The 555,555-nt window shown below is 42.7% G+C and overlaps 17 protein-coding genes across 30 annotated transcripts; 13 read left to right on the forward strand and 4 right to left on the reverse strand.

The window, feature by feature from the left end:
* The first annotated feature begins 8,090 nt into the window (after window positions 1-8,090).
* On the forward strand, window positions 8,091-11,935 carry LOC311496971 (uncharacterized protein). 3 transcript variants are annotated; one of them, XM_084557038.1, is made up of 5 exons: window positions 8,100-8,405; window positions 8,493-8,575; window positions 8,899-9,213; window positions 9,560-9,985; window positions 10,080-11,935. In XM_084557038.1, the coding sequence occupies exons 3-5, from the start codon at window positions 8,958-8,960 to the stop codon at window positions 10,922-10,924; spliced, it is 1,527 nt and encodes a 508-aa protein (XP_084413164.1). In that variant the 5' UTR covers window positions 8,100-8,405; window positions 8,493-8,575; window positions 8,899-8,957; the 3' UTR covers window positions 10,925-11,935. The 3 variants fall into 3 exon arrangements, with proteins under 3 accessions (XP_084413163.1, XP_084413164.1, XP_084413162.1); XM_084557037.1 differs by having other exon boundaries at window positions 8,091-8,193; window positions 8,493-9,213; XM_084557036.1 differs by having other exon boundaries at window positions 8,493-9,213.
* Window positions 11,936-12,164: 229 nt separating this feature from the next.
* On the forward strand, window positions 12,165-17,631 carry LOC311496368 (uncharacterized protein). 2 transcript variants are annotated; one of them, XM_084556206.1, is made up of 3 exons: window positions 12,165-12,562; window positions 12,818-15,987; window positions 16,150-17,631. In XM_084556206.1, the coding sequence occupies exons 1-3, from the start codon at window positions 12,172-12,174 to the stop codon at window positions 16,348-16,350; spliced, it is 3,762 nt and encodes a 1,253-aa protein (XP_084412332.1). In that variant the 5' UTR covers window positions 12,165-12,171; the 3' UTR covers window positions 16,351-17,631. The 2 variants fall into 2 exon arrangements, with proteins under 2 accessions (XP_084412332.1, XP_084412331.1); XM_084556205.1 differs by having other exon boundaries at window positions 12,818-17,631.
* A 1,557-nt stretch (window positions 17,632-19,188) lies between these two features.
* LOC311496937 (uncharacterized protein) lies at window positions 19,189-29,533 on the forward strand. 2 transcript variants are annotated; one of them, XM_084556988.1, is made up of 3 exons: window positions 19,189-19,565; window positions 21,971-23,542; window positions 28,068-29,533. In XM_084556988.1, the coding sequence occupies exons 1-3, from the start codon at window positions 19,448-19,450 to the stop codon at window positions 29,357-29,359; spliced, it is 2,982 nt and encodes a 993-aa protein (XP_084413114.1). In that variant the 5' UTR covers window positions 19,189-19,447; the 3' UTR covers window positions 29,360-29,533. The 2 variants fall into 2 exon arrangements, with proteins under 2 accessions (XP_084413114.1, XP_084413113.1); XM_084556987.1 differs by lacking the exon at window positions 28,068-29,533 and having other exon boundaries at window positions 21,971-28,012.
* A 2,801-nt stretch (window positions 29,534-32,334) lies between these two features.
* On the forward strand, window positions 32,335-43,150 carry znf576.1 (zinc finger protein 576, tandem duplicate 1). Of its 2 annotated transcripts, XM_084556258.1 has the most exons (10): window positions 32,335-32,373; window positions 32,861-33,357; window positions 34,530-35,042; window positions 35,944-39,443; window positions 39,526-39,790; window positions 40,177-40,371; window positions 40,459-40,545; window positions 40,639-40,807; window positions 41,024-41,231; window positions 41,333-43,150. In XM_084556258.1, exons 2-10 carry the CDS (start codon window positions 32,904-32,906, stop codon window positions 42,587-42,589), a joined length of 6,648 nt encoding a protein of 2,215 aa, XP_084412384.1. In that variant the 5' UTR covers window positions 32,335-32,373; window positions 32,861-32,903; the 3' UTR covers window positions 42,590-43,150. The 2 variants fall into 2 exon arrangements, with proteins under 2 accessions (XP_084412384.1, XP_084412385.1); XM_084556259.1 differs by having other exon boundaries at window positions 32,349-33,357; window positions 40,255-40,371.
* Window positions 43,151-43,240: 90 nt separating this feature from the next.
* znf576.2 (zinc finger protein 576, tandem duplicate 2) lies at window positions 43,241-47,954 on the forward strand. 2 transcript variants are annotated; one of them, XM_084556261.1, is made up of 5 exons: window positions 43,241-43,289; window positions 44,419-44,610; window positions 44,688-44,803; window positions 45,869-46,012; window positions 46,146-47,954. In XM_084556261.1, exons 2-5 carry the CDS (start codon window positions 44,466-44,468, stop codon window positions 46,992-46,994), a joined length of 1,254 nt encoding a protein of 417 aa, XP_084412387.1. In that variant the 5' UTR covers window positions 43,241-43,289; window positions 44,419-44,465; the 3' UTR covers window positions 46,995-47,954. The 2 variants fall into 2 exon arrangements, with proteins under 2 accessions (XP_084412387.1, XP_084412386.1); XM_084556260.1 differs by lacking the exon at window positions 43,241-43,289 and adding an exon at window positions 43,322-43,696.
* Window positions 47,955-50,555: 2,601 nt separating this feature from the next.
* On the forward strand, window positions 50,556-55,634 carry LOC311496482 (uncharacterized protein). The gene is made up of 4 exons (XM_084556358.1): window positions 50,556-51,051; window positions 51,164-51,623; window positions 52,342-53,309; window positions 54,107-55,634. Exons 2-4 carry the CDS (start codon window positions 51,176-51,178, stop codon window positions 54,632-54,634), a joined length of 1,944 nt encoding a protein of 647 aa, XP_084412484.1. The 5' UTR covers window positions 50,556-51,051; window positions 51,164-51,175; the 3' UTR covers window positions 54,635-55,634.
* A 356-nt stretch (window positions 55,635-55,990) lies between these two features.
* On the forward strand, window positions 55,991-58,218 carry LOC311496525 (uncharacterized protein; the record flags this gene model as incomplete). The annotated part of the gene is made up of 2 exons (XM_084556412.1): window positions 55,991-56,167; window positions 56,344-58,218. The coding sequence occupies exons 1-2, from the start codon at window positions 56,141-56,143 to the stop codon at window positions 58,216-58,218; spliced, it is 1,902 nt and encodes a 633-aa protein (XP_084412538.1). The 5' UTR covers window positions 55,991-56,140.
* LOC311497005 (discoidin, CUB and LCCL domain-containing protein 1) lies at window positions 58,197-69,097 on the reverse strand. Its single transcript, XM_084557087.1, has 15 exons — window positions 68,944-69,097; window positions 66,173-66,394; window positions 65,542-65,679; window positions 64,509-64,560; window positions 64,354-64,426; window positions 64,135-64,268; window positions 63,955-63,992; window positions 63,679-63,831; window positions 63,418-63,530; window positions 63,139-63,313; window positions 62,950-63,036; window positions 62,685-62,778; window positions 62,453-62,490; window positions 62,251-62,358; window positions 58,197-60,148 (listed from the first exon to the last, which is right to left on the reverse strand). Exons 1-15 carry the CDS (start codon window positions 69,044-69,046, stop codon window positions 59,706-59,708), a joined length of 1,971 nt encoding a protein of 656 aa, XP_084413213.1. The 5' UTR covers window positions 69,047-69,097; the 3' UTR covers window positions 58,197-59,705.
* Window positions 69,098-69,757: 660 nt separating this feature from the next.
* Window positions 69,758-78,170, forward strand: LOC311496595 (glucocorticoid modulatory element-binding protein 1-like). 2 transcript variants are annotated; one of them, XM_084556483.1, is made up of 10 exons: window positions 69,758-69,958; window positions 71,152-71,282; window positions 71,538-71,596; window positions 71,741-71,862; window positions 72,328-72,431; window positions 72,938-73,122; window positions 73,390-73,530; window positions 74,873-75,010; window positions 75,242-75,358; window positions 75,447-78,170. In XM_084556483.1, the coding sequence occupies exons 2-10, from the start codon at window positions 71,170-71,172 to the stop codon at window positions 75,977-75,979; spliced, it is 1,512 nt and encodes a 503-aa protein (XP_084412609.1). In that variant the 5' UTR covers window positions 69,758-69,958; window positions 71,152-71,169; the 3' UTR covers window positions 75,980-78,170. The 2 variants fall into 2 exon arrangements, with proteins under 2 accessions (XP_084412609.1, XP_084412610.1); XM_084556484.1 differs by having other exon boundaries at window positions 73,393-73,530.
* Window positions 78,171-79,857: 1,687 nt separating this feature from the next.
* Window positions 79,858-255,581, forward strand: ptprub (protein tyrosine phosphatase receptor type Ub). Of its 4 annotated transcripts, none has more exons than XM_084557541.1 (30): window positions 79,858-80,029; window positions 136,958-137,089; window positions 178,929-179,200; window positions 188,905-188,986; window positions 191,154-191,269; window positions 195,631-195,805; window positions 199,176-199,469; window positions 205,347-205,664; window positions 208,015-208,124; window positions 211,516-211,717; window positions 213,199-213,301; window positions 213,390-213,663; window positions 218,396-218,432; window positions 221,560-221,698; window positions 222,661-222,684; window positions 222,932-223,086; window positions 223,724-223,926; window positions 229,922-229,994; window positions 230,106-230,182; window positions 234,777-234,813; window positions 235,695-235,792; window positions 238,696-238,812; window positions 240,637-240,791; window positions 241,158-241,293; window positions 243,241-243,390; window positions 244,466-244,780; window positions 247,528-247,653; window positions 249,408-249,565; window positions 252,586-252,721; window positions 252,832-255,581. In XM_084557541.1, exons 1-30 carry the CDS (start codon window positions 79,960-79,962, stop codon window positions 252,892-252,894), a joined length of 4,347 nt encoding a protein of 1,448 aa, XP_084413667.1. In that variant the 5' UTR covers window positions 79,858-79,959; the 3' UTR covers window positions 252,895-255,581. The 4 variants fall into 4 exon arrangements, with proteins under 4 accessions (XP_084413667.1, XP_084413668.1, XP_084413669.1 ...); XM_084557542.1 differs by having other exon boundaries at window positions 223,739-223,926; XM_084557543.1 differs by lacking the exon at window positions 222,661-222,684.
* Window positions 255,582-411,464: 155,883 nt separating this feature from the next.
* Window positions 411,465-417,509, reverse strand: paqr7b (progestin and adipoQ receptor family member VII, b). Its single transcript, XM_084556989.1, has 2 exons — window positions 417,397-417,509; window positions 411,465-415,129 (listed from the first exon to the last, which is right to left on the reverse strand). Exon 2 carries the CDS (start codon window positions 415,114-415,116, stop codon window positions 414,058-414,060), a length of 1,059 nt encoding a protein of 352 aa, XP_084413115.1. The 5' UTR covers window positions 415,117-415,129; window positions 417,397-417,509; the 3' UTR covers window positions 411,465-414,057.
* A 2,913-nt stretch (window positions 417,510-420,422) lies between these two features.
* On the reverse strand, window positions 420,423-423,471 carry stmn1b (stathmin 1b). The gene is made up of 5 exons (XM_084556519.1): window positions 423,042-423,471; window positions 422,127-422,169; window positions 421,221-421,393; window positions 420,915-421,106; window positions 420,423-420,826 (listed from the first exon to the last, which is right to left on the reverse strand). The coding sequence occupies exons 2-5, from the start codon at window positions 422,140-422,142 to the stop codon at window positions 420,767-420,769; spliced, it is 441 nt and encodes a 146-aa protein (XP_084412645.1). The 5' UTR covers window positions 422,143-422,169; window positions 423,042-423,471; the 3' UTR covers window positions 420,423-420,766.
* A 3,766-nt stretch (window positions 423,472-427,237) lies between these two features.
* serinc2l (serine incorporator 2, like) lies at window positions 427,238-434,757 on the forward strand. Its single transcript, XM_084557965.1, has 10 exons — window positions 427,238-427,618; window positions 428,399-428,560; window positions 429,099-429,286; window positions 429,388-429,467; window positions 429,625-429,762; window positions 430,458-430,627; window positions 430,809-430,899; window positions 431,984-432,134; window positions 432,227-432,436; window positions 432,954-434,757. The coding sequence occupies exons 1-10, from the start codon at window positions 427,580-427,582 to the stop codon at window positions 433,090-433,092; spliced, it is 1,368 nt and encodes a 455-aa protein (XP_084414091.1). The 5' UTR covers window positions 427,238-427,579; the 3' UTR covers window positions 433,093-434,757.
* A 3,558-nt stretch (window positions 434,758-438,315) lies between these two features.
* hivep3b (HIVEP zinc finger 3b) lies at window positions 438,316-475,750 on the forward strand. 3 transcript variants are annotated; one of them, XM_084556990.1, is made up of 10 exons: window positions 438,316-438,551; window positions 458,289-458,436; window positions 463,908-466,236; window positions 466,535-466,818; window positions 466,974-469,025; window positions 469,175-469,323; window positions 472,181-472,356; window positions 472,454-472,555; window positions 473,291-473,955; window positions 474,148-475,750. In XM_084556990.1, exons 3-10 carry the CDS (start codon window positions 464,259-464,261, stop codon window positions 474,808-474,810), a joined length of 6,069 nt encoding a protein of 2,022 aa, XP_084413116.1. In that variant the 5' UTR covers window positions 438,316-438,551; window positions 458,289-458,436; window positions 463,908-464,258; the 3' UTR covers window positions 474,811-475,750. The 3 variants fall into 3 exon arrangements, with proteins under 3 accessions (XP_084413116.1, XP_084413118.1, XP_084413117.1); XM_084556992.1 differs by having other exon boundaries at window positions 458,391-458,436; XM_084556991.1 differs by lacking the exon at window positions 458,289-458,436.
* Window positions 475,751-497,822: 22,072 nt separating this feature from the next.
* On the forward strand, window positions 497,823-515,936 carry phactr4b (phosphatase and actin regulator 4b). 2 transcript variants are annotated; one of them, XM_084557546.1, is made up of 15 exons: window positions 497,823-498,430; window positions 499,292-499,336; window positions 505,462-505,632; window positions 505,859-505,939; window positions 506,583-507,107; window positions 508,396-508,734; window positions 509,826-509,957; window positions 511,000-511,528; window positions 511,862-512,148; window positions 512,269-512,461; window positions 512,634-512,689; window positions 513,068-513,129; window positions 513,232-513,369; window positions 513,590-513,666; window positions 514,315-515,936. In XM_084557546.1, exons 2-15 carry the CDS (start codon window positions 499,324-499,326, stop codon window positions 514,328-514,330), a joined length of 2,619 nt encoding a protein of 872 aa, XP_084413672.1. In that variant the 5' UTR covers window positions 497,823-498,430; window positions 499,292-499,323; the 3' UTR covers window positions 514,331-515,936. The 2 variants fall into 2 exon arrangements, with proteins under 2 accessions (XP_084413672.1, XP_084413671.1); XM_084557545.1 differs by lacking the exons at window positions 497,823-498,430; window positions 499,292-499,336 and adding an exon at window positions 502,162-502,358.
* A 1,500-nt stretch (window positions 515,937-517,436) lies between these two features.
* Window positions 517,437-522,638, forward strand: rcc1 (regulator of chromosome condensation 1). Its single transcript, XM_084556207.1, has 10 exons — window positions 517,437-517,539; window positions 518,614-518,710; window positions 519,090-519,277; window positions 519,388-519,567; window positions 519,783-519,879; window positions 519,980-520,102; window positions 520,184-520,324; window positions 520,475-520,594; window positions 520,680-520,832; window positions 521,484-522,638. The coding sequence occupies exons 2-10, from the start codon at window positions 518,632-518,634 to the stop codon at window positions 521,657-521,659; spliced, it is 1,257 nt and encodes a 418-aa protein (XP_084412333.1). The 5' UTR covers window positions 517,437-517,539; window positions 518,614-518,631; the 3' UTR covers window positions 521,660-522,638.
* A 9,411-nt stretch (window positions 522,639-532,049) lies between these two features.
* Window positions 532,050-534,750, reverse strand: oprd1b (opioid receptor, delta 1b; the record flags this gene model as incomplete). The annotated part of the gene is made up of 3 exons (XM_084557785.1): window positions 532,050-532,681; window positions 532,869-533,224; window positions 534,509-534,750. 3 exons carry the CDS (start codon window positions 534,748-534,750, stop codon window positions 532,152-532,154), a joined length of 1,128 nt encoding a protein of 375 aa, XP_084413911.1. The 3' UTR covers window positions 532,050-532,151.
* Window positions 534,751-555,555: the final 20,805 nt, after the last annotated feature.

Genomic DNA, 555,555 nt, shown 5'->3' on the forward strand with positions numbered 1-555,555 from the left:
TGATCACGATTACAGAAATAACAGCTGTGTCTCCTGTGGTATAGATCTGCCTGAGAACTACAGGCATATTTAAAATATTATTTGAATCATTTAATTTAATTCTGCAACTATTCAAGGCTCTAAATGAATAAATGTTTGTATTGCTAGGTTTTATTTCAGACAGTGCTTCAATAATTGTCAGTGTCTCTCTGTATTTGTCCTTTTTAAATAAATAAATAAAAAATAAATGTCATCTGATGTTAATGTCACATATACCGAGCTGTGATTTCAACTGACTGAACAATTAATTAAAAACAAACTCAGTGTGAGACACAAATAATCTGGATTCAAAGCAATAGGACAAAAAAAGTCAAATGATTTTGGTGCATTTGTAAAAATTAATTTGGAATCAGTTTACAAATATGAGCCAACCTGACCTTGAATCACTCATTACTTGAAGGTGGTATGGATAGGCTTTGATTTGATTATTACAGAGGCTGATTCAGATTTATTTCTCAGTGCCCAGTAGATTTAGTGTGGACAGAAATTAGATTTATAAAGAGAGACGAGAGAAGAGAGAGTTTGGAAACAACGGTTTACCTCCATCTAGTGGACAGTTTGTGTAACAAGCAGCTCTAACACTCAGCAGCAGACTGCAACTTCCAAACAAATGTAACTAAAACTTAGAACTTAGACCAGTGTTTCCACTCTGCAATAGGTCCTGGTTGTAAAGGGGAAAGCAGCACAGAAAACTTCTTAGATAATTCAACTGGAAAGCCATCAGGGCCTGGACACTTGTTGGACTCCATAGAGGAGATAGCTGCGGTTATTTCAGCCTGTGATACAGGTTCTTCTAGTCTCTCCCTAAGGCCTGAGGAAAGTGTTGGGACGTCAAGGCCGTAAAGAAAATCAAGAATTGCCTTATTCTTGACAATTAATCTGAAGTTCTGAGGTATAGAAATCCCTGAATGCTCCATTCATTTCCAACCCATCTGTAGTTGTGCGGCCATTTGGCAGTCGAATCTTAGAAATGTTTTGTTTTGCTTTAGAGCTTTTAAGTTGGTTAGCTAGTAACTTGCCAGATTTGTCTCCATGTATATAAAATTTTGTTTTATTTTTTAATAGCAACTGTTTGACCGAGTGGGGCGGCACAGTGGCGTGGTGGTTAGCGCTGATGCCTCACAGCAAGAAGGTCACTGGTTCGAATCCATGGGCCAGCTGGCCTTTCTGTGTGGAGTTTGCATGTTCTCCCTGTATCTGCGTGGGTTCTCTCCGGGTACTCCGGCTTCCTCCCACCATCCAAAGACATGCTCATTAGGTTAATTGGTGATTCTAAATTGGCCGTAGGTGTGAGTGTGAGTGTGAATGGTTGTCTGTCTCTGTGTGGCCCTGCGATGGACTGGCGACCTGTCCAGGGTGTACCCCTGCCTCTCACCCGATGACAGCTGGGATAGGTTCCAGCAGACCCCCGTGACCCTTAACAGGACTAAACGGGTATCGAAGATGAATGAATGAATGAATGTTTGACCAAGTGAGTGGTGAGTAAGTTTAGTTTAGTTTAGTTTAGTTTAGTTTAAAGTTCTAGTCCTTTGTTGTAGAGGTCTGGACATTTAGTTTGGGTGTATTGTCTATCTAATTCTCTGATTTGGTGAACAAGGTTGTCACAACGCTTATAAGATTCTAGTTTCATTTGAGCAGTGTTGGCTATGATCTGCCCCTGAAGGTAAGCCTTAAGAGCATCCCATACTGTTAATTAGACATATCTGGAGATATATTGGTGTTCAGAAAGAAAGTTATTTCTGATTCCATATATTTGATAAAGTTATCATCTGACAGTAAGGTTGAGTTAAATCTCCAGTAGTCCTCTGAGGAAGGGACATAGACAAAGTCACGGGCCGAATAAAGCAGGCTGACCTATTTGCCACACCAGGATTAGTGGAGGATTGATCAAAGACTGGATTTAACCAGCAGTTAAAGTCACCCCCAAGTACAAGAGAATAAGTGTTAAGATTTTGTAATAATGTCAACAGCGTTTTAAAGAAACCCACATCGTCTGTATTTGGGGCATATACATTGACAAGGACAACTAGTAAATTATATAGCTTACCAGTGACACGTATCACATGTCGGCCAAATTAGTCAGAAATTACATTGTGTGTTTCAAAGGCAATGACCTGATTGATTAGAATTGAAATCCTCCATGATTTTGTTTGGAAAGAGGAATAGAAGACCTGTTCTGCCCATTGTGATAGCAAGCGACTATTGTCTAAACTGTGGATGTGGGTTCCTTGAAGGAAAACTTTGTTCAAGGTGGTTTTGAATGTGCCATCAGTCTGATCACTGGTAGTAGGATGCTGGTTGGGATGTTGAGACTCAGAGTTGGGGTATTAGTGGGACATGCACTGTTACAGACTGTCCAACCTTCATGACTCCATAGATCTGAATATCTGAGGGAAGCCCTGGAGCAGATGAAAATACATCCTGAAAGAGGACCATAGGAGAAATTATATGATAAATCACACTGGTACTTTTTAACATTCAATTTTAAAATTACATTGCTAATGGAAACGAGGCTAGACAGACATCACATGGAAAAAATATGACCCAGTGATGAAATAGGTAACCATGACTAACTCCAGATACAAGTCAATTTTGTCACATAACCTTCTGGCGTCTCCTTTAACAAAAAAAGTTTAATGTTTTGGAAGGAACTCAAGAGTTGAAAAATCTGTGGGTGGACCTGAATGGGGCTGTGCAAAGTCCAAAATAGGAGAAATGAAAAGAGAACTATTAAGAATAAACTAGAAGTAAGATCCATTGAAAGATAGAAAAAGAAAAAAACAAACTCAACCAGACATGAAACAGGAAAACACTCAAAACAACAAAAAAAAACAAATGCACTGACAGCTCACAGAGGGAAGACTTGGATGAGACACAGTTGAAACATGTCCACCTGTATCCACTGGGTGTCAGTAATCAACAGATCATCCAGATGTTCAAAATGGATCTGACAAATCAGACACAAAAACAAAAGCCTAAAGTTGATGAGCTCGTGATCAAATTTCAGAAAAGCACATGTTGTAAAACAGCTGAAACAACTCTTCAAATATAGCCTGCATCCACCTAATTTTCAAAATAAAGTTTCACCCTTTCAAAAAAGAAATTGACTTCTTGCACTTTTAAAATGGGCGGCAAGAAGGTCCTGGGTTAGAATCCATGGGCCGACTGGGCCTTTCTGTGTGGAGTTTGCATGTTCTCCCTGTGTCTGCCTGGGTTCTCTCCGGGTACTCCAGCTTCCTCCCACCGTCCAAAGAAGACATGTTCATTAGGTTAAATGGTGATTCTAAATTGGCCGTAGGTGTGCATGTGAGTGTGAATGGTTGTCTGTCTCTCTATGTTAGCCCTGCGATAGACTGGAGATCTGTCCAGGGTGTACCCCGCCTCTCGCCCGATGACAGCTGGGATAGGCTCCAGCAGATCTCACAACCCTTCACAGGAACAAGCGCTTACAGAAGATGAATGAATGAATGAATGAATGAATTAACTTTTAAAATTAGATTTCAAGTTTTCAAAACACTTATATTTTTATTTTAATGAATGTGTTTATTTAGTTTTTTTTGTACGATCTTGTTCCCAAAAGCAGCAGAGGGCAGTACTTCCTGTTCTGGGTGTTTCTACCTCTATGCATGCATTTTATATGTTAGATATCCTATTTTATGTTGACATATATTCATATACAGTATATTAAATGTGAAATTATTTTATTAATCTCAAAAGTCAGCAGTTTAGTCAATGAACTGACTCCATGTACCTTGGTCCCTAACTGATTAACCTCAGTAAGGAGAGTTTCACCACCTTTAACACAAATACACGTCCTTTTCAGAAATATTCTACTGAAATGTGGGTGGAGGGTATGATTTGCAATCCACAAGGAAGGCTTTCACTAATTACTATAATTTTCCTTTGGTATTTACTGCTGCATCTTGTGCATAGATCATTCAGCCTTTTTATTTTTTAATTTGCATCTAGTCAGAAATATAACACACCTTTTAAACATTGCTCATATTTTTGATTATATTTACATTTCAGAGTTAATGTGTTAAAACAGGTCTGTTCATGCTTTGAAGACAAGAGCAGCAAATTTAACTTCTTTATGCCACTATGTTTTGTTTCATCAGCCAGTACCCTGAACTGTTATGAGTGTATACCAGAGGGGTATTGCACAAAACTAGAATAAAGAAATCCAGGATAATTGAGCAAGCGCGGCTTGACTTAGCCTGCTCGGCGCATCCTGGCGTAATTGGTTGCACGTTTGCCGAGCCAGGATTAAAAGGCGCGGCTATGTTAAACCAGATGAAGATAGCTGGGATAAATGCGCATTCACGGGATACTTAAACAGACCTCGCGATCGCTCACAGAATCACTGATGAGAACATAGATAAAAGTCGCGCGTCATATTTCACAGCCGCGGAACAACAGCTCCTGATGCAGTTTTACGAAGAGGTGAAAGATTCAATATGAAAAAAGGCAATACTATTGCCATAATTAAACAACGCGAGAAAGCCTGGCAGACAATAGCGGACCGGCTTAATGCGTAAGTAGTCCAAAACTGTACAATTAATAAACAGTGCTCCATTGGAACCGTCATAATTAGGCTACAATTAAAAAGGACTAAAGGAGTTACTTTTCAAGTTCCTCAGGAAATGTAGAGTATGATTAAGTGCAAACAAGTATCCACAATGTGTGTGTTTAATCTATTTTTCTCATGTTACGTTTTTATCTATTTTATCTTTCTACCTTTAATAAAGAACAAACTTGTCTGGCCATAAAAGGACCTGGCAGCAAGTTAAAATTAAATATAAGAACATTTTGCAGGCTGGTAAGTGACTTTAAATAAAGGGAGGCCAGTGATGGAGGGGATCTGGGAGGGACAGTAACCGAGCACCATTTTCCCAGTCAACATCAACAGCCACTCGGGGGGCCTGCAATGTTATGCAGTACCACACATGCAGCCATAACGTCACAGGCCGTGTCCGGGGAAACCCTCAGGTAGTGCAGGCACTGAAACCGAGATTTCAGAAGGCCGAATGTCATCTCGATTCGAGCCCTTGTTTTATTGTGTGCATGGTTGTAGGCCTACTGTGGTGGGGTTTGGGGGTCTGCAGGGGAGTCAAGAGGAATGACTCGCAGGCGTATCCTTAGTCTCCCAGCAGCACACCAGACAATTCGCCAGACAATACAAGATATCATTTAGAAAACACAGCAGAGTTACACACACAATGTCCAAGGTGCTTACAGTACAAATAAAAAAAAAATGTGTGGCTTACCTTGTGAAAGCAACTCGTAAATTGGACTAGCCCGAAAAAAAAATGTTAAGTTGTAACGTATTAAGGTCATTAAATGCACAGAATTAATTTCTGTAGGCCATAACCACAAATCACTCTTACCTGAACATTGATGCTGTGGAAGGATTTCCTGTTAATGTAATCCTTACATGTGTGCAATCCACTGCATCAATGACGTTAGGGAAAGCTGTAACAAAGAATAGTGAGTATCCAACTGTGACTGATCAAATTAGAAACTAATGGTTGCACATTGAAATTGAGGTTACCTGCAGTCTTGTAAAACTCCTCCTTGATGTAGAGGGGTCTTCTGTGGCCAGGGAAGGTGATGAATATGTTGCTAAATGATTTCAGCACCAGACAAACACGTCTTATTGTGCGGCAAATGGTTCCTTAATTGAGGTTCTTCTGCATCCCCAACAGAATAAAGGAAGCTCCCACTTGCAAACCATCTCAATGTAACACAGACCATCTGTACAGTGAGAGCATGGCTTCACGCAGTCTGGTGCTGTATTTTTGGACCCAGCAGCCTACATAAATATCTTAGTCCATCACCTGAGATCAATTACTGCAATAAAACACATATTTATGAAACCTCTGACAGCAATTTGACAAGCAGTCTTCATTCATATACACAGCAAAGGTTACACTGAGCAATGAAATTTTTACTTTGAATGTTACCTTCACACAACTAAAATAAACAACTAAACTAAACTAAAATGAAGGAAATACACTCACTCTAAGCATAGAAAAGCAAATCTCACACACATTATGACACATTGTTTTTTTTTACATGAAATTATACTACTTTCTCTACTTTTGTTAACATGTGTCAGTTTAACAGTTGTTGCCAAAAGTGTCTATTGCATGGAATAAACATTTATATTCCAATGTGTCAGGCTTATTTTTAAAGTTAAATGTAATTTCTATGCTGGAGATCAGGGAGCCTCCACAGAAGTGGTAGCCAGCGTTCAGAGAGACCTGGTAGGGCACAGAGTGCTTCGTGCACTCGTAGGGTGCAATGGCCTCGTAATCCCTAGTGGGAGCAGCATCTGTAACACAAACAGCGAAATAAAGAGTTCAAACGCCCTCTAAAATCAAGCAAAGACGAGGATGAAGAAATGCAGTTTAAAAAGCTCACATGCTGCAGCCACCAAGGCGAAGAGAATGAAGTACTTCATGGCTGTGCTCTGGAGCTTCTGAGAGCTACACACTGCAGCAACACATGTACACATGTATACAGGTACACATAAACAGCTCTTTATCAGAACCTCCCTCTTGTGGATTTTTCCGCTTCCTGGATTAAATATTATCCCACCTGAGAAACAGCAGCATGGTTAAACACAAAATCACATGTACTTCCATGAATAACCTATTTTCCAGTACAGCCCCAAATAATGTGCTTTTAAAATGACTGCCTATGTAAAAGCATGAGTCTGAGTCTGTAATTATAAGATTGGAATTAATATTTTATCATGGCTTTATTGTACTAAATTACAGCAGTTATAGCCAAAATGCTTAGCTACATATACAGTAAATGTCCCCACTGTGGCATAAATTAAAGGATTATCTTGTCTTGTCTTATTACATTTCAGATGTCAATATTATAAAATATTACTGTAATCTTCTATCTTATAATTTGCTTAATGATATCCAGTAGACGTTTCCAAATATTATGGATGTAAAAATCATTATGGTTAATTAGTTGCTTTTATTAATTTGGTATATAGTTGATTAGAAGAAAAATGTTTAATATTTACAGCAAGTTTATAATTTATAGGACTGCGCTCTTCTGGACTGAGGCTTCTGATGTTGTTCCTGGGATCTGTTGGAGCCACTCCCCCAGTTTGGGGGTCACTGCCCCGAGTGCTCCTACTACCACAGGGACCACGCTCGCCTTGACCTTCCACATCTGCTCCAGCTGTTCTTTCAACCCTTGGTACTTTTCAACTTTTCCGTGTTTCTTCTTTCTGATGTTGGCATCTGGTGGTATCGCCACATCTATCACCACCACCTTCTTCTGCTCTTTGTCTACCACCACTATGTCCGGTTGGTTGGCCACGACCTGTTTGTCAGTCTAGGAGCTGAAGTCCCACAGCACCTTGGCCCTCTTGTTCTCAGCCACCTTCTGTGGTGCGGCCCATTGGGATTTGGACTTCTGTGGTGCGGAATACATATACAATTAAGTGGTTACGTTTTTATATACAGATGAGATATCAGATATATAATGAAATGACCTATTCAAGATTTAAGATTCAAGAACGTTTAAGAAGTTTATTGTCATATACACAGCAAAGGTTACACTGAGCAATGAAAATCTGACTTTGAATGTTCCCTTTACACAACTAAAATAAACAACTAAACTAAAATTAGGGAAATACATTTAGTCTAAACATAGAACACTAAATGAAAACTGTATAATATTGTATAAAGTTCTATACTGTACATATGTAATAATATATGTGTGTGTACGCTTTTCTAGAGTAGATTTTAAGAGAGCTTATAACATGTTTAGGGACATTTGAACGTTTGAAATTACATCCATCCACAACTGTGTCTCTTCCACAACAACAGTTAACATCAGCAACAGAAACACAAACATAGGGTTGTGTGTTTAGATATATTTATATTATGTATTTATCTTGGACTTGTATAGGTCATAACCGGAGACTCACAAAATGACCCCAGCCACCGCTATCAACAAACAAACCAGAGACACATTGACAGCTCTTGAAGCTGATTGGTCCCTCAACGTGCATTCAGTGACGTCAACACTAAGCGACCGTCTCCGGTTGTGTTTCGGCTGATGAGCTAACAGCTGCACCGATTGTGTTTTGGTTTGGTTTTGCCTCCCATGTGCCATTATCATGAGGTAAGAAACACAACAGCGTCCGTTTTTCGATGGTGTCTGCCCGTTTTTGTCGCTGGCTGTTCGGGTGAGGCTGCCGCTTTGCCTGAAGCTGTGGTAGCCTGTTAGCTAACAGCTAGCTCCATTACAAGATCAGCACCTAATGTATGCGGAATGCGCAACCATTGCGGATGTGGTGCAGAAAAAAATGCGCATCGATGCGACATAACACAGAAGTGAGCAGCACTGGGGGAAAACACTGACATGGCTGTTTTGTTGTTGTACATAGTTGTAAGCAGTGTTTTGTTTTGTTGTATTTTCAGCTCTGGGGGCGATTCTCTGCCTGGATGATGCATCTCAGAGAGAAACAAATGGACATTTAGATGTAGCACTCAGCCTGATCCAGGTGTTTTACACAGTGTTAACATGTTTTCATAAAACAGCTACATAACTAAACATGAAAGGAACTGATTTTAGTGTCTTAAACTAGCCATTAAACTCTCTGACATTCTTCAAAACAGATCATTGTTTTTGCTCTCTCTAAGTTTTTAGGTTTTAAGGATAGTATATAAAACTGTATTTAAGTATATTGTATCTTATATATTTTTTATAGAAATCACTCCAAAGTGTGTGTGGCAGCTGTGCCCTGAGCAGTTTTCATGATTATGTGAGTTGTAATGTCTTTCGCTGTGACTTCAGTCATACTTTGAACTTGTATTAATGGGGCAGGAGCTGTCCGTATCAGAATTGGCCCGCCAGTCAGTTCTGCTGTAAATCAGGTCTGATCCATGACTGAGTACTACGAGGAGGGGGGGCTGCTGTACGAGCAATCACCTCCCATGCACATCAAAGTGGAGTCTCCGGAGGGACCCTTTGGAGGGGGAGCCTCAGAGAATGGCTTCCCCAGGGAGGATGACGACTCGGAGGGCAGCTGTGACCAGACCACTGGATTACCTGGGGGGCTCCCTTTCAACGTGGTAGTGGTGCATCCGAACATCATGGCACCCGGCATGTCCTCAGATGACCTCTTGTCTATTGAACAAAGTAAGCCTAAATTGGATTAGGACATTATAGAAAACAGTTTTGTGCATTACTTTGCTTATATGTAAACTCTTTTAGAGGACATAGGACCTGTAGAATACATGTGCACTTAAAGAATTATTTCTTGAAAGGATTTTCTCAGTCAAATTATCAACAGCTACAACATTTTGTTTTCATATGAGAACATATAGCTACTATACATTCACTAACGACATATAAACACACAAAAAGTTTATTATCATGTGCCATGGTTTGCCAAAATTAGTTGTAGTTGAATAAGCTTTGGCTTCGCATAGTTGACATTTCTCTTACACAATGTATTTAGCAACTGTTGATGTCCTTTCCGCAGACAGAGCTATGTCCGCTGCACTGGCTGCCGGTGGTGCAGGAAAAAGAAAGAGTCGTTTCAGTGGAGCGGAGCTTGAAGTGTTGGTGTCAGAAGTCACTCGGTGTGAAGGAGAACTCTTTGGTCCTGCAGGGAGGCTCCGACGGAGGGAGAGAGAACGCATCTGGGCGGGAATCCTGGAGAGAGTCAATGCCGTGTCCAGAGTCCCGCGTACCCTCCGAGAGGTGAAGAAGCGCTGGGACGACTTAAAGAGGCGCAACGGGGGCAGGCTGGCGGACGCCCGCCACCGCACCTGCTACCTGCCATCCAGCAGAGGGGCCTCAATGCTCGGACGTCCTTCTCAGCCGAGTCCCAGACTTCAGCACGCGAGGCAGAAGCAAAGCACCAGACCAAAGCCCAGTTTCCCATGCTTCCCTGACGCTGATACAGGTAAAAATAAGATGCGTAAGAACTCTGCTGCTTTTCTTTGTTGCATTTGTGGATATAACTAAAATCTGCAGGGGCTGTGTTCACTTTTGTGCAGGTTTAGGAGTTGAAGGATCAGAGAGAGATGGTTTGGAAAAAGATGAGGACAATCCTGAGCGTGAGAGAGACATGGGAGAACCGGAGTGTGAAGCAGTAGAGAACAGCATGGAGGACAAACTGGGATTAGGACTGGGTCTGGGAATAGGACCACCACCTCCTTCAGAACGATGGCTGCCTCCTTCCCCACTCTACAGTGCTCCTTTTCTTAACGGCAGCCCTCAGCCCAGCAGCCCTCAGCCATCGCTCGGCGCACAGCAGGGGCCTCTTGAAGCCCCTCCTCGCAGCTCCTGGCTTGAAGATGAGCTACGTGGATTAGGGGAAGCAGCGATTCAGCTGGGAAATCGGGTCGAAAAGAGCCTCCGGGAGTTTGGTGAAGGTTTCAGACAGGACATGAGAACACTTGTCGCTTCACAAGAGGCATTAGCCGTCAGTCTACAACAAAACAATGTCCTCTTGAAAAGATTACTGGGAGTTCTTGAAGCCCAGCAACAGCCGCAGCCACAGCAACATCGTGTACAACAACCGCACCAATCACAAGCATCTCAACAGCACTTACAGCCAATTCAGCAGTCGCTACAGCACATAGAACCACAACAGCAGCGGATTGAAACACCACAGCAGTCCCATGCTGTGCAGCAACAACAGCACCAAACTCAAATACAGCAGCAACCGCAGGTCACCCAGCGTTCGAATAATCAGCCAGCGGTAGCGCCGGTGCCTGCACCATCATCCCCAGACATACATGGCACTTTTCCCTCCGATCCACCCACAGAAACCAATGGAAGTGTGCAGAGGCCACGCCGAGGAAGAGCTGTTGACCACAGGCGCAGAAGGCGGCGCTGAGGAGATGTATTTAAAAACTGCACATGCATATTTGTCGTTTCAAAATGTGAAATCATCCTCTTTTTCTACTGACAGTATTTCTGTAAAAATAAATAATTATTTGGAGTTTTATGTCTCACTCCAAATTAGTAATCCATCTAGCACTTATCCAGAAAGGACTGAAGGGGATAAGAAAATTCGACATACGAGATTGTAGGGTGGCCTTAATATCAGTTTGGTTTTTCAGCGTACATACTACTGTGGTAAAAGACTCTTAAAACAGTTGTTCTGTGGAGTGATAACTTCACCTAATAAGACTTTCTATACCTAGATAAGTGACTGTAGGTGCTGACGTTTAATATGCATGTCTCTGTACATGATTTGCAGCAGAGCTGCAAAGTTCAATAATGCTCTTACTCGTTCAGTACTGACTGAATGCTGAATATTTCAGTTCTCCTGATACACTAACTACACTGTCATAAAGTACTTGTAATCTGCAGTTGTTACCATATATTGTATTTCAATAGCTATTGTAATTACCTGCTAAAATATGCTTGTGCTTTTATAACAGTTTCATGGTACGCGCTTTTCCAACTTTTGCTTGGAAATAAAGTTAGACTATATTCTGTTCAGAGCGTCTCGAGGCGAAGATGTTATATTTTGAAGAATTGAGAGTTTTTTTGAAGCAAAGAAATACAAAAGACTCTCCAGACATACACATCACGGTGTGCTCCAGGCATTAAAACGTGTATTTATGGTGGAATTTAAAAACATACATAAGTATGTAGGGGCTATTTATGATAATCTTGCATGCAGTATCAAGGATGTGTTTGTACATAGTTGCAAAGAAACAGCATATGGCCATCATCTGTGTAGTTTTGCACAAGCTATATTTTGTAGATAGCTACTGTTCTGATGAGATGTAACTAAACTTAATAAAAGACAGACGTGGACTGCAAACGAAACCTTTCCGATCACTTGTGGATTTGTCACCGCATGTAAAAGAGTTAATCTAACATCAGTGGTTGTGCTGAAAAGTTTATTTTTAATTAATGAAGTTGTGAAGAGAGTGTTTGGTTGCGTGGGGCTAAACAAACTCGCAGTTGCACCAAAAGGGGGAAACGCTTCAAAATATATTCGCTGAAGTTGATGAACTGCACCTGGCGGTCCGTGGCAATCGTTTTATTTTGAAAATTTTGACCGGAAATTTTAATTCCTGGCTAGCATGATCCTTGTGTGCTCTGGACAAGGGGGTGCATGGGTGAAACATGGCCGCCGTAGACCCGTCGAAGTCTCCCAAACGGCAGAAAACCCCCGCGGAGGAGGTGGAAACATCTGGGGAGACGACGGAGGCGGTGGGGTCGGCGTGCATTTCAGACCAGAAAGATGAAACGGCGTGTGATAAAACGTCGGGTAGCCCCGACGGCGAGCAGAGACCCACTGCTGGCAGAGACGGCGGCTGTGTTGCCAGCCATTCTGAGGTTAGTGTCGAGTCCGGTGCTGGAGCAGACGAAACGACATGTACTTCACCGGAGGACCTAACGTCGCCGGAAAAAATGGCCGAGGCTCCAGGCGGCGAGCAGCGAGCTTACGACTGGTCAGAAACTGAAGACGACGATGGAGAGGCGAAAACACGCGCGGAGGAAAACGACAAGCATGGTATGCTAACGTTGTTGATGTATTTTTCACTGTTAGCTTTAGCCTCCGGGCTAACCCGAGCTGTAGCTCTCACTACCGGTTCTGTGCACACTGTCGGTTCTGTTCAACTACCATAACAAAGTCAAAATAGCATCCTGCACTGTAGGTTATCATCTGCTTTTAGCACTGATAGCTCTGTTAGCTGCATGCAACTTGCCAGGGTGAGACTGTTTACAGTTTGCTAAGTTATTACTGCTATGTGCATTTCTCTTCCAGACCTCGCTGATGTTGCTGAGGGCGCAGGAGAGGCGCAGCAGGATGTGCATGTCGAGGGTGACATGACGGCTGACGCGCAAGAGGAGCCCCACGAGGAGGAGGAGGACAACTCGCACGCTGATGAGAGGAGCGCAGAGAAGTCGCAGCCTGAGGAGCCGGTGGGCGAAGCCGACAGCGCGGAGGACTTCCGCGAGGGTGACGATGAAGAAGAAGAAGAAGAAGAAGAAGAGGCAGGGCGAGGCGAGGGCGCAGGTTCACCAGCGAAACATAAAAAGTTCTGCCTGGTGTGCAAGGAGTGCGGGAAGAGGTTCGACCGGCGCGAGACGTTCAACCTCCACCGGCACTTCCACGCGCACGAGGATGAGCTCACGCCCCTCACCTGCAAAGAGTGCGGCCTTACCTTTCAGCACCGCAGCAGCCTCATTAAACACAGGAATGAACATAAGGAGAAGGAGGAGCGGCTCGTGACCCCGAAGAAGGAGGTGCAGACAGAGGAGGAGGGTAGTTTCGAGTGTGCAGAATGTAAGCGTGTCTTCGCCACGGTCCATAAACTGAGGGAGCACAACTGCAGCAATACAGAAGAAAAGCCTTATCACTGCCCCTTGTGCCGCCAGGAGTTCCAGTTTAAGGTGTCTATCACCAAGCACATGATGGCTCATTCCCAGGAGAGCACCTTAACATGCCAAGAGTGCAGTCAGACTTTCCCCAACAGCATGGCCCTGCGCTTCCACCAGAGATGCCACACGGGACTCAAACCGTACGAATGCCCGGAGTGCGGCATGGTCTTCAAACACTACTCCGTCATGGAAGACCACCGGCGCAAGCACACGGACGGCAGCCGCTCTCACCTGTGCAACATCTGCGGTAAGACTTTCAAGTACAGCAGCCTCCTCCATCAGCACCAGTACTTGCACACGGGCCAGAAGCCCTTCCGCTGCCCCGAATGCGGCAAAAAATTCGCTTTCGCCCAGAACATGAAGGCCCACTGCCGCCAGCACAGACTGCGCGAAGCCGACTCGTTAGGCGAGCAGCACAGCAAAGCGGCCGCCGCGTCTGCTCAGGAGGCCGGCAGAGGGCCGGGGAAAGAGAACTCGCACCTGAGCGAGGAACCAAAACGCACTTTCGGCTGCCCCCTTTGTCCTCAGACTTACACCTTTCCCGCGAATCTGAGAGCCCACATGCTCGTTCACGAGGCCGAGTACGAGACGCAGGACAGGACCCCCCGACCCCCAAAGGAGAATGACAAGAACTGGGATAAAGGACACACCTGCCCACACTGTCCGTCTGTCTATCGTGATGAATCCAGTTTAAATGTACATATGTTAAGTGTCCACAAGTCTGTTACACAGTATTTAGAAAAACTGACAACAAACACTAGGCAACAGTTCGCTTCGTATGGCAATGATAATGCACAGGGGAAATGGAAAAGTGAGGGCGTTAAGTCGTACAAGTGTTCTGAGTGTGCAAAAACCTTCCGCCATCGCTCCGTGTTAGAGTTGCATATGCGCATACATTCCAAGGACAAGCCTTACCAGTGCAAAGTGTGCGGCAAGGGCTTTAGATTTGGTAGCTACTTACAGCAACATCTCATCATTCATACGGGCAAAAAGCCATATAAATGTCCAGACTGTGGGAAGGACTTTGCCTTCCTGCAGAACATGAGAACTCATCAAAAGCTGCACCAGGAGAAACCATTCCGGTGCAACAGCTGCCGCAAAGGCTACAGCGATGAAACCCAGCTGCAGCACCACATGCTATCGCATAATGGTGACAAACCTCACAAGTGCGACCTGTGTGACAAGAGCTTTGGTTTAGCGTATCTGCTCCGTGATCACATGAACACGCACACAGGGGAGAGGCCTCATCGCTGCGACGAGTGCCACAAAACCTTTTCCTGGTTCAGCAGCCTGCTGGTACACCAGAAAATCCACGCTCGCAAGCGGCAGGGCTTCAGCCAGTACAGTTCTTTACCGGTCAGCGCGAGGATCAGGGGCAGGGGGAGCAGGGGGAGAAGAGGAGGAAGGCTCTTGTGGGGCTGGTCTAGACCTTTAGGGGGCTCGGGGATGGTCACGCCTCAGACGGCTTCTTATCCAGTCCCTGCACTGAGAGATGCCGAGTTGCACAGAAGGAGAGCGCAGCCACCGTCTTCCATGCTCTCGTCTGGCATGGATTTACAGAGCCGGCAGCAGAAGGAGCCATGGCTGCCTGAACTACACCCTCAGCCGGTGCAGTGGAAAGTGGACGGCGGGGAGGTGATGCCTGTCCCGTCGTCGCAGCAGCAGCAGACGCAGTTTGAGGGCTCGGCACAGCCAGGGCTACAACAGCACCATCAGAGAGGTTCAAGCTGGATAGATATCCCTTTGACGTCTCAGTCAGACTCGGCATCTGTGCCAAAAAAGTCCAGCCCGTCGTCAGTTAGCGATTTGGTGCAGCTCAGGCAGCACAAGCCTGTTACTTGGAGTAGCGCGTCCACTTCCACAGTGATAGCTTCCACAAGCTCTGTGCAACATGATTTTTCCGTCCCCACCTCTTACATCGACGGGGCCGCTCTGTGGAGCGTCAGGCCTGCTCTGATAGCAACTTCGCAGAACTCGGCGAATAAACCTGGCCAGGAGCTTCAGCTGCCGAGGTGGGCGGTCGCCCCGGTGTCATCGCAGAAGGAATCGTCCACGCCTCCTAAGAAAGAGGACAGAGCGTGGGACATGAGCAAACCTCAAGTAATACCGTCGACTGTTAGCCAGCCGGAGAAGCCGTGGAATGGCTGTGAGCCGCAAAAAACGTGGGCTTCGGGCTTGGCAGGTGCGCCCGCCTCAGCTCAAATAGACCAAAGCAGCGCAATGCCGGTGTCAACCGCTGTCTCTCATGGGGTCGGCAGCACCTTGTGGGACATAAAAACGGCGCCAGGAATTCCAAAGACTGTAAATTCCACAGAGAAACTGGTGAATAGTCAAGATTTTCAGCTGCAACAGAAGCAGGTTTCAGCTGCCTGGGCCAACTTGCAGACGTCAACACAGAAGATTCCCATCTCCATTCAGTACGAGCCACACCGTTTTGCCCAGGGGATCGGGACTTCACTATGGGGCTTCCAAAACAATCCCGTCGGCCCTCAGACGCTGCTTGCTGGACAACTCAAACCAGGCAACGGACAGGAGCTGCAGCAACAACCAATGGTAACAGGCACTCAAATCATCATAAATCCGTCTTCTCCTTTTTTCTCCTCTCCGCTTGCTCCGCTCCCTCCTCTTGCTTTGCCTGGCCCTCATCCTCTTCACTCTGTTGCAGTTGGTGCACTTCAAAGGCCTCCACACCCAAATATCTTTTTCACACCACAGGCACTCATGAGCGAGAGGCCGCACCTGACACAGACCCTGCCCCTACCTCAACTTGCTCCGCGGACAGAACCTAACAAACTCGGATCCCGTTTGCCTTTTGCCCCTGAACGGCTTCTCCAGTGCATGATATGTGGGTGCTCTCTTCCTCGGGAGCTGGATCTACAGATGCATTACTTGCAACATGCACAGGGAGAGATCTGACATTTCTATACTAGTAACAACACTTAGTTATGTTTTTATAATTTTCATTCTGGGGCTCCTCATTTATTTGAAACCCAGTTGTGCAGTTCGACGGTGTAAGAGGATGGGCATTAGATACAGAGAGATAAACTGACTTGATTTAGTTTGCACACTTGATGCACATTTAAGCTCCAAACTGGACTGAACAGAGTGTGTTTACATGTGCCGTTAAACTGGTTTCACCCTCGTTTTATCTTCTAGGGTCGCAGATAAATGAGTTTCCCCAGTCTACATTTCATTTATATCTAAATACATTTAGATTTAGATAATATTAGTACTTTTATAGTTCTGTTCATATGTCCTGAACCATTTGTACTGTGTTTCTTCATGTACAGTTTACTGTGTGCCTTTTTTCAGTACAGTCTGCATGTCTGCTGTCTTGGTATTCTAGGCCTAGTTTGTGCTTAAGGTTGACTCTCAACAGTGTGACCTCACTCCCAAAATGCAGAGCAACTCTTTCAGGCGTTTGCTTTTGGAGTGGAGAGGAGTTGGGGGGTGTTATACTCACAGATTACATTAATGTCATATAAGGAAAAGCTGTACAAACACAGTATGATCCTGCTAGGAAGCACTAGTAACCACGGGTCCAGTTGTCATAATGGTAACTGGGTCAAATCAGAAGTATCTCTAGACAAAGTCTGACAGTAACATGTAATTCTGTAAAATTATCTGATTTCTGGGAACATGAAGATTTGACATCATTACGCAAGTAATGAGAACGCTGTTGTCAAATAGTGAATTTTGTAATAAACCTGGATTCATGTGATGTTTTTTCATTATTATATTTCTTTTTATTTTATTTATTTATTTTTTTTTTTTTTACAATGGTAAGACAAACATTAAAAACTGACAATATAAAATGAATTCTTCGTTCCAACTTCAGTCAAATTCAGCAAATCCTTGCCTGCACACTTGATAATTAGATTTTAAAACACTTCTGGTTTGCAGTATTTAACACCTGCTGTGAACATGAGTGCAAAAATGTATTTTTGTGAATAATTAATAATTTGGTTCTGTGACTGTAGAGTTAGCCGAGTGCAGAATCTCATTTCCTCTGTTTTGATTAGCTTTGATCAGGCCATTAAGTAACAGAGGATCTTTGTTACTACTGTAAGATAGACACTCATTTGTAAAAAAAAATAAATAAATAGCTCTTTCCTGTGCATTTTAACATTCACCGATTCAACAATGTGCCCTTCTACCTCTATCCACAGTTTTAGCATGGAAGTTTTTTTCCCATGATGTCTACGTATTGGATTAAATAAAAAGCTGCCTTTGATTATAAGAATGTGTTGCGCAGTAATTCACAGGTGACCCAACAACAATACATCAGCATTATCTGGAAGTAATTGCTGCAAATTAAGTTTAACATCTATTATGAAACACATTTTGATAGTTCTGAATTTCTAATATTAACAAAGTAATAGTCCACAATAATTATTGCTGATTTATTAATATGCATCAAGTTACTGTTAGTCACTGGAGATATCTATTTTGACTGAGTAAAATCTTCTCAGTGCATCATTTGATAACCTTGCCTTATATCAAATATGTAGAACTATGGCTGTCGAATATGTTGGTGGAAAAGTATTCATGTGGTAGAGGCACAAAACATGATCTGATAACAATTAGTAATGACCCTGTTTCCAAGAGAGATGATATTTAATTGAAAATAGTATCAAGACAACATATTAGAGATCCTTTCTTTTATATATTCTCATTTTGACTTGCCAGCAACTTCTTTCAAAAATAAGGAAAGTTTGCACTGGGTCATGTTTTAACAATCAGCAAGACTCAACAGATCGGGGCCTCCTTCGTTGTACTTTTGTTTTCATTGCTTCAAACGCTTTCAGTGTGTGACAGGTCTGGACTGCAGGCAGACTAGTTTGACATTGTTTTGCTGAAATAAGCAAGGCCTTCCCTGGAAAAGACGCTGCCTGCATGGGAACATGTTCTTTGTTGCTCCAAAAATCTACTGTTCAGCATTAACGGTGCCTTCACAGATGTTCTAGTTCTAGCCATGTCGCGTGAACTTATTATTAACGCCCACACACCATCACGGATGCTGACTTCTAAAGTGTATGCTCATAACAAGCAGGACGGCCCCATTTTAGCCTGGAGCACACAGCATCGGCGATTTGTAAAACTGAATTATTTTTGATTCAGCAGACCACAGGATAAGTTTACACTTAGCATCAGTTCACCTTAAATACTTTCAGGCCTTATCTGGCTCTTAAGATATATTTTTCTTCACAAAACTTGCATTTGTATGTGCAGATGATGAACTCAGCCTAGTCCCTTGTGAATACAGATTTCTCTGGATTCCCTGAATCTCTTAATAGTATAACAGATGAGGAAATCCACCAAATTCCTTGTAAGCATTATTCTTAGGTTCACAGAGTGGTCAAACTCTCCCTGTCTTTACTTCTGAAAGACTCTGGCTCTTGAGAAAAACGTTTTTTCATCACATATTTGTTGCTAGTTGACTTAATTATTTTTGCCAGGGGATAATCACTTTTGAAAATAACAGCTTTCACTTGTGTTAAGAAAACAAAACAGAAGAAGAACAGGACTGTGCTGTGTGGAAGAAACAAAACAGAGGGCGAAGAAGACAGCACAGGGTTACATCATAATTTATTTAAAAGAATCATATTTAGATAAAGGGATTTTTGTTTGTTTTTGTTTTGTTTTGTTTTGAGGTTCCGCTTAATGTCACGCAGACTGCAGTCCAGCAGGTGGCGGTAGTGTACGGCGGTAGCGAAGAAGAAGCAACCACTTCCGCCGAGGGAGGAACGGACAGAAACAAGACACACTGCGCAGGTGTGAGAGAGACGGTTAGCCTGTTCTCTGTTTACCATTATTAGTGTACGTAGATCAGAAAACACAGCAGTAGACGCTGCACTAGTATGTGGTGACTGAGAAGGTTGTCATATACATGCATTGCTACTCGGTCTGAGCAGACTGAGTGGTCATATGAAAGACGTATTTTAAATCAACGGTGGCGCCGTTAAGCTAACGAGCACTAGCTAGGCTAAGCTAGCCGAGCAGCCACGCCAAGATGGACGGATCTGCTGCCGCGGCGGTCCCGGAGGACGGAGGTGAAAGCAGTACCCGCGATGGCGAGGGGGCATCTGAAAACGACGTGGGTCCATCGATCGAAGACGACACCGTTGACAGTAAGTATCCAGGCTTTAGCCGCGACTTTAACATGAACCACAGAAATGCTACCAATGCCCCACTGGTATGTTAAACGACCATAAAACGTATGAATCTACTGAGATATGATGGCTTTAGAATAATAAATTATGTTTACAGCAAATGCATAACACCAACGATCAGTATAAAGTTGTTAATTTGGGCTTAAGGCTGTTAAGGCTTTTAACCTCATTGAAGCTATTGAGCATTGGACAAAAACAGCGCCAGTGCTGGACAAACGTGATGCTCGACCGCATGGATAGTACATTATTGCACTGTAGTCTTAATGCATTTAACCTTAAATGCAATAAAGCAGACAATATATTAATTTAGCAAAACTCCCATCACTGCAGTCCCAATGAGCAGCATTTGTCGTGTGGCCTGTGCTAACTGAGAAACCAGAGATGAAAAGTTAACCTGCAAATGGCCAGAGTAGGGCTGTTACATTAGTCAGCATTAGTTTTCACTAGTGTACTTTACGCTTTGTCAAGTGAGTGTATATGTTATCCTTGTGAATGGCGTACACAAACAGCCACACTTGTTTTCCTCGATGTGACAAAGCAAAAAACAGAGAAGCAGTTTAGAGAACAACAAGCCATTTTGTGAGGTCTAAAACAACGTTGTCACTGCTTTTGCTGAGTCAAGAGCATGACTGTCAATTGCCACTTTAAGGTTTTTTTCATGCTGTTGCCCCCCTCTTATACTTTCTGGTGTGAAACCGGACCTGACAGCCTCAGTCTTTCTAGATGTGCAGGTCATTTTTCTGTTCAGAAAAGCCCTAACCAGGATTTAGCACCTTGGAAATAATTTACTCTTCCATGTGCAATAAATGTGCATTTAATAGTTGGTATCAGTGGATCACTTAAAGGGGAAAAACTACTGTTTTTTTTTTACAACCTGGACCTTATTTCTGGCATAAAATACGACCATATACTCACCCATATAACTTTTGTGTAATTTGTAGTCGTTTGGGAGATATTTAGATCTGCGTATATCCATATAGTGGGAGTGACTGGAGTGACGTGCAACCGCGACGGTCGGCTTGTTCTCCTGTAATTTGCAACTGCTGTTTTTTTTACAACATGGCTGAATATTTTTCCGATTCTGAGGTTGTGGACGAACCATAGCAGTAGCAAATTACAGGTAAACAAGCCGACCGACGTGGGTGCGCGCGGCGCTCAGAGATGACATCATCCTGGGTCTATAGGTCAATCTACAGACCCCGGATGATGATAACAGGTAACTCCAGACTCAACGGGGAATAGCACTAGCGTATGATAACAAAATATTGGTGAAATGAACGAGTTTCGCGGCAGATAAAGCGTTATTTAGAGGCTGCGTTTCGGTGCCCCATTCACTGCCACTATATCAGAATCAGAATCAGCTTTAATGGCCAAGTATGAACACATACAAGGAATTTGACTCTGGCAACTTTTCTCTCTAGTACAGAAGCATCTTAAATAAGTAAAATAAAATAAAATAAATCTCAATCTGTACACATAAAATATAGGATAATATATCCACCAAACCAGGGTTATTGTACAGTGAGTATATACAACAGTGCAGAGTTATTGATTATTGTTCATGCGGATGGTCTCACACTCTGTGACTGCTCAGAGTTCAACAGAGCGACAGCCCGGGGGAAGAAACTGTCCTTGTGACGGGTGGTTTTGGCGTACAGTGCTCTGTAACGCCGGCCTGAGGGGAGGAGTCTAAACAGGTTATGACCAGGGTGTGTGGGGATATATGGATATATATGGATCCATATATGGATATATATATATCCATATATCTTTCATATATGGATATATATATGTCCATATATGGATATGTCCATATATCTTTCATATATGGATATATATATGTCCATATATGGATATGTCCATATATCTTTCATATATGGATATATATATGTCCATATATGGATATATATATGTCCATATATCCCCACACAGATATATGGATATATATGGATATACACAGATGTAAATATCTCCCGAAGGACTACAAATTACACAAACGTTGTGAGTGAGTAAACGATCGTATTTATGCCAGAAATAAGGTCCAGGTTGTAAAAAGCAGTAGTTCCCCTTTTACTCTGTGTAGACTAAACATTTCAGAAGTTTTGCTACACAGTCTTAAGTGTATTTTGTCTCTTTGGTAGGACACACAAAGCTAGTTCAGCTTCAGCGTTGTCTTTCTCTTTTCTTTTTTTTTAAGTTCTTTAAAAAAAAAAAAAAATACTGTGATTGATTACATTGTATACTCTAAAATAAAGATATGGTTTGGACCTGTGTTTTTGTGATTTTTTTTTTTTTTCTCCTTTCTTTCCTTTTCTGGAAACAGGAGTGGCTTTGACCTCCTATTTTCCCCTTTCTATTTCTAGGGGTTGGGGTTTTCTGCTGTCAGGATTGTGGAGAAGCCTTCAGAGAGGAGGCAGCCTACTTGGAGCATCGCCAGCAGCACCCACATGGAAACATGTGTTTAGAAGACCATGTGGACGCATTACATGATACACACAAGGACAATGAAAGACCTTATTACTGTTCGTTATGTTCAGTGTCATTTGTTGAACTGAGTGAATTTGAAACGCACATGAAGACGAACCATGAGGAGATCTCCCAGAAGGAGTCTGGTATTCAGAAAAATGCAGGGATGACAAAACAGCAAACCTATGAATGTCCAGACTGTGGGAAGTCTTACTGTGTGATCGGACATTTTCTCAACCATCTGCGCTCACACAGACAAGCTGCGAAATCGGTCTTTAACGACCTCGAGCATTTGAAAAAGAAGTCGTTCCAGTGCGAGTTCTGTGGGCGGAATTATTCTCGTGCTTCGGCTCTCGATGCCCATCGCCGCTGTCACGAGGAAAAATTGGTAAAGTCAAAAAACAAGAGTCCGGGAGACGCGGTTCAAACCGGAGAACCCGTAGCTGAAAACAAGCCCAGCGAAAATCAGACGGAACGTAACCCTGAAAAACTGTTTAAGTGTTCATGTGGTAAAGCCTTTTCTGCCCTGATGCGCCTGAAAACACATCAGCGATTTAGCCGCAACAGCCAGTGCTCTGGAGAAGAGGTGAAACAAAAACCGAAGAAGAGCAGCAGTTGCAGCGAGTTTTACTGTAGTGAGTGCAAAAAGAATTTCAGTGGCCATATAGCCCTCTTCAACCATCAGCGGTGGCATGCTAATCACTCGGGTGATTCGGCTAATAGGTTTCCATGTGAGGAGTGTGGAAAAGTATTCATGACTCTAACGTTCTACTACAGGCACCAGCGCACAGCACACAGCGATGAGACCCCAGCAAAGTCTTTTCTTCACCAGGTGTGTCAGCTACAGAAGAAGGCGTTCGAATGTAATCATTGTGGGCTGAAGTTTTCTAGGGCTTCAGCCCTCCATTCCCATCAGCTTCACCACACAGAGGTGTTCAAAGAAAACGAGAAGGAGGCCCAGATGCACGCCTCTCTGCAGCCTCAAGAAAAAGCACCGGAAACTTTAGTGAAAGAAATTGAGTACTTGGAGGCTTCTTCGGAGGGACAAGAGGAGTCGGAGAGTTTTCCTCCTGTAAATATGGCTGAAGAACCGCCTGTCGACGACAACGATGAAGACATGGAGAGTTATGAACCCGGGGACTTTAATGTTCAGGTGATCAGCGCAAGTGAATCCGAGGACGAGCCAGTCCAGGACCTGAATCCCGACCTCGAGCTTCTGTGCGAATCGGACCAGGAAGCAAAAGATGACGGCGACGCTGAAGTCTCAAAGTCGGAGATGGACTTGAAAATTGTACAGATTGACTTTGAGCAAGCCGACGAGCAGTGTGCGCTCATTGCAAGGGAGGCCGAGAATAACGCAGCCGAGGAAAGATATGATTGTCCAGAGTGTTACCGTTGGTTTTCTAATCCTTCATCGCTGCGCGTTCACAGAATGTGGCATGGCGTTCATAAGAGGAGACAACAGACAGGTCAGTCAGTGGCAGTATACACATGTGACACGTGCGGCCATGAAGCCGGTAACTATGCAGCACACTGCAATCACATACAAACCCACAATGATCAAAACACGAGCGACAATGTATTATATGAGACAGAGGGATCAGAGAGGAAAAACTTGACGTGCAATGAGTGTGGTAAATGTTTCTCCCGTATGTCTGCTTTAGTCTCTCATCAAATGCATCATCCCAAAAGAAAACAGTTCCAGTGCCCAGATTGCATGATGTCTTACTTGCATGCGGCTAGCCTGTTTAACCACATGAAAACTTGCTCAGCTCAAAAGAAGGAAAACATTTTAATCACTAAGAGAGAATACAATCCAAAGAAAACCCTACTAGGCCCAAAGCTCTATTATTGCGAACAGTGCGGCAAGGGTTTTTGGTCTTTAGGGGCTTACTCCCACCACAAGCAAGGTCAAACGCAATGCGCAGATTTAAGGCTTCGAAAGGGTGCTGCGGGATCTCTGCATTCTGTTAACGGACATCCACGCTCCTCCAGCGTTAAGGTTGCGTGTCCGGTGTGCGGCAGAAAGTTCCGCCACAAGGGCACTATGGCGTTGCACATGCGCAAACACGAAAACGGAAATCACACGTGTGAGCTCTGCAGCAGGTCGTTCCGCCTTTTTTCCAGCCTCCTCAGACACCAGGTCGTGCACAGTGACCAGCTGCTCCCGCCGCCCGTTAAGTCCTTTCAGCATCAGGTCGAGCAGTTGAAAAAGAACACGTACAGCTGCCCCGACTGTGGGAAGCTGTTTTCACGGGCCAAAGCGCTGCAGTTCCACATGAAAAGCCACGGTTATGAGACGGGGCACGCTCCGTCATCACCTAGATCCACAGCCACGCTGGAGGACCTGCAGTGTGCTACGTGCCTTGCACATTTCAACAACAAGTCCTCTTTAAGAGCTCATCAAAAACTTTGTGTAAAAAGAGACAGTCAAGCGAATAAGGAGCCAGAACGCTCTGATAATGATATGATATTGAACAGCGGTAGCGTGGATGCGAGCACACAGAGAATATCTGAACCGTTAAAGGCACCTATTGGGGTAAAGAATGAAATAGACAAGTTGGAGAATCACACAGAGCAATGCAGCATAAAAACCCCAGCTACAGACAGTTCAAAATACAAGTGCAACAAGTGCGAGCGGAGCTTTTCAGTGATTGGAGCTTTAAATCTCCATAAAAGAGTTCATATTGACAGCTACAAATCTGTGCCAAAAACAAAGTTATCATTTTCTGTAGTGTTAAAGAAACCTAAACAAGAGGAGCCAGGCAAAGGGCTGTTCCACTGTTCAGAATGCGGGAGGCGGTTCATGTCCAACTCGGCTCTCGGCTCCCACAAGCGATGGCACAAAGTAGAGAAGTGTTCACACTCCGCGCTAAAAGACGACGACTTCCAATCTGTCAGCCACAAGACAGAGGACGGGCGTTTTCAGTGCAAGAAATGTGGCAAACAGTTCTTTAACCACCGCGTTCTCCAGCGCCACCTCATGTTTAACCCTCAGTGTCAAACTAAAACTAAACCGGAGGTGAATTCGGATGAAAGCGGCGAGATTGACGGCGTGTCGGAGCGCTTTTCATGTCCGGAGTGTAGCCAGGCATTTGTGGACAGCTCGCTTCTGGTCGCCCATTATGAAAATGAGCACTGTGAAAGTTTGGGGGCTGCAGACCGTCAGGGAGATAACGCATTAGACCCCGTCCCAGAACAGACTGATGTAAACCGCAGTGGGAGTGAGTCCATGTCTTTAACGGTGAAGCCAAAAACTCACCAGTGTCCCCTCTGCTCTATGACCTTTGCTAAAGCAAGAGGTTTGCGTGCCCATAAATGGCAGGCACACTCAAAGAGCGCTAAAGGCAAAAATAAGATTCCTTTGAGTACAATAGTTGAGCCCACTGCATCGAGCAGTGAAGTCAGCAAGACACTAGATTCATCAGATGTAGAAGACACTACAGCGGCAATGAAAGATGGTACTGTTGGCAGAGGAAGGAAGAAAATCAATCCAGACCTGTCTCCGGTGAAATTTGTCTCGTGCCTGGACTGTGGCAAGCAGTGCATTTCTGCAGGTGCCCTACTTGACCACAAGAAAGTGTGCAGAGAAGTAAAGCAAGAGCCTAAACTGGAGCTCCAAACCCGTGAAGCCACAGCTGAGATCCCCCCACCACTCAGCCGTCTGTTGGAGCACGCGGTCAAATGCCTCTTCAAGTGTGGAAAGTGCGGGAAAGCTTTCCAAACGGAGGAACAACTGGACACCCACAAGACCAAGGCAAAGAGCCGCCCTTACTCGTGCGCCCTGTGCTGCCACGGCTTTTGGACCGAGAATCAGCTGCAGCAGCACCTCGCCTGGCACGACGAAGTCCGCTGCCGCCTCCCGAATGAAGTCCGCTACAGGCTCAGCGCTGCTCTCACCTCAAAGTCTCAAAAACAAAACTTCCCCGCGTCTGACAACGCCGGGAAGTCTTTTCCGTCTTCTGCGTTCGGCCGACCTTCACAGAGTAGCCATAAGTGCCAACACTGCGGTAAAACCTTCCTTTCACCAACTGCATTACAGAAGCACAAAACGGGGCAGTGCAGCAGCAATGACTCGTACCACTGCTCCGTTTGTCCCAGGACCTTCAGTGAAATACAAGACCTCATTGATCATCACCAGGAATGTATCAGTGATTACAGAAGCGACGCCCCTGCTGCGGTCTCATCAGGAGACACCCACGGCCTTACTTGTCTTGAATGTGGAGCTACCTTTTGTCAAGAAACTGATTTACACCAGCACTACACAGAGCATGCTCACGGAGTGTAAACCGAACAGTACGGAAACATTGACACTGTAGATTGTTAGGTATTGTTTCTTCTAGAGACGACCAAATGTATTAAGCTAGAAAGTTCTGTGTTTGATCCTCTAATTTGTCAGAGTTGTAGCATACTTTCCTTATTTGTTTGATATTATTTGAAATTCTTAATATTTTTGTTAGATTATGTTTAGTTTTTTTCCCTTTTCTCAGGCTTTTCCTTGACACTGGACTAGTACGTGTATTAATGCGAAACCGCTTTTATACGATTATGTCGTAAATGTAGCGTTTAGAGCCGTTTCAGTTTTCTTTATTTTGAGTAGACCTGTTATGAATGTCTGTTGAGCCTCAATAATCCCTTTGGGGATCACTGTTAATATTTTAATATAGCTAAAAAAAAAAAAAAAAGGAAAAAAGTTTACGCATGTCTGTCTTCATGCATTTAAAAGTCCCAGAAAAATGAAAAGAGCCGTTGACCGCCAACCGTTACTAATTAAGCTCCTGTTATTTGTTAATGCCTGGAGTTTTGATGAATGAAGTACTATTTGCATATTTCACAGAAAGAAAACGATATCTGAAATTCAACAATGTGCACTGTTGAATGTTCCAGTCCTTTACTTTATAAAACTAGTTTTACAGTCTAGCACTTGCATTTTATGTACAATAGGTTGTTTTCTAAGCGCCACCTTCTCTTTTCTTCTCAGTGTTAGAGTTCTATGTTGTGGAATTCCTTAATTAATCTAAAAATAGTGCTTATGTTCATGTGGGATAGTCCCGTCTGTAGGAGAAATGTTATTTTGCTATTAATTTGATGATTTTTGTTTGTCCCTAGATGAAAAACATGGTACTTATTTAACTTGCTGTTTCAAAAACAAAGATAAAAGTTAAAAATAAAATGGTTCATTTTGAATGAAGAATTGAGTCATGTGGTTAATTCAGTCTCCAGTCAATCATTCTGCATTTAGGTTTAATCATCGCTCGGTTTCATGGATGGTTTCCTCTACTTAGGTGTCTGTTAAATACCCATACAGCAGCGTGCTCCACGTGAAAACACAGACCATCACCATATTTATAATGAATTCATAAAATGTCCAGTAATAAACGTCAAAGTAAGAGTTTTGTAAATTTGGGCTTGCAAAATTAACTTTGAAATCACTTCTGTGTTGTCATACTTCCTCTTACAACAGCAACTACAACTGAATCGGTCACTTTTTGAGAACAACACGACCCTATACCGTCTTCTATATTTGTTAGATTAAATATTTTAAGTATCTTTGGGTTTTAGAGTGAACTTTGGATCAAAATAAGACACTTCAAGATCTCTTGGTCTTCACTTATCTCCTACTCTTCTATTATCTACACTATTGAGATAGTATTGACTTTATTTTAAGGATGCATATGCCGTGTGCAGTTGAAGCACAACGGGTTTTTAAAGTGCATTGCTCTGAGGACATATTGGACAGACACCGCTCAGATAGTTTCTCCTGGTCTATTTAATGTTCCACAACTTGGTGTAAACTGGTTCCACCCACTAATTAAACATCATCTGACAGGCAACAGTGAGCAGGCTGTGCCTTCATAGAATCACTATATGTCCCAACTGGCCAAAAAAAATAGAAAATGTGTTATTTGACATACTTGTTAGTTTGTTAATTGGCTGGATTTCCTGTAAAATGTTTTAAAAGAAAATGTGTTGTTTTTTTTTCTTCTTTTGTAGTCCAAGGAAACAGGATTACGTGTAAGGACTGTGGACTGAAGTTTAAACACTGGGACGTCTACAAGACTCACCTGCACCAGCATGCCCTGGAAGAGGAGGAGGCTCAGATGGAATACAGCGGTTTGCCTGCCGCAGCACGAGTCTCTGGAAGAGAAGGAGGAGATGAAGACACGAGTGATGATGAAGATGGGTCCGCCTCGCCACAAGATCAACCCTCAGAATTAATGCAAGGCGCTGAAGTTTTCACAGCCTCGATGCAGAATACCTTTCGTAAGGTTTATACTTGCATGGTCTGTGGGAAGATATACATGTACCTCCTCCCTTTCCAAAAACACCAGCGGCTGCATACGGATGTGCCGCCCGCTGTGAAGTGTGAACCGGCTTTGCGTAATTACGAGTGTCCAGATTGTGGGATGTCGTTCATTAGGCGATCGCGGCTCATTGGCCACCTGAGAGTCCACAGGAAATTAAAAAAGAAGTCCCACAGATGTGATCAGTGTAGCAAGGCCTTCACTTCTCTAGAGTCGTGGATCGCTCACGTTAACCAACATAAGCGAAAACCGTTTTGGTGCTTGAGTTGTGCCAAAGGCTTCAGAGATGAGGCGTCTCTCGATGATCACCTGCAAACTCACAATCAGGGGCAGTGCAACCGCAACATTTTCCACAAGAGTTTTGACGCGTCGACACAGATCACGAGTATCATCAGCGCCAGCATTGGGCCAAAGCCTTACCTGTGCACATTTTGTGGAATGAGCTTTAGCTATTATGCAAGATTCCTGTCACACCAAGAAAAGCATCTTAAAGTTTATGCTAAGTCTGGTAGAGTGTCTCGGAGGAGATCTGGCTTTATAGAAAACCAGGGAGTGGTTAAACAGGAGACAATTCTCACTAGTGTTGAAGAAACCGAAATGATTAGAAATGTGGGAAAGCTGCAGGGAGAGGTAAAAAATGAACCTGAAAGCTCATCGGAGGAGCCCATTTGCGGGGATACTGACGACTCTGAGGATTCGGACTGTGGAGAGCCTGTGCATCACTCCAACCTCTCTCAGCTGTCAGGCTCACCTGGATCTGATCCACCCGGCAAGTCAGATTTAGAAACTGAACAAGCAAGACCGGAGCTGCTGGATGAGATGGAGTCACAAGAAACAAGCGTGCACGGAGAGCATAAGTATTGGGAATGGGAGTGCATTGTATGTGACATGGGCTTCGATGAAGTGGCGAAGCTCCATCTGCATTATGTGAAACATGCAACTGGAGAGCTGCCTATACCACAGGATGACACTGAGGGGTGACCCCCCACCCCTCCCCCGGGAGCTTTTATTTTCTCATGCCGTGCCTGTGTTCACCTCCATATGGAGTTCATGCAAACTACGGTAACTTTTTGTAGAATTAGTCTAAGAAAATGTAAATTGAACTAAAGCTACCTCACTGTACTTCTAAATGTTAATAAAGTCCTTGGAAACTGATTTCATTGTTTGTTTTTCTTCCTTTGTAAATGTGCAGTGGACTGAAGACTCAAAAGCTCTTACTGTGCTCCGATTCAGTGCCGCTTAAAAGTAACTTCTCCAAATGTTCTACATTTCTGCATAAAGATGACGCAAAACTTTAGCTGACTTTCACACAAGTCATGGCAGTAGATAAAGATAACCCAATCAAACAAATTAAACTGAAATATTATGTTTCAGCATTTGTTTCTTCAGGAAAACGAGACAATAGTGCGCCATTTAGTTTTAGTTTGTCACACTATTATTTTTAATGTATGGTTTATTGACTGTAATAATGTGATGTGTGCGTCCTTGTGAACTAAGTCCTACATTTCATGAGGTAATAGCTCCATTAACTTGGCAGGTTCATGGGTGTTCATTAAATCAATCGATGAGACTTTCACTGCTATTAGCCACTTGATTGTGTTGCATTTGCAGTGATACGGCCTTCCTCTGCTTCTCCACTCATAACTGTGTTTTGACTTTTCTTGACGATGCTTGAACGTCACTGTACAGAATTTGTTCGGATTTGTAACACTAAAAGGATCCTTTCAGATTTGTCTTTTAAAGTTTCTTCAAGCTCATGTTAATAAAGAGACATGGTAAGACTTTAATTTAGTAACAGCAGCAGGGCAAGAGAGTGCAAAAATACTAGATAGATCAAAAATAGAATAAAGGAAGGAGAAAAACTATTGGAGTAAATATAGGGTAAAAAAAATACAGACTACATCAAACTTAAGTAACTCACTAACTTAGTTTGGTCAGAAACCATATAAACCACATAACATTGACATTCATGAATAATGACAAACTACAGTAGGAGTGTTGACCTTTATCCCAGGAAACAAATATTAAAATTACATGAGTATGAAAAGCATTTGACAAATGACCGAAATTACGCAGAGATAAATAATGAGTTTGTTTCCTGGGATAAAGACAGATGTATTGTCCAGAGGATATCCGTGTCTATTTGTTGTGGAGGAAATCTAGTGACTGAAGCTGAAGAGTCTGACTACAGAAGGGACAATAGACCTCCAGGAGTGCTCTTCTTTCACTGGGGCTGCAGCAGTCTCTGGCTAGAGGAGCTACCAGGTCCCAACAGTCTCGTACAGAGGATGAAAGGAGTTGCTCTTGATGTTTGACAGTTTGGCCAACATCCTTCTCTTACCCACCTGCTCCACTGAGTCCAGAAGACAACCATGGCTGGGGTTTGTCCAGTCTTTCCCTGTCGCTCTCTGTGATCCCACCACATCAGAAGACCACAGCATAAAGGGTTTTAGATGCAACCACAGTGTCCTTAACGCCCCAAAGTTTTGTCCGACCAGTCCAGTTTATTGTTATAGTGAACGACCAGGTACTTGCATCCGTCCACTATCTCGATACTCAACTCCTGGACCCTCCAGCCCACTGATGCTGTCTGTGAGGCCTTCCTGCTGAAGTTCACCACCATCTTCTTTGGGATGCAAACTGCAGGGGATTCACTAGATACTAGGGGTCAGGTGGTTCAGTATCAGCCTCTCTTTTATCAGGTGAGAAGTTAAAGGTCTGAAGTGGTTGAGCTCCCTGGGGTGTGCTATCTTTGGTGCTGGACTACACAGGACATTTTCAACAGAACATGAACTTTTTCCAGACTGAGGCTCGGGGGGTCCAGAAGATGTGTGGGTGCTGTTGGGGAGGAGGGAGTTGGCAGCCAGACAGGACATGGCTGGGATGGAGGCTGATAGACACAGTTTTGGTGGGTGATGGATGAGTCAACAGATTACTTTGCCTTCCAGTCTTTTATGAAGAATTCATCAGACATAGCAGAGAGTGTATTTTTTGATAAATACGATGAAACACATATTTAAAATGACTTACATTACACCACTATAGAACACTTGGTGGGTAAGAATAAAGAGTGTTGTGTGATTAATATATTGTTTTTAGCTATAGTAATAAATATGACATTGTATAGTTTGGACTTGTAGAGTTTCTTGAAGATCTTTTCCCACTCATCTGTGTATCTGCTTCAGTCCTAAAGGACTAGTGAGGAAGGGTTTAATCTGTGGGCTCCCATGAGAAACTCGTTTGACTAGTCTCTGTACGACCAGATACTTACCTGTCGTTGGGGGAGGTGGTTTGTCCCCTGTCCTCTTTCTCCAGTGAATGGTGGTCTAACAACCCATTATCAGTTAGAGGCTCCAGTCTCATGATGGTATGAGTGTATTGTAAATTGATTCAGGTTCAGAAAGTGCAACACGGGGGAATTTTAAAGAACAAGAAAAATAGGACAGTGCGCTAGCCTATACGTACAAAAAAACGTTTGAAACTTTCCAAACCATCAGCAGAGGACGTAAACATGGCTGTATGAATAAAGTGGATGAAGTGGAGACAGGGTAAGTGTAAACAGGAGCCACAGGGATTGTATATAACGTGTGCTACAGAGGTAATATGGATAATAAATAACAACAACAACAAAAAAATAACTGATGACATTATATCTCAGTCCACCTCCACTGTTCAGATGATTTTCAAGATTGACATCCTTCACTTAAAGTGTATTACGTTTAACTGCTGCTTTAAATTTGGTTAACACGAGTCAAGGATGCTAACGGGCTCGTCAGAGTGGATTGGGAAACAAAAAACACATTTCCCAGGATCCCTCGGCGCTTCATGTCCGAGCTGACGTCACGGCGTCTGCGTCCATGTCTGCGTCCCCCTCCTCCTCCCCTCCTCCTCCTCCTCCTCTTCACAGACTGTATGGTCCTCCTCCTCCTCCTCCTCCTCTGTGTTTGCTTTGTGAGAACCGACGCGGGGATGTTTGGGCGGACGAGCCGGACTAGGTAACCTAAATGTACATCCTACTGCTTTAACACGGATATTGTGGCGTCTCTGTGAATCGGTGCGGGCGCAGCGTGTGCGTGGATATTTAGCATCTTTTGCGCATCCGCAGAACGGAAATGCTGGTTTTTGCAACCCGATTTTTCCGCAAATGAGTGGTTTAGGCTAAACACGCCACCACTATCTGTTGTTATTACTGGGGAGGATTGCGTAAGGTAGCGAGCAAGCATGCTGAAAACGTGTGAGTGCAGGATATTCAGACATGTTGCAGACATGAAAATGGTCTCTAGTGCAGCCTCCAGCTGCTCTCTGCGCCCATTTGGCCTTTCTTTTGTCATTCAAATGTTTTAAGCCACGTAATTCTCACTGAACCGCCGGCTGCCACAACAAAGATGCTGCTCGTGGCTCTAATACAGATATCCGTTTCCCGTTAATACGCGTGTAATAATAACAGTCGAGCTTGTTCCTGTTTGATACCTGGCTTCACAGGCTGAGCTGAGCTGAGCTGGTGCATTTTGAGAAACAGGAAGCCATGCAGAGTCCGACCCAGGCACACAGCGGGTCAGACGCGGAGCTACCCCCGCGCACCGAGCAGGCTCGGCCAGCTCAGGGTGACCCGGATGCGGGAAGAGAGAAGAGCAAATCAGCTGCTACTTCTGCTGCTGCTACAGTAGTCACACAAGGGGGAAGAGAGAGCAGCGTGCTAACAGCAGAAGCACCTTCAAGCGTGGCAGTCGTATCACCAGTGGAGAATAAGACTGCTTCTGCTTCTGAGCCCCCCACCGGCTCCTCGGACAGCACTAAAAAGATGGTGGCGGGCATGGCTGCAAAAACAAGCGCAGGTGCAAATAAGAAGTCTGAGAGTGATGGGCTGCAGGCAAATAAGCAGGATAAAGTTGTAACGGATGGCAGGAAATATGTTCCCTCCAAGAAGGCTATGGTTGATCCTCTGAAGATTGATTTTTCCTACCCGCTGAACATGCCATGTGAGTATTTGACTTTGTATTATGCATCTTTCCATGTTATATCTTGATGTGTCAGGCTAGCGCTGAGAGGACAGCTTGGTGTCACACATTCACTGCTATGACTTAAACTGCCCTTTAAATCACATTCCCACATGTGAAGTGAATTACAAAGTGAAATACACAATACTGTACAAATATTTCCAGTAATGAACCATGCACGGACATTTTTAGTTTAAACTTTAGTTTAATCACAATGTGTCACAGCGAAGTTTGGTTAAATCAGTATATATATATTAGGTTATATCATGTATATAGTGCTTATTGCAGATATGTAGTTATGTGTTGATTGTGTACATTCATGTGAATGTTCGCCAGAGAACACTGAGAATTACACGTTGTAGTCTCTATTAGTCTACAGTCTATATTAAATATACAACAAATTTAATCCAGTGCTCCAGGGTCTGTAATAACACACTACTGTGTGTGGCAGTAAATAAATGCTGAATAACGTTGCTACTGAGAAGAAGAGAGACTGTAGAAGAGATGCAGCAGGTGTAAAAAGTGTGAATAACCCGGTTAAATCTGCAGGTTTTTGTGATGTTGACACTGAAAAAAAAAAATTCAGAGAAAGAAAGGGAGACAACTGTATCACACGAAGTGCATCTTGCTGTGACACAAAAGCCACGAGAGAATGTGTTATAGTCTGATAAGACCAAGACTGAACTTAAAAGGCATGTTTGGTGCGAAAATAACCGCACATCAGAAAAGAACACCGTGTCTAGAGTGAAGGGTGGTGGTCACAGCATCCCTTTGTGAAGCTGCTTTTCTTCACCTGGAACTGCGGCTTTCGCTGGAAGTGCCATGGCACCTTCTGGTGTCTGCTGTAAAACTTGCTGAAATTTGTCACATTGGTTTTCAGTATCATGGTGTAGGTAATAATTTTTAAAATAAAAGTACAAAAGTGTTGATAAAACTTGCAGATATTTAAGGCGTTTACACTTTTTTATACACATTTTAGGGTCTGTTTTGGTCAGTCACAACTCATGTTTCAGTTTCTTAATCCATCTTTAAACATCAGTATATTTTCCCAGAGTGTTATTTATCTTTTTATGAACCTTTATACTTGTCGGTCTAAGGATATTGACGTATGGTGCATTTAAACTTTCTCCCCGTCCTGCTCTGTTTCCCTCTAGCATCTCAGCTCTCCCTGCAGTGCACCGAGTGCCATATCATCTTCAGAGATGACAAGAGCAAAGAACGTCATCTGAAGCTGAACCACCCTGCAGAATATGAACAGTGCATACTGAGGAACTCGCTTTTTGCCTGCTATGTTTGTGACCGCCATTTTACAAACTCCACAGAGCTATTGGTCCACCAGAAAGGCCACCCGGAAAAGAAACCATTTAAATGTCCGTTATGTGACCAGGCCTTCAGAAAGTCATCAGAGCTCACTGGGCATAAAAAAGTTCACTTTGGCCAGGGCGGTTATGCCTGCACTGAATGTGGCAAACCCTGCAAATCGCTGACATTGCTGAGGTATCACCAGCGCACACACACTGGAGAGAGGCCGTTCGTTTGCAAGGAGTGTGGAAAGAGGTTCACCATGTCCAAAGCTCTGCAGAAGCACGTAATCTCGCACTCGACAGAAGGAGCTAAGGGAGATGGAGGAGGCACCCCAGCTAAAACCCCCCGGAGGAAAAACGATAGTAAGACTTTGTTATAAATGTTATTTCACGCATCCAAAGTTTAACCTACTTCTCCAACTTCTTCCCATTGTTTTGATGGGAAATGGGTCTTGACAGCTATTGAATGCATTGGATATGGAATATGTTACAGGCATTTGTGCCCCCCTCAGGGTGAAATGTAATCACATTGTTGATCCCATGGCATTATTATCTGGTCAAAAGTATGTCCAGTACTGTAATTTATGACTACAGTTTGCTACAGTCACATTCAGCCTCAGTTGGACTTTTGTGTTTATATCTTATTAACAAATGTGGCCACGCGAGTATGCTAAACTATGATGGGAAGCAAAGATACCTGTTGACTATCGCATTTAACTCAAAGCAGCACATACAGCCTCACACAACTTTGTAGACCAGGGGTGTCAAACTCATTTTAGTTCATGGGCCACATACAGCCCATTTTGATCTCAAGTGGGCCAGACCAGTAACATAATAGCATAATAACCTATAACAATAGCTCTAGATTCTTCCCTTTGTTATAGTGCTAAACAGTGCAAGCACATTATGAAAAATGTTTACATTTAATGAACTACCCTTTTACGAAACATTTTATGAAATTTCTTGAGAGAAATAAGTGCAACATCGGCGCATCGCTCAGTGATGTGTTATGTATGCAACTTTTACTAAAACAAGGCAACCCCTAGTGGAAAAATTGGGATTAGATGCCAATTTTATTGAAATTTTCACACTTTGCAATTTCATCCCATATACCAGATTGAACCCTCTGGTATGTTTGTCGCCCCTACTGTCGACACTCAGTCTTCGTCACATTTTCTTATCCAGTTACAAACTTTTGTATTTGTCTTCTTACAGGAAATAGTTTCCCCTGTATATCACAGCTTTCTTTCTTTATTATCCTTAGGTGCTTCGACAATAAAGTATCCTTGTTCTGAATGCAAGAACACTTTCAAGAGTATCAAGAACCGGACAAACCACTTGAAAATTAAGCACAATATATTGCTTGCTCCACCCAGTTATACCCATGAAGACAAGCAGCAAGCGGACCACAGGACGCCGATTATAACCCCTATATCCATTTGTCAATCAGCACTACTGCAGGTGGAGCCAAATGGACCTCTGCAAAAAGTTGATGCCAATATTGACACGGAGCAGATTCGGAGACTTATTGAATCTATGGGAAATGTGCAGAAAGTGAACCAAGTTGTTATTTTGGGGCAGGTGCCACCTGATGCCCTGCCACTGGAAGTGCAGCAGGTATCACAACTGGCTGAGCCTGCAAGTTCAGATTTTCAGAAACAGACAGACTCTAAGACAGTTGAACTGGCTTCAAACAACCACTGCAATTCAATGGAGCACACTATTATATTGGAACCTATTACTCCTGATGGACAGCTAGAAAACCCTTCTTTCTCAGAGCTAGGTTCCCATATAGCTGCAGGTGAACATATAGAGCTTACACTCCAGAGTGAACACACAGAGAGACCCGACGGAGAGTTAAGACATCAGGCACTTCAACAGTCCAGTATTAGTGTAATACACTCTGATCCTATGGATCGAATGGTTTGTCCAAGTGAGGTAGATCAGCTCAAACAAAACCTTGAGCAAACAGTCATATTAGAACTTACTCCTGCTTTGATACCAACTATGGAGCTGGAACAATCCCAGACTGTGCCACAAAATGAAATCCCTTCCTCTTCTGTGCTAAACAATGAAGTGGAGACTCCTAATCAGACTCTAATAGATGAGCAACAGACCACCACCCTGTCAGTCCCACCACTTATGCCTACAGTTGAATTAGAGTTGACATCTTTACAGCCAGAACAACAACACCTTTCCTCTTGCGCTTTTGTTCCACCAAACACATTTACACAAACTCCCTGTGAACCTGAATGTAATTCAAAAGAAGAGGTTGGTTCCCAGGTTCGAACTGTAGGCCTGGATCAGGTCCACACTGTGATGGATGGGGATGCGCTACAAGAGACACAGGAAAAGACAGAACAAGAGCCGGCTAAGAAATTGCTGGTAGGAAGTAAACATAACTTGTCTGAAGTAGAGGCTCTGTCATCTACAGAAGAGGCTCCATCACAATTACAGGCCGAACCGGGGACACAGATCTCAGAGTTACCTGTAAATTTAATGTCCGCTCAAGAGCTGGTGAAGGTGCGCAAAAGAAAGCCTGCCAGGACGTTTATCTTTGAAGAATATATGCAAGACCTGATTGGATCCACATACAAGGATGACTTGAAAATTGATGCTAAACCTGCGAAACGCCAAAGGACAAAAAAGTCTCGCCTTGTTGTTAAATTTGGTCCACAAGTCAACGAGAAGATAAACAAGAAACAGAAGAAGCCTTCGCAACAGCCTCCGCCAGTAGAGGAAGACCCAAAAACAGGTGAAACGCCAACAACAGATCCATCAGAAAAAAAGAGGCCCTCTCATAAGAAGGGAAGGCATGGAAAAAAGGACAAGACAGTGGGAAATTTGTTATGTACACCTGAAATGAAATCAACTCGGAGCCCACAACAAATCAAAGAGGATAAAAGAAAAAATACAATGAAAAAACAAAAGGATGTGGCCAAGGAAAGTGTAACCCATATAAGTGAGCACAACACTGTAGCCGCACCTATATTTAAAAAGAAAAAACAAGCAAAAATAATGCGAAAAGGTCAGCCAAAGAATGGAAAGACAAAGAAAAATGTGGCACAACAAGAACATGTCAAGAAGGCGGATGTACCTGGCCCATGCATAACGCAAGACTCACTACTTCTACTGAAAGGTCATAAACAGCCCCAGCTGAAAGTTTACAAGTTAGACCCGACCAAAGCATCGGGCCAAGCACTGGAGACCTCACCTCAGAGCAGTGAAAGCAAGTTCAAACATTTAGCAAGTGAGTCCACAGATAATCTCACGGCAAAAGGTAAGAAAAAAGCAGGACGACCCAAGAACCAAAAGGCTCTCTCACTGTTATCCTCTATACAGGTGTCTCATCAACCACCTGAGAATCAGCCCCTCCAGCCAAAGACCACAAGGAAACGCAAAGCCTCCTCAAAAGTGGAGACTGAAGGAGTGATAACCTCTTCTCATTCCAAGCGTGCCTTAGAGTGTAAGGACTGCGGGGAGAGATTTAATGAAGTCTCATCCCTTCAGAAGCACAAGACAACAGTACATATTGTAGAGAGTCCTTGTCTCACGTATACCAATGGTAACATCTTTGAAGGTGTCTCCAGAATGGATCTTTACCATCTTCCAAAAGGCTGTGACAAGGTTGTTGGGGTGATGGCAGCTGCTACAGACTGGGATAATGAGCCTGAATTAGTTGAAATGGCATTAGAAGACAGGGAGCGAAGTGTCTCATTTCCGGCTTTGATTCCATCACCATCGCTACCAGTTTCTCCTCTAGGTGTCGATGTAAATGCCTATGAAGTTAAGGGTGCAAGTAAAACAGCAGCAGATAATCAGTCTCGAACATCCTCAGAAGTTCAGCCATCATCTAATAAAAGGAAAAGCGACGAGACTCCAAGTTTTGCATCTGAATCCACTTTAGGTGCCTCTACTCAGACAAAGAGGCCTGAGACAGGAGAACCTTTGTCATCAGATGAGGACAAGCAAGAAGAAATTCCCCTAAAGAACCCTGACTCTGAAGTTAAGGGTGATGAGGACATTAAGGAGGATTTACTTCTCGAGGTAGATTTAGTCACGGTCGGGGAGCAGAATGAGGGTGATGGTCCACCTTCTCATGAAGACACAGTTGCCCAAAATAAATCAAATGAAGGTGCCGACGAACAAGTTAGTAACGAGCCTTCTGAAAAACATCCAACATCGCAAACTGTGTCTTGTTCTACTCAACAAGTGGATATCAAAGAAGAGGATGAAGAAATATTGCTCCAAAAGAAAAAAGAAGGAGGGAAGGGAACTGTTACGAGGAACGCTACAAGGGGTAGGAGGAAAGGAATGGGACGTCTAAAAAGATATGCAACATCGAAGAGAGCTGTGGATATTGTCAAAGAAACAGAATCAGAGAAAGAAGGGGTTGAATGTCAGGTAGTTTACGAAAAAGGTCCTGTCACCTCAGATTCGGAAATGATTGACGATGAGCTTAGTACAAAGACGCCAGAGACCTGTCTGAAATTTGAAGCAAACAAATCCACTGCACCTGTTGCCGCTTTGCCTTCCATTCCCTCTGCATTAGAAGAATCTCCTGAAGAGCAAGTTGTTTTGGAGAAGGAATCAGTTACCAGTAGTCCTAACAAAGCAATGAGTGAAAGAGGGCTACTGGGAGGAGTGGAGCAAGACAGGGAGACTGACCAGTCTCCAACCATCATATTGGAGAAGACCTCTAGACAGATAGCAGCCGGTGACAAGGAGCCGTTCCTGGTGACAGCGAGGAACAATCTAAGACAGGTAGGTGCTAATAAAGGAATAAATACCATGCACTAACAGTGAATTCAACTTTGTAGCATTACAACATTTGTTTTCATTCCAGGGTTTGGACAACGTTCTTGAGAATGAAGTTCTTGGGAGCCAGGAGATCAAGGTTGAGGAGAGTAGCTTAGATCAACCACTGGCTTCAGCCTCCTGTCAAAACAGACAGAATTCAGGTGTGCAGCCACAGCATCATCGGGACATAAGGACTGTTTTGGTGAAAGAGGAAACCAGCCTCGTGCTGAGTGATGCTCTGGCAACACAGGGCAGCAAACACATCCGATGGAGCGTGGAGCCAGTTGGCCTTGAAGACACAGCCAACCCATGTAAGTATTAAGGAAAACTTTGGGTACATGTTGAAGTAGGAGTTCACAAGTTTGGAAAATAGACGACTTGCTCTCAATATCGCTTTCAGGCGATGAGTCTAGCGTTCGCATTTTCAAGATTTAACACATTTCACACCATATAATGGACTGACAATGAATGGGCCTACAATAGAGAGGCAAAAATAGGAAGAACAAATCGAGACTAAAGAGACAGTGACACTTGGCAATCAGCTCTTGACACTAGCTCTACATTTCACACACGGACTACTATCAGTTTAAAACTCTCCCCCACCCAAAATGTATATACAATCAATGGAATTATGTTATTTTAGTCTGCATGTATATGGTATAAATAATTAAGTCCATGTAATCACATGTGTTTTCAGTAATGGAGAGTGAGGAGGCAACAAGAGAGTGTCGCCTTTCCCCTGAGTTCAACACCAACCAGTGCATCTTTTACCCAGTGAAGGAGGAGGAGAGGGAGGTCCTACTGGGAGCTGCTCAGAACAGACAAAGTTTAACCCCAGAGGGGTGTGGTGCTGCAGAGCAGACCGAACATCAAACTCCAGATGTTGACATACGTGAGTAATAGTCCCTTCATCTTCACCTCTTTCCAAAGGTTATTGAAGACCTTGGTTTTAACGCTGACTCTGTTAAAACAAATGTAGGTCGCCACTCTACTCCGAACTACCAGGAACCAAGAGTCAGAAGTCTCATGTCAGACCCAGGAGTTAGTGACTTTGGAGATGGACAAGGTTTGTTGTTTTCTGTTTTACATCGCTCGCACCTACTTCGGTATTATTCTTGAACTCATCTTCATGTAATAATTGATCTTTCGGTTGTGTCAGACTTTGAGCACCGGCAGCCAGCAGACTTGCGGGACTTTCTGCTCCAGAGTTCTGACGAAGAAGACAATGGTGGTGATGAGCCGTCTGATCCGCAGCTTGACTCAGAAGCAGAAGTCATGGCCTATTTCTACAAGAACAGCACACAGCAGCCAGATCAAACATCACAAAAGTACAGGAAAACTTTCATTTTCTAAGTCTAAATAAATGTTTCTCGAATTACATATTTTATTAACATTTAAACCCAATGACATTGTGCAGATATTGTTTTACTAAATGGGAGAATTAAGGATGAATCAAGGATTTGTTAGATTAATATGTTATGGAAACTCATTGCAAACATTGTTTTGTATGTGGTGTCACACATTTGCTTTTTTTTCTCCCTTAGTTCATCAGCTTCAACGAGCCACCTCCAAGCACCAGGAGATGAAAACAGGACCAGAGAGCCCATTGATTACTTCACCAAATATTTTGGTTGGGATACCTGGGTAGAAATTGCCAGTTACTCAAATAAAGTGTCCAACAAGCCTAATCCTGTCACATCCAAAGAGGTTGCATGCTTTGTTGGGATCCACATTGCCATGGGAACTTTGAGGGTTTGTATTCCTGTTTGATTGTTAAATGATTATTTGATTATTTCAGTTCAACGCAAGACCACTAAAAGTTGTGATTGATTTTGTTTATTGTAACTTTATAGTTTCCCTGTCCGAAACTCTACTGGGAGGACCTGACAAAGGTGCCCTTGATTGCCGAAGCCATGCCACAGTCCCGTTTCCTTGAGCTGTCTCGCATGTTGAAGCTAACCTCTCAGTCAAAGGATCCAGCCAGCAGTAACGTCCAGGAGGGAATATGTGATAGCCCAAGCAGGCAAAGTGTAATTTCCCAGCATAGTGACGGGCAGTACCAAGGTGACAAGACAGATGACTCAAACTGTTCACAAACACAAACTGATCCCCTGTGGAAGGTTCAGCCGTTGTTGTGCCGCTTCAGAGCCGGGTGTCAGTCACTGAAACAGGACGGTGATTATGCAGTTGACCAGTACCCTCTTCCTCTGACTGGGAAGATGCACAGGAGCAAGCAGTCTCTCTATTGTACTACGTTAATTGGATTTGGTGGTTCAGTCTTACATGTGGATCTTAAACTGGATCTCTCAGACAAAGAAGATGCTGTAGAAAAAATGGTCCCCAAAGGTAGTATGGTGTTTCTCTGCAAACAGGAACTCTCCACACCCGCAATGCTGGAGCGCCTGTTAGTTGCTGGGGTCCATGGGGCAGGCAGGGTGGTAGGAGCACGAGGGCAGATTGGGGATGAGTTTGTGAGCTCAGACGGGAAGTTGATGTTACGCAGATCCCAGTGCGGCTTTATACTCTCTACAGCTGGACACGGCCACGGGAACATGGCCTCTCTCATTGACAACTTTGAGAAGGCTCAGATGTCGGCTCGCCTCAACAGAGATCTGCAAAATCTTTATTCGATTCCCCTCACTGCCTCTGCACCAACCTGCTGGCCCCAGGCGGTGCTCTGGTACCTGACAGATCTGGCTTTGGTGAACTGCTGGCTCCAGTACCGGCAGGATCACAGAGGATCGTCTGCACCCTTGACTCTCATGGCCTTCAGACTGGAGGTGTCCAAGGCTTTGATTCTCTCCAGCAGCTCCGATACCCAGGACTCAGTTCCACCTCACCCCCCTGCTGAAAATCCTCGTGCAACTAATGAAACTAGCAATCCCGTCCTGGTGGAGGAAAGTCCTCTGCCGGATGCAGCGGTACGATACGATGGTTCGGGCCACTGGCCAGAGCAACTTGAAGAGGGAGAAGGGGGAAGGTGTCGCTTTGGGGACTGTCAGAGAACATCACGAGTGCTCTGCCTTAAGTGTTGTGTCTTTCTCTGCATCTCACGCAACCACAACTGCTTTTTGAATTTTCATAATCAAAGACATTTGGAGGAAGAGTAGTTTACATTGAGTTTTTTTTTTAAAACATGTCGCTTTCTGATATAGAATGTAACAGTGTTTTTGGTGTAAGTGAACCCAGCTCCTCTAACCATACAACTTTCATTGGCAGTGTCGTTCTTTTGAGCAAAACATTTGTTCTGTCATTTAACATTTACATGGATATGATTAAGTTCACCTCTAATGATCCACCTCGAGGAGAATTAAAAAAATAACACAGGGTTGTGACCACAATCCTATAAATAAAAAATAACACAAAACAGGAGCAGCAGAAAAGAAACGGCACTGCTAGGAAGAAACTTTTCATACATACAGCCTGTTACTGAAATACCAACGATTTTATTGTTAATTATTTACACCTTTACTTGTCTCCCATAAAAGACTGAATGTGGATTAATGCAGATGTATTATATTGTCTTGAAAAGGTGAAATTTAAATAATATGTTAAAACCGAAACCCGTAACTTAAAGATACCTAGAGGTTGGTCCCGTCATTTGGATACATGCTGACCAATACTACTGATTTATTTTCACATTGTGCAAATAAAAGAAGTGAAAAAGTGAATCATTGCAGCGAATGAGTACTTTTTTAAACCAATGAGTTGTTGCGGGTCACGTGACAGAGATCAGCCATAGAATCAGACGAACTAGAGAAGGAGATCGCAAGTTCAAATCCATGTCCATGAGGGTGTCGCTGTCCGTTTGTGTGTAAATTATTTTTATTGTTCAGCACAGCGTGTAAGCAGGTTACAAACAACAACAGATGACATTCAGGAAGAAAAAACAAAATAAAAATATTGTTATGCTATCGCAGAACCGTTAAAGTCGGGAAATTCGTTGTGAAATGTTTGCGTTTGTTCCTATATGCGGTGCAGTGTGATGCTCTATAATCGGTGATACAGTCAATGCTAAAAAACCTGCTTCATAAATATGTGATATTTGATTGCTTTGTCTGAACATTGATCAGTAAGAGCGCAGAAAACTCCCCGGCAGCCATCTTAGTTGTCCCAACGGCTATCACAACAAGCCCGCACCAGGAAGTGTCCGATCTATCGGTTGTACTTCTAGGGTCAACTCTTTCAGTCAAACTACCTTCAAAGAGCGGTTAGAGGTAACGTACGCGTCTTCTCAATTTTATATTTGTATTTAAATAGTTCGCTTTAGGTATATTTACTGACACGGGTCGTGTTGGTTAACTGCAGACGTGTGTAAGCGTCAACTTAAAACTTGCGCCTATGCGAAAAAGCTCGGAAAGTCTGCGTTCCTCTTTGAATGGCAGACCAGTGTTGTTAGCGCTAACTGGCAAACCAGTGGCAAGCTAGCTAGCGTTAGCCTGCTCAAGACGCTTGGTAGTTTGTTATTATTGTTCAGCTGTGTGCGTAGACTTTAAGTTAACGATGCTAAATATTATACGCACGGTTCCGGCCCACACGCTAAAGCAGATGTGGCATTTTAATCGGGTGATCGGATGCTTGTGGGCTTGAATGGCGCTAGTTAGCTTAGCTAGCGGCCTTAGCGTTAGCCAGTGTGAGCTAAAACTTCAGTGATTCCCGTAAAGTAATAGTTTTCCAACCTTTGTGTTATAGTCAAAGTGGCTTCTAAAAATAATTTTTAGAGATACGTATATTAGTCTACTTGTTAGGTTGGTTATTTTGGGGGGTATGTGGTCATCTGTTGAACGTGTCTGACTCTTCACGTAGCTTGTGATCGTTTAATTTCAGGGATTATAGTTGTGTTATCTCCCGCTGCTAATCAAACTAGCATTAGTTCCACGTGATATATCATCTTCCCCTTCATTCATTGCTTCTGGTTTGCTTCATAAATTTAATCCAGGAACGTCAGTGCAAGGAGTGCCTGCTAAGACCACCCAGTACACCAAGATGGACTCGGATATTTTGAACATTGAGGACATAGTGATGGGAAGGGGCTTGCCAGATCCCCCTCCAGAAGTTCCGCCCGAAAAGCCAGCGGAGCCGTACAAACCCAAAACTCTGAATGGACCCCCAGTACCACCTGTTCAGTCCTGTAAGTGGATCACACCAGTGTGACAAAATGTTAAGCTTGTCTCCTGTGGTCTTTCTGAGCGTCTCCTGTCCTTTCAGACCAGCATGAAAACCTGCAGTGTTTCCAGTGCTTCATCACGTTCTGCAGTGCCAAAGCCAAGGAAAGGCACATGAAAAAGAGCCACCGGGAAGAGTATAAGCAACAGCTTCAGCAGGTATGGTTTGTGCATATCTGGCATTTTTAGCTAGAAATTATGATCAGATTTTTTTTTAAATCCTTGTCTGTCTGACGTGTTTTCATGAGCACGGTCTGTCATTATCCGTTATAAACATCAGAGTCATTGTATGAAAATGTGTAATGCTGATCAAGCAGGTTCCTGTATTTTTGGCACAGTTTTTCTCCATTAATTTGCACAAAGTAGGTCTAAATACACAAAATTTAATAGAATCAGATCTTTTATTGTTTATATTAGTGTTTGGTACGAACTTCATCGACCCCAATAAAGTTCCACATTATCTCTCCAAACAGCGGCATGCATGAACACCTGTTGCCGTATTCTCAACCCAGCAGAAAGGAACACGTCCCCAAGCCTAAAGATTACCGTTGCTATATAAATACTGGAATAGCAGCTTGACTATTAAAATACAGCAGCCAGAATGACAGTCAGAAACTAGGAAGCAAGCACGGCCTTATAAACTCACATCATTCCTGACACTGACTCAGCCAGCGGTGACGCAGATGAGGCAACCTCCGAACAAATGTTTCTTAGAGTGACTCCAAACATATCCACAGATATTATCCTGAATAATTATTCTGTTATTGTCCTCAGAGTCTTTTTCCTTCTTTCCTTTTGCCACGTGTACAGGTGTTATTACAGACGCACTTTTGTTCCCGCAACATATGGTTTTGAAACCATAGCCAGATTTATAACGGGCTTGACAGGCTTTTCAATTTCATCTTCGTCAATTTCCAACGGCCCTGTATTTAAAGTGGTTCAAAGACACTGAACCGTTTGACACCATCTTCAGTAGCTAAAAGATAAACCCTGTGATGTAGTCAATGCAAATGGAGACTCGCTAGTTAGCAACCTAGGTTGATATTACTAAAAATAAACATCTTAAATTTTTGACTTTAGGTTGATTTTGATTTTAATATCTGATTTAAGCAAACATGGTTTCTCTAATATAGTTCGCAGTACCAGGTACAAACTATGCACATTTCATTTCTCCTTTAACTGCTCTAACTTTAGCTTCTTTTTTTCTTTCTTATCTCTTTGCAGGGAAACACATTGTTTACATGCTACGTTTGCGACCGCACATTTCTGTCATCTGAGGAACTGACGCAGCACCAGCCAACACACAGCAAGGATGACAAGCCCTTCAAATGTGTTCATTGCAAGGAGAGCTTTAAAACGTTCTCTGAAGTGAGTGGAATTGCTGGAAGTAATGTAGTAGAGTATTAAAACAACACAGTAAATCTCGCCTGTAGAAACGTGGCCAATGTTAAATGGCGTTTCTAACGTTTTTTGTTTAACTTTTCACCTTTCGCATTTGTAGCTCACATCCCATAGAAGACAAGTGTGTCCAGAAAAACAGATGGTTTGCAAAGATTGCAATGAAACCTTCCGCAGTGCTGGGCTGCTGCGTGCTCATCGCCTCAGCCAGCATCCACGTCCAGATGTAGAGGTTGGAGAACAGCTGGAGGACACCACAAAAACCCATCGCTGCAAGAAGTGCGGTCAGGGATTTGAAGCGGAATCAGACCTGGTGGCGCACCAGGAGAAGTACCCTGAAGGTCAGCAGTGCAATGGCAGCACTTCGTCCGTCAAGAAACGCGGGCGGCCTTCCAAAGCTGAAGAAGCAGCAGCGGTCGCTGAGAAAAAGGGAAAGCGGAAAAAGAAGGACGAGCCAGAGGTGTCTGAGGAGGAGGCGGCAAAGGCCGGCGGTGCATCAGAGTCGGCGGCAGTCCCCGCGGAAGAAAAGGGAAAAGCGGCTGTAGCAAAGCGCGGGCGTCCCGCTAAAGTGGCACCAAAATCGGAAACGGAAGATAAAAAAATTCCAGAGGATGACAGTCAAGCTCCGGCAAAAGAGAAGAAACCCAAAGTGGATCCTGCTCCAGCCCGTCAGCACCCCTGTCCAGAATGTGACCTCGCATTCTCCAACTTGATTCAGCTCCGCGCCCACAAGAAGGAGAAACACGCTCCGCGGAAAGCCCATCCCTGTGAAGAATGTGAAGAGAGCTTTGCCCGTCCTGAGCAGCTGGACGCCCACATGTCGCGGGCTCACGCCGTCGGCCGCTTCGCCTGCCCCACCTGCGGGAAGAGCTTCGGCCGCGAGCGCACCTTGAATGCTCACCAGAAAAGCCACGCGGAGGAGAAGCCTGAAAACCCAAGTGCGAAGAGATAATTGAGACATAGGGAAGTTTTTGAAGATTTTAGTAATGAATTGTCCTTTTTTTAACTTTGGAAATGTCGTACTCCAAAATGAATTTGGTATGATTTTTGAGGAAGACGTTTTAGCAAGTTTTGGATTTAAAGTTGAGTTTGATCATGAGCTGTTGAAATTTGGACAAGCAGACGCATCTCCTAAATTAACTAACCAAATGTTAAATCCATCTATTACACTATTTGTCACAGTATATAGTTTATTTGTAAAAACAGATACCGTTTTGATTAACTTTTTAATGATTTCCTTTTTTTTTTTTTAGCGTGAAATGCGTGTGAATTTATTACTTGGTGTCTTGAGGTGTTCAACTCATTTTGTGGTTTAAAAGTTGGTTTTTTTTAATGTTTTTATTTTCCCCCTCTCTTGTTTTTCCAATACTGATTGGGTAAGTACATACTTTGAAGTAAATTAGATACCTAGTAGAAATACTTTGTTGGAATGTGTAGACAGTCTGTCAAAAGAAATGTGTTCTGTACAGCTTCTGGTTCATATTGTGCATTTTTACACTGAATATGTTGATTGTTACTTTCTAAATTAAATCTCGTTGCAGATGAATTTTAAAATAACTTCTTTATGTTCTGCTAAAGATTTATTTTGGCTAAGTGCTCCTCATTCAATGCGGAGTGGTCGGCATGTGGGCGGAAAAGATCCACTATAATCATGATTTGTCTTATGCTAAAATGTACTCCTTTATTTTTTCACTCATTAAAACAGTATGTCATGTCTTAGACATTTCTTAAACGGGACTCGTGGCTCTTTAATGTCTTGGAGTCCCTTAAGGAATCGTGTATATCGTGTTAGTCTCTCTGATTGGATTGTTTTCTTTACCCGCTGCAGCGTGTCTGGACACTTCAAAAAATGTAATAAATCATGCTATCCCAAGGGAGGCTGCTGAAGAAACAATCTGACTTTTGGTCTTTGTTCTCACTAATAATTCAACAACCTGAATAGGACACACAGGATATCATACGGTGATGGTACTGATCAAGTGTCATGAGAGGCCATAAATGTTTCTTACATCACTATTCCAATAACTTGAATATTGCGCATTTTCTAAGATCTCCATATCCTGTGTTATAGACATTATTTTTGTTAAATTATATTATTTTGATAAATTATATATGAAATCTTACATATGCTGCTTATTTCAATTAAATGTTTCATGTTACTATTAGTACTAAGTGCTATTTAACCCACAGCCTATATGATTGGTTTAGAAAATATGTGGCACCTGTACATATACAACGTAGTTACAGCTGACAGTACATTACCACCACAATAATAACAACGAAATTAATATACTTTGTTGAAAATTAGAGCACAGAAGTCCAAAAATGATTACATTCATAGGCTAAAAGCATAAAAATTGCACTATTTGAAGCTGAAACACTATTATTTTATCAGTTTTATTCATGCACTTACAAGACAGGTCATTAGGTACACCAGTGAAAACGAATCCTTTTTTTTTTTACTTTTTATTTTGCCACTTTCAAGTAACAGTTACAAACAACAACACAAAATTAAAAACAGTAACATACTGGGGGAGGTGTTCCACGTTCTTGTTCTTTTTTTAAGTCCGTTGTGGCCGGGATTTGATCTAGTTCTGCCATTTTTGTTCAAAATCCCCTTCTCTAACTATCAAGCGAGAAGTCAAATTTTCCATGGTAGATACACCGCCTGGCCAAAAAAAAAAAAAAAAAGTCACCACCTGGATTTAACTAAGCAAATAGGCAGGAGCCTCCTATTGGATAATTACTGCATGGGTGATTATCTTTCAGCTGGAAACATTTTCTAAGATCTCCATATCCTGTATTATAGACATTATTTTTGTTAAATTATATTATTTTGATAAATTATATATGAAATCTTACATATGCTGCTTATTTCAATTAAATGTTTCATGTTACTATTAGTACTAAGTGCTATTTAACCCACAGCCTATACGATTGGTTTAGAAAATATGTGGCACCTGCAATATGCAACGCTGACAGTACATAACCACCACAATAATAACAACGAAATGAATATACTTTGTTGAAAATTAGAGCACAGAAGCCCAAAAATGATTACATTCATAGGCTAAAAGCATAAAAATTGCACTATTTGAAGCTGAAACACTATTATTTTATCAGTTTTATTCATGCACTTTCAAGACAGGTCATTAGGTACACCAGTGAAAACAAATCCTTTTTTTTTTTACTTTTTATTTTGCCACTTTCAAGTAACAGTTACAAACAACAACACAAAATTAAAAACAGTAACATACTGGGGGAGGTGTTCCACGTTCTTGTTCTTTTTTTAAGTCTGTTGTGGCCGGGATTTGATCTAGTTCTGCCATTTTTGTTCAAAATCCCCTTCTCTAACTATCAAGCGAGAAGTCAATTTCTCCATGGTAGATACACCGCCTGGCCAAAAAAAAAAAAAAAAAGTCACCACCTGGATTTAACTAAGCAAATAGGCAGGAGCCTCCTATTGGATAATTACTGCATGGGTGATTATCTTTCAGCTGGAAACAAGTTATTTAATCCCAACTGATGCAATGAGTAGCTTCTCATTTCTTAACCGACCATGTTGAAAGACACATCCTGTGGTTGTGGAAAAGATGTTAGTCTGTTTGAGAAGGGTCAAATCATTGGCATGCATCAAGCAGAGAAAACATCTAAGGAGATTGAAGAAACTACTAAAACTGGGTTAAGAACTGACCACCACAGAGTCCAGACCTTAACCCCACTGAGAATCTTTGGGATGAGCTGGAGAAGGCTTCACACAGTGGTCAGACTCTCCCATCATCAACACAAGATTCTGGTGAAGCTGCAGAAGCTTATCGAAACAGCGAACATGTGCTGTAATCAAAGCTAAAGGCGAAATACCAGGGTGCGACCATTTTGTTTTGGTGGCGACTTTTTTTTTTTTTGGCCAGGCAGTGTATTTCCTCATCAATGTCCAACCATTGTCTTGGCCTTGGAGGGGGTTTGCTTTTCAGCCAGTTCCTTGTTAAGGCCTTTTTGGTAGCAATTGTCAATATTTTACAGAGTTAAGTGACTTTCTTTTCATTTACTTCACCAGGTATAAGTCCCAGATATACAGCCTGCGGATCACTGGGTGCTTTTAGGTTTAAAATTTCCTCCATTATTTGGATGACATTGTTCCAAAATGACTGTATTCTTACGCATGACCAAAAGATATGGGAGTGATTGAGGTCTACGCGTCCACACCCTCTCCTACATGTCTGTTGTGAAAACAAATCCATTTTAATACGACAGCCTTGAGCTAAACCCTCCTTCACGACTGATATAATGTTCAGTTGATGTTGGAACAGCATAAGACAGGTGGTAATTCATGATCATTTTGGAGGATGTAGTTTGTTTAACTCAACTGAATTAAGCACGTAAGCGTTTCTGTTATTTAGCCCAGACCACAGACTAAAGTGGGGTTTTCAAAATAATGCCGTTCAATTCAGTAACACTACAGAGCGTACAAAATGTAAACACTGTTGTACCAACAGCTTTCTCGGCTGTTTTAAACAAAGCCAAGTGAGGGCATGTTATTACATTATTCTTATAACGTGTCATCCACATGTTAACATGCGCTGCTGGTTATGAAGTGTAGTACCACTCCAGGACACTGGGTGTGCCAGAGCAACCATGTGGATCCCCCCTCCTCCACCTGGTGCTTCGTTTGTTTTCCTTTTTTTTTGTCCTTTATACATCGACGATTGTCATCGGGTGAGGTATGTTTATAGCTCTCTAACTTATAGTTGTGTCTTTATTTGTGCTGCGTGTGTTTGGTTTTGGCATGTAAACTGCGGGTCTAATTCATTCTGTGAAATATATACAAAAAAAAGAAAGGCTAGCATCGAAGGTAAAGCGTGAGAAGCCGAGCTGTGCTCTTATCAGTTCCTCCGGCCAGGTGTGCACTACAATACAAGGTGTGTCATGAAGGAATCTCCATGAAGATTACAAGGAAGAATTAAAGGAATAACCAGGTGAACTGTTAGATAGATGCACTCGCTCGACAGGTAAGGTGTAATAGATGTATTTATTAATAAGCAAACTTTTTAAATGATAACTCCTTTAACTCCTGAACATCTGCTCCTCTCTTTGTTTTTCTGACCACCCTTGACTCGTCAGGCAGCAGCAGCCATGTCCATTGAATACACCATTGACATCCAGCTAACAGAGCTGGGGTTTCCGGACATCCTGCAGTCGCAGCAGACTCAGATCAGAGATGGAAAAGAAGCAGCAAAGCAGAGCGCTGAGGTTTCAGTGGGATCCACTCTGCCCGACAAAGCACCGTGTAAACCGCTAAATCCTGCACGAGATGAACAGGCTGTGGACAGGGATGCTCCCGCGGCGCTCTCAGAAGCCACACTAAACCGTCCCGCTCCTGGACCTGAAACCACAGGCGTCCCTCAGCTGACTGCTGAGCAGGGGGAAGGTGGGCCGGGAGCCGGGGGAGGTGTTGTGCAAGAGGAGTCAGCAGAGACGCTGCAGGACGAGGAGGACGACTCGGATGACAGTGAAGTTTCAGGGGTGTATGAGGAAGAGGAGGTTGACGATGAAGACGAAGAAGATGAAGGGCCAAGCGATGGTATGAGTGGAAAAACAAGTTCATGTCTTTATTGAAGCCATTATACATTCACGTAGGTTTGTCGGTATAGTAACACGTGGGAGGTGAAAGTCATTCAGACTTTGTAGTGGAGAGGAAATTATTACTCATTTCCTCTCGGGATATTAATACAAAACAACCAGGGCTAATATAAGTGGTAAAGTGAAAGGCGTGACGTGATATTCAAGACTTTCCTTATCAAATCTGATGCAAAGATCAAAACCTACAGTGGTTTATATTATTGTTTGGCTCAATTTTGTAAGAGAACCACTATAAACACGATAAGGAAACATGCTAAATATATCTTTAGCTGCACTTCTGCGTAGTGAAAGTTGTGAGATGGATAATGCATCTGTGATTTTTTTAAAAATTCAATTCAGATTTATTTATATAGCGTCAATAACAATACAAATTGTCTTATGACGCTTTACAACATCCGGTCTGAAACCCGGCCTGAAAGCCCCAGAGCAAGCCCGAAGGCGACGGTGGCAGGGGAGAACTCCCTTTTAACAGGAAGAAACGTTGAGCAGAACCCAGCTCATATGGAGGGACCCATCTGCCTAAGGCCAGCCGGGTACAGACAGAAAAGAGAGAACAGAGAACAGCAGTCACAGATAGCTCATAGATACATACATCTGACTAAAGCGTATGCCATACATGCCTTTTCAATCCTCATCTATTCCCTCTCTTTTCCCCGCAGGTCCCGGTCTTTCAGGTGACTACCGCTGCAGTGTCTGTGATCTCCATCTGCCCTCCAAATTCAAGCTCCAGGACCACATGAACCTGCACACAGGAGCGCGCCCCTACTGCTGCGCCGAATGTGGCAAGCGCTTCTGCCAGATCTACAGCTACCGCATCCACCTGCGCACGCACGCCCAGACCAAAGTGGACCCTTTCAAGTGTCGCGTCTGTCTGTGGGGCTTTACGTCACAGGAGGAGCTGAAGGACCACCTGTCAAAAATGCACCTGGAGGATGAATTTTACGAGTGTGACCTGTGCAAACGCGTGTTCACGTGCCTGAAGAAATGTCAAACCCATGTGCAGTTACACAAATACATGAACACTTTAGTGTGCAACGTATGTAGCCGCAGTTTCTCCTCTCAGAAATCCCTCGCGCGCCACAGCAAGAAGGCGTGTCATCACACTTTTAAATGCACGGACTGCGCGAGGGTCTTCACCAAGAAGAATGCTCTCCTAAAACACAGCTTCTCCCATCTCGGGTTGCTGCCTTACACCTGCGTACGATGCCGCTGCCACTTCCGTCTGGCCAGGCTTTATCGCCAGCACAAGTGTGTGCCCGAGCGCATTCACTGTGTGGCGTGCCTGAGGGAATTTCTCAGCCAGGAGGAGTTCCAGCAGCACAAAAAGGACACGGGCTGCTGGGGCAATCAGGAGCGTAGCGACGCAACAGACGAGATCAGGTGCTTGGAGTGCGGGGAGAGGTTTTACACTACCGACGAGCTGAAGAAACACGCCGGGGCTCACCAGAGGGTGCTGAAATGTGCCGAGTGCGGAAAGGGCTTCCGGTCGGCCCTGCTGCTAATGTCCCACATGGGCGGTCATGCCGGCCAGTCGCCCTGCCTTTGTCAGAGCTGTGGACTTGGCTTTCCCCATCAGCAGAACTACGACAGTCACCTCAAGACCTGCGGACAAACGCCTCAGCCTGCGGTGAGTGTGGGACATCATGGTGCCTTTTTTAGTTTTGAAGCAGGAAATCCTTTTCTGCTGCCGCATTTACATTCTTCTAAAACATACCGTGCAGGTTTCCTAACTTCCAGGAAGATGCTGAATCCCCTTGGTTTGAAAATCATGACGTTTTGAAAATTAGTCGAGCTAGGTTACTAGCTGCCATATATCAGAGTCACTCGTCCTGGTGATCATTTTAAATGCATTAGGATACCCTAAGAGTTTCTAGAGATTTTTTTTTTAATAAAGAAAGGCACAAAATTCATGTTCACAAGTAAATTACTATGAAATATACACAGAACACTGTTCACATGTATCCCTGCATGCATGATCATAGCAGTGTCAAGGTTTCTGTTTAGGTGTCTTCACATCTCAGCCGCTCATTTCTGTGCCAAATAATATCAATAATAAATCATCTAAAACCCCGATCAGGTTAAAAGTGCATTAGTTTTGGGTTTAATGGGAGTTCTGGTGGTTTGTGATCTGTATGTAGATTGTGTTTACATCCTGTCTTGCAGGCTATCAGATCCAGATCCAGGTTAGGGTCTTATCCGGGTGTTTGGTACTGGGATACAGTGTTCACATTATCAGTAGCCACAATCCTCGTGCACATGTGAATGCATTCAGTATCCTAGTTTCTATTAGAGGACTCATACTTACCGTACAAACATAACATTGGCATCAATTTTCTCATGTAACTGTAAATATTTCATGCCACATTTTTTCTTTGTATAGCCAGATAAATGACCGTGATGTTTTCCTTGTGTTTCTCCTTTTAGAGTGCAGCCAAGAAACGGACGACCTTGACGAGCCCTCCGCCCGAGACAAAAAGGCTCAAAGCCAAACCGAACCCACCAAATGTAGGGAAAGCAAGCACACTCCGCATTCCTGCTGCTGTAAACAAAGCTGCTGCACCAGTGAAGGACTCGGTGACAAAGGCTGTACCCTTTGGCTCTGGTCAGTCAGACGGTTTATGGAAGCTCACCCTCAACAAACAGCCTCCTCCTGGTGTTAAACTTGTCGTGTTTGTTCCTGTCTGCCAAACTCAGCAGACTGGGCTTACACTCCCCTCTGCAGTCCCACAGACGGTGCCCCTTCCAAATATGCAAGCACCGTCTGTTTCAGGTAACCGACAGCTCGGTGTGAATGGTGTTTTTGGAGTGCCGCTGGATTCGTTAACTGGGATTCACCAGGATCCAGAAGCACCTCTGGATTTGTCTAAGAAATCCAACCCGTCTGAATCTGCAATAACCAACATTCCTAGTCTTCCTATTAAAAGTGAACCAGAAGAACTTGAAATCTCATGACAGGCTAAGGGTACTTTAAGAAAAGAATAAAAAAAAAAAATTAAAATACTAAAAACTAGGAAATAAAGCAGTCTGAAATGAACCTCACGGTTCTCTTCTCTCTTAATGAATGTGACGAAAGACGATGAAAGACGGAGCTTCAGACGGAGCTTCAGACACCTGGTCATGTTTTTGATTTGCAGTGATCAAGGCGACTGACAGACAGAAGAAACAAAAATAAATTTGGATGGAAGTTGACATTTCAACCCCTGACTCCTTTGATATGGAGAGTAAAGTAAAAGTAGGGCACAAAATGAGAAAATGAACCTCGGTCTGAGATCACATTCCCTACTCTGCCAAGCAACACATTGTATTTTGCTGTACCTGTAGCCAAAAATGTAGGAGATATAATACAGACACAATGACTATATAGACTAATGAATACTGCAAACATTTCCATCTAATTCATGCACTGGCCATCATAGAGATTAATGACGAGGCACGATTTCTCTTTAACTATCACTTCTTTTTTTCCACTATTATGAATAAACTGTTTAAGTGTCTGCTGTTATTTGTGTTTTATTTACACAAACCATTCCAACGTTCTTGTTTACTAAGGTTTTTATTTGTTTTTCAGTCTTTGTGGGGTTTGTTGGTTGGAGCTGCCGGAGCAATATGAGCGGTAATGAAGCCTATGCAACGTTGTGCGGGATTGTATTATGTTAAACGAAAAAAAAAAAAAAAAAAAAAAGTTATTTGGGATGATTTACATTTGCTGAAACCATACAGTATCCAGGTTTTCTTTGGTGTTTTTGTAAAGGAGAATAAAGATTTGGCTTCAGTATTTTGTCGTTTGTCGTATTATATTGCTTTGTCTATGTAGTTTTCAGTTCAGGACTGTTTGTTTTCACTAGTGTACCCAATGAACTGGCTTAACTTTTAATACAGACTCTAGCTCTTATGGCGCAGGGAATTTGTTTCTAATATTAACATACTTCTTGATTGTTTTTATCAAAGAAATTATAATTTAATGGATGAGGATGAACATTTTTTTTTTCAGCTGAAAATAGTTGGTGTGATTTCTCTCTGTTTCCATAACAACCACAAATTTAGAGTCAAATATATACAGAACAGCTAAATGTAATAGTTTAGCAAATATCATATTCTTACATGAAAATTAGATTCATCTCAATTTTTCTAAAAATCCTAAGTTTACACTATTTCATAAAAAATACAAAAAAGCTTTGTAAAAAAAAAAGGAAAATGGGATCGAGACGAAAAGGACTACAATTCCGGTCACGTGATTCACAAACCCGGAAATACAACGTCTGGTGACGGGATGTTTTAAGTGGGCTACATGGAGGGGCGACAGTCGCTATGTGATGGTATTGCAGACGTGTTAGTTTTCTTAGTTTTATTTTACTAGTTGCCCTCGTTGCTCTGAGCTGACCTGTCCGACTTTACTGAAACCGTTTCCGTGAAGCCGAGTCGTCGAGTTGCCGCCGGCGGCTCCGTTTGTTTGAATTCATGGACAAAGACAAGTGTGGCGACATTGTAAGTTAGCGACCCTGTTATTTGATTTAACCAAAACGTTGCATTGTTGTGTTTTGGGAGTTTTTTTTTTTTTTTTTTTTTTTAATTTTTCTCCAGCTTGAACTAATTTCCAGTAAACTGTAACCTGAACAGTTTTCGTAGAGCTTCTCCATTTACGCTTCATGTACTTCTCGCAGCCTGGTCAGTGCTCCTGGATGGAGATGCATCAGTTCATCGGTGATCTCATTTCATCTGGAAACGCCTCCAAAAGCCAGCAAGATGTGGTGAAGTCAGCGTGGGGCGTGGCTGCTGCTGCTGCTGGTGGAGGTGGTGGTGGTGGTGGTGGTGTTGCAGCCTCTCTGGGGTTCAAGTCTGCCACACTGGAAGCCCTTCAGGTACCCCGACCTGCCCAGGACAAGGCAGGGGCAGACCCAGGCAGGCATGTCCAGTCTGGGGCGTCGCAGAGGAAGGCGGGAGACCGAGACAGAAGAGAGGGCGGGAGCTCAGACGTGCACCATGCCTGCACCTGCCCTGGCTGCCCTTACTCCAGCACCTTCGAGACTTTGACCCCCAGACAGTCTGCATCCTCGCAGCCGCACTCGGACGCAGCGTGCCACCCCAAAGATCTCAGCAGCACCGGTCTAGCGAGCCTCAGCATGTGCTTGCCGGACACCACCGTACCAAGCAGCACCACCACGTCGGAGCTGGAGACCGGCCGACAGCAGGGCGAAAGCGCGGACAGAGGAACTCGGGCACAAGGGCAAAACTCCGACGCTCCTCCCTCCAAAGCGTCCTCTGGGTCTTTTTCTCACCTCCCCGTGTTTCCCTGCCTGTGTGTCCACCGCGGCCTGCAAACCTGCACCCAGCTGCTGAGCCAGCAGGAGGGCACCGACTCCCCGCTTTCTCACACCCACGCCCATCATCACTTTCACCACCACCACTGCCCGTTGACGTCCTGTTTGTCCTGCCGCCAGCTCGCCCACTCGCACTCGCCGCAGCTCTCCGGTCCCTTTCCCTGCTTGTCCTGCTCCTTGCCCGCCTGTGCTCAGGTGTGCCACCAACAGCACAGGCAAACGCAGCAGCAGCAGCAGCAGGAGGAGAGGGGCAGGACGTCCGCGACGCTGCTCTCGCTGCACCCCTGCATGCACTGCTCTGCTTCTTTCACCCGGCCGTCCCAGTTGCTGCAGCACCAGCGCTCCGAGCACGCCCACAAGCAGTCCGGCTTCTTGTGCACGGAGTGCGGTAGGGCCTTCAACTCGCACAGCAACCTCCGCATACACCTTAACGTCCACACTGGTGCCCGGCCCTACACCTGCTCAGACTGCGGGAAGAGCTTTAGTCAGTCGGGAGCTCTGAAGATCCACAGGCGGATCCACACTGGCGAGAGGCCGTATTCCTGCGGCTTCTGCGGCAGGGGGTTCCCCCACCTAGCGGGCGTCCGCGCCCACCAGAGGACCCACACAGGAGAAAAACCCTACCGCTGCAGCCAGTGTGGGAAGTGTTTCACCCAGTCGGGAGCTCTGAAGATCCACACGCGCATCCACACGGGAGAGAGGCCCTTCATGTGCAGCCTGTGCGGGAAAGCCTTCTCCAACCGCTCTGGGATCCGCTTCCACTACCGCACGGTCCACGGGCTGGGTCCCGAACACACCGGGGAGGCAGGAGCCGGGGGCGTGTATCGAGGGCCCGCAGGTCGTGGCTGTCCGCCTGGTCGTCCCAGGACTTCACCTTCGACCAGCGCTGGGCTGAACATGCCGAACAACCCAGATGACAACTCGCACGCGGCCTCGAATTCCCGAGATTCGTCAGAGTTGAGTGCCGCTCACCCCGGCTCCACGGTCCTCGGTGGGAACGAGCACAAATCTCAGTCAGAAGGGGCAAACCCAGGCAGCCACAGAGAGGGACTTCTGTACGCGTGTGAAGACTGCGGCCTGCGTTTTAAAGATGCCCCGTCCAGGAACAGACACCAGACTCTGGTGCATTACTCACATGAGGGGAGAGAGGAGGAGGAGGAGGAGGAGGAGGAGGAGGTGGAGGGGCAGAGCACAAATGAGAGGGGCCAAGATAAATAATTGTCGGTAAAGATCAACAGGCTGACTATCCAGGCTGTAGAGAGTAAATGACATCTTACGCGCTGAAACTGTTTGTGTAGAATATAGTTTTTAGTCAAACATTACTCTTGTTAAATCAGAAAGTCTTTGATATCGCACTTCTTCTTTTTGAGCAACTGTAATAACTCCTTTCCTTTGTGCAGATGTGTCCCTTTCTACATGTCGTGTCGTACATGTAAGTCCGACTTAGCATAACTCAAAGCACTTGCACCAACACACACAAAGTCAGCTGGTATTTTTGTTAATAGAACTGATTTATTGTGCCTTATTCAGCGGTGGAAGAGGTAGTTCCCCTTGTTGTATCGAGCTCATTGATGCCTTCCCACAACTTTTAATTTGAGGGAATTAAGAACTGCCACCTGAGCTTTGTAATAGAGAAAAAAAAAAACTTAAAATTTCAAATCTGTTCTGTATTTCAGTGTGAACAGAAATGTTGTACAAGTTTTAATTATTTAGTAATTTAATCCGTTTAAAATCTGTATTTCCTATACAGAACTCACAGAGAATCCAATGCATTTTGCATAGTATAGAATTATAAGTTTAAAAAAAATAAATAAATAAAAAGGTTTGACGGCCACAATACTGGAAAGGTTCCACGATTTAAACTTCTAAAAAGGAAAAGTCGTCGTCCTCTGGTGCTCAGTTGAGTACAGGACGTCTCTTGCGCAACGACACTGGAGTTAGTTTAATCTCTCGTCCACGTGAAGGATAGTTCATCCTTACCTAACACCACCCTGCCAGCTGTGCCTCCCTGTTGTAGTTCAATCCAATATTTTATTGTTAGCACATGTTGAACTGAAAAACTGATCAGATAATTGTCTGAAGAACCAGCAGATACTTACAACCCCCATCAGTGTTCGTCTGAAGCTCACCAGAGCCACCTAGTGGTTATAAGTAGTCATAACAACACTCTTTGATACTGTGTACCATTTATAGTGCTTCTTAAATGTTTTCTTCTTGTTACAAAAAGTGTTGAAATTATACACGAATACAATATTGTGTGAGGACAAGTAACATATACAGTTTTGTTTTTTTTTATGCATCAACCTGTTAAATACATTTATCAAGCATACATTTCTGTATGTTTTCAGAAAGTGCATTTTGTGATTAAACATCAATAAACAGTATCTCTGAGTTGTATTTACTTTGTGCATCACATGTATAAAAAAAACAAACAAACAAAAATAACGGTACTACTACATACTTCCTGGAAGGAAATATTTGTGTCTGTATGGCTCTCGGATCATTGTGCGCTCTGAGTAGTGTACCCTCATCCTCATCTTTCCACAGTGGTCTGATGACTCCTGAACTTTGAGTCCACCGCTCACTGGAAAGTCAGCATTGGTGCACTCTGGACAGCACTGTCCACTTGAGATCAGTCCTACTGCTCCTCTTATCCCAACACACGTTTTAGAGCCCATATTCCTACATGTCTGTGCTTGTTGCGTTCACAAAGGCTCCTCATATGTGTGCTTCCGTAGTAAAGAGTCACATGACTTGGGCTCCGCGTAGACCACACTGACTGGTCGCGGGCCATTGGTATGTAGAGCAGGAGTGCAGTAGCCATTGAATAGCATCCTGTGTGAAGGGCAGTCATACGGACTGTGGCCGGATGTTGTCCTGGCACCAGAGGACGGCGCTGGAAAACGAGGTCCGTGTGTGTTACTGTGAGCGATCCCTGTCAGAGTTGGTAGGATGGACTCAGGAGGCGGGTCGCTGAACGGGGTGGCATACTCTGGCTCTGGAGGAAGTGGCTCAGCGTACTCTGGTAGATTGCCAGGAGTGTCGTAATGGCTGCAGGTGAAAGGGGTGGTGTATCCCTCATCTGAAGAAGGTCTAAATGTTGACCCAACCTTCTGTCCGACAGCTGTAACAGCAGGCTCAGCATAGTCTGGAAAAATAAAAAAAGAAGCAAAATCACTTTCTATTAATCTGAGATGCACACTGGGACACCACAGGCGTCAGCTAAAATCTTCATCAAATTAATACGACACCTGTACAGTTTAATACAAATCAATGCAAAAGACTATAAATAATACTACAAAGTATATGTCCAGTTGATAGTGATTCTTTTGGACATTAATAACTAATTACACATTAAAAACATTTCAATAGGAGAAAGTCCAGTAAAAAAATAAATAAATCACTAACTATTTGAGTTAACGAATTAACGCATTAATAGCATCTTAAAAATACCTTTAAACACCGTACATTTTTTTAATGAGAGACAAACATTCTGTAATCGTGACCCCGGTCTGGCTGTAGTTTGGGAAATCAGGAAGTGATCAAAGCAATAGTAAGGCTGTGGAAAGCCATAGACATATATACATAGACGCCTCATTGAGCGCTGGACCGTACGTCAACGCCGCCATATTGGAGGAGGCAGCTCTGTCCCGCGAACCAGTACGAGTCAATGGAATGAACTTTATTAAGCGTCTTCTACAAAGTACTATAAGCATTTACACATTCACACACGAACGTATATATTCAGGAAACCGATAGGAACCAAAAATGTCTGATTACATTCTGAGTAGTCAATGTTACAGACGTTGTTTTTGGTTCCTATCAGTCCCCTGAATATATACGTTCGTGTGTGAATATGTAAATGAGAGGCATTAACTTACAGCACTTTGTAGAAGACGCTTAATAAAGTTCACTCCATTGACTCGTATTGGTTTCCGGGACAGAGCTGCCTCCACCAACATGGCGGCAACATTGACGTATCGCAACAACGGGCCAACCCGCTCAATGAGGCGTCTATGTATATATGTCTATGGTGGAAAGCAAGCAGAATGTGAAGTGTGGTTGTAGTAAATAATTTTACCCTACAGAGGGCAGTAATGTGCCCTGTAGCGTCAAAACTGCAAAAAAAAAACTCAAAAGAAGCAGAAACATAAATAAAACTGGTCTTTTGAACAGCAGGTTCCCCTCAAACACCAGATGGTTCCCTTGACAAAAACAAACTTATCTGCAATAATAAAAACAGCATATTTGTACACTCCCATGTTGACATAAGCGTAATAAAAACAAGAAAAATATCCATTCAAAATTAGATTAAATTGTATTCAATCTTAATGTAAGTTGATTAGATGAGTAAGTTATGTAGTTATTAATGTAGAAATTAGCTTTAGAGGCCACAATTGTTTTTTTTTTTTTGTATCAGGCCGTAAACATTACCATTAACAGAATATCGTAGGGGCTCATCAGTATGTTTTAATGAAACAAAAACTAAATTAGTAAAAAAAAAAAACACAACTTGTACAAAAAGGCAGCAGCATTCTTTACAGTGATTGGAAAACTCTTAGCTGCTTGTTTGCGTCTTACGCAGCAGTTTCTGGGAAATGCTGCTGCAGAGCTGTCTGGTCTCCAGCAGTATCTCCTCTATTCACACGGAGGCTGAAGATGTAGCACGAACCAACCAGACTGTACACTTCATCCACGCAGAAGAGGCCGTGGGGTGGGAGGCCTCGAACTTACTCGAGAGCCTACAGGGGGCCTCAGAGGCAGAGCTATTTTAATTAGACGGGCTTTAGAGAGGGCTTTGATTGTCTTAGCATTGGCCCTCTGTCCTGGACTTCTCAGTGAAGGGCCCCCCCCCCCTCGCCTGCCCGGGGGAGGGGATGGGGGAGGCAGAGATGGGACTGGTGGGGGGAGCAGGCTGAGCCGCCTTTATCGAGCTCCAATTAAAGGGTCTCTTTCAGAGAGGCTCCGAGGACCAAAGAAAGGAATGTTTATACTGCGGCTGGGTGATGGGCCGAGCCAGGGGAAAGAATGGACAGCCCGCGGAGAGAGCTGTTTGCCTGTCAGGCCTGGCAGAGGCTGCTCAGGCTGACCACGGAGACCAGAGACTGTTAGAGCGGGAAACGACGGAGGAGGGAAACACATGAGATAACCAGTAAACCCAGAATGGGTAGTGGGGGGAGAAGCAGCAGCTGATAGAATAACAGAGATAAAAAAAAAAAAAAAAAAAAAAGAAAAACCCTGAATTCTCACCGTTGAGAGGGGGGCTAGGTAGAGCGTCATGGACATTTCGCTCCAGTGGGTAGGAGATAAGCTCTGATTGTGAGCAAGGGAGACTCTTTGCCTGGAAACTCTGGCAACCTATTTGAGAAAAAAAAAGAAGCTCACATTCATAGGTGGTCTCTTTAACAGAGAGTTTAAAAAGTATTGGAAATTTTGAGGGCATTTAACTTACTTATGGGTAAGGAGTACTTCATTTGTGAATCTTTTTTCCTGTACCGACAAGAAGATAAACCAGAGTTTCAACATAAGTTTTTTTCATCAGCAAAACAAACATTAAAATGCAGCCTCGCATTACAAGCCATACTATTCTACTGTTAAAATAATATGCTGTCAGTATATTACAATATTTACATTGTCTTTCTGTCAGAGCATGTGCACAGTGTACTAGTACTAGCGTACCGTACCTTCGCTTCCACCACACTCCAGCCAACAAACACGTTCCACACATTATCAGTCCCAAGACCACTCCCACCGCCACGATTACTGGCTGACCGGAGCCTGCAAGAGTGCATGTGTCTGAGTAACTAAACAGTTGAGGAGGTCTGAGGAAGGAATGCAGTTCATTGTAACGTAAATGATGCAGAATGTGAAAATAAAATACACCGTTTTCACTGAAGCATCCCTTCCCAAATACACATAGGCAAATTAGACGGTTATAGAAGTACGTACTTAGTGTCGTTTCCACCACCACTGGGCTGTCTGTAGGGGTGGGAGAAGGGCTTGGCCGCGGTGTCCCCACTTTGACAGGCGGACCTTCTGTCGGCAACAGAGAAGGGAGAAAACTTAACGTCAGAGACGCTCAATGACTCAGGTGACGTTTACTGACGATAAACAGGAGGTCTAGCAGCCAACGCCTACCTCCGGGTGAGCGCGACCTCGGTGAGACCTTAGCAACGGGACAGCCCAGCACCTGGACCTGAGCTGAGGCTGTCCCATGCCAGCTCAGCGGCTGCAGTCGAACAAATCGAGCCACGACAGGAGGAAACATGCTGTTGAGCACCCTGAGGTGTCCATCAGTGTACGAGTGAAACACCTAGGAGACCAAAAACGACCTTGTTAACTTACTCACTAACAACCTAATAAAATCACATCTACAGCGCTACGTGAGCCAACTTCCACGTGAGCTCGGGCACCTGCCTTTCTTTCTTTGCTCAGAGCACCTTTGTACGGCTTCCAGTTCTTTCTGTCCTTGCTGAATAGAAGAATGTAGGATTCTATGTAGTACTCAGCTGATCCCATTGTTATTATTCCTGAGAAAAAAAAGACAAATTTAGGGAATACAGCAAATCATTAAAAACTAAATGATACAGGTTGTATGTTTTTGGTAAAAGAAAATCCCTATAGATTAGATTAGACTACATTTTACACGCAGATGTTAATGCTGACTTTACTTCCTACCTGTGATAGTTCTTCTATCACTGAGCTCCAGCTCCACCCAGGGGCTCGGATCGTTGCTGTCTGCCGTCCACCAGAGCATGCTGTGCTCTTGACCATTTTTATTCATTAAAGATGAGGCGTTTAAACCAGAAACAGCCAGGATGTTGTTGCATTCTGTTCAGAAACCAGAGGAAAAGACTCACGATCAACCCTTTTTTAAAAATTTATTTAAAACACCACAGCATGTCTGTGTGCCTTGTTCAGCGTGTCGTTGCGAATGTCGTGTCTGGGTCCTACCATGGCTGAAAAGCAGCTTCTTTTCTGATAGCGATCCCCTGTTGAAAGAGGACCAATGAAAGGTCAGTGAGTGAAAACAGTCAAATCAAATCAGTTTCACTAAATCAATTTGTATCAGGCTGGCAGAGCTCTGCTTTTTTTTAAAAGTTAAAAGACAAGATGCAATAACAACAAACCCACATTTTAGAAAGGATTCCATTGGCAAAGGTGGATTCATAAAGTGTAAGACTTCTCCCACGATTCACAGTGACGCGACCTCCCAGACTATCAGATATCGATCCAGCGTGGACTGCAGACTTGCACAGAACTGAGGTCTGCGGCGGAGAGGAAACAGTCCACACTCTCAGACATGAGTTTAATCAAAATACAGCTTGGCCGAATGAAATGTGGTGTCCTTACATCTCTGTAGCCCTGGTCAGAGTTCCCCCAAACGTCCCCTGTGACGTTCTTACATCCGGCGGGGCAGTACACGCTGAGGAGAGGCAGAGGAACATTTGAAGTGCAGCTCTGCTAAATCAGACTGCATGGTGGGACATGCAGAAGTCGGTGCTTACCTCAGGTGCTGCGAGCTAAAATGAGATCCTCGCTGTAAACAAGAAATGAGATCTGAAAAAAAAACAACAACATAAAGATTCATTATCTCCACCTTCTTAAAAAAATTACATAGGTGGACTACAACACTATGATCTGGGACTTTTGTCTCTGGCTTACATAACCAACCAGCCATTCACTCAACCACACAACCACAGGTTCTGTCTGAGACAGTCTAGCATGCTCCAAGTGCGCTATATTAGGGGATGAGCGGTCATCGCTGTAGATGTGACTAAGCCCTTTGTTACTGTGACTTTGTCGCAGCACACGGGTACAGTGAATGGTCTCCGTGTGATCTCAGCTAACAGACAGTGGTCTGTGTGTCTGAACACGGGCTCCAGACACTGCTGGATTTCATAAACAACTCAGCAGAAAACAGGAAACTGCGATACATACTGTACAACACCGATTACGTCATGCAGAGAGAAGAAGACAATCTCCAAGTGCAGACTTCACAGGAACACAGGAAGAACCTTAAACTATCAGGAATACAGGATATTGAGACTCCAGTCCATGAATAATTTGGTGTATAATTTGCTTAAGCATAAGAAGAGAAAATTAAAATATGTTGACTGAATAGCACCTCACAGAAGGATGCCATATGGCGACAGAAATGAGCTGGTAGAGAGCTTGAAGTAGTTAACAGAATGATAGAAGTGGGGGTTTGAGGTTTCCAAGTCACTTCAAGTGAGCCTGAGGCCTCACTCCATTCAGCCCGAGAGAAGGAGTCTCCCTCCTGTTTTCCCAGCAAACATGCCAGAGCAAGGACGGCGATGGAGGGTGAATGCTAATAAGCGGCGAGTCATACACTCACATGCTCAGTGATAAATGCTAGAACTACACTAGTGTAAACTTGTACATGGATGAACAGATAGACAGTGATGGACGCAATTCATCTACGTTACTCATTAAAGCTTCACAAGGACTGACGGATGGTAATAAACCAAGACAGAAACCAGCAGGACTTAAATCGGAGCAGATGAATTACCCTCATACCTGGATGCTGGTCTGATGCATAGGAAAGTAGAAACCCTCGGCCAGAACGGTGCGGGCCCGACTTGAATGTTATGGTCACTTCACTGCTTTGAAGCGTAACGTTCTTCTGTGAAGCATCAAGCTTCCCGCACACCGGACCTGTGAGGCACAAAAACACACCTCTGTTGGCAAACCACTTTAGTCATTTAAGAGTACATATATTATTTCCAGTCCTTAGAGGATCTAAGTCAGTCTCCTTCCACTTATGCTCTGCTGTATCATAACCGCCACACGGAAAACCTACATGTAAGGACAGCTACACTGGAGAGCAGAGAAACACAATAAAAGTCATGAGCCAGGCTCTGTGGAATCTGCACAACAGGCAGCCGGGCAGAATTATTTCTATCTCCTGAATCTCTCACCCCTCATTTTGGTGTGTTGTCAAACTCATAGCATGCCCTCAAGACGCGACTTGATACAGCTGGTTGCAAAACGTACACGTGTCAGTTGCGAAATTGCGTTTGCTGTCGGTATGTCAAGGGAATGGCATGAGAGCGGCGGTAATCACACACAGCAGGTATTTCGCTAAAGACGGATGCAGACGCAGGTGAGGCATCATCAGACGCCAACAACCCGCCGGGGGTAAACTCACCCAGACTGGTTGCTCCGTTCTTGTCCGTGATGACTACAGAGCCATTGCCGCAGCCCGGGCTGCTCTCAACGTCGAAATCTCCAAAGAGCAGCCGCAGCGTCCGTCCCTCTGGCACGCGAAGCCTCCACTTACACCAGGTGTTGCTGGGGTAGGTGCCTGGATAGTTCGGAGAGGCTAAGGTGCCGGACTCTGTTCCCAGCAGCGTGTGTCCACAGCCATTACCTGACAACAATACAAGTTTCATAATCTTTATAATCTGTCATTTAACATCAACGTCTCTTCAGATAAACAAAAGGCTGCAACAAATACTTTCATTAGGGATTCATCTTGCAGATCCTTTTTTTTTTCAATCAATTATTTACTCACTTCCATTTGGCATGCTCCTATAGCTGCTTTATGTGGCCATCAATTCATAATGCAAAGTAATCTTACAGCAGACTCAAAAAAAAAACATCTGACAAGCTGGAACATGTGCATTATTGGGATGATCTAATTTCCTTTTTTTAAATGTTTGTCTGTTCATTCAATAATTCACCCATCGGCTGATTGATAGTTTCAGCAGTGCCACGTACTGCAGAGCAAGACATATTTATTTCCAACCCAGCCGGTAGACATCCAAGTACATTATAACTAATGTGACTAACGTTTCAGTTCTAAACAGATGTGAAGTGCGCAGTTTAACCGAAGCCAAGATTACATAACCGCAGGCAGTTTTACCATCAACCGATCTTTTATTATACAGCGAACATATTTTAGGATTTATCGACGCACTATTTCAGGACAGATGAGTAATGCGTCCAATCCGAACATGTTCGGCAGACAACGGCATGTTTATAATCCTCTGGTCATAACTAGGAGATGACACAACCGCCAGAGAGTGTGATGCTCATCTAAGATACTCCCCTAAGATTAAACTGATTCTTATAGCAGTAAAAGCATTTTTGTTTTTTTTAATTTAAACTGTTAATTCATTTATTTTTTTTTTTGACTGTTGATCCATTACATCCTGTGACCTGCGTCTGCGGTGACTAACACTTGAACTAAAACACAAATATTTAGACTGTCCAACATGCCTGTTGCTCACACGATCTAAATGACTCAGTTCCCATCGGTTCCCATCACGGTCATGTCGGAGATGTGTGGGCAGCGCGCTCAGAATTTATCCCCAACATGTCAAGCGGTGACGTGTTCCAAGAATGGTCAAAACTTGAAGAAGGCCCCGGGGGGTCAGTCTAAAGCCTAAACATCATCCCTGTCCTTGTCTTCCATATAAGGCTCCTGGACATTGAAGGAGAAACCACAGGATAACCTTCTGCTCGGTCTGTGTCACACATCCTGCATCACACCGGCCGCTTCCCCACTTCTCCACTTCCCGACAGCTCTTCAGCCTCTAATACCATAAACCCTTGAATGTTGTTGCCCCCCCCCCCTCCCAAGCCCCCAAAGGATTCTCTGGAAATGCCACAGCAACATGCTGTAGCCGTGGGCAACAGAGCGTGGATCTGTCACCTTCCGGTGGGAGGCCACAGAGGCAGCAGCGCCGGGGAAGTTCTGGGTGGCCGGTAATTGTCCCCCTGCCCACTAAACTCTGTCACCTACAGTCTGTATCCTGGCCAGTCTGTTTTAATACTGGAAAAGGTATGTGTTCGGCCTGTTCTGACCAGTTTAGGAACTCAAGAAGTTAAATTAGAAAAACCTGGATCCTGACTGGGTGGCAGGAAAGAAGACAGTCAATCAGACACACCAGCAACATTGTTTTCCACTCGAGGTTTTGCTGGCACGTTCTTACAGGTCCACACTAGCAGACAGGATGTTCACCCTTCCTACCTGTCACTACATTGCCTTATCCCGACGTGTGTTTCAATCACACCATCGCAGCACAGAGATAAACCCCCCCCACACACACTCAAAAAGAAAAACCCTGGCCCCAACAAAGCTTTGGTGTGGTATATTAGCCAAGGGAAAAGTGATTCAGGATAAATAATTGTCCCTCCTGGACTTAATCAACTTCTGATGTGAGCAAACCAAAGGCCCAGACGCTGACAAAAAAAAAAAAAAAAAAAAAGCAGAGATCTGTGGCGTGGCTGGCTGTTGGAGTCATAGTCTGTGGGCCAGGAACTTGTTTTTCTGTTTGCCTCTGTGTTTATATGGTCACCGTGATTCATAATGGGCTTGACTGCTGTGTTGAATAGAAGCCGTGGGAAAGGTGAGCTGATAGTTGGGCTCAGCAGGTAAACACGGACAGAGGACAAGAGTATGTAAAGAATGCTGCCATGATCTCAAAGGCTCGACCTTTGCACCTAGTATGAAATACAGCCTCCCCCCCCGCAGAGCACTAAACACACAGATAGACTAACATATAGGTTTATTGTGGCTCTTATTAAAAATGTAGGACAGACAGCAAAACATGTCAAAGCTGCCTGGACTTACTCGAAGCAGAATACTTGACTGACTTATGGAGACATACAGGTTAATTAGTGATGTGACATCTTAAAACAAACTAAACAGTAAGAGTTAGCACGTTTTATGATAATAACCACCTTAAACATGAGGTATAAATGTGTTTTAAAGCTACTTGGCCATTGTCGTAGTCATGCCAGCACATTTAAAGCGCGTACTTAATAACAAAACTATTTCTTAAGAGTTAAAAAACAACCAGCAATCCATCTGTTTTAGCTGCCTGCCAGCAGCGAGCTAGCAAGATGTCCCAAATCAAGTCTCGCGTCACAACCCTTATCTTATCAATAACAAAATAGGCGTTTTTTTCTTACCCTCCTGGCCGTGAACACCTACGGAACAGACGCTAACAGTGATCCAGAAACCGGCAACGAGAGACTTCACCGCATCTCGGATGTTTTCACACTTTGCAAGCATGATTCCCGGCGCTCAGCGCGAAAAAACTGTAAGGTGCATGCCTCGGTGGCTCTCGAGGTCCTGGGCTGAAATAAAAAGTTAGGGCATAAAGTACAGGATGTTTACTATTGGCCACGAGTCTCAAACTCGACTTCCTATTGGCTCTCCAGGGGTGTCAATCAAAGAATCACAAGCATTCCATTCCCAAATAGGGGAGGGGCTGATCCGTAGGTGTGTGTGCCGATCTGAGATCAGCCGGTGGCACTACTACTGACAATAATAATAATAATAAAAATAATAGTTTACACTCGTCTGAGAAGATGTCAACACTGAACCTGCGTCTAAGATGGCTATATGCGTCTGTACGGCCTATTTAAGAAGTTGGTAATGGTGCGTTCAATGGCCAATATTAAAAAGCAGCACTGTGAAACGTAACGTCCGTGTTGCCCTAGCGACACACCTTACCTCGAAGTGACTGCGAACTCTGCCACCTTCTGGTGAAATACAGGCAACAACAAAAACACAACACGCAACTGTTTCCTGCAGCGTTTCACTGCACGACAAACTAAAATAGTAAAGCCACGTAAATAACAACTTAAAAAAAAATAAAAAATAAACAGCGCACGAGTTTAAAAGCTACACCCCTGAGGGAAACTTTCATTCAATTTATTTTTAATGGTTCTGGTGAGTAAATTATGTTGTGGAGAGACGTTCAGACTGCGCACTACTGTTGGGAGCGCTCAAACCGAGCCACATAAGAGCAGTCTGACCGATTTACACATCGCGTGCGAACTAACCGCTTCTCGTGACAGCGGGACAGATGCTTCTCAGGCAAATGCTGCCTTCACTGCAGGAAGTGTAACGAAGCAGCACGGCGCATGCTCTTTTACCCCTCTGACAAACGGAGGATGAATTATCTCCTGCTGTAAAACGGTGAGTAAAAATACAACTCTACTGTCTTACATGGGTCGGTGGGGTTGTTTTTGTTTTTTTCTTTTAGAGTTTTAGCTTTTTGAGCACCGTTTCTGGAACAGGAGCGCGCGCCGTTTTGTTGTCGGCCGGGGTGTGCGTGCTGCCGCACCAACAGACGTCAGCTCGAGTGGGTGAAGGAGGGTGAGGAAGACACGCAACTATCCGTGCAGGAGTTGTCGGTGATCCAGCAAAGGGCTTCTTAATACAGTGTGGAATATGTACTCTGCTGTTTTGTTTCTGTACAGTCGGATAATCCTACAGGAGTAAATTAACTTCTTCTTTATTGCTTCCTGTTTTATTTGTGTTGTTGTATCCGGCTTCATCTGCTGCTTCTGCAGATCTAAAAGATTATTATGGACAGAACCACTCCACTATAATGTTTTATCATTCTGTTTTTGGTTAATCTGGGAGGATTTTATTCCATTTTTTTTTACCTTGTTGCTATAGATAACAGTCCAGTGGATAGTTTATTCACTTTTTATCCACCTAAATGTGCTGTATATATCTGCCAACAATAACATTTTTCTCTATACATCATAATGTAGCTGTGACCCTTTCATGAATTGTAACACACACTTTATTTATAGTCTACATGACAGCAGACACAAGAGTTAGCATTCCTCTAAGACTGATATCATCTGCAGTGTGCTTAATATGAATTTGGTGACAATACTAAAATTTGCATTTAGTCAAGAGGTTTTTTTTTTTTTATTGGTGTCATGTTTGTGGCAAAAGCAGTGCCATAGATGGATGAGTTTTGCATTTCTGTTATGACTTGATTTGAGAATATCCCTTTAAGTGAGTAAAACGGGATCTTCTGTACCGGTTATATTGCTTTATCTTTACAATTCTAGCCTCTCAGCCCAGGTTTTATTTGAAATTGTAAGTGTGTTTCCCCGTCATCCAGGATACTCATGCACTTCATGTATATAATAGTTAAGGAGTTAGGACATGTCACAGGAGTTAAAGCTCGCCTATATGAGGATTATATCATTTTAAGCCCAGTGTGGTTTATTTCTATGATATTTGCATGCCAGGAAAGACAGTTGGGGGGGGGGGGCTTTTACCGACTTGTGTGTGCATTAAATTGCATGATTGCATGCTTGTGTGCGATTTGAATGTCAGCGTGCGTGCTCTACCCTCTGTGTGCACAGCTCGGTGGGGAGGGGGTGATGGCAGGGGCTGAGGTCACCGTGTCTCCGGGGGAACTAACGCCGGTGAAAGAAGAGGAGGACGCCAACCATAAGGACCAAGTCATCCTGCACCTGCAGCCCATCCTGCATGGGTAACACGGCCTATATCATTACAGCTGCTTTGTCTGTTTGTTGTATGATTGAGTAAGTAGGCAAATATTAGTGTAATCAGATTTGCATATAGACAATTTTTCTGTGCAATAATAAAAATTTTCCCAATGCTTCATGCTTATATTTGGAAAATTATAATACAATTCTCAGATTTCACTGTTGAATTTTAGAACAATTTAACTCTTGAGTCGCTTAAATTATTATATTTATCTGTGTGAATCTGTCGCCCTCTGCAGGGTAAATGGTGACACTGCAGACACTGGTACTACAGTCTTGGCCATTGAGACGCATCCTGGTAAGTGACACAGACATTTACTCCTCACAGCTGAATTTAACTAGAGCAAAACAAAATCGACAACTTGCCTCTACAGTAGCTGTAATATGTTCTGTAATTAATCATTGACAGTGTACTTCAATATATTCAATGTTCAATATTTAGATGAAAGTAAAGCCGAAGGAGAGGAAATTGAATACGGCTACCCCATCACCTGTGGAGACAGCAGGGCGGTGCTGCTGTTTAAGAAGTTTGTTTGCCCAGGAATCAACGTCAGATGTGTCAAAGTAAGCTGATTTTTTATTAATTTTTTTTGTGAGCCGCTGTTTCAGAAGTGTTAATTCATTAGTGCTGGGAAAAACGACTTTGTCTGACACGTCTGTGCAGATTCACAGTCATCTGGGTCACGTTACATCTAAAACAAAGGAAACTGGAGATTTCCCACTCATCCAAGAAGTTTGTTCTGTCCTAATTCAAAAATGAGAAAAGAGGTGGAGCCGTGGCAGGCAGGTGGCAGCTAGCATGGGACGGCACCCACCTGGCTCTCAAAGCACAAGCAGAAGAAGTGAACTGAATTGGATGAGTGATGAAACAACTCAAACAAGTCTAGCTGCCTTTGTTTCTAGCTTCGTTTTACACTGTTAAACATCTCTTAGTAATGCCTGTCTTCTCATTTTGTCAGTTATCTTTGTTTTATTACCATGTCTTTGTATTTATAAGAGTTTTCATTAATATAAATTGTGTCTTTACAGTTCAATGACCAGCTCATCAGTCCTAAGCAGTTCGTACACATGGCAGGAAAAGCCACTCTGAAGGACTGGAAGAGGGCCATCAGACTGGGAGGTGTTATGCTCAGGTAGACTTATATAAAAAATATAAACAAATATATTCTTGTCCTCTTTTTCATCTTATAACAGTTGTATGCTAAATGTAAATCTGAGTTTCCTTTGAGGTCACTTTATTCTGTTACACTGATTTTAAAGTCTCAGACATTAAAACACCCCAGTGAACAATAAATCTCACCCTCATATAATTTATGTGTCTGTGTTTGCCAGTACATTCCAGAGGTAAACTGTAAGCAGCATCATTATGATAACAGGATCAAAAAGCACACACACAAGCTGCCAAGTGATCCTTCTCACCTCTTTATCAAGTTTGCACTTGTTGTGGGTGTTACGGTGAGGCAATGTACAAAACCTAATAGGCAGCATCTGATCTGTTCCTCTTCCTTCCCCCTGAGGCCGGATCAATGTGTCAAACAAAACCACAGGGATGCTATCGGGATTCAGTCCTAATATACCTCAGCAGCTGCGTGGCACAAATATTTTCTTGTGTTGTTTTAACCTGCTTCTCCCCGTGCAGGAAAATGATGGACTCAGGCCAGATAGACTTCTACCAGCACGACACTGTATGCAGCAACACCTGCCGCAGCACTAAATTTGATGTGCTGATCAACAGCGCGCGGCTTCCTTCAGGGACCTCTGTGCAGCCGAGCCTGTCGAGCCTGGCTATTGACCCTGTTGGAGGACAGGTGCCTCCCTTGGCAGGTAGATTTCAGCTGGCATTTACAGTTTGTTGTTCCCCCCCCCCCCCCCCCCCGCCACATATGCTTGAGCTGCTGTTGTGTCACTGAGCTGACACCGACTAAAAATTTTTGAAGCGTCTTGGATATAACTCATTTGCAACGTCAAAACCAATGATTTATTTCCTTGGACTTTATTTTGGTAATATTCCCACTGCTTACTCACCTTCGGTTCGATATGGCGTCATTTTGCTCTGTGTTTACCGACAGGCCTGTTTTGTTCCCATTTCAGCAGATGTGCATAATACAGAAGAGGTGGAGGGGCCTTTGGAGGATAATTTTGGTGCAGAGTGGAGCACTGATCCCCCTCGGCTGGCAATCCCCACAACAGCCAATGGACATTCTGCCAAGAGAAAGAGGGCTGACGCACCTGGTAATTATAAGAATGCATGTTTGGGTGCTTGTGAATGGCTTGAAAAGGATGAAGATGACTGGGTGTGGAACAACAGACTCACGAATGGCTTTGATGAAAAGATGTAGGGACTTTTGAGGCTAAATCATCTTGAGTCGTGTGTCTTAGCATTCATTTGATTCATCACCGTATGTGTGTTATGGAAGGATCCACTGACCCTCCGTCCTCAAGAGGCCGTACATTTGTAAGCCATTTACTTTAATGGATTTACACGGGTCATCCATCAGTCTCTTGTGTCACCCCTCTTGCAGCCATAGCTGTTTGACCCCTCCGAGCCGGTGAACCTCTGAATCTGCAGTTGTGGGATGTTCTCCCGTTCCTGCAGACTGTCCTTAAAAAGTTGCTGACCACAGGCAGGCAGGGAGTCATGTCCCTTTATATTACCCTCACAGGCATCTGACATTTTCTGAGATTGCGGGGACCTAAGCTTTGATTTAAGGGCTTTTAAAGGTGACCTGATTAGGCATTGTTCCAGACGGACCACAGTAGGTAAAATAGCCCGGGGTGACGCATGGCAAATTGCAATGCGTCACTGCACATGCAGTACTGCTTGTCATAGGACTTAAAACAAATTACAATTCTCGGTGTGCATGCTCAGCTCATAGCTCTAACCCTCCATCTACACCAATGTGTCGCACAGTCCTGACACGGACGAATAAATTAATTTATAGCTGTAAACAGGATTTGGACTATTTTCACTTGGTGTATTGCGTTTATCTCGACAGACGTTTAAGCAAACCTGAAAGTGCACGTATCTCTCCACGAGATGAGTTGTCAATCACATCCGACATTTTATCACTCTAACACACTCAGCTTGCGTTTCCCCCAGTTTTCTAGAGACCCCAAGTACTTTTTTATTCCGCCATGAATCTGCCCTGCTTTCTCTCTTCTTGGAGTGCCTCGTCTCTAACCTATTTTCCAGCTCTTCCCTGACTGCCTCTATCACCCATTTAACATCCCCTCTTCAAGTGCTCCACCTCTCCCATTCCCTTTATCTCCTTATATCTTTTTTTCATTGCCACTGCAACCTTGACATCACCTATGTTATCCTCTTCACTTTATTACTCCCTCCGTGCTTCACCTCTCTTCGAATTCCGTGTCTTATTTATTTAACTTTCCATTGTGTTTGACCTTCTTCCCGGTCTCTTCCTCAGCACACATCAGATTGCATACGTTCACACACAATACCTCACCGATGGTGCCTACACGTCCCTCCCTCAGCTTTCTGTGGCTCTTAAAATGAAAAGAGAAACTCATACTGCAGTGAGTAATAACAATAATGTTGCCTAATGCCCTTCTTTAGATGGAGTGTTGAGGCTATGGAGGGGTGTGGCAGACTCTGGGCTGATGGGGGAGGTCTTGTCCACTCTCCACACGGAACTGATAACCACTTTTAAGGGGGTGGAGCTTCGCAGCGAGAAGGCCAACCTGCAGGAGACGGGTAAGCTCCAGCAGTGGGACCTGTCTAACTTCTGGACTGGTAAAATGCCAGCCAAAAAAAATAACAAAAACAGAAAAAAACCCAACTAAATTTGCTTTTAGAAGAAAATGCATGCACATTGATTCTTTTTTTAAAGTAATTTCTTAATCAGCAGAATTAACTTTGAACAAACAGATACAATCTAACTCATCTGAGCCTTGTAGCTGAATTTTGATTACTCTGTTTTGTCAGATGCCATCATACTGAATTCCTTGTGTGACATGTTTGGACTTTTGGACTCGGTGAAGCAAGCACTGGACCTGAGGCGCAGCCAGAACGAAGAGAACAAAGTCCACAACAGCGTTTATGGTGAGACAGCTGCCAAATCCAACATACGCCGCACACAGACAGTCTGATCCCAGAGGATCGTAATAACTTATATCTTGTTTCTGTGCAGTGTTGGATGAGATCGTGGGCCACCAGAAGAAGCAGAGTTGTAATAAAAGCGCGTCTCACAAAAACTCATCCTCAAAACACCTCCGACCTCAAAGCCAGTCAAACAGCCACAACTTGCTGCCCTCCGTCAAAACAAGCTCAGTGATCCAGCCGCTATCTGCCACCGGCTTATCGGCCGCATCGTACGCTCAGCTCACAATAAACCCTCGTCTCTTCACCCATTTCTCTAACATCGTCGGCCAGCGTCTCCGCGCCAGAGCCGACAGGAAAGACAGAGATTGCCACAGCGCCGCGCTGGAGAGGGAGCAGGAAATCAATGAGCCGGGGAACCAGGACGAGGCCTGCCGGATGGGACAGGGGCGCGGCGAAAAAGAGGACACCTCAGGGATCCACAAGGAGCCCGGGCAGAGGACTGGAGAGTTTCAGGATGATTCCCCTATCAGAAGTGAGGAGGTAGAGGAGACAGAAAGACTGCATGACATTGAACAAATGATTATAGTGAAAAAGGCATCAAAGAAACATAAAAGTAAGTGAGCCAGTGGGATTCTGCGGGACGAATCGCGCCACTGTGCCCGAGAGTAAAAAAAGGCACGCAATTAAAAAGCTGTATTACTTTGTCAAACTTTCTCTTGTACGTTCAAATATATACAGGAGGTAGTTTTGCTGCGGCCCCTGCAGTGGTGTTACAAGCACAGGATCGTACACGGCCAGGTTAAAGTAAAGATGCGAAGACACCTAAGACACATTAAGGGACGTATTAAGGGACGCATTGGTGAATAGATTGCTCAGACTGCATTTTAAGGGGACGCTTATGACCAGATTCTTTAGTTGTGTGAGCACACAATGTGTCCCAGACATGTTGATGGACCATCTCCTCAACTGACGTCCTCCCCTTAAACAGAGTTTTGCCTCATTCATACAAAGAATTCATAAAATACACAGTATATTGCAGTATGGTGGTGTTATTTTGGGACTCAGGGCAATTCCAAAGGGGCGTTTTTAAAAACAATTTGTTGAGATTTTATTGAGCAAAAACAGTCCATTGAGAAAATAATCCGTAGTTCAGTTGAAAACCATCAGAGTTATCTCTTGTTTGTTTGGATATAGCATTACTAGATAGCAGGTAAATGTGAAATAATGCTAAATGTTTCTAAATTATACTCTAAAGACTCCATTCAAAAGTCTGTAAATATAATATCCCTCGCCAAAAAGGTAGCTGGTAACTTTTTCTGGAATTAAACATTTTTTTCTTAATATTTGTTATTGAATATACTTGTCTTGTGAGCTAAACGTGTGTTTTGAATTTTACACAATCTAGATTTTTGTAAAATATACCTCACTCAGGCTCGTGTCTAGCACCTTAGGGTCTAATGACGCCCAAGGCCAGCCGGAGATCTATGCACCAGACTCACAGCCTGAAGAAGACATTATTCTTCAGTTCTGACCATGAAAACTCAATTTAAAGTCATTAATAAGCACAGTTGCATTTTAAAGACCACAGTCCTCTTTTATGTGCTGCAAATACAGAATCTATTCATTTTCTTACCCTCTCTTTGCTATAGAAAAACTACAGGAGAAAGTGAGATTAATAAGAGGCACTAAAGGTCCATGATGTCCTTGTAAGATAATGAATACATTTAAAATAAATAAAACTTTCTGTTTAACATTTGAACTGAATTCACTGGAAAACTCAAACGCTGTGTCTGGCTTCCTCTCACAGCCATGCTGGACTCCCAGACAATTTTCCGTTTGACTGATCGCCGACGTCGAACAAACATTTCGTATTTGTCACCTAATGGAAATTGTCCTTTTTTCCATTTCACAATGCTTCAAAGTTCCACCTGGCAGATAAAAGTGTAGTAGCAGTTTTCTTCTCTGCGTGAATCACAGTTTGTGGACCTGTTGAGCACCGTTCTGCATGCCAAGGCCGCGTGATAGACAGTGATGGTTTGCCTTTGACAGCTTCTCTCAGAACTGTGATGATATGTTATTATCAATTCATGCGCAACACAGCTTGTGCAGATGCAGTTGCCTGTGAGGCGTTATGAGTGTCAGCTGATAAAATGACTTTCATCGCCGCACAGCTCTCAGCATCTCTGCTAACACCTGTCCTGTGGCTGGATTTGAACGGTGCGGCATCCCATTAGGTTTACTGCGAATTAAACAATCATGCAGTTGAGCAGATTCTGGCCAAAATACTCCCTTGGTTTTAAATAAATTGCTACTCTGTGCTGAATACCATGGCACAAAATGTCCACCATGCCTCAAGTAGGTGTAATTACAGGTGTTAGCTTGACATACATTGCCCTACTTTGGTTTAATTAAGTAATTTGCTGAGCAATGCATCGCTCATTTGTCATTCGAGCTAACAACATTAGAGCAACGTGCTCTCCCGTTGGAAACCTTAGATGCTTGTGTTTGGCCGCTTTTAATTTAATGTTCACTTGCCAACAAAATGAATGATGAAGAGCCTGCCTAATGGCATCTTGATCCGGTTTGGAGTTCAGGAGCTACGGATGAACGTGTCAGCTAGATTATATTTTTAACATGGAGAGGAGGTGCAGTGACGTCAGCCCTCTGCAAGGTGTTTAATCTTAAAGGTGAATCTCAAAACCCAAATAAAGATACAATCAAATACATTGCATCTGTGCAATAATTCACAGTCATATGCACACCTCTAATGTTTTTACACATGTTATACAAGACGGTGACATGGCAACCTTGCATGTGCTGTATGTGTCAAAGTGACTTTACAAGTCTTTTTATGTAGCTATCTATAGATATATGTTTGCATTTCAATTTGCACATGTCATAAAATCAAAGAGAGGTTTCTGCTAGCCTGTATGTCGAAAATCCTCCCAACAGATATGAGGAGGTGCGAGTAGAGAGGGGAGGGAAAAAATGTAACATCAAACGCAAATTCAATGCAAACGATGTGACAGACTATCTAATGCATGGAGAAATATGCTTCGCACTTGACAGGGGTGGGCGTGAAGACGCGCATAAGTGTCTGTCCTGAGTGAATATGTGACTAACCCGAAGTTGTAAAACAGCCGCTAGCATGAGAATAAAATAAATCTTCTTTCAGAATTCATTATGTACCCTATGCACCGATCAGCCACAACATTATGACCTAATATTGTGTAGGTGCCTCTAAAACAGTTGTGACTCATCGGAGATTGGACATGGGCCTTCTGAGGGTGTCCTGTGGTGTCTGGCAACAGAATGTTGTTGGTGGGGGCCTTTGGGTCCTATGGGTTGAGGGGAGGGGCCTCTGTGGATCATCCTACAGATACTTGGGATCTAGTGAATTTGGAGGCCAGGTCAACACCTTGTGCTGTTTTTCATGTTGTTTGAGTTTTTCCCTAAACTGTTTTTGTGTGTGTGTCTGTGTCAGGCTGCATCCTGCTGGGGATGGCTGCTACCATCAAGGAGTGTCATTGCTATGGGGGTGGGGGTGCCTGGTCTAGTCTAGGTGGGTGGTACATGTCTAAGTAACATCCACATGAATGCCAGGTCCAAACATTTCCCAGCAGAACATTGTATTGCCACAAGATGGCCAATGTTATTTACTTCTCGTGTCAGTGTTTTTAATGTTGTGGCTGATCAGTGTATCTGTTTTCATTAGACTTTGGACAATTTCAAAAGGTGAATATCTGAATGGTTAGATCTGATTAGAATTCAAAGGATGAAAGTTTTCTGACTATCTGAACATTGCCCATCCATTTTTTAATGATCGCCCACCCTGTAGAGGGTTGCGGGGGCTATGGAGCCTATCCCAGCTGGCATCCAGGGGAAGGTACACTGCGGACAGGGCCCCAGTCCATCACGGAGAGACATGCACATCTATGGCCAATTCAGAATCACCAACATAAGCAGTCTTTGGTCTGTGGGAACCCACGGAGCGCCTGCAGGCACAGGAACGCCATGGACGGAGAAAGGCCCCGGCCCGCCCGCAGATTGACCTCAAACATCAGCCTGTAATGTGCATTTAATTGTCATTTTCACATTAAAAATCAGTTTTGCGCTTTTACAGTTCGAATATTAAAGAAGTGAGCCAAACCATACTTAAGAGAGAGCTAGAGAGAGAAGTCCTCTTGGTTCCCATGAACACACAAGCCTTGGAGCACACACACACACACACACACACAGTCTGGGGTTTTGCTTGGCCGAGGTTTGAATACCACAGTGTCGTTACCGCGCTTGGCCGCTTGGAGGCGCCCGGCTCATACTCGCTGCACTCGTCTGCGGGGAAGTGGAGGCTGGGAAGGAAAGTGGGCTTGAGAAAGAAATCTCTCCCCTGAACTGTTTACCCTGACGTCAGTTTGCAGAACTAGCTCTGCCCTGTCTCCCTCAGCGTCTCCGAAACTCCACTCCAGTCAGATTTTTTTTTTTTTGGAGGGGGAGAGAGAAATAGATGGGCTCTGCTGTTCCGCCACTCGCTCGCCCGGATCCCACGGAGTGAATGAAATGTTTTCTCCCGCACATTTAAAGTGGACTAAAACATCTACACGATGAACACCTGCGCTTTTCTGTTGATTTTGACTGTTCAGATCTACGCCGATGGCATCGAGGGGCCAACAGGTAAGACGCGCATTCTTCCTCGATCTCCTGAACGCAGTTGGGAAGTTTTTAAATGCGGATGAAACTCCGTTAAAAGCAAAAGAGGGGCTAGTCTGGCGGAGATGCCAACTTTGTGAGGCTGTTCCATAAACACGTTTCTGCGTTTATCTGCGGCGTCCTGCCGTATCCCGTGACTTATTAATGGGGCAATATAAATCCTCCCCGCAGAGAAAACGAAACACTATTTTATAACTTTGTAAACAGAAGCGTTAAGTTTTATTAGTAAAGAAAATAAAATGTTGCTTATGTGGTTGGACTGCGTATTGGCGCTCCGAGGGGAAGGATCCCATTTCCCCAAACAACAGCCCTCTCTGCGCTGCTTCAGCTTTCTGTTATCGCTTTTGAAAGGCGCCAGGTAGCCTCAAGGTGTTTGACGTTGGAGTCCAAAGTTACAAACCAGTGAAAGCATTTTCCCTAGAACTGATTTTTTTTTTTTGCCTATTATATCAATATTTGCGAGAGGGAGTCTCTCATATCCTCACAGCTTGAACCAATCTGTGATGACATCCAGAGGCTGGAGCTCCTGCATATGCTGGCGTCAAGTTGCAGAGCTGAGTCTTGACTCAGTGGCTGCTTAAAAGTTTACATTTTTAAGGAGGTTTGCGAGGCTGCAGACCATATTCCTGCAGCCTGGAGGAGGTGGATGCATTGCTCTGCTGGATTCCTCTGATGAGTGATGATGATTTTTTTTTTTTTTTTTTTTTTTGGTTGTCTGGCTGCAGGATGCTCATAAACCAGCTCCAAATCTTCCAGAATTAGATTACAAATCTAATTGTAATCATCAAAGCCTCACTTTTTCTGTTTCGTGAGCAAACCGGCAGTCTGGATTGTGTTTCCTTTTCAGTCAAAGTGTCCAAATTGTTAAAAATTTTGACTTTCCCCTTCCATTTCAGTTTGCAGCATATGTACATCTTTCCAAAATAAAAATCTGGCACATCAGAAAGGTGGAACAAGCATGCCATCCAAAAACATGAGACAGACCATTTCACATTCAGCCAAATTCCTGTTTCCAAAATCAGCTTTTATTCGTTTAGTTCAAGCAACGCAGCAGCAGCAGAGCTGTGTTTTGAACATTTTTGTTTGTCTAAAGGCTGAGATGCCTGCTTGAATTTCTGTCGTAGCCTACATATGCAAAACGGGGCCCCTGTGGAGCGTAAAAAACCAGGGTAATAAGGCAGTAATATTGATAACATTTACACTGCAACCCCGTGGAAAAATGCGACATAGTCATATTTTTAATTGAAATGCAGCCAATATTTGTGTTTCTCCCCGGCTCTGCTGCTGTTTCGTGAGAGACGCGAATGCTCAGTGCAACACTTGTATGGATAACACAACAACAGCAACGACAACAACAACAAAGGAGAAAAAAAAATAAAGAACAAACCCATGCACGCAAGCAGAATGTGTATTGTCGAGGGCTGAATGGAGCACATCATTAAGAGGAATGGGCCGAGACATATGAAGGATTAAATCACACGCAGGTAATTAAAAGAGCTGAATGGAACAGCAACGCTTCAGCACGCAAACGCTGTGTGAGGGTGTCAACAAAAATTGACACCATGTTGGTTTTTTAGTTTGGGAACTGGAGTGTTGCGAGCTTCACCATCTGCGCTTTTACATTCCCATTAGTCGCTAATGCTGCATGATTTTTGTGGCTTCACTTCCCTATACGTGACTGATCCCCTCTTGGCCCGGCGCCTTTCGTGCCTCTCCACCTGCCCACATCCTGTAGGAGGAGGAATTATGGATGCAGCCCCAAATCTTCTTTTGATTAACGCAGCCTTTAGCTCTGTGATTGCGTGTAGACCACACCTTAACCTTGACTGCTTAATAACAATTAGGAGTCAGCTCTCCTTGGGGATTTCTTGCCCTTTTCACCCCATCTCATCCATACTTCCCATAATTCTTTCTTGCTTATTATTACTGCCATCAGTCCATGCTGTCAGTTCACGGGAAGTGAAATTATTGCATGCTATGAGATATGGCAACTCTCTGCTGCACTGGTCTTGACTGCAAAGGGGGGAAAAAACAATCCATTTTGCATATTTGCTCAGGCACAAAGAGGTTATGAACGTGAAAGAGAAGCTTCCGGTTGTATCCTTATGTGTGTGTTGTTGTATATATTTCCTTGTGTAAAGCCCAATCTGACACTTTCACTCCACTGTCGTCTCTTCTGGGAATAGGGTGGATGTTCATTTACCATCTGTTTCCTCTATTAGTCGCGAATGTTGTCAACTGAGCGGTGTAATTATCCCGCGTCTCATGACTCATTTCCCAGTTTGATCTAAAAGTTAAGGCAGAATATCCTTCTTTTTTTTTTTTGCTTATTTCAGTGAATACGATAACACTTGGATCGAGATGAAAAGGAGTGCGGAGCCCAGACTGTCTAGTTTTGCGCGTGGCGTGGAATGTATAATATTTTAGGGCTTGGGGTTTACAGAAACATCATCGTGATGTAGAACCACTAGCTCAAAAAAGAGGCAAGGAGGGAATGGAGCTGTGATCATCAAATGATCTTTGGCCAGTTTGTCCAACATTTGTGGTTATTCCTTCTTCAACGTTGGGATGTAGTGTTTTTCCTTAAGTGTGGGCTGTCAGTTAAGGGAAATAACCAGCAGATTAATTAATGACAAGTGTCATTGTTGACGATGACACCAGATATGCTTTTTTTTTATTACTCGTATTCTTCACATCATTCTGATTAGAGACTCCAAACAAGCTGTTTGCGTGACACTAAATAAAGTGATCAATAAGATATATGGGCTCGCCTGCCCCCCAAAAATAAATCATATTATACCCTTTTTGACATGTGCAAAGTGGTTCTAGTCGCTGTGGAGCTTTGAATCTGCTGGAAATGTAACCATAGAAGAAGAAGTTTGCCCTCAGCTTTATTGATAGGACTGAATTCATGCAATAGAAGAAGAAGAAGAAGAACAGGATGGACCCATGCTGAGTCCAGACTGGTTCCTGTCCCGTCTCAAACGCTTTTAAAGCACATTAACAGGCAATTGACATCACAGAAGAAAACAAAAACTCATCTTGGGATTGGGTCTCAACTGTCACACAGAGATAGCACTGTATAAAAGGTAGAGCACATATGCACTTATCTAGTTCTATAAACTTTGAGGTATAAGAGTCTTAAGCAAGATAGTCAATAATTCAGGTCCATCTTCTCATGAAGATAGGCACTTTTAGCTGTAACTGGGCAGTCGTATATTCCATCATGTAGACATGCTTTACTTTCTGTAACCATTGAGAGATCATGGGAGGTTCAGGCTTCATCCAATTAATAGTAATCATTTGTCTTGAGATCATCAACAAAACATGTGATATATAACATTGGTCTGTGCTAAACAGATGGTCAAGAATAACATCTAATATAAATAACAGAGTGTCCATGGGGAGGTCTATTGCCAAAACTGTTTCCAGATCTTCTTTGACATTTTTCCAAACTATTTGTATTTTCGGACAGTCCCAAAATATATGAGTATGGTCGCCGACCATACCACAGTTCCTCCAGCATTTGTTGCTGGAATTGTTTTTGGAGACAAAAGTTGTTGACGGTGTCCTGAAGAACCTGATTTGGCTTCCAACCCCCTTGTGACATCTGGAGCATATGTTTTCCCAAGAAGAGTCATCTCAAACGCTTTTTTGAACAACTATGTAACTGCCATGTTTCTACCCTTCCTGGAAACTTCATCAGAAGGTTTACACCACCTTTGTCAATCCAGTCAGGTTGGATCGGGCCCTTCTGGTCCAATTGAGGTGGTAATATGAGGCATTTGTATTCATTTGTATGTTGCAGAAGAGATTAAAGCAGGACTTTGCGATTGTTCTACCCAAAAGAGGACAAATCAAATGATTGCGTGGATAAAAAATAGTTTATATGAAGTAGTTTTCATTTTCAGTTCAATAGAAATGTCCTCATGCTGTTTAAATATGTTTGCTGCTCCACCAATTTCAATGTTCTTATCGATAAAAAAGGGTTATTCTTACATTATTCATGTCACTGCTCCTATTCGCAGCCGGTACATATTGGTTCTTGAGAGTCCATTAGATGTGCTCACTGTAATAGGCATCTAACTGAATGGAAAAAAGAGTGAGCTTGCGATGCATTTGTGAAATACTGGTGGTGGTGGAGGGGGGAAAAAAAAAAAAAAAAAAAAAAAATGAAACCATCATGTTAGAAATGTTGCCACAGACTCTCAGCAAATCGACCATGTGGAAGAGTTCCCCCGCAGGAACCGGGCCACCGTCTGCGGATGGAGTGTGAGGGGCAGTAGGGATTGGTTCCTAAATCAGACTCCTGAAAAGACTGGTTGATTTTCATCCTGGTTGATTTCCATCTTTGTGATGTAATTCAGAGAGCAGATGGAAAACTTTGCGGCTAGCGGAGAGGAGGGGGGTTGTGGGGGGTGGAAGGAGGATAAGATTGGGAGAGAATGACAGAGAGAGGAGAGGAGAATGACAGAGGGATTCGTTCGGATACAGTATATCATCAGGATGTTTTGTTTTCAGCTGAGGCCACAGCAGGACTTGTGTGCACCGGGCTCTGAGCGCTCATGTGTGTGTGATTAAACGCCCCGCTTATGAGAGAGGTCCTCTGCTCTGTCTCTTCTTGCGCTGATCTATTGTAATGTGGGGCTGTGTGGAGTAGAGCCAGACGCAGGCCGGCTTACTCATCTCACAGCGCTGGAAGATGAAACATATCCATCTACTGTATGTGCTCAAGGAACACTGCTTCATGCCAAGTGCCACGACTGGCTCTCCTCTTCGGTGGAACTGCGCGTCCAATCAGGGGCCTCCTCCGTCTCGAGCCGGTCTCATTTCTCATCTCCTCGTGATGTTTGTGCCGTGCTGAGTGTGCAGAGACTTCTATATGCAAGGCTGCAGCTCGCGCACACGTCTTGTGGTTGTTGTGCTTAATTAATCCCGCTAAGCATTTTGCTGTTCTCTTTCTAATTATCGCATGTTACCGTTCTGTTTCTAAATCAGTCCCATCTATTTTTTTTTTTTTTTTTTACCTACTGTGTGTTGCGGCCTACTCAGGCAGAGGATTGTTTGCTCTTTTCAGAAAGGTCAAGCACTGGTTGGGAGTCATGTTTCTGAGGCAGAGAAAGAGCAGGTCGCTGTCTTTGAGGACAGGGTGAAGCCCAAAAAACACAACACTGTTTCTCCTCTGCCGTTTAGCCCGGCCTCCCTCTCTGTGTGCTTCCCTCAGATCAACTCTCGTCAGCCAACAAAGCTCTGAAAGGAAGCACTCGAAGTGAAACCTGGCAAATTAGAGATAATTATACATGACACTCATTATCCCGCGGAGGTCTCTTATTGTAAGTGTATTGTTAAGGGGTCAGGAATGAGGACACGTCCACAGAAACAACAAGTGAGAAATCATAAAATGAATTTCCACCTTTAGAAAAGAGTTAAAGGGGAATTACTGTTTTTTTTACAACCTTTTCCATTTCTGGCATAAAATACTATTGTTTACTCACCCATATCACTTTGTCATTTGGAGTCATTCGGACGATATTTAGATCTACGTACAGTATATCCATATAGTGGGAGTGACTGAGGCACCGAAACGCAGCCTCTAAATAACGCATTATCTGCCGCGAAACTCGTTCACTTCACCAATATTTTGTTATGATACGCTAGTGCTATTCCCTGTTAAGTACGTAGTTACCTGTTGTCATCATCCGGGGTCTGTAGATGGACCTACTAACCTCTGACCCGGATGATGTCATCTCTGAGCGCCACGCTTTACCTGTAATTTACTACTGCTAGTTTTTTTGCAACATGGCTGAATATTTTTCCGATTCTGAGGCTGTGGACGACGACTTTGTTTATGATGGACGACCTTACTATTTTGAGCCAGAGTATACGGATGAGGAGCTTGTTGAAAGGAGGATGAGGAGGCAGAGAGAGGAACAGCTGGCCAAAGAACAACAAACCGCTGCACATCCGCGAATAGATAACAGGTACTCCGGGCTCAGCGGGAAATAGCACTAGCGTATCATAACAAAATATTGATGAAATGAACGAGTTTCGCGGCAGATAATGCGTTATTTAGAGGCTGCGTTGCGGTGCCCCAGTCACTCACACTATATGGATATACGCGGATCTAAATATCTGACGAACGACTCCAAATGACACCAAAGTTATATGGATGAATAAACAATCGTATTTTATGCCAGAAATAAGGTCCAGGTTGTAAAAAACAGTAGTTCCCCTTTAATGCCTGATCGGTGTAGTACTGTGAACAAGTTATAGGATATTTTTCGGTGCCCCATTCACTCCCACTATATGGATAACGACTTCAAATGACACCAAAGGATGGAGTTTATATAGGTGAGTAAACGATCGTATTTTGTGCCAGAAATAAGGTCCAGGTTGTAAAAAACGGTAATTCCCCTTTAAAAGACCATGAAACCTAAAACAGTGAGACACTGGTGACTGACCAGGCCTGATTCTCTAAAGAAAACTGAAAACCACTCAAGTTAAATGAATCACATATGTATTCAAGCACTTTTGTTCTCATTATTATTATGCTGTATGTTTCCTTGAACATTTTAGCCAAGAATCTTCAATTTTCCCTCGCACACTTATCCAGGCACTTCAAATTCCATTTAACCATATTCTAAGCAATGCACAGACCACTCATTCACTATTTTAATTTGAAAGTTGTACCCTGTGACATATGCTATGAATGTTTTAGCATATTGATGAGTAAATAAGTGCATGTGTTTGCCGGCACCGCGTTAGCCTGTAGGTGCAGGAAACCACACGCTGAAGTCCCAGGAAGCAGGAAGGTCTCACGGTGCTCAGTGACTCAGCCGCCCCTGACGCTAGCAGAGGGCTTGAGCTGCCGCCTCTGTGAGCTCCTCGGGGGTTACTGTGACACCTTCCAGCACCCTGGATGAGATGCCAAGCTCTTGAGAGATTTACAGTCACCGGCCTGCCTTGGTCTGTCTCTTCCTTTCCTCTCGGCAGCCAAAGTGCAGTTTTCTCAGCTCCATCCGTCAGGTGTTATAAATGTGGTATTGATTTTTCAAACCCTTGGAAGTCCATTTTACTTGAATTTGATCAAAGTGGCATCCCGCCTGTGGCCTGCAAGCTCGGTGCAGGAGCGGGAATTAGCCAGGTGGCCGGCCAGGGCTTGCATGACGTAATCGCATACAAGGAGCTTGGTTTGCTGCAGAGAAATGTCAGTAGTGTCGTGTAGAGCACAAGTAAAAAAGTAGAAGTCTCTTCACTCTTCTCTCACACATGAAAGAGTGAGTCTTATTTCCATAAGAAGGCTGCCTACTCTATATTAAAAATAAGCTACAAAATATCTGGTTGATGTACTGCTAGGAAATGAAAGAGCTATTATTCCCATTATCATAAAAGCATATGTTTTACTTGAATAATAGACACAGAAGTTTATCATCGAGCACAGACGCTCTTGTGTTTGTTGCCCGATATGAAAGAGTGAGACTGCATAGCTCCAGCATACACACAGATGTGTAATTATCCAACAAAGAAAAGAGCAGGGCTCTGAGCCGCAGCCGTTTCAGTCCTCGTGTTTGCATCCCCAAAGGTAGCGAGTTCCAGACTGCAGAAAGTGGGTCTGCAAGACTGATGCTGCGAGTGCTGTTCCTTATCCCCTGCCCAGAGGAAAGAAAGCCTCCTGAGCAGTTTATATTTAGCCCGCTGGCCGTGTTCCCGCTCTTTACCTTTCTCTGTGTCAACAACTTTACAACTAGATTCTTCAGGCTCTCTGTTCCGGTGTATTTGGTGCGCGAGGAATGCTCAGGTTGCCGGAGTCAAAGTTCAGGATCGGGCCAGGGTGTCGAGACCTGACCTGTTGTTCAGCTGCCGGTATAGTCCTCTGCATGTGAAATCCGACGCCCTGACACTCCTCTGAACGTCACTTTCATTTTTCTCCCTTCCGATGTAATGCATGCGGGATTTAGCTAGTCTTTGTCTGTGATATGATGCTTTTCTCTCCATCGGGAAGCGGCTCTTCTGGTTGGACCAGTTCGTTGGTGTTTGGCTGAAAAACGATTCTAAAGACCCAAGCACTTTTCACTCGGAGGCATCTCATACATTAGACCGGCAGTCTTTCACATAAACTTTATTAGGACAGGGGAAATTGAAGAGCAATAAAGTGTAACAGAGGATGGATAATGTCCACTGTGCTCGTTAAAACAAAAACACAGTACGTGATGCTTGTCCAGCATAAACACTAAAGCTAACACCATTTAAAAATAAACACGTATCCGCTCAGTTGTATAGCTTTCATTACGTGTTTGCTGTTGAATTGAAGGTATTTCCTCTGTCTGTCCCTCGTGGCACAGTGGTGGCAGTCGGCTGTGACAGCTCCTTGTGCTGGTGGGTTATGGGCGGGTCGTGGCAGCTGCGGTAGCACAGGTGGTAAATCAGTCAACAGATTGATTTCAAACCTGTTGAGAAATGTACAACATGTATGAAGCGGTTGATTTAAAACTTGTTCCCGTTATCGCAGAATGCTTGCAGGCCTAATTCTGTTCTGACGTAGCGTTTGATTTATGGTAAGACTAATTAAAACGGTGGATCTACAGAGTGATATTCATGCTTATACTGTGCCGGCTCCTAGCGGCGGCCGAATGGGTTGAAAAGCTTTTGTCGAGTGATGTTAGTAAGAGAGTTTGGGAACTCGGCCGGCCTTGGATGCTTTGTTCTTATTCAGGTGTTGAAGTGAGGCAGAACAAAAGCAGAGCTTATTGATTCCTCAAACACAGCCTGTCACAGTCAGCCTATTGTCTTCTTCCTCTTGAAACTCTCCTTTCGATCCTACATGACCTCCCATCACAATCCTCCTCACTTTGACACGCCACTATTCATTGCACAGGGGATCCCGAGTACCTTTTTTTATTTTATTTTTTTCCTCCACACGAAAATCCCGCGATTCCCACGCTGCCGGATGCACTTAGCGTGGCTGTAAGACATTTCAGGGGCAAGGTAGTTCCGGGTTCGCTCCTCTTTACAGTTCCCCGTGTGACACAGCTTGCACATTCATTAACAGCTGATACCGAGAAAACAGTATCTATTATTCATTTATTTTGACGAGGCGGTATAATTGCCTGAAGGCATGAAGTTAAAACAGGATTTTTCTGCCCAGTGTGTTTTAGACGGCGTGCGAGACATTTCTGCAAGGCCACTAATGAAGAGAGAGAGCTACTGACCGGGAAAATATGTGCCCTTTATCTTCTGATCACGGTGCTTTTATTGTGTTTCACTGAAAGAGGTGCGGGATTCCTCATAATGGCGGCGCACGGCTTTGATGTTCAGGTCTGTTTAGGGCCAGAAAAATGATGCTCTTCTCACTTGAATTCCAAATGGTGTAGCCCTGACAAACCTACCCTCTAGGGTCTCTGGGCCTCCAGGGTCCTCCAGGTTCTCTGGGTCCTCCTGGATTAGTTATTGCTCAGTTGTCCTGGTGTTCCTGAGAGACAACCCATCATCCAGTTTGAAACACCTGTCCTGACTGCGTGACTCAGCAAGCACAGCCGGCTGGTGATTTTCCCCCAAGAGAAAAGGGGCTTTATGGGTGGATTGAAGTTCAGGACGAATCCTTTCCATGTCACTCTGCACACACTATATCTACCGAACTGCTTGTCTGTCTGTGGAAGAGAGTTCCTTCCTCTGTCGTTCCGGTTTTCTCCTTGATGAAGTTTTCCTTCATCCGACTCAAACGCCTGAGAAATAGAAAGCCGTCTTATGCTTTACGGATCGTGAAGTCCATTGAGGCAAATTTGTGATTTGTGATCTGGGGCTCTCAGCCTACCTTTAGTGCTAAGCTGGCACTGAAAATTGACCTTTTTAAAAGTGCTTTCGGCGGGTGATTCTTCAAATGTCGGAAAGGGGGAGCTTTTCGAAAATGCTGACACCTCCACTGTGACGTGATCTGCTGTAAAGCTGCCGGCTCACAAGGCCTGCTCATGCACGGCCGAGGAGATTCCAGTGCTGTTGTTTTCCGGCACGCTTTTAGAGATGTGTCTGGAAAGGCTACCTAGGACGGAAAGACTTCACGCCATTTTCATGCCAGCGCCGGGGAGCTACTGCAGCCAAAGGCAGGGCACCGGTTGCGTGTCTCACATTAGCACAAAGCCAGAAATATGCAAGAATGTCCAGGGAGCCCACGGGGTGTCGTTAACAAAGAGCTTAATTCAAGACCCCAAACAGAAGATTGTAATTATTGCTTGGCCCTTATGTGTGTGAGTATATGTGTGTGGGTGTGTGTGTGCATACTGGCGAGTGCCCTGGTGTGTATTTTGTGTATGCGAAAGAGCCAGATTGGCGATTGTTCCCGTGCACTTGATTATATGTAAATATTTGCTGAACTCCTTTGGCCATTGTGAACTTCCATAAATCTTGGCCACGTGGATTATTACGGAGCTTTTGTTTGCTTTCTTCTTCCATGGTGTGGAAATGCTAATGAAAAAAAATTAGCATACCATTGTTAGGACGTAGTCTTCTTATGATAAATGCGCTGCACTGCAAAGATCAAAAAGTCAGGCTTTGGTGCAGAAAAGGGTTTCGGAGTAATTCTGTGTTTACAGAGTCGCTGGAGTACACAGCGTGTAAGAGAACTCGGAGCAGGTCGGCCCTGGCCTTTGTCTGTTCGGACAGCCAGGGTAATTAAGAATCAGCTTAGTTTGGGATTATGGCTGGAAGCAGGCTGATCACAGGGGACAGGAGAAAAAGCATTAGGAGAATGGTGGTTAATATGGGTATTACTCTGCTTAGCTGTGCTATCATGTGACAGTAAGACAACTGACAATGGAACCCCGTTGATGCCAAGATCCGTTGCTTGCCGCTAATAGGCTTTACTGCAGATAGCTTTGTTTACCCAGTGTGCAGCGCTCCACCTTCCTGCTTTATCTTCCCCCTTCACACATTCAGACTTTTTATAATTTGTCTGAACCTAATTAGAAAATTGTAATATTTTGTTGTACACCTCCCTGAGGTATTTTAACAATGTTCAGACCTATTTGCCTTACGCCAGCACCTCTCAAATGAAACATGCATGACTGTTCATGTTTCCGGTGAATGCACACATGAGCACACTCTCAATGTTTTTTTTTTTCTATGTTTTTGTGGAAAGTAATTAATGTTCTCATTAACTGAGCGAACAAGCTGTAAGGCAGGACTAAAAGCCTGATACCCTCGAGTCCTTGCCCTCCTCTACTTCTGGAAATATGGTCGCTGAAACGGATAGCTTGCGTTTAGCATGTGAAACAAAGACTGGTAAGATAAATACTTTGTTGTTAGCCCATCCTTTTATTGTGATCTGCATGCAGAAGTAACCCGATGCTAGTAGGCTCTGCGCCTCCTCCATAAGTGAAGCCATTTGTTGCCCTTTGGAAAAGGACATGAAACCAGGCCAGTGTGAATAATAGCAAAGTTGGGAGAAGATTTATCCAAACACAGAAAGGTTATATCAAATGGACCAACCAAATTTATCGCATTACTCTTATTCACAATGAACTTTGCTGGTTTTGTATCAGAAAACATTGCTGCAGCAGAATTACCGGTGCCTGACATGACACAGCAATCCCTTTTTTGACCTTATTGAGAGAGCAGGGAATTGTTTTCCATGTCCACTAAGAGCTAATCCCATCAGAGGGAGTGCGCAGCATGGAGGGCTAACTCAGTCACGTCTGAGATAGCTCTGCCAGAACAAGAGGCAGACAGGAATGTGTTTGTCTGGCTAACGTGGCTCAGTTCACCCTGACTGGAAAAGCAAAAGGAAAAAAGAAAATCTCCTCGCTGACTTCTTAATTACTCTTTCCGAGCAAGGATGAAGAGCAAGTGTCTTATCCACTGTCGCTAAAGGCAGGCGACAACTTCTGATTGTGATTCAGCAGTGGTTTGGGGAGACGCAATGGAGGGCTATCATTATAGCAGATGAATTAACTTGGTTCTACCTCTCAGTGGAGGGTTTCTCACTTCGCTGGTTGTCTGTTGGCTTGGTTAGGCATGTGTGCTCCTGAGGGAACGGGCTCATTCAGTGCTGAGGCCATGGAACGGAGGATTTATCCCAGTCCAGTGAGTCCCTGTGGAGCCACAGGCTCCTGTTGAAGGATTTAAGATGGATCTGTCCGTCTGTCTGCCTGTCCCTTCCCACTGAGATTATAAAGAAAAAAAAATTCTTTAGTGGCAATAAATGTTTTTGTGTCTGGTTGATTCGTTCTGGTAGAATGTAATAACAGGAGAGGTTTGGGAGAAAGGTGAGTCAGAGGGTTTTATTGAGAAGAAAATGTGTTTTTCATAAGAGGTGACAACATTGTGTGGTTTTATTCAGCTAGTTCATGAACCGAGTCTAGACATCTCTGTAATACTTCTTTGATAAATCACTCTTTAGATGCTGTAACCAAGATCTGTGTAATGGTTAAGCGTCTGTTTACTAATTCTTATTGGACCAGTTCCAAACCATTGTTAGTTTGAAGTCATTCTGGCTTATGACCTGCTTATCAACATGTTCAGCAGTGGGAGCTCTGATACATATTTTATAGACCTTTTCCTCAATAAACTAAATGACAACCAACACAGAAGTGCAAAAACAAATGCAGATCCTCAAATGACCACTAGAGGCGTTCTCCAAAAGCAAGTCAATCTAAATAGAACTCCATGTTAAAATGCCCAACTTTACAGCAGCACTATGTTTATTGTCTGGTACAAAAATATATACATATTGGTCTAAGTTTCTAATTTCCTAATTTATGACAGTTTTGTTTGATTTAAGTGACAGATAGATGCCCTCACAGGTAAGCTGCTGTTAACTGCTTGCCTCGGCGTGACCTGCCAGCTTCAGGTCCGCTCGCACTCTGCATCTTTTGAACTAGCCGGGAGTTGGGTTGAGTCGGGCTCAGGCAAAATGGCTGCCGCCGATGCCACTTCAAGCTTCAAGACTGCTCTTAGGAAACCTAGGTTAGTAGTCACAGAGAGGGCACCCATCTTTATATTCAGTTAAAACAGAAAACTGTTCCGAGGGCTGTTCCCAATATTTAGGCTAATTTCAGTGAGTGTAGTTTAACACTTGCTTAACAGTAATCAGCTGACATCTGTTTGTATTTCCGAAAGGCTTTTATTGTAAAGCAGCTGCACAAAGTGTTGAGTCTGAATTACCGGAAGAAAAACATGGAAAGCATCTGCTTTCTCACAGCTGTCGTCTGCTGCTTTTTATCTGCAGCCAAGTTTAGTCTGTGTGATTCATTGCAATCCACTTTTGTTTCAGGGATGTCTTGGCCATGAAGTATATCGCTGGGCTTTTTATTTACGTGGTAATGATAAACTAATAATGCCTTGATATGCTGTGGTATCATTCCTGAAGAAAATCCAGGACAACCCGGCTCATAATCTCCCGCGTTGGGCCGATCCCGTGATGCTTGTTATAAACAGAAGAAGAAGTAAAACTAGGTTTCACTAAGCTTTCTATAAATCCTGTGATCAGTCACATCCTTCCCCGTGCCAAGACAATTTCCTCTTGTTAATTTCTCTCCATCGGTTTTCATTGATTCACCAGTTTTCTCTCCACCTTTGTCCTTGTCCGCTCAGCCTTGGGGCTTCTTGGGGATCTACAGTACCCCTCGCAGATTCCGGGAAGGGTTCGGCATTCTAGGCAGTGGTGAACCTGAGCTGAAAGCAGACCTGTCTCTGTGTGTGCGTGTCTACCTGCCTCCCTAGGCACTCATTAAGCCGGTGTGTGAAGGTGTGTGTTTCCGGAGGCTGTTGGGAGAAACATGCACACACGCCGAGGTTAAAAGACCCCCGACAGAGACATAATTTCGCATCCTGAGGCGATGGGTGAAGGTAACTTCATTAGCCAGTTCCTGCTACACAGATTAACTTGATTATACTAAAAACTCTCGACGGCGACAGTGCAGAGTACAAAATGTCACACCTACAACTAAATTTAGTGCGTTTTACAGCACGTAGGAGGCATCCGTGTGTGTGTGTGTGTGTGTGTGGCTATGCTTGCATGTGTGGGTGGGTGTGCACTGAAGGGAGGGAAAGGAGGAGGGCCAGAAGATACACCTGGGACGTTAGCTTGCTCTGTAATTTGCATCGGCAGGTAATGAGCAGGTACCAGTCTAAAAACCTCCCTTCTATAATTTGGTTGATTGATGTCACACTTACTGTAATGGAAGCCTGTACGTTCTTACATTTAGCAGATTCTCTTCCAGATTTCAGACGCTGCACCTCTAACTGACATTCCTGCTTCACTACCTCATGTGTTTATTGTTTCCACTTTCCTCTCTACCTACAATATCTTGTCAGCGTATCTTTTACACACGAAACGTCCTAATATTTTCCATCATGCAGAGTCACAAGCTTGCCCTTTCATTACCCGCAGGGCAAACGACATTAACCTCTTTTAACCCGAATTGATCTGCAGCATCTCTTGACTTAACTCTCCACATTAGGCGATGGAATTGGCGTGCGGTTTACGGGTACGTTGGCGCCGTGGTGCACTGTGGGCAATAAAATTTGCAAGATAAGTGTGTATCAGGAAGCGGCTCGTCGGCGGCCGAGCCATATCTTCACGGCCGTTTCTGCCGTCCCGTCCCTTCCGTTCTTTAAGACTTTATTGGCCAGAAAATAGAGGAATTTTGCTCCCTCAGGCATGCTAGATTACAACTGTCTAAGCCGTCCGTGTGAAGCTGCGTGCTTCAGATTAAACACTTTAAATCTCTTGAGAGAGTTGCCACGAAGGCCACTTTCATGAATTGTCTTGCCTCTTATCCTGTAATGCATTGTAATAGCTTCGCTTCTGCACTCACCTGTTGAGATGTAACTCTTTTTTTTTTGCCTCTCCGTGTATCTTCTGTGAATTCTGCATTCTCCTCACACTCTGCTGTAATATAACATTCATAACCAAGGCTTTAGTGCCAGTCCAGACTAAAAAAACTATTCCTAAGCCTTCCGTCAGACACCCCCGGTGAAGCTATTTTTTTCTGCTTCAGAAAACACACACTCACATGCTCGGGCTTGTCAGCTCCCCCGGTCATGTGTATTGTGGTCAAGGTGAAGAGTGCGAGCGGGGGGGCGGCCGAGGCTGGGAAAATGCAGGCACATGGAGATGAGAGGAGGGAACGAGGGATGGATTTCACGCGTCCCGCCGACGGCCGCCCCCGTTGTTGTCAGTCTCGCGCTGACAGGCCCGAATTCAGCAGGATTCAGACGAGCCGCCGCTCTAATAAAACGTTTTCAGGAAACGGGGTGGGAAAACTGAGCCGACCTCAACCTCAGGCTTCACAGCGACAAAACACGGCCCCCATGAAAATAACACCCTGCCAGTGATTGCTTTTCGGTGTTGATTTTTCTTCCCTCGCTCGCCGCTCTGCAAACTGAGCAACAGATTTTTGATTCTGCGGGGTAAATGAGGACAAGAACGCAAACTGTATATGTTCGCAAGTGCAGATTATGATTTCAGGAAATTACAGGTTTTAAATTCCTCCAGTTATCTCCATTGTCACGACGCCGTGTGTGGCACCAGTAAAGCCACCAGGCACCGGCAAACCCAGACAAAGGCAGTCACTCAGGTAGATCATTAGTGGTTTTAACAACATGAAAGCTCATAACACACCATATTATGTTATTATCTCAGCTGCCACTGTACTCACATTGCTTTGGCCCCTAGCGATACATGCGTAGGGCGGAGAGCTTCCTGTCGCAGGTTTTTCTTTCACTGCCACTTTTTTAGGGCCTGGGATCGGCTGCCTTTGTGCAGAAACGCCCGCCCTTCTTTCTTGGCCTTTTGATAAAATCGTCCACGCTCTCACCCTGGAAATCCAGCTAGGAAATGGTCACATGATCAGATTTGGCTCTTTCCGCTGCCAGCAAATAGGGTCATATAAGCCGAGCAAGGCAAGGGTACAGAGTATTTTTTTTTTTTTTAACAGCAGATTGGACAAATGGCCTTTTGGCTTGTCAGTTTACTGGACTCTCTGGTTGAGATATGTGATATTACTGTTGGGTTATATGATGTACTGTGCTCAGGCAAGAGTATCTGGTGTTATGATTCTACTCACGAAACCACAATATATCTTTTTAGCTTCAGTGTGCCAGTTCGGGAGGAGGATTGTACTGCCTCATGGCAAACTCTGATTTACAGGATTTTTTTTAGTTTTGTTGTTATTTGATCCATTGACTAGTGTTCATAAAACAGACCATTTGTCATTAGATTAATTATTTAAGTAATTTATTAATCCAGAAATGCCAAATATTTGTTTCAAAGGTAGGTTTGAGTTTCTTTATTAAAGACTCATTTTAAACTTTGAGTATTTCAGCCTTGCGCGGTTTGGCGCCACCTGTTGTTACTGGTGGGAACAACAATATATATGTATTATTTGATGATTTTTGGTATTCTGTGACGAATCTAATGATTCTCAGTCTGGAAACGGCAGGACGCGGTGAAATTCGATGGTTACCTCACCTAAAAGTTTACAGGTGTGTTGCAGCTCTAAATTTAACAGCTCACTGCGGCTGCTCCTGCTTGTTCTCGTCAAACCATTTCAAACTGATCGGCTGTCAAAAGATGCCAGAAATTACAGCTTTGGTTTATTGGCGGGCGCGCCATTTCCCCGCGACTCCGTCGTGATAAAAGTCAACTTGACTTTTGCCAGCTAAATGTTTTTAATGTGAAGCTGCAGCAGTAGGAGATTAAATTAGCAGCACTGCCACTGACTCAGCTCGTGATAATGCCACAGTTTCACCAGTGGACCACAGTCATCATTTTGTTAACCGATTTAATGATACACAGTTACTGAACAGGCCTTAATATAAATAAAAACAAACTGTCAAATTGAATATCTTTGGATATAACTCATAATTCTCTTCATAATAAAAATAGAAGGTAATTGTTCTTATTTTGTCTTTTGAATTTGCATGATGCTATACATACAGTATATGTCTTTTGTGGTATAATAAAAAAACAGTTCTACAATATTTTACTTGTATTTCCCACTGCTGTGGAATATCCATAATACCCAGAGGGAGGCACATCACAACACACCCGAGCACAAAATTACACTATACACAGATAAAGCACACACTCTCCTTCAGCCTTTTCCGCTGTCTTTTACACACACGTTGTGGTGTAAAGAAAGCTGTTATCTCAGAATTGGTGTAGCACACATCATTTGTGCTCCAGCAGAGCGCCGTGCTCAGCTTGCGCCTGAAGCAGCAGGATTAGTATGAAGATATCGTGGAGGGCTCCTTTGGTATCTGCCAGAGGTTCCCCGGCTGCGCCGTGCATTCTTCGCCCGCTCTTGTGGCTTCTTTTAACTCGCCTCCCGCTCCTTCGCCGTGCTCAGCAAAAGTCATTCTCACCTCGAAGGAGGAGGGAGCACAGGAGGTTAGAGGAGGTGGTAATGCTATTATGACTCGTCAGGCTCCGGCTCCCTTTGTCGTACTTCCTTTTCACGCCGTGCTCCCATTCACGTCCCGATCGACCTGATCTATTCATTTGACACCGTTCTGCCCCCCCACACACCTGGAGGCTGTGTGTTCACGGGTGGGACGATATTTACACGGCCGGCCTCCTTTTTTCAGATGTGCTGTGGCATGTTCTCGGCGACGACGTGTCTTTAGTGCCCACAGTATCGATTGTTAGGAGTTGAAAATGTTTTTATTTTCCTCAGCATAAACAGCGCAGCGCTTCAGACGAGTTTTCAGCAGCCTTGCAGCAAACGCCGGCGCCAGCGATTTTCATATGCATGTGTTTTGTGCTGCTGGAGCAGGTGAAAAATAGGTGCTTGGTGGACTCAAGCGTATCTCCCAGATCTCTCCCTGCCTCTCTCACAGTTTTCTCTTCCCCTACTCGCATTCCCTTTCAATCTCTCACCTCTGCTATTGCTCTTTTTCTTACTCCTCCTGCTGCACTTTCCTCTCATCTCACCGCTTTCTGTTTCTCCCTCCGTCTCACTGTCCCCTCATATATTCCTGCTATGTGGTATTCCATCCTGTCCTGTGTGAAACTTCAAATCAACGCCAGCAGCAAGACCGGGCAGAGCCGCTGTCGTCCCTCAGCAAGGCCACACAGCAGTGCGAGATTGACGGGCTGTGTAGCCAGATGGGTTTCGCTTCGCTGCTCTCCTCGTGTGTCTGAGCTTGCGTTTTCTTTTTCTTTTTTTCTTCTTTTTTTGTCATTTGTGGGACGAAGGGATGGATGTAGAGCAGGAGGATGAAGGAGAGAGAGGGAGTTAAAGGGAGGAAAGCAGAGGCCAGGGGAACCGGCTTTTGTTGAGTTTACATAATTAATGTTTTGTTAAACAGAACCCTGTCTACACACAGTATCGGCTCCGATCACCAATGCAAATATTGTCAAGAGGATAAGCGTGGAAAAGTCTCAAAATGCTTCACAATGGGCTAAATGGAGCTGCCGTACCCATTCATTACTCCGGTGGTTGTGAGCAATTAAATTCCAGGTGATGAAACGCTGAAACCGCTCATCCCTTTTTTCTCAGAGCCGTTCAGATGCTTTTGAATCCTCGTGTCACTGCATTATCAACTGTAAGGATGTGTCGTGACCGTACCAGGACCAGTTTTATTGTTTTTATCTGCTTGTTCTCTTCTCCTTCCTCCCCTGCCTTGTGACAAATCTACAAGATACCATTGTGTATAAATAGCACACCACTTTAGACACATTGCTCTTGTCATGCTCGGATATTAAGCTTCGCAGGGTTAGGGCAAAAGACAAGTTCTTCGTCCTTCATCGACAGTACGCGCCGTGAAAACCACAATATTGGCAGCGATAGCACATGGCCTGACTCGCCTGGTTACTTATTCACCATTAGACGATACCAGGCTGGATAAACATATTAGTTAAATGGCTTTACAGACCAGTTTAATAGGACCTAACATGATTATCCACATTTGGGCCATGTGTGTTTGCTTTTGAATGGGGCCCGCAGTTGTTTGTCATTCAGAGGCAGAAGGACTCCAGAGAAGCTATTGTGATTAGTCTCCCGCCCCTGGGAACGCGTGGCTTTCCAGGACCTGCTCTGTCAGCAGCAAACAGGACATCTATCACACGCCCCACCCCGCCCCTGTTAACCCGCAGAGAACGGAAGCGAGCTCATATTTCTGTACGCGCTATATGCAAACAGTGAAACACAAACGTAGGGATACAGATGATGTATATGTGCGTGTAAAAATAATGAAAAGCAGCAGTTCCTGTGCAGATTTTTTATTTATTTTCTCATCTGCACCATGATACGCATACATATGATCAATAGCATGGTGGATGGGTCTGGGATATTCATGCATGCCATAATGAATGTGTAAAAGCTGAGAGAAATGGAGATCTGGACTCGACTGAAACACATCCCTGAACCCACCCAGGAGTACTTCTAACACAAGGCTTTATGACAAATGTGGTAGCAAGCAATTACTTATTTATTCACATTCAGAAAGCATGGAGCAGCATTATTATTAACTTCATCTATAGTCATGTTTATGGCCAGCTGGCAATTAAATGTCCAATTTTCACTCTCCTTTTAGCTCTGTCTATTAAGTCTAGAGGGAAATATCAGAGTCAACATTATAAGGCAGCAAATAATTTTGCTGCCTTATAATGGGGTTGTGTTTACTGTTTTCCATATCCATATGAATGGCGCCTTCTTGAGGTATTCACAACCTTCTAAGAAGAAATCTATGGTAATGTATGACTTCATGAGTCCCCACTTCCTTCAATTTGTAAAACTGACACTAGAATATCAGTGATACGGGTGGCGCCATCTTGCGTTGTTTGAAGCCAGAATCTGTGTAGCACGGTCCTAGATTGGAGCCACGCTTGGAGCCGCCCTCGTTATCAATGACCCACTAAAGTGGAGTTTATACGCCTGCGGGACACAGACGCTGTAACCCACGTGTCCTGCGCCGGTGCGTTTATACTTGCGCGCTGGTCATTCTGGCTTGCTCTAGTTGCCACTGTATCTTTTCCGCCAGTCGGGTTCATTTTTGTTTCCACTTCCTGTCTCACTTTCAGCAATGGCGACTGAAACGTTCGCTAAAATTTCATACAAACGTTTGTGTCTCCGAAACTCCCCAGTCAACCTTTCCTCGATGTGTTCCATCTTTGTTGATCCAAAACAATCAATTTGAAAATTACGGATATGGAGAAGCAGCCGGAAATACTAAAGCGGAAATACACTACTACCAAGTGGACCAATCACAACTCTTGCGCTCTGCGTCGCCATGGCGCGTAGTTACAGGGTCTGCGTTGTCGCCGCATCCTCTGCGTCAACTTAACGCAGAAGTCTAAACCACCTATAACACTTCCTCAGGACTCACTTTTCACTGAAACTTGCATTATAGTTTGGTTAATACTGCGCTGTGCTCCACCTACACCAGTTACAAAGAAATGATGGATTATACTTTGTACTTTATTATTATTTTCAACTCTCCCGGACCGCGTCACAGAGCAGTTGGCGTGGCAACTGGTCACCATCATGATGTCTCATCCTGTTTCTATAGCGTCAGATAATTAAATAAAACTAAACTTAGCAGAAAAATGGACACTTAAACATGCAACAGCATTATATTATCTACCAAAAATTCCCTTCCACGGACATGGAGGAGGTAGAGCTTATGACGAATACTGCAGCCAGCTTGCTAAGTTGTTTCCTCAGAATCTACTAGGCACAGAGAGTGGCCTATCAGCAATGTTCCCATGACTTATGACTGAGTGGCAACCATTATTATAATATTATGATAGTAACCAACAAACTGTATTTGAGGAAAAGTCCAATTTTAGACTAAATTCCACCAAATTAATGCTAACACTGTTATTTATCTACTGGCTGGACACTTCTGAAGTCACTCTGGCTATAAGTATAAAACTTAAGTGAAATAAACATGAGGCCGAGAGTGTTTACCAAGCAGTACTGTAAAGGAATCTCATTATCCAGTCTGCACACACACACAGCGGTTATTTATTTATTTATTTATTGTGTATATTCAGTACAAATTCAAGGGAGTGATGTTGAACTAAAGCAGCAGGAACCATTTCTGGGGAAGAAGTTAATGACAAAGATAAATGACAAGCTGCACTTTTTCTTCTTAATTACGCCCCGTACGGCATTTTGTACACACCCACACACACACACCCACACACACACACACACACACATAGGTGAAGTAGAGCTGGGACCATTGCGGTCTCACTTACTGGACTCCGACATAAGACTGTAATTCAGCCTCAGAGCTCCATAAGTCATATCCATAATGCACGGCATAGAACTGCATCGCCGTAGTTAACATTACTGAATCACTTTGATGAATAACTGCAGATGAAAAGGCTTTAATGTGGTCCTGAATTATTGTTGGGGGTTCATGATAACCCTCCAGGAAGCACTATACACAGTACAACTGCACTTGCAGCCAACGTATAAATAATCTATCTGGAGGCAGTTTCTACATTTTGTCTTCATTATCTGTAACTCGTTTACCTTTATGTAATAAACTACAATAGCACTTATCATTAAATAAGTGTAATCTAAATTTATGAAGAAGCTATTTTAGTAACCTGGGCATGTCTGTCTTTGATTAATTCATTAGCCAAATGACGAAACGGGTACTTTACTTTTTTATTTATTTTCCCAACAAAAATTACAAGTGATTCCAGCTTATCAAAAGCATTAGAGCAATTTTAATATACTTAAAGACTTTCAGGTAGAAAAAAAAACTTGACATTTAAAGAAGTTGCCTGGGGCAAAAGGAAATGGCAGAGGAAATATTTAATCAATGTTAAAAATAGTTGCAGCCCAACTTCTGTCTGTTCAAAAGGCGTAACGTTCTGAATTAAGTACATGCAAGCGGATAAGAGTATTGCCCAAGTAGCCTGTTATGACAATTGATTTTCCACTTTGTTCAACATCGGAGTGTCTCTAATTGTATTTTCAGTCCACAGAAATTTCCCTCAAACGGCCCTGTAAAACAGGTCCATACAATTTGTATCCTGGATTGTTCTGATGATTCCTCCAATGCTTAAGCTGTCACGCTGCTGGCTGCATGTCAGTTATCTCCTCCTTGTCATTAGCTGGAGGGTATCGAAGGGACTGCATGATCGATACTTTAACCCGCTGCAGCTCGCATCTCATCTCTCACCCTTCTCCCGTCTCAGACACGGAGTGTATTTCTAGGATTGGCTGCTCGCGCGTGAGTCGATAATACATTTGTTCGAAGCGGGGTGGGCCCCGTCAAGAGGGATCGCTCTGGGTTCATCATTGGCTTATTAGACATACGTTTCTCTCCCATCGACCTGTTGGGCCTGCCGCGTGATCCACATCGCTTCCTCTGCATCCTCTCTCAGTTTTTTATCTCCGCCCGTCCCGGTGACAGCTTGCTGTTCGTACAGAAAAGTAGCACGGAGACTGGCAGCAGATTTGTCTTGCTGAGGTTTTGGTTGTAATTGTGCCTGGAGATACAATGACCCAGTTTGAGGCAGTGAAGTGGCTCAACGCAAACCGTGAAGCAAGAAAATATATATACAGCTGTGGATACATGAGATAGCCCACCTTTTAGAGAGAATCTGGACCCCCTTTTAGTAGGCAAATAATAGAACAAAGCTGTGTTGATTATTTTTCTATAGTTCAGATGTCATCAGCACTAAGTTGGCAGGATGTCACTCCCACAAATGAATCATCAAGCTATCTGTCCTTGTCTCAAGTCTGAGATTGTTCATTGTCTTAAACACTCAATGGACAAAGTGGCAAAGCCTCAAAAATCTAAACAGTCAATATTACGTATCTGGGCGCTGCAAAGGTAAGTGCAAAGGATTACAAGTTAATTTCAAGGCCAAATTAGAGTCTCTGTGCTTTGAAGTGTTTCCAATCAATGTAATAAGACTCAGGTATTGTTCAGTGCCCTGTTCTGTTTTAAAAAAGAAAAGGAAAAAAATCAAGGATTTGTCACAGTCTGATCTACACAACACATGTTTGTGGTAGCGTATGACCCAGAAGGAAAAAAGAATTGTTGTTGCTCATCAGGCGGGAAAAGCTTACAAAACCATCTCTAAAGAGTCGGGAATCCACAAATCCATAGTCATACGGATTGTGAACAAATGGAGGAGATTTAAGACGACTCTCACCCTCCACTGGAGTGGTTGACCAACAAAAACCACTCCAAAAGCAAGACACATAATAAAGGTCACACAAAGCCCCTGCTCTCCAAAAAGAACATTTCTGCAGTTTGCTAGACATCACATGGACAAGCCAAAAGACTATTGGGAAAATGTTTTGTGGACAGATGAGACAAAAGCAGAATTGTTTGGTTTGGAGATGAAACAACGCTGCATTCCATCATATGAACCTCATCCCGTCCATGAACCGTGTGAGTGGTAATGTCCTGGTTTGGGCCTGTTTTCCTGCATTTGGGCCAGGACAACTTGTCATCATTGATGGACCAATGAATTCTGAAAAATACCCGTGAACTCTAAAAGAAAATGTCAGGACATCTGTCTGTGAGCTGAACCTCGAGAGAAAGTGGGTCATGCAGTAAGACAACAAGCCCAAGCACACAAGTTGTTCTGTAAAAGAAGGGTTAAAGAACAACAAAATTAATGTTTTGTAAGTAAAAGTCCTCACCTTAATCCAACGGAAATGTTGTAAAAGGACCTGAAGCAAAGAGTTCATGTGAGGGAACCCACCAACATCTCAGAACTGAAGTGGTCCTGCACTGAGGAATGGGCTAAAATCCCTACCAGCCGCTGTAGACGACTGATCAGCAGTTACTGGAAACGTATAGTTGCTGTTCTTGCTGCACAATGGAAATAAGGGTTCACAAACTTTTGCACTTCACAGACATGTACAAATTGGTATTTTTCTTGAATAAACAAACATCAAAGTATGATGTTTCAGCTTAATGTCTTTCATTTGGATTCTCTTTATCTACTGTCAGGACTGGTGCAAAAATCTGCTGATGTTATGAGTCAGAAATGTGGAACACTCTGAAGGGCACAAAGATAGTTTTGATAGTTATTCTGAGAATTACAGACAAGCAAAGAATAGACAAGCTGTTCTGTACTAATTGCCTCCGGAGACTTCGTAGCGGAGTTGTTATTACTCTACCTCTGCTGGCCTGTGATGGGGTCTTAGGTCTCAGGTGAATTACTGCCGTAGCTCTTTGTTGGCAACAGGAGATAGGGACTACTTGCTGTCTGTCTGCGGCAGGCAGGGTACTTGTCAGGGTCAGCGGCGCTTTCAAGCCCCCCGTTACACCCAGCAGTCCACTTCATTGCCCGACCGGGCCTGGAAATAATGCTAATCACCTCCGATAATGGGTAGGAAGGAGAAGGAGGCGAAATACAAACCAATCAAGAGTGGAAAGTGTCAACTGGGTGTACATAAATTTAAATTTGAGAAGAGTTCTGTCTTCCTCTCAAAGAGACTTTTCGCTGTGCATGATGACTGCCAAGTGGTTGTGTTTATAGTGAGCTGAAACTGCCACAGGCTAGACGGTAGCTGTTATTTATGTTCAAAGACTTTGCCTGTGATTGAAAAGGCACCCTACTCTTTGATTTACCACTGTGCATCAATCAATCAATCATGAATGAGCTGCATGAGGTTCCCTCAGACGGATTTGCGCCGTGGTTTTTACAATACATCATTAGATTTCTTGCAGGAAGTCGTATAAGGAGAAGGTGGGGAAGCTGCCTTATCGCTCCGTCTGCAGGTACACCTCGGTGATGACTACCTGCGCCTCTAATTAACAAAAAGCGACAACTTTAACATGCGTTTGTACACTAATGAGACACGTGTATTGCTTGTGATTGCACAAACGAGACATCTGAGGTTGTGTTGTTTGACTTTTTTTTTTTGAGCTTGTTTAAATCCTGCTGTGCGCTCATGTGGTGTGATTTTTCTCTCGCTGCTTTAAATACCTTGTCATTTTTGTCCTCTGCTCCGCCTGTAGATAGACAAGAGGCACTTTTGCCGGCAATGGAAAAGGTGAAACCGAAAGCAAAGTTAAAATAGGTCAAGGGAACAGAATGTTTTTTTACACTTAATGTTTGTCATATATTTTAATTCCAGCTGCTCCCTGTTCTGGCTTGCAGTCTTTGGTGCAGAGGGTAGCAATTTTAGCAGAGTCTCTAAAATAATTGGATGAAATATTTGGTTCTAACAAATCAAAGACAGTTTTTTGTGGCTTATTAAATGTCTCAATCTGCATCTCTCTTTAAAGGAACTGAATTACAGATTTGTTGTGGTGGGGGGAGGGCAGGGTTCTTAAAAAGCAACCACTTTGAGTGAATATTGTTATAAAGGTGACCTCGTGTGGCATCTCTTTGCAACACGCTGGGTTGTTTTGTGCAGTTTTATCAAAGCATGAAGCGCCCACGCTCTTGGACACCATTGCAGTTGAACTTCTCCGCTGATGGGCAAGCCTGTGCTTGTCCGTGCCTGACAAACATCCCCTCTCTGGTGCCTGGTTTAGGTTAAGAATAGCAATACCCAAGGACACGCTCGGTCCACATTTGGATACAGCAATGGGTTTCATCATGGCTGTGAAACAGAGGCTGAGTTTGCTTTATGAAAGTTCAATGTTAACAGTAATCCGAAGTGAAGTTTTGGACAGGCTGTTTATTGAGTGAAGCAAGGACCGAGTGTTGCTGAAGGACTGATGGTGTCGATTAACTCTCAGCCGCGACATCAAACGGGAAACCAGAGCGTAACCTTCCTGAAGAGAAAGATTCAAAGCAGTGACCCGACCGATTAACCTTGCGTTCACCTTGTCATCCGATGCCGCACTGTAAAAGAACAGGGAGGGAGAGCGGAGAAGAAGAAAAGCTGCTAATCTCTCACAGAAGGCTGATACATTTTATGCAGATTGGATGCAGAGTATTTTTAACCATGCAAACTCTGGTGGATAACAAATAGTTTGTTTTGGAGCTTTGACAGTTTGTTTGAATATGTAAATATTACAGAGACGGGGAGAAAGGGAAGGCAGGCAGAGATAACGCAGCTCATTTGCAATCAAGACTCCAGATTAGATGATACTCGTCTGTAACCGTGCAATAGCCAGTTTTGACTTTAGGGCTTACGGCCTTTAAATAACCCTCTAACATCTATTTGTAACTCATGTTTCCCTTTGAATATTTGCTAAAATATTTGGTGTGTTCTGTATGCAGTTTGTAATACATTCTGTGTTTTTTGGTTCCAACATTTAATATAAAAATGAAATATTTAGATTCATTCATTAGCTTTATGAAGAGAGTATATGAGCTGAGAAATTACGAAAAAGTCTGCATTAAGACGACATGGTGTATATCTGAGCAACTACAGAGTTTATTTCTATAACTCTTGTCTCGTAATTAAGGTATTACTTTCAAGTTTAGTGCAGAGGCGAAAGCATCGGACTTTACACCTATCAGGCACAACATTATGACCACTGATAAGAGAAGTAAATAACGTTGGTCATCTTGTGACAATCCAGTGTTCTGCTGGGAAACTTTTAGACTTGGCATTCATTCATGTGGATGTTACTTAGACATGTAGCACCCACCTAGACCAGACCAGGCACCCCCACCCCATAGCAGTGACACTCCTTGGTGGCAGCAGCCATCCCCAGCAGGGTGCAGCCTGACACAGGCACATACACAAAAACGGTTTAGGAGCAACTCAAAAAAACATAAAAAACTTATTCATTTCTTGACAGTGAATGCAACTAATTAAAGAATTAAAGAAAGTAGCAGCGCTCAGCAGTTGCCTTGTTTTCAGTGCCACACGGATAGCGGTGAATGCAAGAATGTAAACACGGTTACCAAGGAGAAGATAATTAGAGTATAGTATAATTAAAGCAGAAAGTATATGGATGGATGGTTTGAGTTCGTAATGACCCACTGACAAGCCACCGCATGTATAATATATCTAACCGGCAACGGCTGTCACTGGGTGAAATATGCCGTTGAACTATAAATTAAAACCTACACCGGAGGTATTTATGGCTGTTAACTCATCTTTAGTCCATGAATACCAAAATGATAGAGACAGAGTGAGGAACCTGGACACGCTGACTGAGTTTGCGGTAGGGCTGATGCTGGTTCTCAGAGAAAGGTATCTCATGGTTGACATTATGCATCTGATTAGGATGCTGAGCTCTATGTAGGGATTTTGTTCCTGTCCAGCTTGTAAATGCCTCAGGAAGTGCTAGAAAAGGCATGGATCCTTTGTAGTGTACTCCCCAACTAGATAATTAAAATAAAAATAGATGGATGGTTGGAGCTGTTGCATGTATAATACTCAGTGTCTAACAGTGCCGCTGAATACTCTGTTGAATTATAAATTAAAACCTACGCCTGAGGTATTTATGGCTCATCTTTAGTTCATGGATACCAAAATGATCTCCTCTTGGAGTCTGGTGTAGGGACAAACTGGGGAACCTGGATATTCAGATGGAGCTTGAAGTAGCGCTGATGCCGCTTCTCATAGAAACGAGTCCCAAATGGCTGGCATTAGGCGTCTGATCAGGATGCCGAGGTTTATGTAGGGATTATGTCTCTCGTCCAGCCTGTAAATTCCCTGCAAGTGCTGGAAGACATGGACACGGCCCCATGTGCTGTGCTCCCCAACTAGATAATTGGAAGAAAATAGATGGACGGTTTGAGTTTGTAATGACTCCCTGGCAGGCTGTTGCACGTTAGGGGTTAATACTAGAGGAACACAGTGCCTGATTAGTTGTGGACCATTCCTGGCCAGCGCCAATTAATTTGACGCCGAGGTTATGCACATCCACCCCCGTATATCCTCCCTTTGCACCCGCGTCTCCCCCCTGTGTTCATGGTCTAAAATCAGCCTAATTTTGGAGGTGACCTGCTGCTCCTGAGATTAAGTTATGTATCATTCCCCTAATCCTTGCTGACAAGTGTGTGTTAGCGGCGAGGCCGACTTCTGCGGCATGTCATCCACTAACAGATGGCATAAATCATTCTCTTAAACGCTGCATTAAGTATTAATCATTCTCAGTGCTGTCACTGTCACACTGCTCGGTGGGCCGCAGGCATGCAAAGTGTGATTAATGAAGGTGGAGATTTAAGGAGCCACTTTTGGCCCCCGCCCCCTTTACCTAGCGTCACCCATTGGCTGAAGCGGGACGGACGGGGCACCTGCGCTACCACAGCAGTGACCTCTGAGGATCATAGGGGATAATTCGCACTCTTGTGGCAAAACCCAGCTGTCTCATATGGGATTGAAAAATGTAGCCTTTTTCAAGATCGGCGTGGTATTACTCTGCTTTATTCGGCTTTGTGGAGACAAATTTCTTTTGTCTGTTTTCTTTAAGACAAAATGACTAAAAGGTCTCAGAGGGACACACTACAGATATATCTTTTAGCATAATAGAAAGCACATATTTATCCAGGGGAGAGTGTCTAGTCCGCTACACTATCACACTCTTGTGTTGGATATAACTTCTCCTATATTCGACCGTACACTTATCATTTGACTGCCTTAATGAAATAAGTTTCCAGCAATTGTTATAAAACGCAGCGTGAAAGAACGCGATAAAGTAGTAAGCTGTGTTTTGACAGGTCAGGTATCTTTCCATTGTTGCCTTCTCAGTGTCAATGCTTCCGTGTCGATGTTAAACGACACCATTCTTCTATTCAAACGAAGGTTATCAGCCCGTGCTCCTTGTGGTTGTTTTAATCGGAGACAGCACTTGGCGAGGAAGACAATAGCAACGGCCGCTTCAGCGAATGCCGGGTGGCGACGCATTGAGAGTTACGTCACGCAGTGTCGCGGTTAACAAAAAGGAGGAAGCCGGTTTGAATGGAGGGGTTAACGGAAGACTTGTTTGCTTGTTTTACTTTTGTAGTACAGTACAGAAATGCTCCATTTAAAATAACTGAACTGTGCGTCAGTGGTAGAGCATGCCTCCAGCCGATGCTCCATGCTTATTTTTTTCTTTTCTGTTTTTAAAGCATGTGGATTCCCAGTCATGTATTGCTACTTACAATAATATATTTTTCATGGTATATCCAATAAAGGCACAATTAGAGACGGAGCAGGAAGTACTGGGGGGGAAAAAGAGTGGGGACAACATGCGGCAAATAGAACAAGCTGGAATTGTACCTACGCCCCTGCAGTGAGATCTCTCGTGGAGGCGGATTTCTCTTTCATTTTGTTTCTAGTCTCTAAAGTGGCCTTCCAGTTATGTGGAGTTGCAGCTCTGGCTTCAGGATTAGCACTCTTGCTCCCCACACTCTTTTGCCACCCTTGCCCCTCGGTTCCTTAGCTCCTGCTCCTCTTCCCAGCGCCCTTAATCTGACGCTGATGCAAAGTGAAAGACCACTGGCGCTCCCTTGACATCCCTATTCAGCCCCCTCTGCGCCTGGTCTCCAATCTACTGCCTTTGCATTCCATTTGCTTTGCTTCAGGCTCCAAGATTCAGACCCCCTCCTCCACCCCTTCGTCCCTCTGCTCCACCGATGCTGCTGCTGCTGCTGGGATGCTGGACTCGGAGCTGCGGCTGATGTGGTTTGGCGAGCCGTGCGAAGTGTGATACAATGCATAATTATGTTGTCAGAGGACATCATGATGGAAACATCTCAGTCCCCAGTCATCGCGATGGGATTCCATCACTCTGCATCCCTGTCTGTGCTGTGCTAATAAAATGGAGGCTCTCGCTGTCCGTGATGGCAGCCGGAGAGATCCAGTTGGTGCTTGTTTTCCACCGATCTGAGCAGTCTCCTCAAAAAAAAAAAAAAAAAACCTTGTTAGAGAGATTCTGACACGAAGTGCTTTTTCTTTCATGACTACCGCAGGGAATGTATTTTTAGTGATGTGCTGTAAGGCCCTTATAAATCTCCAGCCACTGAGCCAAGGCCCATCTATCGGTTCATCCTCGCGCTTCGCAAATACGTTGACGTTGAAGCAAATTAACGCTCGCAAGAGCGCCTTGAGCAATTAACCTTGAGTGACAATCCTTGAGAAGTTATCGGCCTTTCTGGCAGCGATGGCTCTGATAATTAGAGCATGTTTATTACTTTTTGAATCGTTGATTTTTAAAGTTTTAACGAAACTGAAGTACAGCTTGATGATTAAATGATGTACAGTACACGTGGTGTGGCAGTAATGACAACTAAATATGTCCGCAGATTGCAAACTCGGATCATTTGAAACAATGGGGGATAGAGATTTTCATGCAGACACGACATAAACAATTAACACTACATTTTTCATCAACACCTGCATTCTCAGGGAAGCTGCAGTTTTATCGAACTTGTCCGATGTTAACAATGGCTGTCCAGTTTTCAGCTTAGTTAAATGTTGCAATTAGGAGATGAATGGCTTATTTTGTGCTTAGAGAATGTGAAGGGTACCAGCAGGGGCTCTCCACCAACACGGAAGACAGTCAGATTGGTGGAAGCAGGAGATTAGAGAAAAGGAGCCTCGTATAAAGCTGCTCAGCCCCCCCACTCCAGTCTAATGCCAGGTGTCCCCTGGTATTTTCACCTTTAATCTTGTCAGTAAGAGGTCTCAAACTACTTCATCCCTGATTAAGGCCCTTAACTTGCTTTACTTTGGCTGAGTAATGAGGATGTAGAGGCTCTTTGGATGCTGTCAGTATCTCGCTTAGCTTGAAAAATCCTCTAACGTATAGATTCTAATTGTGCAGCGCAATCCGCATAACTATATTTAAAGGTAAATTTAAAAATTGGACACCATAGGATCACAGACAGACAATGTTTCCGTACTCTGTGATCAATTTCCCCTTCGAGACCTTTTCTAAAGACCAGTTTGCACCTTTGTGGAAAATATTTTTACACAAAAGCGCAGCACTTTTAAATGTTAAAAAAAAAAAAAAAAAAAAAACTGAAATAGACACTTCATGAAAGGATTGGATTATTTTCTGACCTTTTACTAAATCGCATTGGTCTTTGAAAGTAGCTAAAACCTTTCACAATGTGCCACCATGAAAATGTATTTGAGAAAATGTATTTATGTCCCATGGAAAATGATACACCTCTCCTAAGCTGAGGGGTGGCAGAGTGAGTTCTGATTTACATACATTTTTGGGAACAAGAAAATGGCACATTTTGCTCAGCCGCTGAACTTGTCTCTTACGAAAAACTTTCATCTATATTGATTTGGCGAAAACAAAAAGTAGACGTTTAGCAAGTGTAATTTGAAGTGACTGGCTTCGGAAGAAAAGTTGCAGAGCAGTCAGTCACATTTCTGGGATATGGCTGAGGCTACGTATTTAATGGGCATTTCATTTTGTGTTTTTCGTGCATTTGTGACTTTTTCTTTGTTTCCACCACGAGGTAAATCTGTTAGTTCTCCAGTGATGTGTTTGAAAATCTTTGAAATGGTTTACTGTGAACTTCAGTTCACTTACCCACAGTTCCATCAACCATGTTTACGTAAATGTTCCATTTAAAACTGTAAAGTCAATTGCATACAGTAACTCCTCACAACACCAGCAATATTGAAAGACTTTATGCTTAAACACATCATGTAAAATCTGTATAAAATAACTATAAAAAGAGAAACAATTCACTCATGTCATACAGTTTACATATTTATTACATGAAACATGAAGCTGCAGGTCAGGTCTGGCGAAGTGCAGACAAATCAATAGTGGAAAGAGCAGGATAAGGGTAGAGAGAGTCCACAGCAGAGTCCATGTTTTGTGCCTGGGTAGGGTTATACCACTGGTAGTGTTCCCCGTGGACGAATGGTTGCTGCAAGTTGCCGCCAGCCGGTAGCAGTGGAGTACCAGGGTAGGGACCACACATCATGGCAGCTTGTGACATGAATGGCTGCATCAGAGTAGTCTGCACCGGCGCCACACGCTGCTTCTTCTTAGGTGCTCGTGTGCCGTCTTAAATTCAGAAACAGAAACCCATCAATCCACTTAGCCTTGAACAAAACTGTTTTAAAACCAAACACTGCTTCCTAAATGTGCACTCTTGAAAAAAAATTTATTTGGCTGACAACAAAGGAAGTTTTATCGTTTGCTTTTTGTGTCTTTATATCTATGAAATGGTGGAATGTGCAATTTATCCATTTGACTCAGAAATATTCTCTTACCTTCAACACCAGGCCGAATCTTCCTCCTATCTCTCTTTCTCTTTTTGCCCTGCAAAAAAAAACTAGCCACATTAGACTTTCCATCTTTTGATACCAGCTGATAAGGACAAGGCTGTTTCCAGTAACCATGTTTGATCTTCTAGTGTAATGATTTAACTATGAATGAGTTGAACATGAGCAGAGGGTGCATACATAATTGTCCTGAGATGACCAGTTGGGGTGTTCTAAGATATGGAACAGCTTCTCCGTCTCGGCTGCTTCATGATACTTGGCCTTCTCCTTTGGTGATAGAGACCTCCACTGTGGACAGAAGACAACACACTGTCAGTACGCACTCTGACACACAAATGTTTCTTATGAAAAAAATGAACATTACCGAACTATGATTAAGTTCAGATAATTATGATTTCTGTAAAATTAAGTGTTCAGAATAGACTAAAGAAACCTTCTGTCCCACGACTTTGTTCAGTTCCCCACTATTACTGGTGTTCAGTTCAGCCGCAACATAAGGCCTCTGCTCCTTACGATAAATCATGAAGGCATTTAGCGGCTTCTTTATGTAGGGACCACCTTCCTGGTCCGTAATCTTTCTCTTTCTGTGGAAATATTGACAAAAACAGAAAAAAATACAATGATGTAAGCAGAACAACAGATTTACCCTTAAAGAGACTTTGTTTGAAGTTCACTTACATTGACACCACGGGAGGTGCACCTGAGCCTGAAGACGTAAAACCAGACTGTGTGATGGTGACTTGTCCTTGGTACATGATGGGAGTAGAGTGCCCATTATTTACTCCTGGAAGAGCCACCGGCTGAGGATGGCAGTCGGCGCTCTGACTTTCCATTGGCTGAGGTAGGACACTGTTTTGTTTCCCAAGAACACAGACAGGAGCAGATGAAGGTGGAGATGTAGGAGGAGGGTAGTTGGATGTGTCTCCTGAAATGTCCTTCCACAACTGGGGATTGGCACCAACCCCAACTTCCTTTTCATCGTGCTCGGGAACTGCACTGTGATTAAAGCAACTTGTTTGACATGACATGATATTCGTGCAGGCCGACAATTAACAGACAGCTGGACACTCTTAACAAAACTGGCAAAGCTAACTTACGTCAACATCATTGAGGGTGCAGCGGAGTCTGGAGGACGGAGTGGAGATGATGGTGGAGAGTACCAGAGTATATCATCAGTCAGAGATGGGAGAGAGGCCATCATCTCTTTCAATTCTGCCTCAAAGGCAGTTTGCTCAGACATGGTACTGCAAATAAAAGAAAGAAAAAGTTAGCATCATCTTATTACTGGCAGAGAAATATCTGGACATTTTTTTTAATCAAAACTGGTTGAAGTTATCTTACGTTGACTCCACGGAGGGTACTGCAGAGTCTGGAGCAGTAGGACCCGACTGCATGATGTTGAATGGTCTTGGGTTTGCATTGGAGGCAGACTGCCCACCATTTAATCCAGAGGTAGCTACCAACTGAAGAGGGAGCTGAGAGCTGCACGGAGGTGCTCTAGGAGTTTCTGGCTGAGGTTCTGTATCGACTCCTTGTCTGGCAACAGGGTCAGGATGAGAAGAAGCTGAAGAGGCAGGCGGAAGGTCGTCCAGTGCGTCTTCAAAAACGTCTTCAACGAGCAACCGGAAAGTGGCCAACAGCTCTTCTGTTTCCTTCTCGTTTGCGGTTTGCTCATAATCATCTCTGTCGTTAAAGAAATTTATTGTCATGATATTCAAGCTGGCTGATGAGTTGGACATTTTTGTCAAAAGCGGAGGAGCTAACTTACATGGGCACTACTGAAAGTGCAGCAGAGTCTGCAGGGGTCACACCAGCCTGCATGGGACCAAGTGGTCCTCGGTGAGTCTTGAGGGAAGACTGCTCAGCATTCGGTCCTGGACCAGCCACCAGCTGAAGAGGGCCCTCTGAGCTGCTCAAAGCTGCTCCAAGAGGGACAGAGCTACTGTTTTCGGCGCTCAGAGTTTTCAGTGGCTGAGGCTGTGAGGCCATGTCTTGCCCGGCAACAGTGACAAGAGGAGAAGAAAGTGGAAACGCCGATGGAGGGTAGTTGGCTGAGCCTTCTAGCATGTCCTCAACCATCGACTGAACAATGGCGACCACCTCTTCCCACATCATGCCGTTTGTAGTTTGCTCAAAAAGTGCTTGGAGATCCATCTCTTTCGCAAGTTTTGTGAGCTGGTTATCTACAGTTAATAAAAAATAACTGAATTACAAACATCAGGAGAACTAAACATACACATAGGCTACGTTTGAGACATTTAGGTTCTATTACACAGGGATGTGGATCAATTAAGAAGTGTCTTTAGCGAAGGTTGAACTATTTCACCTTCTGCTACTTTATGTCTTCACATTTGAGAGGAAAACACAGTGAATTTGACAGATTTTGTGTGGTGGTTATCTACAGTTAAAAATAACTACATTAGAAATATTAAAAAGACTAAACACACATGTGCAGTTAAAAAAATAGTTCAAGGAATCAAGGAAGGAACATCTAGATATTTCAATATCTTCCACTATCTGTCTTCACTACTTCTCCAAGGGTAATACATATACCTCATTGCTTTTATTTGATAGCTTTGCATGCAATGTTTAGCTTGTTTCACATCTTAAAGACTGAACAAGTTAACAACATCAGTACATCAACATACAACCATTTAAAAGAAGTCTGAATAATCTTCCTGATTAAATTCATGTAATTGCAGTTAAGCAAACATGTTCAGTACTTACTGCGCTTACTGACGGATCAGGTTGCTAGCAACGGCTTGAGTTTGTCTTTCAAAGAGAGCTTTCTCGCGAGTGGGTTCACAGTGAAGTGTCCAGGAGAAAATGATGATTTGACCACTTGTCGGAACTTTACCAGAGTTTAGAACTTTAAGGTGTGATGATGTGAAGGTTCTATAGAATGTTTTTCTGTGATGTCATAAGATGTCCTATGATGTCACTCCAAGTTCATCTGAAGTCACTCAGACTTGGTATTACTATTTATGAATATAATTAACTTTATTCATACTTTCTGACATTAACTCTGACTTGAGCTGCACTGCAGTCATGTTGAATATCACACACTGTAATGAAGAACACTTTCATTACCACCAATTCATTTCAAATTGATGTGCATAAGACAAATCACAATCAATCAGAGGGATTTGTTAAGCAAAATAACTTTACTGTCACTAGTATTCAACTTCATTAAAAAATACATTTTTAAATGAACAGAAACAAACAAGTGTGCACATAAGCTAGAAATATGTCCGCACTACTAGCTTACGCAAAAACTTCAAGCATGCCAACCCAGCGCAAGCTAAAGTGTTGCAGGTCCCAAGTGGTAAGGCAAGCACCCAGACAAAAATGTCCTGATAAACAGGGGAAATGATGAAATAAGAATTTGTAGTTGTTATAAGACAGGATGCTCTCAAGAGAATTATGAGAAGTGTGTAGTCCCAACATTCGAAATCCTGTCTGCAACACTAAACACTATTTTTTTCCCCCCATAAACCTGCTTCAAATGTGTTATTTAATGCCACAAAAGGAATCATGCTTTTTTTTTTTCTCATGGGTTGCAGTTTTCCTTAAGAGTGGACTTAACAGACTGTTAAATCTGTGTAGTTAATCTTTAATTCAGGGAAACCTATGAATGGTGATACTTTGAAACTTTTGTTTGAAAACGTGTTCACTCTTTTTATCCGGCTATACTCAGATGATCTGAGCTGCTACTATCCTACTTGATAATTGTTTTTACACTGATAAATTCCAACATTTTTAGTTTGATTGCTTCCAGAAAAGAAATAGTTAATCAAATTGTCAGCGGCCGTCGACACTCAAAAGAGAATTCTGAGTACTTAGAGAACTGGGTCATCTTAGACGAATTAAAGCCGTAAAATGAAAAATAGATCCACACAGATAAATTGTTAAGTAACGTCGATGTATCTCACACGCGTAGCTTAAGATGTGTTTTATCATTGCATGCTAAGTGGAAACTTCTGTTACAAATGATGTGAATCTAGCGCTGATAAGACATCCAGCCTTGTCTCTGCATTGAAGTCAAATTGCCCTCCCGGTCTCACAGACAGTGCTTCCCACTCTATATTCTCACTTAGTCTGAGCTCACAGACATGTGTGGCTGAAAACCTCTTGTTCCCTCTGCACCGGCCTCTCAACTGTGGCTGAATATGTGATGAGGAGATTGAAGGTAGCCTGTGGGGTCTTCCATCAGCGAGGCTGACCAACTGGGGCATAATCGCAGCTATGATTCAGCCGGGTGCAGACATGTCTGAAGGCCCTGCATGTTGGCTTTGTCAATGCAGAGTGTAACTCTGAGCATTACCACGGCTGATAAGACAGTTTGCCATCGGCATGGAATATCTAAGAAATGTTTGTTGTTGCATTGCTAATAATGCACGCCATGGAGCTTATGTGCATGACTACAGGTTTGTGGTATTTGGCTGCAGTTCATAGCGCACAAAAGGTGCTATAAACTGTGTTTTCATCGATATCAAACTGCAGACAGCCTCCGACCTATTCATTCAGCGGTCATGGACAGTGCTGCAACTCTTTGCCTTTAATATTCAGTTAAAGAAGAACACACTTCTCAAGAATTTGGATTTGCAGTCAGAGCCCACATTAGCTCGGCCCTTGTTCTCCTGGCCAGCAGCCATATATAACAAATGATCCACTTGCTCGCCATCTTCCTGCAACGCCCTGCACATGTGCCAGGAGAATGTCCTTATTCTGCACATTTCTTTGAATTTTTCTTGGATCTCATAAGCTGTCTGGAGCGTCGTCTTAGTGAAATGGAGACCATTGCTTTGCTGCGTTTTTATGTTGTATTCGATGTTGATGGTCTGCCACATGCGCCAGCCTTCTACCTTCTGCCAGTTACAGTTGTGACTAAAAACTGAACTTCAACCTTGAAAGTCCTGTAACAGTATTTTAATTCCTTGAACATGTGTTTTAAAGTTAAAGTGAATAATACAAGTAGCCGGGTCGTCAGATCATTTCATCTCCAGCCTTTTGTGTCACTGCTTCAAAGCCAGCTGCTGCCGTCATTCAGAGTCGGTGGTCGACGCTCCCGCTGTCTCAGTCCAATAAACCAGAGTGTGAAAAACGCAGATGCCTGCTACACACAGCGCTGCTAGTTGTTAGTGCGCTGTAAGCATGACCATGGATTCTGGGCAGAATTTATTGTGCGGTGCCACATTGTGTTTTCCTTTTTAATGTCAGCACACATGAGGAACTCATCACGGCTCACACAGAGCACAGTGATTGAAGCTGCAGAGGGATTCCTGGAATTGCTTTTTCGCGGAGAAGGCGGATTCTGAACCTGCAGGAAAAGAGAAAAGAGAGGCAGAGAGGCAGAGCGTCGCCGTCGAAAGGCCATCACAGGCCTTTTTGTGTGACCCAGCGGAAAATTTACCTCAGAGAGTGTGCTCGCTCTGAAGCCGCGGAGTTTTCTTCCTGGGGTGAGCTTGAGCCCATTCTTCAGCCCTTACCTCCCTCACAATGGGCCAATAGTTTAATTAGCTTTCTAACAGCGAGTCTTGGCAGCTTTCCCTCTCTCTGTTCCCCCCAGGCTTCTCACCTCAAACACTGTCCCCTACTGGTTGGCTGAGGTCCAACAGACAGTGCCTCCCACTGTCAACTTTTTCTCTTTCATGGTCTAGCGCTCACTGTGGCATGCACACTTTTTAGCTTCTTTGTCCGCACTTTAAAATCAACCATATTTTGGTTGACTTTTTTCATGATGTAGGTTTTAAATATTTCTTTTTTGGCTGGGTAATAATACTGAACTGTCTGCATCCGTGGGTTTTTGCCTGATGTTCGTGACTCCAAACTGCGACACGACGGAAATGTAGATGCGTTCAAAACGGTACTCTCCACCCAGAGAGCTTCGACTCGGTCTTCAAAGTGCTATGACTGAAGCATGGCTAATCACTTTAAACAGGGCTTTTTGTTCGTTGCCGTCTTCACTTGGCCTAACATGCCTGGAACGCGGTCGTGTCCTCATCTCGCCGCTAACAGCCAGCCGCCGACTGTCTGCGCCTCAAAACCTCCGCTCTCCTTTCTCCCCGTCACAGGGTGCCGGCAGCAGACGCTCTGTCAGAATCGCACTGATTAGTCCCCAAGAGAGCCGTAGAAACACACACACGCGTGCGCGCTTCTTTATTATGTTTCAAAATACACAGCGTGACATAGAAACAGTTTCAACTTGATGCTGCTGTGCTCCTCTCATCATGTATCTGGAACTCCTCATAACCCAAAAAAAAAAAAAAAAAAAAGTTAAAAGTTAGCTCAGATTTTACACATTCCACGTCTTTTTTCAAGGACCAGCTGAACTAACAAAGTTTAGTCTTTCAGGCTGGATCTCTCAGACGTAAACAGCGCAGTGCGGCCGTGCTAACTGAGGGCAGGTTACATGGCCGAACACCAAATTATTATCCTTTAAAAGCCACACATGCAAGCAGTGACATTTAACACAATGCTCTCAGGCTTAAGGTCAATCTAATCACTGCCTTACTTCACCACTTAAGAATGGTGGAAGTACTGAGAATACAAAAAGAGATTTTATGAGAGGGTGTGTGTGTGTGTGGGGGAAAAAAAGATCAGGATTTCATTTCGTGTGGTGTTCCTTTTGCCGTCTCTGCCTGGATTGAGTGTGAATGCACGTCGTCATGTGCAAGAGCTGGATGTCTATTCCCATTCCTCCGCACGTCCATTTTTGTTTGAGTGACGACCTCGCGTCTCTGCAGTATAGCGCGCATAAATGCGAGCTTACAGACCAGGCAGTCATGCAGACTCTCGGGCATTCATATACGAGGATACACCGGACCGGCCACTTGGCTCCAGCCACAGCGAGATTGATGCAAAACACCACACGACTGGGCAGGTGGCAGCTGCACCAGGAAGCTGGTCCACTGCAGGCCAAAGGACCGCGTGGCTGCAAGGATGTGCCCGGATACGAGGAGGCGATCAGGTGGGCATTGACGGCTGCCTGGGTGGACGCCCAGAATGGGGCGGCAGAGCAGGTGGAGGCTGGAGAGGAGAAAAAGAAGCTGTTAAAAGGTGAAGCGGCAGTCGAGTTTGGCTCTTTGCTCCCCTGAAGCATTTGATTGTTCATTTTTTTCCCCTTTTATTTGTTTTCAGCGCTGCGCTTGTTGGCATTGTTGTCATTCAGATTGGCATTGTTGCTCTGGAGGTTCCCCACAGGACAGTTAACGGAGTTCACAGAGCCATCTGGAGTACCAGGTTGTCTATTTTTTACAGGAATTGAAGCAGGTCCCTAGGTTTCAGTTTTTATCTGAGCATATGTTTCTTTTCTTTTTTATCCTTTCTTTTCTTTTCTGGAGCTGCCTCCAAAGCCACTCTTTCACTTGCAGTATAACACCTTTGGATCATCATTACTTTGGATCATCATTACTCTGCCGGTGTAAAGTCCCACAATGGTTTTGCGTTGGTAAAATATCGGCGCACTGCAATGTGGGATTGTTAGCAGAACTTAGTGTGCAAGCAATGGACGATCAATTTGTAACTCAGATATCCTCAGATAAGATGGAGGCAGTTACTGCAAATTAAATAGAGATTGATTTTGGACTTAACTGAGGTCCAAACCATGTTATTGTTCACTTTGTGCCCTGATGGGACAATGGAACTGAGGATTCATTACACAGCTTTGCGTAAATGTATAACTGTCATGCACCTGCACTTTGCCATTAAGACCTGTGCCAAGGTCTGACTTTCCATTTCAACAGACCCCTGCAGATCTCCAGTCTGAGCCTGGTTTCACTGCATTCAGTCGCACAGCTCACTCACAACCCCACACAAACACTGCTTTTTTTTAAAGTAGATTTTAATGACTTCTTGGCTCCGTCACCGTGCACCCATAGCACAGGTGGTGTTACTCCTCTTCACTTATAATCCCTTAAAATGCCAGAATGCTCCTCATCTCCCTGGCTGTGGAGTCAGTCTCCAGATTCATTTAAATACTATTCAGTCTGTAACAAACTGAGAGTGTCGTGGCGTCTAATTAAATAGCTGCATGTTTAGACTCAACACTTTCATGACATTTGCTGTCATGCAGATTTCTTTCTTTCTCTGACTGTTGCTCTTCCAGCTATCATTAGACGAGCTTAGCTTCGGTTTAAAATGTGTCCTGTTAAACCTCTCAGGTTATGCGCCCGAATGCCTTAAAGTTAAATGGGATTCCTTTCTTGAAAGTTTCTGAAATTCTCCCAAAGTTTTGTCAATTTTTTTTTTCATGTGAATTATTATTATTTTTTTTTATTAATCAACACCAGTATAATCCACAAAACTGATATTTTTGGTATTAAAGGAAGCACAACCTGTCATGACCTTCAGTTTCCTTCAGTGCATGTGGCAACATTTGGAAAATCAGTCCACAAAGGTGACATTTCTCTGATGAGTTGACTCAGATCAGGGCTTAATTACCCAGACGCTGAACTTTTTTTTGCTTTAGGAAAACATTTTTGAAGTCTTCGCAAATAAGACGTGGCCTTTGGAGCTACAGACTACAAACTCTGTCTCAAAGATTTAACACCTCAGGGTATATTTTCTGGCAAATGGATGGAAGATTGCTGATATTCTCATATTCTTGAAGAGGGTTGTTTAGATTCTTGACCGTCTTACGGAGTTTACAGAGCACTCTTAATATGTTCAGCAGAATGGAATCTCTACCGCATAAAAGTGCAAAATGATCTTTCCTTCGATCGATCTTCCTCATTGATGTCAAGTCTGTAAAGCGAAGAAAGAAAGAGCGCACACTTCCTGCAAAATGCACAACAGTCAATAACAATGGAGTGTGGGGGAGAAATGGAGTTGTGAGCTGAAAATCCTCACTGAAATGCTGCCCTCCCTTCATGCGATCCCACACGTGGGCTGGTGGAATTGAAAGGCTGCAGGTTGCGGAGACAGCAATTGGCTGCTTTTGTGTTAGTGGAATTGACAGGCAGCAGAGCGGTGAAGCTGCTACGGGCTATGTGGTTTTGCAGAGTTGATAGACACCAGCCCCCCCCCCCCCCCCACCCCCCCACCCCTCCCACCACCCGACGAGCGAGCCGGGGCGTTGCAGGGCGTTTGTGGAGGACTCGCAGTCAAACTGACTCAGCTCAGCTGTTCGAGGCTGAGGTCAAGTAAGTCTCTGTAGTTTCGGCTCGCGTGGGAGATAGTTTGTTTACCTAAAACAAGTGCGGACATTAAATCCAGACGCTGTGCTTATGACCCTCAAACGAACCCTTGGTCGTCCTTTGCTTGTGTGATCACAGTGCACATTGGCGCTGCAGGCAGTTTGATAGAAATCTCACAAGAGTGACCCATCCGTGAACCAGGAAATGGTGTTCTAACTAAATCAGCTGAGCCGGGGAATGAATCAAATATTTACTTTGGCTTTTACAACAACATACAGGAAGTATTAACAGATGGAAATTTCCAAGCTTGGGCGGCGCAGTGGTGCGGTGGACAGCACTGATCCCTCACAACAAGAAGGTTCTGGGTTTGAATCCGGGTACTCCGGCTTCCTCCCAACGTCCAAAGACATGCTTGATAGGTTCACTGGTGATTCTTAATTGGCCGTAGGCATGAGTGTGAATGGTTGTCTTTGCAACGGTTGCAGCAAATGAATAAATGAGTTTCCAAGCGTGCACAGTTAAACTCTTTGGTTATAACCATATTCCACTACAAGCCTTTTTACCTCCGAACCTAGGGGCCTTCGTACGCTTGTGACAAGAAAATGTGTGCTTTGGTTGACACATCATAATCACCTCTTAAGCTCATTTGAATCACACCACAGTGTAGAGAATGTAATAATAATAATAATGATTCATAATACTAAGGGGGATTATGAATCATCATGATTTGGTCATGAGGTTTTAGTGTCTAAATTAAATGCACCAATTATTTCACAAGTGAGGTATGCAATAGTTTAACGTTCCTCTCCTTACGGGAGTGTTGTATCATGTTTTATTTATTTTTTTATTTTTTTAAAACATATGTAGGACTGGGCTACAGGGCTGCAACACCCAAAGTGTGAATGTGAGAAATTGTTGTAGCTCACGTAACAGATGAGGTGCAATTTTGAAACTGCATGGAAAACCATGCAGCGTGCGATGGACTCGTTGATGGTATGGACTCAAATACAAAATGATGTTGGCATTTGAAAGAAAATCCATCAGCTGCCGTTCGTGTGGTTACATAAAATGAAACGGAAAGGAAAGAAATGTAAGGGAAAAACTAAAAGCCACTTAGCTGTTGGTTGGATCAGTAAGTAAAAGTGTACCAGCTTCTTCCACTGGTCACATGTGCAGTCTACAGGCTCCTGTTGTGGCTTCACACACAAGTTCATACACTGTTCAGAGCATCGCTGCTCCTGACACGGTTTTACAGTCAAATCGTTCAATTTTCAGTGTCATCAAATGGTACAAGGCATAAAAACTTCCCATTCAATTGTACACACACGTCCTTGGAGTGTGTGAGGGGGTGAGGTGCCTTGCTCATGACAGCATGATACGTGAATGGTGAGAAAAATTGCTGTTTGTTTACTCCACCCACAAAAACAGTGATTTGAACCAGTTTGACCATATTCTGATTAACAGAGCTGGAGCTGCTCCTGACATTTTATTATTATCATATTTTTTCCTTTCCAGCAGTGGCGGACCCACTTTCTGGGATTTAGTCATCTTCTAGAAAAGGTTGGCGTGGCGATATATGCGAATATCCTAAAAACTTGTTGCTATTCAAGTCTTTCAAGATGTTTTAATGTAAGTGCGTTTCTTCTTCAGGCCGGAAATGCGGGCTTTTCTGTTGTTCATGCTGGCCAGCTGTAAAATATATTGAGCCGACTGTAACCTACCAAGAGTCTGTGTGCCGAAAAACTACAGTAAAAACTCTAAATGTCACGAATACATACAAACGGTACATCAGCTCTGACAAATAATGGAATATTAGTGTGCATGTAGACACACAGATGATATAAACCAAGAAGGGAAACAAAAACCAGTTAATTTTTGGCATTCTCCATCAATTCTCGATCCAATTTGTTGATCATTTAATTAGGAAGTAACATACACCAGCTGATAAGTAAGTGGTTCTTTGTCAAAACAAGCAGTATTTGGCTCAGTGGGAAATTGCAAGTCCCATTCCATGTTCTCTAAATCATACATAATCATTCTGTAAAAGACCCCCGCTGCAGTTTTTTTTGTCTGCCCCTCACTGGCTGAAAGAGACACACGTCTTATGGTCCTTAACTGCGTCGAGGACCTCCTTCACTACTTCAGCAGACACACTGTGGTTATCACCCCCCCCCACGCTTTGAACTTACATTTGCAAATTGCTTCCTTTATAAAGTCTCCCCACATCTACGTCTCTCAAATCGAACCGAGCATTTATGAAATTGGAGCCTAAAATGGAGCAGATGTTGAACAGCGATGCCACCAGACAGGAGACATGTTCTCCTGCTAATTAAACTGATTTATTTTATGACCCTTAAAATTTTGCTTTGTTGCCACAATCCACTTGTGTCCCACGTCTTACCATCTGAAAAGAAAAGATGAATGTTGCGCTGGGAAGAGAACATCCAGTCCTACCCGAGAAAAGGCTTCAACTTAAAATAACTTAAAATAGACCATTTGGGGAAAAGAAATAGAAGTATGATAATTAAAGCTAACATCTTATCATTGGTGTGTACTGATATTTCTTCTAACCTTAGACTAAAACTGCAGGAAAGAGGAAGTGGAAAAATTTATGTTTTCTTGTTTTCTCTGGAACGGAGAAACAGGAGACAACGAGCTCAGGCTGCTTTTCTCTCCGTGTCCTTGTTTTTTTCTTGGTGTTGCCCTCAGAATAGCGTGGAAACAGCTGATATCGGAAGAATAATATTTTTTACTCTTATTCCACTGACATGCGAGATAGTTTTATCATCAGCCCACCATCGCGGATGAAATATTGTACCAGTCCTTTACAGTGAAGGAAAGATTAATTTAAAGATGAATTGCCGCCGACTGGTAGCTTAGAATTCAGCGTGAATACAGCTGTAGGAAGGCTTTGTGTCATTGTTCATCCTCAGGAGATGAGGGGAAGGGAAAACGTTCTTGACTTGTGAAACCTTGCTTAATTTGAATTCGGAGACAGTTTGAGAAGAGGAGGCGTAGAGGAGGGAGTGTCTCCTCAGTTCTAACTCTCCAGAGTTAGACTTTTATCAAGATGATGAATTTTTGTGTCTAGCACAGGTCATAGAGGTGCATTTTGGCATGTGAAGACTACTGGGTCTCTGTATCAGAGCTTTCTTCCTCATCAAAATCAGCTACAAGCATATATAGTGTGGCAGCTTTGAGTAGAGAAAAGACGCAGATTCTGTTAAAGGGGAACTACTGTTTTTTTACAACCTGGACCTTATTTCTGGCATAAAATACGATCGTTTACTCACCCATATAACTTTGGTGTTATTTGGAGTCATTCGTCAAATATTTAGATCCGCGTATATCCATATAGTGGGAGTGACTGGGGCACCGAAACGCAGACTCTAAATAACGAATTATCTGCCACGAAACTCGTTCATTTCACCAATATTTTGTTATGACACGCTCGTGCTATTCCCTGTTGAGTCCGGAGTTACCTGTTATCATCATCTGGGGTCGGTTTAGAGGCTGCGTTTCGGTGCCCCAGTCACTCCCACTATATGGATATACGCGGATCTAAATATCGTCCGAATGACTCCAAATAACACCAAAGTTATATGGGTGAGTAAACAATAATAAGGTCCAAGTTGTAAAAAAACAGTAGTTCCCCTTTAATAGTGAGTGAGTAGGAGAACATTAATATTCCAATAGTTAAATAAATGAGTTTGCTGCCTGTCAATTATTTTACTAATACAAATGCAGCGGTAGCTCTTGGTTGAAAATGGCTGGAATATTTGCTAACAAGGACATTTAATTTAGCTGGTTTCCATTTATTTTTTTTTTTTTTGGCAATTATTTATTCCACTTTAGTCGGGTGCTGTGTGGAAAATGATTATCCCATTAGGGTTGAAAGGCTGATACTGGGAGTTTAAAAGAGACCTATGATGCTCATTTCCATCTCTCTATATATATTTTTTTAATTTTAGGACTCCACTACAACTTTGCAAAAAAAATGAGCATTTATCTCATCCTGCCTCTTACGCAGCCACTCAGCTGCCCTTGACAATATTTGTCGCGAGCCTTTTTTGGTCTGAGTGGCAGGCTTTGAAGAAGTGGTTGCTCGTGAGCATATAATCATCCTCCTGCAGTACAGAAATAACTGTAAAGCTGCCGGAATATTTAGATTTCATTTAATTTCTTATTCTTGACTGGAAATAGCAGTGTCTCAAATCCGTGCATCCAAATGTGGCCCGGAATACGGGAGTGGACCGGAACGACAGAGATTACAGATTACCAAACAGAGACTAAACGCCTGTGTTCGCTAAATGTTACGCTCATTACTTGCTTTCATGTGTGATATAATGGTAGCTAATTATTATGCCGGTCTGCATTTAATGCCTGTAATATGACTCAGGCAGACTGTTTTGCAAGAACATGCACTGATCAGCCACAGCATTAAAACCACTGTTAGGAGAAATAAATGACGTTCTTGTAGATGTTACTTAGACATGTGCCACCCACCTAGACCACACCAGGCACCCCCGCCCCATAGCAATGACAGTCAGTGATGGCAGCAGTCATTCCCAGCAGGACACAGGTACTCACACAAAAATGGTTTAGGAACAAGGCGTTGACCACTAACAACATCCTGTTGCCAGACACCACAGGACACCCTCAGAAGGTCAATGTCCATTCTCTGATGAGTCACAACTGTTTTGGAGGCACAAGGGAAACCTACACAACATTAGGAAGGTGGTCCTAATGTTATGCCTGATCTGTGTATACATGCAATTACTATGAAGGCAGTAGCAGGCGAGCTGTGAATAGTGCAGTTGATCATCTGAACAGGTCCGAGGTGACGTCAGCGCAAAAGTAGAATAAAACTGAACCGAGAGTTCAGAGCAGCCTGAAGTCTGTTTCATGTGTTTAACTCATTATTTAACCACGTGATGTGTCAGCCCGTAGCATTGTTGCATAAATGTCTGGTATGATGACTTTCTTTCTCAGGAATTGTGACCCAGATACATAGTGAGCAGTTCATTGCGATGCAAACATCACTCAGTGCTCTCTGATGGACGAACTGAAGACACTCCTTCTGAACGCTCTCACACATCGTATTGATACCAACTTTTTCTGCGTTAAACTCACATCAGCTGAAATACAGGCCTGCCTGAATTAGCAGTCTAGTTCTATACACCGTCTCAAGTTCACTTGTACACTTTTAATTATGCACGGCAAAGTGAGTTCTACCAATGTCACAGTGTTCTCTTAGTTTCTCCTCCTCCTCCTCCTGCAGATGCTCTCTTGCAGCATATTTCACAGTAGTCCACCCCGAAGCCGAGCATCTCTGGCGTACTTGTTCACCGTCTCCGACCCTTTCTTTTCTCAGTCTGCTTCGTGTCCGTCTCCGTGTGACCGCACCTATCCAGCCACCAGGGCTGAGTTATTATTGCCCGGGGAGGCAGAGAGATGATTTCATTGCGTATTCAGGTGCGGGGATGGATGGTTTTCAGAGGCAGCCAGGGGAGTGCTGGGGAGGAGAGCCTCAGTAGAGAATAAATATACCTGTCCCCCTGCTGATGCATAGGGCCACACTCACTGCAATGCAAATCAGCCACTCTACTCCCCCTAACTGCTTCAAGTATTACTCAGCCGTTCCCACCTCGATCCCCACCAGCCAGACTCATCCTCACCCCGGATTCAGATGAGACTTTCCGTGCGCCCTCAGGTACAGGCTCTCTCCCCAGCATGGTTTGGCTCCCATTTGTTGATGGTGATGATACGACAAGCCATCCGCTCCTCACCGCCCGGCTGCATTTCCCAGCTGACTTGAAACGTCCTGGTGTTCATTACCAATCATGAATGCCAGATAATTAAGGTCAGACGTTGGAGTTGACATTGTGTCAAGGTACATACAGTATGTGAATGTTTTCTCGGAGCTCACTCTTAAAGACATTATTATCAGGGCTGTGTCTGCTCATAACTCTTGCTGCAAGACATATATTATTATTTTTTTACCAGTAAAAGCACACTAGTCCGTCATATAAAATGCTAAACACTGAACAGTAGCCAAAAGTTTTAGGAATAGGATAACGGATATAATGTGTCAGTTTCTGTCGATCCAGATATCTCTGGTTGTATTATGCGATGTGACACATCCTACTGGGCTTAGACGACAAAAGATTTGTGTTATTTTACCGCTTATCCCACCTTCCTGACAACAGGAGAAGAAATCTGGGCATTGCTCTGTTCCACGGTCGGGTCCAGATTATCTGGTAATGTGAGGGTTTAGTCTTCCGGTCTTAGAGCCGTGACACACCAAACCGACTGCATTCAACGCTGGCAATAGTCGGGCTCCTGATGGTGTCTCTTCGGCTGATTCAGCATGTTAAGTCGGTAGCGGAGCGCATTGGTGAGAGAAATACTCTAATGCAAACCAGTGCCCAAGAAGAGAATTAGATGCGACAAAAGTAAGCAAGCGACAAAGTCTAGAGGTCACACAGACTGCTCTCCTCGTTTTTCATCTTCATCTCAACTAAACATTCCAATTTGTGAATATTTTCACAATGACCATCTGGAGTGAAGAAATAAAGAAGACTAACTGAACAGCATGAGTCAGCAGAGGCAGGTCTCTCTTCCCAGACTCCCAGACACATCCTCACCTCCTAGTGGTAGCTCTTTCCGTTTCCCCTTTTGAACGATGAATGCAGACTGCTACCTGCCGGCTCGTACTCAGAGTTGGCGCTAGCCTTTGCGATGTGTTCAAGTGCACCTTTGTGTTGCAGACACAGGTGACAACAATCTACGCCACAGCCGGGCTTCATTGAAAAACTACATTCATGCCAGTTTATGTGTATCTGGGCGCCTATACCTACCACGTGGCTTTCAGATTCACCTGGACTGACCCAACCTAGCATCAAACATGTTTGATATTCAGGATTTAAAATCTGGATGATTACGCCAGTACTTTCAGCAACAGCCGATGACTAAACTGTCTGCCGAAGAATTCAGACTGTGGCTACTCAACCATTTTGTCACCCACACTCATTAAGCCTTATGGTTTAGTTTTTTTTCTTCACTGAAAATTTACAACAATCTCATCTTCTTTTTCCTCTCCTTCTTCATATCTTTCTTGAAGGTGCTTTATTGTCACCAACCAGACCAGAGAGCGGATTTGTAGATGTACAGCAAGTTGTTTGACCACAGCAGTGAAAGTCAACTGGCGGCCCGCGGGCCACCTCCGGCCCGCTAGAGCTTTCCACCCAGAATATTACTGAACTCAGGAATATGTTCCTATATTTACTTATTTATTGAATCAAATTAAATGACAGCCCTCTGAAAAGTAGCTTGTGCCTTCAGTCAAAGATGGCTTTAAACTTGTTGCTCTCATTCAACATTTCTTAAAATAAAACCAAGAAAAACACAACACTGAAATACTGGTTAATGGGAGAAGTTGTATTTTTTTCCTCCGACACAATTTTCTTTTTGGGCTGGACAGCTGTCAGGCTTGTGCGCAAGCAGTCCTCCAAAGACGGTTTCGATAGTCAGCTCCTCTCATGCATTTTCATAAAGTTTATTTTTGAGAACAAAGCTTTACAGGTGTATATCGATCCGAGCATGGTGAGCACATACATGGCCAATGTCTTCAGTTTGTCCTACTCTTTGGGACAAGCCAAGAAAATGTTGCACGAAATTGACCCACTGACAGCCTCACAAATATGACTCAATCTGACTAAAAAAAACACAATCGCCCCATAGTGGCTTGCTGCGGTACAGGTATGATGAGTCTATTAAAACAGACAAAGGTTAAAAAATAACAAAAAATTACACCATTTAACTTATTCAAGTGAGAAGTTGTCAAAGCGGTGGCACCTTTAATAAGCTTAGACCAGCCTCCTTGTGCTTAAAACATGTGCAAATATAGGGGATAAACAGAGACTGACAATATCCACTGTTCATTGCTGACGCTCTAATTAGATACTGTGGCGAGGCAGGGGATTATACAAGAAAATACCAGACAAGATACCAAATCCAATGTGAACGGCTACATGCGACACAGCCACGATTAACTGCACACATAAAATGAGGGAGCATTTTTACGTATCCTCGCAGATGTAGTGGTAAATTGGAGTGTCTGATAAACAAGTTGCCACTTGCTGCGGTACAGGTAACTGAGAAAGGCTAATAAATAACAAAAAATTTAATAAATGTGGAAGAGTAATATATCAAATTACACTACACTCACCGGCCACTTTATTAGGTACACCTTGCTAGTACCGGGTTGGACCCCCTTTTGCCTTCAGAACTGCTTTAATCCTTCGTGGCATAGATTCATCAAGGTACTGGAAACATTCCTCAGAGAGTTTGGTCCATATTGACATGATAGCATCACGCAGTTGCTGCAGATTTGTCGGCTGCACATCCATGATGCGAATCTCCCGTTCCACCACATCCCAAAGGTGCTCTATTGGACTGAGATCTGGTGACTGTGGAGGCCATTTGAGTACAGTGAACTCATTGTCATGTTCAAGAAACCAGTCTGAGATGATTCGCGCTTTATGACATGGCGCGTTATCCTGCTGGAAGTAGCCATCAGAAGATGGGTACACTGTGGTCATAAAGAGATGGACATGGTCAGCAACAATACTCAGGTAGGCTGTGGCGTTGACACGATGCTCAATTGGTACTAATGGGCCCAAAGTGTGCCAAGAAAATATCCCCCACACCACTACACCACCACCACCAGCCTGAACCGTTGATACAAGGCAGGATGGATCCATGCTTTCATGTTGTTGACGCCAAATTCTGACCCTACCATCCGAATGTCGCAGCAGAAATCGAGACTCATCAGACCAGGCAACGTTTTTCCAATCTTCTATTGTCCAATTTTGGTGAGCCTGTGCGAATTGTAGCCTCAGTTTCCTGTTCTTAGCTGACAGGAGTGGCACCCGGTGTGGTCTTCTGCTGCTGTAGCCCATCCGCCTCAAGGTTCGACGTGTTGTGCGTTCAGAGATGCTCTTCTGCATACCTCGGTTGTAACAAGTGGTTATTTGAGTTGCTGTTGCCTTTCTATCAGCTCGAACCAGTCTGGCCATTCTCCTCTGACCTCTGGCATCAACAAGGAATTTGCGCCCACAGAACTGCCGCTCACTGGATATTTTCTCTTTTTCTGACCATTCTCTGTAAACCCTAGAGATGGTTGTGCGTGAAAATCCCAGTAGATCAGCAGTTTCTGAAATACTCAGACCAGCCCGTCTGGCACCAACAACCATGCCACGTTCAAAGTCACTTAAATCACCTTTCTTCCCCATTCTGATGCTCGGTTTGAACTGCAGCAGATCGTCTTGACCATGTCTACGTGCCTAAATGCATTGAGTTGCTGCCATGTGATTGGCTGATTAGAAATTTAAGTTAACGAGCAGTTGGACAGGTGTACCTAATAAAGTGGCCGGTGAGTGTATATCACTTAGGATACAATATTTGTTTTATTTTAGTTTAAAAGAGCGTCTGGCCCTCACATGTGTAGCTGACGACCCCTGGACCCACAGTCTCTGTATCGTCTACATCGGTTTCCCAGTGAGATCACATGATGCATTTAATGCATCACCTCATGTGGCACACAACTCTAAATAATATCCTGTACTGTACTGTTATTTATAAATCATGTACGGCGTGCCAGTTTGAGATTAGAGAGGAGAATATCTGCGATGCAAAATCAGGATGGATTTAGAAACTCCCGTAGTCTGAGCTCAGGTTCAGTGAACTGGACAGATTCACAGAACACTGGATTTTTATGTGGTTGTTGCATTGAGGAAATTGTGGTTTACAATTAGCTGGCTTTACCAAAAATATATATATTCTACTTTTTTGCCTATTACTAATCCCTCAATTAATTTGTCCGATCACGTATTGACTTTGTGATATTTCTGTGACAGAGCATTTTATCCATGTCGCTTTACATTTTCTGTTTTTAATGCACAGATGGGACACTGGAGCCCGGTCCTGGAAACAGTATCATAACACGTCAAGGATTTAAGATATTTATCGTTTCATGCCGCCAGTGAGCTCTTTAGTCAAGAGGCCCAGAGTTTCTGGTCATGCACAAAATGAAACCCTCCAAATTACATCACTTGAGCTAATTCACACCAGTACTCGCTCATACAGCTTTTTACTACCCCGGTGAGTGGCCGATATGGCAATTTGGTACTCAAACAAGTACTACTAATTGACAATCTGTACAAACACAGCCATGTGGTGTTGGACTCTGCTGTTTTATTCTGCTCACTCGCTGGTCTGAATCTTCTAGGAGCCAGCGATAAGATTAGCTGTGCTGTTTCAGATCAAAGTATTGCGCTCTGTTATTAAAAGCATGTCCATCTTTTTCTTTGAAATGCTTCAAGTGAGAAAGTGTGTGCATCTTCAGATTGCGACGGCTGTCCAGAATTCATTTGGGTGGTCTCAAGATATCAACAACACCTTGTCTGTTAGCGGTGCTCTGGTGAAAGGGCTCAGCCACTACTTTAATTTCATCCCCTCCCTGTTTATGATTTATTCAAGTGAGAAGTTCTTGAAGCGGTGGCACCTTTAATAAGCTTAGACCAGCCTCCTTGTGCTTAAAACATGCGCAAATATAGGGGATAAACAGAGACTGACAATATCCACTGTTCATTGCTGACGCTCTAATTAGATACTGTGGCGAGGCAGGGGATTATACAAGAAAATACCAGACAAGATACCAAATCTAATGTGAATGGCTACACGCGACACAGCCACGATTAACTGCACACATAAAATGAGGGAGCATTTTTACGTATCCTCACGAACGCAGTGGCAAATTGGAGTGCCTGGTAAACAAGTTGCCACTTCCTTTTATGTCCTTATGAGATGAGAGAGGAGTCCATCCTCTGACTGAGTGCGGCGCCTCACTTCCACAGCGTAAATCTGGGGTTACTTCGGTTTGCTATAAAGTCACAGAGGTTGTATGTGGATTTACTTCTGCTGATCTGGGGAGATTTTGTGTAAACGCACAGTAAACACAGCGATTAGCGTTGAACAAAGACACAAATCTCTTTGACTCTGGTGTGTAAATTAACTCCGGCACCATCACTTTCCTCTTATGACACCACAGCTGGCTGGTTTGGCACTGCTGAACATCCCCGGCATGTTTCTGTCAACTGATATTCAGTCCAAATAAAAAAAAAAGAAGAAGAGGAAAAAGAAGTGATCTCTGTGATTGTTAATGATTAATTTCCATTTTGCTTCCAAGAAACCACAGCTAAAAAAAAAAGTACAAAATACTTGGAAGCATGGCCAGTAATACTAACAATAAATGACAATAAAGTAGATTTACGCAGCAGATTTCAAACAAAGTGCTTCACATAGTTGAAACCGTAATAAGATTTTTATTTTTATTTTTTCAAAAGATATAAGAAGTAGTTCATCAGCTGATTCTGAAAGGCCTTGGGCATTAGCCTTGCATAGCCAGACTCGGAATATGAGTCTGATAACGTGCCCTTTAGATTTCATCCCCGGTGCAGAGAAAAAATACCTCTGCATGCAATTGGATAGTCCCTCAACCAATCAGAGCCATTTTCCTGTAAACAAACTCAACTCCGTTGCTCTCACACGACGCGTATGACTACGTCTGAATCCTTCCAACAAGTGAAAACAAATAGTTTCTAGGAAATTATTTCCCAGAAATAACATGGTAACATTTAATCTCTGTGCACAAATTAACAATAAAACATGCAACAAAATGAATTACTGTACATTTACTGTACACACATACGTCACCCACCAAACTGTGTCTTAACCACGAAACCTTGGCGGAGTCTGACTTTGCACTGGCCATTTTACTAAATGACGTTGTAATTATTCAGGTGCAAAATGACCGCTGACACCCCACACACACCCATTGGTCCTCTGGAAGAGGCAGTAGAGGGAGTGTGTTAGCCATGATAGATGATCTGGATCTCTCCCAGTGTCTTCTGAGGAGATGACATTTGCCGGGAATCTGCCGGGTTCCTTCTTCTGGATGATGAGACTTTTGTAGGGAGGAGGTCTACAGGCTTCATTTACCGTAGCAGCAGGGAATAATATAGTGCCAGCGTTTGGATGTGTTAGGTCCCATATCTCTGGCTGTTCTATTAGAAATAGACCCCGGTGCGGGACAATTAACCCCTGGCCTCAGCAGCAGATCTGTGCCGTAACAGCCCAGCACGGGGCAATAAATCAAACCTGGAGGGAGAAAGGCGCGCACGCCCCGCTCCTGGTTGGCTGCTACTATCTCCAAATGGACCTGGCATATGTGATGGTAGATGTGCTACTGTGTTATCGTGTAATCACTGGAGGTGCCAGTGATGTAATGGGTTGTCTATAGGCAAGGGCACCCTGAGTGTGTGTTTGTGGTGCATTTTAACACCTTGGACCAAGTGTAACCTTTTGAACCGTAGAGCTAGAACACATATTGGGTGGTATTAATCAGTGGGCTGGGTTTGCACCAACTAAAGGTATGTGAAGATGAGGTTCAGAGCATCACTATTCGGTTATCTTTTGTCTTTCATGCATTTATTTTTATAGGTGGTAGTGGAAAGAGATGGGAATTGATAGTGAAAACTGTCTCCATAGGACTAAAGCCACACTTAATGGGGCACAGGGCATCACCATGTCTAACCACTGTCTTTTTTTTCAGTACCTCTGCACTGACAGCAGCCGTGGGTGGATGCATTATTTTTTCAGGTTGTCCATCCCATTCTCATGAACTCAATATCTCAGGAATACCTGGCTCAAGGGTAGAATCTGGTGGCTGAAGGTCACTCAGACCTCACAAAATACTTTCTTGGCCACAACTCAGGAATTCTTAAACTTATCATGACACCTTTTTTCACACAAACATCCAATAGGAGTCTTTTTCCACTTCATCTCTCTGGATGACAAGTAGGACAAAGGGGCTTCCTGTATTAGTTCCTCTGGTAGCTCACTACAAGCTCATTGGTTTTGCTCACACTGACCCCCAGATGACTGCCATTGCACCACGTGATACCACGCGATGACGGCCTCCATCAGTCCTCTGCACTCCTCTGTAAAAATTGTCCAGAAGTGAACACAGTGTGTTTCTGAGTGGAAATGATTCCTTGAAATCACACAAACGTCAGTATAGTGGAAACTTCCATTTAGCCAAAAAAAAAAAAAGACACACTTAATACCTTTTATTAAATCAACTCTTCAAAGTCTTCACGGGATAAGTGCATTTAATAGGAGATATGGTTGCAGACTGACTGACTGGTTGGCGGAGGCATACGACTGCAAGGTGGTAATTCTTTCTCGTTAAGTGTAATTTTGGGGCATTTTATGTCTTTGTGAGAAAGTTGCCAGTAGATCTCATGACAGGAAAGGAGGGGGAAAAAGAGAAAGGTAATGACATGCTATAAAGGTCCCCACTCAGGCACTAGCTAAGGAACCTTTGAAGGTTGCAGTTAATAGTCGCCTAAACCCTTTGGACCAAACCACTCCTTTAGTTATGCTTTTGAATATGTTTCACTTATAGATCATGATCTGAAGGTAAAAAAAAAAACTTCATTATTATTTATGTTGGTATTTTTTTAGTATTATTACAATTATCTGGATATTTAAATGCCTTTGATCATAAAAAAAGTTACATTTCTTTTTGGCTTGTAACATACCAAAAAACAATCCAACCCTCGCAACCACCTGCTAATGAATGTAAGCTGTGGCTTTGTTATATACATCAGTGGTCAAAAATGAGAAGCCTCCATTGTTTTTCTCCGCAGCCGGTCTCGTTGAGACCATTTGTTTAATGGCAGATTATAGAAAAGAATGAGCTGCAATAAAGCTGCGGACCACAGGGGTCACCTTCAGGACCCGCTAGTGGTTATTCCTGTCATTAGCATGCCGTGTCTCGTGCTGTCCTGCTCCAATTATTACTGACACAGGCTCTGGTCTTATGACTGAGCCGTTCAAACGGCCCGGCGTCAGACTGTAATTCCCACACTGATGGACTAATGTGAAATATGGCAACAGATGCAGAGAGTAACGACTGAAGCACATTATTCAGGACCCGAGGGCCATTAAAGCCATAGCTATTAAATATAATTCGAAAAAATTAGCTTTTTGGCGCACGGAATAGCAGGTTGTGAGGTATTATGATAATCACTGCGTTCCCCAGAGTGTATCCTTTCCCCAAATGTTATTACTATTTGTATGTGCCTTTGTGAATGGGCTGTAGGATATGGAGCTTTGTTTTCTGAATGCTTTATGGCGGGGTAGTTCTCCTTAGACGCGTGGGCAATTATTGCTTATGCCAGGTGTCGATTTCTTTTGTCAGAAGTAATTATAGCTCATTGCTTAAGAGAATTCTTTGCACATGTGAACAATTTCACTCAGTTAACTTTCAAACCAGTCTGATGATCACAGTTTCTATTAATACAAACCTGATCAATGCTGTTAAAAGCCAAAATCCTTTTATATGTGCTGAGTATTCTCGGTTTTACTTGAGATTCAAGGTAGCAGTTTGGGTGTACATCAGCACAAGATTGTTGTTCGGTCCCATTACGACAAATCAGCGCAGATCATTTTGCTTCTGTGTTCTGGGAAAGCAAAGTGTGGCAAATTTGTATTAGAGGCCACAAGTTGATATGACCACCATCATAGCTGCAGCTCTTGTCCGGCCTTTCATACCAGTACTAATCCACATCGAACCTGTGGTTGACATTCACATAAACCAAGGTCACGTCTTCGGTCTGAAAATGTCATGTGGTTTTGTTGCACATTTCATTGCGGCTGGCAGCAAAATTGATGTCTGGTTCCAGTGCACATTACATGCGGAAAGAAGATTGATTTTTCCATAAAAGGAAGGAGTTCGGAGAGAGAGAAAAAACTTCGGCGTAACACCAAGGCTTTGTTATTCCTTTATTTATACAGCGTCAATAACAATACAAATTCTCAAGACGCTTTACAGAACCCGGCCTGAAATCCCCAAAGCACGCACTAAGGTGACAGTGGCAGGAAATAAACTCCCTTTTAACAAGAAGAAACCTTGTGTGGAACCCAGGTGGGAAAAAAAACTTGACATTCAACATTGCGTCGGCGACCGGTGGGAACAAGTAAGACGGCTGATTGGCACATGACGCAAACACAGAGTTCCACAAACATTTCCCGCAAGGAAGCGCTGTCCGTGGCTTTGGTTCCTACCAACAATTTCACCAAGTTCAAAGTGGGCTTTCAGCCGCAAGGTGATCCCAGATGGAGCGGCGCTGGCGTTGCGGTATTCTCTTCTCAAACACATAACAGTGACGGCAAGAAGAGCATCCTTCGTCCGTACGTTAGCAGTATTTTTATGGTCTTATTTCACTCTGAAACTTTTGGGGTGGGGAATATACAAGAGGGTTGCCTAGGCAACCAGAGCCTGAAACGTCCACTAGCGACCGGAAAATCACTTTATATGTGGGTGGGGCTTTAGTCTTCCATGATAGTAAAGGGATCTTTAAATCTTGACTGTTGATCAGACAAAAAGAGCGATTTGAGTATTAACTGAGAGATGAATCAATAGGTCATTTTCATCTTCGACATGCTTCAGGTCCAGCCTTTGATTTCTAACCACCCTGCTGTAACGAAAGATGTAATTTCTTGTCTGTGATGGCCATTGTTTAAAATGTTCCCTCTTCTTTTTTTAGCTGCTGGCTGCACGTTTGAAGAGGATTCAGACCCTAATCTGTGTGACTTCACCCAGGGGGAGGAGGATGACTTTGACTGGCTGTTGTTTCGGACTAACAGTTCACCTTCTCCCAGCTTTGACCTCCTGAAGGGTGAGTGCTCTACTGTCCTGCTCCTCTGTAATTTCCTCCCCTGCAGCCATTTTAATCAAATTGTCTGTTAGTACGCAGACAGAGTGGATGAGAAGATTACTCTCTATAAACCTTACACTCAAATACAGCAAGTAAGAGTCCAAAGGGCATGAGACTGTTTATTTTTTGATCCAGTTCAGCCGTTTGTGTGTGCGTCTTGTTCTTTTAAAATTAACTTCACGTCTGAGAAATACATAGACTTCTGTTTTTATTAATGTGACGGGCATATCAGAAAACTCAGACTGTGCAGATCAGTTTTTATGCATGTCCGGTGTCCATTATACATCTGCCTTAATGACACACTCACCCCAGTTTTGTCTGCTTCCCGCTAACCCCAAGGATAATTTTATGTTAACCAGCCCCGCAGGAATAATGGAAACCAGCATTTCCCTGCCATCATCCTCTGTACTGGTGGTTGCCAGAGGGAGATGGCATGCATAGTTTATATGGCGCTCCTCCATCCCTGCATTAACAAATACCTACGGGGATCTGACAAAGGGGAAGAGTGCTGTTTCAGCTTCTCAGCAGAAATATCTGCGGCTGCAGCGGGCTCTCTGTTAAACTACTTCCGCTCTTGCAATTTGATTAAGGGATTGACCTCCCTTGGGTATAACCAATTAGTCGGGCTATGATATGGTGATGAGAACTCAACAAATCGATGGCAAAAACATGTAAGTGTTCATTGTAGATGAGAAGGGGGAGGGGGGAGGGGTCTCTCAAGCTTAATAGTGGCAACAATATTAAAAGCCTTAAAGGAAGAAGTGGCGTTATTTGATGGCAGACGAGACTGGCATTACTATAGATATAGAAATAGATAAACGAAGAGGAAGAGTTGACAAGAAAGGGTACAATCAGAAAGAAATGAACACAGGCCTCTGGGAACATTCTGTCCGTTAGAGAACGATCGACTCAAACAGCTTTTGAAAACGGTCAAAAACACCCCGAAGGGGCGAATTAAATGCTGGGTACTTGTGATTTTGATTTGTAGCGGTAAAAATTCTTCTTGTCTGCGGGTGGTTATCCAAATATTCCGAACAGGATAAATCCAAAACGTTTAATCCTAAACCGCACCTCCTTCACCTCCGCATCATCGGCATTCGAGTGAGAATCTGCCCGCAGCCACCAGCCAATTCACGGCAGGCGTTGAGATAATTAATACTTTTCCCTTTGGGTTTAATTAAAACCTACTGCCGTGGCATTTACAACGATCCGGGGCCTTCAAACCAGCATAGGTGGAAGGAGGCAGGTGCTGTAATCTGCACATGAGGACGAGACTCTGAGCAGCAGCCCTCCATCGATCAGTGCCGAGGTCCAGGAGACAAATTCAGTTTAATTCATTATCCGCTCATCCTTCAGCCCTGCACTGGAAGCGATGTATTACTCATGCTCTTCATCTGATTGTTGTCACTGTATAGTGACAGCGGTGTTCTTTCATTAGGTCCAAGTTGACATTTTCACTGTGTTGTTTAATGTGGATGGCCTCACCTATAGAGGCATAGGAAGTTTTCCTCCTTATCCCTTTCTCTCTGACTTAATCCCCCCGTGCTGACTTCTAACCATGTATCACATTGGGCAGCCAAGGTGGGGGGATAACAAGAGTTTATGAGATAAGGCTATTTACATTGGACCAATATTAACTTGGTACGGCTGAGAAATGGGTGTCGAGGGAAGATTAGTAAACACAGCTGAGATAGCAGCAGCTTGTGGCTCCCATGAGAAATTAAGAGCTGCTCCCATGAAAGACAAAACAGTATTGAAAAAAAGAAAAGAAAAAGAAAGACGGTAGAACGCAGTGAGATCTTAATAAGAATGTCCCCGTTTTTATCGCTTCCTTCTTTATTCTGAATTAGTTTTGAGATGTCTGGTTGATATTGATAATCTTCAGTCCTCTTGCTGTTTTAATGAAACGAGTCGGGCGCGTATGGCGTTGACCTTGCGAAGAAGAATGCGTTTGCATGGGAGGCATACCTCATTTTCTGAAAGGCAGATTCATTAAGTTTGAAAAGTTATGGGTTCTGCCACAGTATCCATTATAATGTATCACAGGTGCCTTAAGGGAAAAATCCATTAAACATGGCTAAAATCTGTTGATGGCAATGTGTCTTTCTGTCTTCCTTTGTCCTCAACTCTCCATGTCCTTCAGCTAGACACTGAATCTCAGGTTTCACCGATAAATCACTGCAATGCGAACAGACGCAATAAACACGTCGCAAAACCCATTCTGACACGCAGTATTATTTATTTTATTTACATGCACTATGCATTCATTCATTCATTCATTCATCTTCTGTAACCGCTTGTCCTGAGAAGGGCCGCAGGGGGTGCTGGAGCCTATCCCAGCTGTCATCGGGCGAGAGGCGGGGTACACCCTGGACAGGTAGCAGGGCCACTATGTTTTCACTCCCAGCAAAATTTGACCCATCAGATGTACGCCTAGATGCACGTACACCGTTTAGCCAATTAGCTAGGAAAATGCGGCCACATTTCGCAATTCATGTTGATATTGCAATACTGACAAAAGCAGATTCTTTTGAAGAAAAAGGTTTGTTGGATCTTTTTTCCATCAACAACACTGTTACCTGTTCCTTTATTCACTGTTGTGCATCACCGATGTTTAAATTGAGGCAAAGGAAATTGGTAGTCCTGCAAAAGAAGAATAATCAAGTGCACCTACTGGGGGCAGTTTGCTGAGAAATTGCCCATTACAAAGGAGGACACAGGGCTTTTTTTTTTCTGAGAGAGGAGCTATGGCTAAAGAACTGAATTTAGGTCCTGGTGTCTGATCTAAAAATACAAGCGAGGTTCCTCGACCCCTGAAATATTCCTGCCGTGGATGACGTTGAGCGTAGACAGCCGACCTATATGACCACAGTGAGAAAGTAACATACCTGAATTCATTAACACGTTGAAAAGCGCACATAACAACTTATCTCAAGGTGAATTCCTCCTTTAGAAGAGTACTTCACTTCACATTAAACTTATAAGTATCGCACAAGAATGAAAATCAAGATTTTAGCGTTCTTCCGCCTCGTCAGCGCACGGTGCTCACGTTGCCCCGAGGTTAGGTCCACCTTTTATGTACAATCTATGGTGTAATGCTAGTAAACCTGCCACATGCATCTTGAGCCAATTTATCAATCTCTTCACAGCTCTGGAGCCACTTGAGGCTTTATACCAATTTTTCGACGAATTTCTGAACTTCCCGAAGCCCGTGAAAAGACTTTGAAGTGTGAAATTGGCACACTTTTACTTCAAATTGCTCAACAACCATCACGCAAGCCTTTCTCCTCGCTGTCTACCTCGGCAGCCGCACAAACACTGTCACTTGGATGTGCAGTTATTGGGGCTTTAGCATCCAGCTGAGTCATTCAAAAACTCTCTGACAGCACGGAAACAGAGTGTTGAAATATGCTGCCGCCTGTTTTCTTTTGTTTTTTTTTTCCCTCACCATGTGTTGCATGCTAATGTTGCAAATCCCTCGTTCGGCCTATCTTTTCCCTAAATGCCTCCTCTCCAGCAGCACACGTCCGCCTGTCTGGAATCCAGTTCGGTCTGTACGTTTCTCAGTGCAGATCAACCGATCGACTCTCCGGCTCATTTTAATTAGCTGCTAGCACAAAAATGTAAATGCCCTTGACTCGCTCGATAGACTTGGATGGGACTGACGAAATGTCCAAATATGAGGTATGGCTGTAAGCATTGCCACAGGGTCAGAGCCTGGTCATCTGGCACATACTGTACCAGCACACTCCATCTGATGACCTTAAATGAGCTAATTCATCCAGTAAAACACACATGCGGTCCTCCATCTGTACCTCCAGCCTCTTCTATCAGGTGGCTGTGGAGGACGGTGTCATTCTGGCCTTTCCTATCTGTCACCTCTCACCCCTGCTTGGCCGCAGTCGCACACCGCAGACCAGCTACACATCATTGTCCGTGCCACTGACAGTGACCTGAGATTCATCTGTGAAAGGCTGAGGCAGAGTGAGGAGAATGATATGTCTGCTGTAGGGGAGGTGCTGTTATCAGAGCTGTAAAGCTACTGGTTGAATACTCTATTACACTGCTCTGCTCTACCTAGTTTTCTTCTTCTAACAGTCTGCATTCACCATATATATTGGATTGAGGCGACTGTTGTGGAGCGAAAATGAGTCATTACGCAGATAATAACGTTTCAAACTTTATACAGTTTGCTGCTAAAGATGTTGGCTATCATGCCGACACCTAATTTTATTTTGAGTGGAGTTAAGTGCGAATTTGTTAGGCTTCATTGCATTTATCTTCTATAAATTAGACTGTAGGCCTGAATTTTTTTTATATTTGTACTGGAAATGAGTGCACCACAGTGGCGTGGTGGTTAGCACTGATTCCTCACAGCAAGAAGATCCTGGGTTCGAATCCATGGGCCAACTGGGCCTTTCTGTGCGGAGTTTGCATGTTCTCCCTGTGTCTTTTGGTTGTAGGTGTGCATGTGAGCGTGAATGGTTGTCTGTCTCTCTGTGTTAGCCCTGCAATAGACTGGCGACCTGTCCAGGGTGTACCCCGCCTCTCGCCCGATGACAGCTGGGATAGACTCCGGCATCCCCCGCAACCCTTCACAGAAACGAGCGGTTACAGAAGATGAATGAATGAATGAATGAGTGCACCAAGCAAAATTGTGGTCATGTTTATCTATTTATTTAGAACACTTGTCTTGTAGGATCCAGTTGGACAAAAGCCGTCTGAGTAAACCTGTCTAGTTGTACGGACAGGTTGACACATTATTACAGTGCTGGTTTATGTGTATTTGACTTTATTCGAATGTAATCTCGAGATTAACAAGGATACTATTAACTGCTGTGTAGTTCACCACTTAGTAATAAGTGGTTTATGAATGGCTCCTTTCAAATGTGTTGTGTTCCCAACTGTAAACTCCATATCAACCGCCCAACCGTGTTATATTCACAACCTTGAAAGTGTAATTTTCGATAGTCGTATACGTGACTTCCCGCGCCAAGAGCTCTGCTGTACCGTTTTAAGGCAGCAAATGACAAATGGCTTGCAAATGAAATCACTCACAGTCTTGCGGTGCCTTTGAATGGGATCATGTTTACCGGGATCATGAGAAAAGTCGTATTCACAAACTGTAACTGTTTTCTGACATTTTCGGAAATGGCATAGGTAGACGGTAAATGAATATCCTTTATTCATGTCTTTGCATTCGTTAACTTGCTTAACCGTTAGTCTCGGTGACTTCTACACATCCAGAGTTGCCAGTGGTCTTCTCTTTCGGCTGATGTTGAGGCCCAGACATTTTGTGTACGCAACTTCCCGTGTTGTACACTGCTCCGGCAATAAAAGATAATGACATAAAAATTTAACACAGACCAAGTGACAGGATAATTAGTGGCGTATCTTCTTCCACAAGAGGACATAAAAACTGACACCGCCTAAACATCGCACAGGTGAATGTATCTTCTCTTATTAGGTACGGCTGAGTGAATTTCCAAACCCTTAGAACACGTGAAATTAGAAGTAATTGGCTTAAAATGTCACTTGCTACAACTTTTTAGCACCACGTTACGCGAGTTAGTACTAAAATTGCACCGCTTTTGCAAATTAGTTGTGTTATTAAAATGATTAATGGTTAAACTTGTAGACAAGGACAGGAGGTTCTGGAGCTGTTTTTCAGAAAACTGCCCTCACCTTTTTGAGAGGAGCGCCGTTTCTCTATGAACTGTTTAAGTCTTTTTCAGTCATTTATGTCTTGGGAAGAAAGAAAAAAAAGACTCGGAACCAGAAAGTGAGAGCAGATTTATGGACCTTGATATGAGGGGCCGTTAGGGACATTATTCAGAATTAGCCTCTCACATACACACGTCAAACGCAAAACTCTTACACACACACGTCAAACGCTCTCACATGCACACGTCAAACGCTCTCACATATACACGTCAAATGCAAAACACTCACATACACACGTCAAATGCTCTCACATTAACACGTCAAACGCCCTCACATTTATATGTCAAATGCTCTCACATATACACGTCAAAATGCTCTCACATATACATGTCAAAATGCTCTCACATTAACACGTCAAATGCTCTCACATTAACATGTCAAACGCTCTCACATTTATACGTCAAATGCTCTCACATATACATGTCAAAATGCTCTCACATATACATGTCAAAATGCTCTCACATTAACATGTCAAATGCTCTCACATTTATACGTCAAATGCTCTCACATATACACGTCAAAATGCTCTCACATATACACGTCAAAATGCTCTCACATTAACATGTCAAAATGCTCTCACATTAACATGTCAAAATGCTCTCACATATATACGTCAAAATGCTCTCACATTAACATGTCAAAATGCTCTCACATTAACATGTCAAAATTGAATAAAAACGGAAGGCATTTGAGTAGGAAAGGAAGTTGTTGAAAGAGGCGAAAAAAGAACAGACGCATGCGCAAAACGGCTTAACTAACTGAAACTGTACTGGTGGTTTGCAGTCACGTGATTCCAATGACGCGGAAATGATGGGGGCAGGAAGTGGAGAACGGTAATTAGAAATGATGGAAACTCGAGTAGGGTGAGCCTGCACGTAGCAGGTATTATTAAGAAGTAGAAAAATATGTAGGATATGACCCATACACACTAAGTAAAGGTGATTTTTCGTACCTGTTGTCGGACTTGCCTCGTTTGGAGGCCTTCGACATCACAAATTATTCATCCTCCCGACCTCCTACACCGCTAGCCAAATGAAGGCATACAAGTGATTGGGTCAGCGGCCTCGGATCCAAAGCAGCACTGAATGACTCCTGTCATATTTTTGCCCGGGTGAGTAAATGTAATTCACTCTCTTTACATTGCTGTTTCAACTTTAATGTAACGTTACATGAATGCACCACTGGCACCAGGCTACAAGCTAACTGGCTACCTGTAGCTAACTGGTTTCTACCTAATGTTTCTAGGTCAACCATTGTCAGAGGTCTACTGAGACACCGTTGAAAACGTGGGTCGTGGCTAAGGACAACGGAGAAGTTGTTACAGCACATTGCAATTGTAGTGGTTGGGTACGTCATAATAAATGAACACCAAATCAACATGTAAACAGTCAAAATTAGACCACCTTTATTCCTGCTTTAGTAATTTGTCCAGTTGTTTGAACATGACAATGTGACAGCATCATATCATAGAGGACTGTCTGGTGTTTAAGAGTAAGTTCAGAAAGCAGAGAAGCACAACTAAATTAGGTTCTCAGCAACGTAAACAAAGCAGTCTGTTAGTTGTTTGTTACTTAATAGTATCACTGTGCATGTCACTGTGAAAAACAGATTTGATCTGTAAATGCATAATTCCTTTTCTCTGTCCCTTTTACCAACAGATTGTCAGAATCCTGCTCACATGTTGGAGCAGTTCTATGTGCCATTGAAGCTGGTGTTAAAATGAAAGAGTGAATCTTGTACTATGGAAAAGTGCAAGTGGATATCTAACTATTATCACCCACTCTCCAACACTGTCAAAATGAATCAAATGTTTATATGTTCTCATGTCTATACATGTATGTCCATAGGTTTTCATAGAATGTGACCATAATGGGTCAAAATCTTATCTATCACTAAAAAAATAAATGAGTTTCCGAAATATGCCAAGGCCACTTTGTGATGTCAATTTAAATGACTTTTATGAATTAAGTATGGCAGGATGATAACTCAATATTGTCTATCATCTTTAGCTGGAAGTAAGTACATCAGGATGATTTTGGGATATTATGACACAGTTTCTAGACAAAGTATGAAATATTTTTAATACCTATCTGTAAGAAAACAAATATAAAAACACGTTAAATATACAGAGGAGCCCAAAGTACACATCTTTACTCAATTGGAAGAACAGATACTTGTGTAAAAACAGCCTCACAAAGGTAACTCAATTGATTCAAATTAATTTACTCAAGTAATAGCATTAAAACATTTTAGGAGTTTCATATATAGAATATATTTGGCAAGAGGATGAGAGGGAGTAAGATAGGTTAGTTGTATAATTTACAAATTGTATTCATCAAGGTGGTGGTAATTGTTTAGGATGAATTCTGAGGTAAACAAATACATGGGTATGATACATAGTTATCAAAACAGTTAATGTAACATGGCTACATGCAACCTCCATGCATTATTCTGTATTTCACGGAGGTGGAGCAATGCATCTGTGGTGTCGGTGCACGTCGCTTCTGCATCAGTGTTGGTCAGATCAGCTTTTCTGGCCCTCAATCTTTCATGTTGACGTGATGCCTCTGTCACTGGTTTACCTCTCTGGTAGCCAGGATGAACCGTACATCTGTGACAGCACTTGGGCAGCCTAGATAAAATAAATGTGATTAACACCATGCACTGAGAGTAAGGAGGGAGAACTGCAGTTTACATCATGTTATTAGTCTATGAAATAATTCTCCACCGTTTTCATATTAAGTCTATAGGGCCATCTCAATCTCAATCTATCTCTGTACACTGTACAGAGATAGACAATGTCATCAATTTGAGAACAACTGGTTGCGATAGCTAACGTTAGCTAGAAATGCTAAAAACAAAGACACTGGAGATCGCCACATAGCTTAACGTTAGAACTCCAGAGGGTTATCAGAAATGTATAGCTATGTTGTAATATTATAATACCCTGCTCTGTATTTTTGACAGTTTTAGCCAGCTCTGTAAGTAGCTTAATCACTGTAGCCTTACCTTTCACGAAGTGGTCACTGCAGACACAGGCGTTGTCGGACTCCGCTCTCTCTGACCGAAGACGTGGACCGAAGAAGTTTTTCAGTCACGTCCGTCGCCGTTTTTGGTCATTTTTTTAAATTGATCCCCTTTGTGGGTTACCACTTTGGGAATTCTAAAGACACTTTTTTTGTTTTCCCCGGTTAGTACAGCCATATACTACACAAAACTTGAACATTTTCCTGCCGTTGTCCTGCCGGTATCCTGCCTGCAAGACACTTCCTGCCCCCCCATCTGAAATTTGCGCGTCATTGGAATCACGTGACTGCAAACCACCAATACAGTTTCAGTTTACTCGAACACCTTCCTTTTCTACTCAAACGCCTTCCTTTTCTACTCAAACGCCTTCCGTTTTTATTCAATTTTGACATGTTAATGTGAGAGCATTTTGACGTGTATATGTGAGAGCATTTTGACATGTTAATGTGAGAGCATTTTGACATGTTAATGTGAGAGCATTTGACATATAAATGTGAGAGCATTTTGACGTGTTAATGTGAGAGCATTTGACGTGTTAATGTGAGAGCATTTTGACATGTATATGTGAGAGCATTTTGACGTGTTAATGTGAGAGCATTTGACGTGTTAATGTGAGAGCATTTTGACATGTATATGTGAGAGCATTTTGACGTGTATATGTGAGAGCATTTGACATATAAATGTGAGGGCGTTTGACGTGTTAATGTGAGAGCATTTGACGTGTTAATGTGAGAGCATTTTGACATGTATATGTGAGAGCATTTTGACGTGTATATGCGAGAGCATTTGACATATAAATGTGAGGGCGTTTGACGTGTTAATGTGAGAGCATTTGACGTGTGTATGTGAGTGTTTTGCATTTGACGTGTGTATGTGAGAGCGTTTGACGTGTGCATGTGAGAGCGTTTGACGTGTGTGTGTAAGAGTTTTGCGTTTGACGTGTGTATGTGAGAGGCTAATTCTGAATAATGTCCCTAACGGCCCCTCATACCTTGAAGTCACGGATGAGCAAATCTTAATAAAAAGTCATGTAATGGCCAAAGTAATGGATCAGTTTTGCACAGAAAGCTTGGCCTCGATGCTACAACTGTGCGATGATGAATGAAATTAGAGATGAGATAAAGTGGTGTGTTGTTTATTTTCGGGGACGGCGATGCATCTTTAGCTCACGAAGAGAGGAGGAACCTTTTAACATCTTTTTGCAGGAGGGCTATTTTGTCATTTGCCCTGGGTTGCAGCGGGACAGTGGTTCCCTTCAAGGGAGTTGTGTCCGGTCGTGTGGTTTTAGACTCCGCAGGGTTTCCTTTCAACCAAACGTTCCACCAGACGATCTCACTAATTAACACACCTTCAGTCGTGGAGTGGAACTAATTAGTGAAATCAGTTGTAATATTTGATGGGAATGGCGTCCTGCGGAGTCTTCCGATGCCTCGGAAGGGACACTGCTGGCTCCCCTGGGTAATTGCTCATGACTCATTACCCCAAAGCAAAGAAGATCATCTTTATTGATCACTGATGTATAATGTAAGTGTCTGAAAGCCCAGTCTCCTTTAAGAGCATCTAAAAAATGCCCTCCACTACACAGAAGCTTTTAAAATAGAACAAATGAATGTAGTTGTTATTCAGGGAAGCAAGCCTCGGCTCCCTCTATGCCTTCTCGACGAGGTAAAGAGGAATCATTAACGTGAACGACTGACACGTTTGGGAATGGCAGACATTTTGACAGTCACCGAAGCCTGAAGTCTAGCTGGAGTATATCCATTTGTTTCAAAAAACTTTTTTTTTTTCTTCTGTTTTCCACCTACCCACACACAGACACCCAGGTGATTGGTAGGTACGGTAATGCGGCGCCCTTTGGCTGTAGTTTACGTCTAATTAGTATCGCTTTAGAGGGACAGCGAGAGGGCTTTTATGTGTGAGGTTGTAAGTTTAACAACATAATTGAGGCTCAGGAAGCTCGCTCGGGATAACAGCCAAACTGACTTTTCAGGTGAACCGCCTCGGCTCAGGTGAGATAAAGCGGCTGGTCGCTGAAGCGTAATGGTTAGGCTGAAAAAGGACACGCACGCAGCACTGCACTGAAATCGCACCATCTTTGCTGTATAAATCTTAATCTAATAAAGGACAAATTCCTTTAAGCCAAACAAGTTTTATTTACGACTTTCAGGACAAAAAGACTATAAAAAAGACATTTGGCCAAAAGAGACCCCTTGAACAGCACTGGTCATGCATTCATTAGCTCCTGTGTTTCTAGGAGGTTCAACCTGAACATGACAGCATACGTGTGTGTACATGGCAGTTAAAAATAGAAAATCAATTAATTTAAGCCTTCTTAAATAGCCCCATCTAACCATAACCGTCCAAAGCGGTTTAATTGAGGTAAAAAATGATCCATAAAGCAAATATCCTGCATAGCTCCTCGACTTCAATAAGCAGCAGTTGTAAAAAAATAAAAATAAAAAATGAATCGCAGCATTCACCCACATTTGTGGAAGGCGTGATTGCGGCGCTGCTATTTCACCTGGCAACGAGAAATACTATTTTCTGATTGGTTGATAGGTCGCCTTCGCCTGATCCATTCATAGATTACTAATCTCTTTTATACACAGTCTGTGTTACTAATGTGCGGTGAGTTTTATCACTTCTCAGCGTGAGAAATGTCATGTGTGCTGTGTGAGCGTGTGAACTTACTAAAATGTGTGTGTCCCACTCTCAGTGCATGAAACTTTTATAACCCTGCTTATAATATTTGGGACATTTATTGTTTCCTCATTGTGTGTAGTATAATCTCCTTACAAGTTTCCATCCAACTGTTGCAATTTAATTATTATATGATATGTAGTATTGCAGTATACAACACACTATACATGCGGTATATACAGTGTACTATGTGCCAGGAGCTGGAAATTGACCAAAAAATGTCGTTTTCTGTTTATTCTAAATTGTTATACAGTAGTTCATTTTAGAGTTAGTCATTTCCTGCTTTAAATTACTCATCCTGCACTCGTGGGTGTATCCTAGGTTTGCGTCCAATTAAATGCTTTCTGCAATGGTATTGCTGGCTTTGGCTCTCAGCTTGAACATGTACAGGCCTACTGTGGTTGATCAATCAGAGCAGACCAGGCAGAGGGGGGCGGCCCCCCATCCCTATCCCTATCTGTCAGAAGAACACAGATATGCACAAACAAAACTAACCTATTGCAAAGTTATGGTTTCACCTAACAACAGAGATATGCTAATGCTAATCTACAGTTAAAGTTTCAAATAAAGTTGTCTTGTACAGTGTACAGGGTTTTTTTTGCATGGACAGAACCCAGCACAAAAAAAATCTTTAATTTATGGATACATTCACGCCAAAAAGACCATTTATAATGGATATTTTTGAGTCATTTGGGCTAATGTGGATCTGCAAAATGTGTGCAAGCTCAGACCGCAGAGCTGTGGTCAGAAGGTTAGTTTCAAAACTGAATTTTAAATCAGTTAATTCAGCTAAGGCTGTCTGTTACTTTCTTAGTAAGCAAAAGCTTAGCAGAATTAAAGTATCTTTGTGAATTAAAAGTGAACACTTGAATCAGCTTAAAAGACATTTCTAGCTCTGCTCGCTGGCTTTGAACATGTTCTTTAACTATTTGAAGTTTTCTTTCTTCTCGTGATATCCTCCTCATTTCTGCTAATCGCACATTCTCTCTTTGGTGATCTGGAGATTTGGAATAAGCTTTGCATGTGTGCCGAGTTTGGATAGTTTTTGTGTATGCGTCTGGATATTTTCCAACCTCTGTACACTCCTCCACTCCTCTGTGCCCATGCTTTGCTCTGACTCTCTCCAAATCTTCACAGATCACAGGCCCTGGCAAGTTTTTTGAAACACAGCACTTGATTTCCAAGCCATTCTTTATATTTTGCTTCTGTGCAGGCCCCGAATTTAGCTTTCTCAATACATATGCATTAGGAATGGAAGAGAAAATTCTTTCACACCCACAACATTTCAATCATGAGCCGTATATCAGTTTTAATAGAGGGGTACACGTCTCTGATCTTTTGTGAGCGCAGGCAGATGAAATGTCAGAATGAGATGTATGCAGATTTGTTTCTTTTATAACGTTTTATATTCAAAGAATTTCCACAGTTTTGACAGCTCTCGTGGTATCTCGCTCAGAGCAAAAACATTAACTATGTCTGCGCTTAATTTCATACTTTCAACCATTTGCTTTGCAATTAGATCACAAACTATACAGCTTTGCTTTTCTGCACAGATTGATTAAAAGTATCTTGACTTTTCTCCTAGTGCGTCATCAATCCTTTACAAAGGCATTATCTCCTCTAAGTGTTCTTAAAATGTTTGTATAACTTTTTTTTTTGGCGGTTATTTAATTGACGTCTTTTGGTGGGATGTGACAGAAGAACAGAGTATGTATCCTTGTTTTGGCTTATTTAATTTTACGTTGGATTGATTATGTATTGTATTGTATGACATAGGACATAAGCCTACAGTCGACAGTCTCTCAGTCCCTTGTCTTCTCTCTAAGGAGGAAAAATACCACCAGTAGTAGTTCAATGTTTTGTCCCAGCCATCGATCCTTTCTTTTTTAGACTCCCCGCTTTTTCCATCTGGAGCATAAGAACATTTTCTTGGATGATTCCTAGGTTCGGTTTCATTCTTCCTGACCGCCGTGGAACCTTGGTTACATTTGTAACCCATGTTTCTCAGTCCTTGTTGCTGTAGTGTTGCTATTTTTGTTCCCTCTGTCAGATCTGGCAAACTGTCATTTGTTTGTGTGTCTGTTTGGTGTGAAATGGATGACTAACAGTGTGCCAGTGCAATGTTGCTACAGACACCAGACTGAAAACATGTGAACAGCTTTAATGCAACATGCATATTACATTTAAGTCCTTACGTGTGAACTCATTTGACTTGAATATGCACCGATCAGGCGTAACTTTATGACCACCTTCCTAATATTTTGTAGGTCTCTATTGTTCCTCCAAAACAGTTGTGACTCATCAGAGAATGGACATGGGCCTTCTGAGGGTGTCCTGTGGTGTCTGACGACAGGATGTTCTTAGTGGGGACCTTTGAATCCTATGGGTTAAGGGGAGGGGCCTCTGTGGATCAGGCTGTGGACCAGTACATCCCACAAATACTTGATCAGTTTGGAATCTAGAGAATTTGGAGGCCAGGTCAACACCTTTTGCTGTTCTTAATGTTTTTTTTTACTTGTTTCTTAACTGTTTTTGTGTGTGTTTCTGTGTCAGGCTGCATCCTGCTGGGGATGGCTGCTGCCATCAAGGAGTGTCATTGCTATGGGGTGGGGGTGGGTGGTATATGTCTAAGTAACATCCACATAAATGCCAGGTCCAAAAGTGTCAGAACAGAACATTGAATTGTCACCAGATGGTCAATGTTATTTACTTCACCTGTCAGTGGATAATGCTGTGGCTGATAAGCGACTCATTTATTTGGCCTAATAAGAAGGCTAGTGAAGTAATGGTGGATTTGCATGTCACAAATTTGAGTTCTGATGTCTGAGACTGGGATTCAGGACACAGACATTGCTTACTTGTTTTTTTTTTAATAGATTTTTTTTTAATAAATATTATACAGGAACACCAGCCCGTGTGCACCCGAAGCTTTATCTGCAAACTTGGATAACTGAGAGTGAGCCTCTACAGAAAAGTGTACTTAGAGTAATGATAATGTTATGATAATGCCTAAGTGCAGCAGCTATTTAATAAAAAAATAAAAAAATAAAAAAATAGTAGGCCCAAAATTTGAGTCATCCTGGCTCATTATAATTCTTGACAGAACCAGGCTCTCATGACACCAGACTCATTTTGCTATGGGATGAGAACGTCACACTTATCATTGCCAACTTGCTGTTTGAGTAGCATTATTCTCCAGTGTGTGCTTTATTTTCATTGTTAGCTTGACTGCTTTTCTAAGGGGAAATAAAATGTTGTAGTGATCTCCAGTGGGAGTGTGAAGCCGCCACCATCTGCTTATAAATGCAGTGCCCTGTGCGCCTTTGGGACTTGAGTTCATACTTCAGACGTCCCACTGGGAAAACTGGTGACAACTCTCAGGAATCACAAAGCGGCTTTCGGTGCAACAGCAGCCCTCACAAAGGAACTCGTATAACCACGCGCCTTCGCACTTTAAAATTCACAGCCACTAAGCATCTCATAATAGGTCCGTCTGTTTAAAAACACTTATTGTCTGTCAAACCCTCTTAAAAAGCGGCTTTGTATTTACACGAGCTGTCACTTATATAGGTGAGTGATGTTTTGTTTAAGAGTGAAACTGCTGCACGTATGCGCTTTAAGTGTCCTTATCATAATTGAGGTGAAAAGAGCTGGATAATGGCCGAGATAACCGTCTCTGCGAAATGCATGAGCAGAATCGGTGCGCGGCCATTGATCTGCTGCTGTGAGAATTAATGATCTCAGTGAATTTTCGCCGTAGACATGGTGGGTGGCAATCCTGTTGCCAAGAGATCCTCTAAATGTAGGTTATTTCATCACCATTTGTTGGAATAACATTGATTTGAGATCTGGGAGCCACTTGAGTCGGCATCTGGCTGGAGACCCGTGGAGTGCGAAGTAGAGGGTCCTTTAGAGAATAAAGGGGACAAAACATTTTATTCCGCTTCCTCGTGTTCCCTCTTAATGTCTCATCCATTCTTGCCATTCTCATTCACATACTTCCTCTCAGGTGCAATTTAATTCAGCACTGTTGCCATAATAACTCTTGTCGCGCACAACACTCTGTCAGTAATTGATATGTAGACGCTGCTTCTGGGTGGAGTCATTTGCATTAAATCGTGTTAACTGATATGATAATGAATGTGAAAGGCCTGATGCAAGCAGAATGACTAACTGGAGACGGATGGCTATTTGAATTATACACAATAAGTAATATATTATATCAGGTCTCAGGGGTCCACAGCTCTCCCTGAATTTGTTGCCTGTCTTTTTTTTCTCGGATCTGCCCGAGCCGCCTGGATATAAATAGTCTGTATCAGATCTGGCGTCTCCTTCTCCCTCATCCTACCGTCTTTAATGATATGTGACGTGGAGGGGAAACAGATATATGTGGAAGTAGATGGTAAAAGTGGGCCCGGACAAAACTCCTCACACAGAATTCAATTCAATTCAATTCAATTTTATTTATATAGCGTCAATAACAATACAAATCGTCTCAAGACGCTTTACAAAAACCCGGCCTGAAACCCCCAGAGCAAGCCTGAAGGCAACGGTGGCAAGGAAAAACTCCCTTTTAACAGGAAGAAACCTCGAGCAGAAAAGAATTGTGTTGGGAAGGTGATAAGTGAAGGTGATGTGACCGCGCCAATATCTGAAAACAATCTGACCGATAAACTATCTGTCCCAATTTCTTATAAGCCGGTCTGTTTAGTATGCTGTCCATCCCCCGTGCTTTTTTTACCAGACTGTTAATAATTAGCTTTTTAAGCTTCACCAAACTTTATTATTCTCTATTAACACATATAAAGCGCGTTGCCTTTCAAATAAGTTATGAAAGGCGTAGATGAAGAAGGGACGCCACAGTCTGCAAAAAACAGGAGATAAATTAGTTGCAGTGAAGTCAGTAACTTATTCATTTTTTTTTTTTTCACTCAAAACGCGACGTGCTTAAGTGAGTCAAAGAATTTATAATCCCCCCGATTATGAGCCATTATTCCAGTGGCTCATTTCTTTTACTTCACAGTTAAAGGGGAATTACCGTTTTTTACAACCTGGACCTTATTCCTGGCATAAAATACGATTGTTTACTCACCCATATAACTTTGGTGTCATTTGGAGTTGTTCGGACGATATTTAGATCCACGTGTATCCATATGGTGGGAGTGACTGGGGCACCGCAACGCGTGCGGTGCTCAGAGATGACATTATCCAGGTTAGTGGTTAGTAGGTCAATCTACAGACCCTGGATGATGATAACAGGTAACTCTATACTCAATGGGGAATAGCACTAGCGTATCATAACAAAATATTGGCGATATGAACGAGTTTCACGGCAGACAATGCGTTATTTAGAGGCTGCGTTTCGGTGCCCCATTCACTCACACTATATGGATATACACGGATGTAAATATCTGACGAACGACTCCAAATGACACCAAAGTTATATGGGTGAGTAAACGATCGTATTTTATGCCAGAAGTAAGGTCCAGGTTGTAAAAAACGGTAGTTCCCCTTTAAAGAAGGTAACATTATATGTGCTTAGTCATCGAGCCGAAAAACCAGAATCACAATATTTCATTGTTTAAAATGTTAAATTCTTTTCCTTGCACTTATTTGTGGAATGCAGCCCAAACAGCATGGAAAAGCGAGTGCTGGTATTGTACTGGTATCACTGACAGGTACCCTGACATAATGTATCAGAGAAAAAAAGTTGGGGCATCCATAATCCCACGTATTGCATGCTCTCTCTTGTGCTCTGTTTTAGTCTGAAGCTGCTGCTCTCAGCACCTTCCTGCAGGTCACATAAATCAGAACCAAAATAAAAAATAAAATAAAAAAAAATCGCGCATGTGGTGCCCATATAGATGAGGTTGACTGTAGACTACCCCGACCTCAACTCCCTGGTCACCATTCTAACTCGTGTGCTATAGCAGTAGAGGAATTGTATTTTACTTTTCAAAATATGTCGATCTATAAGCCAATATTTCATTCCTAACGGATCCGTCTTCTGTCTTAGGCTCCTGCTAGATCCATTTCATCACTTAACATAATGTCCACTATGCAAAAGAGCTAACATGAAGCAATGGAGCGAATAATCGACCATTAGATGATTTGGTGTCCAGTTTAATCACATAACTGACTTGATAAATGGTCCAATCTCTCAAATCCTCAGTGTTTTACTATAAACCACAGACTGCTTGGACTTTTTTTTTAAAAAGAAAAACTGATGAGGAGAAAACCATCTCTTAATTGAGAAGAGTAGACGTGATAATTCAACCCAGTATGACATGTTTTGACAGGCTGCTCTTGAGATGTAGACCCTACTTTTCATCTTCATCCTCTCCTTCAAAGGCAGAATCATAGAATTAGTCGAGGAAGGGCCTGGCTTACTCCGGGATTCTACGGCGTCATTGGAGACTGGGCGATGATATTATGCCTGAGAAGATTATAGGCGTGAGAAACAAAGAGAGCCCCTCTGATACTGGATGTGCTGCATGATGGAATATATTTTCTGCTCTGACTGTAAATGTCAGACCAGGCGGTAAGTTCGGGAATAAAGAGGATAAAGGTTACAACAGCCTCTGAAATGAGAGATACTGATTTTGAGGAGTGCCTCGTGTGCTTTTATGGCTTCTGTATGATTACAACGTTCGATTCCTTTTTCACAGTCATTACAGTTTTAACTGACTCCATCGAATCTGTTCAGCACCTCCCACCTCCTGACGGCAATTATAGACCAGGAGCGGTGCAAACGCAGCGGCTGTAGTTTGATCAAAATGTGGCTGCGGATGCTCGCGCTAGCCGCAGCATGAAGCCTCACAATTTCTGCAAAGTAAAAACAAAACAAAACAACATCAGAGGTAGGTCATTCGTGGCATTATGAGCCCCACATTTTTTTTTCCTGTTGTTCGCAGTGAAGAGCATGTTCCTCCGAGGAACACTCCCAGGTTGTTACGGCTAATGACTGCTGGGGGTTCTCCACTAGGAGCTGTCTGGTAACATTTGCTCACATATTAATATCAGAAGACGGGAACGAGGACACGCTTCGTAAATTGGCTGCCACGCGAACGCATGCGTGAGTGGACTTGGCACGGGCGCTCAGATGCACACCATCACGCGTGCTCGCTTATGTTTCGCACGCACAGAAACTGATTTATGGAAATAAACACGAGGCGGCCATGCTTTGGGAATCAGCTGCTCCGCCTCCGTGTCAGTGTTGAGGCGACGCCATAAACCGAAATCTGGAAGCTCTGCATCAGTTTTATTGTGACAGTACAATTATAAAGTTCCAGCTCCCACTGCTATGTGGGCTGCTTCCCTGTCACCTTGCTAAGGGCCATGCTCACTAAAGGGAGCGATAGAAAAAGCCATAATCATAACTTCAGTGGAAACTCATATTCTTTTATACGCTTTGCTTGTAATGTTTTTCATTGCAGAGAAAACAGGGAATTTCAAAATCTAACTTGTGGGAAATATAATGTTTCAAAGTCTTTCTGCTGCTCTCTGCTCGTTTGATGTGTTCTCTTTGAGGTGGTGGCGACAGTCTGTGATGCACAGCTGGGTGCCCCTTACACGGCTACAAAACGCTCCCTCAAACAGCTGTGGGATTTGCACAACGCTTAACCTAATTTATCTGGGGCCTCTTTGGGAGCTGAGGAATCGTCCCTGCTCCGGATCACATGCACCTATTTTTACATGCACACACACACACGTTTGTATGGCTATCACTGTGGGGACATTCACTGACATAATGCACTTCCTAGCCCCTTACCCTAACCATCTCAACTAAGTGCCTAACCCTAACCTTTACCCTAACCCTAAACATGACCTTTGCCCTAAAACCGAGTCTTAACCCTCGAACGTCCTTGTAAAGAAGTGAGGACCAGCCAGAATGTCCTCGCTTTGCACAAATGTCCCCACTTAGCACAAATGTCCCCACTTAGCACAAATGTCCCCACTTTGCACAAATGTCCCCACTTTGCACAAATGTCACACTGGTCCTCAGACAGATAGCTGTACAAGAGCACACACACAATGTGGGTTTCCATCACTTCAGAGGACATTACATTGACTTACATTCATTTTCTGTAGACGTGCTGGATCACATCTCTTCCAGTTACCTCACTCAAACTACTCTTCATATTAAATTGTAATGGTCAACCCAATGGGGACTTAATATGAAGCAGATTTTTGTCCTCACAGCACGAGTATTAACAGTCTGCACACACACACACACACAGGATTACACACATTTTCCATTTCACTGAGTCTCAAAATGTCCTCAAAGTGCACACTTGCACCTGTATCTCAGCTGTTCCACACCTTATCTCGCTCATTTGCTCGCTCCCTGACTCTCTGCTAGTTTTTTTATTTATTTATTTTTTTTCTCTCAAAATATTCCTTCCCTGTCTGGCGCTTTGAGTTTTATTTCACTCCCAGCTGTTGCATGATATTGAGAATGAGATGACATTGCAGTTCTCCTCCTCCTCCTCCTCGGCTCTGGTTGGTGCATTATAAATGCCTTCTTACACAGACATCTCGCAACCGACTCAGAGCTAGACTAAGATCTGCTGCTCCAATTCTCCAGAGAGGCGAGCTGTCTGTGGCAGGCCAGGGGCAGACGAACACCAGCTACCGTTGTCCCAACCTGCGCTCGTTGCTGCAGGCCTGTATGCTTCTGGGTGTAAAGGTGTTTTTTTTATTTTATCATTTTTTTAACCCAAATGTCAGCTGGTATGTCAGTCTCAAGACACTCCATCTACTACTGCTACTGCTTTATGTTTGCAGGAACTATCTGCACAGTTGAACTTCAGGTGCAGTCAAACAGTACCTCACTTTTGAGAAAGTTACTGTCTCCCCTTGTGCGCCTCTCCTCTCTTACCCCGTGTCAAGAGAAATTCTTAAAAAATACACAGAACCAAACTCGCTGCAGAATACAGCGAGCCAATTAGAGGCTAATATAATGATGCACAACAATTTCGGCAATACTCTGGCCTATCTTTTTTTTTTTTCCTCTTCTTTTTTTTAATTAAATTAGGAGAGGCGCAAAATAAAGCAGATATTCCTTCCACATTTCTTGGAGCTTGATTACAGAAAGCGCAGACTGTTAAAAATTCCAGCGGCTGGGTCAGAGTCTTGCTATCTCCTGCTACGATTAGAGGGCCAGATAACCAAGATTTATTGGCCAAGCATCCCGGCAATTAATTAAGAAGCCGGGCCAGACTAATCCTGTTTTCCACGGGCTTTAGCGGGTCGAACCTCCTCGCCCTGGCGAGAGGAGCAGAAGAACACTTCAAAGACGAATACGGAAAGGCTTAGATCCGCTCCCGTGTACAAGTGCGCGTGTGTTGGCGTACCATAATTCTGGGTCTGTTGCCAGTGTTTATCAGGGCATTGAATGTGTATATGCATCATAATAATACCCTGCAGGAGGCATTATTAACGTATGCATGTGTATGTGGATGGACACATGGAGCAGTCATGCTTGTTTACAGCAGCAGGGTGCGGTTATAAATCCTCCCTTTGACGTCCCAAGCATAAAGGTTTAGGCCTGTCCACAGTTCAAAGGCTCTTCTACAGATGCCGCCGGCGTTCCACCTCCCTATTTTTTCATTTCCCTGAGGCTCTGCTTGACTTCAGCACACGTAGACCTCGTGCCCCGGGAGGTTCGGCAGGTCACAGCGCCACGCTGAAATGTACAGTATGCTCTCTTTGTTTGTCCTGGGCACATTTGGCATTTGGTCTCGTAAGGCCTCCAGGTCTTTAAACGCAACGCACACCGGCAAGCAGATGGCTGAGAAGCTTTGTTTTGGCTATTAGTGAGCCATCTACTTTGGGACCGGTGCTATTTTTTGATTGCGAAGTCGAGCTGAATGTGGCTGAAGGATCACCGGTAAGCGCAGAGCATGAACAGACTGAACCGGAGATCATTCAGAAGCTGCGGTCAAATCACAAAAGAAGAACAGTTTAACTGGGATATTTGTCAGGACTCTGATCATGTGTACTCATTATTCAGCCCAACCTGAAAATAAAAATGCTCGAGGAAATACAAATCTGTTGTCAGCATGACCTACAAAAGATGACGGGCAAACTACAGGCGTGCACCCTAAATCTCTGCCTCGTCTGAAGCCCGAATGCGGTTATTAAACTTCTTTTACATGACATAATCGGTCCCGTTCTCAGTTCAACTTTATTCCCAGTCCTAAGAACACAGAATCCTCCTACCTCCGCTAACTCTTTAAATATAAATAAATCCTTCGCTTAATGTCAGACTCTACCTCGCTGAGAGACTACGGTGAACTGATTATTCATTCTGAATAAACACTTCATCTGTGCTATTCTGGAATGACATTTTATATTTTAATTTTCGCCCCCGCACATCTTGCACAACTAGATGCATAAAAAGACGTTGAAACAATCGAAAGTGATGTCTACATGCCGCATTGTACCCTGGTTAAACGCTCCGTCTTGAGTTAATTAATTTTCTGTCTTAGATATTAGTTCTAAATTTGTATCCCAGAGTCTGGAGTGAGGATACATGTAGTTCTCTGGTTCAGAGATGGTTTATTTTGCAGCTTCCAGGTGTGAGTAGGCATCATGCTGTGACATAAAGAAGTGCATGTGTGAGTACGTCTCCAAAATAGCATGTGCGTGCTAAGTAAGCATGAGCTGAATAAATGCACATTAAGAACACTCTTTGAGCCCCAGATCTTTTCCCGTGCACCTGTTAAACTGAGGTCCTCGCGGCTTAACAAAGTTACTTCTGAGCTCTGTACTTTTTGGCCTCGTTTACGGTAGAGCCGGGCTGTAGATCCTCAGGTCTCTGTCCATCTGGCTCTATTGTTGATTGCAGACAGACTGGCTGATGAGTGCAGTCTGGATGTAGAGGCAGAAATAGGGCCCTGAGCTCGCAGGAGCTCCCATAGGCCGGGGCTTGGCGGGGCTTTTCAGGGCTGCTCTATCGCAGGCCCTCTGAAAGCGAGCGCAGCAGTCTCCGCGGTTGCCTAATGGCCATGCTGCTGCTCTTCAGAGTTTGGCAGTTGACAGTTTTCGATTCTTTTCGAGCAAGAGGTGCAGATAAAAGCCCTGGCAGGCATCGAGGTGAGGTAGACTGGGTTGTCCGTGGAGATTTAAAAAGTAGTAGTTCTGGTTCTGAGGAAAAGAGACAGGTTTGGTGTTCTGTGTTTTATTGATTATTTTAAAGTGAACTTAAAGTCGAAGCTACCGTGCTATTCCAGAAATGTTTCAGAGGGATGCTCCTTTATTGCGGAAATGTTGCCTCTTGGCTTGCATAATATTCCCTCATGGCTTGACGACAAAAGAAAACAGATGTACTACAGAATACTGAGCATAAGAGATTAATGTCAGAAGTAATTATTTTCTAATTTCCCTACTGGCTATTTACAAGGATGCACTCTGTCATTAAAATTCAGATGAACTCAATAGCAGTTTCACCATGCATCAAATTGTATATTAGTGTAGCTTGAGTCTTGAGAGGCTGGACCCTGAACTCATCATACTGTCACTCCATAGTCTGAGACCGCAAAACAGAATTTAATCTTGGGACAAAAACAAAAAAACTGGAAGGAAAGCAGAAGAGCAACAGTACAAACATTGCATGCAGTGGAGGGAGGAGGAAGCCACGCGGAATATCGAGTCCTAATTTGTTTTCCCTGCCTCTGTTTTAATCACTATTAAGTGGATTTAATGCGCAACGCTTCAAACCGACTAAAGGCGAACAGAAAGGCCGAGGAGATTTCTCTTTTTTTTTTAAATTCCTAAACATTTAATTCTCCTCTCCTACTGTCGTTGTCAGGACGAGGATGTCACACCACAGACAGGCACCACAAAGAGGGCCAAGAAAAAAAAAAAAAGCACTCTGCTCTCAGCTAGCAGCAGAGGTAGTAATCGATGGGAGGTTAAACAAAAACAGGGAAAGAAAAGCACACTTTCTGGCAGGCTTTGGAAAACAGAAACCACTTTCATTGAAAAAAAAAAAGACTGTCGACTGGCTCTGATGTATACAGATGATATTTATAGATTGCTTTGGCAGTAAGGAACAGAGACGGCCAACAGATGCTGTTTTCCATCCACAAATAAGTGCGTCATCATTAGAAAAGGACAACTGCTTGGGTTTTTATACTTTTCATCTGTGAGCAAATCCGGCATCCATTGTGTTAAACACGCTTATGCAATTAGTCACAGTTCCTATAACATACTGTAGTGTTGCCACGCCGCCATCTCAGCACACAGCAGGTGTTTGTTTTCAAACAACAGGCATTTCTCCTCTAATGACAACCACAGTCTCTGTGCGGTGCTTATGGCACTTTGCAGCGCTCATCAGTTTGCATAAAACATTGTGCCGCATGAATACTGGATTCCTCGTTATTTGCATATGCAAGGGCGTATTTTCTAGCCGGCTCTCCGTAGCTGGTGGTAAGTGGCAGCGGCGTGGATTTAGTGGTTAATGTCGCCATTTAACAGTCAGAATTTAAATCGGAGCATTTTCTGCGTGCGGTTTGGAAGTTCTCCAAGTGTTTTCGCGCAGATTTTTATCTGTGTGTTGTGTGAATGTTGCCTGGTGATTATGGGTCAAATGCATCGGCCACATTTTCCCATGTGGATTCATGAAGTATAATTTAAATGCATTTTCTTTGCGGGAGGTGAAAACATGGCGGGAAAAGAATAAGAAATAACTGCTTGCAAATGGTGGTGTACATGGACTCCAGTACATGACATGCTGGGGGCTATTGTTGCATGTCGTACACCCAAAAATAATTCATCCAAATGATATATATCTTACTATATCTCCACCGATCAGCCACAGCATTAAAACCACTGACGGCAGAAGTAAACATTGACCATCTTGCAACAAAGCAATGACACTCCGGGCATTCAAATTGTCTAGATCCCAAACTGATCAAGTATCTATGGGATGCACTGGAACAAGCCTGACCCACAGAGGCCCCTCCCCTCAACCCATAGGACCCAAAGGCCCCCACTAACATCATTCTGTTGGCAGACACCACAGGACACCCTCAGAAGATCCATGTCCATTCTCTAATGAGTTTTGGAGGCACAAGGAGACCTACACAATATTAGGGAGAGGGTCATAATGTTATGCCTGGTCGGTGTACATGTAGTGGTACCCAGCCATGTAGTCTAGATCACATGCACAGTTATACATAGTTCAATGCACAGTGAAATGTATTCTTATACCTGCAGCCAGTACTAAAAAAAAAAAAAAAAGTACGACAGTAAAACAGTAAAACAGTAGTAACTGCTACACATTTGTTCAGATTTTGAGATAAAATAATCTGATATTTCTGCCTCCATCTCTGTACCTGGCAAAAAAGCAACAATTTGAGTTTAAAAGGTTGTAGTTTTTTCTAGCGTAATAAAATAAAAGGTTGCATTCAGCGGTGCCGGGAGTCCTTGGGAAGCAGCAATCGCGGTTACACCTGGACATGAAAGACGTATGTGGGCTTTGCACTCTGACAGACAGCCTCCACTCCACTCATAATAGAGGGTACTAGAACTCTGTCGAAGAGCTCACAGCGGTGAAAGAGAAGGTGAGAAAATTAAAAAGGAACGCGTGCTTCTTAGATACAGCGTCCTTGTTGCTCAGGCTGTTCCTCCCGACACACGGACCACGAGACTTTTTATGAAAGAAGGCACTTAGCAGGAAAAACATAGATGTCATTAAGAACTGCAACAACGGCCATGTCCTGATAAAGTGTCACCGTGAACCACAAAACAAAATTGAATTATTGATCGTGTATAAAGGTGGACGGCCCCTCCGTGTTGTCGCCCACAGGATTTCTGCCTGACTCCTCTTAACCTCTGGCTAATTCAAAACTTAACAGAGAGTTGGAGTGTGAGGCATTTAGAGGCCTGTGACAATAGGTGCAACCGAAAGAAAGCAGCCCTGCCATTACTTATGCATCAGCTGTACAAAGATCTCCACAGTTGTCATTGATCAGGAAATTAGCTTCAGAGAACGAAACTTTGTTTGCGCGTGTGCTTCATTCTGCTCTCAACTTTGGCATTTAACGCGGAGGTCCGTGGGGATTGGCTCGCTTTTGGAGTCTTCTGGGGACAATCGAGGGAATTGCATTTATATATATTGACTCTGTTTTTCATTCTCAAAAACAAACTAAACAGATTTTATTAAAATAAAAGTTCAACAGAGTGTTATGGAAACAGAATTTTTCAATTCGTGCATTAAAAACACGACAGAGGCGCCTTGCGAAAACATTATACACTGTGTACTGATGAGGACACTCAGAATAATACAGGAAACAATTGCCGTGCATCTTTTACATTTTATTTATAGAACTGGAGCTCATTAGTCTCTTCTTGTTGCACCCCCTTCTTCTGCAAGAATTTAACGATTTAAAAAGGCCTAAATAGTCATGACCGGCCTCCTCTTGAGCTCCTGACACTTACCATAGCGTCACTTATATTCTCTGCTTCAAATGCACGCATCCCTATAAAATTAGAGACGCTTTTTCCTCATATCTCGCTATTAATTGTTTACATAAGAGGAAATTCCCAATAAACCATGTGTGGCGGTCTTGGTAGAGGCCAAGGTCAGAGCTACAGTAGCTGTCACAATGATGAGTGCTTCTCACTGAGATAGAACGTCTGCCCACCAAACAGGAGGGGTGGGGTGGGGGGGGGATTGACAGTTAATCACAGGCACATTACACCTTTGGGATGGGGCGGAACTGCAGCCTCCTGCCTTTGGCTCCAGCCTGCCTGTCATTATGATGACTCCGCGGCCTATCAGTGTCTGCCTCTGATTTATCTATCTGGCACTAGACTGTAGCCCCGTCTTGGGCTGAGCCTGGCACCTGTCCATCCATCAGCCTCTAAAGTCCTCCTGTGGCGCGGTGGACACAATCTCCCCTTTCTGCTCGCCACATGGCAACGCTATTGTTCACGCCGCTCATTCACTCAGCGCAGCTATATAAACGCTGCACAATGTCGGTAGCAATGTGTGCGTATAACACAAATCTGCAGAGCCACGGAGGCTTTTTGTCATTGTTAAAGTACTGCTAAAATCCACGAGGGGAAACAAAAAATAAATAAAGAAATAAATAAACGCTGGAACAGTCTATTGGAACTTAAGTGTTTTTGGGAGGTATAGTGTGGGTGGACGTGTTTGCTGATGGCACCGGAGAAGGCCCTTTTCAACAAGCTAAGTAATTACTAAAAAGCTTCCCGAAGGCCATAAGCTGTGTCAGTTGACATCACTGTGACACGAATGTCAAGATTAGGTGTATATGTGTGCGAGCGAACGCTGTTTTGCGCGTGCGGAGGGCGGCAGAGGGAAAATGAGTCGACAGTATATGAGGTTGTTTTGCTTCAATGGCTTGTTATGCTGATTTATCACTGCTGACTCTAATATCTTGGGATACGCAGTGCCTGGAGCCATACAATTAAATCACTACAATGTTGACTTTATGTGGAGCTTTAGAAACAACCAAGGCAAATACCAATACATTTTAAGCGCACGTAATTTGACAGTTATGTTTAAAAATATGTGCTTATGTCTGTGTTTGCATTAAAAAAAAAAAACAAGTTTCGGGAAGCGTTCGGGAAGGACTGTTAATCACGTCGACCTTTGCCAGCTGTCACTCATTTCCTCTCGCGAGCGGCTCATTAGCTTTGCGTCGAGACAGAGGACCAAACCTCCGTGCGCATTATTATGCGGCTGCGCCCTCCGTCCCCTGGAAGCCTGTGATTTTACCGCAGGGGCATGTCGCCACGCTGACATGTTAATGGGATCAATCACCGAAAACAAGGTGCTAATGAAAATCTAATCAAGAAATTAGCCTCTCGCTGGATTGTCTTATCCCCCTCCAAATACCACAGACACAAAGCTGCGATATTCAGAGAAAAGAAAGCCTCTCTCCGCCGTGTCCGCTGGGGGGAAATTTCGATCTCGGGTCTCATTAGCCGCTGATTTGCAGTGCCATCCTGAAAATAATCATTTATTTATTCATTCACCCGTTCCCTTTCTCTACCTGTTAATCCTTTTATAGCACCGAGGGTTAGAAATGATGCTTGATTATATCAGAGAAAATAAACACTTTGAACAGGTCGCCGTTCTGCTGCAGCAGTGTTAAATTTAGCTTTCCAGTTAGAAGGGGCATACGGGGAATGAATTAATGGCGCCCTCTTAATTCATTCTGTTTTATCTCTTTGGGTGTCGAGGGGCGGGACAAAGAGTAGGTAGGTCAAGGCTGGAGCCAAGATAATGTTTTAAACAGTCCTATAGAGAAGGCCAGATGGAGCCGCACACACGTAGACTAATTCAGAAAATTAAATTTAGCATGTAGTTGCACTGTCACGATGGTGGTTGCTCGGGGAAACACCTAGCTGGGATAAAGCCCTCGAGGCCCCGGCTGAATGCAGCGAAACTAAATGGCCAGGCGTTACAAAGGAATGTGTGAATGCCCCGTAGGCGTTAAATGTAGGACAGCGAGCCAGAGCCACACACACACGCGCGTGTTGTCTCTGGCTCTAGTGGTGGAGAGCTGCACCTGACTGACACTTGAACATATGCTCAGCAGTTAATTTACATGCTCATAATTAGATAAATGTTAATCTATTTACGTTTGGCACACGTACTTCAGCATTCTTTTTTTTTTGTGCTAGATTTAATCCGTGAAGGCAGATAGCGGAAGAGCTGTAGACAATACAGATTTGATTCAGTGCGTCTGTGACGGCACATAACCTTTAAGAAAATCAGATTTTTAGAAAAGTCAAGTAACTGCCGCACTCATTAACCGTTATCTTTACCCATATTCGACGTTAAGTCCAAAGAGGCTATCGATGCATCTGAGCAATTCATCTCATACATATAACATTTCGCTTACCTTAATGGAGGAAATACCATCTCTGCTGATCATGGCTGATGGAGATATGAAAAGGTGCCCCACTTATCAATATTGTATTTGCTCTTTAATTGCGCCGCAGGGATGTGTGAGAGTGATGAGCGGCTGACGAAGTGCAGCTGAGCGTTGGGAAGGCGAGGTTTATGGATTTTTATGGAACACCCCAGAGCGGCCGTGACCGAGGAGGCCGCGAGAAAAGTCCCAGCTTCGCTCTCCACATGTTCAGGCTGTTTCTCAGCTTCTTGGCCTCCAGCACGCTCCGGAGGGAGGTAGTGCCAGATAGGGTCTGGCGCCGTCACAGCTGTTGTCAGATCCTGCCTCCTCCCGAAACTAAACCGAGATTCATCCGTTTCTCATGCAAAGCCACGCCGACGCAAAGAGGAAATGTATTTGCAGGTGACCGCTGTCCCGCAGCCAATATGCTGTCATTGTAGCCTTTTTCAACATTTCAATATCATTACAAGCTCTTCCCGTTTTCCATTCATGACACCAGTCTCAGTCTGCTATATGTTGTGTCTTTCCGCTCCGGAGGCGCCGTATGACATGTTCGTTCTGTAAAACAGCGGCGCGGGCTTGCTCTTTGACCAGGCTGCTAATGGTGATTCACGGCTCATTGGTGAGATACATTTTTACTGACTGAATGGAGCCAAAATTAATCAGGGCCACTTGGTTATCTAGTTTGTCCGACTGCGATGGAGGTTACAGCCTGACCGCACGCTTGATTACACCCCCGACCAACCTTCAGAGCCCCCGGAGTGATGTTATCCTCATTGTCATGTGTGCTCCCACACTATCATTTAGCACGCCGGGTTACAAAAAGCCGCCGCATGTAGGCCGACCCTGCAGGCAGAGAGCTCCTGTAAAACCCAGCGAGGAGGTGACGGTCAAGTATGACCTCATGTAGTTGTTAAACTTTTTGAAGCTATGATCACTTTGTAAAGTCTAAATTTTATTCTTGCTGTGAATGAGCTCCTCTTAACCATAATATTTCCAGCCAGTCTACACCAGAAATGTGGCACTATTGGCAAATTTTAAGCCGATAAAACGGAACGGTATTTACGCGGCTTGTGCCCTTCTACAGTTGGGTCAATAAATGCATGAAAAATCCCAAAACTCATCACTGTGGTAGGCAAGAAAGTGGCAAAAGTATCATGGCTTATAACATGGCTCTAACCATGTGACCTAATCTTGTAGTTAAATTATTCAAACCTAAGCATTTACTGAAAATAAAGTTTTGAAAAAGTTATGAAAAGAGGGAACAATAAATCACTAATGGGCAAAAGTAAAGCCAGATTTATTCTTCCATATCGTAGCTCTGTAACCCGCTCCTTAGCCTGATGTAACTACACATCGCAGTGATGCAGACCTCGACAGCTGTGACTGGAATGAAAGGCATTTCCTCGTCCACGTCTCTCAGCAGCCAGACAAGCACGGATACTTACTCCTTACCTCTGCCTCCTAAACTCCTTCTAGTCAGATGTCCTCTCTCTTATCTGCATTGTAGCGATTTCAGTAAAAGCAACTGCTGTTCAGCATTTATTAGCTCGTATACCAACACGAGATGTGAAAAGAAACACAGTGGACTAGCCGTGTTCCTATTAGTGTTACACACAAGTGCACAAGCATAAATGCTTATAGCTACACACTTCGACATAGGGTCTGCAAAGACCTGTTGCGGGAGTACAAGCCAACATAAGACATAAACACCAGCCTCCAATCTGAAACACGAGTGTGGGGTCCAGCCGTCCACTCCTGCTTTGGTTTGTAGATCTTTAAAGGGGAACTACTGTTTTTTACAACCTGAACCTTATTTCTGGCATAAAATACAATCGTTTACTCACCCATATAAGTTTTGTGTCATTTGTAGTCGTTCGGGAGATAATTAGATCCGCGTATATCAATATAGTGGAAGTGACTGGGGCACCGAAACGCAGCCTCTAAATAACGCATTATCTGCCGCGAAACTCGTTCATATCACCAATATTTTGTTATCGTATGCTAGTGCTATTCCCCGTTGAGTCCGGAGTTACCTCCTATCATCATCTGGGGTCTGTAGATTGACCTACAGATCCCGGATGATGTCTTCTGACCTGGATGATGTCGTCTCTGAGCGCCGTGCGCACCCACGACGGTCGGCTTGTTTACCTGTAATTTGCTACTGCTACTGTTGCTTTTTGCAACATGGCTGAATATTTTTCCGATTCTGGGGCTGTGGACGAACCACAGCAGGTTGTAAAAAACAGTAGTTCCCCTTTAAAGTGTCTCAACTCAACAGTCATACCTTAAGTTGTTTTGGGAGTCCTTGGTAATCGACCAATTCTTCCTTTTGTATGCGTTATGTGGACGTGTTGAGGTTCACTGTTTACTTCACATTATTCCTGTGCTTGTACCTGTGTTGCAGGACCTGTCCTACAGATCACTCCTCACTCACTGTGCGAAGTTTCAGCTCCAGTTGATTCTCAGTTTTAATAGGATCGCATGAATTTTAACAGTCCAGAAAGCATTAAAAGACACATTTGCAATTATTCTATTCATTTGCATTTCTGGCAGTTAAAGCCGAACTAATCTTTTTTAATGGGCTCCTAATTTCAGTCACATGGGTCAAGATTTGGCCAAAATATGTGAAGGATTTTCTTTTGTATTGTTGTTCAAAACTGCAGACGGCACCGCTGCTGTGTGCCTTTACGCGAAGGAGCCGCCCCATGCCTGCACAGGAAATGTTTTCGCTAATCCTCAGTGATTTCTGTGTTGATTTGGCATGGAATAAGTAGTTCCACCATTATTTCTGGATTGCTTTGTCCTTATTAGGGGTTGCGTATGATTTAGCTTAAAGCACGGATGACCGGCCATGCCGTTCTGTGAGTATGCAGGGCTGCACTGGGTGATTTTTCTGATTAGCACACTTTCAAGCATTTAGGAGGAACTAATCAGAGAGCCCACTTGTGTGTGGTATGCCTCTGCTGTTGCCTTCAAGTGCTCCTTGGTAGTTTCTACTTTAGAATTTGGGTGGTTTTGGTCCTAAAATAAACGAAATACCGTTCCTCTGAACGCTGGCTAACTCAATTAAAGGTTTACTTCTTGTCTGGAGCACTTTGTTTGTAAGGTGAAAAGCCTGGACATTTTGTGGCCTCCATGTGGCTGTAATGTGAATGTAATAATCACATTTATTTGAACTGTGTGCTGACGTTTGATTTGAGTTGTCTGAATTCTAGGTACGAACCCAATGCTCCACACCAGTGGTGGGCAATTCTTTTTCTCAAGGGGCCTCATGAGAAACAGAAAATGTCTTGGAAAGTGCCGTGCCAATAGACTGAACTCAATTCTGCATAATATTCATTTTATTTCATTGTAAAAAGCAATAAATTGCATTGTTTGAGTAAATGTTATGACTAAGCAATGAAAAAGTAAGATAGCCTTAAAAGAAATGACATTTATTCAATCAAATTTCCCAAAACAATGTAAACATTGGATTACTGTAGCTAACAAAGCTTCTGACGTTCGCCCCCATTCGGCATCAATCAAGTTTTTGTGTTTCTATGCGTGTTTCGTCTCGTTATGTCGATTTAAATTGTAGTCCTTGAACACGGCGACTTACTCTCCACAAACTTAACACACAGCTTTACCTCCAACTTCAATGACAAAATACTCATGAGTAACCCTAACCCTAGTTCATGTTTTATTGAAAACTCGCACTTGGCATTGACCTCTTTTTTTTAGTATGAGTGGGCATTCAAGGGCTAACATCTTGTCACTAGCTCACCAAGGGTTGCAAGAACAAGAACAAAGTTCGTTTTGCCCAGGTCATTTATACTTCACGAGAAACTCGAGTGACAAACTCCGGGGAGGTCCTCATAGCATGGCTTAGCATTGAGGGATCTGCATTAACCACGCCCACTCCAATTTCTGACCAATCGCAGAACAGTTGCCTGCCTGGCAGATGTGTCGAGAACAAACAAGAACAAACGAGGGCAGAGAGAACAATTATCGCTCCTTGCAGAGTATGTAACAAGCTTTCCACGGGTGCCCATGCCATGTATATTAAACCCTACTTTAACAATCCCAAAATGCAATGCTTCTTATAATGCAGCACTCTGCCTGTCAGTGATGACGCCCATGACTAAAATGTCTAAAATCTCAATTTACTGCTCACTAATGAGCGAACTTTCCTTTTAGAGACAGCTCAGTTTGTGTTTTAGGGATGTTGCATTAGGTGATGATACATTCTTTTGTGCATTCAGGCATCTCTAATTCAGTCAGACTGTGAGCTTTTCCTGAGTGATAAAGCGTCAACACAAACAGAAATGTGTACATCGCCCTTCCTTCCTTTTTTTATTTATTTATTTTTTTCTTATGTCCACTCGCCCGCCTCTCTCCTGGGCAAATCTGGCAGCTGATCCTGGAACGCCTGGAGGACAATGCAAAAGGTCAACCCGAGCCGCCTCTTTTCTTAGAAGGAAGACAACAACACTTGCTGACGTGGCCTTATCTTTCTCAAATGCTGGAAGGCACCGGCTACTTTGACAACAGCACTTGTATTTCATTTATTTTCTGCTCGAACATCAGTCCTCAGCCTGCACTCTACTCCCCACGTCCTCCATTTCTCCGCGCAACCAGTGCCGTCCCCAGAGGCGTGGGTAATAGTCTGCCGGGGCCACCTCTACTTGAGGTGATAAAAACCTGCAGAGAAACGAGTCTCAGCTCTTGCTTCGAATGAGTTGACAAGATAAAGTTAAGAGCAGGAAAAGAAGCTGTTAACAGAGCAGACAAAAAAGGGAAAGGGAGAAGGTTAAGAGTGCCCAGTGACGCCATACAGTTGAATTCAATTCTTTGCTTTCATGCCACCCTTTGGTTCGTTTTTGCATTTTAAATTAGGGCTTTGGAGAAACTCTTAAGATGAGGACAGGATATAATAATAATAATAATAAGACAGCATCGATGTCCTCCAAATAATATAGACTGTGCAGAGATGAAAAAATTATAAGTTGGCGAGGCGAGCGCTGTTCCATTATTAACATTTAGAAATGAATGACAAAGGAGATGTCATTTAAAGTTGATCTTCGGACAGTGAAGAATACGACAGGTGGAGGGGCGGTTTACTTTGAAGAACAGAAAATGTCAGTACAGTGCACTGCTTTGAATATTGTGTGGGAGAGAGAGGCCGCTTGATGGATGGTGGCGCTGATAATGAAAAATGATATGAATGGGAGTGAATGATTGCGGTGGAGCCGTGAATGAGTCGGGGGTGGGGGAGGTGGTGTGTCAGGCTCAGGAATGGAAGACCTGCCTGTTTTTCTTTCCCTAATGCAAAGCTGGTAGGCTGCTGTATTGATCCAATGGAGAGGGTTCCTATGCAACCGACACCAATGTTGTAACTTGTCTAACACTGTAGTGTCTGTGTGTGAGCAGGCACAGGATCTGTTATAGTTAATGTCAAATATTCAGTCTGAACAAAATGAATATGCTAATCATATTAGATTTATGTGAGGTGTTTTGGTTCTATAATCAATTTGATTCAGTAAATGTTTGCTGCTTTTGTCAATCTTGACAGACTGTGTAGAATAACTTGGTTTACAGACTACAGTTTATTAGTTTGCCGCTTGGCACCGTTGGTGTCTTGGTGTCTTGGAGCCAGAAGTGATAATATTTGGATAAGAAGTGTAGCCAGAGAGGAGTGAAGGGTGGATGAGATTGAGAACCTGAAGATTAAGCATTCCCTAAGAAAGAAATATATCAAATCACAAGAGAGCTGCATATAATGGAACATATACCACTTCTCTTCGTATTTCACTCTTAGTGGGACCATAATTTACAAAGTGAACATCATGCTCTGTTGAGGAGACCTGAAATTAGTGACTCAGACCATAGACTCTTTAGGAGCATACCGATCACAACCATCAGCCACAACATTAAAGCCACTGACAGGAGAAGTAAATAACATTGACCATATTGTGACAATACAATGTTCTGCTGGGAAACGTTTGGACCAGGCATTCATGTGGATGTTCCTTAGACATGTACCACCCACCTAGACCAGACCAGGCACCCCCACCCCATAGCAATGACACTCCTTGATGGCAGCAGCCATCCCCAGCAGGATGCAGCCTGACCTGACACAAAAACGCTTTAGGAACAACTAAAAAAAACATGAAGAACAGAACGAGGTGTTGACCTGGCCTCAAAATTAACTAGATCCCAAACAGATCAAGTATCTGTGGGATGATCCACAGAGGCTCCTTTCCTCAACCCATAGGGCCCAAAGGCCCCCACTAACAACATTCTGTTACCAGACACCACAGGACACCCTCAGAAGGACCATGTCCAATCTCTGATGAGTCAGAAATGTTCTGGAGGCACAAGGGAGACCTACAAAATATTAGGAAGGTGGTCATAATGTTATGCCTGATCAGTGTATCCACTGAGCTATTAAATCATATGAGAAAGTGTGATTTCTTTTGCAGTCTTTTCGCAACAAGTGGAGTCGCCCCCTGGCGGACATAAAAAAACAGGTTTAACCCAACTTTCACGATGGCTTCACCACCGGTGGCTAGCTTGGATCTGCAGTAGCAACCAAGGATAACTTCCAAAGGAGCACAAACTATTAGTTTGTTGATTTAAAACTGTGATTTGTAGTATTTCCTGCATTGGGATCCTGGATGGGGTTCATGTTGACCGTGATGTTTAGTGACGTGGTGTATCTGCTTGTTACTGAATTAAGGAAACACTCCAGCAACGTCAGTTAGTTCCCTATCCTACAACCTTTATTCATTTGATATTAAAAGTGTGACATACTGTTTGTATGCAACTATCAGGGTTATAGTATTTTCCTAATTATATGTCTAATAAATAATTGTAATAATAATAATAATAATAATGTCTTATAGTATAATATATCCACAGTTCTGTTTCCTTATGGTCATGTTTCATTTGAATCTTGTCAAACCTTAAAGCAAACATTGGCTTAATTAACTACCTAGGTCCAGCCAATAAAATGTCCTAGCAACAGTCCAATCAATCATTTCAGGCAGAAAAAATTGATGATTGCAAGCTAGAAATGTGAAATTGCTTTTGTGCGTCTCCGTCTAAAATCAAGGCCCCCGGGTTTCTTAAATTACCACTGTAATAATTTGAAGTGATAAATCTGCCATTGTTATCACTGTAAACTGCACGTGTGCCGTGAGGATGAGGGATGCCTGAAAGATTACTTCCAAGGGTGCTGGCACTTAGCAAACAGTCACTTATCTGTTTTCCTGCAAATAATAATAATGAAAAAAAAAAAGTGAAATGTATTTTACACTGCTGCTGACAAAACAAACATTTTATGCAAGAAATTTGACGTCGAAGGCGTAAAAACACAAAGGAAGAACACGTCCTCCATCAAAATGATGAGATTTTTCCGCTGTATGTTCAGAGGAAACCACTGTGCTGCAGTTCTGTTTGAGTATAAGGTCAGCGTCAGCCTCCTAGTAGGAATACTGTCATTGTGTGTCATTGCTGTAAGTCGATTAAGTCTGTGTGATGTCTTATTATTGCTCTGTCCCCGTATGAGATCTTCCATTAGGAAGGGAACTTGTCCATCCTCTCAACGGGTTTCCTTTTATCAAAGCCTCCATCTACGCTGTTTACACACTTCCAGGCTTGTCTTGAATTATCAATAATGTCAGACAGGCAAAATATCCCAACGTCGACTCAAAGAACAGATTCGCTTGTCATTGACTTTCTACTGTGACGGGTAATGAACACATTAAAATCGGGTGTTAGTTACACTGCATTTATGTCTGAATGCACTGTACTCTTCTGAAAGCTGTTGCTGCTTATTGTGAACAGTTTTACTACATAATGAGACAATTCTGCATTTGTGAGCTGGTTTTTCGCAGAGTGAAAGCAGACAACAGGGAGATGACAACACTAATGTACCTGTCAGGTCAGTGGCCCATCAGCGCTCCAACGTTTCCTCAGTTTTGCACTTTATTTATTTATTTGCTTATATGTTGGTGCTGAAGGATATTGCGGACGGAGGCAAATAAACAGACAGTTGGGGGACATTGGTGTCCCCAGAGATTGAGTCTGGAATCCCACATGACCTCCTCAGAAGAGAGTGCAGGATGAAGGCGTGTGGTGAAAGAATGAGCATCAAGGGCGATGTGCAGGCTCAGACTAACAGTAATAGCCCCGCAAGCAGCATCAAGGACGCTTCTTAAACCCTAACACAGTCATTGATCCCATTATATTCAGACCTTTGGTCCCTCTAGTTTCTTGTGTGTTTGAGATTACTTGGACTCTGGCCTTGGATGTCAGAGGAACAAAGCTTTGCTGAGTGAGTCACACAGACATAAAGAACGTGGCACATTTGAAAGAGGGAACAAACTCCAGACCTCGGCTTTCATGCATTTTCCTCTGTTTTATACTGACAGGTCTTCCATGTTAACAGCTCTCTCGCGCATTCTTTTATTTCACCCGACCTCACGTGTCCATGCTACACAGCCCAAACTCAGCCGTCTGTTTGTCGCCCTCCTCTCCTATTCTGCCTCTGTGGTGGCTTGGCACCGATAATGTCACCTGCAGCCTGTGACCAGGTTGTTGTCCAGCAGCGCTCCGGATGACTTACGATGTGCTGGATCAGTCCTAATCTTGTTATGGATGTTCTTTTGCCCTTGGGGGGAACATCAATGGATGGATGGAACTTTATCAGATTTCACTGAGCTTTGGAGTATGATTCATGAAAGGTGTTGTCTTGTGTGTGTGGGTGGAGGGCACGCACGGTAGTAGTGTTTACATTTGAACAAAATCATTAAATTATTATTGAAACATGAAAACAATATCAGAAGCGAGGCAATTATCGTTAAAAAAAAAGATGTATATAAAAAAATAAAAAATATGATCTGTGTATTCAAAAGGAGATATGATAAAATTAGAAAGTCTCCATGAAAACAAATTTGATGTGTTTATATTAAGTATTTTGCCCCATATGTAACCTATACTTTAGTAGCAGCCCCAACAATGACAAAATAGTAGATTTGTAGGTATTTTAGGTTAGGAGAAAGCGATTAAAAAAATAGACATTTCTGTTACATTCTTTGTCAAAACCTGAGCAGGGCCAATTCATCAATGCAACTACGAACAATGATGAAGATGTGTGAATATTCAATATTTGTACCACTACAACAATAGGAGCATGTACTTCGAAAGCTCACTCCTTTTTAACTACAGTCGTACTGTTTTCAAATGAACCTGTAATATCTAAGTGTTATTGAATGTATCGCAGACTTAACAATACAGCTGAAATGACTTGAGGTAGGAGAACAAAAAGAGTGCCTGGCCTCTTCCACTAGTCACCAAGGCTTAAGTGCTGATGACATACTGAAGGTTGCAGTCCAGGTTTACAATCCTGAAGTTAACTAGAATAAAAGCTGAAAAGTTCTAGTTGAGGAGTGCTTTTCAGATAAATTCAAGGATTTCTCTGAGTGTCAGAACGGTGTCATTATTTGCGAATGCGTGTTCCCAACAGTGACTTGGTTGACCGTAACAAGGTCTTAATCTCCTCAGCTTCTGTTGATGTTATACCATGTGCCCATCTCAAGGCAAAGCTATACTGACTGGCCTCAAGGCGACCGTTACAAGAATGTCTGCTTTTTGCTCTTTTATCAGAAATCCATGTTTGTTGAGACTCACAAATTATTGAGAGGACATTTAATGGTTTTTTTTTTTTTTCCTGACCTTCACAAAGCCCTGCATTCATGTTATATATACAGGCTGGCCAAAAAAAAAAAGGTCACACACTCTAATATTTTGTTGGATCGCCTTTAGCTTTGATTACAGCACGTATTCGCTGTGGTATTGTTCCGATAAGCTTCTGCAGTGCCATGAGATTTATTTCCATCCAGTGTTCATTTTTCACCAAGATCTTGTATTGATGATGGGAGAGTCTGACCGCTGCACAAAGCCTTCTCCAGCTCATCCCAAAGATTCTCAGTGGGGTTAAGGTCTGGACTCCGTGGTGGCCAATCCATGTGTGAAAATGATGTCTCATGCTCCCTGAACCACTCTTTCACAATTTGAGCCCCATGAATCCTGATATTGTCATCTTGGAATATGCCCGTGAACATCAGGGAAGAAAAAATCCATTGATGGAATAACCTGGTCATTCAGTATATTCAGGTAGTCAGCTGAACTCATTCTTTGAGCACATAATGTTGCTGAACCTAGACCTGAGCAACTGCAGCAACCCCAGATCATAGCACTGCCCTCACAGGCTTGTACAGTAGGCACTAGGCATGATGGGTGCATCACTTCATCTGCCTCTCCTCTTACCCTGATGCCCCCATCACTCTGGAACAGGGTAAATCTGGACTCGTCAGACCACATGACCTTCTTCCATTGCTCCAGAGTCCAATCTTTATGCTCCCTAACACAGTGAAGCCTTTTTTTCCCGGTTAGCCTCACTTATTAGTGGTTTTCTTAAGGCTACACAGCTGTTCAGTCCCAATCCCTTGAGTTCCCTTCACATTGTACGTGTGGAAATGCTCTTACTTTCACTATTAAACATAGCTCTGAGTTCTACTGTTGTTTTTCTTCGATTTGATTTCACCAAAAGTTTAAGTGGTTGCCGAACACATTTCTTCCTCAAAGACGATGATTCCCCACTATCCTTCCCGTTTTTAATAATGCGTTGGACCATTCTTAATCCAGTTTTAGTAGTCCTTAGATGTTTTTTCCATGTTTTTTTTTTCCATGACCACGGGACGTGTCTTTCAACATGGTTGTTTAAGAAATGAGAAGCTACTCATTGTATCAGTTGGGGTTAAATAACTTGTTTCCAGCATGCAGTAATTATCCAATAGGACGCGACTTTTTTAATGGCCAGGCAGTGTATCTATACTCTCTAAGCATGAGAGTGTATAGAGAAATAAATTATTTGAATTATAAGTTTTCTTTCTCTGGATTTCTTGGCATTTTCAACCCTCTGATAAAATCTGGCAGACATTGGAAACTTGCCAGATCACATATACTATACATAATATCCATACTGAGTGGGCTGCCAAAGATTATCTCACAGGATTAATGCACGGAATGTGTCCAGGACCTCCATTTAATTTGTTTAATCCGTGGACATTCATTTTACTACATTGGAGGCGCTCACATTCAGTACCTTATTATACGATTTCACATATCTTCAATTTTGTGTCTCAAAGCAGGTTAAAAGGTAGAAGAGAAGCTGCCTTGTGAGTACTTGCATAGCCAACCCGAAAGGTGTTAATAAGGTCTCTATTTAAGAGGCTCTCATCCAGGATATAACCAGCAGTGAGGACAGTGCACCTGCAGCACTTCGGCCCTTTTGCTGTTATTTTATGAGTCCCCTGCGGGCCTGGAGGGTGCAGGAGAGGAGACGGATTCTGAGAGATCTAATTAAGCAAAGCGAAATGAGAGTGCAGAGATGCCAAGCCCAGGACAAGACACAAATCAGGGGCTGTTGACAGTGTGGTTACAGAGCAATGGGGCTCAGCACAAAGGCCACGGTCTAGATTCCAGGTAATGACCACTCATACTTCTCTGTGCTTCTCAGTTTAACTTTCTTTATGATGTCGGGGTTAAGGGTTGTGAATCTCAGTCTCATTATGTAAAACATCAGCCTGTGAATTTAGCCGTTTTGCCTTTATTTGCTCTAAAGGAGACAATTAGTGTTTTCTCAGTGTCTGGGCCGCGCAGACGGAGAAGCAGATGACTCCATCAGGTGTCTTCTCTGGAACTCAGACAGTGAAGGATAAGACAAAAGAGGTCTTCAATCATAACTCGCAGTGCTTATGTTGTTACGCTTAGTTTCTCTGAAGGTGTGAATACATTAAGGAATGTAACGTGTGTTCCTTTGTCGTGGGGAACCTTCCCAATTTAGAGGTGCAGACTGAGTGGGATGTGGAGAATTGTGCCTCTGTCTGGTCATTCACCGTTCACATGCTATTACATCTGAGTGGAGAATAAATGTCTTCAGGACACCTGGCGCCGAAGCTGCGACTGTCTGGTCTCCTGGGCTCATTTCTGACTGGGCACAGAAAGACCTTGGAATACAAAGACAACTGGCTTGATTATGTACACAGGAAGGTCTCCAAACATTGTTGTGCTAATCACGTTAGCAGACACAGACTTGAGGCAGGACAGATGCCAGGCAAAGGGCAATGGGGTTATGTTATCCTGATTAAAGGAGGCTTTTTTTTTGGTGGGGGGTGGGGGGGTTGGGATCTTGTTTTCTACCTCGGCGTCACCTTGCAGAAGGAAACCTGCCGCCGGTCCTTTCTCTCGCTCAGTCTCTCAGTTTTTTTATTCCATCCCTCACTCGCTCTCTGTGTCTGTCTCCAGTATTCACAAGTGTCTTAGCCAGGACCGATTGTGTCCCTTCATTCAAAGGCACACATTTCTTTGTCCTTTCATCAACCGCCCACAAACATAGCAGCGGGTTCTTGGATAACACTTGCACGTTTTTCCTTACTGATTCACCCTGGTAAAAATGGTTAAAAACTGTTTTGTTTTTAACCATCACACCTTTGGTTTGGTTTGTGTGAATTTAAAAAAAAACAACCTGTATCAACACGGATGCAACTCTGTACTCTTTTTCCTTACTGCTAGAGATTCTGGCTGCTGCTATAGTAGATGTGTCGTTTTATATTATATGTTGTTTTTGAAAATCTCAGTACATGTGGTAATGTGTACAAATGTGAATTTGTCTTGAACCTCTCTCAATTTCGGTTTTCAATGGGTGTTTTCAGCCGAACCAAAATGCCTCTGCCTTGATCTACAACCATTCACAACAGTGAAACGTGTGAGGTAGCCATCTTGGTTGCTCACGAACATACCTCATCAGTGCTCCTCTATACAGCCATTATATCAAACTTGATTTTTAACGGCTGTTTGTCCTGGCACATACATAGGTGGCTTGAAACCTCTTTGAAGGGGGAGGGAGGACTTGGCACATTCTGCCACTGCAAAATGAAACAGGAGATCTCTGATTTGTCTGGTTCCCAGGCTACCAGTTTACTTTAATGGCTCTTGTTTTTCCTAAAAAAACAACTCAGTAATCAAATTGTAAAATACAATGAAAAACACGAGTTATTACTGCCTCGGGAAGCACAGACATAACAGATAGCACAGAAGTGTCTGTTTGTATGCCTTCAGTTTCCAATTTAAAATGATTCAACACCGCAGGCCTTTCAGCGTCTTGTTAACGTTTTTGAAGTGTATACTTCATAGCCGCAACGTAATTCTCACTCATGGAAGACAAGCTGGTGTACAGGGAGCACAGAGGTTTAATATAAACAACAGTGACTAAATGTGTTTAGCACTGCAAATACTTTATTCTAGCATGAGCATAGCATGAGTTGTTCTCACCCAAGTGTTGTAGCGATGCATAAAATTTGATCGCTATAAATAACTCGTGCATTTTCTCCTGCTTGTTTCAGGCTCTTATATGTTGGTGAACTCCTCCCAACATGCCGTGGGTCATCGTGCTCAGTTGCTGCTGCAGTCGCTGAGTGAAAATGACACTCACTGCGTCCAGTTCAGCTACTTCCTGTACAGCCGTGACGGCCACAGTCCCGGGGCCCTACGAGCGTACGTGCGAGTCAACGGCGGTCCACTCGGCAGTCCAGTGTGGAACATGTCTGGATCTCACGGCAAACAGTGGCACCAGGTTGAGCTGGCTGTCAGCACCTTCTGGCCTAATGAATACCAGGTATTCTCAGTTTAAAATTCCTTACTTATGCATGTGGTGGTGTAACTGATGTGTCTTTTTAACCCTCCTTTAGAATAGCCACATTTTCACTTTGAATGTGTTGATGAAACCTGATAGACCTTTGACATCAAGGACTTTAACAATTATGAGAGGAGTTATTTTTATAATGAAGATATGCGGTAGCATTGATAAACATCTTGCAGAGCTGAAAAGTACAACATAGAAATGCTCGGCTGATCACCACTCATTTTAGCCTTGAGGTGATTCTGGTGTTAATTACTTTACAATTTAATTAGCACGGATTCCCTCTTGAATGTAGCTAATGTTACCTCTCCAGTCACCTAACTAAATCTCACGTGGGAATGCCTGTTAGAGATTCCCCTCACTGAGGGTTGTGTGCTGTGTTTTCAGCCGACTCTAGCAATTTGCATGGCATGTCACTGTGTACTTAGAATAGACAGACACTGACTGGCATGTAGTGTGGGTGCCTGATGTGCTGCAGTCCACCGATGGCACAGTCAGGTGAGCATGAGGGTTATCCATCTATTAATCCAATTTCTTCTTTCTGCAAACTCTGCGGAGCTGTCAAAAAGCAATTAGGTTGAGTAGTGTGCATTTTATCAAGAACTGTCAATCCCCCCCAACTTAATTAAATTCTATTCTGCCCTGCAAGATGTGACCTTCACTATGTAAATAATAGTCCACAGCATTGCTCTAACCTGAGGCTGGTTGCTGGATGGCACTTTGCTACTAGCATCATACGATATGAAAATAATGTACACAATTATAGTTTAGCATTAACTGAGAAACACCTAGCGTATACATAGGTCATAAAGGGTTAGGGTTAGTATCTTGATACTTTAATCAAATTAAAATGGGGATAATCTTACTCTGTCAGCTTTGCCAGCTACATTTTCGCCGCATATCTGCAGCATCCGTTAAAAACGCTTTGTAGTATGTTGCTCTCTCTGCGCTAGTTTGAAGTCTTAACCACAGGTACAATGTCAAAGTCTCATGGGATTTATTGTTAAAGAAAAGTAAGACATTTAGTAAAAATTACACCTCCTTGCTGAGAGTTATGCTGCCTTCAAATGGCGCTGTGTTTACCACGTTCACAACCTCGTCAATGGAAATTTCTGGTAAGGACAGAGTTCACGTGGTGGGATTAATTTGCTGAATCTACCAGAAATGGCTGAGGTTGTTGTGAATATACTGGAATTTATTTGTAAGTATTTATTTTTTACACCTTTAGAAGATACCAGAGGAAAATGTTTGTATTTCCTCATACTTTCTTTCATTGTCTCTTTCCAGCATTTCGTATAGTTAGCTACGTGATCGTTAGCCACTAGGCGGCAACCGTCACCTAGCAACGCTGTTCGCACTACTTCTGGCCGATGTTACCTAAATTAAAATATTGTGTAAACGACTTCCCACGTCGTAACCACAAGCGCATTAGTTCCATTTGAAGGCAGCATCACATCCACCTATATACCTGTGTCTTATAAATGCAGCTAGCACCAGGAAACATTTAGCTTAGCATAAGGACGGGAAACTGTTCAAGACAAAAATATCCTTCTAGCACCTAACTCTGTATAGAAGTGTAAAAGTGCTGCATGCTAAGCTGAGCTAACTGACTGCTGGCAGTAATGAAGCTAACTGACAGTCGTACCGCATTATTTGAGCTCTAAAAAAAACTCGGTTCCACACAGCATACATTTCAGTAAAAAAGTGAGTAACAAATGTTAAAATTTCACTTAATGCAGACTAAATAATCATTCTTTTATCAGGTTTTAACTAAGGAGTGTTTAAATTCTTGGTGACTATTTAAAATTTGACCATAGACCAAATAGACCAAACCAAATGAACTACCTTTGAAAGGTAGTTCGCCACTATGGGGAATCTCATTAAGCTAGCTACCTGTGGACCTAGCATCTATAATCTGTATTTTCGGGTGTCATCTTGGTAGCTACAAATAAATAGCCAGGACATAGAGCTCTACAAATCAGCTCCACTGCCAGTCAAAACCTGCTCTTGAGCTGTGCCCCTCGTAAACCGGCCAGTAAGCACGCCTGCCAGTGAAACTGCTCATCAGCTCGGTTTTACTACAAATAATGAGGTCCTCACTGTTGGATTCGCTTCTGTGTGAATCATTACTTTTACAATGCCCTTAAATATTTTTTTTCCTTTTATGCTGAATGTTTAACAAAGAGAGAGCTGAAAATGGTTGAGTGTCTCACTAAAGAGGGCTCCTCTGCCGTTGAGCTGCGATCTCTCTGTTATAAAACAGACTCTCTATTTCTCACTATTTCTCCCTATCACGACATCGGGACAGTTAAGTCATAAATTCAGTAATAACACATTTTATCCTGCCTTCCCTTCTCTTGTCAAGTGCTACTGAATTTGCCCGTGTACTGGTTTGTTCTCCATGTCCTCCCCTCCTCTCTCTCAGTGGATTTGTGTACTTTCTTGTCTCGCAGCTCTGTAAGCATCCCAGTAAACAGCGATGGCTCATAGGTGAGTCAGAACTGAACCGTGGCTGCCAAAGAAAGGCTCCAGTTAGGAGAAGGAGGTTTATAATGGGCTTATGAGGAGGAGGAGGAGGAGATGGCTCTGAAGACAGGACAAACAGTACAGGAGAAGAAGATGGGCCCAACACCTAAATGAGTATTGACAGTGAAGCCTTTTAATAGAACAGCTTAAACTGCTAATGGCCAAGCTTTTATCTCACGTCGAGGGAAACACAGCGTTCAAATTGATTGGATTACATTTGCTAATATTGGGGATTTGAGCACCAGGTACTGGCACCATTAGAGAAAATGTATCCTAATGCGGCATGTAAGGAATTAAAGCAATGCATTTCCTCTTTTTTTTTCCGCTCCGTTCTCTTCTTACATTTCACTTTTAACTCGGCTGACCTCATGCGGCTTCTGGATACAAAGGAAGCAAAACAAACTGCCCCCACAGAGTCACGTATACCACGGCTTACGTTGCTAATCCCTCCGCAGTCAAAAACCTCACCGCTGTGGAATGACAGTGGGTCTTGTCTTACAACATGCCACTGCTCTCTGTTTCACAGACAAAAGCGAGAAGGGTGAGAGGGGAGGTGTTAAGCTGGATGTTTTCTTTAATAGTGTTTTAGCCCTAACCATCCTGTATTGTTAAGCAGCAGCAGCGGTGAAATGAAAATATATAGGCAAACATAAAATGGGAAATCTGTTACAGCCTTGTTCGCTTCAGCACAATTCACACCCAAGACATGTAGCTCTAAAGCAGCTACAGCTTATGTGACTTTAAATTCTGAAGGGCTTCGGTCGTATCAGCTCCATAGCAACTCTAATGCAGTCACTTTGGATTTTAAGTGATAGGCAGGCAGATTTACCCTGTCATTAATGTCGCGAGCACTCTGTCGGTGCAGAGGTGAGGAGAATAGACACTTCTTATCATTCTCTCCGAGTGAAATGAATCCCAGGAGAATATACATAGTTTTGGAGACCATTTTTAAATCTGCAGGATTTTATTTTTATTTGTTTCTGCTCTATTAGATTTTGAGGATTTCAGGTTCCTCGCCTGAAGCGCACTTTGTACAAAATGTCAGCGTACTGTTTTGCGCTGCACAGATCCAGATGTGAGATTGCGTTTCACGATTTTGGGGGGGTGGGCGTAATGAAATTCGTTGTTTAACGCGCACACAGTTGCTGTTTATGTGTTGAAAATGTCATTGTGGAATTAAAATACAGTCAGAGACGGTCTTTGATAATCACTAAAACTAAGGGGATTAATAAGCCGAAAACAAAAATCACCCCAGTCTTATTTCCTCACCTCCCTGGTGACTTGATTTACAGCAAGATTTTTTCCTTTATGTCGGACTTTTATGTTTCTCTTGTAATGTGTCTTGTTGCCATCCTTTGTTATAAGTCACAAATTCAGTCATAGCTTCTGATCAGGGCATCCTTTATATTAATGTCAGAGGTGACACGCATCACACACGCACACATATCACTTCCTCCTGTCACCATTGTGAAATTGGTATTTGAAGGTGAGTGGATTTTGGGGTGGAAATGTAAGACAAGAAGATCACCTTGAGATGACGCGATTGAGGGTGTCGTGTGTGTCTGGTGTGTGCGTTTGCCGTGTTTCTCTCCGCTTCTTATTGGTGGAAGTGTTTGCACTACCTGAGGAACCTTGTTATCAAATATTAAAGATGTTATCCAGCCTTCCAAGACTGCCAACTAGAGCTGGAGACGTGCCCCCACCTCCATCCCCACCCTCCCTTCTTTACTTTCTCTCACTTTCTTCTTTTTCTCCTGCCAAATGTCAGAATCTTCTTCAGACATGTTTTTCGTCTGTTCTGCATTCTTTTTTTTTCAATCCTGCAATATTTTCACCACGTATTGTAACATTATATCAATACACGGCGTATATATTATTTATTGCTTTCTTCACTACCTCCTAGCCTTTGCAGGTTTTGCTGCTTTAAGGATATTGGATTTTTTTTTTTGTATTGTAATGGAACATTCTGTATCACACGGTATCTTACGCCGCCAACGCATTTAAAGTGTTTTTTCTTTCTTAAATTTCCACTACACTAATATATAATACAATACTCACATGTCAAGTCAAATGTGCTTTGAGGCGAGTTAAGAGTAATCAATGCTACTGGTCATGAAATGGTTCACTGTAAAAACAAACACACGATTGATAGCTCTTATTCTCTCTCTGTTCTCTCCGAGTTACTCCGATATCTTCATGTGGCCAAGTAGACTAGCGAAGTTTCCAATGAGCATTTAAACAAACTCAAAGCTCAACTGAACACTAGATCTATATTCATATACTGACACACAAAAAAAACTGGCTGCGATCAAGACCCACTGTGACGCTGGCTGTATCCTTGTTGAAAGGTTGCACTTGAACACGACAATGGCCAAGTTGCACGTATGTTCTGTGCCTGTGTGAGAGGAAGCAACTCTCCATCCAAAAGGCTGCAGTGGGATTCTAGGACCTAGCATTGTGGAAACACAGACCGTCGTACAGAGCTGGCCTCTCCTGAATCACGGTGATCCCTTAGTCTTCCGTTTATTCATTCCAGATGGCCAAAAATGTTTGAGTATAGAAATGTTGAGAGGAGATTCAGCGTGCTCCCTACGGGGGTCTGACCAGACCCAGAGACACTCACCATCGGCCTGACACACGGCTGATCGTCCGCTTGGTGTGTCACAACGCTCACATGGATTAGGACAACAGGTGTCTCAAAATGACATCGAGTGAAAATAACAGCAACACTGGTCATATATGCTTTTATATACGAATAACAAGTTGGAAAGAGCTTCTTGCAGTCAACTGTACATATGCATACAACACTTGTGTCTTCCCAAGGACAAAAGGCTGAGGAAATAAAGCTACACTCAGTATTTATGGAATCCCTCTCTGTCTTTAAGCATGGGAAATACTGAAAGCCCAGGAATTATGTTCAGCTTTGTCAACTACTGTAAGCCAGCTGTTCTGCCCCAAGGTTGCATTTGTGCATTTATCTCAGAATGTTTTGCCTCTGCATACAAAAGTCAAACTGACCTGAAATTCGATTTTGCTGAGAGCAGAAGAGAGAAGGCTATAATATACAGCGATCAGCCACAACATTAAAACCACTGACAGGAGAAGTAAATAACATTGGCCATCTTGTGACAATACAGTGTTCAGCTGGGAAACTTTTGGAACTGGCATTCATGTGGATGTTACTTAGACATGTACCACCCACCTAGACCAGACCAGACCAGGCACCCCCACCCCATAGCAATGACACTCCTTGATGGCAGCAGCCATCCCCAGCAGGATGCAGCCTGACACAGGAACAGACACAAAAATGGTTTAGGAACAAGTCAAAAAACATGAAAAACAGCACAAAGTGTTGACCTGCCCTCTAAATTCACTAGAGCCCAAACTGATCAAGTATCTGTGGGATGATCCACAGAGGACCGTCCCCTCAACCCATAGGACCCAAAGGCCCCCACCTACAACAATCTTTTGCGAGACACCAAAGGACACTCTCAGAAGGCCCATGTCCATTCTCTGATGAGTCACAACTGTTTTGGAGGCACAAGGGAGACCTATACAACATTTGGCCATAATGGTGTGGCTGATCGGTGTACATGAAAATAATAGAAGCAGTAACTCTGTCGTAGGAAAGCCTAGTCATCATTAAGACGGCGTGTTGACCAAATCACAGTAAACTTGTTCCATATTTTACATGGGTTTTGTCTTCACACTTCAAGTCGGTCTTTCATTCTGTGCAGGAAAATAAATATTTCACATTCACAGGCGCATTTTGAACACCACAAGTGCTTTTAGGCAGACCACCTAAAAGACAGTAACCCACTTCCTAACGTTTCCCAGATGTCATCTTGTTTACTTAACAAAGTATTTTATTTTAAAAAAGGAACAAGTTAGCGTGCAGGAGCACATGAAAGACTTGTAAATGACAATTGGTAAGTCTCAGCTCTGTCTGATAGCATCTTCTGTGAGAGTCCTCCAAGCTGAGCCCGTGGCTATGGAGAGGGGCTTTATGGAACACTGCAGAGAGTGAGCTGAGATCCCTGACACTATATTCTGAGACAACGGCTATTATCCTTTGAGATTTTCCACCAGGAAATATCTACTTCAGCACGCAACCTTTTGTCTGTGAATTTTTTAAGGACTTATTTATCTAATCTGTGACTGCGTCTAATGGTGAGTGAAATCCCTTGTGTGTACTGGCGACAGTCTCCTGGCTGGAGAGAGCTGGTTTACAGGGCCAAATAAATCGTCTCATGATTTGTATACATTACAACTGCTTCTAAAAGCCAATACCACAGTGTAATGTAATATGATCACTTAATGTGCATTTTATATCCGCTGTAAATCATTGTGCGTCACACTTTGATTTTTTATCTCCACGAGATGAACCTCGTATTTTTTGTCTTGCCAAAGTAAAGTAACAGCTCATTAGAATAAAGTGCAGGCGTAGGGAATGTTTCATTGGGAAAGTGGCTTTCAATAAAAATCTGAGAAGGCTGTTTATTGAAACAAATGCTTTGAATGTCTCCCCCTTAATAACCAAGCTATCTAATGGTTAGGAAGACTGAGGATTAACCAGAAATCAATCTCTTCAGCGCTTTATCTCAGCGGAGAGTAATAACACCTTCAATTAGAACTTCATGTTTTTCTTTTCCTTGTATACCATTAAGCCTAATCAGTGTTTCTGTCTAATTTTGATGTTAATCTAATTGCATGGCTGTGTGTTTGCTTACACAGCTAATTCAGATAAACATACTGAAGGTCATTGTTCTTTAATCAATGCCTTTAAGTTTGTACGGTTAGGCAGAGGCTCATGAGGAAGGGGCACTGCAGCTGAACAAGTACAGAAAGACAGAGAGAATCTAATAGATGACAATAGCGAAATAAGAGGAGAGGATCCTGCACACGCTTTTAGGGAAATTGACAACTTGAAAATGGAAATGTTAATATCGCCTTTAAAAAGCAGTGGCATCTCGCTGCTCAGGTTTCGGCAACAATTGGGACCAAGTAGAACAATTCACTCTGGCAGACGGAGATTAGCCTCAGTGTTCCTCTCTGAGTAGAGCAGCCAGCTATGGAGAGAGCAGATTCACTCTCTAATAGGTGATTTAGATTTCTGCGGCAATTTGACACCGTAGCCGCGGCGTCAGCGCAGCGCATACCCAGACTTCGTAGCTTGACATGCACCTCCCAAGAAATGTAACTACACACCATGGCGACACAGACCACAAGAGCTGTGAGTGGTCCGCTCGGTAGTAGCGTGTTTCCACTTTAGTATTTCCGGCTGCTTCTCAATCTCTTCAATTTTCAAATTGATTGTTTTGCATCAAAAAATATGGAACACATCGAGGAAAGGTTAACTGAGGTTCGGAGATACAAACATTTATATGATTCGTCTTCAGCGAAAGTGTCAGTCGCCATTGTTGAAACTGAAGCAGGAAGTAGAAACAAAAATTAACCCGACTGGCGAAGAAGACACATCACCAACTAGTGATTTTACAGAGCGAGTCAGACTTACGAGCGCACAAGTATAAATGGCTTGCACCGGCTACATGCGTAGGTCACGGCGTCTGTGTCCCACAGTACTTTAAATGAGCCTTAACTCCAGGAAACCCAGGAGCCAGGACCTTGCTTTTTCCCTGCTTTCCCTTTCACCTCTCCTCTCCACCTCACCTCTCCCTCTGTTTGCTTCAAGCCTCTCCTCCCTGCAAGCTGGGCTTTGTGTGTCTGGTTCTATCTGGAGTTTTTTAGCTGACCCCAATCTCTTCGCATCCCATCACGAGTCCGTGAAGGTGCCTTTAGGGTTCATGCATGGCCGGGTTTGTTTTCACACCAGGTGATGTCTTCCTTTCTGAGTCCGGAGAGGTGGACTACCTCCGTCCGGAGCGCTGGAATTTGGGCCTGCAGGTCCAGAGGGTGTTGTTGGGACACCAAAATAAGGTGTTCGTTTCAAAAAATGTGGGCATCAAGTGTATTAGAAACTGCTGGAGAAGGGTTTTGAAGCACCAACATAGAGATCCCTCTCAACAGTCATATCTGATGTATAATTTTTAATCTCTAAATGTCCATCTAATTAGGATTAAATGATTAAAATCTCTCACAGAGTATCTTGATCTTCATTCCAGGTTCCATTTTCTAGATTTTCCTATAACTTACGGCGTCATAAACGGTATTTCTCTGCCGATGGAGTTTGAAAAATGGTGTTTACCTTTAGGTGTATTAATCTAGTTTTTATACTAGTTCTGAAACTCGTGTGTCATATTGGCACCACTATAAATGAAATACCCAGTCTTAATAGTTACACAACTCAAAACGAGGCTTTCTTTGAGAGGAAAAAGCTCCCATCTTTCATGAGATGTACTTCAGTAGCGCATAAAGACAGATGTCCGACATGCATTTAAAGTAGCTGTCAGTGTTCAGTGTAGTTTGAGTGTGTGTGGGTGGTCACAGTAAAAATCAAGACCCAGTCAAGGGAACCGTGTTGTAATCATTTGGTGCAAGGATTATGAGGAACAATAACTCAAAGCTGGCCTTTGATCAAACACGTGGATGGGGGACTGTCCTTGGTGAGGCGAAAACAAACATCACCCCTGTGTCTCATAACTCTCTCACCGTTACTGAGGATGGTGATTTGATATTGATTAGGTTCCAGGAGGGCCCACCGCTCATCCAGCTTATTGTTCCGCAGGACGGTATGGAGCTTTGTCCTCCCTTTGAGTCTCGCGGTCCTGTACAAGCTGTATTATGCGCTGTTACGGCTTCGCAGCAGCCTGTGCCCTGAATGTGGAATGGGGCTCATGACTCAGGCACGGCATTGTTTGCTTCTTGATAAAAACAGCTATTTCTCCCAGCGCCGCGCACCGAGGCAAAACTTCCATTCTCGAATTCCATTTTCACGCGTCAGTTTTATCCGTCTCATTGTCTAGTTTTTTTTTGGGGTCAGCAGATGTGCACCGGTGTCGTCACGGGCTCGTTTGTAATTAATGCGTCTGTCGTCATCAGGAGAACGGGAGCAAAGGAATTCACGCTGCCCTCCGTGTTCGCTTGAAAATCGCTCTTACACTTCAGCTTTTAGAGCATTAGGTTAGTCAGGAGTGTATGCCTCGGCTGCTCAGGTAATGAATTGAATCTGTTCATATTTCTGTTCACTTTCACAGATACTGATCGAGGCGACGGTTTCCAGGGAACGGCGGGGCTACATTGCCATAGATGACATCATGGTGCTCAACTACCCCTGCTGTAAGTGCCACTTCTGACAATGGATTGCAATTACAGACGGTGCTGCGGGAAAAGAAGCATTTTGGTGATTTGGGGAGGAAATGTTTTTCAAAGCAGCGGGACGCATAGATGAGGCTGAGGAGGAGAGTAATGGCTGATTGACCTTTCGTATTTGTACAGCATGTTGTCCCGAAGCAAAGCGAGGAAGACGGGGGTGCTATTAAAGCACTGTGACGCATAAATGCCAACGCTCCCTTCCACCTGAAAACACACCTGCCGTTGTGCCTCCACCATCATCAGTATTATCTTCGAGTCTGTAGTAGTAGTTTTTTTTTACTACATTACATTACTACATACTACATTTTTAAGCCTTATAAAAATGTCTTCTCTTAAGGGTGGGATTTTTTTTTATAGAACCAATGGCTTCCTGCAGCGAAGGACCTTTGTCTGTACCTCAGTGCTGTAAAAGTGAAAGTAGGAGTTGAGTGTGTTGTCACCCCCTGAGGGCCTTGTGTAAAACATATTCACTAAGACACCTGAGCTTAATACCTGGACAAAGTCTCTCACTGTCACTTGCACTCTCCCAGTACGACCCACCGCAGAACACGAGGGCTCTTGTCAGCTCATAGCACATTTAACACCCATAGTCCACACTGCTTTCAAGCGACTTATGTAACTGACACAAGGCTTGCAGGGTACTTTGTCTCATGGGGATCTCTGCTATCTCCCTGTTAATATTTATACATCCCCCTACTGTTATCACAGGAGATTTCTGATTCTAGTCGAGGCCGACTTATCGGGGGTGTCATGTTACGGAGGATACCGGCGGTAATTTTATTAAATGAACACCGGCTGCGAGATTGTGAGCATGCCACCCTGTCGGCCACCCTGTTACTCGCAGACACAGCAGATGGCATCTTCTGAATGCCCCCACTGTGGCCATTAAATAATTAAGACTCTCATCAAGACCTGAGCATGCCTTATGATGTGGCACCGGGCCTGCCTGCATGACTTGGCATTGAGGAGTGTGAGCAAAGAAGACGGAGCGACAAACCAAAGGGGATTGTTGCACGGTAAAAAAAAAAAAAAGTAAAATAAACTCTGTAGAAGTTCCTTTGTGTGAATCTGGTTAAAGCATGGTTGACATTTCTTTTGTGTTCTCCTGAGTTTTAGTCTTTGACTCTGAAACCAGTGCAGCCCGATGAAATATTTATCACCCTAAAGAGTCCTGGGGATAAGACCTGACACATTTAGCTGTATAACACCGCAGTCCTTGCCAACCGTAAGGCCCGTTCTTTTCCATTCACACTCATTCTGCTGTTTGTTTACTGTATATCTGGCTCTCGGGCATGAATTATGAATTAACCTTAGGAGGCAGAGTCACACTAAGGAAACATGGCCGCATGTGGGGTACAAATGCAAGCGCCGTCTCTTACTTAGCGTACACAAACAAGATCAAGCAACCGTCGTCTCCTTCTGTGCTAGATGGCAGCACGCAATTGTGCAAAACCAAGCAGGAGATGAGTGGGACCCAAACAGTCGCTTCTCCCTGGTGCTTCAGCGTCACAGTTGCTCTGCCACCTCTTCCTGTCATTCATCCGGAGTGACATCGTTGACTTGTCCTACCCCATTTTTCAGAGATGGCAGGCAATGCTGCCGGCATTTACCCAGTGATTTGGCTCTGCAGGGGTTCGATTCCCACTGCTCTATTGTTAATCACCGAGTTGGGTGAGAGGGCTACTCCCACACACTGACTCATTGGCAGCTCCGTACAGCAAGCTGGGACATTATTAGTCAAAATGTGAAGGGCTGATGCTTAGTCTGTGCAGATTCACTCCCACATTCTGCTCATCTATAGATTGACTTTTATCTGATGCTATTTGATTGCAAGTTATTCTGGTAATGGACAATGAGTGATCCTCGGCACATTTACATTTGCAGGATTTCCATTCAAATACAGTTTAATTTAGAATTTGAAGGAACGATGAACTGAAGTATTTACTGAAAAAAAAATGTTACTGATGAATTATGAAGCAACACTTGACAAATACTCCAGGAGAAATGCTTGACATTCCTGTTTATAGAGTGTGTTGAAGCCCTAATTATGAAAACTGTGCCTTTGTCTGTAGCTGAATGGCTGAAAAGTGATGGATTCCTTAAATGTTTCTTTCTCCGTGTGTCTCCTTAGATAAGGCGCCCCACTTCTCCAGGCTTGGAGATGAGGAGGTCAATGCCGGGCAAAACGCCACTTTCAGTTGTGTCGCCGCTGGAAGGGCATCAGAGGCGGAGAAGTTCCTGCTGGAGGTCAGTGCTTTAATGGTGGAGCTCGTAGCTGAAGGAACCGTGTGTCTGACAAAGATGTACATGAGTTACTTGTGCTTTTGCATTTTGCATCTTCCGGTTGTTGTTTCGCAAGTTCACACTTCACAGCAATCGGCTCACAGTTCAGTTCACACAGAATTTGATTTACTTTTTCATACTACATTAAATTATTAATATTTATACTGATTTATTCTTTAACAGTGAAATCTCCTCATACGCATCCATCCTCAACGATCATTGCCACTTCCCAAACTAGATTAATTGCTACGCTACCTGTTTACTTTTAAAAAAACAACCATGGCCCTAACCGTTATTATTGATTTTTCAGTATCATCCTTCACTCCAAGATATTTACAAAGAATGTCGAGAGTGTATTTGTTTGTAAAACTCCATGGAAATACTTATTCCCTCTAGTTTCCGTAGGCCTTGGAGTGTTGTCAGAAGCATATAGGGTGTTATGAAGAAAAACATCATCTCTTTGTGGCCGTTTTAGTGCCTTTGTGGTTGTTTTGTACCTCTTTTGTAGTTGTTGGACTACTTTTTTTTTGTCAATTTGTGTCTATGCTGCTCTTTGTAACCATTTGTTTGACTTTCCAATAAGGCATTTTAACTAACACATGTTCCGGCCCAGGCACTTAAAGGGGAACTACAGTTTTTTACAACCTGGACCTTATTTCTGGCATAAAATATGGTCGTTTACTCACCCATATAACTTTTGTGTAATTCGTATTTCTTCAGGAGATATTTAGATCAGTGTATATCCATTTAGTGGGAGTGACTGGGGCACCGAAACGCAGCCTTTAAATAACGCATTATCTGCTGCGTTATATGGGTGAGTAAACAACTGTAATTTATGCCAGAAATAAGGTCCAGGTTGTAAAAAAACAGTAGTTCCCCTTTAAGTAAACCCCCCTGTATGGTGATTCAGTGAGCTGAAATAAGCCTAAAGAGATGACATTTATACATTTATATAGGTAAATCATTAAATGAAATATTTCACAATCTAGTGTAGTTTACCACATATATAAGTGCCTTTTAAGTTGTGATTGTTACCTCTAATAATCAGTGCAACAAAGCCGTCATCTGTTTGTGAACCATTACGAACACAGAGGTTGGATGATGTGAAGGCTATGAAAGCCTTGAAGTCTCTTCACTCAACTGCCTTTGAAAAGTTGTATTGCTTACAACATCTTCACTTTCTCTGCTGTATTTATTCAAATCATGCGCTGTGTTTTAGATATCTGGCTTTTCATCTAGAATGCCTTGCTCTGTGAAGGTCAGGCGTTCCATACAGTCCTTACCTCTGGTGGGAATAGACTGGCTTTAAAACCAGTCTCTTTATGTGGCTCAGATAAAAGAACTGGATCTCACTATGCCGCAGGGTTTCTTTTTATTTTTTCTTTTCTTCATCTCACGCTGCAATTACTGTGCAGTCACACAGTCACTGCGTTTGCCAACATCTTACACCCACTGCAGCCAGTGTTAATCATGGTTGACCTAGGCAAACCTACTGCATTGTTTGAAACTGGGAGGTGTGTGATTTGGGTAATTGAAGGTTCCTCATTTACACCCCTCTGAACTCTTGATCAAACCAGCCATTTGGTCACAACACAAGGATGAAGACAAATGCTTTGGGTAATTAGCTGGCATAACCATACAGACGCCTTCTGTAATGAGATCTCCAGACCACTGGAATGCTTTTCTCCTGCCTCTCCTCCACCCTCTGCTGTCCTCTTCACCGCCTCCCTGTCTGCTTTGTCGGCTTCGCACGCACCTTTCGTCACGTGACCTCAAGTCGCCACTGTTTTCTCTTGTTATGCCCTTTTGTGTTTGATTGTGTCTGATGCACCAGCTGCAGCACGGTCTTGGCTGCAGACGCCTGCCAGATTATCGGATCGTTTTGTTGTTTCTTTGCCAATTAGCTACCGCCAGATTGTTTATGTAACATCAAGTGAAGCCATGCTTATTTGATTTCTCCGGATTCCTCCAGCCTTCTTTCTGTAAATCCACAAGCTAGGTGACGAAAATGAGACATAAAACATTCGACAGTATATAATTAAGAGTTTTATTTCCTGCGTCCACAAGATTTGCTGCATGCTTAACCCTAATCAGTGGGTGTGTGTTTGTGTGTTTGTTTGCAAAGACTCGGCCTGAGGTTTGTGCGGTCTGGGGTTTGTTTTTGAAGGCTCCAAGTCAGAAGTATAACAGAGGCCCATATGGCCTAGCGTAACCCAAGGGTCTCCTTGCTAATCCCAGCGTGCTGACATGTTTGGATTCTGTTAAAACCAGCAGATCAAAAGCAGGAGTATCACAATTCATGTCCGCCATTTCACACAGCTGGAATGGCCTGAAAGCACGAGAAAAACAAACAAACGTCAGAACCGATGTGTTTTGTTGAGGCAATGTGGACTTGACAGATGCTCGTGCTTTTAATGGTGTGGAACAATGTGAGAAATGCCTCTGAGTGTTCACCAGCACGGTTCATCATGCGACATTCATTTGAATCCCCACCTCTCTACCTCTCTGTCACTATTTTTCTCTGCTTCTCACTTTCTGCCCCACCTCACTTTTGTTTGTCTTCTGTTTCTGCTTTGACGTTCTCTCATTTATCCCGAAGCGAGCAGCCATTTCTATTTCTTCTTTGTCCGTCAGATTTACACCAAAGCACAAACTCGTGCTGCTCTTCGTCTTATTAGCCTGTGTACTGAACTCGCTGAACCTTCATGCATTAGACCCCATCTGTCTCCCAGTTCTAAATGCTGAGCAGTTAAACGTTTTAGTTCAATAGCATTGCACACAGAGGACAGCTGAGGTTGTAGATGGCCTCCATTAGGGGACGACAATCACGACATACATTATCCCCATAATTGCTATTATTTTAACAAGATTCCATTTGTTTTTATTAAAGCATGTCTGATTGTCATATTGCATGATTAAATCAGTGAGATGGTCCTTCCATTCAAATTAAATTGCACACAATTGGACAATTCTCCTTTTTAGTCACACAGCCCTAATAGGAACTGACCCAGATAGCAAGGATTTAAGTGTGTATCGTTACGTTATAAGCTGAGTGTTTGCAATAACTGTGTACAAGGGTGAGGTATAATGAAGAAAATATTCGTGTTAGCTTTTGCTAATGGCAGGGGTATTGATGTTGTCCGTATGAAGATATTTATAACAGAACAAGTACTTAAAATATCATGAATAAGTTCTTGATAATGCAGACAGATAAAAACAAGAAAGGAAGGATGGAAGTTACGAAAGAAGAGAAGAATGACATGAAAAGGAAGGAATAAAAAGCAAAAGGTATATAGGTAAACTGTTTAACAGCCAACAACAGAATCTGATACAGCCATAAACATGGAGAACCAAACTGTTAGCATAAATCAAATCAAATTTTATTTTAAAAGCAGTATTTGAGGGGCTCTGATTTCATTAGGGAGTCAAGATGTCCTTACTTAAAGGGACTTAAAGGGACACTACACTTATTTTGCAGCTGAAGGTTATTTTGCGGTCACCATGAGAGCTACTAAGCATGTTGTTTTGCTGTCCTTAAGGCCTTCATTACAAACTGGGGCCACTGAGATTGAAAGATGTGTGGATTTAGCATGAAGGCAGGGAGTATGGGACACGAAGGATCTTGGGTTTTGACAGCTTGACTCACTCTGCCCTCAGATGGAACTCTTTTGCTCTCGGTCATGACTGTGGAAGTTGTCCAACATCAGCCATAAATTGTTGCTGTTAGGCAGCCGTTCGTGGTGTCTAGAGGCCACGGAGGCCAGCGTTTTAGCTAACAGCTGGGTAGCTTAATGTAGAAAATGCAAAAGCGTAAGACACCCTGAATGCTTCTGACAACACTCCAAGGCCTTGACAGGATGAGGCCGCGGGGAAGATCGACTTTTTCCTCAGACATATTATAACACTGTAAAGATATTCTCTCTGGGAAAGTTAGCAAACGTGTCAACACTCGTGAACTCAGACGTTACCGAAAGTACGACAAGAGATAGCCTTTCCTGTTTCTTTTTTTCCTCATGAACATGGGAAACTCCAGTTGAAGGCTTCATCATACTAGTCGGGTTCTCAGCCTTTAATTCATATGCATCTGCCACAAATGTCATCTCTGGAAATGGAGTAGCCCTTTGACGACTGCTCCTGTGCTTGTGTTATATATATATTTGTGTTATCTTCCACATGCCACTACCCAAGACATCTACACCTGTGTGCGAATGCGTGTATGTTTATGTTGGCACTGGACGAGGTGACATATACTTTTGTGTGTGTGAGAGATGAGCACACGATGACCCATCCTGTTTTCTCTGAACCTGTTCTTTCCTCCTTTCCAGAGACACAATGGGGACATTTTAACAATGGCGTCGGTCAAGCACCTGAGTCATCGGCGCTTTGTGGTGTCTTTCCAGCTAGATAGCGTCCAGCGAACTGATCAAGACCTTTACCGCTGTGTCACTCAGTCGTCGAGGGGATCCGGAGTCTCAAACTTTGCCGAGCTCGTCGTCAAAGGTAAACAGTCTCCTCTGTTCATGTCTTTTATATATTTTTTTTTGCTTGCACCCGATCTCCGTCCCAGCTATTTGTTTTCCTGCTGTTCTTATGATGGCATATGATTTTCTTTCATTCTCTGTCACAGTAGATTACCGCTTGCGATTCAGAATTAGAAAAAGAAACTGATCCCCACAGGACCTCATTTGTGCATAACTGGGAAAATCATACCCATTTATAATTGATATTTGCAAATTACCTTAATCACGAAACAGTCTGGCACTTGACTCATGTGAACGATCTTCAGATGGTGAAAACAGTCTCCTCTCCGGCGTGTGTTGTTTTGTGGGCTAAGGTTGTCAAATAGATTGCCATCCTGAGCTCTTCAGCTCTCTGTCAAAAAGCTGCTCACTTGACTCGGACTCCTGCAGCCCCTGTCATATCATGTACCACAGATGGTGACCTCACTCCCATTACTCACTCCAAGCCCTCAGCCTGACACCACTTTGACAGCATGGTAATGACATGGCTGTGGAAGGGCTTGATGGCATAACAAACCACAGCCTTCAGCAAAGTGAAGACATGGAAATAAGGATGTGAAAGACTCTCGGTCCACTTGTGCTTCTCACTGTATGCTCCTATTATTGCTTTTTTTAGAGGCTGTTGCATCAGCAGAAGCGAGTCAGATGGAGAGCAAAGAGAGTTTTTAGGAGTGCTAGCGACACGGCTTTGAGGGTGTCAGTGTCTTGTCACTTGGCTTGTTGGTCTGGCCCACTGCTTTGGTACAGACTAAAATATCTCAACAACTAGTGAAGGGTTTGCCATTTCTTTTGCAGCCCTTCATGGTACAATGGGTAGCATGAGGATTATATTGAAATTGGTGGTTATTCTTTAATTGCTACACAGATATTTCTGCTCCTCTCAGAATTAATAACCTGACAAAGTCAAAGCTTACCCTTTACTTTGTTTTATGACTAAATACATTTAGTCCGAATTAATAAATGCTAAACTTGGTGGCGAACATGGTAAAAGTGACACATGCCCTGTTAGGACTGTCAATATGAGTGAGTTAGCACGTAAATGTTGGCTTTTCGCTCAGAGCACTGCTGTGTACAGTCCATTGACCGTATATAATATGCACAATGTATCCCCACTTCCTTGCATTGGCCAAACTGACGCTGTTTTCCTGTGGATATGGACGGCGCCATCTTGTGAGTTTGGAGCCAGAGTCTGCGACGTCCATGAGTGGAGCCACGTGCAGTCTTCGTTTAATTAATGCTATGCTCTGCTCTGCCTCTACCAGTTACAAAGAAATGTTGTATTATATACTGCACTTACACTGTACTTCGCTTCACGGAATGGTTAGCATGGCAACTGGTAGTCATCATGATGTCATATCCTGTTTCTATGGCACCAAATAACTAAAACGAAACTTATCTGAAAGATCACTTGAGTGTGCATCAGCATTATATTAACTACCTAAAATGACAGAAACCATCCTTGAAAAAAAATTATTTGACGTGTATTTTAGTGTTTTAATTTGGCCCAAGTCCCATCCACTAACATGGAGGGGGTGGAGCTTATGACCTATACTGCAGCCAGCCACCGGGGGGAGCTCTGCTTGGTTTGGCTTCACTTTTGAGGAGCTGTTCCGCCATCAATCTTTATACAGTCTATGCTACGGTACAGCCTTACAGAGATGTGGGCTCTCAGTATTTTGCTTTTATTGATATAGGAGAATGGATTCGTTTTAGTATCAATATAGACAGACTGCTACCGTACAAACTCGAGCCCTTTCGCCAAACTGTTACTAAACCCTCTAACCGGGATGCCAGTAACCCCAGAGTCAGTGAATATCCTGATAGAAGGGCATGAAATCCCATTTGATGTGCTCACACTCTCCAAAAATAAGTATCATTGTGTCTGTGTGGTTGTTGCTTTTCTTACATTTTTTTTTTATAATCAGGATAAAGATGTTATTTCTGGCAACGCTGCGCAATGACTAGATATGTGATGGTTAGTGATTTTCAAATGAACTGGCTGTAACTCTGTGATCATAACCGACATAACAAGACTCTAAAGAATCCCTTTCCCCTCACCAGTGCCTAATCACCCCCTTAATGACTTGGATCTACTCGTTTCAATACCGTAGGTAGCGTGCAGTTCTGATGATGAAGCTCTCTTATTGCCCCATAGAGGACAGTAACACGACCACATAATTAATAAAACATTTTCAAGTTTCTCCATATGCCTCTGGATTTTGTTGTGGCCCCTTAGTTGTTGTATATTTCATCCTGAGCACATCTGAAGAAGCATTTTCAGGGATTTTTCTGGTTTGTCTTAAAGCGTAAATGTCAGCGCAGGGAAAAACCTTAATTAAAGCGAAAGTAGCTCTGAGAGCAATATTTAGCTAGAGAATAGCACTGAAAAAACTTCAGAAATATAAAACATTGCAAACTAACAGCTAAAAACGTACCAGAGCTGCAAACTCGAACCATAAAAGGAATGAGTGAGTTGTTTTAAATTGAATCCCACTGGCTGCTCGCCTGTGGCCCAAAAACTGGCCTTTTATTCTGGGTACAGTCATTGGCAGCCAAAAGACGAGTTGCTGCAGGCGAAGGGAAACGGTACAGAGCAGAGGTGAGGTTCTGGTAATGTTGAAAGCCCACAGAGAGGAGGGCCATAAAAGACAGGGGCGCGTCAGCGAGGAATGACGGATTAGTCACAGCCACAGATCTAACTCTGATCTTTTCTCATGCTTTGTCCTCGTTCCTTTTGCATTCCCACTCCTCACTCGCGCCGTTGCCCATGTAATTGCTCATTGGCTTGGATCTGCCAGTAAGTGACATTTGACCGGTGGGCTCTGGAATTAATTCTTGATTGGACGATCTCTACCCACAGCGATTCATACTCTTTCATCATGGAGACCAGAAGTGGCGATATCTAGGTTTTTTTTGGGGGGGTGTGGCACAGGCAAAGACATACAAGTGACCCGCTATGAGGACAGTTAGATAAAAAAACACGTACAGCACGAAAGATTCAGTGCTTTGTGTGCACAGCTGTTTTTTTTCCCCCTCTCACCGATTTCCTAAAATTTATGCAAGGCTCTGAATGCCTTGTTAATAGGTATGACTAATCTGCTATTTGAACAGAGTTTGACCCGCTCACATCCTGCGGTCTCCAGAGACTCATTTAAGACTCAGTGGGCTTTAACACAGTGAAAAAATCTGTTTGCATGCAACTGATTAGTAAAATTAATACCCCAACTTTACCTCCCTAGACCGTGCAGCGGAGTTGCAGACCGACCAGACCAGCAAATGCTTTTGCTAATACAAATGTGCGTTCGAGCGGAATTACCAATAACCCACGGCTTTTTCCTTTCCTTTGACAGTACCTCCATCCCCCATCGCGCCGCCTCAGCTGCTGCGCGCCGGCTCCACTTACCTGATCATCCAGCTCAACACTAACTCTATCCTGGGAGATGGCCCCATTATCAGGAAAGAGATTGAGTACCGCGCCAGCCAGTCGCCGTGGTCAGAGGTGCACGGAGTCAACGTGGTCACCTATAAGCTGTGGCACCTGGATCCAGACACAGAGTACCACATCAGCGTGCTGTTGACTCGGCCTGGAGAGGGAGGAACTGGCCCTCCTGGGCCTCCTCTTGTGAGCAGGACCAAGTGTGCAGGTGGGCTTCTAGATAATACAACACTAACAACACAACTTCAAACGAAGCATTGTGTGTTTGAGATCCTTGGTGACGAGTTACTGTTTCAGTGTACTTGTGGATTGTTCTTTTGATGGAAAGGATGATCCATGGCTGAAGTGGTGAATGTATCAAAATGTTTTACAAGAAACAAGAAGAGAATTAGAAAATTTTACAATCAAATTATCATAATTCTGTTTAACTTCAGACGTTAGTAATATTCGTCAGCGGCTGCTTCTGTGCTTTCATCCATATTGTGTGTTTAAAAGAGTTTCCTTGCAAACAAAGTTACTGGATGTTTTCACCAACATGCATTTTCAATTCAATTCAATTCAATTTTATTTATATAGCGTCAATAACAATACAAATAATCTCAAGACGCTTTACGAAATCCGGCCTGAAACCCCCAGAGCAAGCCTGAAGGCGACGGAGGCAAGGAAAGGGGGAGGGGAGGGACACACAACAGTTAACATGCTATACAGTAATAACACAGAATTGCATGACTAGTAGTAGATAGGAAATTAGAAGGCAAGAGCTCTGTGCCAGAGAAAAGAAAGCGGAGGATGCGAGAGAGGAGAGAGAAGAAAGAAGGAAGAAGGAGGACATGTGTTCGGTGCATCGTCCCCCAGCAGCCTAGGCATATAGCAGCATAACTAAGGGATGGTTCAGTCCAGCCCTAACTATAAGCATTATCAAAAAGGAAAGTCTTAAACCTGACCTTAAAAGTAGAGAGGGCGTCTGCCTCCCGAACCCAAACTGGGAGCTGGTTCCACAGGAGAGGAGCCTGTGTCATAGAGTGTATCACAGAGTCTTGCAAACATAACAGGCTCTCTCTTCCTCATATAACACTTGCAAAGTGTTTTTTTCCCCCCAAGAGTTTGATTCCCGTGTTGTTTTCAGTCACATCCACTGACACACAGTCTCATCTTTCCTGCCACTTGTGGCACACTGCTGCGTTTCATGGGCATTACCACTTCCTGTTGATCTGCTGAATAGCGTGACACCATTGGTAGGACTGTGTATCACATCACCCACTTACACACCCACTGTGAAACCTAACTAAGCGACTGTCTGCCCAATGTCTTCACCACGCCAATTTGAGGCTCTAAATCTTGCGCGGGCATGTTTGGAGAGATAGTCTGCTGTTTTCTGTTTGAGGTTTTGTGTTGCAAAAATGAGACAGCTGTTCTTTTGACCGGGGCGCACTGTGGATGTTTCTCTAAAAGGGCCCATTATACAACATGTAGTGCTAAAGGGGAATCACAGTATGCAGTGGCTAAGCGAATACAGCGTGTTAAACACCAGACAGAGACCACAAGCACGGGGCAGCGGGGTCTTCACTGCAAACCGTTCTCATTCACAACCACGGCTCCGCTTAGAGAAAATCACAATTTCTCAGGCTTATACATTTAATCTAGTTTAAGATAATACCTACTGAATGTGTCTGCTGTGGACATAATGAAGTTATTCTAATTAAGATCCTCAGTCCATTGTAACGATGCCCAACAGCCATAACTCTGCGGGGTCTTCCATTTATGAGTCTACATCGGTAATAATAATCGGCTAAAATTTAATCAGAGAGGAGCTGATAGACAAGGTCTGACTCGGTCCATGCATATACTTATCTCTTAAGAAGCGGCACATTTGTTATCGCATATTTTCTCTGAACTCCGGCATTGAGGGAAACCGTAAGGGAAACTTTCTGCCGGCGTTGCGGTATCGGTTTGATGGTTATTTGAAAGATAACAGGCGGCTGACCGTGGCGGCTAGCCTAAGATGGACGTCTTTAGTATCTACTGAAGAAGACAGAAATTTTACACGGCACGTGTAACAGTCTTCTTCGTTCCTCTAAAAAAATGTCAGAAAGCATTGAAAAAGGCTGATTATAAACTCCAAGTTTGGTTTATGCTCATACGACAAGCAATAAGACGAGCAATTTAATGTTTCTAATAAATTTTCTGTCACTCAGATTCAAAGGATTTAAATACAAACTATTTCATCATTCCTAAATGTCGTTTATTCCTCTCACCTAGCTTTTTTATTAATTTTTTATTTTTTATTTTGAATGTTTTGTTGTGTCTGCTCGCATCTGTGCGCCTCATTTGTCAGCGTGCAGACGACAGGGAACACCCAACGAGAAGATCAGAATACCAGGAAGCCGCACCCGTGCTTATTTTTAAATTCACGCGCGGAGTGTTAAGAATACCGACGCAGATCCGCACGGGCAGTTATTATTACCGCCTGCATCTGCATTGTGTGTGTCATAGTCGCACAAAATGGAGAGCTCTGTGTTACCCAAAGGCGGTCTGTGGATTCGTGTCTTCCATGGTCATCACTCTTCTCTATGCCCAACGGTCCCTCCCTGCCACACACCATCCCTCACATATCGTCCTACCCTGCTCCAGTAGAGCCTCACTGGCCTCCTCTCCAATGACATATTAAAGCTACTCTCCTCTCCCAGCAGCCAAAGACACCCCTCATTCATCAGGCGCCATGAGTGAGCTCACAGCCCTCTCCCTCCCCAATCGCTGCACTTCCCCCTCCCCTCCCCGACTCAAGAGACAGAAAATTCACAATAAAAAAAAAGTACATAAAAAAAAAAAAAACGGTTGATAGCAAGTTGGAGATAAGGAGTCGGGGGGGAAAGGCTGCGGCGTGGGATGGCGAGTGCGTGGGAGAAAGGGTAGTTTTTCAAAGTGAGAGAGTGAGACAGTAAAAGTGAGGGTGAACGTGCGAGAGGTGAAGCGAGAGGGGATTCTCGACGTACGGAAATTGCTTTCACAGTTGCCGGTGTCGGTGTTTGTGAAAGTCACCCAAACTCAGCCTTTAATGATGTATTTACATTTCAACCACTGTGACATTAGCTTGTTCAACCATGTGTGGGATAAGTAATACTGCCGTGTTTGCTGAGCTGTTAAACAGGGCATTTAGATGCAGCACTAGTTCGGTGCAGGGGAAGTGTAGGTGAAATTAATTTAGCCCCGTCTTTGTGTCTTGTAATATTTCCTGTGAAGCTTTGTGTGACTGATTTTTTTTTTTTTTTTTTTAATCTTCTGATCGGCTCCTGAGCGGCTCGAGCAGCGTTCACAACATTTACATGGGAGCGGTGTGTTACGCCCGCAACAGTGTACGGTAAACCTTCTCCACCTGGTGTTTCTCACCTTCCTGACCCTCCAGGAGGCTCTAATGACCACCTGGTTCCCAGAGCTCACCCTGTCCCAACCTCCAAACCATCTGGTCTACACCGCCCCCCCCCCCCCCCTGACCCCACGCTCTGCTGCTGAATCCCGATCGCCCCCCTTGCTGTTGGCCTGATTAGGTTTAAGCACGTGAAAATAGATGGTCGGTTTGTTGTGGTGATTTCAGGGAGGCGCTAATTATCCACGGAACAGAAGGGATATTTGGACTCTCTTTGTATTTAGGAGCAAAGTGAATTTCCTCCCCAGAAGCTGTGTCTTGCCACCGTGACTAATCTCACTCTTCCGTGGTCATGCTGAATATTTCCGTCCTTTCCAAACATGTTGGCGGGCCGGCATCGCCGCGCACGTACACACATCCTCGGGTTGTCCTGGTGCGAGTGCTGTAAAACTAATGGCCGTGAATGTGAACACGGTCTCCGCCTGGCACTGATGGCCATCCAGGTGTGCCTGATGAGCCATTGCTGTGATTATCAGCACGGTGCATTAGCACAGCTTGAAGCCCCTCAAGTAAATCACGGAGGAGAGGCTAGCATTTGTACTGCAGGTGGTCCCCAAACTATGTTAATGGGCCTCCACCTGCTGTTGGGTCACTGAACCTTCTGGAAAGCCGCTGCACCATGATGCTCTTGGTTTCTTAAAGGGAGCCAACCCTAGACGCCGACTAAAATTAGGAACGCTCAGACACGCTGTTCATCATATCCCTATATTCCTATGTGTGTATGTTTGAGGTGTTTGGATTTATGTGGGTATGGGCACGCATGTCTGGCTGAATTAAGCTTTCCCATCTGACACACTCCGTCGAAATCCTCTCCACACAATCTCAGCACAGCTCTGTCCTGCTACTGCCCCATGCCACAGTTCTAGGGGAGATAATAAACCAGAACCTGTCACATCCACTCTAATTTCCAATCTCCAGGGATCAACATGGTGCTCTGGGCTCCTGGCCATTTCGGGGCGGCTGCAGTTTTCACGCCACAGGGTGCCAGAGAATGGGTGCCCGTGGCACACAGACAAACAAGACGAGGCAAGGGGACGGGGCTTGCACAAATGTCCACTTTGAGAAAAAACCCATAATGAGCACACTGTGGCCTCTTTGGTGCTTCTTTCATCAACTCAGCAGTTAAATGCCTCTCTTTATTTAGCTCTCGGACTGTGCAGTCTATCAACTGGACCATCAAGACAATCCTCAGTCACACTGAACAATGGAACATTAGCATTTCTTACGGCGGGCAGTCTACTACTTTGCGATTACTCGGGCCCACCCATTCATCTACTTGCCACATTAGTCTGGATGAGGTTCAGATCAATGCTTTGGTCATATTTCCATCCAGCGTGAGATGCCAGACAGCAAATTAAAAGAGAAAGCTGGTGAACGGAGAGGCCTTCAGTATAGATTGGAAGTGTCATCAAATTTAAAGAGCTCCATCGTAGCCAGAAATAAGTTCCTATGAAATTGAGAATATGAAAGTTTAATCTGTTAAGGAAGGAAGCAGAGATATATGGATAAAAGAGAAATCTGAACATTCATTGTGTAAATAATTTCTTCTCATAATGGATGTGTGCGCTTAACGTCTCTTAGCGTGTCCTTGCGCAAGTACAGAGCACCTTTCATATCCGTTTTCTCAGATAATTCTTGTTTTAATGCATTCGCCCCTGCTCGGTGATGCATGAACTGCTTTATTTAAGTTCCCTGCACTAATCTGTGCTGCGGTGAGAACCCCTCTGTGTGCGCGAGTCAGAGACAGAATGAAGACCTTCGCCGGCAACCTCAAACTCCGCTGATCTCTCCCTGTACCCCATATCTCTGCTGTCATTCCCTGCCTCCCTGGCCCATTACTCAACATGCCCTATTAAAAGAATAAAGTCATCCAATACATTAATGCAGCATATTGCTTGACAAAAAGGCATTGATTGTGTTAATAATGGCCCCCCGATAAATGCCTCCATTGATATGGAGGATGTCCTTGGCTTAACTTGGCCCCTCTTCACTTTCCGACGTCCTCCTGAACACTGGCTGGTCTGTGCCTCTGTGGATAGAGGCTCTCTGTATCTCTGAGCGAGCCGATACATTTGAGGCAGGGATATCAAAGACGGAGTTGTTGTTCTTTTAGAGTGAGTCAGAGAAAGTCAGGGTTAACCCAGCAGTGACCAGAATTAACTCGGTGCCTTCTAAAAATATGCGAGAGGCCATCGCGATGACCCAGCAGTTAAAGTGACCAGCGGAAGTGAATGCCCTTGTGTGGCTCCGGCATATTTGTGTGCGTATTAAAACCTCAGGGCAAAGAAGTCTAACTACTGGATAGTAAATTTGGTCGGTGACACGGAGGAGGGGACTGGTGGGAGTGTGACAGCAACCCGCAGCCTGTCCGATTAATTAGCGCAGTTGGCATGAGTTCCTGCTCTGCCGTCGGGGATGTGGGTGTGTGGCGCTGGCAGCAAACTGACCTCTATGTTGTGGTAGAACAATATGGCGGCTTAAAAACTGCTAGGGTAGTCCTGGGACACCAGTAACATTGTTGTAGGTGGGGTGTTTGGATTAAAATCTGATTATTTCACAATAAAACGATGTTGCCTTTCCTTTAGTTTACGGAAATTTAGTACCATACCTGTTATTGCTTTTGTCGCTGCATCTCATTTTATCTTTCTTTATCCCTCCCAGAGCCGATGCGCGCACTGCGAGGCCTCACAGCCACAGACGTCCAGCCCAGGCAGTTGTCCCTGCAGTGGGAGAACTTGGCGTTCAATCTGACGCGCTGCCACACCTACTCAGTGTCCCTGTGCTACCGCTACACCACGGCGGGAGGAGGCGGAGGCCACAACACCACTGTGCGCGAGTGCCTGGCCGTGGAGCACAACGCCTCGCGCTTCACGCTGCGTGATCTGCCGCCCTACCATGGCATCCACGTCCGTCTGTCACTGGCGAACCCGGAGGGGAAGAAGGAGGGCAGAGAGGTCACCTTTCAGACCGAGGAGGACAGTAAGTCCACGGAGGGGATTAAAGAAAAGACAGTATGGAGACGGAGCATGGGAACACTGAAAGTGGCAGAATAATAAACATTTGAAAGAAATTATCACCTGATGTGCAGGTACACTCAGTTTCCGGTTTATTAGAAACACCTGGCTGATTTTAATTCAATCAAATACAGCAGTTCCTTTGAAGAAAGGATGTAGGTTGTGTTGTGGTGCTTTTGAATAATCAAGGGAGGCTAAATAACAAAAAACACCTATCTTTATAATGCAGCGCTGCTCAACAACACAGCAAATCACAGCCGCTGAGATGACAAGAAACTTTAATCAACACTTTTTTAAAAGGTGTGACTACTCTCATATTGCCAAGGTGTACTCGCTGACGTTAAAGCAGCTAATAAAGCGTTGTGTGTATTTACACATTACCATCTTTATTACTTATAGGTTACTTTCCACTTTTTATCATTCTGTTGCAGACCTTTTAATATGACGCTGCATATTGTCTTAACAGTCACAATAATGCACAATGAAAGCAGGCAGTATACACCGATCAGCCACAACATTAAAACCACTGACAGGTGAAGTATATAACATTGACCATCTTGTGACAATACAATGTTCTGCTGGGAAACTTACGTTGCTTAGACATGTCCGACCCACCTGGACCAGCCCAGGTACCCTCACCCCATAGCAATTACACTCCTTGATGGCAGCAGCCATCCCCAGCAGGATGCAGCCTGACACAGACACACACACAAAAACGGTTTAGGAACAACTCAAAAAAACATGAAAAACAGCACAAGGTGTTGACCTGTCCTCCAAATTTACTAGATCCCAAACAGATCAAGTATCTGTGGGATGATCCACAGAGGTCCCTCCCCTCAACCCATTGGACCCCAAAGCCCCCACTAACAACATTCTGTTGCCAGACACCACAGGACACCCTCAGAAGGCCCATGTCCGTTCTCTGATGAGTCACAACAGTTTTGGAGGCACAAGGGAGACCTACACAATATTAGGAAGGTCATAATGTTATGCTGGATCGGTGTAATGTTTCATTGTGTTATCGTGCAGTGAAGAATTCAGCCAAATGACTTAAAGCCCCATGTGCCTCATTCTACTTTGTCAACCCTCTATTCACAGATGGTTGTGACTGTCCTGATCTTAGCTCTTTGTTTGAAGAGGGCGATGTGTTAAATTCAGGAGAAGAGCTCAAGTTGTTTAAATGTTCTCACAGTGAATGTCAAAATAGAGACTACACAGACTTCCTATAACCGAACCTTCGGCGTTACACTTAATCTTGTGTTGTGATTTGGAGTAAATCCCCGGTACCATTAGTGGTTAAAATACACAGATCCATGTATCAGTCATTTTTTGTTTCATACACTGTGATTTGCTCAGTGTTAACACTTCTAACACCTCCGCTCCCTCCCAGCACATTAATACAGAGAGGGTGACCATCTGACTGGGGCTGAATCAGCATTACAAAAGATCCTTTTCATTTTCATTTGAAAATAACATAAAAGGGAAAACATTACATCTGAGACTCTGGCAATCCTGAGATAGGATTTTGCGCTTATTTCTTATCTCCCATTATGCCTTTGTGCCGTATCACATCGTCTGCATGGCGTCTCGGGGAGAAATCAATTCTGCCGTAAAGTAAAAAAATCAAAACAAACAAGATTTTTCACGAAGAGATGTAGAGAGACAACGATGGGGAAAGATCAACTGAGAGTGAGAAAGTGGGAGAGCGAGATATTTTATTTTTATTCTTTGATAAAGATGGATTTATATACATACAGCGTACTCCCAATTATACCCTCTTTTTCCAAAAGCCTTAACAAGCAACTTTGTCTGCCAGACTAACTCAATTTGAAAATAACAGTCAACTCAGCTGTTTGGCTTTTGCTTTAGCCTCGGGCCTAAATCACACATAAATGTCTTCCTCTGCACGGTGCACACACAACTTCACTGAATGGCCCAAAAACTTAGTTGCATAGTTGAATGTTCAGTCACTCACAGCCCTGCCACTCAGACGCACACTCACCAGCCAGCAGATGATTTATTCATCAACATATTTCAGCTTTGATTGCGGAAAGATATAAAATGATATTTAGTTACATATTTTCGTCCCCTTGTCCGTGGTATACTTCCATAATTTAAGCAGTTCATAAATTAACCGTGTCCTTATCTGATGTTCTCTGCCTGCTGCTCTCTTTCTGTCTGTCTGCGAGCCTCGTTTTGGTGCATTGTTCTGAGCCACTGTGACATTCACGTCTGTGATATTGACAGGAGAGGCTCATTGTGGGATTAGCGCTTCGGTTTCCTTGACAAATGTTTGTTCTGATAATTTCTTATAGTTCCCGGAGGCATAGCGCCGGAGTCGCTCACCTTCACCCCGCTGGATGACATGATCTTCCTGAAGTGGGAGGAGCCTGTCGAGCCCAACGGCCTTATCACTCAATATGAGGTGAGCCTATTGAAACACTTGAATTTGTCTGTGCTGTCACTTAAAACTTTTAAAAAGAAGTAGCTGACACGCTGATGTAGTTGCATTAGCGAATGTAAAATATTCCTCACCAATGACGAAAACTTTGCAGTGAGTGACATGGGAACAAAAAACACTTTTCTTAAATTCTTTTACAGTCTTCACTGCATACATTATATGTGTCGGTCTGGTGGAGGCAGACAACTGCAAGGCCTTTCTAGTTGACATTTTATATTACTGTAATCCCTCGGAGTGTATTTAGCTAATGCCAGCCTTTGCCCAGGGCCCCATGCTTGGGGGAAACACTTGCTGAAGTTAAAAGGTACAAAGGTACAAACTACCTGACTTTGCAGCTAAGGTTAGCGCACATAAAGGCAATTTTTAATCCATTAGTCGCCTTTTTTTATGGCTTTTTATTTGGCAGCAATGAAGAATATATAAAAAAAAACGATGAAAATAAAACACAGGACCTTCTTAAAGGGGAACTACTGTTTTTTACAACCTGGACCTTATTTCTGGCATAAAATACGATCGTTTACTCACCCATATAACTTTGGTGTCATTTGAAGTTGTTCGGACAATATTTAGATCCGCGTATATCCATATAGTGGGAGTGACTGGGGCACCGAAACGCAGCCTCTAAATCACGCATTATCTGCCGCAAAACTTGCTCATTTCACCAATATTTTGTTATGATACGCTGGTGCTATTCCCCGTTGAGTCCGGAGTTACCTGTTATCTATTCACGGACGTGCAGTGGTTTGTTGTTCTTTGGCCAGCTGTTCCTCTCTCTGCCTCCCCATCCTCCTTTCAACGAGCTCCTCATCCGTATACTCTGGCTCAAAACGGTAAGGACGTCCATCATGAACAAAGTCGTCGTCCACAACCTCAGAATCGGAAAAATATTCAGCCATGTTGCAAAAAACTAGCAGCAGCAAATTACAGGTAAACGCGCAACGCTCAGAGATGACATCATCCAGGTCAGAGGTTAGTAGGTCAATCTACAGACCCCAGATGATGATAACAGGTAACTCTGGACTCTATAGGGAATAGCACTAGAGTATCATAACAAAATATTGGTGAAATGAACGAGTTTTGCGGCAGATAATGCGTTATTTAGAGGCTGCGTTTCGGTGCCCCAGTCACTCCCACTATATGGATATACGCGGATCTAAATATCGTCCGAATTACTCCAAATAACACCAAAGTTATATGGGTGAGTGAACGATCGTATTTTATGCCAGAAATAAGGTCCAGGTTCTAAAAAACAGCAGTTCCCCTTTAAGTCCATTAAATGCACAGAGAAGAATGAATAGATAACCAGCAGAGATGGTACAACATGTACAACTTCAGAAGGGGAACACCTTCTTGGTAACCAGCCATAACCTCAGACAGTAGACGATAGTAAATCACCAAAAAACAGTGACAGCTGGGAGCAGACAGGAAGGCGATTCTGCCAGAGAAATAAAAATGGCTACTTGCCAGATTATTTGTACTCCCAGTGGAGACATCAGCTTTGTAGCCTCTGGGGAAAGGAAGGAACATGTCTTCAGCATAGGTGTAAAGCACTAGTGATTAATGCTAACATACAAGATCTGCAGTCTTTTGGAGAATCTTAGGGAGGACATCTGCTGCTTTTGGCTCCTTTGTCAGTTTGCTGGCATCACATGTGGCTGAATATTAGATTTCTGCCGTATGCTCATGATGCATATTTATTTACTGTATAATACCATTTCATGCTGGTCTGAAAGAATGAAACACAACTCTAACATTTTGCAGCTAACATGTCCAGCTCCGCCGTGCTCTCAGTATTTATACCAGCGCAGGATAATCTCCAGCGACACCATGAAAGTTTATCACTTTCCCGGAACCGAGATGTGCCTGTTCTTTTGGTATTTTTGTACCTGGTGCACAAAAATACTTCCCTCTTTTGCTTGGTGAGCCGTTATCAGTGTCACCGCGACTGGCACAGCACAGATACAGTTTGTGCTTCATTGCTAAACCACTCTGCTGCAGTAATTTTATTTTTCACCCAAACCTTTTAGCGGATCTGTGCCTGTATTAGGAAAAATAGCAGCGCTGGTTGGAGACCGTCTTGCTGACCTTGTTTCACGTGGCTGGGACTTAACACCCTCCTTGTCCTATTGAAATACAGCCTGGAAACATTAATCAATAGCATCTTTTTCTGTGGTTGGGCTTACATTTAGCTGGATAATGATTTTGTATTTACTGTATGCCCCAAGTAGGCCTGCCTACCTATCCTAAGTCGTCTTTCCTTGGCTCTTGCAATGCCGCGTCAAGGATATTATTAAACAGGATTTCTGTTTTGACATATAAAGTAGTGGCTGCACAGGATTTTTTTCGCTCTGTAGTGTTGATCTGCCTCAACTGACAGAGAAAGCTTTATACAGAGCTGTAGAAATCCTCTTCATTTCTCCCAGATTAAACCATTGACCACTCAGCCTGAGCCTATCGTCCACAACACTGTCCTGAAAGCGCAACGCTTCGCTCCGTGCAGTGTCTGGCATCTTTTATGTCTGCCTTTGTAGCAGAAACAAAGCGGCCTATCTGTGTTTAGTCACTGGATAGCTCCTAATTCTATCTTTACACTAAGGAGGCGTGAGCAGGCATTAAGCTCTTCTTATGATAATCAGAGAAGCTTTGGGTTTTGCCTTGAGTGGCGTCTTCGGTGCGCGTGTGCACACATTGGTGTAATACATCAGCATATACAGTTGGCAGTGAGCGTGTGTGTTCATTCCTTCACTGAAGTGGCTCTCCTCCAGCTCTAATGTGTATCCTAATATGCTCACCCTTGTCTGATTGCAGTAAGGTCATCTCATTTAGCTCTCCACTATTTCAAAGAAGTGGAAATTCTCATGAGGAACAGGCCGGGCAAATCACCTCCTGAGGAAAAACTTTATAAAAGATTTCACTTTTAAAGGACACTCTTGCGCAGCACCTTTTGAGCGTTAATAAGAGTTAATTTAACTCACAAACACTAAGCGGTATTGATTGAAACACTTGAATGTGCTGTGCGCCGTCCTCAGTTTTTGACCTTTATCGTGCGTTTCTTACTCAGAACATTGTTTAGCACTAACAATAACTTTTCAATAAAACTCCAGGTTGCTTCTAAGCCTTTGAGTTACAGTGGCAATTATGTCCTATTCATCTAAAACCCGCATGAGCTTTTTGTTTTGAAATGCGAACTCCTACTTTTGACGGAGCCGCTTATGCACGTAGTTAATGACCTCTGCTTATTTGTGAAAAGCTCCAAAGTAAATCACTTGAAATTTGTTAGCAGCTACAGTTACAAAGCACAAAATCAAAAATGGTACCCTGAAACCTTGTGTTTTTTTTCCTGCTCGCCTCACAGATCAGTTACCAGAGCATTGAGTCATCTGATCCGGGAATCAACGTCCCGGGACCGAGAAGGACAGTTTCTAAGCTCAAGAATGAGACCTACCACATGTTCTCCAACCTCCACCCTGGAACGACTTACCTGATCTCTGTCCGGGCGCGTACGGTCAAGGGCTTCGGCCAGACTGCCCTAACTGAAATCACCACCAACATCTCAGGTACCGGCACCACTGGCAGAGTATGCTGCAAAATTGGAAAACAGAAATGGAAGCAAGCACCCTTCCCATGCAAGGGCTGCCCTCTTTGCCATCAGTGCCTATCACTAATGCGGCATGCAGGTACAACTCGGAAGGCTTCACCCACCGTGTGCTATAATTAGGATGCAGGTTTTCTTTCTTTTGACCTCGGCATCTTCTACTCTCGCTGAGCCAAAACTGCTGCTCCCTGAGTGCAGGAGCTATTTTCCATTTGCCTTTCCACACTGGAAGCACGCTGTCATCTCACAGTCCTGAAGCCATAAATTAACTCGTAGAAAGCAGAGGAGCACCGCAGAGGTGAACGCTGCTGTGTGTTACGTATAAAGAAAGATGCAGTACATTCCTGGGACCAGTATGTCACCGCAGAGGGAGAGGCTCAGAGCTTATTACTGGTGATGGAAATTTTTCCGCCTTCATGTTTCTTTTTCCTTTTAATGATGCATTTGCGCTTGTTAAGGGATGGGATTACACCTCTCAGGAACACACAGCGCGGCCACTCCCACCCTGTCGCGCTCGCACATGTACTCTAACTCCCTCCCTCTGCCCCTATCTGTGTACAGAGACGCTGGGTACGTTTAATTATAGATTTAGTTCAATTGCAGCTTACTGGCTGTACATCAGACGGAAATTCTGGCACAAAGACAGACCGCAGATAGAGTCCAAGAGTCTTTCCAGATCATCCTCAACCTCTTCCACAGGCCCACAGTGCAGAACTTTCACTTACACTGAGCGTCTCTCAAATGCGCGCCGACAGCTAGCAAACACTGAACACCTTCAACAGCCACTACTGTCAGCATCTTCAAGCAGCACCCACCGGGGAGTATCCTACTACACACCCTTCCTCATTCGCACGTGCAGTACATTCAGATGCGTGCACCGACGTGGCCGACGCACACAATTATCCTTCAGACAGAGTCTACCTGGCAGCAGGCATCAAACTCTCTTTTAGTTCCGCAGACCTTTAATGTCAACAAATGCACGTCCAGTCTTCCTTAATGCCTCACCTTAATTGATGTCGGCTCTTTTCTGCTGCGGTATTAGCAAACTGCTTTTTAATATGATAATTATCGATTCCTCATGAATAGTTCGCCCTCCTTCCCCTCGCTAATTGACTGCTGATATTAAAGAGGAATGTGCCGCCGCATCTCCGGGGGAGGAGCACGACTTTCGCCAAATCCTTTCAAATGAGAAACCCATTCAATTTAGCCTCTCTTCCATGGCTTTTAATTGGACTTGTAGCCAAGACAACTAGAAGGGAAATTCAAATATTGCTCTAAATAAGAGAACAGGGGTGTATCATCTGCCCTTTATGTCTGTTAGTTTAAGACTGGACGTGTTTATGTAGGAGAGAGTCAGTATCATAAATGAGCATTGGCACCAAGGTGACATGTTTGTTTGCCTTAAATATGTTTGACGCAAAAACTTTTTTTGTGTGTCCTCAGCTCCTACATTTGACTATGGAGACATGCCGTCCCCCTTGAGTGAGACAGAGAGCACAATCACAGTCCTGCTGCGCCCTGCCCAAGGCAGAGGAGCACCTGTGAGGTGAGGAGATCTGATATACATATTCTCTTTTTTTAAAACAAAACATCTATGATGGCTTATTAAAGGTTCACATCTATTCTGCGTCCAGCACATACCAGGTGGTGGTTGAGGAGGAAACTGTGAAGAAGGTGAAGAGGGAGCTGGGGCTCCAGGAGTGTTTCCCATTGCCCATGTCACATGGTGAGGCCCAGGCCCGAGGCACCCCGCACTACTACACGGCTGAGCTGCCCCCCAGTAGTCTGCCAGAGGCCAGTCCCTTCACTGTGGGCGACAACCACACTTACAATGGCTACTGGAACAGCCCGTTGGACCCCCGCAAAAGCTACCTTGTCTACTTCCAGGCAATGAGCAACTTCAGAGGGGTGAGTGATTCTGAGCTGCCAGCTGTGGTGCAGCAGATCTGGCAGACCCTTCATCATCGAGCTGTAGAGTAATTCTGAGCCAGTGATGAGCGGTGTTAATGAGCGCCCGGATTTACAGTACTAATGCTGTGTTTGATGTTATAGGACAGTTGGCATTGTAACAACCTTTGAAAAGGAATTATGCAGTGAAAGAGGTTGTTGGATGAAAACAAAGTAAGCCGGCGGTGTAGCTACTTGAAAATGACCAATGTTTACATCCCACCGCTTTGATTCTTTGCAAACAAAGGATGTCTGAAACAGGAATTACTCGCATACATTACTTATGGATAGAAAAGCAGTGATTAGCCGAAGCTAGTTGGAGTATTCATTTGTCTTTTTTTTTTCTAGTCCGTCTCATTCAGTTCTTCTCTGTTGTGTTACCTCTTGTCCCCTCCACTGTTTCTTTCTGCATTTAGTCAGCTGATTATCTTTGAAAATAGCCTGTGATTGTTGACCACCGTAACACAAAACTAAACGGAAAGCTTTCACGTCGCTACATTTGGAAGAAAATAAAATGAAACTTCAGGGTTTTTTTTATAGTTGAGAAACAGAGTGTTATTCCACACTGCTGTGTTTCCTTCCATTTTGTTCTGGAGCACACAAAGACCTCCAGCCCTGCCCAGAGGATGCCACTTTACCTTTCCAAATTCCATTACAGGAAGAGCTGCTTCCTGGGTGAGGCAATTACTTAAGGATAATTGGGCACAGGTGCAGATGATCAGAGGTAGAAAGCCGCTGCTTTAATATTCACAGTCTGGCAACGTTGCTGAGAAATTTTGCCGTAGGTAGCGCAGCCTTCTGTGACTATCATCAGTTGGGAATAAATACGTGCAAGCTGGCTCACTAGTGTCTCTTTGCCTTTTTGAGTCCTGTCAGTATCCTCTTCTTTTCCTTTTTCATTTGCATTGTTTGTTATAAACTCCCATGAACAGAGCTGAGTGGCTCAACCCCACCAGAAGCATCTCTTTTCCAACTCAGTGGAGAAACACACAGAGGGAGTGCAGTGTGAGCACTTCACACAACTAGGCTACTAAGGACGGGATTAGATAGGGGAGGCCTGGCTTTACCGGCGGATGGGATTAGGTTTTGTTTTGCCTGGCGGTGGGCCAACATCCATGACCCACAATGAAGGGAACACAGTGCCAAATCACACAGCCAGCACTGTCCCCAGTCTTTCAAACACTGCTGCCTTCGTCTACATACAGTAGCAGTCTTGTAGCATCAGTCTTGTGTTGCAGGGCCAAAAAAGTCCCACTTTCTGAAGTCACTGTTTCAGAAATAAGATTTCAATACAAAAGCTTGTTGCAATGGAACCCACACTTGTTAGAGCAGGGAACAAAAGACACATCACAGCGGGGCTATGACAGCACAAGCTACACGAGAGGAGCAGCAGAAAAAGTGTTATATGCATAATGGGAAATGTATTTTAAAAAACACAAGATAACCATAATTAGACTCCTAACAAACCAACTAATTATACAAAGGGACACTTTTGCTGTTATTGATATTATTAACATTTCAGAGATATCATTTTTCACTTCACAGAGTCGTTTGACAGCAGTCATGTGCAAGTGTTAATTAAAACAGTCTATTAAAACCATGAAGCGGATGTTCACATTCCTGGTCCTCACAGGTGTGGCCTGTGAGGACCAGGAATGTAGCAGGAAAATGCTAAATGTTTTGTTTTGTTATGCATCTTCCTGCTCATGTTCTGTGTACAAATTTGCATAATAGGTCTTATAAATTTTAGCACTGTGCTCACACTGTGACAAAAATGTAGGACAGAAAAGAGAGTTTTAGCATTCGAAATTAGATTTAGCACACAAGCATAAATGCATTCGGCATATGCGTGTACTGGGGGATATTTTTGTTGTGGATATTGTGCGCAGAAGAGGCAAGCATAATTACCTTATGCCAACTCATTTTAGTTGGGGGAAAAAAAAAAAACTTTCCTGAAGACACCAGAAAAGTCGCATATTTACTTGAATGAAACCGCTGCTGCTGAGGGTTTCTCCATATGGAAGTGGTGGTAAAGGTGTCATATTTGGCAGTCATTTAAGGTATCTACGCAGTCGATTCTTTATAAAAATGGAAAACGCAATCGACAGCCTCCTTATTTTATCATTTAATTATGCACCTCATTAAATCGGTCTGTTCAAGTTTGTGTTTGTCTTTGTGGAGGGGAAACGTTGCACCTAATTCTGTACAACAGTGACAGTGGTGGGAATAGTTTAAACAGTACACGGGGGCCCATAATATTTGGCATTTACTCATGCTAATTATCTGGAGATGGCTGTCAAGCCTCTGTAATTGCTTTGATTGATCCATCTAAAGAGGTACTTGAAAGACTGGATGCAGATTGCGGCTTTGCAGGCCACAGTGTACCCATTTCTAACATCTACACTTAGATCTTCCAACTTCACAAACACACACATGCACACACACAGACACACACAGTAGGGCTGCGTGTTGGCATTTGTGTTTTGTAATAAGAGGTGCCAGGAACCTCCAGCCCCTCTGGCTTGACTGCCACTGTACTGAGAGGCATCTGATGTGTATCCCACAATCTGGGACTTGCCAATTAACTCTAATGCTGAGCTGGTACACAATGATTTAGATGCGCGTGTCACAGAATATGCTTCTATCCATCATAAACAGTCTATTTTTTGTCGCTTGCGGTAAATAGATGTAAATGTGTTGGCCTTAATTTGCCAAAGCTTGTAAAGATTGAATGTATGAATGATTTAAAATGCCTTCCCCATGAAAGAGGCTCATGTTCAAATGAATCAGCTTTATTTATTTATTTTTATAAGGAAAATGTTTTTCTATAATTGAATCGGTAGCTGGAAAGCCCAAAGTCACCAGTCAGCACTTCTAGAGACAGCTAGAATTGAAATGAAGCAGGGCTGCACTTTTAAACAATTTGATTAATGATTATTAATTAAAACAAGCAGATAATCAGTAGCACTTGAGATCAATTCTGTTATGCCGCGGAGAAGAGCTTTCACACACACTGATACTCCCTCTTGTCTTGAAGTACAACTTTACTCCCATTCAACCGCAACCTGAGAAACAAATATTTGTTTCAGCAGTTGTTATGTGATGTAATACTTTGGTTTATGACCAAATAGCCGCAAGCAAGTGCATCTGCAACTGTACTTTGTTAGTTGTCATGCCAACATCCTGAACTAAAATGGTGGACATGGTAAACATTGTTCCTGCTAAGCATTAGCAGATTAGCATTCTCAAAACAGTTAGGCTATATGTTGAGAAATTAGAATACATTTTTTTTTTTGCCTTTGTGATATAATGCCTAATACACTGTTTTATGATGATAATGAGAGACATATGACATCCATAGCAGTCTAAGTTGTACTTTGTTGCTTATTAGCCATTGTTAGCATGCTAGCATGACGAGCTAACGATATTTCTGCTTAGCATTAGCATGTTAGCATTGTTATAGTAACATGTTAGATGCTGACACTAACATTTATTTATATGGTATTATATTATAATTTTGTGTCATTGTCCTTTAGTAAATGACAACACCTCAGAAAAAAAATAAAATAATATTAGAGCAGATTATCAGCTCACAAACACAAAAGGCTCCAAATATAGTTAAATATAATTTAATGTTCATATACAGTGTGAATGAACAGTGTGTGCACAAGGGGCTTCAAATAATCCATTTTCAAATATATATATTAAAGATACCACTTTAATCACAACGAACTGCTATTTGTTGATTTATCACTTGCTTTAACACTGTTATAGTAGCCATAATGAAAACAAAGAATCATATTGTACAAAGTAAAACAGTGAAAAACATTTCACTCAGATGTGTTCTTCTGACACCCATGTCATGTGCAGTTACATGTTTTTCATGTCATTCCCTGAATGTGTGCCTGGGTTGAGAAAAAATAACAGTCTGCCTGTCTGACAGACAACATGTTTGTGTACGGTTTGGGTCTGTATTTTCAGATCAATCCGTCGAGTTAAGAACTTGTTTTAGTGTCGGCTAGAAATGGATTTTCAATTTGAAAAAAAAAAAAAGCAATTTAACTGGAGTTTGAGGAAAGCGCTTTTTGCTCATTTCCGAATGGGCAAATTTGCATAATTGTCCCATAATGCCTGAATTAGCATCTGTAAATCTTAATTTGATAATACATCTCCTCCATGAGGTGGCGGGATGGAATTGGATTACAGTCTTGGATCTCATTAGTGTGGCCTGACAAAGGTCCTTTTCATAACGCAGAGATGTCATCAGCTGAAATTTGAATAAAATTAATTCTTTTTCGTTGTGGTGCACTGGCCTGAAACCCGCCTTTTAATTTGCTCCCTCCTTTTCACCTCTCATCTTTTCTCCTTCAGCAAGAATCTCTAATCTCTCTCTCACCCTTCACCACAGCTCTCAGATTCTAGGTGTTTTTTTTCTTTCTTATGTCATCAGTAGGATTTCATTTGTCCTTTTACTCCGAATCATTTTGCACATGGCCGTTCTCACAAAGTGAATTTTGAGAAATTGTTCAATGTTTTTAGCTATTGTTGTCACATTTTCAGCCTCATATAGGTATATGAGTGTGCCTGAGCTCAGTAGTTTTACATTATCCTCTTTTCCTTTATCACATCACTTTTATGCAAAATGCAAAGCGACACCTTCCCCTCTGATGTCTGTGTTTTCTTTATCTTTCAGGAATCCAGAATAAACTGCATCCGCATTGCTCGCAAAGGTAAATCAACCTGAATATTTCTCCTCCAACAAACACAGTGACCTTGAAAGCACCGTTTTCTGAATCCTTTGCAGCATTGTGTATTTTCTCATCAGACGAGGTAGACAAGAAATTAAGTCTGTAACCGCGGTGGTGAGGTTTACTCTGTACTGCACCGTTATTCGAACTCTCTCCCGAGCACAAAGGTGTGAATCTGGACAAAGTTTCTCTGACGGTCCCGGTTGTTTAGCAGCAAGCCTCAGAGAAAAGGGCAACAAGCGGGGAAGGATTAGAGGTCAGGCTTTCATCCTGTTTGTTTGGGGGCAGACGCTGGGACACACTATATCAAAGCCAGTCTCTTTGTTCTCATCAGCAGCCCACCAGACAGCTACATCTGAGGGCTTTGACCTCAGCACCATCCACAAGGGTTCTCCAGATCAAAACTTCCAGATGGAGCTACCTTGGCCTATCTGTATGAGAAAACCCGGCCCCCCCCTCCCCTCCTCTTCTGTACCTCAGCTTTTTGGATTCAAAGGGACATGAAAAGGGCAGAGAAATTGACTCTAAGTCCCGGTGGCAGGAGAGCTCCTCTGCCACAGTACACTGTCAGATCATGGTGAACAAAAGTCATGTATTTATAGTTATCATAGCGCCGCAACAGTAGGCGAAGCCTTGCAAGTAAATTGACTTGGCGGGGTGTCTTTTTTAGGTGAAGGCCTCTTTTTGTGAGTGAATAACGAAAGAGATGAGGCTCTCCTCAAGCATAAAGCCGAAAGGCAAGGCCAGCCATTTCGGCTCAGCTTCTCACTCCATCTGCCCTGCACAGCCTGGTTTGGCATTGATTAATTATGCTTTCTCAGGGCAACAGACACTGCACTTGCCTCCCTTCTTGGAGACTCAATACAATGAAATAAAAATAGAGAGAGAACAGAAAGGAACTAATACAGAGGGGTTAAAATTCAGAATAGACTGCCAGCGTTACATCCGCACCTCATGCAGAGTGATGTAACCGGGGAAAAAAAATGAAATTCAAAATTTGATCGGGAAAAAAATGGGGGTGATTTCCAATTTCAAGGTGCAACAAGTCAGAGGATTTTTGTGTTGCTGTTTGTGATCTTCATGATCCCTCTACCATTAACATAGTCTCTGCATCATCGGGTCGTAAGCCGTTATTATCAAGCAGCCCATCACAAGCAAAGTGGAGGCAAATGATTCTGGCTTGGATAACAAAGCTGGAGATTACATTTCAACTTCCAGGTGACAGTTTAATTAAGGATCCTCTGGCAGGCTCAACACAACAATAGACTTCTATTTCTCCTCTAAGTGCCAATTTCCACCATCGGGCAGCTGGCAGGTGCATGGATTCATGTGGAAATCTATTTCATGCTCGTGTTTGGCTTAATAGAAATTTCGAGGCTAAATGTGGCAAAACCGCCTTATCTGTCCGAAACGTCAGAAAACTGAAATTGATTTTTCACTACCTCATCTCCATTTTTAGCTAGTATAAAGGACCTCTGTATTTCACCTGAATGTAATTCAAAATGAAGTCGCAGCATAAAATAAACAACGAGTGCTGAGTTTGTGACTGAGGGATTTTTTTTTTTTTTAATGGAGCACCTCCCGACAGGCTGAATCTTTATTTTCGGTTACAGTAGCTCCCAGACACAAAGGCACCCTTGGATGATAGTGTGTCACTGTGTGTGAACAGAAACCACAGAAAAAAAAAAAATCTTCTTTGATTCACTGTCTGACTAAAGCTTCTGCCACAACTACTGCAAAGTATACCTGTCAGATATGCTCTCTCAAACTAAAGCAATGCCACGTTTTCGGAACAGCACGATATATACAGTATATATATATATATAAATGGACAGCAACACAAAAACCTTTTTAGAAGGAGCAATCCCATCTAATATCAAGCCAGTGACTAACTTATTCCATCCAGATATGCCAGACACTCATCACTGATTAAAACATCCTGCCCAAGAATTAAGTGATATTGTACTACTTTCATCTTTATTTGGGACTAGGGTTATAAAGCAGCCACAAAGTGCCCGTGGCTGTAGATAGTGGGACTAAAACATGGCTCTGTTTTCATTTCCCCCTGCCCCAGATCTGATATTTCCCCAGCAGCCTGAAAGATAGAGCTCTAACCCCAGGCCTGCTCTGACTTTCTCCCGCTCTCCAGATAGTTTTTGCTGTTCCAATAGGCTCAGAAGGGGCTGGTTTTAGGGCTGTCAAGGCCTGGAGGACAAGCTGACACACACAGAAATAAAAAAAAAAAAAAGTAGATCAGTGGGCCCCTAGAAGAAGACAAAGAAAGGCCCACTGCTCAGCGCCATTTACATAAGTATGAAGCTTTATGCCAGAGAAATGAATAACCCGCTATTATCATAACGACCTTTCCGGTAGCTCACAGACGCCAGGGCACCTTGAGATTATACTCTAGGGCTGCGTGGATGACAATGATTAGGAGCGCACCTCAGAGGTTTAGTGTATGCACCGCAGCATGAAGATGTTAAAATCTCACTTGCGAAGTTTATAATTACAACATCACTGTAAAGCTAAAAGAAAGACAATAGATTGAAGTCTTGCGAAGACGTCTCCTTCTGCATCAGTTCACAGCAATCTGTTTATTTTCCCGGAAAATGATTGCTCTCGTTATAGTCATCCGACGTAACCATCGGGGACTATCAGAGTCGTTATGTGCAAGCTGCCATTATATTCTATACGTCTGTGGTTTACACCAAAAAAATAAAAATAAGCTGAAACAAGGACAACTGGATGTGTAGAGTTTGTTGAAGGCTTGTTGCCGCTTATACCATAACCTGGATGACTGAGGATCTTCACAGACATGTCTGTGCATTGTAGGATTATTGGTTTGGAAAAAATATGTCATTTGTGTTCAGGAAAGACTTTTTTTGACTTTGAATCAGATCAGCGGACCACCTTGAATAAGCAGTGTGATTTTATGTATTGGCATTGGTAAAAAACAAAAAAAGAAGATAACCTCTTTAAATCAGTGAATCCCTTTTGTTGTTAATCTGTCAAACTTTTTGTTTTAGACTTTATTATGAATCATTTCTTTCTGCGCTTTTATTCCTTATTCCTCTGATCCGCCTTTTTTAATCTGTGCTCCTGCCTTTAGCGGCCTGCAAAGATCACCGCAAGGCTCTGGAGGTGTCCCAACACTCCGAGGAAATGGGGCTGATTCTCGGCGTGTGCGCCGGAGGTCTGGTGGTCCTCATCCTCCTGCTGGGTGCCGTCATCATCATCATTAAGAAAGGGTAAACAGCTCCCGAGAAGCACTCTGTACAAAACATGCCTCATTATGCACACAGTCATCTCCCGCATTGTTTTTCCCTTTATGTTTTGTTTCGGAACAGCTCAGTGATCAGTTTTTGTAGTCGCTGAACTTTTTGAAAAGGTCATGCTTGTTCGGGGGAAGAGGCTGGACCAACAGCCAGCGCTGCATTGTTTTCCCTCCCTTATGGCGCACCAGAGGGACCAAACAACTCTCATCTGCAGAACCTATCTGAGTGTGAAGTATTTAATTAAAGGCGGATGCAATTCAATTAGCCACTTAATTACGCACACCAAGCAGAGGCCTGACCCTTAAATGAGACGGTAATTGGGAGGGAAAAGGTGTGCTTTTAGAGATTATTAGCCAATGATCCCACAGGTCTACAGTAAATCATCTGCACCTCTGGCTCTGCATAACGGCAGCTGTAGTCCTCCCTGAGTTAAAGTCTAAAATAAGGCTTATCCTGCCTTACTTAAGTAAGATATATGGAAATCTAAAGAACCTTACATGCCAAATCAGGAGTTAGTCTGAGCTCCAGCAATCGTTATTTAAATTGCTGACACGGCGTCCATGGTAATGTTGAATAATGTTGATTGTGAAAGTCCCCACTACTCCGCACATTCGCCCGGGTTCCTATCATAAGCCGCCATGAATTTCTTCCTTAGAGAACTGATTGCTAAATTTGCTGTGACAGGAATCCACATGGTCCTTGAAGAGCAACACTGAGACATACTCTATTGAAAGGGACACATATTTCTCTGCTTGGGTCTGTCAGCACCTGCTTGAGTTGCTTGCATGTGTCATGTGGCCGCCTCCATGCGAGGATGGTTTCTCATTTTCACTGTAATCAATGCATTCTGCCCTCAGCTGACATTGCTTTCATCTTACATCTCTTATTTTTCTTGATTTTTTTTTTTCCTCCTCCTTTTCCGGCACTCTTACCAGAAGGGACTACTACTCTTATTATCCGTAAGTGACTCCACCTCTTTGCTTTTCCATCGTATTGTGGTCCATCATATTCATGCTTGTGCTCTGGCTGTCAATCACGGGTTGTAGAGGAACAACAGTAAAGCACTTTGTCCTCTTCTTTTCTCACAGTGTCTATTCATTCTTTAGCGTTAACCTTCGAGTTCTTTGTTACTCAACATAACATTGTCTTTTTTCTCCCTTTTTCTGTCTCTGTCTGTTACAATCTCTCTTTCTTACTCATTGCCAGGAAACCGGTGAACATGAATAAGACGCCCATTACCTACCGCCAGGAGAAGAGCCATATGGGCTCCATGGAGCGCAGTTTCACAGACCAGAGCACTCTACAGGAGGATGAGAGAATGGCTCTTTCCTTCATGGATGCGCACACGTGCGGCACACGAAGTAAGGCTCATAGAAAATTATATTGTAGAAAGTACACAAACCTGCAAGCTTAGCATAGCTACATAATCCAATATCGAACTTTACACACATCATCCTTCACTCGGTCCCCAAATGTTTCCATCAGTTTCAAAGATTGCTATCATCCTGTGTGAAAAATACTCTTCCCGATGAATTACAGTCAGCTGTTCACTGCCTGCAGCTCGAATGTAAGGAATCTCACAAAATCGCAAAAAAAAAAAAAACGAAACAAAGAGATGTCAAAACAAAACAAATGATTTGCAATTCATGTCAGTAGTTTTCATATTCATCTGCTTTCCTACGTTGTCAGTTTCACACAGAAGGAAAGACAAATGTGTTTAGCTAGAGAACAGATCCTGGTCTGGTCTTTCACACGTTATCTGAGGCAACGCTGCTGTCGTATCTACATACAATCTGCTTTGACGACATATTTACCGAGACAGCCAATCAAAATGACACGCCCGTTACATACACACTGTGTAACTGACAGTGTAGGCAGGCAGAGTGCCATTATGTGATGCTAACAGCCCCAAGTGTTACAGAAGTCGGTTAATGTTTCATACTGTAACCTGTCTCGTTCATACATTTTTTAAGCTCCAGATTCTGACTGACACCGCAGATGTGTTTGATTCAGGTGACGCTCGTAGTTCGGTGAATGAGGCCAGCAGCCTGCTGGGAGGCTCCCCGAGGCATCAGTGTGGACGTAAAGGCTCTCCCTACCACACAGGTCAGCTCCACCCTGCCGTCCGAGTGGCCGATCTCCTCCAGCACATCAACCAGATGAAGACCGCCGAGGGCTACGGCTTTAAGCAGGAGTATGAGGTGAAATGACGCTATCACGCTCTTTCCCAACACGCTGACATTATAGAACAACAAAGACAGCTATTACCGTGGCACTCGCACAACATGAAATGAACTGCAGTAGAAAGTATTGCTGCTGATGCACCAGTACTGTGGACATTTAGAAAAGAGGGCTTTTAAGACTGCATTATTAGAAAGAACGGCGTATGGTAAAATGTCTGCATTCACAGCGTGATTGTGTTCTTAAATAGCCTATTTTCAGGGTGTGTTCAACAACATGTAATTGTAATTGATCCATTCAACAAACTGCAGGTTAGAGAACTAGAGGCACGGACAGCAGACAGCAGGGATAATTAAAATTAAAGCCTTTCGAAGAAAAGAATTCTAAGAACTACGCCCACCCAAGTAAGAATGTCACTCTGCAATGAAATGGAAAGTCTGCTGCTGTCACTGAAGGCTCTTGGCCTCTCCTCCAACCTCTGTAGCACACCGGTAGACACACATTGTCACACATTGTTTATGGAATCTTACTGGATGTCATAATATCTATGCATTATCTCTTACAATATACCATTGTTATACAGAGCTCCTATAGTGTGTTTACAATTGAACGTCACTGTTTCTAATATTTATCATTTACCCTATACAAAAATGTCAGGATTGTGCATATTTCGCTACATAATGTGCCAGATTACACATTTGTCATGTTTGGACCATGGCAACTGAAACTGTGCTTCAGTAGCTTGGTTTCCAATACTCAGTCCTTCCTTCTCCAAAGCTTGGTTACGTTAGTCTTTGCTTTCCCTTGTTTTCATACAAACTATATTAACTATATCTCTATACCTCTTAAATGTGGCGGCATTGTGACTGGCAGCACCATTGATTTACACGCTGCAAATGAGACAGCGGTCGTGTTACCTTCACGTGTGACTTTCCGGGTGAATAACTTTAATTTGTTTCGATTAGCAGGTTTTGCTAGCGATGTTATGGCACCTTAGTTTTCACGGGGAGAAAAATGTTTCCTGCGTGGTGTTTGTTCCGCGGGAAAGCGTCATGCTGAAACTGTTGTGATTGATGAACTTCAGAGGTGTGGAACTCCTCGGGAGTGTTATTGGAGTCATGGACGCACACAAATAAGGCTTTTCTGTCTGCTTTGCTCCGTGTTGTACAAGGTGACAGTCTCTGTTGAAACTGCTGCTCACTGAATATAATTTATGGCCCATTGTTACTTATACAATAGCTAAACTAACTAACCCATGAATGAGCTAAAAGTTGGAAGCCATCTATCTATCCATCCATCCAGATCTCTTAACTGGGTTAAACTCACAACAGAAGGCCTCTTCCTCTTCTGAGGGCCTCCCATGTGCTTCCGTGGCAGCTGGAAGGTGTCACCTCTTGGACACGTCCTAGTTCGAGTGTTGACCTTCATTTGCAGCATTGCTCAAAGATGCTGTATGCTCTGTAGAACAAGGTACACTAGTGAGAGGTGCACGTGGAAGAAGAATCTTACAGCATGTCAGACATATGAGAAACGATGAAGCTTCTGCCCGTGCCACAGAAAATGTCGATCAGGGTGCTGCAGCAATAGCAACAGAGTCTGATCGGGGTCACCTTCAGCACTGTGGGTTGTCTTGTTGTAAAGTGCCTAAAATAGCGTACTTTACTTGGATTCAACAAGAATGATCATGTGCAATAATTATGCGTTGCGGATAACTAAAGAGGCAATGTTAGCTAGAGTGGTTCTCGTAAGAGGGGTGTGGGAGGCCATCAATCTGATCTCACCCATGTGGCCTCCTCAGCACCCACTGAAATTAATTACCCAGGTTAAAAAGGCATCTGGATCACACCATCGTTGTGCATGTGAATAAATCATCCTCATTTGGGCCCAGAGTAGACCTCTGTCCTGTCGGCAGGCCTGATGAGGTTAAACGTCTCCAGCTCTACCTAGTGAGTCCCCTGTCCACTGCTAGCAGATTGCATGGTAGCAGAGAGGGGGAGGGGCAGCCTGGGAACGTTGAGTGGGAGGGTGAAGACAGATGAAAAGGTACAGAGGGAGAAATGTGTGAAAAGAAAGCTCTTGGCTACCGTTCATTCTAACCTCCAAATAATCACCTCCCTTCCCTCTAGCAATATCAGTATTTACCTCCCTTGACGATATATGTTTCCATTTAAATTCCCTATCATTTGCAGAAGAAATTTTTCAGACTCTGATGCATAGAGCTGTTCTGCTACGAACCACGCGGGCCACGGGCCCATCTCATCTCATTTGATTTCTCGAACTGGTGACCAAAATATGAAATATGTAATTCTCTTGGACTGATGTTCGGATGTCAGACGTTGGAGCATAACTTTGCAGCTGATCCACCAGGACCGAGCTGATTGTTCTGAAAGGTTTTTCTTAGCGTGAAAATAAAATCCAGCGAGGAGAGAAAGAGCGGCGACGAATTGATCATACAGGAGCCCGAAGTTCAACGTATTCATCTGTGTCACAGCCCCATTAAACTATTAAAAACACATTACTAAACCATACTGAGGGACGCCTGCGAGCTACTCCGAGGCAGTCAGCTCTGATACATACGCTTGTGACATGCCTCACTCTCCCTTCGCCGGTGCCGCCGCCGCCGCTCCGAGTTGCCTCCCACACTTTCAGCCCCTCCATCACCCCAGCATCCACCTGTGGGCTCTGGAGAGAAGGTACTTACTCATCGCTCCTCTATATCTATATGTAACACGTCTGCGGGGAGCGATGAGCTCAGAGCCCAGATCGCAGACTCTAACTAAATCTCGCTGCTGTAATAAAACATTTGCAGCGCCAGACGTCTGACTGAAATATTGTAATGGGTTGCATGTTTCTTATGGAGCTCTCTGTCACGTAGGAATAGGTTGCACACACAGCCAGTGCTTTTTAAATCACAGAAGGTAAACTATTTTTTTTACATTTAAAACTCATCTTGATGACCTGAATCAGATGTTTTATAGTCTTAACTATAATTAGCCATGTCACTTTACCATTGTCCTCATTCTACCTGTATCACTACTTTTGTTTATTGTAATTCACTTGATTTTACTTGGCAAATCACAGCTTGGTTGTTTTGCAGCGATTCACCGTGGGGGTTTAGTTCTTGATTGAACCGTAAGTACAGACGTGTTTCTTTTTGCTTATCCCCCCCCCCCCCCCCCCCCTTCCCCGCTGCTGCCGCATTGGCTGCTATCGCTAGCTGTTTGATTCGGGCTACATAATGAAGGACCCAAATCTCTGAATACCTCCTCCCCAGTGGAGCAATTGCTGCTGAGAGTTGAGCTCGCACCCCGGGGAGAAGTCCATCTCTCGTCACCCACGGCCTGTGGCATTCATGAAAAAGAGAAAACATCTTTTGTCTCTGGTTCATGGTTTCCCCCTCTGGAACTCTGCTGCTTGTAGACTCATTAAACTGTCCCTCTCAGGCAAAACACACTCCACTCAAAAAATCAATACAGAGAGTTTTTTTTTTCTTTTTTTCTTCTTCTTTATTTGTGCTAAGAGTGTGCGTTTTGATGGAGTGTCTCTCTCTATTATGAAGGAAAATGATGAGGAGTATCATATTACACTCCCTTGGCAGGTATAAGGTTTTATTTCCCTGGGGAGCACCTGTGTTCTGCAAATAATAATAAAAAAAAAAAAAAAAAAAAACACTGATCAAGAATTTACAGTGAGTTGTAAAGGGGCTTGTATGTGTGGCGGCTACTGTCGCTGCAGTCATATTCCCACCGCTGAATCTTATGAGTAAACAACACAGAGCTTTACTGGAGAACTCAACATTTTCAATATACCCCACTGCACCTGGAGGCTGGGGTTAGGGAGGATGATGGACTCGCCGAGAGACACAGACTCAGTTACTGTGCTCATACACTTGCTGCCCAGTTGCTTGCTGCTACATTTTTTAATTTTTTTTGGTAGCATCTCTGCGGCTCTTCTTTTTTTACTTGGACGCCGCGTTCAGTTTACCGGGAGTTTAACGCGTCAGACATTTGTGATTGGATTTTGACGTGAATGTTGCGGGATTACAAATCTCATCACTCAGAGATTCATGATTCACTGCTGGTGCCTTAAAAAATGATGGGGGTGAAAAGGTAACAGGCCAAAGCGGGACAGCGAAACGGTTGCCGAGATGTTGATATTATGATGTTAAATCTAAAAGTCCAATAATCTGTATTAAACTCTATCATAATTTGCTTCATCTCATTTTATGAGATCCTCTTAATCCACGCCAACCCGTTGATCCCTGCAAGTGAGGCTTTTTTCCGATCAATCCTCCACCGGTCTGTGTCTTGTTTTCCTTCGCTCCAACATACTGACATTCTCTCACAGTTTTTCTTTCATCTCCCTGCCTCTCTCTCCTCTCTCTAGAGGACTCAGCCGAGGAGTGGTGGGAGGAGAGAAGTAAAGAGAGCTCAGAGGTCTAGTGTCAAAAATATAAGGAAGGGAGGAAGGGAGAAGTTGAACGAGGTAACAAGAACGAGGGATTCAGGGGGAAGACAGACACAAGAGAGGGAGCGCGATGAAAAGAGGAGGAAAAAAAAAAAGTGAGGAGGAGGGTGTAATCCCAGGCAGGATTTAGCTGGTTCTTGGCTCTCTGTGGGGGGAAACCTCATTGTAATCTCCTTCTCAGCATGCAGACTTGGGCAGAGTTTCACCAAATTCCGCTCGTGGCTGGAAACCACTGGGTTTAGACTGGTATAGATGTGTGTATGTGTGTGCGTATTTGTTCGGAGATCTAAAGGGGGCGGTTTGCCGGCTTAATTTAGCCCCAAAGTGACTTATGACGACTTGTGAGAGTAAACGCTTCTTAGTGCATCCGTGCAGACAGGCGGATGATAGGGAATGGGGGGGGGGGGGTATTATAATGCGACTAAACGGCCTTATACCAGGCAGGTGGTAGACAGTTCCCCCTGCCTTCACTCTCACCTCAGCACACAGTGATTGGTGTACTGTATATACCGACATCCAGAGGACAACAAACAAGATAATAATGTTCTAGCAATTTATTCCTCACATACTTGTTCTGTTTTTTTGTGTCATTTTTATGGCAGTTTACAGTGATAATGGTTGCAGGGTTACTGACTGAAATATTTATATTTTTTGAAAGGATGTGCGACCTGTAAAAGGGTTCAGAGGGGGGGGGACTATTTTAATGGCCTCTATATTGTGCTAAACAACTGAGGCTAGAGCTTTATTTCCCAGGCACAAAGACAAACATTGCTCCGAGCTCCGATAACGTCCAGAGCCGTGTTTGTCTTGACCACGGCTTTTTTTTTTAATCTCACCTGTTGCGTGGTTACTGAATGCTCGGCTGGGCGGTAGGCAGCGAGAGCAGCCGCTCTCCGCTGTGATGGGAGAGCTTCACAGAGCGTCGAGACTTCAGGCAGTGGTTGATAAGGAAAGACATTTTCACAAAATATTATGATTTTGTTTGACTCCGTGTGTATCTGGCAAGTTGCTTTTCTAACCTATGAACCTCTAAATGTTGTGATCTTTCTGTATGCTATACAGGATTGTAAGCCTTAAAGGAAATGCTTTATATCATTTTAAATGGATGTGCTAAAGCCTGAAGTGCAAAAATCTGTGACTGTCCAAATGCTTACAGTGTGGACTGTATGTAAAAGTCATTTTTTTCCGCTTAATTCTCACATTATTTATCACTTGATACACTCTCACACAACATTTAGGAGCACTTTAACAAGACTACCCTCAGCTTAGTGTCTGTGACTCACTATGCGACCGGAATCAGACAAGGACATTTAAGGCTCATAGCTGTGTTTTGTTTAATTACATATCAAGCTACAGATCCTTCCCAGTGGCTCTTGATCTGAGCCTTAGCTGTGTTTGAGAGACGCGCTGATGGCTATCACGCTGACCGCGTATAAACCCGGAAAGAACACGAGTAAACGTGCTGAAACTGTGATTATGTTTATCTTGAGATATCTTTGATTGCTAATGCAAAGAGATAAATCTGACAGCGACTCTTCATCCCTGCAGAGCTTCTTTGATGGCTGGGACTGCACAAAGAAGAAGGACAAAACCAAAGGGAGACATGACACCTTGCTGGGATGTGAGTAATCATGAAACATTTACGTCTGTGTCAAAAATAAAATGCTGCGACTGCCTCGTATTTCCCTTTCTTTCTTTTTTTTTCCCTAATTTATTTTTATCTGTCTCTCAGATGACCGCCACAGAGTGAAGCTCCATCCTCTCCTGGGAGACCCCAACTCGGACTACATTAATGCAAACTACATTGATGTAAGTCTAATCCTGTTTTCCTGCCTCTGTTAGATACGTGATACAAACAGCCTCTGCCGTGTCTCTACCGCTCACACCCTGCAAAGTCCATCTCTCTCATTCCTGTAAGCCCACCAGTCTGCTGCCCCACTTTCACCTGGAAGCTTTCATCCAATCAGACACCCCTTCCATGGCGGTGTTTTGCCAGATGCCATGCTTGTCAATTGCTGCACCGGATCCCTGACCCAGACTGCCTCTGCTATCACTTTTATTAAAACACAGTGGAATAAATGCGTTTGATGCTTGGCAGAGGAAATGAGCCTTTCTGTAAGATGCTACAAATCCCCCTAAATTAAATAGACATCATTGACGTTATTCATTCTCTGGATGGGCTGGGAGGAGATGATCCTTTCCACTGTTCACCCAAACCGTCACAGACAGTAACATTCTCACTGACCATACAAAAATACATGTACGTGTTGGTGATATGTCTCTCACAGTCTCATTCATGCGTGTTCTCATTCATACAAGCTAGGGGAGGCTGTGTTTGCTCAGAAAACTGAAGTGCAAGTTTAGTTTTTCTAACTGAAGCGCTTAACCGAGGAAATCAAAAAAATCCTTCAAACAGAAACCCGCATTCTGGGTTCCCTGTGAATCTGTCTGAGCCCTCATGTGTCGCGATTCGTTTGAGCAATGTCTAGAGAGGTCTGTCAGTCTGATACGATTTGTTTGTCTCACAAGATTTATTTTGCACCCGTCTCACCGGGACCATTGTAAAGTAAATGTGGCACTCTGTGAGGAGTTGAAGCACGCTGATGTACTCCCGCTTCTGTCTGAGGTTGATAAGAAGTTGGAAGAGCCTCTCGATGCCAAAACATATTCGGAAAAAAAAACACACAGCCAATCGTATTTACTTGAGCTTTTTGATGAAAAGAATATTAGCAAGTACACACGTTGGCTTTGTTCTTGGTGGATTCCTCCTTTTGGCCAAATTGTATCATCAAAATGCTTGACACTACAAAGCTTTTTTCCTCTCTTTTATTTCTCTGTAGAGAAAGGACAGCGGTGAGACGCTTTTAGAGAGTTCATTACATTGAGAGGGCATTAAAAACCCTGCCTGCTGTTAGGCTGTAGTTATTGTGAGGGTCTCCATTAGCGTTTAGGGCGCAGAGGTGCAGGCATTAGAGGGAAAACACCACTCAGCAGCTACTAGAGTGTCAGTGTCAGTGATGTTACCCTCAGACAAGGCTGACCCTGCTAGCTGAATTGTAACTACTTAGCCACAGCGGAGCACATTTTGGACAGGCTGTGATTATTCCAGCCGAGGTTAAATGGAAAATTTTTTTCCTCCCTCCGAAACATTATTGTGCTATCGGTATGGTGATGCAAGTTCTGTGTTTCCTCTTTTTTCTGTCACTTAATGCTCGATCATTTGCCTTGTTGGCGTGTACGTTGCTTGAAGAGGTGCAAAGCTTTGCGTATGATTAGCTTCCTGCGCCTAGTGCAAATGGAGAGCAGTCCGGTGGATCATGACTGCTGCTGAGAGGTGTAGCGCTATCAAAAACATGAGCACGTAGCCACACAATGACAGCCACACTGTCAAGTCTTTTGTTTGAGTAGAAATAGTATTTTTCGGACAGTTTTTGGGTGCCAAGATATTATCAAATCTGCACCCACATACATTTTGAGAAAGTTAATTAGTTACTTTTCAGCGTAGCTCTTAATAAATAATAGACTGAGCTTTGATTATCGCTTATGAAGTCGTGAATGTTTAATATGACTGAGAAATACTTCCAAGAGTAGCACAGTAAATGAAGGACCGAATGCTGGACACAAAGATGGCACACACTCACATGAATGTTTCCTAGCTTCTGGGTTTGCCTCGGTGTTGTGCGCCCCACTGCACATGTGCGTTAGTGTTTCCTCAGCTGGCCTCACCCGCGGGTCAACGCTTAACTTCTCACTGTGACCGCGTTCAGAAATTAAGACAAATTTTTCTAGGCTTATTATTTAAAATGACAAACAAGGCTTTCAGTTGACTTAAACAGAGATAATTTCAAAAGTTGTATGTTGCAGTTTGTTTCTTAAACAAGCCCTGATCGTGTGGCGTGTCCTCCCAACATGAAATGAAATGCAGAGGCTGTTGGCATAAATTTAAAGCAGTGAACAAGTCTCATTTTCTGATTAGCAGCATAATATATGCGTGAGAGACACAGTGAAAGGGAGATATTTAATGCAAATTCAACAGGGAAAACTAGAAATAAGTTTTATTTGTAAAAATAACTACTAAAGGCGGTGGCCTTAGGTCATAAATCTAGACAAAATGAGTGAGTGCTACCACATGAAGCTCAGCCTTGCTTTGCTCACATAAACATTCACACACACACACACACACACACACACACACACACACACACACACACACACACACACACAGACCTCCCATCTGTCTGTAACCGTAACTCCTAACGCTTCTTTCATTAACTAGCCTATATGTCTTCTTTTTCTACTCCCCACCCCACTTCCTCGACCTCGGACCCTGTAGATTCGGATTAACAGGGAAGTAAGTACTTAACTGCTCGTTCTTCTGCCTGCCATCGCTCTACTTTTGCTATTTTCCCCTCCTCTCCTGCCACTTCCCTCCTCTCTTTCCACTGTCCTCTATCCACAAATGCTCAAAGCTCAGAGTGTTTCAGGTTTGTGCACATTTGACAGAGAGAGAGAGAAAAAAGCACGCCCTTTTAGCCAGTGATTTAAAACACAAGGAGATGTGTCCTCTCCGAATAGAGGACCCTGCTGTCTTTGTTAGTTCTCATAAGTGGCCAAGAATCAGGAAGTTTAGTTACCATGGCAACTGTCTCAGGCGGAGGAGTGGTGGCATTCATGCTGATAGAGTTTGGCCAGGGTCTGAGGAATTGTGGATAGCAGGCCTCACAGCACTGGTCATCCATCTCCATTTCAAACATGTCCCTCCGTTTATCTGACTGGATGCTATTCAGCTGAGCAATCCATCAGCAACGTGGTCGGACTGGACGTATTAAGAAGATGCCCTCTGCAAAAAGATAAAAACGTTATCGACATGGATTGCTGCATCATACTGATTTGATGAGAGCCGGTGGGCTCGGGAGTTTATTTTAGATTATTCCTGACCCGCCTTCTCCACCCAGTGAACCGCAGAATCCGTGATGTTTTCATCGAATCTCAGAAACAGTGGTCTCTGTTACCTTGAAAGGTTAGCTGAGCAAGTGCTTATTTCCAGAAGGACTTTCTTTGAACATTGTGTTTATGCCTCAAATTCCCTCAGGTGGTCCTCGTCGTGTCTTTTCCCCTCAAGGCTGTAGAAGTGACGCCTCATTGCTCATTCATATTCACCCCATACCCACCATATGAAAATGTCTCATCGATATCAAAGGTTGTCACATCCTTTGATATATAGGTTTAGAATGTTTTGCTGTGCATATATGGTTTAGCGTTCAAAGCCTCTTAGTGTCGATAAAGATGTTGGCCCTCGTGTTTGACTTGTGACAAGAGTGGCAGAATTTCCCAAGGGTATTATTTCTAAGAAAGAAAAAAGGGGGATTTCTGGTTTGTTAACTAATAATCAGAGATATAGTGCATATACTCCGATCAGGTATAACATTATGACCACTGACAGGTGAAGTGAATAAGAATCTTGTGACAATACAATGTTCTGTTGGGAAATTTTTAGACCTGGCATTTATGTGGATGTTACTCAGACATGTCCGGCCCACCTAGACCAGACCAAGCACCCTCACCCAATAGCTATGACACTCCTTGATGGCAGCAGCCATCCCCAGCAGGATGCAGCCTGACACAGGTACACACACAAAAACGGTTTAGGAACAACTAAAAAAAACATGAAAAACAACACAAGGTGTTGACATGGCCTCCAAATTCACTAGATCCCAAACTGATCAAATATCTGTGGGATGATCCACAGAGGACCCTCCCCTCAACCCATAGGACCCAAAGGCCCCCACTAACAACATCCTGTTGCCAGACACCACAGGGCACCCTCAGGAGGCCCATGTCCATTCTCTGATGAGTCACAACTGTTTTAGAGGCACAAGGGAGACCTCCACAATATAAGGAAGGTGGTCATGATGCTGTGCCTGATCAGTGTATCATTGTCAATGAAAACTGATTGGTTTTTATGAGACAGCACTCTGAGCAGGAGATGGATGAGTAAGTCGGACACCTGAAATCAAAAAGTATGCGCCTTTCTTTTATCATATCTTTATTAAACTGTCACAGCAATTCAGGTTTTGTTCACTCCGGCCTGAAGTGCTGTAGGAATCACTTTTTTTCCTTTAGAGATTTATCAGCAGTTTATCAAGATGCAGCGTTTATGTGTCGCCTCAGCTGCTCCAAACTCTCCGTGGAGTCACTAAGAGTGAAGACATGGTTTGGAGACATCAATAGGTTAGACAGCGGCGGAAAATGATACAAAGAAACTTGCAGAGTGGGTCAGTAGGAGAACAGAATGCTGGGGAGAAAGGGAGGAAAAGGGTGAGACAGAGAGAAACCCTCCCATACAGCTGTGCCCGAGGCGCAGATGGCTTACTCAGCATGTCATCCCTCTTCTCTCTTTCAGGGCTACCATCGATCCAACCACTTCATCGCCACTCAGGGTGAGTATCCCAGCAAGGCTATAGTGTGTGTGTTTGCTTGTGTGTTGATTCAGCATGGTGAGTACCCTTTGTCTTGAAATAATAAATTGAAGATGATCCAACCAATGAGCCCACTCATACACAGTCCCTTGCCAAAACCATCTCTCTGCCAGACCCAAAGGTGATGGTGTGACGATCAGCCCGTGAAGGCTGCGTTAGTCATGTCACTGAATTAATCATGAGAACGGCTGAATAATTAAACACATTAATTATAGCTTTTCATTCTCTGTGACACGTGGCACGATGTGTTCAAGAGGGGACCTTTAGTTCACCCTCTGTCGCTCAAACACAAAGTGGCTTCTGATGGACAGTCGGGCTCTTTGTAGGCGTCAGAAGTCTCCCTCTGCTGTTTCCGAAGCCTAAGCAGAGTCTGTTCCTTGGGCGCTCCCATCCCAGATTTACTCAGGGCGTGTTCATCTTCTTATCTTGCACCAGCGCCACTAACCCTGTTAGGAAGACACAGAGAGGCAGATGAGACTTGAAAGAAAAAAGATGTCAACGGCGCTCTTGTCTTTCAGAGAATTTCCTTCCTACGTGATTCTCGGCCCCTAATCGTTTCCTCCGCAGATGACAGTGAGTGACTGCTGGTCCTCCAGGCTTTCATCATCAGCTGCTGCTGTTGTTTTGTCACCCGTCGCCCCTTCCCTTTTTCTGCCTGCCTGGAATTCCCAATAACTTTATTGACGGCTCAATCTTGAGAGATCAGTACCCTGCCATCTGAGGAAGGACACTTGGGTCGCAATAATACGAGATTTCACAACAGCAAGCGCTCCCTTATTGAGAGGACGGTCTTTGATGCCGCTGCTGTTTTTGTCTCTTTCTCTGTTGTTCCTCCCCAACAGGGCCCAAGCAGGAGACTCTGTACGATTTCTGGAGGATGGTGTGGCAAGAAAATTGCTTCAGCATTGTCATGATCACTAAGCTGGTGGAAGTTGGAAGGGTAAGTTATGTGCGCTCCCCCCCTCCTCTGTTGTTCACAAAAATACCACATTCATCAAGGGAAGTGTGTGGTGTTTACAGGAATTTATGTCTTTGAGAGTCATAGGTCTCACAGGACCTCGCTGTGCAGGCAAAATGTAGCCTAACAGCATCCATACTTAGATGATTTATTTTATTTGCTGTTAACTTGCTGTTAAAAGAATTCTACAATTGGGGAACTGTGCTTCAGGCTGACAATTAGATGAGAAGATCAATGCCGTTCTCTACAGCTAGATCAAAAGCGATATGTTAAATAGTGTGCTACAGAGGTGCTGACTGCTGTTTTCACCTGTTTCACATTGTTATTAAAGCTGGTGGCGGGGTGCAAACACGAGGTGGAAATCGGTCCTCCCTGCAACAAAGAAACATGTTGCCTCATCACAATTAATTGTTAATTGCGAATCAAAAAACATGTATTTGGACCCAACTGCAGTCACATGTAGTTTATATTCAGTAGTAGTTTGATGCTGGTGCAATATGTGATGAAACAACAAAATAAAACTGCTGTACAGGATTCACATCTCCTCTGATCTTAAAGGGGAACTACTGTTTTTTACAACCTGGACCTTATTTCTGGCATAAAATACGATTCCGCCCATATAACTTTGGTGTCATTTTTAGTCTTTCGTCAGATATGTAGGTCCAGCAGAGCGCTATAGTGAAAGTGACTGGGGCACACAGCCTCTAAATAACGCATTATCTGCCACAAAACTCGTTCCTTTCACCAATATTTGTTATGATACGAAGTCGTCGTCCACAGCCTCAGAATCGGAAAAATATTCAGCCATGTTGCAAAAAAAAACTAGCAGTAGCAAATTACAGGTAAACAAGCCACGCGGGATGCGCGCGGCACTGAAAGATGACATCATCCAGGTCAGAAGTTAGTAGGTCAATCTACAGACCCCGGATGATGATAACAGGTAACTCCGGACTCAACAGGGAATAGCACTAGCGTATCATAACAAAATATTGGTGAAATGAACGAGTTTCGTGGCAGATAATGCGTTATTTAGAGACTGCGTTTCGGTGCCCCAGTCACTCCCACTATATATGGATATGCACAGATCTAAATATCTGACCAACGACTCCAAATAACACCAAAGTTATATGGGTGAGTAAATGATCGTATTTTATGCCAGAAATAAGGTCCAGGTTGTAAAAAACAGTAGTTCCCCTTTAGGTATTTCAGGAGTTTGCAACAGAGGTCCTTACCAGATATACTGTTGCACATGTAGTTTTGATGGAAAAGCTTCTGTAGTGACCTGTAGAGTTCCCAGTTTGGGTGTATGAATTTATGATGCATGTTGCAGTATTTGCACACAAACATTTGGTTAGATCATGAGCTCGTGATAGCTGGCTGTGCTTTGAAATTGCCAACAAGGCAACTCCAGAGCATTAAATACAGCCTGACTGCCCACTTGACAGAATTAATTTATTGAACCTGTTGAGCATTTTCACTGGAGATTAATGAATTTAATGGGTCCCTTCTTTTTAACTATTACTTCAGCTTTTTGGTGCCCATTGAACATCAGGAATCATCAATAGCATATTTTAGATCTGTCTTTGTGTGCTATTGCAGAGAATCACTGCATGGATTATCCATTATTTGTCTGCATGACAACATTGTGAAGTCGCAGTGCCGCGTTATGGGGATTTACATCATCGCTGTAATGATTTTAGAGTCCATAAAATACTTGTGTTGCATATAAACATGTTTTGAGCCCCATATCTTTGGCTCCATACACTGAATGCTATATCGTAGCGCCATTATTTTCCACCTCAGATAAATAGGTACCATGAAGTATCCGTCCTTTTCAGCCGAGGCAAGAGCAACATATTACCTCAGTGGATGGTTAAAATGACACCATTTTTCTAGCTGTAGGCCTTCATCCAATTTAGTTCTCCGTCCTAACAATTCTGGGAACGGTCAACAAATGAGAAGTGGTCTGTGTGGCTGAATCCAAATAACACCTCCATTAAATAAATAAAAAATTACCTCCACTGTGCCCGGTGTTGGTAAAAATGATTGCTGCCCTCCTGTTCATTATGCTGCCCGCCATTATGTGATTATTGTGCTTTTCCTCTCTTCGCTCTCCAAGATAAAGTATCTGCAGAGGAACGTGCTGTTTTTGTTCTCAAGCAGCATTTGAAGTGTAACCTCCCCACGTATTCAGCTTATTAAATTTCATACCACCATGCCTCTGTTCTACTTAAACCAAGAAACGAAGAACTTAATTATCATCACTTAATTCTGAATTATGATCGCACAGTTAATATTTATCTCCTTTCCTAAGAATTGTCAAAATGAATACTGGGAGATGTCTTTAAAGATTAATATCCTATTATGCGTTCACTCTGAATTTAATGCTTAAATCTCAGATATAATGGAAAGGACTTTTGGTCTATAAAAATCCAAAACTGGTGTCGGGATGGATGTACAGAAGGGTCATTTAGATTTATCCAGCAAACCCCGCTTAAGCCTGCAATCCTCCTCCCTCAATCTCTTCATGTTCACACGCAAAGATGACAGAGCCTCCAGTGTCCTTTGTGAGACAGAGTTTACCTTGTAGTTGGAGGGCTGGACGGCGCTGGGCTGGACGAAAGATGATGATGATATCCATCCACCGAGACTGTCATTTAGTTGAGATGGCACTGAGATACCAGTCGGAATGAAATGGAGATGGGATAGTTTAGGGTTTTACATCAATTCCAAATTGAAGTTATGAATATAAACTTTAAATTAGGTTTAATTTTGCACTGTTTGTTTGAAAAGTTCCTGTTCTGTTCCTCAGACGGATTCATGTTGCACCTTTTGCGGTTTGCGGATGTGAATTTAATAAGAGGCTTAACTCTCTTTTTAAACAGGTGAAATGCTGTAAATACTGGCCTGATGACAGCGAGATGTACGGGGACATCAAAATCACTCTGCTCAAGACAGAGACGCTCGCTGAGTACACAGTCCGCACCTTTGCCTTGGAAAGGGTGAGCCCATCTCATATTTACATTTTCTCTGCCCCTGTTTGCCTGCCATCTTTTGCATTTGTTTTTATAGTTTATTTTACTGGTCTCAGTTTGTGGCTGCTCTTCCTGGGGATCTGGGATGCTGCTTTACTCTGAAACTGTTTTTTCTTCCGGGTTTTTTTTCACCCTCCATGTCTTTCTGTGCTTCACTTATGCGAATGCAAGTTGTTACCTGGTAACATGCCTTTAAAGCGAGGATTTAAATTAGAAGTATTACATTAATAGAAGGGATTAGAAGCGTGACAAGACTTACTGCCGATGGACTCGAGGTGCACATATTAAATTGAAAGGAATTAACACCAGTCGCTCCGTGGACGCCCCTGCCGTCTTTCCTACACAACTGTTACAGTGTTTTGCCCCCGACGGCCTCCATCCTGTCACTCTCCTGGGGGATCTCTCATTGGAAGGGCTCAGAGCAGCGCCAGAGTGACAGTGGCACAAACACAGCATTATCATCACACTGTCACATTCGCTCTCCATGGGCGCACGCCGCTGCTTATTCAAATCGGCACGAATTTGGGAACTGGTGACAGCTTGTTTTTCATAGCTCTTTTCCTTTCTTTTTTTGGATTCCCGTCTTCAACAAATCTTTGCTTTGCGTCGCTTTACTTTGTCATCTCTGCACTGAGGAGGAAATTGCTGTGTGACTGCAGCAGCCTCCCAGTAGAGAGGAGAAACCTCCCAGCCCTCCCTGAGCTCCCTGGAGCCTCAGTAATTCCTTTCTGTACGTCTGTCACGCTGCAGCTGCTGCTAACATGTGATGCCCAGGGGCCAAACTGTCCTAGAAGACCTAAGCCCCCCTACCCCCACCTAAATAATGTCCTGGTTGTCCTCAAATTGAACCAAAATAAATGTCACATCTATCACGGGGGGGAATGGATGGATGAGCGCCTGTTGGCTACTCTTACAAAACTGTCTCCCAAAAAGTTGAAACGCTGTGGAAAATGTAAATAAAAACAGAACGCAATTATTTTCCAGTCATTAAACTCTACATAAAAATATTAAAAAGACCGCACACTGAGGAACTGTATTATTTCTTTGAAAAATACACGTTCATTTTGAATCTGATGCCCGCAACTCGTTCCCAAAAAAAGTTGGGGCAGGGTCATGTTTTCTGCTGTGTTGCATCACGTAGTCCTTTTTTGAACGCTCGCTTCGATTCTTGCTTGTTAGAGAATTTCCACCGCTCAACAGATCGAGGCCTGCTTTGTTGAATTTATGTGCTTTGTGCTGGGCCAAATGTTTAAAGTCTTTGACAGGTCTGGACAGCGAACAGGCCAGTTTAGCACCCACACCCTTTCACTGCGGCGCCGTCCTGTGGCAAGGCTTTTCCCAGAAAAGTTGTAGTTTGGTCGGCCACATATGTTATTCCAAACCCTGTATATTTTCTTCCTAGTTACCCTTGCCACGCACCCTCATACTGTCTTGATGTTGAACTGTGTGCAGATAACAAGCTGGAGGAGTCTCCGAGCTTAGGCCCAGTTGGTTAGGTGTCCATAAAGTCTCCAAAAAGAAGTACCAGTTTTGATTCCTCACACCCTAGGACGGTTTTCCACTTTGCCACAGTCCACCTTAAATGAGTCTTCTCAGGCCCAGAGCAGGCAGCAGCGTCTCTGGATATTGTTTATTTAATTTAACTTTTGCATCTTTGCACTCTTTGAGTTTTAACTCTTCCATGCAACTAAATTGTAGTGCATTATATTAAGCATTTATTCTGGTCTTGGTCTTTCTGTGAGTGGGACTGTTTGTGAGTAGTATTTTATGTGTTTTGTTCGTTTTTTTCAGAGAGGATACTCCACCAAGCATGAGGTGCGTCAGTTCCACTTCACGTCCTGGCCTGAACACGGTGTGCCCTATCACGCCACGGGACTGCTGGCTTTTATAAGAAGGGTGAAAGCCTCTACACCTCCCGACGCTGGACCTGTGGTGGTCCATTGCAGGTAATGCCAAGCCTGAGAAGTACTGAAACCTTGTGTAATTCCAAAACAACAAAACTTTTTTCTTGTATATGTGACTTTTTTGAGAAAATATTAGAATATCTGTGTAATGCCATTTAGATTAGAGATGGATAGTACAATTTGGTGGTCATGTGTGCATCAGAAGCTGGTTAGCATTGTTAGGTGACTTTCTGATGACTTCAGCTTTTTGTAGTAAAGTGGTACTGAGTGTAGCCTAACTTGCCTGTTTGATCCCTAGTGCTAGTACTTGCACATTACGCTGGTCATGACTGTTAAAAAACATATTCGAAATGCAGATGATTTAATGCCTCGAGTGATTCTTCATAATACACGACCTTTTCGTTGCAGCGCGGGTGCGGGCCGCACCGGCTGCTACATCGTGCTGGATGTCATGTTGGACATGGCCGAGTGTGAAGGCGTGGTGGATATCTACAACTGCGTAAAAACCCTCTGCTCTCGACGCATCAACATGATCCAGACAGAGGTCAGGACGCCGCCGCAGACAGTGGAGCACTTGACACTCGCACTAAGTCACCTACATCACATTTTCATGCGCATATTCCACTTATTCATCTGGTTAAATCGCCGGCCATGATATGGTAACCTCTCTCCGCTCAAGAACCCCGGCTTTTTAAACATTTGTTTCTCCCCCCTGTTGTTTGGAAATTCAAAGAGCGAGTGGGGTGGGGTTATTAGCATACACCCACTCTGGGACTTATGTAAAGGTCATTGCTATAGTTTTAGAGAAGAGGCTCACTTTGTCTGTCAGTGGGCTGCGTAGGCACGTGCTTTCCTTTAGATGTGCAGATCATTTGCATATCCGCCCCTTATTATGTAAATCCGACGTTGACTTAGCTGTTTATTACATTTGTAGTTATTTGCAGGGGTGCGCTAATTAAATGCACGCTGCATGTGTTTGTTTACTTAGAAATATGCATTCGTTCTCCAGCAGCCTTGATACACCATTAACATTAAAGCACATGTTTAATTCAGAACAAGGCAGGTTATGAAATATCTCCGCTGTTCTTCTCATTATTTGATTATTTATTTATATATACATAAGTCTGTGCTTTTGTATTAACCTGCCTCTTTTGTTATGTTCATTTAGCTGTTTGTAACTTCATAAAACATTGTGATGCGTCGCAGGAATACCGCGGCAGTACTGACTGTTTGTAGCGTGGGTATAAAAAGTCTCAACATACTTGTTAAACCAGCAGGTATTCACGATGTAAAATATCAAAAAGTTGTGTACATTTATTTAATTTTATTTTATTAAACGCACATACTAAATAATATAACCTAATGCCATATGAATGCCTTACCCTGAAGTGTTGAAGTGTTACAGCACCTTTAGTCAGTCTAAAAGTTTGCATCGGCTTGGTGCATCTCGTCTTGGGAATATTTTTACACTCTTCTTAGTAAAAAAAAACATTCCAGATCTGTCAAATTGTGAACGCCTCTCCTGTGCACAGTCCTCTTCAGGTGCCCCACAGATTTCCTGTAAGTAGGATTCTGAGAGGATGCTGAGCTCCGGCTGGGCCATTCCAAAACATTAATCTTTTATAGCTGGAGCTATTCTTTGCTTTTGGATTTTATGCGCTTCATCATGACCATTTGATTTCGTCTACCTTCGCTAATGCCTCAGTTCCAGCTGAAGAGAGGCAGCCCCAGAAACATAATGCTGTGGCCACCGTCCCGTCCTTTACTGTGGATATTGTGTTCTTTTGCTGATGTGCAAAACACACCTTTTGCAATTTTGGGCAAAAAGTTAAATCTTGGTCTCACCAGACTGTAACCCATTTTCCACATGGTAGACCGGGAGACTGGATACTTTGCACATTTTTGTTGGGCTTGGATGTGTTTTTTCGTCAGAAAACGCTCGCCCCTGCCACATAGCCCAAGCAGATGAAGAATTATTGAGAGATAGTTGTCATGTGGGGAGCCACCAGAACTTGTCAGGAAGAGCGGCTGATCCTTTAATGTCGTTGTCAGCCTCCCTCAGCCTCCCTGACCAGTTTTCCCTTTGTCTTCTTGTCAATTTTGGAAGGACATCTAGAAAATGTCACAGTTATGCGATATTTCCTCCAGTCGTTGATGACTGTCTATGCCGTGCACCGTGGTATATCCAAGGCCTTGGAAATGCGTTGGAAGCCTTCACCTGAGTAACACCTCTGAACAATGAAAGCCTGTTAATGTGTTTTACGTTCGCTGTGGCCTATAGCTTGTATTTCATCTGAGCACAGCTGTATAGCCATTATAAAATGGCGTGCTCTGTTATGCAGTTTCTTTGTGGATATTGTTTTTCTCAGGAGAGTGTCAGGTACTGCATAATTTTTAGAGTGAAGGTAGAATAAATTTCTGTTGAGACTTTTTAGATCCACTCAGTGCCCACACTTGCTCACTGAATTACCTTCCCTATTCCTCCTTTCAGGAGCAGTATATCTTCATCCACGATGCCATTCTGGAGGCCTGCCTGTGCGGAGAGACGGCCATCTTGGTGAACGAGTTCGCGGTCACCTACAAAGAGATGCTGCGGGTGGACTCCCAGAGTAATTCCTCTCAGCTGCGGGAGGAGTTTCAGGTCAGTCCTTCTACTGCTACTACTACTTTTTTTAGATGATACGTAGCATATATTCTGTCTGACTGCGTCTTTTGTTGAAATAATGGCACAGACATGAAAGCAACAGCGTACGCCAGTAGTGTGTGTTTCAGTTGTAACGCCGTGTGACTGCCATTGAAATCCACTGCTCGGTTCATAGGAATGTTCTCTCAGGACATTTTATTAGATGTTGATTAAGAGAGAGGAGAACCAGCTGTGTTCCCACACGCTTTACCTGCCTCATCCACCTCCCTCTGCTGCAGTGCTCAGCCAGAAGCCACGCTGATTCCAGGTTTAGCATTTCAAAGTGAGACGGGAAAAAGCTCACGCACCTCCTTTAATTTTGCACCGTATCATCCTTATATAGCACACATACCGCAGGAGCCATAATGGATGCGTTGTGTTGTTTAGGGCTGGGGAAACGGTGCAGTAGGTGGTGCAACACTCTGATTACAAACTGTTACTTCTACATAAAGGAAAATGTTGCATCCCCGGCTTTGATCTTGCAAACTCATTCGTCTGACACTGATGCTGAAAGCCTCTCCAACACCCAACGAGCTCCGTGTTTGCGCTATACTCTGTCATCCTGCCGACGGCAAACAGCCAGACGGTAGAACTGAGATCAGCAAGTCACAGATCTATTATTGATGCTGTGTATTAATGATCCAAATATATATATTTTTTTTCTTTGTCTAATGTAATTATGGTGAAATGAACAGAGAGTTCATCATGGAAAATTGATATGCAATATTTCCTTTTGAGTTTTTTTATTACATTCAGCTTTATTATGCAGTGGCCCAGTTTATCCTTTATTCTTTTAAGTGAGTTTGTCAGTGTGATGTTCAGAGTATTAAAGATTCTTTTACATTATTGGATTCTCAGCATTCTCTGTATCGCAGTGTTCCCTCCTCACGTCTGATTCACATCTTCCCTAACATCCCTGACTCTTCTGTTGTGCCTCGCCATTCCTCACACATTCCAACCCCTAAACGCTCATTGAATTTCACTTTATCCTCACCTCTCTCTCACCTCACCTCTTTAACATTTCCATTTGCAGACGCTCAACTCTGTGACTCCCCACCTGGATGTGGAAGAGTGCAGCATTGCTCTGTTGCCCAGAAACCGGGAGAAGAACCGCAGCATGGATGTGCTGCCCCCTGATCGCGCCCTGGCCTTCCTGGTTACGACAGAAGGGGAGAGTAACAATTACATCAACGCTGCTCTCGCTGACAGCTTCCACCGGCAGGCCGCTTTTATCGTGACCCCTCATCCTCTGCCAGGCACCACAGCCGACTTCTGGAGACTGGTTTTCGATTACGGCTGCACAGCTGTGGTCATGCTCAACCAACTCAACCAGTCAAACTCCGCCTGGGTAAGGTCAAAGTCCTACGTACTGTTTTATTGTTGTTTATTTGTTGGCGCTACAAGGAAGAAAAGACAGTAAAATGTTTTGAGTTCACACACACAGAGGAGCCAACTGTTTGCTGTACAAGTTTTGACTTTAACTTTTGAGATTGTATGAACTTTACTTCAGACTTTTCCTGTCATATGCTGTCTTTACCGCTTCTGTATCTCACTGTGCTTGGGATTAGTTCCTTCATGCCATTTTATTGGCTTTTGATCCCTGGCCACACTGATCTCAGAGCATGACTAGATAACACCCGTTCCAGTTTTTGCTTTTCCTCCACAAGATACATCTCTGAAGAAGAGGATTGCAATAACCCCCAGCCACATCTCAGGGTTGCTTTTGTTGCTGTCCCACTTCTTGTCATGAGCATATTTTGTACTTTTTTTTTGTAACACACACATTGATAGCAGTAATAATTAGCGGAAACTTCACATCAGATTCAATTTCAAGATTCACTTAAAAACACAACGAAACTAATTATTCAATCATCGCAAATCCTTCTCTGACAGATTTTAAACTAGCCTTAGCTATCTTAAGCTCATATCACAAGATATCCAATGTGGTTTGAGCTGGCAATAAGGACTTCAGGGCTCTACCAGATAACATAACGAAGAAGACCTAAGTCAGCAATGAATCCTTAAGTGTGTTCCAAATATCGTACAAATGTGTAAAGTTTATCGTATCTTAGGAGTTTTTGCAAAGAATCTCACTGCTTAAACAAATTAAACTATCCCGCCTTTGTGATGAGAGACAAAAAGGATCATTACAATAATCAAGTATGGATGAAATTAGACCATGGAAAGTAGTCACTTGTAAATGTGTAACAGATGGGATAACATACTGCACTGTGTTCTAAAGAGCTAAACGCTGGCACAACTTGACTATAGACGTGCTCAGACACCTTCATTTTGTTTCGTTAAGCTGAAAAAGATTATCAAACATCCTTTCCTTAATGGCAGATAAACAATTGTGCTTAGACACTAATGAGTATCAACTCTGTAGCAGTGGGGGAAAATAAATTGTCCTAGAATGGTTCCTTGTGGAACACCATTCACAGACACAACATGCAAGCCTGTGATGCCATTGACAGACACCATAAAAATAATAACAGCAGACAAAAGAAAGCAGTCAAGGACAGTTTAAGAGATGGTGTAGAATATAATATAGAATAAACTATTATGTCAGATGCTGCACTGAGTTCAAGGATACCAGCAAGCAACATTAGTTAACATCAGCTTCCGTCGATCGGTTTTTAATACTTCTGCAAGGGCAATTTATCACCTTGTATTGAAACCTGTATAGTTAATATTTGTATGAATGACTAGTGAATTGCAGAGATCACCTGTAAAAAGAATAAAATCATAGTTTATTAAGGGTCGTGGTTTTAATTTTTTAGACATAAAGGATTCAGGATTTACGAGCTTCGCAGTCAAACTAACCCTGTGAAATATATATTACATTGTTTTAAATGAGGAAAGCTGGTGCCTCCTCTAAATTATTTTGGTCCTCGCTCTGCCTTGGATTATAACAAAGTCTGTTCTCATGGTTTGTCAGTGTTTCTTGGAAATCACTCCTCTGAAGACATAACTAAAGCATGTATTATTTAGTTTGTTCTTTAAAGATATTTTGGTTCTGTTGAAATTATCTGTAAACGATGAAAGAAATCACAAAATACTGGTAATTTTTGTTGTGGTCTGGCTTTCTTTGACACAACAGTATCGAGCTGTACCAGTCAAAGTTACAATCCTTGTGATATAAAGCATAACCCTAATCACCTATTAGATCCGTTGTTATTTCCTTCCAGATATTGATATTATTATTATGTCTGGCAAAAGTTGTAGTAAAAATCAAGTACTGGGTGAACTGCTGACAGTTCTCACAGTAACTCATTGCCATGTGCACTCATTATGAGAGTACCCACCAGAAGCAATGGTCAGAATCAGATCAGTAAACTACAAACATGACCTCTAAAGCGTTGACAAGCGGTGTTAAAATGTTGATGAATGACCTTGTTACTTAACCCTCGGGGATGTTGTGCTCATTAAAACCAAAAAGTTTTGCACCTTTCATCGGCCTTTCTGTGTCGGCTGTTTTGTAACAGTCTGTGCAGTCTGGTGATAAAGAAAACAAGAAAAGAAATAGCAGCTACTCCTGTTCAGTCCCTCATTCCATCCACTTCCCTTTTAAATGTTTTCTTCTTGTTTCTTCTCAATGCAATGCAGGCCTTTTGGGTCTCGCCTGAAAATTGAGTTATAGCCACTTTAAGTTGCTCAATGCAAGATCTTGTTATGAACTCTGTTATAGGGTTCATTCGTGGCACTGGAGCACTCTGTCTCCCTCTTGTTGCAATCTCTCAAAGCACATTTCATCTCTCCCCTCTCATGCTGCTTCTCTTCTCTTATTAACACTAGACTGTCACCACAATGCGCTCTGTTCTATGCCAGAAAACACTCACACTGCTTTTGTCATCACCGTAACAATACTTATCGTGTTTGTGTGTCCCTCATCAACTCTTTTCTGATCTTTTATTAACAACAGTGAACATACACACACAAAATTCTCTTTGATAATCCAAAGTTTTATGAACAAAGACCTTTTTTTTTTTTTTTTTTTGCACAACTACTGAAGAACGCATCTTTTTAGTACTCCAGGCACCGCATTCAGCCACTAATGAAATGCCCGGTCTTATTTTCCCCGTGTTCTGCATGTAGCCCTGTGTGCAGTACTGGCCAGAGCCCGGTCTACAGCAGTACGGGCCCATGGAAGTGGAGTTTCTATCCATGTCAGCAGATGAAGATGTCATCACTCGACTGTTTCGGGTCAAGAACGTCACAAGGGTGAGTCGTTATGATGCCGAAAAAGCCCTCGCAGGACACATTGCTCCCCTCAGTCGTATTTGAGAAATGATAACTTGAAACCTTATTAGAAATGCATTAGCGGTGATTCTCAGCCGCAGTTCACATGTGACATTTTACCTTACAGTACATTTAGAGCTGCAGCCTGTAATGTCTGATGCAAGTCAGAAACCTTTGAAAACATAAAACATTTCATACAGTGTCCTGGACTGTATGGGTTCAAACTGCGAGCTTGTCGAATAAATACACACTGAAATATAGCCTGGACATTTATACTGACCCAGTGGCAAATGAGGGAAAATGTATTCATAGACTGTATTATACAGACTGTAAAGGACATTGTTTTGAAATTCAAAAGTCTAGAATTAGGAACCTTAGCCACCAGTGTGTCCATCAGATGTTTCCATAAGAGTCGTTATTATTATAAGAGTTTTCCTTCTACGGAGAACATCCAACAGAATCCCATTGACATGCATACAATAAAGGTCATTCTCTCCCTTTTTCAATTTCGTCTTGTCATTACCCAGATAGGTGTCTTCCCCCTCTAAGGTGCCTGTTTGCATACTAAAGAACTTTAACCATTATACTGCTTGCCATATATCCAGCTGCACTATACTCATTCGGGCTGCACAGAATATTTTGTTTTGATTTGTTCATAAACCGTATCGCACATTTTAAAAGGTGCAGAATTAGGCAGAGATCGTGAACTAGGCTAAATAAATCCACTGACAGTCCTGTCGTAGTAGAGGGAGCACAGCGGACGGCAGCGTGGTCTTTTCTCAACAACCGAACATGTTTATATGCATGAACCAGTCATTTTGACTTCACACTGTGTGTGCGCGTATGCAGGTATGCGTGCGAGTTTATTTCTTTTTTTCTTTTTCTTTTTTGCTCGGGAATTTGCATAAGCGCATGCATCCATTCTGCTCAGCATCACTGTCAACCAATTATTCAAGAAATCTGTATGCAAGGCGTTTCCTGTCTGTCATTATAAGCAGCGCGACAGTCAGTGCCCAGAACTTTGTTTCTTGATTGGCATCCTTACCTCCTCTGTTGGCTGCCCTTGTCATTCCCCCCTCTACCTATTGCACCTTTTCTCCACTCGGTGCACATCACAGTCAAGGAGAGGGCAACTTAACACAGCGTGGGAGGAATCAGATCACACAGAAATAACACACACCTCTCCCTCTCTTAGCGTGTTAGCGTCTACTGTATATTTCCTAGGCGTGACAATGATATACAAGGGTAGGGAGTAAAAGTCAAAAGAAGTGCATTGTAAGCGTATGTATGTCTGGGTAGGAAAGTAGGACAAGAGAAAGGTACATTGTGTAAGTCCCACCTCCACTGAAGCAATTCCTCCGTGCATCGTCGGTGTCTTTGCCAGCCCAATTTGCATGACTTACAGTTCTCCACTGGTCCTTAAGTATTAGGTGAGATTCTACAGGACAAGGTTATGAACACAGAGGGACCTCTTTCACACGCAGCTAGGGCTCCACTTACACCTACAGTCCCATATATCTCAAAGCCAGCCTGCTGAGTGAGCACAGCTGAGAGTGCAAGCGCGCTGCCAGGGGAGCACTCAAAAAAAAAACAACGACGCAGGCTGGCACGCGCAGAAATTCGGAAATAACCAGAAAAGTGAATGCAACACACACACACACGTGTACTGTGCGCACGGCAGCACAGCAGTTGACTAGACTCAGGCATGTGTTTTATGTATTCTCTTGCATCTGAAGCTCCAAGAGGGCCAGCTGGTGGTGTGTCAGTTCCAGTTCCTGCGCTGGTCGGCGTATCGCGATGTTCCCGACTCCAAGAAGGCTTTCCTCAACCTGCTGGCTCAAGTGCACAAGTGGCAAAGGGAGTGCGGGGAAGGACGCACCATCGTGCACTGCCTGTGAGTAATCTTCCGCGGGCATGCATTACTGTACTGTGAATTAAAAGACAGGAGACCGAGAGCAGAAATGCGTTCCATCGCTTTCTGAAAAGGTCTTGGGCAACAAATTGCTGCCGCTGAAGGCTGACATTTAAAAGTGCATTTAAGGCTCATCCACAGAGGGGAGTATCACACAAATATCTGTAATATCATGGTACATTATGAGCAAATCTGCCTGATGAGAAGAGGAGACTGTGATGTGCCTTGTCCCTGTGGTGTTGTGTGGGATTTGGTGCAATGAGATGCAGTGCGATTTATCATGGCAGTATTTTATAATGTAGAAAATCTAATTGTGCTGTTGTGTGCTGTGGTGTAGTGCATTCTGTGGCGCTCCGTGCTCCTCTGTTGTCCCAAGCCCCCGGAGTGCACACCCCGCTGATGAATATGAATGGGCCATCCAGCTCATTGCCAACCCGTCACACGTTCATCTCCACCGCCCCCATCCGAAAGCACATCACTCAGTGCTGTCACACAGTGTTACCCACGACAACCAGGAAAGAGATTATGGAGATCAAATCAATTATGGCTTAATACAGAATGCGATGCTTCTCACTACACTAAATCCAGGACTGCCAAAGCACTGACGACGATTGATTACCTTAATATCGCTTGTATACACTGCAGACTCTTCCATGCCCACCTTGGCTGCGTTTGTCTCAGGAGAGAGGAAGCGGATTGTCCTCCAGTAGATTATTGATATTGCCTTTCATTCCTGATGACCAGGACGGTATTTCACAAGAAGCGCCCCGCCGCGTTGTTATTTCTCAATTTTTGGTTGCCTCACAGTGTTTTTCCTCATACCGCTGTTTTTATATTTGATAAATCTTTTATAATGAGACTATGCTGTGTGAACCGCATCAAACGCATGTTTTTCACGAGGCGGTATAGACACAAAAAAGCGACTTATCAGATTACACATATTGCGCCTATTATTGCCATCCAGAACTCCGTTGTACATATTAGGAAGCTCATTCCTACTGAGGGAGGAAATATATTTGTATACGCTGATATTATATATATGGTATACTCTGTATGCAGTACCCACTGCTGTGCAGAATGTGCCTTTAGAAAGATTATTAATTCCTTAAGTCTAATTTCTCAGTTTCCACACACACTCCACTGTGGAACAACCACATGTTTCTTGTGAATAATAAACCCCTTCTAATGCCAATATGGAAGAGGGAAGGGGTAACAGAATTGGGGCATTTATTTAATAATGGATTCTTTATGTCCTTTAAGCAGATCCAAGAGAAATTTAACATCCCGAACCAGTGCTTCTTTGGATATATACAGTTACGGGAAGTGTTTAAGAAATATTTAAACATTAAGAGTTTCAACAATCTCAATTCCCCTTTATATGACAAACTGCGCAACCTAAAGCCAAAGAAAAAACTTTCACAAATTTACAAATTGTTAATATCTAACGAAGAAGCCCTGTCAATCCCCATACACAAATGGTCCAAGGACATAAAGAATCTGCCCAGAGACTTGAACTGGCAAAAAATATGTAACAACACATTCTCTATGTCGTGTAATTCTAAAGTTCAGTTGATCCAATATAAAGTCCTACATAGAGCTCATATAACTACAAAGCAACTCTATCAGATGGGCTTTAGTCCAGATAGTAAATGTCCACACTGTCCAGATTCTATTGATGATTATTTTCATGCTCTCTGGGACTGTATATGTATCAACTCCTTTTGGACAGAAGTGATAAAAATTTTATCTGAAATACTGAACTTTGACATCCCCTTATGTCCCATTATTGTACTCCTCGGCGACTTGTCTAATTTAGATGTCAATAAGACAGTTAAGCCTTTTATTTTGATTGCTTTTACCATTGCAAAAAAAACAATTTTATTAAACTGGAAAAACAGAGCTAAAATTTCTATAAATCAATGGCTCAATCTTTTAACCAATCACTCAAATCTAGAAAAGCTTACTGCATCTTTGAAAAACAATATGACAGCTTACGAAGGCTCATGGTCCCCCTTTTTGCAATATTTGCAACGCTGATTCCTCAGCCGATGAATGTTGAAACTACTATGTCTGCTTGTAATAATTGTGTACATGTTGCTGCTCAATACAGCTTGTTAAGCATAAGTAGTTCTGTGAACAGGTGAACTTTGTCTTGTCTATGTGTATGTTAATTGTTGTCACTGTATACCTGTGTGTCATTTAAATAAAAAAAAAAAAAAAAAAGAAAGATTATTAAAGGTGCTGGTTCAGCCCCCTCTCTCACCAACAGCCGCTCAGACTAATTGACACAGACTACTGTCGAGATTATGAGTGCAGCCATGTGATGGCATGCCCTGTCAGTGTGATTGCGACTGCAGCCGTGGCTCAGCTTGTCATGATTGTGGCTGTGACAAATTAGTTCGTAATGGGTCTAACGTTACCTACATACAGCGGTTGTTGACGTGTGCGCAGTGAATTTACGCGTTTTCCAGTGCGTGTCCGGTGACGCTCTCTTGGCTGATATCGTTAGGAGCAGGGAATCCGCGTGCGTGCCATGGATTCAGCTACGAATGGAGTTGGAAGTCTGAGCAATGAGCATAGCCGCGGCCACAGCTCCACCAGCCAGCGCGGCCGGGCAGAGCAGCTGTGCTCACAGCCATCGGCTTTTGAAAGGAGGAGTGAACAATTAATGTGTCATGTACGCTGTTGCATCATCTCTCCTCCCTGTGGTGTTTGCAGAGTGTTTCCCTAAACTGGCAGACACTTTAAATTTAAACCAACACTGTTAATATGGAGAACAAATATTGTGAAGGAATACAAAACCTAACGTAAAAGAACTCAAAAGGTAAACATAAATGCCAATATGTACAGTAGACAAGAGTGTAATGTGGAAAATGAAGCAGGTCAGACAATTTCTGGTAACTCCTGCTAGACGTCAGACACAGTTCCAGTATAATCAAAACCCAGAGTCACTTCACACCTTTGCCTAAGTCTTTTTTTAAGCAACATACTTTCCTCTGCAGCAACGGGGGTGGTCGTAGCGGGAGCTTCTGCGCCTGCAACATCCTCCTCGAAATGATCCAGTACCAGAACATGGTGGACGTCTTCTATGCCGTCAAAACTCTACGCAACTGCAAACCCAACATGGTGGAGTCTCTGGTAAGTAAACGTGTAAACGAACGCACAGTTCTTTCAAAATTGATGGAAAACTTCTGTAATTATCTTCCATTTCTTTTTTTTTAATTCAAACATATTGGATTCTTCTCCAGGACCAGTATCGATTTTGCTATGACCTTGTCCTGGAGTACTTGGACTGCTTTGAAGGCAGATAGCAACTAAATGTTTACCGCAGCAGCAGTATCCCCTGCGCTGGAGATTTGATTTAAGGCCACCCGGTGACCGCCCTCTACTTTAATGTTCGGACCTGTGGACTTGGTTTTTCGAAAGGACTGCGGAGGAAGGAGAGGAAAGGAAAAAAATAAATAAATAAAAAACATGGTCAAGGTTCTAACTTTTAACCTTTAATGTACAGCCGTGATTTCCTCCTTGTTGGTGATGTTTATCTCTTTTGATATTTTTTTGTGTGTTTTTCTTGGTCCTCTTTGCCTCTTCGACTGAATCTCCTTCGTGTTAGGGTTTACTGTAGCAGCAAAGCAACATTCTCGGCTGCAAAAAATGGACCTGTCTATTCTGGAGAAGGGTCACCTTGGCTGTGTTTCATCGTTTCGCTGGGACAGTGAGAAGGCTGGATGTAATTCCAGAGTTACAGCAGCATTATCTAAAGCATTATCTTTTTTTTCTTAAGAGCTACATACAACAGCAGTCCTCTGTGGTTGTGGCATGACTTATCTACCATACCATAAACTGCCTTATTCTCTAACGACAGGACGGATTCATTCAGATCACTGAATGAATGTGAAACAGACTTGCAGGATAGCCCAGCCCAGTATTCAACAGCAGCGATGCAGAAACTGTACAGTAGTGCAATGTGTTGTATTTTGCCATAATGTTTGTGCTGGATTACCGTGTGTGCTGTCGGTGAGCGCGTCCGGGGACCACAGCGGCGGACCGGGTGCCACCACGGGAGATTCTCGTCTCATTACTGTCACAGTGCCAATCCCGCTGACTGACTTGAATCCTTTTCTTTGTTCTACTGCTTCATCTTGACAAATGCCTACAAACATACACGTGTACCGCATCAGATAATGTTCTCGCTCCGGAGCTATTGTTTGTATTTTATACACAGTGGGAAAGAAAGGGGAGCAAGGGGGAAAACGTAGCGAGATGCCATAGTGTTGATGTGAAAAATGATGTTCCATTAATGCTGTGGTGAAGTGTCTCTTTTACTCCTTTGTTGTCTGAGGCATTTGGTTGTACTGTAAACCGTCGATGCAAGCTAAGCCAGTTTGGATTTTATCATAACCCTTTCGGGGTCTGAGGCTCATTTTGACAATTTTGACATGAAGTTAGTTGTTGTGTTGTAAAAAAAAAATAAAAAATAAAACAAATATATATATATGAATAAAAAGGGGCATTAAAATTGTGCAAGGGAGTAAAAAAAAAAATGCTACCGCTCGCCACGTAACATGTTGGTGTTTTCACATTTGTGGTCATCTTATTAAAAATAAAAAACATATATATAAAAAGGAAGAATAGCTTAGTGGACGAAAAAATAAAAAACTATTTTTCAGCTACTGACCAGTGCCTGGAGACCACTGCTACTCTTTATGACTGAGTCAGTGGTAGAAATGGTCAGGTTAAAATGTGTGATACACATAATGATCGGAGTCGGCTTTGAAACTTCCTCTGGAAAGACCAATTCGCTCAGAGGGCAAGCAGCTTTCTTTATATATTTTTTTTAACCATTTTGTCCCAGAATCACTAAAATATCTCTTCTACACTCCATTATAGCCCTTTAAAATATACTGTGTTCCGCCGTATCTCCCGAAAATCCTATGCGTGCGGGTTTTCAAAGAGAGCCGTAGAGGTATCACTCCAGGAACGGGCCTATTAGACAAGGAGACGCACCTTGAAGCCCACGGAAGCTCAGAAATGACAGCTGGGCAAACGCTGGCTGCTAGTTTGCACCTCACAGTCTGGTTCAGGTGGGAGCACCAGAATATGTGAGGAATCTAACTGTGTACCAACATCACCAGGCTCCCACAGATTTACTAACAGAGCAGCTTGTTTTTGATGAGGATGGAGAACGAGGTAGCTATAGTGTAGTCGGTGATCTGACGGCGGATTGCTGGAGGAAGTGCCTGGACACTTTTTCTCAAGAGTGGAAGGAATGTGTACATACAGATGTATATTATGTTCTGTGAATACTATGTGAATAATACGCTATATGTTTGCCCAGAGTAAAGACATACAGTAAGTAACCACTACATAACCGCAAAGCTGAATGTGCTGTAAATTACCATTTTGTGAGGTTTTTGACAGAACTTTTAACAACTGAGTTCCTGAGTGTCCAACAGGTCGCATGTATGGATCCATTGTCTGCTTCACATTTCATTTAAATGATTTCAAAATATCCTGATCCACGTTATGTATTTCATCCAGCGGTGTGTGAGTGCGTTGTACTTTTACCATTCCAAAGCTTTTTTTTAATTATTATTATGACTGCTTTCTGAACTGCCAACACAGGATCATCGATTTCACCTTTTCCTTTCTGTATGAACCAACAGTTACATGACTGCTGTGTTTTTGACCATTGTATTTGTGGGGACAAGATGTGTATTTAATGATAGATATGGAGAAGAAAGATGTATATCGGGGGTCAGAAAGGGGTTTTCTTCTGAAGGATAACAGCGATTAACAATAAAAGAAGAAGGGGGGTAAAAAAAAAAAAAAGGAGATGTGCTGTCGTCAGTCTGTCATCTGTCAAAAGTGCATGCGCGGCTGAGAAGAGTTCTGTGCGGTTTCACGATCGGTTTGTCAGCAGAAGCGGAGAACTGACAGCTGAACGCGGACTTCCTGCCCATAAGCCTCAGACCCACCTGCGGTTTCTCATTCGGATGTGGTCTTTTAGCAGTTCCTGTTGCCTTGAACCACATTGACCATTTGATCTTACCCCTCTTTTTAATCTCTCACCTTATTTCTCTCCCTTCCCGCTTTTCATCATGCCTCTCCCTAACCCTCAACTCCTGTTCCATTACTTTCATTTTTTTCCCCCCTCTCATCCTTCTCCCATCTCTCTTCCTCTCTTGCTTTGCCCAGAGTAAGGTGACTCCAGACTTCAGACTTCCTCTCTCACCCACGGCTACACTGAATTATGCAGCAGCCCTGCAAACTGATCCAGTGTTCGGCAGAGGGACAAGTCAGATTAATTAGAGGACAAGACCCCCTCTGTTTAGGTTAAGACAATGTAGATCATAAGTTTTTTTTTCTTCTTTTGGCTGAATAGGGATGTCCTTCAAAAATGCTACAATAAAGAAATGTGTTTTTTTTTTTCATTTGTCATGTCAGTTAGAAAAAGCAGAGATGCCTCATAGGTTTAATGTGACACAGATAAGGAATGGTTTTATGGAAGAGGGTCATTTACACCACCCTATTAAATTTCTGCAAGATTTTCTCAATTTCCCTTTTCACCTGCAGATAGCTGATACAACATGAACTCCCTTTTCCGTCCTGTACTACTCCTTTTTGACTGATGGTTCAAATTAGCAGGTAATTGGAATCTTATCATTTGATACTGACTGCCGTGGTCGAGGTAACTTATCACTCGGCTAAGATCCAACGGGGTTTTGTCTTCTCTGTCTGGGCTTCCTGTCTTATATTCCTTCGCTGACAGGTTCGATGGATGTTGGCCTCTTCCTGGTCCCCCTAGTGAGTCTCACAAGATACACTCTGATTGGTATTACTATAGAGTGGTGGTGAGGTCCGGCAGCTAGCAGTGTTGTATCTTATTTTTTTATTCTTTCCACAATTTTGCGTGCAGAGGGCTTTAAAAAAGTCTGTACACGTCTGTTAAATCAGAAGGTTTTTTTTGTGATGTAAAAAGACATCTTAGGTAAATCAGGACTTTTTTGTGTTTATTTAAAAAATGTTAACCTGTGCAGTGACACAGAATAAAAAGAAAACTGTAGAATAATCTAATTGCATATGTGCTCCAAAAAGCAGCCTCAAATTAGGATACTGTGACCACCACCCTTCACCATGCTTATTGTCTTTTTTTAGTGATCCGTCTTGTTTTTGTGTCAGGAAGAGCTGCAGTTCCACTAGTGTTGTCATCCTGACCTGACCAGTTTATTTCGTCCTCTCATCATTTTGAAGGGACATCCTGTTCCCTGTATCAACTATGGTGCCATATTTTCTCCAACTGTTGGTGACAGTCTTCGTGTTCCATGGTTTATCGAATGCCCAGAAAATAGTTTGTAGCCTTCACCAGAGTGATACATTTGAACAATGAGATCCTGTTTTGTGAACCATGGCTCTTGTAGAAACATGCATCCAAGAAGTGTCAGAAAAGTTAAAAATGTATTTGAAGTTACTCAGAGTGAATTCAGGTGAAGACAGGTACTATTTCCCATGAGCTTGAGAATTTGATTCCTATCAAAACCACATAAACACTAATAAAGGAGTGCGCACACTAGGGGTTGTGCAGACTAGTCGATTAGTCGACGTAGCCTATCTCCTGCGCTATGACGCTTTAAGCCGAAAATGCTTCCGCGTTGACACAGTGCGTCCGTGCGTACGGACCTATTGCGGACCTATTGCGTCCTTGCGGACCCCCGTGCGTCCTACGCAAGGGCCAGACGCGCACCTCCCAAAAATCCTCGACGCGCGTCGAGGCGACGCAACAGCAACGCAGCAGCAACGCAGCGGCATTGGCTGTGATTGGTCCGCTAACTACATCCGCTGGAGACCGCTTTTCCGGTTTCCACTCATAAACATCATTGTCTCCTTTGTCGTGCCCTAATTTGCAATAGAAGTATTTCTTCCTCTGCTTGAATAATTTGGAGCTCCAACGCCAGTCTCTCTGTCTCGGTGTCCATCGTTCACTGTGACTACGGCAAAAGCCGGAAGGTAAATAACGAGGCGAGATAGTCGCAAGAGTGTCGGTCAGTCGGTCACAAAAAACCATAGCGCCCTCTACCGGTGTGGCATGCATTTCGACACGTAAACCCCACGCAGAACCATCACGGTCTCACACTGCGTCCAAGCAACTGCGTGGCCATTGCGTGACCATTGCGTGACCATTGCGTGATCACTACGCGGAAGCATAATTCAACCTTAAAGGTTGAATTATGCTTCCGCGTCGTCACGTGACAATAACAACATGGACGACAGGTGAGGAGCCCAGTGGGTCATTGCAGCAAATGGCATCGGTTCGTCAGGTGTGTGGAAATACTTCACTTAAGATGAAGCCCATTCTACGGCGACATGCAAAATATGTAAGTCATTCCTGATAGACAACAAAAGTACAACTGCGATGCGCACTCATCTGAAAAGGCATCAACTGGCTAACGCTAACAAGAGGAACGATCCAAATCCTTTCAACGGCAGTAAGCTATCGTCTTCACCAAACGGCCTGCGGTAACGGAGAGAAGGAGGCTGCACATCAACTATTCGCTGGTGAGTTTAATTATAAAAGATGTGGACCTTTAGCTGTAGTACACGGAGAAGGCTTCGGAGAAATACCGTTTTTTTTTTTTTTTTAAATCCGGCTACAACGGGCAGCACGCTGTGAAGTAGGCTACTGTTAAATGCTACTGACGGTGCCGATATTGACATCTGCAGCACACATTGTGTAGTGCATGAGCTGTCTGTTGTCAGCGTAATGGACTGGTTTGAAATTGTTTTTCAGTTCTGTTGCGTTTTTCAGTTCACTTCTGTTGTATTAACTGGCACTGTTGCTGTGGTTGTAGAGCGTGTTTTTTTGTCCATGATGTCAGTGAATGCATCATGATGTGAGCTACGGAAGTTATGGTAGAGCTGAGGGTTTGTCCTGCGAGAGTTGCATACATTGACTGCAGGCTGCATATCACAAGTGTCAAACAGACGGTGTTGTGTTGTGACTGTGGTGTTGGCGTGGGCTACGGCCAACAGTAGCCTGTGTTTGAGCTTCAAATGCCTTGCAGAAAAGCCTCTGCTCCTTTTTGTGAGACGCTACAATATGATAGATTTCGTTGTTGCAAAGCATTACTTTCTACTGTGTTTTTATTAGTGGCATCATCAGTGATTAGTCAGCGTCGACTAGATTTCCACCACATAATAGTCGAGTTTAAAAATTGAAAAAGTCGTGCAACCCCTAGTGCAAACATATCTCTGAAAATGTGTGACATAAATAGCTTTTTTTTTTCTTTTTTCTTTTTTTAACCACTGCACCATCTTGAAATGGCCAAAGTACCCCCTGGGGTGAAGGTACCAATGGCTGTGAATCACCACTCAGGAGGAAAACATGCTCACTTGTTATCAAATAGCTGCAGACACCCGATACCTGTTATAGCACTGGCAGAATGTAACTCCTCAAAGCAGAGTGGGGCATCTCACTAAATGTTAAACGTTTCTTCTTTCATGCCAAATGCTCCGCTAATAGATGCAGATAAAATCCAATCTTCTCTGGGAGAATACTGTCACGAAAGCTTTTGCGAGTGACCTTGCCAAACCTTCGGTCAATAAGTGGAAAGAGAAGATGCGTATCCTTTGACATGACATAAAAATAATGTTGCAGGCTTTTAGAAAAACCGGACCCAGTCGTGGTCTACATCTGGGGATATATTATATGGCTCCTTACAGCCAATCCAGACTTGCTGAGGAGAAATTCCTCTCCGCTTTCGGTGTATTTTATTTCCAACAGAGCGGACACATACACACCATACCCACAGTATCTCCTCTTGCCATCCTGGTGGTACTCAGCTACTGCCGGATAGTGCTGCAGACAAGACAGGTGGCTCCAGCTTTGTGCTCAGCAGAGCGAGGAAAGAGAGGAGCTGGCCAGATGGCTCTGTCCGCCATGTTTTCTCACTGGTTCCATTGCTGCAGTCAGTCTGACTGGGACCCTTATCTCAGCAGTGTGCTCTCTGTTCAGTGAAAGTCATGGTTCACATGAACGAGAGGGAGAGAGGGAGCTCTTGATGGTTCCAGCCTGGATCACTTGGGCAAACAAGGAGCCTGAGACAGATAGCCAGAATCAGAGGACACGAGTGACTCAACTGTCCCTTTCCTCTTTATCGCGCTCACCATTTTGCTGTTACAGGCGCCACAGTAGTTTGCTGCCACCATCAACACTGGCCACCTTTTACTTAGGACACTCTGACCTGTGTCATTTGTGGAGCTGAAATCAACAGTTGAATTCGGCCACAGTAAAATAAAACAAGGGACTGGGGGAGGATGTAGTGCTGAAGCTTTATACACAACATCAGCCTCTGCCACCTCTCTCTAGATAACGATACAATCTCAGGTGAAGCAGAGGCTGTGGAAGTTATTTTCCTCCAAGGATAATCTCTCGTTGTTAGTACACATACAGAGATGTTGAGCCTTGAGGGTTTGGGGGAGAAGCTTGTAAATGATCTTATGTCAACACAAGCCATTTCTGGGTTGTGGCAATAAAGCTCCTCCAAGCTGCCATAAATTTGAGAGATGAGCTTATCAAAAGGTCAGGCCTTTGAGGGACTGGCTTTGCAACCGGATTTATCCTTCGGTTTATTTAGAGCAGACAAACGCAGCCACAAGCGGACATCAATCACACTTCATTGTGATCCTTGACAAACTTCAGAAAGAGCAGAAGGCTTTCAGATTTGCTTTACAGGTAGAAAACAAACGCAGGGGATATACTCTAGTTTATAATAAAAACATATTGCATTTCCCTTTGCTGCTTTTAAAATGACTCATTCAGACGCACAGAAGTTAGTCCACCTGACTGAATATCTACACAAATAGTTAAATAGACTTCAGAAACGGCAAGTAATTAAATGTGGAGTTGTTTCTGCCTTTCCGTTTTGATTACAAGTTTTTATGCATCGTTAGTTATTTCTAGTTAAAACTAAACTTGTCATTTCCAAGGTGAAGGCTTCCTGTCTCCTGCGTAGAATGTTTTTTCTAGGCTTTCACTCTCACTCTGTTTGCTTTTCCCTCCCTTCATCTACCTCTCTTGTCCCTCATCTTGTCTTCCCCACTCCATCTTTCCTTCCCTCCTCCAGCAGTTGTAGAAATAGACGCAGCTAAGAGAGGACAGTTGTGCGACTGATAGCACTACATTAACCTCGGGGAGAACACGGTCGTCCTCTGCTCTCTCATCTCTCTTCCACGCCAGACACCCCAGAGCGCAGGATGCCGTAACCCCAGTCCTCTCCACCGACATCCCTGGAGCCCCGCGTCCTCTGATCCGCGCGGCCTCGTAGCTGCAACCTATCTTCTTTCTGCCATGTCTGAGTAATGCCAAGCCCGTTGAAAACAGTGCCGTCAATGAAAACACAATGCTACCCCTTCTCAACGCACTTATGTAGTGTCATTCACAATGTCCTGATTTCATTTAGCCCCTGAGCCTGTGAAGACAAGTCCTCCACTCTCCCACACTGCCTGCAATCACTTATTTGTTTGACTGACTGCAGAACTTGATGTATATTGACAAAACAACACACAGACTCAGCCGCCATATAGTTTATGCTTAGATTGTGGCAGCATTTCGCGCGAACTGCTAGTTGCTACAGGGTTTAAAAATGAACACTATATTAGGGATGTTTCGATCAGTTTTTTTTGGTCTCCCAATCCAATACTATCTTTTAATACTGAGTATTGGCCAATCCGGGTCCAGGTCTGATCTTAAATAAACTATAAAGGCTATTCTTATCTTACTCGTATTCTCCTAGATCAATAAAAAGGGCTGTCAGAGTTAATGTAGTGTCAAGAGGATGGCTCAGACCTCAGCTGAAGAAGCTCCAACAGGTGAAAACCTTTGTTCTCTACAGAAATGGGCTGGGTCATCCAACGCCATAAACTCCATAACTGTCTCTCTAACATTTTTTGAGGCAACGTTTCTTTTAAAGGCAGCGTTCAGTGTTGTCGTTGTTTCAGTGCAGCCTTTGCCTGAGTGTACTCAATGTATACCATTTTAATTTTCCAGAGCAAACTACTTCCACACTTCCTCTTCTTCTTCAGTTTTTGTCAGCTTTGATGCTAGCCAAACACTATTAAAACAGAAGAGAAAGAAAAGACTTTTTAACGCTTCTAGGATGTGGTTTTGGTTTATGGCAGACCTAAAATAAATAACTACAACTGCAGCCAAGGCCGATCTTTTGTAGTTATTTACTTTAGGGGCCAAGCCATTATAAAAAAACGCCTGCATTGGCCCAGATCTCAATCTCCCGGTACTGATGAGGACATCCCAACACTATATTGTGATTTAGAATATTTGGGGTAATTCCGTCTTTTTGTGCATTTACGTGATGTTGCAATAATCACAAAGCTCCAACAGATTCCGACTGGGAGAATTCACATAAACACCAAATTGCAACAATAACTTGGAAAGCCGTTAACAACTCTTGTGGTACATGAGTTGTTTATGCCAAATATGGGGTGCTTGGTGTGCAAGGCATTGAAACACGGTGGAGCAAAGATGGTAAGAAACTTTAGAGTTGGCATTTGCAAGCTGCGTGTGCGTCTCTCAGCATACCCTTAAGCAAACACAAACCTTTTTAGGATCAACAGGTGCGTATGTGTGATTCATGTGATCAGTTTCTTTTGCTCTTTGTTGTTGCAAAAATACATTTTTTTCTTAATGCTAAAATAGTACTAAACACGTGTTTGTAGCGTCCATGTTGTTTCCACTTTAAAAATCACACCGTGCTCCTGTCATGGTGTCGTGGCTGAAGTCAGGAGGTTAATTAGGCTTAATTAACGGTTACATTTAGACAAAACATCAGGTTGAGCACAAAAACCTAATCTGTTGTTGAAAGTGCTACTATGGCTGACAGTATTATGAAGTAAATAGTTTCTCTGGCTGCGTACGAGTTAAACCACTAATAGCCACTAATGCTAAACATGTTCACAATACAGTGATAGTTAGCTTTGTGCAGCACAGAGAGGGAAACAGGAAAAAACACCTTGACTGACTCTGTTCAAAAAAAAATCTGCCAAACAGAACTTTGATTAATTAGCTCACTAATTAATATCACTTTATCTCATTTATCTCCCTCTGTTTGTCTTGCAACCTCACGCTGATGGAAGGCCTTGTCACACAGATTGTCTTTATGCTAAGCTAAACAAATGCTTGTAGAAATTAGAGGCCCACTCATCTAACTCGCCCAGAAATCTAATATGCATATTTGCCTAAATTGACCCTACAAGTAGGCTACGTTTCTATTTTTAGGATAACGCTTAATTTCAAATTGTTTACTTGGAGCGTTTTGCATTAAATGTTCATTTAATAGAATCTGACACGCCGCCATTCTCTGGTTCCCCCTCCCCCCGCAGGTCAGTGAGATGGTGAGACTCTGACTGACTTGGCTACAAATTGGTCTCCGGGTTTAAAAGTCTTGTCTCTTGCCCAGAGAGAGCAACTGTCAGTGTCATGTTCTGGTCTTTCACAACATTCAGGCCTAATTAGATGGAGGAAAGAACTATTTCTCTCCATCTCTCTTCTTGTTTTTTTTTTTTCATTTAATAATGTGTCTGAACCGCGGAGAGCTGGGGATTATGCTGTCGTGTCGTGCAGGCCGAAACCCTCGGATCCACACGCATGCAGATATGAACTCTTTAATATTTTATTCCGCAGGTCGGGCTGCTCGTCTGTACCTGAAGAACACCTCTACCTAAAAAAAAGTCCTTGGAGACTGCTGCCAGACAAGATAACAGAATAATTTATGGCCCTGTTTTCCCTACATTTGACTGTCTAGCTCCTTTTTTTTTTTTTGTCTTTTATCAATTTCACTCCCGCACTTGCAATTTCCCTTTTGTCCTCCTCTTTTTATACGTCTCCTCCCCTTTCTCTCCCACCATCTGTATCTGTTTCCCCTGTTGCAAACTCCCTCTCTTCCCACCCCCCTCTCGTGTGCTCTCCGATTTTCTCTCTGCATTTCGCCTGTTCTGTGTCAGGTAGGCTCGGCGGAGGCACGAGCCGCTGACAGCTGCTCGCGTTTGTGGAGTGAGGACTTTGCCTGCCCCCTCGTCAGCTGTCTGCTCCGCTGTGCGGCCGGGGTGACAGGGTCATGACATGCATTGTGGAGACTTGTATTTGATGTTGTTGTGTCACTCAAAAGGGTGCCGCGAACTGCACTCTCGGTGAGGGCCACCGCCGCACTGCGCACTGTTACAGCCAGCCTGTTGTGCACCTGTCAGCGGCATCACATTACGCCCCAGGAGCAGCGCAGGACGCTTTCATTTAGCATTTAGCAATTTGGCGCAAATCCGTCGTATTAGAGACACAGTAAATATATGTTTTATGCCGTAAAAAAAGAGCTGCAGCTTGGCTTTTCAGTTAGATTGGAAAAGGAGCGTGGAAAAAGGGATGAAGAGGGGCAAAGATCAGAGTGGGCTCATAACAGAAGAGGAAAGTCGTACTCTCCTAGGTGTGAAATATAGCTGCACTTAGCTTCTGTGTTAGCTTCTGCCTTGTTGTTTGAAGGCAAAGACCGCTGATGCACCGTGGCATTACTAACTCCATGTTTGATGTTAATCTGCTGGAATGAGTAGAAGAACAGAAAAACACCGAGCCGCGCTGCAACACTGCGATGAGTTTGGCGTGTGTCTCTAAAGTGTAATCACCACGAATGGCCAAAATGCTTGGACCGTGGATGGAAAAATAGCTAGTTATGCTATAGTTGTTCTTCTTCTCTTGTCCGCTGACAGTAAATCTGCTACAAGGCAAAATACCATTTCTTTAGCTCAGTGGCAGGAGGGCGACCTTTGTGTCCAAGTAACATCTGAGAGGCAGAACGTGCCTGCGAGCTTATTTATCAGTAATTCATCATTGATGTTTGTCTCACTTCCACGTCTGCTCTTGTCAGTGGGCTGTAATAGCCCCGCTTCAGATGCATGCTGAATGCACACCGGCAAATGAGGAGGAGGAGTCGCCTTTACACAAACACATCCAGTCCTGTTAGACAAGAGGTGCAGAGACGCCAGATCTCTCGCTCTCTGTCTTTTATGCACATGAATGCTTGAGCGTGGACAAACCGTAGCCAGGGCTCAGTATTCTGACTGCTTTCACTTTTCAGACCTGATGGATTTTCCACTGTGACTCTTTGATAAAGAGAAAGAAAAGGTGAATATGAATATTAGGCTGTGTAACGACAAGGACCCCAGCCTAATAATGCCCTCACAGACATGCGCCGCTAGGGGTGGAACAACAGGGTTGCTCTCGTCTGATCTACTCAGAACAAATGTTAACATATAGACTTTACGCCATGAGGAAAAGCTATTTGTTACACTGAACTCAGATGAGCTTAATCTGTATTTTAATCCATATAGGTTCTAATGATGCTTTTCACTGTAACGTCACCGCCTTGCCGCTCACTCATGCTGTGCACTGACAGGATGTTGCAGTTTCCGCAGTTCGATCTGCTCCAAATAAAGCTGGCCGTGCTGCTGGACGTAACTCTGCGTGGACCTTCTCTGGTTAAGGCGTAAACTGAATAGTACACCTTCTTCCACATGTCAAACTGAGAGAGTGAAACCCTCCCTTGTTTTCCCAATTTTCTATTCCTGGGTTCTGTAACACCTGCCTAATTAGCTGTGCGACTTGGCAACTTGGCTGGGCAACAACACACAAGCCCTCTGCGGCTCTCTCTCACACACACACACACACGCACCCATACACCGAAAGGTTTTCATGCGCACAGATTCAGAGAAAGTTCCACATGCATAACATTTCCTACGCGTGGACACATACCGTACAGAAGCGCCGTTTTCCTAATATAGTGTAAGAAAACACAAACAATAAGTTCAAATTTTCTGTCGACGCAACAGTTTCCGGGGACCCGAGCTGACTTCTAGTTATTCCTCACCACCTGTTTTTTATTTTATTTATTTTATTTATTTATTTTTTTCTTGTTCTAAATACTTCAGCGTTTTTCTCACCTGCCTCTGAGCTTTCATGGTTCTGGCTCTTGGGCTTTGTGAAAGCTGCTGCTTAGAGATTGTTTGCAGCCGCAGACACTTCCAGCTCAGTTCCAGGGGAAAGGAAAAGCAATTCCATGCTTGGGCCACAGTGAATCCGTCTCTGTCAGTTCCGCTTCTTGATGCCCTCAAATCACATTCCCCCCCACCCATCCGCTCTCCCATCAGCCTTTGCTGTTCTGTGATCAGGGAGTAAGAGAGCATCAGCCTAGAAGTGAAATGAGGATGCGCTTTACATGCTCCCTTACCATACCATCCTCCTTGATGTCACTCACTTCTGTTCCCTGGCGCTTGCAATTTCCCGCTCGGCAATAAAACTCCATACTGCACGCAGGAGTAGTCACAGCCTACGGTTATAATATACCTTCTCCTCTGTCTATCAGGCTACATGAGGCCAGTTGTCATTCTGTGATAAATACTCTAACTATACCTACGATGCATTTCTCCTCCAAGCCAGGCAAGTTTATTTTCAGATTCTGAAATGAGAAATGCTCTAAAACCAAAGTAAACTCCATGTTTAAGAGATGAACAGCTTTCAAATCTTTGGCCAGAATTCTTTTTTTTTTTCTTCCCCAAACTATTAATACTTTGCCTGTGACACTTTATATAACAGATGATTCATGACTGTCACTCTCTTTGCAAGTACTTTATCAGTTTTGTAAGGTCAACATTTGGGCCTTTTCTCAGTAAGTACGCAACTCTCGGAGCAGTCATTTCCCGTGTCGTGCAATTACTCATGTCATCGAGCTGATCGGATGAAACCTGTAGATGTGACCCCTCACAGTAGTGCAGGTCAGTACCTGCGGTTTTATTTTTAAACCACATTTATCCTGCGTTCGCTTCCAGACACTCTAATTAAAGCATCTTAACTACCCATGGCTGATAGTTGTGCGATACATCTTAAATCCTGCGCGGGCAGAAATTCAAACTCGTCACCGAGAAGTTTTACATCCCACTCATTTTACCCCCAGACTCGTGCATTTCATCATTACTCCTTTGCCTGGCGACTAAATTTGTTGCTTTGCCTTTGTGGAAAACAGTGACACATAATTTTTTAGAGTGATGAAGGCACACAGAATGATTGATGGCGGCATATTGGATGGGAAAATAACGTTCTGGGCCGTTAATTTTACGGAGTCAAGGAAGCAGCCTCAGACTGTCAGCACAGGAAATGAGTAGGATTTATCTCTGTGGCCTGGTGTCTGGGTAGCTCACTTGCAGTGGATGCATTTATAGAGACCACAGCGGTGGGTTTCAAAGTGGCACACGTTGTACAAGCTTCGAGAGGGACATACTCTCTGAAAGATCTCCTTTCAACAGAAATTAAAAACATGCAACCTGCAGCAAAATCGCGATAAGGCCGCTTTGACATTTTCCACCAAATCGATAGTAAACAGTACAATTTGATCCCATGTCATGCCTCTGTTGTCATTTTACACACCCACAAGATATTATGCTGCGCAATACCAGTGGCACAAGTTTCTAAAATAATACCTATGCAGGCACTGACACATCAATTTATTTGCAGCGCTCTGCTGCTGTTAGTGGCCAGTGCTACAAAGTGAGCACACGCATAAAACTAATGTGCAAATGGGTTTGTAAAAAGAGAGCGAATGCATCGTTAATATTCCTGTCGAGGCCCGTTACACACAGGTGGTGTAAACTGCAGCAGCAGGCAACATCCTCTTTCTGACGGATTCATATTTGTAAAGGACGGTGAAACGACAATAATGCAGTTTTCATTTCGTCTGTTATCTCTAATAGTAAATTCATTACATCTCCGATTAATGTTTTTTTTGTTTGTCTTTAACACAGCACATTGCTCTACACATGAGGAGATCAAAGTCACAGTAAGTCAAAGAATAATTTCTTGTGGCCGGTTTGACTCCAGACATACAGTATGTCCTTGTATTTGGTCAGAATTCTTATTACTCTGCATCAAATGTGTTTTGTTAGTGGCTTTTTTTTTTTAGTTAGCTACTATGCTTGTGGTTACTTCACAAGCATTTTTGCAATTTCAAATGCATCCTGAACACTATTTGAACTGAATATAGGCTACAGTTTGCTGGTGTGTGCAGCTCGACATAACTTTATAGCGAAAGCACAGGTGTAAATATGATGGCTGCATTCCTCTTAGGGGAAGTCCTGCTTTTGTGCGTACTGGTTCACTGTTGCGGCTCGCTGGGATGCTTAAAGGAATCATCTTTTTCCGCCTGTGTTTTCCCTACTGATTGTATGTCTTTGGGGAATGTCATTATCACGTAACGATGCAGAGTTTCAACCCAGGATACCTGGTTTTACTGCAAGTACAATATCATGTTTGTAGCTGTGCTGATGTTTCAGATCTTCTGCAAAATGTCGCTGGTCGTGTATTTGCCATCACTGCGGCATATCAGTTTCACACATTTACACTTGGTCTGTGTGGTGTAGCAAATCAAGTTACACATATTAAAAAACTTCTCAGCGTCCCGCATGTACAATAAGAATACGAATGTGAATCATGGTTACATATTCACTGATGCACATAACCTCCTGTAGAGCCAGAAAGACGAGTTTTATCAAGAACATTTCCAAAACAAGTCTATGTGAACTGCAAGGCTTTAAAACATCCACCAATATTAAACAACCAAAGGGCATAGCTAACGCTTCCTTCCTTGCCAATTTCCTTCGGTCTTTAGAGATTTGGAGACATCTAGCACTGCTGGTTAGAAATGAGAAGTCTGATATTGTCTGAAATCAGGGACCATTATTTAAAACAAATATTCTGCTTCTGTCTTTAATTCAAACTGCATTTCTAGCCCCCATAAACTGAGAGCTCGATCCACACATCAGTGCCTCTAAGTTCGGAGCTGCACAGTGCTTTGTTATTTAATTATTAGGTTTCATGTGTTCGCTTGCAGGGCTTTCTCGCCGTTTCAGATGCGATTGGGTTCCATGAGGAGTGATGCGAGCTGACACACATATTTTACCCGCGACACTTCTGTCTCCTCGCGCATAAGTCACTGTCAGTGACCCCTGAGTCAGGAGAGAGGGGTGCGGGAATCATACACCTGCTCGCAGAGCTGCCGATAAATCTCCACTGTGAGGTGTGACAGCGTTAGTGTTTCCTCATGGTGAAATCCCGGTGGCCGCAGTTCTTCATGATGTTGATGGGGTTTTTTTTTTATGTTATAGAGACTGTACTCTCTTAATCTGCTTCCATACACAGATTTAGAGACGTTTACTCTGGTGACGTTCCTCGGTCCTGTATTAGGTCCCCGTTGTTAAAATGTGGTGGCAAATCTGTTCTGGCTGATCTCTGATACGAGTGTTCACTTGTATTTGCACAGTTATGATTAGTTATGATTAGACCTGATGAGACCTTTACCTTCATATAATGTACACTAAGGAGACTTCTCACTTGCAGTACACTCCAAATTGAAACATGCAGATGGAACAGTCTGAAATTAGGACGTGAGTGGAGATAATATCATGACAGACGTCCTAATTATTTTATTGGTAACTCAAAGATTATAATACAAGTTTAAAGTCAGAATTAAATTTGATTATTAAAAAACAAAATAGTGATAATGTACGATACATTTAGGATCCTTCCTCTTGTATTGATTAATGTCATAATCAGCAACAGTGGATTTTCACTGTAGTCGTCTGGCTCAGTACAGATCATTTGTTTACCACAAGACTAAGTCCTTCGTTCTCAAATCTTTTTCAGCATTTAATAGTGATTGGTAGATGATCTAGATTCTAATGCAACTGAGCATAGAGCGGTAAATGCACTGATTATCTGAATATAAGGAATGAAAGCAATTAGTCTGAAACAATGATTGTTCATATGTTATTGTCTAGGATAGTCTCGCTCAGTCATATACTCTACTATGGGTAATCAAAGCTAGCACTGCATACTAGCTACACCCCCATCACAATACAACTAGCCTGAAGTTTGCTAATGACATCAGTGTTGCACCAAAATATCCATTAACAAAATGTATTATGTGCTGTCGCTTGCTTCTGGACAAAAGTCTTATCACAGCTTTTCTCATTTGCTTCAACACAGTTTGTCCATTCAGGGTTTCCACTCAGCTCACACAGGCCTAAACTCAAAGTCGATAGTCACGAGGACACAGCTGGTTTGCAAACTGCTCTGACACTCGCACGCAAACAAAGCAAATATTAGAACCAAATTGAGGCAGTCATTACAAAATACATCAATATTCAAACTTTCCTAGTGCTATATGCCATGGCCAATAGCTAATTTAGTTCATTCATAACATATTTATGTACAAACAAAAAGGAAATCAAGCACACACCCCAGGTTCAACTGCATTATTTTCTAGAGATAACAAACTCTGCTGCATCTGCGTGCAATTTTTTGAGATGCCCTGTTAAAAGAAATGCCTTTTAAAAGAAACAGGGCTGACTCATGGGCTGTTGTTGACCTTGAGTACCTAGACAAATTCAGACATTCATATCGTACGGCACCACATTCTTCCATGTCATCCTTGTTTCCATAATTGTAGGAGTCACATGCCAGTAACTGGTACGTGGCAAAGGACTCCATTAATGGAGACCTTCATCTATCATGACCTATCACTCCCTCTATTTGATCCGTGCTTGCAAATAGCAACACAGCGATGGCATCTTTTACAGATGGATAAGGACCGAAGAGTTGTGCAAAGAAATGAGATGCATATTTATGCGAGTAAATTCTCTGAGCCATGAATAGTTTTAGTTTTGCTTGTTCTTTCTGTTTGTGGCAACTTCTAAAAAGGGGTGTGAGAAACATTTGAAGATTTCTTGTGTGCTAAGAAGGTAAAGACGGTTTCGTTAAGCTTGTCTTAAACTCTAAATAGGTTGATCTCTACCACTTTAAACCTTCGGATGAGAAACACTGACATGGCAGCTTGAATTATGAGCACGTGTTGAAGGCCAAAGAATAGGCGTGTTGTTGCTGTCAGCATAATACAGGTACAGAGGTTGGTTCCTTTACTCAGAACAGACAACATGTCTGCCTTGATTCATTTACTATTAACACCCTGTCAATCGCACAGACTCCTCATTTCAGAGAAAAATATAAAGAGATGGCCTGGATTGTTACTTGTAGTCTGAGGGCTTGAACTCAATCTTTGCTGCAGAAAAGCGCTGCCTCCACACATGCCATGATAGAGAGAGTCCACCTGGAGTCCTGGCATACTAGATTGCTACACAGCTACACCGTTATCCCCGGGGGAGAGGGGTGAACAACAGGAAACTCTAGCTATTATTACTATCTTGTTTGTAATTTCAGACTAGACATGGCAGGAGAATGGCAAGCGACGGTGGCCATTGTGCCCCTCAAAAGAAAAGTATAGTGCACAGCCTTTCAGAGTGCTTTGAAAACACAAGACTTCACACGTGTAGCAAAAGAATACTGGTCAAAGCAACGAGGACTGACGGATGCTTAACATGCACATGTATTTTAGCAACACTTCTACAGAATGCCAATAACAAATGAGCACTACACTGATCAGGCATAACATTATGACCATCTTCCTAATATTGTGTAGGTCTCCCTTGTGCCTCCAAAACAGTTGTGACTCATCAGAGAATGGACATGGACCTTCTGAGGGTGTCCTGTGGTGTCTGGCAACAGAATGTTGTTAGTGGGGGCCTTTGGGTCCTATGGGTCGAGGGGGAGGGGCCTCTGTGGATCATCCCACAGATACTTGATCAGTTTGGGATCTAGTGAATTTGGAGACCAGGTCAACACCTGTTTTTCATGTTGTTTGAGTTGTGTCATTGCTATTGGGTGGGGGTGCCTGGTCTGGTCTAGGTGGGTGGTACATGTCTAAGTAACATCCACATGAATGCCAGGTCTAAAAGCTTCCCAGCAGAGCATTGACTTCTCACAAGATGGTCAGTGTTATTTACTCCTCCTGTCAGTGGTTTTAATGTTGTGGCTGATCGGTGTATATGCTAGCAGTGACCACAGAAATGTCCTTGGGTCTCCTGGTGAGCTGATAACCTGTAACTGCCACAGTCTGCTAATGGAGGCAGCTAATCACAGATTCAGCTGAAAGGTCGTGACGCAACACGCTGCAATCCTGTTGTTTCATGAGCGTTTGGGATTGCTGTGTTGGTAACGCTGAGGCGTTGCTTCCATAATTATCACAGTTAAAAGTAGTTATATTAAAGTTGTATAATAGTCTGCAACCAATGTCAGTACCAAGGCAAGTAATTAAAAATGTTCACAAATATTGTGATCAATATGTGATGTTGGATTTTGCACTTGTAACCTGCATTTATGTAGAAGAACATTTCAGACTTGACATTACACGATCATAAAAGATAAAAATACAAAACTGAGAAGGAGATTTCTTGGCCAGCAGGCCTTTCTCAGAGTAAATACTTTTCCATTACAGGTCTCATTTCATTCTCAGGTGACAATGAGCCAGAATACACAAAACCATTGTTTACCGCTCCCGCTCTGATCAGACAAAAATCCCTGCTGTAAAAATATTTGTATGAGTTTGCGTTTAAGTCGTCTCTTATTTATCACGTTGACACAAGGCGTGATAATAAAACCAAACACTGCGCAGTGTTTCCAGTTTAATTTTGTAGAATTATATTTTTTTTGTCTCGATAATGACGGCTCATATTATTTTAATGAACTCAGTCAGAGGCACTTAGCACCACACAGTGCTACCAGCAGAAGAGCTTTTAGCTTTACTCAAGGATCATCCCTCAGCACAACTGGTAAATGCTCTATTGTATCTTTCAGGAATCAGAAGGGAAATTAACATTAATGCTTTTTATTTCAGCCCAACAACCAAGATAATCTATTATTTTGATCACACAGATTTAATTTGCTATTCATGTGACAAAGATTTCATTATTCTTTCGCATGAGTAGTGTGGGTTTGGATTTTGGTTGCGCAGGCATCAGAATTAAATCTAATTAAGTAGTCCTGAAAAGCAATGGGTAGCTGTAATTACAGTCTATGAAAAATACATACTACACTAAAAATCTGCAGGTTTTGATTTAAATGCAGAGAGGGAGGCACGGTAATTGTCACACAGAAAGAAAACACTCTTTCCTAGTCCATCAGAGGCAGATGGTGGCGGACTTAATGCACACAGATCTTCACCAGAAGCAGCATGTCTCGCCACACATCTAACAGTCTGTGCACACATGCTACGGAAAACACAAAAGACTTTGTGTATTGACAGTGTGAAGAGTTTGCGTACTGGATGTGTGCGGGGCTCCTGGCAGTGTGAGACAAGATAAATGGCATCAGCCGATATCCAGAAAGCTTTTTGTCAGTTTTCAGAGAAGGTCTCTGGTAGGGTTCACTCAAGCCTTACTCGGGATGTTGTCTGTCCTATTTTCCCTTCATTATTTATCCAGTTTATTACATCCTCGCAATAACAAGATAATTAACCTTGCTCTGTCTTCATTACAGGGCAGCTGACAGTGTGATACACTGGGCCCGTCTCCGGGACTTTGCAAACGGAGGCATAATTAAAAAGGGATAGCTCTCCAGCCAGGGCATCCGCGTGTAATGACCCTCCACAGAAGACATAAACAGCTCTTGTTATGACTGCGCAACAATACCGCCATCAAGATTGGATAGTAATTAATAAGAACAGCATAAATGTTTTAATCCATTGATCTTCTTTGCCGCCCACAGCTGGCTGTTCCTGTGTGCGCTGTAGACTCAAACCATTAGTTAAGCATCATAAACATAGACATTTACCAAGCCTGCAGCAAATCCTCAAAATTAAAGCATTGTTATCTCGTGTGATATATATACATGAGAGTAGGTTTTAGACAAACAAGGAATAGTTTGGAAGCTTTATGAAGAATAAATGTAATCTCACGCAACCCACTCTCTGCGGGTTTCTGTTTAAAATGGAGTCCTTGAGAGGATGTTGCTGCTCCGTCTGCTTTAGATGCTGCAGGATGAGAGGCCATCCATCTGTTGAATCTCAGCTGCGTCGTCCTCAAGCGGTCTGTTCTGAAGTTGAGCACCCAGGTGTTCCATGTCCTTTTCAGTGACAAGTGGTGCCAAGTATGGACTACATACATTTTATAAGCTTAAATTCCTAACCCCTATGCTCCCTCTGCTCCTCTGTGTTTTTCGATTTCGATCGATTCAAAAAAATGAAAAGATTTTTTCTTTTTTTTTTCTTTCTCCCAGCAGCAATCAGGATCATATTTCTCAACAGCAAATGGAGCTGACAGAGAATACTAGCGCACCGATTTTGTCTCGGCTCTCGCTCTGAAGTACACCTCGCCTGATAGACAGCCTTTTGAGAAGACTTGTTATGGAAATGGTCTGGTGGGATTAGAGTGCGAGAGACTGACAAGCCCTGTAATCTTGTCCGCTGTTGAAGGCTGGTCATCTGCTAGGTGTGAACGTGATGCTAAAACATACGATGACCCCTGATCCAGACAGCCCAAAGAGAGGTGGGCTGTTTTTCATGCTATGATAGTGAAAAGCATGAAGCATTAAACTCCAGTATTCAAGTATTATTCAGCGGTTGCTAATGGACTTGATGGGTATATTAGAGGCTTTTCACAGAGAGGAGGTTTGTATTTCAGTGCAATATCGCTCTGAAATGATTCAAATTCAGTTTCACTTTTTTTCTATCCTACATACTATCTTTCTGTTGCATTACTGTCTCTGTCAATAAGCATGTTTCACAAGATAAGATTTTTAAATGCATTTTAAAAATTCTAATGAGGAAACACTAAAGACCTTGATTAGCCTGAATCTCCATACAAAGGAATCAGACACACTACATCGTCACAACTCAGTTTTGTCCTTATGTTATTACAGATACACCGATCAGCCACAACATTGAAACCACTTACAGGACAAGTAAATAACATTAACCATTTTCTGACAATGCAATGTTTTGCTGGGAAACTTTTTGACCTGGCATTTATTCATGTGGATGTTGGACATGTAGCACCCACCTAGACCAGACCAGGCACCCCCACCCCATAGCAATGACACTCCATCCCCAGCAGGATGCAGCCTGACACAGGCACACACACAAAAATGGTTTAGGAACAACTCAAAAAAACATACAGCACAAGGTGTTGACCTGTCCTCCAAATTCCCTAGATTCCAAACTGATCAATCTGTGGGATGCAGTGGAACAAGCCTGATCCACAGAGGACCCTCCCCTCAACTCATATGACCCAAAGGCCCCCACTAACAATATCCTGTTATCAGACACGGCAGGACAACCTCAGAAGACCCATGTCCATTCTCTGATGTGTCACAACTGTTTTGGAGGAACAATAGAGACCTACACAATATTAGGAAGGTGGTCATAATGTTATGCCTGATCGGTATATGTTCGAGCTGGCACTGACCCCTCCATTCATTTATAAATTTGCTTCTTTCGTCAAGCCAGTAAAAGGGTTTATGGGAAATGGTTTTTGTTTTTCGCAAAGGTAACAAAATGCCTTCAAAGAACACTATTTATTTACAACTGTTTAACCTGTAGAGTAAAATCATGTTACTGTGCAGCATCACTTCTTCTGCATAGGGTTTGTTTCAAAGAACCACCTACATCACCTGTGTCTGGGCCAGAAAGTTGCACTTGAACACACCGCAAAGACTAAAACCAACGTCACCAGACACGGATGTTGTGTGCATGAGAGGAAATAACTCCCCTTGTAACCGCTGTACAGAGCTGACCTTTCCTAAATTATGTTTAGTTTCAAGCAAAAATTTGAAATGAATTGGCATGTTCGGATGTGCTGAAGACGAAAGACAAAGAAAAGAAAGAGCGGACTGCGTGTGGCCTCTTGATTTTGTCATTTGACTACTTTTTGTCGCATCCGTTCCACCTCTTCCAATTCAAATCAAATCAGCCGAATGTGGTGATGAGGCTACACGTCAGAAAGCTGGAAAACAGCTGGTGGCTGACCTTAAGCTGCCTGCTTCAGTACGAGGAGGCGCGCCACCTAGTTACTGTACTTTATCACCATGTTACAGGCGTGAGGCTTAGTGCTGCAGGGCTGCCCTTCTGCGGATGTTAGTACAACGGCCTCTGTGCTCTATCAGATGAGATGACAAATCAGATCAGGGGCCTAAGAGCCAGTCACAGCATCCTGTTGTTCTGTAGCCTACGTCCAGAGTTTTTTCCTTCCACAATGCTACAGGGCACTCAACAATATTCCAACACCTGTCATGGCCAGAAAATTGTCCTTCACAGCAGCTTGGTGAGCAAGCAGCCCAGAGGTTTGAAACAATATCACAAGTCCAATGATTTTATTTATAGCTTTAATACAACGATGAGTTCTTCCTCTCAGCACCGTCCCCGGGGCTTATGAGGTTGACCGACAGCATCATAAAATGTTCTGGCAAATGACATTCCCAGAGACAATGACCCATGGCCCTAAAACTACACAATGAGCATAAAAGGGACCTTTATTCTGCACGGGGCCCACACTAGTAATGTGTAAACGGTGAAACTGGAATAAGTGTTTGTGGTACCTTTTATATAGCCGTGTGTTTAATATGTGTGTGTGTGTGTGCACGTAGACATCCTTCATGCCTCAGTGCCACCCATTCATGAGACACCATTTAGTTTTTTTTTTCTTTGAGAAATTGACAAAAATGGACTAAAAAGCAATAATGAATGTATACTCTTTAGTCTCCTGTGTCAGCAATACAGCAATTTCTTCTGGTTAGTCATTACTGTGCTGTTTCTGCTTTCCGCTTAAGCTCACACGTTCTCCACCGCAGGACAATGACTCTCTCACAGCCGCAGAGGTTAAGAGGAAAAACCATGTAAACATATACAGGCTTAAATATGCTGCACATTAAAAGGTGTCACACCACCGAAAAGCCCCATGCATCACCCTACCACATATTAGAGAGATGTCAAACTCTTGGATGTATTTAGCCCGTCTGTCTCTCTGGCCTTGAACCCACTCACCCATAGCTGTATTTATTCATGGCTTTCAGTGTTGCAGTGACTAATACTCTCTCCCCGCGAGAGGCTGCAGGAATATACATATCCGTGAGATCTCGTGGGAATTTTATTATTTTATTTTTGGTCCGTGTCCGTCCTGGATGTACTGTTTGTGTGTGTAGCAGCTGACCAATATCTTTTTCTATCACCAGGAACTAAACTGTGCATAAATAATGAGTATGCATGTAATGTGCACTTAGCTTTTGATAATTTCTTTACTTTTTTTGTAAAAGTATGAACTCGTTTCTGCTAGTTGAACGTACAGCGTGCTCTAATTCAACCTGAAGTAATGGCACGGTCGAAGTCAGCACAGTGGTTGAGGCACTAGGAGGGCACTACACAGACCTGGGTTTAATGCCTAGCAGCAGTATTTGGCCCCATTGAATAAAACTGGTAGTTTTGTTCCCAGGTGTGAAGCTGCTCAGGGGTCATGCCCTTGTACTGTACGTGCTGTACTTGTACTTTTATAGGTTACTGCCCCAACCCGCTGAGAGTTTTTTTATAACCCTTAATATGGAATTCCACATTTCTCTGTGATAAGGGTTCATATTTTTCTTGCGTGTGATCCTTATTAATGTACACAGGGATAAATTTGATATATACAGTACATATACACAGACCAGGCATAACATTATGACCACCTTCCTAATATTGTGTAGGTCTCCCTTGTGCCTCCAAAACAGTTGTGACTCGTCAGAGAATGGACATGGGCCTTCTGAGGGTGTCCTGTGGTGTCTGAATTTTGTCTGGGGGTCTTTGAGTCCTATGCGTTGAGGGACCTCAGTGGATCACCCCACAGATACTTGATCAGTTTGGGATCTAGTGAATTTGGAGGCCAGGTCAACACCTTGTGCTGTTTTTCATGTTTTTTGAGTTGTTCCTAAACCGTTTTTGTGTGTGTGTCGGTGTCAGGCTGCATCCTGCTGGGGATGGCTGCTGCCATCAAAGAGTGCCATTGCTATGGGGTGGGGGTGCGTGGTCTGGTCTAGATGGGTGGTACTTGTCTAAGTGACGTCCACACGTATGTGTTTAGTTAAGTGGATATGCTCAGATGCTGTGGAGAACAACGAGTGTTTCTGTGCACGGGAATGAATAGCCACTGAGAACTGGATCTTCTGAGATTTGAGATTAAACCACACAGCCACACAGTCCTAAGCTTTTATTAGCTATATACAAATCCCCAGCAGTTTCTTAAATCCCTCGGTAAGGCCTTATTCCATTCTTTACAGACAGCGTTGCTCAACACGTTTCAATATTTGTATTTAAGTGGGTGTAAGCAATGGATATCATTTAGTTTCATAATATCATATGAAATTTAGTACACCAATTTAACATATTCGATTTTGCAAGTAACCTTGGGATGGTGCCCGAAACGTGTTAGGATTCACATATCTATAGTATTTGATATATTTGTTAAATTTTAATAGAAAACGTGACGAGCCTTAAATGAGGTTTTAATAAGATCCTTACAGAAATTCTCGTTGTGGATACTTGATACTTCCATCAAAGTATATAGAAAACCCTCCTGCTAAGAAAATATTCAGGTATCTTTTCAGTGACTTGGTAGGAAGTTAGTAAATTAATCTGCCTGAAAATATAACCTAACAATAACCAAGCATATTTGTCCTCACATACTGTATTTACCATAGCGTTTGTGCACTCCGTGTGTGTGTGTGTCTCTGTGTGACCAGTGTCACTGTGTAACTCTTTAAACACTGTACTTGTGCAGGTCTGTGAGCATGTGGATCCTGCCTGACTGTGTGTTTGTGTTTACTGATCATTCACAGTGTGTGCTGTAGAAATATAATGATTGTATGGGCAGGAGAGATAACATTATCTTGGATGTCCAAAAGACCAGGCAATGTCACTTGGTGGGATAAGTGTGAGCCAGCAATTGAATAGAGGTCCATTATTGCCAGCAGAGGATTTCTGATGATGTTTGTGAAAGCTATTATGACGCAGAAATTGAAAGGGCTGAGAGCTCTTTCTACCAGCTCTGACTGTTTATGTAAAGAGCCCCCCCAAGGATAGAAAGCCTGACAGTGGTCTGGCTCTTCGGAGAGGGGGGGACGGAAAGAGAGAGAGGGAGGGGGAAAGAAAAGAAAAGGATGTTCGCTTCAGTTTGCAAAATATGATTTGAATAATGTGCTCGAACCTGGCTTTATAACATTGTACTAAAACATCCCTGATCAAAACGACATGTGACCTGCTGGTGGTTGCTGACACCAGCACTGTCGCCTTTTATTACTTAACTGAAGTGCAGCCTTCATTCCTAGTAGTTGAAATGATTTTATTTGTTTGTTTATACTTCTTCAGAAATCATTATCTTTATATTGAAAATGTGAATGCAGATCAGAGAATTATGGACTGGGAAAGCAGATATGATGACAAACTAAACCTCAAACACTCCACTGCCTCGTGTTGTCTTGTGTTACTAAGCTCTTGTTAATTTGCATGGTTTAAAGAAAAACACAATTCTCCTTCTAGAAGAGTTGAAATCGTAAGCTTTAAAACACCTCGCAAATCAATTCTGTACGCTTACAATCTTTGCTGCTATACCTTTAACCTACGGAAGTATCTACAGTCCCTTGTCTTGTTTAAAAGCCCTCCAAGGAGAAGCCGCACCAGTGATAATCCATGTTTCTTGAACGCTTCCTGGATTTGACTGCATTCTTCCTGGCTGCCTGAGACAGTGACTTCATAGAACCCAGGTTACAATCGTAACTCTCAGTGCACCAGTGTGGGAATGTTGCCACAGAAAACAGATTAAAACTCTGACATACTATGAAATCCTGGAGATTTACCGGGTCATTAATCAGCGTTGTGTAAACTTCTTTGGTAATCGTTTGCAATATTCATTTATACGTAAAAGTCCTGCACTATAAGTATTGCTCTAAGATTGCTTAGTGAGTTTGCCTCGATGATCCGTCTATGTGTGCCAGTGATTCACTGTTTAAACATTAGCATGTCACACTTCACTGGTTTTGTCATTGAAATACAACTATTAACCAATTCAAGAGAACATCGAAAACGAATACATGTGTGTTGTCCAGGGGTTGTACCAATTAGTCGACTACTACGCCATGACGCTTTAAGCAGGAAGTCGACTAGTCTCCGATTACATGACAGTAACAACAGGGACGCCTCGGAAAAGACAAGTGAGGAGCCCAGTCAGTCATTGTGACAAACTAGCAGCGGATCATCAAGTGTGTGGAAATACTTCACTAAAGATGAAGCACAGAATATGTAAGTCAGTCCTGAAATACAACAAAAGTACTACTGTAATGCACACTCATCTGAACAAGGTGGTGGTGCTAAATTTCACTGTCTACAATTATTAGCCCTGCTACACGAAAAGGCTTTGGAGATATACCGTTTTTTATTTTATCCCGGCTACATTATATCATCTTACAACACGCTGTGAAGTACTATTAAACGCTTTTGACAGTGCTGATTTATATAGTCCATGACATTGTTGCTGTGGTTGTAGAGCGTGTTTGTTGTTTTGTTTTTTTTTCCAGTGAGAGCCGCATATTACAAGTAGCTGACGGTGTTTATGGTGTTGATGTGGGCTACTGCCGACAGTAGCCCGTATTCAAGCTTCAATAAATTTGCAGAAAAGCCTCTGGAGCTCCTTTTCGCTACGTATGTATTCAGGTGAAGAATATAGATTTCATTGTTGCAGAGCATTACTTTCTACTGTGTTTTTATGTGTAACGTCATCGACTAGTCGACTCAACTATCACCACACCACGAGTTTAAAAAAATCAGAAGTCGTTCAACCTCTAGTGTCGGCATAATTTGAGAAACGTTACTTTGTCTTATACACAGATCAGCCACAACATTATGACCATCTTGTGACAATTCAGTGTTCTGCTGGGAAACGTTTGAACCTGGCATTCATGTGGCATTCACCTAGACCAGATGCTGATGTCATCCCCAGCAGGATGAAGCCTGACACAGGCACACACAAAAACATGAAAGACAGCACAAGGTGTTGACCTGGCCTCCAAATTCACTAGATCCCAAACTGATCAAGTATCTGTGGGATGATCCACAGAGGTCCTTCCCCTCAACCCATAGGACCCAAAGACCCCCACTGACAACATTCAGACACCACAGGACACCCTAAGAAGGCCCATGTCCATTCTCTGACGAGTCACAACTGTTTTGGAGGCACAAGGGAGACGTACACAATTTTAGGAACGTGGTCATACCGTTATGCCTGATCTCTGTATGTGTGCTCAGTCGGTTAAACATATTCATTAATATCCAAGGAGAACAAATGGATTCGTTTACATATTTGTGAGAACTCTCGTTTGGAGACAAAAAGCTCATCTCCACATGATTAACCATTCAATTATAGGATTAACAACTGGGTTTGGTTAAAAATGTGTATTAGGCCTGTAGTCTGTGATTAAGCCTGCAATAGCAGCAGCACATCTAAAAGTCACGGTGCAACATTCATATTCACTTAATTTTAGGTCCGCTCCCTCCCAACTCTTGAGGGAAATAGCCGTGTCTTTAGCTGGCAAATGTGCCACATTCACTAGGTAATTGCTAACTGTGTCTTTCTGTTTGGTGATGAGTAGCATTCAGCAGGATTTTGAGGCATTTCTGAAATGACCGCAGCTAAAACTGACACTATGAGAGCGGAGAGAGTAAATCCAGACGTGCAGTTGCGGACCACCTACAAAACGAGATCAAGCTGTACACTTGTGTTGTTCTCATACAGTTTGTGGTTATTGCTGATTTAAGTTCAGGGGTTCAAGGTTTTAATGTATGTCGATGCAATGTTGTCCTTTAACTTTAGATCATTAACACATTGACTAATTAAAAAAGGGGAACTACTGTTTTTCACAACCTGTACCTTTCGTCTGGCACCTGAAACAACCTGAAAATACTGAGCAACTATGGTAATAGAGTTCTGAAATCAGTTGCAGAAATTCCAACAACATTAAGCTTAAGATCTGTTGATCACGATCAGAAATGTTCAGCTCTCTTATTATTATGACACTATTACTCGACGTTAAAGGGGAACTACTGTGTTTAACAACCTGGACCTTATTTCTAGCGTAAAATACGATCGTTTACTCACCCATATAACTTTTGTGTAATTTGTAGTCCTTCGGGAGATAATTAGATCTGCGTATATCCATGTAGTGGGAGTGACTGGGGCACCGAAACGCAGCCTCTAAATAACGCATTATCTGCCGTGAAACTCACCAATATTATTCGTTTCACCAATATTTTGTTGTCGTACACTAGTGCTATTCCCCATTGAGTCTGGAGTTACCTGTTATCATCATCCGGGGTCTGTAGATTGACTTACAGACCCCGGACGATGTCTTCTGGCCTGGATGATGTCATCAGGTAATTTGCTACTGCTATGGTTCGGCCACAACCTCAGACCCAGTAAAACATTCAGCCATGTTGCAAAAACTAGCAGTAGCAAATTACAGGTAAACAAGCCGACCGTCGCAGGTGCACGCGACTCTTAGAGATGACATCATCCAGGTCAGAAGTTCATCTGAGTTATGGCCCTAAGCTTTTTTAGTAATCCCTGTTATCATCATCCGGGGTCTGTAGATTGACCTACAGACCCCGGATGATGATAACAGGTAACTCTGGACTTAACGGGGAATAGCACTAGCGTACCATAACAGCAGATAATGCGTTATTTAGAGGCTGCGTTTCGGTGCCCCAGTCACTCCCACTATATTGATATACGTAGATCTAAATATCTCCCGAAGGACTACAAATTACACAAAAGTTATATGGGTGAGTAAACGATGGTATTTTATGCAAATAAGGTCCAGGTTGTTGAACACAGTAGTTCCCCTTTAACGTCAAGTACTATTGTCATAATAATAAGAGAGCTGAACATTTCTGACCGTGATCAACAGATACTTAGTAAGCTTAATGTTGTTGGAATTTCTGCAACTGATTTCAGAACTCTATTACCATACTTGCTCAGTATTTTCAGGTTGTTTCAGGTAATTCGGAAATAGGAGCGAAACTTCCACTTACTTTCTTTTGACTATTACCGGTCACAACTTCCTATCCAGTCAAGCGTCACAAAGAAGAAAAGGCGAACACAAAAAGCACAAATATCATATATAATATGTATTATTATATATAGATTGTAGATTCTCCAGCACAGCATGTGCCTTGTTAAATTGTGTTTTCAGTCCACATTTCAGCATTGTGATTAGCCTCTCTTGATGACACAGAGTAGGAAAGTGAAAAAAGACCCACAAAGAGCAAACAGATGTCTGGGTGAGAGGCAATTTTGCTGAACAGACCAAAAATTACAGCGGAACACAATGTAATTGTGGCCATTACCTTACACACCACAACTCTAGGTTTCTCTTTCAGATTTCACTGATGCCCGAGAGGAAGCGTTTTTGATAAAAATCCATGTAATTTTTCTGCTTAGGCCTATTTTTTTTGTTGTTCATTAGTACTGCAATAAAAAAACATCCCCCCAACCACCCATTTCAAACAAAAGAGCACTTAAAATTTCAACTCTCATTTTGCTTGGCTTCAGTTTAATTACACGCTGTCAGAAAATAATAAATGAAACATGTTTTTAAACCAATGGGTAATGTCTCTGTTCTGCCGCCGACTGAATATTTAATGGTTACACAATGAGCGCTAACTCAACAATATTGTCTGTACAGGGGATGAGGACGCTATTCATTAAGACGATAGAAGATGTATCTCAGACTGACTGACTAATGGAACTGATATTAATAAATACAGTAAAGATAATGCAGTTTAGCTTCAAATAAACCATGAATAAATGTGTCTTGTTCTCATGGTGAACCCACTTGCATGCAGTAACTACTGTGCGTGGTCAGAACAAAACACATTAAACAACATTGCTTTTTATCAGACTCACAATAGACTTTAATGCCAAGTGTCTTTGTACATATAAGAAATTTGCCTTGGTGTTTGTTGCACACAGTATGAATAAAGAAAAGAGAGGGAAAAAAAACAGTTTTGACATTTAACACATTGGAAATTGTTAAAGACAAATTATTAAAGGAAATCAGGGAGATGAATTAGACAGGATGTCGTTTTAAAATGAGTCAGATGAAACATTCAAAAGTCAGCTGGAGTCACAAGCTTACACACACCATTTTTCTACAGCCAAGGATGTACATTTAATGTCTTTTTTTTTTTTTTTTTTTTCCTGCGGACCTCTCAACAGGTAAACGTCAAAATACTTTTTTTCCCCCCATCACAATAAACATAACTCCATGGAATGTCAGAAAAGAAAATATATGTCATTTATATAATGTTGGAGAGCCAGACTAAGCAGAGATTCAGAGAAAAATTATGCTTGAACATATGTAGCTTCTGGCACTGCAATAAGGTTAGGCACAGATTTTATTTTAAATCTGGGAAAACAGCCTCCTTTGCAGTCTCTTCGGTGTCTTAAGCCTCAGCTTTCTGATTAAAGCTAATAACAACTTCTCTCTGACTTCTTGGCTTGAAGAGAAGCTCATTGATTTTGACAAATATTGAGCAGACCAAATGAAAGTCATTTTATGTAATTTTCTAACTATATCTTCCAACACATACTGACAAATGTTCAGTTGCTCTGTGACTCAAAAGGAGATCATACAGGGTACAGCTGGTTCCACCTGTATAACTGCGTTTTTCTGTAAAGTCGAACATGGATGTGAATAAGCATGAAGGTATAGCTCTATCAGCCACAACATTAAAACCACTGACAGGGGAGAAGTGAATAACATTGACCATCTTGTGACAATACAGTGTTCTGCTGGAAAACGTTTGGCATTCTTGTAGATGTTTCTTAGACATGTACCACCCACCTTGAGCAGACCACTCACCCCCACCCCATAGCAATGACACTCCTTGATGACAGCAGCCATCCCCAGTAGCATGAGGTGTTGACCTGGCCTCCAAATTCACTAGATCCCAAACTGATCAAGTACCAGTATATGTACTGGAACAAGCCTGATCCACAGAGACCCCTCCCCTCAACCCATAGAAGACCCGAAGGACCCCACTGGCAACATCAGACACCACAGGACACCCTCATGTCCATTCTCTGAAGAGTCGCAACTGTTTTGGAGGCACAAGGAAGACCTACACAATATTAGTCAGGTCATAATGTTATGCCTGATCGGTGTATGTGAAGAGAAATTTGTTGAAGAAAGCAGAAGGAGATGCACATTACTCAGCTTCCATCCATCCACTTCATCTGTCTTTGTATGTAAGAATCATAGAGAGCAAAACAGTTCAACATGCTTGCAACTGTCGACAGAGAATCGCCACGGGGTGTGAGTAAGCCTCCAACTGAACTTGTTGATGCTGGCAGACTACAACTGTTGCAAAGTGCTGCTGTTGCTGTGGCAGACTGCCTTTGAAGTGATGGAGAAATTCATTTGCAAGAGCAAGGAAGTCATGGTCTGCTGAGCCCAAGACGTGACTTAGAATGAGAAAATGGTTTGAGATTAAGTCTAAATGATGTGATGGGAGAGGGATTAGTTTCTAATCCACGCTGGTTTTTGCAGCAACAGTGACTCATAGCATTTCAAAAAACAAAATCTTTATTTCACAACAGATTAGGACTGGACACAGGAGGTAAAGTACATTTTTTTTTTTTTTTTACAATGCATTAATGTATTTTAATGGTCTCGGTATCTTCTCAGGCAGTAATTGAACTTTATGACAGAATGACACTGGGCTGTTTAAGTATTTCTTTTTTTTTCTTTTTTGCTCTGTTGGTGTTCCACAGTATCTGCTGTCTGTTGGTAACCATGTATAAATTTACACAGTATTGAAAAATACAGCAGAGACACAGCAAATCGCATTTATAATAAACGATTAGCTCAAATGGGCCACATACATTTTATCTCTTATACTGCACTCACAACACTGTCACTTGGACAAAGTGAGACTAGCTTTAACACAGACGTTCCCGTCTTTTGTTCCTACATTAGTCTTATGTGGCATATTTTTAAGAACTGAGCGTGCACTGAAACCTTACATTTGATGTGTCCCAGTTTGTTGAAGTTTAACCTAGTCTCTTCTGACAGCTCTCCTTGTCTGCTGTATTAAAGTCAGAACAGGAGAGAGCTACGTTTGAGTCACTTTGAATCAGCTCAGACATATTCGCATGCACGTGAAGTACTGTTATAGAGACAGCTATACAGTATCTGTTTGTACGTATGTCTCAGCTGAATAACTTCAACCATAATAGGATATTTAAGAATAAAAAGACACCACACCTATCTTCAGTGTGATACAGCGTACTCCTGTTAACTTCAAAGGGTGCACAAAGGCTGTAAAGTGTTTGTGGTTTGATCCTTTGTGAAGAATGGTAGTCAGCTCGAGTCAGCGGCTAAGAATCCCAGTGGGTGCCAGTTTTCAAGGTAGACAAGTAAGAAACTTTCCACTGCCCATCTGCACACTCAGTATGTTCAAAACACTCTTGTTTTTTTTGTTGTTTTTTTTCAAAACAGGACCACATGCGCAGCTTTTCCCTACCAGCTTACAGGTTTTTTTGTCTTGTTCTTTCAGATCAGGAGAACTGGTTGGTCCAAGCTCACTCACCTGCCTCCTACTGTCCTTCACATGAACAAAACAGACACTGGGCTTACTTGTGTAGTAAGGACAACGAGTATTGACAGGCAAACAATCTGCAACCTTAAAGGGGAATTACCGTTTTTTACAACCTGGACCTTATTTCTGGCATAAAATACCATCGTTTACTCACCAATATAACTTTGGTGTCATTTGGCGTCGTTCGGACGATATTTAGATCCAGCGGAGCGCCACATACAGTATATCCATATAGTGGGAGTGACTGGGGCACCGAAACGCAGCCTGTAAATAACGCATTATCTGCCGCAAAACTCGTTCATGTCACCAATATTTTGTTATGATATGCTAGTGCTATTCCCCGTTGAGTCAGGAGTTACCTGTTATCTATTCACGGACGCGCAGTTTGTTGTTCTTTGGCCAGCTGTTCTTCTCTCTGCCTCCGCATCCTCCTTTCAGCGAGCTCCTAATCCGTATACTCTCGGAAAAATATTCAGCCATGTTGTAAAAAACTAGCCGTAGCAAATTACAGGTAAATAAGCCGACCGTCGCAGGTGCACGCGGCGCTCAGAGATGATGTCATCCAGGTCAGAAAGTAGTAGGTCAATCTACAGAGCCCGGATGATGATAACAGGCAACTCTGGACTCAACGGGGAATAGCACTAGTGTATCATAACAAAATATTGGTGAAATTAACGAGTTTCGCAGCAGATAATGCGTTATTTAGAGGCTGCGTTTCGGTGCCCCAGTCACTCCCACTATATGGATATACGCGGCGCTCTGATGGATCTAAATATTTTCCGAATGACTCAAAATGACACCAAAGTTATATGAGTGACTAAACGATCGTATTTTATGCCAGAAATAAGGTCGAGTTTGTAAAAAACGGTAATTCTCCTTTAACTGTTGATTTAGACCAACTTCAAGCTGAAGGAGAATGCAGTCTTATTTTTTTTTTATTTATGTGTAGACTAAGTTCTCTGGGCCTTTGAAGTGCCAAAATGTGCACACAAAAACAGGAGAAAGAGCATGTACTCTCCCCCCTTGGTGATGTATCCTGCCTTGGCAAATGCCAAAAGGATCAACCAGATGCTGCAACATCTGTGAGTTTAATTCATTCACGAAAACTCCATATGGGGATTTTCCCTCGGTAGTATGTGAGAGAAATAATTAATCCTTTTATTATTCATCATTTTCACAATGCTTCCCATCAATATGGAGGCAGTTGCAAAGGCAAACATAGTAGTTGTTGCCACATATGGTGGCACTCTGTTGATTCCAAACACGCTAATACTCCAGTCAGTTCAGTTTTATTTTAGGCGGTTCCACCTTGACATGCTCAGTGTCCTCCATGTTTATCAAAATTACTTTTTATGAACGTTAATACATGGTGTGTTTAATTTGTCGATTGCTAGATAACAAATAATAACGGTGAAGATTAGGCCAGTCCATTTAAATGTTTTGTGTTTAAGCATAGTGGAAGCCTTTTCAAAACTCATTAGCCAGTTAGCGTAACATTTTAATCTCAGAATCCATCTTCGGGCCAGATTTCATCACATCAGACCTGTGGGCCTTGAAATACTCCGAAGCACCTGAGACTTCTCGTCTCATCAGCAGCATCATGAACACCCCCTGATTAATGTTCCCGCCTGATTTCTTGTGTGGAAGACAAATTAAAAGCGTCATGTACAAGGACAAAACACAACGGGAGGCCCACCAGATGAGCACTAAATCAAGGATTTACAGTTCCACTTGAACCCAAATAGATGTAAATCAACAACAGGCTCATTAAAATGCAGTTCCATATTTTATTCAGTCTCCCTGAAAAGGAGGAGACTTTTAGATGCAACTTTGTATTGGTTGCATACGTTTAGACTAAATTCCGATTAGGTGATAGATCCTATGGAGTTCCCTCGGGATGCACCAGGTCCGTGGCAACAAATATAAACGCAGCAAATTGCCCAATTAGTAGCGTTTTCTTTGATGTTTTAGTTTGGATTTCAGTACAGCCAACATAACTCTTGCTCCTGTTTTCTGAGTGTGCTCTGCTAGCTGCTGGTGGTTTTTACAGGTTTTCTGAACTGAGTAAAACTATTGCCTGTGAAGTCGCGTACGCATCTTGTGTTTATATCACTACCCCTATTCTTAGCCTTAACCATAACCCTATTTTATGACATTTATTTATGTAAATTTATTTATTTATGCAATTACCAAAAGTGGCACAACTTTGTCTCAAATATTTTTTCCAATCAGCCCCATATAATAGTGATTTCTCACAATGTGACTTATTACCAGTAAAAAAAATGAAGGCAGCGCTGTAGTCTGCAAAGAAAAAACTGTTGCATTTTATTTTATACTGACGAACACAGAGGTAATAAGAAAGGGTTTACCTCAAGGATTTCAGCGAGTCGGGCTGTGCATCGTATATGATCTATGTTTGCGGATAACCTTGGCAACAGGAAAGCATGGCAAAGGTCAAAACGGTGTGTGTGCAAACCACCTCCTGTTTTGTGCAGTTCCTAAATAAAAATCTTTGTTTAAGAGTTTGAAGCTGAAGCTCAAACATCCTGACAAGAGATGTCAGACTAAACTAGGAAATAAACAACCTAAGTGACCTAGATGTGTTAAACATACTGTAGATTACTGAAGGTCACTGTTCAGTCATGTTCACTAGGTACGTTAGCACTGTCTTTGTAGTCAGATTATGAAACTCGCTCAGTCACGTTAAGACTTTAGCAGTTTTCTGTGAAACAGCATTGTATTTTTGTGGGATAGCGAGGATTTTCCATCACGTAGGGCTACCAGTAATGTTAGATTCTCCATTCCTTCCTGTTATTCCATCCAATCCTTTACCAGTTTTCCCTGTTTTCAGCAATGTCTCACATGCAAGAAACAATCTGTTTAAACAAATGTTTTCTAACATTTTTGGATGGAGAAGAATCTGGACTCATTCCCTGACTCAGAGTTAAAAAAAAAAAAAAAAGGGAAGAAAGAAAAGGGAAAAAGCAAACATACTACAATATTGCTGACCTGCAAGCTCAACTTCAACAAAAATGGATCCAGCTTTCAATCAATTTGTGGCCTTGTGAGACCCAGTCGACTAGAAATACTCCTGCATTACCTCCCCGTTGGTCCTATTGACGAGCCCCCGCTGTCAGATGACACATAGTTTATTTGGGCAGACAATAGATTAAAGGGATAAGGCGGGCAGGGTAGGGATCTGGGATTGCTGAGTGTGTACAGGTCATTCTGAAAAGATTACAGTGGCTCCAGGGGGCAGGATATTGACAGGTACATGAAAAGATCACCAGGGGTATACAGAGATGATCAAAAGAGTGGACGATAGTTGGACCAGGTGATAATTAACCTTTATTAACACTCACTAGGGGGTAAAAGTGAAAATAGGTCTTGAAAGAACACATTCCTTTCACTCTCACCATGTAAGGATAATGATATCTAAAGCGAAGTAAGCTACGGAAACACTCAAGAAAACTTGATTTCAAAGTGTGTTTTTTCTCCTCGCACGGAACCAATCCAAGGATAATTTCTTTCAGACCGCTCATCCTTCCACGCCAGCCGGTCACACTGCAGCAGGAAAACAGAGCAGACAGGAAGAAAACAGTGCAGCTGTGAAAATAGCTCGCAAATGGAAATGGTTAACAAAAGCAAAACAGCTCAGGAAGCACCAGGATGAAAACACCCTCAGTCAGACGTGAACATGAGCAGATGCCATAGATGTGAACACTCAGTCCATGTTTTCTGCTCTTATTTTTTCAGTGCATGGATCGTTATTAAATGCCTACTGTGCCGACCCAAAAGGGAATGTTGGGTTAGATGTTCAGCTTGATAAAGTGAGCCGCCCGCGCTTACAAATATTTCCACGGTGGTCCAAAATAATATAATGAAATCCGCTGACCCACAAATTGTTTTTTTTTTTTTTTACCCTTTTATGTGCTAAATTAAACAATTCACCCAGCAATAGAAGCACTGGGGAAAGATGAAGCGGACCTCCATAAACCTAAGCATTTCAGGTGAAGATTGGGAGTGTATGAAAAAACCCCCTTTCTAATTAATTTGCATTCTAATCTCCGCAGCCGCACCGAAGGCTCATGGGCTGACTTTGTGGATGTTGTTTATTTCCTGACTTCTGATAGACCCGCTATAATAAAAGTACAACATTTAATTTTTGCGAGGCGCAAATACCGTATGCATGCATAATAAGCTCGGTTATCCTCTGTAGTTTAGTGAAATGAAAACATAAGACTCGCGAGGACAACATTTATTCTGATTCTGATTAGTATTATTAAATTATAGAAATGTAGCAGGAGGGCCCGGGTCACACGGGGTAAGTGGGTATGTTAACGTCCCTGCAGGTTTGTATGAATTTCAAAATGGCAAAATGGATTCTGGAGATAACAGGTCACCAGGGAGGAGTGGATTAATTTGATCGGTTTCAAAACCCTGATGGCTGAAGTTGATATAAGTACAAGTAAAGGAAGTGTGCACTTAAATGAGAAGAGAGCTGCTCTGACTGACAGCAGCAGCAAAAATGAGCGCCACAAATGATGTATTCCCTTTCACGAATGTGGACATACTAAAATTGAAAATGGATCATTTTCGATTTGTAAAGCAAACGGTGTATTATACTACGGTTTCCTATATGAAGCATGCCTAATTTAGATTGTTTAAAATAGAACTCCCTCGGGCATCTGCAACTAAATGTCCTAGATTTCTAATATTAATGTTTCTGCAGAGCAGCAGAATAACAGTCCACCGTCAAAGTTGTATTTGAGGCATTAGAGAGAGTGTTTATTTAAGCTGATGCTGGACGAAATTTTGTTCTATCACATAAGCATCATCCTCCAAACACCATCCCCCATCATCTCGCTCTCTTTTTTCTCATCTCTTTAAGTCCTGCTACCTCTCTTTCTGCCGCGGTTCCTTTGGCTCACTCCTTATCAGACGTGTTCAGCTGTCGGTAGGACGTCCACAGAGACTGTCACCGTGCAGGGCTACTTGGCAACTAAGCTTTTAATTTTCCTTGCTGTCCATTATTTTAAATATCTTTCTTCACTCCAGCAATTTCCACTCTAATTTCCTCCCACCTTTGCTCTGGTGGCCTGTGTCTAAAATACCCAATGGGAGCTCACACTAACTCTGAGGCAATCAGAGGATTTAAGATGAGCAGGTGGTTCACTAGTTTTAACCAAACGTTTCATTAATTTCAAGTTATCAAAGGTCTGTTAGGATGGAAACCAGAAACATGGTATTGCATGGATTGCAATAACATTTGTGGCCAGGTGTTATTGGTATCTCACCTTCCATCTGACAATTTTTATTTATTTTTTTCAAAACTATTAAAAAGGGACACTCTTATAGCTCACCTGGTTGTGCAGGTGCTCCACAAACTGAGGCTATAGAGGGTGCCCTTTGCTGCATGTTGTTCCCTCCGCTACCAACTGTCCATTAATGAAAAAAAAAAGAGATGGAGGTCTGTCTTCTGTCCATCCAAGTCTTGCCACACGATAGCTCAGAATTTCATGGATTTTCTTGAAAATATTTAGTTACTACCACACGAAATAGTTTTGAAGTCTTCACTACATACTGTATATTAGTGTGGACAGAAAGCAGATGTAAATTGCAACTTGACTACTTGGCAGTGACATATAATCCATACTCAAAAAAACCACAGAAGCAATTAGCAACATACTGCCAAGCGTGGAGACTATAACAAATTATTACAACAAAGAAAAATAATATCAAACGTGAATAAAACCATTTAGACAGCATTAAAAATATGTCAAGTTTGCTTATAGGTAAATAAAGATGTACAGCTGTCAACTTATATCTACTGGTGATGAGTATGAGGTCCTTAATGAACCACTCCATCTCAAAGCAAGATGAAAATGTTTACTGTGTACTCTGTTGTGGTATTCAGGACCTCGTCAGTTGAAAGATTTGAAAAAGGCCAGAGTAATATATTGTAGTACGGGTACTATTGTTGTTCTAAGCCCCATGTTAGTAAGTTGGACATGTTCAGATAATTACAGAGTAAGTGGTCATTTGTAAGGTTACCTTTGTAACAACTTGGTTTGAAGTTGTTTCTATCTCAGGGTGGTTCATGTCTTTGTTGTTGTGATTGTTTGCTGGCACTGGAGTAGACTTAATAGAGTTCCTTTGTATTGGAGTTACAGTATAAGCAGTTTGGGCTTCTGCATCAATTTGAAGCTGTAGCTAGGAAGCTGAAAGTGTGGCAGGAGGTAGAAACAAAAATTAACCCGACTGGCAAAAAAGACACAGAACCGACTAGTGTTTGGGTGGCGTTTTTACAGAGTGAGCCAGACTGATGAGCGCACAAGTATAAACTGCACAGAATGAACGTTTCCATCCTTAACAGTAAAGGAAGATAATTGCTGTACCTTGTCCAGAGTAATCCTTCCTCCTGAATGTAGCTCAAACTAACACAATAAGTACATAGTAAGTTAGTTGTGTAGAGTTTTCTTCTTAATTTTATAATGTCTGATGAAAATTCTGATATTCCCAACAGCCTCATCCCTTCATTGTACCTTTGCGTTCCCTACATTAATTGACTGTTTCGTTAGCTTGCTAAACTGTTAGCTTTGGGGTTTCTAGGTGCCACTTACCTGACAGATCTGTTCTCACAACTTCTGGCTGATGTTACAACTTGTTACCACAAGGCAGCAAAAGGCAGGTGATTAAGGAAGTCATTAGGAATTTCTGTTACGAACCATACAAAATGTAATGGCAGTCAAGAAGCTAGCATCCCTCTAAAGCCTCATGCTCTGTAATACCAGTCTTAGTTTACATCTAAAAGGACAAGGATGAGCATTTTTTCCCCTGAAGCTCAAAATTCAGGATTTTGATGAAGACTTTGATCAAACCTTAATATTTATAATGCTGAGCTAACTCCTTGAAAGTAAAGGGCTTATCACTCTTTGACAACTGGATCCAAAAAGTCATTGAAAAACACTTCACTAAAACGCATGCCTTCCTTCTGCCGTGTTTTGATCACTACGTAATTGCATGAAATATACAGCACTTACTGTCCAGTAAGGCATAAACTGTGGACGTTAGACGCTTTTATCTAGCAACCGCACTCCGATATCATGTTCGTGTCATATCAGATTTTCTCACACCAACGTCCTCCTGGGAAAGCAGTTCACATCAACTTCTTAGCGAAAATTACAAGTAGCACTGAGGGATCTTCTGCGGGCTCTGAGAAGCATATCGCTTAAATTGTAGAAGATTGTCAAAACACATCGCAATCGCACATGACAGCAGTCAAAGGCCTTTAACATCTACACGCTCACATACTTCTACAAACAGCTGATACAATATTGTAGCCGAAATGTCATGCTAATCCTTTAATCGCAACAATTTGAAGGTGTGCAAATGCAATGAGTGTTAGTGAGTGTTGAAAAGGGCTTGTTTGTTTCACTTTTTGTGTGTTTCACCTCTTGCTTCTTGAGATGGAACGATTTAAATACAATCAATCAGTTGCCATGGTGGAAAGAAAAGCAATTGGGAAAGGGTAAGGTTTAAATTCGCCGAACAAATGTATCTAGTGATCTAGTTACTGCTGGGGAAATCAGTGTATTATATTTGACAATGGAAGCAGTCTTCAATGGTGTCTGAAAAACTAATACAGCAGACATGTATTGATTAAACATGGCTTTAGTGTTGCTGCCTCTGACCGTTCTGACTGAATATTTCAATTTATGATAAAAATCTACAACAATCTGGATTTCATGCCATTTTAATGATCCCTGTGAAGAAATAAATAATAGACCCATTGCCACACTGGATGAGTTCGCTCATCAGTAATCGTCCCCCTAATTTTCTTGGAGCAGTGCTGTAGGAGGATGGAAGCGTCCGCGGATATCGCTGCGCTTCAGTGCACAGCGGACCCAGAGGGACGGACCCATTAACAGAGGTCTGTTTATACTACCTCACCTCAATCTCGGCGCTCACCTCCCGACTAATGTCCGCCATGTTTAACAATCGCCTGCCTTATCACATGTACACACAGACTGAAGGAAGCGGCAGCGAAATCAGTCGGCGGCAGAAGTTGTGTCGATTGCCAGCGAAAATTGGAAATAGCACATTTAGGAAATAGCGTAAGTTCAGACGGGATGCAATCAAGTGAACTGAGGAGTTAGGCCTGTTTGACGATTTTATATCTTACATCCATAGTTTCAGCTCCCAGCATCCACTTCAGCTGCTTCACTACAGCTTACAACTTTTGTGCAGTTACTCAAAAAAATCAAACATACAAAAAAAAAAAACACAACAGCATTTTCTATGAACATAATTCAGGCAGAAACTATTTCTAATCTCAACATCTAAAAAATTAATTTGTAGGAACCAGGAGTTGGTGAAGCGTGTTGTCAGGGTTACTAACTCTAACTCATCATCTGAAGTGAAAAGGAGTTACAATCTTGTTACACGCGCTTTACCTACTCTGACAAGTTCAAAAACGCTGTAAAACCTGACAATTGGTGGCAACAAATCCTGCACCTACATTAAAGCAAACTCCCACCAACACCAGGAGGTAATTTTTCTATGCATATGTCAGGCGCTGATGGCTTGGAAAAGCTGTCTGGCTGTCAGACGGGATTTCACGACACGGTAATGTAACGGGAATAAGCTGTCACTTTGACGTTGAGGACGGCTGTCAACGTATTGTTTGGCCATGCCTGAGTGAGGTATTTACTGTACAGCACATCAGAGCGTGTGAGGCTTATCTGAATCAGTACCGGGGACTGTTCACTGCATTCGGAGCGGTCCAAACATGCCACTGATAGTCATGGGTGGCGCTTTAGTGATAAAACTGAATCCATTTTTCAAAGTCTTGCAGTTTTGTTAGAAAAATGAGCTAAAATAACACTTTCCCGCTATTACTTATTGTAACAAAGAGCCTTTCTAATGTGAACAGACAAAAATCACAGATGTAAAGAAGCATGTGACAAATGCATTTGATGGATAAACCCATAAAGGAGCACAATATTCATAAGTTCTCATCCCACTCTTTTGTGAATATTTTAGGAGTCCTCTAGGGCTTTAGATGTATATTAAATATTTCATGGAGCTCTTCAGAAATGGGCTGCGCACGTTGAAAACACACAGACAGGTGGTAGTCAGAGGAAACAAGGGGAAATTTTCATCCGCAAAAAAAAAAAAAAAAAGGATGTTAACCACGTGGCCCATGTCCCCCCGCACTCTTTTACATTCATTATCTCACGACATGTCAAACACAGCCAGAAGCAGCAGCAAAGAAGCCATTAAGCCTTATCTATTATTGAACAGTCAAAGACCTTCTAATGGCTGGAAATCACTGACACCGAGATTGTTTCACAGTCATACGATTTAACGTCCGTCCCTGCTTCAAAAGAAAATAAACACACACACACACACACACACACACACACATGCATGCACGCAGACCCTAAGCAGAACTGTTTTCGCCAGATTTATATCTTGTTGTTAATCTATACACCACAAGCAGTCAGTGGTCTGGCTTAATCTCTTCCCCCTGTTGCTCCGTGTTGTGAGAGGCATTTTCAGAGTTACTTGTCCAAGTGTCAGACCTGCCTGCGCACTCCCCTTTTTTTTTTCTTTTTTTTTTTTCATGTCTATTCAATGCGCTTCAATCGTGACATTATCATTTCACGTGGATAAAGACGTTGAGAAGACAGAGATGGCTGCCCTTTCGCGAATGACTACAGAGGTTGCGGCGCAGTTTCACTGTCTGCTCTAATACGTGTCTGAGGGTTCATTGCAGTAATGTGAGCATTCAGAGGAAACCATCTCAGGTCTCCGTCAGCACCATTGTATTTTGTGGCCATTGAGGCCGGCTGTCAGAGACTCGTCCTTGATCAGCGTCACAGTACAGATGATGGTGTGATGAATGAGAAAAAGAAGAAGAAACCTTTGCAGCAGCGCCCTCAAGTTAAAAAGGTTGGCGGTAGTGCTAACTTCTACACGCAGCCTCTTGAAAGTATTACGCCTTGTGTGAAGGACAGGTTCCTTGCAGCAAACCTACATGTTTTTTTCCATGATCATTGTTAGATAGTTGTCCATCATAAGGAGAGGTTGCTGCAGGAGGTATGAGTTTAAAATGGCACAGACGTTGGATTGTGTTTTCCTAGCTGTCACTTGTAAATGTTCTTGTATAGATCTCACCATTCAGAGAAAGTCTTTCAAGTGTTTATAAAACTGGAGATATTTTTTATTTTCTTTTTTGTTATTGAAGGGCTCAGAAGCAATTGTCATGACATTGTTGCCTCAAGTGCTGTTCCTAAGGCCACTAAGGAACTTTGATGCTCATGAATAAGATGCTCCTATATAACACAGTTAAAAATAAAAAAATAAACTTTTCTTCCTCTCATTGTGTATTTTTTTTTCAAGATATATGTTGATTCTCTATAGACATATTGTCAAACACAGATTTTAATGTACATTTTTATTAATATAATCAAAAGCAAAGAATATTTGTGAGTTGTGAAAAGATGGAATATTTCTGCCAGCATTTCTGAGTCATTGTTTAGAGACTTTTTGTCTGTCTGAACAAAATGCTTAATACGAATGAGTTGTAAAAGATTATGTTATATTTACCCATGACAATATAATTAAGACTGACACTGGTAATTTTTGGGTTTACCTAAATGAGTGTTCAGCCTCTGCTGCAAATGAGTCTGCATAGTTTGTGTCGAACAGCAGCCTCGGTGTACAGTACGATGAAGGAGGAGAGGTCTATCCTTAGAGTTAAATAACCAGCTTAAATGGAGGGATAGCACCTCGGGTCGCCTGTGTAACCGATGAGAAAGCAATACTAAAAGTGCTGTGAAATGTCTGTGAAGAGAGCTGAATGGTGTAAGGTGAGAGCTAATCAGGACCTTTCCATGCTCTGACAACCCTGTGTGCCTCCAACAATTACAATGTTGAGGATTAGCGAGTCGCCCAGAAACACACAATATGTCAAACTGCAACCATTAAATGATGGTTCCTCTTCGTTGCCCCTGCCAAAAATCACATGGTACATTTATATGCAAATGAAAGTTATGCCCCTAGCATCATTTTCCTCTGTGCTTGAATGGTTATATTTGACATTGTGGTGGAGGAATTTACAATTTGTTTCACTGTGAGATGGTTACACCGCGTATCAACACAGGCTACCCGCATTATAAACTTGTTTACTAATGAATATGCAATGAGCAAAATTCCTTTGGCTTGTCTTTTGAAACACAACTAATGAGTGCACTACATTTTTCATGTTGAATCCTTAGAGGGTCACGGGGTAAAGCCTGAACAGTCACCGGTCCATCACAGAAAGGCAAAAATAACCGCTCACGCTCACATCCATGGCGAATTTAGAATCAAATAATCAACCTAACATGCTTTAAGACTGGAGGAGTATGCTGTAGCATCAGGACAGAAAGGCCCCAGCTAGCCAGCAGGTTCAAAGTCAGACCGTACTACTTTGAGGCACCTGTGCTAACAACATGTTGACTGTTGAAAGATGTAAATGAGGCATCCTGTGATGTTAATACATTTTATGTGTTTCATCTGATCTCAAAGAGTGAGATAAAAACTAACTCTGGTAATTTCAAATAGATAAAACATGCAGATGAGTGAACTGTAGAGTTGTCCATCTGAGGTCCAGGGGAGATGATGTATGAAGTCTTTGGAGTCTCATGGAAAATATGTGTATCCGTCTTAACCACAGAGTAATTTCGAGGCCTGAAAAAAATCAAAGCAGCACTGAAGTAACAAAAACTGCAGTTCTTCAAATGGCCACTTGATGCTGGCTTCAAATGTGAGTCCATTCTCATACAGTGGACCTCCATGTAAAAGGGTTGGGGTTATGTCTCTTACTGCAGTATTACACCTGTTTACAGCCTGATACAAAAATCAGGTTAGCTCTGAGTGACAGGTGGGTGCCATCGCAGGTCACAGCTGTCTGCCTTAGTCTGACTGTCTGCCACTGCAGAGAGGCCTCTGCGTCCTTGCCAAAGTCAGACCATGCCAGACAGAAGCACATTTTTTGAGCGTGCAGTGCTTTTTGGCTTATTTTGAAAAATATCCATGACAGTATTTGGTTGTGTTGGATTGTTGCACTAATAACTGCATCCATCTCCATAGAATGAGCATTGTTTGTCCACTACCATGCTAATACGGGTAATAAACACATGAAAAATATCAATTAAGATGCATTTAGAGCAGAATTTAAAATATGAATTCATTTACGTCAATCACATGTTAGCTAAGGAAATTATGCGATTAATCTCAACTGAGTATTTTAATTGATTGACAGTCCTGTGTGTGAGTTAGAAATTAACTGAAATGATCATTTGTAGTAAGTTAAATCCTCCCAAAAATACACTCTATATTAACACTCATTCTGACAACGGCCTGCTGCGTTGACTGTCTAAGTCAAAACCGCCATGAGGTTTAGCAGTCATTAATGAGAGGACTCCCAGATCAATTCTCATCGACTAAAGGCCTCCATTATTGGCTTGTAAGACATTACTGTTGTACCATTATCCCTTAATTATACTGAAAGCAGAGGGCTGCTGGTGTGGCTCCTTCTCCAGTACAGTACAAAATCAGACGAGCCAAGGTAATCATCCTTTCCAACACACATTGCCCGGGGTGTTACCTCATTTACTGTTGCATTCTAATGGATTCATTAGCAAATGACAGTGATTTATTGTTTAAGGCAATTCATGATTGCTTTATGGTTAGTGGGTGGGAAGGTGCACACATATACTAAATATTTGCACTCTTAAATATTTTTAGGGGACATAATAAAACACACATTAAGGAAATGCAATGAACCTTAACATCGACTATTCCCCTCGGAACTTTGACAAAATGTCAAGTATTAATATTGCTCACACCTGGGGCCTTGAGTGTTTTCTAATGAGAAGTATAGTTGTTTTCTGCAGTGTGTGGTTGGCAGACTGTTATTTAGCGCTTAATGTGTGAATCAGTAAATGCAGAACGCGCGGACAAGGCCAGCGCTGGTCCCAGAACGCATCAGGGAAGGTCCCGCTGAAACCACATGCTGCGTGCTCAATTGACAAACGTCCGTTTCAAATAAATATTATATGGATGTGTCCAGAGAGGCACGGTTTGGGCCGCAAATCAAGTTAATTTGAGAAAATCCAGACTCACACTTGGCACTTGATATAAGAATACTATCGACGGCAACCAATAGCTCCAGGCTGTTAAAAAATGTCAAGAGTGCTGACACAGGGATTCAACTTTAATCTCCTCATACATCACCAATGCTGGTCCTAAACCTTCAACTCTTCAATAATTTGTCACATGCATTTTTATCCTGCAACCGTCCACTAGACCTCTCAAACTTCTCAAATTCTTCATCTCCGCTTTCCTTAAAAAAAAAAAACAGCTGATGGTGTACCTGTTGAACTTGGCTGGCTGGCTGCTGTTGTGGAAACCTCTTTTGGCTCCTGTAGGTTAGTTGCTGCCACACTAGTGACAGTTTCTGTTCTTTGTTAAGTGTCCACGTATGTGACGTAAGGCCTATTTACCCATTGAGCTCTTCTAAACCAGTGAAGAATGTGAAATTACTTAGCAATACATTTTTATTATCATGCCAATGTAAGCTCCTGTTGTGGCAGGACTTACTTCCTGGTGTTTTTCAACAGATGTCCTTGTCCTTCTTGTTGGTTACATGTATGTTCAGTATGTTCAGAAGGACAAAATGCACAAATATAGTTCCTGAATTGGTACAGCGTAAACACTGACTCATCTAGCATTTTTTTTATATGTTGTTGTCAAAAGGAAACAGTTATTTGTTTTTTATTCCTGAAGGTTGAGGTCTAATTGCACTGCTCATAGGACACATTTTTCTATATTCTGTTTCTACTCAGTACCATTTTAAAGGGGTTAACCCAAACTGTAACTTGTGACTACATGGTAGCTTTCCTTCGTGAAAGCTGAGCTGCCGCCATGATGGCTTTGGTCACCTGACGTTTCATCTTGATTTGTACAATACTGTCAGTACAATCAACAAAACTGATGTCACAACAGAGAGCCTTACAGAGCCGCAAGCGTGGCTGTCCACTCATTCCTTTTCCCTTTCCTTTAAATCTTAATGCAAACATTTCCTGTATGCACCCTCGATTGTGTATAAGTACATACAACATGAAAGATACCCAAATGGTGAGGGTGATGGGGGGACTCTTGTGTCTTCTGTGAGTCACGTGATTGATCATGATGAGGTCACGACCTCTAATGCTTAATATTCTTTCTGATCATACGAAGGTTCACCACAGGTGCATCCTCAACAGGACAATATCACTAACAGTAGGACATTATTAAATTGTCCCCAAATACCTTTCAACAATGATACTTAATTGATTAATTATCTGAAGCAGCTCTAGACATTAATGTATATGCAGTATATACACCAATCAGCCACAACATAATGACCACTGACAGGTGAAGTAAATAACATTGACCATCTTGTGACAATTCAATGTTCTGCTGGGAAACTTCTGGACCTGGCATTGGTGTGGATGTTACTTAGACATGTACCACCCACTTAGACCAGATCTACCCCATAGCAATGACACTCCTTGATGGCAGCAGCCATCCCCAGCAGGATGCAGCCTGACATAGGCACACACACAAAAACGGTTTAGGAACAACTCAAGAAACATGAAGAACAGCTCAACATGTTGACCTGGCCTCCAAATTCACTAAATCCCAAACTGATCAAGTATCTGTGGGATGCACTGGAACAAGCCTGATCCACAGAGGCCCCTCCCCTCAACCCATAGGACCCCTCTGACAACTGTTACTAGACACCACAGGACACCCTCAGAAGGCCCATGTCCATTCTCTGATACATCACAACTGTTTTGGAGGCACAAGGAAGACCTGCACAATATTAGGAAGGTGGTCATAATGTTATGCCTGATCAGTGTATAATAACAACATCGTTGTCGTCTTTTGTAACAACATAAACAACAATATATTTCAGCCTGCCAACGCCACAGGGATCAACATGTGCCCATACTTTTCTGCAGAGAAAACCGTGGAATTATGCACATACTTTATCCTTTTGGGCTGATGGCATACCTGTCTGGAGGTCAGAGCTGGAAGATGGAAGGTGGAAGATGGAGGGAGAGGGCTCTGATCCTAAGCATCAGAGATAAGACAGGCAAGAATGATGGGGCCAAAATGGCAGGAGAAGAGAAAAGGGCAAATTATCTGATATACCAGAGGCTTTGAATTCACCCTGAATACCAGCGGGGAATAAACAAGATACTCCACCATTCTGGCATGCTGGATGGAGGGCACTTTAACCTTTACCTTTAGGAGGTGGCTGTTCCCTTTTGTGCCGTGATATTTCCAGGCCATGGAATCCGGCTGTAGGATGAGAGAAAAATTAACAATGAGATAAAAGCAGATCATACGTATTGGACTCCTTTTATCAAACAACAGTAACGGTGCAGTGATAAAATAAATCATTACATTTAAATTCTGTGACTGACACCTCAATTATGATGTTTTTTTTCTCTAAACCAAACAGGCATTTGTGTCTTTGTCATCTTGAGGTTTTCAACATGTCATTAGATCATTTAGATAGCTTGCATCATTATATTATATTGTTTTGATGGACAGAATGGCAGTTAAGATTCAGTCACGCACTCTTCTTCTGTTTGTCTTCAAACACTCAAGGATAATGAACGAACGCATGCTCCAACACGGACAGATTGTTCTCGACTTTGTCATATGGTATTTGGTTGTCTAGATCCCTCAGCAGATCACCTTCTCTTCTCGCTCCTCCTGTCATGGTGATGGTCCCTGTTGGTGTCTGACAGGCGATACAGCCTGGCGTTTGACCTCTGAGAAAGTTCCTCTTATGTGTGAGTGTGAGCTGACAGCAGCTTAATGCCAGTGTTAAGGCCTGCCTGTGGAAGAAAGAGAGAGAGAGAGACAGTTGGAGGACTACTGCTGCTGCTGCTGCTGCTGCTGCTTCGGCTTCACTGCAGGCCAGTTCCTCACCAGACCAGCTATCTATAGCAGCAGGCTCAGCTGTCACTGAAACCTCCACACTCTATTCTGGTCCAAATTAATATAATATAAATCTGTCTTCTATTCTAATCTGTGGTTTCCCCTCTTTCTTTATATGCTCATGTCTATTCCAGCGGCCTATCATTAGTTTTTCTGTTTGGCTGTTAATCATCATCTTGGACCAAAGCTCACCTGTGTTTTTTCTTGCTTTGTGCTTTAAGTGGCTCACTTTTAATAGCTGCATTGTGCTCCAACGTGACTCAAGCCATCGTTATGAGTTCAAACATAAAAGAAACCAAATAAAAGAAAAAAAACATTACTGTAGAAAATATATCTCGGCTTCTGTGGTCAGACACCTTTGTTGCACCCTATGAGGAGGTGAACCACCTAGATACAAACTACAAGAGCTATAAAATCATGATATTCTTTTCATTGTTCGGTGTTATTCTTACGTGTTTCACACTGCAAAGAAACAAAATCACTGTTGCTTTATCAGTCACAATATAGATACAGCAAAGATATTTACTCTCCGAGACCTGTACTTTCAGTAGTGTTGGAAAAGGTGTTCATATTCTTTCTCATTTTAAGTTTCATCAAGTTCTTATTCTGTAGAAAATAATTCTAAAGATTTAAATGAGTATGCATTAGAGTGACACAAAAGTTATTGTAGTGAAAGCAACTTAGTACTTTGTGCTGAGGTAAAATTTGCTATAATAAACTGGAAAACTTGAGTTAATAGCGAGGTAACAATTGGTTAAAATCAAGGATCGGAGTACTGCCCACTTTAAGTGCCTTTAATACAATCCTCTCTAGCAGAAATAAGTATGGCTCTCAGCATTCAGCTGAAAAACACAACCACCCGCAGTTACTTCAGTCTGGATGTCTCTCCTTTAGAAACCTTTGCGTGGAAATTACATGAGGAGAACAAATTTTTCAAATGTAAGGCGATCGCTGCTTGAATAGATGTGAGTATTTTAAATTCAGTCTTATTTTCCATTGTAAAGATTTCATAGAAGCACTCTGTCTTCCACCGCTGTGCCGGCAGTCAGCGAGTCCGGATCCATTTCCAGTGTGTTCCAGGAAGTACTGAGGTCTATACAGAGAGCACAGCCTCCAGTCGAGTGGGCAATTACTTAAGGTCAAGGTGACACGTCAACATTTGCGATCAAAAGTGTCAGAAGGCTTCGGTTACTTTTGCCTAGTGTTTCTGCTTGCCCTTCAAACATGCAAATGCCGCATGCACATGTGCATCTTCTTCTATAACCGCTTGTCCTGTGAAGGGTCGTTGGGGGTGGCGAGAGGTGGGGTACACCCTGGACGGGTCACCAGTCTATCGCAGGGCTAACACAGAGAAACAGCCATTCACACTCACATGCACATTAACTGAACGAGCATGTCTTTGGACAGCGGGAGGAAGCCGGAGTACCCAGGGAAAACCCACGCAGACACAGGGAGAACATGCAAACTCCACACAGAAAGGCCCCAGTCGTCCGCCCATGCACATGTGTGTCTCATTGCAATTACGTGTATATACTAGATATAGGCGCAGAAGCCAAGCCAATGCTGTAAGCCCCTGAGGCGTTACCATGCTGGAGCTCTAACTGACGCATTGATCCTCAAGATGAGAAAAACATAGAAACAAAACTTTATGTTGATGACTCAGTCTGGTTTTTCTTTATCAAAAAGTGGATCAATATAACTCAAACATATAACTACCAGTGATGGGAATAATGGCGTTAAAATAAACGTCGTTACTAACGGCGTTATTTGTTTCAGTAACGAGTAATCTAACTAATTACTATTTCCTCCGTTACAGCGCCGTTACCGTTACCGTTACCGACAGTTAAATGTGGTGCGTTACGTTGCGCTGTCAGCCAGCCACAAGAGCTGTGAAGGTGTTTTTTTCCCCTCTGGGTGGGGTGGGGTGGGGGTAAACCGCATAAGTGATGATGATTGGCTAAGGTAGGGTAAGTTTTCAGGGTAAGCCAATCAGCGGCAGGGCAGTGTTCAGTTGGGTGGGTGTTGTTTACACACAGACGTGCGCATAGCAGTATCACACAAGCGATCAGAGATAGACTGCAGCAATGGAGAGTTCAGAGCATTCAGAGGTAAAGTTGCCATTTTCAAGGTGGAAGTATAGGGACTACATTAACCTCACTGAGGTAGAAGGCAAGAACGTACACGTGAAGTGTACATTACGCTCAGAAAAAAAAAAATCAAATTCTTAGACGTATTTAAACTTTTTTTTAAAAAAAGTAATGCAATAGTTACTTTCCCTGGTAACTAGTTACTTTTATAGTGGAGTAAATCAGTTACTAACTCAGTTACTTTTTAGGAGAAGTAACTAACAACTATAACTACTTACTTTTTAAAAGTAACGTGCCCAACACTTATAACTACTTACCAAATGTGCACCATTTGTCCAAGACTCCTGCATCTAAATGCCTCTTAAATGGTCAAACACTTTTCCAGGTGGAACCCCTGATCTGGTAAGGGCAGGTTCGTATTTAAAGCCACACCCTTTCAATTATACCTTACACAAAACGCCTTTAAACATACCTGTATTGTGGCTGTTGCACTAGAATATACTGTTTTATGTCTGCTTTACCACTTCAACTCTACTGTTCTCATACTTACCATTGATGTACCAGTTTGATTCCACATGGCTTTCAGATTTTACGAGCATTACTCACCCATTTGCTGCCTAAGGACAGAGTATTTCTGTTATCCTTCCTGTCTTTATGCTAAGCTAACTATAAGCTGGAGGAGGGTTAGGGTCAGTGAAGGTGCAGATGATTCCAGTGCAGCTTGGTGAGTACTTGCTCAAAAGCACATCTGAATGAAAGTTTCTTCTATGTCTGATTGTGTTTATCCCATTAGCCTTACATACACCTGATTAATATTTGAGAATGAATAAGTAAATTGCCTAATGAAGCAGCCATTTTTATATATGCACAATATATTTTTCAACTTTGACATAGTTTTCAGAGCATATGAACTTGTTCAGGCACATGTCTGTGTGGGAACATGACAGCAGTGGGCGTAACGAACTACCAGGAGGAAATTGTGGTTGTTTACCTCAGTGAACACGGGATTGAGGCACAAAATTGAAAGACAGGATTATGGCGAAAATCCGGATAGAGATTGGGGGATGTCTACTTCAAACAGAGCTTGGTCAACAAACCCCACCTCTTTCCTATCTCTGCAAAACCACACTCTTTCGCTCGCCCTCTGTCTTTCTCCGGTCTGCCGTCACCTACCATTCTCGGAACAATTCAATATGCAGCATGCGTACGCTACAGTCTTCCAAAGCGGCATCAAATCCAACACCCTCCTCTCAGGAGCTGTATTTTCACCTGCTGAATCTCCTCCAGGGGCTTTTTAGAACATTTCTTTGAGACTGCCTCAGGAATGGCTTTGAGATTATGCGCCCGTGCTGATTCTAACTTTAGATTGTGGCCAGAAATTCTCCAGGTCCAGCCGGAGATAAGTCCAGGCGAGGTGACTTAAGCAAAAATCTGCCTCTGCTGGGACTTTAAGCAGCCTGGTTATCTGATACTGGAAACTATGATCGGGAGATACAGCCGTGAGCAGACTCTCTTGTACTACCCAGACACACAAAGGTTATCTTTCAACATCATAAATAGCTACTGTGTTGCTCCTTGGGGAAGATAATGTACATGGCTGTGGAAAACTGTCAAATCCCCAAAATCAGTCAGTGCCGGAAATAAACTTGAGGGTGTCAGCTGCAGATGTACAGCAGCCAGGCAGCAATACGAGACATCTGATGAGTCTGAGATCAACAGGGTTTTTACATTCAACGTCAACAACTCGTGATGCACCAGGCTGGCGAACGTCTTTGTGTGGCTGAAAAGAAATATGCTAACAAGATGGTGACATTGATTTTGACCTTTGTGGCCTGATGACAAATCCAATTAATGTCTTCTTGCATTTTTCCAGATGCTTTTGACATGACAAACCATTATTGTGAGCACATACAGTATTAAGTACTAATATAATGAGCATATGTTTTAGAAAGGTTTATAAAGCCAACTCAACAGTAAGTGGATGAGCTGTTACAGTATTTTATGGGTTGTTGACGACCTAATAACAGATCAATCTTTAACCTCGTCCTACAGAAAGGCTTCCCTTTTCTATTACTGCCTCTAAATGATTTCACACTTTCAAATGATGGACACATAATTTCATTCCAGGTTTACAAAAAAAAAAAAAAATGCATAATGTATGATATTAGTAATGAAGCAACACGATAGATGCTGCGCTTTGAAATTGTTGTTCATTTACCATCAAGGAAGGCATTAAAAATGGGCCAGTGATAGCTTACCATGTAATAAACCAAATGAATGATCATGTCTAGGCTTTGATAGGAACGGATTCGTTTTCACTTTAACTGATTAAGCTCAGCGCTGAGATGATGAAGGCAGCCGAGCAGGAAATAATCACAGTAATGCTATCAGAGAAAGGGAAGTGACGCCTCAGTCTGGCTCTCTGTTGTGTTTCGAAGGGACATTGAAGATCTACCTTTATGCCCGTCTCATTCAGGGGTGGTGAAATCCTCTCTCAAATTATTTTATATTGATGAGCTAAGGAAGGAAAATAATTTATTTTGCCGTGAAAATCCCTGTTAAGATTAAACTTCATAATCCCCTTTCACTGAATAATTTCACCATCACAGATAAGAGATTATATTCAGTGAAACAGGTTACCCAAAATATCATAGAGTGTGGCTTCTCCAAAGCTAGACTAATCCTTTATACCCAACTCAATTTCTAATATTGCTGTACTCAGTTCACAATGTTTGAATATATTTGGGAGAGACAACATTCAGAGTCCCTGTGAGGCATATACTGTATCTATACCTAACTGGAAAAGGCGAGAAGCTGCATAAGGACAATATTTCCCGTCTTTTATATCTTCTATTATTGTACGCCTGCATTGCAATAAAAAAATATGTAATGTAATATTAAAGGGCACTGAAGTATTCAGAGCTGGACAGAAGCCTGTGACCATACAATATGAATTGCATGGCTTTGTCAGAGTTTGCAATAAGTTGAATTTAAGGCAACAAAGATTTCAGCACAATTGCTGTCTAAAAATGAAGCTGATATCTTTTACCTGTCTGTGATAATACATCACTTCCAATCTCAATATATGCTATGCCTCACTAAAAAATAAAACAAAAAAATCATCCAGATGGTATCATAATAATTAGTTGAGTGGTTGTAGTTTTGCTGTCGATGGTTGGATTGCACTTCCCCTATTTAGCAGTTCTAAAGGAAGTGGTTCACAACTACTCCTAATGGACTTGTAGGCGGATAAGAGGGAGGACATTTTATGCTAATGTTATTTATGTACAGTGCTTTCTATTAATTAAGATTACTGGAAAAATTACAATACTAGTTGATTATTTAATGGCCAACATTTATGAGGCGGCCTCTTGCTGTCATGTGAAAAAAGTGCATGTAAAATCACCCGCTGGGGGACGACTCTTCACAGTTAGTAGGCAAGAAAATGGAGAAGATGCTTGAAAAATGCCTTGAGGAAGTTTCTTTTACAGTGTCTGCGATGTATTCGAACCAAAACCGTGATATTGTGTTAAGCCGGAAAAAAAATCTGTATATCAGGTTTCTAAAACAGTCCAAAATGTGACTGGAAACTAAAATTATAGTTAAAAACACAACATAAAAACAAAACAAATGAATAAGTTAACTACTACAAAAAAATATGGGACTTCTGGGTGAAAAGCCTGCCTGTAATGCTGCACCCATTTTTTGGTAGAACTAGGTCAGAAAGCCATTAATCATGGGGGGGGCAGTCGAATATATCATAATGTTGAGGTCTATCACCGGAGTGCCAGATACCTGACAGACTACCATTCTCGTTCGCATTTGTCATTATATTTCCAATTCACTTACCCTCGATGGTTTTAGACAGTCGAAGGAGACCACTGTGCCTGAAGGAACCCTATGCAGACACAATAGAGAATGCAAACTCCCCAGTTTGGGGACTGGTTTGGTTCAAATCCATGAATTATTTAGTGTGAGGCAAACATGACATCCATGTTAAAGTACATAGTATGGTTCTAGTCTAAATATACCATGGCCCATTTTATTGTAATTACAGTACATCAATACATAGGTGGAAAATACTACCTCAGTTTCATAATTGAGCTGTGATATTTCAAAAACCATTTAATGTCGTCACTAAATGGGTCCATTAAACCATAGCCACAATAGACTATGGGCCATGGTATATTTATTTTTATAGTCATAAAAATAAATGGTTAACTTGGAGATTACGATACGCTTCAATTACGTTCTTGAGATAACCAGAGTAAAATAGAAATTTGCACCCACACCATCGGCACAGTGAAGTGCGAGTAACCCTGATTCAGCGATCACATCCTCTCAAGATACTGAAAAGACTATTTACACATAAAAAGAAGCACATCAAATACAGAAAAGCCCTACGTCAAGCAGTGGGTGAGATTCAAAAAAGCAGTTCTAAAATGGTTAGTGATCCTGGATGGAGGTGAAAATAGGTTTGCATTAGATGAATGGAGGCTTCAGGAAGGACAGGTGAAGGTCAGTGAGGTACAGTAGTGTAGTATTGTAGCTACTGTAGAAGGGGTTGTCGTTATAGAAGCTTTGTGAATGAGTTTGAAGTGGATGTGTTGGGATGATGATGTGGTCCATTAGTGAGTGGAAGGCTGGGCAGCTCCTGGATGTTCTGGAGTTTATTGAGGACCGAACAATGCGATTACTGTGGTCACATCTTGGTGTAATGAAAGCATAGATGACGCAGAAAAAGGAGAGGGAAGGACACATTTTTTAAATGGTGATTAGATTTACAGGGCGTGTTTTGTCCTAAGGATATGGGGAGGTCAAGAGAAAAGTTCTGACTTATGTCAATGCCGTATTAGGTAACACCATATTTTCTTTTGACATTTCGCTTATGGAAAAATCATCTGAGTACTTCCATTATTCATCTGAAGATAAAACCATTGCCTTTATTTCCTAAAAGAACAGAGATGACTTAAATGGATTATCCAAAGCTGACATCCGATACTTTACGAAAGAGAGGGTGGCTGTCTTATGTCAATGCACCAGGGGCTAGAAACAGAAAAAAAAAAAAAAAGTGCCTTTGATTGTATCTTTATCTGTTTGAGCAGTTGACATTTAAACGGGACATGCTCCTTAAAATATTCACCCAGTTCCCGCGGTTGATATGGAGCTTGCTAAAATGAGAGCGAACGTCTTCTGATCTAAGGTCACACACAGAGAAGGACTGTGAGCATGACACAGAAGAAAAAACAAATGACATTTTCTATCGTGAAGGCCGTGTCGGAGTCACAGTATATACAGGCACAACTGACTGACTGTTAAAACCCTTCCACCAAACAGGGACTGCCGAAACGTATGTTAGCAACTACACCAACCGTGTCTGTCAAGCTTTATAGTACTCCATATACGAAGAGATTGATTTGCGGTTTCCGTGGTTTCTTCCAAAACCAACAGAGCAAATGTGTGAGGAACGGATCTCATACATCATAGCTGCCATCACATTTTACCTGGGTTTCTCCCTTAAGGCCATCTCCTGTGCCCTCCAGTTTGACCCTCAGACTCTCCTCAGGCAGGTAGACCAGTCATTCAGCTGTATGATTCAGGTAACTAGCTTAGCTGTTATAAAGGCAGGACATTTTTCACCCAAAACAATCAACAACAATAAACAGTAGCCGGTTTCAGCACAAACACTGAGTGCAAGAGTTCCACAAAGTAAAGGAACTCTAGATGCTAGTCTAAATATAACTACTTACCGAAATAATGGATATGAGACATGTACATCTTTTATTTTTTTTGTTTTGATTAAATTGTATAAGACACATATATATATATATATATATATATATATATATCTGGTCACACACTCATTACCGCACACATTCACTGTGGCATTGTTTCAATAAGCTTCTGCATTGTCACCAGATTTATTTCCATCCAGTGCTGCATTCATTTTTCACCAAGATCTTGTATTGATGATGGGAGATGATGGCACTGATCACTGCACAAAGCCTTCTCCGGGACATCCCAAAGATTCTCAATGGGGTTAAGGTCTGGACTCTGTGGTGGCCAATCCATGTGTGAAAATGATGTCTCATGCTCCCTGAACCACTCTTTCACAATTTGAGCCTGATGAATCCTGGCATTGTCATCTTGGAATATGCCCGTGCCATCAGGGAAGAAAAAATCCATTAATGGAATAACCTGGTCATTCAGTATATTCAGGTAGTCAGCTGACCTCGTTCTTTGGGCACATAATGCAGTGTGTGTGTGTGTGTGTGTGTATGTATATATACATGTTGTCAAAAGTATTCGCTCATCTGCCTTTACATTCATATGAACATAAGTGACATCTCATTCTTAATCCATAGGGTTTAATACGATGTGGGCCCACCCTTTGCAGCTACAACAGCTTCAGCTCTTACAGGAAGGCTTTCCACGAAGTTTAGGAGTGTGTTTATGGGAATTTTTGACCATTCTTCCAGAAGCGCATTTGTGAGGTCAGACACTGATGTTGGATGAGAAGGCCTGGCTCAGTCTTCGCTCTGATTAACAAAGTTGGGAGCATGGAATTGTCCAGAATCTCTAGGTATGCTGAAGCATTCAGAGTTCCTTTCACTGGAACTAAGGGGCCAAGCCCAGCTCCTGAAAAACAACCCCACACCATAATCCCCCCTCCACCAAACTTCACAATTGGCACAGTGCAGTCAGACAAGTACCGTTCTCCTGGAAACTGCCACACCCAGATTCGTCCATCAGATTGCCAGATGGAGAAGTGTGATTCATCACCCCAGAGAACGCTTCTCCACTGCTCTAGGGTCCAGTGGATGCAGTGGTGCTTTACACCACTGCATGTAACAACTAACAACTACCATGGTACTGTTGCCTTTTTGCATAAAGGATGCCACGCTTTAGAACACTTTGTACTTAAACTCCTTCTTGTTACAACTTGCAGGCAGTGAATGAATGAATGAGTTTGACATTATTGTTTTGCAATGCTCAACCATGTACTAGTAAAGAGTTTAAAACATTGTGATTAAAAAACTAGCTGGTTCAAGGTTTTCCTATCCATGTTTCCATCCCAAGAACCTGAAAAAAAAAAAAAAAAAAAAACGTTCTTACACGTTATTTTGGCAAGCGTTTATACAACAGCCTGCTTGGCGGTAATGGAGAAGACTATACAACAACGTGTAACATAAAGTGTCAGACAGGCATCAGTTCAGCACTGCAAGTCAGCATGTGGGAAATTCAAGCTGCTGTTGATCGCGATGTACTGCTTTGCAAATGGGGTCAGCGCAGTGAAAGAGTTCAGCACTGCAAAGTTGAACCCCAAAGTTACTGCACTTCTTTTTTTAAAGGTAAACCCATTTCTCCTTCAGTTTCCATCCTTTGACTATACCAGTTAACAGTGGGGGTGCCGGACACTCACACCATATTCACGTCTACAGTCTACAAGGCACCTAATGTAAACTAAAGGCAGCTCCTTAACTCCAGTTGTGCTGCTTTTTATGTTCAAGAAACAGGTTAACAGATTACATTCAACAGCCTAAATTGGCGTGAACATTTGCCGTCTATAATGACATCCACATCAGACGCGGCGCAGGCATACCAAAATAGAAGTGCTGCCACACAAGCGATAGGAGGGGCACAGAGGCTGCATGAGTATGTGTGTGATGTTGAGAGGGAATAGAGTCATTCTGGGAGCTCTTTACACTTTCACAGCGTATTCCCTTGACATTATACTCCCAAGATTCAACCGCGCTTTATGTGAGAGATGCTACCTCTTTGAAAGATCAACAAAATAGACCCTTGATGACATTAATAATAATAATAAAAAAAAAAACTCTGAGACACAACAGCAGGAGGAGGAAAGGGAGCTAATTTCTCTGCTGATGTTTGTGCTCCCACAGTGCCCCGGGTGGTCAGTCTGTGAGCACGCTGTTACTGCATATTGGTAAACAGCCACTAATAGATGAGTCTACAACCTCCTTCAGCACAGTCAAAGAAAAAGAAAAAAAAAAAAAACATCACGGAAGGGCATGGAAGTCGCTTTTCCATTTAGTGCGACGCGATAAAACATACAAATCTTTTGTTTTCTTTACAAGGATTTGGGCTTTGGGAGGTTTTTGTTAACAAAATATCATCTACAAACGACAGCGCACATGCTTTATTGCCGTCCACGATGCTGAAATGGCTGATGTATGTCATTACAATACACTACTAAAAATACCAATCATTGTGGGCTTCAGTGTATAAGCCATTTCTAAGTTAAATTTCCATCCCCTCAGGCTGTGAACGTCCAGGCCCGGCTCCTCATTTTCGGAAAGCGAGAAATAACAATGCCTGTGTGCTCCCACACACATAAAGTGCATCTGTTTGGCTCCTCATTTCCACTGCGGCTGTCTGGGTCCGGGCGAGGCGATGATAGATCTGCTGACTTCCAAATGAGCTTCATAAGAGCAAACTTCATTTAGCAATAAAGTCTTATGTACAGATGTAGAGGATGTTAGCATTTATAATGGCCTGCGTGCTGTCAGAACAACCTTACTTTCCTGATGCATTACACACTCCCTCAATCTCATAATTCAGTCTGTTGTGAAATATGTATGTCTCTAAACTAAATCATCATTTAGTTTAGAGACACCATTTAGTAATCTGATTCTGCTTTTTATAAAACATGCGGACAGCTGGGAAGCTACACTGTCTGCTGAAGCCGCTTCACTAGCATGTGTTGTCTTTAACAAATCCATCCTTGCTTTTGAATATTTAGAGCGAGGGATGACCCACTGCGCCGCGAAAGAGACATGCAGTGTTATGTTAAGCATGCGAACACTGCAGCACCATTGAAATGCAGTCCCCCGCAGAACGGTGCTTTCTGCTACACAAGGGTTCAATGTCTGTTCAAACTGAACCGGGCTGCTACACCCGTGCTATAATGGGCCTTATCTGACAGAAGGATTAGTGTTCAGCAGAGCAAAAACACCATTTAGCCATGGTCAGCTGGGAGGGTGCTGGAAACCCCTGTGTGATGCATTGGCTTTGTAATATCTCAGCAAATGAAAGGAAACAGGGGAGCTCTGACTTTGGCTCATTACTGCAGCATGCGTTTACTGGAATTAAGGAAGAATGGGGCGGACAAAAGTGACTAGAAGGGCTAAAAGAGTGAAAGGGCGGTAGCATTGGATTTCGGATGAGGTTAACTATCCTTCTTTTATGTGCTTGGACTTTAGAAACCTCATAAATCTAGTCGCTGCTCCTGTTGTTCATTGCGGCATTTGGCTGTCACCTGACAAGAAATAAAATAATTAATGGAGTTAACACTAAAATAAACCTTACAGCCACGTGCAATATCTTAAAAATAAATAAATAAATGAATAAATAAATAAATAAAAAATTCAGCTGAGCTCTTTGTGTGCATAGGGCTTTGACATGGATCAGTGCCTTATCTTTTGTTCCACTTCAAAGAATCATCTGCCATTAACTATCATCTACGGGTAATTTGGTGGAATATTTGAAAATGCCACAGTAAGACTTGAAGTGTTTAAATGTCTTGCCTTGGTCGCTGCAGCTCGTCCGCCCTGCTGTGTGGAGAGAAAAATAAAAGCCCGTTTACGTTATCCTGCTGAGAGGTAGGGATGATTCCCCCCCAAAATCGACGATTCGGGTGTGTTTGGGTGAGAGAGGGAGAGAGGGAGAGAGAGTCATAAAAATAATTTATTTAGACAGTTACTCTCTGCCAGGAAAACCAGAAAGCTTCAGCTCCTCATAAGATACATGGCATAATATATTTCTTAAATCCCTGCTGGATAAAAGTTTCTTTATTTACTGCTGCCTTATAAAAGGTAAATCCAGGCGACCGCGTGGCCCTTATTTGATCTCCACATCGTCAGAGCAGCCTGTGCAAGCCCAGCCTTCAGTCTGTCTCTGCAAGTGAAGAAAAATGCCCTTTTGTAACTAAAAAGTTCAGGCGCTTGACTTTGAGGGCATTTTGCCGTACCAAACCCCCCAAAAACAAAAAGGAGTCAGAAAACATTGGCAAAATCAAAACCGCGAATTAAAACAATGAAGCTTAAATGAAGCCTCTTGCTTTCAGTAAAACCAAAATGGCCTCATGTAAATCGCGGAAAGGGCACTTGTCTAAAACAGCGGGGTTAAGAGCGAGATAAAAGCATTTCGAAGCGATGGCTCCATGTAAAATCCTCCGCTGTAGGTCAGGTGTCAGGTTTTTTTTTTTTAGAGAAGGTTTCCAGTAAATTCTCCTGTGTGGACTGAGCATTGTGCCTACTCAGCCTCTGTTTACAGCATGTGTGTGGTCTTGTTTTTATAATTTTTTTTGTTTTTATTAAAAAGGCGATGCATTCAGATATGTAAATGCTAACTATTGATTGCCGGCTTCTTTAACCACATAGAAATATAAAGAGCTCTCAGATCCATGAGGTCAGTTAGCACAGTTTACAGCAACAACAACTCACTTTCTAGGTTTCCAACAGAGTCATTTTGACGTTCCTACTCCATGTCCTACTCTCTGTACAGCTGCATTCGGGACAGATCACAGAGTGACTGTAAATGGCAGCTGTCAATCAAAGCGGTCTATTGTGATGTCATATCCTGTTTCTATAGCATCAAAACCTAAAACAAAGCTTATCTGAAAAATAGACATTTGAACATATATCAGCATTATGTTTTAGTTTGGACCCGGTCCCATCCACTAACATGGAGGAGGTGGGACTTACACTGCAGCCAGCCACCAGGGGGAGCACTACATGCTTTGGCTTGATTTCACTATTGCTGTAGCTGGTTAATATACAGTATGGGGCTGGGGAATGCATTGTGTCAATGTGAGGTCCTTTCAAAGATAGAAACATCAGTTTGTGTGTGCATGTTTGTGTCCACTTGGTGGAAAATGAAAGCAAACTGCAAATCAAATGAATGCCCTGTTATGCAATATTTTTTTATTTATTTATTTATTTTACAGTACAGCCCATCTGTGTGGGATTGCAGTGCAGCGTGTGTGGTCCACAGATTCATTTCCCGTATCTGTGGAAAACACAGAGTCAATTTGCTGAGATCTGTCATCTCAGTACCATGTCGATGTCTGGTGCATCATCACTCTGCACATTAAATTCTTGAGGCGAGGACGAAGAAGTATCAGAATAATGCTTAAAATGTGAACTCATGAAACAGTTTCCTGCCCCATTCAAATCGGCATCAGAAATAACTTTTAATATGGAAATAAGTCTGCGTTCTCTGTAAATGAATACGGGTGATTCTCAGATCATCTATTGTCCACATCTGCGTCTCTAAGAAAGACTTCTCCTCCAGCTTATTAAACCCCTGCAGCTTTCTGAAGGCAGGAGGACTGATATGTTGATCAACCTGCAGCATCCATTTAAGCAGTGTCAGAGAGCAGCGTCATTACGCACGGCATCCAGTGTGTTTACCTTGATTGAATCGCATGCAAATAATACCAGGCTGCTGTTTATGTGGAAGACATCAGATAAGCGGTACTATTTTTTTGCGTCTTGTCTATTTTTCAGTTTTCTTTCTCTGTTCATGAAGTGTATTTTGCAACAGCAGCTCGAGCACGATTAAGTCCGCTGATTGTTTTCTTTTCAAACCTCGGCCAGTTAAATTTCCCCGAGATTGCAAAGTACAGTACAGCAAATACGCGGACACGGAACAAATTAAAAGCACTTTCGTCTCCTCTCATCCCAGTTTCTATGGAAACAATTAACTTCAGTCATCTGAACTGGATGCTGATGCATTTCAACGTCTTCTGCTTTCAAAAGAGTATCTGTCACAAACAATGGGTCGTACCCCTCAGCTCTGCTGGTCTGGAACTGACAATTTTGTGTAGCAGCTGGCGCTCCTTTGACCTCAGCGCTGGCCTGCTCTGTCTGTGGACCGAGCAGCAGTGATTCATCTTCACATGTTGCCCTTTGCCTCAAGTCCAGGAGAGAATCTACGCAGTCTACCAAGCAGGGAAGATAAAAGAAAAGGGCTTTCTTTTTTTGTTGTCAAAAGGAAAACAATTTACAGTACTGCAATAACCAGGAAAAAAAAAAGCACAGTGCGGTTTTGTTTAAAGCACATATACAGTATATTATATGAAAAAATTTAATTCTTCTGGTGATTCAGTAATAGACGTGCAACACATTTAAATTCACTTTAAAGTTTACCCCTTTAGCTATTATTTACCACAAACCAGCTTACTTTACCACAATCAATGGGCGGTGATTAGCTTTGCTTCTCTTTTGGCTAGCACTGTTTTTATTCTTTAAGGCCTGTCTCTGTTGAACAAGGATCAATGGTAATAAACAGGGAGGAGAGTTGTGAAAAGAAATGATCTGATCTTGAGCTTTACCACTGATGAATCAAAACTATGATGCGTAGCCCTTCCTGGGGATATTTTCTTTCTCTCTTGTACATATATATATATATATTTTTTTTAACACAATCAGTACACATCATTTAGAGGCTGCTTTAAACTATAAGTCTATTGAGGTATTTGTCATATGTTCTGTAGTATTCTTGTGTTCTGTTTCCAGCAGAGCTTTCCACCACATTCATAGTAGTAGGAATGACTAAGTGGAGTGGAGTGTGTTGCTCAGAGGAGTGAATTTAATCTGTTTGAGTTTTGCCGGGATGATTACTTGACATTGATCATGTGCAAATACAATGTGATTACACCCTGTCAGAGCGTGTATGCGTGTGTGCGTAAAAGATCAAAAAACACTGGCGTGAATATTGTTTTTTATTAGGAGTAGAATTTACAGTTTTATCTCCTATTTCCCCATCCCCGCCGGTCTATCTTCCTCACATTCGCTTTGATGCGATGACTGGCACCTCTAGCAGGTTTCCATTGATTTGCAGGCTTGATAAATCAATCTTCTGCCTCCTGCAGGTACATACTGTACATACTGAGCATAAAATAAGGGCTCCATTTTCACTCCGTCTCCCACTGAGTTCCCATTTTTCTGATCTCGTTCGGGCCGCTCCACAGTTATCCATTATCTTCTGCCATCCATAGAAGTGTGTCGCAGACAATGTATGGTGTTATCCTGAGTCAGTTCCTTTCACCGCGGACAAATCAGAAGCCGCTATAGTTTCATATACATTGTGCTATACTGTCCATTTTTATCCCTGGAAGAAAATCTTGAGTGTGTTGAGTGTGTATTTTCCTAAATGAGCTGAATAATTGCTCCAAGGCAAAACCAAATTAAAATGAAAGCTGATCTTTGTGCCGTAAAATCAGAAATAAAGCAAAAACAGCTCTATAAAATTACGTTCTCCAGACAGCAGCTGATATACACAGATCAGCCATAACATCTCCGACGACGATGTTGTTATTATACACTGATTAGGCATAACATTATGACCACCTTCCTAATATTGTGTAGGTCTCCCTTGTGCCTCCAAAACAGTTGTGACTCATCAGATAATGAACATGGGCCTTCTGAGGGTGTCCTGTGGTGTCTGGCAACAGAATGTTGTTAGTGGGGGCCTTTGGGTCCGATGGGTTAAGGGGAGGGGCCTCTGTGGATCATCCCACAGATACTTGATCAGTTTGGGATCTAGTGAATTTGGAGGCCAGGTCAACACCTTGTGCTGTTCTTCATGTTTTTTTGAGTTGTTCTTAAACCGTTTTTGTGTGTGTGTGTCTGAGTCAGGCTGGGGATGGCTGCTGCCATCAAGGAGTGTCATTGCTATGGGGTGGGGGTGTCTGGTCTGGTCTAGGTGGGTGGTACATGTCTAAGTAACATCCACATGAATGCCAGGTCCAAAAGTTTCCCAGCAGAACATTGAACTCTCACAAAATAGCCAATGTTATTTACTTCTCCTGTAAGTAGTTTTAATGTTGTGGCTGATCAGTGTAATATTGCTCGCTAAAGATGCTTGCCTGGAATGCTCATGCTTGCGCTTGAGCAGTATTGAAGCGGCTGATACAAACTGAACTGAGACCCTTTCAGTTTTCCCCTTGTCTGATAAAATTACACAAAAAGTGTTTCACTACCACAATGTGAAGCTTTCTATTTTCTTGCCCCTCTGTGCCCACCTGGGAGTTTAAACCTCCATGTTAAACAGCAGCCCTGTTGTGCAAATGGAATCAGCAGAGCTCATACCAGAATTGACTACAAAAAACAGCTCACAGTTCACACTCTACAGTAACGAAGTATAGAAAACATATTGTCGAGCTTTGTTTCTCCAAGTACCGTAGACCTGCAATTTCCACACAATAGCATAATCAAAACAGGATCACTTCTGCTTGCAGCTTGCACGTCTGCGTTTTGTTTTCTCTCTCTGAGCCTTGATGAGGTTGGTTGTAAACAAGCCAGGCTTTCTCTGTTATCAGGTACCTGTGTCTGGAGAACAACACGTCCCTCTCTCAATAATTCAATGCAACGAAATTTCGCAGAGGACCTGACGCGGCGCAGCAGATGGTGCAGGTGCAGCGCTTAGCCGCTCCGAAGAAGAGGAGGAAACCACGCCCATGTTGGAAGCCCATATGGATGAGGAACAGTGTTCAATGGGAGCTCGTCAGTTTAATCAATCACAACAGCCGATGACAAATATCACCTCCATTAAAAACAGACACCCTTCCCAAATGAATGTGAGAGAGGAAATTGCGGTTTACTCCGACTAAGATGGATGAATCAGAGTGGAATAATGAATTGCAGGTGGAGTTGCCATTATTTACAGTGGTCGATGTGTTTATTTCACTTGCAGGACTACAAATCCCACTGATAAAACACAGGCGCAAGAATGACCCAAGTTTAAGGTTTTTGGATTTGCAAGTACCAACATATACAGTCCTTGCAGAATATGTTGGGGAAGCTTGCATCCCTATATATCCTGTTTATTTTGAGTGGGAGGTGTTGACATGCAGTAAACTGTCACATGGATTTGCACTTGCCAGGAATCCAGGAGGCTGTGTTGAAAACATGAATCCTTCTTGCCTCCACTGTTTGTGCATGACTTTTCAAAGACGAGGCAGAGCAGGCTGTTTTTTTTTTTGTTTTTTTAACTCCATACGAAGTCGATTGTCAATGGTTTCACGTGTCTTTGATGAATTACAGTCGCATCATCATGGAAAATGTTTTTAGTCCATTGTTAGCCAAAAGATAAAGGTTACTCTTAATTATAACATTTTTTAAATTAGTTTTCTTGTATACAAGCAAAGCTTCTGTTAACTTTCTATGTAGCTCATTAAAACACACACTGCACCTTTATGGTGTTTTCAGACTATTGTGAAAAGGCCACTGGGTGGAAGACATTTTAAATGGAAGCATGAAACTACAAACTGCTGCCAAACCAGAAAAATCAAAGTTGGACAGGCCTAAACCATTTTCTGTTCCCTTTTGTTTAAAAAAATAAAAAATAAAAAATTGAACATATTTAACAATATGTGCAAGATCAACAAAATGAATGAAACTTGGCATAGGGCGGCAGCCACTGTATGCATTTGAAGACGAATAGAATACACTTAACAGATGGCGACATAAAAACGTGAAAAAGTGCTTGAGCAACACCTTCAGCGGCGACCTGTTGGAAATGTAGTTTTCAAGTTTATTAACTACATTATCTCCTCTTTCCCCTGCCAACTAATGGTGCTTGTACACTTGAAGTGAGAGAGAGAAAAGTGGCAATATATTTCCAATCGAAGCGACAAGCGGATGTCCAACATTTTACTTTTGGGGCAAACATGAAAATTGATCTGGCGTCGACTTTTTCTGTCACTCCTCTGACATGTTGATACGTCAACCAATCGTATGCTTTTGCTTCACCCGTTGCCATGTGATATAAATATAGTAAATCCCTTTTCCAAATTGCACCGTTGATGACGTCACTGAGCTCCAGTGACACTCCAGTGACTCAACGACAATGCACCATAACTGTTAGCCAACTTATATACCTATCAGTCATATCCAGGGGGCGACTGTTTGTCGAAGTTTGTTGAAGGAGGACAGGGACAAACATCCCGCCACTCAACGACAGGTAAGTATCTATCCGTTAATGGATACTAGTTGTATCAATGTCTGGTTGTTAACAGTAACAAGACAAGCAAGTTTCTGATGGTTACACCCAGATGTTCCTATTTGAACCTCAACTTCCTGCCGGCCCCTTAGAACTGAAGAAGCTAATCGGATGAGTGGCTAAACGTCTTCAAAAAAAAAACTAGAAATCCAGTTGCCTTTAACGTTTTTTGGATGTACCATGACCTGGATGACTGAGAACCTTCACAGACATCAGTCAGTTTCATAGCCTGAAACCTAGCCTGTAGCACACTGCCTACATGACTGCATTCCTGCCTAGGTGGAACTGAAGAAGCTACTCGGATGAGTGGCAATACGCCTTCTCAAAAGTCCAGTTGCCAAAATGCAAACAAAACCGGGACCTATACTTAAGAGCATTCTTCGGTAAATGACAAAAACTGTAGTAGGTACCTGCAGCTTCCAGGGATTTTCACTCTGTGATATGTGTGGAATGTGTGTTACTATTGAACACGTGTATCTATCTGTCTGTAGCACCGTCCCAGGGGGCAACTCACTCTCACAGGTGAATAATATGTTTGAAATAATGTTGCTTCCATCGTGTGTTGGGAGCCATCAATACAAATAACGTGGGCTGACACTGATCTTTTCCTTTCGAGGGAAACTTTCTTGACAAGCAACAACAAGAGCTGATATTGAATTGTTATGATGAAACCGCTGCCTGTGTCAAATTTGATTTCTTTCACACAACCTTTTCAAAAGAGTATTTAGGTCGTCTAGGCTCGGCGGTTTTCTGCGCAAGCAAACAGTTTGCTGGATACAAGTTGATGTATTGGGAATTCTGCTCTCATTTACAAGGCAATTAGAAGTCTGCATCAGTAATCATCACTCCATTTGCAGAGCAGAGCATGCTTGAACAAATTATTGATAAACCTTGTTGCAGGAAAATGAAATTCTAGCGAGGCAAGACTCGTACGGGGGAGTTTTCCCTGGAGGATGGTCTGAATGTAATGTCCTTAGCAGTCAAATGTATGAGCGACTCACAAAGAAACAGCATGCCGTATTTAGTGTTGTCCTCTGCTATTCTGCAGGCTCTGATGGCCGTTCTTCTTTGTCGAGCTTTATTCAAAATCCACCAAAAAACATGTGGCTTAATAAAAGAAAATATTTGTCCTCTAGTCAGGAGGAGGTGCTCTCAAAGGGGAAATACAACCATAAATCATGACAGCAAAGTCCTTCCAAAGCGCAGCTGTGTACTGCACTCTACCCAAAAACTCTAATAGCAGATGTTGAACATCACCAGAGGCTGGTGGCCAAAGTCCCAAACACACACTTCATTAATTTCATTAGTTTGGTCCACTCCTAAGGGTGAAAAAGATTGCATGGCATTGATTAGCATTAAGGAATATTGATTAGGATTAATCTTGCGGAACGAGGCTAATGTGTGAGAGCTTAGGCGATGTTGTGTGAAAAGATTCCTGAAAAGACCTGATTCACTGGCGTAACGATCAATGTACCGCCGTTACCACAACAAATATAAGTAGTTTCTGGCTTGTAATAGTAATTAAATCATAGCTCACCGTGTCTGAGTAATTAAAGGAATTTTTACTTTTTCTCTATTGTAAACCACTGGCTTCACTGGAACGGTTTAGTATTGAGTTTGTCGACCATTAGCTTGTTTGTTTATGGAATCTGCCAGTTTCTGTAGCAGCTGTGATAAAAGTTTTCTCCATGATTCAGCCAGTGAAGTCTTTAGTTCATTCACATCTGGGTATTGGCTCGTTGACCATTTTGCTTTGCTCCCACGGAATACCAACGTAGCTCTATGTGACACAGGCCCAATCAAAGGTGAAATATTCTTTCAAAAGGCGACTGGTACGCTTTGTATCATTAATCTGATGAAGAGCCCACTTCAGTCACGTCGATATTTTCGTTTACGTTCCTTCAAATCGATTAAATACAAGTTCAGCTAGAGCAGCGTTCTGAAAAACAGCCCCAGCACCACAAGTTACCCTCTGCTTAGTTTTCTTCACACACACCTCCCAGCATCAGAACCATGCCGTTTGAATATGAACTCCTCCAGTACTTTCAGGCAAAGTTGCGAAGCATTCCCACTCCTGCTGCAGTTCATGAATCATTAGTTATACCGTGGGCTGTACAGTTTATCTGTACTAATACTTTTTGGGAGTACTGTGTATTTATTTAGTGTGTTTTCTGGGGCCATATTTTTCATTCCTTCTTCATTTAGTTTTCATTTTAATTATTGATACTGTATAGTTTGCAAAAAAAAAAAAAAAGTTCTGCAACAATGAACTTTCCTGTTCTTATTGAACGCTGTATTCTTCAGGGTTTTGTTGAAAAAAATTAAGAAAAACAACAACAAATAAAATGTAATAGACTGAAGTGAGTTAGCTGTGCAAGGATTTGAAGGCAGGGGAATTAAGTGGACCCTTAAAGTACCCTAAAGTTTCTTCAACTGCAAAATCCATCCCTAAAGCAAAAGTTACTGCATTCAGTGTGGAAACAGTGTGTGCATGTGCACAGTTATCAGTTCAAATATATTGTGCTTTTTTTTTTTTTTTTTTACCCACAGAGAGCAGGGTGGCAGAATTAAAAGTTGAGTCAGGGGAAGCAGCGGTGTATGTCCAGCCATTACTTATGCTCTGGTAATTTGATTATCCTGGCTCTGGGCAGCATGTTGTGCCACGCTCCTGGGGCTGGGAAATATCAAATTAATAATTGCAATTGACAGCCAGTCTATATGTCGCTGTGTTGAGTTAGGTGGTTGGGCTGACAGTCTCCTTGCCTCACTCCGGCTCCCCTAGCTCAGACATCTGTGCAGCCACCAGCCAGAAGGCCTAGAACCAGCAAACTGCTGGGAAACATGCGCTCATTCCAGTTCCTATATGTTCATGCCCCTCTGAAATATTAAGGTCGTGACTCAGAGTAGGGTAGCTCCCTGGTATAAGTCACAGTTGTGCAGTTCAAAGCAGGAAGTCTGAAAGCTGGAAAGAATATGGCATTCCACTAATTCTGAAGAAGCTCACGTAGCCTTTAATCCTTCTCTCCAATAGGTCTTTCTGAGCTCACTTCAACAATTACAGCATCTAAACCATCAACTTGTCTTCTAGATCCCATCCCAACTAAATTGCTCAAGGAGGTGTTTCCATTAATTAACACCTCCATCTTAAACCAGATAAATCTATCTTTAATAAAACAGGTTAGGTCCTTCAGTCTTTTATGATTGCTGTAATTAAACTTATACTTAAAAAAAACTACTCTAGACCCAGATGTTTTAGCCAACTATAGACCAATTTCCAACCTTCCTTTTAGCCTAGGAAAAGTTGTTGCTAAAATCAGTTGTGTGACCATTTAAACAGAAATGGTTTTAGAGTTCATCATAGTACAGAAAGAGCTCTGGTTAAAGTTACCAACGAGCTCCTCGTGGCCTCAGGCGATGGCCTTGTCTCTATACTTGTTCTGCTAGATCTCACTGCTGCATTCGACACCATTGATCACAATATTTTACTACAGAGCCTTGAAAGTGTGACCAAGATTAAAGGAACTGCATTAGACTGGTTGAATCCTATCTGTCACACAGATTCCAGTTTGTTCATCTCAACAATGATTCTTCTGTCTATACTAAAGAAAGTTATGGAGTTCCTCAGGGTTCTGTGCTAGGACCAATACTCTTCACATTATATACACTATATTACCAAAAGTATTCGCTCACCTGCCTTTACTCATTCTATGAACTGAAGTGCCATCCCATTCCTAACTCATAGAATTCAATATGATGTCGGTCCACCTTTTGCAGCTATTACAGCTTCAACTCTTCTGGGAAGACTGTCCACAAGGTTGAGGAGAGTGTTTATAGGAATTTTTGACCATTCTTCCAAAAGCGCATTGGTGAGGTCACACACTGATGTTGGTCGAGAAGGCCTGGCTCTCAGTCTCCGCTCTAATTCATCCCAAAGGTGTTCTATCGGGTTCAGGTCAGGACTCTGTGCAGGCCAGTCAAGTTCATCCACACCAGACTCTGTCATCCACGTCTTTATGGACCTTGCTTTGTGCACTGGTGCACAGTCATGTTGGAAGAGGAAGGGGCCCGCTCCAAACTGTTCCCACAAGGTTGGGAGCATGGAATTGTCCAAAATGTTTTGGTATCCTGAAGCATTCAATGTTCCTTTCACTGGAACTAAGGGGCCAAGCCCAGCTCCTGAAAAACAACCCCATACCATAATTCCTCCTCCACCAAATTTCACAGTTGGCACAATGCAATCTGAAATGTACCGTTCTCCTGGCAACCTCCAAACCCAGACTCGTCCATCAGATTGCCAGATGGAAAAGCGTGATTCATCACTCCAGAGAACGCGTCTCCACTGCTCTAGAGGCCAGTGGCGGCGTGCTTTACACCATTGCATCCGACGCCTTGCATTGCACTTGGTGATGTGTGGCTTGGCTGCAGCTGCTCGGCCATGGAAACCCATTCCATGAAGCTCTCTGCGTACTGTACTTGGGCTAATCTGAAGGTCACATGAAGTTTGTAGCTCTGTAGCAATTGACTGTGCAGAAAGTCGGCGACCTCTTTGCACTATGCGCTTCAGCATCCGCTGACCCCTCTCCGTCACTTTACGTGGCCTACCACTTCGTGGCTGAGTTGCTGTTTTTCCCAAACGCTTCCATTTTGTTATAATAGAGCTGACAGTTGACTGTGGAATATTTAGGAGCGAGGAAATTTCACGACTGGATTTGTTGCACAAGTGGCATCCTATGACAGTTCCACGCTGGAATTCACTGAGCTCCTGAGAGCGGCCCATTCTTTCACAAATGTCTTGTTTCACAGTCTGCATGCCTGAGTGCTTGAATTTATACACCTGGGGCCAGGCCAAGTGATTAGAACACCTGATTCTGATCATTTGAATGGGTGAGCGAATACTTTTGGTAATATAGTGTATGTGCTTCCCTAAGGCAATATTATTAGGAACCACAGCATAAACTTCCATTATTACGCAGATGACACCCAGCTGTATTTATCCATGAAACCAGATGAAACGAATCAGCTGGTTAAGATTTAAGCATGCCTTAAAGACATAAAGGCTTGGATGACGCGTAATTTTTTACTTTTAAACTCAGACAAAACAGAAGTACTTTTATTTGGCCCTAAACATCTCAGAGATTCATTACCTAATCACCTGGTTTCTTTGGAAGGCAATACCATTGCCTCCAGTACTACTGTGAAAAACCTTAACAAGGATATGTCCTTTAATTTGCACATAAAGCAAGTAACCAGGACTGCCTTCTATCATCTGTGTAATATCGTCAAAATTAGGAACATCCTGTCTCAGAGTGATGCTGGAAAAAAAAAAATGTTCATGCATTTGTGTCTTTCAGGCTAAATTACTGTAATTCATTACTGTCTGGCTGTCCAAATAGCTCTTTAAAAAGCCTCCAATTGATTCAAAATGCCGCAGCAAGAGCATTGACAGGAATTAGCGAGAGAGATCACATTAGTCCAGTTTTAGCTTCTCCTCACTGGCTCCCTTTAAAATCAAGAATAGAATTTAAAATCCTCCTCTTGACATACAAGGCCCTTAAAGGCCTAGCTCCATCATATCTTAAAGACCTCATTGTACCATATTATCCCAACAGATCACTTTGCTCTCAAAGTGCAGGCCGACTTGTGATTCCTAGAATTTTAAAAAGTAGAATCAGACTATCAAGCTCCTCTCCTGTGGAACCAGCTCCCAGTTTAGGTTCGGGAGGCAGACACCCTCTCTGCTTTCAAGGTCAGGTTTAAGACTTTCCTTTTTGATCAAGCTTATAGTTAGGACTGGACTGAACCTTCCCTTAGTTATACTGCAATAGGCCTAGGCTGCTGGGGGACAAGACACTGAGCACATGTCCTATCCTGTCACTTCTTTTCTCTGGCACTGAGCTCCTGTCCTCTAATTTCTTATCTGCAAAGAGTCTACTAACTATGATAACAAATGCATGTGGGTGAAATTGAAGTTATGTTTGTCTTCAGACGGAAGCACAGTGCACAGTACTGCACTAACAGTCCTAAAAGGCAAAGATCGAATATCCTGGCAAGCTGAGGGGAAGTTTGGTGCTGATAACAGAAACCATCTAAAAAAAATAATCTGATCTGAAATAAAACAGTGCCACTTTAGTGCACAACCAACTCAGAGGCCCTGCAAGAGCACACACCACAGGGGAAAGAAGCAGTGGGAAAAAAAATAAATGCCAAGAGTTGCCCTCTGACATCACTTACGCAAAGTGACACACTCAGTGAAAGTGTGTTTACTTGATTTTGGTTTCAATCATTACTGATTACTCAAGATGCATCTGCTAAACCTAAAAGACTCACAGACTTTAAATATGCTTCCTCATTTTACTCAAACTAATATTTTTATTTGCTCAGAGACGGTCAGCAGTTTAATAGTGAAACAAGGAAAAAAAATAGTAGTTTAAAAAGAAATGACCACGCCAGCAACATCACATTGGCAATAACTGCAGAATGGAAAAGTACAGAAAATAAAAGTTTTTTAACAATATTCACCCATTTTCACATGAGTGAAACAAACAAGAGACACAAACTTCTCATTTATCTGGTTTCCATTTTAGGATGAAACTTCTTCAAAAGTGCTGATGGCGACGGCATGTCAGCAGGAACAAATAGTGTCAGAGTGTATATATTCTGGTAGTAGATGAAGTGACAGATCAGTCAAATCACTATAAACTGTCAAAAATGGCAAAAAAATAAAAGCTTGCCATTAAACAAAGCACCATTCAGACATATACCAACTTCTTGGTTTGTTTATATAAAGCATTGACGGCATTTAATTATAGTCAGAAACAACTGACTCCAACTGACCTCTGTTTGGCTCCTTAAATCAGTTGTTCTCCATATTGTCATAATAACAGAAATGATGTTACTATAACTCCACCTTATAGACTAAGTACTGACTGACTGTATGCTCAGGTTATATCAGTTACCAAAACTCTCAGCTTACTGTAAGCAAACTTTTTGTTTGCAACACTAAGTTTTCTCAAATGAAGATATTTCAAAAAGCTCCCTTAGTAATCTTAAGTGTCCCACCCGGAGACGGTCTGGTTAAATCAGAAACATTAGTAACTATAAAACTGGCTTCGTACCTAGAGCTGCTGGAAAGCTGGAGCTGTGCGGTGGAACATTGTTATCTTGAGTTAACCTGACGTGCCAGATGGTTTGTTGCGCAGAACCATCTGGGAAGTCGTCCTTGGAAGCTGTTTGGAGAGGGCAGTCATTTTCAAATAAAATAAAAATACAGGTGACTGGATGAACCATCTGTCCATCACTGTCAGACACTAAGTTTACAGGGACACTGGTGTTCTGGTAATAATTGGAATCGTAACACAATCAGAATAAAAATGACTCCTGGAACCACCTCAGCCAAAAGAGACTAGGGGTTGCACGAGTTCAGATTTGTGATGAAAGTCAAATTTACACTGACTAGTCTCTGATGACGTCACTGATAAAAACACAATAGAAAGCAATGCATTGCAACAATGAAATCTATACTCTTGACCTGAATACATACGTGGAGAACAGACAGATCATGTAATACATACTGGGCACTGCAGATATGTATAGCCTGTATAAAAACAGGCTGCAACTCAGCCCCATCAATAGCATTTTATAGTACTCCACAACGTGTTGTAAAATGGGAGTGTGCAGTGCAATATAGTGTAGTGTAGTGTAGCAGGGTTAAAAGAAAAAGTGAGATAAATGAAAAGATTATCTTATGTGTGCTACACCTAAAGGTCTAAGAACTTGACAATGAAATTCGCCAGCAAATTGTTGATGTGCAGCTTCCTTCTTTCGATTACCACAAGTCTTTTGGTGAAGTCGTTAACTGACTGGTGTCGAGAGGATTTGGACCTGTCCTCTGCTAGCGTACGGTTATGACTTTTCAGATGAGTGTGCATTGCAGTAGTACTTTTGCCGTATTTCATATTTCGCACATCACAGAAGAATGGTCTTCATCTTTAGTCAAGTATTTCCACTCACTTGACGACCTGCTGTTAGTTTGCTGCAGTTCACTGGCTCCTCAGCTGCCTTTACGAACGAGTCTATGTTGTTATTGCCACGTGATCAATGACTAGTCGATGCTTAAAGTGTCATGGCACAGCAGGGAAGCTGACAAACCGACCAGTCGACAAGTCTGTACAGTCCCTAAAAGAGACTGTCCCGATCAGCAGGAACTTTCGGACTGAGCAGGGGAACGGATGTGGGCAGCACCATCGGAAATGTGCGCCCGTCTCGGTCCATCTTGTTTTTCTGTTCAGTGAGAATACTTCTTCCCCTTCTGTTATATTTCTGGATGATTGGGCGCTCAACAGCGGGCTGCGCTGATTTACACATGTCAAAAATGTTCTATATCTCATCAGATCATTATGTTTCACATCTGCGAAAACATCTGAGTTAGAATCTCTAATTAGAGTCATTTGAATTTGGCTGAAGAAATATTGTCCACGTGAGCAGGATAACGTCAATCAGACAAATGAATCTGACATAATAGAGGAATGTCGAAGAGTAAACACAACAACCTGCAGTCTGAAGAGCTCTGAAAGCTTGCAAGTAGTTTCTATAGTCAGCTAGGTATTTGGTGGGTCAGTATTTTTGCTATCTATGTGATGAAAATATATACACACAAGGCATCATGATGACATCTAAAATACAGACATAGCTGCCTAATAGGAAGCTGGGTATTCTGCACCACTGTCTATCTAGTTAAAAGTGCATGACTTGAAACCATATTTTTTAGGCAATTCAGTTTGCTTAATTCTGTGAAAAACAATAAATAACACAGACTGCTAACCCATCGTTAGAGGAGCATCAAATATTTCACTTGTTGTTCTGAAAATGTGTTAGAACTTCAATCAGAGGACGATGTATTCATTCATTAAAATGTGAATGCCGCTAGAGTGCCATGTTGCTTTTATTCAAACTTTTCCAAAGGTGTCAAAATTTAATATGAAGCACTGAATATTGTTTCTGAAATGATTCTGTTATTGCCTAATGACGCCGGCGTCGTGTTGTGCCGTGCACTCGCCGATACAGAAGAAGCTGGTCAGAGGACACCGAAATGAACATGCGAGTGCAACGTTGCATAATTTAACACTTCTCTCAATATTGTTTTGACACGTTGCCGTGATTGCTCTCGTTCTGACAGCCACAACACTGGCATGTTAATTATTCACGGATCTAAACACTGCTCAGATCAATAATTAACTACAGAAACTGAGAAAAATCACCAAAAGCACAATAGATTGAAGCACTATACAATGCATTAATGCATCCTTTTAGTATGGGTGATACGGCGGACACACTTTTTGATCTTTTTTCGTGATTTTAGCTCCCGGTTGAGACAAAGAAAAAGGAATTTTAGCCAGGTGGTTTTTGCTCGTCAGATAGCTCTCTTGCTGCAAAGCATAATGAGTGCGTAATGCTGCAAAGAGAGAATACGACTGCCAGCTGCAGTCAGTTTTGGGCCTTTTAGACGCATATACTTCCTCTAAATGTGACAGATATTTAATATAGATAATGCACAATTGGTGCATTTGCTGTGGCAGAGTCATTTTGTAACGGCACCTGTGAACACAAGCTGCATCCGCTGTGTGAGAAACAACAGAACTAATATTTCTAGTATTCGACTGGTGTAGATTTGTAGAGGCTTCACGGCTCGGCATGAGTCTGACTTGTTTGTGTGTATAAGAGGTTGATGACTGTAGAAATAATTCACCTACCGCATCAACAGAATCTAGACATCACAGGGAAGGAAAGGTCGCTTCCATGGTGTCTGTGTGTTTACTAGGAAGGAGATAAACATATCTGTGTGTATGCTTTCCTCGCGTAGTACATGTGCCATAACAAAATCACTAGAAACTCAACAGGCTGGTCATCATCACTCTTTCAAGTATTTTTCTGAAGCACACACTAGTTATCCCTCATTATGCCGTGTTATGAAGTGATTTGTGTTTGAGGCTGGTTTGTTGCTTTGCATAATTTGAACCACTTAACCGCCATTGTTTAATTCTGACACTGAAATTATTAGAGCGTATAGCGCATATTTGTCAAATTACATTCTATAAAATTGACAGCAATACGCCACAAATTGGGAACACTAAAGCCACCGATCGGAATAATAAATATAATCGTATGGTGCCATCAAACGGAAAGTCAGTACGGGTGGAAACATCTGGAGATTGATGGGAAAAGATGTCACACTGTAAGCTGACCTGAGGTTTTTTTTTTTTCTTCTTCTTCTTTTGCATAAAACCTGTCAGCACAGTTTCCTCCTTGGCTCTTTTCACTCTCAAAACAAAACATGTCAACCCTCCTGACTGATGCCAAGTCCCTCCGGAGCTAACACTAACAAATATGTCACCTTGCTTATGCCTGTAAAAGGCCCGGCTTCGCTGGGCTCTTTCGTTGTAATGTTGAAAATGCCAGAACGCAGCGAGGAGATGCATTAGCTCCCTTGGAATCTTCAAATTGCATCTGAGACGTGTGAGATAGGACCCGTGACGGACAGACAGACAGAGGGAACAGATGCAGTCCAAGACAGTCATTACTTTCAAGTTACACGAAGAAGCTTTAGGAGTACAGAGTAAGCTGTCAATCTGAGAAGGAGAAAGCGAAAGTCTGACTGATTTCAAGCTCAGGTTTCTACATTTTGCAGTTATTGTGACTCTGTGGGTCTGAATGGGCTTCAACAGGGCATCAACATCTTCAACATCTTAAAGGGGAACTACTGTTTTTTACAACCTGGACCTTATTTCTGGCATAAAAAACAATCGTTTACTCACCCATATAACTTTTTTGTAATTTGTAGTCCTTCGGGAGATATTTAGATCAGCGTATATCCATATAGTGGGAGTGACTGGGGCACCGAAACGCAGCCTCTAAATAACACATTATCTGCCGCGAAACTCGTTCATTTCACCAATATTTTGTTATTGTACGCTAGTGCTATTCCCCGTTGAGTCAGGAGTCACCTGTTATCATCATCCGGGGTCTGTAGATTGACCTACAGACCCCGGATGATGTCTTCTGACCTGGATGATGTCGTCTCTGAGCACCGCGCACACCCACGATGGTCGGCTTGTTTACCTGTAATTTGCTACTGCTATGGTTCGTCCACAACGTCAGAATCGGAAAAATATTCAGCCATGTTGTAAAAAACTAGCATACATGCTGATCTAAATATCTCCCGAAGGAATACAAATTACACAAAAGTTAAATGGGTGAGTAAACGATTGTATTTTATGCCAGAAATAAGGTCCAGGTTGTAAAAGACAGTAGTTCCCCTTTAATTTCATATCGTAGTCAATGAAGACTATGTCTTGTTACTCTAATCCAGGGACACATTTTCCAAACATGACATCAACAGTTCCTTTTTCTTTTCATTTGCAGCAAAACTTTTCCTCTTCAGTTGGTTTAGCAGCGAAGTGACTGCAGGACTGCTCCCCATATTATGTTTTTGCAGGACAGATTGTCCTCTTTACCTCTGCCTCCGTCCTCCGTCCTCCGTGTCCTGTTTCTGTTTAATTCAGCTCCTTGTCTGTGTGCTCTGGTTCAAATAAATACGAACGATAGTCAAACTAAATTGACCTACCATCGTCCTCATGGTGGTCCGTGGGGTAATCCGCTGCGGCATTTAATTGCTGAGTTCTCCCAGCAAAAGTCGGGCCTCACGCAAGTAAACAAACCGGCTTGTGCGGATGAATATGTCCGTGATTAGGTGAGGTGGGTGTAGGTAACAGATGTTCACCAGGTTGTGTGTTTGCAGATGATTCTGGTACCTAAAAGGGCAAGCAGACCCAGATGTTCAGGCCTCATGCATTCAGCAAAATGGCCAATCCACGCATCTAATTTCTGTGCTTGAAAACAGATGTTTAAAATGATTCGTGCAAAAATCTGCTTTTTTGTACGACTACTTGTTTCACCAAATCTCAACAATGGTTAAGGTAAAAAAGGAATTTTTTGTTTGATTTCTTTCTTTTGCCGTGATCCGTTTGTTGTAGCTGTTTTGCTATTAGTGGAAACACTCTTGCACAAAGGGAGAGGTGCATTGGCCACACAGCCTTCAAGGTTTTGTAGTAGCTGCAACTTCAACAAACCCTTCAAACACAATCAGGTTTTATCTTTGTAGCTGTAGCTTTCTATTTCATTAATTTCATTAAAAACAAGCTCTGTCTCTTGTGCAAAAATGAATCTGCACTCGTACAGCCCAGCTCCAGCTCTCGACTTCAACTAGCACAAACCGCGTGATTCTTTTTTTATTTTTCTCAATCTCAAACAAAATGTTCAGCACAAGTACGAAGCATTTCATCATACAAAGGATGCTTTGGTTTTGTCCGAAAGACAGATGGCATATTGACCGCTGACACTTTGCACCGTATCCTCTCTTGTGCCGTACTGCTGGCAATTTTGAGCAATATCCTCGCTGTCTGGCAGAGGCTAACGTGTTCGGTCCGAAAAACGGCCATTTTACCAATCACCTCCTGCCGCGTGTCTGAAAATTACATCCAGCCACGGCAGCTGCAAAATCAAACCCTGCTGTGAGGAAGGCTGCCCTTCAGTACAATGACACCGATATGAGTGTGCAGAGTTCCTTCAGCTTTGATTTCAGAGGCATCCAGGGGGTCTGTAGATGAAACCTCTTCAGACCTTTTGTAATTCAAACCCTGCCTTCCGAGCATAAGCGTGCTTCTGTTAAAGCGTAACAGTTACTCTTGCTTTTGCTCTTTCTCATTCTTGTCAATTTGGGGGGGGGGGAGTGGGAGGAGAAGAGGCCTCATGAAAAATGAGGTAACAAACCTCCCTCCAAACCCCGATTCACTGTTCTGCCTTCTCACAAGTTAGTTTGAAGCATCTCTGGCCACGTTACATTTCAAACTGAAGAGTAACCAACCATGTTTGATAAAAATGATCTTTATGTTGCATCAGTGGCATCGCACCAAGCTGTCACCACTCACCCCTAAATACAATACATGAAACTGCAGAAATAATGTGTGGTATTTAGCTAAAAACCTCAAGTAGTCAGCGTACTTCAACACTAATATAATAGAAACAAAACAGAGCTGAGGTCTGCACTTGTTTGTGAACAAAACAGGGACTGTTGAAAGAATTACCACTGGTGAGAAAGCAGAAGAAAAGGGAACAGTCTTTTATTTTCTCCTCACTCCATGCATTTATTTTTGTGCTTGTGCCTTGAGCTACAATACAAAGGTCTGCATCTATCTCCCTCTCAGCACATAAACCTCCAGCTCAGGCGATCTTAGTAATTTAAATATCAAGCTATAAATCAAGCAATGCTCATACAAACGACAAATATTTCAGAATTTGCATTAACTGGCTGTGTGTTTAAAGCTTTAGCCAAAAGTACCCCAAAAGTTTTCCAACCAAACCAACACTTTTGACTGACACTACATTATACTGTCCATTTTCAATCTATTTCTCAGGCGGACCCGGGGAAGCTGTCCATGAATAGACTGACACCACAATAAATTCTCACCCACATTACTATAGATAGGACGTAAGTGCTGCGCTTGCTAAGCTTGTTCCTCTTTAGCTTGTATCGCTGGGGATGTAACTCTATGCCCCCCTCTTATCTTATCACAGGGTTGCATTCAGCATAGCGGCACACAGCAGAAGTCACCTTGGTGCTATACGAGATGCAAGCGCTCCTCCAGAGAGGCATGTCACGGCGCAGAGATGTGTGCCGGTGCAGTCAAGTCGATCTAAACAAGCCCGGGATCCTCTTTAGCAAGAGACTATTCCAGCACCGGTTCGTTTAGCTGACATAAGGCTCAATTTGCTCGCGGCTAAGGTGGACCAAACAAACTTCAAGTAGTGAATTATGTTCTGAATTTAAATAGTTCTCAGAAGAAATGATTAATGTGGTGCCACTTCCCAGTCCAAAGGTTGGTTAAGTTTTAATCCGCGTGTTACGTTCGTTTCTCAGGAAAAGCAACGATGTTCCTGGTTCAGTCTGAGCCATCGCATGTTTAATTGTCTAAAAGTGTCAGAAACTAAAAAAAATCCCAAATAAATATTGTTTATTTTTCATTATTATCTCCATTACAAACCATTACAATCAATATTTAATGCAATGATGTTCTTTATCACTCACAGAGGACTGGTTTTTCAAAAATACGGATATAAATACAACAGTTCAATTACTGATGATAACTTTGCATTGTCACGTTTTGTCATGTTTTCTGTTCGATTTCCTGTTTTATTTTGTTAAGGTCTGGTTTTCCTGTTTGTGTTCCATGTCATGTCTTTCGTCATGTCCTTCGTCATGTCTTTCATGGTTTAGGTTCTGTCATGGTTTTGTCATGTTTTCTGTCATGCCCTCCGTTCTATGTTTTCTGTCATGTTTGTCATGTTTCTCGCCATGGTTTAGTTTCTCGTCCTGTCCTTCGTCTTGTCCTGTCCTTCGTCTTGTCCTGTCTTTCGTCATGTCTTAGTTTCCGTCATGGTTTCCGTCATGGTTTAGTTTTCTGTCATGTCTTTTCACAGTTTTAGTTTCTTGGATTTTCTGTTGTATTTTGTCAAGTCATGGTTTAGGGTTTAGGTTTTCTGCTTCCTGTTTTATTTTGTTAAGTTCTGAATTTCCTGTTTTGTTACTCCATGTTTTCTTTTGATTTGATCATTGGTTTCACCTTGTGTTAATTCTTGATTTGCTTCACCTGTGTCTCGTCACCCCTGCTCCTCGTGTGTATTTATAGCCCTGCCTTCCCCTTTGTCCCTGTCGCGTCATACTGCTTGTTTCCACGTCATAGTGTTTCACGTTGTCCATGTATCTTGCCATAGCTTTTGTTCATGTTAGAGTTTTTCATGCCACGTCGTAGTTTGTTTTTGTTTTTTGGAAATCCTGCATCCTCGGCAGCGCTATTGGGTTTTGTTCTTTATTAATTAGAACCCCCTTTTGCCTACTCCTGCATCTGGGTCCGTACTCCCAACCCCCGCTACCCCTATTTGACATGCATGAGAAAGCCTCTTCCGTTCAGGTTCAAATTGACCCTACTGACTTAAAACCCAGGCAAATGAGTCATGAGGATTAGCTGATTTAGCTGATGTCTGTCACACAAGTCACTGCCATCCTAGTGGGCCCTGGCGCTGACTTATGTTTTCTGCAGGCAGTTTTGTCGGATTTGAGGATGAAGACCACTGTAGTTCACCATTTTTCTTCACATGAATGTCTTGCTTGGAGGAATGTGAATAGCAGTTTCCTCATTTGGTTCATTATCAGACTCAGAATTGACCTCAACACGGTCTTCATCTTCAGACACAGCTTCCTCTATTTCACTGTCATGATCAAACATGAGTTCCAGAGCCTCCAGGGCTGCTCATGTTGTAAAGCTCTGACAGAGAGTATATCATGTGTAGCTGCAGAGTATAATGTTGGTAGGACTCCCATGCATTTCATATGTGGAATGAACCTTTTTCAATTTACATGTTGATTCTGCTAATTAAGCCAAGCAGAAGAAGCTTCATACCAAAAAAAAACTTTTGTCCGTCTTTTATCTTATCTTTTTTATTTAGATGTTTACTTTAAAATGGGTAAATTTGCCCCACAACATAACAGGAGGCTAAACAAAAGAGATGATTTCTCAGTGCTGGAAAGAGTTTTGGCAACAAATGGAGATACAGCAAGCGCTGACGTGTTCTTCTTCAGCTCTAAAATTGTACAGAGCATTTTAATGAGTTTCATTAGTCTGGGTTTTACACGGACACCCTCAACAGAAGAACATTTCCATTTAAGAGCTAAGAAGAAGAATATTACCCTCAGACATTGGTGGACTATGATCAGAAACGAAAAAAGAGAAAATACCGAACATACTGGTCAAATAGCTATATACGAAACATATACATATAACGCTTAATGGCAATAAAAGCTAGGATTGGGAGTAAATTAAAATTTAAAGCTTGAAGATTTTCAATCAATTGATCATCTAATGAGGTTAGACAGTAGTGACTGGAGTCTATTGCCCTCTGATTAAGCTATTTTTATATGAATACAGAATGCTATGATAGTGAACCTTTCCTACTGCTACAGCTCCATATTAGAAGAAGCATTTACTTAAAACACAAGTTGACTTGTGTTATGAAACAAATGCAGTATGCTTTTTTTAATAAAATTTTTGACAACAGACCAGTCTGAAATACTACAAGGGGGTGATGGACCTAGAAGGAGCAGCCACAGTGAGCTGTTAGATGAAGAGCTGCAATCCACGTGTTGTATACCCGCAAATTCTCAGCAAACTTCTTGTCTCTTTGCAGACCCACAATCTGCAGCGTAAAATCTGATCACGGTTGGTCACCTAATGATGGAAAAACTCTGGCTATTATTATTTTAATACTTCTGTATTAAAATAACAGTAGCCAACTTTGCTAGTTTTGTTGTCACCACCAGTAACTACAGGTGTTGTCAAAACCAGAACTGAAATTTTCGAGAAGATGTAAATATTAGACTTCTTCCGTCCATTTGCCAGTTGCACTTGCAGAGATGTGGTGAATACTTACATAATTATGTGACATACAAGTTCTTTAAATACCAAGTAATGTTCACTAACTTCGCGTTTTATTCAATTTTACCAACATGCATGCGTGCAGTCATACATACCCTATGTACCGTTGTGGCCTTCAGCTTTAGGTTGAGGCCATCAGTCTAAAACAATACAGGACTTTCAGGGTCTGACTGCGTCTATCACTGGTTCACTGCTACGAGTTACACACTCATTTTATGTAAATTAAGTTAGCATTAGTCAGCTGTTTCTAACACAAGCTGTATTCATTTATCTGCATTATGACTGAACAGCTAAGAGGGATTAGCAGGCATCAGAATTAACAGATAATCCTATAACATTCAGTGCCAGGTGCAGTGACCGCACGTTTGCAAGAATGTGACATTAATAATAAATCCTTTCTGTAAATATGTGATATTTTCCAGTAATTATAAAAGTGCAGAATGAAAAATAATGACCTTAACATTACGTTACAGTATGCAGATAACTGTCAACGCAGTCGTCTAATTAGCTTCTCTCCCAAGTTTTAAACATATTTGCGGTCACACTGCTACCTACACAATGAAGTCACTGATGTTATTATTAGCAGGTTTTGATCACAATCTATTAAATGAACAACAAAAACTGCATCTTTTGACTGTTATTAGGGAGATAGATTCTTCCTATCTATTCTCATCATTATAGGATGTTTACTTGCATTCCCCTCACAGGAATATTGTGGGTAATTATTAAGTCTTTGATGTAATGGAGAGAGAATGTGAGGAGAAGAAAGGATGAGCCAGATTGCATCTTTTATTGTTTTTTTTTCGTCTTCCGGCTAATTAACCAAATAAATCTTGCAGTCAGCTTTGCTCTACTGGAAATTGAAGCGTCTGTGTACCTATTGATTGCCGCTCTCCACATGAGTAAGGATCATTGACCAGAGGAGGGAGAAAGAGATGTCATGCACTTCTTGTCCTCTCTAGCCATAAAAGGATCTCTGAGACGGTATCAGGTGTATCTGGTTTGTCTGTATTAACTAACACTTCATATTGACATGGAGGGGACAGCTCTCGAAGACGACAACAAGCCTATTGATTACCCTTTCATCCTTTATTCATAGCAAACTCCTCTTAATTTCAGGATTTACACGTAGCTCTTGTGACTCGGGTGCTCGCCGGCAGAAAAGGAGACATGGATGAATATTATCTCATTTGGTTTCCAAGCATCGCATTGGCCTCCGCCTCTGCATGCTAGTAGAAGGCTCTGGTCAATCTGGGGAGTCGATTCCAAAGGCTGTGATACATGCTTCAGACCCTTCAGCTGATAATAAGAATAATTAAGAAAAAGCAAGGTGTCTTGCAAGAGTGCTGCAGGATTGATTTATGTTTTACAGGGGGATTTTTGTGCTCCCTTAACTTCCCATTCGCTATTAGTGGAGGGGTCTGAAAGTAGGCTGACTTCCACTTAGTCGAATGAAATGATACAATCTAGAGTGACCAATAACCACAGAGGGCAGCGGGATATTGTCCCCAAGGTACAGCCACAAGGTGAGAGTGATAATCCATGCTTTAATCATGTCTGCTCCTAGTGAATATCAACAATAGCTATTTCTGCTCCTCCACGCAGTCTGTCCCTTAACGATCTTTCTAAGTGTCCTTGTCTCACTTCTGACTGTGAAGCAGCATGAGACGGAAAAAATAAGCAGAGAGCGATAGACAGAATTAAATTATCATTTATGGAGGCATTATAGACAGAACATTGCCAGTCAGTAAAGCTTTTCGAAAATGCCCGATGCATATTAATGGAAGAACCACTGAACGTTGTCTTTAATAAAAAAGTGAGTGGGATGTGTGTGTCCGTCTTGCGACTTGGATGTTGTAAAGTTAGAGTGTGTCTCAGCAGAGATAAAAATAAAAAAAATCATCACGCAGTCGATCAAACAAAGGTTCATCAAAGCAAACAACAGATTTCTTTCATACCGACTTTGCAATCATCCCCAGGTGTGTCAGCCAAGCTTTACGTGACTGTATAGCCATAGCTGACGCCTAATCAAAGGCTTTGATAAAATGCAATTGGACATTCTTCTGTATCATGAAAGTAAACAGAACTAACAATAAGACATCTGCAGAGCATTTTCTGTATACAAAGTTCAAGTCAAGTATTCAGAGTACGAATGGACATCATTTTAAGGTAGCGCAAATCAAAAACCTCTCATTATGCGGTAAAACTGAGGCCAAAGCAAAGGTCAAGAAAAAGATCACGTCTTCTATCAAACGAGGAATTTGTTTTTAAGATGTTTAAAAAGTAACTTTTAGTAAAAAGTTTTAGTTATGATATCACAGATGGACCCAGGAAACTGAACGGGCTAAAACCTAGACAGGAACCACTTTAACTTCAGTCTTTTAGTCTTTTGACTTATTTTAACTGAGCCTTTCACCTATTTTGCTAAGTCTGCGCAGATCTCAGAGAGAAATGCAATTTCATTCTGTCTGCATTACAGTTGTATGTATGTCAAAATGACAATAAAGCTTGACGTGATTTGATTGATTTAATGAGACATACAATGTTTACCTATAGGTCAAACATGCACTGGCATTACAAGCATCGCATTAAAACATTAATGTGACCAAACGTGCTTAGATGTCTGATTCATAATATGAATTATATGATGTCCCAATCAAGTTTTTTTTTCAATCTGATACCAATCTTTTAATATTCAGTCCTGAACCAGTCTTAAAGGGGAACTACCATTTTTTATAACCTGGACCTTATTTTTGGCATAAAATACGACCGTTTACTCACCCATATAACTTTGGTGTCACTTGGAGTCGTTCAGAAGATATTAGATATTTAGATGCAGTGGAGTGCAGCGTATATCCATATAGTGGGAGTGACTGGGGCACCGAAACACAGCCTCTAAATCTCGCATTATCTGCTGCGAAACTCGTTGATTTCACCAATATTTTGTTATGATACGCTAGTGCTATACCCCATTGAGTCTGGAGTTGCCTGTTATCTATTCGCGGACGTGCAGCAGTTTGTTGTTCTTTGGCCAGCTGTTCCTCTCTCTGCCTCCGCAAGCTCCTCATCCGTATACTCTGGCTCAAAACGGTAAGGACGTCCATCATAAACAAAGTCGCCGTCGTCAGCAACCTCAGAATCTGAAAAATATTCAGCCATGTTGCAAAAAACTAGCATTAGCAAATTACAGGTAAACAGAGATGACATCATCCAGGTCAGAAGTTAGTAGGTCAATCTACAAAATGACTCCAGACTCAACGGGGAATAGCACTAGTGTATCATAAGAAAATATTGGTGAAATAAACGAGTTTCGCGGCAGATAAATTACGTTATTTAGAGGCTGCATTTCGGTGCCCCGATCACTCCCACTATGTGTGGCGCTCCGCTGAAGCTAAATATCTTCCCGAAGGATTCCAAATAACACGAAAGTCATATGGGTGAGTAAACGATCGTATTTTATGCCAGAAATAAGGTCCAGATTGTAAAAAAAAGCTAACGTAGCGTCAAGAGGGTAGTTCGGTAGTTTGGCAGCTCCAGAAGCTCCAGCAGACAGAACTGTTACAGAAATGTGTTGGTCATCCAAAGCCATAAACTCTGTAATCCTCTCTATAATATTTTTTGCCTTTATGCTGTTTCGAGGGAACTTTTTTCCAAATGTATTCTTTTTTTCCTTTTTTTTAGTAGTATTGAATAATGATCCCCTACTACCACATCACCAAATATCCACATTGCACAATTTATACACTGCTGTCTGACTGATTTTGTTTCCCACACAGCAGGCATGTTTAGTCATGTTTTTTTAGGTCTTCTTTTCTTTTTGGGAGCTTTGACGTTAGCCAACAGCTAAAAAAACAGAAGAGAAAGAAGGAGTCGTCTTCTTTGTTTTCTTTTTGGCAGCTTTGACGCTAGCTATGGTAGACTTAAAATAAATAAGTACAGAAGATCAGGTTGGGTGAAGCCTGATACCGGTCTGATCATTTTAAAAAAGCCTGGATCGACCCCGATACTGATCTCCCAATGGAAGGTCAGAACATCCGTACTTACCAAACTTTGGAGAAATATTAAATGTGTTCATATTCAAATGTGAACAAATACAGAATATACAGATTTCTTGTTGTTGCCTTCAAGAAGATTTGACTGATTTCTGTATAATTGCTCTTTGAAAGCAGTTTCTTCAACACAGCTGGGGAGGACAGGATGTAACTAGAACTATAAAAAGAGGCTTTTGTGTTGCTATAGTGAAAAGTAGTTTTATCGAATGCGACACAAGAATGGTTAAATGACTCCAAGGTACAGGGAAATTTTTATTTTTTGTAAGCTTTTGTGAGTTTAAATTTCCTTGTTGACTTCCAGCTCTGCCTTTGTGCACATTTAGTCTTACATGTGGACAATACACAATATAATCCACAGTTGCTGTAATCTTGACAAGAAAGGAGCAGAAACTGGACAAAGAGGTGAAAGGTTTCTTTTCCTTTGAAGGTAGAAAAAACATCCCCCAGAAGTAGTTTGCACAGTTGTTGTGTAAATGGAAGTTTGTTCTTTAGCCCTAGACTATTTCTTGAAATGTCCACCTACAAACACATTCTTAAATGTAGTCATTAATGGCTGTACATCTGTAGGGCTGAACTCAACATCCTCGGGCTCAAAGGATACGAGATGCTCGGGCTATACAATAAGTCCCAAGGCAGTACAGAGCTTTGAACTTAAGTAAAAGTAGATATTCTTTTACTCCTGATTAATCAAAGTAACATTAGGATGATACTGAGTCAATTATTCAATCTGTTCAAAAACTTCCCTGCTAAATTTGATGCACAACAAATGCAGCACCCATTTGAATCATGACAATACCAGAAAGTCTTCACCGACCTTGCCACACAAAGAAACCTTGAAAGTGGTACATGTGCATTTTTTTTCAACAGATGTGGTTCAGAGACGTCCAGGACCGGAAGGGTTAAGCATCGATGAGTGGTTCTGAGCATAAAAGCCAAAGTCAAAGACCAACTGATTTGCACTTTTCTTCTTATTTTTAAATTGATTTCTCTATTTCGAGTGAGAACAGCATGCTGAATTAATCAGATGTTAAAACTGCCTATTTTCACACGTGGCTCCTCTAATAAAGCATGTACAGCCCTTCACATATTCATTTACAAGCAGTGCTGCAGCAAAATGTGTTTTTAAGCTTTCACGTGAAGTGGGCAATATATGGTAGAAGGATTAATTCATAGCATTATATCAGTGAAATGCCTTATATAATATACTTTAATAATATACTAAGTTGCACATGGGACATTTCTGGAACACTTTTAAAGCAGCAAAGAAGAAAAAAAGGAAATTTTTTTCTTCCATTTCAACTTCAAGATCTCGTGAGTGCACCCACTCTCTGGAAAATGAGATGCTGAAGATAATGGACTGCAAAGTGAGAATGCAATGATATTTATTTATAGACATTTGCATGAAAAGCCCGTCGAGTAGTTCATCCTCTCTGGTAGAAAGAAATATTTTATCTTTAAAAGCCAGGTGAGAAATAATTTCATTAGGTAGATTTCCATTTTGTGTGAGGGCATAAAAAAGATTGAGAGTGCTGTGCGCTATGTATATGTCCTCTGCAAATGTGCTGTTTGTGTTTGCTTGAATGCCAGATTGTTGTTTGTTTGGATCATTTTTTAAGCGCGGTCCTGAGGGGGCCTTGATCGTCCTGGCTGCTTTCTATTCATCTGGGCTCCACGGGGAGTTGTTTGATGTTTTCATTAACCTGCGCCCTGCTCGTCTGGAGGCCGCGGGGTGGCTTCTGGACCTTGGCGCTCCATGCCTCTTGCACCTCACATGCGCCCGGGAGAGTTCAATCACATGCCCTGCATGGGGGCCAGGATGAGTGGTGGGATACACCACAGCCTTGGAGAAGATTAAGCTGTATTTCCCAGCTCAGTGTGTGCAGGGGGAACAGTTCAGTTAAATTCATACGCCACTGGTGTCTGACAGTTTGAGCTGTTTGCATTGATGAATAAATCTGGACACGTTTGACAGCACCAAGTGAACGGATGCGCCTTTCACCATAGAACGGCACATAGAAAATATAGACTTATCGGTTTGTGATGTGTTTTGACATTTTCAGATGCAACGCACAGATTCTTTAGACTGTATTCATGAGGCACCGTATCAATTATGTATTTTAGGCTGTTATAAAACGTACTGACGGGGGGATTTAAAATACACTTGATCAAGTGTAAATGTTTTGGAGGTGATACCACCTGCCTTGCTTCTCATTCCTTTTTACGTGATTGCTTATAATCACACTTAATAAGTGTAATTTCTCAGTTTGTATTATGCAAGGTATACTCTATCATTACATCTTCATATGTTTGTATTTGCTACTTGCTGTTAATCACTGACCCCCAGCTAATGTTTGAACTTCTTTTATTCATTCAGTTCATTTCAAGGAAGGAGGAATCCACTCTGATACCTGTTTTTGTGCAGTTAAGAGTGGTTAATTACATACACAAACTTCACTTCAGCTTCATGACGTCGGCAAGTCTTAGTTACACTGCAGTAAAAAGACACAAAGGAGCTTGTTTAATTACTAGCATCATGTAACTAAGTCAACAACCCAAAGTCAGTCAAGGGTTCAACAAGGTAAACACATATTATACGAAATATTCTCCAGTGCATACTGTAGCATAGTGCATGTTGTATTAGCATGAGTGAGCACAAAAGGGGCTTCTCATCGCCCTCATCTCAGTAATCCTTAAGACTGTTCTTTCCACAAACCATGCTGCATGTTTGTGTGCTTCTTATATCAGTGGCTGTGAGGCGGCCGAACCTGTTTTTCTCCCACAGATCTGCTTGTGGGTGATGTTTTCTGGCCTGTGAGTGATTTTTATTTTTAAGGCTGTAATCATGTATATTAATTCTGAGGCTTCACATTCGTGTGAAACATCCATGCGGACGTTTATTTTTGACATCGGGATCGAGATGTGTGACAAAATAATTGATGCGAGATGCAACTGAAAGTTCCAGAAATCTGGTGAATGCGTTTGAGGATATTTAGTCACGCTATATTTTGAGTACGTGGACTGCATTCATTTATAGCTTTGTTTGTTACTCAGTTACAGTCTGAAAAAAAAAAATAAAAAATTGGAAGAAAGTTTATCATAAACTAAACTTGTTGAGTTGTGGAAAGTGCAAGATTTGTTGTCTTTAGATCAGGACTGTTGTACTATGGTTTGACCCTTTTTTAAAAAAAAAAAAAAAGTCAAGTCTCTACAAAAGTAAAACACTAACCTGCTAAAGTTCACTGGAAAGTCAGCTGTTTGTTTGTTTTTTGGCCACATTTTTCTGCCCTCCCTACACTCACTGCCGGCCTTACCTTGTATATCAATTTATTGATGGTCATCTGCTGCTTATCTACACCCAGGAATATATTGTCTGTTCCAGCCTGTGGAGCACACAGTGTCTGCTATGGATTTTTGTGACAGTATGCTTAAATAAAATAAGTATCTGCCCCATACCTAAGCACATTGCTGCAAATCTGGTGTATGTTTGGTTAAATTCAAAATTTAGCAGTCTCTGCAAATGTTGGTGGAGTTTTATTAGGGAATTGCCACAAAGGAGGTGTCACTCTCTAATATTTACTTTCTTAAAGCAGTGTAATTGCTCAGAGCTCAGTCTCAGTTTGTCAGTAATTACATATGCTACTTTATGCCTAGTTATGGCAATATGTAGCTCTCTGACCATCCCGTTGACGTACTCATAGAAGAAATATCTCGCTTTGACCACAAGCAAGAAGCATCAACTCTGTCGTACTTTTGCAGTGGAGCCAACGTTATTCTTAAGCCCAGCGTCTATAGGAATGCTCAAAATACAACTGCATGTACAGAACATACACCAATCCACCGGTTCCATAAATCATTTGCCGGTGGCACAGTGGCATGGTGGTTAGCGGTGATGCCTCACAGCAAGAAGGTTCCAGGTTTGAATCCAGGCCGACTGGGGCCTTTCTGTGTGGAGTTTGCATGTTCTCCCTGTGACCGCGTGGGTTTTCTCCGGGTACTCCGGCTTCCTTGTTAGGTTAATTGGTGATTCTAAATGAATGAATGAAATCCTTTGCCATCGTTGTTAATGGTGAGTGCACATCTTGTCATGTTCTGTTTTTAACAATACAACCTATCATGCACTAAGCAAGTAAGTAATTAGTTCTGAGTGCTTCATGGAAGCACTACCCCTGAAGGAGATTTGAGACACAGAAGTGCACGCTCTATGTTCACTTGTGGTGTCTTTGCTGATCAAACTACAACATATCTTAGGCCATGGTGCTAAAAATATCTAATCGAGGTTTCTGAATGGACAATTTGGATCGTAACTTTAACAATACATTCACATTATTTATTTATTTTGTTTGTTTGTTTGCAAAACAGGCCTCCTAGTATTACCTTGAATAAAATGTGTTGTGCAGGTTCAGTTATTGAGTCATTGCAATAGGGTGTAGGAAGGAGGGGAGGAAATGAATGCAGACACAAGAGGGGGGCAGGAACAGGAAAAACAACTTTGAGCAATCTTAGTTTCTACATAACAGAAGGCGCAGCAACGTTAAGGCAGGGTGGTTCAAAAGACCAGGGTCCAAATAAAGAAATCACAAAAAAAACAAAAGAAAAACTAAAATTCCAAGTAAATAGGGCAAAACAGGAAGTAAAAACAACTGAACACATGAACGGACAAGAAACAAAGGGAGAAACAGGACAAAGAGAGGAGGAGAATAATAGCACAGATGAGCGCGATGTCACTGGATGGGAAATAATTGATTAGTACGAAACAGAAAACAAGAAAAAACAATCAGAAAGGAAGGTTACACTCTAATTCATTACTTCATCAAGCAGAAGTAAAATGAGGATCTATTTTGGCAGGAGTATAAATCTCTCACTCTTGCCTTGTGATGATTACATTATTGTATTATTATTATAGTGGTAAAACTCTTACTGGACTGAACTCTTTGGTGGTGAGCATTTGAAAGAAATACAGACTGGAGGTGTTAATGTTCTGTCTTAGTTTTCAGTTATGATTTACAATCCAACTGGTCTCTTATTCGCATCATTTCCCTCTTGTTTCTTGCTTTCAGTGCAACAGCTGCAAACTTCCTGCATCTTTCTTGAATCTGTTGAAACGATGGCTGAAAAAATATGGAAATATTGTTTAAAAAGTTTTTTTTTGTACAAATAAACACAGACGCGGGGAGCTGCCGTCTCATCAGCGGGTAGGATTGATTAAAAGCAGCATCTTGTTTCCTCATCGGAGTGAAGCATTCACTTATTGTTTTGAATACATTTCCTTTCACTGAGACACAAAATTGACAATGAAAATAAAAGGCATGGATTTCTGTTATTGAAAGAGAGACCCTGCATAGTTTCACACCTCTATTAAGTTGTCAGACATTGAGATCTATAAATGGGCCTTATTAGAAACTGTGTGCTCATAGAACATACTGTGTTAGCATTATTATTTTACCCCCTCCCCTCATTTTTTTTAACATTGATTAGCATATTTATACTTGGAATGACCTATTCACAAGTATGAAAATATAAAAGGTCTCCCTGCTGCAGCCATGTGAAAAAGTAAGCAACATTTATTTATTTCATATTTGGACAAGCAAAGATTTGGTCATCTTTGAAATTCCACCCTACGATAACTGTGGTTTGCTTGATAAACAGCGCATGCAAAGTTTCCCTTTCATGAGTGCTGAAATATGAGTAGCCTTGGCCTCAGATAGTAGTATTGCCCTCTTTAGCGTTAAGAACTTCTTGGAGGCATTTTGCATAATTTCCTTCCAGCCTCTGACACTGGCTTGCTGGCTTGTGTTTATCGACCTTCCTTAGCTTTGACAAGGTCACTCCATAACCCTCTGTTTCTTCTTCACGTGCCAGATAATGAGCGTGGTTCAGATCATTATCCTGTTGAAAGGTCCTCCTCTGGTTCAACGTCGGCCTCCAGACAGAAAGCATCACGTTAGCTTCAATAACTCTTTGATACGATGGAGAATTCAGAAAGGAATCAATCAAGGACTACAAGCTGTCCACTTCCTGGTCAGTGAACATTCCCACCGCCATGCTTCACAGGTAATTTGTCCAGAGCACAATATTCCAAAAGGTCTCATCTTTGTCTTTACGTCCATTGGCTAGATGTGGTCTAGTGTTCTTTAGATAGCAAAGGCTTTAACTGGCTTGCCTCCCCTCCATCCATCCATTCTGCTGGATCCTACTCCGACCGGCATTAGGCGAGAGGTAGAGGCGAGTCATTTAAAACCTACGCAACTTGTAGTCGATTTTCCTAACATGTGCATTGATTTGTTTCAAATATTATTATTGTTAAGGCATTAACAACCACGATAAACTACTAACAACACAAGCTATGTGTTGATTAAATTGGTTAAAACACATTTCAATGACAGCGCCAATGCACTACTCAGAAAGTGGACCTGAAGTTAGTATAATTTTTTGGTACATTGTATATTTCTACTAGTAAATTGTCAGCTTAGTGTTTTGTAAAACAGAATCAGCCTCCAAAACCGGTGCTGTGTTCTTGAGTTATGATGAAACTTGACTGAAGCGATTACCAACTCAGAAAAGTCTGAGTATTGCTTCACTTTTGTCTGGTAATGAAGTATTATGTTAAATAGTCTGATGGGATATGGTACTTCTGCCTTTTCAAACATCGTGTCACTGTTTCTGTTGGCCACCCATTCATATCTGCTTACAGTGCAATGAAACTGATCTCTGTGTGATAATTTAGTCAGGCTACACTATGTGCTTTGTGTGGCCCTCAAAGGCATATATTCACTGGACAGGAGCACATGCAGCCAGACTTATAGAGAGACAACAATACAGAAATGATAGGAAAACGAGGGATGAAATAGAACGACATGCAACACAAGTCCCTATCCAATCTCAAGCAGTAGATGTTGCAATTACATGATCAGTGCTTGAAGACTTTGAAACACCTGGGTGCCTAAAATTGTACCCATCAAAATATTTTTTTTAATTTATTTTCCAATTTAATTAAAAGTCCAAGGAAATGAAATTAGTGTCCAACTGAGTACTAAAAATTCAATCTCCCTCAGATCTGGCATTAAATTATATTTTAATTAAAATAATAATAATGTTATAAAATAGGCCCCCTTGCCCCAGTACCAATTCTTAACATTGTCTTGGGAATTGATGTTTTATAGTATGACCATCCAATGTCTTCCCTTCCTTCCATAATAACATTGGTTACATACTGTAAACACAGTTTCCATGATTCTATAGAGTTTTAGGGAGCTGTGCTTCTACTCATAGAATCTGGGTTACAGCACGTAACCAACGACTTTTATATCCTTCATTTGAGACAATACCAATCCATTAGACTATTCCTCCTTATCCCGATATTGATTCTTGTGGATTCTCGTAATGTTGGATAACAACATTTGCCGACATCATCTTTTGTTTCTATAACTAGAGCACTTTCTCTCTTGATTGAATGCATATGAGAGGTTTTTGGACTTTCTGAAGCATTCGTGTTGGTAGCACAGTCGTGAATATTAAAATATAACCTCGTAATCAACCTCAAAAATCAACAGTATATCTGTCTGCAACAGCTCATGCAGTAAATGCAGTAAACTACAAACACCAACACACAGTGTATAACCACATTTTAAATAGATTAAAAAATTAAATTAATGCTATTAATGCTTGATAAAACCTTTAGTACCATCACCGAAATCCTGAGAACTGCTCCTTTTTTTCACTTTTCTTAATTAAGCTTCAACATATAGATATAATGTGCGGGGGTTACAATCTACCACTGTTACCTGGTGCCAGGGTAATGCTCTTCTCAACCCCTTTGTGGTGTTTTTAAACACAAAAGCAAAGCTTTGGATTTCAGTGTGTCACTGAGACTGATTCATTTCTTCCAAAGACATCTGGTGAATTCCTTTCATTATTTATATCAGCTCATCCCTACAGTGCTTAAACACACTTTGCACGCGATTCTCTTTGTATTGGTGGCTTGTGTTAGGTTGTTAGTCTGGAGCTACTTGCAAACCATTTGAAGACACATAACGTAATGTTAAATATTAACTCAGACTGAAAAGTCTGCAGTGACTTTATTCTTTGAGAGATTAATATGAAATAAAATGAAGGATGGCCTATTACTTCAGATTGGCTCTGCATTTTTTCGGAAAAATAGTCAGTCTGTCCCCCTGCCAGCAGGCCCATCCATGGCTCATCTCTTCCAAATGACTGATGGGGTCAGAGAAAATCTATAAATTCAACAGCTTTTGCTTTATAATTCTCGGTGTGCGCGTAGCCAGGAATGTTTAATGGCACATCTCAGACTAATATATACCTCCTCAGCGGGACATATCTTCCACAAGCTTCTGCTCTGTGTGAGGCTTACCGTTGCATCCACTGTTATGATTTAAAAAGAAAGGAAAAAAAAAAAACACAGTCCCTTGCAGTTCTTGCTCGCTGATAAGTGACAACTTAATGGAGGGATATTTCCTAGAGGCCGACCCACTGAGGAGACACTGTGCTGTTTGCGGGAGCTGTGAGAACAATTCAAATTAGACAATTTAATTTGGTCATACACATGAGGGAAAGGGCAAACACAAATTAACTGAGGGAGGCAGATAGGCAGAGTTTGTAAATCAGTTAAATTGAAAATCAGCTTCTTTTTTTTCAGCTTGACAACCAGTTCATTAATGCGTTATTAATATGTCAAGATATCCAAAGTCTTTCAAGACATTATGACGATGATGCTACTGCGTATAGTCAAGTGCTAATTAACATTAAGGTAATGCAGAGAAAAGGAAACGAGTCTCTGCAGCTATGGTGACAGCGGATGAAGCACTGGCGCTATAGCTTTCTTTGAGGCACGGTGGAGAGCTGTCTGATGTCTTTATTCAAGGCTTTAGAGGAGTCTGTCAGTTTGACATAAACAGCCTACATGATCATGCCAGCCAGTCGATATACAACTTTCACCACGACATCAATCTTTAACTCAGTAACTATTGAAGAAATGGCAAGGAAATTTCATCCTCATCCACTGAAGCCTTTTCACCAGCTTTATTTTGTTGATATAATTTGGAAGGCAGTGGAGATTCCTGTCACTATTTCATGTCATTCGTGTATGCACAGATTCTTTGGGAACTAGAGAGAGCTCCAGTAGGCTCATAAATGATAAATCTCTCAATATGTTTTATTAGTAATAAGTCTTTCTTTTCTCCCACATCCATGAAGTGAAGATGGTGAACAATGCTAGCATTTACGTTGTGAACATGTTAGGTTAGCATTTAGCTGGAGCCACAGTCACGTTTATGTATTTACATGTGATGATTCTGTATCTGATTCAGTGCTGTGTTCATTTTATATTACAGCAACAAAATGCTATTGAAGCCACTGAAATAACCGAACATTCTGTATACGTAGTATTTTTTTCAATTTGAGTCCACTTGCAACCAAATAGTAAGCGTTACTGAAAAGGTCACTGCCAAAAACGCCGCAGTATTTCTTAATAGCAGCTTAATACGGTATATTTTCTGCAGCTATTGTAGCAGAAAAATCTCAGAGCTGAAGTCAAAACACTCGGTATCTCTCCCCTGCATGAAGCGCACGAAATAATATTCCTTTACAGATGGAACACTTGGTCTTGGTGGGCTGACTAACTGACAGGAAGACACGAGGATGTGTGCTGCCATTTGATTGATGTGTCATCTCTGGTTTTTCCAGCTCTCCTCATTTGACAGTAATAATTTCCATCCAAACCAGGCGCTGCATATGTGAAATCATGTTTACAGGAGAGTTCAGATGTGTGTGTATCTGCCTGTCTGCCTGCCATCGGTGTCAAGCCGGCATCGAGCCAAAAAGAGACAAGATTGCTTTTAGTCTTTCATCTCTGCATGTCTTGTATCTGCTTTTGCTTATGATTGCCAAATGTGTGTATATTATATTTATATACGTATATATATGTATCATTATACTTCGTAAATGAATGGGTACATCATAAGAAGACAAAAACAGGTGTTCGACACATATCCCCTGCTTGCTAGAGCACTGTGCTACAGGCAGAGAGCTTATTTATTGAAAAAGACATAAGACACTAGCAAAAGTTGAAGTGGAGAGTATTCTCTGTCTTCCTTGAGTCTGAGAGGTGTTCACTCTTTGGGCCTGAGATGAATAAAAAATAAGGATTCAGTTTCTCTAGTACAACAAGTCCTCCAACCGGAAGCTAACAGGTTATTTGTTCCACAAATACGATTAACTATGGTTTTAGATTAATGTTTTGGAACAACTAAAAAAAAAAAAAAAACATGAAAAACAGAACAAGGTGTTGACCTGGCCTCCAAATTCACTAGATCCCAAACTGATCAAGTATCTGTGGGATGATCCACAGAGGTCCCTCCCCTCAACCCGTAGGACCCAAAGGTCCCCCACTAACAACGCTGTGTTGCTGTTCTCTGATGAGTCAGATCTGTTTTGGACATCAGGAAGGTGGTCATAATATTATGACTGATTGGTGTGTACTGTGCATACAAGTGCATACACAATAGTCAGGGTTAATCTCTGTTTTAAAAAGGAAACACCAATGCCTGACACATCCATCTACCCCAGTCTCCTGTTTTCATGGAGTTTCTGGTTCACCTCACTTCCTCAGTCTCTCATCTCTCTTGATGTTGTCGGCTTCAGCATTAACTTTCTTTTTTTGAGCACATGTTGTTTTTGCTGACCACAGCTACAGGGTCAGACTTGGTCCACATGCCTCGAGTTTCACACATGTGATTTAAGGGGCTTTATTAGCAACAATGAAATATGGTATTCATAATACATTGTTTTATTAGCCTATAATCATCTGTAACTATAAATCATTGAGTTTCTGTTGGTTTAAAATGAGCCCCCATAAGGATCAGGCTTTCTACCATGGAGAATGCCATGTTGTGTTGCCACGTTTCAACAGTAGCCCAAAACCATGAAGTATGTCCATGCTGTCCAGTGCAGGTCTTCCTTTCCTATGAACCATATCCAGAGCATAGGCACAAATGTAGCCTACTGTACTCTATGGTTGTTCAGGGTGGAGAATTTGTTGCAGTAACGTCTTAAAGGCTGCAGATATTTTCACACCCACAGTATTCGTTTGACAGGGCAGCCAGTCTCTGATTTAATGCTTATAAACCAACTCTTGAACAAAGCCATTAGCAGTAAACTCTAACTGATAATGTTGCTGATTGACAGATTTATGGGAGTGGGTAGCCCACCTTCGCCAGACCCAAGGAAAAGAAGAGAGACCCTTCTCCTGCAGTGGCTCCCCGTGCTGTCAGAATTATTTATGAACGTAAATACTGCTTCCTCTGCCTAGTAATTACTTTAAGAGTGCACTTCAATTAGAGTAGCTAATTACTGTTTATCGTGTTTATGTTTTTCCTTCCCTCTCTCTCCCCTTTTATGTGTTTGCGCTTTTCTCTGTGGCCGTGCGTTCGCTGTCATCTTTAACATCTGCCGCTGAAAACTGTGCCCAAGCAAATCCTCACATTTTTTATTTATTTTTTTTAATTAATGATGTGGTACAATTTAATATTTAAATGAGTTTGCTTTGAAGTGTGAGAATCATTAGGCTTATCTATTTCGGCTCTCCTTCACTCACAGGAAGCAAGCGGGGGACAATCTGCTGGTTCCCGTAAAAAGAAAAACACACAAACACAAGGGTTTGACCATGAATGCAGGACACCACCCGCGTGTTTTACCTCTTACTCTATTAGTCGTGTTTGCTTTATCTCCTAATTCTACAAGGCAACACTTTACTTGGCATTACCTTGCTCTGTTATTTACTCTGGCGGTGTGAAGAAACAGAGCCAACACATGTCCATGTGATGAGTTGTAGGAGTACTCGTGGGACCTAGAAGAAACGATGCTGCATGAAAAATCTGTCAAGGTTAGTTATCAGTTTAAATTTCCTCAGGATATCATCTTTTTAAGCTTTATAGGAAGGATTTTCATTACTTACAAGAATCACGTTTTCTTTATGGGAATGTTTTTTGGGGCTTCTGGCATTGACCGTATTCATTCTTGAGATGGTGTAAGTTGGAATTAAGTTTTAACTTCTGTAAAACCGTTACTGCAGGACACTCGGTCCTCAGTCTTCTGTGCAGACTTTACAGTTCAGGTGCGTGAAATAATAGTTTCGACTAGCAGTTCAACAAGTGGCTCAATCAAGCGCGCGCACACACACACACACCTCCAAACCCAAATCAAAGGGCCATTCAATGGCTGCTGCACTGAATTTAGAAGATTGCCTACGAATTGTCCAGAGCACTGACAAACCCACGGGGAAAGGCTACCAGCGCTGAGTTTTCATTTTCACATTTTCACTCCACTAAAAGAAAATAACACATAATCTAATGAATGACGAACGAAGAAGAAATCGTGTTTCACAATAAGACACCAGTTATTCCACCAAGAATCAGAATAAAGGAGGGCAAATGTAACCTGCAATCAACGGGCTGATCGAAACTAATTATGCATTCTATCGAGAAAATCATTTTAAAAAGGGCGGTGTAAACACTTAATAATTGATTGAAAAGAGAAATATAAAGCAAATATAAAAGCAGTTGAAAACGTTGGTCCGTCTTGGTCAGCGAGTTCTATTGTATGAATATTCTGCAGAGAGGAAAAAGAGTTTCCTCAGTGAGCAGATCCCCTTTGCACATTTTAAAGAAAGATTCTGATTCTGATTGTTGTTTCAAGGCCTGTAAATGTACAATATATATTTAATCAATAATTTCATTAAGCATTCATCTTTTAATTGGAATCTCTCCAGACTTATTTCGTCTGTGTTGGAGAAATGTCGCCTGTGTTGAATGCAGTTTGTCTCAGGTATTCAGACCCCCACTCAATCAACTGACCCGCGGGAACACAGCACAACAACTCAGGCAGATGAGCAACAGCCAAGAGGCACTCTATCTTTAGCAGAATAATCCTCGTGCGTCCCTCTGTGTATTTTAAAATGCACTTCTATTGGGTGCAGGTGCGTTATCAGCAGCCGTGCGGGTTCTTGATGTTGCCTCCACAGAAGCCGCATCAGTAGACAAGGCCGAGATTCAGTCGAGAGATGAGGACGAAAAGCAGGTAAACGCTGTAGGACGCGTGTCTGAGCACAGTATGTTCTCTGTAGACCAGACGGTATCTGTCGCGGCTGTGCATTTCTGTGAGTGATCTCTCCACGGCAGCTGGGTGTGTGTATCTGTTATGTGTAAGTCAGCATCCTCCTAGCTCAAATACTAATACAACACTTCCTGGAAAGGAGACAGAAAGCTGTTTTATTTGGCATGGAGACAAATTTTAGGCTAAACAAAAATCTGAACTGACTGGTATGGTAGAAGTTATTTGGAGAACACTAACACGGTTTCAAACTAAAACTGAATAAATGACTAAAATGCAGAAACAAGACTAGAACTGAGAATATGTATTAGAAACAGCAGTGATATGTTAAGAAGTTAAAGTATCCTAAATAGGATTCTGAAACAAACTCAACATACAACACACTCAGGCAATGTGCTCATCTTGTTTTTTATCCGTATTTTCACAGAAATCCACAAGGGTCAGTGAGGGCCAGCGTGACGCTGCTTTCATCATCTGCTCAAGCCCATGGCGGTCTGTGCAGACTGAACTCGCTGCGAGTTTTTGAGGAGAGACTGAGCGGGGAGATTCACCGCTCTCCACACCTTCATAATTCATCATTAAAAGAGCGCAGGGACACACAGATGGCGAGAAATAAATTCTCCAGAAATCCGGCGCAATGTCCACCCACTGCACTTGGGAAGGGAACGCAGCAAGCTCCGGATGAGGTCAAAGCTCAGTTTGCGTTTTAGGAATCTGAACCAACCTGTGAATTTTACCATGGTGTTTAGAAACTGTTGATAAATCAGTAGGAGGTATCAATAAGTTTAGATTCCGGCTACTTTATCCTGTGTTAAACTTTTTTTTATACTCCCACAAGGGATCCATGCTCTATCCACTGTGAGCATTTCTGTCTGTGCTTTATGAGCCACGCCAGTCTAAGCTAGTCATCTAAGCAATAGTTATGGAAGTGAGGCTGTGTTCACAATTGAGACTGTGTAATTCTGCAAAAGGTTGCAATATACTTCAGCTGCGTGATTCAAAACTGAACCAGACATTTCATATTACTATGTGCAAAGGTTCAGGTTGGAAAATAAAATAGGAGCGTTACAAATAATACACTGGCACCGTGTAACTAACACAGCAGCAGCATCAGAAATATCCAACGCAAGAACAAAATGGTCCGAGGTTTTTGAAAAGAGAAAACAACCTTTGATGCAGTCATGTTCAGAGATTCCTTTTGAATGTTTCGCCGCCAATACATCAAGGCTCGTTTAACTTTGCTTTGTTCGGCCTTGAGAAAAGACCCGCGACGGTTACTCCGCGACTCTCTGGTTTCTAATGAGCACTCCTAATTAATTATGAAACAACAAAAACACCAGCTTCAGTGGAGAGTTTCGGCGCACCGTCTTAGTTTACTCCGATCAGACCGAGGGATATTAATGGGTCGAGACAACAGATTTAGTCTGTTGCGTCTCATTTTCATAAGGGGAGCGTCGAAAATAAAGAAAACAGAGGTCACTTTGGTTCATTTACGTCACTCACGCTTGTGAAAAGCCTCTTGTTCCCCGGGTAGGTCAATTAATTTACATTAAAACTGGAACCTACATATCAAAAATCCGTCTCCTAAATCAGATAAGCAGATGAATGGCACACGTCTGGCTTCTTTGTCTCTATTTTCAGCCCAGTACACTTCAATATAGCACTGTTTAAAGTGTTTATGCGTCCTTTCAGTCGCAATATTGTTCTCCCTGAATGTCTAGAAAAATAATTCATATCGAAGAGCAAGGAAAATGTGTCACACACAAGGGTGAGGAACACTACGAGACAGGTGAAATATTAAATATGGAGCAGCTCCGTCTCATCCCCATTATTCAATAATGTATATTCCTCATTTTATTACTTTTTGGATCCAGTCATATAAACATGTCGGGCTGTTCCAATACGGACACCCCAGCTCTGCCCTCTGTACAATAATTGTTTGTTCTGGCTGACTGCGCTCGTGTATCTCCCACCGATAACACTAAACACAATTTCCCCCAGGAGTGGACTTTGCTGAGAAAAAACCTTTGCAGTCCATTTCCCAGTAAAGGGCAAATTAAAGAGGGGAAAAACAGGGCCCTACGGATTGAACATGATGTGTTCAGCATGTTAGATTCTTGGGTGTATGATATATTTGTGGCCTTGAAGGGCAATTCAGGGTTATATTTTCAATTATGCTCTATATGATATCACGGCAATGTTGGCAGAAACGGTTTCTTAACTTAACCTTCGTCATGTCCTTGCGTGAAACTTGTTGTCAGGCAGAACTTGACGTGAATAAATGATTTGCCGATAATTTACTGGAAAATACTTGAGCGGGACGGTCAGACAAACCTGCCACGTCCCACTTTAATGACTTCACACACAAACCTATAGGTGGAGGATGATGAATCTATGGAAGTGCTATAATATGCGGAAATATTAGTGGGTGTCCATCACTGCCCTTCAGCAGGTGGCCTGTCCTGGTGGGGAGCTGAATGGCGAAGCAATCTGAAAGCCCCTATGTAATTGAAATGTCCCTGCTGTGTATAGATGTCCAAGAAGAGGAATGACAAATCAATAATGTTCGCTATTAAGTCGCTTTTTTTTTTTTTTCCTTTTCTGCGGCGGGGGTAGGTGTAGGTTAAAAAAAAATTGCTCCCTGTCAGGTGCGTTTGCATCTGCCGGGGCTCAATTTATCTAAGGTCTAAAAAAAAAATAATAAAAAAATAAAGAAATTGTTGCCTCCCTGTTGCCTTGAGCTCAGAGAAATAAACAGTCAATATTTGCTCCTGGGGACCCGCAAGAGGACGCGCACATAAATCACCCAGCATGCACCTGTCCAAAGAATCAGCCACAGAGTCCTGTGTCATCGCGTTTAGGATCATGCTGCTGCCGAGGCTCCCCTTCATCTTTGAATCAATGTGCCAGGGGCCACTCGGAGCTGCGGTGGCACTCAGAAGTGACAGAAGATGAAAATTACTTTTCCGTCGTTTCCCATTGTGCTCGGGCAGAAGCCTGTTTACATGCAAGAAAAAGATTCACACTGGTTTTTACTCAGCATATAACATCCTTACATTGGATCAGCCACATAAGAAGAAGTTTGTTTCTATCCAGATCATAAAAAAATGATTAATAATTAGACTTAGATGATGACAGATGGGTACATCTACTCATTCACCATCTTTTTTTGCAGTATGAAGATGAAGGATTTTGAGTACTCCAGAGTAGGCATGTGGACAAAGGAAGCCGTTGGTTTAGTACTAATGGCGATCTAATATTTCCCATACATCTCCCTCACAAGCAAAAGGAGATCCAGCAGGGAAAATGAGTCGGGATAGATTAACTGGCCCAGCCATTTCTGATGCCCTTTCCCGAGACAAATAAGACCTGTCCGCAAACACAATGGGCGTCTCGCATCACGTCCTGTGTCACGAGAGGGGGGCCGCTCTGCCCGAGGAGCCTCTAGCTCACGTCACGGGGAAATGGGTCTAAAGTGCACCGCTCCGCAAGACCGATACGCCTCCACTGTCTGGGGCAATTATAACGAGACAACTGAGGCTTGTAACGCAACTTCTTACTTTTACAGATGATGCGTAGTTGCTGCCTTTCAGTTTATTCCACGTGAACTGTTTAAGTGCATAATTAAAGACTTTGTCTGTGTGAAATATGTAGTGAAACAGTGCAAAAATATGTTACTGCCAAGCATGAGTAATGCCTTCGTTTTGTCTCTCAGTCTAATTGTTTTATCAGTGGGATATTCATTGGAGTGAAATAAGGACAGAAGGTTGGCAGAAAAAAAAAAAATAGATTCATACTGGGTAATGGCTTCCTCTTTTCCTGTCTGCCAGTCTGTCTGCTTTTCTCTCTCTCTCTCCCACACACACGCACACCAACACCCGTCTAGTGTTACACAAACACTTTCAGGGGTCTTGGCAATCTGTTCAATCATTCCCTTTCGCAGGTCTTTATACGTCTCTCTGAGGTCTAATTATCAGTGACAGAGGATTTTACCCAGCTGAACAAATGACAGAGCATAAAGAACCATCCCTCCTTCGCCGCAGTTAGCGATAGGCTTTAATGTGAAAACCACTTAATAGTTTGTACCTAATAGTTAAGTGATACTAATCTTCCGAGGCTTTAAAGTGACAAAAAGGCAGAAGGATGGGAGCATAAATTAGAAGAATAAGTCATAGCGTTCAGTGGGAACGCTTTTAATTGACGATGACATATAATAGAGGATCATATAGTGCAGATGGATTTCCTCCGTCACCGCGGTGTCCGACAGATTAGTATTGAGGGAGCCAGTAACTCCAATTCTCACATCTCTTGATGGTTTTTCAGGATCGCGAGAAATGATTTTTCTATTGGATTTCGAGATTGACATCGTCTGGGAGTTTTTCCTCAATTGCCATGGCTCCTTTCTTGACACGGACTTAGCATCATCAAAAGCTCCGAGCGCATTTATCATAGCAATGTATACGGAAGCGGTCGTAACTCCTCCAAGACGTTTAAGTCACTCTCTACGACAAAGAAAAAACCTTCAAAATGTGTTCTAAAGCTGCAAAATTGTGGTCACAATGTTTAGATGTTTTGTCAGCAGGGCAGTGGACCGATCAGGCATAACATTATGACCACCAACAGGAGAAGTAAATAACATTGACCATCTTGTGACAATCCAGTGTTCGGCTGGGAAACTTTTGGACCTGGCATTCATGTGGATGTTACTTAGACATGTACCACCCACCTAGACCAGACCAGGCACCCCCACCCCATAGCAATGACACTCCTTGATGGCAGCAGCCACCCCCAGCAGGATGCAGCCTGACACAGGCACACACACGAAAACAATTTAGGAACAACTCAAAAAAACATGAAAACCAGCACAAGGTGTTGACCTGGCCTCCAAATTCCTTAGATCCCAAACTTATCAAGTATCTGTGGGATGTACTGGAACAAGCCTGATCCTCAGAGGCCCCTCCCCTCAACCCACAGGACCCCTCAACCCATGAGTCACAACTGTTTTAGAGGCACAAGGGAGACCTACAAAATATTAGGAAGGTGGTCATAATGTTATGCCTCATCGTGTATACACGTTTTGTGCCTAGCTACTGTCATGTATCAAAAAGCTATTCACATGCAAATCCCAATAGTACACTTACAGTTACTTAATTATCACTGTCTTACACCTCCGTAAAAACAAAACCACACATGAACACAACAAAGGCACATAGCACAGTAACACAAGGGACAGATTACTGCAGCATGCTGTCACTAGCAGCATCGGAGGCTGAACACCATCAGCACTCTTTGGTGGGCAGAAAACCCTTATCCCGTGATATTTACATGATAGATGCTTACTTTCTCCCACACCATTACGAAAGCTGGCAAGTCGCGCCTCACTAAACCTCTAATTCTCGGGGATGGGATCTCTATAGAAAGGTGTCCAAGAATGTCCCGAGTGTCTGGCGGTTGTAGGGGCCAGTACTGGAGATATGCCCGCTCATAACATTCTCGGATATTGCAGCGCATATAGTGAAATTGCCCCCCGCATTTGGCCCTGCACATTTACGGCTGCTCAGTAACAGTAAATGTGATCGCATTTTGGCCAAGTCTCCTGCCTTTGGCCCGACTGAAACATCGTCCACAAACTCAAGTGTGTGAGGGATGTCAGCTCTTTGCAGCTCTATTATTCTCAGAAGTACAATAAAAAAAAAAAAAATATGGAGCTAGTTTTACTGCAGAATCATATATTTACAGCAAAGTACAAATGTTCTGTGTTTTTGTATGCAACTTCATTAAATTAGATATTGTAAATAATTAGGAAACCCTGTACAGTATCCTACGTGTAGATCGCACCACTGTTTTATTAACAGGTACATGTGTCTCAGCTTCTTCACTCTGTCACAGATTCTCATAAAAACTATATTGTTTCACAGTCATCCCCTGACTTTCCAACACTCTATCCATTATAGAGGTGTTTACAGGGTTGACAATTCGAAAGACGGCCTTGTACTCTGAGGTTGACCTCTGGACGACTCTCAGCATTATTTGCTACCTCCGCGTTGCAGACCTTTCGCTGATGGTGTGTTCAAGTCACACCGTTGTTCACTCTGCTGTTGACTTCAAGTAATTCTAATGTCTCGCTTTAACAGGAATGCTGGAGCACAGGGGATTCAAGTGTTAACTAACCACATTGCTGTTTTCACTGCAAATAGCTGAAGACACTGCAGCACAGTTTACATTATGCTGCACTTAGCGACCACCCTCTGTCATTGTGTTAATTTCATGGTCCAACAGTTGTGGCCACATTTCGTCTAGGGCAGCTCTGTGTCCACTCTTCTGCATCTTTTATTCGACTCTCTTCCCTTCAATACGCTGCTGATCTTTACTCCTCTTCCTAGAGCAGGCGCCATTAATCATTTACCTGGTACACAGTCAGGTATATTCTAATGCCTTAGGAGTAACGTGACAAGTCATGTCACGTGTCATTACTACCCCTCATGCAGTGATAATGACTGAACTGTTCATGGCCCTAACATGAATGATTTGTGCCATTTTTGTAACATTGTAAAATGAATTAAATGCGTCGCATGACACAAAATGAGTGCGTCGTGGTCAGGCTCATCCTCTGAATAGCATCTCTCAAATAACTTAACAGGATGTGCAAGTGCTTAGCAAAAGTTGTCATCGTTCTGTCAATCCACCTATTACCTGGACATTGCAAAGAATCCATTACTTGACAACTGATTGCACTATTGTGCAGGTGAAATGAATATAAAATGGATGTACATTTTCATATACAGTCTATCTATTCAGCTGAGAAGCATCAGGATCACTGTTGATTGACAAGGTTTATACAACTTTTACCTGCAGACACTCATTCATTCCACAGATGTGCTAATACATGTACAGTCTGCTGAAAAGGATGAGAAATGTTTTCATGTTGCCTTTAAAATGTTAATTATTTGAGAACTGTGCCAAAGCAATCTAGAAAAGCCGCACTTGCTTACTTTCTTTTGCATTATGTTCTGGGCTGACTCACTCTCGGCGTATTTGTTAGCTTCATATCAGTATTTCAGACGAGAGACAGAATGAGTCATGTGGATGAAACAGTAGCTCTGCACAAACAATAGTTCTGTTTGAAGGCTACCTTTGACAGCGTCCGTTTAAAAAGCTCAGGTGTGAATAATGAAGATCTCGATCAAACCCAAATCTTTCAGAAATACAGAAACAAGTGAGTGAAGAAATCTGAGAAGCGAAAAGCACTGGTCAAAGTCCCCTTTACAAAGCTCTGCTCTCATGTTTCTCTCCTTCAATGCTACTGTGTGATACTGAATCTAATTTATTCTGTTGGCGTAGCTTGTGCGGCATTGCTGAATTAGGAAGACTGGAAGCTGTGAACTGCATTTATCAGCTGAAGGAGTTAACGACATGCCAGGTGGGATGATATGAAAGCCTTGCTTCAACAGTGAAAGAGGGAATACAAAGTTAATCTAAAAGCAGTGGGAGGCGCACGCTTCAGTACATGATAGGACGAGAGGGAGGCAGCTTATATTCCATGCAAAGCGTAGCTTTTCTGCAGAGATCTTAATGGAAACCTGGGATGAACATTGTCATCCTCAGTGTCCCCTGTTGTGCTCCACTGCCTCTCTCTAGGTAACTCATGGAAAACCTCTTGTCGGTGCTTTATTGAACTTAAAGATAACTGCAGCTGCTATTGCCGTCATTCTGCCAGAATCTGCGGTTCACAATAAATCTGCATTTATCAGCTAATTCAAGGGTTTCAGGTTAGAGGAGGAGGGGAGAAGCTACAGGAGATTATTAAGGCATGGCCTACAATATGCCCTGTAGTTTTTCTATTTGCAATGTTTAAATTCAAACAGCTGCCCTTAAATCCAATGATCAGATTGTACATTCACCCAAAGCAGTAGGAATTTTCCTTTATTGGCATTTTGGTTGTAATTATCACATTATAATGACATGGAGGTGTCAACTGTTTGGCTTTGGTTGCTTTAGTGGTGTCAACAACCTTGTAAGACAAATATGCTTCTTGGTTTACGTTTCATGAACCACCTCTTGGCATGGAATAATAAAAATGAATGGAAAAATAAAATTGCACACGCCTGGCTCGAACTAATTTGTATCATGAATGTACACAGTAAATACTTTGTCGTATACCCCGATCAGGCATAACATTATGACCACCTTGCTAATATTGTGTAGGTCTCCCTTGTGCCTCCAAAAGAATTGTGACTCATCAGAGAATGGACATGGGTCTTCTGAGGGTGTCCTGTGGTGTCTGGCAACATAATGTTGTTAGTGGGGGCCTTTGGGTCCTATGGGGAGGGGCCTCTGTGGATCATTCCACAGATCAGTTTGGGATCTAGTGAATTTAGAAGCCAGGTCAAGACCTTGTGTTGTTCTTCATGTTTTTTTGAGTTGTTCCTAAACTGTTTTTGTGTGTGTGCCTGCATCCTGGAGTGTCATTGCTATGGGGTGGGGGTGTCTGGTCTGGTCTATGTGGGTGGTACATGTCTAAGTAACATCCACATCAATGCCAGGTCCAGAAGTTTCCCAGCAGAATATTGGCTTGTCACAAGATGGTCAATGTTCTTAAGTTCTCCTGTCAGTGGTCATAATGTTGAGGCTGATCAGTGCATGCTACATTTAAACATGCTAGGACATCACAGTTTGTTCAAGATGAATTGTTCAGGGCCTGTAAAACAATTTATATATATATATATTTTTTTTTTGCAGAACACTAACACTGCTAACATGAGTGTACTGAACTTTCTACAAGAAAACTGGTTGATGATGGTTAGTTTAATGAGAAATTACAGTAATGAGGATGTAAAGGCATCACCAGTACGCCAAATCTCTTGTGAAAATATGATATATTTTTCATCAAAAAAGAAGGAGTACACACTTAGATAAAGGCAAACCTTCAGGTGAATCTCACATTTCCCTACAGAGAACATATTCTCTGTGGAATATGCTGGTGGGCTGCACAGCTGTGGGTTGAATTCAAAAAACCAATCACATTAAACCAGTAGAGGTCAAGCTCCCCTACCAGCTAAGAATTAAGAGTTTGTGTATGTGCCAGAGTCATACAGATGGTTCACTGTTTTTAACAGTCACTGTCAGTTATATATTAACTATTCATTCACGCTTTCCTTTCGCCCTGCAGCAACATGCTCACATATAATCCTCTCTATCTAAACATGCCAGAAGAATGTGAATTATGTGAATATTCCTATAGGCAGAATGTATACTGCTAGCAAACAAACATTTATGTGTCGCATATAATTACAGAACTGTGTTTTTGTATCGCATGTATCCACCGACAGTCTCTGTTTTACACTGGGAGGCCTTTCAGACTGACCAATAAGCATATTAAAAAGATTTGTGTGGTGAGATTTTTTATTTTTTTTTTTACATTTCAAACCTGTGGGCCAGAAAGAGAGATATCAGGAGCAGCACACAATACCAAATATGAGTATGAGCATGACAGTCATTTTAAGTACATGGATTTGGTTGAGTTTCACCGTTACATTTGGGTTCATGAACTCCAGCTGCCCCCGGGGTTCATGAAGCCATCACCGTGGATGAGGCATTTCTCTGGCTGCTGCTATCTATTTCAGGCAAGCGAACGTGTGCAGTGAATGAAAAATAATCAGTGTATATGTTATGTGTCATGCAAGTGGGACTATGTGGTTTTCAAAAATGAAAATGCCACTATGACACAGGCACACACACACAAAACGGTTTAGGAACAACTAAATTCACTAGATCCCAAACTGTTTAAGTATCTGTGGGATGATCCACAGAGGCCCCTCCTCTCAACCCATAGGACCCAAAGGACACCCTCAGAAGGCCCAGGTCTATTCTCTGAGGAGTGTTTTGGAGGCTCAAGGGAGACCTACACAATATTAGGAAGATGATCATGATTCTATTTCTGATCAGTGTAGACGAAGTTGTCTATAACATGAAACAATATACAAAAAGTGTGTAAATCTTTGGTTCCTTCTGTGCGTGTATAATATCTAAAATAGCCTGAAACCGGTTAAATTCTCTACTGGACTCAGACTACATGGGTTTTTAAAATCTTACCCTATTTTGAAATCAGGTTGCATCACACACTTAAGGAGAACAGATCCATCTCTCTAATCTCAAACCGGCACACCCTGAGATTTGAAGATGATATAGCGCCGCGCACTGCAGGATATTATTTAAAGTATCGTGCAGGTATCAGGGAGCACCGAATGGCACCACCTTACATGATCTCACGGGGTAAAGGATGTAAACAAAATGGAAACAGTGATGCATCAACTTGCTGTAAATCTACCGATCCGCACTCTAAGCTGAAAGAAGGAGCAGGAGGAGAAGAAGGTGATGATGAAGCAGTAAGTTTTGAATACTTTGGGGGGGAGAAAAAAAGACTAAACGAGTGTGGATGAGAAAATCAAGAATCAGAAAGGGGTGACTTGTCAGAAATATGTCAGGACAAAAGAAAAAGGTGAGCCACTATGTCATGCATTGTTTGTTGGGAGGTAAAGGAACTGCTCTCAGACGTCTGTCTCTGCAGCACTTCTGTAAAGTCTGAAGTTTTCAAATTAAAAAAAAAATATATAATCTTGCCAGATGGGAGTAAGAAAATTAATTATCATTCCCTTGTAGAACTAGCTGTTTTCCATTCTGTCAGGCAGTGAAGGCACCTCCTTTAAAGTGGGTTTAGAAGCAGAGCTCTCTCTCATCTGACACTAATGCACACATTTCCTTGGACAAAGAGGACAGATGACCACGCTAACGTGGTGACAAATGCGGCCACCTTTCAGCTCCGACCACGGCGACAATAGAAAGCATTCTTACAGCATTTGTCATTGGCTTCAATTACCAAAAAGCCCCACAGAAAAAAAAAACTTGCACATTTGTAGTCCTCTTTTTATAGACGCCCGTGCTCGGTACTCTCAGTTGCTACATTTGTGTTTATTTTCACTGTGTCGGGACACGTCAGCTCCTGACCTAAAAAAGCCTCCAATCTTCCTCTGCTATTTCCTTCCTGCACGGAGATATTACTTGATGCTCAACTGCCAAATAATTCACCAGGCTCTCGCTTTGTTCACTGCATTAGGAGTCACGGCTTGCCTCTACCTGTGAGCCGATCTTCATGCTTTTTAGACACGCACACCACAAACAAACAGCTTATCCTGCGCCGGTCTGTGAACAGAAGTGAAGCAGAGAGGAGCCGTCTGATCCCACCACTAGAGGCCAGTGCACTGGGAGCCACAAATAGACTGCTTGGCTGCACAACAGCCACCAAATGGATCTTTTAGGGATTGAGAGTGATGTTTTTTTTTTAGGTTTTATTCACACATACCTGAAGCCAGCGAAGGAAAGTGATTTGGAGCCACACTTAACGTGTTTCAACTGAATCCCAAATACATGACAAATGTGTCTTCACCACGCAAAATGAACCCTGCTTTGTGAGTATTTAGAGGAAGCAGGAGATGCTTCAGGCACTTGAAATCTACTGGATATATACGGTTGAGCTGCTAAGAGGTGCAAGAAATGTATTATGAGGTATTATATTGCTGTCATTTATCTTTTTACTTATGTCCTTTTCAAGCCTTCCTTTTCATTTTGGAAGTAGATTACATCCGTCATCCTGTTAAACTTTCTCCGTTTGTCTCTTCCACATTACAGTTCACTGTGAATTTGAATTGGAAATGCACTCATGTAGCACTCTCCTACCTTAGTGGCACTCAAAGCGCTTTACAGCGTTTTTCGTTCACTCACACAACAATTGCAGAGCCCGTCACAGGGAGCAACTTCGGGTTCGCTGTGCTGCCCAAGGACACTTCGGCACGTGGAGTGCCCCTAGGATTGAACTGCAGCTGAAGAATCTTACCTTACCTGCCACCTGTGCCACAGCCCTTTACACATTTACTGCGGTGCAGAACCTCCCTTTATGTGAGGTATGCTTGACATCTTTTCGAAAAAGAAAGACATGGAAATGAAAACAGAATGAATTAATTCTAAACGAACCAGTTATCATGTGACCTATTTCTCTTTTGAGGCTTTAAGGTTGTTTCAATTTCAGCCAAATCTGTTGTCCCATCTGCTGCACCATTTTGTCCAGAAATTCCTTTCACTTCTACTTCATTTTTTTATTTCAGCATTTTGTCCTTCTGTTATACTCAGATCAAAGTCATCCCACTATATTATAAAGGTCTTTGTAGCTTTGCTTCAATAAAATGCCCTTCATTTTCTGTGAACAGTCTTTATTTACTTTGTTTCTGGCTCATAGTGGGAGGGAGGTTTGTTTTTAAGCTCGATGCACCTGATCAGAACATCACACTCATGCAAAGTGAAAATAGATACGCACTCGTGTTGCAACAACAAGGTTGAATCAAACGTTTCCATAACTCTGAGTCAGAGACGCTTTCACTCTTTCTTAAACCGCCACTACTACAATCTAGATGCAAGCACAAGCAGCTTCTTCACAGGCGCCGAGTTCAAGGCCAAAGGTGGACGAACGTTGCTCTGCTCCACAGCTCTGCGGAGGGCAAAATATGAGCTCAGTCTACGTTTTATGAATTATTTCACAACCAATACTGGGACTGCAAGTGTTGCAAGCGGTTACACAACATATGGTTGATTATCCACACCCGATAAAAGTGATATCAGTGTCTACATGATAGCGATCGGAGAAATGAATGCAAGGGGAGAATATTTGAAACATCTGTGTGCTAAAGGAGGTAATTGAATATGAGAGGTATCGTCATCATTTCCAGTTACCTTCCATCCATTCAGACGGCGATATCTTTAAACCAGAGCTCATTTTGCAACGTTACAATTCATCATCACGTACAATTTTATCTTCACATGTGACGCTAGCTGTGTGGTTTTTGCATATCAAAGTACAAGCTCAGCCCTCTTTATACTGTGTGATTTCAGATATGAGGTGAAGCTGAATAGGCAGAAAGTCTTTAAAGCCTGGTTACAGCACATCAACGCGCTAACCTTAAGGTAAATGTCAAGATTATTCACAAAGGGAATCCCGGCTAAATGAATGAGTAAGAAAGATATACTTCCTTGACCTTAATCCTGTATGGTAAAAACAAACAAAGGTGTTGGGTGGGGCTCTGACAGCACAGCTCCAACAAAACTTCAGTCACACGTCTGTGTTTTATGAAATTTGGGTACATGTAGTGAACTAAAATTCATAATTGGTAATAAATTCAAACGTAGCAAAGAAAGGGGCATTTTTCTAGTAGTTGCTATTGTGGAAGGTGAAGGCTTCTAACAGTACTATGAGACTGCAAAAGACGAAATATCTCAGATCAAGGCAAAATATGCTTGTTTTTTGTCTACCAAGATAACTCTTCTCACAAGGCAGTTTTTGTGTTAGACTCGCTTTAAAGGGGAACTACAGTTTTTTACAACCTCAGCCTTATTTCTGGCATTAAATACGATCGTTCACTCACCCATAAAACTTTGGTGTAATTTGGAGTCGTTCGGAAGATATTTAGATCCTGCGGAGGGCCGCGTATATCCATATAGTGGGAGTGACTGGGGCACTGAAACGCAGCCTCTAAATAAAGCATTATCTGCCGCGAAGCTCGTTCATTTCACCAATATTTTGTTATGATACACTAGTGCTATTCCTCATTGAGTCCGGAGTTCTCTTACCGTTACCGTTTTGAGAGTATACAGAAGAGGAGCTTGTTGAAAGGAGGATATGGAGGCAGAGAGAGGAACAGCTGGCCAAAGAACAACAAACTGCTGCACGTCCACGAATAGATAACAGGTAACTCGAGACTCAATGGGGAATAACACTAGCTTATCATAACAAAATATTGGTGAAATGAACGAGTTTTGCGGCAGATAATGCGTTATTTAGAGGCTGCGTTTCGGTGCCCCAGTCACTCCCACTATAAGGATATACGCGGCGTTCCGCTGGAGCTAAATATCTTCCAAAGGACTAGAAATGACACCAAAGTTATATGGGTGAGTAAACGATCGTATTATATACCAGAAATAAGGTCCAGGTTGTAAAGAACAGTAGTTCCCCTTTAAGTGTTTTGTTCCTAAATTATATTAGTGACCTATTTGAATTTGTTATTGAGATTTTCTTTTATTGTTTTGTAGTAAGTTCATGCTTAAAATGAGAACTACCACAGATAATTCAAGTATTCAAGGTTGCAGATTACAGACTTTGCCAAAGTTACAATTTCTTAATTTAAGCAGCTTAACCTTTTCATTAGCATTAAAAATAGATAATGACCAAATGTCATTCATGGTTTGATTGTCAGTCTTACACACACTTACACAGCAAGTATGCATGTCCATAGATGAAATACTGTAGAAACCAGTGACAATACTTAAAGTCATAACTATTGCTATTGAGTAACCTGTTCTGTTTAGCCTGTCTTTTAGCAAATTAAGGAGAGTGAGCACTGTGCTTACATCTCATTTGAAAAATTAAAAACAACGAGCAATGTCTATATAAATGTTATTGTTTGTATTTGTTCCTTTATCCTGAGACAATCCCGAAGCTGTAGCCTACATGAGAATGGGACAGCCAAGATTTATCCAAGATAATTAACTCAGTGCATCCAGTGGGGGATGCCTTCTTCTTATGGTACGCTTTGATCCGAAGGTTTGGGAGTCATCAGGTCACACTTTCAAGATGCCGCCTGTATCCTCCCGGTTTCAGGACTAATTTGAGTTTGGTCAGTGTGTGAGCAGTCGTTCTCCTTCTGCCACTGCATTTACACAGTGTGTCAGAAAAGGGTTTTCTGATGTTGTCCAGGTTTTCTTTTTTGGGATGCCAAGCTGCAAAGTATATAAATCTTACATTGCCAAAAGATAAACTATGTTTCTTAGGAGACAGAGAAAAGGGAGCTTAGCCAGATTTCTTAAATTGGGATATGAGAAGAAGACGTGAAGCACTTCCGTACATCACTGCACACTCACTTTGTGAATAGAAATTGGAGCTGAAGGAGTTCACCACAAAGCGAAAGAACTTTTGAGTGTCATTTCAATTCTATTTTGCTCGCCCATTCTCACAACCTTTTCAGAACATTTTAGAAATAACCCAACGCAAGTGGATGTTTTCATCTGTCGCTTTGCTCTGAAGGATCAGAATTCATTGAAGTCCTCCTCGTGTTCATAGCCTCTGACTACCAAGTGCTATCGATGTGCGTTTTGGGTTTTTTCTAAGGTACAAAGCCTGATCCTTAAGGGATACAAGACCATATTTTATGTGCTAGGTGTCAGCTGGTACTGCAGATAACACAGGAAGAACATTTGACATGATTCCACCAGAGGTTTGGCTTTCATCATGAGCAGCTGAGCCGTCGCTAGCCAAGTAAAGTGAAAGGCAATCTAAAAAGCCCAGAACCAGAAATGAACCAGGAATTTAATTCTTTCAGCTGTAATGTCTCAAAACCTTCAATATGGCAAAGCCTTAATTTCTATTTCTACACAATTGAGGTCAGTGTAAAACCAGACTTAGTTCAAGTGAAAGTGGAAACTGTTCAGATTAAATAATCGCCTTGCTACCCACCGACCATTACCACCAATCCATGAACACCCCACACAGAACTGACCATCGGCCCACATCTAGACTGCGAGAAAGAAAGTGCCAGAGCGCCAAGAATTTAGAAAGCACCGCCTGTGGAAACTGTCAAGCGTCAATTTTCCCTATCCCTCTGTCCTTTTACTCACTTGGTTGAGCTTGATTGATGCTGCAGCACACCGCTCCCTCTTAATCCTATGCATTTTTAAGGAACTAGTGGGACACTTGCGAGGAACTCATTTCCAATGACTCTAACCATATTGTAATAAGGCAGATAGTGCTGTCGCGGCGCTTTGTATTGATTCAAGGCAGAGGTCTCTGAATTGTGATTCATTACAAAACCCAGCTAAGCCAAACAGAGAACTAAAACACCCTCTTGTGTTGGAAAGTTTGTGGAGTTATATGATACCAGTGTACACTCAGTGACCGTGTTTTCCCAACTATAAATGCATTTTAAAAAGGTATAGCGATGAAGACTGGTATTTCTTGGACAACACAAGAATTTCATGACAAGACATTGCATACAGATACTAGCAGATACTAGAGGTACCAAAATCAACTGCATATATAAGCCAGGGAGAGGGAAGGACTGTTTGCAGGCTGTGCTGAATATTTTAACACCTCTGCATATTGTTCTTGCTCCGAAAACGTTGTTCATCTTAAAATGCCTGTAGAAGCTTCATCTCTCAAATTGCTCCTCCTGTCGTGAAGAGTGAGTTTCATGGAACAATTTGCATGTGGCAATCACTGAATTATTAAAAACCGTGTCAAAGGAGTTGCCATAAATACACACAAGTTCCTTTGTGTACACAAGCGCAAGAAGACAATACAGTTGGACAGAGTAACTCAGCAGTCGCAGTCATCAGCTTAAAAACTCAGATCATTATCCAGAAAACCCGCGCAGCCGACGTCTCTGAGGGATGTTTGTTTTTGGGTTCGTGGCGCTTAGCGCTGCAGAGCAATCTGATCGGAAGCTTAAATATAAAGCCATCAAAACCTAAGATGAGGGAAGAATTTTAGCAACAGATCTGCAGTGTCTGCTTGTTTAGCATTACTCCACTGTTGTCATTTTGTCACAGTTTTCACCAGGTAACTAGTTTCATTATTCCTGGTCAAGCGGCTGCTAAACGTCAAACCGAGTGTTGATTTATATGCACAAGAGAAATGTACCAACACACATATGCAGACACAAGTGTATGCTCTGATTAGTGAGAAATGTATTGAGGTCTACGATAGAGAAAATCAAAACAGTCCGCGCACGCAAGAAAACAACCCAAATACTAAAGAACAACAACAAAAGCTTTCTAGGGGTCCCTCTGTCTTCATTTGGCTGACAGGCGAGTCTGAGTGTGTGACAGGCTCAGATGAAAAGTGTATCTAGGCTGGCTTTCTAATGAGAGCAGGGAGTGGTTGTGAGAGCTTTAATCTTAGGCTCACAGCAAAGGAGACATGAAGAATTTCCAGTTGTGATGTTAAATAATGACATAATGTAATGAAGTGACACAAATTGATATTAATGTGCTGGTTGGTACAGGAGGGTCAGGAGGGTGCGCAAACTATGGACATCGTGCTTTGGGAAGCTGCTGAGAAATTGCTTTTCCTGCCAGAGGGCACATTATCACACAGCCCCGACCATTCACAGACAAAGCCATCCTGAAGAATAGCTTTTTCAGTTGAACAAGTTTTTTTTTTATTGTTGTTTCCAGACAGGGAGCCGTTACCGTATTCATAGCAGAAGCATTGTTAAGGAAAAGGCATTGTGCTGTCAGTGAATATGCTGCGTCCTATATTGGGTAGTTAACAGACGCAATTTGTTGCCCCAGGACAAGCCTGATAACACTTGGTGAATAATGTAAAAAAAAGAAAAGTGCATGGAACTAGCGTGTCTCCATATCTCTCTTTCTCCCCTCCATTTCCCTTCCTTCATCCCAGCTCTCCATACTGTTTCTTTCACCCTTCCCACTCTGCATGTTTATGTATGGACACAGTTTCATATTATTTGTGTGCGCACAGCTGTGCAGATTTCTGCATGTGTCTGTTTGAGTCTGTGCAGTTCTTTGTGCTATTTCCTAATGTCAATATCACTGTAGACCACATCAAAGCAACGTGCACTCCACAAATCCTGTGACAGCTGAGCTGTGTTTTAACAGTTTCACTAATGCAAATCCCTGCTTCAGGAAATGCTACATGATACCAGAAAAGCTCTTTGTTGTACTATTAACCTGGATGAAGATTTTTATTCCTCTCCATATTCCATTTAAGCATAAATATCATTTAAGCAGAGAGTAAACAGAGGTGGGCCTGATGGCAGGCCTTGTGGGACACCTTTATCATCTACTCTGGAGACTTAAGCAGAATCAAAACAACATCATCAAAACCAACGAAAAGCAGCTCAATTAACAAAATTCATGTAATGGTATTAAAAACCCTGGACATATCTACAAAGAGCTTAGCACAGTGTACTATGTCTTTGAAGCACCAGCCTCATTTGCTTGTCATAAAGAGGGTGTGAGAATTTCACAGCGGGGAAACCATATGAAACAGGAATGAGCCACTGTACGCTGATGATCTTCCAAGCTACAGAGGACGTGTTCATTTAAAAGTAATTACTTTAAACACCCCCTTTTGAGATTGAAATAGGCATTTGGCACAATGACACTTGATCATTCTGTCCTAGTTTCCCTAACTTTGCACTGCAAAGCATTTTCTAGCCTTATTTAAGAAATGTTGTCAGCATTAATATTCATCGGACAAGTGGCGCTACTACATACCCAGAGAATACTGGCATCTTACACAGATCCTCATCTTATGCAGATGAAAGCAGTAATGTTCCAAACCCTGATAAAACCTTGCCACAACACTGAGCAATACTGAGACAATGGCTTTGTGTAAATGAAATAGACAATCGTGTCTGGAAGGACTTAGGCGCCGTCATCCAGCGGCATCCTCCTTTCCTGTCAAATCTAGCCCAAGGTGTGCTGGAAAATTATCATGAGTCATCTTCTTCCCACTTGTTCTCGTCAAAGAATAAGTTATGCATTAATGTGTTTTTGACTGAGAAGTTTTCAGATTGATTCCAAGGCTTGTTTCTCATATTGTTGCCCTCAGTTTAGAAGTGTGATTTGGGCCAGCGCTAGAGTTAAAATTCAGGGCATATTAGCATTTTATGAGTCTTTTCACTCCAAATGGATATCATAAGATGCTTTGTGCATGCAGTTTATACAGCGACACATGCTGGTACGCTCATTAGAGCTGCTCACAGAGAAAAGCAGGCATTTGCCGCATAAATCGCAACATAGAATGGAAGTTAATGGCATCACGCCGGCTGTTCAAGGCGAAAGTTATCGGCACTTCAGATGTTTAGATGATCTTGCCCATCAGGGTGGTGTCTGATCAGTGTCAAATTCATTCTGCGGAAGGCACAGACCAAGACATACACCCAGACTCATAGAGAATTATTCTGAACAACAGGAAGAACAAGAAGTCCTGCAACAGATGGTATGGCCCCGCGGAGCCCTGATCTCAACATCATGGAGTCAGTCTGGGATTACACAAAGGGACTGAGGCATCGGAGCCGTATTTCAAGATGCACTGAACAATCTACCTGCCAAGTGCAGGTTGAAAAACCCCATGAGCAAATGAACCTTGGAGAATTACTGTTTTAAAGAGAAGGTTATTTTTTATGTTAACTGAACTTTGGGTTAGAAGATAAGTAAAGGGTATTTGTGGCATTTTTTTAAAGCTTACTCAGTTTACTTTTTTTGCGTAAAACATTTGCACAATATAAAGCTGTGTTTGATAAAGTAATAATGACACAAAGAGAAAGAAAAGTCATGAATTACGAGGTTTATGCTCTTTCCATTCTGTCTACGAAATGAGTTTATGCTCTTTTCGCTGAAGCGTCTCTCTTTTCTCCTCCCTAAGAAAAGGAAAAGAGAATACGTCCGGCTGCCTTCATCAATCTGCTGACTGGTTTCTTCTTCCTACCACAGCTCAAAGCAGACAGAACTCAGGCCCATTTAATGTGAAGTTAAGTGATGCTGAGGCTGCAGAGGCAATCAGTGTAGAGCAGCGATGTCTGCAGAGACAGCCCAGGCTCAGCGTTAAAGAGCAGCCATTAGCCCGCTTTTTAATGAGCCACATCTCATTATGATATCTATTCTTTTCCCTTTACATCCAATGAGAAGAAAGGAACAAACACCCCGACTCATAAAGCTGCCATTCTCGGTTGTCAATAGCTGCTCAGGGATAGTTCAGCAGTGGCAACCAAAGTCACTAAGGAGCATGCTGGTGCTTAAGATCCAGATGGCCCAAGCCCAGAGTGCGTTCGCTCAATGTGATTTTAAACATCACAACCAAAACAAACGGATGATGATACTACATACCCCGCTGAACACGAAAAACAGCTAAACCAGGCATGTCTTAGCTGACATTTGTTCCTTTCTTTGTAATGCGTGTGTGTGTTTCACATCTTAAAGGGGAACTACTGTTTTTTACAACCTGGACCTTATTTCTGGCATAAAATATGATCGTTTACTCACCCATATAACTTTTGTGTAATTTGTAGTCGTTAGGGAGATAATTAGATCTGCGTATATCCATATAGTGGGAGTGACTGGGGCACCGAGTCTGAATCCGGAGTTACCTGTTATCATCATCCGGGGTCTGTAGGTCAATATATCATCCATGTCTTCTGACCTGGATGATGTCATCTCTGAGCGCCGCGTGCACCCGCAACGGTCGGCTTGTTTACCTGTAATTTGCTACTGCCAGTTTTTTGCAACATAGCTGAATATTTTTCCGATTCTGAGGTTGTGGACGAACCATAGCAGTAGCAAATTACAATCTACAGACCTCGGATGATGATAACAGGTAACTCCGGACTCAACGGGGAATAGCACTAGTGTACGATAACAAAATATTGGTGATATGAACGAGTTTCGCAGCAGATAATGCGTTATTTAGAGGCTGCATTTCGGTGCCCCAGTCACTCCCACTGTATGGATATACACAGATCTAAATATCTCCTGAACGACTACAAATGACACAAAAGCGATATGGGTGAGTAAATGATCGTATTTTATGCCAGAAATAAGGTCCAGGTTGTACTAAACAGTAGTTCCCCTTTCAACTATGTCAGAAATGAAAATGTGTTGCAATGTGTTGTGATGATGCGGGGGTTTGAAAAACCTTGAGGAGATTTTATTTTGTCACCTCAAATCTCACAGCCTGTTACATAAGAACAATTCCTGATGTGTGAGTTTCAGGATTTTTTCCTAAAAACTTTTTTTTTTTTCTGCCGTGTGTGCCGCCTCCGCCTGCGAAAACGGATTATAACATTTTCAAAGCATTAGCGTTTTTTTCCTCTATTTCCCATTGATCCAATGTGTTTTAAAAAGGGATACCTTCACAGGGACCAATTAACATAAGAAGAGAAAGTCTGTAAACCAAAACCTTTCACTGAACTCACTCACTCGAGCAAGTTTCAATACCAGCATTCAAAGCTCCTCTAAAGACCCCTTTGGAATATTTTTTAAAAGGCTCAGATTGCCCTAAACATTAAAAACACATTAGGCTACACATATTTTATAGTCAGTCAAGTTCTCAAAGAGAATCTCTGAGAAACAGAAAAGGGCGATAGACACTTCAATGTGTGAGTAACAATAGAGAATATCCAGAGACAGACTGCACTACTTCATGAACACAGCTCCTTACTGGGAGATCTGGAGAACAGAGTGACACTCAGAGAGAGATGGGAAAAAGAGGAGAATCAAACCAAATGTGCGCTCCCTTGTCATAAGAGGTGTGTTAGCACAGAAGCGCTTTCATATATGTAATGGAAGCTGCAGCACTAACCTCTAGAAAGAAAAGCATAACAATAGAGTATGCGATGCCGCTGCAGTGTTTATCTTTGCCGGCGAGGAGAAGAATGTTTTTCATACTTCCAGACGGTGGCTTATTTCTGAAATCACTCCGAAATGGACTGTTCAGCTATATTGTTCGGCTGCTGAATTCCCATTTTCGTGACAGCAAAGGCAGAAGAGTGGCCTATTATGCGGGTTATTCCTCGCGCGACACAAAGCAAGCAATATTTAAAAGTGTGACACAACATTTGGCGAGAGCACGGTGAGGTGGGGATGGTGTGGGCACTCGCAAGTCACTCCAGCTCACGCTTTATCTTTCAAAGGATAACAGAGTGTGGTGGAATTGATTTATTTTTTTTATTTTTTTATTTTTTTGTAGTACTTTGTGTGCACTGTGCACACTTAGCAGCACAAAAAGGGAGCTGTGTTTGTGTTGCTGAAGAGCACATACACCACATCTGAGGAGAAAACCCTGAGCTCCTGCTCTGAGTTCACAAGAAGCCAACTTCCCCACTCAGTTTCTGGCCTACTAGCGCCCCCTGCTGCACAACAAAAAGGGGAAAAGAGCCCGTGGATGCAAATCGAATTTGTAACCACACACTTCTTCACCTCAACTGGTTTCTCGAGAAAAAAATAAAAATAAAAAAAAATCCCTCTGGTGTGCAAATTATCTCAGCAGGTGATACTACTCAGCAGGTGATATCGGAACAGCAAGACATTTTTTTTTTCCCCCTCAGGTGGTGCTACACTAAAAACACTAATGGGAGAAATTACATATCTGCTGACTTGGAATATTCATCATAACATTCAGATGAGAACTCCCTCGCTCATGAGCCATTAAATCAGAATAAAATATAAATGACCCTGGTTCATTTTTCGGGTTCATCGTCTCACTCACAAGTATCCAAATATTTGAAAGTGGCAGAAAAGATATCGCATGAATACAAATTATCTGCATAACACGTTGGGAACTTCATTGAAATGCTATTAAAATAGCAGCGATGAAAAATGTAAGACGAGGGGTGTGAAATATGGTCTGTTTCAGATGCCTTTGACCTTGAAACATAAGAGGCTTGATAGGCGTATTGATTAGCAATTCTCTGCAGACTAAGGAATATCAAATGAGAACCGCCAATGCGAGGATGTGTGTCAGACTGATTCAGCGCTGACCTGCACCAGAGGACTGAAAGCAGACAATAGCAGGTGATGATTAAGTTTTTTTTTTTCACATGCAACAACTCTTCCACTGTGAATGTAACACATGTGAGCGTGAGTTCTGTTATTGGCAGAGCTCTCCTCATCCTGTGTTTTTTCTGCAGCACCCACTAAAAAGCGAAGAGCCAAATCGAGACGGCGAGGAAGAGAGGAGGCTTAATCTGAGCATCCCTCTCGAAAACTGGAATTATCAGCTCCCTTTTTAATCTTCAAGGTACGAAAATGTTTGAATTCCATTAGAGCCGCCTACTATAGCAGATTGTACTTTACCCGCCCACTGGAATGCCAACCCTGTGCATAGCATATTTGGCTGTGCAGCAGTGTGCAGGGACTGAGACATTGTTTAGTGTGTGGGAGCTCATTTTGGCAATGTTTGACAGTTACGCTTTTGTTTCTGTGAGCTTTATGTTTGTAAGTGTTAGCTAAAGCTAAGCTGCGACAGAGGCGAGGAGAGGCAGCAGGACATTAAGCATGGAGGGAAAGTCATGACAGAGGGTTTGTAATGTTTCACGCTGGTGATAACGGCTGCAAAATGTAAGCGCTGTCGGTCATTAATCTGCGGTTATTCCACTTTTAATAAAAGAAATATGAATAAGACAGAGACTGGTTCATAAAACGGAAAGAGGACTAAAAGTAAAGCGCTAATATTCAGCACTTAAGGCATAACAGGCAAGAAATACTGTACTGTATGTCTCTTCTCACAGCGACTGGAAACACATGACAGTCCAATAAAGAAGTAGTATCATCTCAGAACATCCACGGCTTGCTTTTGTAGCAGCCCCACCCTCTAATAAAGTATGACAGCTGGTTTAGGCCCTCGGTTGTTCCAGGGCAAAACAGCTTTAATCTGGTTTGGGGGCCATAATGAAATGTGCTGTTCATAAGGCCTGTAACCATATTAGGAGGAGGAAAACTTGATATTGAGGTGGCCTCCATGGCAACAGTGCCGGGGACTGTGAGTCCAATGTTTGGGGAGGATTTTGAAACAGATTTGTTGGGCTTGAGGCGAGATGACAATGTGAAGGAGGGGAGGTGCATTTGCACAGTGAAAATCTCTTTGGAAATAAAATTTGAATTCCTCCTATGATCTTTTGGCTTTACTACACATGATCTTTGCTGTGGCGAATCAGTGGCATTGCATCGCACGGCAGAAATAATACATCGCCTGACCAAAACAAAAGGTCACACACTCTAATGTTTCGTTGGACCACCTTTAGCTTTGATTACAGCACTCATTCGCTGTTGCATTGTTTCGATAAGCTTCTTCAATGTCACCAGATTTATTTCCATCCAGTGTTCATTTTTCACCAAGATCTTGTATCGATGATGGGAGAGTCTGACCACTGTGCAAAGCCTTCTCCAGCACATCCCAAAGATTCTCAATGAGGTTAAGGTCTGGACTCTGTGGTGGCCAATCCATGTGTGAAAATTATGTCTCATGCTCCCTGAACCACTCTTTCACAATTTGAGCCCGATGAATCTTGGCATTGTTATCTTGGAATATGCCCGTGATATCAGGGAAGAACAAATCCATTGATGGAATAACCTGGTCATTCAGTATATTCAGGTAGTCAGCTGACCTCATTCTTTGGGCACATAATGTTGCTGAACCGAGACCTGACCAACTGCAGCAACCCCAGATCATAGCACTGCCCCCACAGGCTTGTACAGTAGACACTAGGCATGATGGGTGCACAACCCAATTTTAATAGTTTCTTCAGTCTCCTTAGATGTTTTCTCTGCTTGATGCATGCCAATAATTTGACCCTTCTCAAACAGACTAACATCTTTTCCACGACCACAGGATGTGTCTTTTGACATGGTTGTTTAAAAAATGAGAAGCTACTCATTGCATCACTTGTTGTTAAATAACTTGTTTCCAGCTGAAAGATAATCACCCATGCAGTAATTATCCAATTGGAGGCTCATACCTATTTTAGTTATTTAGTTAAATCCAGGTGGTGACTTTTTTTTTTTTGTCCAGGCAGTGTATCTACACTATAGAACTATAGTGACAGGACGGTATATTTAGAATTTTCCATAGATGATGACCTGTTGTTCCGTCCACAGCAGTCCAAAGTCAATGGGAATATTTGCAGGCACTTTATTTTCTTAGTCTTTGCCCTTGATTTAGCGTGCCGTCACTGTCACAGGTCAGTAATATGCCCTCTCCTTGTTCAACACGCTGAGTGAATGAATGTGCGTTTCAGTGTCCTCGACTGGCGCGGGTGGCCTCAGATGAATAAGCCCTGCGGTGACCTGCTTAAATGAGACATTACTGCAAGAGAACCGATCGAACTGAGAACTGATTTATTATCTTATCTTACCAAAGAAAATGCATCATGTGTTCTTTCCAGATGTGTGTGTCCGTGGACTGTGATACAACTCGTCTTTAACAGTAATGTATCAGATCATGCCAATATATGAAAATGTCCATCCACCAGCTTGAACCGCAAAGGAAAAATTGTGAATTTTGTACAGAACAAGAGCGGATGACAACACATCTCTTCGTATGCAATCAAACAACACAAGCAGTAGGGGGCGCTGGCAGAAACAACACAACGAAACTCTGAATAACAAATTTCAACTCAGCCCAGACTGTATCAAGGCAACACTTCAAAGTTCCTCATATATTGGCTGCACCGTGGTATCATCAGTGAACACCACAGCACCTAAGAAATGAAGAAATAGTCACTGGGTACATCCTGGTGTGGGAAGCTCCAAACCGCTGGCTCAGTTACTGGATGTGGACGGCACCTGGGTGAAAATCAAAACCAGCTCGCTGCTGTCTTTCAAAAAAAACACGTCAGCTCAGTGGACGACAACAACATTCTCACAAAGGTGGATTTGCATAATAACAAACTGGTAGTTGGAGACTGTACCATCTCCCTGGAAGAAGTGGGGGAGCCTTAAAGCTGAAGTGTGTAAAACACAGTTCAGCCTGTTTGAGTGTCCCCATCTACTTGACTATATACTGGCCAGAGTTCACACCTTTCACCCCGAGCATGCAAAATAACAAACACAATGGCTAATGCCAGAGAGCTGAAGCACTTCCAACAGGCTTTGAGAACCTGTAGTTGCGTGAGTGGGCTTGTTAAAACCCAAACATCCCTCCTGAGCAACAGTCTTTCAAATGTGCCAGAGAATTTATGCAAACCACAAAATTTTAGCATTTTATAAACCTGGCAGCACACTAAGACAAGGCTTACTTCACCCAAAGGACTGCATACGAGGAGTGGAGTGAGGCGAGGAGTGCTGGCAAAAACCGGAAGACCCTCAACAAACACGCCGAAGAGCCAGAGCAGTGTTCACATTGTGCATTTACAGGATTAAAAACCATTTTGAGAGCCAGCGTGTGAATACAGAGATACAAGGGCCTTAGAAAATAGCAGGAACAGTATTTTTTGACAATCCGTGATATTTTAGTCAGACATTCTGGTGTACAGACGTTGAATAATGATATCTTCGGGTAATCACCCAAAGTTAGACTCATCATTTGGGTTTTTGCACATTTTTTTACTTAGCATACACCTGCAACAAAGATGTTAGCATTATCATTGCATGCATGTCACCATGCTGATGTTTAATTAAAGCAACACAGTGTTACAGTATCCTCACTGAGCTGATGGCTTGTCTGCAGACTGTCTGGGCCCGTGTGCTCCTGTGGCCTTGGTTTCTTCACATCGTTGGCACAAGTAGAACACCTGTGGAGGACTTTTCTAGGAGGTGAGCATCGGTGTCAGACCCTGTCGGTAAGAGTGATCACTCTGATTGGCTGTTCAGCTTAGCGAAACAGTGCATGAGAAGAGAAATGGGAGAAAAACGGGCGCACCCAGAAGGCTCTTCTCATTTTTCATATTCATCTCATCTAAACCTTCACAGCGACATGGTCGTTGGGAACGCAGAAGCCAGCTCACTCACAGTTTGTGTGTCTGCAGCCCAATTTCTTTCCCTTTTTGAATGACGATTACAGACGACCGTCGCCGGCTGTTAGAGGTATTTCGCCCGGCGCAGACTGTAGATTTGTCTGTGACGTCTGTTCGGTGTATCTGGGCTTTTGGTTTTGTTTTTGCTATCGGCTGCACAGAAAGCTGTTACGACTACACACGCCAAGTCGATTTACACCATTGTAAGTTGCACAAAACTCATAATAATAAATAAAGGAAAAGCAAGCCACCAAATATTTGGAAATATCTTCCGATTTTAAAAGATCTACCACATGTTGTATAGCACGCTGTTTTCCTTTTCATTTTTAACCTCATACTGTCTGTTATCTAAGTACCGGCACCTGCAAAACTAACTAATGAAGCGAAGGAGTTCAAAGTATGAGCATCATATCAAACACCTAATAGACAGCCTCATGCAGCACAATACTAATACTAATGAGATGGCTCTACTGTACTCTCCTGGAAACAAATGCTGATAATAAAATCCAATTCTTGCCTTTGGTTCAATCTGTACGTCCTTTTTTCCAACAACAGGCAAACCGGCCCACGCGATGAACAAGTTATTGCTTTTATATATTTTTTTATTTCTACGTTTTGCATAAAATTGCAGGGAAAGGATAAAAGGACGGTAGTTTAATTTAGCCTTTGCTTAGGCTCGGACACAGATTGTTGCTGTGTGAGCTCACATCGCACTTCAGCTCCACTAGTGTTGTCTTGGAAACTTGCCACAAACAACATTTGTGTGGCTGTGGGAAAATAATTCTAACATAAGAGAGCTTATTGACCTCTATAACACCTTTCTGATAGCAAATGCAGATACTGATTTATGACGTTACACTTGAATGTGCAGAGCAGAGGTGACTTATGGTGATGAACAGGATGAACTCCGTCCTCGTCAGTGCGTTTGTGCATAAACACGCGGTGAACGCACACAAGCTCACACGTAGAGTCTGATAAATATGTATGCGGAGTGAACATGTGAAGCCTGAGTGACCCGACTGTTAATTTTGCATGTGTTCAGAAGTAGCTGTTCAGAAATCTCTGTGCAGGAAGTTCCTAATGGCACTGCGGCGCTAATCAGATCTGCCACATGTTAATAGTGCGCTACCGCCACGCTCTCTTCAGCATCCACCTGAGTCTCGTCCCTGAAAGAAAATCAAGTGTCATCATCCGCGTCTTGCTTTGTCGCCGCTCCTCCGGGTCCTCTGCTCTCCGCCTGCCGCCGTGGAGAGAAACCACAGATCAAGTGCACGCTACCCCGTTTGGCTGGCGTTGTGCTGGTCCGTGGAGGACTAGATATCAGGATTGAGACACATTTGCATTTTAATTTCATATTCCACACCATAGCCTCCACAATTTTTAACTACTTTGTGCTTGTTTAATGGCCCTTGGTGAAATGAATGTGCACATTTATAATAAACAAAGGATTTCATTATGCAAATGCAGGCCCGAGCCAGACCCCGGAAATGTTTGAAAAGTTGTTCGCCGCTGCGCCATATGCCGTCTTGTGGTTTTTCCACATGAAACAAGATTCACTGAGAAGGAACGTGCGGACTACCTGCGCTCAACAGCTGGATAGGACCAAGATGTTTAATTGCATGTACTTTAAAATGTGCCTGCAGATATCACATTCCTATGCAGCACTTTCAGATTTTGAGTGAAACTATAACTTGGGTTATTTTGCATCATTACCGTGGCATGCTGCCACCAAAAGGATCTTTCTTTGTTGAGATACCTTCCAAATGAGATCGTGATAAGTCTCAGTGCAAACTGAATTAAGGAACTACCGCTTTGTTTGAAGCACTGTAAACATAAATTAATTACTTTGATGGATGGAGGTGAGGCTGGTGCAAGTGGATGTGGCAGATTTTGAATCACATAAGGAAGGATTTATCTGAGCGCAAACCATCTGGAAGGTAAAATGATCCTTGTAACACCCCACATCTGCTGTCTGGAGAGGGAAGACAGCAAATGTGAATAGTGCTTTGCTTTGTATTATCTCTTCTGAGACTCTTTTGAAGTCTTTGTCCTTAGAATATTGTTGCAAAGTTTGGCATCTTCCTTTTGTAAAATATGTTTGCTTTACCTGCATAAATTCACATTATTTAATATTATTTCTGTTATTTCACATCTGCAATTGTATTCCAAGCAAAGCCTGTCTTCTAAAAATGTAAAAGGTTTCCGTGGATTGACAAACATGTCTTTTTTTTTTTTTTTTTTTTATGGTCAAACACACTCCAGGAAACAGAGGGTTGCACAAAGTGTTATTTACTGAGCTCACCGTGGCAACAGCAACCGGCGGACAGCTAATCATCTTGAGGCTAACTTCTGGAGAGGAAGGAGAAATCCACCCTTAAATGTAGCATTTCACACCACTCTATCTCCTCCAAAGCACCACTATGCCGAAGCCAAAGCTAACAAGATAAATGCTTAGTGAAAGCAGTCAGCTTCTAGCTGCTGAGTGATGCAACAGAAAGCCCTGCCTGTTAATGCCAGCTTGTTTAAGCTCCTTCCCACAGCAAATTACAAAAAAAATAGTGTCCCTTCCTGCACAGCGGCCTGATCAGTTTGTCGTAATGAGAGTCTTCCTCTGGGAACAGAGCTAAGAGAAAGGTTGTTAAAACCTGCATTATCCTTCCGCCCGGTGGCTAAGCAGAGTGAAGACTGTGCTTAACCTTTTCTCTCTTTTCAACTTTCTTCTCAACATGTCTATTAACTTCTGAATAAAGATTTCACAGCAAAAAAAAAAAAAAGGAGTGTAGAGCAATGCTAGACATGGATATTTGCCTTCAGGGCTTCAAGGCAAACTTCTCAGATGTGCCGGCCACATCTGCTCGCATGCACTTATTGCAACCCTTTTCACCATAGACTCATGATGTAAGACGCCTTGTGTAATCATTAACTTCAATACTTAATAAACTATAAGAAAGCAGTATGGAAATAACGTGTACATTTTAACAAAATATGCCGATAAATTACATATTTAAGATGACAAGAAAGACAAAATAACTGATGTAAATCGGGTTATTACATTAAAATAAGGGAAACCCCGAGATCGAAAAGTGGCTTATGGCATGTCCCTGCATACTGGTGACATGGCGCAGCATGTCACTAGAATACAACGGCATGCCATAAGCCACTATGTGATTTCGGGTTACATGTTACTGTTCAGAAACTTGATCCAATGCCTAGAACAAAATGAGTCATTTTGTGGACTGTGTAATGCTTATTTAGTTTTAAAGCCACTTTTTCCCATTGATTGCGTGCAGTGAAAATGCAACACCTTGTATGGTAAGAAATTGGTGAAAGGGGCATCTCACTCCATAATAAACATGTAAACAATAACTCTTGATCTCTCTCTGATAATCAGTACAGGCTATGGGAACAACCCTAGATTTAATAACCCAGCAAGTTCTAGTACTGTGTGTGTCAACCTGTTCAGTTATACAGCACTCAATAAGAGGTAGCAGCACAAATGCAATAATTCAGTTTGAACATTGTACTGAAGGAAAAACCTTCAACATTAAACGTCACGATAAAAGACCCAGTAAAAAGATGAGATAGAAAATAAAATAAAAGACTCGGGCAGTTTACATCGTTAAATTGAGCCTTTTTTTCTTTTCTTTTTTTTTCTGTCTTGTAACAAGCTTATATTTGTGTTGTGCCGCACTTAACATTGAAGCTCATGAATGAAGAAAGGAAATGCCTCGTTATTATCCAGAGTTTAAGTAGCTCCTACCAGTCTGTGGAGAACTCTCTGTCTGCAGCAACGCAGCAGCAGCAGCGATGAACGGCAGAAACAGTCCGGAGAGAAACAAGGAGGAGCCCAGCTAACATTATAGACTTATAACTATGTAAGTTTTCAAGTTATAATTTGAACGTTTTATGTCGTTACATGAAAATATCACCCTACTTACCCTACATAACCAGCCTTTAAAATCTTGAAAATGTCATTTACTGTGAATGATTAAAACTTTACTTTAACAAAGTAATAACATGGACAGTAGAGTGACAAATCTTAATACAGGTGCACTTACACGTCACAATAAATGAACATCAGCATGAAAATATATAATGTATTTTTACAAAATATGTCAATAATTAACATTATTAAGATGACAAGAAAAACAATAACTAATTGGGTTATTGTACTAGGATGAAATCAAGATCAAAAAGTGTCAGTATGCCACTGTTTTGCCGCGGTACTGTAAAACAATCATACATTTTTTTGAAACTTTCCCAGTGTTACTGTTCACAACTGGATGGGGATGACACTGTGTCAGAATAAACCCATACTCCAGCACTGTTTCATAGGACTTGATGCTAGCGGCTCAGCGAGGCTGTACTTTGGCCCAGCTGTGCTTTGCTAAATGGATACCTCCGAATGATACACCATCAGAGGTTGGCATTTTCACCATGGCAATGCCAAGATGCTGATGTTTAACGGGTAGTATATATAATGCTAGTCATTAAAGTTACATAAATTAGCTGTTTAAATTCTCTTGGAAAGGGCAATCAAATTACAATGATCTGCATGGGTTGCTTAAAAAGAGAAGTGGAGTTCATGCAAGCTGCTCTGTGTTTTCTGATGTCGGCATGCAAACAAGCTGATGCAATTCAATTTGTTTTGCAGGTTTTTGACCTTAAACGGCAAAGCATCAGACACATTAAACTGTTGACCACAATGAAGTGGCAAGCCTCGCGAAACACTAAAAATGTCAGGGGATTACGAGCTCCTGCACAGAATTTAACGTCAATTTCACGGCATTTAAACAGTTACGTATTCCAGCTTTGACTAAAGCGGAGAGACAGCAGACTCTTTCGTCCGGGCCGCGCGGCATGGCTAAAAAACAGGTAACGCGACGTGAGAGTGGGCCAGCAGCCAAGACCGAAAACACAGTTCTGTAGAAACCTAATAACCTGACCAGGTGTATTATCGCAGTCTGAGCGGCAAAGCCCAGACCGAGGCGTCCCGAGAAAACAGTGGCACAAGCAGGATTCATCAGGAGAGCAGCAAACAAGATAAAACCTCAGTGACAGTGTAATAACTAAAAATCAGAGTGTGAAGAATGGTCTGGCATAACTTCAACTTGCCCGCCTCTAAACTTAATAATACTGTCAAAGGTCACATTTGTTTTGGCTTTTAATCTGTTAAATGCCACATACAAAAGATGTTTTAGCATTCATTCAACAGATGCGGTGCCACTGTGGCTCAAAGGAAGCGTAAGTACCTGAGAAGAATGTCACACAGACTTATAAAGGTAATGATTAAGTGTATTTTCTGCAGATTGTGTTGCATTTTGTCGTTGGGCGGTGTGTTATGCAGCCCTCTTTGATTGTGCTTCCTTCATTACAGTCTGTGCACACTGACTGTATTCCCTGCCAGCTGGCTATACATCTGTGCACGCGTTTTGAGCAGGAAACTTTTTTGAACACAGTGTGAGCACCTTGATTATTTTAACCGAGCATTCTGCCACACAGGAAATTATGGAAAATTGGAAAATAAGTAGCAATTTTATTTGTGTTACTCCAGTGATCCCTCAAAGGAAAAAAATAAAATAAAAAAAATTTCTCTCTTTCCCTACCTTGACAAAGACATCAGATAAAAAATAAAAAATAAAAACTGAATCCCTGGAGTTGGGAAGGTTTCAGTCTTTCGGTCAATGATGCTTCAGCGGGATGGATACCTGCTGTCAGGAAGATTTTATACCAAGCACACAGTCTCAAATTCACACTCTTCCAGTTAAAAGCTGATGTCCCTCACCGCCATTACCTATCCCACTTTCCTCTCTATAAAGCAGGATTTTCTGTCAGTGGAGCACATCAAACCATCTCTCAGCATTTCTTTGAATCTGCCTCACTACTTTCACCCATTCATTTTCTTCCCAATTTTCTTTCACATGACCTTCTTCCCCCTATCCCTCATCTCTTTTAAGTCCCCCAGTCCGTCTGTCCTCACCAGCTGAACTAAAATTGCTTTCCTTACCGTCTGTAATAAGTAGTGCTTCAGTGATTTGTGTCTGACCCGCCACCTGACTCCACTCCTGGCTGCTATTAAAAAGAAACAAAATCTTTGCTTCCTGTAATATGAAGAATTTGCCAACATTTAATACCAGTTTGAACCGACACCCGCTGGCTTTTCAAAAATAAAGCCAGTAACTTGGAGTTACAAGATAGAGCTGTAAAGATTTCAAAAGATGCCAGCGTTGTTGAAACAGCATTAGTTTGAGGAATTTTCACTCGGATTTAGTCATAACGAAGTTAGCAAACGAAACAAGGAAACTGGAGCAGCCTTGAGCCTGGGCCTGTGGACTGTAATGGCGACATTCTTACATTTTCTGTAAAAGAGACCTTTTTTGTGATTGACAGAAATTGCTTGAGCTTCTCTTTTTCTTTTGGCCAAATACAGACTCAATAAATCGGTCACAGTGTGTCCCACGTGCCTCTAAGCCAGCAAGCTTCCATTGTCCTCCTTCCTCGAGTCATGCGGACAGATTTTCATATAATGGGCCATCCTATTTGAACCAAAACTGGTTCACAGTTTCTGGTCGTGTACAGTGATTACTGTATACCGTGTAACAAAAACAGTGAGAGCAGCTAAAGAAACCGAAGCATAGATGTGTCAGGGCCACATTCAGCTCATTTAATAGCTTGAATTATTTTGTATTATTTAAAGGAAAATATTTAAACTGCTCTCTTTTTTTTTGAGGAATAAATTTTTGCCGTGACAGTCCCCATGACTTTTGATTTTAATTCTCACTCTGTCACCCGAACCCATTTGTTGTATGAGGTTTTCAAGTTAGGTCTAAGCTCTGTATTAAAAAAAAAGGGTTTTCTGTAGCAGGACCAGATGGGACAGGAAAGCAATTTGGAGTTTGAGCCTAGGGACTGCATTGTGTGCTCATGAACCCTAACTGTAAAAAACTGTAATACAGTGTACGTACTGACAGGAGAAGTAAATAATATTGACCATCTTGTGACAATACAATGTTCTGCTGGGAAACGTTTGGACCTGGCATTCATGTAGCACCCACCTAGACCAGACCAGGCACCCCCACCCCATAAAAATGACAATGACACTCCTTGATGGCAGCAGCCATCCCCAGCAGGATGCAGCCTGACACAGACACACACACAAAAATGGTTTAGGAACAACTCAAAAAACATGAAAAACACCCCAAAGTGTTGACCTGGCCTCCAAATTCACTAGATCCTAAACCTCAGTCGCTGCTCTCCTTAGATCTTGTCTGCAGCCTTTATCTTTATACACCAATTCTGTCAAAAACGACAACAACAAAAAACATTTTACAAAAGGAAAAAAAAAAGTACAAAAGTTACGGACAGATATAACAGTATTAGTGCACTCACGTAACACTGACAACTTGGGATCCACCAGCTATCCAAGAAGACACTCATCTATAACCGGTCTTACAAAAACACAAACAGGGGCTTTATTCGAATTAAGAAGAGTTTTATTTCAAGGTTGTAAAAAAAAAAATAAAAAAAAAATAGCAGCCAGGCAGCACAAAACAACAGGCAGGTAGACGCTGGAATACACTGATGGTGAGTACAGGGTGCAGAGACAATGTGGAAAAGCTGAGCTAACTAGGGAGGTGCATACAGGTGAGTCGAGAGGTAGAGAAGGTCAGGCGACACCGCTGATGGGGAAGCAGAGCAGGTGGGCGTGGGAGGTGAAAAGGAAACACAGACAACTTGAATGGATGCATGACAACAGGTTAACTGAAATGGAAGAGTATGTCGAGAGTAGTTGAGTCTAAAATGATGAACTACAGCACTATCCTTGGTATAAACCCATATGTTAAATTAGACTTGGCTATACTCAAGCCAAAATTAAGATGAATGTGTCAAAGCTAAACAGAAGTTTTATTGTTCCTTCCAGCTTTGAAATATGGTGATAAATGATTGAAGGAGGCGGTAGACGCAGACCACTTACGAGAAAAGGATGACCTCTGCATTGCATATGCTATGACACTAACAAGAAACATAAACGCTTTGCGAGGAAATTATGCTAATGTATGCACGTTGTTGTCAGGGGTAATTAAAGAAGAACAAATTGAGGACCTTGAAAGGAAAACAGTATAACAACAAGAGTGAGCAAAGTCGGTCTCAGTGCAGCATCGCTGGCTGATCTCCAGAACTCCAGCACAGAACAGACCCCGCGCTGTTGCTAACTAGCCAGGTGTTCGTGACTGGGCTCTGCGCTCCCACATTAGGCACAGACTTAGATGTATGTACGGTACGTTACAACAATCAGGTGTAAGTGTAAAGAGAAAGTCTTGACCAATTTTTATGGTGAAAATAAAAACGTTGGTCCACTGGCGTATCTAATATATGGACTTGACATCAGCGGGGATTGAAAATGCAATGAGAGACTGCACCAATCTTCTGGATAGCCTTTATGGACATACTCCATTTGTGCTAAAACTGCAGTTCCTTGAATGGCCACTTGAGGGTGTCACCAAAAGCGAATCCCATCCTAAAGACCCGTATGTTAAAATTGTCAAATTTTCAACTGCCCTGTACAAAAACGGTTTTGGTCCCATGACAACTGTACAGTGGTGATTTGTTATGTAACCGACCTTTTTAAAATATATCAACACTTAAAGTTAGGGAGTTAGGTTCATGCATAATTAAGGGTGTGGTCGTTTTGAGTGAAACGGTATGAGTAGATAACTGTCAGCCTAGACATCAGCCGCCTTCCTCAGATCCACTTAAATGCCATGTCTTTGTTTATTTGGAAATGAATGGGAAGTCAAGATGGTACTAGAGCCTACACAAAGAGCTTTAGTTTACCTCACCCATCTTTATGAAGAATCTGTGTATTGTCCTATAGACTTAATATTAATGTTTTTTGCAGAAAACTATTCAGGTCACAACTAAGAGAATAAATAGGCATAAAGGTGTAATTTCAAAAAAAATTGAAATCAACCATTTTTTAACAAAGCCTATATTATATGATGCATGGAAGGGCTCAGACTTTCTTATTAAAACAAAAAGTCCAAACAAAAGCACGCTGGCTCCATAAACTCAACGCTGTAATAGTAAACTATAATAACACCTGTTGTCTGTTCAGCATTTATATAGAAATTAAATAACAGCCTGGTTACAGCTGCTGGTAGTAAGTTTCATAATACTAGAAAATCATTATATTATTTTTGTCAGTAGTAACTTATATGTGTCAATAGCACATAAAACAAAGGTTACATTTATTGTACAAACATGAAAAGGGTCATAATGTAGATCTGACATTAACACTAATAAGTGCTCAGAAAAACAGAAATTCAACGTCTGCAGGCCCACTGGGCAACTTTATTTGATGGACAGACTGTGTGGTACGTTTGGAAGCTCCAGAGCAGCTCCTGGTGACGGGTTCGTCTGCGAGGTAGTTTGAAGTAATTGCCGTTATGAAAAGAAACAACACGAACACAGAAACGGTTGTAACTCAGTTCCCTCCAGATCCTCTCTGGGCCTGTGCCTGCGTCTCTCTCCAACATTAATAATACATTTAGATGTCTTCCATTGCCATCTACTGCTTTTACAGAGAGATCTTGTTTCTGGGGCTATAATTTTGTTTACTGAGGATCAGGCTTTGTGGGGATCCAATTACTAAGATGATAAGCTTAGCTCTGGAACGGAGCCATTGATTTATATGGCATCTGTGGGTTGGGCAACTTATAATAACACACCTTCTACACTGATACTGTCACCTTCTAAATTGTAGGAGATGTAAATGTTGTTCAAGCAAATATATCTATCTATATATATTTCTTCATTGCATTTTTTTCAGCTCCATCTATTGTAGATTTTATGTAAAGTTGGACTTGGAGTGAGAAAGGTTGGAACTGATTCAAGGTGCAGGTCTGGCTCGCTGTTAGTAGATGTTGGCGGAGGCTATGGCACGCTGTTTTCTGTGCTCCTACCTCCATGCAGGTGCCTACATCTCTTTACTTCACTCCAATCAAGCCATCCCAAGTTACTACTGGGAAGAGTGGAAAGAAAAAGAAGACACTGCACACTCTTTGAGATGAATGAGTGCAGGCAGGACCTGTTCACCTCGGGGTATGAAAAGGCTGCTCGTAACATAAAGGGAATTACGACAATAAGCCAAATTAATAATCCATATATAACTGCTCGCCTCTCCAAAAAAAGGCCCAGTGATGTACAAGCCATTTTAAATGGTTTAATGCTGTACTATATTCCAGTTTTACTGCCAAGTCTTTACTGATATATAAATACACTGGCAGTTTCATATTAAGTTGTTATGCTGTGTCTTGGTGCTGTGCCATTTTCAAACTTGGTGCACGTACACCAAGTAAACTTGCTTTTCCTTCCTCCTGTTTTTCTCGTCAAACAAGAATAGCACCTCGTATTTTAGTGGAAATAAAGACATATTCATATTGCTGCCCTCCTTGTTAGTTGATTCACTGCAGAGATACTGAAATCAGTGAAGCATCACTCACTAAATCACGCTGATGGCTTACAACAAGTCAGCGGAGGTGTGGGGAAAAAAAACAATTTACAGAGGGAGGAAGATGATGCGGATAGTTGCTCCTCTCGGAAAGATAAAGCTCGGCGAGGCAGCCGAGATCATCGCGGAGACAGAGAAAAGACAAGATTGAATACCCAGTGCACCAGAAAGATTGGACACTTTCCATCCGCCAACCTGGAGGCTAAAAACACAGATACCCTCGGGAGCAGCGCGAGGAGAGGAGGACGGCGGAGCAGCGCGGCACGACTCGAGAATGAGGCGGTGAGACTTGGACTTGCGGGTGGGTTGTACGTGAGCACAACAGATGGTGGTAAGTGTTGGATGTAGAAAAACAGATGAACCAGTAAACTCATTAAGCGGGACTCCCGGGTCAAGAGCGGCAAGCCAAGAAGGAGAGAGAATGTTACCCCAGACCGTGCAATCTGTGGGGGCAAAATAAATTTAGATCAGTGTACGTGTTACTGAAGGTGTTTCAAACTTTTCACTTAATTTCAATATGCTTGTATATAGCGAGAATATCATTTAAAATGCAGTAATAATTACCACAGTTCATTAATTGCTCTATCAATGCAAGCACTGCTGTTACAGTAGTTTCAATAGTCTCCATCCAATCTCCAGTCTGTGACATTTACACTTGGACCTGCACATTTATAATTATGGATTCCTGTAACCCAAACCCCCACTCATCACGAAGCTTTCATCAACTCATTTGTACTTGCAGGCTTCTCACCAGGAATGCCATTTACACTAACCAGAACACAATGCGAGCATGATCAGGGTTAATTAATCCAGCGAAAGACTTCCCGTTGCCAGGTCTACCCGTAACATTTGCGGCGAGCCTCCCCGTAAGCCTCTGCAACATGCTCTCCAGTAGCCATGCTCTTTGCACAACTCATTTCCTAATGGCATGCAAATAAGAATGACCCCGGGTTCAAGATGTGCATCAACAAACTCTGCTCATCACGAGGCTCAGGAGAGCGAAATGATGCATAACAATATACTTCACTGGGGGCGTCTTAATGAACGCCTCATGTTTGTGGAAACTCGCTGAAACCATTGGAAGTACTTCGGCGTCTCAGGACACTCCAAACTGTCATTCAAGTCATATGATTCACAATTGGAGTCAATCCTGCAGTCCCTCCTCTCATCGCCCATTTTTCATCCTGAGTTCCAAAAAGTCTTTTTCTCCAAGCCTTCAATCCTGAGTCAGGTCTGATCTGTCGCTCTTCTCTATTCCCCTACCTCCCTCAGCCATCTGTCACAGTGGGGTCTTTGCTGCCAAGCATCTCCTTTGAAAAGATTTTAAAGCTCATACTGTCTCACACTCAGTATTTTCCTGGTTAAACTAACTATTTCTCAGTCAATTCCACCACTTTCGTAGGTCCCAGTAGTAAGGCAGCCCACGCACTAATTCTCATTCCAGCATGCGTTGAACTTGTCAGCGCTGGTTTTTGCTGTTGTATTCACGGCAGCAATACAAAAAAATTCTCCCCAGATGATCTGATGACATTTGATGTTTTACTTTCTGTATTCACAGATGTTAAGAGTATAAAATATAATACAAAACTGCTCTTCAGAGAGAAAATACAATATAATAGCAATACAATAACAGGCAGGCTGGCTGCTGAAACTGCTATAGTCAGGCTCAGATGATCTGAGGAAGTTGGTTCGTCTGACCATTCAGACTCAAAACAAGTAATACAATTTTAAACTGGGTCCTAAAATAGAGTACAGGTGTGATGTGACCACGCCGCTTTTTCCTTGTCAAAAGACATGAATAATCCTCTTAAAGTCATGTAGGGGGAGGTAGGCCTTCACTTTACTAAGAAGCCTTAATTGAAAAGCTTATCTGTTTATCACATCCGAAGGCAGAGTCAAAAACCACACCAAGGTTTCATCCAGCAGGGTGGATGAGGGGTAGGAGGCTAAAGGGCCGATGGCACTGTCACAACCATCTAAAGGATTGGGTTGCCCAAATAAAATTATTTCTGGCAAAACACACATATTAGGAATGTGACCTCACAAACAACAGGTAAAAGGCCACAGGCTGGTTGTCAAGGTGACTCCACAGAGGTAAACTGAAGAAAACTGGCAACGAGTGAAAGAGTTGCAGGTCCCTAAGTACAGCTTCAGGCTTGATTGGATGAGGGGACACAGGTGAGTCAGCAGCCCGGCCCCAGCGTAACGCCCTGCAGCAGCTCCGGGCAGCGCACCTGAGGCAGAGAGGAAACAGAGACAGGAACACAGCAACAAGGCAGTCGCCTCTTGACAATGCTCTCATATGTTATTTTATCGGCACCATCTTTTAGGGCTGGATCTCAGAATAATCGCTGAAAGGAAGGCAGCTACTTGTCAGAAAAGAATCCACACTAAAGTATATTACCCAGAGGATCAAAGCACTGTATTGTAAATACATAATAGAAATAGTACAGTGATAGCACCTAATATCACATACAAATTGTTTTAAGCACATTTTTATTTCAGACTTGGTCTACAGTTTAACTATTCAAGTTAGTAAGCCGTGTCATCTATTGTATTAAAGCCTACTGTATATATTACTATATGGGTATTCTTATTTCTGTAATGTGTTCTAAGTCTAAGGGCTGATTTAAAGTACTGCGGGACATAGATGGTGTAACCTACGCACGTAGCCTACGCCGCCTATTAATACTTGTGCACGCTAGTCAGCGCTGTGTCTTTTTTGCCACTTGGGTACATTTTTGTTTCTACTTACTGCTTCACTTTCAACAATGGTTGAACTTTTCTCGATGTGTTCCATCTTTATTGATCAATTTTAAAGTTGCGGAGGTGGAGAAGCAACCGGAAATACTAAAGCGTAAACACCATACTACCTAGTGGACCAATCACAGCTTTTGCAGTGTGCGTCGCCGTGTGTAGTTACATTTCTGGGGAGGTGCACGTCAGGCTACGGCGCTAGCGTCTGTGTACCCTACACAGACGCTAGCGCCGTAGCCTGACAGCAACAGAGATATAAATCACGCGTTAGCCTATTGGTATTCACATCCTCTTTTTCAGTCAAATTTTCAGTGGGGTCTGAGGTTTGGAGTTGTGATGTGTTTACTGACATTTTCAGGAATGGTTTAATTTTTCTTATACCTTTGAGTTTTCTACACTTCGTTACCCGCTCTTTAGCTTCTTAAGGGTCGTGACACACCACAACGACAATCTGTTTTCAGGTGTCGGTGGGTGTCTGTGGCCCTAGTTTTTTTGGCACTTGTCGGACCTCTTTCGCCAACTTATTCGGCCGATTTGGCAAGCTGAGCCGGTGGTGGAAAGAGTCGGTGGGAGAGATCACTCTGATTCACAGATCAGCTTAGAGAACCAGTGCAGGAGAAGAAAAACAGAAGTGATGACAACAGAAGCAAAACAACGATTGCTCTTCTCATTGCTAATCAGTTGTAACTGGTGAATATTATTCACAGGCTGGATGCTGTATTCCTCACATATTACGATGGTTCAGTATAGGCGATGCCTACGGTTATCAACCTGAAAGAGCACAAAATGAAGGCTTCTATTGCTTTGTGAGTTTTTCCAGCCAGCTTAAAAAATCCTTTACTTCACCGCCTCTGTTGATCCTGCGCTCTGCTTTCACACGGCAGAACACAGCGTGTACCTTTTCTGCATAATGTATTTTTTTGTCCTACACCAAAACACAGATTGTACAAACAGATAAACACCATGTTCAATAAGTAATTTATTTTAGGCAACATTATATTCCACGCTTTTTGAAAAGGCACTAATTTGTGGCCACTGTCCGTCGCTTGAAAGCCTTCCATTCACACATTGGCTTCCAATTTTGCTCTTGCATTAGAAGGGAAACTATAAACTGAAGGCTTATTCAGCTGTGAATACGAGAGCTTGTGGCCCTGTAATTTGAATTATGTATTGATTCCTGTTCCACCTTCACAACTCTGCTCTTGTGTTTTCTGTTTCACCTTGTGAAAACTGAAAAATGATTATCATATGTAAAATTGAAGCAGTACCGAACGCTGATTCCCATGTTAATCACAGCACGGAGGATCGATTAATAATATGCACGACAGCAGTTTTGAAATCACTACTTTTTAATCATATTTTTGCACACTGGGGCTAAGGGTTAACAACTACAGCTGGGAAATAGTTGTTTTGAAGCAAAGGAGGAGCAGCCATTCAGGAACAAAACAGAATGACTGTGATATATTCCTATCAGAGTATGCAGCCACAAGTTTGGCTTTTATTTTGCATGTTGTGCGCGTTCAGATAGCATTTTAAAGTTCTGCTGGTGGCCCACGGTGCTGTGTATTCTGGGATAAATACGCCATGTTTTTGTTTGTGATTATTACAACCTCATAAAAAAACAGCCAGTATGCAGCACTCTGCTCCAGGGTGAATAAAAGTTTGTAGAAATCCTCCTTGACCTTTGCCAAAAAGCTGTAAGGTAGGCCTTTAAAAGCTTTGAAATGCTATTGTGCCAGAGATACAAACTGGTGCTTGATTAAATATTCAGTTTAAATTCCCCTCTGTTATCGTGAATGAACCCCTACTCCTTATCGCCTCATGCCAGTCCCCTCTATAAATATTTACCCCCAGAAAGTTGTGCCTGCAGAAGAATACCAATTCTCTGTCAGCAGACCTTCGTGCTGAGGGGAAGGAGTGTGTGGCAGCCGCAGAGTATTGGATTAACAGCAAGTAAATTAATACAGCATCTGCTCTTCCTCTCGTTCACTTGGTCTAATATGTTTATATTCGCTCTGTATATGTGTTCCAACTGCATTACCATCTGTGCTTATGTCAACTGAGCTTTTGGGTGGTGGCGGCCACCGGTGGGACAGACACAGTCTGAAGTACACAATTTTACAACATCCCGTTTATATCCATTAAAATATTATTGACAAAGGTTTTTGTTTTCATAGCTATAGACTCCAGAGAGTTTTTTTTTTAAATGAAAAGTGATAAACAAGCCAAATCTACAGACTGCCAAATATCGACTCTGAATGCGAAACTTTATTTCCTTAGAGCTGGATTGGCACAATTAAAGGGACATATCAACAATTTAATGTTGCTATTCTATAAGGTTGGGAGTGTCGAGGGAGGGTTTGCAAAGCAGCTGAGGAGGAGACATCCATACCTTTTAATTCTTAGAGCAGCTTGAGCTGCCAAAACACTAGATCCCACAATTCCCACAATGCAACACATTGACATATTTTGTTGAAAACTCCCTCTCTGGTGAACGTGCATATCTTGGAAACTCCACACCTCCAGTTTTTATGAAAAAATAAAAATAAAATAAAATGCTGATGACATCTGGGTTATATCTGGGAAGGGGTACACATACAGGAAGAGAAAAGCAGCAATGATAGGTGAAATGATGTTTGGCAACGCAAAGTACAAAGCTGAACTGATCTTAAGTTCCCCAAACATTTACATTTACCCAATAAAGCAATGTCCACGATTTTGATTCCTGCCACTTAAACTATGTCAGAGTGAGAAGAGCAGCTGCAGTCGAGACTCCCAACTCTGAGCATATGTTGTTGGCTGTCTTTTCACCCCAGCTCCATCTTAGATAAAGTTCATTATGTGGGTTAGCTGGCTGTGGGGACAGGGCAGGATTTAATGACAAATAACACTGTGTAGTTTTCTGTTTCCTGTGACTTGTGCGTGTGAGCTGTCACTCTGTGACCGTCGGCTGGCTGTGTCCATACACTGGTGATATCTTTATTTTCTGTTGATTTCACTCAGAAACATTTGGGGTAGGGTATACACAGGAGGGTTACCAAGATGGTTACCCTGGAAACCAGAGTCCAGAATGTCCACCGGAGACCAATTATCAGCTACAAAGTGATGGACGAGGAGTGAACCGCTGTGGACTGGCCTAAAGATTAGTTTTAAACACAGTGTTTGGTTATATCCCGGCCATATAGTTGATGAATATAGTAAATTATGGAGTTCTGAATCAAATGTAGTTGGAAACCGGTTGAAGAGGTTTCACTGTTTAAGTCACACTATATACTGTGGACACTGAAACACTGTACATCAGAGTATACCAGATTTAACGGCAGCTCTGTGAGTCTCAATATATATGCCGATATACACCGATCTGTCATAACATTATGACTAATATTGTGTAGGTCTGAGGGTGTCCTGTGGTGTCTGGCAACAGAATGTTGTTAGTGGGGGCTTTTGGGTCCTATGGGTTGAGGGGAGGGTTCTCTGTGGATCATCCCACAGATACTTGATCAGTTTGGGATCTAGTGAATTTGGAGGCCAGGTCAACACCTTGTACTGTTTTTCATGTTTTATGAGTTGTTCCTAAACTGTTTTTGTGTGTGTCAGGTTGCATCCTGCTGGGGATGGCTGCTGCCATCAAGGAGTGTCATTGCTATGGGGTGGGGGTGCCTGGTCTGGTCTAGGTGGGTGGTACATGTCTAATTAACATCCACATGAATGCCAGGTCCAGAAGTTTCCCAGCAGAACATTGTATTGTCCCAAGATGGTTAATGTTATTTGCTTCCCCTGTCAGTGGTCATAATGTTGTGGCTGATCAGTGTAAACCTTTAACTACGCTGACATATTTTGTTTCTGGTTTGGCGTATTTGACACAAATGATTTAAATATCATATGTACCATACAGACCATATTAAATATTGCCCCTCTTTTTTTTTCTTTTTTTTTTTTTCAAAATATTTGATGTATTATACATGAAGTTGTAATTATTTTATTTTCAGACACATTCCTTTATTTATTCGAATTTATACACATCAGTTATATGTTTGAAAGAGACTGATCAATACAGTTTTGAGAAGATGTTCACATTGTCTATCAAGAACAAATCACATTGTCACAATCATTTCATGAGAAGAGGCAAAAAAATAAGTAATTCAAACTTCATGGGCAACAGTGTACAGTTTTAGGCCATGTTTCAATTTTGCAGTGATAACAAAAACCTTTTTGTGAAAATACGGGGATATTAACCAAATTAAGAGCTCAGCTTGTTGTTGCCAAGTTTCATTTCAAAACGGCGAGCTTACGTATTTGCTGCCCCATGCAGTATGAGTAGTTGAGCCAGCTGTCAACAGTAGCAGAGGGAGATGACTCACATGTGCCTGTGGGTGTGCGCTTCACGAAGCCACACGGAGTTGCTCTTTGCGTAGCTTGGAATGCGTCGTGGTTCCTCTCAAGAGCATATCATTGAGAACTCTTGAGTTTCCACCGGAAAATCAAACCGCTGTTTCTCTTCAAAGGCAGGAACTTATTTGAAGTGAGCAAAGTATCGCTAGCCTTTCACGAAATCTACAGCTGATTTGGCTGGACTTGAAAGCACTGAAATCAATTCTACACAACTAATCTTCAAATTGACTGCAAATGGACTGCAATCAGACCAGAGCGATTTGTTTTTCACAGCTGTGAATAAATGTTCTCTTAACGTATCATAATTGGTGATTAGCAACTTAACAATGTGAGCTCCAGAATGTGCGGTATAAAATAATAATTACCCAGAATCATTACTGTTCCTGTGTGTTTTCCCAGTGTAGAATCATAATCACAATTAACACAGATTACACAGCCAACATGTTCTGTGCGTGTGCCAGAGTCTTCTCCCGCAGAACCAGTGTTCAGGTTAATTAGGATGAGAAGGAGGTTCTTCGCCTCACCCAAAAACTCTCTCAGACCGAGTGTAAAAGTAGTGCTCTCAGACAATGGAGACGCTGGGAGAAAACCTTAATCAGAAACAGTGTGACAGTCCCAGAGTTTTTATCAGCCCTGCCCCTCCTCTCTGTGATTTAGTTACTGTGCCAGTGCTGTCAGGTCCCCGCGCCATCTATCAGCCCGTGTCGATTCAGAGAGCTCGGAGCTCCAAACCACAGCGATTGCCTCCAACCATTCCTTGTTTTCCCTCAGACACTTCTATTTAGATTTTGTCAAGATACACTCATCACATTATATGTATTGTTTCAGAGTGACTGGCATTGAGATTCTTTTATTTTTTTGTATTTATATATATATATTGTCACAGTTTTGTTGTTAATAACCCCAACTCAACAGATAAGAATATAGACGTGTTACATGTACACCCTGGGATTTGGAGGTTAAGGTTGTTGTGGGCCGCTTCTCTTTTCTGCTTTTACAAAACAAATATGAGCCTGAGCACAACGCTCCAAAATTTCTCCATCTCTGACTGTTACATGACTATGTTTATCTTCCGATACGAGACATTTAAGACACAAAACAATCTGAACTGAAGCTTTGCAGTAGCAATTAAGATGCCTTGAACTGCAACTATATGGGCACATCACAAAGACAGTGCTGCCCGGCTAGCCAACTCCAGAGTAGATCAAAACCTGCCAGCAATATTTAGCAATCAGGACTGCGGCTACAACCATCATCAGTGTAATCAGTGACACTGATTGTGTAAATGTGTGGGGAATACGTCGATGCGTTGCAATGTTTACATTCATCCACAACAGACGGTGGTTCTGTCTGCGAGCCGTACTGGAAATGTACCCGACCTCTGACACTTGACGCTAGGTGTCAAGCGAAACGTGCGACGTGAAAGTTGAGCTTGCGTCAACTTTTTTTGTCGCTCCACTGATGTGATATGACAGCCAATCGTATGGGTTTGCTTTACCTGGTCCTGTGTTGTATATGCAATCATTCCAAACTCTCCCTGTCAATGGCCTCACCGACCGCTTGAGTGACACTCCAACATCAACTAGGTGGTAGCACCAAGTAAGTTGTTCCTTTTGTTGCTCAGAGTGTGAACACACAGTAATAGCCTGAAACAGATGTTCAAAAGTATGGGAAACGTTTCGACGGAGACCCAATAAAATGGATTCTTCGTAGAAATGAAACTGCAGCAGCACAGCTCGCTACGAACGAGCATCTCGACAGAGAAGATCTGCCGGCAAATCTGGCTGCAATGTCAGTATTTGGATTTTCACAGCAAGTCTTGTTTGATTCTTGGATCAGTTGGTGATCAGTTCCTGGTCTCCTCATCTGTTGTGTTACAGGCTCCAGTTTTCCCTTCTGCTGGTCAAGAGCGGTAAAGACTGGATAAATGTGGTGTCTTGTGTTCTTTCCCTCAGGAGAAGCTGCTCTACGGTAATCGGGCGGATCTAATAAATAGGGGGAGGAACCATGGCTCTCTCACACACCTTCTTCTCCCAGCAATTGCAGCACAATTGCATTGTTTATGTAACTTTTGTTTTACTGATTTATCATGTTGGTTGGGGTCTGTAGTCTTTCCTTTTGGGTCTTATTTCTGATTAGGGTTTAGTCTGGCATGTGTAGGGTTAGAGGGAGGAAACCAGGTCCCACCACCCTTTGTGGGCTGGCCTGAGTGGCTTCTCCTTTGTTTAGTTATTTTGACCGGCCAGTCATGTTTGTGTTTGTTGATGTTGTTGCTCATTTTTTTCTTCATAAATTACTGTTTAAAGCAACTATTGTTGTGTTTGATCACTTTGTTGAGAACCTGTCTAAGGTGGTCGTAACAGATGTGATTCAGGCAGGAACTCCGTGAAGACCCTCCACAGCAGATGCTAGTTGCTAGCATGGCAATGCTGCTTTCCAGTTTGAGTTGTAAGCAGTATGCTATGTTCATATGTATATGGACCATTAAAACTAAATATTTTATTTCCATTTTTCCATTAATGTAAGTCTTTCAGTGGATGCATGCAGTCTTTCCAATTGCACCCAAAACATTAAAATGAAATCAAACACCATCTTTCCTAATTAATGGCACTAGGGTAAGGAAACAACATCTTTCTTAAGGAGTGTTGAGTTTTGTGATTAATAATACAATAAATAATACTAGTACAAAGAGTGCAACTTGGTAAAAGTTTGAAATTGTCCCTCAATTTCATATAAAAATATGTTTTTATGAGAAAATGTTTGAAGAAAAGTTTACATTATTATATGTAGTAGACGGCATTATTTATTGGCAAGGATTTACCATCTACTCAGGAAATAATCAATATCAGTATATAGCTGGGAGTTATATGAAAAACAGTCAATAAATTATCTGACTAATGGAAAAAGCAATGTTTGCCGCAGCCGTTATAAGAACACTGGAAATACCAAATATCATTCCTACAGACGAGTTTACAGTGAAGTGACAAAGAAATAAAAAATCAATAGATATTTTTCAAGCTGTTCCAGACTATTGTGTGTCGCTTTGCTTTCAAAACAGGACTTAGAAAAGAGGGTTGCTTTATCACACTGAATTACTGCGTAGTGACTTTTTTATTTTTACTTATTTATTATTTTTAAATCATTTTAATTGCATAAAGACTCTTTTATTCCCAACAGGCATGCTGGCTTTGCTGACACTTTTTTTTTGTTACTTCATCACTGCAGCTCAGAATACAATGAGGAGTTTGTGTGTTGATGATGATTAGAAATAAAAATGACGCGCTTGGTTTCTTTTAATGAAAAAAAAAAACTCATATACACTATACTGTATGCAGCATTACTTGGTCAGGCTTTAACAACTTCTCTCTAACTCAAGCTGTTTAAGAATTTACTGTTGCCGCTTCCTGCTTCACATGCATGACTCCCTGTGCAACGTCCTTTAACAGAAACGGGGTGGTTAATCTGATGCACAAGTCAAACTAGTCAGTCGACCCATCTGATATACTGTATAAGGGCTGTGCACAGAAGCTTCATGGGATTTTTTTTGCGAGCTTAACTTGTGACTGTCAACACCACAGTACGAGACGGTCACAAACAAGACTGAAGCGGAGCCTGTGAGGCTGAAAATGTAATCCAGGTAAGTACCAAAAATGCAAGTACACTGAAGCCAGATAGCCCCAAAGAAAGGCAGGCTAAGCTGAAACCCCGATTGCTTTGGATTTCCAAATGCCTTACATTTGGGTTTTACTTCATGAAAAATATGTCAGACGGTTAAAAAAAAATAATAAAAAATGCTGGTGAATCACTTCATATCATGGTCTTTTTTTTTTGCGACTAATGGACAGACAGAGCTGCTTTTATGTCTCTGTTGTGAAGCATTCGTCAAAGCATAAGATAGTGGTGAGTTGCCTTTTTAAAAGGACGTAGCAAGCTTTTTTCGCTTTGATGTGCGTTTAGAAATGGTTTGAAGAGGTCGGCACAGTAAAGATTAATGCATTTTGTGCGGCGCCAGTGAGCCATTTCATCAAGTGTTATTGTAAAACTTAAAACATAAAACCATTAATGAATCCGGCTTGAACTATTGCACCTCACTGTTTTTAAAGCAGTTAAATAATCCAACAATGTCCTTTTAAAAAACGATATAGGACTTTAATGGAGGTGTCTAACATTCAGAAACGACTCAAACAAGAGGATAGATGGCTAGAGAGTTTTTATTTCTATTATTCATAGATTGGCAATTAGTTTACTTATCATCGTCACTCTTTTTTTAAATTATTATTCCAGACGTTGCACACAGTCACAGTTTCTGTAAAAGATTTTCCCCTCCATTTAATGCACAACTTTTCCTCACAACATCAGCCCCTCTTGATGCTCAGATGTTACTGAATAAACCCGTTTAGACTGTAAAAAAGGGAATCAAAGAGGGTTTCCAGCATCAAGCAGCTCTCAGGTCTTTTGCTCTTTGAAGGAGAGCAAGTCTATTCAGCAATTCAGCTGTGGCAATATACCATATAGCAGCATTTTCCCTTTATCATCTCTGTACCTCCCTCAAAATTCAATTTAGCAATTTCTGTGCTAATCCTCAGTGTGGATGTAATCCTCAAAAAAGTCACAACAATAGCGGAGTTGCATAATCCAAGAATTACATTCAGAGTTATAACTGAAAACAGATAACGCCAAATATCTACTGTACCAGCGTTTTTCTCTCTAGCTCGAGGCTTTCATCATTCACAGAGAGACGACGCAGGAAGTTATTTTAACCAGCCCGCCGTAAAACAACTCCTCAGCGCTGATTTCCAGTATAGAAAACTGTAAAGATATTACCAGCAGTGATTGGAGGTAAACTTAAAATGGCTTCTCATTTTCTATAGCGAGCGTGAAAAGCTTGCTCAAACACTTCCGTGTGAAAACTGATACCGGCGCTGCAGGTGCGCGGGTAATTGAATTGTGTGTATCAAGGAACAAAGATCAGCAGAGGAAGCATGCTGATGGGCCTCGACAAAAGGGTCCCCAGCCATCTGGAGTCTATTGAGAAAACTCATACTGTGGTGAGAGGGAGAAGGGGGAGGAGGAGGAGGAGGAGGAGGAAGGTACTATTCACCAGGTGATGGGTTCTCTGAATTGGAACGTATAGATTCTTCGGTGAAAAGAGTTGGCAAGACACATTCAGCAGGGGCTTGACATTTGGTAAAGCACATAACCAGCAATTTATTCAACATCTAAATGAAGCATGTAGATCTTACTTCTATAGAAATATGCATCCAGTCATCTTAGCATGAACTGACAAACAGGGGGAACCAACTTGCACGACTCTCTCCAGACGTAGCTTTGCATTGCACTTGGTGATGTATGGCTTGGATGCAGCTGCTCGGCCATGGAAACCCATTCCGTGAAGCTCTCTACGCACTGTTCTTGAGCTAATCTGAAGGCCACATGAAGTTTGGAGGTCTGTAGCGGTTGACTCTGCAGAAAGTTCTGCAGAAAGACCTCTGCGCACTATGCGCCTCAGCATCCGCCGACTCCGCTCTGTCATTTTACGAGGCCTGTCACTTCGTGGCTGAGTTGCTGTCATTCGGAGCCGCTTCCACTTTGTTATGATACCACTGACGGTTGACTTCGGAATATTTGGTAGCGCGGAAATTTCACGACTGAACATGGTGGAATTCACTGAGCTCCTGAGAGCGACCCATTCTTTCGCAAATGTTTGTAGAAGCAGTCTGCATGCCTAGGTGCTTGATTTGCACCTGTGGCCATGGAAGTGATTCGAACATCTGAATTCAATTATTTTCTTTTAAGAAATTCACAAGTGGTGTACATGACTTGGGCGGACTGGGCCTTTCTGTGTGGAGTTTGCATGTTCTCCCTTTGTCTGTGTGGGTTCTCTCCAGGTACTCCGGCTTCCTCCCACCGTCCAAAGACATGCTCATTAGGTTCATCGGTGATTCTAAATTGGCCGTCGGTGTGAGTGTGAATGGTTGTCTGTCTCTCTGTGTTAGCCCTGCAATAGACTGGCGACCTGTCCAGGGTGTACCCCCGCCTCTCGCCCGATGACAGCTGGGATAGGCTCCAGCAGACCCCCGTGACCCTTAACAGGAATATGCGGTTACTGTGGTTGAATGCGGTACCAAAACAAAAATCCCATTCTTTCTCTGTTTGGTGCGATGTCGCCCAGTTGCCTCAGCGGACAAATCTAAACTGCCCAAAGTAACAACGTCAAACCATTATAAATGGGACACAGCAAAGGTATAGTAAACATCACAGCCAAAACCAGATGACCAAGAAAGTTTTAGGTTGCAATAAAGAAGCGGTGCATGAAGCCTGAAGTACTGGCTGCTGTATTTCTACTCAACTCTGAGCAAAAGGTTATTCAAACAATAACACCCAAAAAACAGGTTTCACTACAGCACAGACCTGCAGTGAGACAAACACAACGTCCAAGCATCTTAAAGTTTCTGGCTATCTGGGTATAATGTGTTGGGAGCCTGTAACCCTGTTATATACTCAGAGATCAGGGGGCAGGAGGAGGGAATTCATTATCCTTGAGCGGCTACCGGCTCTGTCATAGGAGAGAGACCTTCAGATAGAGCGTACACTCTTCTTCTTCCCCACCTCTGCCTGCCCTCACTATCTCCTCAACCAGCTCATGATGAATAGGCCCGATCAGTGGGCGAGCTGATTGGTGAAGCAAGTAGCATCAAGGCAACTGCAAAGATGAAGAGGAGGAAAAGAAGTGTCTCTTTTTAGAGAAAGCCTGAATCTATTAGGTTAGTGTTAAATTGCGACTCTGCTGTGGAACAAGCGCTGCACTATATTATATCATAGCCAGAGAGGACAATGCAGTATTTGTGAGATTATGAACAGATGCTTATATTCTCATGCTACTTCAGAAGTAATATTAGGATTAGACAATACAGTGAGCCCCCGGCTCATTGTGTTTTTCTGAGGCTATACTTATTATGTAACTTTGAAAGGATCATGAGCCTTACAATTTCCTCGACAGATTCCTACATCTACCCTGTGATCTATATTTTAATTCTTTTATCCTTTGTCTGACTGGAGCAGTCTGCTTAACAATACGCAGTGTGATGACTGATGAGAGACACTGCAGAGACTTGTGGAAGCACAGAACAAACACTAAGAAGAAGTACGCAACTCGTGTCTGTTGCTGCACGCTTGTCTGGAAAATAATTCATTCAACACAGAGCATGACGCACTATAAAAGAGGACAGCTGAAAGAAAAGAAGCTAGGAAAAGATGTCACTGTGCAGTTTTTAATTTGAACCCTAGTAGACAGTCAACAAGGTGCAAATCTGTAAACAACAATGTGCTTGAGGTGTCTGGTGACCTTACAATTAAGGTACTTAACTTTATGGCTGTTATGTCCATGGTTCAGTTTGTTTTCAGTCATGGGACCTTAGTTGCCTCTCAGACACGCACTTCTCCCTCTCTGCTCTCATCCTACGTGTCTGAGAAGGCAAAAGACATATGCTGCCTCCAAATTGATCTCCCGAGCTTGTGCTGATGTGCTCACAACCTGGGCAGTCGGGTGCACGTAACGCCCGGCGTACAAAAATCGCAACATCCGCCATAAAGTGCGATAACGCCGCTGCTAGGCAACCGCTGCCTTATAGAAGCCACCGAGGTCAACAGTTTAGCAAGCAGGTAACCTAATGAAGGAAATGCAAAGACATAAAGAAAGAATGAGGCTGAACATGAATACTTTCCTCAGAGATATTATTAATTAATATATACTGTTAATATTACTATATAATATAACATACCATCCACTTTCACCTTCAGTTTCAGAATATTTCCACTTATAAGATAAGATAATCCTTTATTCATCCCACGGTGGGGAGAGAGTATCCATAGCATCCATATGGACGTTTTCACAGAAAACACATCCTTTGAAGGCACTAATACACTTGTTTGGTTTCTTGTTCACTTCTGTCCTTTGCACGTGAAGCTGGGGCCGGGAGACATTTAGTTTGTCCTAGCTTAGCATAAAGGCTCAGGACATGGGAAACCGCCTTGCTTGGTTCTGTCAAAGGTAAGCAAAAATCTGCCTGCCAGAGCTTAATTTGATAGCCTATCTTGTTTGTTTGATCTGTAGAAAAGATATAAAAATGCTAGGTTAGCATATTTCCGGGGGTTCTATGACTTCCTGCTTCCATAAAACAACAGCGATACCGTGCTTTTACGAATCACTTTGTGGACTGATTAAATGAACGAGACGTTGCACAGGGAGTCATGCATGTGAAGTAGGAAGCGGCAACGGTAAATTTTTAAACAGCTTGAGTCAGAGAGAGAAGTCGTTAAAGCCTGACCAAGTAATGCTGCATACAGTACAGTGTATATGAGGTTTTTTTTCCACTAAAAGACAACCAACAACGAGAGTTTTAGAGGTGGAGATCGGTTGATTTTGTGACACCAAGAGGAACCCTGTTTCCAGTCTTCACCGCAAGTTAAGCTGATGTCTGTTGCCTGCAGCCTCATATTTGCGGTAACAGGCCAGCATTGCCGCTGTATTGATCCTCTCGTCTAACTTGCAGGAAGGAATCACATGAGCACTCTGTTAACTTAAGTCAACAAGAGGAATTACAGATTTTTCAATCTTCTGTCTGATTTCATAAATCTGTCTTTTGTTCAGTGTTGAACATCTACACCAAATGCACGCGTCTTTTAAAAACCCTTCTCTTACTTCAAATAGACATTTTTAATACTGTAATGACAGTTAAATGTGCTAGAAAATTAGGTTTTAGAGGGAGAAATATTCAACAGTCCACTGTTTTACTTTAATATGCAGTGACACAGCACCATTATTAGTTACAGAGCAGAGAGAGAGAGTACATTAGCGGCACCGGAGGAACAGGTATTACATTTTCCATTTTGACTCATTTCTAATTTACAGTCTGATAATGCATTGTTCCATTCTTCACATGATTACATCCCTCATAACACAGTGATTTCCTCAAAGCTTTTCTCTGCGTAATAACAAAAGCAAGAGACTATATGAAAATGCCACAATAACAAGAAGGATGTGGGAACAAAATACCTGGCAAACACAGAGGAGGTTCATCAAAAAAAAAGAAAAAAAGAGACAGTGAGATGGAAAAAGAAGTTGGCTGTCTGTCACCTGGCAAAAAGAGAAGGCGATTTAATAACTCTGAACAAAGCCGTTCCCTCTAGCAAGTCAAACCTTTAATTACAAAACACGATATGAGAGCAAGGCCACCCAATATTGCCCGGGTAACCGTGATACAAATCATACAAAGCAAATGAGGCATTTTAAAGGGAATGGAGAGGAGCGGTAGCTTTGTAGCGCAACTTGCAGACAGAGGAGGCGAGAGAGGGAGGCGGAGGAGGCGAGTGAAGCCGAGAGGAGAGGGATGGTGAGCTGCTCCAGAAGCAGACGTATGAAAATTGATGGAGTCTGGGGAACCAATTGATAGTTAGAGGACAGGAAGCAGGCTGTAAGGCAATTATCACTATCTCTGCCATTTGATTTAGGGCCGTCTGAGTGTGTAATACTGTGAATTAATCACATCCATGGTAGATATATCAAGCACCCATTTCTGCCTTAAATTTCAATGATTCTTTTCCATCGCCAGAAAATGTACTTTAGAGATGTTCTAATTAGCACAGAATATGAATTTCCACTCACTCAGGGTATACATGTTACGTAGGCAGGGGAGAGACAGAGGGATAAGCTCGGTGAGGCATTTACCTTATATGAAGGCAGCGTGCCAGCCATCCTGATTGTCACAAGCAAAGCTCCCGACAAATATCAACAAAAGATACAGTGCTGTGAAAGTCCACACAAACTTCCAATATGTAGAGGGGAAAAACAAGAAAAAGGAGCCACCACATCCACGCATACACAACACGCATACATATGCATATGTATATAAACCATATGTGCCACCCACAAAGCTGCAGTGTGTGCAAAAAACAACCTCTCAGATGAATGTTCCCAGATCAATATTTGCATGGATAATATCAGATTTAATCATGTATAATTCTTAGTCTATTAAGCAAACGTTGGTAAAAATGATTAAGTTTTATTAGCTTTCAACGAAGGTTAAATTCAACATAAATTTAAAAACGCTGTTTAGTAATCCAGGTTGCATATGGCCTGTAATGAATATTAGGAGTCGGTGCAACAGCAGGGGATCGTTACGAATTAAAAATAAATAAATACATTTAAAAAAAGAAAAAACTGGCCTGAATATCCTGAAAGTTCATTTTAAAGTCATGTGATTGACAACATCAGTGATGCACGCTCATTTGGAAAGATGTACAGATCGTTTGTGCCCCCTAATGGAAAGATTAATTCCTGCAAACGCTGGTTTGGTGTGAGGAGCTACTGAAAACTCCAACCAGTGGATTTATTTCCTATCGGTGTCAATGATATTTAGATCTGTTTGCACAAGATGAATGAGCTATCTATAATTTACGCATTAACCTTTACGCTGTAGGCCATAGATAATATAAACCATCTGTTCTACATTAGGCCATTGTTACCACAGTGGGATCAACACAATTATATTTATTAACCATTTATGATATACGACCAATCTAATGTGAGTATTGTTGTTAGCCACATTGACCCTCTTTATTAAGGGCCATTAATCAATATAAGAACCCTTTACTAGAATACACCGATCAGGCATAACATTATGACCCATGTGTGGGTCTCCCTTGTGCCTCCAAATCAGCTCTGACTCATCAGAGGATGGACATGGGTCTTCTGAGGGTGTCCTGGTCCTATGGGTTTAGAAGAGGAACCTCCGTGGATCAGGCTTGTTCCAGTGCATCCCACAGATACTTGATCAGTTTGGGATCTAGTGAATTTGGAGGCCAGGTCAACACCTTGTGCTGTTTTTCATGTTTTTTTTAAGTTGTTCCCAAAGCATTTTTGTGTGTGTGCCTGTGTCAGGCTGCATCCTACTGGGGATGGCTGCTGCCATCAAGGAGTGTCACTGCTATGGGGTGGGGGTGCCTAGTCTGGTCTAGGTGTGTGGTACATGTCTAAGTAACATCCACATGAATGTCAGGTTCATAGGTTTCCCAGCAGAACATTGGATCGTCACAAGATGGTCAATGTTACTTCTCCTGTCAGTGGTTCTAAAGTTGTGGCTGATCAGTATGTGTTTGTGTTGTTGATTTCTACTTATTAAAATGTGATGAGCAGAATTGTCATGATTGCTTTCAAAACACGTGATACACAAAACCTTTACCAAACATGAATCAATCCTTTCATTGTGCTGTAAAGTCAACACTGCTGCTAAACTCACTGAGGCTGTTAGCAAACAGCAAGGCTGCCCTCTGGTGGTAGAGCTTTAATAATAACCAGTACAGTACATCTCAGAAGTTAATAGATTTCAGAGAGCATGTGTCTATTCTTTGCTGCCTATTATTTATATTTACCACCTCATAATCCATAGTACAGGTCCATTACTCTACCAGTACACCTGGAATCTGGGAATAAAATTAACTACCTGCTGTACATTTAAGGGGCCATTAAACCTTAGCGATGGGATTATAGGTCAAAAACAATCTCCATTCAGGACAGTTGCATTATACTGTCTGGTGACTGGAGACATAAACCAATGTTGTATCTTGGCTAGTGTGCCAGGAAATAAAAAATACGATTTTATAAGGCTTTACAGTGGCACGTAGCTGAATCTGGTCTTCATAAACCTCAACAAGATTTGAATCACATTCATTATTAGCCCCAATAATCTGAAATTTACTGATATTTATGTTGTGTTATGTATATACGCTGATTTCTTTGACTTAGCTAAATATTTAGCTATGTAGCCACTTTATCTGAACTGATGGGGTGAATTTGAATTTCTCTATCTTAAATTTCCTTTTAAGTTTTGCATTTAAGTGGAAGAAACAGGGATCAGAATTCCTCTTTTGATCCAAATGATTTCATTCAGACCAGCCGACTGAGAATTTTGGAGTGCATATGCACGTTTGTATTACTCACAGCACTGTGACACAAATCAGTTCGCATGGTTAAATTATGGGAACCAAAAGCAGGTGTCTAATTGTGTGCGTGGGTGTTTGGGTGTGTGTGTGATCTGGTTTTTATTTATAAGTTGCGGGGGTACATTTTTCATGGAATACCGATATTTTTGTGACATTTGACCCTTTTGCTTGGGCCCACAACTTTCTGAGAGGTAAAATTTGTTAAGACTTGGTTTAGAATAAAATTACAATTAGGTTGGGGTTAGGATAAGAGTTAGGCACTTAAAGGGGAACTACCATTTTTTATTTTACTGGACCTTATTTCTGGCATAAAATACGATCGTTTACTCACCCATATAACTTCTGTGTCATTTGAAGTCCTTCGGAAGATATTTAGATCCGAGTATATCCATATAGTGGGAGTGACTGGGGCACCGAAACGCAGCCTCTAAATAACAAATTATCTGCCGCGAAACTCATTCATTTCGCCTATATTTTGTTATGATACGCTAGTGCTATTCCCCATTGAGTCCGGAGTTACCTGTTATCATCATCCGGGGTCTGTAGATTGGCCTACTAACCTCTGACCTGGATGATGTCATCTCTGAGCGCCACACGCACCCCACATGGCTTGTTTGTTACTGCTAGTTTTTTGCAACATGGCTGAATATTTTTCAGATTCTGAGGTTGTGGACGACGACTTTGTTTATGATGGACGTATCATAACAAAATGTTTAACGATTTTAATGGCAGATAATGCGTTATTTAAAGGCTGAGTTTCGGTGCCCCAGCCACTCCCACTATATGGATATACGCTGCGCTCCACTGGAGCTAAATATCTTCCGAAGGATTGCAAATGACACCAAAGTTATATGGGTGAGTAAACAACCATATTTTATGCCAGAAAAAAGGTCCAGGTTGTAAAAAACGGTAGTTCCCCTTTAAATTAAAGGGTTCGTTTTAGGGTCTGGGGCTTGGGAATGTATTATGTCAATGGAAGATGGAAAAACAACACGCATGTGTGTGTGTCTATATCGAAAATCCACCTTTTGAAACCGAACTTGGGATGACTGACATTTCAAAGGGATTTAAAACTCATACGTACATAACGATGGCTCATAAAGTAAAACATTTAAACGCCGTGAATTGACTGACTCACACTTAAACGTACAATATTCAATGAGACTCAAGATTGTTTTACGTTACTTTAACACTTTATTTTCTTAAATACCACAGAATATTAGTACAGTCAGTTACACATATTTTCAGAGGCAGATGACATTCTGGTCCCTCTCGCCCTGGGATGAAGGGAAACCATGGGTTGTATCAGAAGCTACGTTCACACACAGACCCACATACGGTTATCTTTGTGAGGACATCTATTGACTTGACGTATTCTCTTTGCCACAAGTAAGGCCCTCACACCGACCCTTACCCTTAACCCTCATTCTAATCTTCTCCCTAAAGCCATGTCTTAACAGCCCATTGGCCAAAATGTCCTCACTCCAATAGTCTAAAACGCAAATTGATCCTCACAAAGATGGCTGGACAGGTCACACACACAGACACACACACACACAGAGACACACACACAGAGTGCTGGCCATATTCCAGTGAACTTCTCAGTCCAGTTTACATACAACTTGGATAACCTGTGGCAGAGTATGCAAGTTGCGACAAGCAATCTATTAGTAGTTATTTAACAACTGCTCCCTCCCATTTCCAACGATGTTGTCATCTCTAACGTGAGGGAAACAAATTCTAATCTCAGTAGTAACTGTGTTGGTCCTTTTCACGGTCAGGACAATAACCTTATGTAGCAACTGGTGAGAAGACGTCATTCACAGATTCCGACTGAAATCATGGGCCCCCGCGATGGAGCCTTTCAGTACAGCGCTAGACAGCATGTGCAAAATCACGCACAAGAGCTTCAATCTCATTTCCCCACCACTCTATACCTGCACAACAAGGGAGGTGTCACATTTCCAAGGATCAACACAAAACCAGATAACCACTTTAACGGCCTCCATGCATGTAAACAAAGCCAGTGTTGTCAGCTACAATATATACAGTACAGTGTTGATTCAGGCAGTGCATGATGAGACTGGATCAGAAAGTCCAGTTAGGAGATTTTGTTTAGTTTTTTTTTTGTTTTTGTTTTTTTAGGAGTGTATTATGGTTAAATAACATGTTTGCAATCTGGAGGTGAACATAACATTTAAAAGAGACTAAATCTGACAGCCTGTCTCTGAATTCATCCTTCAGCAGTACCATCCCTGAAGCTATGGCAGATTCATTGGCACATTAAACACCATCACGAACAGAGAGTGCAGTCATTAATAATCAAGATCTTTTCTGACACGTGAGGGAGACTCCGCGAGACAGAAATCCTCCCGACATGATCAGCGAAGCCATGTTTGTGTGATGTTTCGTCAAGAAAAGTCAACGACAGAAAACAAAGGGGCTCGGCTCAGAGTGACAGAGCGACGGTATGAAATGACGTATTCATACCCATTATAGTCTGACAGGCGGGACACTGAACACAAAACACGCTCCGAGAGAGCGCAGCAAAATAGGAAATGCGCTGTATTCCACCAGAAAATAGAGAAATGTGCATTCAGTTGTGAACGCGACTAGGCTGAGAGAAAACGAGACGCAAACAACTTCCTAGAGAAATACAGCTTATTTACAGGGTAAGAAAGAAGTGCAAGGCTAAGCTCTGATAGACATTCACACACTTAATATACACAGTATATACCAAAAGACATGCGTAGAGGCACATACATATTCATCATACAAAAACAAAACATACTCAAAGCGGAACAACAGTCAGCCACGGCTTTTCTGACTCAAGTCCGGTCAACCGACGATGAAAAAAAACTATGCGCGCGAAGCATTGACATCACAGGATGTGAGAAGGCAAAAGCTGAAGTTCCAGCCCTTTGAATAAAAAAGATTAACATTGTCACGACAACAAAGAGACATCAGTAATCTTCCACCCATCTCTTAACCAATACAGAGTGCCAGCCTCGTCATTTTGTTTTTTTATTTCTTTTGTTATCAACCAAAGGGGAAAAAAAGGAGGTGCGATATTTGGTTTTCAAATTGGACTGGGTTCACACATTTGGGCTGCAGTGGTAGTGCAATTTAAATTAAAACTAATAAATATATAAATAATCCTGCTTTGATGCCAAAAGGGAGGGGCGAATCTGAAAGTAAATGAATGCGTTTAATGCCAAAAAAGGGACTGGAGTTAGCGTTAGACTCCAACATACAAACTCTCGTATGTTAAAAATAAATGCCTGACTGATTTGAAATGCTCTTTTGATTAATACAGTTGAATTATTCTAGATATATAAGAAACTAGAATCTTAATTTTCCCGCTCACCTGGCCCAAGAGACCGCTTTTGCCCGGCGAAGTAAAACATTCCCTCAGATTAAAATCAACTTGCAGTCTAATAAAAGAGAGGAGTAAAGATGCAAGGACTTGTTGCAGTGTTGGAGTACTACCTGTATTGCTACGGACGAATTACAAGATTCCCTTTTTCTCATAAGTCACAAAAACACACACTCAATCACTGTTTAGTTCACTGTAGTTTGGCAGATCACACGGAGAGGAAATAATCATAAGTCACTGTCACAAACTGATAACTTTCATTGACAAAAACATCTGAATTAATTTAAAACGGTCACTACAGACTAAAATAAATTCTTTTTTTTTTTTTCCACTTCAACTATGTCTGTGACATGACCGCGTTCTGACTTCAGTTGTTACTCCTCCTTGTCGTGGAAGGTGGCACGTACGCGCTTGCGCACGTAGAAAGCAGTGAGAGCACTGCAGCAGGCAGTGAAGATGAAGAGTGCAACGGCGTCGTGCGCGAGGTCTCCGTGGAGGCGCTCGTAGAAGGGGCGGCGCTCCGTGAAGTCAGTCCGCAGCGCCTCGATCTGCGTCAGGGTGCACACCACCACGAACACGTGGAAGATCTGGTGGCCCTGCCCAATGAAGTCACACTTCCCGGGGAACAAGCTCTCTGGGTGGGGGCAGCAAAAGAAATAGGCGCCGATTAGGAAAAAGAGCACGTGGTAGAAGTGGTACGCTACAGTTGGGTCGGAGCAGCCGTCGCGGTAGCAGCTGTAAATGCGATGGACCACTGGGCTTATGTCTAAACAGTAAGCCAAGGCCGATGGCACCACTTGGAATAGCTTTTTGACTACCTTGGGCAGCTCAGGACTGGCATATTTCCCGTAGCAGCAGCCGAAGCAAGTGAGCCAAGCCAGGAACGCTGCAGCGGGTAAAAAGAAACCTCGCACCGTGGTATGCAAATCTTTCTCTATGGCGTAGTAGTAGTGCGCCAGAGCACTCCCATACTGGTAGACAGCAACCCCCACGTAGTCGAGGAAGTAGAAGGTGTAGTAGGAGAGCTCTGATTTGGCAGAGAGGAGATGAGCAAGAGCACTGCAGGAGAGGTAGGTGAAGGCCGCCAGGAGCACGATGAAGAGGGGCTGGGCGTGAGGGTCTCGCAGAAAATCCACCGTCTCCGAGATCTCCTGCCACTTCACCAAGATGATGAGGGCGGCCAACAGGTGGGTCCACACATTGAGGGTCTCGTTGTGCCTTTGGAAGAGGGTGAGGAAGTAGTAGCGCCAGCTCTGGTGCGGCTGCCTGTAGCCGGTGAGGATGTGGCGCTCGCGGAACACCCAGGGCACGTCGGACACCTTGACGGTGCAAGGGAGCGTCGGGAAGGCCGACTCCAGCAGCTGAGGGATCTGTCGCAGCTGCTGCGCGTTGATGAACAGGCGACCGATCTGCTCCATCACCACCGTTGCCATGGCGAACTGGAGACTACAGAGGAGGATGAACAAACAGTCAGTTAGTCAATACCTCTCTGGCTTTTGACCGCATTCGTTTCCAGATCTGCTGGCACGTTTAAATGCGTGCGTAGACCACCATCACAAAGCAAAGACGTGCTGCAGCAGTCTCAAAAGCTATTCTGAAACTCTGTGATTCATTTATTTATGGTTTCTGTTTTATATTGATTGTAAATTGATTGAACTGTCTGTTTTGTAAGCTTAGTTGAACAAAAACAAGACATTTAATATGTCACCTAAGGAACTGTCTTCTTCTTACTAATCCAAAAACAAAGAACATCCTAAAAAGGATTGCAACCGTGTGCGTGCGTGTGTGTGTGTGCACGCGCGTGCATGTGTGTGTAGGAGAACAGGCTCCAGCACAAACACACTTCTGCAAACAGTGTTAAAGTGTGAGCACAAAGTGTAACACAACAATTTATCGACCAATAAAGTATTTATCTATCTATGTACATAGCAACAGGCTTGAAAAACAAGGCAAACACGTGCGAAGGTTCATGTGGAAATAATTACTGGAGTTATACCGTGTGAAATTTTATATAAAATAGGTGAAAGAAAAAAAAAATTAACACAAAATAATGACCTGGATAATTAACTGACAACAGTTTATTTTTTTCATTAAAACCCCAATAATTGTTTTTTCTTGTTTGGCCACTTGGGGGCAGTGAAACAATCTGACAAACATGTCATGGTGATGTACAAGTGGTCTACTTTAGACTCTTGGGACAGTAATGGTTGCCTCTTTTTTTTTTTTTTTTTTAATGGAACTTGTTGAAAGTGTAGTTGAGGGATAAATACAAAGCACCCAATCACATAGTGGTGGAGTAAAAAGTACAAAGGTACAAACTGCAACGCCGGTCTCTGCTCAGAGGGAATCCATTCACTCGGGCAACGCATTAATAACAGAAACCGTGCATTAGTGCAGCTTTAAGTGTTTCCATTTGGACCCCAGTGTCTTTGTTTGTTAGGCTGGCCATTTAATCGGTGTCCCTGAGTGTTTTCTCAAGCCTTTAAGCTACTCTCCATCATTGTATGGATCACGCTGAAGGACGGCTGCTCACCACAGGACCTCAGCTGCAATAAACCTCTGACCTCAGCCGCCCCCCCATATTCATAAATTCTGCCGGTGAGGCCTTCTCGGCTCTGGTGATTGGAAAACGGGAGATCACCTTCTAAACAGCGCAGAACTTGACAAAAAAATCAATATTTTCTGCACCGTTTGGTTTAAAAGCTGCATGGAGGATTTGAAAATACTTTTTTTTTTTTAATACAAAAGACTCTGAGAGTGCTGCAGAAAGGAAATGCTAGAAAAACACAAGGTGTAACCTGCACTACTACAATATAAGTAGTTGAAGACAGACTACACCTGTTTGATAAGATGGTAGCTGTTTGGTTCTTCCCTTTCAAATCTAAACTATTTTCGGGCAGCTCCTTTAATTCTTTTTAAGTCATTTTAATTTGAAATCAGATTTAAAGTAAGTAAAGTAAGTCAGATTTATGCACACCATGCCGTTTGGGTTGTAATGTAATGTACAGTATATGTGCACTGTGCATACAAGGCTAACAGGGAATAATAAATGAAGCATTTCTTCCATTTGATGCGCTCCCTCCTGATCCTTCTGGGTTCTTCTACTTTACTTCCCAGAGGTGTGGTGAGGGCAGAGAGCTGAGGCAGCAGCCTCGCACAGATCAGGCTGTGAAAGGATGAGCACGGGCCGAGGAGGATGAGGAGGATGAGGAGGAAAAGGCGTGGAGTGATGAATGGAAGATTACGTAACATAGCCCCCCCATCCGACGTCCACACCCTGGGCTTCCAACAATGGTTGCAATCATTTAAAATATTCATGGCTGGAGACAGAAAAGAAAAACGCTCGCCTGTGATAACCAGCATTAAACGCGGGCCTATATGTGTGTGCGGGCCTGTTGCAGCGAATTCCTCACCAGCGCGTTTCTGCACCTGATCGGCGTTTAAATTTGGCACCCGAGATAAATTTGCGTTCGCCCTTCCACCGACCCTCTGCTTGGTTTAGTCCCCTCCCGGGTATCACAGGCCTCTCTGTCTGTGCGGGGTTTGTGTTGAATAAGAAAACGCCGCTGTACGCTGATCAAGACTGACAGGGAAGGGGGGGTCGGTGCTCGAGGCGCATCTATCTCACGGCACGCCGCTCTGACATTTTAACAGGAAAAAATAAATAGCAATGCACATAAACTGAAAAGATAGCACCAACGAGAAGCACGTACCTGTGGACGGTAGACTCAACCCAAAATCTTAGATATAGCAGTGGATGAACAGACTCGAGCCGCGCAGAGCATGGAGAACATTGTTCGGAGGGAAGGGGTGCGCGGAGTGGAGGATGACCGTGATGGGGGCAGCGCCTGGCGGCTCTCACGGCGCAGCCGCTGGGAGGAGAGGAGGCAGTTTTGACGGACGGCTCTTCGGACCAATCAGCGAGCGCGGCGCTGCTTTTTACTCGGGTGACGCACACATGGGTTCGACCAATGGCAGCCGAGCAACCGGTCCCAACGTCTCTGAACAGAAAATCTTCCACTGCTGCCATTTTTTTTGTCAGTTAGTACCGGGTTCATTAACGTGACCTGAATATTAAGTTTAAAAAATATGAATTCTCAAATTAAAATAGTGATATATTATAGTATTATTTAATAAGTTAACTTTGTATGTTGCTTTTTTTTTTAGAGAGTTTGTGTTTAACACGTCATTATTCGTCCAATTTGGACATATCTCACCTGCCTGTGTTATAGTGTGTCTGTAAACAATGGATTTATTAAGAGACGTAGTTTTATTTCACATCATCTTCCATTCACTATGCTTAATTCCCACCCTAAACTATGAGACTTTACAGGATTCTCACCACACTCATGGTAATAAATTGGACCGTGGCCACACCGCTTTGAAATTACACTCCAATAAAGTTTGAAATGCAGCTACCGCATGCTTGTACCGTGAGTAAGCAAGGATTTAATGAACGGTGTCAGTGTCTGCCTGGGCCTCGAAGTTACCTTCCAAAAATTACAGCGAGAACTCCACTGGATGTAATTTGGTTATCAAAACGAGTTATTTCCCTGCCTGGTTGGTGAGGTCAAATCAGATTTTATTGCCCATGACTTTCCCTTGTTTCGCTCTCTCTGCGACAAAGCCTCCTTTGTTAGTCCGAGCGTTTCTGAAAGATGTGCATTGTTTCTCGATTCTGACCATCCTACACAGTGTATATTCCTCACGGAGCTGGATACAGGGCGAGCCTATGTTAACCATCAGTATGTGTGTGTTGGCTTTCTGGGTATGTAAACCACTCCAGGATGACCTGTGCCTTAATCGGCTTTGGAGAGCGTGAGCCCGAAAAGGGGGGCTGCTGCACGCATATATATATGTTGGAGTCGCGGGGGGGGGGGGGGGGGGAAGGTCATTCCAAACATCCAGAAGAGGCTGAGAAGAGGTTCTTGAAGGCGAGCCAGCTCTTGTCCCCTGTGTGGTCGCGCTGGCGAGAAACACTGACTACGCTATGGGACATCGTTCTGGGCTGATGACTCCAGCAGTTTCTTGCAAACACATGACAAAGAAGGATTATGCAGCAATGTGTGTGTGTGTGTGTGTGTAGTAGTAGTAGTACAGGCTAGAACACAAGCACCCTACAAAATGTATTAAAGTACAAGCTAAGAAACAAGTAAAACAAACTAAACATGGGTGTGGACATCTATTTCCAAGTAATTTCTTGGTTTGTGTTAATGAGTAAAGTTCATTTATCAGTATTTTAAATTTAGACCGTGTCTAATTCTTGTACCTCAAGAGTCAAATCACCAAACTGAATGAGGCCTTAGTAACACTGTACAGTTATTTCACTGGACAAAATCTAATTTACTTTAAAACATAAAAAGTCAATGCTTCAAAATGAAGTCATCATATCCTTCATATGAGGAGCACTAAATGTAAATATCAGGAAAATGAAGTATTCAAACCAGTCAGGCAACTTTTTTTGAACAATTTTCAAAACAAACAACAAACTGCTGACAAAATTTCCGACTACTTACACCGTACGGCTGTTCATGTAGCATAAAGTTATCTCATCACAGCTGTCAGAAAAGTCCCCCCGCTAAAAGAAGCATGATTTGTTTTGGGAAAAGTCCATGCAGGATTTTCAAAAAGACTCACATCCTTTCTGCACTCATCCCATCCTGAAGGTTAGTAGGCATTTGAGACTCCATACTAACTCATGGCCCCTGCAAGAATCTCTCTGACAACTTGTAACGTGTAATGATGAGTTGAGTAAATGTGTTTACGACGAACCATCATTGGTTTTGTATCTTAGTGCATGAAGACGTTTAGTAGTCCACAGATGTCCCCGTTTTTCCAGTATGCTATGATACTGAGAGTAGTTTGTTCTCTGGAGCTACATCACTTATATTGCTAATGTATAGAGGGAATTAATTAATGCAATATGAAATCAGCTGTGCAAAAAGTCCCAGGCCATGCCTCCATAGTCAACAAGACGTAGTTGATGATCCGTGTGGCGACTGCCTGGTTAATTTGAAGCATTGTTAACTTTCATTTTACAAATACAGGACGTGTGACAAACTGGGAAACTGAAATGAAAACAAACTGAACTCTCTGTGACAAACACAGTGCCACCACTGGAGTCAGGAAATATCTTTCATTCATAACATCACTGTCTTCTAAAAATGCTGTTTTCATGTCAAGTAGTTAGAGGCTACCAGTGTGACTTTATGTCATAGACACATGTGCTGTTGAAGAATGGAGAACGCATTGCCAGTGTGTTTTTTTCCACTGGGTGTGCTCGTATCCACACAAATGCAAACTCCTCCCTTATATTCTCACTTTTTTTGCTCATGACGACTTAAAATACACTCACTAGCCAGTTCTTTAGCTACACTAGTGAAATGTTTTCTAATGCAACATTCCTGCACTAAATCACCCTTAATGACTCTTATAATGTTCAGTTCATGTTGAAACAGTATCAGAAAGATAGAAATTCAACTGGATGATCATTTTGGAGGATGTAGTGTGATGTAGTCTACAGTCTCCAAAATGAAAACACTGTTGAATAAACAGCTCTCTGTTGTTTTGAATAAATGCTAAATACCTCCATGAAGCTAAGATTTAGTACAAGACTGTAATATTAGAATGTATTCATTTTCACTAGTGTATCTAGTTTGCCTCAGTGTGGGCGTGAGTCATGTGAGTTTGGTTTGAATATACATAAACAGTAATGATTAAAAAGAACCAGCCCATTAAATTGTGGAAATAAACTTTATTAGAAAAACCTCAGTACTGTTTCATACAGTCTCCTCAAACTTACAGCTTATCAACAGTTTATAACAGCATATGATGGAGTACGAGGACCGGTTTGCTACGAGCGAATCCATCGTAAAAAAAAAAAAAAAAAAAAAGTTACAGTGAAGTCAGCTGCCAAAGCATAATCTACAAGAACAGAAAAAGTCTAAAAGGTAAAACAAAGTCTAACCAGTACAACAAACTTTAAAAACTTTAATTCAACAGCATAACCAGAACTAACTTTGCAAGAACTGCAGAAGTTATAAAAACATATCTTTGGAGATTGTCTTCCAGATCACAAACAAATTAGTTCTCCCTTTCTTTATTTGCCTCCTTGTTCTTCCTCACCTGCTCCAGCTTCTTGTCCTGTAAAGTGTTTTAAAAGACGAATTACCATATTAGTTTTCATTTCAACATAAAAATAAATAAATAAATAAATAAAATAGGAGCTTACTTTCTCCTTGAACTTCTCACTGAGAGCTTCCTTCATGGCAGAGCGGTTCTCTTTGTTTGCCTCCATCTTCTGCTTGAGTTTCTCTTGCGCCTGCTTGCTAAAGTTGCAGTTTTCCTCGATGGCCTTCTGGATGACCTCCTTCTCGTGCTCTCGTTTCTCGGCTAAATGTTTCAGCACTTCGGCCTCGTGGCTCTGACAAAACAAACAAACAAAAGAGAGCGGTAACAGAACATGAATTCTAACCTCGCGTGCTCGACGACTTATTTGCTCACATCTGCTTGCAATTTATGCAGTTAATCTACATACCCTGCGTCTTTCTTCTGCAGCTTCCAGTTTCTTCTTAATCTCATCTAGTGACATTTCTTTGTTCTTAGTCGGGGACAATGGGAAGTGCACCTTGGCATCTGGAGTTGAGGGCATTAGGATGACCTCAAACGCTTGACCGGATGAACGTTTATTCAGCTCCTTCACTTGGATGTCTGTAAAAATGTACACTTAGTGTTAGCGTTCAGCAGTTCTGTGATGATATGAGGTCAGAGAAGAGAAAAACAACAACATACCTGAACTAAATCCAAATATGAGGTATACATTTTATTTATGAGATTAATAATAATAAACTGACTGCCAAGAACGTTTTCAGTTGCTGTGGAGCAGCTAGTCAGACCAGTTAGGTGATCAGCAATATCAACAGCCATTCTAACACAGTGCATCCACTGAGATTCACTGTGCGTCCGAGGATAATTAAAGGAGGTTAAGCCTGCCATCATCTCACGGGTCACTGCTCTTCAGAGAGGTCAGACAAGAACAATAATCCCTGCTGTCTGGCAGCATTTTGCATTTCCAAACAAGAAACGAAAACAAGACAAGCCATTTTGAAGCATTATGTCAGTGCGCTGCCTTCGCAACCACATCAAAGGGACTACAGTTACTGGTTTATGGTTGATTGGCACGTTTGAGTCATGCATCTGCTTCCAGAGAACAACTTTGCTCTGCACTAAACTTCTGGCGAGAAGATTTCTTGGTTTAGCTATCATATACTGCTTGTGTTGCACATTTACTGTGTGTGTTCACGCTGGAGTGGAGATAGGCGTGCATGTACTGAATGAAATAATTGTGAAGCAATTTAAAAATTTTATTTTTAATTCATGTTTTTTAAGTTATTGTTGTTGCAAAGTCTTGTTGCCCACTAGATAGTTTGCAGTTTACACTTACCTCCAATGGATGCCATTTTGCAGAAATGTTGCCTTTAACACCACTGCAAGAAAATATGAAGAAAAAAAATAAATAAATAAAGCTATGCACTAGCAACAAAAACACATTTCACCTGAAAGGATGCAGCTCGTTTGAAATTAGCTAATGGTCTGAGCTCATGTTTTCACAGATCATGGGTCAAGCATGCGAGGAAACCTTTTTTTTTTTCTTTTTTTTTTTAAACAGTGAGGTGCTGTAACATACTACGGCTTGTTTTCGACACTGAGGAGACAATGATATTTGATTCGTGCACAAATAACGTGTGTTCATGCTGATTAATTTTAGTACTGGTGGGGTTACACCAGGAGTTAGGGGTTGCACATAAAATTCTCCAAAGACACACTCGAACCAAAATGGCGGGGGCGGTGCCGAGGAAAACAAAAATAAGGTGTAGAAGACCTCAATAAATATACACACGAATGTAAACTAAGCAGCAAAAGGTTATTTTATAATTATAAAATAGTAGTGGTAAACAGGAATAAACAAGTTAAAATACCCGAAAAACACACTTGAGTTTGCTAGCTAAACATAGGAATGGTACTAATTAACGTTACATAACATAACATGACAACAACAACATCCATGAGAATTAGTTTTAACTCATTAACTTTGCATATGGCAAAAGAAATCTATGCCGATAATGCAAAAAAGACTTTTCAGACTATTTTCTAATGCTTATTTTAATTTTTTTATGTACTAAAGCAGGTTTGGTGGTCGACGGACATAACTATAACCTCCGTTAATTGACTTCTGAGTCACGGAACAAACACCTGAATCGTGCATAAAGTGTCCAGAACTAGCTTTTAACTCTACCCACTCTCGGTCTGAGTGATCTGAAAGTCCGATTAAACATCTGCATTGAGTCATTGTTCTCACCGTCAAGTGCTTCAGCTTGAAGAGCAGACCTCTGCCTCCTCCTTCTTCTTCTCTATTCAAACCGCCAACATCTGCACCTTCGCGCAAAAACCCACCGACCATAAACGTCACCAGAGGCGCCTGCGTTCATTGGTCCAAATCCACCAATCACAGCGGGAGTTGTAACTAAGCGCCAAAAGGAGGGGGGCGGAAAAAAAAACAAACAAACACAAAGCTGGCACATCATAATGTTATGTAACTAACTGTCAATTAAATCATACACACTGACCTAATATGTGATAATAAATACATAACAAAGTACATTTTACTCCCTAACTGACTAGCTGGTAACTATTAATACACGGTGAAGTAACGTAAACCTCTAGTTCAGTGTGTGCAATGCAATTATGTGTTCACCACAGAGGTTCACAGCAAGACTGATGCATAGCAGTATTAGTTCCACGAGGGGGCAGTGTCCCCTCCAATTTCCATGTGCAAATTTCAGCACTTTGCATATTCTGCTGAAGTAACTGAAGTAAACTTTTATATTAACTTAAATGCACGACTACTGTCTTTATTGCATTGTAATTGTGTGCATGCTGGTATGACTATTTTGTATGCTATATTGATCTATGTAAAGATCTTTGCTTTGTAACAACCAGAAAATAATGTTCTGTTGTGATTTATGTTAAATGCACTTTGTAGTCAACTTGCAAAGCAACATGCAGTATGTTCAAGGTAGGGTTAGGCCACTGTGTAACATTTGTTCTGTAAATGTCTGTGTTTGCTTTGTTAAATGTGCTTGTCCTTGCATTTATTTATCCCCAGAGGGGATTTCTCCTTTTGTTTTTGTGTAAAATGGTTTCAGCATCAGCAGTTTGCAGGACAGCTTCAGTTTGACAAATACGCTCTCAGAGCTCCTAATCTGTCCGGAGTCACAGCTGAAGACTCTGGAAATTACCGCTGTGACCTGAGTACTAAATGACAGGATCTTGAAGACATGGCTGCTCCATGCCTCTGGTTAATTTGATCAGTAGAAGGTTTTTTAGTTTTCCTTAAGTTCTTCTATTCAGACTGCGTGCTGTTCTAACTCTGACACCACACATTTTCTCTTCGGAACATTTTGTCTCGACTGTGTCCCGGAAAGTCTCCACACACCCATGTCTGGGCTGACAGCCCCTGAAGATAAATGAGCTGTTACCTTGGTTACTCAGTTAGTAGTAATGTGCAAATGACACAACTATTTCCTCATAAATCTGATTTAAATGCTCACAGTTTAGGTTCACAGCTGCTCAGCAAAGAAACACAGCTGGAGTCTTGTTTTGGTAGTTTTGTCCTTCATTTCCATAAAAAACATTGCTCCCATCAAGTGAAATACTTGATCCCTGAATAATCTCTGATATGTGAAGAACAAAAAAAAAGAAGAAGCCCTCAGTTTGATGATTTGATCCACTTCTGGATAAAGTTTGTTTGTGAGTCAGCAGCTTTTGGCCAATAACCTTATAGCTCCATCATGTGGCCAAGTATTGTAAAAACCCTGAAAAATATGTATTAACAATTTTCTTTAATTTGAATATAATTTTCTACGTTTGTCTGTGATATATATATATAAAACTCTTGATGTCCCCTTGCTCTTGTCACATACAGATCCAGATCAGGACTGAAACTACATCAGGCTCCCAACTGAGACAGACTACAAGGAGGATTTATTTAATAATTCCATCCGAACATGCTTCAGATGTGATATCTGGAAGCTGGACTAAGGAGAACTAAAGTTACCACCAAATGTTTACTTCCTTGTGTCGTCCAGTCAATCACAGTGACATTAGTAACACATATACTGTATAGTGTATGGTAGACACTTAAAACTTCTTTGATTTATTCAGCATCCATTTCAACAGTTTCATTTCAAGCAAGAAATACCAAATGTGATGTAAAGTTTACAACATTTCTCAGGCTTTAATTTTTTCCCTCTGAAGCAGCTGAATCTAAAGTCCAGTTTGAACAAACCTAAAGCAGGGAGATGTGATGTAGAAACTTCAAGCAAATTACAGCTCTAATCCTTCTCATTACTCACTGACATGAAGAGTTCTGACTTTGAATCTTTCACCAGTTTAACCTGATGTCAACAGTAATTGCGGTCACATAACCATTAAGTCTTCCTGGGACATCCTGTCTCTGTAAATGGTAGCAAAAGATGAATGGAGACTTTCATCATGGCTCAAAAGAAAGGGTCAAAGGTCACTGAAGTGGAAATGGGGTCGTCAATAAATTATCTGCAACCATCTGTTTCCAGACAACTTCTTTTTGTGTCTTGTATGTGGTGGTTTTATGGTAAAACTAATCATAACACAATACGCTTATCATTAGATTTAAGTCTGTGCCATCCACGCTCGGTGTAAAGCCTTATGTAGATTTGCTGTTTTTATTTCACCTCTCTAACACCCAACAACAAAGTCTTTTAAAAGCGAAAGCAAGAATCTCTTTTTTCTTTCATGTTTCTTTTCATGTTGCAGCCCTTGCTTACGGGGTAAACTACAAGAAAGTCCTTGGGGTGAGTGATGAAAGAGTAGTGATGGATGAGAGAGAAAAACTGTGATCCTGGCAGCTCCATCCTACAAACAATAAAAATAGAGAGGCAGACATCCGATGCCAACTGCTGCTAGCCAAGCGAGCCCGCCAGTGCCAGAACAAAGAGGTAATTACTGAAGACTCACGGGGCGCGTGGCTGCGCCCAGTAGCTGAGAGAAGTTGGTTGTACATAGGTTTTTGTTTTTTTAAAAAAAGCACCATATCACCTGCACTTTTGCAGAGCAAGGATACACCCTGAACGGTCCCTGAAGACACCTAATATCTGTTAAATCCTTCCAGGTTTCGATGGGTAATGTTAATATTAATTAGCAGTTCTTTTGAACAGCTTGCATTCATTTACTCAATGATGCCCTTTAGATGCTCAGATTTAGAATAAACTTAATAAATGCAATTTTCTGATGAAGTAAAGCCTTCAGTATGTTTACTTTGCATTATACACATCTGTACCATAGTAGCACCAAGCACAGAGTTGTTGCTTTTTGTCCATCATAAAAAGCAGTCTATTTAGAGATTCCAAAATGCAGTTGCTGTGAGGCCCTCAGAGTTTATCCTGCTCCTATGTGGAATGTTATGATGTGCTGGCCTGTGGGTTCGACATTCACAGCTACGTGAGCTACATCGGGAGCTCGCAAGGTCCTAAAACACACCACTACCAGTACAGTACAGTACATTGCATCTGATAAAAATGAACAGTAAAATCCACTAACGGTAGTCAAAGTACACTGCAGTGTTCGCTTTGTGTTTTATGGTTAGATGCCTTGTGGGTTCATTTTAAACTGTAACTCAGTTCAGATTTTGGTGAATAGATAGATTGATTTTACTACCAAGTCTCCATATTCCAACTTTCAAGTTAATCGGTAAATATTTGGAACTGAAATATTTCGTGTTCCAGGTTAGATATTAAGGGACTATTAATAACCCAATCACCACTGGCGCCCAACTATTCTGGTGAAGTACCAACAGCAGGGACTTTAAAGGGGCGTCTGTCAGCACCTGACAGTCTTTCCCATGGTATTCGTGTTGCTTTAAACAGCAGACACTAAGCTCAAGAGGACAGATGGTCTGTTTTTAAAGTCCCTGCCTTTACTGTCTAGTTATCCACTCTGCTCCGTCTGCTCCATAAAATATTGTGTATTGACAGAAATGAACATTGCCGTAATACAATCCATTAAACGCATAAAGATTTTAGTGGGGCTAAAACATGCTGTATTTACACCGATCAGCCACAACATTAAAACCACTGACAGCAGGAGTAAATAACATCGAACATCTTGGGACAATACAATGTTCTGCTGTGAAACTTTTGGATCTGGCATTTATGTGGATGGTACTTTAGACATGTACCACCCACCTATATCAGACCAGGCACGCCCGTCCCATTGCAAATGACGCTCCTTGATGGCAGCAATCATCCCCAGCAGGATACAGCCTGGACACAGGCACGCAAACAAAAATGGTTTAGGAACACCTCAAAAAAACATGAAAAACAGCACAAGGTGTTGACCTGGCCTCCAAATTCACTAGATCCCTAACCAATCAAGTATCTGTGGGATGCACTGGAACAAGCCTGATCCACAGAGGCCCCTCCCCATAGGACCCAAAGGCCCCCTCTAACATCATTGTATTGCCAGACACCACAGGACACCCCCAGAAGGACCATGTCCATCCTCAGGTGAGTTAGAACTGTTCTGGAGGGACAAGGGAGACCTACACAATATTAGGCAGGTGGTCATAATGTTATGCCTGATCGGTGTATGTTCCCAGTCGCTGTCTGGTGGAGCCTCAGCATGTCACATTAAAAGTCTTCCACGTTGAGGAGTTTTATTTTGAAAATCCGTCGAGTAACTTCCGACACTTAGTGTGTTTAGGCATTGGCAGCGTTTTACGGGACAGAGGAGGAAGACTGAGGAGGAAGACGAAGGAAGGCGTCGGTAGACTACAAGGAATTTAACCATTTTTATGTCAAAATGGGGGCTTGCCTGGCCTTGTGCTCTTTAGCCAGCTGTGTAAGTATCTAAAGTTACTATCCTCGATATTGACGGAAGTGTTTTTTTGTTCTAGTACCGTTAGGCTAAACTGAGGCTAAGAGGCTAACGTGTCAACAGCTAACATAAACCTCTTATGCTACTCTTAACTAGCTAGTCAGTAAGTTAAAATACTAATATTCTAGCTGCAGTATACATTCATACTGCTATAGCTTAGCAGTAAGAAGAAGAGGAAGTTAGCTTGGCTGGCTAGTCAGTCAACACGGGTAATAAATAAATAAATAATGACAGAGAAGGTAACAACAGGCCACTTGATCAAAAATAGCACATTACATCAGATATTTAAAGCTGTCGACTATTAATACATCAGATGTTAGGTTTGTGATTTGGCTAGTCATCTCAGATGAAACACTAAACTCTTTTTTTTTTTGCTTAAACTGTGCAGATAAGACATTGTCGAATTAGGTCGGGTTAGTCTTCCTCTGTGTTGACTGTGTCCTCATTAAAGCTAAAGGGAGCAATTATGTTTTAAATTATCTTGACAAGCGGGAATAATAACAGGCCTGTTTTATGAGACTGTATGGTGAATTCAGTTCTTCAGTCAGAGGTGTGACACATATTCAGACTGATTATCTTGAATCATTTACAGGCCAGGTGTGTTTAGTCGGAGATAACCTACTTTACCACTGGCATTGTACCAGTAACTCTTGAACGCACTCATTTACCTGTTTGGTTTTAACACCCTGTTTTTCCTCAAAGCTTGAACTGTTGCTGTCTTTTTTCCCCCCCCGTTCCTCACAGGCCTCTTGTCTGTGTGGCTCAGCGCCATGTCTTCTGTGCGGGTGCTGTCCCTCCTCCAACAACTCCACCATCACCCGGCTGGTGTTTTCCTTCTTTCTGTTGCTGGGAACTATGGTGTCCGTCATCATGATCCTTCCTGGAATGGAAACACAGCTCCGCAAAGTGAGATCCGCGCTCCTAATGCTGCCAGGTTGTAAATGACACGGATGAATGCGCGTTGAGGATAGCGTAACATTTCTTCGACTACACCCCCTTGTCAGAACAAATTCTGAAGTGTATCTTTGCAAGTTACGATATTCATTGCCTGTTGTAAGGAATATTTCAACTTTAGGATCATTTCGGAGGGCATTGTTTGTGGTGCGGTTGTATTGAATTAAACATCTTCCATCTTAACAGCACCATAAACTACATCCTACAAAATGATCATACAGTTGAGTTACCACCTTTCAAAATGAAATAATAATATAACAGTCATGAAGTTGGATTTAGTGCAGGATTGTTATATTAGAATGCCTTAGTTTTCACTATTAACTAGCAAGTGTATATCTTTTTGAGGACATGCAAATCATCATATTTTGCATATGTTACGTTGGGTTTCTATCATGTATCTTACTATCTATGCTAAATACTGCACAGAGATACTGATGAGCTCAATTGCAAGTTGTTGTTTTTTTCATCTGACTTTCTTCCTCTTTCGTAGATACCAGGATTTTGCAAAGGAGGAACAAGCCTACATGTTATTGAAAACCAGGTTAACTGTGATGTCCTCGTGGGCTACAAGTCCGTGTATCGTATGTGTTTTGCCATGACCTGCTTCTTCTTTCTGTTCTGTGCCATCATGGTTCGCGTCCGTAGCAGCAAAGACCCGCGCGCAGCTATTCAAAATGGGTAAGAACTTGTTGAGATTATATTGCGCACGTAGGGGGGTTAGTGGAGGTGGATTTCTGTTTTCTGTACTTATGGTGCGTTTGTACGTGGTTACATTTCAGGTTCTGGTTCTTTAAGTTTCTGATCCTGATTGGGATTACAGTGGGAGCTTTTTTCATCCCTGATGGAACATTTCATACTGGTATTAACATTTCTATGAAAAACATAACAGTATGCTGTATCCGTTTCCTGAGCAGTATCTCTGGAAAACATACAGTACATGTACATTTATACAGTATATTATTGTTGAGCGGTATTAGTGAGCTCTGTGCTGTGCTTGTTTCTTTCGTCCTTCACAGTGTGGTTTTACTTTGGATTGGTGGGATCCTTCATCTTCATTCTTATCCAACTTATTCTCCTCATTGACTTTGCCCACTCCTGGAACAAGGTGTGGGTTGAAAATGCTGAAAATGGGGACAACAAATGCTGGTTTGCAGGTAGAGCATTCACTTAAACACTTGTTTTTGTTAGGCTATGCACCTGATGACTCACTTCTTATAATAGGAGCAGGCATAATGTTTGAAGGGACTTGGGTAAGGACGTCACAAGAACCAAAACGTCAGCGACAAATGAATAAAAAAAGTCGGAAAACCTGACGGTACTTGTTTATCTATGGTACGCAGTGTACTGAGCATATTGGTGTTAGCAGGTGCAGTGGCAGCAGGTCTTATTTGTGGGGGAAAAAAACGCAGCAAAACTTGTGTGAGACATTTTGCATTTGAGTCTGATCAGATAAAATAGTTATAAACAAAAGTTACTCAGAATACAAATTATTCAAACCAAAGAAGGGAACAGTTATCGCAACAAAGACAAGCATCTAGATGTGAGTTTCAGCTAATTTTACATGAGAAACATGCTCAGAGTAATCATACCCTAAAATGTTATTTTTCTTTTCTGAACTGCAAAAGCTGCATGTGTTGTATTAACGATGTAGGTTTATGCTGAATTTCATCCGTTTGATTGATTTTATTTATCGATTATACATTTTTCTACAGAGATTTGTGAAATTTCACTTAATGGTACCAATTTATGACGTTCCTTGATTAAACATGTTTTCTCTTTTGTCCAAGTCAGTATCTGATTTTTTATAAAAATTGAGATTCATGTCGGTGCTTGTCTGTGTGAATTTCAGGGCTGCTGACTTTCACTGTCCTTCACTATGCACTGGCCATCGCTGCCGTGGTGCTTTTCTACGTTTACTACACACAGCCAGACGACTGCACAGAACATAAAGTCTTCATCAGCCTCAACCTCATCTTCTGTATCATCGTCTCTGTTGTCTCCATCCTGCCAAAGATTCAGGTGCAGTGTGAGAATGGGATCTGAAATGTTACTCAACATTTATTTAGCAGCAGAGGGGATGTGCTCCAGTCAGCTGATATTTTGATAGAAGTACTTGTACAGGAAAATAAACATTAGTTTGAAAGCAGCTTAACTTCAATTTACATTTTGCTGTTGTTGCATTTTGTCCCGTTAATTGCAGGAAGCTCAGCCACACTCTGGTCTGCTCCAGGCTTCAATCATCTCCCTCTACACCATGTATGTCACTTGGTCTGCCATGACCAACAATCCAAGTGAGTCTCCTGATGTCTCAGTGCTTGCTCTTTCGTAGTTTGTTCCTCTGTGGTGATTGTACTCACTGTGTCCTATTCACATTTACTTGCTCTTTAAATGCTGCAGTATATTTATCATAAAGGTGAGTTTTGCTTGGCGCGCTATAGAAACCAGGAGATGCTTCTTAGTGGTTAGCATACCTTGCTAGCTTTATATTGTGTGAGTTGTCATTCCCGGGCAAATGGCAACATTGGCAGTCTTGTGGCGGCTGTAGGGTTAGTTTTATTCTAACTATCTTACAACCATTTACACATGACACTGAATACACCGTGTAGAGTGGTATGTCAGTTTTCTTTGAATAGATGCAAATCATCTGTGTCACTTCGTAGAATCTTTTTGCAACACTCCCCACACTTCCCTGTCGCTCTCCTGCGTTTGCAACCTGTTTTATAATGAAACTGACAACTGAAAGACAGTGGCTGGGAGACACAAGGGCTATTCAGTAATGTACAAATTTTTCCATTATCTAATATATAAAGCTAAAACAAATGCCACTAGAAGACATTTCTCCACTCACTCAAATAGCTTCTTCAGTTCTTAATGACTGGTGGGGTGTTTAGGTTTTTATTATGAGCATCTATGGGTGGCGCCCACCTGAAACTCACTAGGGTCTGTTAACAACCAGATACTCACTTGCATCTGGAGGATATTCAGATTAACTTAGATGGTTTTTGATCTTTCCACAAGTGGATGAGATGTGAAACTTCTTTGTCCCGTTGTCTTTGTATTAGATTTGTTTTTTGAATATGACCTGGATGACTGAGTATCTTTACAATGCTTCCACAGTTTTGATTTTTCAGTGTTGACAGTGAAATTTAAGAAATTGCTATGAGAGAAATTTTAATTTAGAGTAATGTACTGATTAAATGGATGCGTAAATTAATTATTTTTTTACTGCCATTAGAGTCTAGATGGACATCGGATGCTTTGAGATTTATGTCCACGTCAAGTGCTAACAGGCTCACTGTGTAATAATGAGTTTTTTATCATTTGAATGTGTGTAAAAATGTGTGATGACGTGAGTGTATGCTTTATGCTTTTTAGATCGTAAGTGTAACCCCAGCCTGTTGAGTCTAGTGTCATCTGTCAACGGCACTGCAACATCTGGTGACACCTCTACGGAACCGGTGCAGTGGTGGGACGCTCAGGGCATTGTTGGTTTGATCATCTTCCTCTTCTGTACCCTCTATGCCAGGTAAGTCATCAAAGCTGTCAAAAAAAAATTCTGTGTTCTGTTTTTTTATTGTTTTTAGTTTTTAAACTCAAGTCTTTCTGTCCCTCCTTTAGTATCCGTTCATCCAGTAACACCCAGGTAAACAAGCTGATGCAGACAGAGGAGGGCGGAGGGTCGGGCGGAGAGGGGGTGGTGGGAGAGGACGGCATACGCAGGGCCGTCGACAATGAGGAGGAGGGGGTCAGCTACAGCTACTCCTTTTTCCACTTCCACCTCTGTCTGGCCTCCCTGTACATCATGATGACTCTTACCAACTGGTACCAGTAAGTACTGCCAACAGCCTCACATAAAAATAAAGGGGAAAATGCTGACGGGGAAGTAAAAGCTTACCCTCTGCCTCTCGTGAATTGCCTCAGATCAGCTGCCTGTGAGCGAAACATAGCTGCAGTGAAGCTCCTCAGTGGACCGACTAATTAAACAGTCTGATCCTCAGATACGATTACAAATCAAAATTATGAGCTATAGACAAAAAAACAGCAAAGAGTTAAATGTGTCTGTTTCATGCTTATGCGACGGCCTCGAGTCTTCAGGGTTCATCGTTGCCCAGATGTTACACTCCTCCAGCTCAGCCACCAGAGGGCACACTACTTCACCTGAAGCTTCTTCAAACTTGGAGCACAGATTGAATGTCAGTTTATAAAACCGTTTCAGTTGAGGAGAAACTTGCCCGCAGAAGTGCTTTTTTTTTTCTCGGATTAGTTGTGGATGAATTTCAATTGATGCGGTAGGCTGAAGTGCTGTTAACTAAATTGTGCTTTTCCCTCTGTGTCTTCCCTCCAGACCAGACACCACCACGAAGGCCATGCAGAGCAACATGCCAGCTGTGTGGGTGAAGATGAGCTCCAGCTGGCTGGGCCTCGGGCTCTACCTCTGGACCCTCATCGCCCCTCTCATCTTCCCTGACAGGGATTTCAACTGAGCTCACCATATTTTTGGCGTTTTTATTTTTTCTTGCCTAGTGTATTAGGCAACTTGAACGATGTTATCAAAGGAAGTAGACTGGAGATTAAGACCTTTCATTTTATTCGCTTAAACATTTTCCTCTGCTGTTATTGTTTTTTGTGTTGTTTTACTTCTCTTCCTTGGTTTACTGAGTATAACAATCATCATAGATGTTTAAAACGGTTTTAAGCCATAGGAAGTTGATTTATTTGCCAATAACTCACAATGATAGTCTACCCCCTAAACCTCCAGGCTGTGGTGTGACAGTGTGAGCTCCCAAATCTCCGTGCTGTATTTTAGTTACTGAACTATCACAACAGACTCAACAACAAGACGCTTTTCTCAGTACGTCAGCTGTTTCCCTTTACTTTCAGTCCTTTCAGATCTGACCTTTCTGATTGGCCATGTCTGGAATACCCCTGATTAGCTGGACTTATTTTCATCGGGGGGCGACGAGGGGAGCCCCACTCGGGAGCCCCAGGCTGAGTTGAGTGTCAGAGCGAGATAAGACTAATAAGACACTCCCTACAGATCATAACAGGGTTTCCCTCTTGCTGCTAGGCTGAATGCAAGTCAACGTCATTGCATCTCGAGCCAGAGAGTCCTAACAGACAGCCGGTGCAATCTCAGCTCTTCCTTGCCCAACCTAAGCGCTATCTCCGGTGCTAAGCTTTTCCATGTCTGACTGTGTTCGGCCTTGGACAGCCACAGGAAACAATCTTTACCTGTATAGCAGTGTGTTTGCAGCAGCGAGACATGTATTGATCCATAGCAGTTAGCAACATGTAATGTGGTACAATAAAACGGGTGAGAGTATAAGCTCCACACTACCTGTATTCTTAAAAAATGCTACTATTTCCATGTGGTTGCAGGCAGAGATGTTAAGAAACAAAAGGGGTTTTAATCTTTGCAATGTATGAAACATTAATGATGCATTTCAGAAATGATATTGCTGTTAAACGGTATTGACTGTCATAGTAATTTGAATTGTTGTAACGGTGGTACAGTACTTATGCATTACATAGTGGTTACCTCAATTTCAATATGAGTTAAAATGCGATAAATATATTTTGTACTTGTGGAAAAAAAAAACGAAACTTTTTGGTACGATCCTGAAAATGTTTTTCTTTTGCAGACGTTTCACCGATCATGAATCAGATGTCCTGTACTCTGGCTGAATATGAGTGTCGTGAATGGACTTTTTCAGAGTGTTGTGATAAAATTAACCTGTTTTTCTTCCAATCTTTGTTTGTACATTTGATCTCACTTAGAAGATTAGTTGACCTGCCAACGTTGGATTGTAACTTAATTATTTTTTAACACTACGTTATTAAGTGCCTTTTTGTAGTCCCGCGTTTCAAAAAGAACTCATCACTGAAGCTGATGTGCTTGTTATGCCTTGCAGTGTGGTGCGTCAGTCATTGCATGCCATAAGGCACCGGTCTATGCTATGAAGGAATATTGTAATTAAGGTATGTGCTCAGTTTTTAATAAAGATATAAACTTTCTCTCATTCTTTGCCTTGATGATTCCTCAGTAGGAGCTTTAGGGTTGTGTCCTGGTAGTCAGAGCGTGAAGTACAAAACATGAAAAGGTGCTCTTTGTTACTTTAATGGAGATTTAACTTGACAAGATACAATACTGATATGAGAGCATTTAGAGAGATCTGCTGTAGGAGTTCAATAGAAGTCATTGATTGCACTAAACACCACAGCACTTATCTTACTATGGGTGAAGCATCATGTATAGATGACAACCAGAAATGAGCAAACCACATGGCTGGCATAATGATTTTATCAGCCACTAACATTTTGACCCTGTTTGCCAGTTACCTTCCTGTGAAACCAGCCTGAAGCTGAACTGAGAATGCTCAACTTTCACTACGTAAAAGGTTACAGCTCCGACTACCCCCCCCAACTGTACCTTAAACCAGTACGTGTGTGACCTGTCTAATCCTCTCTGCTGGTACAGAGAGGTGGCTGTGTTTGCCAGTGGGTTGCAGTCTCTGCTGTGTTATTTCCTTCTTGCCTGGCTGGTAGACAGGACATGTTGGTTTTGGCTGCCGCGCTCAATCCAATTGGCACCGTGTGGAAATGTTAAGGACACACTGCCTCCTGTAGACTTCCACCCTCCCACAACACCACCCTTCGCTCAGCCTATCCACAATTACAATCCTAAATTGATGGATTGTGTCACGGTTTAGTTGTGGGACCTAAAAACTCTTTGAGGAGGAAACGTTGTGGGGCAGACAAGAGCACATAACTGTGAAACCATAAACAAACAACCATGAGAGTGGAAAATAAAAGAAAAAAAGAAATTGTTTTTAGGCTCCGTTTTTACTAATTATACATGCGGTGTGAAAGACAGAAATTAGCAACACAACAAACTCCAAATATGGACGAAGCAATCAAACACAAGGTTCTTTTTTTAAACATCTGCGTGTAATATTATCACTGCTTTAAAATAGTCTGAAGATACCCTTCATGCCGAATTCACATTTGAGAAAAGTGAGCACTTTAGAGGGGCTATTTAGCAATGATGCACCAAAAATAGAAGACTTAATCACTTGTGAAGCTGGAACGCTGCGCAATGCATTAATGTTTTGCAGACTAAAGGTCCTCTTTCTGCTTTTTGCAGCGGTGCGCTTCACACTGCCCAAACATTTGACTCCACGTCATGGAAGAGGGTGCCCGTCAAGTCTTGTGCAATCGTCGTCAAATGCACAGATGTTGAAACTTACTACCAAAGGGACAGATGGGATGTCACACCCCTACCAGGAGTAGACATGCATCTAATTTTGACTTTTTGCTTTTTTTAAAAAGCCTAAACTCTTGTACCTCTTTTTTTTTTTGTTGTTGTTGTTGCTCTTTTAGTGACTCAAACATATAGATTGTCTTTCATGAGACTAAAGAACTCTTTCCACTGTTCTTCCATTAGTCCCGTCTGAAATTTAACAGCCTCCGAACACAGCCAACAGCATCTGAGAACAAATTAGCCAAGCGTCATAAATCGCACTTTTATTTCCCCTGTTATCATCAGGTGTACAAATGTGAACTCGGTTTTTCTCCTCGGGCAGATTTAAGACCCTCTCCGTCTTTGGCCATTGGCTCCGGCGTCATAAATCCCACCTTCACTTCCTCCGCTATCATCAGATGCAATTTGTCGCTGTAATAAGAGATCAGAGGCTGTAATGTGCTGATTATGAGCCACTTAGTGTAGCTCGGCAGCCGTGCTTGGTTAGGCATCCGGGGATTTTTAATTGCAGATTGACTGAGACAATGGTTATCACTCGCAGTGTTAGCCCTGACCTTAATCTCCACTCCCATTTTCCCACATTAGCTTGGAAATGCCAGTGTTTGGCTGCAAGAGCAAAGTAATGTGGTAATGCGCGCGCTGTAGATCATTATGATATTTTAGCTTTCAGAGCCTATTATCAAAATAAATGAACTGTGAATGGTACAACTGATGATGGTGCTGGTTTAGATCAGGCATTGTTTTGTGAGATGATGGCGCATCCCTGACCACTTCTCTGACAGAATGACTGGAAATGCCTGTCTGAGGTGTAATTGGGTTTTAAGAGTGGAATCCAGGCCCATTAAATTATGTTCTGCATGCAGGGGAGCTAATTGAGTTTGGACCCTGCTGGCATACAGCAAGTGCACTGGAAACATTTACCCAACATTAAGCCCCAATTAGGCTTTTCAGGATGGGAAACTTGTTGCTGGATGTTGGGAAGTGACGATGCTGATGCTAGCGAGGAGAGGAGACTGACAAGTGTAGTTTCTCTCCAGCGAGTAGAATATGCGCACTGATAGATATGATTATTTCTAATGAACCGGCGAACGTCCCGTGGACTTTTCCACTTTGTTCGCTCCCTCATTTAGTGGCTGTCCTAAGCTGGAAGTCTGAGAGTCTGAGTGTGCTTGTGTGTGTGTAGGGCTCCCGTGTGCGCATGCTCTCCCTCAGCTCAGAGGAGCAGCTAATGCAGTTATATAACAGTCAGTGCAGCCGGAGTCTGCTGTGAGCCAAATGCCAGGCCAGTCTGGTTACATAAGCCCGTCAGAGTCATATTGTAGCAGCACGGAGCGCTCGCACCACAGCATGTCCCTGCTCTCCTTTCACCGTCTCCGTCTCTCACTTCCTCCCACTGTCTTTGCTCGTCTACCCTCTCCTCTGTTTTTTTTTTTTTCCTGCACCTCTCCTCACCCCCCTCGCCTCCCCTCCCCTCCCCTCCCCTCCCCTCACACTTTTCCTTTCCTTTTCTTTTTGTCTTTGCTGCAACACAGAGAACAAAGTGTTGGGATGCAGATGCACAAACAGCTCTGAAAATGTGAGACACAAAAAGAGCAGAGCTAACTGTACGCCGTACACATGCGGAGGGGAAGAAATGAGACTTGTGTTCTGCAACGCTTTCTCCCCTACTGCACGCTACGACATGTATAATTCAGTTGTCGGATGTCTTGCTGTCTACATGTTTTTTTTTTTTTTGTGAATAGTCCTCCATGGATTGTCTGTACATTATGAGATAGAGAGAGTCGCTGGGTGACGATGAGGTGGGCTGCCAGCCACCGCCACCACCTGTGTGCTTGGATGTCCACTGGCCTCTGGAGCGCCATTTGATCCCCAGGGTGCCACCAAAGCACGCAGCCGTCAGGACTGCCTCTCCAAAGTGACCTTTTTCCACACTGGACCCTCACCACACCCTCACGTGTCAGGAGGTCAGACAGACGGGTCCATCATACCAGCAGCAGGAAATTCACTCAGAGAAGTGACATGCGGGCCGAGAGCATTTGCAAAGCCGCTACGTGAACCTTTAACACCTCACACAGTCATCCAGGAGAAGTTAATGTGTTATTGGCCTCAGATTCTGACCTTTACTTTCTCTCTTGTGCGAGATGTCAGAACAACTTTAGTTTGACCCTTCAGGAGCAAAGCGATGTCAAAGAAGCTGCTGCTGCTGAATCAATAAGAAATTTGATCAGGAATCAATGACAAGTCCAATTAGTCTCCAAAACTCATGTTGCATGATGGCTAATTAGAATTAATACTATTAACCAGGAACTGCTCCTTTCAACCAATGACCTTCTCCGGCACCTCATGTTTAATTCATGAGGTGGGCTCTTCGCGCCAGCCCACTGGTGGAGGCTGACAGGAGGGGCGGCGCCCACCGGACCTGCCGCGCGGGGTGGTGCGGAGCCGCGGAGTGTGTTTTGCGTATAGGGCGAGATGTTGTTTTGTTGTGGCGATCAGCTGAATGTGGCATCGCTGTCCGGTCTGACACAACGGTGGGAAGCGCAGCGAGCCCCTCCGGCTCCCCCTGCACAGAAACGCGGGCGCAGAGCGGCTGTATCCAGCGCATCTCGATCCAGGAAATGCGGACTTGTGGCCCTTTCGCTTCGGGATAAATGGCTGCAGCGCACGCACCGTAGCAACCTGGTAAATATTAACCGTGATGTTAATGTTTGTGACTTAGTTTCGGTTGTGTTGCGAGGGCTGTCAGAGAGAGAGAGAGAGAGAGAGAGACAGAGAGAGAGAGGAGTGACACGCGGTGTGAAGTTCAGAGCAGATCCCACCCGCTATTTGCACAGCGAGAGTGTGTCACGGAGTAAGTACGCGTTGTGATGATGAATTAAAAGATGTGTTGCATGTAGTCACTTCAGTCGGGCGGTTTTTCGGAGCCACCGTCGCGCTCCAAAACTACCGGAGGTGCGCACGGCGCCGTGAGCCGAAGTAGCGGCGGAGGCGCTGCACATACACAGCTGACAGCATATGCTTCATCATGCACCCTCGTTCACCTCGTTTGTCCTTAATAACAAACCGGCCGAGGGGAGCAACAGTGGGGTCTGGCGCACACTCGGGCGCACGCTGCGTTCACCGTCCAGCCTGTGAAGTTATTTTGTGACGGGGCTACACCTACACTTGCCTGATTTTTTTTTTTTTTAGAGGATGACATCATTCTTTTGTACTCACTTGTTATATGATAGATGGGCAGAGTTGACCAGAACAGGTTTATTTTGGCTGCTGCTCTGTTTGTTTCAAGCTTAGACCCTCTGTTATTTAGCTATACTGAAAGGTTACACAGGGTTCACCAAAATATTCTAACCCTAACCCTTAAAAACTATGTGATCGCAGGAAATAACATGTACTTATCTCTTTATCTATTTATTGCTCCTTGCATCTCCAAGGCTACTATTTTAAGGAGTGAAATAAGGTTATTTCTTGACATGTGTCTGCCAAAAGGAGAGATTCAGTGCCTTGTCAATGCAACTCCACAGTCAAAACACACACAAAAACCAAACGGTAATGCTGCAGTGTCCTTCCCTAGCTCCGGATCCGTACTCTAACTTCCAGCACAAAAAAAAAAAAAAAAAAAATACAGCGAGGTGTCAGACCGTGGCGGTGGAGGGGAATAAATGGAGAGAGGCCAATATGCAATTATTTCTTATTGAATCAGCACAAAGTGGCAGCCTCACAGTGCTCCACTCTGGCCTGGATCAAGACCACTTGTGGTCCTGGCTGAGGAAAGGCGCTAGCTCAGCAGGCGCCCAAGGAGAGCGCCGCTCCGTTTTTCTTTGCAAATTTCCCAGATTGTTTGACATCTCGGCGCATTTGATCGCCGAAACGCACCTTGGAGGCTGCGGCTATATATAGTTTTTAGCATGGGAAGTGGCATAACAGCTCGAGAGTCCGGCGGACTTTGATGTTTTTTATACCATTGTAACTTGGCTGAAATGTTAGAGGGCGGCTTGTTAAGAATAATTGCTATGTTTCAAAGCTGGAAGTGAATGTGCCGTATAACTGTGGAACCTGTTTTTATACCAGTCAACACCTCGGCAGTGCCAGTTCATTACAGAAAGCTCTGGTATCCAGTATCTTGGCACTTGCGCAATGAGTTTTCTCAGGTACAATAGCGACTCCAACTCTATCAGTGATTACTGAAGATTACAGTCAGTCACTAAGGTCAGGGCGAGTTTGAGTGTACCTGTATCACACCCTGGCACATAGAGTGTGTGTCATACAGCGTCAGCAATATTTTGTCAATCAACACACCACCTCTCACTGTATCTCTTCTTACACCTATACGCATATTCAGTCACCTGGAATGCCCTCTCTGGTTTCTCAGCTCTCGCTCTGAGTCAGCCTTGCAGGTGGCAGCGTGTCGATGTAAATGCATGAAATGCCACTGGCACAGAGGGGGTCGTGTGAAGTTCCTGCTCAGACCTCCAGACATAACTCCCACATGTAACAGGGTCTGATAACGCTGCAGCAAAGAATCCAGGGATCATCTGTAGTTCTCCTGCAGCAAGAGCGCCGGTTTAATCTCAAGTTCGCGCGGATGCTGTGACGCCTTCAGAATAAGTGCCGCTGTTAGTTGACAGTCTGTTACGCCTCAAGCACGACTGTTGGCCTGACAGATTACACACAGTTTTAAATGGCATGCATGAGCATGTTTGATTTTTTTGTTTTCTTTGGGGGAGGGTTTGGAAGAAGGATGCCACTGTTATCAGGCTCTTACAAGAAAGCACAAACACACAGCGGCACACACGCCCCGGCTGTAAAATCCTGGTGGCTGGTGGACACAACCTTTTCATCTCCCTGCTGCTGGTCATTAATCCTGTTCTCTGAAGCACCGGAGAAGAATAGACCCACTGTAGTGCCGGGAGACCGGAGTGAACCAGGAACAAGACTTTGGATACACACAAACACGCGCAGAGCAAAATGGAGGCCAGGAGTGGCACTCGGGCAACTTCACCAATGCCCCACTGGCCTAATAATTTTATCACAGACATTTAGTTGCATTCTAATGTGTTTTGAAATGTCCTTTTTTCTTTTTTTAATAGAGAAACATTTAGTGTCCTTTACTTTAGTCAGTGGTTAAGCTTTTGTATCATTTGGGTCAGTGTGTGTGTGTGTTTGTTGAGGGTACAGTTGTCAGTCAGTGTCTGGCTTTCTGCTCAGCCTCTTGCCCAGGCCAGTGTGTTGGCTGTCCCTTCAAATGGAGATAGAGTTTCCTCCTGTTTGCCAGGAAGCGGCGTCTGTACAGTATGTGTGTGAGCGTGGCTGCTGCCTGGCCCGCTCCCACGTGCTCTCTCCCGGGCCATGTAATGGTAAATGTAGGCTACGATGCACATGCACAGGCTTTGCAAGAGCACGCCTCATTTGGCAACGGATAGCGGCGTGGAAATCTTTGAGACTGCCACTTTAAACCGCAATTTATTAAAATAGTAGAGGGGTTACTCATTCAAACACTCCCTTCGTAAGAGTTAATCATTACCTGCTTGGATGCAGTTGTTAGCCAAGTGGAATGTCTTCTGTTTGTAATGGCAATCCTCCCTCGAAATAGGCCACAAGTTTATTACATCACAACAACTTTTCTTCTGGCCGTGTGATATGCTATTCCTACTAAATTTGTATTTGCCATTGTCCCCTTCTGTTTATGTTATAATCCGCCTGTTTTCTCCTTATATCAACACTGTGGGCATTTTTGTGTTCACTTTCCACAGTGGCCCGCGTTGTGCAACAGTTATTGTTGTAGCGCGATTGTAAGCTTCTGTGCTGCACACCACAGGTATGTCTGGAAGGGGCTCGGTCGGGACATCTCTGGTGATTTTTGTGTAACGCCCGGGAGTGGCTGATGACTGATTGAACAATGCAATAAGATGCGCAGTGCAGTGGTGGCTTTTTGATTTGTGGATTTTACGATTTTAATAAAAGGATTGAACCTCCGACTTTTTTGGAGGTCGGGCGCAGCGGAGCTCTGTGCCGTCTCGGAAGAGCATAGATGCGTTCCTAGTGCGCGTATTGATCGATGACGCCCGGAGAGGTTTTATATTTCACGGACAGATATCTCTACCCCTTCCCAAGATGCCCCTTTTGACCACACCCCTCTGCACATAGTGCTTCTGCACAGATTACAATCTCCAGATGCCTGTTCACCACGCTAATCTCTGTTCATTAACTGACACCTGCAAAAATAACTGGCGTTTGCGGCGGCTTTAACGCCTGCAAAATCCTGTTGCTGTTTCCTGCATGAAGCTCTGTCTTATGTCCCAGTCCCATGACGTGGTGTAATACTTATCAACTTTTCTCATGATATATGTCTTTATAGTGGCCTTTCCCTCGCCTCTCCTTTGTCTCACTGCGTGAGGCGTCCCTGTAGTAACTGCAAGTGAGGATTGGAGGGGATTTCTGCTCTATGGGAGGGTAAGAGGGCTTTGAGGGAAAATCCTTCCAACCCTGCCGCGGATCTTCCAAGCAAATCAAGGCAGCGGGCGACGCTCCAGCACAATCCTCTCTTGCCATGTCACTGTCACTGAAGCGAAGAGGTTGAACTAACCCCCAGACCCCCTCCTTTAGCTGTACGCTTTAAAAAGCCCTGTGAAATCCCGCGGAGCAGCCTTCAGTCGGATCCCGATTTGTTTTGTCTGTCTCACGTTGCTGTCAGTCTGCCGTGTGCCATGTTCAGCCTTGAGGAACACTCTCTTTACCTGGCGTGCCTTTGTGCTATGAAGTGTGGTGGCTTGCAGGGAGCTCTGGGGCTTGCTCCTTTTAATGTTCTGGGCAATACCCCCCCCCAGGAAATCATTGCTACCATTAAATATGGCGGTGTATGAAAAGTAAAAATGTTCGTATATGTGCTGTGGGTTGCACACGTGCAGATTAGTTGTTTACCACGGAGTCCCTGTAGGCAAGCTGTGCCCTAACATTGTCAGGTAAGGTCATATAAAGACTGCCTCATTTTAGATGCTGTTAATTATGCAGGAGTGTGGTCGACTGCCATCAGCTGGGAAGGTCATTTGCTCCTCATTCCATTTAAGGGCGCAAAACTCCACATGCGTCAACGCAGAACTGTTCATTTCTGTTGTGGTTGTTGTGATGCTCCCAACGCTGCGCTGACATCCTGTCTGAGGTCAAAGCTACCTCTAAAAGGCTTCAGGTTTTTGTCGTACTCCTCCGTTTGATGCAAAGGAAGGCATGTTCACACAAGATGTGTTTGTGTACCCTCTCTGCTCGTTTATATATATAGATTCTGCAACTGTTTATATGTACAATATTTTTGCTGATGCCTACATATTGCGGTCCCTAAGTGAGGGCGTCTGTTTCACTTAATTGAAGGTCAATATTTGCATGAGCATTCCTACAGACAACTTTCCTAGCTTAGTCAGAGACACTTAGACAGAAGACAGGCTGCCACTGTGCTTCTATAAAGCCAGAGGGCCTGTCATATTCTGGTCAACCACTGCCAGACCTGTCACTACATTTGTGCTGTGCCAAAGTAAGAGAAAGGTTTTTCATTGATGGCAATAATTGCAAGAAGAAAAAAAAAAACCTTCATGTTTGTTTGAATTTGCTAAACCGGCCTGTTAGCTAATTATCTAGGGAAGAACTAAACTTTGCAAATCTCAGCAGTTTTGTTGCTAAGTATTTCTGGAGAATGCTTTTGAGAAACATTTTGCACAATATTGTTATAGAGAGCAGGAAAACATTACTGGATGGGGGAAAAGACAGGAAGCAGAATGCACATTTAGGTGAAACGATTGGCCAATCCTTTGGCAACTAATCGGAAACTTGCTTTGTCATTTCAGTCTTTTCATGTACATGTTTAAATTAAGGTATCATTATTGTGAATATCCAGTCTGGTAATTAATTTTGGTACCCGTTAACAGAGAGCCGACAACAGCTTCTTCCTGACAGTGCGGAATTTTACGGCTTTACTTAATTTTCTAACTTTTACATAAACATCGGAACTATGCGTTAAAGAGGGTCTGCATCAGCAACAGGTTGCGGTTTGAAAATGAGAAGAAAACAAACAAACACAAACAATTCACCCATCTCTCATCTTTACACAAAAAACACAGTTTTTCTGTTAACAATGAAGTAACACAGGAGTTATTAGCGTCATTACAAGTGGGCTCACATTTGGTTTTGCCAAACTAAGCGGGAGCTAATCTGGCTTGTTTGCAGCCTCATTGTCTGACTGCTCTTGTTTGTTGCCACATTGGACTTATTTTTAGGGAACAGAACAGTGTGGTGTTGGTGTCCGTAAAAACTAAGGGATGTGGCAAAAAAAAAATTGTTTTTTCACTCCCACTGTACCACTTCAGTGTTAATCTAACCTTATGTTTAGTTGGTTCTGGGTTCAGAAGGACTATCTGAAAAGCCTAATAATCCCTAATGGGACAAGTTCATCCACCGGCTTTGGAGTCAGACAAAAGGCATCCCAGTAGGTGAATCATCTCTACAATGAGCTGCAGCCTTAGTGAAGTAATCCCATGTCGAATTTGTCACACTGTCAGGGTGGATTAACAGCCAGAGATGAATGGTCAGGTGATTGTGCGGAATCCCTCTGTTAGAGGAAGTGTGGCTGCAAGATGGATAAAATGCTATCTTTACCCATATTGCTGCTCTTATTTCAGAGATCACAGGGTATTTTTCAGTGTCATTTGCACACACACGCACACACACACACAATATCATAGGCATGTGTCCTCTGGAAACTTCTGCGCCCTGGGAGGGGATCCTCCCTCTCTGCCGCCTTCTGCCAGAGCAAAACCCCAGAGCTGCTGACACGGGCTCACCCAGCGTAATTGAGAAAATAAACAGATGATGGAAAAAAAAAAAAAAAAAAAGCGTGCGCCGCTCATCACAGGGCTGCATGTTTATCCTCTGCTGCTGGATGCTAGAGCCGAGGTTGTCATCAGCCTTTCGGGGAGCGAAGATGGATTGGATGGTGTGGATTGTGGGCGAAGTTGTGGAAAAAAAGGCAGAACGAGGGTAAATAGTCGAGGCTAACGCGTGAAAATCCTGCACATTAAATCTATTCATCCTTCTAGCCGCGCCGCGCACCCTCTCATCCAGTGCAGCGTGGAAGGATTTGCAGCATGTTTCTGCACATATTCAGCTGGAGGCACATAACACTAAAATTAAATTAAGTGGGTATTATAAATCATGTTATAATTAAGGATTTGCAGCCATAACAAAGGCAGACAACTGCAAAAGACACGGGAGCATATGTTATGGGGGGGGAAGACAGAGAATGCTGTAGGAAGCTTTTCCTCTGTCTGAGGGGTTACAGTGGTTTTTATTATGTAATCCCGCTGTCCTCTACAACCTAAGGCAGTCAGCAGTCCCAGTATTTGCACCCAGGTAGTCCTCCACCTCCTCCCTTTTCTCCAGCTTTGCACTGTCAGCACAGCGCTAGGGAGCAACCCCAGCTTAGTCACTGCAGACTTTGATTTTTCATCAACACTCTGCAACTCTAATATGCTTAATGGCACTACTCTCATACTCCGAGGACCCATCTCCTGCCCCAGTGTCAGCTGATTGACGCTGACGGTGAAGGGGATGGAAGACGAGGAGGAGGAGGCGGAGGAGGAAGACGAGGAGGAGGAGGGGTGGACACATGGTGCTCCTAGTGCAACTCTGGCCCAGGGCTGGATGCCATATTTCACTTCTGACACCCGTACCCATAGGGAGACCAGGAAATGCAGGGCTGGTAGCATGTGACCAACTGAAGAGACAGAGGGTACGGCTTCCCCCCCGCCTTATTTTCTCCTTGTTCTCCAGAAGCCTTTCTGTCTCAAGAGCCTCCAAGCCGTAGTACTATGCGGGCAGCTCCCTTGGAGGCTGATTGGGATTCTTTGTGAGTACAGTGGTTAGAGTAGGGTGTCCATTACGGTGGGAGTGCCTAAATTAGGCAGAAGAGGGAGAAACCCTAGTGAGAGTTTTGGAGAGGGCGGACGGGGGTTGGAGGGTGTAGGCTGGAGAAAATCAATTTGTCTCTGAGCATAAGAGAGTGACACACACACAAACACGTTATTGCAAAAAAAAAAGATGGCCTGTGTGCCAGTGCATGATTTCAAAATTGGCTGTATGACAAGCCGTGTAACAAGAGTGTAAATCTTGAGTTAAGTTCTTGAGCTGGTAGATTTTCTTTTGTCAGTGCGAAAGTATAATCTTTCTTTGTCAGCCCATGAGATGGATGGTCTCTCTGGTCTTGTGAGAGTGAGCTGTCCCCGTTGCTAGGCCAGCAACAGTCTTTGTTTCATTGGTCGTAGTTGTGTGTTTTTTTATGCTTGGATGATTGTTTGTTTTGTTATCAGCATTGCAGAAATACGATCGCAGTCATAGGGTGAATGTTGTTGTGTCTTCTCAACTTTTTCCCTGAACATTTTCTTCTTTTGTTGCTTAGAAAGCACCACGGCAAAACTCAGAACTGGCTTCTCGCTTCGTAGAGAGAATCGGTGTTTCGACCCATCAATCTCAGAAATGCACTGTTTATTGCTTTTCTGTGTAACTGCAGTGTTATGAGATTATCCTCAGAGCAGTTTTTCACCGCGAACAGTGTGTTACATTGTATTCCTCCTCTCATTTACCAAGTCTTTACTACGCTGCGTATCATCCAACAAGTCTGTGCAATGATGAGATCCCTCCAAAGCTAGTTTAGTCCTTTTATCTCATGGTGGTGTTTGTCTCATGCTCTCGCTAATGTCAATAAATCTTAGCCATGCCGAGGAGTGACTCGACGGATCAGCTGGCTGTTCAAGGATCAATTTGACCCAGACTGAAATATCTCTATGGGATGGACAGCCTGTTAAATTGTGGTCCCTCAAGTAATGAATAGTATCAGCAATCACCTTGTGCCTCCAAATAAGGTGGCCAGTTTTGCTTTTTGGTCAAAACTGGTACATATGTCCTGAAGGCTACATTATAAAAAAAAAAACACGTCGATTTCGAGATAACTTGTTGATTTTTTCCTCTAGTGCCATCATCGGGTTAAATATCAGTTTGTCAGACATTTTGGATTATGACCTAATATTTGCAAAACGAATGACATCTTCATCAACATATATGGGCTATAGTCTACTTTGTGTCTGTGCTAATATTTAAACTTCTGCATTTATGTTGAGTTTAATAGGTGTCTAAATATGTGCTAGCGATAGGAGACAGACCCTTAGGACAGATTTTTATAGATCTACTGTATTTATTATGAGGAAGCTAACAGAACTTAGCATAGCTAGCCTGAAGTTCTAAACTTTTAAATATCCGTGTTAAAGCCAAAGTGTTTTTTTAAAAAAATAGGCCACCTCTCGTCTGGCATCCCTCTGGAATCCAGTTGTTTTTGCTTCAACACTGAAATATGAAAATGTAAAAAACTATTACAGTGAGCATGTTAGCATTGTCACTGTGAGCATGCTAGCATTCTTACGTTAGCATTTGGCTCGTATAACCACTCCACTCCGCCTACAGCTTCACAGAGCTGCTAGCCTGGCTGTAGCAGACTATTAACGTTAAAGTATTATTTCTGTAACTCGTTACGTAGTCTATGAATTTGACCAAATACTGAAACCATAACGCCTATTAACTTTGTGTGTTTGAAAAGGCCTACTGCTACTATTGTAGCTGCTCAACACTAGTGATTTTATTATATAGTATCAGCACACATGTATTGAGTTCATCAAATTCAACAAACCCTTTCTTTAGACTAGTCCCTCAAACACCCACTGATATTTACCAGACCACAATAAGCAAAATGAAAACAGTGCATGTAACGTATAATGTGGTTTTGCTTGTTGCAGTGGTTTGTGTTTTGGGTACTGGTGTGAAAATATACATCTGCACACAGTACATCTGCAGTATGGCTGTCTGTAACCAAATTTGAGAACACTGTTTTAACTTTGATGGTATGCACCGTTTGTGTTTTTGTAGTCAGACTGCTTCAGTAATGAAAGTTATCCAACTCGCAAGTCGCCATATTAGATTTTCTGTCTTTAGATTAGATTTTCCTGCTCGGTTTAGCGGCTCACTGGAGGGCTCGTGTTGCCATTTGTTTGAATTTTGTGGATTCAGGCTTATGACTTCTTTTTTCTGCTTTTTTGCATGGTCTGTAAACAAGATTCGGTTGTCGGCCCATCAGTTTTAGATTTTTCCTTCTGTATTTTGTCACATCTTCACTGCTGGCAATTGTAGTTTGACATGTGTGATGGGTTGTATTTTGGGGGTAGCATTGGTTGTGAACAGGAAAATCTTTTTCTACACTGTTTAGCTTCAAGATATTTCCACCATTGATTAAAAACACTACTCAGCTTTCAGGAATGTCCAGATAGGGACTTTCGAACATTTTGCACGCAGCCGTTCCCTAAGAAATAGCTCTTGGGTACTTCTCGAATATATTGCGGAGATCTGGGAAAGCTGGATTGACATCAGCTTCATTTCTCCTCGTCAAGATGAAACCAACTTACTAAACTAATCAGAATCTGATGCTGACCGCAACAAAGGCACAGCCGGCCAGCTTGTGAACCGCACTCATTTGGGTTTCCATCTTTGGTCAGATTTCTAGGACATGTGTAAACGTTAGAGGCTTGTGGATTATACCGGTTTTAGAACGTATAGTCAGACTTTATATACTGTGTTTAATTATGAAAGGAATACACAGTAGATGAATTCCATGCCTAAAGAAATCACTCAAGTGTCTGTTTTTGCCCTTTTCCACGTTCTTCTACCTCTAAATATTATTACTTGGGTAAACATCAGTGTGGTTTCAGACCACTCCTGTTTACTGTTACATTAGCAAAGCAAAAATCAGGCACTATGTTTAAATAGTAGAGTCTGACTCAAGAGGCCGTACAAAAATTCACATCACACAGTATGCTTGTACTAACTTCAGAAACAGCTCAGACTCATATCTGTGGCACATCTCTGTGATACATGCAAATACTTGTCCACAAAGAAATAAAAACATCCAAGTTTGCTGACACACGTTACATGAAAGTCCGTATTAGTGCAACGCTGTACGTACTGTATAATCTGGCATCTTTTCAAGTTTAGTTTGTTTTTATTTACACTGAGATATAGAGCAGATAATATTGCTTTCATATCGGCCCGTTACACAGAAGACTACAGTACGCAGCCCGCTAGCTTAGCATAGCATAAAAACCTGAAACAGATAGCCCAGCTTTGTCCAGTACAGTAAGAAAAATATAATATGTTAAGTCGCGTCATATTACACCACATTACTACACTTTCTTTGTTTGCTTCTCATTTAACGTTGTATTGTCTTGATCAAGGACTACCTACTCCCGACCTTAGCCCTAAACCTAACCTTCTCATAATTAATGTCATGCAAAAATATTAAAATGCGGAACTAGACGCGACAAGCGGACTGTGCTTGAATTGCTATTTATGCATAATCCTCTAATATCACATTAGTTAAATGGTGAGCTTGCTTGAATGCAAGCGGTACTGACTGAGCAGTTTCCTTGTTTATTTCTTGCTAAGCTAATTGACTGCTAGCTATAGCCTTAGATTTAGTGTAACAAAATATGAGCTTGATGTTGTTTTGTCATCTAACCCTCTGCCATAAGGTGAATAAATACATCTTTGTTCAAGGAAGAAGACAAATATTCACTTATTACACTGAGCTCCACCTCTCAGTTATTATTAGTTATACTTCACTGGGTTCTGCGTGCCGACTTTCCTATCACGCAGTGATCATCGAGGCCATTTACAATACCTGACTTGCTTATTATTGCAGTCTACAGAGTGTGCTGCCTCTCAGCTTCTTCCCGCTGCCTCCGGTGTCAAGGCCTTGTCCTTGGCACTCTGGAGGAGTCTCCGACTGGTTGCTATTTATAGATTTCATCTCTATACGTCTACTGTATGGGACTGGAAAAACCCCTGCTCGCATCTCAACCTGTGTCTAACCTTGTGCAAAGATATTGATGGATATTACTTTGAATTGTTGTGCATTAGATGTTAGAGGTGTGCAGCATGTCAGGTGACAGTATCAACTTTATCAAGTGGCTCATTCAGTTATAAAACAATGATTTACACTGATCAGGCATAACATTATGACCTAATGTTGTGCCTCCAAAACAGTGGTAACTCATCAGAGAATGGACATGAGTCTTCTGAGGGTGTCCTGTGGTGTCTGGTAATAGAATGTTGTTAGTGGGGTTGAGGGGAGGGGCCTCTGTGGATGCAGTGCATCCCACAGATACTTGATCAGGCTGGCATCTAACGAATTTGGAGGCCAGGTCAACACCTTGTGCTGTTTTTCATGTTTTTTGAGTTCTTCCTAAACTGTTTTTGTGTGTGTGCCTGTGTCAGGCTGCATACTGCTGGGGATGGCTGCTGCCATCAAGGAGTGTCATTGCTATGGGGTGGGGGTGCCTGGTCTGGTTTAAGTGGGTGGTACATGTCTAAATAACATCCACACAAATGCCACGTCCAAAGGTTTCCCAGCAGAACATTGTATTGTCACAAGACGGTCAATGTTATTTGCTTCTCCAGTCAGTGGTCATAATGTTGTGGCTGATCCGTGTATTTCCACATTAATTGAAAATGAAATTTATTTAAGTGTCATATTTGGCTCACAGGTAGCTGGTAGGCGCTTGTATGAGTCTGTGATGAGATGAGGTCACCACTGGTTACCATAATATTGAATTCATCTTGTTTCAAGTGTGCATTTCATTGACTATTTTGCAGCCAGTTCAAACAGGCACCATCACATCAGAGCTGATATATTACCCAATGCTGAGATGAGCAAACCACATACCTGAAAGCCCTCACAGTAAACACTCCCAATGGGGAAACATTCTCACAGGTAACATAATGATCCAGTGTGTATTGACACAGAGAATCCAGGGAAGCTTGGCTTAGGGCATGTTCAGAGACAGTGATTCAACCTGTATTGGGTGACAAATCATCCGTACATAACCAGGCAAGCGCTAACAGGAAATCAATGTATCCAGCCACCTATCCCACATCAATACAGTGTCTCACTTGCTCTCCTCAAGCCTGCTCGTCTCGCTGTCTTTCTCTCCTTCTGGCTCTTTCTCTCTGTTTTCTCGCCCTGTCTCTGCAGCGTGCTTCTTTGAAAGCACACGGCAGACAGCATCTCTATTTTAAGGACATCTTTGTTTCTACGCTTTGCATTCATGGTGATCGGGCTCACAGGCAGGAGGGTGCAGCTCGGAAGACTAGCGGGATGGTGGGAGAGGAGGGTGATAAGGTGGCGAGGTGGCGAGGTGGCGAGTTGGCTTTTGGCGTCAGATTTCCCCTGAACCAGATCTTCATGAGGCGATGACAGCTGGAGGAATGCGCCGCTAATTCCCCTTACGCGTGTCACGTGACCTTTGGTGCTCGATTACCTTCCAGAGAAATTTGAACGGTTTGGGTGGTCAGGGGAGACGAAAGTATACATCTAGTACAAATGTGTCATATATATACAATTTTTAATTTTTTTTTATCACAATCAGGAGCAGTGTGTATTTGCAGTTATAGGGAGTTGTTACTACACCCTGGAAGCAGACGGCGTAGTTGTGTGTGGCCTTCCCTCGTGGCCAGACTAGTCTGTAACTTCCAGCAACAATGAGTACAGCCAGAGACACATTTCTGTCTGTCTTCTAACGCAAAGTGGGGCGGTCTGTTTGCCGTAAATCGCACCGTGTTTGACTTACAGCACAGATGCATTGAGGTCTTGCGTAATCTTGACCTCCACTTAAAGCACCTCCATATTTCCGTGTTGTAATAAACTTCAGTTCTTGGTGAAGAAATTGGACACGGATGCATGTTTTGCTTGTCGTCTGCAGCGTGTTACTAAGTGCCGCGCGATCGCTGGCACTCATCTCGACGTCTTAATCCTTCTGAGCCTTGTGTTTACAGTACAGTAAGGCTGTTGCTTTAGCCCTCCGCCGTTGACAAGTTTTACCGTAAAGATGAGATAAGTGCGGTGAAAGCGGCGTGATGACTTAACATTTTTCGTCTCATTAAATCTGCAATCCGTCTTGCATTTTCTGCAGGCATTGCCCAACGGCGCTGAATCTGATTTAAATACTAGAGAAAAAATCACAAGCCTTCCAAACAGATAATTATGTCAAGATGAACTCATCAGTTCCTCATTTTATGTTTAGCCGTCCTGGATTTAAACGTAAAATAGCTTTTATATGACACTGGAAAACTTGGAAAACATTGTTTTAAGTCATTTTTATTTCAGAGTGAAGCTTGTTAGGAGGTTGGTTTACCCAAGTAGTAATAAAACACATTCACATCAAAGGCTGAAAGCAAAGTTTTAGTTTTTTTTTCTCAGATTTTGTGATATCTGTTTAATCTGTTTTCAGTGCAGAAATCCCCGAAAGGCCTACACACGCATTGTATTCATTCTTGAGCATTAAAAAAGGCTTTCATCGTTCACCTCTGTTGTTTTTAGATGGTGACTTGATGCCAACATTTCAAAATCAGGACCAATCAGGCCAAAACTGTCTAGAAAAAAAACGATATATTCAGAAGCAACCAAAAATGTTAAATTATTTCTTATTATTTGTTTCCACTGATTGTTTTAGTGAAACACATGAGCCTGCAGTGTACACATGCAGTAAACGGTGCACTTTAAGGCTGTCATGCCTTCGTTTATTCTGCCGATTCAGCATTTCACAACTCTACGCGAGCGCACGCAGATTTGCAGAGCCGCCGTTTGACGTTTCGTCATGATTGCTGTGCGTGATTGATGAGCTGTCTCATTCGGCCCTGGAGCTGCAGTCTCGAGATACAGACGCTGAACTCCGCGCACGCATTTGATGGCCTTTAAAAATGATGGTCTCAGACGGCGGATGGCGTGGCCACCGTAGTTCGCCGAAGACATGAAGTGAACATGTGAAAGAGACTTGTCTCTCCGTGTCTCTTGCCTTTCCCCCACGCACTCGCGCAGGCTGTTTGTCTCCTCTGTCTTGTTATTCTCTGTCTCACACATTTTCCTTCCCTGACACACACTCAGAGAAACACACACATAAACAGACGGGTTATGGCACATGGCGTTTGTATATAAGTGAATTGTGCTCGAGCGCCGGCTGACGAGGCGTTGATGCGTCAGTAGAGTCTCTGTTGACAAGCAACTAATGCAGTGTGGCACCGAGCAGAATGGGCAGCGGGGGCTCGCGGCCGAGGAGGGAGAGTAAACTGTAAACCGACACTTAGGCTGAATGGAGTTGTTTGTCACTGTGGGTAGCAATTACTCGGACTGGCCCGGCTTTGAGTAAACTCCCTGATCAGAAGAAAGCCCCTCTGCCAAGCCGGCGCAGGAAGGCCGGGACGGAGGCCGTGCTGATAAGTTCTGCGGCCTGGTCCTCATGTTTGAACACACTCAGGCTGAGCTCCCACCTGTTGACTCTTTACCTCGCGCGTGTGTGTTTTGTTTGTGCAGCGAAGGCACCAGCAGCTCCAGCTTAACAGCGTGAATTCACTTGGTAACAGGTTTCTGAGATGGGCAGATAAGGCGCGATTTCGGGTCTTGCACAGGGCCAGCAGTGATACTAGGCTGTACCTGCTGCAGCTTCACACAGGATGTAGTACAGCAGCTGCAAAAAGAGGAACTAGCGCAGGCTTTCCCATCACTGGGGAGTAATCCACTCGGGTGACTTCATAGAAAAATAGATAACTTCAGCAAAAACAAAAATAACTGCCCTAAAATGAAAAAATGACTTGCTGTGGGATTTCAAAAATACACACATTTACTAGCATGTAGAGGCACATTTCCAATTCAGTGGTATAGAAAAATACATTAGTAACACATTTTTATACGTGGACATTCTAAATGCGACCTGCCAGAAGAGGTTAAACTTCATTCATTTACATAATGAAAGGTAAATCATATTTTTAGGTTAATAATAATAAGTTAATTGAATGACTGTGTCCCCTGGTCATTCAATTAAGAAAGAAGAATGTCGCCTCATGACAGGTTCACCTCAAGCCCATTCTTCTCAGCTTGCACCGTGACTGAGAGAGCAAATATAAAGCAGCCGACTGTGAACAGCGGGTGCAGTAAGCTGCGTGGGAGAGTGTGCACTGTGATCTTGACATCCACGCATCAGTGAAACTTTGTGGGCACAGGGAGGACAGCTTTTGAAAATGTCAGTTCCTCTTTTCTATATTTATCCACTCCTGCCCCACCGTGTGCTTTGTCACTCTTTTACTTCATTTTGCACGGCGCTCGTGCTGCAGACAAAGTCTCTCGGACGCACACTTCTGTTATCTCATTATCTGGCGGCTGTGGCTCAGGTGGTAGAGCGTTGTCCGCTGATTGCAGGGTTTGCGGTTTGATCCTGCACATGATGTTGATGGCTGGTGATTACTAAAGAAAATTATATACAGTACGAGTGCAGAGCATTTAACATTACCTATGAGGCCACGGAGTTTGTTCATTGCCCTTGCTCCTAATGTAATTGTTTCATGTCAGGCAAAATCAAACTTATATTAACACTGTACAACTGTAATAGCTGGGTTAATACTATAGCATCACAAATTGCTAATGATATATTCCCCTCTATATGTGGTATCACTTACCAATGAGGGATTATAGCAAGGCCAGGCTTCTTTCCATAATCACTACCCGCAGCAACCCTGGAGACATGATTTCCTGGTAGCCCTCCTCATAATATAAAGTTTGCTCTGGTGCATAAGCGACAGTGGCGCTTGTTAATGCTTCAGCACCATGAAAAAGGAAAATATAACGAGTGTGTCGTGTGGCTAAAAGCGCCTGCAAAGAGGGAATCGTGCATTTCTGTGCGAGAAATGGTGAGGAATAGGCCGAGGGTGGCCAGTCTTTTGCAGCGGTTTGTAGGATCGGATATCACATCTGCTGAGGATACGTATCGATCGGCATTAACAAAAGACCGGCATGCTCAGCTCCATTAGCTGGCCGGTTGGTTGCATGTTGCTCTGCTCCTCCACGATGGTCCGGCCCTTTAGTTTTTTTTTTTTTTTTTTGTTGCTTCATTGGAATTATAAGTTTGTGCAAATGCACTTCTGGATCTTCACTGCTTTTGAATGCCAGTTAAAGCAGCTGTGGCTCAGTCGGTGGAAGAGGTTGGCCGCTAATTGAAGGGTGGGCGGTTCGATCCTAAGTCCCTCTGCATACTGAAGTGTCCTTGGGCAAGACGCTGAATCCGAAGTTCACCCTGATGACGAACGATCGAAAACAGTCGTCTAGAATGTCGCCACCAGTTGCCGTAGATATATTTTTTTTAATCAAGTTATTTAAGCCGTAATTTTATTTACCAATAGCATACACCAACAGTAACTTGAATCCCCAAATGAGCATTATTACGTAAAATTGTAGATGCATTGGTTTGTAAAAGAAGAAGGATGTGTGAAATAAAGAAACACGCTTCTGGCCCTTGTAGCGTGGATTTTAAAATCTGCGTTTTATTCTTAATATTTTTAATATTTACGCTACTTATTTTGGAAGTGAAATTTTACGCCCGTAGATGCTCTCCTTAAATGATTAAACACTTTCCCCTTCCAGCCGCCTACACCTTTCCCAGAATGGGGAGGCTGGGTCTGACAATATTTTTGAAACAGACACTCACTGACATCATACAGCTGCGGCTCCAAGATTTTAAGTTGTTTATTTTTTATTTTTTTTGTCCTGGCACTTAGCGTGCTAGCAACACTTTTAATGACCTCCCAGAGAGGCTAAAACTTTAAACAGCAGGCTTTTACCCGCTTTAAACCCGCCTGGATGCCACGTCCAAGCGACTACCCCAACCTTTAAACTTGTTGGAGACAAAACCTTTTTTTTTTTTGTGCATTTTTATTTTAGATTTTGCGCTATTTTAATTTATTTTATTGAATCAAGGGTTTAAAATATTTCACCAGGAACATAATTACACTGATTACACTGGAACAATGACCTCATCTGAACCAACCTCACTGTCTGTTCATTAACATTGTTTACTTGGTGCTCCGCACTCAAGACCACGAACAGATGTTTCACTTCTCATGGACTTTTATCAAAGAAAACAGCTGTGGTTACATTTCATGCCAAATATGGTGCATTTAAGTCTTTGAGTCTTAACTTTGAGTTGGAGGGCGAGGATAATGTTGAGTAATGACAAGATTAATCACATCCTGTTGCCAAAAGACCACCCTACCCATTTAGGCTAGGTATATTCTTTGTCCCCTGTGTTTTTTTTCTCTCCAAATAAATGCAGACAGGTAGAGCAACACTGAGCCACCGTGGTTTTTGTAAACTAGGTAGTCTCCCTCTTTAAGTGGATCTTGTTTCTGTCATAGTACCACAGTTGTATGGACAGAAGGGGGTCAGTTTACTGGCAGCCCACATGTCTGAAATAATCTGCCCTCAGAACAGAGACAGTCCTCTGTGAGTACTCCCATATTTGCCCGCTTTACTGCCTGTGTCTGCAGTTTATGGGGTGAAAGTCCAAAAATATGTCATCTGTATGGTTGTCTGTAAATGCGCAAACCACTCATTTGGTCTAAATTATAGTATGTGGCTGCCCTGAGACTGCGTGGAGTTTCTTGTAAAGCATGATGTTTGCATTTTAGGTGTTGCTTTTCTCTGCATTATGTTATATACTGTATGCTGGTGTGTGCATGAAATTGCCTCATGTGACCATACCACAGGGGAGCCCTTGTTTCCATTTACTGTAAATGAGAACAAGTTTGCATACTGTAAGTATGACACGCTTTGGACCAGTGGGTAACATATGGCAACCATTTATTATAGCATAATGAAAGCTTTCTTTCACACCTTCACATTCGTTGCACTTCCCGCTTTAACTTTGATCATAAAAGGATCATCTCGTCTGCTAATGCCCGCCTTGACTGTTGAGCTTAACACATCCACGCTTTCTCTCTACTTGCTAACCAGCGTCTTGGCAACTGTCCTGTCAATCAACGCCACAGTGGCAGTTTTGTTCCCGGGCCTCTGCCCTCCCCCCTACACCTTCCCGTCAGAACCCCTCAGTCTGAGGAACAGAGGACAAAGGGATGACGGATGGGTGAAGGTCCCTCACAGGGAAGTACAGTATAGAAGGTGTGTGCTGTAAAGGGTGACAATGAGCACATTCAGGCTGACACAATACAGTGCCTCGGCCTGCGGAGCCAGCAGCCTGTGAGAGTAGCTCAGCATCAGGCCGGCACAGCCCCCTCGCAGCAATCAGCCATCAGCCGCCCTGGGTCGGGGGTAATCACCAAGTCCCGAACAACACCGCTATTGACTGGGACCAAATAAAATAAGAGAGGAAACACAAAGCAAAGGAGAAAGAATGGGGCACATGTGGACAATCCAGGGGCAGCACATGTGGACGAGGTGATGGAAAGTGTGACACGTAGACAAGGTTGAAAAGAGAAACAAAAATGAAATATGGCAATTAGAGTCGGAGAGAGTCATCTTTTCCTTTTGACTCATCCCGTTATCTGGCTGTGAGCCCCATCAGGTCACCACGTGTTGCTGGCCTGTATGGATCCATGTTCCCTCTGCCTGCCTTCTGATCAGTAGCCCAGCCATCCGCTCACTCTGTGTGCCGGCTCGTCGCTGTGTGAGTGTGTTTATTTTAGAGTGTGTGACTCACGCTTCCTGTGCTCTGCCAGTGAGGCAAAGCTCTATGGAACAGCAGGACCTCCGTTCATTCTCAATTCTCTCTTTCTCTTTCTGTTTCTCTCCTTCTCCCTCCCTCTCTCTCTCTCTCTCTCTCTCTCTCTCCCTGCTCCCTCTCTCGTGTTGCACTGCTGATAGGCCTAGCCGGAGTTCTGCGTAATGCGGGGGCTTGCTTGAATGGATGCCACTCAGGAATTCATTTACAGATGCAGCTCGGTGGCACTCTGGCTGCAACTGGAAGATTTGCGGAGAGGAAGCATGCTCGTATGGGCAAGTGGTTTGTCACCTTGGAAGGAGGCTGGTGTGTTTTGTTGTTGTTTTTTTTTTCATAACTTACCACTACAATAAGATAATGTCCTGATAAGGAGGTGATAATTGCAAAGGAATCGCCCCGAGGGTTGTGTGTTGCAGGGGAAAACCCCGTGTAAGACCTGTTTGTAATCCTGTCTGTCGGCAGCGTGCCACAGCTGCTGAATGTGTTTGCGTTAAAGGAACAGCAGCAGACGAGCCTCTCCGGAGTGTGTAGGTGTATAGATTTGGTTTCACTGTCCTGGATTGTTGTGCACACCGGTGGCACCGGCACCGAGAAACGTGGCAATAGCTGATATTACTGCGGTTTCGGAGACGAGGCTTTAGACGCGGGCCGCTTTTTCCTTCTTGTCATATCTTTCTCCTCCTCCCCTTTTGCATTTTGCACAGTGGAAACATTCATTTTGTGTCTTCCTCTCTCCCTCTTTCTCCATCACTTTTTTTTTTTCCTCTCCCCTCACCCGCAGCCTCTCTCTTGCTCTCCCTCTCTCTTTCTCTTTCTCAGCAACACACCCACTCAAACAGTCATATCCGCTCTCACTCTCTGGCTCTCCCTGCTTGTCTCGCAGTGCCTGTGAAGCGTCTCTGAGGGGGAAGACCAGACTGCTCTGTCAGGTAATCCAAACTCTGTCTGTCTCTCTCTCTTTCTCTCTCTCTCTCTCTCTCTCTCTCTCCTTCTCTGCACCCCACTCACTCTCTGTCTTCCTATCATATTTGAATCCATTTGTCTTCCTCTCTTTCAGCAATCAATCTGTCCCCCCCGTCTCATTTCCTCCTTATTGTTACTTTACTGGTCTGCCTCGGCAAATGAGTTATTTATTTATTGCAACAGTTTCAGTTGTGTATTCATTTGATAGTTTATTGTTGCACATTCTTAAATTTTGATTTTTTTTGTCTCGCACCTTAGCAGCAAGAGGAGTATTGTCTGAGTTAAATTATTAAATGTAGGTAAATTTAAATTTTGTTTTAAGAAAACGTACCTGGGACGTTGAGCATGTCATTGTACTGTATGGTACAAGGATTTATCGTTATAAATCGAATTAATGTCTCTTTTTACGGCAAGACGCTGTGCGTAAAATACGACACTTATTTTGTGTCTGTCCTAGGAGAGGACCTCTGTTGATCTGGCCGGAGGTTCTTCCCTTTTTCTTCCAGACTTTATGGAAAATTTTTGGAATTCATTCTTCATTGGACAGGAGGCCGTAAAGTTAGAGCTCCTTCCCAATCAGATTTAAAGACTTCTGAGGCCAGTTGTGGGCTACGATTATAACTGACAAACTTATGTGACTTCCATCGGTGAAGGTCCTGACCGCAAATAAGCAACCTGCAATTTGGTCCAACTTGCGGCCGGTTTGTTTTCACAGTTGATTACGTCGTCGAAGGAGCAGATTTTCCGCTGCCAGGGATATTATTAAAACCCTGAGTGTAATCCGTTCCTGCCTTCGAGTTACACATTACCGAGCGCTGCTCCCTTGTGTTTGATTTAAAGACTGGTGTTGACCCGCAGTTCACTGGCATGTGTTTAATCAAAATGAACACTGCGACGGTTGTGAACTGCCAGTCTTATCAAAGCTCTGTGAAATCCCTCTCTACACCCTCTTGCCTCAGAGGTACAGTGATCCCAGTGCATCCCGCGCAGAGCTGAGAGGGTGAGTGAGGACTCTGGTATGTGGTGTTTGTCAGACGGCGTCCTCCTTAGCGCAACGGCTCCTGCTGACAGCACCGATATCCCGGGGTGAGTGTGAGTCTTAGCCGCTGAGGTTTGCTGCCCTATCTGGCGTCTGGTTCTGTCGTCTGGGCTTGTTTTTTGTTTTTTTTCTCTCGTCCGTTTACTATCAAATCGAACTGTTTCTCTGTGCGCTTCAGGGATTGGTTAGGGTTGCGCTCTAGGATTTGGTGGGGCTGAGCGTGATTGACAGCTCTGTTTTTGGTGGTGGCGGCAGGGGAAGGACCGCGATTTAACTTTCCATTTACCTTCTACTTTGGGAATGCTGCAGAGCCTCCTGTGCAGTATCAAATGCACCGACGGCTTCACGGAGGTTATTGTTTTTTATTAGTTCTGGCTGTCGGCTGTGACAACGACCTATCGTCACTCAAAGACCGTTAGATGTCAAGGGTCATGCCAGCTTGTCAATGCATGCAGAGGCCAAGCAGTCCCCCCCCCCCCCTCACTTCCTGCTGCCAGTGTGCGTCTGTAGTCAGAGAGGATGCTGGGAGATAAATTTAGACCTCCAGCTCCCTCTCCATCTGCCGGTTGCTCAGAGTAGGCTGGTTTCCATGGGAACCTGCACCAGGCTACCGCCAGTAAGATAGAATGGGGAGAGAGAGAGAGATGTGTGTGTGTGTGTGCGTGTTTGTGTGTGTGTTTCTTTGGAGGGGGGTTATGACAGCAGATTTTTTTTTAAAACACTTAAGAGGGTTTTATGTGTTCTCAGGGCGCAAGGTAATTTAATGTTTAGCCCATATTTTTGTCCGTCATTACCAGCTGCATGAATACGTCTGAGTATAGATGAGGAAATGAACACTCACTCTGCCAGGACTGCTCTCCTGTGGATGATAATGAAGTTTTAACTGTAAGACTGCTGCAAAGCTCCTACAATACCCACTGAGCAGGAGTTGAGCTAAATGTTTGTTCTATGGGATTTGCAGTTTTAGGTGAATAACCGCTGGACTTGGTAGACGCAGAAACGGCGGCGGAAGGAGGCGGTGTGCGACGGCGTGTGACGGCACGTGCGTGTGTGCGCGAAGGAGATGGCGTGTGAGCTCTTCCATGTGTCAGGGCTCCCTTGGGCACCTGCATCAGTGCCTGCTTCTGCTGACGAAGCGCCTTTTTGCATGTACACACGCTCTGCACACATTCCTCACTCATTCTGCCTCCTCGTCTCCGCGGACCGGTCGTTAATCACATTTCAGGCGCTGACTCCAGAAGCTGGCTCGCACAACAAATCTCTGAATGCACAGTGAGACTGCTGAGGGAATTATCACAAAACGGTTCGAAACAGGCGAGAGGTGGGAAAGTTGAGGGCTGCAAATTATGCCGCCGCGCTCGCAGTTTGTTGCATCGCAAACTTCTGCTAATATTAGCTCTGTGGCTTTGATTTGACACCGCCAATCAAAAGACGCTGTAGAGCAGCTGCAGCGGTGGCTTCCTGCTCACACCTCGGCCTAAATATAGCACGAAGACTGTCCCTGCCCAACCCTCATCAGTAAGACTAGACAAATTTACATAACCTGTGTGTTTTACTAGAGGTCTGATTGCAAGATCATTTTCAGATGTTGTTGTGTGTAAGAGACACCAGTGGTGAGTGTAATGTCTGTGGAATGAGGATGACGAGAAGGGAAATCCCCTCATCGAACTACAGGATCAGCTGAGTGGAACCCGGGTACGGTCACCTCTGGGCACTGCAGCTCGGTGTTTGGTCTTTAATATGCAGCTGCTGTGTTTCACTGAGTAAATATGAGGCTACTGTGTTTCACTGAGTAAATATGAGGCTACTGTGTTTTAGGAGGTATTTCTCTGGGGTGAGTACTGTACATTGTGTGCGTGCTGTACGGTGTGTGTGTGTGTGTGTGTGTGTGTGTGTGTGTTTCGGCCTTAATGTACGCTAGACTCTGGCATTCCTTTCCCTCATATCTTGCTGGCAAGGCCCAGGCTGTGTTTCCCCACTCAGACCTGGCAGTCTAGAGTCTAGACTGCCATGAATAATGTAAGCAGTGGTCTCCCCCAACCTTAAAACCTTCTAATTGCCCTGTTTAAGGGCTGCGTCTACAGCTGTGCTTGAGATCATTGAAACTTACACTCTGATGACCAACGACACGAACAAAGACATTTATTATGGGGGGGGGAGGACAAATTGTCTTGCTCTCTGTGCTTTTCCTCCTTCTCAGTATTTTCTATGCAGTGCATCATCCCTCTACAGATCCAGACCCACTTGGCTGCTCCTCTTGCTACATTTCTCTGTTCTCTTACCCTTTCCTTCACTCATTTTCTTCAAACCTCTATCTTCTATTGTCTATTTTTTTTTGTCACCTAAATAATTTGTCTTTCGTCAGTCAGGGGTTGATGTACAACTGTTTGAAAGCTTAATTTCCTCATGATCTGACTACGTGTAGCTCTAGAGAGCCTGGCACAACATCTCAATACTGAAGAACATTTAGCTGTCTCCACATACAAAAGTTCTCCTGTACAGCCAAGGAGGTGGAGGACAAGAGAAGTGAATTTTAATGGTGTTGTTTTGGTTTGTTATGCTGCGTAATTGCTGAGTGTTGACGGCGAAAGGCTGCTGTAATCAAAGTCATTCTTTGGGTAGAGAAACACACACTGGACAGATGATTGGTCCTTAGCAGATGTGGGGAAACATGGAGATGGAGCCGAGAATCTGTCAGGTTGTTTTCAAAAGGAAGAGTGATTCTCTTTCTTTTTATTCCACTGTAAGCCGAGTCTAACGAAGGCGGTCTGCGCTGTGTTTTTCTAGACATATGGACAGAGTCAAAGTGGAGCTCATTCGAAAGAACTGCCACCACTGGCACCTTAAGTCGCCGTCTTCTGCTGGGTCTGTTTATCCAGCCACTGGATCACTTATTTGGTATTTTCTCTCTTGGTGAATCAAGGTGAATCATTAGGGTGAATAGGCTAGAGAGGTGCAGCTGTGAAGTGAATACACATGGTGTCCTCCGTCAATGAGTCCAACAGAGTTCAGGAGTCGCAAGCGGTATCAGTGTCTAAGGCAGTGAATGATACTCTGGATGAGCCTGTGCTGCCGCTGTCAGTAGTTGGGCATGACTGCCCGGTGAAAATGTTTTGATTGGCTCCGTCCATTCACCCGGTGTGTTTTGATTGGCGGTGGTACAAGAATCCCACGTCTTCAGTTGAGGCGGAGTGCAGGATACGTAGCAAGTGGAAATGTTTCAGAACATACAGCTTCATGAAAGATTAGATTTTATCGTCACCTCTTTGTGATCAGTACTTTGCTCCCCATAAACACAGTTTCTAGTTGTGCGTGTGGTCCATCCAGATAATAGAAGTTTTTACAAGAATCAATCACTACAGACTCTGTGCGCAGCCACCACTTTTGTCTTGGTCCCTCATAAACACTGCACCCTGGTGGCAGCGTAGTGTCAGGGGCATGAAAGTCTTCTTATTCGCCAAAAAACAGCCCCCTCCATTTACCACCCTCAGCTTTCTTGCCAGATCAGATAAGCATAGGCTATATTTCCAACATTTGTTTTGACTCCTTGCCCTGACGCTGTGGTCTCTTGTGTTGGTGCTTGTGCTGAACATGTTGCCTGGCTGACCTGGAGCTGCTCTGACTCTCGCAGAATGGGCCAGTCATCGGTCAAATATGATTCAGATGTGTCTGATTTGAGCAGACGTCTCAATTTGAAGGGTTTGAAAATAGTATAAATTCTATGGAGATTAAGGAGGCTAAAGAGGAAATTCTTATTCATTGTCTGCACATACAGTATCAGACAAGCGTGTGCTCACATTATTGTGCCTTTTCAAAAGGTTAAAATAAGCAATAAATCTTCACCTAACGTTTTACAATGTGTCTTTTGTTAAGCACTGCCCGTTGTCTTAATAAGAGTTGAAACTTAGAGGGATGACAGCAATAATTTGTTGTTGATGCAATTATCTTGCAAATATTTTTGTTGCAACACCGACCCCACTCAATACTTTTCCAAGAAATGTAGCCCTATTTGTCAGTTTGATAATAAAACACTAATTATGTTGGCCTTCTAATCTACCAATGCATCTCTTCTGTCTCTGGAAACCCTTATTTTGTCAAGAAGCTCATGTCATCTTCATGAGGTCTGTTTCTAAGTATGCTCTAATGAGATTGGGTTTTGAATGAAGTCCACAGAGCAGGATCTTGATCCTGATCCTTACTGCCATCTTGTTTCTATTTTCAGATTTTTTTTTTTTTATTATTATTTATTTTGGATTTTAAAGAAAAGTGAAGGTACAATCTAGGACATGTTTTTTTTTTTTTTTAAAGACTTTGCTGTAGCTCTTTGTTATAATTTTGTATTGATATGTTTCCACTTTGTGACTCAGGGCTTTCGTTTCTGTTTGTATTTTTCTTTAGACCCATTCAGAATCTGAACGGCCAACACTCTTGACAACCAGTAAAGGAGATGCAGCAAAGACCTTGGGAGAGCTGTTAGAATGGCTGAGTCCAGACAAAAACAGAGCTGCTTCGTACAGAGAGATGGTCCATGTTTACCTGCATCCATGCAGCTCCAGGGCAGCTTTTAATGATGTCTCATTTGGTCCTCTTGAATAACTTTTGGCCCACACTGAAAAAGGTCATCCATTTTGATTTACAACTCAGTCAGTCGATGTTCCCCTGCCTCTGACCCCTCAGCTGCCATGCGGTTAGACCAATGAGGCTCAGAGAGCCCTCTGTTACGTGTCTGTAAGGCCTCCTCCCCACTCTATGGAGGCTGAGTCCAGCCGTCCGGCTGATGGGGAGCGCTCTGGAAGGCAAGAGCAGCAGCATGTGACAGGCGAATCTTCATTAGGATCTTGTCCACCTCAACAGCCCCAGCAGCCTCCTAATCCTCGTCCTGTGCACAGAGCCTTGGGCCGCCTACAGAATCGCCAACCCAGACGCTCTGACCTTCTGCTTCGGTTACAGCAGCAACAAGCAGTAGCATGGCAGCATTCAGACACCCCAGGTCCCTCAGGAGGCAGCTTCTTTTCTTCAGCTTCCCCATCAACTTCATCTCTCCCCTCTACTTCCTCCACCCGGGGTGAGCATGGAGTCTCATCTCACTCAAGCCAAGAAGGCCAAGAAGGGGTCAGCTCACCCAGAAAAGGGGAGAAGAAACCACAAAAACCAGGGAAATATGTGTGCAATTTCTGTGGCCGTCCATGTGCCAAGCCAAGTGTTCTTCAAAAACATATACGCTCCCATACAGGAGAAAGACCTTACCCTTGTGCCCCCTGTGGCTTTTCCTTCAAGACCAAAAGCAACCTGTACAAGCACCGCAAGTCACATGCCCATCGCATTAAAGCAGGTCTGGCGTCCAGTCGTGATGAGCCCAGTTTGAGTGGAGCAGAGGGCAGTGGGGTTGGAGAAGACCCAGAGGAACACACAGAAGGAGAAAGCACTGAGTCTGAAGAAGAGACAGGCCAACACAGAAAATCCTCTGCTAAGGAGATGCTTGGACAGCAGAAGAAAGGAGGTAAGGAGCGCCTGGAAGGCTCAGAGGAGAGCCAAAAGCCGGAGGACTCCCAGGCTGTCAAGCAAAGACTTGCACTTAGGCTCAGTGAAAGGAAACGTGGCCCCATGGCTTCTCCAGATGACCCTCCTTCCTCCCACTCCACTTCATCTTCTTCCCTAGGCCCTGGTAGTAAGGGCAGCACAGAGTCTGGCTACTTCTCCGGATCAGGCAGTACTGACCTGTCCCAAGTTAGCCCTCCCAGTTCCAGTGCCAAAACCTACGCAGAAATAATTTTAGGGAAATATGGACGGCTAGGAGGACAGCAGCGCAGTCCCCACCAGCAGCAGCCTCATTCTTCACATTCCTCATCCTCAGGAACGGAGGAGAAGAGCATTCCCTTTGCTGTACCCAAAACCCAAGTAATAGAACACATTACCAAGCTGATCACTATCAATGAAGCAGTAGTAGACACCAGTGAGATTGACAGTGTGAAGCCCAGACGCTCCTCGTTGTCCCGAAAGAGTAGCATGGAGTCACCCAAATTTACAGCCCCTAAAGATCCCTACACATTTGATCCCAAAGTAGAAGCCGCAGGTTCCAGTAGTTTGAGACACCTCCAGAATCCTGAGGCAGATCCACAGGGAACCCAAGATCTGTCAGCAGTGCCTCTGCTTAGAAGCCACTCAATGCCAACTACTACCACCCCCGGAGAGTCCTTCACCTCTGGCACCATGTCTCCCAGAGGTTACCGCCTCTGCCAGTCCTTCGATGAGCAGCAAGCAGTGGTAGCAGAGATGAGGGTTGGCCATGCCCAACGTATGCTCAAGCGCCAGCCTGCCATAGAGGTTCCCCCGGGTGCTGAGTTAATGTTGGAGGAGGCCAGTCCCACCTCTTCCTCCACCAGAGGCGCTGAACTAGCCAGGCAGCCACAGCAACAGCAAGAACCGCAAAAGAGTCCTAGTGTTTTTGAATGTGGAGCATGTGGGACCCGCTTCCAACACAGAGATGGCTATGAAACCCACAGACGGATCTGCCCAGGACAAGAAAGCGGGGATGTGAGTAAAACATGCAGGGAGGATCGCCCTCTGATGATGCACTACAAGTTCCGAGCACTGGCCATGGTTGTGAGGAAGAGGAGGAAGGAGGAAAGTCTGGAAGAGGATCCTCCCAGCCCTGGATCTGTAGCCATGTCAGGCAGCTCTGCAGGCCTCATTCCCATGCCAAGCAGACCAGAGCAGGCCCTCTCAGGTTTGTCTATGTATCTGTGTACTAATACATAAAATCATAAAATCGTTTATAAGAAACATGTTTTTTTAAACATCTGAAATACCTGAATATCTAAGGAAAACATATACATAACAAGTAAATATCTACATCTACACCATTTTAATGCATGTGGGGAAAAAAATAACTGATGGGTAAAATAACACCACACTGTAGACAAGGGGTATGAAATCCATAAACAGCTAAATGCCATCCAAAAGCCCTTTACCAATATAGAATAATGACAGATAATTAGTGTTTTCTTTCTGCTGTTTGTCCCAAGGTGTTTCTTTGCAGACTGAGCCAAACCAACAGCAGCAGCAAGACAGGAAGGGTGTGTCTGTCATCCAACACACTAGCTCTTTTGAAAAACAAGAGACTATGGAAAGTCAGGAACCAGACCTCAGACAGATTCAGCAAACACAACAACCCGAGCCAAAACCATCACCCTCTACATCTCGCCTCATCCGCCAGCCAAACATCCAAGTGCCAGAGATCCTTGTTACTGTGGAGCCTGATGCTGATATGCCATCTGTGTCACCCCCAGTAATAGCATCCTCATCCAAGGTACATAATTATTTAAAGGTCCATTTGGCTAAATACTGTATTTTTGTGCCTTAACGTTTGTGACTACTTTTTTTTTTACTTCTCTCACACAAAATTTTTGAGCCTGTGAGCATTCATTGTCACTCTTATTTTAATAAATTATTTATCTGTCCTAGGAGACAGAGAGAGTAGAGGAGTTTCACTGGCCTCAGCGCAGCCAGACTCTGGCCCAGCTTCCTGCAGAGAAGTTGCCACCAAAGAAGAAGAGACTTCGCCTGGCAGAAGCTGCTCAGTCCTCTGGGGAGTCAAGCTTTGAGTCCCTGTCTCTGCCACGCAGCCCCAGTCAAGAAAGCAACATCTCAAGCTTTTCTGCTTCTTTTGAGGACACAGCCAGATCAGAGCCAGCAGCCAGGGCCTCCAGTAGCCAAAGTTCCCAGATGCTGATGGTGCCCTCTGCTTCTTATCAACCCCACCAAAGCCACAAGGAGATGAGGCGCTCCGCCTCGGAGCAGGCCCCAGCTAGCCCCCAGCAAACAGAACAGATCCCAGACACCAGAAGTAAGTCATTTGACTATGGATCCCTGTCCCCTCAGCAGTCTGCATCCTCCTGGAAAGAAAGGAGAAAGTGTCTTCTTGTCAAGCATGCCACCTTAGGGGAACCTGAGCAGGAGGTGGGGGGCAGCTTGAGTCACTTGTCCAGAGAAGGGAGTCCAAAACCTGGTCCTTCCCACTCCAACCATCCTCATTTCTACTCCTCTGCGGGAAGCTCCCGGTTCAGCCAGGAACCCACAGGAAAGGCCTTGCAGCTGTCACCGCCACAAACCTTCCCACCCTCTCAGGATCTGCTCCCTTTTCAGCCCAGAGGCCAGCAAGCATTCCCCCTGGCATCATTATCCCAGCTACTCCCCGTCACCACAGCCATATCTGAAGCACTCTCCACCCAAATCATTCACAGAGCCTTTTTACATTCACACACAGGATCTCCACCTCTACAGATACATCCTGCGCGGATCCACATAGCAGAACGGTTGGGATTACCTCTCCATCATCTTCCTCCTTTACTTCCCCTCCAAATCTCTTCCAGGACTAGAGCTAGCCAGCCTTTGTACTTGCCTGTTACTCCAAGACTTAGTACCCATGTTCTTTCCCCTCCCATTACAGAGAGCAGACCATCCATGTCCTCCATGGCCTCTGTTCTTACCCATCCTTCTCTTATAACGGTGTCCTACCAACAACCACGGCCAGTCATCGCCACATGCCTGGCACAGCTTACACCAGTAGTGTCCCTTGTGGTGCCAGTGCGCCTCCAGACTCATATACCTACCTATGCCAGTGCCATGTACACCACCCTGTCTCAGATTCTGGCTTCCACCAGTTCACAGGAACCAACTTGTTGCACAGCCATGGTCATCATGCGCCAGGTGGAGCAGGACAGGCTGCGAAGGACATACTTGAAGGTCCCCTCCCCAGACATCAAGAGGCTTCTTCCCCTGTCTCTGCCAGCGGAGCTGGCCTCAGGTTCTGGGGAGGGATTCGGTTCACTTGGGGCTGGAGGAAGTAAACGTATGCTTTCACCTGCAGCCAGTCTGGAGCTCAGCACAGAGGCTCAGCGTCACCAGAAAAGGGTCAAAGAGGAAGAGGAGGGGGAGCTACGTACGGCAGGAGAAGAAGAGGAGGAGGAGGAGGAGGAGGATGCGGTGAAAGTGAGACAACGAGAAGAAAGTAAAAGCACCTGGAAAAAACTGGAAGAAGGAGAGAAGGAACAACCAGAGAGTGTAGAGGTGACAACTATGAAAGTGGAGGGGGAGCAGGACCAAGCGCCAAGGAAAGGTAATAGGGAAGAAAGGGAGGAGGAGGAGCAGCGAGAGGAGAAGGAATCATCTGAGAAGACAAAAAAGGAAGATGTGCCAGTCGTGGAACAGGGGGTTGAGAGACAAAGCACCCCTTCATACCCCAGCCTCCACACTTCCACCTCAGTCAACTGGTGCTATCGGAATTATGTGAAACCCAACCCATCTGCCCAGAGTGATCCTCGCACCTCAGTTTATTCTACCTGGAGCGTCAGTTCTCACAACCCCAATTTGCCAGGCCTCAGCACCAAGGTGGCCTTGTCTCTACTGTGCTCTAAGCAGAAGCACAGTTCTGAGACATACACCATGGCCACAGCTCCAGTGCCGTCCAAAGGGAATATGGCCCCTGCGACCAGCAAGACCCCATGTGTGTCAGAGGTAAACATAAACATAATATACATACACAGTATTTAAAATGAAGGACTTGTGGGGGACACAATGCAAAGATGGGCATTCTTTTAGCAATCAAATATTTAACATTTTATTTTAAGTTATTTTGATATTTTCTGTCTGTGTCTTGAGTGTAGGTACATGCCACCCCACCCAGCACACTCACCAAAGTAAAGGATCAGCAGCAGCAGCATGAAAAGGAGGAAAATAAAGAAGCGAGAGAAGAGGAAGGACCATCCACCTCAAAACAGAGCGAGCCTTCTCGTGTTCGTATCTTTGAAGGAGGGTGAGCAGTCCTGTTCAAACGCACACCTTTCTCTTCAGCTTGTGAATAATGGCAGCGCTTCACTTCCTCAAGTACGTCTTTCTCAAACTCATGCCTGATGACAGCAAAACAGCAACTATGGAGAGCTGACAGAGAGACTTACAGGAACAGATGGGAGGCCGAGGGGCCCTCAGGGACTTCATTTGTACCTGTAGCCAAGCTTTTTCCTCTCACTGCTGGCATGAATGCCTGTGTTAGAAGTGTTAATTTGGAGAGATAGACGTGTGTGTGCATGTGCGAGGAAGGGAAAAGGTTGTCTCCAACTTCACTTTGTGAGACTCTCATTAATATCATTATGTGCGTAGAAAAAAGTATGGAGAAAACACAGATGCACGGTATGAGACGATCTGCGTGCCGTCAGAATCGCAGTCAAGACTGTGTGCATGTGTTTGTCCTTAGACTGTAATAGTGCTCTCTATAAATGTCTGAGTGATCTCATCCAATGCGGTCCTTCTTCTTCACCAGCTTTGCTGTGTTTATAGCTAAAATGTTCCCCAGCAGCTGATTCTGTATTGATCTGATTACATTGAAACTATCAGAGAAACATTTCTAGTTCCAATATAATGAGAACATACTGGCAATCCTTTTGATTGGCATGGAAAATATTTTAGTAAGCTCACGAGGAAGGTAATATTAAAGATATTTTTGGATGTTTTTTGCATTCATGTGTGCCAGTACATCAGTGTTTTGTGAGCACACAGACTGAGGTTGAAGGATTTGTCTGCTCAACATTAGGTAAAGCACCAATTACCAGCCTTTTTCACTGGCAGCCTCACATTCAGGAAGTGTATTTTCATCCATAAACAGAGCCCAGCTTTCCTCCTTCTTCCCCTCGTCTGTCTCCATTGTACCACTGTTCTCCCTCTGCCTGCTCATGCTGCTGGTTTCACTCTGGCAGCTCTTCCAGTTTCACTTACCTGTGTATTATTTTCCTTTCATTCCCTCCCAACCTCCTCTGTGTCCTCCCTCTGTGCATTTCCACTCCTTGATGTCCTTGTGAATTTTCTCCATGCATGCAAATAAGCACTGCTACTTATTCTTGAACACAGCAGAATTTCCTGCACCCTGACTTCTTGAGGACTCATTATCCCCATAGCTAAGACTTTGAAATAATGTCCTGCACAGCATTTTATGCTGGAGAAGACTCTTATATGAATGTGCACCTTGTAGCTTTGTTTATGTCCCAGTGAGTGGCCAGATTCCGTCCTTATCCAGTTTTAGAGAGAGGAATGCAAGGGTCTCTAGAGTTCAATAGTAGCACACAGCTACGGAGGACACTGTCTTCTTTATAATAAATGTCTCAGCAGTTGAGCAACAATAGCGGTTAACTTCGTGGTGGCGGCAAATGTCTGTGGAACATCAGCCTTAACAACAGTACTCCTGAATATCATACGTACTGCGTGTGAGTTAGTCACGCTGTTTTCTGGCCAAGTGGTGATTCTGTATTGTCTTTTACAGTTCTTCTGTTTTGGAAATCAGTGGATTTATCAATCAGTTGCACTCCAGTCTAACACAGCCGTTGTGAAGCTACAAAACAAGATTGTGGGTTGAATATACTAAGAAACGCGCTGCTGTTTTAATGCTCGACAAGCAAAGTGCAACTTCTACCTTGTCTGTTTTTTTCTTCTGATATGTGGGTGGATATTTTTAGCAGTGGCAAGAAATACATGCCAGTTAAACAGTAGCCAGCTCCTGAATGAACACAGCCTAATGTCACTGTTGAGACTTTTTGCTGTTGCATAACAGTTTGTTAAGATTTGCTGTTGCTGGTTCTCTTGTACAACAGGGAGCATTCACGGTCGGGTTTCTTGTAGATTCGGTGTGCATCCTGTAATTAAACACCGCACACATTGGATATTTATTATTCTATACTATAGATTGTATGTCCCCTCACTATGAGCAAGACCAGAGCAGGAGTTAGATATAGAATATGTGTGGTCCACAGTGCCCACAAATAACCTTTTGGTAAACATCCCGATGGTACATAAATAAAGTTTTTATAGACTAGACCAAAATGCGTTGCCTGATTTTTAGATGTAGCGTCTATTTCAGGTCGTTGGCCATCACAAGGCTTCCCTTCCCTCTCTTTAGCTGCTGCTGTTGTTGGCATGGCCACCCGATCGCAGCAGAATAGCTGGTATTCTTTGTGCTCCCAGGGTGTAGTGGAGGGAACAGCCAAGGGACTCAGTGCTGCTGGGGTTTTGGTGGGGCTTCCCCGATCCGCCTACATAAAGAAAGCTTTGTTTCCCAGTTTTTTCTTCCATGTATGTGTGTGTTTATTGTACATTTTGTGCATATATTTGTGCTACACAAGCAAACTGCCCACATTTATTGTTACTGTCAGTGCGGCTCATATCAATATTTGTATAAGAACACTAAAATGTAATGTGATGATGGCGACGCAGCGCTGGACACTTTGTAATAACCCTCGTCAGGGCATCTTTAGGTTTGCTTATCTCATACACATCAGCGCCATTTTCAGCACATCTTGAACATAATAGTGCATTTAGGAGCTAACAAGTCAGATATATTATGTGGTTGTCAGAGACCAGCATAAAGCTAATAGGAGAGTGAATATTGGATTTTAATTCACCAGAAGGTCAGAGAAAAACTATAAATGAATAGTAATGTTAAAGGTTAAAGGTTTTCTGCTTGTTTTGTTGCCCTCTAGTGGCCAAATATTGAATTAGTGCAGCTTTAAATTCCAGTTCAGTCAAAAATATATGTTGCAGGGAAGGAAAGCATTTAGGCATTTAGTTTCTTAATTCTGCCTCTCTCTCATCTTTCTATCTCCTCTCTGTCCGTCTCTCTTTCGCAGGTATAAGTCCAATGAAGAGTATGTTTATGTGAGAGGTCGCGGCAGGGGGAAGTACATATGCGGAGAGTGTGGCATCCGCTGCAAGAAGCCTAGCATGCTGAAAAAGCACATCAGAACGCACACTGATGTCCGCCCTTACATTTGTAAACACTGCAACTTTGCCTTTAAAACCAAAGGTAAATTGACAAGTTCCTTAAAACCTTAGATTATATAATATGAAGTCTACCTCTGCTTTTGAAATGTCCTCATTTTCTTTTTTTTTCCACTTCGCAGGAAACCTTACAAAACACATGAAGTCAAAGGCTCATGGGAAAAAATGCCAGGCAATGGGAGTATCTGAGTCATCATTGGACGAGCCCGAGAGCGAGGAAACAGGTATGGGGAAGCATCTCATGTATTTCCTGTGGAGAAATATTGGTCCACCGCTGGACGAACCTGTGCCTGTGAAGAATAGAAGCTGCTCTGCACTGACGGCCAAATGCAGCCCCAATGTTCAGTTCTCCTTCCTCTGGCCTTGCGTGAGACATATTAAAAAGTGGAAGATAAATAAAGGAAGAATACAGCGCATGCCACAGTGTCCTGCTGCTGTTGCGGCAGTCTGACCTTTTTCTACCTTTTCTCTCAAGGATGTGTTGCTGTCGTTTCACAATAAACTTGTGTCTGCCACAAAATAGCCTCAAAGCCAGCCACCTCACGATCTCGACCCCAGCCTTCCTCTTCTACCCCTCCCCTCGCCGTCTCTTTCTTGCTGACTGACTACACTCATCACAGCCAAGGACGTGCCATTTAAACTGTCGTTCCATTCACAAGGCAGTTGAGATAGTTTGTGAATAGAGGCATGGTGCTATTCAATTACATTCCAGCCTTTTCAGCCCTCAGTCTATTTATAACACGAGTTTGATTGATGGTGGGTGAAGTTTGTCAGAAGGATACAGGATGCTTTCCTAGCTCTTTGTGCTCGTTCCTGAAAATTGTTCTGCTAATCTGTTTTTGTGATTGAGTGTGAGGAGCTTTGCCACGACCTTGTGCATTCAGTACAGATTTAAAGTTTACAATATGGATGTTTAGGGATGCAATTTAAAGGATGTCTGTGTTTTTCCGCTCAACTAGGAGGCAGTGATGAGCGTGTGTGTGGTTCAGAGGAACAGGAGGAACATCGCTTTTCTGATGTGGGGGAGTCTGACGACGATGACGACAATGATGACGACGACGACGAGGAGGAAGAGGAGTCTGCATCCCATGACGACCCGCCGTCCTCCTGTTCGTCAGATACGCACCCGTCAACAGGGGGCCGCTCGAGCTGCAGCAAGCACTCTCGGCAAGGCACCCCTGACCGTGAGGCCCCGGGCCCCAGCCACAGCCCCAGTCAGGAGCCCTCCCCTCGTGGAGTGTGGCCCGGCAGACGAGCGGCCTCGCCGGGCAGCAGAAGGGCACTGTTCTCCCGGCGAGGCTGGAAGGCATCTCCAAGAGGCTTCTCCCCCAGCAGTGAGAGCTGTTCCCCCAGCCGCAGCCTCTCGCCCCGTCTGGAGCTCTCCCCGCCTATTCACGGCCTCTCCCCCAGGACAGAGCTGTCCTCGCCCGGTCGACATGTTTCACCCTCCCCTGAGAGAGGACCATCTCCCATCAGACCTGTTTCTCCTCTTCGTGTTATGTCACCCAGCTGCTACCGGTCATCCCAAGTTCGGACCCCTCCCTCGCCGCTCGGGGTGCAGCACAGAGCCCCTGGATACCTCCCCTGGGAGAGCCCCAGTACAAAGGCTGGTCATGTCAGACCGGTGAGTCTATTTTAACAGTTTGTCGTACATTGGTACAGTTTAATGATATAATTGTACAAAGACATTTAAACTAACAAACATTACGCAAACATATTTTCTCTGCACTTTCCTCTTCTCAAGATCTCCGTGTCCTGTACTTTGTGTTCTAGCAGAGCAAGTTCATCAATAATAAAGTCTTTGCTCCCCCTACAGGAGAAAGGCGGTACAGCAGCAGGAGGAAGGCCGACATTGTCTCAAAGCAGCTTGTTTCCACCTGCTTTTCGACTTTCTACCTGTGAGGGTTATCCTGGCCACCAAACAGCGGACAACATCTTCAGCCATCTTCCCATGCACTCCCAACAAGCCAAGGTCCCCTATCTGATGATCCCAATTGGAGGGATCCAAATGGTACAGGCCAGACCAAGGTCCCACCCAACCACCCCCTCGTCCCCGACATCTCCCCCCCTGGAGGGGCCGTCACTGGCCAGGTTTGAATCATACTGGGGCGGGACCCCCAGGACTCAGGGGCTTAGGACTCCTGGAGACCACTGGTCAGAGCACCAGGCAGCAGGAACCAGCCAGTCAGGACGCCGCGGTCTTAGCACAGCACTAACATTTTCCAAACTAGAGTCGGAGACCACAGACTCAAAGCAATATGGCAGCTCACATAGCTCCGTCCACGCCCGCAGGTCTGCGACTGAGACCACCGAACACTGCGCCAGAGACAGTCCTTCAAGAGCACCCCTCAGTCTAGCAGCCCCTGTAGCCCCGCGTGTCAGTGGACAGCAGCCAGAGAGGGAGGCGCTACCGTCTGGTAGTGATCTGGTCGAGGGAGGAGCTAAAGGAGACTCAGAAAGAACAGACCAGAGCACTTAACAGTGTCTACACCTTGATGCACCTTGCATCCCATTTTGCTTTATTGGTTGCTACACTAGTCTTGTTTTTTATTGCTTTGTTTTTATACAGTTTTCAATACAATTGTTAACTTAAATGTTCGTTCTTTGGCAATATTCAGGTTTGTTATAAAAATGCACTTTTTTCTTTGTGAAAATAATGTTTCTGTAAATCTATATATATAAATTATATATATATATCTATATATATATATATATATAAATAAATATATCCATCCTGTATCTATATTGATACCGGTAATCTTAATGTCTGTTTAAATATACGCAAAAGGAATATGAATAAATTTGTAAATGACCAAAATCTTTCATCACTTATAATTCCATTTTTGTTTGTCCAGTATTACTCAAATGGTAGTTACTCGTGCCTTTTCTGTCCAGGTTTGTGTGTACAGTACAGATAGACGAAGAGAAGGCTGTGAAATTTTTATATCTGCTTTTTTTCGTTTTGTTCTTCAGGAGGGTTAACATTTGGTTTGGTTTTGATTGTTTTTGTTCTAAAGGCCTTTGCTTTAATGCCAGGATTAACCGAGAGTCCCATCGTGGAGATACGGAAGGAGCAGCAGAAACGTGTCAAAGGAAATGCACTGAAGTTCTATTTTTATTACAGAAGATTTTAGATTAGAATATATGTCTGTACAGGGAAGAGCGCTCCTTATTTATTGTTATTTGATGACAATGATCGATGTTGTTTTTTATTGACTTTTTGTTAATGAAAAAAAAAACGAGACTTTTTTTTGTTACATCCGTGTGTCTTTTCTCATGATGTTCTTGTAACTTGAACTGGTGACAAAGGTGAGAGTTTGAGTTTGGCTGGTACCAGAAGATCAAGTGCCCTGCAGATTTCACACAGCAAAATTTCTAGTCATTGAAGAAATAAAAAAACAAAAAACAAATGCACCGTACTCCCTTGAGCCTGTGCCTTTCTTCCATTTCATTATAGTACAAACATCTGCACCACAGTGGACCAGGAAACATCAATACTAAACCTATAAACCTTGATGAAGGGGTTAAACTAAACGTTCTATAATATTTCATACTGCTCTGTATTGTGTGGTTATTTGTGATAGATGTAGTTATCTTGTACTTTGGTGGGAGTTTATGAATAGAGGCAACTGATTTTATGTTGAAATGTTCAATGCTTTCTCTGTAATGTGTTTTCTGCGTGTGCATTGTGACGAGACTGCAGAAAGAAAACAGGAAGAGAGATGCAACTACAGGTGGATGATTAAACTAATTTCAGGTTTCTCAGTGATTCACTGGGCAATCAAAAGTTTTTAGACCAAGAGATGTTTTTTGTGTTTTGATGATGGTGGTTGAGCACAAGGGTGGAATATCGTTCACTTAAAGGGGAACTACTGTTTTTTACAACTTGGACCTTATTTCTGGCATAAAATACGATCATTTACTCACCCATATAACTTTTGTGTCATTTGTAGTCGTTCGGGAGATATTTAGATCCGCGTATATCCATATAGTGGGAGTGACTGGGGCACCGAAACGCAGCCTCTAAATAACGCATTATCTGCCGCGAAACTTGTTTATTTCACCAATATTTTGTTATCGTACGCTAGTGCTATTCCCCGTTGAGTCCGGAGTTACCTGTTATCATATAGCATTAGCGTACGATAACAAAATACTGGTGAAATGAACGAGTTTCATTGTTTAGAGGCTGCGTTTCGGTGCCCCAGTCACTCCCACTATATGGATATACGCGGATCTAAATATCTCCCGAAAGACTACAAATGACACAAAAGTTATATGGGTGAGTAAATGATCGTATTTTATGTCAGAAATAAGGTCCAGGTTGTAAAAAACAGCAGTTCCCCTTTAAATAAAAGTAGAGAAAAGAAAGATTACTCCATTACGAGTATAATTCCTGCGTAAAAAGTCTCACTTAAGGTAACAGCAGCAGTGAAGTGTAGTTAAACTAATTGTAAAACTACTGTTCTGGTCTTTTTAACTGATATATTCTTATAAATGGCACCATTAGGTTATTAATACAGAGGCATATGTCGGTAAGCATTTTGCAGTTGCAAGAAGGGGAGCTGCAGCAGATTAATGGGAGAGGAAAGAAGAAAAAAAGTTTGGATGCACAAATCTGTTTCCATCAAATTATTGATGTCGTGGATTATTTGAACATTTATGGAAATAAGAAGTTCAGAGGAACCCTGAAGACGCACTGCTGTTTGGAAAGATTGCACCCCTCCACCGCCTTTTGAAAACAATCTTGTATTGTGTGTGTTGTATTTTCTTTTACCTTAAAAGTAGCTAAAGATGTGAAGCAAATGTTTTGGAGCAGAAGTACCACATCTCCCCCTGAAATGTGAAAGTAAAAGAGTACAAGAACAAGCATACCTCGATATTGTACTTCAGCAGAGTACCACTGCTCGAGAGAAATGTTCAACATGTCTGTGGCGAAAGTCTGGGTAGGTTGAGATCTGGTGATCACTTTCATTCTTACCAAGTTATCTTCCAGTAGTCACGTCTGCGAGAGCAAAACCTGCAGTAACTACAGTCAAACTTACACAGATCAGGCATAACATTATGACCACCTTCCTAATATTGTGTAGGTCTCTCTTGTGCCTCCAAAACAGTTCTGACACAGAGAATGGAAATGGGCCTTCTGAGAGTGTCCTGTGGTGTCTGGCAACAGGATGTTGTTAGTGGGGGCTTTTGGGTCCTACGGGTTGAGGGGAGGGGCCTCTGTGGATCATCCCATAGATCCTTGATCAGTTTGGGATCTAGGGAATCTGGAGGTCAGGTCAACATCTTGCTCTGTTCTTAATGTTTTTATTTATTTTTTATTATTAGTTGTTCCTAAACTGTTTTTGTGTGTGTGTCTGTGTCAGGCTGCATCCTGCTGGGGTTGGCTGCTGCCATCAAGGAGTGTCATTGCTATGGGGTGGGGGTGCCTGGTCTGGTCTAGGTGGGTGGTACATGTCTAAGTAACATCCACATGAATGCCAGATTCAAAATGTTATTCACTTCTTTTGTCAGTGGTTTTAATGTTGTGGCTGATTGGTGTAGCGTTCAAGACATTACCACTAGATGTCCCCAACCTCAGATGTTGGTCAAAATTATTTTCTCTTTCAGCAGTTAACATACGTACACTCACTTTCCACTTCAGTTGAAAACTGATTCATTCTGACGCTAATTCAGCGTATGTGACGAAGCTGTTTATTCAACCGTGTTTTTGTTTTAGAGGCTGTGGTTTGTAGTACTGGTGAATTGTATTGTTCTACACTGACACATGTTTCTATTATTCTGACAAACCCATTTCAGTCAGTGGGCTAGGCTAAATAACATAAACACTTTTGTGTTTAATTCAATACTGTTTAACAGCATCACAAACTACATCCTCCAAATGAGCTGAACCATTCTGTTTCAACATAAATTAACTTTACTGGGATTTAGTGCGGAACTGTTTTGTTATGATAATATTCAGTTTCACTAGTGTCCTCATTGAAAAGTCATTGTGAGTTGTTTTCTCAGAATCGTGACCGTAGAAAAGAGGTCATACTTTGTTTGCGTGGTTCCTTTTGTTGTAGTTTCAGTTTTTAGTTTTAGTGTCAACATGTGATAAACACCTTTAGGAAAAATTTCCTCTTATTTTATCAAAGCTGACACGAACTCAGATTAAAGCAAGTAGGAAGTGTGGTCGTCTGTATTGGTCAGCAGTGCTTTTGCTCTTTAACCCATTTCCAGAGAACACTCATTTATCTCACTGTGGCACATGCAACTGTGGGTATATGTCGAGCAATATAACGTTTTATCACCACATAAAACAATATTCACATAAACACTCCCATCTCAGCACTGCCTCGGATTCACTCTCACTTTCACACAACGATGTTAAACAACGCGGCGAGACGGCGATTATGTAAAGCCTACTCAGGCACAGCAGAAAAGTCCCAAAAAAGATGAATCAGATTTCGAACTGAAAGTGTTACAAAACGAGAGGCAACACTTTTATTTTTAGATTTCGAAAACAGTTTGAGTGATACTTCGCCCTCCTCCAAAAACATGTACATGCTGACAACAGAGTCATGCACATGTGGGAGAATATATTTTTAAAGGAGTCACCTCAGGAGGACACACTGCTAATTAAAAATCAACAGCTTCCAGTGAATAAGCCTGTATAGAATCTGAGGTGCGGTTCAGTGTAAAGACACTACTCACTGTTCCTTCGGAGATGAGGCTGCCTAATGTGACGGGACGATCGCTTCTCAGGGGGGACACATCTGTGTTCCATGAGGGAACTGAATTTTACAACCTGCAGTGCAAGAATGTGAAAAATGTTCACAATTGGGTCAAGTTGTCATGTAACATGTCACACAATCTTTATGCAAGAGGAAAATATCAAACATTATATATCAGATTTTGGAGGAGGCCTAGAAATAAACTGACGTGATGTGTGTACTCAAAGTCCATGTTGTGTGAGAATGAGTCTTAAAAGTCACACTGTTGTGTAACAAGATCATTCGAGTCAGCGTCTACGTACGCCTGACGTGTTCTTTTTTCTCACTGTCCACTTTTTCTTCTTAAAACCTTCCCACTCCTCTTCTTTGTGCCGCATACTTTCTTTGTCACGGAGGATAATGATTACTGTCCGCTTGTTTTAAACGTTCAGGTGTCAGGTGTCGTGGAAAGTTTCACCTGCCCTTAGTCAACAATCATCTGATCCTGTTAAGTGGTTACACATCCATCTGTCAAGCATCTATTTTCTTCCCCAAACCGCTGCCTCCTTCACACGCTTGTGTTTCCACTGGAAAAACAAACCACCGTGGTGCACTGTAGCAGTAAATGGCAGCCAAAATCTCCCCATTCGTTAACCCAATCATCTGGTCATCTTTTGGAAATGTACAGCAATGGGGATAATATCCACAATCATGTATCTACTGTATTTACATGGTGAAGGTCTTCATTTGCCTATCTGCGTGACCTGGCATCACGTGGGTGTATTCCACTGCCTGTGCGCTTAATCTGAGTGCTGGTCCTCTTCACGCATCATTGAAGGAGGCGTCCATTTAGTCAAATGTTAGAAACAAAATCACCCGTCACGCTGACACTCGGAGAGTCCCAAAATTAGGGAAACCCAGTTGCGACAGTGGAGAAATATCACCATCTTTTAAGCAGATACCTCAGGTTTATTTGCAAACCGCTGCTTCTTTACGCTTCTAGAAGTTAAGGGGAAGAAGAATCCTTCATTTGGAGACATGTTTGGTGAATTTAATTAATGAAGCTGAGGCTGAAACAAGCAGGACATGGCATTAAATTTCTGTACTGTATGTTACACGTGTTCATATGTTAAAAACATCCTTTAGTGTTTGAAAAGTCTACATTTTCCAACCAAATGAGCCAAATTAATTACAAGAATTACAAATACACAAATGGCACAGCAACATTTTTATGCTCAAAACAAATCCTTGTCAAATGCTGACAGAGATACCTAAAACGGCATGAATATTTTTTATCAGGAGATTCACAGGTGTGCTTAATGTGGAAATTTGGAAAAAAGAACCCCTCCTGGGATTTGTGTATCTCAGTCTGGGCATCTGTGGCTGACCTTTCATTAATTCGTTTGTTCCGACACAGAAACTGCCCCCAGAAATCCAAGTCTCCGTGGCTTACAAGCATATCACTGCATCTGCCCTCTAATCTCTTCCCACGTGTCTTTCCAATGCTGATCCATTGTCCAATTATTATTTATTTTTACTGCTTATCAGTGTCCATGTCTCTGCTCTAGTGCATTGGTTAATCCATCAAACTCTTCCGCAGACCTCATGTCCTGATCCAGTTCCTCATTCAAAGAGGCACACTGCGGAGACGTATGTTAGTGAGCAGGTGCAATCCTTGATTGGCTTTTATCTTGTTAAGGACATCCGACAAAGCGGCAGACATGCCTGGAATGTGTCACAGGTTTGAACGCCCTGGGGTTGTGTGCTGTGGCTCCATGAGGTGCGGACGTGGGTGGAGCTTTCTCCGTGACATCAGAGAGAGGCGGCATAAAGACTGACACCTTCCGAACAGCAGCAGCACATTCAAAGCACAGCTGTAACAGTACGGATACTAGTCTCTGCAGAGCCTCATCCATCAACCATGTCTTCTCATAGCAGCATTCTTCTGCTCGTCACTCTTTGGGCTTCAGTGCAGGATGGTAAGTCTCTTTAATAGAATAAATCCTAAAAAAATTTTTTTTAAAAAAGCTTTGTATTCTTGTTATTGTAAGACATGAATGACCTAAGGTGAAAGATCATCAGCCACCAAGATCAGAATAATTTGTGCTATACGAGAAATCTCGTTATGTTTTGTGAGATAGCCGTGGAGACTCACATACAGTGTGTACACTGGCATCAATCTCAGTCAGCCTGTGCACACATAAGCCGTGGTCATCCCTGCACGCTGGTGCACATGCTGTACATGTTGTGGCTGGCAGAAGCATGTGAAATATAATAGGACCCATCTATCAAACAGCCGCTTGTTTTATCTCTGTGATTATCTGTGTTGCTTCATATTGACATACAGTTGAGGTGGGAGGGGTCTGGGAGTTCATTGGGTGCTCTTTGGATTTTACTGTTTTTTTTTTTTTTTGACTGCCCTCTTTACTATGTCATGACCAACAGTAGATATATAACCACCCTGTAAATTCACCTGTAAAAGATTTTTTTTTTTTGCTATTTTGAAAATAATCAAATATGCTACTAACAGGCACTTTCATTACAGTAGCTGATATGTTTGGTTCGTTGTCTTTGTCTCTGGCCAGGTTTGGGTTTGCCGCTGATGAAACAGCTGGACGCGGAGGCCAACGACGCCGTCCCGATGCATCGAGTGAGGACCAAGCGCTGTGCCTGCAGCAACCTGCTGGACTCGGAGTGCCACTACTTCTGCCACTTGGATATTATCTGGGTCAACACACCCAGGTGAGAATGAAGCACAGAGACGTAGACACGTCTGGACCCATGCAACATACTCTGCTGTACAGTGACCAAAAAATACAGCAAATTTTGTGAAGCATCACATCAGCATTGGTCAGAATGAACTCAGAGGCAGCGCAAAAGACAACAGGTCACACTCTGAGCTCAGAAACTGCAGAATAACCTTGCTATCATTATCCCTAGTATAATTAAATGGGCAGTGGTGCAGTATCAAAGAGCAAAGTCCAAAGAGTGTTTATATCATGAGCTTAACACCGACTTTGTGTTGTGCAGTAAGACGACAGTTTATGGTCTGGGAAGTGCTCTGGCACGACGCAAAAGGTCCATCGGACGCTGTACCTGCGCCAAGCTCGATGACCAAACCTGCACCAGCTTCTGCCATCTCAGGTGAGTTGAGGCCCGAGCCTCACCCGCAAAGTCACACTGTCAAGCGTTACAATCTGAGGCTTTCGTAAGCTGACAAGTTATGTTTGTAAAAGCAGGTATTATGGCTCACTGGGTGGGAGCTATTGTTAGCCTAAATGTCTTGCTTCTGTGTCTCACAAGTCTTACTTGTACAAGGGTGTGATCTTCAAAACAATACCGCCGGGGCCCGAGGGAGTAATGTCAGTGCACAAAGTTCACACCGGTTGATTGGCTCCGAGGAGTGAATTGTGTGAAGTGTGTAGGAGGCCGGTGCAGGCAATGAAAAGCCCAGTCGAGAAGAAATAACAGACAAATATGTAATGTCTCAGTCCTGTGGGTGACAGGGTAAAGACAGGGTAAAGACAGGGTAAAGACAGGAAAGTCCATATGAGGCAGGCACAGGGAAAAAAAAACAAAAAAACAAAAAAACTGCTGACTGGCTGTCTGTTTAATATAAACCATTTAGTGAGCCTGTAAAGATAAGGGTTTATGATAACAGTTTTTTAGGTTACAGAGAGTGTCAAAAAGAGGTCATTTTACATGCTTTTATGCAAGCGAGGTGTTTTTAAAGACAGTATCAGTAAAAAATTTAATGGGACACAGTCAGTATGGTGATAGAGTTAATTCTGTTCAGAGGTATCTGTTCGGTAACTTTACTGTTTCTTTGCGTGCAGCCCTGCAATCAATTCTGTGAAGAACCGACAGCTCCACATACTCAGCATCCTAAGGTGAGCTTTGCAAAACATGACGAACACGACCCTTTACACTTAACTGCATTGCTCAACGCTGTATTTCATTTTGATTTTACTTTTAGTCACTGATTGATTTTCTTTCCCACAGAGGCGTAGCCCGCAGGTCAAAGAGAGCTCTGGATGCACATGATCCCGGCACAAACAAGTCTTCTGGGGCTGGGCGGAAGAGCACTAGCTAAACTGCGTGGCTGCTGAGGCAGAGTGAAAGAGAGCGGCGAGCACCTGAACAAATGAGACTCCTTGGCTGGAGAGGAGAGAATCAAAGGGCTGCTGAGAGAAGTGTCCGAAGCTGGACGGCCAAAATGCCACAAAGATGTTTGTTTGCGCCAGCGGACAGGAGGCGGAAACCGTGATGGACTTCTGCTGACACATAACTGAAACAGAGTTGGAGGATCAAAACTGACAGAAGCCGCTATCGGGTTAATGTTTGACTCAGGCTGTCTGGTCTGAAAGAGTCGGCACAACTGTCCCGGTGTCACAAGCCAGGGCAGGACCGACTGAGAAGGATATACGTAAAGGAAAGAAAGACTGCACATAGAAGGACATTGTATTTCAACATGTTGCTTTTGTATTTATTTCCTATATTTTAGATACTACCAGATTTATTGTTTGTATCATACAAAATGACCTTTATCATGGGAATATATGAGGGATTTTGAGTTTGGTTTCATATGTTATATAAAGTTTTGTAGAATAATAGAAGTTTCTGTTTGAACGAGTATTGTGTGCAATTAAAAAAACTATCTGAACCCATCCCGTGTCTGTCTTTTTGTCTATTTAATTGCTTCAGGGAAGTAAGCAAATTGACTGCTGAAAAGAAACAACACGGGAAGAGTAATCAGAAGTATAATAAATCCTCCCCTGTGTGATTGTTTGACGCAGTTATGTGACAAGCAAACCCATTTCTGAGTTCAAAAGGAGGCCTGACATGGATGAATGCTCCAGGAATTCACGGCTCACATCGGTAATAAGTTTACATGCTATTCAAAGGCAGCACCGCCTGTGTTATCATAGGGATCTGTGGAAAGAATGCAGCGCTTTGTAACTCAGGGGGCAAGAAAGAGGCACAGAACCAGCCATCACCCTGTGTTCCTTTCTGATTGCTTGTACTGTGCATACCGTCCACGCACACCTGAATATGCAAGAAGGCAGACGAGGGCTGGAGCCGCAGAAAAACAATTGGGAGGGATGATTCATCTGTCATCTAATGAATAAAGCGGCAGCGAACTGACCTGCTTTTGCTGTCGGATCAAATAACCCTGATGAACGATAACACCCAAGTGTTAATGCATTTGCTAATTTCTGGAGAACTTTCTTCCTGCTTGACTGCCTTTCACTTCATTCCAGTCATATTTCTTCTTCAGCTTTCTCTGAAGGTACCCCCTGCAGCCATCTTTTCCGAACAGGCCTGAGCACAGCCATACCCTGGCTTCATTACAATTACACTGCCTGCCTCTGCAGCAGGGAGGTTAAACATACGGCCTGCCAGAGGGTCCAGTCTGGCCCACAAGATGAATTTGCAAAGTGCAAGAACTACAATGAAGACATCACCTGCTATTTTTCAATAAAAGTAACTGCTATTCCTAATTTGTCCACTAGGGGTTCATCTGTTTTAGGAAGTTGGGGCCCTTTAATACAACACTGAGACCCAGAACTAAACCACAAATGGCAACAATGCATCAAAATTGCAGTTATTTTTCTTAAATATCGTGTTGTTTATAAAATGATTTCTAAAAGGATAATTCATTAAATGCAAAGATTTTCTTAATGTACTTTTTTGTTCTAAAACAAAGGGAAGTGTCTGGGTTTGTCTTAATTTATAGGTTATTATGCTTGTATGTTGCTGGTCTGGCCTGCTTGAGATCACATTGGGCTGTGTCAGTTATGCAATAGCGTCTGCAATGTGTTCAACACACCTTCTGGTTTATGCGTTTCCTTCTTACCTCTACAAACCTGGAGAAACATTATTTTCCAAAGAAGAAGAAACGGCAGGAGGTCCAGATACATTCACTAGAGGTGGTTGTTGAGGTTGTGGTAAATAAATGAGGGCATTTATTTATCCATGTTGCTAAGTGAGCCCAACAGCACTGATAAACAATATTATTCACAATGCTGTAAAATATGAAAGCAGATAAAGATTATATAAAAATGCATACCAAAGTGATTAATCATTGACTCAGAGGAAATGAGACCCTGGGTGTTGAAAATCACCGGATGCCTCAGAGGCAAAGCTCTGTCCATGGTGCTGGAACAGAGAGAGACACTCGTGAACTACTTCACTGCTTCCACCACAGATGGAAGAGGTTTACAGGTTTCCAGTAACTCGTTGACTGAAACTGTTGAGCGCTTTCGGTAAACCTTGTTAGGCCTATCCCTCTGAACAATCGCACGCTAGTCAGATTAGATTTTATTTAAATTTAGATAAAGTCAATAAAAATAGTTAAATGCACAGAAGGCACTCATAAAGATTTAGCCAGTCATGCCATGAACTGATCTTGGGTTTTATTGGTAGGTAGGCCAGTGCTTTCAGAGGAATGTTCTAAAAACCTATTGCACAACACGTGACGTGAGTTAGAGATTAGCTTGTGAACACAGCGGAACACTTCTTCAAAAACACAAGTAGTTCCCTCAAGAGATGGCAGTAACCAAATACAGAGTTAAAAAAATTTTAAAAATGGATATAAGTTTGGCAGGGGGCTAGTCACATGACACCAAATGAATGGAATCGTTGTTCTATGTGGATGTGTCAATGTTTTACTAATAAGTTTGCAGTATCAGTTAAGAAGTTGATGATACTATGAGTCAATAATGTGTTGACACAATATTGCATCATGTCAACCCCCCCCCCCCCCCCCCCCCCAAGTAGTAAAAGTAAAATTGTTGAATTTGCTTCTCTAGCGCAAACGAATCAAACTTATTTTGAACTTCTGTTTTAAATGTACCTGCAAGGGATATTTTTCAAGTTTTGAAAGAAACAAAAGAACCACCCGACAGGACTGAACTTGCTGTTCAAAAGGCCTGTGTGTTAATCAATTTATACCTGCTTTCTTGTTCTGCTTCTTTTGTGTTACAGTGTATTACTGCCCTCTACAGTGTAAAATCATTTACTCCAACCGCACTTCAGATTCTGCTTGCTTTCCACAGCATTACTGCTGCTTTGATTACTTGCTGATTTCCCAAACAACGTTTTGAGCCGAGGTCATAATAACAAAATGTGTGTGTTCATTGAACGTAAAAATAATAATAACACTTAATGAAACAATTAAAAGGAATTTGCGTTATTAATTGTGACTTTGACAACCCTAAATACAGTTTCTGAATACATTTCTAAAGTAACCTCATCGTTTGACATCCCAGATGGTGACATCAACTTGGAAGTATCTATTGGTTCCTGTCAGCAAATGTATGTTCACCTACATGCCTCGGAAGGTGTGCTGGTTGCAGTGTACAACTTAACCACTAGATGTCACTAGATCTTATACACTGGTCCTTTAAATCGAAATAGAAATCTCTGCATGGATCCTTTTAGCATCAGATATTTTTAGCTAGATGTTAACTGACAGAGCTATTATTAATGTTATTAGTTGAACTTGTTTCTTTTTTGTTTTTATGACATTGTATGCTGTACACAAGCCAAATTATGGCCTTTTGAAAGATACATTTATGCAAAAGTGGAAGAAGTGGCAATCAGTATGCAATCGCTGGGGGTTAATATCATTATGATTAATTTAAAACCTGGATTCCTATTTATCCCACTTGCCAAAAGGAACCCACATTAATATGAACCAATATTTTACTCTATCCCTTAAAACATGTAAAAGCATTAAAATCTACATTCTGTGACGTACACAGGGCAAAGACAGATAAGCAATTGTTCATTCAGCTATGATACCATGACTGCTATTTCATGTGTTTCCTTCTTGTCTCTACAAACTTACTTCTTCTCTGGTAAATGGTTATCTGTACATCTGGCACAGTATTGGAAAAAGAAAAGAAGAAATCCACGTACAGCAACTGTGGTTGATGTCAAGGTGATTCATTTAAAATTAGGTTCATCCCAGCTGAGGGACCAACAGAAGTAATAAACTATATTATTCTCTATGCATGCTGTATGTTAAATTTTATGCTCTACACAGGGCAAATAGTTTTCTTTTGAAACAGGAGGTGGGAAATGCCTTCTGCATGTAATTGATGACTAGTTTAAGCATGTGAAATAAAGCTTTTAGGCCAGTCTCGCCTGATAATAGTATATATTGCTGGTTTGTATTTTCTCTCTTCTTAGAAGCTACAGTGTTTACAGTTCATTCTGGTTCATGGAAAAACAAACTCTTTAACTCAGGAACTGTGTAACAATGGTGAGCATGTAAACTCATTTACAATTGTTGTAGTTTTCTTAATAATAATAGAGAGAGTGGTAAAAGCACGTAGGGATTTATAATGAGCTAAACCAACATCAGGGAGGATATTGTTGCATTGTGTCTGCGCAGATATTCAAGCATCAGTTCTTTAACCTGTATTATGACCTGCTGATTATCATGGTTTTACAGTACATACAGCAGGTTTCCCATCATACCCACAACACTGCTGTATGTGCCTTTGCCAGCTGTGAACTCCAAAACAGGAAGTTCCTCTTCCCCCAGACAAACTCTCACCTTTTCTTCTGCTTGTTTCTCAGCGAGGAGACCCCCCTCTCTGCCATTGTCCGCCAAACATTAGTCTCTCGGGTCGTTGTTGCTTGTTCTCGCGTTGTGCCTGGCATTGTGTTGTTTGGCACGTTTGGCTACATTAAATCCACGTTGCGTGACTTTAGAGTTGATCTATCGAATGAAGGGATTGTTTTCGTTGCCGTTGGAGGAAAAATAAATTCTAAGATTACAAAAACAGAACAAACATAAATTGTCACGTTGCCTCATTTGAATTGCAATTAAATCAAATGGAACAACAGGAACATAACAGTGATTCACTTTACACCATGACGTAAAATACACACGCATCTAACGCTATGCATATGTCAAGATGGGAACAATTATATCTCTGCAACAAAAATGGCAAATTCTTTCCTTTGCTCAGGATGACCAAGAGTGAGAATTTTCTCCCATGTACATGTGTTGATAGAAAAATATTTAATATTTAGTAACAGGAGGTGGTATTCAAACTAATCTATGATATTACATTCAGTACTGTACTTGATGAAATACAAAGTCATATCTCAACATTTACTCTGATCAGTGGCAAATGTTTGAACAAATTATGTGTCAAGGATACAGGACAGGTTTTAACTGCAGGCGCAGCATGTACAGGTAAACTCTACAACCCTAGATGCCTCATTTGAGCACTTGAATGTTTCAAATGGCAGCTCTCCAAACATCTGTTACGTAACCGATAGAGTTATATATGCATTGTGGTTGGCTTCATGCATGTTTAACATGAGGGGTGGCTTCTCGGGCCTATTAGGTCCTGAAATATTTCCTGCCAGTATGTGTACTTTTCATCGTGGGGGAAACACTCCAATTGACATCTGACTCCCAAAAATCCCACCAGGGTGAAGCTGAGCATTGCTCCCATGTTTTGCAATCTGATTTATTCATGTTGTGAGCAAGACACAGCGGAATAGCTCTGAATTCTGTAAATGACTCATCTACTGTATCCGCAGTGACCCCTCTAGTATATTTAGCTGGAAATGGCCACATCACAAGAGCGTCAACCCATACGGATTCAACACAGTCAGTAAACATTCCTTAAACGCTTTCATGCACTGTGTTCTGATGTACTCAAAGGGAACGTTTTGGGTCGCAGCCAACTGGCATTGATCATGATTAGTGACAACACGGTCCTTCTCTTAAAATAGCCTGCTGCATCGACTGTCTTTTTAGCCGGGTGAACTCAGTAAAGGGGATCTGCAATAAATCAAGAAGATTACGCTCTTGTGTGAAAGTATAATTGCTTCTCTGTTCATCATAAGTCAGAGGTTGACCGCCACTGCATTTATACAGTTATTTATTTCCCATAATGAAGGAGTGTAACCTATGAGGCTTCTGTGTAGATTCCTAAGCATCCATCTCTGCATCAGTGTCAAAGTAGAGAGAGTAGAGAATCTGCTGTTAAACCACCTTGATGTGGTCAGATATTCCACAGCTGCACACAGGAAAATAGCCCACTGTCTCACCCACCCACAGCACACACACACATACACTCAATGCACACAACATGGAGATTTACCGTGGGGGTTGTTTTCCCAAAAAGGCTGTGCAGCAGTTCTCATAACATAAACTAACCCTTACCGCCATAACAAGTGTGTGTTTTACCCTCCACGGTGCATTGCAGTGATTCTTAACCACCAGGGCACAAGATCAAGTTTCTATATGTAGGCCGGGACAGCTGCCTGTCCTGTTCGTGTCAACATCGGAACCGCTTAACCCATGCAGGAATATTCCATACTGTGCAGCACTGTGTGGTACCTCGCTGTTTGTCAGACTTGGATAATGGGGAATGTTTAACAAAGTAGGACGTGGGACAAAGTGCAAAGACTTCCTTTGACGGAGGGACAGTGTTATCCTTGTTGGGGAAGAAACAATTTAAATATATAGCTACATAAATATTCAAGGTACATAGCCTGCATCTGTTATTATGGAAACATGTGGTTATCACTGTGGGGCAATTGCTCCATTTATTAATTTATGATCAGTGGATCAGCATTATCTGTTTCACTCATGAATGCCAGACTTTTACAGTTACATTACATGTATAAAGATCTCTAGATGATAATATGGCTGAAAGTTTCGCAACTCAAAACGTTATCCATCTTCCAACTCTTCAAAATGTGGCTTTATAAAGCCATCCAACCCTTGATAAGCTTTATTAGTTTAGATAGTTGCCCAGTGTACTTTTTATCAGGTCCACTTTCAAGCTGATACAGTGGAGGCAAATATTTGAACCCTGTATGCGACTGATATAAAGAAAGAGGGGAAAAAATAATAATTAAACACACACCAAACATGACCTGAATTTTTAAACTGATCTAATGACAGCGTAGACAAAATGATTATTCATTCATTCATTCATTCATCTTATGTAACCGCTTGTACTGTGAAGGGTCGCTGGGAGACTGGAGCCTACCCCAGCTGTCACTGGGCAAGAGGCTGGACAGGTTGCCAGTCTATCGCAGGGCTAACACAGAGAGATGGACACCCATTCCAAAGTTATTATTTCGCATATTCATTCAATACATGCATTATCATAAAACACACTTAATATATATATTTTTTTGTAATTTAAAAAAAAAGTCAGAATAAATGCAATCCAAGGAAACTGTATCATGACAAGTTCTACCAGCTTGTGTTAGTAAAACAAAGTAGCACATGCAGGATTTAACTGATGAGTTGCAGGAACTTATCTGATATCGTTTCTTATTACTAAGCTACAGGTGTCAGGCCAACAGCTGAACCCGGAAGATTTCAGATATGCGGTTTTTAAATTAGTTACATCCAGTGCACACAGGGAGAATAAAAATTCCCCATGATTCTCAGTGCTTCCTTGTGTTGATGCCAAGGCATCTATTAAAATTTTAAATGATCCTGTTGCTGCCAACGGGCGGCACAGTGGCGTGGTGTTTAGCACTGATGCCTCACCGGGTTTGAATCCATGGGCCGACTGGGCCTTTCTGTGTGGAGTTTGCATGTTCTCCCTGTGTCTGCGTGGGTTCTCTCCGGGTACTCCGGCTTCCTCCTACCGTCCAAAGACATGCTCATTAGGTTCATTGGTGATTCTAAACTGGCCGTAGGTGTGCATGTGAGTGTGAATGGTTGTCTGTCTCTCTGTGTTAGCCCTGCGATAGACTGGAGACCTGTCCAGGGTGGACCCCGCCTCTCGCCCAGTGACGGCTGGGATAGGCTCCAGATTTGAGCATAACTAGTTCCAGTGTGCTGCAGGTTTCCTGATAGGAAGCTAAATCTGACATCAGTGGATAAGTGTTATCACTGAAGTTGACCAGTAGATGGCCTCTGGTTGCCACAAACCAAGACCGAGCAGACCACTCATTGAAGACTTCCTGCTCTGATTTACAGCTTCAGAAAACTGGAACAAATTTATTTGTCTGTCAGTTTCCTTAAGACATATATTAATTAATATATGAATTATGCTAATGAGAGACCATACTGTGTATTCTCATTAAAATCTCTCTTTCTCTTGGCCTCCATGGGAAAATTCTTTGAAATGGAAAGAAGTTATCACACCATTGCAGAAAATACACAATGAATTAACTCTTCTTAGACTTTTGATTCACTCTTTACTAAAGAAAATGTTATATCAATCAAACACTAGCTATGGCGTGTCCAAAAGTGAGGAGAACCTTCAAAAGTCTCAGACCACGTCAGGGCTTAAAGGTCTTGTTGTGACTTGCGGTAAAGAACCACATCAGCTGATAAACTCTCTGACTCCTCCACAAGGAACTGACTAACAATCTAAAATAATTGATGCCAGGAAATCCAGTGTGTACTATTCACAATTTTTCGACCACTGACAGTCAAGAGAAGATCTTGAAGTCCGAAAATTGAAAGCCCTCTGGGCACAGAGGGCTTTCCAAAGTCCCATTTAACTGCAGTGAAATGAACATAAGCTGACACAGGAGAGGTGGTGTCCTGTTTCACCGTGCACCGCTGATTCACTAACACTCTCTGCTGGAAGAGTCATCAGAAGGAAATGTTACCTGCGCCCTCCTCCTAAGGCCAACGTATGAAATATGCACAGCAACGTCAGAATGAGCCATTAGGGAAACCAGCTGTAACTGAGCCACAATTACCATCAGCACATTTGAAGAAAAAAAAAAAGAAGCTGCGTGTGAAAAAACTGTTAAACATCGTGGTGGAAATATTCTGCTTTTGGGCCGTGTGGCACAGAAAACATTGAACGGATGGAGATAAGAATATATTCCTCAAATAATCTGCAAAATCTGAATGCGAATGTGCAGCAGCCAGTCAACAAAGAGAGAAGAAACTTTACAGGACAATAAGAAATCAAAATCTGCCGTGAACTCCTTCCAGGAAACACAAGTTGATGGTCCTTTAGGCTGACCATTGAAAAACAGCTTTAATTCATCTTACATTTAAGACATTTGGAAGCAGAAATGGATCACAGCAATACATTTAAGTGGAGGCTATTAGTTTATCTAGTTATGTGATATTTTTTAGAGTTAATCGTGTCCGTACAGCATAATGAACTCATGGTGAGAGGCTGAAATGTGTTACAGTGGGGTTAAAATGGTGGCAGGATGGGAGCTGTATACTTTCCAATGTTGTTTATGGGAAGGGGGAAAGAACAGCCCCTGAAAACTCTTTTCATTATCACAGCGAGAAGCTGGACAATATAACGGTATGCGCCTCCACCCCCTTCCCTCTCCAGATCAGTGCACTGCAATGCCTGGTGGGAAATGAAGTCTCCACAACGCAGCGTTCGCAACGCCCACCGAGGAGCTGCAGCTTCCAGGGAGAACTACCAATACCGAGATGCGCAGCTAGGGATGGTTTCCGGTAAGTGCGTAAAATGTTTGGACCGGGCGCTGGAAGAGGGGGGAAAGTGTGAGGTGAGGAAATGACCGGTCTGCTATTTTTAAATCGACTGTAACAAATTTCACAGGCGGAGGCGGAGGAGGAGAGCGCGTCAGGGAGGATGCACGAGTGCTGAAAATAAGCCACGGTGAGTTTTAGGGGGATTTCTTTAATATTTATTTTTATTTTTTATTTTTTGTAACGCAGACAATAACCTGCAAGTTGAGCTCCAACTTGGCCGATGCGAAACAAGCCGATGTCGCGAGTAAATTGCACGTTGACGCTGCGATGCCGCGCGTGAATGCGCTGGCTTTTCTGCACACGAGCGGGTGCCACAGGGTCTGCGTTGCTCTGCCGCAGTTTTTAATGATATCGCCTCCTGGAACCATTTTTTCCCCCACTGATGCTCTGCACGGGCGTCCACGCACAACAAAGGATGCGTGTGATCGGCAGGATGTAGATGGTGTGTGCCGATGATAGTAGTCGGATGTGGGATGCACCTCAAAGGTCCGTGTGCCGGCGTCGTAAAAACGTGTATAGAATCATTATTTCCAGCATGTCTTGTCTCTAATCGACGAGGATGCGGTAAAAAAAAAAGAAAAAGAATCATTTTCAACACACATATTATATTGAACTGTAATTTAAAGCTTTATTTTGTAGGCGTTTTAGCTTTGCATATGACTTTACATCTCACGTCAGTAATAATAATAATACTAATAAGCCATTTTTTTTTAAAACTGCATGGGCTTCAGGGGTTGTGTGTATTTGTGGAAACATTATTGTGAAGAACAAGCGACAATATGCTGATAACGGATTCCGTTTCGTGTGACTGACGTGTTAATTGCGGCGTTTTTGCACAAAACGTCGCAAAAGGCGCTTGTCGGCGGTGCTCTTATTTTGAAATGTGATCCCGGAAGTGGCTGTGCGGGCTGCGGCCGGCTTCACTCTGGTCTCTCATTCAGCATCTCAAGTCCACTGGCGCGAGATCGGCTCCCACGGAGACGGAGAGGAACAGGTCGGTGTTTCCTCCTTGTGCCGGGAGTAACAGCTGTTTGGTTTGATGCTTTGTACGCGATAGACCGAGTCAACCTCTCAGGTAATTTGTATTTAAAAAAAACAAAAAAAAAAACCGGATGTGTACCAGTCAGTCTAATCTCGGCGATAGCCTACAATTAGAAATGAGCGCTCCATTTAGATCTAATTAGGACATGGATTGTTAGGGCTAAGATGGGAGATGTGCTCTTCTTTTTCAGGACCAACGCTGCGCTTGCATGACCGTGATATTTAAGTGTAATTGACAAAATTGATATTATTATTTTAAATCTCCTGTATTATTGACCCAGAAGAGTGAGTTTTCCCTTCATTGACATTCTAAGATACTGCCTTAAGGAGTATACAATGAATTATTCAATCAAGTGCCAATTCAGCAGCAGACTGACACCATTTCTCTGATGGAAACCCCAAACAATGTATTTATCTTTTATTATTACTATTATAATTACTTATTGTCTGCATATTCTCTGTTGTGTCTGTTACAGTACATGGTCAGATTAAATCCTGGCTATGATGTTTGTCTCTTTTGCAGTAACATGCATTTCCTTTGTTGTAATAGCTCCTGAAGTTAATTTGCTCTTCCCTAGAAAAATAAAATGCTGCCTCATGGCTTTGAGTCTTCGCTCTTTCCTCTTCCCATTGGAAGTTCCCGCTTTAATGGGCCATTAAGAGGCAGCCGCAATGGTAAAGCTGTCATCTGGGCCTGAGTGATTCGGTTAGACCACAGATGAGACTGATCTGTGGATGAGATTCCTCCGAAGCTCCCTGCTAAACGTCTCCAATCCTCTTCCTTCAGAGAGCAGCCGCTGGCAGAGATGATGGGGCGGCCTGGCTTCGAGGTTGTGCCGGCAGAATGTGAAGCGGTGTGCACCGTGTAAACGCTCGTTGCGGATGGTCGATTGGCTTCGGTTGCACGCTCGGCTCCCCTGCAGGTTCGGAGGGACGCTGAGGAAGAAAAGTTTAGCAAAGGCGAGGAGCATTTTTTGGGCTCCTTGTAAAAGTGGGCCACTGGTCCCTGCGGTGAGTGGTGCTTTTCTGGGGCAGGCTCGGCGATGACGCTCACCCAGCCCGGATTGAGAACAGGCACCCTCGTCCATCCATTTTTGTGGAGAGGTGTGGAAGCTGTGCAGCTCGGACTGCGGCTCTGACTCAGTCGCCACTTTTTAAATCATCTACAAATCTACCTTCTTTCTCTAGAGCGGGCCTGTAAGTATGCTTCAGCTCGGTCCACCTGTCTCAGGTATGTAATCAGTTATTCACAAGTTTTATTTTGTAACGGCAATGCCAGTCACAAAGTGTGGAGTTAATCATTTTCTTCCACCGACTTGGCGGCTTCTTGCCCTCAAAACCCAAACCCTGGAGTGAGAAGCGAACTGCTATTTAAAGCTGGCACAACCCAGCCAGCTGCTGCTGTTTCTGCTCCCATCGTAATTGAATCTAGTAGAGTGCGCCAGTGAGGGTGTGTGCACCCCGCAGAAGATTACACAGTCGGGACTTCTAGGCGGCCTGTAACGGCTACTTTCACATACCTGATTGGCAGTTCCTGCTCGTGGGGAGTGCGTTTGTGGTAAGGGAGCTGGGAAGACGACAGGATCCCAGCTGGTATCATCCATACGAAGGAAGTGGGTTGTTACGTTTCCAAAACGAGGTGGCTCACTCTGTGCAGAGCCGCGGTCGATTATAGGATGAATCATGATGGATGAGGCGGGGTGGTAAGTTTGGCTCATTTGTTTAGTCTCCTGTCTGAATAATTAAGCCCTGATTGGGAGCCTGTGTCATTAATTGGCCATGTGTGTCGTGTCTCCTTCGACCTGTTTTCCCCCCCGACGCCGTTGAGGGACTTGCGGTGGCCGTCAAAAGCCTCCGAGACTGCACCTTTCATGATGGTGAAAGATGATGAGTGACAGACGTCCGTCACTGTTTGGACAGACTCATCACTTTCAAATTGATTCCCCAGGACAGAGGGCACGGAGAGGGTTAACGACTCAAAAAGGGAACTAGGCCATCAACATCCCTTTTTTTTTTTTTTACGGGCGCATTCTGTGAGTGGCTGTGAGCGTGACAGAAACAGCAAGTGAAACAGAGCAATATTTAATCGTGGAATGTGTCAGCCTGAGCCAGTTCTTTTTTTTCCCCTCTGTGTTGTAGTTGATATTCAGCAATCCACGCAGGGGTTATGCATATACACGGTTACGAGGCAGGGGCTGAATCGCCAGGAAAGTCTGTGTGTTTGTACGTCTACCCCCTCACCGCCTTTAATCCGCTGTTACATTCAGACTCCAGAGATATTTTCTCTTTCTGCGGAACACTCACCGCTCGGGCTCGATTATTTTGAGTCATCCAGTCAAGGCTGTGGCGCTGGGCGGGAGTGTAAAAAATTTCATCTCCGACCACGAACGCATCTGCCTCATGCCTCGGTGGTGTTGGGGGTTCTCCTCCAGCCTGTTTGTGTGGCTGCGCTCGGGGGGAAAAATTACATCAAGGCCCGTTTCACGTGCTTTTAAGGGAAGATTATTGGCCCTGTTTGATGTCTAAGTGTCGTTACCGGCGCTTCTTCTTTTGGTAGGGAAGTTCACCTTTGACCCTGCCAGTAAATTAGCCTGAAGTGGAATAGAGAAGAATGCCTAAACTCAGAATATAATTAGATAGGTAGGAAACCACCTCTCGAGTTTGTGGATTACACTGCCGTACGATCACATGATCCCTGGACAGACTTCTTTTCGTGGTAGGACATTGATCACTGATTACATTAATACTTTTGTCAGACAGCCTTTTTCCGTTTTCTCGCTATACGTTGAAGATTAAATTGGCCCACGAGCCAACGGGGCTGCAATTTGGTTAGACCAGTAACTCACTCAAGTGTAAGACGATACGGAGGACCAGAAGTTTGCCTTCCAGTGAAATTCGTCGGTAATGTTTCAGAGGGATGCTGAAGGAATTTTGTGGGCTTCTTCGTAGATTGGGGAGTTATAACCAGAAGGTTTTTTTCACACTTGATCTTTTGGTTTCGAGGCAGAGTAATGCAGCTAATTTATGGGGGAAAAAATGAATGGATATCTCCTGTTCGGGGAGTAGGGATGGTATTTCTTTAATTTTATTATTATTTAGCAATTCAGAACTTCTATAAAATCCACAAAAATGGTTGATATGGCACAGGAAAGTCCAGTGTAACATCTTAAAACTTTTTTTGCAATGGGCTCACGTTGTCAAGTACAGAAAGGGAACTGATCCTCAGTGTTTTTTACTCTGTGACATTATTTACTCATAAGTCGATCAAATAAATACTACCTTGATATTTTTGCATTATTGATAAGTCTGCTATTTTATTCATTAGTTTATTAGCTATAAAATGTCAGAAATTGTCAAGGTTAGGTCAAAAACACAAAGACATGTAGTCTTGTCATGTCATGTACTCCAAAGAAACGACAGTAACTCCTCCCAGTACCCTGTTTGGGTAGATTTTTAAGGCTGGAACTGAGAAATGTTTGACATTTTTGCTTTAAAAAATCATTAATTAACCACTTTCATCATCAGTATCCTTTCAGATTCGTTTTCTGGCGATCAGCTCATTTAACATTCAGAGAAGGCGATCGTTCACTACTTTCCCATCGTGCCTCCTCTCACAGCCACACTTACAATTCATGCCCACCCAGTTTAATATTTCCATCCTCAATACACAAACCTATCCAGCAGGTGAACCAAAGCACCTGTTGCTCTGCTTCTGAGTTTGTTTTAAGAGTTTTAGTCCGTACATTGCAAATTCTTTTCATGCGTCATCTCTCCGTTTGGTGCCAAACTTCTGCCTGAGCTGAGTGAAATCACAGTTGACTCTGTTTCGCCCTTCGTTCCTCCGTCTTTTTACTCCACATTGCAGCCCAGCTCCAAAAACAGGAAAATCTGCTGTCTATGTTCCAAGTACAATAATTTAAATCCCCAAACATGGCGTTGTGTAACGCGACTGTAGCCAAACAGTAGAAAAGAAGCACAAGGGCTGTAGACTGTACTCCTGTAAAACTACGGTTTATTTTGAAGGAAACTGTTGCATCAATGTTTTTCCTTTAGATTTCAAAGGTTAATTGACCCCATTTCTTTCGTGTTTGTTTGTCAGATCAGTCAGTAACTAAAATAATCAGTGAATATTTTTTTGCCGTAAGTAAGTGACCCACTTCAAGTGTATACAAACTTTGGTCTATAGTTATGAAGCGACGCACTTGGCCAGCACAAGTGTTTAATTATATAAGAGAAGTGTTGTGATGAGAGTGTTTTGACTTTTTACATGTGAATAGAGCAGAATCAAAAGTGGGAGTGTATGGCAGGAAACCATCCTCTCACTTCCAGCAGCATGACGCCACACAAATGGATTGACAACATCTATGTTTGAGGATGACTGTTTATTTGTAGCCCTTCACTTCAAGTTTTACCATTCTGTGTGTTTGAGACGTCCCTACGCTGAGCTTTTAAGAGGGTTTTACAAGCTCATTTTAATACATAAATGTTTCTTGTGGTGTCATGTTGCAAGCTGACTAAAATCCTGCCTCCTGTCTGTTTGGCTTGATCCACTTTAAAATCCATATTTATTTGTGATTACGATACTAAAAATAAGCATCAAACACATGCTCGTGACTTAATATGTACCTTTGTTCTCAGGCCCAGACATTCTGCTTTAATACGTTGGCATCTTCTGAACAGTATGCGCAGGTTTCCGAGAATCCACAGGGCCCCATTAATTTTTGACATGCTTTATGACTAACTATGATGTCACCTGCTTTTCTGTGTGTCAGAGGGCTTAAGATGGGAGGAGCTGGCACCATCAGCATGCTGGAGACCTGAAAGATACTACAGTACCGCTGCTGAAGACCTCGACCACCCCCACCACACCCATGACTTTCTACAGTGTAAGTCTATGCCTTTTTATATTTGCACAAGTCGACAACTAATGATTCTAAAATCCTGCACAATGTCTACGCAGTAAATGTAGTAATTGAAAAAATGACGTGCTGTTTTAGGGAATAAACATAAAACCTGGAAACCATAGAATTATATATTTCATTGACTGGAAGTTTGATAAATTAAATTATTGCAAAAAAAAAAGTATATATAGTAATTTGTATATTAACATTTGCATAGATTTAAGTTTTTGCAAGATTTAAGTTGACACCTTGACAGTGCCAGTCCCCCTTGTTTGCTTAATTAAGCAGAAAGATATTTAAAATTTTGAAAATATAGAAACAAATAAGTTTATGGAAATTAATAGAAGGAAAATTCAAAGCAAAAATAATACAAAAAAAATATGTTCAGAAATATGTAATTAATTAAAATGAATAATAAATTCATTGTTAAATTTTAAAAAATAAACGTAATTATTTAGAAAATGATTACAGAGAGGTAAATAAATACAGAAGCAAATTATGACATATATTTATATCATATTTTATAAATTTATATCTACATACAAATTTTCATTCATTAGCATTTTGTACATTTAATTTATTTCTTGAGTCATTTATTTTTAAATTTTGGCAGTTTTGGTCCTCCATACCGTTTTAGATTTTTTGAATACTTTCATACTGGGTATTAAATTAAGTGGCTATAATGGATGTATGGCTAATTTAACCAGAGTGTTGATTGAATTTGGAAAATTACAGTTAAAATTGCAGGAGTTTAAGAGAAAAAAAAAAAAAAACAGAATCGCTGCTACAACTCCACTGTTTTAGTTGGAAGTGTCTCATCTCACGTCTCAAACTGTTGTTTTTCAGGAACCGTTGATTGGTGTGCCTCAAACTCTGTAATGGAAAATCGTGGTGAGTACCAAGTTGCTGGTTGTGGTTTGTTAAGTGCAGTGTTAATGCTGTGTTAAAGCTGGAGATCCACTCCTCTCGACGTACATCCACTGTGTTTATGGGATCTGTCTAGCCTCAGCGCATTTTATGAGCCTCCAAGAACTACAGCCGTACATCTTCTCAGCATCTGAGTCTGACTGAGGATCAGTTTCCCCTCCCAGAGCTTGGTTTTTTAGGGATTTCCCTGGTTGACAAACATCTCTGAGTTATGTGTGTGTGTGTGTGTGTGCACTGCTGGAGAAGAGAAGGTTCAGTTAACATCAGTCGTGTCAGTGTTGTTAAAATGCTCACGTGACAACACTGGCCCTCTCTTGTCTTCTAAACAAAGCAGCTGTGCAGGAACAGGAAGTGTACCTTGATTATGTGTACAGGTTGTATGTCGCCCTCACCTTTAGCTCTTCAGTTAACCTGTTCCTTTTGTATAACTAGCCTGCCCACGAAGCAACTAAAAACATCTAAATATGCATGTGCTAAGTAAGTAATAGTGATTATCATGTAAGACTTCCTGTTGAGATATTTCACAATAAAAGCCTTACACAAAGCTCATCGCTCCACCATTGGAAAAACATATTCTGGTGTGGTTCAAAAGTGATGCTTTAAGGAAAGGTTTGACATTTGTGGAAATACCCTTGAACATTAGGTAGTTTCAGACCAGATAGTTCTGGGGAATCTATTGGGACTACTCACAGGGGGACATCCCTGAAAACTACATTTGTGTCTGAAGTGACATGACGTATAACAACAAGCCTGGACTATGTCTGCTTTGTTCTGTGTTTTGTTCCATTTTTTTAGGCTAATGTTAAGAACTGTAAACGGCTAACGTTTATCATATCACCATAAACAAAACTAGTAAAGGTAGAGCTTGAGCTGGGAGAGTGCCTACCATGAAACAGGAGGTAAAGATGGAGTGCTAGCAGCTATGATCTTTCTCAGTTCCTGTGGTGTGGAAGCTCTAAAGTGGGGGGATGTTTTCCAACAGTTATAGGAACTACCAAAAAAAAAAAAGAAGGCCCTTTGGTCCAAAAGAGCTTGGATCATGCATGTCTGCACATTAAATATGAATCTGTCAAGCTGGAAGCCCTTTTAGTTTAGGGAAACAGCTAGCATGGTTGTGTGCAGATTCTATTTCTTTGTGCTAAGCTAACCAGCTGACTACCATCCTGCATTAGATTCCTGTAACGCCACTGTCCCGTAAATCTTTTTAAATCAAAGAAAAGACGTCATGAGCAGCTCAGATCCTCTCATGTGTGAAGGCGTTTTTAATGAAAGCCCAAACTGATCAGAGCAGGTAGAGCTTGAAAGCAGCACCCTTTTTTTGGCTTGTTCTCCACTCTCGTCATGCCAGACGGGGGCTGGTATGTGTTTGTACGTACGTGCGTACCTGGCTGCTGAGAGTAGCCTGGTCCAGTCTGTTATCCAGGTCAGGCCAACAGGTTCTGGGCTCATGCGGATTGGCTCAGTTCTCTCTGGAAGCCGGCCCGGTGTGGAGGCTGTATGTGGGGCACAGGGAGAGAAAAGGAGAGCTGCAGAAACACGCTAACTCTCCATCTTTAGAAACGGCCCGAGATGCAGCCAAACACTCCGAAAACTCTGATTTATCCAGGCATAATGACACAGCTCAGCGCACTGGATTCCTCTGAGGCACAGGTTTTCTGAAGACACTACAACCTCAAAGGGATTGAAAGTACTAATTCATGGGGTCCAGTCCGCACTCCTTCTTTTCTCCTAGTTTAGAGAAAGCGGTCGCCTTTTCTTTCTTGCTTGCTCTGCCTCTCTTTATTCAAGCTCCAGCCAGTTCAAAGGAACGGCTCTCCTTGGCAAACATGTTTCAAAGTCATGCTAATGCCTCCAAGTCTGTTCAAACTGTGATAAGAGTCTTGGAGATGTGTATAAAATGGTGTCTGGAGGCATTAAGTGAGGTGAGCAGCATGATAAACACCCTCTGCTAGTTCTGAACAACGGCAGTAAGCTAATATTAGCGTTCACGCCCGATATAGAAATAGCAGCGGCTATCTGACCAACACACCGACTTTTTGACTCCACTGACATACCTGCTTCGCCAAGTTCAGTGTGATTCTTCTGGGATTCACGTCAGCGGTTCGTGTTCACATGTTGAGAGGAAGAAACATCTCAGACATACTTGACCTTTGCTCAGTTCCTACTTAAAGTCTTGACTCTGATCCTGTGTAACATTTCCTCTTATTAACTGAATATCTTCAGTTTCCTTTCCCTCCATCCATCACATTGAGACTAAATTAAGGTTTTTCTACGTCACGTTAAATGCTTTATTATTTTTTTTGTGTATACAGTTACTATAGCCTCTGTTCTCTATGACCTCTCAGCTCTAGAAAGGCACAAACGGACACTTGTGTGTTAGAGGGATAATTGTTTAGTGAATGTACAATGTGGTCTAAGCCCTGTGGTTTCAAGTCTAGTTTCTTCTCTGCTGGTTAAATGTTTTATTTTACTGCTGGGCCTGAGTCATGCAACTTTCTTTCTTCTCCTGAGACCACAGCATACTTTACATTGTGCATACATTACCGGATGCAGACATTGCGCCACATACCACGGCACGCACGTCAAATTGAAAACACAACTCGTCTTTCTCCCAGGAATGGTAGGCATCTGTCAGTGAATGCTGACCTGCGCTATGAGCCAAGGAGGGAGGGTTGTTGAATGAGGGGGAGAGGGAGTCCAGCTCCTGGAGGGAGGGAGGGAGGGAGGGAGGGAGGGAGGGAGGGAAGGTCCTAAGGAGACTTTGTGAGGAAGAGGGAAGAAGTGAAGAGAGAGGCGCAGAAGAAGGATCTGAAAGAGCGGAGGACCTTGTTGAGGAAGGAAGGCAGGTGCAGCTGCTGATCTGTCCAGGGAAAGTGCGCACGTTTCTGGGTGCAGAACAGGTAGAGGCCCCTCAGGGGCTGGAACATGGGACAGAGCCTTCGTGTGGAGAACTCGGCTCAGGACCCACAACAGCACAACAATGGCGGTGAGTTTCTGGGCTCACGTATAAACTCTGTGTACTTTACACAGTTCTCTCTATTCTTCTACCCCTATCATGGACAGCAAACAATTATTCTCTTACTTGATAGTTACTGAAGAAAGCCTCGCGGAAAGATGAGGCTTAGAGAGTCTGTAAATGCACAGACTCCTCTTTCTCTTTCACAGCCCCTCCTTCACTTTCACCACCACAAGGAATGTTAAATCACTGGGATCACGTGGATGAATCCCAGCTGTGTTTTTACACACTTATGCATGTGTTGTTGCGCACATATTTTCTTATGTTACACTGCACACCACCCTTACATCATTTAGATGGTTTTGAGTTTAACGAACTACCCAGTAATGCATTTGTAGACGAGCGTGAAACATTTATGATGTTGTGCTCCACTGGTGTAAACCTGAGTTTTCATTGAAACGCAACCTTCTACAATGAACAGTCACCGTGCTTATAACCGATCTGTGCCGTCATTTAAGTAGATTAAATTTCATAATCAGCTCTGGCAAGATTTATAATTAGGCTGGAAGTATTTCCCAACTGTTGGGCCCCGTGGTCTCTTATGTAAGTGATCAGGACGGCTTTGTTAGCAGACCCGCTACAAGCCACGGTCCATTAAGACAACAATCTCCTTTAACCACACGCTCACCTGACCTGACCAGGCCTGACTCACTGAATCATGAGGTTAGAAGGAAGTCTGGAAGATGTTTGAGAGAGTAGTAGGTGTGTCTTTGGGATGAGGTTACGTCAGAGGAACACAAACACACACACACACACACACCGAGTCACACACCCCCATGTTTCCTGACTGGTGTGCCTTATCTTGGCAGAGCTCCCGATTCCTGAGCATGGCTACTAGTTCTGGCCTAGTTATGAATGGAAATGCGTTTTATGTCATCATTCATTAGTTTGACTGGTATCACGTACCTTTGAGCACCGTGTTTCCGTGAGCTATGGAGTGCACTGTGTTATCGAGCATGAGGGGAAGAGGCTGTCTTTGTTCTCGGGGAGGAAACGGCACTCCACCCTGATTCTGTGACTGTTTCCATACCCCCCCCCCCCCCGCCACACACACACACACACACACACACACACACACACACACACACACACACACACATAATGTCTGTACTCTTTCTCCCTTTGTAGCTCTCTTTTACACTTTACTCCCATTCCCAAACCCACAGCCACACACCGCCGTAGTGCCACCACACACCAGACCTCTTCTCACTACAGCTGAAACAATGACATGTTGGAGAGGCTAGCTCTGTATCTGGGAAGAATAATTTTCAGTGGATCCACAGCTCTCTTCATTGTGATAATTGAGTTGGCTGCCCTGTACTTTTTCTCGTATTGGAGATATTTATTTTATTTTGTTGCTGTGGATCGATACGTCTTTTAATCAGGCTTCAGCGGTGGATGTACAAGTCTCCGAAGGATATGGTCAGTCATCTTTCTCAAACGGATGCCTGCTGCATGGGCTGAGTCCTCTGTGATCGTCATCTCTGCAGTGCTTTGGAGTGTGCAGGCCTGGCACAGCCAGCTCTTATCGTGCTTCACTGGCTTCAGCTGAGCCACTGTATCACAGGCTTCTCTGGCAGAACAGCCTGCTGTGTGAGAACCTCAGTTCTGGATCACAGAGAAGCTGCCTTAAGCAATGCTTAATCTGGATGTTATGGCAGCTGGTCTGAATCCGCAGATTTCCACCTCGCCAAGATAAGCTGGATCTCCACGGTGTCGACATGTCCCTTGAACCCGGACCCTCTTTGCTGTAGTTTTGAGCTGCAGCTTCTGCTCTTCCTCTGCGACTGGATTCCTGGGATATACACAGGATAGTTAAGGTTAAGTTTGCTGAATGGTCCCTGCTTCCCCATGGCATGCTGTTTCAAGTCCCGCCACCATGGAAGCTGGACACTTAACACCCCTCTACCAGGTAGATTAGTGTCTATTTCTCAAAATGTAATTTTTTAAACAGGCAGGAGAGGATACATTTGAAGAATTCAGGTTTTGTAGCACCTGAGGTTTTAGAGCCTGTCAGGGTTTAAAACTCTGTGTAAGCATTCAGTTCAAATTTTACCCTGGCAGCAGTGTGGAGTAGCGGTTAAAGAGTCCGTCCTTCAGCTGCAAAAATGGAGTTTGCATCCTGTGTCAGCAACCATCCACCACGCTAAAATGTCCCTTAGCAAGACACTGAAACCCTGCCAGCACCTGGAGTGCTGCTCCGTAGCTGGCTAACACTGACTTGCTGTGTGTTTGTCAAATGAAAAGTCTATCCAGGGATAATCTTATTGTTGTTATTGTGTTCCTCTGTTGTTTAAGTAAGCCACATCAGTGTCGTGTGAGAGCGCATTGTTGTGGGAATCAGACTGCGAGGCATATTCTGTCGCCGAGACATCCTGTGTGTGCCTGAGACTGCGTGTTTTAAATCGCACTCTTTTCTCTCTGCTGGTAAATATTATGTCTGCTGAATACAGCAGCTGCAGCCTTTACTAATGTCTGAAACTCTCTCCACGCTCAGCACTCTGTCAGTCGGCCTGTCAATCACCTAACCCAGACTGTGTAGCCATTACAGCAGAATGCCATTTAATGGAGTACTTCTAGCCTTAGTGACATCTCCTAATGATCAGCCTTCTCTAAAAAGGTTTCTTGACTGTTAGTTATATGTTTGGACCATGACTGGCAGTCTCATTCTGCTCCTTATGACTGCCTCTGTGTGTGCCTCTTCTCTACAGAAGCAGTGAGGGCTGAAAGGCTGATAAGGCAGTAGTCTCCATCCAGCTAAGGAATGTGAGCACTTGACAGTGAGAGATCCTGGCTGGACGCCAGTGTCAGAGCTCTCCCGTTAGCTGTGGATATGTGGAGGAGTCCATGAGCTCTCAGCATCACCCTGCCAAAGCACACTCAGTCCCCGAGAACTAGCAGCTAAAGATAATAGCAGCCGTAATGAGCCTGGCCCTCTGTACAAAGGCGGCGTATGAACGGAAAGCTCTGCCGTCAGAGCGCTGTTATGGGCTGATGTTTTGGTTTTCTCCCGTCTTGTTTTAAGTGGCAAAAACATCAGGATTCACGGGAAATCACCGCTTTCTGTCTGCAGATGACGAAGCTGAGCAGCACCACAGCACAATGGTGGGAGAGGGGGGCAGCACGGGGGACAGCACCCCTCCCCCAAAGCGCAAGGGCAAGTTCTCCAACCTCGGAAAGATCTTCAAACCCTGGAAGTGGCGGAAGAAGAAAAGCAGCGAGAAGTTCAAGGAAACTTCCGAAGGTTTGTGTTGTAAACTCATTGTGTTTGTAGCACGCCCCTCCCCTACTCGCCGTTCATATTGGTTACATTCAACTTTCACCAAAACTCCTCTGAGCATTTTCCTGCCCTGATGTTACAGGCCGCTTCAGCTCTCCTGATAGTTTCAGTGCACATATAGTATCCTGTTTTCATCCATGTGTCATCCCTCCGCGTGTGTGTAATGTTAATTCTTGTTTCTCGACGGCAGAACTGGAGCGAAAGATGTCGACGAGGCGTACGCGGCAGGAGCTCATAGAGCAGGGAGTGCTGAAGGAGGTCCCGGACAACGGTAAGAGGGCTTCTGTGATTCATCTGATGTGTTTGCGCAGCGGTGTCCGTTTCTGACAGCAGGGGCCCTGAGGCGATCACACCCACACAGATAGTACAGTTAAGTCATCAGTACATTATGGCAGGAACACTGTCCTCTCATCCAGCAGGTGTCTGGGACATATTTAAAAAGGGCAAATTTACTTTCACCTCGCTGTTTTTCACAGTAATGCAGTGTCTGTTTAAAATGACGTGCCACTCTCCGTAGCTGAGGGAAAGTGGAACGAATCATGCCCTGCAGCAAAATAGCTTTGAGAGGGGTGTGTGTGCAAGCGTTCTGCCTGCCCCGCTGTTGCAGGAGCCTATTTATTAAACCTACAGCTGCTTCTTCATCACACCAACAAACACTCTGACTCTCCGTCGAGCTGGAGTTAGGTGCACCTTCCTTCTTCATACTGAGAACTAGGACAATGATTTAGATAATTTTTACAGAAAAACATAGAAAACAGCAGTAAAATGTGACATTTAAGAAGCTGAAGACACTTTGAATAATTTAGTCATTTAAAATATGGCTGTGTACCAAATATTTAGTGGATAATTCTGGTGCACTTTCAGGACGCCTCAGAATGGCATTGGATCATTTTGTTTTTGCCCGAACTTTTCAGATGGAGACACCCAAAACGTGAAGCAGTCCTACGTAAAGAATGGCCACACTCTGCCTGTTGGGGGTGGAGGAGGTGGAGGAGGAGGCGGCGGAGGAGGGGTGAGTGGAGGCAGGAGTCCATGCAATCAGGGCAAACTCCCCTCAGAGTCAGACTTCAGGATGAACCCTGCGTGGCTCACCCAGCCAGACGACCGCAGGGGCCGCTCCCCCTCAGACGGGGACCGCCGCGGGGTTTTGCCCTCCAGGGGCACAGGACTGCATGAGGACGGGCGGAGAAGTGGCGGGATGGGGCCACGGGCGCACGGGGAGGGCGAGTGGAAGTCCAACATGGCCTGGCAGGGCCAGATTCACGGGCAGATGGAGGAGGGCAGACGCGGCGGCAGGCTGCACCCCGAGGATGGGCAGAAGAGGCCGGGCCTGCAGAAGGCCCCATCGGAAGACGGCAGGAGGAGTCGGCCCGCAGAAGCAGACTGGAAGCCAACGCTCCCCCGACATGCTTCGGCTGAGGAAGGAAGAGCCCGCAGAGGTGAGTCACGTCCAGTACTATTACTCCCTGCATTCGGAAATTTTCCACCAAATTTGACCAATCCATATTTGACAGCTTGACCTCCTTCATGAAGCTAGTAGATGACTCTTCAGTCTATGTTTTCATCCCCCCCTCCTTCCTCCTGTCACTTTTCTGCTTATGTGCTGTCTTCCCAGATATAGACAGGCTCCAGTTGGCTCCCAGGAGTCCTGCTCCAGCTACGCTTCTTATTCAGGAACATGAGGGAATAGCTCGTCCTCTCTTCTCCTCAGCTAATTAATGTGACACGATCACTATACCCATTATTGCCCTTTAACGCTGACACTGTCAGCTCAGTGATAATTGGTAAAGAGCCACAGCTAATTGATTTCTCTGAAAGTAATAATAAATAACTTGAGAAATGGTGGCGTTTTGGGCTGTTTTTAGATCTTGGCTGCCAGTTCTCAGTTTTAATTCTGTGCCTCTGTGCCAAACAGTGTCGGTAACATGAGAGGGACGCTGAATGATTCAGATTTGAGGAGTACGAAGATTATGCATTGTAATGGAAACAACTATGTTGAACTACTATTGGAGAGGATTTTATCCATTGTCAATTGTTCTTTCTGCCGATTTCCTTCATATGTCCCTCTCGGCTTTGCTTTCCATCTCACCTTGTGTTTTCCTTTTTTCTTTCTCTCTCTCTCCCACTCTCGTTCTATCTTTATCACATCTCCTGCTTTCTGTCCTCCTTTATTTCTCTCCTCTCTCTCTCCTCTCTCTCTACTCTCTCTCTCCTCTCTCTCCTCTCTGTTCTTCATTCTCACTTCCTGCTTTGCTCTGTGTTATTTCCTCTTTGGTTGTGTGGGACATCACAGTGATAAAGGTCCATCTGTAAATAAATAACCCCCGAGCTTCAGAGCTGCAGCTTTTAGGAATGGCGTGGGAGCAGCAGCGCGGGGGCGCGGTGGGGCGGTGGTAATTGCAGCCGCCTACTCTGTTTATCTTCACAGCTGATCCCTAGATAATGCAATTCTCAAACAAGTGCTAACCCAAAAAGCGCTTCGAGTGGTGAAGCACCTGAAAATGCGTCAGTGCTCCGTCTCTGAACTGAAACGGTTATAAAACAGCTATACCGAAAGGTATTCTATGAGATGTTTCTAATTCAGTAATGGAAAAGATAAGTGTATCTTGTGCATAGTTCCTGTCATGTGAAATATTTTGTACGCGCCACAGCGTCTGCAGTGGATTTTAAAGTTATTTAACTGGAATGAACTTTAATTATATATCCCTGTGTTACTTGTTTTCACAGAGTCAGACAGCCATTTTGTTCCCGACCCGGAGTCGCTGCGGGACACCCTTCGTGAACCTCTGCCGCCCAAACAGTCGATCATGCCTCCGAAATGGCTGATGAGCTCCACCCCTGAAGCTGGCGGCGAGGGTCAACCTCGGACACCATCCAACCACCCGACGTCCCAGTACCCGTCTCCCTCTGCCGTGACGTCCAAACCGGTTCGGTCCGTGTCTTCTGCGGGTTCCAACACCCAGCAGCAGCCTTCAGGGCCAGCCCTGACCTCCACCACTCAGGCCACCAAGCAGCCCCCTCTGCCTCCGCCCAAACCTGTGAACAGGGGCAACGCAGCCATGCTGGGTAAGTCCTGCTGGACAGCGTCTGCTTCCGTTAACAGATGACTTAGGGAGAGCACGTAAGCTCATGCAGCCTACATCTGCAGTCACAAATGTGCAGTATGAACTCTCAAATGTCTGCTCACTTAGCATGTGGTTTTCCCACTGGCATTTACAATGTGTACGTTTATGAGTCGGTGCACAAACGATGGTAAAGAGAAGCCTTGAACACAGCCAGCTACACACGCAGACATCCCTGTGATGCTGTTATTTGAGCAGCTTGAGCAGCTTTTCCCCGGCTAATTACTTATTACGCCTGGACTGTTCTAGCTGCAACTTTTCCACCATTTTACACTCTCCAGATAACTGAGTCTGTTGTGGCTGTGGGCCTGTGCTTCCACAGATGTAGCGGTTGTTTGCTGTGGGTTCGTCTCATGTGGGCTCTTGCTTTAATTCCCACACAGGCGAGGCTGTCTACTTTGATTCATTTCTATCTTAGCAGCACATCAGGTCATTTTGGTAGCTTTATAAACGTCTTGTCTGTGTAACTGAATAATCTCGCAGTTACGGCATGCTCTGGGGATTTTTCTTTTCATCAGTCATGTAATCAGATTGTCATGTCAAATGGGGAGAAAAAAACTGTACAGGCTGTCCTGTTTTATCCGTTCTCATTAGTGTCAGAAATTTAATACACTGAGAATAATGATGATAGTAAAATTTGAACTTCTAAGAGTTCAGCAGCTCCACCAGAAATCTAATTTAAATAACAAAATATGTCAGTGAATTTGTTTGCAGTTTACTGAAACTGTTCAAGCATTAATATTTTAAAGAGCTGATTCCAGTAAATGTGGAGCTACACCCTGGTAGGTGGGATTTAGTTTTCTCCAATTTGCTTTGTAACTTTATATTTAACAAACAGACTTGTGTTGGCGTATGATCTTCTAACTCTTGGCTAGTTGTACCTTTCTTTTGACGGAGTAAAACATTTGTTGAGGTAACGGCCTTCCTCTCATAGAACTCTCTGTGTAACTATCTAATGAATAACTCACAAAGTACCACAGTGTAGTTCCATCCATTAAACACTCCAGCTGAAGGCCTCCGTCTCCTCCCTGTTAGTCTCCGCCCTGCAGGGGGGAGAAAATGCTCAGCTTCCTCTCTACTGGTCCTGCTGGAAGCGAGAGTGCGACTATGATGTCTACCTGTCCCTGCCCGTGTACCTGTGCCGGCGGGCCGGAGGCCTGCGCTCAGGTAAAAGGATGCCCTGTGGTATCTCTTTGGCCAGGGTGCCAGTGTCTGGAATGCCCCCTTCAGAGCCTGCATTCTTCATCACGACGCATCATTTCTAGCTGCCGGCATATTCTCTTCCCAGCGCCTTTAACTTGTTGATTGGCCTTGATTGCTTTTCTTTGACTGTGGTATATAAGAACCGCATGCGTGCAGCGAGCTGATAATGAGTCCGCTTTGTGTGTGTGAGAGGCAACTTCTGCGTGAGTGCTGCTGAGTGTTTCTGAAGCTGTATTATTTGCCGTGTGAATGATGTAGGGCCTTTAGCGGGCTCCAGCTGTGGCCGGCGCTGTATCCAATGAATTTTATAGCTCTAATCCACTCAGCTTCTGCTCAGCTGGGATGGATGGTTGGATATGAATGGATGAGTGGAAGGGCGGGAGAGCGGAGCTGGGAACGGGTTCTAACAAACGGCAAGGGCTTCTTTAGAGAGGAAGATGCGATCGATTACAGTGCAGTCTACTGCATGCTTCAAGTGTGGCAGTACTGTTCTCTTACGATTCCTCTCTGGCACGGCTATGCTTTTAACACCGAGGTTGCTTTAAAGTTTTAAGAGAACCATATGAGAAGTATACAAATGTGCATGCAAATAATCAAAGGGTCATTTGAGCTTTTTGTTCAGGGGCTTCATGCTGTACTCTGCTAACAAATAAGTTCTGACGGGGGATCTAGTGATGAGCATGTAGGCTGTATGCAGCTTCTTTGTCTCTGTGACCTACGGCACGTGCTGCACACTGCTCTGTTAGGGCATTGTGTGCATATATGGCACAGTCATGTGATCTGACTGAGTGTGTGTGTGCATTACTGCTCAGTCAGACATGTGATCCCAGTGTTTGTTCTCTCGTGTTGAGTACACAACACATATGACTGATGCCTGTGCACTTAGGCCACAGAGACAAACTAAACTAAAAAAATAAGGCACCTGCTAGCGACTCACTCAGACGCCAAAGCTCTAGATTTTTGGCTTTATTTCACGCTTTTTGATTAACTGCTTTTCCTCTTGCAGCTGACTTTACACAAGCCACAGGGGGTGCCAGTCTTGTGCCAGCCAAGCCTTCTCCTCCGATGCCTCCTAAGAGGACCACCCCGGTCACCAAACGCAACACAGAGGACTCGGCCTCGAGCCATCCCATCAGTCCCTCGCCGCTTTCCCTGGAGGACCACAGCAGCCTCCCTGTGGGTTTCCAGCTGCCTCCCCCTCCTCCCTCCCCGCCCCTGCCCACTCACAGACCACCTTCGCCACCCCGCCAACACATCCACACCCACCACCTCCACCATCAGCACTCCTACCCACACCCACTGCCCCAGCCCATACCGATGCTGTTTGACCCGCCGAGCCCGACCAACGAGTCTCCTCAGCGCCCGGCCCCCGTGCCCCTGCACATCATGATCCAGCGAGCCCTCTCCAGCCCCGGCCCGGCTCAGCCCCATCCAGATGGGCTGCAGCGTGCGCACACTCTGCTTTTTGAAACCCCTCCAGAGTACCAAGGAGATCGTGGTCGCCCCCTGCCTGTCAGCATCCAACCGCTAAAGCTGTGAGTTTCTCAGTGTAAATATAAACAAGGTTACCTGACAAAGAGAACAGAAACATGTAGTTTTTCTGCAGTATTTCTGTCTACAAGAGAGAGAGAGCTTTGAATGTGACCTTGAGCAGCCTCCGCATTCATTTTCTAGGCTTTATACACTTCATACTTTAGCTAGAGAAAATCTTACCTTGATCATTGTAAAGTCAGGAGTGGCCAGAAGGCTGAGAATATGCATTTATACATATAATATGCACTTCATTTATTAAAGCATACCACATCTTTTTAAATTCTTCATTTCTATTCATGATGCTCAACATTAGATTCATTTTCCCTTTCTGTTAGATCTGAAGATGACTACTCAGAGGAGGAGGAAGAAGAAGATGAAGATGATGAGGAAGAGGAGGAGTATGATGGGGAGATCCCCCAGCCGGAGCTGGAGCCACGGAGTCGGCGGTGCTTTGTCGGCGATGCCGGTGTTTGTGTCATCCCAGGAGGAGATAGCAGTGAGGAGGAAGAAGAGGAGGAAGTAGATGAAGAAGGTGAAAATGAGGAGGACAGTGACTCAGATGGTCCTGTGCATCATAAAGAGGAAGACTCAGATGAAGATGAGGAGGATGAACCCCCTCCTAGTGAGCATGAGCGTTTTGTTTTTTCCCTATGAGAAGCTTTAAGCATCATTTAGTGCGATTTAGATTCTGTGTCAGCTTCTTTCTCTGCTGACCACGTCTCTCTACTTTGCTCCTGTCCAGGCGCCCTGGCCAACAGGGTCAGGAGGAAGGACACCCTGGCTCTGAAGCTGAGCAGCCGTCCCTGTGCCCCTGACAGGGACCGGTTCACCCAGGACAGGAGGGATGACCATCCTCCAGGTCAGACTGGCCTCACCTGGCAGAGCAGGGAGCAGTGGGAGGCCATTCGCACGCAGATCGGCACTGCACTCACAAGGTAACGTCTGCGTTTGTCCTTTTATGTTTCTCTTAAACTGATAATGTGCACTTCCTGAAGAAAACAGGAGATCATTTCTTAGATCTTTGTCCTACTTAATGGCTGAATGACAAAGTGATGAAACTGTATAAAAATAGTGCTCCCTTTTTTTTTGGTCTTTTTTTCCCTTCAGGCGACTTAGCCAGAGACCCACTGCTGAAGAACTCGAGCAAAGAAACATCCTTCAGCGTTAGTATTAACTCTTTCTTTCCTTTACACCTTTTTTTTCTGAAACAAAGATTGCCACCACTGACAAAGAGCAACGCTCCTTTGATTCCGCTGCTCCTTGTGTTTGGACTCATTTGTTTCTGGTTTTTGCACAAACACTTAACCTGATTATTTTTGCTATGAATTAGTCTTGTTAGTGCAATAAAGTTATTTAGTAAGTAAGAATTTACACTTCAAATAGGTTATTTGAAACGCTCATTACAGTTTAGATCTAATTTTGGAAACTGCTTTCCTTTTATTATTATTTCTTTACACATTTCCTGCACATCAAACCCAGCTTTCATACCCAAGTCTAAATTAAGCTCTGTTGTCCTTTCCTCCTCCTTGTTCTGTCTTCAGCTAAAAATCAGGCTGACAGACAGGCAGAGGTCAGAGAGATCAAGCGCCGGCTGACCAGGAAGGTGAAGCTGCACACCTACTACAAACATCCCTCTGTCAAATCATGTATTCGTCAGATCTTAAAGTGACATTAAAAAAAACACAAAATCTCTGTTTTATCGTAGCTGAGTCAAAGACCCACAGTTGCAGAATTACAGGCAAGAAAAATCTTGCGATTCCACGAGTATGTGGAAGTCACAGATGCCCAAGATTACGACAGGAGGGCGGACAAGCCGTGGACCAAGCTGACTCCGGCTGACAAGGTATTCAGTTAAACATACGTTCTGTAGGATTACCCACATGAACAAGATGCTCCGAGCATTGTTTCAAATATATCAAAGTTTTTGTATGTTAAGAAAATAAATGAACTGACGAATGTTCTCAACATTTCACGACGCTGGATTGTTTCACATACTCTCAGCATAAACTGTGATGTTTGTTTCCTCCCAAGTTCACCATTAACTGAAGTGTTGTCTCGTCTAGGCAGCCATCCGGAAGGAGCTCAACGATTATAAGAGCACCGAAATGGAGGTTCATGAAGAGAGTAGAATTTACACAAGGTATACCTTTCCCGGTTCAGTCTTGATCCTACAGATTACACTCTTGTATGGTTTGGTCACACCAATGGTCACAATAGTAACAGAAAGCAGTGGTGGAATGATATCCAACTCCTGAAGTACTGTAGTAATCCTAAAAACAAAAACATGGCACAAAGAAGAAGTAACCCTTTGTGTCAGCTACTGTGTCTGTTTATCTGTATCCATTTCCAGTAATTAACACTGATCCACTGACAAAATGTGCACAAGTGGTCTTATTTTTAATGGATGCTGACAAACACTCTGCTTTCTCTGTGAGCGTTTCACAATAAACGCTACACTTTATTTCACCTGAGCACTTTGAAGGTGAATAAGTGATTGTAGGGGTTTGCATTGACAGTGACTTAGAGCTTTGTTACAGTCAGGATTCTGAACAACAAGATAAAGTTGAAAACTGCAATGCTTTACTATGAATCACTTCTGCATGTGAAAGCAATTTACATCCTATGCTGGAATGATGGACTCAAAGAAAAGTACTACATGTAATTGCAAAAATATGCTGAAAGATTTTTTTTTCAGAAATAGTATCAAAATAGGTCTTGATTCAATTAAAGGCTTAAGGATTATAAATGTGTGTTGATGCCTCACGGGATCTGTTTGTTTTTTGTTTAGGTTTCACCGGCCTTAACGTCCCCGCTCGTGGATAATGAAGCACTTAAGATCTCCGCGTCAAGAAGCTGCTCCCTCCGCGGACCGAACGGCCCTTTACGTTTCCAGAATGTACTGTACAGTTTAATCAGGAAAAAGCCTGGAATAGACTCAAAACAAGAATGCTTCTCGCTTGCCCCTCCCATCGCCCCTCTCACTACATCGCTTTCGCTGAACCGAGGTGGTGGTGGGTAAGGACCAGATGCAGTATTCCTCCCAGACGACCGGGGGAACCACGTGCCAATGAAGTGAAGAAGTGGCAACGGACCTACAGGGCTTACTCTCACTCTGCTGCTGTGTGGTACCCCTCAGGGACTCGGATTTAGTTACTACCTTTAATGCGGCCTCATTCTGTGTTGCCTTTTTTCTCTTCTTTACTGTACATAGAAAAGCTAACTCATCTTGTTAATGTAATAACATACAACAACGGTAATAATAATCATGATGACCTATAACACTTCACACAGTAATAATAGATAATATAGGCGGAAGGCTGCATCACAAGCAGGCTGGAGGTTGAAGACTGGGATTTTCTGCTTTAGGACTGGATATCTCTGGGATATTGTGTTTTATATTAACTGTGTACAGACTGCTTATTGATATTAGAATGAAACTGGGAAAGATCTAATTACAAAATATTCTGTAATGCACAAGATATTTTATATTGTAATTTTGATCACATGAGTAGTGACTGCTTTCATTTGAGCCTTTTTTATTATTATTATTATTTGGCTTGCCTGTATTTGTGGTCGTGACGTGAGGTGGCCATTTAAGCGTCAAACTAGTTTTAGAAAAAGGTGCAGGTCAGGAGCCTGTCGTGTTTTTATGTGTGCCAACATGCACAATGCCTAAAGGACTATAGGATACTGGTTTTCTTCTCATTGATTTCTGCAATCCACTGCATGAGCCAACACAGATTCTGGTGCCACTGGATCTGGATAATATTCATTTATACTTTTTTTTTTTTTTTTTTTTTTTTTTTTTAATGAGTTTTTGTACTTCCCTTTAAAGACTTAACATGCAATGCATTCTGTAGCCATTTTGAATAAGGTCATGCTGATAGCGTCCATATTAAGAGTTAAATCAGTCAAAATCCGCTGTATTGGCCAAGTATGTGTACACATACAAGGATACAACTTTTTTTTTAACGTAGGTTGTGAGTGTAGATCAGGGATTTGTCAAAAAAAAAAATAATAAATCTGAAAATGTATAAACGGCCTACAGGGAGTCTGGCTGGAACCTTCTGCAGAATTGTTTTATCTTGTATTGTTGTCTGGCCAGTAGCTTACAGGGTTCTCTATGCTGTGTACAGGTTGATATAGATTTAAACTGATGCTTCTGTATATCTTGTCTTCCTTTCGTTTGAAAAGAAACTTTAAATATAAAAGTATTATAGGTTGCTATTTTTTTAAGCACAAAATATTAGTTTATCATTAAATGCTACAAGAACGGGAATATGAAAGTGTACGTTTTCTGTAAAAACTAAGTTCATTTTTAATTGAATGTGGAACTCTATGAGCGGACGGTTTTCTTTTTATTGTAAATAGTCACATCTGGATCTAATTAAAAATCCTATAATTCCTTGAGCCCCCTGTGAAATGATTCCTTCTTCATATTACATATGGCAAAGAGGCACACCTTCATATCAGTCCTTCACCATCGTGACAATACGTGCTCAGTGTAGACTTAAGAATCTGCACAGTATGTTCCTTGAAGATTAGCTGATAAAAGGTTTTAGAAAAACGGCCTATACAGAACGTTCTTTCTCTGAAGGCTGTATTTGCAGAAAATTATTATCTCCTGTGGAGACAATTCACAGAAAATTTCCTAAAGGGCATCCGAAGGATTCAAAAAATTACCCGTGGAAACATTCACAGTGGGGAAAAAGAAAGGTTGAGTTGGAATGACTACAGCTACGAGCTAGGTAATGGAGTGACAAATGGTTGTGGAAAACCTGCCACCTTCAGGGAACCATGAAGACCCTTATAAAGGTTATTTATCTGAACCTGAATGTAGAATCTTGTGTTTAGCAAAAAAGAGTTTGTACTTTTTTTTTAATGAAAAGATTAAAGAAATAGCCAGGACCTAATGGATACTACATTCAGATGTGGAGTATTTTAATCAAGCTATTAAGATACTACAAGAGCTGCCTGAAATCATTCATTGTAGGGAATCACAGTGTTTAGTTAACTTGACAACTTGGATATCAACCAAAGTGAAGAAGAGCCAACTGGTGAAGAACCTTCTGATCCCTTGTCAGATGGCAGTTTTGGTTTGTTCTCATAGTTGAACCAAGTGTGACTGGTCAAATCCTGTAAGGTGCAGCTGACAGGTGATTGACTTTCATGGCAATTGGTTCTCACGTGATGGATTTGTTCGACCAAATAGTAATCAGTCGAGCATTTTTACCACTTGTGAGAGAGGTGAGCCAGTGAGTGACTAGTGGATGCAACTACAATTAGTAGCATTAACAAATAAAAGTGGGTCTTCATTCATATAGACAATTTTCTTGCTAGCCATCCTTGAATGTAACTGTCTTATTATTATTATTTTTGCTGCTTCTGCTTCTTTGGATGTTTTATACAGCTTTGCAAATAGTTTTATGAGCATTACTGCCACCTTCTGAAATCTAATGTGAATCATAACGGGTGCCATGCACACTATCAATTGTCTTATGACACACTATATTCAATTCTTATTCTCAGTTTAGGATAGTGAATGCGCCTTACATTGAGTTTTTCCTCCTCAATCAGATAATGTAATCTTGATGTTTAATTTGTGAATGCAGAACATGACTCGTAATGTTATTGTTATTTCAATTAGGGCCTTAGTTTATTGAACATCAATGCCTTTATTTTCAATGAGTAAGTCTAGAATAAGTAAAATAAGTCCGTTCAACGCATCACACAACTTTGTAAGGATTTTATTTATTTGTTTGTTTTTTAAAATGCGGCTAAATTTGGTGGAAAAGTCGTTCGTCTATCTAGCTGCACGTGTTTTCTCGGTTATGGATGGACCCCATTGATTTCCATTCATTTCCCGTCTGCCAACGCTGGTGCTACTGTCTCTTTAAGGAGGCAGGCGTCACGGACCGACCAAAAATCGTGACGTCTCGCGTGCGGTGCATGTTTCAAGACCGGGAACAGACGGTGCACGTCCAGGCAAACAGAAAACTTCTTCATATCACAGGTTAGTAAGTTATCAGCTCCTAAATTGTTCAGCTGGGGAGAAAAATCGTGACAATAGACGCTTAGCCAGTGATGTGTGCGCAGTTAAACCGATGGGTTTTGTTACAGCGCTTCATTCATTCCCAAATGTCAAGCTAACGTCGCTAGCTAGCTTGTGCTGGCTAGCAAACAGTTAGCTAGTCTCATTCAGAAACAGTATTGTTTAATGTCAGCGAACTAACATAGGGTTGGGAAGTAACAAATGTGTTTCCTCTTGTTTTCTTATTGTAATAGTTGTGAATTGTGTCTTTTGACGTTTGTTTCGTATCAAGAATAGGACTAACGCTCAGCCACATACAAGTCGCTCGGCGCCCTAGCTAACTCTAAATGTTAGCAAGGGCACATGGGTACAGCCAGCGTTAGATCACGCAGCTTAATTTAAACTTCCCCTCTTTGCTTAACAACGCTCTGACAGCACGTATTCAACATGTCCTTACGAACAGCTATCGCCTAGTATGCCGCCTGTTAGCACGAGTGAAAGCTAGTGTAAAGTGAAGCTTGGCTCTAGTCTAAGTTGTAGCACTTGTGTCTTTTAATTGGCCAACTCTGGTTTGTCACTAGCATGGGAGCACAGCTGCCTCTCTCTCTAACCTTCTGACAGCTGTTGGACCCAAAGGGTTCCTGGATAGTGTTACTGCTGCTGTCCCCTGTCAATATACAGTGTGCCCCGCTCTGTAAATGCTGCATTGTACCTCTTCCTTACTTATGCTACCATGCAGAGCAGTTGTTGGAGCTAGTAGTGACCCATGCTCTCACAGGCCCTCAGTGAAACATTATGAACTGGTCACACCGTGGGGTTTGCTTTATATGTACACAGTTGAATCTGTAAGAAGCTGCTATGTAATCTGCATAAGGTGTTTAATATGTAAATGTGTTTAATATTTTGTGCTTGACTGCGTCAGAGATTGTGGTTCAGTTATGTTGACATTTTGATAGTCGTCCTTACACAATTGTCACACGTTAACAGCTGCCTCTCACTGCTAAACTAATTTAAGATAAGGCTACTCACCAATCTTCTTTTTTTTCTTCCTCCAAGTCCAAAAGCCTTGCTGTCATGCCACCTAAAAAGACCACCACCAAGAGGAAGTCGGATGCTATTGTGGAGGAAGATAAAGGCCCCAAGAAGGTTAAAGGTAAAGTTTTTTTTAATTTGTTTGATATAGTATCTGTCTTTATAAGACTAATGTTGTCATTAGTTCCAGAGATTTGTGGTATTTACACAATGTTTTGCCTCTATTTGGCACATCTGGTATGTGGCTTTGCTTTTGTGCAGATCTTCTCTGTCATCGTACTTGTTTTAATCCTGTCAGCTTTCATCGACGTAACATCGATTACGTTCTGAATGTCCCTCACACATGGACTAGTCTCGGAATATTTGTTGTGGGCGATGCAGTAAATGTATATGCTACATATTTATTTAAATTGTTTGCCCAGCTGTAATGATTTCAATTAAATATGCAGTAGTTGCCTAAAGCTCCATGTAATTTTTGTGTGTGTGTATTTGTGTACCAGTTTCCCACAGGAGTCATGGCAAGGAGCCGGGTCAGGTTCTTGTTTTGGGCCAGGGTGATGTCGGACAGTTGGGTTTAGGCGAGAATGTCATTGAGAGGAAGAAGCCGGCACTTCTGTCCCTACCAGAGAAAATGGTGCAAGTGATAGCTGGAGGCATGCACACTGTGTGCCTCAGCGACACTGGTCACGTAAGTAAACGTCTGTCTTATTTTGTTTTAGGTTAAAAATTGCATGACGTAATTCTCGGCTAATATCTCATTTAAGAGAATCTAAACTGTTTTTTTTGTTTTTTTTTTAGGTCTACACTTTTGGCTGCAACGATGAAGGGGCCCTTGGTCGGGACACAACAGAAGAGGGGTCAGAAATGGTCCCAGGTAAAGTGACACTGGATGAGAAGGTGGTCCAGGTGTCAGCTGGAGACAGCCACACAGCTGCACTCATGGAGGATGGATCAGTGTACATCTGGGGCTCTTTCAGGGTTAGTTAACTGCTGTTTTCGACGTACCTAGCCCTCATTTCTTGTTAACTTCCCCCATATTATTTTGTCATTCAGTTTCCCTGATAGCGTGTACTCTTTTCTTTTCTTCACGTTCATGTTTGTAGTCTGTATGTTGTTCCTGCTGAGTTAATCGTCCCCTCTTTATTCCGCTGCATCTTTCCTAAACTTTCAACATATGTGACCCATCTTTCCAGGACAACAATGGTGTTATTGGTCTTCTGGAGCCCATGAAAACGTCAACCGTTCCAGTGAAAGTGCCCCTGACAGAACCTGTTGTGAAAATTGCTTCGGGTAAGAAATTGTTTGTTTGTTTGATATGATTTGTATTTGTTCACTGTGTTGTAACTTCTAACCATGCCCCTGTTTTGTTTTCATGAATGTTTTAATTCAGGTAACGATCACGTAGTCATGGTGACACTGGAGGGAAACCTTTACACATCGGGCACGGCAGAGCAGGGGCAGCTGGGAAGAGTGCCGGAGCATTTTTCAAACAGAGGAGGCAGGAAAGGTCTCGGTAAGTAACAAAAACACTAAAACAGTCACGTGTCTGATAACGGTGTGTTATGGTGGCTGCTCTAACTGTATCCTATTTCAGCACGGCTGCTGGATCCACAGATTGTAAAAGTCAAAGGGAAAGTTCACTTCATTGATGCCTTCTGCGGGGCGTACTTTACCTTTGCTGTGTCAAAAGAGGGACACGTGTATGGATTTGGTCTCTCAAACTATCATCAGCTGGGTCAGTATGCCATATCACAGTTTATTAATAGTGATTAGTGATAATATGATAATATCTGATATTTATTTCCACTTAGCGGTTCGTCAGTTGCTAAAAGCGTCACACATCATGAGTGTATTCTTACAATTTTATGTAAATTCATCTGTCTAGGCACTAAAAACACCAAGATGTGTTTTGTTCCTGTAAAACTCACATGCTTCAAGAACTCTACCACCTCCTGGGTGGACTTCTCTGGAGGACAACATCACACACTCTGCCTTGATGCTGAAGGTAACCAGACCTCATCTGATCCAAGTACACCTATTTAATTGCACCAACACCAGAAATATACAGGGACTTTTTTTTTTTCTTTTAGGCCAGGTTTATAGCCTGGGCAGAGCAGAGTACGGCCGTCTTGGTCTCGGCCAAGGGGCTGAAGAAAAGAGTGAGCCCACGCCTGTGACGGGGATGGAGCCAGCTAGAGGAGTGTCTTGTGGAGCATCAGTCAGCTACGCCGTCACCAGAGAAGGTGAGAAACAAAGCAAATGCAGCAGAGGATTGAACAATCAACAGTTTTTACATAAGGGTGTCATGTATATATTGGTCTTAATGCAGCCTTGGTGATTAAAATTCTCCTTTCATATGTCTTGCATAACCCCAGCTATTTCTGTGATTCAGCTGCGGACATTGTTGCCTTTATGTTAGAAGATAAATATAATGTTGGACATAAATGCAGTGTCAGTATCACACTCTTTATATGCAGAGCCCATCCACTTCATGACCATAAAACAGCAGCTCTCTTCCTCTGCATTCACGCTTTACAGAGGACCGTCATTATCCACTTAAATGCAAAAGGTCTTTTGAAAACACAGTCGTTGGCCCATTTAAGCACGGCTGTATGTACATTGAATATATTCTATTACAGAGAGAGCTCTTTATACTGCTGGATGATTCTTCTTCAAATTGCACTTCTTTGCTTTCCTTATCTTCCTCCTCTTTGTTGTAGACGACTACAACAAAGTATTTGTCTGCATTGCTTCAAATATAGTACAACCTGAACCAGTCAATCCTACGCAGTGTTACAAACAGGACGCTGGAACTGTCAGACAGTCTAAAAGCTTTGAGCATAAACATGTCCACTCTTCTTATTGTTGTCTGTGCTTACTCCTGTATGATTCAGGATCTGTGTATGCCTGGGGCATGGGCACCAACCTGCAGCTCGGCACAGGAGAAGAAGATGACGAGTGGAGCCCTGTAAAGATGACCGGCAAACAGCTGGAGAACCGTGCAGTACTGATGGCGTCCAGCGGAGGGCAGCACACGGTCCTTTTGGTTAAAGACATGCAGGAGAGCTGATGTCCTTCTTTGAGAGAGTGACGGGAGGTATTTCGATCGGTTTTCGCGGCGGGGCCTTGTTCAGGGTGCCTAAAGTCTAGGGAGGGGGTTAGTGACTTCCTGTGTTCAGCCGGAGGAGTGTGCGATGTGCGGGGCGGAAGGGGTGACGTGAGGTTTGACCTCTTTTATGAGAACTCTTCTTAGCATGGAGACATTGTTCATGGATTTTTTGGTAGATCATGACAAATGAGAGACTATTTTTTTAAATCTAGTTTTTGATGTTCCTTTGAATTCTTTTCATTAAAAGTCATTTGTATGACTGTAAAATGGTATGTGTGATATTTGTGAATTTTACTGTGCATGTACATTAAGGAAAGGAGAGTTCAAGCTGTTTAAACACTTCATTTTAATCTTTTCTTTAAAGCAATAATTAGACTGAACTTGGTTAAATCTTTCTAAACGGATACTTTGCACATTAATACGTAGAATCTGTAGACAAGCGCTTGAATATCGGCCTTTGCCCCCAGAGGCTACGTCATGAGATTATAGCTGATGGGTTCCCAGATTGACCCTGGTTCAGACAGAACATCTAGAATTGGTGAGTTTGACATGTGCGACTACTGTTCATTGTACCCTGTGCACACAAATTGTTGTCACTATTTGGACATTTGTTAACACATCATACTGTACCCTGAATTTTGTTGCTTTTCCTGTCTTAAAATAAAGATGATTTTTAAAGGGGAAAAAAACATTTTAAATGATATGCAGCAGTTATGGTGTTAATAGACACAAAAACCATTTTCTCATTAGGGCTTCTCAGATGTGACCTTTGGCTTATATGTTGCATAGACTGTCGGTCAGATAAATGATGCTTGTTGGAAAGCAGTTTGTTAATTATTCAACAAAACAGTGGTTTAATACATGAAAGAAAGTTTAGATTTGTACTTTTGGTCTTACTGTGCAGTATTACAACATGGTTTAAAAATAAAATCTAGGAAGAATTGTTCAAAAATAACGACCATGGCAAATTTATTGTATAAGATAGACTATCCAAACTCTAATGCTTTAAAGAAACCTCTTTGTGTCTGCTCTTAATGTTGATTAAGGTACACAGGGATGAGGAAACGGGACATTGTTATGTTTCCGCCCTTTCTGATTGTAAGTGCCCTTCATCCCATAGAAATAATTACATTGAAAGGGCACCATCATCATCATCATCATCTCCTCTCACTGTTTGAATCAAAAATTTGTACCCACTCTTGATTGCTAACAACCACGTCTATACGAGGGGACGTCAAGAATGTAAATCCCAAACACTTCAGGAGGCAAATGTTGCTGAAAGTTAACACATCAAAGCTGCGCACTTTTTGTTTTTATGCAGATTAAAATGTCTCCTCTTCCTTTCATCTGACCATAAGGATTGAAGATGACGTGTAAAGGTCCGAGTACCCGTGGAGAGAAAAGCTTTGAAATGCCGAAGTAGCTTTCGTAAGCAGTTAATGACCCAAAGTCCCTTCGCTTGTTTGTGTTTTTTATTACTCCCGTTTGCTCGATGACGAAGATGAAATGTCAGGAATACATCTGGGAGCACGGCTCACCTCTGTTGGTTTTAGAGCGCCTGTAGACGTACGATAAAAACAACAGCGGCGACTGATCCCAACTAATTCCACTGTTCTTTGTACAGAACACGTTTGAAACGGATCTGTTTTTTGTTTTTACAAAGGAATCCAGCTGGTGTGTGTTCAACTGATGAGAGAGCACATTTGAGCAAAAGAATAAGGGGTGTGCGAAAACAACAATGCTCTCATTTGCCAGTTCATTAGGTACACTAGTGAAAACAAACGCGTATAACAGCCCTGCACTAAACCCCCTTTTATGACAAACAGTGCTCAGTTTATTTGGAAAAAAGCATCAGAAAGGTGATAATTCAACCGCGTGATCATTATCGACGATGTAGTTTGTGGTGATGTTAAACTGAATGGAATTAAACACTAATGTGTCACCAGCCCGCTGACTATAATGGGGGATGCAAAAATAGTGGAAACGTGCGTCGGTGCGACACAATACAAGTCAATAGTACTACACAGCACGGCCTCCAAAATGAAAACACACTTGAATCGACAGCTTTTCTGTTATTTGCCGAACACCACAGCCTTCAGGACGACCAGGTTTAGTGCAAGACTGATACCGTCTCTAGTGAAGCTAATGAACTGGCACATTTGTGTATTTTTTTTTTTAGTAACATTTGTGGAATACAAGACAAACTACACTGCCTTATACAAACGCTGTTTCTCAACTGATATGTCCCACTACTTACTTGGATCTGCAATACTTTTTCTTACAGGCAATAGAAGCAACATTCATGCATTTTTTTTTGTTGTTTAATTGCATGACCTCTTGACATCTATTATTTTAAAGAGTTAACAAAATTACCAAAAAGGCATTGACTGTGCAGATGTAGCGTAGGTAGGCCTTAAGTGATTTAAGCTTTGAGGTGTCAGCGGATGTCTAGGAGGGATGATTTGATCAGATTTCAAAAAAGAAAAAGATCAGATTTTATTCAAAGTCTAATAATTTTATAAAGTCTCACAACACAAAGAGACTTTCATTCATTAGCTACGACATCCTGCGATTAGCCCCCTTCACTCACAGAATGTAAAATGGGATTTTTTCATGATGCATGTAGGCTCTAATCTTCATCTCGTTTAAGTGATCACAGAGGAGAGCGGAGGGCCTCAGACACCTGCGCCGCCACGCATTTATTCTAATAACGGAGAAGGCAGAATTGATGACAGCGTCTGGCTGATCCACTCGGAGACGTACAGCGGCTCTGCCTTTCGGGAGCTCTTGTTTGTGTAGCTGCCTTTGTGTGTGTGTGTGTGTGTGTGTGTGTGTGTGTGTGTGTGTGTGTGCTTTATGCTGCACGTGCGCCACAGGCTCTTTACGGGCTGCACAATGACATTCACGTGCAACAGGCCCACGCAAAATGTTGCAGCGTTTAACTCTGCATTGATTGAGATCCGCCGGCTCTTGAGCAACCCTGCTGCTTCTTTAATTAACTTATCATTTCAGATTGTATTGAGTGCTGTTTCTCAAGTGTGTCTTAATCAAGAGAGTTTTTTGATGACTTTGGAGAGGCTTTACTTTATCAAACGATCCGTCTCTCATACACGCACAGAACATACACTGATCAGGCGTAACATTATGACCACCTTTGTAATATTGTGTAGGTCTCTCCTCATCAGAGATGGGCCTTCTGAGGGTGTCCTGTGGTGTCTGGCAACAGATAGTTGTTAGTGGGGGCCTTTGAGTCCTATTTGTTGAGGGGAGGGGCCTCTGTGGATCAGGCTTGTTGTGCGGTGTATCCCACAGATACTTGATCAGTTTGGGATCTAGTGAATTTGGAGGCCAGGTCAACACCTTGTGCTGTTCTTCGTGTTTTTTGAGTTGTTCCTAAACCGTTTTTGTGTGTGTGCCTGTGTCAGGCTGCATCCTGCTGCATCCTGCTGCCACCAAGGAGTGTCATTGCTATGGGGTGGGGGTGCCTGGTCTGGTCTAGGTGGGTGATACATGTCTAAGTAACATCCACACGAATGCCAGGTCCAAACGTTTCCCAGCAGAACATTGAATTGTCACGAGATGGTCAGTGTTATTTAATTCTCCTGTCAGTGGTTTTAATATTGTGGCTGATCGGTGCACACACATTCTTGGATGAGGATGTGGGATATTTAACCATCTTGCACACAAACTCCTTCCAACATCATTTGTGATTCTCTGCCATGATGACTGTGGTGAAACAGACGATGCGTGTGAGAGAGTACGTTTCACATTCTGCATTTCTCTGACCTCGTGCACAGGAAACTTAATAGGGTATTATTAGCAGATGAACATCCCTCTTGCTGTTAAGCTGCTGCTGCTCCATCACTTGTGGAGCGTACATGTAATTACTGGTGATTGCCTTGATAGATTGGACTCCTCGTCCGGTGGCTCGAGAGCTTCTCGTGAGACCCGAGGCAGAGGACCGGCAGCTGTGCAGGGACTCGTGAGAAGGGCAAGGTCTCTTGACATGATGCATGCTTACAGATGTGGTACGCTGATAACACCGAGCAGTAAGTCCCAAGCTCCGTGTTGTGTGACTCATCCCCTCAACAGAGTGTCGCATAATTACTTACCGAGGTCCAATAAGATCACACAAATCATATTTATGGACAGCAGCTGAACTGAAAACAGAGTTATGGTGCTCTGTGAGATAGGACTCTTGGGAACTGTAAGAGAATTACTAAAGGTAGGAGGTATAATTTTCTTTTTGTGAAAGTATCTTTTAAAATCGAAGATGACGTCTATGTAAAAATAGGAGAATGAAAAACATTGTCTTTTATTCCACATGTTCGCAGTCTTCTGCTGGCTTCGGTATTAAGTGTGAGTTTTACAGGTACTCTTGAAACCTCCATCCACATGACCACCTGACATGACATTCGATAAACGCCTCATCAAGCTCTTCCCACACTCTCTCTTGCAGTGCTTGTCCTCCTTTGGGTGAATCTATGGTGAGTACAACGTGAGTCCGGTTTAGTCTTGACAGATGCCCCAGGTTAATTAGAGAATGAACCAGCTGAATCCAGTAACTCATGTTCTTTGTTAGTTTGGCTTTTTTTTTTTAAAAAAAGCTTTTAAGTAATCCTGGGAAGAAATATGCACGTATTTTCTCTGCCCGGGGTTAAGAATGCCAGGGCAGCTGATGTTGTTGAAGTCTTCAGCGGTGCTTCCTTGGCTTCTTGGACTGCTCTACCAGATGTGAGACTGGTTGATGTGCTGACCACATCTCCTGAGGCTGAGAGCACTTCTTCTTAAATTAGAAGTTTCTGAGGGAACGTTGCTATGTTCCCAGTTCATTTGCTCACCTGTCTCTGAGTGACACGTTCCCTGTTAATGCCCCGCTGAGACAATAATCACAAATCTTATTGACTGTAACTGTAATTTCTTTTAATAGTTTTTAGTTCATTATTTTTTGATAGGTTCATTTATTCATTCATTCATTCATTTTATGTAACCGATTGTCCTGCTTAGGGTCGTGGGCGGCTGGAGCCTATCCCAGCTGTCACTGGGCAAGAGGACACACCTTGGACAGGTTGCCAGTCTATTGTAGAGCTAGCACAGAGAGACAGACAACCATTCACATTCACACCTACAGCTAATTTAGAATCACAATTTAACCTAACGAGCATGTCTTTGGATGGTGAGGAAGCCCACGCAGACACAGGGAGAACATGCAAACTCCCGCACCACTGTGCTGCTCTAAGTTCATTTAATAATTGTTTTTATTCCTATGGTTCACATTATTTTATTATCTGAAGAATAGAATTCTCCCACAATATTATTATATTAAATAGATTAATCATAATGAAAAGCCTTCCTACAGAATTCAGTAACCATGCGTATCCGTTCTCCTCTTCCTAGTTTGCCGATTGTTTTGATGAAGTGGCCACCAAGCGGCACTAAGTTAGATGTCTTAAAGGGTTACCGGTGGGTCCCTCCTACTCAGAGTACTCGTAAAACCTCTGCACCTGTGACATCTTTTCATTACGTTATTGCTGGGAGCAGCCACAGACCTCTTTCCTCATACAGAGATAATGAGGAGTGGATCCGCAGGGGTCTGTTTTTGAACTTGTAGCTCTCAGTCGTGACCTATGCTGACTTAAAGTACTGCCACTTGAGGCGATGTATCGGATTTTGAACCACAAAGGTTTCAATCAACCAACAGATTTTTACATGTAAAGTCAGAAGAGATTTAAACAAGATTATTATATTGTTTTGGGTTAGGATTAGGATTAGTCTTTTTTGATAAATCAAAAAGAGGGATCTTGGTTTCTTGGTTTCTTGGTTTCTTGGTTTCTTACACATACACACACACACACACTACCATCCAGCAGTTTCCATGCAGTTCATGCAGTTCATTATGATGACTGACAGATGATAATACAGGTCCCAGTGCCTCTCTCGACTCTTCAGGAGTGGAAAGAAACAAACAGTTATGCTGTATGAAACATCAAGAAAGACAGCCGCACAGCTTTTCCGGCATTTTGTCAACGATTCATGCAAGGTCCGTTGTGTCTTATTACAAGCATCTATCACACAAAGCAGCAAAGCCGCGTCCTGAAAATCCATTTCCAGAATCTCTGCCTTTTCATCTGAGATGTCTGTCTGTTATGCAGGAATATTTACATGGCTGCGGCACAGTGCGAGCTGTCATGAATGCTTCAGCAAGATTCCTTCTGTTATATTTGCCTCCGTTAATTTAAGTGTGTGAGTGGCATTAGTTGGGGTCAAAAGACATTTAATTGTGTGTCACTCTGCGGCTGGTTGACTGGATCTCTGTGTGCGTGGCTGCACGTGTTGAATAGCAAGAGATTCTAGCTGTGAGAAAATTTAAAATCTCAGAACAAGGCTCTCTCTGCAGGGGAAAAATGTCACTGTTACAGCTGAGTTATCAGACATGTACGGTACTCTGGATCGCCTGGGTGCGCTGGATAAATCACAGATTTTTTTAAAGTCCAGCACACGGTCTAGCCATGTCAGGAGCCAGCTCTTAGTGTCTGGCTAAATTATTCATTTTGTTGCTTTGTCTTTTACACGGCGAACATATAGACAGAGCCATGTATATTTCATATGGGGACATAATACTGGAGTGTGCTATGCTCCGTAGCCCACAGGAAATTTTCAGTAAGCCCTCGCCCTTTCCCATCACAAATATCACTGCCTGCCTTGTCTCTTGACGGCAGCGCTATGATGTCTTACACATGAGCCTCGAGCTGTTGAGACTGAACATCTTTTATCCCAGCGAGAGAGGTGAGGCAGACTGTCTATCTGAGGTTTCTGTTCCCTGAGACTTTATCAGTCACAGTCAGTGGAGAACGATTTCAGTTATTTAAAGTCTGCAACATATTAAATGAAAGACCATCACCTGTAATGTAAAAACAGACAAGGATGTCTCTCTCATTTTCAGCCAATGTTCTGCAGGCCTCACTTGCAATTACAGAAAGCATGTCTCATTTAACTGTACGGCCCAGTCATAATAGGTTTTCTTCTATGGCGGCGTCTCGGTGCGACACGTGTAGTTGAGTCTTTAAAAAAAGAAAAGAACGCCACACGGTTAATTTGACTCTTTAATTCTCTGAGATGATTATTTATATTCTACTATTCTACTAATTATATTGTTGTCAGGAAGTCATATGAAAGGAAAAGAGCAGCAACAGATATCGTCTGCTCTGTGTAGGCTCTATCCTTTGTGTCATGGAGCACCATTTGTACAAAAACCATTAAAGACACACCACTTTAATAAGTGACGTGTTCTTCTTTTGTAACCGCTTGTTCCTGTGAAGGGTCGCGGGGTCTGCTGGAGCCTATCCCAGCTGTCATCGGGTGAGAGAGAGGCGGGGTACACCCTGGACAGGTAGCCAGTCTACCGCAGGGCTAACACAGAGAGACAGACAGACAACCATTCTCACTCACACCTACGGCCAATTTAGAATCAACATGACAAGCATGTCTTTGGATGGTGGGAGGAAGCTGGAGTACCCCGAGAGAAGTACCCGTTACAGAACCACGCAGACACAGGGAGAACATGCAAACTCCACATGGGCGGGATTCAAACCTGGGACCTTCTCGCTGTGAGGCATCAGTGCTAACCACCTCACCACTGTGCCGCCCAGTGACGAGTTCTTTTATTAGCTGTTTGTCGAGTCTATCCCTAGCATATTAGCCCGCTGTACTAAAACACTAAAACAGTCCACTGCAAGTATATTGTCACATATAAGTCACTCCCATAGCACACTCCAGTAAGTAAAAAAACAGATCTCTACTGCCGAGCCTTGGAGAAGTCATTAATCATCAGAGACAAATATTATAAATAATAACTTAACATAACAAAAAACACCATTATTTTTTTACTTGATAAATGTTTTAATACTCCATACTTTAATAATCCATCAGCTGGCTTGAAATCCTAATATCATCCCTGACTTATTCCATGTTGTGCTTTCATTTATTCACTCTTAGATGCCTGACTGGCACTTTAGATGCATCATATTCACCACCGTGAACACCACCAGGGACCCCTGTGGGCTCCGTCCACGTTGACCTGATCAGTAGTTCATACTTGATCCAGTAACCTAATTACATGTGAGGCTCCCACAAAACCCGTTAAGTGTTGACGGCATCTTAAAGCAAAATGTACATGACCAGCGACAGTATTTGAAAACAGAAGCACGAGGTACAACTTGTCCTCTCATATTTAAGTTTTAAAAAGACAAAAACAGTTATATAACCATTTATAACCATATCTATACAATAAAGCACTTTATCTACTGAAACTATACTCAAGGTTCAAACACAAACAATACAAACCAAAGACAACACAAAGCTGAAGAAGGCATTACGGTACATATGTTCATTCAACAGTGATTACTATAAAGAAAATTATATATATATATATAATGCTTTCTCTAACATATATAGTGTAAATAGTTATGTACAGTAACATTTGATTTATACAAGAGGAATACAAGTAAATCTTAACGGTAGCGTAAACCAATGAAAGCTTGAACCGCTACATAGCACATTGAAATACATTTTCACTTAATATGCCGTTACAGAACAATATCACATTTACATTTGATGCAGTGTATATACTGTTGATGTCCATTGAAACCACTGATGCAGAAACAAAATGAGAGGCAGCGATTTGACTTCTCAAACTGTACAAAAAGTGCCTCCTCGCTGTCCAGATCTTTTCATGTAAGTGTCCAGCAGTCATCAGTGGAAAACTGTTCATCGGCTTTAATCTGAAGATTCTTGCTGTCTGCTAATGCACTTGATCCATTCCAGTTTTGCCCCTGTCCCAGACTGAGGTTGTGCAGCCACCTCACTGTGAGTGGAGACAGCAGATCCACGTTCCTCTTCAGCTCCCCTATTTAGTGTTATCTGTGATAGTTTTGTTTCTGCAAAAACAGAGCAGCCAGGAGTGGAAACACTAAATCAGCTGAGCACAGCTAAACCAGACCTCGTTTCAGATGTCTTTCACAAGCATCATTCTTGATGCATTAGTTTCATAAAAGCAGGCAAAATAACAGGGAAAGGCGGCGCTGTGGTCACACAGAATATTACCTCCTGTAAAATGGTTCTTAATTATGTGTGTGGCCTTTGTAATCATTATCTCCTCTTACCATTACCAGAACACGAAATTGAATACATCCCCTGACTGAAATATCACAGACACCATAAAAATACAGTTGTAAATTAACATTCACGTTATTAGATTCTCATTATCTCCCCAATGAGGAAGAATAACAGCCTACAAATATGGTACAGTGCAAACGGGTAGTGTAATAATGGAGGCACATGTAGTGTGTAGGCTCTGTATTGCAAAACAACTTTAAAGCTGCTGTAAAAAAATGTGTTTTATATTAACAATGACTCAAAACATTGTCCAACAGACATATATACAGTAGAGTAGAGCGATAGAATAGCGTGGAGCATTTGTCAATTTGAGAGGCGGGCACCATCTGAAATTGGTGGAGACCAAAACGTAGCGGAAAGCGGAATGAATAAATAATGAATAAAAATAACGCAACGAAGAGCAGCTCCGAGTTAAACCAACGTTTTAATCTACTGGATGTGTAAGTAGGCAGCTGTCGGCTAACGTCTAATCAACTCCAGTGGTGATAATACTCTCTATCAGTGTTGTGTGCAGGTGAAGTGGTTAATGCGACTTTAACCTGAAGCTGTGGCATCAACGGGACTTCAGTTCTGTAGAAATCTAAGTCCCTTTAGGGTTTTCTGCGAGCTGACAGACGCCTAAAAAACGTGTGAAATTGAACTTCAAATGAATGGATCTGACGTAAGCAGACTGCAGTCTGTATGGTGGCCATCGTCACTTCTGTCTGCCACGAGGGAGTCAGTCTGGTCTTCATCAAGTAAAACGGCATCATTAACTCAACTACCGTTTCCCATTGTTTGGTCATAAAAAGACACCTTGGTGGTATTCTCTGTGTGTTTAAGAGAAACGTCTTCCCTGACAGTCTGGTCATTAGGAGAGTGTAGGGCCATGAGTCCTATATGGTGACCTAATATGGTTGTGAAGACTTTGTTAAAGCTGAAAGTCAACATTTTCTCCCCTTTTCCTGTTTAATTTTGTTGAAGCAGAGCCAAACGATGAAATATGTGTCCTTTCACAGTTCTTTCTTAACTCCTATGAGTACATTATCTGGGTTTTATGTACACTCCAAAAATATATGTACATTTGAATACATTTTCCCAAACACAGGTGCACACCTTTTTATCATCCTTACAGAAATGTGTTTCACAAAGACATCTCATTATATGACACAGTCGATCATTTATATAGATGAGGCAAAAGCCTGCACTTGCGGACTCAGACTCCTGTGCTTGAGAACTGTGTGATCTCGGTCCGGAGGTCCTCCTGGACTCTTCTTTCCCCCGACTGATCCATGCCTAGTCAGGCAGGCGGCCTCGCTTTCGTCGCGGGAGCACAAATGGATGCGGGCTCCCGTGTGCTGTTGCGCGCCCTGGAGAAGCTGCTCTGCTCCAAGCGGGAGCGATAGGGCAGGCAGAAATCCCTGAAGCACCTCTTGAAGTTCTCGTCCAAAAAAGCATACAGCAGAGGGTTCAGGCTGCTGTTGGTGTAGCCCAGAGCGATGCACAGATGCCAGCACGCCACCACCAGGAGGTTCTTGTGGTCAATATCCACCACGGTCTTGACAATGATGAAGATGTGAATGGGAGTCCAGCAGACGATGAAGGCCGCCACGATCACGAGGACCATTCGGGTGATCCGCCGCAGGTTCCTGTCCTTCTCTTTGGAGCCGGAGAGCAGACGGACGCTCTTCAGGCGCAGGATCATCAGACCGTAGCAGATGGTGATGACCAGGACAGGCACCACAAAGGCGAAGATGAACACGCAGATTTTTGTCATGGTGTCCCAGTACCATTCCGGCTTAGGAAATCTGAGTGTGCAGGCGGTGCTTCCTGAGGAGTTAAAACAATTAGAAGCTGAACAGAAGGCTGCATGGAGAAGCTATTTCAAGTTAATAAACCAGCTCAAATGTGTTCTCTTTCACAGCGTGATTACTCCCTAAACTCAACACGTGGTGCTGAGAAGAAGATGCCCGTGCTGAGAGTGAATGTTTTTCTTTCCACAATAAAACTCCCTCACCTTTATCGGTCACCTTGGTAACAGCCATGATCATGACGGGGACTCCGACAGCAGAGGAGAGGATCCAGATGCAGACGTTGATGAGCTTGGCTTTGGCAGGTGTGCGGAAGTCCAGGGCCTTCACGGGATGACACACGGCAATGTAGCGGTCCACGCTCATCATGGTGAGCGTGAAGATGCTGGTGAACATGTTGTAGTAGTCAATGGCGATGACCACTTTACACAACAGCTCCCCGAAGGGCCACGTGCCCATCAGGTACTTGGCGCTCTGGAAGGGGAGGGTGCTGGTGGCGAGAGCGTCAGCCAGAGCCAGGTTGAAGATGTAAATGTTGGTGGCGGTCTTCATCTTGGTGTACCTGGTTGGTAGGAAGAAAGGTTGCAAGTGTTTATAATGGACTCTGACTCACAGGCAAAGGGAGTGGTTGTTAGATGGAAGGTTTATATGTTCAAGGTTTGCCTGCTTCTGTGTTGCAAAGATTTCTTGTGGCTCACTCACGATTTCCAGTAAAATAATTTTGTCCATTCCTCTTCTCAAACAGTTACCTATTTCACTTTAAAAAACACTGTACCTAGGCTAATGAGAGGTTTTTAGACACATACAGTTGCTAGTAACACATTTCTAGTCAATTTACGCTGAAAAATCCTTCAAATTCATTTCAGATTCACAAACTCTTTTCTACAGCTGCCGTGTTTTATCTGTTTGCCTGATGAAGCTGAACAGCTGTTTGAAGACAGGTTCTTCCACACGAGTCCACAACATGACAGTGGCTGGTCACATTTAATTAAATTGCGCTTCTGAGGGCTTTTGTTGTCAGCCTTCACAAAGTAGCCGAGTAAGGAAGCATAAGGGAAGACAAAGGACTGTCTTTCCTTTCATGGTAATCCCTCATATGAAGAGATTTACTGAACTGCACGCCGTGCTGATCTCTTCCTGAAAACAAAAACTCATATTTCATGTTTCACACATCTAAGAATTCAACAAGCAGCTCGTGGAGATGATTGATTGACCCTGGAGGATCAGCCATCACATCATTGCTTACTCATTGGAGCTGCTTCAGTTCAACAACAACAACAAATGATTTAAAATCATCCATTTTTCACACAGCCGGCACAATAAACTGCTTGTTTCCTGCTTAGTAATCATCGAAATTCACAACACAATTATTCCTGATAGGAATAATTGGTGCAATGAAGGAAATTTAACTAAGCTTTTCCTTCCCCTCCCTTCTCTCATGTGTAGGAGGTGCATGTGTGTTTGTGGGTGGGTGGTTGCGTTGGAGAGTGGCTCTTAGACGCACAAAAACTGTGGACAATTACAAGGCCATCTCAAATGAAGATATGTGGCAGTGGGGGAAAAAATATATAGATTTTATAAATATTCCATTATTTATTGTTCTGATTCAGTGAGAGAATTTGTGGGATAGGTTTACAGAAATTTAAATTCCCGATCCTAAAAAAATAAAATAAAATACAAATGTATGGTTTCCACACTGTGTCTTAGATCTTATGTGTCTGTGTCTCTCTTTTCACTAGTTATAGATACTAAACTTAGTCGCAAATTGTGTGATTTCTGTTTTGTTAACAATACATTTTTTTTCCCCTTCTTCTAATTGATCCTTAATAACCTGCGCGCTTCTTACCTGACCACTCCGTACATCACAAGCACGTTCCCCAGCAGTCCCACCACGCAGATGAGAGAGTAGAGAGCCGTGATGCAAACGGCTATGATGACACTTGTGGTGTCCTTGCTTGCAACCAGGCTGGTCTCGTTGCTTTTTGAAGCCACGGGCAGCAGATCCTCGGAGAAGGTAACATTGAAGGGAGTTAGGAGGACCGAGTAGTGCTCCTCAAAGTCGTCTGGAGGAAGAGTCGAGAACTCCATTTCAGAAAGTCAGGTGAGATCTTAGTGCGCGGAGAGGTTGGAGATTTCCAACACAGGAGCGCACCCAAAACTGGACGGCAAATTAGAAATGAAGCGCTCGGAGCATGTTGGAGCTCCCTCCCTCTATTCTGTCTCTCTCTCTCTCTCCCTCTCTCTCTCGCTGTGTGTCTGCGCGTCTCTGCGCTCTCCCCATGGCAAAGCGCACTGGTGCACGGAGCAAGATATTAGGAGGCTGTTTTCCTGCTCAGTTCTTGTCCTACCTAAAGGGGATACCATTTCTCAAAGAGCTTTAATTAGATCTAGCTTGTAGCCTAATGATGCTTCGTCACATCTGCTTGTTGATTCCCCTCACCTAAAATAACAACCTCCTGTTCCACCTGGCATCCAGCAGCTCATCAAAAAGTGTCAGCCATAACCAACATCTCCCTGTTGTAGCTTTACAGCACAATACGATTGTCTTTATTGGGCCATTCCTCTCCCTGTTGCATGTTTTAAACCCTGATTTACATCTCCCACTCTTCGTGGCTTGCGGCCTCTGCTCTATTAAAGAGCTGACTGTCCTCAACGGTCAGTGGCCTTGGTGAAATGACCTTACTGAACCACAAGAGTGATGCAATTACCTGCCAGTACAAGGGCTGATGAACTATTTGAGATGGTTTTGGTAGTCCATGGCAGCAGTCAAGTGTGTTGTTGTGTTAGCTTTACATTAGCGTCCAATCCAGGTAATTACTGGTATCAGTTACAGTAAAGCAAACACACACCGATGACATATTCATTTGAAAGTTCTGTATATTTGCTCTGGGTAAATATTTAAGCCACGAAAGTCATGTTTTGGATTAATTAAACATATTTTTGTATGTCGAATACATCTGAAACATTTCTCATCTACAAATGGAGTTTCATTGTCTCAGTGTTGATGGTGAAATATTAGATGTTGGGTATTTCCATTAAGGATGCAGCTTAACTTAAGTCTGTATGTTTGACTGCACTGCAATGCAGGTTTGCCTTTTTACAATTGTCATAAGCACCCATTTGTCTATATTCGTCTTTTGTCTACAGCCCATTACTCTGAGCATCAGGAACCACTAGGAATCATGTGATCATGTGTGTCTGCTGAAAGTGGCACATACTTTGCGTGTTTTGCAGGTAAGTGTTTTTCACATTGTCCTGTGACTGTATCTACAGTACTTATGACTGCAGCAGTCTATATGCGCTCCGCGAAGTGACCTTTACAACACTCCCCTTTAAACAGCGACCATCAGCACGGCACATAGAAGGGGCAGTCAGAAGAACAGGATGAATAAAAGCGCGAAAGGCTCCCTCTTTAATGGTCCTTTTCAGTGTAGATATGGATCATACGCTGCCTGGCCACAAAAAAGTCACCACCTGGATTTAACTAAGCAAATAGGTACGAGCCTCCTATTGGATAATTACTGTCTGGGTGATTATCTTTCAGCTGGAAACAAGTTATTTAACAGCAACTGATGCAATGAGTAGCTTCTCATTTTTTAAACAACCATGTTGAAAGACGCATCCCATGGTTGTGGAAAATCATTGCCATGCATCAAGCAGAGAAAACATCTAAGGAGATTGTAGAAACTACTAAAATTGGGTTAAAAACTGTCCAATGCATTATTAAGAACTGGCAGGATAATGGGGAACCAGCGTCTTTGAGGAAGGGTCGTGGTCGAAAATAAATCCTGATTGATTGTGATCTGTGATCTCTTAAACATTTGGTGAAATCACATCAAAGAAAAACAACAGTAGAACTCAGGGCTATGTTTAATAGTGAAAGTAAGAGCATTTCCACACGTACAATGTGAAGGGCACTCAAGGGATTGGGACTGAACAGCTGTGTAGCCTTAAGAAAACCACTAATCAGTGAGGCTAACTGGAAAAAAAGGCTTCAATTTGATAGGGAGCATAAAGATTGGACTCCGGAGCAATGGAAGAAGGTCATGTGGTCTGATGAGTCCAGATTTACCCTGTTCCAGAGTGATGGGGGCATCAGGGTAAGAAGAGAGGCAGATGAAGTGATGTACCCATCATACCTAGTGTCTACTCTACAAGCCTGTGGGGGCAGTGCTATGATCTGGGGTTGCTGCAGTTGGTCAGGTCTAGGTTCAGCAACATTATGTGTCCAAAGAATGAGGTCAGCTGACTACCTGAATATACTGAATGACCAGGTTATTCCATCAATGGATTTTTTCTTCCCTGATGGCACGGGCATATTCCAAGATGACAATGCCAGGATTCATGGGGCTCAAATTGTGAAAGAGTGGTTCAGGAAGGACGGAGGGATGAGACATCATTTTCACATGTGGATTGGCCACCACAGAGTCCAGACCTCAACCCCACTGGGAATCTTTCGGATGTGCTGGAGAAGGCTTTGGTGCAAATTAACGCAACACTGGATGGAAATAAATCTTGTGACAATGCAGAAGCTTATCAAAACAATGTCACACGCGTGCTGTAATCAAAGCTAAGGCGAAATATTAGAGTGTGTGACCTTTTTTTGATGGCGACTTTATCTTTGGCCAGGCAGTGTATGTCTTTCTATTAGAATTAATTAAAAGTAACAGTCATATTTAGGCATAATCTCATGGACTTTTGATTAAAAACAACTATCAAAGATTTACTAATGATGTAATAAGTTTCGAGGTTTCAGTGCAGTGAAATCTGAGAGCTGAGAGAAAGCCTCTGTTGATTTTTATAACTGAGTTCGGAGACAGCGGGGGCGGACTGGTCGCAGGGGTTATCAGACAGACACCGTCTGTGCGCTTCATTGAAATCAGCCCCTGACACCTCCAGAGGGTTCTGCAGTAAATTCTTGCCTCGACAGTTATCTAGTCTCAGCTCTGACACTGGAGCCCTGATCATAAAACACAATATCAACAGCAATTGTCCAAGTGGGACAGCTCTCCACCCCGCTGCAGCGAAATGACTTACACAGCAGTTCACAAAGTACATACACTCAGTTTATTTCCAGATGGAGCCAGACGGCGGCATGACGTGCAGCACCTGCTTCTGCTGCAAGAGCTATCATCATATACAAGGTTACGTTAGAGGATCATCTATCCCACTAAAGAGGACTAAAAATACTAGGAGAGCGGGGTGGGTGCTCTATAGTGGCAGCCGTCAGAGTGTGTATGATGACCCGTATCTGTGTATACATTCGAAAACTGGCTGAAATTTGTGCAGTAGTAGCCAGAAAGAGCGAAATGCTGCGGTTGCTACCGTGTTTATATTTTCGTCTCTCCCCCTTTGGGAGAATTACTCATGATTAGTCTGTACAGACAGCATGATTACTCCCATCTCTCATCAGCTCAGTAGAAACCTCAGGAAGCATTACGCCGCTCCCATGAACCCATCATATTTGTGGCAGGGAATATAGACATGAGACAAGTTTAAGTGTTGTTAAGTATTTGCGTGAAGAGCTTCATTCATCCCTCAGCACAGTCATCCTCCTTTTTCTCTTCTCTTCCTCCGTATCCCTTTATCTTTAATACTCATACTCAGAAAGGAAAAAAAAAAAAAAACGTGGGATAGACATTTCAGTCCTTTAAGTTGTTGGATTCTTCCCATTCATACAGTATTGTAAGGAAGGGAAACACATTTTTTTCTGAGGCTAAGTCACCTGTCTACTCTACAGCTGAAAGAACTCGAATGCACCGTTGTTCATCAGTCACACACAGGCCACATATAGTGTATCAGTATGCCAGGGTCAACCTTTAACTCGTGCAATCTTCAGACTATTATTAGTTTCTATAAATACACTAAAGTTAGGGCAGCTTCTTTGTGGTGTTATGTTATTGTTTCACTGCAGCAATGACACCTTGAAGGTCAAAAAATATGTGAGGGTGATCTGTCAATGTCATTGGTGCTCCTCTGCAGGACACTGAAATCACACATATTGAAAAAAAAAACAGTATATTAGATTTTCACTCCATATCCTTCATAAATGCACAGAAAACGTCTTTTTCGCTGCCTCTCCATGAATGAGCGGCGAAAAATAAAGCAGGGGGAAGAAAAAACAATGAGTCGATCATTACAACCAGCAGATAAAGGCAGGTCCTCCTTTCATTCACAGCACTCGGAGACAGTGCAGTCAGCAACAAGGTTAATTATGGACCCTGTGATAAAGGGAGAATTTTTGTTGAACCTAAAATGGCGTGCCGAATGAAAACTGTGTGTGTGGGAAGTGTCAACAGATCACAGTCATTAACCGCGGTGTGGACAGATAGAGAGGTGCGACACAGAGATAAACGACAAGGCTTTGAAACATCGTTTGGTTTCATTTTGTTTTCTACATCTGTCAGCTTTTAAAAAAACAAGCTATTTCCTGGTTGCGGCGACAGTGTGCGCGTTTATGTGTTATTCATTCGTGGAGAAGACACAGATTCCCCCCGCTGTGGTGTTATTCAGTCGTGATGCACAACAGAATGGACCGTGCTGTGGCCTGCAGATCAGCGACACCCCGACCAAGATGTCTGCTCTTGTTTAGCAGAGAAACACACACGAAACCGAATATCTGAAAGCATCTTCAAGCTTGAGACACATACAGATGATGGCAGCACGCGTCATCATGTAATAGTGTTTGGTATTAATAATAAATTCACCGTTGGCTGCGGTGCAGACTGGCTACAGTTAGCTATGTTTTAAATGTATGATTTACGACCTGCATTAAATTATTAGTGGAGAGAGGGGGAGTAGAAAAGAGAAAAGTTGAAGAAGTTTCAAGATCAACTTTTTCAGATCATAAAACAACTCAATAATTTTAAATTGAGTCTTGGGTGAAAATGTTGCACTGCTCAAATGTGGGTATATATATTTACTAGGGGTGGGACTCGATTAAAAAAAATTATCTAATTAATCTCGATTAATTACATTTTAATCGCATAACAATATTTGCACCAAAAAGCAAATTTTTTTTTAATTTAAATGGATTTTAGTGGACGACTGAATCAAATACACAGACCTGAATATTGTAAACTCAAGCTCTTTTAATGTCTGGAAAAATGCATTTAAATGCATTTAAATGCATTTAAATGCATTTAAATTCAAAACAGTAGAAAAAGAAATAAATATGAACAGACCTAAAGTTCAAGTGCCATTTTAAGTACTTTTTCAAAACAGTATTGACGTGAAATGGTAAAAAAAAACAAACAAAAAAAAAAAAACAGTTTGGTTTGCCGTACTCGGACCGGGACTGCTAGTGCTAACAGCTCCACGTTTCTGTGCTTACTGCAACATGGTTTACATTTAGATGGCACCGCAGGGTTGAAGTGCTTCGGTGGTATGCAAACTTTTTTTGCACAATTTGCACAAAACGCCGCTTTTATCAAGGCTTCCATCAGGTAGTTTTTTTTAAAAAACAAAATTTGCTTCCATCAGTACTAGCAACGTGCTTTCATCCGATTCCTCCATTTTGGTAGCCGTTAGCCGCGCTCTGACGCGTGCATCAGTGTAATTGGTGTACCAGGAAATCGTGCACTGACAAACGTTCCGTGTTGTTTTTTTTGTTTTTTTTGAGAATTAGTTTTTTGAACGCGTTAATTTTTTTGTAATTAATTAATTGTAATTAACACATTAAAGTCCCACCCTTCCAATAATTACCTAACAATAATAAAAAATCTTGTAGTGTTTGGTTCAAACATCAGATTTTCTGAATGAATGAAGGCCTACATTTATGTATGGCTCCGAAGTCACAAGGTGATGGTTGACATGGATGAGGGTTGTACCTCATGACGTTGCTTTCATTCAGAATTTGTAGGTGTGACCAACGAGGTTAGGCACGGATGCTAATTCCTGTTGAATTGTAGTAAAAACATGTGAACTCAATATGAGTAGGCACTTAACGCAAACAAAACAAAAGACAAGTTTAACCTCTGGGTTGTTTTTTCAGAAATTTCTGCCTGAACAAATTCAATCAAGAACAGCTCCACGACTGGAAGGCCAAACCAGAACCTTGGGCTCTTACAGATAAGAAACACTTTGGAGAGTTTTGAAACACAATGAGTGACCTTGCGTCCATTCCCATGCCAGAGAAAGATTTGAAAAGCTCCAATAAAACCAGAAAATGTAATTTCTGCCTACTAACAGTTTATAATCTAAGGTGAAAAACAACCTTACGACAACAAGAAGACTCTAAAGGAGTTATCACGTTCTTAAATACAAATATGATTCAAAGGGAATGAAACACAACAAATGCAATATACATCTTAATCATAGTCTCCTCTAAATTGAGTGCACTAAGCTATGCAATCTTCTCAAAGGAAGGAACGGGTGGATAAGGTTAAAGGTCTCATATTGCATCTCTTTTTAACACGTTACTGCAAGTCTCACATGTCTCCTCAATGTGTCTTTCACGTTTGTATTAGGGGTTGCACGAGTTCACATTTGTTTAAGTCGACCATTACGTGATGAAAGTCAAGCTGACACCGACTAGTCGCAGATGACGTCACTAATGATTTTTTTCTTGTCTTACTTCCTTCTATGGAGCTAACTTTGCTCTGCTGCCATGAGCTTTCCTGTCACATGACAACTGCAGTGGTTGCAAGTGCACAAATGTTAAAAAAAAAAAAAATACAATAATAAATACTAATACTAAAATGTAACACGTGACACATTTCATTAAAACAAGGAATGTATTTGTCATTTGTCCATAAAGTTATTATTAGATCAAAATTTGACTCAATATTATGAGGGATTTAATGTCCAAAACCTGGCCTAGGGACAATCGAAATCTAGGTTCCTCTTGGTGTGGGGAAAATAAAAAATAAGACAAATGTGTTTTTGTTTATCTTATTTCTGTCTTGGACACAAATTCTTCGATAGTTGGAGAATGACCCACATATGCTGAGAACAGACAGCTCATGTGCTACATACTGTGTGCTGCTGATACTATATGTACAGCCTATATAAACTGACAACATTTATAGCATGCAATAGTACTCCACAGCATGTTGTAAGATGGGATAGTGTAGTCAGGTTTAAAAAAAATGTGGCATTTGAAGTTGTTAACTGACTGCTGTTGAGAGGATTTGTACCGTTCCTCTGCTAGCGTTAGCTGATGCCTTTTAAGGTGAGTGTGCATTCCAGTAGAACATTTGTTGTATTTCAGGACTGACTTACATATTTTGCATGTCATGGTAAAATAGGCTTCATCTTAAGTTCAGTATTGATTTAACAACTGATGAACCACTGTTAGTTTGCTGCAGTGATCCACTGGGGTCCTCACCTGTCTTCTAGGAGCTGTTGTTATTGTCACGTGATCAGCGACTAGTCGACACAACGCTTAAAGCATCATAGCACAGCAGTTAAGTTGTCAAACTGGTCGACTAGTCCCAGACAGGCTGATTGAGCGTCTGCAGTTTTAAATGCAAAATTACCTGCACACCTTTCCGTAAGAGTGCTGAAGAGCCGGCAGAAAACGTTGACTCAGTACAGAGATGATGTCAACCATAGGGTTCCTGAAGGACAGCTTTGAAGCTCTAAACTATAGCAATGAACATAGTTGAACAATTTAATATGGAGGTCTGTGACAGTCTGACTCATAGAGACAGCCTACAGTGGTCATTGTTGAAACTTTTCTTTTTGACATTTTTCAGTTCTGTAGTTTGAAAACAAGGCAGGAGCGCTGGATTTTCATAATATGGCACCTTTAATAATGCAGTCGTTGCAAGCCAGAAAGATATTGCTGCATTTTTTATTCATTTGCAAACAAATCAAATATATTTTCAGCAAACCTCGTGTTATGTTAATAAAACATGATGGGTCAGTAAAAGCATATTTAGAGCTGGAAAGTAGCTGTATATAATTATGATTTTTATTCGCATGATGGAGTTTTTCAGAATTACGCAGATGGTCCAGTGACAATAATAATAATGCTGTGGAAGGTCACTGCTTTTTCCCTCCCTCCTTGCTGCAGTCATTTTCATACAGTTCCTTAACTGGGGATCGCACTGTTGTCTTTTGCCCTCTGTACATGATTTTTGTTTGTACTAATGGGACAGGATTGGCCAGTGTAGAACTGAGCAACCACTAAAATGAGGTACTTAGGCTTTTAAGCAAATCCTGAGTTGAGTTAGAGTAAATGGCCCATTGTTATTCATGCAGTGCCACAACTTACTATAGAGGTTCGGTCCTCTTGTGCACTTAGTGACATTTAATACAGACGTGAAACGTATCAGAAACTCAGAAATGTAAAGCACCTCATGGAAAAAACGGTATCTTATAAATATAGAGTGTGTTTAGGAACTGGTTGACTGGCTTATAAAAAATGAATTAGTCACACTGATAGGAGTTGTGGCTCAGAAAAATATCCATAGTGCTCACTCTGATTAATTGAAGTTACCGGTGCTTGTAAAATCATACTACAGAGTTCCACTCTTAACATTATTGTGGTAATAAATCATCCCTTGTGTAAACGGTGAACTCCCCCCGTCATGATCGCTGTGACCGACTCTCAGCGTTGCTTAATGAAAATCACACGAGATGTTATTTTCTCCTGTTTGTGTGGGTTTTTTGTTTTGTTTTTTCACAGCGGTGTTCAGCAACAGCGGGCAGAGGTTCAGCAGTTTCAGCTGGTAATTAGTTACGCAACAGTGACTTGTGTGGGTCTAGGTCTTGATTAGTTTCCTGATTTCCGTCTGGCAGAGGCACCCAGAGCAGTGGAGATATGACAAAGTGGAGGCTGCGCTGCGGTAATTGAAATCGCCTGTGACTGTATCTCACATTGTGTCAGTCATTAAAAAAACAAAAAAAAAAACAAAGCTGCGTAGACTTCAGCCTTCAGAAGTGAGGCAGGGGGAATATGTCTTATGTATCGTTTCTGTTCAATGGGTATTGATGCCATTTAATGATAAATGAACGGGGGCAACAAAGCGAAGCAGACGCAAGGCAGAGGCAGCTTTCAGAAAAGATTGACATCTGCTCTTATTAAAACTCTCTTTTTAAAAGCTTCTTCCTCGCGTTAAGTAATGAGGCGGCTCTTCTTCTGACAAAGCCGAGTTAGTCATCGCTGTCATCCACCGGTGGTTTTGAGCAGAGCCTCTGTCCTTGACCCACACAAAGCCAATTCATGTCTTGTCAAGCTGCGTGCTCTCTGTTAGTGCAAAGGGTACCAGTTCGGTTAAGTTATAACCGTGCTGTGAAAAGATTTCTGTGCAGATTTGCATTCACTCCGTCAGTGATTCAAATTCTGCTTCATGGAGGGAAAAGGAGAGCGTGGAAGTGAATACACAGTGAGGAATGAAGGCTTGTGTGTTTGTAATCAGGTTTGAAAAGGTCAAGTTGTTGTAAGCTGATTTTAACTGGATGTCTTATTGGTCAGCAATTGATTTTCATTTTATTTGATATAATATCCATGCAATAAACTGTATTTGCAACATACACATGACATTTAGCCTAACCCTAAGCAAAACTGACTCAGTCTGTTTGACTATTTAAAGGCTAATTTATCACCTACACCGATCAGGTCTCTCTAGTCCCTCCAAAACAGCTGTTACTCATCAGAGAATAGACATGGGCCTTCTGAGGGTGTCCTGTGATGTTTGGCAACAAAATGTTGTTAGTGGGGGCCTTTGGGTCCTATGGGTTGAGGGGAGGGGCATCTGTGGATCATCCCATAGATACTTGATCAGTTTGGGATCTAGTGAATTTGGAGGCCAGGTCAATGCCTTGAGCTGTTTTTCATGTTTTTTGAGTTGTTCCTAAACTGTTTTTGTGTGTGTGTCCGTGTCAGGCTGCATCCTGCTGGGGATGGCTGCTGCCATCAAGGAGTGTCATTGCTATGGGGTGGGGGTGCCTGGTCTGGTCTAGGTGGGTGGTACATGTCTAAGTAACATCCACACCAATGAATGCCAGGTCCAAATGTTTCCCAGCAGAACATTGTATTATCACAAGATGGTCAATGTTATTTACTTCACTTGTCATAATGTTGTGGCTGATCAGTGTAGTTTTGTGTTACACATTGTTATTCTCAACTAATTACTATATATTGTACACTTCTGCATAGTATCCATGAGCAGTAGACGAATCGAAACATTCAACCTTGAGGACAATATGATGGCTAGCCTTGTTGTTTCTGTACAGAAACACAGAGAAATATTCATTCATTCATCTTCTATACCCGCTTATTCCTGTTAAGGGTCGCGGGGGTCTGCTGGAGCCTATCCCAGCTGTCATTGGGCGAGAGGCGGGGGTTCACCCTGGACAGGTCGCCAGTCTATCACAGAGCTAACACAGAGAGACAAACAACCATTCACACTCACACGCACACCTACGGACAATTTAGAATCACCAATGAACCTAATGAGCATGTCTTTGGATGGTGGGAGGAAGCCGGAGTACCCGGAGAGAACCCACACAGACACAGGGAGAACATGCAAACTCCACACAGAAAGGCCCAGTCGGCCCATGGATTCGAACCCGGGACCTTCTCGCTGTGAGGCATCAGTGCTAACCACCTCCAGAGAAATATTGATATTATTTTTTACCATTTTTGTGTACTTTCTATTGTATTTGTACCTGAATGTTTGTTATCCAGTCTCCACTTCTCCAGTTTTCTTCTCTGTCCTTGTTATTGTTATAGTCTCCTTCAGGGTCACCAGATATCTGCACTAATTTAAGGTGCTTTATGGAGGTGAGTGTGAGACAGGTGTGAAATGAGGTGGAAGTGAGTAGTCAAGCGGCGCTGGTTTATGGCTCTCAAACACGTAAGCGCACGCAAGAGGGGACATATTGGCCTCGCAGAAATGTACAAACGTAGTCATTACCAACAGTTCAAAAATAGGGATTACACAACAGCTGCAAAGAGACAAAGATCACGTCTGATTATACACCTGACGGCTGGAGTGGCAGATGATCATCGGCCTTCTCTGTGACTTCTTAAACCCGTGCGAAAATGCATTTGACTTTCATCTCCCCTGATGTCCCCGGCGACAACTTTTACAAGTTTCTTTTCACATTTTCACAGTATTCAGGACTCTGTGGGAGTCAAGATCAAGGTCCAGAGCAGTCGATTTCGTGCTTTTTATATGAGAAAACCCCAAAGCAGCGACAGATATGAGCTGAGATACACCACGAATCATGTTCCAGGTTTATTACCACTCTGTTGATGATGCAAAAAGTGGATAGTTTTTGCATGTGATTAATCAGTTTGTTTGTTTTGTTTTTTAATGACTAGAAAATTAAAATTATATTTGTAATTTGTTTGAGTACATCATCTTCATTAATAGGCACAACACCGTGCACTTGTTCATTCATCAAGTACATTCGTCTGTGCATTTTCCTCCTAAGAGCATATACGCATATTTATTTATTGATTATTTCTAGCCGAGCTTAACTCTGTACGGCTAACAAATGGCAACCAGAGGTGGGAGGTCACTGGCATACAGGTCTGCTACCTGCTGCAGTAGTGAGGATTTAACGCACGTTATTGAGCAGCTAGCAAATCAACGTGACAGTGTCCACTTCAGGAGCTACTGAACTGAGAGGGGTGAAATATGGAGATGAATCAAGGCAACAGGGGAAACATATTGATCGGGCCAACTGACGGAAACAGAAAGCTGGACTGAGCGAGCAACAGAATGACAACAGGCTGAACGAAGAAACAAGACAGTGAGGAGCGATGAAAAACAGCAAATGAGAAATGAATTTGAGTGAAAGGATGATTGACAGAAAAGTGCACTGACACTGGCTGGACATGAGAGAATAGAAAATGTGAATTAGGCTCACTGATCACTGTGATGGAAAAATAAATAAATCAAAGTTGGTAAAACGTGGTTGTCAAGGAAACAGTGGCTCTAATCTCCATATGAATACTCCCTGAAAGAGCAGAGGAGAACACTTCTATAATTCTGTCTTTCGCCGGGCTCTGGGATGTCTGCTACCGTCACCGCCGTGACATCCAGAGGACACGTATTGAGATGTTTACATCGGCAATCAGCCGACAGAAAAAAAACAACGCAGGGGAATGTGAGAAAATGGAAGCGGCAGTTTAACCGAAACCCGGCTGAGAGCTTTCTCAACAAAATGATGAGATGAAATAAAATGTTTTCTCTGGCTCACAGGGGCACTTTGGTTTTAAAACAAGGTAATAAGTGAAAAATAAAAAAAGAGGAGGACAAGAGCAAGGCTGATTCCTGATGGTGGCTATCTTTTAAAGCTGTGGGAGTGGATAGATGCTAATTCATAGACGACCTGGATTTCAACCACTGTCCTGCTCTCTAATTTAATTTAAAGGTTTACTTTTAGAGGTGCAGAACATAATGCAGATTTCTTGTAGACTATCAGCGCTGCAATTATGTTATTTGTGTGTCAGCTTGGACTGGCCCTTTGACTGACTTTCTCTTCTCTTTGGGAAGATTACAGCTTAAAATACTGGCTTTAAAGAAGAACATTTTCCCTGACAATTTTATGTAATTACCTGGTCTCTGGAAAATTTGTCAGTATTTATTTGTATTTTTAGTAAATTACTTTCCAGTGCTTCCCAAATGCACAATAACTGCACGTTCTGTGTGTTGTTTCATAGAAGCAGCTCAAAATGATACAAGTGCTCCTGTTGACAGCTGTTCCCTGTTAAAGGTTAGTGTTTAAATTAGTTTAACTTTTTACCTTTATGCCCATTATGAAGTCTTTACAATATTGTGAATATTGTTGTCTTTATGAGCTATTAGTAAATCATTTGCTAATTCAGTAAAAAGCTGTTTTTAACAATACATTTAACACTGTGAATCATTAACAAAGGTTCAGAGGTTTTATTTGAAACCGTCCAATATCTCATAAAACAAAAGTTAGATAGCTGTCTGCAGCTCTTAATGATCATCTTGTTTGAACTGTGTCATGAATTACACATTTGGCACACATTTATGTTGTTTAAAAGACAAAGCTACGGTCGTAAAGATGTTCAGGTAAGACTGTGACGATAGATCTTTTATAACCCTTAAAATCCTAACACGTCAGTGGCGGCGCGTCTGCGCAAGCGCGCTTTTGGATTGATGAGTTGCGCTATCGTAAAAATTCTAAAGGTTTCTGAAAGCTGAGACGTTGCGCTTTACAGCCAATATGCTGTCATTGTGGTAAATTTCACTTGCTCCTCGTCTCTCGGAAGGCAGGTTATTCTTAAAACAAGCAGTAAATCGTAGATATTGAAAGCTCCGGGTATTCTGGAAAAATTGGAAAAAGCTCTTAGTCGCAGGATATTTTCTGACCTTTTTCTTGTCAAAATGCGCAAAAAGGTCCTGGAGGACATTTTGAGGCTGAGGTTGAAGGATAAGAGATGAAATGATTGATAGCACCATTACAGTCAACATGAAGCAGCCAGCGCACAATTAGCTTAGTATACAAACTGGAAAAGGCCAGCCTTGCTATGTCTACCAGCACTTTGAAAGCTTCCTAATGAACACTCATTAAATCTGTTTAGTCTGCACAACAACTGTGAAACCTTATACTTTGTTTGGCAACAAATCTTTTCCTTTCAGACCAGGCCAGACTATCTATTTCCCGGTTTCCATGCTGCGTTCAAGACTAAACAATTGCTCACGGTTGCTTATAAGAGTGCCATCCATCCTCTCACAAACTGGCAAGAAATCAAATGTGTATTTAATGATGCCTTCTGAAGGAGGCTAGAAGTGTTAATTCTGTAGTGTCTAAATAGACAATCAAGGAGCTGACGCTGGTGTCTCCGGAGAAATTGGCTGACAAAACTTTTCAAAAATCACTGTTACGATTATAGTCTAACTATACTGTATAACAATAAAAAATATGCTACAGAGCCATTTCAGCATTGACAGAATAGGAGGACGAATGTTACAGAAGTTACAATTAAAAAAAAAAGGAGCTGAACTTCTCACTGCTTACTCCTGCGAGCTAGTGAAAGCCAATTAACTGAAGAGAAGCCAGTGACCCTAAGCAGCGAATTTGAAGGAGAGACTAGAGAAATGAGAAAATCATAAGAATTTAAAGCCTAAAGGGAAGAAGAAAGAAGATTCAACCATTAAAAATCAAATCCATTTCAGAAGGAAATTGGAGTTGAGACCTTCACCGTCCGTGCAGAAGGCTTCAGTTCCCCTCTGTTCATGACTGTCACTGGACGAGTGCATTTGCAGTGTCTTGTGATAGCCGTTGACATTTGCGGCAGACTAAAGGCCATGGCGCCGTTCAGCCTTTAACCATGTCTCTCAATTAAAACGGAGCAGACTTGATGTCTATACACCAACAGGTGCACCACTGACAGGTGCTGTTGCACAGGTTTGTCATCAGCCCCGTTCTGTCTCCGTCTTAAGTGCTCTTTCAATAATTCAACCATTAGTTAAGATCACTTTCAACTATAAAGAAGAGGTCTGGATCAGGAATCCTCCGTCTGTAAGGTTATTACCAAAGCGTCTAAGAGCACAGTGGAGGATTTAGCGATCGTCTGAGGCAGGAAGCAATTCATTGCCACGGTGCACTGTACGTCACTGAGCTGAGTATAACTCTGGAGAAATGATAGGAGATTATATGATCGCATAAGCGAATCTGACAGAACCTCTCAGGGGGCAATGAGCACACTGCAAGATGATAAGATGATACTTTGATGAAGAGTGTGGAGAAACTGGGTTGTTACAGTATTAACATGGCATGATACAGGGAAGAGAAAAAGGAAGATTAATATTTTATCAAGAGCACAAGAACTTGAGCGTGGGCAAAACACGTTGTGTAACATCTGGCTCAAAAAACATGCCAACATATAAATTCTGAAGTAGCAGCAAATAGAAGACACAAAAGAATTCATTAACATAAATACAGAGCATACAAACATTTTGTGCGTATTATTACATCCAGAGCAGTTCAGTGTTGTAGCAACACAGCAGGATAAATTGTTTGAATGAATGTAGATTTAACAGCAGACAGTAGCCGCTAATTGCAAGCTTCCTGCTTTCTTTCAAACACTAATGCTGAAGGCAAAGCGTTCAGTGGGAGAGGGCCGACTGCAAACCAAAGCCCTCATTAGAGCCTCATTGGGAGGCAGCGCGTTGGACGGAGTTAGCCAGAAACTATGCAGCGGGATTAGTCAGCCAAGAAAACAGACATGACCGTGAACACTGTAGCCGCTCTCTCACCAGGCTCGCTCTCCTGCTCGTCCTTGTTATAACGGAGGATGGCGAGGAGCGCCTTTTTCTCACATGCAACCAGGCAGCAATCAACCTGCGAAACAAATCACAGCTTTGTTGGATCAATACAGCTCAGATGTGTCTGACGGAGCCATAAACAAGGTTGAGCCACCGCTGATTCGCCAGGAGAATACACAGTAATAGCCCTGATGTCATTAGAAAACACATCACACCATGAGTGTACGGAGTGTACACTCTGTTGTCAAAGGCAAAAGAGACAAGGGCGTTGCAAGGATTTTTTGATCAATCATTGCAAGGGCGGATGAAGTAAAGTGAAAGGCTGACTGATGTTCTGAGTTTCTGGGGATATATGATTTTATTATGCCAGCCACATATACCTATAGGCATCTTCTCTGATGTGATACGGTCAGCATCTAATCTTGTCTTCAAACATCATATCACATGGCCTCTGAGTCATCCACGACATTACAAATTGAAAAGCACACAGTTCTCTAAGAGCAGGACCAAAGAATTAAGACACAAAGAAAAGATTCACCGTTATTTTAACTCCTGACAAACAACTATTTCCTTTTATTGAGCTGCTGCTTTAATGAAAAGTCTGTCTCAATTTTCTCCTCCTCCTCCTCCTTCTCCTCCTAAAGGCTCCTTGAATCGTTTCCAACACAAGAGGAGAGGAGAGCAAAATTTCCATTAGAATAGCCTCAGCTTCATTACACTTGATAATGGTGCTGATGAGGACCATCTGAAAAGGACGGGAAATGATGGACTCATTATTCATATTCATCAAGTGTCTCTCCAGTGGTGTTTTTGTTTCGTGGTCTGATTTAATTTTTTTTTAAATCAAACAGCTGCACCTGCAAAAGATTACTTTACTCTAACAGACCCTATTTTGTTTATTTGTTGTTGAATATTTTAATATGTATAAATATGCACCGATCAGCCATAACATTAAAACCACTGACAGAAGAAGTGAATAACATTGACCATCTTGTGACAACACAATGTTCTGCTGGGAAACTTTTGGACCTGGCATTCATTCATGTGCATGTTACTTAGACATGTAGCACCCACCTAGATCAGACCAGGCACCCCCACCCTATAGCAATGACACTCCTTGATGACAGCAGCCATCCCCAGCAGGATGCAGCCTGACACAGACTGAAACGGTTTAGGAACAACTAAAAAAAAACATGAAAAACAGCACAAGGTGTTGACCTGGTCTCTAAATTCACTAGATCCCAAAACTGATCAAGTATCTGTGGGATGATCCATAGAGGCCCCTCCCCTCAACCCATAGGACCCAAAGGCCCCCACTAACAACATTTTGTTACCAGACACCACAGGACACCCTCAGAAGGCCCATGTCCATTCTCTGATGAGTCACAACTGTTTTGGAGGCACAAAGGAGACCTACACAATAATATAGGTGGTCATATGTTGGTGTGTATATTAAAGTATCTCTAGATATGGTAACGTCGCTCTGAACAGAGGTAAATCCACTTTGTTTCAGACTGAAATATCTCAAATGTTGAAAGGATGAACCCTACCTCAGTGATGCTCTGTAACTTTTCTCTTTGACCACAGGTTAGCATGCTAACATTTGCTTTAACCACAGTAAAATGGCTCCATTATACCTCTGAAATGTTAACATTATTAGCACTAATAACGCTTCTGTGCTTGACCTTATCCTCAGCGAGCCACTAGTATGACTGCAGACTCTAAGTCTAGTTGTCCAGCTATGTTAATTATTCAATAAACCCATGTGTCTAGACAAACTGCATGGTCTAGTAGTTTACTGCATGCCGTCCCACTCAGATTTTATTGATTTCTTCTCCTGCCTCGTTTTCTTGTCTCCCTCCTTACTTTTTTCAGTCATCAGCTTTTAGTAAGCCATAGCTTACTAATAACTTTAAGCTATGTAATTGTCACATTTCCAACACTGCAGATGTCTTGCCTGAGGACTACGTCTTTTTGATAAGGTGCAAGTGAATTTATCCCATATCCTGCCTGAACAGTTGCAGAGGAAGCAGACAGATAATAAGCGTGCTTTGTCTCTGTGGGCTCTGCTGGAAAACAAAACAACCAACACCAAGGTGATAAAGCAGACTCTTTCTGTTACTTCACACGATGGCACACAGATTTAAGTGAAAACCCAGAGATTACCTTTACACGATCCCACTGGAGTCCTGCTGCTTATCCTCAAATACTCTCTAGCTGATGTGCCTTTGTCTGGTCCGCATCATTTTACCCAGCGTGAAACAGCCCTGGATTTAATATCTGGTTCTATTTACTGCAAGCTTCAGCAAATACCTCAAAATTACATATGGTCACACGTGTATTAAATGCAATGCTTTGCGGCCGCAGTAATTATGATGGTAGTAAAGCCGAATGACCTTGTTATAAAGCCACAACACAATGTGCGACTGCGGGTCTCATAGCGCATGAGACGTCTTGACATGTTAGTTTCAAGCAGCTGCTTGGATTGGAGACTTTGTCTGATCTGAATAAATGAATTCTGAAGCAGCAGCTGTACATTCAAGACACAAATATACCACCAGAGTCTGACAGCTCTCAACATCAAATGCACTTCATTCTACCACTCATGACCAAAGGCAGTGAAACAGCATCTGTGTATGTGAGAGGATGACACTGAGAATCAGGCAGAGTTATAGTACACTGGATAAAGACAAGATTTTGTACTAGTTTTTTAAAAGAAAACAGAAAAATAAAAATAAAAATGCCAAAGAAGATCACCTGCGTACACAAAACAATCATGAATTCTTTTGACAGTTTCATTTCAGTCCATGGCAAGCTTTTCCTGGGATGTTGAAAAGACTCCAGCGACCTGCTGGAGTGCAGCTATGGCAACGTTTCAAAGGGTGAAGGCAGCCTGGACGCTTTAGTGGCTGCAGATGTTCCAAATGGAAACATTTCGCAGGGAGATAATGTTTCCTTGCTGCAGGTTGGCATGACACCACTGCTTTTAAGACGTTATTACAGAGACAGAAGAGAGGGGAATGAGAAGTCTGATTACAGGGCCCCTGCGATGTTCAGTCAGTTATACAAGCAGGGAGAAAAACAAGGTCAGGGCCTCGTTTCAAACGTATGCAGCAGACATTCCTCCAAGAGAAATATTTATCATATATTTTAAATGTCCTGCTACTTTGTAACATTTATCCCCAGTAAACCTTGACTTTTGGTTGCAGTGGTGTTCCTGTAAGTACCTCAAATTTGAGGCACTTTCCATTGCATTTCCATCTTACTACTAATCAAGTGGCGACTACTATTTTGGAATTACTTTTACTTTTACTTCAGTAAAGCATCTGAAATTTTCTTCCACTACTTTGTTATTATTTGTTATTATGGCTCTGAAATAAATTTATAAAGATTAAGACTGATCTGTACTCTAGGCTATTGTCAAGCACAAACCGCTGCAAAGACGTTGTCATATTATACACTATATTTGTGTTGGCATTTTTTTAGCCACACAACAGGCATCATTGCTCCAAGAATGACAATGTCTCTCTGTCTGCTGTCTTCATCAATGCTAGTGCGACTTTATCTTATAATATGTGCATCATAAGTGTGCAAATTAACCAGACCATAAGTATATTTGCAGCCCTAGAGTGATACGTTCAGCACGTTTAATTGCCTGATTGATTACGTTAAGCGGGAGACCAAATGTCATTTAAATTCATTTATAGTGAGGCTTTGTGCAACCAACAGAAACACTGCAGGGGAAATCATCCAAGACAATATCCGCAAGTCAACAAGGGATATCGTCAGCATGATTACAAGAGGTGTGAATATATTAACAGAATAACCGACTCTCATGCGTGCGCTGTCAACTTTAAGCTTTTCAAGACTAAGCAGATTGTTTCACGCAGTATTCAACCTGCCATTCACACATGACTGCGAAAAGGTCAGTGTTAATACTCAAACATTGTCTGTTTTCCTCCGACAGAGATGTAATTACGCCCAAATGTTCTGCTGTGCAGTGGAATAAATTCATTCTGACTGACCGTCACTTTAACTCCTGAGGTCTGGTTGTTTCGGAGCTATCTTGGACAATACTTGTATGTCTCCAAGAGCGGTGGACTGGCAGAAATGTTCCCAGGAGAGACTGAGTTTACATCTCAGGGTGTCTTTGATTTCCTTGAAATGCCATGCATCGACTTTGACTGGGAAAAAGCACACATATGTCACAGTAAAGTCCACCATACATCATTAATAATCTCAATCCAATAAACAGCTACAGAAACTTAGAATAAATATTTTTGCACACTTGGTGATGTAGACTGAATTAAAAGAATAAAATAGTATATATATTTTTTTGCATCACGCTACATTCAGTAAGCTACAATGAAAGAAAAAAAAAAATAATGAAATCACTGGTTCAAGTCTGGTACACTCATAGACCATCTGAGATTTGTACTGAAGCCATAATCTCAGGATGATTCACTCTGGAGTAGAATTTCTTCAAGCACCTCTCTGGGTTGATATCATGTCACCCTCTGTTCTGACAGCCCAGCATGATGCTGCCTCCACCCTGCTTCACCCTAGTGATGCTACTGGCAGACACAGTGCTGCAGAGTTCTGCACAAACATCTTTTTTTTTTTTTTTTTTTTTTCCATCAGACCAGAGAAACGTTTTCGCTCTCAGAGTCCTTTAAATGCCATTTGTCAGACTCCAAGCAGGCTGCCGTCTGTCGTCAGAGTGGTTACATCTCGGTCCTCCATCATGAAAGCCTGATTGATGAAATGCTGCTGAGATAGTTTCGCCAGAGAACTTCAGCCGTCTCTGTGAGCCCACTTCACAACCATCGAGGCCATAATGCAGCCACTTAAAGCTTTAGAAATGGTTTCACACCTTTACCGCTGCTCAGTGCCGCACCACAGTTTTATCCTGGATGTATGTAGTGTGAATTGTGGGAGCGTGAAACACCGGTGTGTGTCTTTCTAAATTATGTGTTATGCAGGTGGACTCCAGCCAAGTTCTGGTCACATCTCAAGGATAATCAAAGCATACAGACTGCACCTGATCGCAATTTAGAGAGAAACTCTAAATTCTCTAAATTCAAGATTTCAGGTGTTGATTCGTGAGAAGTGTAGTCCAGTGAGCGGGCAAGAATGCCAGTTTAGTCAGTTTAAAATTAAATCTTGCATCCACAAGGTCTGAATGAATCATGATCATGTCGCAAACACCTGTGTCGAGTCTACCAGCTGTATACCTGCCATTTATTATTGAAGTCTGTCAAAACTGCCTTGATCTGCAGACGTCAGAGATAGTACACTAAGTCCCTGTACAGATTAACTGCAGACAGTTCCCTAACAGTCCGCATCAGGTGGACTCGTGGATACTTATCTTAACCTGTCGACATTTTTAGAAAGCCCTTTGACGAGCACTGTAATGGTGGCATTAAATACTTGTTTTATATACATATGTACAGTAAATATGCACCGATCAGGCATAACAACATCCTAATATTGTGTAGGTCTCCCTTGTACCTCCAAGGGAGACCAAGGGAGTCCTGTGGGTTGAGGGGAGGGGCCTCTGTTGCTCCAGTGCATCCCACAAATACTTGATCAGTTTGGGATCTAGGGGATTTGGAGGCCAAGTCAACACCTTGTGCTGTTTTTCATGTTTTTTTGAGTTGTTCCTAAACCGTTTTTGTGTGTCTGTCTGTCT

Source organism: Chelon labrosus (assembly GCF_963514085.1).
Source record: "Chelon labrosus genome assembly, chromosome: 12".
Lineage (NCBI taxonomy): Eukaryota > Metazoa > Chordata > Actinopteri > Mugiliformes > Mugilidae > Chelon > Chelon labrosus.

Excerpts from the sequence above, each read along its gene's own strand:
- LOC311496937 (XM_084556987.1), top strand. The coding sequence starts at position 19,448 with ATGGACGGATCTGCTGCCGCGGCGGTCCCGGAGGACGGAGGTGAAAGC. Across the intron at positions 19,566-21,970 it reads CGAAGACGACACCGTTGACA|GGGTTGGGGTTTTCTGCTGT; the intron begins GTAAGTATCCAG and ends TTCTATTTCTAG.
- serinc2l (XM_084557965.1), top strand. The coding sequence starts at position 427,580 with ATGGGGGCTTGCCTGGCCTTGTGCTCTTTAGCCAGCTGT. Across the intron at positions 429,763-430,457 it reads CAACAAATGCTGGTTTGCAG|GGCTGCTGACTTTCACTGTC; the intron begins GTAGAGCATTCA and ends TGTGAATTTCAG. Across the intron at positions 432,437-432,953 it reads ACTCTTACCAACTGGTACCA|ACCAGACACCACCACGAAGG; the intron begins GTAAGTACTGCC and ends TCTTCCCTCCAG.
- rcc1 (XM_084556207.1), top strand. The coding sequence starts at position 518,632 with ATGCCACCTAAAAAGACCACCACCAAGAGGAAGTCGGATGCTATTGTG. Across the intron at positions 519,568-519,782 it reads ACATCTGGGGCTCTTTCAGG|GACAACAATGGTGTTATTGG; the intron begins GTTAGTTAACTG and ends CCATCTTTCCAG. Across the intron at positions 519,880-519,979 it reads TGTTGTGAAAATTGCTTCGG|GTAACGATCACGTAGTCATG; the intron begins GTAAGAAATTGT and ends GTTTTAATTCAG.
- znf576.2 (XM_084556261.1), top strand. The coding sequence starts at position 44,466 with ATGGACTCGGATATTTTGAACATTGAGGACATAGTGATGGGAAGGGGC. Across the intron at positions 44,804-45,868 it reads ATAAGCAACAGCTTCAGCAG|GGAAACACATTGTTTACATG; the intron begins GTATGGTTTGTG and ends ATCTCTTTGCAG. Across the intron at positions 46,013-46,145 it reads GCTTTAAAACGTTCTCTGAA|CTCACATCCCATAGAAGACA; the intron begins GTGAGTGGAATT and ends TCGCATTTGTAG.
- LOC311496482 (XM_084556358.1), top strand. The coding sequence starts at position 51,176 with ATGTCCATTGAATACACCATTGACATCCAGCTAACAGAGCTGGGGTTT. Across the intron at positions 51,624-52,341 it reads AGATGAAGGGCCAAGCGATG|GTCCCGGTCTTTCAGGTGAC; the intron begins GTATGAGTGGAA and ends TTTTCCCCGCAG. Across the intron at positions 53,310-54,106 it reads GACAAACGCCTCAGCCTGCG|AGTGCAGCCAAGAAACGGAC; the intron begins GTGAGTGTGGGA and ends TTCTCCTTTTAG.
- LOC311496595 (XM_084556483.1), top strand. The coding sequence starts at position 71,170 with ATGGCAGGGGCTGAGGTCACCGTGTCTCCGGGGGAACTAACGCCGGTG. Across the intron at positions 72,432-72,937 it reads CTGGGAGGTGTTATGCTCAG|GAAAATGATGGACTCAGGCC; the intron begins GTAGACTTATAT and ends CTCCCCGTGCAG. Across the intron at positions 73,531-74,872 it reads AAAGAGGGCTGACGCACCTG|ATGGAGTGTTGAGGCTATGG; the intron begins GTAATTATAAGA and ends GCCCTTCTTTAG.
- znf576.1 (XM_084556258.1), top strand. The coding sequence starts at position 32,904 with ATGCAGAGTCCGACCCAGGCACACAGCGGGTCAGACGCGGAGCTACCC. Across the intron at positions 33,358-34,529 it reads CTACCCGCTGAACATGCCAT|CATCTCAGCTCTCCCTGCAG; the intron begins GTGAGTATTTGA and ends GTTTCCCTCTAG. Across the intron at positions 39,791-40,176 it reads TGAAGACACAGCCAACCCAT|TAATGGAGAGTGAGGAGGCA; the intron begins GTAAGTATTAAG and ends ATGTGTTTTCAG.
- paqr7b (XM_084556989.1), bottom strand. The coding sequence starts at position 415,116 with ATGGCAACGGTGGTGATGGAGCAGATCGGTCGCCTGTTCATCAACGCG.
- stmn1b (XM_084556519.1), bottom strand. Across the intron at positions 421,107-421,220 it reads CTGCAGAAGAAAGACGCAGG|AGCCACGAGGCCGAAGTGCT; the intron begins GTATGTAGATTA and ends TTGTTTTGTCAG. Across the intron at positions 420,827-420,914 it reads GTGAGAAGTTCAAGGAGAAA|GACAAGAAGCTGGAGCAGGT; the intron begins GTAAGCTCCTAT and ends AACACTTTACAG.
- LOC311497005 (XM_084557087.1), bottom strand. The coding sequence starts at position 69,046 with ATGCTTGCAAAGTGTGAAAACATCCGAGATGCGGTGAAGTCTCTCGTT. Across the intron at positions 63,993-64,134 it reads AATGGAATCCTTTCTAAAAT|GGGATCGCTATCAGAAAAGA; the intron begins GTGGGTTTGTTG and ends CTCTTTCAACAG. Across the intron at positions 62,779-62,949 it reads GGTGGTGGAAACGACACTAA|GCTCCGGTCAGCCAGTAATC; the intron begins GTACGTACTTCT and ends GCACTCTTGCAG.
- ptprub (XM_084557541.1), top strand. The coding sequence starts at position 79,960 with ATGAACACCTGCGCTTTTCTGTTGATTTTGACTGTTCAGATCTACGCC. Across the intron at positions 213,302-213,389 it reads GGCAGAGGAGCACCTGTGAG|CACATACCAGGTGGTGGTTG; the intron begins GTGAGGAGATCT and ends TTCTGCGTCCAG. Across the intron at positions 213,664-218,395 it reads CAATGAGCAACTTCAGAGGG|GAATCCAGAATAAACTGCAT; the intron begins GTGAGTGATTCT and ends TTTATCTTTCAG.
- LOC311496368 (XM_084556205.1), top strand. The coding sequence starts at position 12,172 with ATGGCCGCCGTAGACCCGTCGAAGTCTCCCAAACGGCAGAAAACCCCC. Across the intron at positions 12,563-12,817 it reads GGAGGAAAACGACAAGCATG|ACCTCGCTGATGTTGCTGAG; the intron begins GTATGCTAACGT and ends TTTCTCTTCCAG.
- hivep3b (XM_084556990.1), top strand. The coding sequence starts at position 464,259 with ATGGAGGCTGAGTCCAGCCGTCCGGCTGATGGGGAGCGCTCTGGAAGG. Across the intron at positions 466,819-466,973 it reads TAATAGCATCCTCATCCAAG|GAGACAGAGAGAGTAGAGGA; the intron begins GTACATAATTAT and ends TATCTGTCCTAG. Across the intron at positions 469,026-469,174 it reads AGACCCCATGTGTGTCAGAG|GTACATGCCACCCCACCCAG; the intron begins GTAAACATAAAC and ends TCTTGAGTGTAG.
- phactr4b (XM_084557545.1), top strand. The coding sequence starts at position 502,298 with ATGGGACAGAGCCTTCGTGTGGAGAACTCGGCTCAGGACCCACAACAG. Across the intron at positions 507,108-508,395 it reads GGAAGGAAGAGCCCGCAGAG|AGTCAGACAGCCATTTTGTT; the intron begins GTGAGTCACGTC and ends TTGTTTTCACAG. Across the intron at positions 512,690-513,067 it reads GCAAAGAAACATCCTTCAGC|CTAAAAATCAGGCTGACAGA; the intron begins GTTAGTATTAAC and ends TTCTGTCTTCAG.
- LOC311496971 (XM_084557037.1), top strand. The coding sequence starts at position 8,958 with ATGACTGAGTACTACGAGGAGGGGGGGCTGCTGTACGAGCAATCACCT. Across the intron at positions 9,214-9,559 it reads CCTCTTGTCTATTGAACAAA|ACAGAGCTATGTCCGCTGCA; the intron begins GTAAGCCTAAAT and ends TCCTTTCCGCAG. Across the intron at positions 9,986-10,079 it reads CTTCCCTGACGCTGATACAG|GTTTAGGAGTTGAAGGATCA; the intron begins GTAAAAATAAGA and ends ACTTTTGTGCAG.